A 576,716-nucleotide genomic window follows, 5' to 3' on the forward strand; every position below is an offset into this window, starting at 1 on the left:
CAGTTAGGCGGTGGTTTCTTTATTTGTGTGGTTAAAAACAAATAAAATCATGCAATGCTGACATCTGTTAGCTCTAATTTCATAAAATAATAACAATACACAGATTTTTTCTAATTATTATTTTTTAAGTAATTTGTATGGATTTTCATAAAAATTTGATGAATTGTTCGAATATAGCGCCATCTGGCGAGTTTTTGAATATTTGTGATAAACTTTTATGATTTATCCTTATAATTTTATATGAAGCTCGCTTCTTCATCGGATCTACTAAAACAAAAGATCGAAGGTATCTCACTAATAATGCCGTAAAAGTCTCCAAAGAAAAATAAAATACAAAAAAAAAAAATATTTTTTTTATTCGTTTCAAAAAACAATCAAATGCCAAAACAGTGCATTCAAATATTTTTATTTTAATGCTCCGGTCGCTTTGCTTTATTTTATACACAGACTTTTGTGCGCGCGTGTATTTGTGCAGGCACTTTTGCAAATGCATTTCCGTTTCAGAAACTTTGCCACAACAAAGGCAACCCCATTAATCGGTATTTTATTTAAAAAGAATTTCCAGAAAGCCAACTTCATTTATTCACATGTTTTTAGATGTGTGTGTGTATGTGTGCTCATTCGAATGTGTCTGTGTGTGTGCTTGCTGCCTTTGCTAACCACTGCTACATATAGAAAATTTAGATACACCGTTATACACGCAAACATCCATTTCCTCAATCGCTTGCATTTTAATCCAACAAATTGTACAACAACAACACACACACTGGTCTGTACACAAACAGATTTGTATTAATGTGTGAGTGTGTGTGTATGCGAAGCTTTCTTGCTTTCATAGCGTAAGTACATTTGCGAATTTTTTTCTTCTTCTTTTAATTTCAATTTGTTCATTCCGTTATTTTGCAATGTTTATTTCCTTTTCGTTTCGTTTAAGGCCACACCGTAAGGGTTATTTTAATTTATTTGTTTTTTTTACTTTCCTTTTTCTCCCCTCTTTACTCACACAGCTTCGCATAAATCTCGCCCCAAAAAAAAGAAAGAAAGAAAAACGTGTAAAAGTATAGAAATAATCGAAAGTAAGGAGTGCACAAAAAAAAAAAACGAGCGCGACCATAAGCAACTAAACATTAAACGAACGCAAGTAAAAAAGAAAGAGCGAAAGACTACATATAATTGTAATAAAAATAAGCGCGCGTACTAAGTCTCTCGCTGCGTTCCAGCAACTAGCAATTTCCGCTTTTTATGTACTACATGCAGTTTGCTTTGTGCTTTTTTATCGCACAGAAGTAATCTCCATCTTTGTTTCTCTCCAACACTCGCGCAACGCCCGCGCAACCCGCTCGTCCGCCGGATCCCATACTTACAAAATTCGTTTTGCATTTCTACTAGTTGTTGTTGTTGTTGCCATTCGCTGTGATGGCCGCACAGCGCTCCCATGTAAGTAGTGCACATATCTTCAGAGTTGAGCTACAGCTAAGCGCCGCTGACCTTTTCTGGGAGCAGGTTGTAAAAAATGAGCCACCATCCGCCCCAACGCCACGCGGATTGCGGAGTCCAAGCAACCAAGCAACCAGCGTGTAATCAATCTGTTGTCCAGAATTTGATTTACACAACAATTTTCTTGAATTTCGTTTGAGTTTGAGTTGTTGTTTGCTAGCTTTTTTTTGCATTTATTTGTGTTTGTGTATCTTTTATTGGCTTATTTTTTGGAATCTTTTTCGTGTTTTTCTTTGTTATTGTTTTGCAAAATTGAAATTTGTTGCTGAGCTAATTAATTTTCGCATGCAAGTTTATGTTTATTATGCTGTTATACAAACAACTAATTAATGCGCTGGAAATGTGATCCTGAAAGCGATACGAGTGCCGTTCACATTTTCGTATGAACGATTATTTTCATTAACGCATTGCACATTAAAATGCGTTTTTAGGGACAAAAAACAGAAAATTTTTAATTAGCATGGAATTACGTCTCTTATAGAAATGAAACAAATTTTGAATTAATTTTTTTTTAATTGACTGTGATGCATTGCTTTTAAATTTACTAAATGATTTCTGCCAACCAAATAATGAAAATTTCAAATACAGTAGAATCCCTATTATCCGGATCAAATAAAACCAGGAATATTCCGGATAATCGAAATGTCGGAGAATCGATTTCGAAGCAAATCAAACAATATTTTAATTTGATCTTAGACGTAATGTACCACATATTTTCATGGACATATTCCTGATGCGCTTTTAACAACTATATGGGATCTGATTCGTCTAGTCTAGTTTTATTCTCTTCAACATCTTCTCTCTCTCTCTCTTTACTGTTCAAATCATCAATGCGCTTTTCATCTGTTAATATTTGGAATCCAGGGTTTTCATTATCACTGTTTCGCCACTTAATATCTTCTTCATCGTAACTTCCATTGCTTCTGTTATTTCTTTAAAACCGTCGTGCGTTAGCAAATAGAGCCGATACGAATGCGTTCGGATAATCGGAATTCTACTGTATGGTTAAGCAAAGCTAAAAATACGGCTAATCAACTTAATTTTTTCCGAGAGATTAAGCTATAAATAAAAAGTGGTTTCCCCATTTTTCAAATTTAGTCTCTAAAATTTCTCTTCGAAAAAGTGAAAGTAGTCAGACTCTACATAATCTAGAAACTCTAACAGACTTCTCAATTTTTTTTTGGAAAAATTCAATTCAATTTAATTTTTTAAAAAGTTGAGAGACCGAAACTCATTCTAGAGCGAATCCCAAGGTTATTCCACTCTTACGTTTCTAATTTATTGATACATTTTGAAGTAAATTTCTGTCGAGCCAATTATTGAATGAATTTCATAAATTTAACTGAATAGTACACTCAAGGCTCTGCCAAACAAATTGTAGCTCCGGTATGCCTGGCTTTAAATTTCAGAGAATCTGTGATTAGGTTCTCTTTATATTTTCGACTACCAATCAGTATTTAATGTTTCCAAGTGCATGGTAGCCTATAGCTGGAGCTCGAAACTTTTTATCTTGGTACATAGAATTCTGAACGTTCGGGTTTTTGGCGGCTCATTTACGAAGTAGCTGTAAAATTAACGGGAATATTTCAACGAAAATAAAGATCAAATCAAAAAGCATCCACTTTTGTGTTTATCTTCTTTTTTGTGGGACCTCCACTTACTCATCACTAGTTTATTTTAAAACTAAAATCAAATTTAATCAGAAAGCATTCCTTTTGCGCACACATGCAAGTGGAAGTGAATACTTTTGATGCGCCGCAAAAAAAGCTTTTTAATATAGTAATTGGTTTCACTTGTGTGCTTGTTTGCGATTCGTTTGCCAGATGAACCGAGTTTTTTTCGCAAAATTTGTTGCTCGTTAAATTTCTATTTGTTAAACTAACTGAAATTAACTGGTAATGTTCGCATTATTGTTGGTCGAATTTTTATGGTTGGCTAGCCACGTGCTCCACTTTCGCTCCCAACAAACTAACAACAAATGTTCGAAATGCAAGTTCTTTCTTTGCCACATACTACTAACACATGCATACATGCAAGCCGAATACAAACGAATTTCCTGTTGCAATTCGACCGAATGAATACAAAGAAATCATGTAACGTAAACATTTAGGTTAACCAAAATGGCGGAAATAGTTTGGACGATGCCAAAGCAGAGCAAAAGCGTAACGAAAATTTGCGAAAACTTTTTCAAACGAGCAAAAAAGCGAAAACGAACACTGCAAAGCTGCAACGTGGACGCAGTGAAGATGGCGGCGGACAATTTCACTACAACTACAACAAGATGGCGTCTAAAAACAACGGAGATGCGAGTACAGTTAACTACACATATGGCGATGACGTTGTGCGCTTTGAGAAGCAAGAAGCTGCTGACAGAGTCGTGAGTCGTGGGTCAAGTTTCGACCACGCTGCGGACAGGTGGACGCAAGGAAATGGACAAATTGCTGCTGGCACTGATTACAACAACGCCAGTGTGCCGGTGAGACGCAGCGACAGTCGCATACGACGCTGGAGCGTACGGAGCAGCAGTGTGTCGGGCGAGGGGCGCCTGGGAGGAAATCCCACAATGGCCAAGCGACAATTGAGTAAAAGTGTTGTGGACACAAATCAATTGGCAGTGTCATGCAATCAATCGCCATTGAAACAAAGCGTGCAAGACATGAACAGCCATTACAACAACAATTACAGTTACTACTACAGCAACAACGACGAAAGCAACCAAAGTCAAAAAACCAGGGACTACAATGCGCACTACGACGAGTTCAATAGCAACGATGCCACTGGGGATTGTCTTAGTCTCGTCGGCGCTGACATTGACAGGGACGAAGTGCATGAGGTAGGAACTGGCACAAAGGCAAGCACAGCCTTTGACCTGCCCATTGATGATGACGATGTTACAGCAGATGTTACTGCCGCAGGGGAAGGGCGATGGGACAGTGCTTACTTGTATGAAGCAGGAAATCAAGGCATTGGCCAACAACGCACTCCCTCACCGGACGCATGGTCAACAGCTTTGAATGCGCACAGAAATTGGCAACAACAACAACAGCAAGTTGAGTTGACTGCAACGAAGCGAGTGAATTTAGTCACAACGACAGGGAGTGGAGCGTCCAGTGCTGGCAACCACAAACGAACGGCATTCACTCCACATGTCAGCGCCACAGCAAGCGAGCTGGAAAGCGACGCCACACAACACACAACCCGAAATCGCATTGCCGCGGTGGGTGGCGACAATGAAAGTCCCCGTACCTCCCGAGCGGCTGGCTTGCACGTGAATTATGAAGCCTCTGCTACGCGTAGACAAGAGTTGCCACAGCGCGCCAATGAAAGGACGTCAACAACAGCCGGACCGCAAAGCTCACCACAATTGCAACTTCAGTCGAGGAGCGCCGACGAGGGCAATCGTACGCATAATGCTAGCCATGTTTCGGCTCTCTTCAGAACGCCGCTTGTGAAGCGTGCGCGTGGACACAGCGTGGATCGCTTTGGTGCGGGCGCAATAAATACCGCAAATGCCCAATGGACGTCTGAACGGGACATCAGCACGAAAATTACTACCGAATTTGGAAAAGTTATGACAGCGCTAGCCCCGTCTGCCAAACCGCAAGCGACGACGGTGTCAATGGCAGACGAAATGAGACAAGACAACAACAACAAGTGCGCTGTGTCTGACGAATTGCGGTGGCAGCGGCAATGGCAACGGCAAAAAGAATTTACGGACATTACTGCGCCACAACAGCGCTGCGTTGGCGACGGCTGCCATAATTACTCAGCCGCGTCTGCTGAGTCCGCACATCAAAGGTAAATCTGCTGGACGCTAATTTTTGTGGAATGCAATTTTCTCTTCTTTGTTTTTTCAATAATTGTCGGTGGCATTTTTCACGTTAAATGCAGTGTGAACTAGAAAGGGAGGGGATAGGGGTTTGTAGACTAGTTTAATATGGGGAGACTCATGAAAAATTTAGCTAACAACGACTTTAATTTTCTGTCAAATTGTACTCTATTATGCATATTTGCTAGCGTCGAAGTTTCTAATGAAGGTTGACAAAAAAAAAAAATCACCGAGAATATGTTAGATTCAACGAGATTGCTTGATTCGCTAAAGATATAGCTACTGTGTTTTTTTCAACTTCAATCTTGAGAAGGCTAGACACTGATCGAGGATATGACTTGATGTTTCCACCTCGTATTCTTTTATTCAGATTGGGTTCGGCAGGATTCCTAGCCTCATCGCATGTATATTTATTCCGCAGTGTCCGGTGAGAACTCCCACTATTGCGCAAATCTGAATCTTTTTAAGTGCAAGTAGTTTAGGCGATCTCTTGCGCTCCACTCTGCTCCAAGAGGATCTTGAAACCCAGCAGATTTTGACCTCCCGAGAGGTCGAATGATCCAGCACTACAGCATAACAGGTCAACGGAGCCCCGTTCGTCCCCAGCATAGCACAATGCGTGCCCTTTCTTGCGAGCTCATCCGCTCTGCAGTCCCCAGCAATTCCGCTGTGACCTGGCAATTAGTTGTAGGAAACTAAAGGAAACATAATTTTTAAAATTTAGAACCATGAGAAGGCGATACAGGAACATAAAATACTATAATGATATCAAAATGGGTCATTCTTATTTCTTTGCAACCGTTATGGAACTAGCTTAAAGATATGTGGAATTTAATTAAAGAACTAATTTGGATTAATTTTCCTGAATATGTAAAGTTATTCCTATTTCAATTGCACCTCCACGTTTTCGTTTCACACATACCCAGGTGCCTGTAGTAATTCGCAACATTACATCGGCTCCCACACAAACTTCCTGTGCACTGCGCGGGTTTGATGTTTTCCCACATGCGCTTACATAATCAACAGCAAATGACACATTACACTTTTGACACGAAGAACAAACGGGCAAGCATTTCGTTGATAATGAGGCAAGCCAGTCGACGGTCGGAAGTTCAAATGAGCAGTGAAGTGAATGTCACATGACCAGCTTGTGAGTTAGTTGGCGCCACAATTAGTTTGTCTTTCGAAAGGGGGGTTTCTCTCGCTGAATTAGTTAGAAATTGTTGAAGTTTATAAATCGCCTCGAAACTTTCGTAGGTGAGCATATTTAATGCAAGTGTGTGCGACACTTAGAAATTGTTAAACTGCATACTTTAATGCGACATTGTTGCTAATCTGCTATTAGCTGAATGGCAAATGGCGACTATCTCAATTATTTTATGCAGACACTCTCTTGTCTTGTCTTTGAGGGTTTGGTGAAGTTTTTAAGAGACGAAGACTTTATTATTAAAATATATTTTTACGTATTCAAGTGGCTTTACTGATAGAAATTTTATTGGACGCAAATCTTTGGCGAATGTGAAACTAGAAAGTGTTGATTGGGTTGGCTACCAATGTGGACCGGTCTAGGAATATCAAAATTTCAATATTTTCTTTCCGATTTCATATCTTTTTTTAACATGATATCCGAAAAAGTAGGTCTCGAAAATTTTATGTAATAGGGATATTAATAATTGAAAATAAAACTAAAAATCGAAAAGTCGGAAAACTCAGAAGTTCGAAGTACCGTTTTAGGCAAAAATAATTTGAACTATACTCGAGACAAAATAACATGATAACAATTCAATGGAATGAAAAAAAAAAAATCCAAAATTATGTCTTCATTTGCACGATTTGGCCCCTCAATTCCCCTCCTTCATTTCCCATTCAATATTTAATAGCTTTTCCATAAGCCAAATTCACGCCAATTTGCATGCATTTTTCTGGTATTTCTCATTTATTTCTCACAAATATTTCAAAATGTACTGACGAAATTCCCCGAAATTTAATTTCAGCGCTGCAACAGCAGCACCCTTGCCAAACTCAAATTTAAGAGCCTACAACAGCAACAACAATCTTACGAAATACGGTTGCTACTTATCGATAGCAACAGCAGCAACAACAAACAGTGGCGACTGGTCAACCACTCAGGCAACGCTAGCTGAGCGCTTAAATAAATTTCGACATAAGCAACAACAACAACAACAACAGCAGCAGCAGCAACCGCCACAGCAACTACAACAACAGCAACAAGTGGGCGGTTGGTCGATCGAAGGCGAATTATCAACGCCAGAAGAGTATTACAAGCATTTTAGTGGCGCAAACGTTTGCAATAGACAAAACAACAGCAACAACAACAACAATCGACATTACAACTACATTGCTGCAAGTAGTGGCAATAAACCAACGGTACTCAAGCGCACTGAATTAATATCCACTGCTGACACATACACCTCAGCACCAGAACAGCATAGTCCATCACAGCTTCAGGCGAAATTCGTTAATAGCAAGAGTAACAACAACAACGTTGAACAACATCATTATAAGCTAAGTCAACAAAGTGCGTTGGATGTTGCAACATTGGATGCAACTGAGCCATCTTCCACTCCACTAGATTGCTACACTAAATCGGGCAAACGGAGACGTGTATTAGTGCGCAAGCGCAACAACACGGACACACAAGAAGTCGGCCCTACAACAAACAACAACAACGTAATCAAGTCGACGACGACGAGAGTAACAACAGGCGGCCGTGTCAAACAACGGACAGCGACTACAAAAGCGGCAGCAACACAAATTTGGTTTCTTTCGGTTTTGCACAGCATCGGCCTAGGCAGCTTTGCCGATTATGTTGCCCAGCAGTTAGGCATATGCTGCAGCTGCAACAACAACAACAACAGTACGACGTACAACAGTAACGAAACGTTGCATACAAGTAGGCGCTCAACGCTAGCGCCTCCCACACTTTCCGTTGAGAACATTCCAAAGCGAGGCTCCTTCGACGTAATGGGTTTGCTGCGCAGCATGAAGCTGAAAGATCGCCTCGCCATTAGTCTGGGTGCGACCCTGATACTGCTGACGTTGCTGTTGGTGGTCGATGTGCAGATGGATTTCGGCGTTACGAATCGGCACATATTACAACAGCAGTCACGTGTGCGTTATGTAAATGAGAATGATGGCGGTGACACTGGTGGCGGCGGTGGCACTGGTGCCTTCAGAGACTTTAAACGGAAATTTCTGCAAAAGAGGTGAGTACTCGAGACGCATGTGTCAATTTGTGGCGCACCGGTGGGCTTCGCTGTGTGTGTGTAGTTTTAAGTGAAAGATAGATTGAAAGACACTGTTGGTCACTGCTGACCAAGTGAAATGTGGTTGATTGATGTGGGCCTTGCAAATGTTGACGCAAATAGAGTTAATAGATGGCTTGGGGGTAGCGAAAAGTCTTGGTTTTTCCTCTTGTACTGTGTTATTTGGCAGCTATCTCATGGAGACGCTTAGTCAGGCGGAACAATAGAAAACCTTTCAATGGTTCTAGCTCGTTCAAGTCGAGAAAACTCGTATGTTTTATATGTAACGGAAGTTATTGACACTACTGTATAGTCCATTTGTTAAAAAGAGTTACTCTGCTAGACGACTCTGTCATAGCCAATGAATCTCTTAGACATAATTGGCCGTAGGTTCAACTACAGCAATGGATCAGATACAAAATTACTTTTTCGAAATCTTCTAGGGTAGTATTTTTAAAATCAACTTGTGATTTCAATCTAGCTTCGATTCTAAATTATTGCCGTTGTCTATAGCTTAATTAAACAAAGTTGCAAATCGTTTCTTCTTAATCCAGAATGGTGTTACCCACCAAATATTGCAACAATAACGTTTATCTCCCTATATGTAATATACCGTTACGCACATGTTACTCGCACATTACTACAGCACCTTCTAAATGCAATAATGCTAGTACCTGGGAAGGCTATGAGTAACCTCAACAAAGCAACACGCCACGAACAGTCTCCTCACATATTGAAGGCAACAAAAGGAAAATTATTACATCCATCAAACGGCGCAACAGGCAGCATAAAAAATGCAATAAACCGTCATAAGCTGGTGCCATGCCAAAAGCTTTAAAGCTCAACCTTTCGTCGACGAAACGAAACATCCACGCCAACAGCCAATAGTAACGGTGAACAATATTGCTGGAACGAAGTATCTCAGGCAAACCAAGGCTAGCGCAGCGCCAAACGTCATATTACTTATAGGTTATGTATATATGCGAATTGGCAGTGAGCGAGGAACAGCGCAGGATGCGAATTGACGGCGGGAGCACAGCGCAGGCAACCTGCAACATTTCTGTTACTCATAATGCAGGAATGAGCGCTTGTTATTGGCATTGTGCGATGTATTGTGTTTGTTGTTTTTGTACGAGTATGTGTTGTTGGCATTGCCATTACCCGTTGTTTGCATTAAACGCTATAAGCCATCTTCTTACTTGTCGTCTTAACAGCATTTGCTGGCTTCGCTGGCGTTCTGTACTCTCTGCCGCTGCCGCTGCTATCTCCTGCAGTTGTGCGGTTGCTCTACATGCCTCACTGGCTGACTGCCTGCCTGCTTGGTTGGTTGTTTGGCTGACTGGCTGGTTTATGCTGTGCCTTTAATGCGGTTGCGGAAGCCAAGTAATAAAACATCCAAATGGCGTAAATTGCGGAAGCAGCAAACGTAAGGAAATGCAGCAGCGGCACACAAATACAACAGCAAAAACAAAAGCAATAGCAACAGCAACAGCAATCGACGGCATCGAGTCGTACATTAGGCAATGGGTAAACAATGGAGTGCAGGCAGCCATACATATATACATCTCTACGTTGTACAGAACAGCTGTGCCACCAGCAAACACCACCGGCAACATTAAAGGCTACTAATGCCGTTACACGAAAGCGCTGCATAGCGGGCAACCAGCAAAGTTATTGCAGCTGCAACAAAGCCAGCGCACGCTGACTAACGGCAGCTTTTTGTGTAGGCGAAAGTGTGAAACCGGCGTGGGGGAGCGGTGTGTGCGGCGCGTGGCGCTGAATATGATGTCAAGCAATCGCTGGTAGTTGGCATTATGCCGCACCACAGGTCCTTGTTGCAATCCCTTTAATGTGGCGACTGTGGGTTTAGATGCGTTCAAAGCGCCGCTAAGACAAAGTAAACCGTTGAGGTTGTTGCAACAGAGCCGCCGCATGGTTGGGCCTTAGACCAACACTACTTAAACTGTAAAACATTTAATTAATTCATAACTTCTATGCACATTTATACATATTTATGCACTGCCCTTAAGACGCGCGCTGGCATTCTCGCTCGCATTTCATGGCTACTTTGTGCTAATGCGTGCCTTGCTGTTGCTGGCTTAAATTGCCTGGCTGGCTGGCTGGCTGCGAGTGCGTTGAAATAAAGTGCAGTTTAAATGCAGCTTTGTTGCTGTTGTCTTAGCCGCGGTTAATTATTGCCTTAAAATGTTTTGGTTTAGATTACTTTGGCAAAGCCACCAGGTTGGCTGCACAACTTTGAGCTTGACGTTGAAATTTATAATAGCGCTTTTTGGCATATCCAATAGCTATTAGGCAACAATTTATTTTTTTCTCACTCACTCACTCACTCTACCTACCATACACGTAAACTTATTTTGTGTGTGTCTAAATAAACAATTCTTTGCGATTTACAGCAACTTCGCAGATAGTTTTAATTGTCAGGAACTATAAATTTCCCATTTCTCATTTTCCGGTTTTCTGCCCATACCTACCGTGGGTGCCTTGTGTTGAAGTGGCTTTCACTTTGTTTTTTAAATTGTAAAACTTTCGAACTTCAGTTTGTGTTTCCAAGTCAGCAGGTGTCAGACGCCTTTTCAATTTTCCGTTTTTTTTTTTGCTTTCGATAGCAATATGAAATTGGAAAGTTTTTCCAACTCCTTAAGCCCTGCTAGCCCGGCTAACTAGTTTAAAAGTGTGCTATTGAAACATTTTCGTTTTGGGATAATCGCTGTGAGCTACTTGAATTTAAATAATTGCCTACATGCATGTTTATACATATGTTTTCCCGTAGGACAGGGTACTCTCTAAGGAAGAAAAAGGTTGAGGTAGACATATGTATATATATATCCATATACAAGGGCTGCTTTGCTGCAGAAATATGTGCGGGATCCAACGAGAACAAACCTTTTTTACGGCCAGGTGTTCATGCAATATCGAATGTATGCTGGTGGGAGAAATGCATAGGCATGCCTCTATCTGAAGGTATGTTACATGACGGTTTTGCATTATCAGTTCACGTACGGCATCGATGTTTTCTGACACAACGGCTGTTTTTGGACGACCTTCACGGAATTCGTCTTTGAGCGAGCGTCGGCCACGATTGAATTCGTTGTACCAGTTTTTCACAGTGCTATAGGATGGTGCTTCATAGCCATACAAAGATTTTAGTTTATCGACGCACGAAAATGTTCACGAGTTAATTCCATTTTTTGGCCGAGATGAAGTTTTTATTCCCTGTAAATAAAACAATTCACGATTAAATGACAAAACGTTCTGAGTGATGTTATGCTAAAAAATGTCAAACCTTCCAATGGAAATGTCAGATTGCACCTGGCAACACTTAGTGTTGCCTAGGCCAGAAATATATATAGCAGCCCTCGTATGTTGTCCATCTATATCCATCGAAGCAAAAAACGTTATTATGTTTGCACTGTTTCTTTTACCTCTGTTAGTAACTCTTTACGTCCCTTTCATACAGCGCTTCACCAAAAAAGTTGGTTCAGAGGTCTTGGATTATAATAGCGACGTTTTGTGTACGCTTCATCCTATGTTTACTTAATAATAAAATTACTAATACTTTCCAACAATTTATATAGTTCGACTTATTAAAAAATGTTGACAGTAAGAAGCAATGAGTCTTTTTAATTTGGTGCTTTTCCCTAATAAATTATATTTTTGGAGATTTCACAATTCGACGTACAATTCAGTACAGTTAGAGCAGATCAAACAGTATAACTAGATTAAAAACTCTAAAACTCAGGTTGAGTTTTTCAACCTAGGAGGAATAAGTTTTGCAGCAAGTACACATTCTGTAAATGTTTAATATAGCCCTGTATACTATAGTATACTAGATGCTTCAAAGCACTGTCTTCTGGAACAATATAAGCACTTCCATAATATTTCTGAAATATGCCGTTAGTGCCATCATTACCTAATCATTCCCTAGCTATATGTTTCCCATTTACATAAGTGCAATAAGCTTAAGTTTAACGAGGTTTTGAAGTTCCTCATAAATGCAAGAATATTTGTTTTGAATTACGAAATTAGCATATTAAATGATTATGCGTTTTCTCGACAAAATTTTGCGACAAATTTGAAAATTTCCAAGAGAAAAGCGGAAGTAATCTTGTTTTCAATACATTGCAAGGTAATTTTTATTATCACTTGGCAGTGTGAACACCTCATGAACTCACTTTTGTTGAAATGGACTATCAACACAAATGCAGTCAACTATCGCATATTTAGAACATTTTGGAAGCGAATTTTCCAACGATTCACTTGCTGATGACACTTTAGTCCAAATAATGCCAGGAATATGCAAACGAGGTGAGCTCGCTCCGCATTGCCAGGCAGGAAGGTGAGAAAGTTTTGCGAGACATTTACATATATGTACATAAGAATGGTTACGTTTTTGTATTATTATAAACAAGAATACGTATTCGAAGAGTGTGACCTAGTATGCAGTTTAGTTGGTACGAGTATATAACTTCGAAGTAAAGCGTCTCGCACTTTACTCTTCAAACTATTATCTAAACAAAATGATTACTGACTAACGAGGTTGGACCAGAGTTGAAACAGTTATGTCAAGCTTTGTTTATATGTGATATTCAACATTATTTTTTTGACTTAAACTTGTCTGATAATCACTAATTAAGTTTAGCGCATATTGCTGCGGAGAGCTTTAATAGATCCAAATAACTTCCCCTATATAATTTCATCGTAAGTTCTCAGCGACCTCTCATCCTTATTGCGAAATCTCGTGCTTCAGTATAATTATATGACTTATTTCAAAATACTATTTTAAAGTATTTATTTTTCCAGAACTTATGTATTCCCTTTCAACTAAATTCGTAAACTAATCTCGTCTAATATACATATGTAGTATATAATATATAGTAAAACGAATGAAGTTGGTGGGAGATGCTACATTGCATAATTTATCAGCAGCAACAACTGCAATGGCAACAATACGAATACCACTTCAGCAAGTGAAACAATGCAGCGGTTAGTGCATTTCAATCTTTGTTTGTTGACAAAACTTCACGCATATCAATTTCGCCTTCTCCGCTTCTCCTCTTCTGCTGCGGTAACTGGCGAATTTCAACTTTAAAACTTGACTGCGCTCTTTTGGTGGAGGCAAAAGTTTTGGTGTGGCCAAAGATAAAATGGCTAAGTTAAAGTGAGATCCCAATTTACTTGTTTGTTTTTGTTTTATTGGTGGCTTCAAGAGAGTATTGCAGCTTGTAAAATTTTGAATTTTTTTTTCGGGATTTTTTTAAGGCAATTAGGGAACTATGAAACAACTATATATAGCTTCTAGAGAGTTATTGGCAAATATGAATAATATGAAAAGGTTTATGTGGACTTTCCTGTAGTTAGTATGGTCTAAGGATCCGGAAGTTATAACCAGCTATATCATTAGTTACTTTAGGCTAGGAAAGCTAATATTACCGAAGCAAGAAAGCTAATATTTGGGTGTAAGCATTTTCATCAACGAAATTTGCTAGGATTTAACTCGTATTCTTTGATTCAGGACAAATGGTTTTCTTTCGTGCTATATATATATTGCACTTTTTAAAGAAATAATTAACATCGGGAGTCATTATCACTTTAAATAAATACTCCTAAGCGAAACGAATGCCATTTGCTGCCGCCCTACATTAGTTCATTAACTGTTTTATAACTTTCCGCTCCAATTCAAACTACGCGCTAAGGAATACTCTATCAAAATTTCGAGTAGTTAATTGTGTTTGCCTCCATCATATTTCATTTTATTATTATTATTTCGCCATTAAACTAACGCTGCAATTCAAAACACTTATTTTCGAATGTGGAAATTAATTGCAAAAACATTTAAAGTGCTTTTATTGCGAATTGTTTTCGAAGTGGAAGCGCCGTATAAACTTTTCGCCGGCAGGAGCGATGAATGCAAAGGAGTGTATACTCCAACCGCATGCACGCACACGCCACCAATTGAAAAAACACTCGACGACTACTTTGCCGAAACTCTGCAGAGAGCGCTTGATGCCAACTAGTTTTATTCACTCATCAACTCAACGCAACTCAACTCAACTCAACTCGACTTCGACTCATCAATGCCGCTTGCACTGCTATCTGCACCCTAAATAGCCCACATGCATATCGCAGCGGCGGCCTCGCCAAGTCGTAGTATATTGCCATTCGCTTCTCCATAATTATTTTCCGACAAACTTTTATTGAAACTAAACTAATTTCGAAACAAGCAGCGCAGCAGCAGCGAGTGACGCAACAACTTGAGATTTTCAGTAATTACAAATTTTGCATAATCTCCTGCCTATGCTGTCATCGGCGCCATCGCCGTTGTTGTCCATGTCCTACATCCCTTAGCTGTCTACTCGTACATATATGCCATAATAGTTAGCGTAGTTTTACTAGTGTTTATCTCTTCTCAAAATGTTTCACTTTGTTATGCAACTCTTTTTATTTACAGCAATTCATCGGGTTCAAAGGAGACTGCCACGCCGACAACCACACAATCACGCCCGGCAGGCACTGCGGCGGGTGGCAGTTCGGCAGATGTGGCGGCCGGTGCGGGTGCCGGCACGAGTGGCGTTCAACAGGATGCAGCGGCCAGAGAGGATTTGTTGGCGGTCCAGAAGTTCGAGCGCGAACCGCATGATCCCTTCGACGATTTATTCCGTCTGCTGATGGGCCTTGACAAGACCGACTATTCGCATGTGTTAATCGATGATGATGGCACGACGATAACGGATAATCCAAGCATTGCTGAAATAACGGGCCTGAAACCGAGGTGAGTACACTATGAAATGGGGTTTAAGAACTATTGTAAAAATATATATACTTGTGAATCGGTTGGTTGGAAATGTATATTTCGATCAATACTTATTTAACTCTATTAAACTGAATTTAGAATTACTATATATTATATATGTATATGCTATAGCTCTAAGAGGAATGATGCCAAAATCGTATAAAATTCTTCAGCAATTTCTTTATTAACGTAGAGCTGATTTCCAAGAATCTTAAGTGCTCCATTCTATTCCATTTTTCCTTAAATATACATATGATTACTCATACGAGGTGTGTTAAAAAAATAACGGGAATTTTTGTGATTTTTTAATATTTATTCATTCGTCTACATTAGTGTTGCTGACTTCAAAATAACCTTAAATGGAAAAAATAGGAAATTTAAAAATTCCCGTTATTTTTTGAACCCCCGTCATATTACTGTTATGCTGCCATTCCAACAATACGCCCTCACATTAGTTGGTGTGGAACTTATTCAACATTTCGGCAGCTCAGTAAGATGACAGTTGCGTAGGAGCTCGGAGAACAATGTAACCGAGTTACACATGCGCTCCTATAAGTACACATAGGTACAGTTATAAATAAATATATGCATATGAGTATGACTGTGAGTATCAAAAAGTAATGACATTCATCCGGATTTCTTCACGCATGCAATTTCACATTTCGTGAATGCTCCGCAGCGGATTCATTGCGAATAATACATATATTTATGTGCATAACGGTATGTGTAGGAGTGTGTAGCGCTTTTCCCAGGACTCATTGTTTTATAATTCCCTCGGAAAAATGACGACTTGCAGAATATGCATGTTATATAAATGTCTGTATGTATATATATAGTATAAGTATATACAAGTATATGTAAGTGTATGTATGTTCGTGTGTGTTCGGGTGTGTGGCACCCGCAGCAGCACAGCGGCAATTGTGAAATTGCTGTGTCACTATTAATTCTTATGTGTTGTGCTGCGATAAGTGAGTGGCATCCTACAAGGTTTTGAGGTTCATATTTATGGCGTGTAACGGTATGTTCTCACGAAATACATATATACACATATTTGTATGTGGACAACTGTGTGCTGCTTTCTACATCATGCAATGTTTTACGAAATGTACGGCATTATAATTACATGGATATTTTGCCGACCTGTGCAATGTCTAGGTATTTCAGTCATTTTAGTATTTTTCTATATATGTATGTAGATGTCTGGGTTAAGTATGTAAAATACTGCTACCGGGATAATGGCACAACCTCTCATACACTGGGATTATGTGTGTGTGTGTTGGAACTAAAAACTGTGTGGCATAGTTTGCTGTGGTTTGACATGGCATTGCAAGGCATGACGACGACTCCACGACATAATAAAGGGAATGACATTGCATTAATTTTTTACCATTACAGCATTTTTAATCAAGCGCATTTTTATACCCATGCGCCAGACGTTATGCAGAGCTTTTACCATGATCAAGCAGAGCTTGTTTTTGACAGTCAAAATTAGTCGGTTTGGATTTCATGTTACCCACCCCACAGTTAGTAGAACCTGGGTGACATCTACTAACTACAGTTTATTTAAGATAGCTATTCATGGCTGAGATGAATACGAAGTTTTTGAAAATATTTAATCTGGAAGAGATTTCGTTGGTGAAGCCACAAGGACTTTTGAAATTCGTAACAAGCGCTGTCATCCTAAAGGATGATTACTCCTCATTAACTAAGTGACGGCACTCCATCTGGTATCGCAAAAGACCAAAACTGGTCTATGTGTGGCGTTTGATCCTAGCAGAGTAACCTAACCTAACCTAATCTAACCTTTTGAAAAGATCTGTTCTAAAGATATTGATATTCACGTGTACGTGCTGTGTTCAAAAAATAACGGGAATTTTTTTTTTTTGGAAAAATTTATCATCCGCCTATATTAATGTTGTTGCCTTCAAAATAGTACCAAAGGTCAAGGCTATCCCAAGCCTTTGGATCCTTCAGCGATGTAAAACGACGACCCTTTCAAGTTCTCTTTATTTTTGAAAAGAGGAAAAAATCACTCGGATCCATATGTGGCGAATATTGAGGCTGGAGCATCGCTACAGTATTGTTTTTTCACCATAACTTCAGAAATTTTTCCAACTTTCGTTCCGTGCGAACTATTCACCTCCTTACATTTTTCTAACTGAAGCAAGAAAATATTGGCTTATGTGCTGAGATAGTTAATATTAAAAAATGCATTACATACATACACACAAATGCATATACGAAATCAGCGCTAATTTATATTGCAGCCGTGCTTTTAGCCTTATTAAAATCTGTCCACTCTTACTCTCTTTGATAATTATTTATTTATTTTTTCTAGCATTTAATTATTCCAACAAGGTGGAAACGTCGTCGTGTTTTCGCTGCCGTTCCCTGCCAACAACGTTTGCTCGCGAATGTCACTAAGCTTTGGCTTAATACGCCATCTTTATTATTCACCACGTCACATAGTTGCCTTGACAGCTTTTATTATTATCCCGTCAAATGTTGTAATATTAAATGTCCCTTGCAGTTTGGTGCGCTCAGCAGCAGCGGCAAAAGCCAAATCAGCGCTTAAATTTTCATGTTGTTGACATTATGGCCGCAGCTTGCTTTGCTCGCTTATTGCGTAAAGTTTGTCAGCTCTTTTGTTATCATAACAACTCTTCTTCATGGCTTTTTGACTGCCTACTATCTGGCGCACCATTCGAGTCATCTCTACGACTTGCTGCTCGTTGATTGCGTAGCGCAAAGTTTTGTGTTGACCATTTTGTAGCTCGAATTTGCATTGTGTTTGGTGGCTTAATGCACTTTGTACAGTTATTTGCGGACATCAGTTGTGTAGTGTATTCTAAAATAACTATTTCTAACTGTTATTGTGTGAAAGTATTGCATTGTTTCTTCTTTAAAAAATTAGGTTTGTTTTATCTTTTTCAAAACAATGAGTATAGATGAGCCCTCTTGCTGTTCGAGGGAAAAAAAATATAAAAAAATATTCGGGGCAATATATAACCATAAATTCTTTAAGGGAAGTAAATTTAAATTATTGACTGTTCAGTGGTCTCGAATCATAAAACTCTGGGTTTAACCGTCACATTAAGCTCCGAACCATCTGCGTTGAAATTTACTGTCCTCTCCTTCAACAGCTATGTCCTCCTCTCCCATCACTTGCAATAACGAAAACAAAAACGGAGCTGTTTGAAGTTAAATGAGCGACTAGTGATCGGGACAATCAAAGGGTTCGTAGTACAAAGGTTTCAAAATGTCAATATTTAGAGCCAACCAATCACTAAAATTAGATGAGTTTGATACCAGCAGCCTTTCTAGAGTTGTATAACAAAGCCAAAACTAAATTAAAATTATATTTTATGCATTCCACTACTTCACCATCTCTTGCCATGAAAAAATATGAAATTCTAAATAAATTTTCTGAAAGATTTTATTTATTTCGCAACACACTGATTTTAATCTCACAATGCTGCTAGTAATAGAAGTAGCGTGCATCCTCACTATAACAGCATTTGTTGCTGCCCCATCGAGAAGGTACCTGCTCCGCTCCCAGCGGCTGAGCAGACACGTAGTTGATGGCGAAAGGCGCGCAGCGGGTTATTTCAAATCGTTTTATGCACTAAGCTAATTTGCTTTTGCCCATTTCTACTTGGCGCGTGCTCTCATACAGCAGCGGCTGCATGATGCCATCTTGCCACCATATATACTTGTTTACAAACATATACACATATTTCTAGGGGAATATACATACATATGTATATGTGCATTTGTAACACTGACACAGTCGTAGTGGAGGGTGAAAGTGATGAAAAAGCGAAACTGAGTTTTTGCTTATTTTTTATTTGTTTGTGTGTATGTGTGTGTGGGGGACTGCTGCGCCAACACCAACGTGTCCAATAGTTTGAGTTCTACAAGAATGTTGCACATTTAATTTACGTGACTCAATTACAAAAGGATTTATTTTCATAGCATTTTCATGTATAACTTAGAAAAACGTTTGCCACGTCAAAGCGTTCAAATTTCTCACGCATTTCGTGCGACCATCAGCGCACCATCAAGTTGATTTGCATACACACATACCCGATACTAGTTGAAGAAGCTGTGTGTGCTGAAATAAAAGAGGGTTTAAAATTAATAAAGGAGCAGAATTTTTTTTAATTTTAAGATTATGTTAGAAAATTTTACAAATATATAGAGATGGTTCTAATAGAACATATATAAAACATATGGGGATTCACACAATAATTTATGTGAAATATGAAAATAAATTTGAAATAATATATTATTCTAAAACTTATACTCTATCTTCATTCACTCCACACTGCAACTCCATGCATATTATTCTAGTTTGCGTTGCAATTTTCCGATTTATCAAAAGTTCATTTTATGCTTCTTCTTCTTCTTTAAACGGATTGTCAACTTGGTAAAGAAGTTTGTTTCAAACTATACGCGCGAGCACAAATCAAAAGAAGACGCTATCATGAGCGTCTAACTGCTTATACAACTTGCACTTCCATCTTACAGTGCCTTGAAATAATAGAAAATATATTCATACCTACTAAATTGAAAAGCAAGACAAGACAAAAGCAAATGAGAAGGGTGCAACAGAAAGAAATAATTTTAAATTAAATGAATTTGAAATAAATTTGATGAAAATAGAAAAAATATTTAAGAACGCAAGTTGTCTAAATTACACATCAGATCTGCTGTTATTTAATTTTTATTAGCCAAAGAACTGCTCATATCCTGCTCATATCACTCATATCCTTTCAATTGTACTAAGAAAAAGGTGTGGGGCGAAAGGTGTGGGGGTGCAATTTGAAATCAATCAAAGTTCGTTTAATCAATTTGCTCTGTCAGCGAGACAGAGTACATATAAACACAAAGGAACATTGTTAGCCGGTTAGTGGAACTCAAAGTGAGCATCACTCATACGCCACGGTGCATCCCCAAGCGCACTAACGACAAGCAAAACGCCAAATGAACGCTGACAAAAGCGCGTACGCTACATTGAACGTTGAGTGGCTCGCATATGCACACAAACACAAATATTTATTTTCTTTTCTTTTTCATTTTTTTTTTTTTGTATTCTCATGCGCTCACATTCTTACAACATCGCCACGCACACTTATATATACTTGTGCACACAAGCTCTCGTTACAGTACTCATAAGTATAACCCGCGGAGCTCCTTATGGCTTCTTGCAACTTATCCCAATTCCTATTTATCCAATTCACTAGCAGCAGCAGCAGTCGAAAGTTTTTTACGCAAATTTCGAAGAAACTGTAAAAGTTTTGCATGTGCCCCTTCACCCCCCTGCCCATTTGTTATCTAGTATTTCGCCGCAACTTAGCAAGCGTCACGTCATCCCGCTCACATACACTTACGATATGCATTTCCTTACTCATATTTCGACTTCCCATATTCCGTTCTTCGTTCTTCCTTCATTTGGAAGCGCCTTGTGGCAACGTGGCTGCCGCTGCCGTCGCCTGCTGTTGCTGCAGCTGCTTGTTTGCATATCATTAGGGGCAAATTGCAGGAAAACTATGCCAAAATGCATTTGGCTGGAATGCAGCCAACAGTGGAATCTACATACTTGAACATATGATAATCGTTGACCAAGTTGGAAAGTGTCCCTGTAGGAAAATTAGTTTGTTTGTTGGAACAGGCAATTTTTTTTTTTTTTGTTTTGAGACTTCGTAGTTTACAACTTGTTTAGAGATGTGAAAGTGAAATATCTGTTAATAGACACTCTGTGACACAAAAGCCCTAAATTATTTATTTAAAAAGATGTAGACTGTTGGATGACTGTATTTTTGTGAGTCTCCTTTATTTTATTCTATATCCAGCATATTCTGCCTTAAAATTTGAACATCTGTCACTAGCAGCTTCGCCCATCTTTAGCATCTTTTAATCCCTAGTATTGTGGTTTCCTATACATTACTATGTTATGGCAGCTTGAGATTGTTTCACGAATTTTTCATACCACATTCCTTTGTTTTGTCGTTAGATTGGCTGCCAGGATCTCTCCGTGTAGTAAAGAAATGAACCCACAATTGCTTAAGTGTATTATCTAAATAGTTTATAGTTCACAATTTGTATTCCTACAAACCGTTACAGGTGAGTAGTAACAACCAGGTGCTTGTTAAGAGAGAGTCAATCGATCGTCGGGTACACATTTAAAGTCAAACAAATATTTAAGCTTTCTTCCTTTTTTCATAATGTGGGTTATAATAACCCTGGCCTCTTCTTTGTCCGGTAGTTGGATCATGCAGATTGTCTGTATTTCAAAGAGAACGAGTTTCAGTGATCTAGTCGTGCTTCCATTGAGTCCATAACTCAATAGATTTGATATGAAATTTTGCCATATAAGGCCCCATTGGTTCTGCTGGACTGGAACTGGAACTGGAGCTATCTGTATGACCTAAGGTTGTCTTTTTTGCTCAATGTTTGCAAAATTTGCAACACCGGAAGTCCGATCATCTTATATAAAAGAATGAATACTTGGGAAGCAAATTATAAGGATTTATAGCAATTGTTTTACACTGGTTGTGAAATTGGAAGCAAAAAGATGTTTTCTCATTACTTATTCCTAAGATATAATCCAACTTCGATGTAATATAGCGTTATATAAATATCAAAAAGTTTAGTGAATTTTGTAACATTGAATTGCTGAACTTTAACAAGCGCTAAATAAACTGTAAAAGTGGCATAAAAATGAAATCAGCGCTTTATTTATTCTTGGGCTTCTCTTTTGATGAGCACCAAACTGATTTCACTTATTGTTAAACACGCCAAAAAGCGGGTAGTTGAGCGTAGTCAGAGGGGAAGAGTTAACATACAATATTGGAATATTTTACAAAAAAATCAAGCGGCCGCAGTTCACTTGGCAAAACATGCCATTTTCTATTTCTAACGCCGAATTTGTCGATATGCAAATGTCATGCTTTCGAATTTGAGTTCTATTTTGCATATTTACTTCAGTATTTGGTACCCAAATTTAATATTTGCCGCTTCATTTTTTCTTGCAGCAAAAATGCGACGAATTTGGAACGTTTCCAATGGCACATATCTAAGCGTGAGCTTTACAAAGAGAATGACACGATTGTGGACGAAGTGATACACGATATGATCAAGCTGCCGGTACAACATGTTGGTGAGTACAATCAAGCGAAGAAAATTATACTCTTACACAAATTTAATATTATTTTATGGCCTACCGATACAAGTACTTAAACATAATAAAAAAATATTATAAAATATATAAGTGTGATCAGTGATACAAGCAACAGTGTTGTGCCAGACGCAAGTGTTTATTTATCAGTTGGAAGTGCATTATACTTTTCAAATAAAACATTTACATGCAGTCAATTAGTTTATTTAATCCGAAAGACACTTGCATTCTTCAAATATACGAGTGGAATGACTGAAATATAAATGAATGCTCTTACGTGAGTAATATTGTATGAAATGTATAACAAACAATATGTGAATGAAGTCACGCAACTGCAACAATTAGCCAAACAAATTGTGTTTTCCTCCTTCTGCAGTTGGCTCAATCGACACCACCTCTCTTCTATATATATACATATATACATATGCATGTAGTCTCCATTCATTATACACATCCATCACTGCTGTGTAATCCAGCACGAAGAGCACTCGCAACAACTGCAACAACTTCTGTATGAATGGCAACCTACATAATTGCACTAATTGTGTTGTTATTTCAGTTGTTTGTTGCATGTATGCGTTGCAACAATTGCTGCTTTTGTTTACAACATAAAGGCGCATTCTGCTATTCTACCTTTTTGTGTGTGGATTTGTGTGTGTATGTGTGGGTAAAGTTGAAACAAAGTTGAAGGTAAAACTCGATTCAACTTATCTCAACGCGGCTTGACTGTAGCCACTTGAAGTACAACTTGTTACAACTGTGTGTGTATATGAGTGTTGTTGTTGCCTGTGGCTCTGTATGGCTACGAAATTGAAATTATCTCTAGTTGAGCTCAGGTTGGCTTTTTGCACGATTTCAATCAAAAATTTAAACTTTTTTGTGAATAAAAAAAATGAAACATTATATATTGGGTTACTACTGATTAAGCTGAGAAATTTTTGAAGCATTTTTTATAATAAAAAAAAGAAATATTTTTCAAAATATTTTATTTTATTTTATTTTTAATAAATTAATTTTCAATTCCAGTCCAATCGATTTTTTTCCAAAAAATTAAATTTTGAGTTATGTCATTCTATCACTTAGTGTGCATTATAAATTTTCATTTCATTTAAATTGTAGAACAAATGTTTTCCCCAAATTTCATTACTACAATACCCAGCTATCAACAGTATTTAGTAATTGTGGCAACAAAAAAAAAAAAACTAGAAAAAAATAAACAAAATAAAATACAATAATGTGGCAGCTCCAAAAGTGAGTGTTTGAGCAGAACAACTGAAAAGTTTGCACCGGAAACGTAACCGAAAAACAACTATAGCTTCTCGCATTTTATTGTCTGTCAGCATGAATGCTGCGGTTGAATTTGTAGTTTCGCACAGTGTTTGTGTTTGTTGTTTGTGTTACAATTTGTATGTATTTTTTGGTTTCGGTTTGTGTTAACAACTCGGGATCAGAATAATTGCGCATTTCCCCACACGAAATAACACAAAATGTATGGCCTAGGATGAGAAGTTTCAAAATGCATGTGCACTCCACATACTCGCGCACGCTTTCGCTGCTGCATGTGATGAGCGTTCTTGTTTGCGTGTGCTCATTTGCTGGAAAACAAGTGCCGGAGCCCGATTGTGGAGAGCCGTAGAGAGGAATTCGCTCAGACGACTGACTTTGCGGTGCGGAAACGCATTTTTTCACCTCATCCTTTTCGGAGCAAGTCTAGTTCTTTGGAAAAAAAGTGTAAAAAAAAACTAAAAAAACAAAAATAAAAACAACAACATTTGTTGTCGTTACTCTACGCTCATTTTTTGCTATTGCCACTTTGCAATAACTGTGAGTGGGCGAAGGCCTTTGGTTTATGCAACTGCTGCTCACATGCCTGTGCAACCCGCCAGTTGCTACTCTCACTTCGTGTGTATGTTACGCGTTTGTAATGCTCTGCATTAAGCAAGTTTCCCATTCTCTATTCTATAATTAACGATTTATCCATTTTCCTATGATTTGCACTTTGTTCGTTAGCTCAAACTTTAAGCGGCGGAATCGGAAGTAGCACACATATAATAATGGTTGCACTACTTGAGCTGCGAAAAGCTTTATTGCATTTATTTTACAGCTTCATACGTTCAAGTCGCCTTTACATTCAAATATTGTTTTACAATTATTATTTATTATTTATGTAAACAAAATACAATTTCTCCCGAGAGCGGTTATTGCGGTTTGCACGTCCAGCTTTTGTGTTTTTAGTGTAAAGCAAAGGATGAGGTTGTGAGAAATTTTTAGCTACATAGTTAGAGCTAATGGAATGATTTCCATTTAATTCATTAATAACATTTTTTAGAATTTTGTCCAATTTCTATTAAAAAAATTATTTCTCTTCATAATATTGTAGTTAAAAAACAGTTATCAGCGTTTTATTTTTATATTTTTTGCATTAATTACGTAAAACTTTCATGCTTGCCCCTTGTACTGCCATGGCGTATGAGTAACATTTGAAAATAAGGTTCAAGTTGAATGTTACGTATACGCCCCGGCTGCTATATATTGAAAAATAGTATGTTATTTTAAATAATAAATACAAATTTGAATGTTTGTTTTTTAAAATCGTCTATATTTTTATTATTTTTATATATCGACACATTTGAATTTTTATCATATTAATATTACGACAAATTAAAAAAAATATCTTCTCTTGTCTCTCTCTCTTTGCAGTGCAAAAGGAAGGCGGTACGCAGTTGAAATTGATTATCGAATTTCCCAGCGACATCAAAGCGCTGATGAAGCCAATGAGGTAATTATATCATTTCCATATGGCATACGTATGCCACAATTAAGTAAGTAGCCGTTTAAGCGCGCGCGGCGATATAAATATTAACAAGATTATTAAATGATTTTCCCCGCGCTGCAATCAAGAGTCACAAAGAATTCCAATTCCACGAAATCTGCATTAACTGTTGACGGCGGCAATGAAATGTGAAATTGCAGGCAATATTTCTGCGAACTGCAACGAGCATATTGCCAGCATGCACACGTAAGCGCCACGTAACTGTACTGCCTTGTGTCATTTACGACCTTCCGCCATTCAATATGAATGCATATTCCAGTTGGCAGTCACTCACATGCACTCACATAACTCATACGCCACGGTGGTCGCGTGTGACTGCTGTTGTTAATTGTTGCTGTTGTGCGCAATGACAACGACAACAATAAACATTTTTAATCGTGGCTGATAGCAATTTATTGCAACTCCATTTGCCATGCAATCGGCGTAAGTAATAAAAACTCCGAAACGGTTATGTGGGGGGGGGGGGGGGAGGGGGGTGCTTGTGTGCATGGCGCAATGCAAATGTAGCAGATGATTATTGCTTTTGATACCGTGATTGGCAATGTCAAGGTGCGTGCAGTGGTCACATCAGTAGGAAATGCAATAAATACAACGCCATTTACACGCACATACCTCTACATACCTATGCACATATATAAAAAAGTATAGACACGCACAACAGTGGCGAGTTTATTGGTTTCGTGATTGCAGAGGCAGCCGGGTGCATGCAATCTGTTATGTGTGGGTGTGTTCATGAAAGTAATTTGTTTAATGTAAAATTCCTTTAATATTTGGAAATATTAAATTTGATTACTGAAAACAGGAATTGGGTTACGTAAAATATTTTCAGCACTACTCAACTATCGCCTAAATGTAGACTATGTTTATACCACCATAGAGTTTCGAATTCCATGTTCCTACTTATTTCATATACATTATAAAAATTAATTTATTTTTTATATTTTTTTTTCAGATTTCCTCGCGAACAACAAACTTTGCCGAATCACTTCTATTTTACAGACTATGAGCGCCACAATGCGGAAATTGCTGCTTTCCATTTGGATCGGTGAGTGAAAGAGTAGTTGAAACTGAAACGAAATCAACAATTTATCAATACCCGGCCTCATATAGGGCGTGATGATGCATGTAAACCCATTGCAGCATTGAACTGAAACAATCATTAATGAATATAAATTTACGCACCACTCCTCTCGCACACGCACATTCACACAGCTTGCGTTCACTTTTCCTTCATCTTCTTATTCCGTTTGCGCTGTTTATCGTTTCATCCTTTCATACATATTATTACTCATTATCTGACTGTAATTAAAGAGATGCAGCTTAAAAGAAAAAATTATCTGTTTCGTATAGTCAGCTCTTTAATTATGAATTGGACCGACGCGGCGTAGTCGCATTCGCAGAAACTTCAGTTCTTATGAGTTTAAATACAAAAGATTGAATTTTATTAAGAAGGACAGTTAACAGTCGTAAGTTTAAATAAATAATTTAAAATTGTTTTATTTAAAAAATATTATTTAAAAATAAAAAATGAATTAAAAATTATAATAACAACTTAAAAAAAATGTGTTTGGCGCCATGACGCCACGATATCTTCACTACCACAGAAATGAGCGTCTGAGTACTTATCGTTACAATTGAGTTCTCTGCTGAAAGCAGCACTTGAATTGCGCTTTAATTCTTACAAGTATTTCCACCACTCTAAGAAGCGTATATGGCACCTCTAACCACCTACTTTTCCTACTTTTGCTTTCGAGTACTGGTGTTCTTGTGGCCACAAAGAAATACGCCACACACCACAGAAACCAGCCACATTAACTGATAGCTCCTTTGGAGCTCAAATTCTCCCACAATCCAACCATAGTAAAGGGTGATTTTTTAAGAGCTTGATAACTTTTTTTAAAAAAAAAACGCATAAAATTTGCAAAATCAGTTCTTCGGTTCTTTATTTGAAACGTTAGATTGGTTCATGACATTTACTTTTTGAAGATAATTTCATTTAAATGTTGACCGCGGCTGCGTCTTAGGTGGTCCATTCGGAAAGTCCAATTTTGGGCAACTTTTTCGAGCATTTCGGCCGGAATAGCCCGAATTTCTTCGGAAATGTTGTCTTCCAAAGCTGGAATAGTTGCTGGCTTATTTCTGTAGACTTTAGACTTGACGTAGCCCCACAAAAAATAGTCTAAAGGCGTTAAATCGCATGATCTTGGTGGCCAACTTACGGGTCCATTTCTTGAGATGAATTGTTCTCCGAAGTTTTCCCTCAAAATGGCCATAGAATCGCGAGCTGTGTGGCATGTAGCGCCATCTTGTTGAAACCACATGTCAACCAAGTTCAGTTCTTCCATTTTTGGCAACAAAAAGTTTGTTAGCATCGAACGATAGCGATCGCCATTCACCGTAACGTTGCGTCCAACAGCATCTTTGAAAAAATACGGTCCAATGATTCCACCAGCGTACAAACCACACCAAACAGTGCATTTTTCGGGATGCATGGGCAGTTCTTGAACGGCTTCTGGTTGCTCTTCACCCCAAATGCGGCAATTTTGCTTATTTACGTAGCCATTCAACCAGAAATGAGCCTCATCGCTGAACAAAATTTGTCGATAAAAAAGCGGATTTTCACATTTCGAACCGAACACTGATTTTGGTAATAAAATTCAATGATTTGCAAGCGTTGCTCGTTAGTAAGTCTATTCATGATGAAATGTCAAAGCATACTGAGCATCTTTCTCTTTGACACCATGTCTGAAATCCCACGTGATCTGTCAAATACTAATGCATGAAAATCCTAACCTCAAAAAAATCACCCGTTATATGGCTCGTGCCACTTCTACTACATCTCTCTCCTTTTTTCAGCCACATTTTAAGTGTATTTTTTGGTTTCGAAATTTCTTACATGTGTTCGCTTGTAGAGAGTGGTGTACGAGTATTCTAAATTTTACAAGCGCTCTTTAGACGCTCGCAAACATTTAATTCATTTTATTTGTAGCACATTAATTCAACTCAAGCATTGTGGTATGCCATTCTTATTTTTTCTGTTTGTGTGCCCAAAGAAGAAACACATGTATTCTTTTCGGTTACAACTTTTTTAATTCCTACGACAACCATCCATTTGCCATTACAACAAGCGCTTACTCATCGCGCACATGGCATTTTATTGCCATTACAGCGCCGCTTAATGTACCATTGCTTGCCATTTCTTGCGATATTCTTATGTTTGTTGCTATTATTTCATGTGTTCACGATTGTTTGTGTGTTTTTTTTTATTTACAGAATTTTGGGTTTTCGTCGCGCCATGCCCGTCACCGGTCGCTTGCTGAATATAACAACGGAAATTTATCAAGTCGCCGACGACAATTTATTACGGACCTTCTTCGTCTCGCCCTCGTCGAACCTGTGCTTTCACGGCAAGTGCTCCTACTACTGTGACACCGGGCATGCCGTTTGCGGTAACCCCGATATGTTGGAGGGCTCATTCGCCGCCTTCCTGCCCAGTTTCGAGCAGACGGGACGAAAGGTGAGTGTGATTACCAGTTTCTACATACATATGTCTTCGTTTGTTTCTATAGGTGTGTGTCACGAAATTCGCTGCTTAAAAGAAGAACTTGAATTAGACGCAAGTCTCTGCGTTGAAAGCGAAATGTGTAATTAGTGGGATTTTAGAAAAACAATTAGTTACAGCTAAGTGTACAGCATTTGATTTGGTTGGGTTGTCTGCATGTGAAGGCAAATTGTTTCAAAAGACAGGAATAAGTTATGAATGCAACTCTAAGAAAGAATAATCATATTGTTCGTAAATACATGTACATTTTTAATGGTTTTTAGATCCTTAGTACTCAAAAAATATTTTTTTCTTTAAGAAAATACGAGGCGTGTGCAGAAAATAACGGTAGTTTTAAAATTTCGCGGGTTTGAAGAGGTCAATTGTCAAGTTATATTTCTATTTAAAAAATTAAGGTTCTCTTAAAGGGCCGTCGTTTCACAAGCATACGAGAAATCGCTGAGAGAACTATCCTATAACAGGCTATCTCAAAAATCGAGTTTGAGAAGTGTTTCGACGATCGGTAAAAGGGTTGGCATAAGTGCATGATATCGAATGGGACTATTTACAAAGCGACAACATTAATGTGAATAAAAATATATTTTTTTAAATCGAAAATTCCCGAAATTTTTTGAACACACCTCGTGTGTATAAATAGGGATACTCAAAAGAGTAGGTTTTCGTTTAGAAAATACATCATCCTGGATTGTAAATTCCTTATGATTGAATTTTTATTCTATAATCCTCCAATGAATACGAGACAGCTACCCAAAAAAGCTTTACCTTGTATGGTGCTTATGTACCCCAAGCAATTCTTCGAAATATAAAAATATTTTATTTTTTTGTGTAACTTGTTATCCAAACGTAAGTAGACTGTTTGTTTAGGAAATTATGTCCCACTAATTACAACAAATCGACTAGCCAAAATTCAAAAAGACAAACACTAAATACCAAACAAAAGTAAACGAAAAGAACAAAGCAAGAGAAGGCAAAAGGCCAAAGGTATTTAAGTTACGAGTTTGCCAAGGCAAAATAATAAAGAATTCTTAATACTTATTACTTATGAGCCATTTTAAATACACACCCTGATCGCATATTATTCAAAGACCAAAAAGTGAATGCAAAGGCAAAAAGCAGCGCAACAAATGTTAATAAAAATTTGAAATGAGAGAGAGAGAAGGAGAGGTCGCGAAGGTCCCAACGCGTTGCCAAACAAAGCGCGCCGTTTGTTTTTGTAAACAAAACTAAGTAATGTTCATAACAATAATAATAATCCACAAAGGACCACCTCCGCCGGCGCTAGCCTTACAATGCTACTCCTTCCGGTGCTTCCCGTTGTTGGGGCTGTCGCTGCACACTGCCGCCGCTCGCTTTACGAGTGGCAGCATTTCCTCTGCGGCGGCTTTCCTTGTTACCTCGGTTTGTATGTACGAGTATCGCGCCTTTATATGACATTCTCCTTTGGCGCTTTGCTATGCGGTAAATACAGCGGGAATCACAACAGAAAAGTTTAAAATTAATCCAACCTTGGCTCTCGGTGGTTCGCCCAACAAAAACCCACTTGCTACTTTAGCAGCAGAAATATGTGCACAACAACAAACAAATTTAAAAGCAGCTAAGAATAAAATTATTTTAGTATGTGAAGTAAGTGTAACAGCAGAAATTATCTAGTTACCAAAAAGCAAAGAGAAGCAGTAGAAGAAGCAGATGAAAAGAAAATACAATCAAACTGGCATAATAACTAAGCTGGAAAAGTTACGCGCGCAAAAACGCTGACTATATTGTTTGCTCGCACTTTTCAACGCTCACACTCCAAAGCTGGCTTACTCTTCGTTTCCTGTCTGCCTTCGCTCGCCGCTTTTGCTTAAACCCGCTATTTGCATTATACGCATTCTCCCCCTGCTCCGGTCGCCTGTTTGTTGTGTCGTTATTTTTTCATCGGCTTTCTTAAAAGCAAAAGCTTTCAACTTAAGGTTCTTAAGGGCGTAAAAGCTCAAGCGAACGGTCAAAGGCAAATGGTCGAAATGCATTCGAGTTGCCCCTCAAGTATTACCTAGATTTTTTCCAAACTTTCGCGTTTTTTTTTTTTGCAAAGTTTTCTTTCAACGCGGTGTTTGTTTGTCTGACTTTTGTTTTCTTGTTTTCTTTTGTTCGCTTTCAGTTTAAGTGCCATGTAATTGAATTAAAACATTTACCGAAAGTTAAGCTTAAATCAAGTCCCTTTGAGGGTAAGCCAACTCTTGAATAATTACGCGAGGGTAAAGTGATGCTAAATTCATTGTGGTTGCAGAATTATTTGATTATTTTTAAATTATTTATCAGTCTGATTAGGGGATGTGCTAGTGGGTCAATAAGAGTAAGAACAATTCATAATTCATATATGAGAAATTAGATAATAGAGATATTTCTACACCAGCGTCATCTCTATCCTTCTCTCATGTTGACAGCTCGAGTATTTTAATTAGATATGAGAAGGTATTCGAACTAAATTGAACTGTTTTAAGAATATTGTGATCCCAGCGCCACCTATCGGATCGAACAAATATTACATTTAATACTCTTTATATGGAGTTTTATTGTTTCGTTACACAGTTTTATAAATTCTTGTTCATAGAAGCAGCAACGATTTGATCTTCAGCGCTTTCTCTAAGCAACCCCTCGTGCATTGGGAAAACAAGGTTGCAAGCTGTCTTTGATAAAAAAGCGCCATTTTCTCTGTTTACATCTGAAATTATTTGCGATTGAACGGGAATTTTAAGCGCCGCTGTACTACAACTGACTACACACACCCGATTGCTACAATTGCACGGTGTCTAACTGTTTATTTTGTAGTTGCAGATAGCTGGGCACCTTCCCTGCTCCCCTCGCCACAGCGCAGCTAGCATTTAAATTGCAAAAGTGATTTACAATGCGCCAGTCAGCAAAGTTATTTCACAAACTCGGGCGCCGCAGCAGCCAAACAAGTTTTGCGCAGCGTTTTGACCAACTTTGCTGACTACCGCACCAGGAAAAGAGATCCGCTTCCGTAAACTTGCTTGACATTTACACACACACATACACATACCTCTTTAAAAGTGATGTACTCAAATAGCCGGGAAGCGTATTTATTTAGCCTGTGTGAGCGTATGTGTGTGTGTGTGCGGTTTGAAAGTGCGCTTGTGGCGCAACTTTTTCGGCGATTTAGTGCATCACTGGCTGACTGGGCTGACTGCTCCTACCTGTTGGCGCTATGACGTTGAAAGCAATCCAAGAATTTCTTTTCGCATTTTCTCCGCACATTCTTTTCTTTTTTTCCCTCTTTCGGCTTCACTTTGATATTCATGCCACGGCATTTCATCTTGACTGTAATTTATTTTCATTTTCGTCTGCATTTAATAATTCTGTTGCGAAGGGTTGCTGCTGCTGCCTTTCTTTCCGGTTATTAAGTAATTTCATATTTTCAACTGATGCCGCCTAATTTATTGTGCGAAAGTTTTCTTTGAACTCAAATATTCCACAGTCCATGGCGTCTTCACTGTAGTCTTCTGTTGCAGACTTACATACATATACAGTTAATGCGGAAGCAGATTCAAAGTAAGTGAGCGCTTTTTGCTTCGTCTCTTCTCCTCTTTCCACTTCTTCTTGGCTTTGTGTTCTTCTTCTTAATTTGTGTAAATCCTCTGTAGTCCCCGCCAGTGTTGACCACAACTGTTGTTGTTGTTACTGTTGTTGTGCAATTTACATTTGTTGCATTTCAACGCTGAGCTCTGACATAAGAAAGCCGTTGTCTTTGGGGTGGCGCGCAGCCGCAGCAGTGTTTCTCACTGCTTAAGCGCCTCATTTACGGTTTGTGGATCAACAATGCTTTGCTTTAGCGCCAGCTATTTAGGCATGAGTTCTGCGCTGCCCAAATTGTGTGTGTGTGTTAGTAGCGTGTGTTTGTGCGTGTTTACGTGCAATTTTCCTTAAACGAAATTTTTGCGAAATTTTCCCTTTTACCTTTAGCTCATTTAAATTACTAATTATAATTTAACTGGCTGAAAAATTGAAACTTCATCTTCACGTTTTGGCCGTCTTTTTTCAATCTCTTTTGCACTTATTTGCAGGTTTGGCGGCATCCTTGGCGCCGTTCGTATCATAAACGCAGGAAGGCTCAGTGGGAAACAGATTCCAATTACTGCTCCATTGTAAGTATAAAGAAGACTTTCTAAAGTCCCTTGTAAAGCATCATTTGGTAATTATTTTTAAATTTTAACTATTTGCAAGAGTGGCAGCCGAATGGGCTAAAAAACTTAAAGTTGACGTAATTATAAGTTTCTGCCAAAGGACGAGCGTTTATTAAAGAGAATTTTATATTAAAAGAAAGAGTTAAATTAAATTAAATTTGCGTTCGTGCAACAGTCTCCAAACGAAAATGCTGGTGATTTGTTTTTGGCATATACTTATATGTATATATGGTCAACTCTTGCAAAATTTATGTTGAAAGTGATAAAATAAGACTTTCGCATTTGCTAATTTTTTCTAAAAGTGGAATTACGGTATCTTTTCAAAGTCCTTTGTAAATGCATTTGTAATCTTAGCATTTTAAATATCTCAAATAATTTTTCTATTTTCTTCTTTTATCATGAAGGTTCGCGAAATACCCCCATATGATGAAGGTCGTCGCCTATTGGATCTTATGGATATGGCTATATTTGATTTTCTAACCGGAAATATGGACAGGCATCATTATGAGACCTTCAAGTAAGTGCCAAAGTGAATATAAGTTTACTGAGAATATGTATTTATTAATGTACAACATTGAGTGTGTACCGACTCTTCTGTGGATGGAGACAGAGTTTTTATTTAAAATACCTTTTGGAAGAAAATCTTTCGATTTCTCATGAATCAACGTATGCATGAGCTTTTGAACATTATGATCCATCCTATAATTTGATCTAAAGTTTAGTGGAAAATATCGAAATTATTTAGTCGGCTATTATTAGTCATTTATATCTGTTTCATAAGGCACTAAAAATGTCGTTTTCATCAAAGCGAGGAAAGCAACGTTACAATGTATCAATTTAATATTATTAGATCAGTCTTTTGGGATACCAAATATTTTACCCCTTCACTTAGATTTAAGAATCGACAAAGCGGCTCTTCCATACAACTTCTGCAGCTAGCGGGCGGAATCATTTTTAGTTTGACAATGGCCAGTTAGAACCCCTATAGTAAAAAAATATTGACTTTTCTGAGGGCGAAGAGTTCCCTAGACATCTTACGCTTTAGTTTGGGCCAGAAGGATCTTGCGACAGAACATGTGTTAGTGACTATCCAGCGCTTGCTCAGTTAAGCTGAGGCCCATCCATCCAATGGTACATTACAAGAGGTTAGTGGTGTTCCTACTTGTACCCATTCCGCTATAGAAGAAACTTATGTACCAAGCCTAACAAGCTTATCAGCCTAGCAATTTCCTGCGACTTTGTGGGCAGGCACACAGATTAGTCTGATTGCAAAGTGATCCGATGCCACTGATAGTAAGGACATGCAGAAAAGAAGCCAGGGCTAAACTCGACAGCATGGTGATAATCTTGTAGCCTCGGAATGAAGTCGAAGCGACTAGATACTAGGGACTCAGTCACGCACTCCTTTACATACCCAGTCCCTGTCCCTGAGACTGATAGCAGTTTTTACGATCATACGCCTTCCGGACATGCCCACGTGTGTTATATGCAGTAAGGAATTGAGTGCCAAGATCACGCAGTTTTTATTATAAAATTATTTTATTTTAGAAATCACTTATAAAATATTATATTAAGAGCTATCATTACTGCCATTATACACCATAATCGTAATATACATTCTGGTTAACAAAAAACCCAAATTCTGTTTATACACTTGAATTAGAACAAAATCTAAATAAGATGCTGGTCTAACATTCAAATATTTTGATTACGAAGCGTCCCTAGAGAAAGGGAGTATCTCTTATTCAATATTCATGAATTGATGATAAAGCAAAAATGTGCTATTCTTATTTTGTGCTTTTTTTCAATTTTGACTGCACGCTGTCCATTTCAGACAGTTTCTTCCTTGACTTTTCGAATATTATTTTCTTCTTGCCACTTTTTAGCACATGAGTGACACGGCAACTAATAAAATTTACAAAAGTCTTATTTGCTGCTCTCTGTTAGTGCAAGTACTTGCAACGTTAATTTAGAGAAACCCAGTAGGAAATTGAACTAGCTTAGAGCTAGACACCTTAATCTAAAAATGAGTTGAAGTGATTTTTTTAATAAAAAATTGTGTGCTTTGTGTCACATTTCTGTGAGGTAATCACCTTAAGTTCCTGTTAATTTTTTCAGAAAATAAATTGTTAATAACAAATTTTGTATTGTAAATTTGCTTTCAAGCATTATTAGACCGCTAATAAATACTCCGCTTCGAGTATGCCAGATCATTTGTGGTTTGGCGTTCATTCGCTTGCTTGAACTGTATGCAAAAATCTTCCGATTCTTATACATTTCGACCTTCTCTTTGATGCACCAAATTCTTGGTATCCAACCGAGTGCGCTGCAATATGCGGTTAGCTCAATGCTGTTACTCAGATGTCACAATAATTTTAATTAACTTTTAATGAGCTGCGCAGCACGCCCGCAACTTTCCCGCTTCACTGCACCGCCGCAGCTTACAAATTGAAACGAAGCTGAGTCTTCTCTACTTCTATTTTTCGCAAATATTCGCCAAACTCTGGTGTGTGATTGTTGGTGTTTGGGTGTTGGTGGCAGTAAGCGAGTGGCCGTAAGTTTATTTGTAGATTTCTACTTGGCAAGCAACTGCTGGAAAGTGTCGTTACTTTTCATTGCGCTGCGGTCTAACTCCTTGCCTTGCATGTCGTCCATGTTGACTGCTCGGCAGCCAGTTGTAGAGCTCCGCCCGTCTTTTCGCCGTTCAATTAAATTTTGGTAAAAATCGCGTTTACTGATTTTTCTTTGCGACAATTTGACGCATTTTAATTGCAATTTACTGAGCAGCTGCGTCTCCGAATTTGTGACGTGATCTTTTTACGGCGTTTTATTCATGCAAATAATTGTTGTTGTGGTTGCTTCTAAGTTTCATTAAGCCGGCTGACTCTTGTGTTGTGTGCAGGCGTATAAGTGTGGGTGGGAAAGTGTGTTCTGTGTTCAAACTTTTCGCATAGTTTTAGTTGCAGTAAATAAATGTTTGTGGCTGCTTAAGAGTGGAAATTTACGAGCCAGATAAGCGAAGTTGTGCCCAACAATGCTCCGGCACACAGCTGCTCAGCTGCAATCTGCCACTTTGTTCAACTAATTCCTTGACAGGCATAAAAGATTTGGATAGCGAAAGTGCTGCCAGAGTTTTGGAGATTTTCGCCAAGAAATTTGTGGTAATAAAAGAAAGTCGAAAACTTGTCAGGAAGTTATTTTAAATGAAGCGGAATACATTTTTGTAAATATGTCACGCATTTAACTGTTGTAATTCAATTAAAATTGCATTGACAAGAACACACTAACACCCGCACAAATACACCTATACATTTGCTGTACACAGCGATTATCCGGCAACAACAAATATGTGGCAGCTTATTCCTCACACATGCTAACAGTTCACAGCCGCTTATTGAGATCCTATATGCACCATGCATGACGCTCCCATTGAACTTGCCGCAACTCGCTTCGCATTAACATGCGCATAAATAAACTGGATGCCTTGTTGCTGACAGCTCTACTTAGGCGTCTTATGTTGTTGTATGTTGCATGCGATTGGATTACTGGCACTTACTCCGCCCGAGTTGTTTGTGCTGAAATGCCGAAATACCAAAATGCACTTTGCGCATTATGAATGCAAACAAGTGTTGAAGGCTGTGCTGCAGCATGTGAGCCAATGTGTTTTATCAGTGGATCATCATCAGCCGATTTTGCAATTTCGGAGACTTCATTTCTCTCAAAATAGTAATCTGCAGCATAATTGTCAGTGGTAGAATTGCCATATAGACAATGAAATCGTCGGAGATTAGAAATCTACGAAATTGATGTCACTTCGCACGAATGTTAATGACGTTAATACGAAGTTAGAGGAGTGACATGCTTGAGCGGTTCAAAGCAGAAGGAAGTGCTAATAGCCTTTTCCCACAGAAAAAATAATTGAATACTTTAAGATTATAATTGAGAAACCAGTTTTTGCTTTTCACACAGCTTTCTACTCAATTAACGATCATTTTTTTGTTATTCATAAGAAGTTGGTAAATTTATCAGATGATTGCTTTTTCATCAATAACCACAACCAATTTTCTAGCACGGACAACTTCGCGTAGAGTTGATTTCTAGTTTCAACTCGATTTGGAAATCGATCTAAATCAGCGCTTGAATCGAGCAAAAGCCGGTTAATAGAACAATTAACTCTGGTGTGCGAAAATGCTATAAGTTCGGGTGTAGCCGAGTCCACTAGAGTAATGTCCACGTCTTCACTGCCTTTTGATTTTCATATTATGAAGTGAACGATTCCGATGGATTTTAAAATTGAGTTATATGCACGGGAGGCGAGATTGTTAATCGATTTCAAAAGCCGACAAAAGGAATATATCAATAGGATGGCTATAAGGAATATATTAATATTTACATGCGTTCAATGGAATCTTAGCTGATAAGATTAAGTACAAAAGCAGCTGTCGGAAATTAGTCGCAATTACAACGCTGTACACAGAATATAATTACAAAAGCAATAATGGTTCTGGGAAACGTTTGAATTACTCGCAAAGGCGCATATCAAAATTCAAAATTATGCATAATCCAACCGCTCCAACACACCAATACACCACTTCGACATGAATATGCATTGAGTTAGTTATCGTATGGATACCCACATATGCATATTGCTGCGTTAATGAAGCATGCAGCAGATAAACTATGCCTGCGTATGTGTGAGTGTGTGTGTGCGTACGCTAATTTGCATTGAACGCCGCAAATGGGGGGGGGGGGGGGCGAGGCGACGGTAGTTGGCTTGTCTCAGTTCACCGCTTTTCGTTTTCGCTCACTGTGGCCGTGGCCCCGCTTGCCTATGTGGTTTTCCTTTATCGGCCTATTTGAGTGGAAAATCCGATACTGTTTTCAATCGCCCACACACAAATAATCGCTCGCCTTTGATCCTTTGTTTTGGCGCTGCCGCTGCACCTGCTGTTGTCTCGATTCGGCGTTTAACGGCATTCTCGCATTGCACTCAAGTACGCAGTACCTTCCCTTTGTGTGTGTGTGTGTGTTGGCGTGGGCTTATCGAATTGTTTGCTGTGCTAGAAAATTACCTAAAACGCTTGAGGCTGAGCGCAACGCATTCAACTATTCAACAATTATGGCATGCAAATGTGTTATTACACACTAAAGTTACTTATCCGCCATGTACGGCGCGGCACTTTGGCTTAATGCACCACCGCAAAAGCCACTAATAATAGCGGACATTCAGTGCGCTGCTTTATTGTATTCGTAATTGAGAAAGCGACGGTGCATACTCGTATGCTATGAGCGCAATTTCCATAAGTGCTGCAATAAAGTTCAAACTTATGTGGAGCAAAAGAAAATTTGGTAATTCGCTAAAATTAAAGTGGGATATTAGCAGGAAATTATTATATTTACTCAAATGGACTTGGAAGTTGTGGGTAAATAAAGACGACCTCGGAAGACTTTCAGCTAACACTATTCTTAAGCTTCCATTTAAAAAATTAAATATGGAAGATGAGTTTACCTTGCAAACCGTATACTAAGTGTGTTCAAAAATAAGGGGAATTTTATAAATTGTCTTAAAGTTTCATATAATTTTCAGCTGTACTTATTGCTTACTTTGTCTGCAGCAGCTGCTTCAACCTTAGCGGCTTTAAAGTCTTTTCGTATAATCAAATTAATTGAATACATTAAAACTATAATTGAGAAACCAGTTTTTGTCTTTCGCACTGGCGGCTACTCGATTAGCGATCAGCTATTATTTTTTATAAGAATTTGGTAAGTTTCATCATCTGATTGTTATTTTACCAATAGACAACATCCCGCAGAGCTGCATTCCAGTTTCAACTCAATTTGTATTCGATTGAAAATTAATGTAGTCAAATAAGATTTTTATTTTGTATAGTAAATCGATCTTAATCAGCGCTTTAATTGAGCCATAGCAGATTAACTGATCAATTAACTACTGTGCAAAAAGGCTATTATGAGCTTGACGATTTTCGTATGTTAAAAGCTCACATCTCTTTGCTTGTATGTGAATTCTTGGCAAAAAACTATACTGCAACGACGTCCTAATCTGACTCCATATTCGCCAGACGTGACTCTGTGTGTCTTTTTCCTATTTCCCAAAATAAAGGGAACCTTAAAGAGCATTCGAGAAATCGCTGAAAAAGCCAAATACTGTATCCCAAAAATCGAGCTTGATAAGTGTTCGGCCGATGAAATAGAACTGGCATAAGTGCACATTATCGAATGGCGAATATATTAAGGACATTAAATAAATTTGTCAAAAAACGAAAATTCCCGTTATTTTTTGAACACACTCTTTTATAGTTATAAATCACTGTATGATCTTCACATGTTCAATAAATGATGTTATCTCCTTTATTTTTACAAATATTATATATACATAACTCACTTGTGTGATCTTTTTATTCCAGAATCTTTGGCAATGACACATTCACTTTGCATTTGGATCATGGCCGTGGTTTTGGCAAACCTTTTCACGATGAATTAACAATTTTGGCGCCATTATTGCAGTGTTGCATGATACGCACGTCGACGTTGAAGCGAATATTGGAGTGAGTATATATTTTTTTAGAACAACACACAATGAACTCGAATTTAAGGCAAGATACACAGTATGTTGTTGCTTTTTTAATAAATAAAGTAAATTTGAACAATTAATTAACTCATAAAACTATCTCCTCGATTGTTAATACTTTATACTCACACAATCTACACTATCTCTCTATTCATCAGCTTCCACAATGGACCTAAACCGCTGTCGGAGCTAATGCGCGAGTCCATGTCCGTCGATCCCATTCGACCGATACTCTGGGAACCGCACATGAAGGCGCTCGATCGGCGCGTGACCATCATTCTGAGCGGCATACGCGATTGCGTGAAGAAGAATCCACCAGAGGAGGGACTCGACTCCGAGGATCTGCTGTCATAGCAATTACGGCAACAGGGGCGTATTAAGAATGGCAAATTCCAGTTTCTGATTCGCCCAAAAGTGCGCCATATGAAAATGACAGTTTAGCATTAGAGAACCCTAGGATACTTAATGTTGTAGTAGAGTAAGCGTAAGAGCAAAATTGCATTGTGCAACAATGTGCGGAGAGCCGACATTCGTGCGGATGTGTGTGACTATACAATGTTTTTTGTTAGTGGTTGACTAGTTGAATTTACATATAACTATAACTAAAGATAAAGCATGTAAACTAAATTAAATTAAATTAAATTAAAGTGCTCGGCAAACGCTAGAAACCGTATGGAGATGTGTTACTGAGTTCAAGGCAGCAGAGTCTGGGAGTTGGTTGCGCTGCAATTGTCTTTGTAAAAGGCAGAGTGTGCACCTAACTCGCAGCCTTTGCGCCGAAATATGAATTAATTGAAGACAAATAATTTATAGGCTTAAAGTGATAACAGACATAATTTAAAAGTATAAACAAAAAACTATTAACGAATTCAGAATATTTAAACTAAATAAATAAGTTTGATAGTTAAAGCATAATTATAGGCGGCGGAAGATTTGCATTGAGCACCACTGTCTCAAGTGCTATTTGAATTTTTATGGGAATCTTTGTGCAAATTGAGTATGTACCTTTCATAATTAACATAAACTATGAGCATTAATTATTAAACGAAAATAAATTAAATGCATTAAAGTAACAATTGGCAGCTGTATGGAAGCAAAGAGCAAAGAAAGCTCGAAGTAGCTTACATGAATTACAAAAAAATAACAAAAACAACTAACATTTTACAGTTGGTGCCAAAGTGCACACGAATGCACGAGGAACTGTGCACCCGAAAGGGGTTTCATGCCTCCTTCGTAGCAACTAAATGAAAAGACTAAATAACTAACATTTTATTATTAATTTGCGCTTTTATTTATTAAGAATTGTGGAAAATTACTTTTAATTTTATTTATTATTTTGTAAAGCAGAAAAAGTGGAACTTCAAAATTTTACTTAACCCTTAAATATCACATTTCTAGTATGTGGTTATTAAATTTATTTTTATTATTATTGGATATGCTATAACTTGGATTAAAATTATTATTTTTTTAGTCAAAGTTGGGTTTCGAGTATTTTTTTCTAAATTATATTATTTAATTAATTTAAAATAATTAATTAATTTAAATAAAAAAACCAAAATTTTTATTGTAATTTCATCTGGTGCAAGTGTGTTTACTAAATATCTACGATATCGCTTTCATTATCCGTTTGTAAAGCTACACTTTAATTTTGCACGAAATCATATCTCATTAGTTGGTTAAAAGTTGTGCGTTCATGTACTTGAATTGTTTATAAAACACTTGCATACATACAGTTATATGCATATATAGCTATGTATATGTATGTATGTATGTAAATAGTTAATATAGAAAAAACTATAGTTATACACACATATATAGGTACGTATGTATAGCTGTTTGTTAATTTAGTTGATTTGCCTTGGAAATGTTATACTATATAATTTATAATGCATAATGATGCAAAAATTATTTGTGAACTTTTCGTAGTTAGTAAGTACTTATGGAACAAAAGAAAAAATACCAAAGAATTGTGAAGAAATTCTTATGACAGTTTTTGTCCTCAACCAATCTTTTACATATAAATGTTTTGCAGAAAAATCAAAATTTTATTTTAAAAGTTCTCGATGTCTAACATAAATAATTATTTCCTAGCAATATATTATTTAAATACATTAAGCTGCAATATTAACTAAAATAAAGTTGCGACAGATAACTGTTTAGTGTTTCGATCTTCATTTAAGACAGGAATATGTGCGATGAAAAAAATTAATTAAACAGTTACAGCTGTGCTGGTTGAACACTAAAGAAACTGTAAATCTAAAGAAACAAAAAGTTGTTTTTTGTCAACACCGTGAACTATATGATATTCTTCTTAAACAAATGCATATTCTTTCATTTCCATAAGACTCTAGTTTTAATTTCAACATTTCACTTTTTGGTGTAAACAAAAATTAAATAAAGCTTTTTTTTGACATATTTATGTATTTAAAGAAAAAAATATTGTGTATTATAAATATGTATATTTAATGTTATTTAATTGTATTGAAAGTTAAACTAAATTAGATTAGTAAAATGGGGTAAAAATCGCTGACATACTGTGGGATAATTTGTATAATGCATATAACTAAAGAAACTTGTGAAATATTTGAATGAATTTAAATAAAGTACTAAATAAGATTATATTGAATTTGTTGTTGTTTTTATTACGGCGTTGGATGTTACATGAGGGTATCAATACGCTACGGCTCAAGCACCTAACGGTCATTAGCGTTTTTCCAGAATTTTCAGAGAGTGATTGAAATGCAAATCTCTAATATATATCTTAATTAACTAGTTCCACTTCATTGAGACTTAACTCTGCTTGAGGCGCATATCGTTCTTAAGGGGTTATATACAGTTAGACGGCCGAAAAAAAGTGAATTTTCCAGAATTTTTTCTGAGAAAACTTTTTAATTTATTGATCCAAAAATGTATACACATATTATGGTATCTTTTAACTGTATTTTAAGACTTAGTTTTAGTAAAAATATTTATTTGAAAAAGAGCTACAGCTGATCTCCAGGAGCTCCTCTCAAAAAAGACGTTTTGCGGTGACCACTATATCTTGGAACTGGATCATCCGTAATTAAAAAACCAAACAGAGTTCGTTAAAATAATGTTAAATCTAGTAATTAATCGAAGGAATAAGCAAAATAAAATTTTTTGACAAAATGGCGGTTTCTCAAAAAAAAAAATCGATTTGTCACCGAAATTTCGGCCTTAAATTGTTTATAAAAAAAAATATTTATCGGAGAGAAAAAAATCTACGATTAATTACTAAAAAATATATTTAAGAAGGTCGTGTTAAAATTTGAGACTAATCGGTCTAGCCGTTTTCGAGTAATGTTGGTCACCGACTTTGAAAACACCATTTTGAGAAAAACGCGTTTAAAGTTTGGACCTTGTACTTAAAAGCACTCTGAAACGCCTTTTCAAATTTTTCATTTGCTTGTAACTTTGAAAATATTCACCGGAACGATATGACATTTTCTGTGTGTATTCTTAAATAACGGGTGATTTTTTTGAGGTTAGGATTTTCATGCATTAGTATTTGACAGACCACGTGGGATTTCAGACATGGTGTCAAAGAGAAAGATGCTCAGTATGCTTTGACATTTCATCATGAATAGACTTACTAACGAGCAACGCTTGCAAATCATTGAATTTTATTACCAAAATCAGTGTTCGGTTCGAAATGTGAAATCCGCTTTTTTAGCGACAAATTTTGTTCAGCGATGAGGCTCATTTCTGGTTGAATGGCTACGTAAATAAGCAAAATTGCCGCATTTGGGGTGAAGAGCAACCAGAAGCCGTTCAAGAACTGCCCATGCATCCCGAAAAATGCACTGTTTGGTGTGGTTTGTACGCTGGTGGAATCATTGGACCGTATTTTTTCAAAGATGCTGTTGGACGCAACGTTACGGTGAATGGCGATCGCTATCGTTCGATGCTAACAAACTTTTTGTTGCCAAAAATGGAAGAACTGAACTTGGTTGACATGTGGTTTCAACAAGATGGCGCTACATGCCACACAGCTCGCGATTCTATGGCCATTTTGAGGGAAAACTTCGGAGAACAATTCATCTCAAGAAATGGACCCGTAAGTTGGCCACCAAGATCATGCGATTTAACGCCTTTAGACTATTTTTTGTGGGGCTACGTCAAGTCTAAAGTCTACAGAAATAAGCCAGCAACTATTCCAGCTTTGGAAGACAACATTTCCGAAGAAATTCGGGCTATTCCGGCCGAAATGCTCGAAAAAGTTGCCCAAAATTGGACTTTCCGAATGGACCACCTAAGACGCAGCCGCGGTCAACATTTAAATGAAATTATCTTCAAAAAGTAAATGTCATGAACCAATCTAACGTTTCAAATAAAGAACCGATGAGATTTTGCAAATTTTATGCGTTTTTTTTATGTACATTATATGTACATTAAGAAAATGAAATAAAAAAAAATCGATTTTTTGAAAATTCTAACTGTATATAACCCCTTAATACAGTAGAATCCAGAAGATCCGAACATCGATTACCCGATTTTGAACCTCTAGATATTGTTTTTAAATGGTTTGAATGACAGACGAATCGGATCCCATACATCAGGGATTTGGACCCAATGAAAAGATATGATTCATTACGTCAAAGATCAAATTAAAATATTGTTTCATTTGCTTTGAAATCGAATTATCCGAAATACCCCTGGTTTTATTTGATACGGATAATCGGGATTCTACTTTAAGCATTGTCTGTATTTGGCTTCATTTATTATCATAATTCTATATTCCAATTCAGCTCTGTCTTCATCAAAAACTATGAAATTATACTATAAATTATGAAATTAAAGTTATTACAACCGATAAGTGATTTTTTAATCTTCGCTCCGATCACTCAAATAAAATACACGCTCATAGAACAATTGACTTATTAATAGTGACACGCGTATACGCGAAATAAAATGATCACCTCTCTTTCTCTCACGCCAACTCACACACTCTCTCTCTCTCCCGCTCTGTTTCTGCGGCTGTAAAATATGGCTCTTCAGTGAAGAGCAATAAACAACACTTCCAATTCATTCCTTGAGTGCCGACACTAGAGACATACAGGTTGTGTTGTCTTCCAATTGGACCACATGTCGAGTGCCGTCTGAACGTCACATTAACATTTTGTGGATTCCATAATATTTATAAGCGAGCGCCGCAATCAATGGATAATTTAGTAGTCAGTGAGTGCTCAAGTCGCGTTGTCGATTTTCAAACAGTGCGTAGTGTATAGTGACACGAAAATTCGCCGGTGCAATACGAGTGATAGTAAAGCAAAATCTATTTGTAAGTAAATATTTGTGAAAAATGTCTTGTGTTTACAAAAACAAATAATTCATTTTGAATATCAAAATTCAAATGATGATTATCAAGTGCTAAACTATTTGCTTTATAGCTGGCTCTTCTATTAAAGTCCACTTATTATCAATTACATAAATTGATTCTTTTTGTGGCCCCATGTGTTCACATATACTCGCATAAATAACATACATATGTACTCGCATGGGCAGAGGTGTGTCTCGGACCAGCATAACAGCTGTTCATTCACACTTAAGCATATATTTGCAGTAATTCAGTGATAATCAGCGCAAATTTGTTTTAAAATAGAACAAAAGTTCAAACAAAATATATTTCGTTTCAGAAATTATACTTGCCATAGAAACTTGTTCTGATTCTGGTTTCAACTGACGCTAAGCTAACTGCCTTTTTGAAATCTATATGCAAACTTCGTTTCATAATCAATTTTTAATGTAACTCTTGTTTGCACTTTTTAAAAATAATATATATTTTTTTATTATTAATTAAACACTGATGAACTCGATAACCGGTGTCGATTTTTTTCTTTAAAATAAAAAATCAAAAAGCTTTCTAACGTAGCATAAAGTTACTGGAAATATTACTACCTTATCTACTGTTTCAATGTGCCCCTAAAGAATTTGAGATTTGTTGGCATGATCGATGGGCTTCATCTCAGCCATCGCTATTATATGATCTATTTAATATATAACCTCTGAGACAGAAAACAAATATATTTGCAGCATCATTCCCCTACGGCCAAGTGCAACCAAGTGAAGTACAAGTAAATCAGCATGTCTCATTACGTGATCGACATACGTTCGGATACGGTAAGTGTACCGACAGCGGAAATGCGCCAAGCCATGTTTGAAGCTGTCGTGGGTGACGACGTTTACGGTGAGGACCCGACAATACTCGCATTGGAAGAGAAGGCGGCTAAGTTGTTCGAAAAGGAGGCGGGTCTGTTTGTGCCCAGTGGCACTATGGGCAATTTATTGGCTTGTAAGTATACAAATTGTTGTTCTTAAACAAGTTATCAAATGATATATGACTGAAATGACATTTACGCAATGTTAAAAGAAGATGTCATTGATAAGCATTTCATGAAATAGTTACATATATAGAGAAAGTGAGACAAATGTGGGTAGCTATGGTCAGTTGATTCAAAATCCTAAAATAGTCCCTGAGCGGAATCCTCTGTATGTGCCACGGTTGCTCTTATAACCATCGTGATCATGATCCCCAGTTCTCGTCAAGATAATAAATACTTCTTATCTTGAATCGAATTTTGTTTGAATTGCGACTCTCTTGCGGGTTAAGCAATATTATTCAACACTGCTTTCTTTTCCATATGCTTACAGACACTTTCTACTAAGATGTCTTCGACTTTGTGACTGCTCCACACCACTTCCTCATAGCTGCTCAAACCAACTTCCGATTCTAATGTAAAATCACTTTTATCTCATCCTGTATTTCCAAAAAATATTTTTCAACTTTAATTTAAGATGAATCCCTTAGAATTTCCACACAAAAACTATTCTAGAATAAAAAATTCTTTATTGTTAGTCCAAAATATTTTTCCATCTCTATGTGTTAACTCACCTTTCTGCTGACACTTGATTTATAAGCACATTTACGATGGCAACTCTGTTTATGTTAGGGGAATTAAAAACGGTCATAATGCGCGTTAACGCCATTAAAAATTGTGACTTCAGTTAGTAGGAGCGTGTATAACTTACAGTGGAGAATATGAGTGACCAAGGAAATTATTTTCGGAAAATTGCCAAAGCGCTCTAATTCCATAAGCACTTAAGACCGCATACCTTATAAATATTTCAAGCATGGAATTTTAACACCTTACTGTAAGGTGATATTTCTTTATGAATTTCATATAAAATTCCCTTAACAGACGGCCAGCCAGCAGGACTTGCCATGCAATTGCTGCATAGTTGTTGGCTGCTACTGTAGTTGTATTGGTGGTGCTTCTGTAGTTGGTGGTGCCAGTGTCAAGGAATGTAATTCACTTTCATGGTTTCTGCACATTTACACTGCGTTTTCATTCGTGCCACTATGCGCATACTGTTGCACATGTCTCAATATGTACCCAATAGGGAATGGAATTAGTATGATACTGATGGGCTTCTGGTTAGTTTTGGACCAGTATTTGTCCAAGTTAATATTTCGTTCTACATCTGTGTTTCTCACAATTTATCTGCGACTTTGAGATCGTCCCGATTCTTGCAATTAATCCCATGACTTTTGTTGCAGAAACAGAGAGTTGAAGTCCAACATATTCTTCGCTTGAAGTATCATCAACTCGAATGTATAAAGACTTATAATCAAAAAATTAATCCTGGAGTAAATATAGTGATATGTGCACTGGAGACTTTGCTAGATATCCTCCAACTTTTAGTGCGAGTCTCGATTTCGAAAACCAAACCAAGGTTCCTCCATTAAAGTTTATTAAAATCTGTCATTTCGACATTTACCAAACCCCATCAAAACAGACGCAAATTGAATTTTCGACCAAACCACTATTGGTCCATTTATGTGGTTTCATAAACCACAAGTCTCTTGCCGGAGACCAGCATATCTTCATATAAAAATGTGTTCCGGTGCAAGCGCTTCACTAAAATACTTAGTTCGGCGCTAAAATCAACAAATTTATGCTCCCTTCAAGCATACCGTTATACGATCACACACATACATAGACATGAGAACATATATATCACATTCTTATCTAGCCATTTTTATACTTTTCAGGTATGGTACACTGTCATCGGCGTGGCACGGAAGCAATTGTGGGTGATTTATCTCATGTATACCTCTATGAGCAAGGTAAGTTTCATTTCCTAAAAGGAAGAGCAGAGTAAAAATTAAAAGAGAAAATTACAACAGAAAAAGAAAAACGAAAATGAAAATGAAAACTACAAAACACAAAAACTTTAAAAGTGAAAAAGAAAATGTGGAAATGCCAAAAATTGGGAAAATGTTCGACTGCGTCCCAAGGCATTCCCGCTGATAGTGCAACAGTGCAGGGATAACCAGCGAGAGCGGGTTAAAGTTGGGTGCGGTAGTTGAGGATTGCGTTAGTATTCGGTGAATGCATGTTTTCTCTCACTGTATGAGTGTGCGGCATCAGCGCGCTAAGCATTACACCGGATGTGCGAGTGAGTCCAAATGCCGCGTCATGTTCTCGTGCCTTTCGATAGCATCGGGAGATAGCGGCAGACAACGCGCATATGGAGGCAAGCGCACACACATGCACTCACGTGCTGCTCATAGTTTCCCGCTGTTTGAGTTGCACTGCTTATTGTTGTAGTTGTTGTTGTTGCCTTTGTTATTGTTGTTGATATTTCAGTTTTTTTTTTCAGTCATTAAAATGCGCACAATAATGCAATTTGCAACACAAAAAACTGCGAAAAGTAATAATAACCGTAAACAGTTAATGGCAAAAAAGGCAGAGACTTTATGTAAACATCTGTGTAAGCAAAGAGGAAAAAATTGACATTCTCTCGCATTACAAAAAATGTGCTTATGCATATACATTCGTAGTCGTACATAAAGTGAGCTTCATGTTTATTACCCATATATGGACAAAAGTACGAGGATTAAGTAAATATTTCTTTGCGTTGGAAGAGGTATATAAGTGGTGTCATCTTTTTCACCAAAAAATTATACAATTTGAATCGAACTGAATTCTATAAATATAATATAATAATAGACCACATTTATTATTTCTGTATAAAAAATAGTAGAATAAAATTTCTAAGCCCAGTTTCCTACGATTTTAGCAGCTGCTCAATCAGGAATATAAAAATTTATTAATGCTTATATTTTATAAAAAAGATTTTGAAGCACCCATTTTTGAATTTTATTAATTTCCGCGAGTTATAGACAAGACCCTCTCCTTATACAAACACACAGAAAATCTAAATAATTTTCCTAAAAATTTAACCCCTTCTCATATATATGCCTCACCACTGCAACGCGGTTTGCAGCAAAAAATTTGGTAAAACAAAACTTTTTTGATTTACTGCCGTTGAGCACTCTTTGGTGCGCGCTGCTCATACACTGCCTCGCCTCGGTCCCAGCTGATTTGAATGTCGACGCTGGCTAATGAATGCGATGAAGTGCCGTTGGAATTGTTGCACAAAAACACTAAGTGCCTTGCACTTTTTAGAATAAACCCAAACAAATTCAGTTTTTGCATGTAAAGCTGGTGAAAAGTTTCTGAATTATATTTTACAACACCTCGGTGTATTCAGGCACGATTTTTGGAAAAAACTTTCATAGTGGGATGGTAATAATTACCAATTAATGTTATATTAATTTTGTTTGAATAAATAATAAAGTTAAATTGGTTAAAATAATTATATTGGAACCAATCTAATTTGATTACCTCTTCATTATATGAGACTTCTTTCAAATTTCTTATGTCAAAACAATTAAAAAAGTGTAATCTGAAGAAATAAAATAAAATGAAGAAATCGATGACGATTCATCTCAAAAATATTTATTCAGGCGACATCTCCCTCTTTATCTATCTACCAAACTCAGCAAGCATCTACCAAGCGGAAATACTAGAGAAGGCCTACAAAAGGATACAGAAAGCAACTATATATAGTACATAGACAGTCAGTCAGGCGTTATTGCAGGCCTTGTATTATTATTTCCATCGTAAACTATAATTGTATGAAGGCTTTGGGCTCACTGGTCATAGGAAGATTTTCGGAAACGAAAAAGCACACGAGCTGGCAAAGCCAGAAAATCTAGATGAATCCGAGGCAGAGTTAATATTATGTACGCTAATAACAATGTGGAGAGAGTACAATAGCGCAAAAAGTGGAGTATTTTTACCTCTCTAATTGTATGCTTACTCTTTAACCAGTTTGCTTTGCGATATTCACATTTAGGATCAGGGATATTTAGCCTTCAATATTACCTCATAACCATCTCAAGATCTAACAATTTTAGACCTGTAAACGGAATATAGGCTTCGTAATTGTAGGTTTCCTTATTAGGGAAGACTTTAACTCATTTCCTCTTGCAATAATATGAAATATTGTTTCATTAGAGATAGTTGCATGATCAAGACAAAGATTTCTTGGATCTCACTTTTTTGAACTACCGCGTGAACTAAAGGTTATAACTAGAAGTGAAAAATCTCTTTAGATTTGTAAAAGTTGCAGAGAACTGTCGAGTCTTAAGAAATGAGATCCTGGCTAACCCAACCTAACCTAGAGATATATTTCAATTAAACTTCGAACGCTTACATTATAAAAGAAGAATAAAAGTAGTATTTCCATAGCTGCTAATATACGCCAACAGTTCAGGAACATCACTTTATATACGCAAAACTCCTAAATCTCCTCCAACTTTGAATTTAAGGAATGTGCTCTTTTAATATTTACTTCTTCTACGCAATAATTCATGCTTAGTCCACATATCGCAGCGCTCGCAGGAGCCCCACACACACACACTCATCAACATACATAACACTCTAACATTTTGACTTCCTCTGTTTCAGGTGGCGCTGCTCACATCGCCGGCATACAATTAGCCACGCTACCGAATAAAGCGGACGGCACATTTTGCCTGGAAGCGTTGCGTCGCAAGGTGCGCTTGGAGGACGATCACGAGCCAATTACGTCGCTTGTAGTCGTCGAGAACACTCATAATATATGCGGTGGCAAGGTGATTCCGCTGGAGTGGCTCGATAAACTGGCGGCGCTGGTGAACGGTGACAAACAGCTACAGCCCTACGGCCAGCGTATTGCGCTGCACATGGATGGGGCGCGTGTTTTCAATGCGGCGGCGGCGTTGGGGGTCCCTGTGGCGCGTATTGCGCGCGATTTCGATTCGGTTAATTTCTGCTTGAGCAAAGGGCTGTCGGCGCCGGTGGGTTCGGTGCTGGTGGGATCAAAGGCTTTCATTAGGCAGTGAGTAGAGCGTATTAGACGGCAGGCGATAATCAAATGAAAGGTGTGCGAGTGTGGCCATTTCGACTATGTGGCAAGTGTGGCAGCTAAGGCGATTATTATTGCCAGCCGAGAGGCGTTTGGTAGGCGATTGGTTGGCGATAGCAGCAAAGGTACACCAGGCAACATTTATTTCACGGAATTAGTGTTTGAGTCTTCGCTTTCACGCCGAGTGCTTCGTAGCGAGATTAATGTCACAGACTAATTGCCACACACGCGCTGCAACTTTGCTTTCTTCCAATCGCATTCTTAATCATCGCACTTGTTTGATGCTTTTCTTCCACCACTAACCACTTTTTCTTTGCGCTTTCATTTCATTTCATTTATCTCACAGAGCTCGTCGCCTGCGCAAAGCTCTCGGAGGTGGCATGCGTCAAGCGGGTGTGCTGGCTGCAGCCGGCATTGTGGCGCTGGATACCATTGTGCCTCGTCTGCGGGAGGATCATCAGAGGATCCGACGCATAGCGGAAGGTAATTTTTATTGCAGCCTAATAACAATACATCAATGTGTGGCAAGTTGCGGCAAGTGGCGGTTGATGAGGCGACAAATGGCTGCTGATAAATCCCCTCGAGTCTCGGGTGACTAAGCACTGGGTGGCGCTGACTTGCGTCTAGACACATGCCTTTCAACTGCTCTTGCTCTTCTTCCGCCACATACCACCTCATTTCGGTGTTGAAACAATTCATTTCCTTTAATTACGCCTCGATTAATTTCGCCTGCCTTCCATCCGTTCTCTCTTTCAGCGATTCACAACACCAAAAGTGCCAATGTCACTGTCGATTTGGCGACCGTACAAACGAACATTTTGCTTATTCATCTGCCGAATCCGAAATTCGGCGCCAATGCGTTCGCGCAGCGCTGCGGCGAAGTGACGGCCGAGGAGCTTGCCGCCGGCGTTCATGCCGCACACAAGGAGCAGGGCATTCAGCTGAAAGTGAGCTCACGCGATTGGGAATTCGCTCGAATTGTGTTGTATCATCAGATCAGCGATGCGGATGTCGATTTGGTAATCAAGAAATTCAATTATATTATACGTGATGTCGACGCTCGATTGGCGCAATAAATGCCATGTGACATAAGGCGAAATAAAACAGTTATTTGAGTTTTTATTAAACCTTGTAAATAAGCTTTTTTATTTGTCGGATGGTATGCACATTCAGTTGAGTGGAATTAACTCTGGATTTATGGAGATATCGTCGGAGAAAGTCGACCATTCTTTCCTTTTCTCTTAATAATGAGGAAATTTGTATCTCACTTGATTTGGTAGATTCTTTTGAATGTTGCAATTAAAAACAAGTAAAACAAGTAAAAATTCGAATGTAACAGAGCATTTTATACTCCCGCAAATTGCAAGGCTCAAAGTAGTAGACACATTTTGAAGTACTGGTAAAACTATATTATAATATTTGTCTGGAGACTATACCTAGGTCGAGACCGATTTCATAAATGACTAGAAGGAAGTCTATTCTCAAGAACGAAATATATATATGTACATTGTATATGGGAGCTGTGGTAAATGTTGGACCGATTCCAACTACTCTTTATCTCTAAGCTAAATCATATCCATTATTAAAGATTCGTTCACTTTTGCTAAGATATCTCACATGTTAACCTATATTTACGGTATAAAGTTCATGGGAAGTTTAAAATCCTAATTTTAATTAATATGAGGAGAGGGGAAGTTTTGACCCGTCTTTACCCATTATTGACACATTAAAAGAAAAATATTCCTTTTGAACTTCTATAGAATATCTGAGATATCTACCGATAAAAATTAGTCAATTGCAATGAGATCCTAATGCTTGGTATATGTGACCTTGAAAAGTTATAGTCCGATTTCGACAATGAACGAAATGAACTTTCTATTAAATATCGTGCTTCGGACGTTTTTCGCAAGTGAGTAAACGCATATTTAGTAGTTTACAACATACGATTTGTGTGGGAGGTAGGCGTTGTCATAACCCGATTTCAAATATTTATGTAATAAGGTGCTGAAGGGAAATACCTCGAGTAAGTCTGATTAATATAGCTTTAGCAGTTTAAGAAATATATACCAAGAACGACGAGACCACGCCCACTTTCCCACAAAATTTCATCGAAATATGTTCCTTTTTACAGAGATGCTCTGAACAGAAATTATGTGGCTTAATTATAATTTTTCACTTTAAGATACTTTGTGAGCGTGGATAATGAGTTCTTGACTTGCAATATTCGCTTGCTAAAGACATATATATTTGAGATAAATACTTACTCTGTTATAACCGAAAAATAAATATTTTTGTGATGCGATAAATGTCATATGTCTGTATTCACTAATGTTGAGAGTCTTCCTCAGTTAATTGACTAGGCTTTAACTATCATGCAATAGGAGATATTGGACAAAGCAAAGCAACGCCATTTTTCAATTTGTGTCACTTATTTAGTCGCCAATATAGACGCAGCAAGTCAGAATACACGAAGCGCCTAAAAGCATGTGACAAGCTAACGCCGTTCTGATTTATAGCAAACTAGTAACTGATTGCCTTGCAATTGAGCAAAGCCTGTATTATAGCACGAAAAATGTTATCATAAGGCAATGGACGTACCCGAATGAACAATTTCGTGTTTTTTCTGTGAATTTTATTACTTTATTTTTTTTATCGTTGGAAAATGCTATTTTCATGCCTTGCGCACTACATTGTGCTGCTGGCTACAAGATTTGTCTAAAATGGATTTGTACGCCATTTCCAAAGCGCACACAAAATCCAATCCAAGTTGTTCCATCAAATGCACAAACGAGCAAATATTTGAGCACTTTCACATCATTTTAGCAATGAGCGCACCGAAGGGAACAGTGACTACTTGAATGCTGCCGAGTTAGAACGTCCGCAAAAGCTGCGCCGAAAGTTTGAATGGTCTATTCAGTGCCGCCTCTAACTGCTTTGCTGCCTTTGCTTGCTGGTTGCTGTTTTTTGTCTCGCTTTTGCTTTTTGCCATCGCCATTCGCCATTCGCCATTGGAAAGCGCAAATAATAGAATCTCCGGGCCATCGATCAATTTGAATTAATGGAAATTAAAATCACATTGGCAAATGGAAAATTAATTTACTTAAGTGATGAAGTGCTGCCGCAGCCGCTGCCACTGCCACTGCAGCTGCAGCAGTCGATGGACTCATAGCGTGCCATAAACTGGCGATGTTTGCGGCCATTTCCACCTTATGTTGGCGTGCAACAGAAGCCACCAGCTAACGCGTTGCTTACAGCAATCACTCGAGTATCGTTTGCCAGTACACACCGTAGCAGTCAAGAAGCAGCGATGAGCGCGCTTTTGCTAAAACGCATGCCATTGCTTAATAATTGTGGAGCGCAAAAATTATGCAAATCTCGTTACAGACCCACCGCCATCGCCGCCGCAGTGCCAACGGAATTTTGTTGAAATTTAATATAACAAATTTGTTCGCGCGCAGAACTTTCGCACGTTCGAGTGTTGTAATTATGCAGGCGCAATTTGGTGCTTCCCTCCCGCGGCATATCATGGCATGCCTGTTTACAACACGCCTACTTGGGGCCTGCTGCCGGCACTTTAGCGGCAAAATGATTTGCATATTAAGAGACGCCGCAGCACTTTGGTGCTGCCATTTGGTATGCGCCGGCGCAGCTGCAGCGCTGTGGCAACAACTTCGTGCAACTCGTTACAAACAGAAATGAAACCAAAACAAAAAATGCGGAATGATGCACAAAAAAAAACAAAAACAATAATTTTAAATTTATATATTTCTTTTTTGCAATTTCCCCCTGAAGACTACGCGTGAAGCCACAGCGTCGGCTCCAACCACCGATGTCATGGTAAATTGCGGCTGGTGCGCGTATTCTTATTTCGCGCCTCAAAATATGCCACAGTGCAACGTGCACACGCATACTTCACGAAAGTATTTTGCTCATTTTCAGCGCCTTCGCATGTTCGTGTGCGCGTGTGTGTGCTCGCGGGTGTTCGTGTACTTCTGCGTATGTTTACTTGGCATGAAACGACTGTTGATGTTACAAACTCCAAGAATTTCCGCAACGCCTCCAACTATTTTGCATATGCATGACTGAGTGCGCGTGTCTATGTCTGTGTGTGTGTGCGTGCGCATAATTTGTATTCAAAATGGCGCAGTGGCCCAAACGATACTTAAGCCGTTCACTTTATGAACAAACAGCACCACGCACACACACACACACACACACAATACGTGTATAATGGCAATATAATCGAATGAGAATTAAGCTGCTTAAGCTTGTTGAATAATGATAGAAAGGCTTAAAGATTTCTACAGACACGCTTTTATTGTTCTATAAATAGTTTGAAAATATGAGACATTCATTTCAACTAGACTTTATGATTTGTTAGTATAAAAGTGAAATCTATGACGACTAAATATAGCTTTTATAGAAAATAGTTAAAAAAATTGGAGAAATAACACAACAAAAAATATTTTGAAATATAAACAAAACATAAATTTAAAACCATTTCGTAATATTTATTCTTAATACATCACAATATAGCCACAAATTTATTTTTAACTTGTTTTATATCAATTCGCACCGCCTAAGATTATGCTTCACTCTTCATGTATTACACAGCTTGACATAGAGCTTTTAAACAACAACAACACTATTATTTTCTTTTCTTTGTTGTTTATTTTGCTATCAACGTCGACGCGAAGCAGCACATGCTTCACTAATCTATTTTTACATGTTTATTTATATCTTTAGTGCTATTCAGCTACTTTAGCTTCATTACTCGTGTTTCTGCTTTGCTCACTTTCTTAGTTTCTTGCCGAACAGCATTTGTGCGGCATTTGGCTACGCTAGCTTCACATGTCAGGATGGCCGAGCGGTCTAAGGCGCCAGACTCAAGAGCGATTCTTGCTCACAAAATGTGCTCAATTGTGAGTGCATTGAATGTGAGTTTCAAACTGAGCGTTCTGGTCCTCTCTGAGGGCGTGGGTTCGAATCCCACTTCTGACAAATAATTTTTTGTTGCTTTTTTTATTATTTTTTTTTCAACATATTTATTATAAAAATTCAATTATTTGTTAGAAAATTTATAGATTTTTCTTAGTATTTAAGCGATTCAATATTATAGAATCGAAAGGTTTTTGTTAAAAGTCTTGGTTTCAGCACGATGATTTGAAATTTCGAATTTTTTCTTCCAAAAGCTATAAAAATTAAGAAAAGAGTGTACAAACTGACCTTTTAGAGACACTGATTAATTAAAAAAAGAAATATTTTTATACTTTCATCACAAAAAAGAAGTGTTACCAAATTCATCAAATTATTTTAAAACTTTGAAATGTATGAAGCCCTAAAACACCCTGTATATTAAAAAGTACATACATACATACATACATTTGAGAACACATCATATGCATCTTCTCAACTATCAAAAGCCACAAAAAGGCCTCATATTAAGTTTACGAAACAATATTGCAATCTGTCATGCTGTCTTTGGTGATACTTTGCGGTTATAAAGATCTCAACATAATGACAATGTCAGACACAGAACGAAAATTAAAAGAAAATATTGTGCAAATAAGAAATTGAAAGAAATGCAAGCAAGCAATACATACATAGGTCTACATCAGTGAGGACATGTCTTCCGAAATTGCGACAGGCGCTGAAGTGCAAAGGCAGACTGCACCTTCTGACTTCTTGTGGCTTTTTGTGGGTCAGTTTGCACATTTGCTGTGCAGTTAAACAGTTTAACTTGTTGTTATTCGATTTGTGCTTGACATATTTCGCAACTTGCATGCAGGTGCGTCGGTTAGATGAGTTTTCAACCTACAACTTAACTACATAACTGTACTTATTTATACTTGCTAGAGTGGGGGCATTTTTGTGGCATTGTGGGAGACACTCTATTCACATCACTTCTGACTTCTGCTACATTTGTTCTTTGAATAATAATCTTCTTAATCATTCAAGTAACACGTATCCCCATGTACATATGCATCAGTTACACCCGGAAATAAACTTACCATGCCCGATTCATTACAGTTAAATCACGCATATTTTAAAAGTTGTTTTAAGAAACAGAAACAGAAATAAAAGAATTCATAAGACCATAATATGCATATAATATGTGCGAGGCAATCGCGTGCAAGTAATTTGAGAAAAAAAATACAATTTTTACATACCGTTATAAATGGCAACATACAATTAAAATTGTTGTTGCATTTCCCCAGCAAGTTGCGCATAAATTCAATTTGCCGCACAGCAAGCACAATCGAACAATCAAAGGGACTCATGTGCTACCTTCGGCGCACAGTAGAGTAGAGCGCCTTGTGGTGCAAGAGCGATAAGAAATGCATGCAGCCCACGCAGTTGCATCCTGTGTCTCACGCAAGCAGTCCGCAAATTGCGTTTCCTTGCTTGCATTCGGAATTTCAATTTTAATGCGTTATACACCTCTCACATGGGCACAGGAGCCACCCTTGCCAAAGGACGCAGCAGGGCTAATACTGGAGAAAATCGGCCAACTGAATTCCAAATGCCGTGGGGTCGTGTCGATGGGGCCTCTGTACGGTATATGTTTGTAATACGTTGTTGTAATGATGATTTTATCCTGCCAGAAAAGCATTAAAGGAGCGCTGCATATGTGCTGCGTTGCCTTCCATTGTGTGCTCCTCCTCCGTGCTGTACATGAGTGCGTATGAATGAGTGCGTGCGAGTGCGTAGTCAACAGAATTTTTGTGCGCCGTTTCATGTGTTCTGGTAAACGCACTGAGAAAACAACAGATAACAGTTAAAGTGCTGCGAATATAAAAGCGCTTAACTTTTGGTTGGTTTTTGGGCTTCACTCTGCATGGACACATTGTCCATACATATGTATGTATATGAATATAAATGGAATAACGTAATACAAAAGTGCTGAACACATTATATATAGTAAATATTTTAAAATGTTAATTAATTCACAATTTATTAATTTTCAAAAAATTCTTCAATTTTTATAAAATTTTGTATCAAGGGATTTTCGAGGTCACTGATTTCGAAATTAAAGGTAAATTTTCAAAATACAAAATTAAAAAACATTAAAGACATTTATGTTATAAAAAGAAACCTTTCATCGATTTTTTTTTGTGGACCTGTGTAATGGTAGTTAAATTATAGTTAGTATTTCACAGTACGTATATTCTTGACTAAGAAGTTCTTTATAAATTAAGTTCTATTATAATTCTCTATTAAATATAATACTTTTAAAAATTTTCCTTAATTTTTTAAATTAATTAAGCGCATTTGAAACACATATTAAATTAATAAAAAATAGCAACAAAAAATTATTTGTCAGAAGTGGGATTCGAACCCACGCCCTCAGAGAGGACCAGAACGCTCAGTTGAAACTCACAAATCCAATGCACTCGCAATTGAGCACATTTTGTGAGCAAGAATCGCTCTTGAGTCTGGCGCCTTAGACCGCTCGGCCATCCTGACATATGTGTTAGCGTCGCGCTAAGTGTTATATGGAAGGTGTGAGCAGACAATCTAAACGAAAATAAAGCAATTCGTTAATACAATATTATTTAAAGATAAATAAATTATCACTGTTGTACTATTAGATATGCGCTATCTCTTGTTTATTTGTAGTATTTAAATTGATATTATAATAAATATCAAAATTTATGATTTTATTTATATATACAATTTATTATACTGTGAAGAGAGTTGAGAATTTACTATAAAGGGTGTTATTTTTAGACATGTGGACGAAATCAAACGCATATCGCGAAATCACGACAATTTTAAACAACGAAAGAATGAACTTTTATTTTCAATATTTACAAAAATGCTAAGGAGTGAATGATTAAATGTGTTCCCTAATACTACGTTCGGACCGACATTGAAAACCTCTTGAAAACACAATTTGTGGATTGTGGAACCAAAGTCGTTCTGACCAACATTTTGTGTTTTCGATGCGTTTTCATTGACAATTCACAAATTTATTTGTTTGATTACATTAGAGCATTTTTATACTCCCGCAACGTGTTGCTAATAATCAGAGTTTTGTTCTCATGTTGTTTGTAAGTCATAAAACTAAACGATATAGGGTTATAAATATCAAAATGATCAGGATACGAGACGAGTTAAAATCCGTCTGTCCGTTTACTTGAGTAAAACTTCTGATATATTAATGAAACTTCAGGAATTACAACATCTTTCATATAATGATTTTTGTTTTCTAGTGGACTTTGTGCCCGATACATGAGTCGAGTTGCATGTAATTTTAAAGCGCTTTTTTTCGCAAAAAATGTTTGAATTTATTCTGCCCTGTAATCTAGTTATCAAATTGTCAGTCAGAGATGACCAGCATAATTGGGTGACATTTTTTTTTGTTCTTTAAATCATGTAAAAAATGGAGCACATTCAAAAAGGTAATGCAGCATAAACATAAAAAGTCAACATTCGAGAAAAGAAAACTTAATAACATTAAACAAATATATTGTGAGAGTATAAAATGTTCGGTCACACGCGAACTTAGCTCTTCCTTTCTTATTTTTATTTCTGTTTCTCCATTATTTTGACAAAGCAGTGGAATTTGTTTACAATATCAAATGACAATTTAGAGCTGGCAAAATATGTATTCCAATACTATCGACTGAACTAGAACAGACATCGATTATAATGAGTAGAATGTAAGTTTTGAAGAAGTTTTCAGCGAAAACTGTGATTTCGTTTGACAGATTTTGCATGGAACGAAAACCCATTTTTTCAATGAAAACATGTTTTCAATGTCACTCCGAACGTAGTATAAAATTTTAATAGTAGTAATGAGAATAAATAAATTTTAAACATTTTGTGTTTATGCATTGCACTGTGTGTACTTTGATTGGCATATTTATTCAAATAAAAGTTTTCACATTTTAACACTTATAGGGTTGCCATCAAACACGAAGGTGTCTGCATAAAAAACAAATTCAGCGCAAACTCCAAGTTGCAGGGAAGCAAATCCTTTACATTCAAAATTACAAACATTCACAATTGCTTAAGTATTAACTGGCAAGTATGTACTCATGTACATGAGCTTGTTTGTTTGTCAGGCTAGTTTGACGGCCTCGTAAGTACAGTACAGTAACAGCGTGCAGTGTGCAGTGTGCCTACTTCTCTGTTGTAATGTGTACTTCTATAACTTATAAGTGCAAGTGTAAATTGCCTTTTCCTCTCCATCGGCGGACTCCCTCCCTTCCTCTCACCCGCTGAACACTAAATTAGCTCACTAGCGTTCACAACAACAACAACACTTGTTGTGTAGCATAATATTATAATTATGTGCTCGTGCATATGAACTAGCTGCGCCGCGCCGACTAAAGGAGTGCACTTTTATTGTAGAGTTGCAAGTTGCAAGGCAAGCGCGCCTCTGTGTGCTTCTTAAGTTCGCCCGTGCCTCTAAATTTGAATGCCAACGGAGCATGCAAATGCCGCTACATGGGAGCATATGGCGTGTCAGCCAGCGCAACGCACACACACACTCGCTCGGAGTTTTTATCCGAGTCCACTTATATAGTTGAGCAATACTCGTATATGCATGTGGCAGAGGATTTATAGCGGAGCATAGCGTTAAGTGTGTGTGTGAGGGCATAAGTAGGTGCCGGTGCTGTTGCTGTTGCTGTCGCTGGCACAAGAAATGTCTTATTTATTTACTCACTTTTCGCACAACTCTTTATTTCTGCGCACACACACACAGTTGCCGGCGCTGCTGTTTCATGTTACGTCGCCATTATGTTGTTGCACCTTTTGGTGTCGACTTTAATGTATGGCTTATTTTGTCAGACGGGAAATGCAACCGACACTGAACCGACCGAAAAGGAGCTGAAAGCATAAAAATGTGTGCTTGAAGGTGATTATTTAATTCATGACGGAGCTGTTTTAAACTGAAGCGGATTTATTGCGTTTTTACTTGGACTATACATGCATATATAGGGTGCTGTTTTAGAGGCAGGGAAATACCTGGTGGGATAATTACAACGAAATGGCTTAAACTGGACCAACGTTTTATTTATATTCAAAAAAAAAAATTAGAACAATATTTGGTAACCAATTCTATTCAAGGAATGGTCCTCCTACTAATTTTTTACCATAATTAGAATAGTTTTTGTGTCTGTAGTCTATACTTGATTTACAGGATGGTTTTCCGAAAATTCTGTTTCAAGACTAAATGCAAATTGTTCTAATAAATATGAAATACTGGTCATTTTGGCATTATGAGCTCAAATGATGCATTCTAGACACCAAGAGGCACTACTTCATTGTATCACTTTCTAGGAAAATTTGATGATTTCTTTGTTAGATCTTCCTAGATCAGATTAATTTTTCTTTTCAAAATTGCAGGAATGTACCAAGGTACTGACCAATGGTTCTTTACCATAGAGATATGTACTAAGATCTTTATGATATTTTCAATACGTATGTACCATGATGAACACGTGATTGCTCTAAGCATTTTTGATTGGACAATTGTTTTGATGGATAATCATATAAAATAATATTTAAAGCGATTAATCTTCCAGAGATCCTACAACTTTACAGGTGGCGTCCCAAAACTATGCTGATAGTTATAACCTCAACTCTGTTGCGAGTCTTTTAGACGTTCCAACAAAAGGATGATATGGGAAAGTGAAAAAGTCTTTGACTCCACAATATATGGTTCGATTGTGTCGGAATTTTCACTAGAACGTGTACAATAAGAAATGAAATAAGATCTTATTTTATATCAAAAGAAAAATCTTTAAAGCTCATGCGTTAATTACATGTTTTTAACAATTGTTAGAATACAATTCAACACGCTTAATTGCACATTCCAAAAAGTTTAATGCGTATATGTGATTGCAAAATGTGAAAATATTTGACTCATCATCTGGTTAAACTCATCCGTTTTTCAACAATTTATTTGGTTATTACACACACGCCGCTGGCATTGGTGCATTTGCAAGCGAACTTATCTCATTAAAAGTATATTTTTTGGAAGCACTTTTGTGCTGGTGCCTGTGTGTGTGTGTGTGTGTGTGTGTAGTGGTGGCTGCGTGCATTTCACATTTCACAGTGAACAAAACCGAATTAGCACAATTTGTGTAAGTGCGCCTGTGGGAGTGTGTGCGCGCTTCCCTTCTCTTCCCTTCCCTTGCCGTCACTCTTTCACCAAATCAACCGAAGCACAAATGTGCACTCACGTACAAACATAAGTACTGGAGGTCTGTGCTATTCAATATATTTGTTGTTTGTTACACGCTTTCTAATGGAAACACGCTAACTCATGCCACCGACAATAATATATATATATACATATATATATTCATATATATATATATATACATGTGTGTATATATGTATGTGTTGGTGTGCGATGTTGAGAATTTGGCATTGGCTCGGCTCACCAAATGTTGCAAATACCATTCATCAGCAAAGAGGACTTAATATCCGTTAGACGGACTTAAATGTGTAGTACGTGTGAATGGTGCTCGGAGGCGTAACCGCTATCACCGCCACAAACTATCGTTAACGTGCACGCTGCACATCCGCCAATATCGCCAACAGCTGGTCATTATTGAGCGAGTCGAGTCGAGCTGTACAAGTATGCGACATTAAATATGTGTGTAATGGCTTTGGCAATACACACTGCTTTGCTACAGTATGAAGGACACGATGCACAATAGCATTTGAATGGGTGCATGCCACATGGCTCGCATCCTATATACACATTCATTTCTCTACATATGGACTATGTACATAATGGACTTTGGTGCTACACCAACGGGTGGTTTTATAGGGTGCATTGTGGGGTGGGGGCATGATAAACACATCATTGTCACCGCTGACCGCCAACAGCAGGTAGCGCGCAACTCTCAGAGATTTCAATGTAAATATATAAGCGTCAAGTATACCTTACACTGTTGAGGGACCATGAGGGACCAAATGACTCTAAACTTTTATAGAAAAGCTTTTATTTAGTGTATGTAAGAAGCGCTCTCCTAGAGCCTTGGAACCATTTTGGTGAACGCATATTAATCCTTAGTTTAAATGCACTAACTATGTGACAATAAAAACAACAAGGCACTTCACTTCCATTAAGCTTAAATAAAGCTCAAATAAATAAATTTTTTTATTAAAAAAACATATAAATGTTGAAAACCATATTTATCAGTTATTTAAACACTGTACAGCCTGCCCTTCATTCCATTTAGATATGCAGCCCTTCTTCTGCACATTGTTATTGAAAAAGCTGTCGGATTTGCCACACTTTGCCACATACTTTTCCAGCTCATCATCAAATGCACACTTTTTGCACACACATGCGAGCGCAAAGCCATCATGTCATTTGCAATAGTTATTTTAAATGTTGTTGTAACTGTGTGTGTTGTTGTTGTAGCCGCTGAATTTCTGCAGTTGTCATACGAAATTACCGCATGCGAATTTTCGGGGTTTCATTTGTAACTTTGTAAAAAGTTGCGTTGCGTTGATGTGCGTTTCGAGGTTATCCGGAGAATGCAAGACGAGGTGAGTGCCAAACAAAGTGTGTGCGCATGTTTGGTTTGTCGACAGAAAATAGGTGGAATTTGAAAATTTAATAAAGGTCATAAGGTCATTAGGGGCGTTATTATTTCGACTGACTACTGGCCAGTGGGAAAGTATAGATATTACTGAATTAAAAAAAAATATTAAATGGGTGTTAAGAAAGGCTATTTCTGTGCTTCATATGTGTACATATAATGCTTTCGCCTTTTAAAAACAATGTTTTAAAGAATCTACATACATTTGTATACCGGAAAAAATTCAGTGGTGTGGAACCCTAGTTACGAAGTTCATTACGGTAACTCCTGCTTAGTTCCTGTGACTCCTTGAGAAACGTATAACCGCAAAAAAATGTTTCCTAAATTGACGAGTGCGTTTACATGGTTGCTTAAGCCTACCGCGCTTCCTGCTGTCTTGTGGGTTCCACTTTAGTCTGCAGATCTCATCCGGTATTCGGTCGTCTTTAGAACCTCCTGTCGGTGCGAAAATACTGTCAAGGTATGAAATGAGGCGTCCTTCTAGATAACTGTAGTTTCTGCTTCGTAATTGTCAATACTGTTACGGACATTCATTTAAATTGCTTTGGATTTTGAAGCATTCAGTTTTTGATTCAGGGATGAGGTCGTTGATTTTGCCCCGCATGTCAGATTCCTTGGAAAGATATTAAATAGAGGACCTAGAGGTGTCCCATAAGATTCCATCTAATGCTGCGGTTGCAACGATCGATTGCTTTGGACATGATGTCGTCAAGAACGACGAAGAACAAAATGAAGGACATGAAACAACCTTGTCGAACGCCATATTTTATATTGCAAATGAATAAGATGACTCCATTATTAAGTACTCTGCACTTAAATCCACGGTGAAGAAAGTATTATTATTTCCGATATTCTTCTTCTTCTCTTCTTAATGAGCCAAAACTGTTTAAACTGCACTAATCAATCACTCAATCTAATGGTTACGATTTAATCTTTATTATTCTCCAAAATTGGATGAAGAAAATTTCCACAGTTAATTCAAACTCATTTTGATATTGTTTTCCACATTACCACATGTTAATAACTTTATTTCAATCCTTTTTCCTTTGTTTTGTTGTTGTTACTTTTTTAGGTTTGCTTGCGCTTTTGTATTGTGGCAAGTATCCAATTGACACCTGTGCAACTAATGTATGCACTTAAGAATTTGCCAACTAACACTCGTGTGTACTATATGGAGCTCGTTCCACTTTCCCAACAGTCGGCAGAGCAGTTTCTTTATGAGAACCGAAAAATAAAAGTAAACCAAACTAAACAAAAGAAAGAATGAGAATGCAAAAACACCAACAACATAACTGAATAAACGCCCGTTTTTCCGAAAGAGTTGTGAGAATGTGGCAAGTCTATGGCAAAATAGTGTTAAATGTTAGGTAACAAGTTGTTGCAAAGTGTTTGGCCGCGTCAAAGGCATCAAAAACTTCAAAGCTCAAACGGTACTACAAAACGCTTTTAGTGCACGCATTTAAAGCGGTCGGCGCTGCTGGTCGGCAGAAAAGAACTCGGGCTGGTGCATATTTATGTATGGTATATGTGCGAGTTCGTATGAAAGCCCTGTAGGAAATAAGGGATTCGGCTGCCTGTTGGAATCTCCGGTAAGTTCATGATAATACTTCGGTTTTAAAAACTAAGTGGGTTCATTTTTCATTTTATTACATTTTCTGTGTAATATTTTTAAAGAATATAGAGATCTTATACTTGGAAAAGGTTCTTTAACATGAAACTCTCGTTACTAAGGTCATTACGATAACATGGGCTTAACGTCACGGCATTTGAATTCAACCAGCACCGCAGTGCCGAGGAGCACAAGGTTCTCTTTCATCGAAAGCTTTCTTTCTGCGAATTTTCCTGCTTGGCGCGCACGACAATATATTTATTCTTGGAAATATGAGTACCTTGAGCAAGCACATCTGCAGCTCTGCGCTCAAACATCAAAATCGGTAAGCATGCTCGTTTACCTACTTATTACTGCGATATGTGTCTTTCGTCCTTCTTACCGTTATCCGATGTTTCCCCATCACTTTCATGAACCTGAAACTTATGGCTTACTTTTCTTATTGTTAGCGCCATAACCGCCACGTGCCTTCCTCCACTTCTTTCGGCATTTCTTTTGCATTCCGTATTTATCATTTACACATATATAGACATAACTTCATTTGTAATGCGAGTGCATTATGAGTATATCGCTGTTGCTGCAACCACACCATCACGCACACATGCACAGCCATGCGTTTTCCTTTGTCTTGGCGCATTCTCGAGCAAGTAGTTCATGTGAGTTTTTTTCCTCAATGTTTCTGCTCAATGTTTTCGTTATTACTTTATCCTTTTGTTGAGGTTTCGATGGAGAAGACGACTTTGTGGCATGCAAAACTCAGAAAAAGGTGTGCAATTCGAAATGGTAGCATTCATCTTTAACATACCCAACACACTTGCATATATGTAACGGTGCACTTGTTTTAGTGTTGTGTGTGTACTCGAGTGCAGTTGCTTTCCATCGATTTTGGTTGCACGAGGTTTAGAATAATTTCATTGTGTATTTTCACTTAAGTTGATTACTATTTCGATTATGAGTTTGAGGCAGTAGTTTTCGAGAAATTAATCTATGAGAAAGCACATAAGCGTTACACTCGTACACACACACACATATGCTTATAAATTGAATCAATAGAATATTCACTGCAATAATCGTTGGTCCTAATAATGCAGAGTGGAAATGGTGTTGTGAAAGTGTGAATTATTCAGTTGAAAAAATTAATATGATTATAAGAAAATGGTATTTGATTAGGAAGGAGAATTGACCAAATAATAACATGTCTGTTTGTCCGTCCGTCTGTGCAAGCGATATCTTGATAAACCTTGTACTCATGTTTCCTAATACCACGAGAGGGATTCGTAAACTTTACAATATAAAAATCAAGAATCCGCCTAAAATCGGATTATAACTTTTCAAGGCCCCAAATATCGGGCATGAAGAACTCAATAACTGTGGCTAATTTATTACCGAAAATAACGGTAAATCTTTTTTAATCTATACAAAGTTAACGTGAATACTTTCTTTGTAATATTGTGCCTCTGTTCCAGAAAGGTGAGATCGAGTCATAACTTTCTCTAGCTCTTATATTCGTAAAATCAGGATATTCAAACTTCCGATGGGCATATATCGATTAATATGTGAGATATATCTTGGTTATAATCTGACTTCGTAGCAAAAATTATTAAAATCGGTCCATGAATTATTCCAACATTCGTATAGTATATAAACTGATTTTGGTTATACTTGTTGACTTTATACCAAATATACGGGGCGAACTGTGTCTTATCTTAATAACATTAAATACATAAATAGTGAGAGTATATAATGTTCGGTTTGAAGTGAACTTAGCCCTTCCCTACTTGTCAAACCCATCTTTATGTAACTGTTTATTGGTAAAACATCAAATCAGTTTCGATATAAGGATTATTCGAGATCGTAGGTGATCATATTGGTAAATTCTATCAAATACGGTTCTACAAATCACCCAGCATGATGCAGAACTGAAGATACGGCTTTTTATACTCTCGCAAAAAAAGTTGCTAAAGAGAGTATTATAGTTTTGTTCACATAACGGTTGTTTGTAACACCCAAAACTAAACGAGTTAGATATAGGGTTATATATACCAAAGTGATCAGGGTGAAGAGTGGAGTTCAAATCCGAATGTCTGTCTGTCCGTCCGTCCGTCCGTCTGTGCAAGGTGTAACTTGAGTAAAAATTAAGATATCTTGATGAAACTTGGCACGCTTATTTCTTGGCACCATAGGAAGGTAGCTTTAGAAAATGAGCAAAATCGGACCACTACCACGCCCACAAAATGGCGAAAATCGAAAACACATAAAGTGACATAACTAAGCCATAAATAAAGCTATGGCAATAAAATTTGGTATGAAGGATCGCACTATGAAGGGGTATATTTGGATGTATTTTTTTTTGGGGAAGTGGGCGTGGCCCCGCCCCCAAATAGGTTTTTTGTATATATCTCGCAAACCAATAGAGCTATATAAACCAAACTTTCTGCAGTCGTTTTTTTTAGCCATTTCCGTATACAGTCCAAAAATGACAGAAATCGGATAATAACCACGCCCCCCTCCCATACAAAGGTTAGGTTGAAAATTACTAAAAGTGCGTTAACTCACTAACGAAAAACGTCAGAAACACTAAATTTCACATAAGAAATGGCAAATGGAAGCTACACACAGATTTTTTACAAAATGGAAAATGGGCGTGGCGTCGCCCACTTATGGGTCATTTGGTTTGTAATAGTTTCCTTATATCCGAATGATATGTTGTGAAAATAGGCCAAATCGCTTCACAACCACGCCTACTTCCTATATACCAGAACTTTGAAGACGATCTGAATCGTTTACTTTACAATATATAAAGTAAGCACTAGTGAAGATATCGGTGCAGAGCTTTGCACAAATACTACGTTTATAGTGTGGCAGCCCCATTTAAAAAATCGTCGAAATCGGGCCATAGGTTTCTAAGGCCCCATATATCGAACACGAGGGCCTCGGTGCTTCTAACCTAATATTATGGTTTCCAACTTTCAATGGACTTTATGCAATATATATGACGAATATATGGGTCAAATTGTGTATTATATAATATAAATAAAGTTAAATAAATAAATTACGAGAGTATAAAATGTTCGGTTACACCCGAACTTAGCCCTTCCTTACTTGTTATTATTCTTCTCGTCGTACTTTCAGTTCATTGTATTGCTGGCAATATGGAATGTTGGACGTGTATCCATCAGATCCAGTAAGGAATACCAGTATAGATTATATTTTGATTTCTCTTCTAAATAGCAGTTATAGTTGTCATATTGCACTTTTTGAACAGTTAATGGAACAATTTTAGCATTAGAAAAGCTAGCTTTTAAAATCAAAGAGATCGAATAAATGCATTTTTAATCACACTAGGAGAGTATAATAGAAATATGATCTTAACCTGAAATTCGACGTCATCAGTACCAGTATCAGTCAGAGAGGGCATTGCAATGAATAGAGATGTCAAGTTTGCTTGGGCAGGCTTCCAGCTGGCCAAGCGTAAACACCAAAGTAGCTCATAAATATTTGAATATTATAGGCCAAAATAACGGTAAGCGAATAATAGGCTATGTTATATTCATATTAGAATCGTTGTTATTGTTGTTGGCTGCTAATGCCGTTGATGTCAATGAAAGTTATGGCAACCCTACCGCTATGGTCACGCATGTATAAACACAAGCGGTAAGACACAATTAGCAAACAAAAGCAATCAACAAATGCCCTGTGGCAACTCGTCGCTATTGAATGCATTCAGGCGTTGCAAGCAGGTACTGTGCCAAAGCAGGCCTCAAGCCTATCAAGTGTGCACATAAAACACCTGTCTAATCCAGGTTTATAATTGAGATTACACACACACACACAAACTCCACATATGTATAAGTTGGCTTATGCATTTTGTACCCCTAAGTATGCTTTACTATTTTAATGAGTGTGTTTGAACGGAGGCAACCACTGACTTGCGAAACAATAAATTTGGGCAATGTGCACACGCCCATATTAAGTGGTAAACACAAAGCTAAATATTTATAACTAAACACTAGATTACCACGAACACCAATTACAAGTTGGTTGAGGGCGCTGAGGAGGGGCTGGCTTTTGAATTATAGCATCCAGACTGGAAGGCAAGTGCAATGCAATTGATTGCTTTGCCGACGACAAGAGGTAAATGACCAGTAGGCGCTGCCTGTTGGCTGTGCACACGAAGGAAACGGAAATGGCCGACGAATCAATTGCGCCTACATAAGCCTCACGCAGGCTTTATTGGACGTCTGGTTTCTTGGTTTCTTAGGCCGTTTGCCTTAAATGCCGTATAAGGGCGCTTAAAGTACTAAACAAAACATTATGACTCAAGTGTAGTTGAGTGAGAAATTTGTACATTCGCATTTGAATGAAGGAAATCAGGCGCTGGTATTTATAACCGAAATATTCGTTTTGGTAAAAGCTTTACAAATGTGCTTCCCTCCACAGTAGTGGAGCTCCGTGGTTCGTGTTCTTCACCTTACTTGAGCTTATTATTAAAGTAAGAGACAATAATGAAATGATATCACAATCTTTATAGTATATCTACCACAAATCTTTGACAATCTTTGGTCTCGGAAACATCACGGTAATAAGCATACACCAGAAATTGACAGAAGCAACCGATTTACTATAAAAGTTTCATGAAATTTACACTGCTTAATTGTAAAGCAGTGCCAAGCAGAAAATTCACCGAAAGAAAAAAGTCACGGTACAATATGCGCTATGTAAAAAAAAAATAAAAATAACGGCGAATGATATAAAATAAAATAGTAAAATGCGAATGCGGCTCGTTGTTGCTGCAAGACCTAAATAAAGTGTTAACCAGGCAGCAGCAGTTGCCGCAATAAGTCAGCAAAGCCCCAACGATTACCTCCTCAACAATTCCGCCGTCCGCCTGCTTCCGCCGTGCGCTTTTTCCCCAATACAATTTCCCAGCATTTCCACATTATTGCGCCGCTGCTGTGTGTCGGCAGCCTTGCAACCTCGCCAGCCAGCCAGTCAGCCAGCCGGCGCCAACAGCAATGCGAAAATCGATTGCGCTCCCAGTTATGCAGCGAGCAGCGTGGTTTCATTTCGCTTGCTCCCTGTTTTATTTGCCTCTTAACTCCCATTGCTATACGAGTATATAAAGTATGTAGTTGTTGCATTTGTTGTTTTTGGAGACCTTTGCACCGAGCACCAAGCAACGGCATGAAATTATGTGCTTTCCGCCGCGTGTGCGGACGCAATGCACTTGCAACACTTGGCCACACAGTGCAACAGTGCAACATTGCAAGAGCGCTCATTCTCGCCACTTTTGTGCGAGTTTTGTTGCATTGTCGCACTTTAACCATACGATTATTTGCAGCTGGCAAGTGGCTGAATGCTATGTTGGTGTGTTGTGGCGTCAGCTCAAACTTTGTGCGGCGTTGTTTGGCGTTTCCTTTAATTTCACTGTTGCAATTATGATAGATCGCCGACACACTTGCTGCACACACAACCCAATCTAAGCCAAGCCAAGCCAAGCGAGGCAGCCGTGTCAAGATAATAATTACGCTCACTTACTCAACCCGCGCTAGCAGCAGGCAGCGCACTTCTAACTCCTGACTTCGGTTGTTGAGTGTTCAGGGGAAGAGAGGTACGCCGATTGTGCGGTTGAAATATGAACTTATACTCGCCCATAAACGGGTACAAGCTTATTTCTATTTCTGCGTACGTCATTCTGAGTGTTCTGGTATGGGTCAGCCGGCTGATGATTAAACTAATTAAAACTCGACACACTTATAATTTATAAAATACACTTTACTCGCACGTTGATTGATCAAATTAATGAGGCGAAACTGTTGTCATGTTAAGAGATATTACGAGTGGATATAACAGCACTGCTTGCAACTGAAATTGCTGGCAGTGTATACTTCTATACCAGGAGACACTGCGAGAGAATGTTTCAACACCTACCAGAATATCTAAATTTTAAAGAAAAGTTGGTATAGGAAAGCTGCGCTCAGGGTGGTTTAAAAACAAGAAAATGGGCGTGGTCCAGGAAAGCCATATCCAGGGAACTACTCGACCAATTTCAACCAAATTTTATACATAGTATTTTCTTGAATTCCTAATATTATATCTTAAAAATGAACTAAAACAGTTGACAGCCACGCCTACTTTGGGTATAAAATAATTTTGAATTTCATCTGATTCATTCACTTTGCAACATATAAATAAAAACCCAATGAATATATCGAGACTTTGCACAAATACTGCACTGGAGCTGTGGCATCGCTCATCTAAAATCGGAAATCGAAATCGGACTATTATTTTCAAGACCCCATATATCGAAAGTGGAGACCTCAGTGCCAATGGATAACTTTTTACCGAAAATACCGGTAAGTATAGACAGATAGATACAGATATTCAATGGAAATTCAAGGGGCATATTTTTGTCTAAAAATGTCCCTCTGTGCCAACCATGGGTAAAATCGGTTCAAAACTTTCCCTTAGCTTCCATATACCAAATATTAGAGTTTTCAAACATCCGGTAGGCTTTATATCTCATATCTCGAAGCAAGTTAAATCAAATCTGGTAATACCTGGAAGGTACCTAGGTCTCTAACTAGTATTATGAATTATCTTAGCTGCTACTGGCTTACACCAAATAAACGGATGCCTAAAATTGAGCATATTTTTTCTACTAAAAAATAATCTTCTATAAGAAGGAAAATTTTTATTTTTACCTTAAACATTCCGATAAAAAATTCCATTTTATCAAATTAAAACACTAATTTTTTCGCAGTTTAACACAGACAGTTTTCTCTTTATTTAATTTATTTTGAATTACTTCACCCGCAAGCGATTTACAATCACCGCGCCATTCCACTTGTAGCAACAGCTGTCAGCTATACTCATGCTACACATACTCATACTCATAGTACTTGACGCTAATACTCAAATTTTTATGCTATCGAAATATATAAAAATAAAGTAATTATTCAAGTAGATAGTAGCACTGAAAGCGCAGATAATGCGAGTATTACATACATACGACACATATACATACACAAATGGAAGCAGCTTATGGCTTAAACACTTAGATAATGCGTTACTAAGGAGATTTGCACGTAATTAGAAAAAGATAAATAAATAGTAAATGCACTTAATAATATTTATTTTAGTAAAATGTCTACATAATTCCCTATTTAGGCAAAAATAATTTCATTTTAATGTAATTGTAATTATGTGGACCGCAGCAGCGCATGACTGCATATATGAATACATATACTATATATATATATCTGTGTGTGTGTGTGTGTTTAAGCAGTTGGTCAATTTAATTTTCTGCTCTGCTGTCTTGCTGCTTTTTGTGGTTGTTGCTATTATTTAATGTTGTATACTATGTTCCATCGTACTGGTTTGTACATAATTATTTTCGGTATTATTTGCAGACAGCAATCATATTATATTAACTTACATTAATTTTTGCCCTTTACTACCAACATGATAATTTCATATTTTAATTTTATTTTAATCACATTTACAAATATTTACAGCCGCTGGCATTCAATAATTTCCATTTGTGAAATATTTTTAAATAACGTTTGAGTGGTTTTAATCGAGGCAAAACAGTGGCGGGTAGGAAAATGCTTGTAGTTGAATAATGAGGGACATAGAAGTGAGTGTTGGTTCCAAGGGATGCTAGAAAAACCAGAGGCACTGTAGACCGAAATCGTTTATAATTTAAGAAAGAATTCCAAAAATAGTAAATACGTGGTGTGTTCAAAAAATAACAGGATTTTTTCAAATTGCTCGAAAATCCAATTATCAAAAAAAAAAATTATGTTGATTTACATGATTTTGAAGAACGATCAAATTTTGAGCTGTATTTATTGCTTACTTTGTCTGTGGCAGCCACTAAAGTTAGGCGTATTTCTAAGAGCTTGGTGATTTTCCGATTTAGTCAAAGCTCACACTTCGTTGCTTCTGTGTGAATTCTTGGTCAAAAACAACACTCTAAAAATGACACAGCCTCCATATTCGATAGGCATAGCTCCGCGTGATTTTTTTCTCTATTTCCAAAAATAAAGAGAACCTGAAAGGATTCTCGTTATATAAGCATACAAGAACACTGAAAGAGCTAAAGGATATGCCACAAATCGAGTTTGAGAAATATTTCAATTATTGGAAAAAGCACTGGCTATCGAATAGGGACTCTTTGGAAGCTGACAAAATTAATGTAGACGAATAAATATTTTTTCAAAAACGAAAATTCCCGTTATTTTTTGAACATACCTCTTTTATATAAATATTTAAAAATAAATATTTTTCACCGATAGAGCCGGAAATTTTAATGAATAATTATTTTACTAAGGAAATCGAAATACATTTCATTTAAATTACAGCAACAAGATGAGAAGTTCTGTAGTTAACCCTATAATATTCCAACTAGTTCACGCTAAGTTAGATGTCATTTAAATGAAATACCGAAGAAGCTCTGAAAAATGGCTTACTTACATTTCATTTGATTTCATTTTAAAGCTCCACTTGGCTCTAATATACATAAGGATTGTATTGAATGCTTACACATTATGCTTTTATGGATTTAAATAGTATATATATATATGTATGTATATCTGTGATATAAGTATATTTACAATATTTTCAACAACCAAATCTTCATCTCATGCAATTACTACTGAACAAATCAATTTGTGTTAGCATAGAGAGTATTTCATTTACTTCACAAACCTTAACAGTAATTTAGTCGTATGCAAGTAAGTTAGCTACTAGTTAGTTGAATGTTGCGTATACGCCCAGCACGACTACAAAGTCATCGCTTTAATATTATTATATTTAATACTCTCCGGCATGCATACAGCTTATACAACACATTTTCTTACACACTTTTATGAATTTTGCACTATCTTAAGATTAGTTTGCCTTTAGTTAACTACTCGTATTTTGTGGTAATTTTATTGACTTCCTTTATTGTGCATGCTTCTTTCTATGTATGTGTGGGGTTGTTGTTGCAGGTATGTATCCGTGTTTGTTTGTGGGTGTGTATCATTTGTTGTAATTCATGCTTGTTCGGTGCTCAATAGTAATTGACATGTTATTGTTAGTATGGCGACGGCGGTCAGCAGACGCAAACTGCAGAGAAAATTTCCCAACGGATGTAGCCGAGCGGCGGCGCCACGCACTGTAAAGAGAGTATAAAAAGAAAAGAATAAGAAGAAAAAGTGGAAAAGAATTAATGAAATTTAGTTATAAATATCTTTCGTTGTGGCGCTTAAAAAAATGATTGCAAACGGAAGTGATGTTGCAAGGCAAAATATTTGGCTGACTGGCTCATGTGCGGCACCAAGTTGGCTGCAGAGTTTGGATGAATGTCTCGCAGCGACAACGTTAGCATTTCAAGTGCGAAGCAATCAACTGCGGATTCAACAACCAGCTGTGCAACCAACAATAACAAAACAACAGCAACAAGCATCGGCACTGGGCAATAATGCAAAGGCAATGCAATTGCTTGCTGAACGCTGTGGTCAACCATAAATAGTACACACGAAAAGGGATGTAAGGGCGTGCGTTTGAGGCGGAGCGATTGCACTTGGCACTCTGGAATGCCGCACACGTACTGCAGCGTTACTGGCAATGTCGGCGATGCGCTCGGAGGACAGCAGGCTGGCAGTGAACACCACAAATGGCGGCTACATTGAAATTCAAGTCAACGCGCGACGCAATAAGACAAAGAAGACAGAGCGCACATTGAAGAGCCGGCAGAAGAATTGCACAGATGGCAGTGGTGATGGAAGACTGCACAGCAAGCGCGTGTGTTCGTTCAATGCAATTTCGCTGAAATTGTGATGCATTAAATTGAGTTTTTCGGGCGCGAGGAGTTAATGCAATTTCCGATGCGCTCCGTAAAGGAATCGAATGAAAGGAAATCTACGAATGTGGATTGTTTAAGCGTCGCTTGCGTTTGCAAAAAGTAAGTGTCGCCAGTTTATTTTAATTCAAGGGTATTATTTCACGGCATACCAATAATTAAATTGCTAATTTCATCGAGTTTGGAAAATACAAAAGTAGGTCACTAAAAATATTTTCAAGTTGCTTTGTTAAGCCGCTTTTAATTTTGCAAGTCAACACCTTGTCAATCAGTCTCTTCTCAAAAGCTACAGAACCAAAAAACCGCCAAACAAACCAAATGCTTTATTTCAGACACAATTTGAATTTTATAAATTTATATAGTGCTGTGTATTTGAAATTGCATAAACTGCAACATGTTTTAATTGTTATCGTGTCTATTCGAGTAAATATATTTTTTCTGACGCTTTCAACTCACCTAAGAGCATTGCCTCTCGATTGTCAATAATGCCACGGCGTCGCTGCAGCACACTCTCCTTGTCACCGCTCCACAACACCGGCGATATGCTGGCCAAGCATTTGACGCGCATCTCGCCGTCCTGGAAGTGACGTCCATCAACTGTCAACTCAAGGCCGAGCATTGACGTTATGAGGCCATGTTTGTGCACGGTGTCATTGTAGGCTATCAGATAGCCATCGTCAACCACCTGAAAATACACACAAGCAAACACACAAACCTCTAAGTATATATGTACACATGCATAATTCATATCTAAGTACGAGCGTATGCATGTAGTGGTTGCTGAGCACACATAGCCTGGCACATAGCGCCACGCAATAGTGAACCAAACGGTAAATAAAAAACGCTTGCCAATGTGAGGTTTTAAACCGAGTGAAAATCGCTGCGCGACTATGAAGCACACACTGAATGGATGAGCCGCCAAGTGGTTGTGGGTTGCAATGACGCAGCACGTGGGATTTTTATTTTTAATTAAACGCTGCTGACCGACTAATGGTCATGCAAAACCCGAACATCGTCCGGTGTGTGTGTGAGTGTGTGTGGTTGTAGTGAGGTCCGTTGCAAAACAGTATTTAAAAATGTGTCACGGCTCATCGGGTGAAAGTGTTGGCACCTCTGACAGCTGACGCCAGTGATTGGCAATTGCGCGGGGTGGGTGTGGGGTTGAGTTTCTATTGCTATTTTGGTAGCGTGTAGGGGTTAAACAAATTAATATGCAGCTGCTACATGGAACTAAATGTGTTTTAGTGTTGTATAGGTAATAAATTTGTTAATACATAAATGGAATGAATTCTACATTATTTGTGATTTATAAATTTTCAAAATTCTAACAGTTGGTGTGCCAAATAATTAAGAACGCTGCAAATGTGAGGACTGGATTTTTATTCTGTAAATTTCGATTTTTATGGTTCTTGATGATAAATGAAATATTGTGAATATAATATTTTCAATTGTATCATTTGCATTTGAAAACAAAACCAGTATCATCAACACGAACAATGTCAGCCTAGAAATCCAGCGCAGAATAACTCTTGCCAACAGGTGCTATTTTGGACTGAGTAGGCAATTGAAAAGTAAAGTCCTCTCTCGGCGAACCAAAATCAAACTCTACAAGTCGCTTATCATTCCCGTCCTGCTTTATGGTGCAGAAGCTTGGAAGATGTCAACATCAGATGAGACGACACTAGGAGTTTTCGAGAGGAAAATTTTGCGCAAGATTTATGGTCCTCAGAACATTGGCAACGGCGAATACCGCAGACGATGGATCTCAACTCCATAATAAAGACTCAACAATACAATACATATATACACCAGAGTTCCAATTTTCTCTTTATATTGCTCTTCATCAAAGCCAAGCTCAGTCTCGCTTGTCAACTAAAAAAAAAATCGTTTTGCTTTATGAGCGTTGTTAACAAAACCAAAGCTTTTTTATGTTATAACTGTACGTCAGTGCAGCATTGACATTGACATAACCGCAGGCCAAAGCGGCGTGTCGCAACAACTCACATGGCCAACGAGCAATCAACCTACCATGTATATATGTATATAGGCAGTTGCATGTAACTGTCAAATGTTGTAGTCACAATGGACCGTTTTATTATTTAGCCTATTCTTACTTTTTCTGATATGTATACTTTTAGGTTTAGTCAATGTGTTTGTACTACGCGAGCTTCGGCAGGAGGAAGCTGTGCTTCTGAAAAATATTTGTTGGTTTAAGCTACATATGTTGAAGAGTAAACTGAAATAAATATTCCATTAAATTGTGTTTTCAAGCTCAGAAGTTATATATAGTATATCCCCAGAGATCAGATCAAATCAAAATATTTTTCGAAAAAGGATTAAGAAGACTTAAATAAAATAAAAATCTGAAAGTCTCAAAGTTACATTTCCGAACACTTTTGAACTGCAGCTCTCTTGAATCGCCATAATTTAATTGAACAAAGTAACATATCCTCGTGACCCCCATGCTAAATTTACAAAATCATTGAACTTATTCATAGAATTCCGGCAAACTTAAACTTTAAATCTTAAGCGCTCATCAACTGTCGAATGAACTCATGGCGCACCTCGAAAATTTTGTCAAACATCTGTCAACCTCGTCATATCATTATATCTATATATTATACAGGAATGCTGTTTATGCTATTTCTTGCATATTCTTAAGCATATTTTTTCTCAATTTCTCAACAAGAGAGCCGCACACTTCACCTCTCCCCGCACGATAATTCTTGCACTGTCATCAGCAACTGGAAATTGGCTCGGAGCGCACATGGTGCACACGCCCGTCTACCGGCAATGACGCAGAGACAATTTTCTTTCATAAATATTTAAACAGTAAAGTACCGCAATGGGTTTTCACCAATTTTCCAGACATTTTAGCAACACAGCAGCACAGCTGCAAGATGGTGATGCCAGTCTGCGCCGTGCGACCCGGTTCTCAGCGGGAGACCACCGGCAACGTCAAACCAAGCAACGCGGTGATAATCTGCTTGACTAACTCACTCGCTCTCGTTGTTTGGTTTCTGGTCTGTTTGTCTACACGGTGTGTTGTTATTTTCTTTTTCTTAATTTTTCTTATTGTTACAATTTAGTGCTCCATTTGCAGAATTTATTTGCATTCATGCCAACTACACGGCAACTACTAGCTGCAAGCCTTTCTCGCAACATCGTTTTCAAACATTACCACCAACATATGTACCGTTATGTTTGAAACAAATTAAGCACTACATCGCTGAAGACTTTCTTAGAGAATTAGTAGCTTGGAAATAAATCGAGTCCATAAAATGCCAACACATGAGGTTCTGCGCTACAAACCTCAATCTCCTTCGTTAGCCAGGCGTCGGCTTCTCAAGCGCTGAAGCTCTGGCAAGCAACAAATGCGGCTGCAGCTTTAATGTGAAATGCAAGATGCACGAAGCAAGAAGCACTCAACGAAATGAAAATCTGCGCCCATTCACCGTTACTCTGCTATCACTGTGTTTACACCATTCGCTTTGCCAGGTGCATGTGTGTGTGTGTGTTGCAATGAAAAGGCGATGCGGAAGTATTCATTCCCGAGTTGAATGCGATTTTCAGTGCAAATAAAATCTTAGCGAATCGCACTGTGTAAACATTGTGAAATGCAACGCTGACAGTCAAACTGTTGAGTGTTATGGTGTTTGCGGCATGCCACCGTTACTGAAAGCCATTGTGCCACATCAAATGTAATCTCAACGCAGCTGCAGGTGCCATGTATTTATATCTCTGGGTTTGCTCTCAACCAGTTATTTCAGAGAACTGTTGGACTTCAACTATTGTGTAGACATTTTGTAATCTGAACTCGAGCAGAAATTTCTGATTTAAATACTCGGAAATACCGGTGAGTGGTTTAAATTGCGTGGTAGCATTCATATTTGGTAGGTGAAAGTTGACGCCTTTCAGGTGTATCACCATTGAAATTTTTGCTGACATTTAAGAATATTTTGGTTTCTGGATATCTTTGAAACAATAAATTACAATTTTATTCCGCATTGAAGACTTTTTTCTGTGTATTTCACCATTTTCTTCTTTATCTTAAGATATTAATGCCTGAATGTGCTCAATAAAAGAAAAAAAATGTATAAAGCTAAATAGGTCACCAGATAAAGTATGCTAGCCAAACTTGAAGGGGTCCCATATTTATGGCAAAATTTTTTTAATAAAGTATTTCTAAATAATAACCTGAAATATTTACTATATAAGTGAACAATGTTCCGAAATAGAGTAAATTGAAAACCCGCCGATTTTATTAGGACGAAAACATTATTACCTTGGCTCGGTTATAATTATGAGTACCTAGTTATCAACCCCTAACTCTCAATTTAGAAAAATATGAACCAATTAAATAATTGTGCAATTATTATACTCTCGCAACAAAAGTTGCTAAAGAGATTATTATAGTTTTGTTCGCTAAACGGTTGGTTGTAAATCCTAAAACTAAACGAGTTAGATATAAGGTTATATATACCAAAGTGATCAAGGTGACGAGTAAAGTTCAAATCCGGATGTCCGTCTATCCATCCGTTCGTTCGTCCGTGCAAGCTGTAACTTGAGTAAAAATTGAGACATTTTGATGAAACTTGGAAGGCGTATTTCTTGGCAACTCAAAATGGCAATAAACGAAACAATATAGACAGCTATAACTAAGCCATAAATTAAAATATTGAAGAGGAGAGAAGAGAATTTGTTATGAGGGATCGTACTATGAAGGGACATATGTGGATGTAATTTTTTTGGGGAAGTGGGTGTGCATATTACAACAACCGCCCCCCCTTATTAAGTTTTTTATACATATCTCGTAAACTACTAAAGCTATATCAGTCGTTTTTTTTAGGTACTACCTTATACAGTCCAAAAATGGAGGAAATCGGATTATAACCACGCTCACCTCCCATACAAAAGTTATGTTGAAAACTACTAAAAATGCTTTAATTCAGTAAGGGAAACCACCAGAAACCTTAAATTTCATTTTAAAGACGGTACAAAAGAGCTGCACTCAAATTGGTATACATCTTTTGAAATGGGCGTGGCTCCGCCCACTTATGGATTAAAAACCATATCTCCGAAACTACTCGACTAATTCCTATGACATTCTGTTCATAATATCTTCCTAGCTTCCCAATTATATGTTGTGAAAATAGGCCAAATTGGTTCACAACCACGCCTACTTCCCATATACCAGAACATTGAAGTCGATCTGAATAGTTCACTTTACAATATATAAAGTAAGCACTAGTAAAGATATCGGAACAGAACTACTGCAATTATATAGTGGCATCGGCCTTCTAAAAATCGTCGAAATCGGTCCATAAGTTTTTAAGATCTTTATATCTAATATGAGAACCACAGTGCTTCTAACAAATTTTTTACCGAAAATATAGGTAAGTCTCTCAGACATTTTGATATTAGGGTTTCCAACTTTCAATGGACTTGTGATTGTGACCAAATTTCGTACATTTTTCATCCGTAACATCAGTAATTCGAAAAAATGTTTTGCATTTAATTTCGTTAAAATTGATCGAGTAGTTCCTGAGATATGTTTTTCTAACAGTCTTGCAGGAAATATATGTTCCTAATTTCATTAAGATATCTCAATTTTTACTAAAATTATCGGATAGACAGAATTATACTGATCACTTTGGTATATACATATAACTCTATATCTAACTCGTTTATTTTTAGGTGTTACTAGCGACCGTTAGGTGAGTATAAAAATTTGTAAAAGTACTAAATGTTAATTTGGCAACCCACAAAGTAATCAAAGAAGTTAAATCTCCCACATACATTTCTGGGTCACGATAGTCCTGTAATAAAGCACAAATACCAGTATAACTGAATATTTATTGCTCATTTTCATAATTTATTGGGTGCGTTTTCAGCTGAGCTCTGCGCTTCCTTACCTAGCATAATTTGAATTTTTTAATAAAAACCAAATGTATGCAGTTGAGAGTTGAGAGGGGTTTTCTGGGAATTGTATGCATACGTGCTTCAACACACGTCTAAGTGGAGTATATATTTATATTACGGGTGTCCATCACATGCGAGCGCAGAAACTACCAATTTGTACTGTTTCACCATTTTATATTTCAATTTCTATTTCTTTTTCGTTTCGTTTCGTTTCGTTTTTTGTGAGTCATGCAAATAGTTAAATGATGGTTTTGCGCTGAATGGCTGCATGCTTATCTGCATGAATGCCTACCGACTTGTGACTCAAGCGCCAATACACACAGAAGTGAAGGGAGCAGTGCGAATGAAGAACGAATGAGAAATAAGCAAATACATTGACTTCCATTTCGGGTTAGTAAATTTAGTTTTCAGACATGCAAATGGGCGGCTATCAGCGGGAATTCAAATGCGAAATCGTAGCACTCCATATTGGCAGTAGTTGTGTATACTCGTATTCAGGGCATGCACTGCATGCCAAAATGGGTTAGAATTTAAATATGCCATATACACATACACATGTCTGTGTGTGCGTGTGTGTGTGAGTGGTTGTAAATGGTTTCTGAGGCGTAAGCACACACGAGCGACACGAGTAAACAAAACAAATAGGAGAGCGTGCCTAATCGTACTCATTGATTTTTTGCCAACATTTAATGCCAATACACATGTGTCTGTGTGTGTGTGTGTTGGGGATATTCGCGTGGGACCCATTTAGACTATAGACTGTAGACTAGCCACTGCGGTGAGCAACCCATGCCCCAATCATATCAGGCATGCAGTGGTGCTATTGCTCTGTGAATGGTGGCACTAAATGGTATTTTTGGAAATTCATAAGCGTATAGATTTACACAAGCTATATAACCGATTCTTTTATTGAATCACATTTTACACGCTTACATGCATATATATCGACATTTGTTCCCAAGTATGTATGTGTTGCATATATAAATTTGGCAAAATTTCATGCATTTTCAGCATTCAGGTTGAATGTGGCAACAGCCACTGCAACTGCTATAATACACAAGTGTGCCTTCGTGCATGTATTTCTCAGCAGACATTGCCTCCTGTGACACCGAGGGCGAAATGCCAACCAGCACACATACAACGGCTTTATGCCGCAGGTGTTGCATGAATGCGTTCATAACCATGTTGTTTTGTATGCCACAAATGTAAATCGACACCAACATCACCACTAATGTCTGCTGGCTAAGTGCAACCCAGCAATTCGCTTCATTACAACCCTTCGCCACAATGTTACGCATACGACCTGTTGTACCATGCCACATGGCACTCGCATGTATGTACATACGAACTGCTTGCGCTGCATTTGACCTCACTGCTGTTGCCGTTGTTGTTGTGTTGTACAAACAGACACCGCCACTAAATACCCATTTAGATTGTAAGCAAGCGCTCAGCTGCCTCTTGGCTTGGTGCACAAAGTCAATGGCTAAGAAACGGCAAGGCAAATGTAAATTTAACTACAAGCAGAGACTTGAAGGAAGGTGGCACCGACTTGTGAAGGTGCACAAATGTTGGCGGTGATTTGCATAGAAATTGCTTTTCCTGCTTGAGAGAAGGGTGTGCTGCAAAAAGGATAATTGAATGAACATCTTGCCACTGATCGCTGCTGAGCTGCCATACACAACCGAGCATATGTGCACATGCGGCAGCGGCAATTTGTAGACAAATATTCATAGAGACGAGCGACGACGAATGCAAAAAAAAAAAAAACTGGAAACAAGTGTCGTTTAGCTAAGCACGCCTAGGCTTCTAAATACTCAAAGGATTAGATCAAATACAAAACTGTATATTTATTAAGCTTTATTACGGCATCTTGTGTATTTTTTTTCAAATGCCTGCCAAGTTTGATTCACCTCAATACGGATGTTACATACATATATATTATTCCAAATTAAAGACTGAGCCTTATCATTTACTTTAATATTAATATAAAGGTTAGGAAAAAATGTCATAGGGTAGTCAGACAAGACCAGTGTCTATCAAGTTATATCCAAAGATTTCATGCGAAAATCACATATGAAAGATGTTTGGATTCATATTATATTTATGCTTTCGCAACAAAGTTGCTAAAGAGATTATTGTAGTTTTGTTCACTTAACGGTTGTTTGTGTCACCAAGAAATAAAAGAGTTAGATGTATATAAATGATCAGGATGACGAGTGGAGTTGAAATCCGGATGTCTGTCCGTCCGTCTGTCCGTGCAAGCGATAACTTGAGTGTTCAGATATCTTAATGAAACTTGGGACACATGTTCCTTGAACCGTGGGAGGGTTGCTTTCGAAAATGGGCAAAATCGGACCATTGCCCCGCCTATAAAATGGCGTCAAAATCCATATCTCAGGAACTACTCGACAGATTTCAATGAAATTCGGTATACAATATTTTCTGGACACCCTGATAACACGGACAAAAATGGGCGAAATCGGTTTAGAACCACGACTTCTTTCCTTATAACTCAATTTTGAATTCCATCTGAATCCTTCACTTTATAATGTATACGTAAGGAACCAATGAAGATAGCGGAATAAAACTTTACACAAATACTGTATATGATCTGTGGCATCACTTGTGAAAAAATTATCGAAACCGGACTATAACTTTTCAAAGCCCCAGATATCGAACTCAGCGCCTAAGGGTAAATTTTAACCGAAAATATGGATAAATCTCTCTGATAATTTAATGTAATTCAGAGGAAATCGTTTTCTTCTAATAGTGTGTCTCTTTTCAAAAAATTATTAAAATCGGGTCATAACATCTCCTAGCTGCCATATACCTAATTATAGATTTTTCAATAATACGGTGGGCTTTACTCCTCATATATGTATTGGTTAATATGTGATATATCTTAGCAAGATTAAGTGAGCTTATAGTCTTTATAGTCAAGGTGCACTATATACCTTGCTGGTAAAAATGAATGAAATCGGTTCAGGAATTATCTCAGCACTCATATTCAATATGTATATATCGATTTTCGTTATTCTATTAAACTTTATGCCAAATTAATGGGTAAATTTGTGTTTTATGTAAATAAAATTTCTTCAATAAATTGCTAGAGTATGTTTGGTTACATCCGAACTTAGCCCTTCTAAAATGCAATTAATTCGTAGCAAATGTTTTAATTAAAGATTTCTTTTCTATGCTTTTTTGTTTTTTTCGAATTTCATAATATTTCATATTTCAACATGTTTTTAATAACATTTGCGGCTAACCATACTAATTAAAACATGTTGAAGAGAAAAATAAATAATGAAACCAAATAATTTTGAAGAAGAAGAATTGTAACGACTATTAATAAAATACAAATATTGGAGTAAATAATTTAATTAAGGTGAAATAAACAAGAAATGCAAATGCTTAAATTCTTAGTAAAAGCTTACAAGGATGAAGGAATCAAGGCGTTGTAAAGCCTGGCTCCATACATATATGATATCAAACGGAGTCCAGCGCACATACATACATCCATTGGGTAATAAGTAATGGAAAGCCATGCAAGACAATATGCATGGAATTTATGTTTGTCTGTCTGATTTGTGGTAATTGCATGCTCATGCAGGTGTGTGTGTGTGTGTGTGTGTGTGTGTGTGTGTGTGTGTGTGTGTGTGTGTGTGTGTTAGCCTGTAACTGACAAGTTATTACTCAACAAAATTGCATTTGATTACAAATGTTTGCATAAATTCTTGGTGAATGCACCAGCAAATCTTTTAATAACTTCAAGCAACGACTTAAGCGCCTGAATATGCTAGTTTTGTATGCATATGTCTGCCTGTCTGCCTGTCTGTCTGTCCACATATATGTCTACACTTTTCATATTAAATCGTATTTGTAGTGAATTCAACAACTGACTAAATAATTTCAACATTACCGTTATTTTGCATTTGCACTGATGAAGTGACAATTTAATTAAAAAGCACAACGGTGCAATATTTGCACATTCGATTATTCGATTCGAAAAACCGTAATGAAAGTGCTGCACACGAAGGGAATTACCGTTATGCTGTCTGTTAGCTGTTGATTGTTGTCTATTGTCTACAGGCGGTCCGTTGGAGGAGAACGAGACACGACGCCAATAAACCTTAGTCAGCCTTTTTGACAGCAGTCTGGAACTTAAACTTATATTCATACATATACATGTATGTATATATGCATAATTGTTGTATTTGTGCTGTGTGGATATGTGTCAAATACAAATGTTTCTAAAGCTACCACAATAAGTTTCAAGTCCTGCTGTTAATGTCAGTGCATTTGTCGGCGAAGACACTAATTTAGGTGATAATAATAAAATATTAGCAAATAAATAAATATTTGCTCTAATAAGTAACTTTAATAATAAGACAACTGAGGTTTAAGTGATGCAAAAGAAATAAAGGGTGTTTCCTTAGAAATATGGTTTTCAATGAGGCAATACTTTTTTTTGGAGTTGGTCTTTTTGACAGCTGTCACTTGATTAATACTCTATTTGATTTGGCATGTCAAAATGAACAGAGATTTACTCCGGAACGATGTTTATTGCTGATATACGGCTGCAATTGCAGCAAAAAGTGGTCTAGAAAGATAGGACCTCACGGCTTAAATTTTATTCGACCCAGCCACGGCTGTCACTTTCCCGAAATCCCTTTTTAAAAAATAATATCAAATCCTTATCTTTATAATAAAGCTAATTCTTTGCTATAACATTAAATTAAATCGTTTTTTTTCCTCTTAAAGCACACATATCTAAAAAAAAACCCTTTATTAATAATTATTGCGATCAAATAACCCCAATCAAACCTTTTTTAAGTAAATACGAGCTCGTATCTTAAATTGCAAAACAATAGAATTCTAAACCCATTTGAATACTCCGTTGATTACTGCAGGCTGCCTACGCGTCTTCCACTAGGAGTAAAACATGATAAGGACGTTTTAATTATAACCTTACTATTTTTATTTTTCCCTCCCAAGACTGCCAAGCTCAACCAAATCCTTCTTAAATTGCATGAAATGCGTAGAGCATCCTCAACATTTTAGTGAATTTTACTGAAGTGGGTGCCAGCACACGAATGCAAATTGAATAAAGAGCACTCTGCCGAACATTTAAGCGGCCATTTTGCATTTGGCATTCGCTGCCTGTGCCATGGCATGACACGGCATCACTATTTTAATGACATCACGTTCATCATGTAAATGAATAAATTTAATTAGTCAACTGCGGCACACAACCGCTCACACACGTGTGTCACATGACACAGCCTCCTTCACATGTCAGCTTCCTCAGCTGCCTTTGAACCGAAATTTAATGGAATTTGGAAAAATTAAATTGTCTTAACTGCCAGTGGCAATTGGCGATGCAAACGGCACCAACAGACCCCACTAAAAACACTGTCGAAGCACTGGAAATGAGCGCAACCAACAACCGGCGACCACCAACAACGGAAGTGACTGTTATTTATGCAGATACTTGACAGCAAAGTCTCACAGTACTGTTCGAGATAAAGACGAAATTTATCGCATTAGCAGACATTGTCGCATACTTTGCGATGTCGATGTGAACCAATAAACGCACAGCAGCCAAATTAATCACAGCGCTGGGAGTAATCATATGTGGTGGTAAGAACAGGAGCAAATTAGTAACATCTTAGACACTCTGGGATTTCCTAGACTCTCTCTTTCTGAGTGATAGTGTCGTAGATAGAATTTAAAAATATATATCCTATCTTTAAAGCGCCTACATTAGCTTCTTAAAAATAAACAAACTTGTATTCTAGTAAAAGCGTTTAGACCATACAACCGTCATGTAACTCCGCATTCCGCTAATGAGACACTGCAACTCATCGACCAAACACTGACATTAGTGTTCCTAATACCATTACTCGGCCTAAATATCTTATACATAGACACCAGTAAATATGTATGCCGGGTATAACGTAGATGGCACATGTACTTATTTTATGTCTAAGATAAACGATCAAATGTCTCTGCTCTGCTCCTCATCCATTCATCCATGCATGCGGCTGCCATTCACCTTCTAGGTGATTTGTAATGAATCTAATGCAGGAATTTAGACAAAGCCACATGAGCCAACACATGCCAGCGGGCCAGATTGTTGTGCAGCAGCGAACTCTATTTACAGTGTGTATTGTGTTGCTGCAAGCCGCTGCATGTTAAATGCGTGTTGCATACAAATGACGCTCATTAATTTCCAGCGGTAATGGCATGCCGGTCTCTACTTCATGTATGTGTATATTTATTTGTGTGGTTATAATAAGATGTCTGACGCTGTTGCTTAAGTTACAACAAATACAAATACATATGACATACTTAAGTTATACATTATTGCTGAAGATTTGCAAGACATCAGTCTAGTTTGTTTACCATCAGGAAATTTGCATTTCAAAAGTAAAGGACATTTTGTTATTATAAGAAATAAATTAGTCTTTCCAAGTGGCATTCATTTGAGATTTGTTGTTTGTTTATGTTTCTAGCCTCCTTATTGAGGTCATCAAAACAAAGCTTTGTGCACTTGAGTTAGATAAATGTTTGCCGAAAGCATAGCTTTAGCTATCACTTAACAACGTCTAGAAATTTGCATTTGTTAATTACCCTCAGAAAGCGCTTTTTAACATAAGAAAGTGTTAAAGTAATCTAGTATTCTAGTAATTTCAGATTAAAAGGTGATCCACTCAAAGCTATATATTTGTTAAAGTAACTGTGAAATCAGCTTTCAACAATATAAAATGTTTCCCCTTCAGCCGTTAAAATCAGAAACCGTCTTCGCGTCAAAAAAGTACATGTGAAAGTAACAAAAAAAATTAGCTAGTTGAACTCGTTACAAGAGAGGTCTGCAACTCTCTCATTAAGAGGCTATACCAGTGTAACCTATGAAAAATTAGGCGATTTTCGCGATTTTTTTTAAGAAGTACATAATAAGGTACATTTTCAGCTATATTTAATTTTTTTTTTACAAAAATATGGAAAAATAACGGAGTTATATGCTATCTTCTGAGGTGCCAAAAAATCGTTCCCCAAAAAAAACAAAAAAATTCAAAAAGAATATTGGAAAATATCAAAATTGACAAAATGGCGTAGTACTGAAAAAAAAATTTTTTTTTTTAGGTAAAAAAATGGCATTTTTTTAAATGCCCAATTGACAATTTTCAACCAATCAAAAAGAAGTCAATCGGTCAATATATCGTTGAGTTATGATGTCAGCAATTTGGAGAAATATCGTCTCGAGAAAAACGCGTTTTAAGTTTCGACTATAGCTGCTTATACCAGCGAGAGATCGTTCTTTAGAACGCTACCATTCAAAAACTATTCAAGATACGATCTTACCGCTTTCACAGGATATTTTTGAAAATATAAACTATCGAATAAACAAGCAATAAAAAAAACGATTTTTTGAAAATGCCCCTTAAACTAGTGAAAAAGTTCTCTAAACCCGGTATTCTGATACAGATTTTGTTAATGAATGTGTTGCTCATCTAATTAATCAGCTGGTACAGTTTGTTCGATTCGCTACTCTACAAAGTTTGACGAATCGAAGACAGCAATATAATACCAATATAATGTAGAATACTATATATTTTCTTATTTATTTTTTGGGTCGGATAATCTAATATTTTTTCGAGAAAAAAGGTTCCAAGAACTTTTAACGATTATATCCTAACTTAATCTCCTCTACCACCTTATAGGATTAAAAAAATAGCAATACACGCGATTTGATTTGTTTATTATGTTCTAAAATAACTAATTCAATAATATTTTAAATTTTCTCATTATTTGATAAAAACTAGAAAAACGAGATAAGGGAAAATTTAGAAAAATATTAGCAATTACTTGTAAGGTAATTATAATGAACGGCCAATCCGCAACTCACGACCAAATTGCGCAATTGAATTTAACAATGTAAATGATGGTTGATGGTTGAATACAATAGAATTACTTGTGAGCGAACAAGAGAAGTTGGTACGGGTACTACATAGTACATGTTAAATGCGAAAGTAAGGAAGCAATGCGCCATAAATTGGCTGAAGGAGGAGAGCATGGTAAAGTGGAACAACGGAGAAAATACAAGCAATCGGAGTGCAAACGCAATGAAGTATGAAACAAATGAATGAACAACAATTGAACAAAGGAAAAGTGAGCACATTAATAGGCAAAGTACAGATAAAGGCAAAACAAAGAGCAAAAAAACTGTGAAAAAACGCAACATGAGAATGAAGGAAACAACGAGAACTATTACAAAGCACACAAGTCTAATGTAAAAAGTGAACGGTGGCAGCGGTGCAGTGGTGCAGCCACCTGTCGCAATTTAAGTGGAACAATTGTAAAAATTGTTTTGTTTGGCTTGAAAGTTTGATTGGCCGCCATAAAGTAGACACCGAGGCCGTCGCCACATCAATTGCAAATTGAAAATTGAAAAGTGAATAGTGAAAAGTAAAAAACACAAGGGTACAAAAACAAAAAGGGGAAGGTAAAATAATAATAAAAAAGAGTAGACAATCAATGAGCTTCCGCAGGATTATAAGTAACGAGAGAACTTTTTAAAACACAGCCAACAGCTGAAAGGAAATTGTTTTATGCGCGCTCTCGCAGCGCAAACAGCTGTCTTCGAGTGCTTCACTGTACGGGTATACTACGTGAACAAGTTGAGCAATGGCTTAAGCTTAAGGCAGACAAAGGTAGAACAAGTAAGTTGATTTCCTGGTGAAATCAGTCATGGCGATGAAATTATTGCGATGATAAGACTATGTCGGTAAACGGTGCAAGGATGAGTTCATAAACTCAACTTGATGATGACTTTTTTGTTTAATTTATACATTTTTGCAAATATATATTGTAAGAAATTGAAAGTCGCTATTGGCCATGTACTGCGAACCATAAACTAAAAAACCGAATTTAAAACTCAAAATTGGTTATGTGTACAGAAAATCATTAAATATATGGTATACAAGATGGACTAATTGAAAATGGACTAATTTGCAAAGAAAATAGGCGAGAGAGCTGTTATTTCACCGTTCACTTACCGGTTGATCATTGATTAACCATTGCAGTCGTGATGCCGGATGTGACTTTCCCGAAGTGCAGTTCAAAGCTAAGGTGTCACCAATTTGATACTGATTATGTTGGCCTCGAATATGTGGACCGTCGCGTGGCAAAACTGTAATGAAAATGTAAAATTGATTTGAAATATTTTATAAATTCTTGATCTGGGTATTAAATAAATTAAATTAAGTTATCTTTACTTAACTTAACTTAGCTTAACATAACTTAACTTAATTTAACTTAACTGTACTTGCCTTTACTTTGCTTAAATGCACTAGTAAAGAACCATTTTCAACAGAATTATTTTAAAGTTTCTTATCTTAACTTCACTTAACATAACTTAACTTAATTCAATCATACTTAAATACAATTAACTTAACTTTGCTTTAGTGAACTTAACATAACTTACGACAGCTTATTTTAATACCGTTATACAAACATTGCTCAACTAACTTAACTCAACTTAACTTAACATAACTTCACATTGCTTACGTGAACTTGACATAACTTAGAATAACTTTTTTGAATACTCTTATTTAAGCATTGCTTAACTTAACTTAACTTAACTGCACGTAACATAACTTTACTTAAGTGAACTTAACATAACTTAGAATAACTTATTTACAAGGAAGTTTCCTATTTTCTCACTGCACAACTTAACTTTAAAGCTGCAATACGTGTTTATGGTAAGTATGCAAATTACAACTAAAAACACTTCAATACAAATTAGTTTCAATGCCGTTGTCGCAAGTTGGCACGCTAAGTCAACATTTTCTGCATAATTTGAGGCATGTATATCTCGACTATGTTTCTCCCCCGCGAAGCCATAGAATACTATATACAAATTTACATGTCTTTCTACTGAACTCAATCTTATTTAACGCAAATATAATATATTCACTAAGTCGCTATGTAAATTAAATATTCTACAGACACGAGTCGAAATCATTTCCATACAATGTAAAGAATTACAAGATTTAAAATCAATGCTTGCAGGTGTCACAGCAACTTAGCGCGCAACACCCGCCCTTCGGTTATTTGGTTCAAATCGTATTTCGCACGCACGACACTTTTCTTTCACAGTACATAAATTTGATGCTTTGGCAACAAAAAAAAAAAAAAACTTCGAAGCAACAAATTGAAAATCACATCACGTCCTCGGCGCTTATATGTATGAGTGAATACAGTGTTGGGCAAAAACATATAATGCATTTTTTACAGCATCTAGATGTTGAGTATTGGCTAAGAAACAAGACATCCTTCTTAGTCATTGAAAAATGAATTCCTCTTTCAGTTAATTATAATCATTTTCATAATATTTTCATAAAATAAAAAATGTTGAAAAGTCATGAATAACATATTTATCCCCAATTGTATGGCCACCACTGTACTTGTATGAACTAGCATTCACAGGTACCATCAAGCAAGCTCGTGAATGACTGATTCTCCGTGCCTGCGGAATGTGCCACTGCAGTTGTGTGAAGAGGTGGTCCACATTCAGATGCATACATATACGTATGTATGTATATAAATAACGGTTTCTATATAATATGTCACGTGATAAAAGTCACACAAGTGTTTAGCATTGACGACGACAATTCACGGGCTCATTCATAAATTGTGCTTGTTCGCACAACTGGCGTGCTGGAGTGCACGTGCAACGAATAAACTCTGAAATGCGCGACAAGGCGCCGATATTCGATTGTGCTCCGGTGGCGTATGATAAACGTTTTGATCCTCGCACCTGTCGGCATATGCTTGTATATAAACACATATGAAGTATGCGATATACTAGAAGGCGGATTTTTGGTGATTGAAGTTGTCTGTGAATCATATAAGTGTTGTTTGTGGAGTATGCAAATCTGGAACCGCATAACAACCTATTATTTTAATACAGAATTATTGTTAATAGTGGTATATATTGTTAGTAGTATGGCAATCTACTTTATTTCGTTATACTTGAATTCCATATACAAAATTTGAGAATTCCATATTTGCACTTCATAAATTCTCTTTAAAATTACATGCAAAATCTGAGGAAAATCTGTATAAACCTCCTTTAATTTTGAGTATTGCCAAAGTAATTGATATTAATCCATTAAGTCAACACTTGAAGCTCTTAAGCGTCATATATACTTGGCAATAAATACTTCAGCATCAAGAAACGTGCGAAAATTGAAAACTATGTTACCAACTAAATAATAAATATACATAAATGTACATATATGAGTCCTAACCTCGCTCTCCTTGCTGACTAAATACTTCAGCGCTCTTCCTAACAAATTCCTACTAATCCCCAGCAAACGTGCCAAGTAATTAATTTGACACACATCGAAACTCATTCCTTTCAGGCATTAATTATTAATTAACATTAAGATCACAGCTTTTACTCGCATAATGAAATTATAGACAATATTATGACAGCAGCCAAATAGGTGGTAAGTGTAATTTAAGCAGGAATTATTTACAGTTTCCCAAAAGATTTTATTAGTTTTAGTAAATACAAATATGTGTTTAGTAGTTCAATGATGCTGGGGCCTGCATGTGAACAGAATTCATTTGGCCTAAATTTTGTGATAATAATATTTTCAGGTATTTAATATGACAAAATTGTGAAATATAATATTAATGCTCGCAAGCGCAGGAATTCAATGAATTTGTGATAAATTAAGAAAGTCTGTTTGCTTCTTGAGGACTATTCCAGCCATCGTTCAGTCTCATAAAGAATTCAGTAGCGGTCCGTATTCTCAACAAAAATAAATGTATTTATTTATTCTGACCACAGGATCCCAAAGAAAGAAATCAAGAGTAAAACCTATTGTTAAATATTATTCGCTGTTTCATTCAAGTTTTAATCCGCCATGTTTCCCACTTACCGCCAATATTTTGTCGGACTTGCTGTACTTGAAATAAAAACAGTAATTCAACTAATACTTGAATGGACATAAAAATGCAGCTCTACAAAAAAAACAGACACACACCGACTTAATGCTTTTTAATACGCCAAACCTGTGGCATTTTCACACCCACTTCGCACACCAACTGTTGAGTGCGCAAAAAACCAAAAAAAAAAAAAACGGAAAAAATCGCGTCGGATAAAATCTGATAATATTGACTTTTGAAGCACTCGCATATCTGTAAAGTGCACTCTTACATTAACCGCAAATCCTTGCGTGATAACACCGCAGCCGCATGCCGCACAGCGCACGCCGCACTGCACTGCCGGGGAGCACTTGTCGACCCATCACCTCGCATGCGCTGCAGCTTCCGGAGCTTAACAGGGTATTGTTGCTGACCGTTAATGGGTCGCGCGGTTGCCGCCGCCGTTCATCAGCGTGTGTGAAAAGTCACTTGAAATCGCAAACAAACAACAAAAATCCATGCGCTGCCAAATAAATGAAGTGAATGCGCGAATATTAATGCGCGAAAGAGCAAAAAGTTAAGCCGAATGCAAATTAAGTGACCGCACTAGAGAGCGCATTTCCACGAATGTATGTATGTACGAGTACATTAAAGTTCGCAAAAAGTAGAACAGTTTATAAATATACTGTACAGCTGCAGAGTTGCTTAAGTTGTGTGAGTTGAGTGGTCCAGTTGTATATCACAATCGGAACAATTTCGCAGAATCTTGCTGTCAATCAGTCACTCTCTCCATTTGTCTAAGTATTGGATTTATTACTAGCTAAAACTGAGTTATGTGTTATATTAGCTGAAATGATAGATACAGATGCTTGTAGTTTTAACCCAATTGAACTCATAGCAATTCGCTGCTGATGCATCATCATTATGATGGTTGGCTAAGGCATGACCATAAATTGGGAGATTTATAAAACTATTTTCATTAGTTTAGAATATATGACCCAACAAACTTTCTTTAAAATCATAATTTAGTTGAAAAAGTTTCTTTTATAACAATTTCTAGCACAAGTTTAAGTAAAAGATGGTTTAGGTGTGTCTTGATAGTGCTCCTTCACCGTAAGAGTGGTCTGGTGGAAACATATTCTGACTTCAATATATTGGTGAAGACAAAAAACTGTGTAGTTTAATAGAAGTGGTGTGTTTTGACGATCATTTAATTTCTAAAAAATAAAGGTAGGGTTAAGTTCGGGTGTAACCGATCACTTCATAACATAACTCACAATTCGGCCTCTATATTCGACACAAAGTCCACTAGAGTAACGAAAATAATTATATATAGTATATGGCGACAGGGTAATTATTCAACCGATTTCACTTACTTTCATCAAGACTACTAATAGATCTCACTTATTAACCAATATGTACGGTACAAGGCTCGTCGTATGCTTGAGAAACCAACTATGAGATATATGGGAGCTAGGGGAAATAATAACCCATTTTTAACCATTTTTGGCAGAGAGGCACATTATTATAACAAATGATTCCCTCTGAATTTCTATAAAATATCTGAGAGATTTTCAGAAATTTTCTTGAAAAGTTATAGTCCGATTTCGAGAATTTTTAGATGAGAGGTGAAGTGAACGAATCAGATGGAATTCAAAATTGTGTTATATAAGAAAGAGGCGTGGTTGTTAACCGATATCGACCATTTTCCATTGTTAAGATCTTGCTGCGAGTTGTTGTATCAGCATATATCAGATCCATTAGTTGGCACAACCAAAACACAACCCTTTACAACAACACAACCGAGTATGAAAACATCGCATTTATGGCGAATTCTAAATTTTGGTCGAAAAGCAAACTTTCCATTTATATACTTATACATATCTACAAGCCATTATGTACTAGTATACAGATATGTACAGGCATTCATATATATGTATGGGGAGCCATGCTGGTAGCAGCAGCTGCATAAATTTTAAAGTGAACTTTGGCGCAATCAACCAAATGTACTGTTGCACAGATTGCCCCGGCATCTTTGCTTGCACCGAGTCTTGCTTGCTTTGCTTTTATTCCTCCATTTTGCATTTTTGTATTTGTCTTGCAAATTGTTTGGCATATTTCTTCTTTGTTCTTGGCTGAAAAATCTCCTAAAATCGCATCGATACTCTCGGTTAGTTGAACTAAATTGTTGTTACTTGAAGTGAATAAACAAATGTACAACAGGCGCATACACACACACTCAAACACACACATACACACGCATATCGACAGACATGCCAGAGACTAATAAATATGCAGGAGTGGGAATTTTGTTGAAATGTGCAGGAACCTGCAGCTCTGCTCAGCTTCAATCTGTGCAAAAATATGCACTCAAACCTTTTGATATTCACACACACACACACACCCACTCACGCACACACTTGCGAGAGCATTCATTTAAATATACGCTTACAGCTCTGTTGGCTGTTGGATTTGTGCTTTGTGTGACCCGCATATGCATGCAAATGCGTGCGGTGGGTCCGTTCTGTTCTGCTTTGCTGTTGCTTTTGTTTCGTAGTTATTTAAGTGTGGTAATAACAAGAAATATTTGAAATTCACTTTCTGCATTTCTCGAATAATAAATCTGGAAATTAATTTTAGAAATTCTGAGAGAATGATTGCATTTCTGTGCAAATTCATTTGAAAGGCGTCCCCATTGACTTGATTGGCCGGTGCTGTGAAAATACATACATTTTGATGAATAAGATTGCCACCGATTGAGCGACTTTTAGCAGAAAATGATTTAAATACACATTGCACTTAACTAATGGGGCAATTCACATCCATTAAATGCAATTTATTGTATAAAGAGGATTGCTTGGTTATTGAAACTGGAGTTGACTTTCATTTGTTTATCGAACTTTTTATGAGGTGTGTTGAAGAAATAACGGGAATTTTCTTTTTTTGAAAAACATATTTAAGCTCATAAAACAAATCTAAGCGGATTTTGGAATATTGAGAGTTTTAGAATTACGGTTATTTTTGAACACAACTCGTACATCATACATTGGTCGGAAATAAGTTTTCAAAAATGATAAAAGCTTGAGCTCTTATCATAATTGGTGTAAGACATTGTTAATACGTGAAAAAGGTGCAAAACATTCAAGAAATGGAAATGCCTGTCATATTACGAAACCCTGCTAAGCTGAGATTTAAAATTGGTTTCAATTACAATAGCAAGATTATGTGTGAAGATTTATTTAGACTAGAACCACTTCAGGTTCTCTTCTTTCATCAAACGACTCTTCTTTTCTATCAAAGAAATTCCATTACCTTCGGTTACACTACTTAACAGTTAAACTATCTGAATTCAAATTATGGAATATTCCAGAAATCGCTATGGTATTATACATTTAATTCCAACACTTCGCCTTACGCCATAATATAAATCATTGCAATGACAATTTTGCTAAATGCTACTTACATACAATGTCCATGCGGCCCTCACCCTGAACCGAGGAAAAGTTGGGCGCCTCAGCTGAGATCTCGCAACGGTACAAGCCGGATGAGTTGAGTGTCAAGCCGCGCAAAAAGACACGCCAACTGTCTGAGTGCTCCTCCTGCGAATAATAAAGAAATATGCATATTAATAAAAATGCTTAAATTGCAGAGAGAACAGAGCGCCTCCAAGCACCAGCGAATGTGGCATGCGCACACACACACATTTCGAATTTTGCAATTTCCTTTGCCATTAGAGAGTTTCGCGCAAATTTCGCCTGTACTTACACTAACACGTATGCCATCAAAGCGATAACTCGTCTTCTGCGGGCGCGCCTTCGGCACAAAGCGATAGAACTCCTCGTTATCCTTGTACCATTTTATGGCGTACAACGCCTCGCCGTCCTCGTCCTCATCGTCCTCCGCCACGTCATCATCCTCCTCCTCTTCGTCGTCCTCCTCCTCGTCATCGTCAATGCCGTTGGCGAATTTGTAGCGCGTCGATGAGCCCTCCGCCGTCGCACCGCGTGCCCCGCTAGTGAAGGTACTGGCGCCAACATGCGCGGCGCTGCTGCTGCTGCTACTGCTGACGCCGCTATTACTGAAGCCCGGTATGCCCAACGCTTGACTGAAGGCAGCGCCGCGATAAACGCTGTGCCCGTAGGGAGAGCGTTGCGTCTGATATGGGTAGTGCTGTTGCTCGTCCTCTTCCTTTTGTTGTTGTTGTTGTTGTTGCTGCTGATAATAACTGCCAGCGCCATTCATGTCGCTGCTGCCACTGCTAGTGCTACTGCTGCTGCTGTAACTTTGTGATGGCTGATATGAATAAGATGGGTAATGTTGCTGTTGTTGTTGTTGCTGCTGCTGGTGCTCTTGCTGTTGTTGATGCATTTGCAGTCGCTCCGTTTGGTAGGAATATTGACGTTTGTGTCGCCTAAATTTCGGCCTCGTGGCCACAAAATGATGTGCATCGAAAAAATGCATGTTGCCGCCATAACGGTTGCGTGTGTTGGTGCGTGTGCGCGTTCGTGCATAGCTGCGATGTCGATTACCAGCGCCACTGACTATAACTTCACTTCCGCTATTGCTGCCGACCCCACCGTAATATGGCGGCCCGCCAGTGCGATTCAACTCATATTGGCATTCGAGCATCGCGGACTCGCCGCGAAATTTAAAGGCTGGTATTGAGACTTTCACCAGACGCAGGCCGGCTAAACCTGAAAGAGTAAGCGAAAACAAAACCATTTGTGTTATCAAGTAATTAAATGTGTCTGTAGACTTCTTAGGGAGGAGGAGAGTGTTTCTCATAAAAGTCATTAAGCTCTCGTTTTAAACTTGTGACTTCCTCCGTCAGTCGTTTAATAGTAATGCGTGATGTAAAGTTGTTGCTTTAACTGTTATAATTTTCGTAATTACTCATATGCCTATCCAACAGACATGTCCTAAGCTGAAATATCGGTATTTAAAGCTGAAGCTCGGAAGACGCCTATTTTTAATGGAACTTTCATACTCGTGCATTACGTATAAAAAGTAAATTAATATGTCAAAAAATCTGGCAACAACCACGCCTACTTTTCATTGAATGTCATTTGTAATCCTCTTAACTTATTTGACCTTAGATACTTTAAGCAACAAAGAGAGTACTGAAATAGATTGACGTTGAGTGTCTCTGATATATAGATATACACCCACCAGATATTTGAAGACCCTAATATTTGGTATATGTGAACTAGGCGAAGTTATGACCCGATTTTTGGCTCAGAGACACTATATTATAAGAAAAATATTCCCTATGAATTACATTAAAATATCTAATAGGTTTACCGATAGGTACAGGCACTGAAGTTTTTCACTTTGATACCTGGAGCTTTGAAAAAATATAGTCCGGTTTCAAGAAATTTTAAATGAGCGGGCCTACAATGCAGAGTTTGTGAAAAGTCTTGTTCCGATATCTTCATTGGTTTTAAATCATGATACAAGTAGTAGGCGTGGTTCTCAACCGATTTAGCATATTTTCAAACTATAGCATCCGAATGCCAAGAAAATAGTATGCACTAAATTTGGTTGAAATTGATCGAGTAGTTTCTGATATATGGTTTTTGATCCAAAAGTAGGCGACACCACTACTAATTCTCATTTTTATTGCTATCTGAATTCACCTCTCTACCATTTTTCTGACTTGTAGTAGTTTGTTTGGGAGGTGGGCGTGGTTATTGTCCGATTTCACCTATTTTCATAGTGGGTGATGGGATACTAAAAGCAAATCTGTCCTTTAAGCCGTGTTTATGTTGGGAGATATATGCAACATGTTGCGAGAGTATAAAAATGGAAAGCACAAATTATGTAAATTTCATTTATCTTTCTGTAGTTCTTTTGGCCTTTACTGCTTGACCACTTTGTACAAATATAATTAGCAGACAAGGAAAGTATAGAAAATCCTATATTTTATATAACAGACGAAGAACTTATGAAGGAAACTAATAGATCTATTGTAAATCTAATTGCAAACTAATTTAAGAGGAACGTGATGTCATCGATTTTCATTTTAAACAAGTTAAGTCATTTTAAACTGAAGTAAAGCCGGATCAGTAGCCAAGGCTTTGATAGTGCCACAGCCAGTCAATGAATCGGGGTCCCTCACCAGAGTATGAATAGTTTGGTGTTCCATGGAGTACTACTTAAAAATTTGGGAAGAATTCATCATTTGTTGGTACCATACTCAGACAACAGCCACTCTCAATGCCATTAATACACACGCAGACCCCACAAAATGCAGAAGGAAATTAAGGAAAGTATGTACAAACTAGCACATTGACACCGTTATTTATACGACGCATGCAAATATACCCCTACTCCGCGTATTGAAATTGGCAGCCTGCTTGGAGTGTATTTGAGTGCGCACAACAACAACAACAACAACATTGGCTCAAGTGGTCCATTGAAAGTTGCCAAAGCGTAAAGTGTAAAGCTCAGCATTACAAGCCAATTGTTAGCAACTTATTTGTTGATTTTTGTTGGCCCAACAACTTCGCTGAGGAGTTGCGAAAAACTGGTGATTTATTTTTATTAAGCCGAGGAGGCGGAGCGTGGTGCTGAAGGAGCATTAAATCACACGCACACACACACACGCGAGTATAATAAAAATGAATATAGGCCTATTGACCTCACTCACAACTTCGCACTGTGAAGTGGTGTAAAAGTTTAAGTGCCATTCTGTTAATCCTGCTGCTTGCAACCGACTGCTCGCTGCTTGCTGCTTGCTGCAGCATTGAATTGTGACAACAAATTGATGACTGTCAAGAGTGAAGGCGAAAGCTCCAAGCTACAGCTGCTGCTGCTGCTGGCGAATGCGAGAAAGTGTGGTGGAAAAAACACATTACGAGCTATGAAGGAAAAAAGCCACTTGAAAAGTTTTCGAGCAGTGATTGAAATGATGCGAGCGAGCGTAAGGAATATAAAAGCGAAATCGACCAACAAAAAGCATATGTTAGTGGCACTCTCGCCACTCGCTCCAGCCGGATAAGGACCAATAAATTACTTAAGTATAATTTGTGCAACAACAACAACAGCAACACAAGTGTACTAGCAATGCATATGGGTTAAGGCGTTGCGAAAGCCTTAAGCTTCAAGGAAAAGCAAAAATCAAGCCAGTGAAGCGTAAGTTAAGGCAAAAGTGATCGAAAGGCGAGCGCTTGGCAGCTGTCAGCCATTGGTGGAAGCTACTTGCCGCACACTCTCTGGCTCTACATAGCCACTTAAGTGAGAGTGTTTTCTCTCGACAAATTCATGTGCATTCATGTGCGTTAAAGCGCTTTTAAGTCATTGCGAAATATATCTATGACGACCAGTCGTGCCATTGGCAGCTGCATGTTTATTGCTGCTAAGTGAAAAGTAAGTAGTCTTGCATCGAGGGTTGAGTTTTGAAAAAGAATTTTACTTTAAAATTTGCATGGCATGCTTTCTTCAGCCAGTTTGAAGACAAATAAACGCTGGAATTAAGAAGTATTATTTTTCTGATATTGAAAGCCATACCAGTACAAATTATCAATTGTATTCTGCCTGAGCCTGCAACATACAGTGAAATTCTAAGTGCAGAGGAATGTTAAATTACTTTCTATACCCACATTTATCTCTTCCCACACAGAAAATATATTTCATATTTTTTTCAATGCAAGTACTTGGCACACACTTGCACCCTTCTACATTTTTAGTGTTACACAGACGTATGTGTTACCGATAAATTTGCAATACTAAGTGAATTAAGAGTGAACACATCTTCCCATATGACGTGAATAATATAAATACATACATATTTAGACGAACCCTGTAGGAAATGCGAACTAGTAGTTCAGAATCATTTTGCGAATTTCATAGCAGTTTGAAACTACGGCCGATATTTAAAAGAAGGAGAAAAGAGCCAAGAATTATGCACCATTTTTTATATTTCTTTCACGAAACTATTATTGTGAAATACGATGAGTGTGCAAAAAATAACGGGAAATTTAGTTTTTTTAATGTATTCATTCGTCTATATTAATGTTGTTACTCTCAAAATAGTCCCCATTCGATATTATGGAACTTACCTCTTCCAATCGTCGAAACATTTCTCAAACTCGATTTTTGGGATTTCATTTGGCTCTTTCAGTGATTTCTCGCATGCTTGTAAAACGACGGAATTTTAATGTTCTTTTTATTTTTGGAAATAGCAAAAAGTCAATCGGTGTCATGTCTGGCGAATATGGAGGCTGGGGTTTTTCTAATTCTCCCAGTACGAACCTATGTACGAACAGCTGATCGATTTTATGAGAACCTTTTTATGGCAGAAATACCCTAAGTGGATTGTTAGTGATAATCTTATTTGAAGTAGAACTTGAACATAATAATAAGTTAAATTAATCAGAATCTCAGCACTTCACAACTAGCCTCCTTTCCTACAGGGAAGCTATACGCTCTCTCACCAAATATACCCCTACACATGCAATACGTTAGCATAGTACACTTACATAAGTGTTGACATATTTATGTAGATTTACAATCAGTTAGCCTGCAATGTACCAGTGCAATCACAATAGAAATAACTTATCCCATTTCACATTGATATTCCATTTGCGCTGGAAATTTTACAAAACTGGAGCAGCAAAAAAACTGCATTTACATAGCGTTGCTGAATGGATTCCCACACACACACCAGCACTACACAAAGGCTCAGCTTACACATTCCACTCGCACATAACCGAAATGCCGCCGCTAATGCTGATAACTGTACAATACACGGAGGTAAGTAAGTATAAATTCACTCCACGAAAAGCGAAAACTGAAAACTCTCTGGCGCTGACAACACTGCTTTGTGTAGCCGGCTTCTCACATTCGAAGCCCTGCAGGCTTTCGCAGCAGCGCTAAAAGCGTTCTGCGGCGCTAACGTGGAAAGGATATTTTAACACCGAAGACAATAAAGATGTGCATTCGTGTAGAATTTTATTGTTGCCGAATATGTTTTGTATGAATTGCAGCGACCATTGTGCTCGCAATGAAGCTTTCTATTTGTTGTTGTTTTTTTTTGTGCATTGTTGTTTGTTGTGTATCAGCAGTGAGCTATCAAAGAGTTTACCTGAGGATTTTAAAAACCCTCTACTCCACACCTTCCTTTTGGCGTATGCAAAGCTGAGCTACGCTGCGGTGGAAGGCTTTGCGCCACTTCTACGGCATTATTTACAGTTATAAATACGTTTTTGTTTACGGCAGTTAAGTTTAGACTGTCGAATATTTAGTGAGAAATGTACCAAATATGTATAGAAGCACATAAAGCGGTGATGATACGATTAGACAGTGCGAGTCAAACGAAGGTTGTCGCCAACGATTAATGGTAAACATGAGCTGGAAGATCGATAGTGGTCTCGTACAATTCCAGGTTTGACGTTCTGAGAAACAATTTTGGATCTATTTCTTACGTACTACTTATAACAAAAGCGCTTGACTATATCTTCTTCAGAAGACTGAGATTGAACTATCATATCATCGCACTAAACCAGACGTTCTTGCCAATCTTTATTTGAACATTTCATTCAATATTTGAGATACTGATTTTGATGGATACTAAATTACTATTCCTACATTCGACAAACAATGAATCAGGTTTTCTAAAGCGAACCTCTCCAGACATACAATTGGCAAAGCTTTGAGGGTACTTTGTGTTTACATAAGATTCGTTAGTCATTCAAAATCGATTTTAAACATGCAGAACCCCAAATTCTGCAAACAACATCACACCATATCAGAAATATGAAAATCTTTCCGAAAAAAGAAATATAACTATCTGCAAAACCAAAGAAGTCTATGAGGAGGCAATAGTGATTACTTCCATTTGCTGTGAGTTGTATGGATATAGGTATGTGTGTTCTTACTTGCTATTGAGCCCTTCCGCTTTTTTATAGCGCCTGAATCATGGCACTTTGGTAGTTGCAGTTGTCGTAAACAGAAGTGTCTAACGTGCAACAGCTGCGAGGTGGCGGAATATTGTAATGTCGATGATTTGCATTTCCCTACTTTTGTTCGGCTTTCTATTATTTAGATAAGGCGGTTGTAAACTTGCTAGCTAAAAGTTCGGCATGGCAAAAAAATAGTAAGTATTTCACTGAGACTGGCAAGAGAAGGGAGTTTAAGGTAACTACTATAAGGACTGTGATATGGATCCAAACGGAATTTCTTAAACCAAAAATATAAAATGAATGTACTCTGTCAAATTGCTAAACACTGTCTAAACGGAACCCGAACACCCTCCGTATTATTAACTGAAGTACAAGTGATAATTGAAATTTCTTCAGACTTTGGTCCAAATTCCTACTATAAAATAGTAGTTTCTCCTACTAAAATTCTGAAACTGTAATCTCCGCTTAATATCCGTTCTTCCATACATGGGTGCATCACCCAACTGTAAGCCGATCAATAAAGCGAAATTTTGAAAAATCCAGAAAGTTGAGTGTGTCAGCAGCCGCGCACGTAAAGGTCATTAATTCGCTGACATTTGTAACCACCGTGATGAGAGGAGCTCTTGCGCTTGCCATTGCCGCTCAACGACAAAGACGCGTGACTAGCCTGCAATAGAAGCGAAATGGGATCTGAACTGCCACTGAATGCAGTTTTGACAGCTGCACATCAAGTCTGCGGTCGACGGTGGTCTTGGTGCTGTGGCGCGGTGGGGCTTCAACAACACTCGACTCGACACTGTTGCTTGAATGTTGGCAGCACTTGGCATTTTCGATTTGCTGCTTAAAATGTCACGGTGCGTTCGTGTGGAGTCGCCATAAAATGCCATGAAATAGCGCAGTGACGCTGGGAAAAAAATGCAAGTTGCAGGTGGAAAACACGAACAAGATTGGGTGGCAAGCGATGTGACTGAGTACAAATATATGCACGCCCACTGCACATTTTTACAGATTTGTATGCACTTGTGCGGGGTCGTAAGTGTATTGCACTCCATCGCTACGCAAATTGTGCTACCTGTTGTTGGTTGACACGACAGCGCATCGTACAGCATTCAAATCTCTCACTCATATGCCACCTTAAAGGATTACTGGCCGCTCACGCTCGTGGAAATGCAATGGGAGTGTTGCGAGAGGTTGGGACATATATGCGTTTGTACTAAGTAGGTGTTATTTGGTTAGGAGGTTATATATCTACATATATGTACATATATAATGAACACTGTGTAGCATGGAAGAAATATAAAATAATTAAAATCTGAACGAAAAACCCATAAATGGCAATGTCCCGACCGAAAGAATCTCAAAGCTCAACCTAATCAAAATTTTAAAACATAAAAGTCGAGAACAGTCGGATATTAGAGGCCCTCGCAATGTATTAAATCAAATTAACCCAAGTCATTTCCTAATTTCATTAAGATATCTTGCCGATATTGATCATTTTTGCATGTAAGACGAAACTTAAATTCCTACCCGAAGAGTGGTTTGTGATTTATGAAATATATTCTTCTAAATTTTACGCCCGTCGTCCAATTTTAAACATGTAAGCCTGTTCTCACTCTGTACTTTGTCTTATATTTCCAGTAAATCTTGTTGATAAAGCTTTAGTTGTTTATAGGATATGAAGTCCCGATCATGTTGGGAACATCTGAAAACCCCAACTAGACCATTTTTAAATTTTGAAACTTGATTTCAATAACTGCGATTGTGGGATCGTACACAATATGGACTTACTCAGTGTACTAAAGAAAACATGTTTCATTTGTCATAAAGGTACCTCTCATCTGGTGGAAGCACAGACGGACGCGCAAACTTCCAGAAATCAATCAAGCTCTTAATTCTTATTTTGACTTGTATTTTCCTCCATTAGTTATAGCTTTGTAAACAACCCCTAGATGAATAAATATTGTACTATATTCACAGTGCAACATGTTGCAAGAACATAAACTGTCAGTCGTTTTGAAATCATACAGTAGTTGAAAGATGAAGAGTATTTTTCTCTCCTCTTTGTGTTGAATACAAATAGTGGCTGTTAAAATGTACATATGTATCTATGAATATATGTGAATGGAATTGTCAACTAAGCGCCGCGCTGCTCTGCTCTGGTATCAGTGCCATCGCATGCATTTGCCACGTGTGTGCAAATACTCGTTTGATAGCGCTGCATAAACAGCGTCCGGCGGCTATGGCAACAACAACAGCTCAAAACGACGACGCAACAGTTTAAACATACAATAGTGCTTACATTCCTAACCATAATAGCTTTGTGCAGCCAACGGGCGTGTCTGCTGGTAAACGAAAAAGTGAACACGTTTCTGTGAGCACACAGACGGCTAACAAGCGCTTATGTTGTGGGGCGGACTAGCGGTTTTACGCTATTGGCAGAAGAATTTTGAAATTTAACATAACCTTAAAGCACAAAGAAGTATGATAAAAGAGATTTAAAGACATTCAGTTAAGTATCAGTTCCAGAAGGGTGAGTATCTTTGTGTCCTCTTCTCAATATCAACAACAATAGTTTTGTTAATTAAAAAGTCTTTATTCTTAGCAATGTAACAATTGACTGTGAAATTCAACTGCATTCGGTATTCCCTACAGGGCATTAAGGTGAATCATTCGTTAGGCAATCCTAACTTGATATAGCAAAAAAGCAAACCTGCTTCAGCAATATACTAAGTACACATGCCTTTAGCGCAAAAAATATGCAGACTAAGCACGTGCAGGGTTGCATTTCTATACGCCTGCGTCTATCCACCTGTGGTTTTTTCCTGATGCCACTATGAAGCTTTGACAGTGGAAACGCTCTGAGAAAAATTCAAACCGCACACAACCAAACTTGTGATCAAACAAAAAAATAACAAAAACAAAAAATGACGAAGCAAAGATAGCCCTAATTGAAATGCGACGCAAAAAAGTGTATGAAATATGCAAAGCTTCTGGTAGCAACTTTCGCTAACTGTGCAAGGGTTTCACGTTTCTTTAACGAAAAGAAAAAATATTAGAACTGATTTTCATGACTTATGTAACACAGGACTTGTATTAGAAGAATTGTGGAATGATGGGGCCGAACACATAAGAGCATTTTAAGAATTATGCGTATTCAATCATATCTCCTAAGATATTTAGGACCTCCTTCTTCAAAGCATATATTCCTGTAGATTAGGTAAGGTTGCATGGCTGTTCCTCAGAGGGATCACGTAGGTTATGAGAGACAGTCCTATGTGAAGCCAGGAACACCCTCATTGATTTTATATCAAGACTCTACAAAGCGCCCTGAATCTACTACAAATCCGCAGAGATTTTTCACTTTTATATCCGATAGTTTGCGCGTTTGAACAAAAAAACTGAGATCGAAGAAAACTTTGTCTAGATCTCGTAAATGCGGGAGTTTCTAAAAACAATTTTGAGATTCCACCTCGTTCTCTTACAAGCAACTTCTTCAGCAAGCATCCGCAAAGATTTTTAACCTAACAGCGTGGACCCAATGAGACAATGGCCAGTTAGAAACCTCATGACTAAGGGAAAATTATCTTTGATAAGAACAAAGAGCTCCGTAGACGCAAGTGCATGCGAGGGCCACCTGTCCAATAATAAACCAGAAAAGGATAGCGACCGACTCCTTCCCACCCAAACCTCACTCGAAGGAATAAGAGGTGAGCAGTTGTTTTCAGGGCTAGACGACATGTTGATGGTCCAATAACCTCGATATGACGTCGAAGTATGCCAGGATTCTAGTGTGCCGAGGCACAAATTCCCCTACTTTGTTCTCAAATTTATTAATCGCGAATTAAGCGAATCTTAAGCATCTCTCTATATTAAAAAAATGATTATTTTAAAATCAATGTCAGTTAAATAATAAAAAAAACAACGGCATGTTAAAAAGCTCAAAAAAGCGTCAATTGCTTAGGAAGAGGTTAGAGCCAGAAGAACCACTATTTAATTCAGTATACTCGTATAAAATTATTTGGATGAATTTTTATTATCCAAAGCATGCATGAAGAAAAACACACAGTCATGCTTGCTCGCAGCCTAACAGGTTGGTAAGCTGGCAGTGAGCTTGCTCAAGAATGTCACTCAAGTGTCTGTCACATCAGATTCGTCGACGCTCCGTTTGATATGTGCATATAACATTATTGAAATTGTGGGCCGCCATGCAACATATGCCTCAAGTACATATACATACATATATCTATATGCATTGCAGCGCGTTTAAGGGCAACTGACGTTTGCATGTCGCAGTTGATTTGTTTGCTGATGAATACGTGGCGTGTCGGTAGTAAATCTGCTCCACTTTAAGAGCGCGTTTATGCTTTTTCTGTGATACAATGCCACTGTGACACACTCGTACGGTAGTTGGGGTGTTACGCTTTCTTTCGCGCACTTTCTTTTAGTACTCGTAGGTAATGTGAGATATGAAATTTTTAATTACCGCCTGCGAGGAATCACCATGCAGCAAGGCCACAAAAAAGCACAAGCGAAAGCACTTGATTTACATACAAGTTAATATGAGTGCCTGCTTTATGTGCTTTATGCTTCTTACGTTGTTGGCTTCATTTTTAGCACTTACTTTACGTTTAATAAAATGCGGTACTAATTAATAGAAATATATGTGGCTAAATTGCACACTTTCGAGTGGTAACTCGAGTTAACGGTGTCAGTGACATTTTTTTTGTTTTTTTTTTTAGTTTTCCTGACTTTGTGGTGGGTTCATTGCGCCTGTCATAAGTATAGAGTCATATATCTGGCTTACTGGCTGCACAAAAACACAAAATTATCATATATGCAGTGTGTATAATCCTGAAAAGTTTTTCAGGCTTAAAGGACAGTGAAGAATCAAGACTTATAGCTTTTTGGGTATCAGTCTTTTTCAGGGACCGTAACTCTTATGACTTTTATCAAAAAAATCAAAAAATAAGAGTTATTTTTGATTTTTATTTTTTTAGATAAAAAAATAAGAATTATTTTTGATTTTTATTTTATGCATCATTCCAATTTTTATATATGAATATATGCGACTTGTCCATTATCAAACGTCCAATAAACTCTTACGTAGATATATTCACGGTAGCAATGCTTTAATTAAAACAGTATTCAGAAGAAGCAAATTTAGGCGTATTGGTAAAGAAGAAACTGACAATTAAAATATAGAAAATTATGAAAATATCATGGATAATGTATCAGCTATAAAACGTGAATAGAGCTAAATAATAAAAAATAGAATAGAAATAAAAAAAAAAAATTCTAAAATTCTTAGCTTACGTAAAACTTAAAAAGTAATGGTTACTACTGCGAGAGGCTTATAAGTTTTGGCTGCCATTCAAGTCAGTGTTAAGAGGTTTTTTCAGAAACATATTATGTCACAAATTTTGAATTGATTTTTATTATTGATTTAAAAATATTAAAATAAAAAATAATTCTTATTTTTTGATCTAAAAAAATAAAAATCAAAAATAACTCTTATTTTTGATCTAAATATATAAAAATCAAAATTTAAAAATCATACAATATTTCACATATAGTTAACCTAAAAATCATGATGGTGTAATCAAAACTTTTCTACGATGTTCCTTTATGTATGATTTTTATACTCTCGCAACAAATGTTGCTTATTGTTTTGTTCACATAACGGTTGTTTGTAACACCCAAAACTAAACGAGTTAGATATAGGGTTATATATACCAAAGTGATCAGGGTGAAGAGTAGAGTTCAAATCCGTATGTCCTTCCGTCCGTCCGTCCGTCTGTGCAAGCTGTAACTTGAGTAAAAATTAAGATATCTTGATGAAACTTGGCACACTTATTTCTTGGCACCATAGGAAGGTTGCTTTCGAAAATGAGCAAAATCGGACCACTGCCACGCCCACAAAATGGCGAAAACCGAAAACACATAACCATAACTAAGCCATAAACAAAGCTATGGAAATAAAATTTGGTATGAAGGATCGTACTATGAAGGGGCATATTTGGATGTAATTTTTTTGGGGAAGTGGGCGTGGCCCCGCCCCCTACTAAGTTTTTTGTACATATCTCGCAAACCAATAGAGCTATATAAACCAAACTTTCTGCAGTCGTTTTTTTTAGCCACTTCCTAATACAGTCTAAAAATTAAAGAAATCGGATAATAACCACGCCCACTCCCATACAAAAGTTAGGTTGAAAATTACTAAAAGTGGGTTAACTCATTAACGGAAAACGTCAGAAACATTAAATTTCACATATGAAATGGCAGATGAAAGCTGCACTCAGATTTTTTTACAAAATGAAAAATGGGCGTGGCGTCGCCCACTTATGGGTTAAAAACCATATCTCAAGAACTACTCGACCGATTTCAACGAAACTTGGTTTGTAATAGTTTCCTTACATCCCAATGATATATTGTGAGAATAGGACAAATCGTTTCACAACCACGCCTACTTCCTATATACCAGAACTTTGAAGACAATCTGAATCGTTTACTTTACAATATATAAAGTAAGTACTAGTGAAGATATCGGTGCAGAACTTTGCACAAATACTATATTAATAGTGTGGCAGCCCCATTCTAAAAATCGCCGAAATCGGACCATAGGTTTTTAAGGCCCCATATATCGAACACGAGGACCTCGGTGCTTCTAACCTAATATTATGGTTTCCAACTTTCAATGGACTTTATAGAATATATATGGACTTTATAGATATATGTGGGTAAAATTGTGTATTATATAATATAAATAAAGTTAAATAAATAAATTGCGAGAGTATAAAATGTTCGGTTACACCCGAACTTAGCCCTTCCTTACTTGTTTTTATTAAAAATTGTAAAATAACTCTTATTTCCGGTCCCTGGTCTTTTTACTTGATAAAGTAGAAAATAAACCATTAAGATTTTATAAAATAGATTTCATGTTTCTACTTTAGTCAAAGGACTTGTTAAGAAAATAACGGTAATTTTGTCCAGAAGTCCAATTGTCAAAATTATTTTAATTTGCTATTATGTCGATAAATTTTTAGCTGTATTCATTGCTGTAGCAGCCGCTAGGGTTAGATGCGTTTTCATGAACTTGGCGATTTTCGTTTGTTAAAAGCTCACAATTCGTTTCTTGTTCGTAAATTCTTGGCCAATTCTTGTTGATGTTCCAGTCTCCGACAGACATGACTCCATGTGACTTTTTCCTATGTCCAAAAATAAAGTGAATCTTAAGGGTCGTCGCTTTGCAACCATTCGAAAAATCGCTGAAAGAGCCAAAAGATATCCCAAAAATCAAGTTCAAGAAGTGTTTCGACACTATGGAAGAAGCGCTTGTATAAATGCAGAACATCGAATGGGGACTATTTTCAAAAAGATAACATTAATGTGGACGAAATTTTGTTTTTATTATTAAAATTCCCGTTAATTTTTTGAACACAGATGTTTTTGGTCAAGCAAATGCACAAAAAACCAAAATTTACATACGTGGAGGTTTAATAATCCTGAAAAGTCTTTCTAAGTTCAATATTGAGTTCTAGTACCAGCTTAAAGTCAAAGGCGCGGGGTCGGCACTCAATCTTGATTATTGATCATCTCTCAAAATACACTATAAAGCCGAACAACACTTTTTCTGAGTATATTCCGTTTATTATTCTATGATTAAAATATATAATATAATATATATTTTAGTTATTCCAACTCACCATCCAATAAACTGACGCTAAGTAAAAAAATGCGTGCCTCTAGTGTGAATTTCATTTTATATTGCCTTTGCTAGTTCCACATACGACTACAGCGTTCTTCATGCCATAATATGCTTAATCCTCAAAATTTCATTGCAACACCATACATAGCACTTTTGACTCGGATACACCTGGAAAAAAAGGAAAAAAAATATTAAATAAGTAAATATTTTTTTAAATATTTGTTTTAAGTTTATTTATGTAACAGTTAATTCTCACAAATAATGAAAATATCGACCGATTTTGATACAAATGCGACACTGCCAGCAACCAGCAAGTCTATTTACCTTATCCCTTTTTTTCAAAGGAAATGATATGATTAATTTTTAATGTATAATATAATATTAAAATGAATACAAATTTCTACTAAATTTGCATTTTTTCCAACTCCAGAATATACCTATGTGATGACTGACTGCGAAATAAAAATGCAAAGTGAATTGACTTCGTCTGCTGTGGCGGTGTACGAGTCTCAGTGTACGAGTGAAAAACATTAATGCATAAATATGGAGCATTAAATTTTAAACTCCGCAAGAATAAAAATGCAAAATATGCAGCAAATTCAGTAAACTCGAAAAATTTGTCCTTGGCTGGGCTAGCTGTTGAGACGAGACGAGATGCCGTGGCGGTGTGACGATGATTAACACGACAGGCCATGCTTCAACGTACGACTACTTCGCCAGCGGAAGGAGAGCGCAAGTAGTAGGAAGGAGGGCGTTACGAAATTACCGGAAATGGCAAACATGGTGAAACCATACGGCGTGCGCTCCGTTATGAATTATGCATACGCGTATATATGTATATGTAAATGCATAAATGCATAAGCTACTGGCAGTTACTTATACGCCATCGTGTGACATTATTATCATCATAAAAAAGACATAAATCATATGCGCACATTTTTCTTCATAAGCGCGACGACGGGCGCACTGTGCGCTACAGTGTCGACGACAAACGTGTTAAGCGAAATCGCGATGCTTTCGGCGCTTAAAGGCCATAAAACATAGGCGAGCGCTGCCGGTGGAGAGGAAATCACGAGCGTCAAGCGTATAACCTCACAACAATGTAGTGTTGGAGGCAGTCAAATGAAAGTAACGCACCGCGTTTCTTCTGGGGAAGTGCCGAAATTTGGCAGTGACATAAAATCCATTTGCAGTTGATAAAAGCCCGAACTTCATATACATATCTCCTTCTTCTTTACTTCAGGTTTTCAAATTTTTAGAGGGCAATAAAATGCCAGCCTTGTGTTGCATTATTGTCTTTGCTTTTGCTATTGCTTTTGTGTGGATTTTTTCACTCCGCCTACTTGTCAACAGAGTGAAATACATACTTTTCCAATTTCCTCCTTTTCGGCTTTGTCTACAGATACTCTTGCGCATTGATAGCGCGCCTCTGAAGGCCTTTTCTACTATTTTTGCATCTTTCGCGCGTTGTCGGCATTGTAACGCGAACCTGTCAGCGCCTCTCAAATTGATGAATGTCCCGACGAACCACTGCCTTTGCTTGTCTTTCTCGCTTGAAGTGAAGGCATGTTGTGGATCACTTAGTGTCAGCTGAGAAAACTTTGCTCCAGTGGAATGGAATAGGACTGAAGTTGCTCTGTATTTGGATAAATGCAAAGTTTCTGACTGACTGAATGAATCATATGTTATTGAAACGGTTGCTTAATTATACTTTTTAATGGAATATAAAAATATAATAAATTATGTGATGTATGTGAATAACTGAGTTTCTGTAATGTCAACCGTGTAAATAAAAAATAAAAACAAAAAAATCTTTATTTTGTATTACACACTAGAACATGAAACTAAGTTAACCATATCTAAATCTTTATCCTTTGCACTTTCATCTTAAAATCTCATCAAACCCATTATACCCACATTTCAGTCATCTCTGCCTTCTTACGGAAGTGTGGTGTCACTGAGTTGGCACAGCACATTTTTAAGTTTTTTTACTAGTTATAAACTCAACATTTTAAACTCAACATTTTTAGACATATGTTCATATAACTGTACATACTAACACACAGATGTGACCTATGATATAAAAACGGTCATCACACCAATTTTCGGTGCTATGAAAATCTAATTTAATTAAATTATGCATTATTTAACCTCCAACTACATTACTATAATTTGGTAGAGCACAACAACAACTCCAAAGGGGTAGCATACATTTAAATAAATTTACTGACCCGTAAAACGTTCATGTACCCATATTAGGGGTATGACAATTCATTTAAGGACAACATGTTGCACAGAATACAATAGTTATATTCACATAACTGTTTTTTGTGTCACTTAAATCCAAACGATGTAGATATATGGTTATACATATATGCAAATCAAAACGATCAGGAAGACGATACGAGTTGAAATACTGTGGTCTGGCTTTTCAATCGAGAACGGTTAAGTCAAAGGGAATACTTTTCTTTTAATAATGTACCACTGTGCCAAAAATAGAAAAATCCGGCCATTATATCGTCTAGCCCCTATATACCTCTTATATGGATTTTCAAACTACAAATGGGCTTTATACCGCATATATCGGTTAGTATGTGAGATATTTTAGCAAAACTAAGTGAGCGTATATTATTGGATATGATATAGCTTGGAGGCTTGATTGAGTGAAATCGGTCCAAGAACTCCCCAACCTCCATATACTGTACATAATGATTTTCGTTATTCTAGTGGACATGTGTGTTATTTTAATAAGCTTAAATAAACAAATTGCGACAGTATAAAATGTTTGGTTCGGTTACACCCGATCTTTTTTAAATATATTTTAGACGAAGCTTACGTGCAAAAATCTAACTTCATATTTTTCAAAAACTGTTATTGTTATTTTCTTTATCCTAAATTTCATACCCCTAATGTACAAGCACTCACAGAACAAGCTATATACATAAGTAATTTGTATATGGCCAGAGCTCCATATATGCGTTCATGCTGTACACAAACCATAGATAATTGAGCATAAAGTGTCTTAGAATTGGAGTATGTTTAATTTTATCTGTAGTTAGTTACCCACTGTTGCACAATTTCCATAATTAAAGAAAATTATTAATGATGAAATTAAATTATCAATCACCAACAGCTATAACGATCTAGTTATTATTCACAGAACATTTTAGTATATATCTCAAGAAGCTCCAATCAGCTGATACATTCAAAACACTCAGTTACTTGCCACTGTAGAGAAATGTTAACAATTCATATTGAAAACCCTCCGGATATAATTCTCTACAAATATATGGTTCACTTTTATCTACTTAATATGCATATTTACATTTGTAATTTGGTTAAATGCAAATTTTGGTAATTTCAATTGACCTAGTAAGCCCATTGTGTTGGCATCCATGAGGTTTTAAGTTATTTGGAGCACTCTCACTTGCACCAACATACAGTTGTATTTGTGATGCTACATATTTTTGTGTAAGTAATAATAGAGTAATTAATACTTACTGATATGAAATTAAATAAAATGAAATTATATTTCAATATTGGCTTAACTGAATATCAATATATTTACTATAGTTAGAGTTAGGAGAAGAGTGAGAGTGTGTGGGCGAGTTTATTTTTAATTAAAGTAATTTAATTTTTTCAGAACCACGGACAGATAAACATACTGAATATGTATAATTCTTATAATAAGTGTTCCCTTTAGGCGTGTGGTTTTCAATGAAGCTATACTTATTTCGGATTATTTTGGTCTTTTTGACAGCTCTCACTTGATTTAAACTCAGTTGTGTTTGCTATTTCATAATGAACATACTTAATTTGGAAAACAACTCTGGTTCGATACCTGCACTAAAGCTCTTGGGTACATAACGGGTGATTTTTTTGAGGTTAGGATTTTCATGCATTAGTATTTGACAGATCACGTGGGATTTCAGACATGGTGTCAAAGAGAAAGATGCTCAGTATGCTTTGACATTTCATCATGAATAGACTTACTAACGAGCAACGCTTGCAAATCATTGAATTTTATTACCAAAATCAGTGTTCGGTTCGAAATGTGAAATCCGCTTTTTTATCGACAAATTTTGTTCAGCGATGAGGCTCATTTCTGGTTGAATGGCTACGTAAATAAGCAAAATTGCCGCATTTGGGGTGAAGAGCAACCAGAAGCCGTTCAAGAACTGCCCATGCATCCCGAAAAATGCACTGTTTGGTGTGGTTTGTACGCTGGTGGAATCATTGGACCGTATTTTTTCAAAGATGCTGTTGGACGCAACGTTACGGTGAATGGCGATCGCTATCGTTCGATGCTAACAAACTTTTTGTTGCCAAAAATGGAAGAACTGAACTTGGTTGACATGTGGTTTCAACAAGATGGCGCTACATGCCACACAGCTCGCGATTCTATGGCCATTTTGAGGGAAAACTTCGGAGAACAATTCATCTCAAGAAATGGACCCGTAAGTTGGCCACCAAGATCATGCGATTTAACGCCTTTAGACTATTTTTTGTGGGGCTACGTCAAGTCTAAAGTCTACAGAAATAAGCCAGCAACTATTCCAGCTTTGGAAGACAACATTTCCGAAGAAATTCGGGCTATTCCGGCCGAAATGCTCGAAAAAGTTGCCCAAAATTGGACTTTCCGAATGGACCACCTAAGACGCAGCCGCGGTCAACATTTAAATGAAATTATCTTCAAAAAGTAAATGTCATGAACCAATCTAACGTTTCAAATAAAGAACCGATGAGATTTTGCAAATTTTATGCGTTTTTTTTTTTTTAAAGTTATCAAGCTCTTAAAAAATCACCCTTTAGACTCATAACTGTATGTATCAACAGCGCGTATGCATACAAACGAGAATCCCATGAACTTATGTGCATAGCTCGATATATGTATATATGAATAGGGTATATATGTAGATGCGTGGCGTAATCTGGTGCACTGACATTCAACAGCCTGCGGTCAGCCAACGAATGACTGCTTTCGTATTCCGTTTTTGTCCAACAGAGCATTTGTAGTGCACATGTCCTTTGATTTTTTTTTTTTTGCTTTTTTTTAGCTGAACTTACTCATCAACAGTGCTGTAACTGCAATACACGTAATAGCAATAAATCTCTTTTTGCCATGCCACAGCATTGATCCTGCTGTTAGTCGGTGGAAGTTCGTTGCAAACAAACTGAGATACACAGACGGCGGTTACATAAATACAAATGTATGTGCCATAGCAAAACTTTACAGTTAAGTTTTCACACCAGAACCCGCACTTTGACGAAAAATACGAACCGATTTTCACTTTGTAAAGGGTGATTTTTTAAGAGCTTGATAACTTTTTAAAAAAAAAAAACGCATAAAATTTGCAAAATCTCATCGGTTCTTTATTTGAAACGTTAGATTGGTTCATGACATTTACTTGTCGAAGATAATTTCATTTAAATGTTGACCGCGGCTGCGTCTTAGGTGGTCCATTCGGAAAGTCCAATTTTGGGCAACTTTTTCGAGCATTTCGGCCGGAATAGCCCGAATTTCTTCGGAAATGTTGTCTTCCAAAGCTGGAATAGTTGCTGGCTTATTTCTGTAGACTTTAGACTTGACGTAGCCCCACAAAAAATAGTCTAAAGGCGTTAAATCGCATGATCTTGGTGGCCAACTTACGGGTCCATTTCTTGAGATGAATTGTTCTCCGAAGTTTTCCCTCAAAATGGCCATAGAATCGCGAGCTGTGTGGCATGTAGCGCCATCTTGTTGAAACCACATGTCAACCAAGTTCAGTTCTTCCATTTTTGGCAACAAAAAGTTTGTTAGCATCGAACGATAGCGATCGCCATTCACCGTAACGTTGCGTCCAACAGCATCTTTGAAAAAATACGGTCCAATGATTCCACCAGCGTACAAACCACACCAAACAGTGCATTTTTCGGGATGCATGGGCAGTTCTTGAACGGCTTCTGGTTGCTCTTCACCCCAAATGCGGCAATTTTGCTTATTTACGTAGCCATTCAACCAGAAATGAGCCTCATCGCTGAACAAAATTTGTCGATAAAAAAGCGGATTTCACATTTCGAACCGAACACTGATTTTGGTAATAAAATTCAATGATTTGCAAGCGTTGCTCGTTAGTAAGTCTATTCATGATGAAATGTCAAAGCATACTGAGCATCTTTCTCTTTGACACCATGTCTGAAATCCCACGTGATCTGTCAAATACTAATGCATGAAAATCCTAACCTCAAAAAAATCACCCGTTAGTTACGGACAGCTGGCGCTTTAATTCATGAACCCGCATGAAGTCAAATTTCCTATAAGGTCTAAAGGAAATAATTCAGAGATTAATTTTTGCTTTCTGATATGTCCGTTCAACTAAGGATTGTCTACAAATATGAGCGTTTATTTTCTTAAAAGTAATTTCACCACAAATTTCAGTCACGGTTTCGGCACCAATGAGGACCAATGATAAAGCAAAATGGTGCACTAATTGTAATTGCATTCATTCAAATAGCGAAATATATATTCGCATCAATCAATCTTAATAGCCAGCAAGCCAACTAGACAAATTCTCTTATTAATTTTTACCTCAGCTCCATGAGCCATTTGTGGGTCTAGAGTTTTATGACCAGTCATTTCGCATCAATTTTGTTATGCCATCGATGAATTACATAGGTGTGTGCGGAGGTGAAGGCGAGGCCGTTGTGGTGGTTCGAATAAAATGATTATTGCGGGGAGCAGTTAGTCAGCTAATGGCCAAACACACACACACACATTCAAAGTGGCAACCGCAGAATGAAATGTCATTGCGCCATTCGAATGCCAACGCAATTGAAATATCACCTAATAAAAAATGAATTGCCGCGCCAGCGCCAGCGCGCCAGCAAAGAAAGAAATAAAAACAAACTACTTTGCTACGCTTTCTTGGTGTTTTCTTATGAATATCGAATGTGGCGTTGGCACGAACAGCAACACACACACACACACATACTTGAATGGCGCTCACATAACGGCCATTGTATGCAAGCGGCGACTGGCTGAGTCATTGTGTGTGTGCCCGTCTGTCTGTTCGGTAAATAAGGAATAAGGAATCAGTGCGCTGTTGCGAATAAAGTGAATTGTAGCGACGTATGCGCTGATGAAGACAAATGCATGCGTGTGTAGGGTGTGTGTGTGTGTGTGTGAAGTGCTTCTAAGTATGCGTTGCGACGCCTTGTTGTATGCTAAAAACACAGTTTTCCAAGCGTCGTCTGCGTATGCATGCGGGTGCGCGTGGCTACTCTCCTTCGTTTTTTGGCAATTTTTAATGCTTTCCTGTTCTTATTTGTTGTTATTTCGCGCGATTTATTGCTGAGGATTCGCGTTCGGTGCGCCTGACAAATACTCATGTGTCACATCAATTTCCAAATTAAAGCACTAAATTTGTGCGGTTATTTATAATGGGAGAAATGCAACCAGCATTGGAGTTCGAGTCGTGGTACATTTTAGATAACAATAATAAGAATGAGTATATCAAGAGAATATTCTTAAATAGTAATACGAAAATGGGAGGAAAATATATTATTTCCAGCAACATACTTAACGGACACAGAGCTATGAACTTATTGTCAGGGCCCAAACCAGCAACACTTTTAAAAATTTAGAGTGCTGGAGTACACTTCTATGAGATTTCCATGAGCTTCGGACTACCCTTCTAGCCCTCTCCATGCTAAGAAGCTAAGCCTTCTTCTGCCTGGAAACTTGCTTACTAAATCCTTATATTATTTAAATTATTATACGAGTGTGGCAACCACAAACACAATAAAATATGAGTGTCACTAGATTGTTTGCAACTAAATCACACACACTCATACTTCCAGAACTGTATACCGCAATAAAAGCAATAGTTCTAACCAAAGCATCGCGCACAATTTCCCCATTTATCGACTGCATTCTGCACGCTTAGCAAATACTTAAACACATTTATGTTCGCCGCATGCAACCCTGACGATATGGGTTATGCAAACTTTACACTTCAAACGCCATTCAAACGTTAAACGGTGCCACTGCACTTACAAACACACACAGAGAGACAAACGCAAGTATTTATGCGCTCATTATGTTACGAAGCGCTTCGGCATACTTTTCTATGACTTCAAACATTCGCGCTCACTCGCAAAGCAATTGCAGTAAGTGCAATGAAACGGTTTTGTACTTTTATTTACTCGTATCTTGCGCGCCACTGTCAGTGACTTGAAAATGTCATATTTATTCTGCAAGTGCAATAATCTTAAATGCCATCAATGACACTGAGATAAAAGCGTTTTTTATTTCTCTTTTTGTTTGTCTGTTTCTCGTTATCACTCTACAAATAGTGTAATCTCTTTGTAACTGCTGCCCTCATGGTGGGAGAAACTAAAAGGATTAAGTATTGCAAACTGTTCTTTGTGATAAAATCGAACACCTCAACTCTTTTGATGAGTTTTTTCTGCCATCAACTTTTCATATAGAAGATCTCACAAAATAGACTACTGTAATTTTAGTATTTAAGTAATTAAAATAAAATTGAATTACAAATTTACAAAAATTCACAAAATTATTTGAAATGAACAAAGTCTAAATTACGGAATTCAGCATCCGTTTGCAATTGAAATGGATCTAGTAGGTTCCGCAAATAAACAAAGAAGCTGTGGCAAACTTCTTTAAGAAATATCTATATCAATATATATATCAATTTCTAAATCACAAAGAAACATTAGGTAGAAGACCTGAAATCATTTAATGTAAGTAATTAGTCTATATAATATATATTAGTCTATATATAACCGGTAGACTAACATATTTAACTTTCAATATAGCTCATATTTTCTCTTTCTTTGTTTCTCCAAAAGTATGTTTGATGAAAGTTGATCTTAATTAATAATATAAAGACTTTTAAGTTCTTTGATGTTGTTGTTGTAACGGTTACATATTTCTGCCTGAACCAGTAAGCACAAGTCAATTGTCATCGAAGTCATCTAACGGGAGACCAAGGAAACGAAATGTTTCGACCGGGTCGTAACAAAGGCAAAGGAGTGTTAGATGGTTTGATGGCCAAGCCAATAGGTGCTCAATGTCATGCGAGGACTCTTTGCATGCAGGATATACATAAATTGGGTATGTCGGAGTTCAGTCACAGTTTCCAGAATAAAGTCGAGGTCGCTCTAGTTTCGCGTGGCAACTCGAGCTCGTTGTCTACAATTAGTGGTGATTTGACTCCAAGTACGCCATTTACTTTTATGTAACAACAACACCAACAACTTTCAAATTTTTTCGTTTGTTGTTCGAGTTGCTACATTAATAAGTGCTGACCCAATTACCTTGAGTTGAGATATCCGCAATACAACAAGTAAAGTGTGCCATTTTAGTGTGCTCCTTTTATGATTCTTAATGATTTTATAAAGTTATTTGTAAGATTTTTTATATTTTATAATGATATTCCATCCACCTGCGTATACAGAGTCCTGCAGTTATTGAACTGACTTAGGATCATGATCAATCTTGGAACAATCGCATATAGATGTTACCAGATTTTTCGAAAAACTATTTAGGTCACTTTTTAATATTTAATCACTTGATTTTGTGATACATAATTAATATTGAGGGGACTTCTTATAGACAATACATCTCTCGTCTCATATTTTTAGTATATTTAGACACATATGTAATATTTATTATTAAAGGTTTCTTTACTGTTTTCACTTTTTAACGACAGCACACAATTCTGTTTTCATTGGCTTCCTTCTTCATAAACGTAATTGAAAAAGAAGCTCCTTTCGCCGAACTCGCAATCTATAATGCATAAAGCATTAATTTGTTATTCATTATTTTTTATTAACACTGCTGAACATATTTTTGAAAGAAATTTTTAATTCCTTTACTAAATTAAAATCGCCTCCAATCAAAAATCATGCGTAGTTTCAGTACACATTTTTCACATTTCCACATATTTATTTCCGCCAACCTTTTTTATGCCATCCGATTCGAAACAGCGCATATATCCTTACGCGAACGTGCATTCGCTTTTACCGCCAAACAAGAACTGCCGCCGTCAGCACACTGTTTTGGACTGGATGCCGCCGCAGTTTATTTACAAATCATTGTAGCAACGCAGTAAACGGTGCTCTTTGACTCAATGCATTGTAGCGTAGTATGCCAAAGGCACAGGGGAGCGACTGAGTGAGTGAGTTAGTGAGTGAGCGGGGTCCTTGAGTGGCAACAAGTCCAGTCGCCGGCACAGACCAACACACACACAGACTTTTGTAATGCTTTCGCTGTGACACTTGGGCACATGCGTTTTTGTTTGTTTACTTTTGTGCTGCTTGTTTATATCTAAACATATATGTGTGCATATTTGGCTTTGTGTGTTGGAATAGCTTTATCTGGCTGGCTTTGCCGTACGAGCACACTGATTGATGTCATTATAAACCCCATAACTTTGTCATTGCCACGCGGCAGCGGCGAAGCAAGTGTGAATTTTTATGTGTGTGTGCCGATGTGTGTGGGTGGGTTGGTGTTACCTTATTGCCACACATTTTTGGCGCGAAAATTTAGTTGTGCGCGCATTTTGGCTTTGACTTCGCTTGGTGTCATTACGTGGGCGCTTTTTGTAAATAATTCACGAGCATTTCACTTATTACATTACATTTGCGGTCTTTTTATTTTCTGTTTAGACACCTACAAACTCACGCTTGTGCTCTGCCGCGAACTGCCGTTAATGTGCGTTGTTTTTTTCGGACTTGTGGCGCACGAGACACGCTCATTACAGCGAGTTAATTTATGTTCGTCACACTCACTGGTGCTGACGGTCCCACGCGTTCATAGAGGCAAGAGTGACGTTGGAAACTGTCGCCGCCAGCAAAGTCATTAAATTTTATTAACAATTTCATGTAGTGACAAAAGAATGATCCTGGCAGAGCAGAAATTAAAAACAATAGAAAATCGAGTTATGACCCAGGCACAGGGGATCCTTGTAGGGTTACGCACGAGTGAAAATCCCATGGTTTTCAGAGGCTACTTTGACAAATTCAACCAACATATGAATATATTCTGCGAGCTTAATTTGATTTGTTTTTTCAGGTTGTGAGTATGTTTTCCTATGGCTGAATTTTATTGCAGTCAGAAAATAGTATTACAGTCCCTAAAAAAGTTCACTTCAAAAAAATGTGTATCTTAATTAACCTTATAATTGCTTCTACTACAATTTATTGCCCAAAATTGTATTTCCCAATTACTGCTTTAGTTTTTATTACGTTCAAATATATGTGTATGCCGATTAACACTTTTTCGTTGAGTATTTAAAATATTATATTAAATTAAAAGCAACACTTTTTTATGAAAAATCACCTGTAATTATAACCTCAATCAGGAAAAAAAATTAAAAAAATGCACTTTTACGCTATAATAAAAATTTGGTAGCCCGAAAGTGATATCGCTCAAATATTTACCCAGCTGTGTTTGCTTCCCGCCTCTTTGCCGCCCAGTAAATAATTATACATATACATATATGTTCACTTTTGTGTCTATCAGTTACATATTACTTTATTGTTGAGGTAGGTCCATCTAACTGTAGGGCAAATAAACTCAACTGCACGCACTCAAATTGAGTAAGTGCTCAATATATTTTCATGGGAGACATGCGCAATTTGAGTGACGTCTGCTTAAGAGAAAGCTGCCAGAACGGTACTCTATCACTCAATGAAGTTTAAGAGCGGTTGTTACTTGTAAAATGATACAAATTTAATGTTGCTTTTTTAACTATAATATTAAGATCAAAAAAATCTAAAAACAAGACAAGTTTTTTTAGCTTTGAGCTTTTATAATTTAGTTAATTATGTATCTCCAAAGATGTGTGGATGGAAAGGTGGATAATCTTTCACCAGACACACAAGATAATAGCAAATTTAAATGTGGATTCACGGCTAAATAGTTAAAATTAAATTTAAAAGCAAAAAACAAAAAATGTTGACTCACTCTGGACACTATAGCTCAAAAAAACTCATGACATCGAAATCGACTTTGTCGAATGAAATTTCCTTGTGGGAAACTTATATGTTTCTGTTTACTGTTATGTTGGAATTTTTTCGCCACTAAAATCATATGAACAAATCGTTGACAAACTGCGCACATGTCTACATGTCAAGCGCTTCGGAATTGAATTAATAATTGCAATATGTAATATTTGTTGCATACCCCAAGGCGTTTCCAGCTCATTTCATCTCCAATAGCACCTACTCAGCTCACGCCACACGCGTTCGCGGCGCTGTCAAGGATAGGTCTTAGCACACTTTCGCCACTCTAATTATACAAATCACTTAAATGCTACTCGGTTTGTGCCGGTGAAATGGGTTGTAAAAGTGCTCAAAGGCCACATTTAAATGGCGCGGTCCCACAGTTCACAGAGGAGGCGTGGAAATGCAATTTATTTAATGTTCATAAGTGTAAGTGTTTATACAATGTATATTTGAGTAAAAGCGTGATTTATTTATGAAGGTTTACATATGTATTTTGTTGTAAATGCATTTTAATCATGCGACTTCGGGAATTAATGCACGGAAATCACTTAGATGGACGCAAAAAAAAAGTCAAATAAAACAAAATATACCGGTAGTGTTTTAATTTGTGAGTGGTGACATGTTTTAGGCGGCGTAAATATATTATTTTGTGCATACGCTTGATTAAATAAGGACAATAAATCAATCTAGAGACTATAAATGTGCAATTTATGAAATTAAAAATTATGATTACAATTCAAATATGTCACAAGTTGATTCCAGCCTATGCATGTTCTTCAGCTATACATGTATGATTAACGCCTACATCGTTGCGAGATGCTTTATAGAGCATTCCATTAGTGGTGAGCCTCTCGATGTTCTCTGCAATTGAAGACACCGGCTTCAAGCCACTTATGGATTTAATTTGACATTTTTTCCCTTTCTACTATGTTTTCTATCCGTCTCTAATATGTCTTTTAAAACCACATTTAACTCAATATGGCAGCAATGAGCCACTAATGATCCGTAACTTGTCAAAATTTACTCCGCTTCATTTTCAAGATTTATTAGAATTAGCAATTATTCACACTAATTCGGACATGCTATACTCGTATATCCGTATAAAAGCGACTTAATAAGCCGATTTTGAATTAGTGCCGGGAAATAGTTTGACGCGGATCGATCAGTTGAATAGGAACCTAACGGAATGGAGCTTTTCAAGTTACTAATCAGTTTTGCAGTATTATCATTTAGACCGGTGCTAAACAGTTTATCAAGCATTATGTCCTCTAAGGACTTTATGCAAAACGATTACCAAATGGATTACACCTATATCCACGATTATCAAGCAGACTATGGCTTTGCGGAAAACTCCGACATTAAGTGGTTAAGAGCTTTTTTATCAGAATCAGAAAGTTGTTCTGGTAGTGCATCGGCAGAAACTTCCTGCTCTGATCGAACAAACGAGTCTTGTTCAGATAATTCAGCATCAAAGAGTTCGAGCCAGAATGGGTCTGCATCGACAGAAACTTCCTGCTCTGATCGAACAAGTGAGTCTTGTTCAGATGGTTCAGCATCAAAGAGTTCCAGTCAGAATGGGTCAAGCGAGTCTGGCTCAAATAATTCTGAATCAAAGAGTTCCAGCCAGAATGGGTCAAGCGAATCTGGTTCAAATAATTCCGAATCAAAGAGTTCCAGCCAAAATGGGTCAAGCGAGTCTGGTTCAAATAATTCCGAATCAAAGAGTTCCAGCCAGAATGGGTCAAGCGAGTCTGGTTCAAATAATTCCGAATCAAAGAGTTCCAGCCAGAATGGGTCTAGCGAGTCTGGTTCAAATAATTCCGAATCAAAGAGTTCCAGCCAGAATGGGTCTTGTTCAGATAGTTCCGCATCCAACTCTTCCTGTGAAAATAAGTCAAGCAAGTCTGAATCATGTAGTTCGGAATCGGGATCGTCCTGTATAAATTATTCAGAGGAGTTCAAACAGCTCTTAAAGTTATACAACTACAATATAGATTTTCGAATTTGATTTTCGATTTTGATTTATTCGGTCTCAACTAATACATATGGATTATCGATTTAAGTTTGTTTCAATGACACGATATTTCTGACTATGTGAATGAATTGAAAACTTTATTTAAAAGAAACTCATCACACATTAACATGAAATCAGACCTAGAGATATCCCTAGTTTACATTCGCAATTATTAACACGACAAGGTGTTGTTGTCTAGCTTAGAATTTAAGGAATCCATTTGATAGTAAAAATAGATAAGGACTAGTTGTTAATACTTATTTCTGAATGCATGAAGAAATCATTTTACGGTATTCCATCCAGATTGCCTTATTATAAAATCACCAAAATTATCTGCAATGAAACCTTTTAAATGCGAGGCAAAAATCTCTCTTGGAAGACAGTAAGTGTAATTATTTCGAAATTAGCTAACGTGCTCGTGCTGATGCAACAATAACAAGCACAGTGTAAACAGATTTGTTGACTTTCTGTGATGAGTTGCTGTGAACACTCGGACTTCACACCGAAGTTAAGATACTAAGTATAAAAGTGTACAAACAGTGAGCAACTAAGATACGAGCTTAAGCATACCCACCCTCCTTAGTCTGCTCCTATGTTTATACCAGCAACAGGCAACAACAGATTATTCAAATAGAAATGTTTCTGCACGGACAAAAGAAAGAGGAAAGAAGACAAAAAATACATTAATTTCTTGCTGACATTTTATTCAGTCTTTTTAGTATATCTATAATATAAAAATGAATCGCAAAATGTGTTGCTAAGCGCATAACTCGAGAACCGCTGAACCGATTTCGCAAATTCTTTTATTAGAATGTTTCTAGAGGTACCGGGATGGTTCTTACGGGGAGAAAAATTAGAAAAATTGCCTGAAAAAGTCTTAAATCCCCAATATTCTAATCACCCATACAAACAATTTGTGTCGTTAGTTTCGAAAAAAGTCGAGAAGGGCCAAACCGATCTAGCTAATTTTAGTTTTGAAATATTTATGAAAGGCCAGGGAAGGATTAGAAAGTAAGTAAATATGGAAAAATTGTGAGGAAGATAACAAAAAGATGATTTTATTTGAATTGACAACAAAATTATAAAAAAAAGAAAAGAAAACAAAAAATAATAATATTTTGAAAGTTGTCATTGTTGCTTTGTTAAAATATTTTTATCATTGTGCAATTGTATAAGGCTGTGTCGATAGCCCAAAACAATTTGTAACAAGTAGGGAAAGGCAACCGAACATTTTATACTCTCGCAATTTATTGATGTAATTTTATTAAACACAATTTGAAATAAAGTCCAATAGAATAACGAAAATCAGCATATATAGTACATGAGGGTTGAGGCAATCCCTGAACCGATTTCACTTATTTTCAACACCCAGTTATAATGGGAATAGGGGCAACTTGCCACCTGTTAGTGGGCAGACAAACGGCAATTCGGCATTGAAATTACTCCTAAATTGCAAATCAACGAAACACCAGTCTGAAAAATCGCCAAAAAAAAGAGCTATAAAGCAGATTTTCCAGATATTCAAATCGCTGGAGGTACTGCACAGGACTTTAAAAGATTTACGCGACCACGAAAATATTTTTGGTGAAGTCATGATTCTGTTGGCAGGTGATTTTCGCCAGACTATTCCTGGATCAACTGTTGCTGACGAACTAATCACATTCCTAAAATCATCTAATTTGTGGCGACATATAAAGAATCGCCAATTAACAAATAAAATACGAGTGTTTTTCCAACAATATCATACTGCGATTGTAGAAATAGTTGAAAATGGTAGCGACGAAGTTGACACCTCGATGGATTAATAACATTTTTAACGGGTTTCTGTCACTTCATGGCCTCGAAAGAGGAGCTTATTCATCGTGTTTTTCCTTACATGAAACCACAATATAATAAACATAAATGGCTGATTGAATGACCTATGTGGTATTAAAAACCAAAGATGTCAATGATCTCAATGCGACAATTTAGGATTATGTTCCAGGACAGTTGACACAGCTACAAATCAGGATGATGTAGTCAATTATCTCACAAAATATTTAAAATTGACTTGACTATCACCTCTCACTTTGCAATTAAAATTAGTGTAAGTTGTCATCATGCTGCGTAACATAAATCAACCTCGACTTTGCAATAGAACAAAACTCGCTATGAATACGGTAATCAATATCGTCATCGAAGCAATCTTGGCTTCGCCAACTTGCAAATTTGCTAATTTGTTAAATACTTCAATATACGACAAAAAAATTCAAACTTTAACAAATTATTATGATTAATTTCAAATATATATAGCTATATTGAAAAAAATACTAATGTAATGTATATCTTAGCCACAAAAACGTGTGGCTGGGTCTGCTAGTATATAATATTTATATATTTTTTCTTGTTGATGAAGAAGGTGACAGGCGAAAGCAATGCTTTGAAAAAGTCATAAAATTTGTGAAACGGAATACAAATAATTAATTCAGTAGTAACTAGTACTCATAATAATACCACAAAGCAGTTTAGAATAGCGCACACTTATCTATAACTGTAGTACTCATATAGAAGGAAATCAAATATGTAATCCTTTGTTGTTGATGAAACCTAAAAGAGCTCAAATAGTATATTCGCATATGATCACAAAGATATTTAGGTATATTTTTCGCATCAGTATACAAGGCAGTTGGCATTAAAATGACATGCCACTGAATGCTGATAAAGCATAAATAGTAGACAGCAAAGCAGTTGCTCAGCTGCAACTAAACGTTTTCTTTTCACATAATTTCTTACCACTCTACCAATTGATGTAGTCTATGTAGTACAGTAATGCCTGCTTTATTACCTTTAATGGATATTGACAGCAGAACTACTTTACTTTGTTAGAGGTATATGACAGTGGGTCTCTAAATTATAATAAAAAACAGCATTGTATCTACACTACTATACTAGTATCTTTATCTCCAGTCAGTGTTGTGAATCCAAAGAAAAAAATAATTTTCTATTTCTTTTACCTAGTATTGAATATGAACCTAAAATATTATTAGAATTTGATGGAAGACATTTTTCAGTATTTTCTGGGTTAAGGGGCACACCTAGTGTGAAATTTCAAAAAAATCTATTTTTTTGTTTCATATTTCACACCTTTAAAAATAACATATTAAAATATCAAATCGATATCTCAAATAGTTTTTGAGTTATAGCAATTAAAAAAAAAAACAAATGATCCGAACACAATCGAATTTTTTTAACATGTTCTATATATAGTTCTCCGTACAATGACCTATCGATTTTTGATCTGATCAAAAAATCGAATTTTGGCAGGCCAAAAACGATCAAAATTTTGTGTAAAATTCGACTATTTTTTTAAAACGCCGCCATATTGTCAATTTTTGATTTTTATTTTTTATCGTAGGTCATTGTACAGACAATATTATCTAGTTTAAGGAGAATTTTATTTTTTTAGATTTCATCCACGGAGAAGGCCGGAATAACTGCAGCAGTGAAGGACCTTTTTTTCGAGCCGTTGGAGATCGCCTATAACTTAAAAAATATTTAATTTTTTTCTTCAAAAATTTCACTATACATATATTCTTCAAACATGTATAAATATTTCTTAAAATTTTGAAATAATTAAGAAAGTATTTTTTTAATAAAATTTCCCAAAAATCACCTTTTTTTTAGGCCATTACACTAGGTGTGTCCCTTAAGCCATCTATTTAGTTACATAATTTATTACAATAAAATTAGTAACATAATAAGACAGAGTAGCTAGCATTAAATGAAGACAACTGTACCTTCCTTTTGCTATCAATTCGCTGTGAAATCGCATATGCAGCATTCTTTTGACGTTGGCACTTACACTTGATGCCTTTCAAATATCAAAAGAACTATTACGATTACGTATTTTGCGCTGACTGCCTTTTTTGTTTCCCAATTTGAGTAAAATTGAAAAAAAAGTTCAAATACAATATCGAAAAAGTTTTTTTTAGAAAATATATGTATGTATCTGTGGTTTTGTATCTTCATTTAATCTATAAATATTCAATATTTGCTTAATTTTTTCAATGCTGACTGTGGTCAGTTGCCTTAGAGCCCATGCTGAACACACACGCTTCTATCCGAATTCAAGTCGAAGGCAATCGACCGTACAAATGCGGTAACATTAATAATTTTCTAACATTATAGAGTAATTTAAAAGTCCAAGCGTCTATACAATGTTGTTGTTGTTGTTGTTGTTGTGGTACAATGCTGCATTTAACTCAAAGTAATGCCTTTTTTGTGCTCAAACACATACCAACAAAAGCATTGCCCGGTCAGTTCATGCGGTCATATGTCCTCGTTTAATGCCTTTTTATTTGCATATGCTCGTCGTCTATATTATTACACACACACACACACACACACACACAAAACTGCAACTCACACAAACATTTATACCGTTATGTGCGCGTATATCACAGTGTGAAGCGCTAGTTCATTAATTATAACAAATAGTTCCCCACAGTTGTGCCGCCAGGCAAGTTTAAATTGGAGTAAAAATATTCATGTGTGCCGGGTGTATGTGGCTGTGTAAAAAGCAATACATATTTGTTGTTGTTGTTTCGTTTATGCAATTTATAATTTTTAGCGACACACATATGTAGAAGTGCATCAATTAAATGTTGGGAGAAAAACGTTTCTTTTTCCAACCGTTTCTTTTTGGGGCCAACAGGACGTATGAGTAACGTTCCTGATAGAGAATATTTTTTAAAAGAAATAAGAAAGTTTCTTTCACTTTTACGCTTTTTGCTCAGAAAAAGTTGAAAATTGGTGTGAGTAAACATTCTAAGTGAACCTGGTTACCTTTCCAATACACCCTACCGCAAGCACCACTCAACATAAATATTTTGTCAATTCGGAAACTTCAAAAGTAAACGCCTTGCGAGGCCCCCCCCTTACCACATTTCGTTGACGAATTCCAAACCTGCAGTAATTCACCACAGGCATTTGCTTTGACTTGCAGAAAATCAAAACTTTATCTACACCATTCGGAGAGCAACATTCAACAGGATTCTGCTCTAATATGCAGTAATTTTGTGTCAAACTAATCGCAATGAAATGTGCGGAAAATTAGAGTACAAAACTTTTTAAGAAGCAAAGCGGTGAAGGAAATTCGTTAGGCCAGTAGGTGAGTGAGTGATTGTGCGCAGTACCAGTAAGTGATAGCAAATTAAAAAGGAAGCAAGGAAGGAAGTAATGTGAACTGACGAAACTGCTGCAAACGAACACAGAGTTGGATTGTGCAAAATTTTCACAAAATTATATATGTACATGTATGAAAAGTTTCAAAAATCAGAAAAGGGTCAAGGACTGGATTTTTATTCCTTGATTACTGGAAAATATTACGAAATTTGAAAAGTACAGTTATGATAAAAATAACTAAATTTGGAATTATACACCTCGCATAGTCATGACAGGAATGCGAAGAATATCGTTGTATTGAAAGCATGTACGGAAATGTTAACTGGAAACCATTATTAGTACCCTAAATGACTCCAGTAGCAGGGAATCAGACTTTTCTTTACCCTTCCAACAGAATAAAATGAAATCTCGAAGTCTTGTCCAATCTGACCAATAGGAACTTGAAAGTATATAAAACTATAAACATATGGGATTCAAGATTGAATCTTCCCCCGTATACTAGTCGTTTAAAACTTATAAATCTTCCCACACTCACTAGTCGCAGAGAAATGCTAGGTATAATTTTTCTAGTAAAACTTCTGAATGGTTTAGTTTGTAGTTCATTCCTTTTGTCTGATATTAAGTTTAATGTCCCATTGCGTTCATCCAGGCAGTTTAGACCATTATTTCTAAAATCTTCTAGAACAAATTTTGAGTTAAATGAACCATTCTGCCGAATATGTCATGATTTTAATTCGCATTCCAGCACATTTGATCCATCTGACTCAATATTTAGCATCAAAAAAACTATTTTGTCTTCTCTTAATAAATAATATTCAGAAATTTTTAACTTTTTGTTTTTATAAATTTTTAAATCTCAGCTGTTGAAATGTTTCTTTCTGTAGCTGAGCAGTTTGAGAACCGGACGCTTAAAAATCTCTTGCCTTTCTAGACTCGGCAAATTCCGCTCGTATGCGGACTGCGCCCCACGCGTCGGTTGGGCGGGAGGAGGGTAATCGTTTGGGTTAATAATAATAATAATATGATTTCCATCTAAGTCCAACGAAAAATTCCTTCAAAAAAGTTGCTGTTGCCAGAAGATAGGACATGGATAGGTATGGATCGCAAATAAGACTCTTGCTTATCGCCGTAGCAATAGACTTTGGGTCTATCACAAATCTTATGAGGCGACTTATGTCTAATCGGACAAGTTCGCATGGTTCGCCTAAAGTATGGAGATGTTCCAACCCCAGTCTTGCGAAAGCTGAACGATGGAGGAGGAAATGACTTGTTGTTTCCACCTCGCCTTCCTCCATACAGCTATGGCAGTTTGCGTCCATTTGGATTCCTAGCCTCATCGCATGTATGCCTATTCCGCAGTTCCGATGAGTACTGACACTATTACGGAAAGGTGATGATTCTGCCGAAGGATCTCAGAATCGAGCAGTTTTTGGTTATTAACTAAAGCTTTAAAATATAACGAGATCCAGTGATCCAGAACACAAGAAGACAACGGAGCGCCGACTAGTTCCTAACATGATAAAATAGGCAGACGGGTCCCCCTCCTTGCGAGCTCGTTCGCTCTGTAGTTGCCAGCGACTCCGCTGTGACGCTGCACTCACACGAGTCTAATAGTAAATTAACTTGACGCTAACGATATTGACCTAAGCCAATCCTTAACTAGCTTTGAGGCAATAGGTATTAATTTAGACAAATAAAAAAAAATATTTTTTTTTTTCAAAAATCGAAATTTCCCGTTATTATTTGAACACACAGGTGTGCTTATGATTCCCATCTAAATCCCAGCGATAAATTCCCGCTCAGCTAAATATGTACAAAGCTACAATTCGTTCACTCTTTTAGTCCGTTTATTTGGTTTTGCTCCAACCAAACTATTTCCAAAGGGCAATCACTCAAACAAATCGCCTAAGCACTCTTTTGCGATGTCTATCGGAGCGCACGAAAAGTACACATCAATCTATAATTTTATACCCAACAACGGAAACATGTGTTATGTACATACATACATATAGATGGGTGTGCGCGTGTGTGTTTTACTGTTTGTCAGAGTTGACCAACTGCAATGAACCACAATTTATTTGGTACATATTTCAACCCAATTGCAACAACATCAGCCATTCAATGCATACACGAGTACGAGTACGAGTATGTATGAAGCCTGCTGCTTCTGCTGGCATTTCGGCATCCTGCTAGGCAAATTCTGCTCGGCACACCACTTGCTACCGCTTGCTGTTATGTACACAATAAATTTGATTTATGAAACAACAACGGCTAACGGGAAAAATTAAATATAAAAAAGAGGAATAACGAATAACGAAAAAGTTCAACTTGCACCAATCTGTTGTCTGTCCAATCCTTTTTCGCTTGCTTCATTGCTCGGCGGCTCCTGTTTTTTAGTTATTCATAGCCACCGCAGCGCGATGATGTCGATGGCGTGGGAGAGCGCACACACTGACACACACGGCAAGGCACACACGCGGCAAAGTTGTGTTGCGGCAGCAATAATTTTTAATCACATCAATGATGGTTGCCACAAGTCTGTTGCATGCAACATCGTTATGATGTAACAATAACGAACGCGAATAGAGTAATGCATGCAAAAACAACAACAATAATAATAACAACAACAATAGCACCCAATGCTACCGAGTAGCTACCGGGCAGGCGCATTAAAGTCGGGTGTAAAAAAAATGAAAATTAAAGCAATTTGTAAGCGTCATAAATCATTCAGCAGCGCTAACATAAAGCCAACGCAGGACACACAATATTTATTCGCCACTAAATTCACTTTCGCACAAGCATATGTGCATGTACGAGTACGAGTATGTGGTGCACAGGCACAGGCATATGCATCATAGAAAATTGAAAATTACAGGCGCAGGGAAGTGGGTTCCTCAATTATTTATGAGGAAATTATCATACAGTTACTTTCGAGTATTTCTCAGCGGGGCAATAGGTTAGGTTGGGTGTAGCGGTTGTCTGTCTACGCTCCAAGGCCGTTAGTAAGCACATTGTAAATTGAATCGGAATGAATTTCCCCACACATACTAGTGGTCCCCTCTGCAACACCTTGTGCTTTTGATCGAGTAGACCAAGACCGAATTGTCAAATTCGTAATAAGCAATCCCGAAAACCCACGAGTAACGAATCCAATGAATTAAAAAAATGTCCGCCATATTTGGTCTAAAAGAGTTTTTAAAAACCGACACCGGATTCGTTATCAGCGACTCTGATCTGATGGGTTTAAATGGACCTAGGATTCCAATTCAATATAAGGTACACATAGTAAGACCCAGGCCAGAAGCACAATTTTGGTGTGGCTGTATATTCATTGTAAGATATCTCCAGTCTGCTGCCGTTTCTTCTAATCAGACAGTGATCTGTTAGCACCACTACTAAGATTGCTATGCCATTCCTTATAAATTTCAAGATTCGACATGTGCGGTTCTTTTTCCATTCAGGCCATGTTTGTCAGGTTATTGAGCAAGTCAGAGATTGTTTCCACAGAGACTCAGCTATATCTATAACATGTTCTTCAATTAAATATCTACTCTATCTTTATCGGAATCTAACTGTAAGTTGGTGTCTGGTCTGACTAGTTCATCTGTTTCGCAACTTCAGAAATATCACTATGTAATGAAACCCATTGCAGGTTTATCGTGAAATATGTTGCTAGTTCCACCAATAGCTCGAGACTTAATTATTTCACTATATTCGAGGAGATCCCATGAGACTGTAGTGATTTTAAAGCCGTTGGGCTATCTGTGAATATATTACTCCAATCGATATCCTCTCTAGAGAGAAAGGCAATGGTGAGGGCCGAATTTAATCTCAGTTCTAATGGATTACGAAAGTCCGTGATATTGAATAGAGACGAGAACTTGCTGATTATATCAGAATATCCCATATTACAACACCATCAATATAGCTCATAAGTACTTACATGCATGCAACTCAGTAGCTCCGCTAAGTCCAATGTCGTAGTTCGTTTGTTGAGCTATGAGTTAAACCCCAAATACTTCTTATCATTAGATCTAAATGGGCGCCCTACATAAACTCGAGGCTAACTTCATTAATTATAATTATTTGGCTATTGTTTTCAGATTAGTCCCAGCTACAAAACTAAGAGCCCCTAAGCACACCAGTGAGAAGAATTCGTACCGAATATGGAAAAAACAGCCGTAACAGCCATCAACAGCCGTAAGTCAACTTCTGTCATTAGCTAGTATGTAGGCTAATAGGAGCATAAAGCAAATTGTTCAGTGAGTTAAATTGAGTTTTGGATTGAACTTATCTTTTCCGAAGTCGCTTTTATAGTTTTCTCGATTCGTATGCATGTGAACGAAACACTTCAATGCTTATCACTAAAGGTATGCCATATATAATTGCACCGCTACGCGGAGCTATCAGTTTCTCTATAAATTAGAAACGCGACATACACCAGTCAACAGTTGTCAAGCGAATGTGTACGAGTCAGTCCAAGTTCTAAGCTGAAAAAATGGTGCTGAAGCAAGTAACCGTCTGCGTAATATTGTTGTATTTGCTGTGTGCGCGTGCCGAAGCACAGGTTGGTACTCACATTACTTCTTCTTTGAAACAAAACAAAAACTATGAACTTTTGTATACAAATAGCCCATCGACAATGATTTGCAAAAAATTAATCAAGAATTGGATAAACTCATACTCAAATATGAATTGGGTTCCCCGTCAACGGAGGATGAAAAAGAATTAAAAAAAGAAGTGGGTAATTTACAGACAGCCAGGAATCTAGAGGATGGTGGCAATGAAGAAGAAAAGCGAAAATCCCTTAGTGCAAAAAGTGAAGCTATAAAAGCATTCGAGTACTATCTAAGCCGCAGAGAAGACTTAAAAGCAACGATTTCTAGACTCTTATCATTGGCTGAGAACTTAAACGATAGTTTGACTGCCAATAACTTGAAGAGCGCTCTGAACCATGGGAATGGTTATAAAGAGTTCGCCATAATGAATGCTTTAGAACGCTTGACTGCCGTACAGAGTAACCCGACTATTCCAAATGATCCGAATCAATATCCGAATCTAAATCCGAATCTATATCCGAACAGGCCAAATGATTTAAGTAGTTTGCTCGACATTTTGTCAAAATTCATAGGACCTGGCGGCCAATTGTTTTCACCTAATGTTTATAATCAAATAACTTGGGATCCGTCGAAGAACAACGATTTAAATGACCAACTAAGAGATTTGATAAAGAAGTTAAACAAAAAGCTTGATTCGTTTAAAAACCAGGATAATGAAGACTGGTCTGAGTGGTTTGAATGGTTCGATGAATAATGTGAAAATGAAGTAACAGTTTTTGGTGAATGCACGTGTAAGGTAACGCTCTCTTTGTACAACGAATGCCATCTTTTTGTTTTTGTTTACATTCAAATATTTAATCAACTATACTATTATATATATATATATGATACAATAATAATAAAGCAATTTTTTCCAACAATTTGACTTTGAAATGCACCCACCTTTTTGTTGAATAGTTGTAACCAAGATATCATTCATTTTCTTCTACTTTTTTTGGATTTGCCAGTTCGCAAAGATAAGATGAAATTTGCCAAAAAAAATTCACAATCATACCAGCAAACCAATTTGCATTACAAGCGATGAGAATGGGGCGAAAAAGTGAGCGAATACACATGGGAATGTAAGCTTGGCTCGAATCTCAGTAGTATAAGGAAGGCGCCAAAGAGATAATTTGATATATACGCAACGAAAGCGTAGGAGCTTACACCTACTCGATAGGCAAAGTGCAATAAATGAAAATGTAAAAAATCGGCCCATAAAATCCACTGAGTGGAGTGAAGTGGGTCTGTAGTAGAACAATGGAGGATAAAAATCTGCCTAAAATACCACCGAATACACTTACTGCATAGACTAAGCTAACACACGCAACAATAGCACGCAACAGGCCATTTTAGCACAAAAGTCGGATGTTCGAGTCTTTCTGGGAATAAACACCTGTGTAAGTAAGATTTAAGCACACACTTGTCTTTAGCCATTGTGTTCTTATCCTATCTGCTTCTCTCTCTCTTACACTGACAGCTCACATTTTGTAATTATGTATGTGAATCGGTTTTAACAATCGGAATTTTTCCAAGAAATATGAGAGAAGCAGAAATAAAAGAAATCCGTCTGAGAAAATTATCCAAATGTTAGTTGTATTAGTTTTACAAAGCAGTTAAAGAAATATTATATCCAGTAAGAACGTGAGGAAATATTTTTAAATTGATGCATCTTGTATCCGAACTAATTGATTTGTATTTAAGGCTTTAAATTCGTAGACTTCAAAATATACTCAAACAATAAAATTCAAAATAAAAGAATATTTCACACCACACTAAAATAAATGCTTATTGCTGCTGCAAGATAATAAAAAATGTTGTTTAACTTTCCCCAACAAGTCATTCATCACCTTTAATTGGAAAACAATACGTTGTGTGCTCAAGTGTGTTTTCTGCAGAACATTGACACATTGCAAAGAATAAATATTTATGCCAAGGATGGCGATGTGTTTCCCCACAAAGCCAATCAATTCTCCGCACAATTATTACAGCACCGGCACCCTTATTGCCGCATGTAGTTGTAGTATTTTATTGCCAATTCAGACCCAAAATCGACAAATAAGCAATATAATTTTTTATCTCCACAGCGAAAAGGCAAACAGTGGCAGTCACAAGCAAACCAGTTGCTGATTCCTTGGGCTTTGTTGAAGTCAAATAAAAACGGTATTTTTTCACACACTCGTACTCCTGAAGACGGAAAGGCATAAAATGCGTAATGTCACACTCACACCCAGCCATACACCGCAGCTCCCCAAGCGAGCCCTTGAAAATTAGCAAAATTATTTGCCTTGACTTTGATTTATTGTGCATGTGCTTACTTGGAGCACGCAATAAAAATGGAAACTCAACACCAGAAGATCGTCAGCTTGACTTTGCCTTGAATTGAATATCGGATTTTGATTGATGTCGCGTCAAGGAAGATATTAATGCTTATTATAAAAACGAAATTACTCATGACGGGCGATGCAATAAACTGCAAATCGTATCAATTGTATTGTCTTCAAATCGCAAATTGTTGGCGCATATAGACTTATGAATAACTGAAATATAATTTTGAATTCCAAAAAGTTTCATCAAAATCAGTTTTAATATAAACAAAAATTTTAATATAATAACAACAAAATTTCAACCAAGTCTTTTGAAGAAGAAACCTGTGGTAAACTTTCTTGATCGAGTGGCTTATTTGATATATTATACATATATAGAGACAAAACAAAGCCACTTTAAGGTGAGTGCCCGTCCAAGAGAGGTTTCACTTTTTCATAAGACATCTACAGAGCACTTCCCCCTAAACAAAGTTAACCTCTCCTTAGGCGTAGGGGTTCCAACTTAGCATTATACCATCGGAATCCACGCTATTTGGTTAAACAGAGAGAACGAGCTGGAATCATCTCATCACTTTCTTCTGGAATGTTCTGCTTTTGTGAGGCCAAGACAAAGATTTCTCGGATCTCACTTTATTTGAACAACCGCTCGAACTAGGGGATTTAGCAGTGGAACTTCTCTGCAGATAGTAGGTTCAGGACGTTTTGTCGAATCTTAATATCTAATCAAGGCTTCCCAAAGGACTATGTCATAGTAGCCAGGAAAACGGTGACACGGCGCCCAAAATGTTGAAGTTAGCTTCCCAAGCTAGGTTTTATCGAGGTGTGTAAAGGCAGACCGGATATTCGGTGTGCCAAAGCGCTGCTTCTTATTAAGGTCTCTTTACATAAATGGCAAAAAACAGTCAAAGCATCATTCATACAGCACCAGATTATCATCCAGATCAGGATTCCAATAAAAATAATAAAAAAGGAATTAGCAACAACAAAGCAACAAATCCTCTCTTTAATGTAGTATTTCTGATACAAAATGTTCACAGGCAAAAGTTAAAACGAAAAAACAACAAAATCTTTCATTTAAATCAATCGACCGAAAACTAATGGCTCGATACATGGGTCCAAAGTAATCGGCTACATCAATAGGCGGTTTCAAATACATGCGGCGACGCCAGTCCATCCTTTGACTGGGAAATAATGCGAACAAGAAGCAATTGCACAGCAAAACACAAATTGCAGAGGCGGGGCGCAGGTGTGGCGAAAAGCAGTTCGGCTGGATGGGCTGGCAAACTAGGCAGGCACATTTTAATTTATGCGAATTAATTCACAAACGAGTATGGACCGAGAGCGGGGCCACGTGGAGTTGGTGTGTCGGCCTACGGTGCAAATATTTGATAGTTAAATTATTTGGTAAGCAACGTGCGCTGATGGGGGCGCGCTTAGCTAGCACGGGGTGCTTGAAAGTGTATACCTTGCTTTAAAGAGAGACAACAACTCAATGGTTAAAAGTTGTTCGTATGCAATTCAAATTGAATTGAATTGTATTAAATTGAATATTAGGAAAATAAGTTTTTTTTCTCACTTTGCCAAAGGCAAAAAGAGCCAATATTTTGCGCGTAACTAACTAACTAAATGCTAAGCCAGAGATTTACACATTTATCTTACTTTTCTATTTCCATTTCCATTTTTATTTGTTTTCATTTATTTTTTTGTAGAAGCCTCAAAACTTTTGTATTGCAAAATAGATATATGCCGGAGGACGTTTTTTGCTTTTGCACCCCACTAACCGCAAGAGGATCAACTGTTGAGCGGCTAAAGTGTTGACTTTTGTGTTGCCTTTAATCTGCAATGCAATGCATGTACATACGAGTATATCTTATATAATAGCTGTGTTGGTACTTGTGTGTGAATGCACGCAGTGGTTTTGTGGTAGCGCACAACTTTGTGCCTCCAGCTCTAGCTCTGCTCTTCTCTTTTCTTTTATTGGCATATAAACACTGGTATTGAACAGCAGCGCAATTTAGTTGGGCATTAAATTGCAATTGAACTTTTAAAGAATAGAATCACTGAGTTTCCAACAAAGTTAACTGTGCGTAGCCGTTGGTTGGTGGAAAATAAATTCTAAGTAGTTTTATGAAAATGCTGTCATCCATTACTACATCCATTAGAGTATTATTGATGGCTTCTTGAAATATTATTTTGTTTAGCCATCTTGTAATTTGAGGTCTCTTTTCGCGTAAAATCTAATTTTTGTTCTAAAAGCTTTTGCTACTCAGCTTTTGATATGTCAAACTAGTATAAGGTTCAAATGTTCTCAAATTTAATAACAGTCTTAGTCAGCCAAAATATATATGATATAATTTAGACATCATGTTCTCTAACATTCTATCGCTAATTTCTGGAGAGTATTGAACTATACAATTTAAATGACAAGGGTACATGGAATGCTGTCAAAGTTAATGGCAGTCTTAGTCAACAAATTTGAAAGCAATTTAAAGCAACAACATTGAAATTGCGCTTGAAACTTATTAAAGTACTTTTAAAGGAAGGTCCTTCTAGACGATATCATAGGAGTGCCTACTGAACACTGTCCGAAAGGAACACAGGCATCAAGTTGTCAAAACTGTTTGAAAGAAGAAGGCAAGGTACATTCACCTAAGCATTTCCTCTTCTACTGTGCAGCTTTTGCCACACTGAGGTTAAAATACTTCGGCGAACCTAGCGCATTGGCTAGAACTGTCATTAACCGACTCAAGAATTTGTAACAGATTCCAAGCGCATTGCCGAATCGTGAGTGAATCTTTCTGTATCACCAAGAACAGTGCTCAAAACTGTCCAAGTGGGATCTTCCTGCATTCGCGGAGATATGCACACTAACTTAACCTAACCTAAATACCTAAACCAACGACCTTCTTTGAAAAAAATCTATTAATTTGCTCATTCTAGCATTGATTTCGGGAAATATTAACAAGTGTATGTTAATTATAAGCATTAAAATTCGTAAATAAATGAGTAAATCAATTTATTTACATTTAAGTAGTTTATTCATAAACGACCAGTTACCATATACGCATCAGCCCTGTGTCTCTTAAAGCAATTTCCATTGAACGCACTTATGACTCAATGCCACAAAACTCATTGCTACGGCGGATATTTATTTTAAGTAATTTACATAAATACTAATTGAATATGTAAATACACTACTAACAAGTAACACCCTCCAGCACATAACCGCATACATAACACATTTGCTAAAATCATTTTAGTATTAATAACAGAAGCCAATTATGGAAAATCTAGTAACGCACTTAAAACACAAATCGGAATTAAAACGAGTATTTGTAGTATGCAGTTAGTAAAGGGGTCACACAACAAAATGAATTCATGGGAAATTTGAAAATTTTATACTTTCGTAAGCATATACAGTTCTCGGATTTATTTATCGGAATGCTGCCGATTTTTCTGATCCATATAAATATTATTTTCGGCTCCTGTTCTTCACCACTTTTTCTCAATACTCTTTTCATTCATTTGACACACCCTGTATACATCAATGTTTATGCCACAACTCGATTAGTCCACATATTATGTATTAATGGACGTAAGCACCAAACATTTCATTAAAACGAACAAGAACAACAGCAAGAAAGCAATAACTGCCGAATGACTTAAATCAAAGGAGTGAAGTGGAGCCAACTTGGTTAGCATATGCACACACTTCTATGCCTAGTTATATACATTAAGTTGTGTATAACATGCTGTTTACTCAGGCATTTGTGTTCAAGTATATAAGGGCACAATAATAATGACATCAAACACAATACTGTTACACATAATTGAATATAAACCTTAATACACACACACACACACACACGCACATATACCGAACCGCACACGCTTTCAACTGCGTCGACCACTTTACTTATTACTTGTTGTTTTTGTTTTGTTTTTGTTTATGTATTTGGGGCGAATATAATTAGTTGTTGGCTCCCAGAAGACAATGGCGACACATAAATGTCCAAATATACACACACACAGCAAATTCGTAGTTTGGTTACAATAATTGACTTTGAGTCGAAGGCATTGTAGAGTGTAGAGAAGGCAGGGCTAAAGTGTAATAGAAATAGGTATTTAAAGAGCTTTTATTGCACTTTATGCCGTAAGGGATAAGAAAACATGTTTCTCGAGGTAATCGAGTGCGAGACAGATGTGTTTTGAAGTTTGCCTTTATTTATTGTCACGTATACGCCATGGCGCACACTTTGAACTGCGGCTCCAGTTGTGTTGCACAATTTAAATGTAATTAATTTAAAAATAAATTAAATAAGAAATTTTAATTTCACACAGAGTAACCCCCTTATATGTAAGTAAAAGATTTTTCATCATAAAAGTTGTTGTTTTTTTGCTTTTGTGAGAAATGATATGGGCGAAAAGGTACAAACACGCTTTTGATCATAACTCAGGAGCTACAAAATAAACCCGATTTCTGCGGGTCAATTTCTGAATAAGCAGAGATATTTCACCAAAATGTCTTCCAAATTTGTTAAAATGTTTCAGTAATCCTTTGTGGTGCCATACTCCAAGCAGTCTCCACACCCTTCGCTCATAATGAACCACACAGTCTTCGCCTTATCTCAAACACTCAAAGCATTTCAAAATGCACATTGCACCATTTATTGCAACATTGCAGGCAGCAGCACTGACAACGGTTTGTAAAGCATGTTGCAAACGCTTGTGGCACTTACATACACATATACCGTTGTAAGCTTGTTTGTTTTCACCGCATAAATACGAAGTGAGCGAAATGTTTTGTCGCACCACAATGTGAGAGTGGTGCGCAATAAGTGTCAGTTTGACTGTTGACTCGTTGTTTTGTGGCCACAAAAATTCCGCTAAAATCTAACACTTCTACATGCCGCCGCTTTACATACATACGACATACAAGTGTACATATGCACTATTTCAGCCACTGTGCGTGCATTTGGCAATGTTTTGTTTTTGTACTCGAACTGAGACTGGTGTTTTACGCATTAAATTGGTTTGGAAATGTCAAATGAGCAACATAAAATCGGTTGAATTTTGGTTGGCAATGCAATAAAAGGCCGATCAAGCGTGCAATTGCCACTGAATGAATGATAGACATAATTTCATGCTCTTAGCAGCCAAATTATATTTAAACTTTAATGCGTAATTTAATGTAAATGAAAAGAAGGCAAAAATTCTCGATTTTCCTTTAAATAATATGATTTAAAATTATTTTTATGTCAAAAGCCAATTGTGTCCAACAACAACCAACACAAATACCAACAAATTATTCGGCCGTAAACACAGCTTATAGATCAATCGAATTACCATCGAAAATACATATATCTAAATATTTGAAAATGTAATAAGTATCTTTTAATATCCAAATTAATTGCACAAAGCAGCATCTTCCACATGGCCGCGCTGAAAGAAGCTGAAAAAAAATTTGTAAATTTATTTATCGTTAACTTTCAGAAGAAAATAGAGAATTCAGTTAAGAAAGCCAAAATAAGCGCACATTTTCGGCAACAAGGAAGTAGTTACTTGCAGTAGAATGCCAAGGCTTTCATTTCATCATCTTATTATAGTTAGCGGATTTGAGATTTTCATAATGAGTCTGCTTTTCTACTGAGCATTTGGCTCGCTCAATTCGTCCCAATTCTCAATTCCCTCTCAACCATTGCTTTGCTTCATTTGCATTTCTTTCGCTTAATACAATAAATATTCTGAAATGCTTGGATTATTCGCACAATGGAAATTTCGGTGCATTCATTCACTCACTCGCTTGTTGATGTTTTTTCAATGAAGGGAATAAATGGGTTGTAAGCAGACGAGTGTGAAAGTGAGTAAGAAGTTGGGCATTTACTCTAAATTAGCTTTCATTGTTTATACAGTTACTAATAGCATTTTAAACACCGAGTTCTAATAACATCGGAAAGCAAATCTAGACTAGGAAACTCAAGACTCAACGTGTCTCTGATGCAATTATGATTTCGCATTCGTCAAGCACTTGACAACTTTAAAAGTCGGGATCAACTCTCTTCACTCCAATATAATTGTTATTTGTTTTTAACACTAAATCATATTTTACACTTTAAGAAGTCCATTCCAAATAACAATTTTAAATCCTTGAGTTTTGAGGTTATTGCTTCTTCAATCCCTTTTATTTATTGTATGAGCCAATATTACTTAACTCTTTCATCATAAACAACGAATGAGTTTTAAATCAAAGAATAAAATTCTTTGGCAATTCTTTGCACAAGATAATCTTCTAACCAAAACGTTTATGCCATTTTGAAATAATTACAATCACAACAAATTCCAGAAGACATTTAAAACTGCATGAAAGTGAGGCAGATCCGCTTTCTTGTGCCTAAAAACTAGTTGCTTGTAATATTTTGGTTGCAAAGCTTACAGATTGCTAAAATTAATATTCAAACTGGCATTCAATGGAGAAAAGAATTTCCGTAGCTCGGCAATAACTGCATGAAGCTAATACATATATACATATATATGAATAGTTCCCACATGAACGATGCTATTATAGAAATGGGCCGCATTTCTCACTGCAAACTTAAAAGAACATGCTTGATAGATGCAAGAGACTGAAAAATTCACCTAAATTTTATGACTCCAACAAATTAGTGCTAAGAGCATGTAATCGAGTATCGAGTATTAATTGTATAGCATTTTTTGCTCAAAGGGCCCCGAATTTAATTACCTTTTAAATCATCAAACTCGCCACTACATGCCTACCTTGGAAAGCACACAGATCAGCACTCTGAACTTTGACAATTTGCATAACAATAGAGCAAATCAACATTTTAAGAATCAATTGCAAATGTCATACCATAATTTCTGGATGAGGGTATTAATTTCCAAAGAGTTCAACACATGTAAGTTTCTACCCAAATACTTTTGTGAGAATATAACAAAGCTCGATATTATTGCTATAGTTGTTGTGTTATTAAGGTGGTCAGTTCTCCCAGAATGACCACTTGCTTGCCTCAACACACAAGGGCACATACACAGTTTTATATGGAATGGCGTAGGAATTTCTTTCAATGCTAGTACTTTATATGGTATTCATTTGCTTACTTTGTTGCTGCTGCAAGCAATTTCCTGTGAACCTTGAGCTGTGTATTAAAAATCTCTCCTAGGTTTTTACTATTAAATGGTAGTAAGTGGGATTTTATTTATTTGAAGCAGAGCTTTTCATTTAAGCATTCCCAAGCGACAGTAAATTTGTTGTTGTAAATAATAATACAGTTATACCAAAGTAGCAAATACAAAGTAGTCGTATTTTGCGTGTTGAAGAATGGAGATATTTATGTGAATGTAAGTACTAATAAACATTGCGCAGCACAGTGGGTTGGATGGGTTATCTTAGTGGACATAAATGAAATATTTTTCTATAAAAGATGAAGATATTTACATAGTAGCGAGATCACTGATTATCAACGGAAAGGTTTTCTTAATAAATTTAAGTTGGTGGATCCAACATGATCATTTCAAAAATTAAAATATTTTTATAAAATTAATTTAATTTACACTCAGTATTTGTAGTTGCTGATTTCAAACAAAACTGTTCCTTAAAAATATTCAAAACGACCAGCCATTCTTTATTGTAATCGTCTCTCTGATCATCTTTACCATCACTATCTATATCATGAGCCAAATGAGGTCAAAGGTTAAGAATCTTCAATTAGCAAAACAACCGATTTTCAACAAATAATTCCAATCCGTCATTTTACGATTAAAAGTACATTGAACCTTACAGAATAATAAACTTCCGTTTTTGAGATTTTGTCCACCCACTTTTCTTCCCAAACACACTGTGCAACAGAAACTAAGACTTGCTAGGTGTTTATATGTAATGAAACGCAGAGATTTTTATATATAAAATAAATTACTTAAAAAAAAAAATTAAGTTTAATTGTGATGATTTCCCCCCACAACGCTTCAAAACACCAAACAGCACCAATTAGAAATGACATTGTGTAAACTCCAAGGCATTGTAATATAACTATCAATAAGCTCATACAAAATAAGGCTTTCTTCAACGCGCTTACCAGAGCTAATCTTGCCTAGTCAGTGGCAACACAGAACAGAACTGTTATTCCCCTACATATGTATTTATATATAAATGTATCTTGCAAGTAAGGGAGCCCACAAAGCATCAGGACAACCACAGAGTTATTGGCCAAAGGCCTTCGGAGACACGTACGCCAAGAAACAATAAGAAAGCAGGCAACTTGCGAAGGCATAAAACACGAAAGCAAACACACGGACGCTCACGACGGCACGATGACATGTGTATTTAAGTACAAGATTTATTTCCATGGAAAGCGAAGAATCTGCGCAACTGCGACACACTGTCAACAACTTTACGTCTTGATGGCAGCAAGCAAGAATACACCGAGGATTATAAAATAACTAATAGAAACAAGCTAAGAAAATGTTATTTAAAAAGTTTAGAAGCAGCAAAAGAACCAAAGTCTTCAAAAGAAAAGAAATCACTTAAAGGCGCATTTTATGCCACACGCACACACAAATGTCCAAATGTCAGCAACAAAGGAAATGTGGATTTCACCCTTCATAGATAAACAGCTGTTGGACTGTGGACAGTGGAAAGTTGTAAAGTTTTTTTTTGTTTTTTAATGCAAAAGCGCTCCTCTTGAAGTGTCCAGTTTGCACAAAGTTTCAGCGCACTTTATGACCCAATCAATATGGCATTCGAGTGATTTCTCTAAAAATATGAAAAGAAGAAAAACTTGCTCGGCCAACGGCTTTTTGTGTTCAACAACGGAAACTTTTCAAATAGCATGCCTCCCATACTTTTATTAATAAAGCGCTTCACAACTAATTTTGCATGCAGCAAAACTCATTTTGCGAATTGGCCGGCGAAGGCAGCATTTATTCTATTAAATGAGACATAAATCAAGCGGCCAGCCAAGTGGCATTTTCTGGCAGAAAGTGACAGCTGGTATTGTGAAATGAAAGTGTAAAATAATGACAGAGAGAGAGAGAGGGAGCGAGGAATATCATAATAAATATTGCGCGGGGGAAGTGGCATAAAATAAGCACAATAACGGTAATTAAATTTGTACTCGCTCGGTTGTCCGAACCGATATACTGAAAACAAATTCATGTTGCTGCTGAATTTATTAGGTGTAATTGTCCATAAATTTGCCAGTTATTACCAAAATGAGCTTAATGAGCTTTTTTCATTAGCGCATAGTAAGCTTTTATTTTATGTTTTTATGTTCTTTTAGTAATATTTAATACATTGATATGTTGTCTTCTGTTACTAATATTTACCAGAAGCCTAGTTTATTGTCGTATGAGAATATATTATACAAGAAAACTTTAATAGACGAAAAGCTCCCGGGTTTGGAAAATCGACTCTCTAAAAACTGTCACTTCTGCATGAAACAATTTAAAGTTAGTTCGGCTACAAAGAAAGGCTCAAGAAGAATATACTTTCTGTGTGATATAATTTCTATGTGAATTATAATCGATTTTAGGCACACGTGGTGTATTCAAAAAGTTACGGGAATTTTAAAATTTCGCGGGTTTTGGAAATCAAGTAGTTTATAACAATTAATGATGACGAATGAGTATTTTTTTTTCAAATAAGAAAATAACCGTTAACATGTCTCAGAGATCAATTTCATTTTCACTTTAACTCATAATTTTCATAAAAAAATTAGTAAAACAGAAATTTCGCAGACGAAGCTTTAACGACAACGAGCAACACTTGTCTGCATACTGGCCAGTCGTTATAGTGAGTCTTGACACCTTAAGTGGCTAGAGGAAAACCGAAAAAATGTTAAAATCTACACTCACGTAACCCCACGCAGCCGAAGGGAGAATGCTGAAGAAATGAGTTTTAGATTTAATTTTAGATACGAATTATGAGCAGCATTCCAAAGCGCCCTTCCACACAATGCCGGAGCGTGAGCGTGCCGAAGATAACAAGTCGCCGCAACCGACAACAAACTATACACACATTCGAACACTTTCACAGCTAGCAATGATTCTAGGCGGCTAGAGGGTTTCCCTTCGCTGTTAGTAATAAGTGTTGCCAACCTTCGTGTGTGTCTGTTCGTTCGCTCGTAGTTTGAAGAAAAAAAATGCGCACCCATTCATTTATTTAATGAAAATGCCAGCAGGGAGAACACCAACTCGAGCAGTGTAAAATACAGACGGGAGTTCCTGGGAGTGTGAGTTTTCTTCATATGGCATGTAGTGGCATTTTCTTCTTGCGAAGAATTCTTTCAAATGCTCACACTTACTCCAAACAAAAACGCCAACTATTACAAGCATTATCTATAAACACATTCTTATCCTCGTTTGTACGTACACACGAGGTGTTCGTGTAAGCCATTCGCATTGCGGCAGCGGTAGATTGCAAATAAGGATAATGCTTTACATATCATAAAATGCTCGAGTAAATTACACAAACAATAACTGGCTTTGCTTGCACACGCTGCTGAAAAGTTCTAGTACTGTGTGCTCACGTTCGTATTGTGGATAAAGGGTAATTGCCGTAGGCGCCTTGCAGTGCTTTACAGTTATTTCCAAGTGTTACATACATACATATGTACCATATTTCTTACCAAATGAGAGAGGTTGTACTAAGAGAAATTACTATTTGTTGTTTGATGGTCGCTTATGGGGTTCATTGGAATGGATGTCACATAAGCGGTCTCGCAACAAATGGATTTGCAAGGATTAGGATCTCGCTTCTTTTCAAAATGACACTCTAAAGTGACCTTTACATGTCCTCAGTGATACTATGAAATTATGTTAGAGTCAATCATGTTTACATAAAACGTATGAAAACTAAAAGAGCTCTAACAAGAGTTCTCATAATTGACGTCAAGGAAGTACTTCAAATCACAAAAGAATACGCAATTTCAGAGGATATCAAGCGGTGACACTTAGGTATCTACATATGTTAAACCTTTCTACGAGGTGTGTTCTAAAAATAACGGGAATTTTCGTTTCTTCGTCTACATTAATGCTGTCGTCTTCAAATCGATATCATGCACTTTCGTCAGCGCTACTTCCAATCGCCGAAACACTTCTCAAACTCAGTTTTTTGAGAGACAGCCTTTGGCTCTTTCAGCGATTTCTCACATGCTACTCGTAAAACGACGACCCTTTAAGGTTCTCTTTATTTTTGTAAGTAGGAAACACTTGAACGAAGTCATGTCTGGCGAATACGGAGCCTGAAGCCTAGGTACACTATTGTTTTGGGGAAGAATACACATTCCCGTTTCCGTTATTTTATGAACACACTTCGTATGTAGAACACATGAATTACTTTCAATTAGTGATCTAATTTGATTATAAAGAACCTGTCCCAAAAAAAAATAAATTTTACTATCTATAATTTACCACCCATTGTGCCACACATTATGAGCTCCATAATATAAATGTGGATTTCAACGACAAATACTTCAACTCACAAAGCCATAATTTGAAATAATATATATATAATAACCACACATATGTAGCATGTGTATCTATTATTTAGAGTATTTAGTCCGTCACACCTTTTATTTTCAGGTCCAAACTAACATATGTACATATTTACATTGAATTTACGAATTGAAAAAGCAACTAACTGAGACGTCAAGCTCTCAACACCCAGTCTATTCTAAATTGTTTTATCGCCGTTGGCGCAACACCATCTACTCCCCTGTCGCATTCCTTTGCGGCCGACAACTGCTCCAGGGAAATAAAGTAATACTTCCATATTATTATAACATTTTTTAAAGCCCTAACCCATTGAAGTTTGTACGAAATTACCCCAATTCCACGCCAGTGCGAAGGCGACGAGGGGTGGTGCTGGTTGTTGTGCTGTGCTCTACTCATCGGACAGTGTTTCGGACTTGTTTGGGCAGTCAGCTGTGTGTCGCTGAACCTGTGATAACCTCCGCTGCTTCCGTTGAAACTTTCTTCGCTCAGCTGGTTGCGTGTCCAAGCGCCATTAGAGCTACAATCCACGGCAAAATGGCCAAACAAACACAGTCATATACCAATGAGGATGTAAGTATAAGAGTGTATACATATCAGAGTTGAAAGGTTGATCTGCATTCCTCCACTGAACCACATTTTTGGCAAAGTATTAAATAAATATGTAATCCTTTTCTCACCTTTTTAGACTGTAGTTTAGTTTTTTCTCGCTTTACCTCTTCACCCATCCATGTGCCTGTGTTTGTGAACGGTATTTTCGGTTAGTGCATGTTTGCTTTACGATATTACGAAGAATGATATATTACATATGATAAGCATCTTTGGCTAACGTGTTATTTGCGAATTAGCTGTGGCTCCTATCCGTCATTATGTGACTTCGCTTACATAACCTGATGAAAATTATGGAAAATAAAGCTAAAATAACTTTTCGCTCTGGCAGGGTTTGGCCATTGCTATATGAAAGCGAGAGTTGTGGTTATCAGCAGCGCGACCTGAAAAACTTTCGAACGGTATATTGCGTGATTACTTACACTTTTTTTACAACATTACCCACATACATACATATATACATAAATTACACAAATATGTAATGGCTTTATGAGTTATTTTCGAAAGTTATATTGATATTACGCTAAATGGGGTTTCTTATTGAAAGGCGGCAATTAGAAGTAGCGGAATGCTAGTAGAATTTAAATATATACCTAATATACGAATGCCTTTTCGGAAGGAACTCACAATATTCCACGTCCTTGTGTGGCAAAAAAAACAGTGAAGAAATTATAATTAATCATTTCTGGCTAATTTCGGTTTAACTTTTTGTGAAAACTGCTTCGAAGAAAAGGAGGTAGAAACATATCAACACTTCTTTCTTGACTGTCTTGTATTCGCCAGATCAAAACTAAAACATCTCCGATCTCACACCTTCAGACATCCAGGGGAGCTAACGGGAATAAAACACAAAGAATCTTCTTTATGTATTCAAGACGACTTGTCGTAACATAAGATCTAATCATAGCTCGAGAAAAGTCTATATATAACTGCGGAATCCCCATCTTGAGGAACTGCCATAAAACCTACTCCAACAACAACAATTCGTTTTATATTTTCTGGTTTAGTGATGTTGTTTAAGGAATAAGAAACTCTAAATAGAGTAAAATTTGGAACAATACTTTGGTGGATTTAGCTGACAAAAACTCTCAAAACACAAACACTGAACCACATCTAGCATATGTTCGACAGCTGAGATGCCTTCAGGAGAATTTTATCTGAGTTGAGTAGGCTCTTGCCCTCCCTTTCATAATAGTTACCCGAATTGCATAAAATTTACTCTTTGAAGATAATTAAATTTATTCTATATTAATAAATATGTATACTCTGACAATACTCTCACAGAGCTAGTATACTCTCTTTGTTTTCGCTGTTCTAAATATCGCTGAAATTGGACCTTAAGATACCGATCATAAGGAACTAAGTACTCCTGACCAACTTTTTGCCGAAAATATAGGTAAATCTCTCAGAAATAACAAAGAAATCCAGAAGAAATGTTTTCCTCATAATTTTTGCCGAATATATGGGCCAAATTATAAAATTGGTGTTACTTAATAAAATTACATAAATAAGTTGCGAAAGTAGTAGTAGTGTCCTTAATACATATATACATATAATAATGGTTTCCACAGAGTCATTGTGAAACCAGTTGTTAACCATTATTTTTCCTTACTATATCGTTGAGATTATAAAATATGACTTGACTGTTTAGTAAACCCTAAAACCGGAAAACTATTCCTCACTTTTGAAATCATTGCGTCAGTTGGCACACTCCAGTGCCTTCACATTCCGTGGAACTTAAAAAAGTGGACCGAATCTTAAACCCAGCTGGCTCTCAAACCAAAAAATTCTTTGGCGTTCACAGAAGCAGCGAAGTGAAACAAATTCCTACTTATCCAATACACAAACCTTTTAAATATCTTTGACCACAATTTCCAACTGTGAATTTTCAAACCAACAAACGATGCAGGCAACTGTTGTCCTTCTCTCGCACAGCTTTGGAAATAACTGAAGAAAATGCACTACAGCCACACACTTGCACACATATGTATATTCGTAGATACCCCCAGCACAGTGGGCAATTGGAAACAGATGGCCATTGCATTGTAACAGAACAGAAACATAACGGTCGCAGACGCAGTGAGAACAGCAAGTCGCCGGCGAGCGTCCGTGCATTTGTGTCACATAGATAAGAATTTCAATAGACTTATTTAGTTGTTGTGTGCTGTAGCAGAAATTAAAGCCGAATTAGTGCCAGAAATATTAGTAAATTTGTGGTAGTGAAACGGTAAACAATAACTGGCGTATTGCAGCTCGTGGGCAAATGCATATTTTTATCTCACAGATACTACAGCGTCAGTCACATCAACACACCCTCACCGATTTCAACGCACACACACACACCCACACAGCCACCATTGCGAACAGCTGAGAGCGCCGCCGTCGGCATTCACAATAACCTAACGGCAAATGTCAAAACTAACGCTAGCGCTAGTTGTCTCGCTCGCACGCGCCTGAGTGATTGCTGAGCGACAGCAGCGACGCCAACGACAGAGTCACAGGCTGCCCATTTGCATTCGCACGAGAGTTCGATTAACTGCAGCGTTCGCAGAGTCAGTGAGTGAGTGAATGAACGAGGCATGAAAAAGTCATATAGAAAATGGTCGAGTGCGTTGCAGAGCAAATTAGCTGTGTTTAGTTATAATCAAGTTGGTTTTACTGCATCAAATAGATCAGAATTAACAGTAAATAAAGTGCAAATGTGATTTAAGTGAAAGAAAGGTGTGTTGAAATTGAGAAAAATACAAAAAAAGTGTTTATTTTCCAACTGGCTGCGAAGCGCATATATATACATACAGCAAATGAAGCGTTTGCAACCACAACAACAACAACAAGCAGCAAGCAGTGAACACCACAAAAATATCCGAGAAAAAATTCAAGTGCAGACGTAAATGCGATTTTTGCTCTTTTTCCATCCACCACCTTTGTGGCGTTTGCGTCATCCGCTTCATCGCCAGCTTCGTTGGCGCTGACTCCTAATTTACCCTACTTCGTACACACACGTCGCTTCGTTCCACGGCTGACGCCTGACGCCCTGTAAACACTGGCCCGGCACAATCGGAAACCGTGTAACGCTCGCATACATACATACATACACACGTGTGTATGTAAACACAGAGTGTGTGTGCGTGTGTTTGTTGTCGGCATGAAAATAATTCAATTCACGAAGCATTTGTCCTTGCGCGAGCAAGATGACAGGATAGTATTTCGCATGTAAACGTCGCACAAAGAGTCATAAAAATACAACAAGAAAAACAAAATAAATTTCGCGAAAGTCAGTAAAAAATGGCAGCGCTTAGCCAAAGCCCAAATGAAGTGCAGTGATTTTATGGTGTTTATAGAAAAAAATATGAAAAATAAATTTCAGTAGTGCATGAAATAGATGAATGAAAATTACAACAACTCGCATTCAACGCGCGTTAACTCTCCCAAAACAAAAAAGATCGATTTTCTAATCGCGAAAGCAAAATAAAGCAAAAATCACGTAACGGCGCGGTGACTTCGACGAGGTCTGCCAAGTGTAGTGTTGTGGCAGTAAACGCCCTCCGTGCATCATCACGCGCGTCGCTTTGTTGTCCTTTGACATCGCACCCCCGCACATCCGCCTACTTCCGTTGCATTTTGCAACTTTCGAAAACCGCAAAAACGCGTCTGCTCGCCTTGTGTATGTATGTGTATGTGTGTGAAAGTACGTGTGTGTGTGTTTGAGTGTTTGTTTTTGCATACATAATGCAGAGCAGCAGCGTTTCTCATATATAAAAACAAAAATTAATTGAAATTGTTATTGTCCATTTTCAAGGATATCTAATGAAAAGTTAAAAGCAAAAAACGAATTTGAAAACAAAACAATTCACGCTTTGGAATAAACACATAAATTAATATTGCTGCAAAGCATTGAGCTTAAATTTCTACTTTGTATATAGTTTAACACGCCGATTTGGACTTCAATTTCGACAAATCGTTGAAGAAATGCGTTTTTGGAGTGGTGAGTGTTATAAAAATATAAAATTAAATCAGAAATGTTGAAATTAGTATTAAGTTTATTTTAATATATTTATTTAATATATAAATGTGTATACGAGGTGTGTTCAAAAAATAACGGGAATTTTACAATTTCCAATTGTTCATATTTCCAATTTTACTTTTTTGTTTTTGTTATTTGTAGTTATTATGAAGGACGAAAAAATGTCCGCTATGTTTTGAACAAACCTCGTATACGATGTACATATGTCTATTATTGAAAATTAGCCGGCCATAACTCCATTTTTTAAATAAAAGGTTGATAGCCAAGCAGTTGCTAAAATATAAAGAGAAATAGCCTCGGGCGTAAAAGTAGTGACCCGACGTTATTTGCCTAATTTGAATGAAAAATTAAGTTATCTCGTAAACTACCGTTTGGCCTGTAATGGTGACACAACTGAGCACCTAAAGCTCACAGCAGAGAAGCTATAATCCTTAAAACTAAAGAGAATTGATGAAGAAGGACATTTGAACTTCCGAGATATTAAAAGTTCTGCAACAAGTGCAGTGAAAGACAGAATAACAGAATCAGATCAAGCAGAAAATTATATTCTTAGACTTATATAATAAAGTTCTATCGACATATGGGCTACTGCAAGCCGAATTACCGTAAATATCCTATTTGAGTTAGAAAATGGCTTTTGGTCTTTCTCATTTCCATCCTAACTGTGCACATGTTAACTCGCCAAAGTGACCTATTCATGACTACTTGCTTTTGTATGCATTCTTCCATCTTTTTGTATAGGTGCTTTGATTAATTTTAATCCTTTATACATATGAATATGTATGTATGTGTATGTATATGTGATTGTATGTTGTATGTCCTTTATTACTGACACTTAATTAACGAAAGTCTAGATCTGCTCATATCGATGCAAACGAGTGAGAAGAGTGCTTTTGAATGAAAATTTAACCTCGACCTCAACTCTGTCATTTAAAAGCAAAGAGATATAAGAGGAAAAGGAAAATAGTATGTATGGATGTAGAACAGTAGAGTTCCCAGTAGAAAAATATTTAATATAATAAATAAGTGAAATTGAGAAAAAATTAAAAAATAAAAAAGAATATGTGTTGAGATTTTTTATCCAAGACCACTTTTAAAGAAGTATTTGAATATTTTGAATAATATTTTGCATTATTTTATTTAATTTTTTTTTGTACTACATTTCATCAATTTTTTTTCTGTTAAAATTGCAATTTCATTAAGTATATCCATTTCGTCACTAATTAAATTTAATAAATTAATTCCCTGCTAATTTGCATAAAACTATCATTCTTCTGGGCAAATTTTCCCCAACTGTCACCTGATATTACTGGCGATAGAAGCAGCCTCAACTGTCTCACTTACCACTCTGCTGTGTATATTACCTTACCCACCTACATACTACCACTTACCTTGCTTATCTGCATTTGTTTACTCTCAAAGAGCTGAGTACAAACAGCGGCGTTGCTGGTGGTACCACCTCCCTCCCACCGTAAGACCACTAAAGCAGCTTCCGAGCCAGCAGTCAACCGACCATCGCATCCGCTGAGCAACCAGCCAACAAACCAGGCATCATTCATCACATAAGCAGCAAAAGCCAACCGCAAACATATGTACATACACACATACGAGTACATACGGTATATAAATATGTAGGCACATAGCCGGTTCGTTGACTAACTATCGCAGGGCCTATTTGTGCTGCACTTTCCAACAACAACAATTGCACTTAAGCCACATTTCAACGTCAGCGAGTGCTCAACGCGCATTCATACATATATATATTTTAATACACGCCGTTATTAGTTATAATACATATGTAGATGTATATGTATTTACTCTTTTTTGATATTTACCTAAATTTTTTCGCTGCTCACTTCGAAGCCGCCGACATTTCATCACTGCGTTGTAATAAAGTGAAAAAAGTGTGTAATCAGTTATAAATATTTAAATAGTTAAAAGTGTAGGAGAAATGTCGGAAAAGTTTCCGAAAACTTTGAGGCGCGCAGGCAATCAGTTCAAGTCAACTTTAAGTACGACAGCAATGCGGCGACGTCACTGCAGTCGGTTTGAGGGAAGCATTTCAAACAAATCTCGCTTTAAATTCACATTTTGTGTGTCGGAGTGTGCTTTTAATCAGCTTTTTGTGCGGAGGATATTTGCTGAGTAAACATTATCTTGTATGCATACTACTTGTATGTATATTTAAGTGCATACTCATACTTTAAATGAGCATAGTTTTATGCATGGCGCCCGAGCGTTGTTTGCCTACCTTGCTTGGCACTCATTGAGTTGTGCATAAATTTAGAAAATTGTTTACTTATTTAATCAAATTTAAAAGATATGTTTTGATATGAGGAAGTTATCCTCAAATTGATTGTTAGGCGTCGAGCTGAAACCTCTGGAAATTGAGGAGAGAAGCTTTTCAGAACAAAATTTTGCAATCGGTATAACATTTAGTATAGCAGACAGCATTACCTCTAAACTCTTGAAAATTTTTATGATTTTGCTGAACCTTTCCTGTACATCATTTCCATATTTTCATTGTCATCACTTCATAAGTGTTTATTTGTTTCAAAAAACATTTACAAACCACCTATTCAAGAGCAACAGCCCCCAAACCCGCCAAAAAGTTGGCAATGAAATGTTATTCACTCTTTTCATCATCGCACGTTGGCAAACAGCACAGATCAGACAGTATGAATGAGCAGAAAATCCCACAAAAACAACAGAAACCGCTCCACACTTCAAAACTAAAATCATAACGGCCCGAACTGCAGCGCTGCAAAATAGTAAAAAGAAAGACTAATAAATAATAACAGCAAACATTTGTGGGAGCGGAGCGCAATCACTTTGTACCAGACGTAATATGAAGCAAAAAGAGCACGAAGAGTAACAAACGACGGAGCCATGTAGCACCAGCCTCACCGGCTCCAAGCTGCGAGTCAAACAATTCAACAACAGGCAAGCAGCCAGCCAAGCACAGGCGCACAGCCAAAGCAACCGCCCATGGTGAAGGTTTCCGCTGGAGAAGAGGGGTAAGGGGTGAGAAACACCGGAGTTTGGTTGGAGCTCAGTATTACCGAATGGAGATGAATTTCCTAGAATTCGACGTGATTCAGCCGCTTTCGTACTTGAAATGAACGCGACACCAACCGTTGGTGAAGGCAGTTGCCCTTATTTGTTTTATTTTTCGATTTTAATCTTTTTTTCGTTTTTTTTTTTTTTCAAAAAAAATTGTAGCAAGCTGTAATGTATAGTTGTTTGGGTTAGTGTTTTTGTTGTAGCTGTGATGACTACATTTATCCGTATTATAATGTAATGTCTGGCGTGCTGTGAATTCATTTGCTTCAATTTCGAACTGATTTTGTGTTTCTCTGGCTTTTATTATTTGCAAAAAATATTATACGAAATTATAGTAGACAGTTGCAAACACTCGAAATGGACAGTTAAGGTTACACAGACAATGGTGATGGTTACATAAAGATATATGTGAGAGGAAGTAAGAAGAAGCAGTGAAGTAGACTGTTCATAATATTTATTAAAAAAAAATAACTGCAGTAGGTTCTCGATATTTGAGATGATAGGTTAACGTGAATTTGAGGGATTATTTATTTTATATGAGTTATTATAAAAGAAAAAATAGGGTCTTTGAAGAAGAAAAAGATTTAATTCATGTAGTAAAAGCTCTTTTGACACGGTTAACTTCAAAAGCTCACATTTTTAATATCTTTTCAAATACTATCTTTTCAAAACATCAAGTTATCGAGATTAAAAATGTGTAATAAAATCTCAAAAGAGTTTCGTAAATAACAAACTTCGGTTTCGGTTCTATCTTTACTTTGAAACTCTTTTATTTCTATGTTTACACCGATTACACAATTTGGAAGAGAGTTTTAGTCGAAGAGAGCTTTCTTCTTTTCTACTCACTAATTGTATGATATTTTGCTTATGTCGTCAGTTTTCCATCCATTGTTCAGGTACTAGACATGCATAATTTCATAGAATTAATGATGCATTTCAAATTAATGATCAAAAACTTGGGAGACAAAATGATGAGTGCACTTGACTTGTCGCCAACTGAACAAGTGCGGTCAAGTTATTTGGGTCCAGTACAACAACAATACCAAAACCAAAAGTGGACAGGTGAAATTCTCTTGGCATGCGTTGTTCTAAGGGGTGACTGGAAGGCATTTGCTAGAAACAGTTGAGCCGCAGCTGCGAACATAGTAGGCTACAGTTAGACACCTGAGTTTTGTGGAAACTTCTTAAAATTGTTTGGTCGAGCTGAAGTGCTTCATTTATAGTTTTAAGTGATTTTACTAAAAATGTTTGTCAACTTTGTGGACTCTAAAACGAACGTTTCGATAATTAAATTATAAACATATGACTTTGATTGCTTTGCTTGGCTCTTGAGTTCTGCAGATTTCTTGTTTGACTTTTGAGTGCAAGCTTCTTACCATGTTTATATACAGATAATAGTATATGTGGAGTATACAGTATACAGAGTGTACCGCCTCTTTGCAGCCAACAAATGTGTGGGTTTATCAATTTGAATTAAATAAAAGCCTTAATGCTGCGCTACTTGCCGCCGAAACTGGCAAAAGTCAATCTATAAATAGGCGTGGTACTCTCAAGAAAAAATAATAAAGTTTTAATTTTGCAATTGCAACGGCAGCGCGAAATTAAATTAGCAGCTGTGACAGCCATACGCGCGCGGCGAGAGCCACAACCACTTCAAAGCGCTGTGACACTAGAGAGGGAAGTCAGTGACGCGGTTGCAATGAGAGTGAGTAAATGCCAATTGAAGGTGTGTGTGTGTGTGAGAGAGATGGTAGTACCTGTCGTTGCCTTGCGATATCCCACTTAAAGAACCGCTACCTGAGCACTTAACTAGACATAATTACATAGATTGAGTTGTGGTATTTTATTATACGTGCCGCTGTGTGTGTGTGTGAGTTTAGTGTAACAAGTGCACATCCATCCTTTTGGAATTCTTCGCGCGCCATCATTACCATTCTGAATGGCTGTCAACTACCGTTATTCACAATTTTATTTCACTTCACTCGAAAGGTTGACGGCAGCGCCGCTAGAAGGCCGCTGGCAAGATCTTATGCGTTAAGGACACTCCGGCGCTCGGCTTCAGCGAACGTCACTCAAGTCTTTCACCACAACATCAAACAGTCAGCACAAATTATACCGAGAATAGTGTGTCAAGCAGCGCATTCTTCACTTGTATGTATGTTTGTTTGACGCAGAGCAACTACAAAATAGTGCTGTTTATACAATATGCGCGAATGTCCTTGGAAAGGTGCATTATCTTAAGGCAGTCGGGAGTCGTTTCGCCACTTCAATGTAAATAACTGTGAATGTGAATGTTTCTATGGAACGGCGTGTAAAGTATGTGATTATCATGTATTTGGGCTATTCTAAATGCAAAGCACTTGAACTTGACTCGAGTGCTTAACCACATTCCTTTGGAAAACAGAAAGCAAGAAGTTGGAATAACTAATAAAAATGCTTGAGGAATGTAAGTTGAAATTCAGAGTTGTTACCATTCACAGGGATACAGGAACGCCGTGGAGCAAGGAGAAAGAGAGAGATCCCAATCACTGAACGTGGAATCAGAAACCTTTGAAATCGGAATCTTTCATAATGAAAATAAGTCCAATGCACAGGGAGTTTATGTACGTAAATTGAATTCCTGACAATGAAATCGGCAGAGACAGATTCCAGCTTACAAAGAGTTACTCATTGAGTTTACAGAAAACATATATACCAATCCATGAGTTCATAAAAAAATATAAAATAAGTAAGATACTAAAGCGAAAAGATAATAAGTGAGATGATGTGCTTTCTTCGTTTTGTGAATTTTTCCTCGCTTCTGCTTACAAAGTAGCCAGTGGAAGGAGCACACAGGTAGCAACAAGGACACGGTAAAATAAATCCAAGGCGTGAGTTTACAAGAAGCGATTGCATTCGAAGGAAAGAACATGCTATTACCAATTGGAAGAAGAGTAAGTAACATGAGACTGGCGTGGGATATAATGTATATATATACGAATGGTATCTCAACAAGAGACAAGCCATTTAAACACCAGCAGTAAGCTGGCAGCTCACCGCGCACCGCACTCCGCACTCAATTTGCAACTGTCAATAAGAGTTGCTGTATTAAATAAATGTATACATAATACAAGTAAGTGGATCCAAAGGAAATAATCAGCAGCTGCATCGCGCTCAAGATGCTGCGAGTGTTGTTGTGTGCTGCAAGCTGCAAGCAGGTTGAGGCAGGCACAATCACGTGGATAGCTGTGGCTGAGCAGACAGTCTCTACGTTGGGCATTCGACAGCGCTCCTTAAACACGTAGCATTGAAAAGGTTTAAGGTCAAATGGGTGTTGCCACGTTGGTATACAAATTAAAATTCTTTAAAAAATCGGGATTCAAGTTCGGGAAGAGTAGAATTTGGAGCTAAAATTAGTACTGCCAAATTAAGAAAAATATATTGATTTCAATGTCGAAACTTTTTTAAACCCACGAATGTTCAATAAACATAGTTAGTCCAAAACCTAACAGTATCTGCTTAAACCCACTTCATTAACGTAATCACTGTTTTATGATTGCCAGCAAATTGGATTTTATATTTCAATCGGCGCATTAAAATTGAAAATCAACCAGCGAACATTTTTTATTAATACTTTTGCTACATTTGGCCACAAATTCCACATAAATAACCAATAAAATGTTAAGTGGCAGCACACGCTGCTTATCGGCAACAAAAACACGCACTCGCACACAACATAAAGACATGTCTCCACCAACCTCCTCACCATCGGCGCTCGTGCGTACACCCTGTGCCACAGCGTTGACCATCGTCGTGTCGCAATTTGCACTTCCATAATGCGCTTTTTATGGTTATAACCGGAGCCATTTTTGACGCTGCTGCAGGCAATTTCCCACACAAATGATCTACAAGGAGCGCACCAACACCAGCGCCATGAAAAATGTGTCCAAACGACATGGATAAATAAACAAAAACAATATGCAACAATGGCAACAACAACAATTGTAGGAAGTTGAAAATGTGAAATAACAAGCTTGTAACGTGACAAAGTAGACACGAATGCCAAAGGATGTGCAGCAAGCAGCACTCCACGAACCGAAAGGATTGCACAACACAGTCGGCTACAACCTGCGTGACGTTGTAGGAAACGCCTTTAACACAGAATGTTGCCAATAACGGAGGAGGACACGAAAATATGTAGAGACTGCGACTGTGCGAAAAGTCTTGAAGAAACCTGGTAGGAAAATGGAAATGCAATTTACTCTTGATTAGAATAAAACAAGTCTGTTTTGAATATATTCTTATAAATTGATATTGCGGAGTGTTTAGATGTGAAATGCTAATTGTTCATACCTAACCGAGCACGTTTGTATATCAAACACGAGTTTAAGCGAATTAAACCCAAAGCTAATTGACCTGTTTGAACTGGTATAAGGTATATAAGGAATGACCTCTGCGAAAATATATTTGGACCCATTGGCAATATTTCTGATAACAAATAGTTGGCTTCGTAGGCAATTTGGATCGGGAGATTGACCTTGTCATAACACAGAGTCCATCCAAATGGAAAGTACGCGATAAAAAGTCTCCGATATCTTCGATTTTTATAATAGACTTTCACACGGGTTTAGCTCACGTCATATTTTAAGCAAATGTCCAATTGGCTCACTGTTTTGGTTGGAAACATGCGATGTGGAAGGTAAACAAGACGGTTGAGTGGTAGAACCGCAAATGTGGAAGAATAATATGTAAACATAGTGTGGGCATTATAATGCACATAAAATTAATGTGAAGAAAAGCTCCAGAAAGACTTTTGTGCGAGTTGGAGAAAATTCTTCTTAAACAGACATTTAAATTGAAAGCTCCTGTGAACGAAAAATGGAACCAATTTATACAATTGTCTAAAAATAGGTACCATATTCTGTCCGTTTTAGATGAAAATACTTTCTTCAGTGGATTTTGAGACTTTTTTGTATGAGTAACCCACATGAAGAAATGTATGTTTGTTTGTCATTCATTTTTCATTTACTCCCTTTTTGTTGACAAATATTATTTGCTTTTCACTGCTCTCTATCGACAACAATTTGACAAGTCACTGTTAAATGAAACCTAGCATTAAAAAGGCAACATACATGCATACAGAAATGAAAATCGAAGGATGCGAAAGCCGGCTGCAACGCAAAATGAGCGAAGGATCCAGTAACCAACCAGTCAAAGGGATCGACAGAGGTGGCAGAATGTGAATGTCAGGAATAGTTACATAATTGGAATTAGTTTATACATATATATATAAGCATGGAAACGTTTGTGAGTTTTCCTTATGAAACAGCTGTTGGCTACAGCTAAGTGATAAAAACAGCACTGTATAGTATTAAGTCCTAGTGGCAGCTGACAGCTAGAGTTTACTACATTCTTTATTTTCCCTCGTCACAAGAATAGCTACGTATATGTACATATATCTCTGTATGTATGTATGCGTGCAAAAAGTGCAAAGTAAATACACATGAGTATGACGTAAGCCACTCACTGACCGAAATGGCCTCTTATCATCCAATAAAATTGAATACAACTTGAGAAACTCTGCTGCTACTCAGCCGCAGCTGTGGCTGTGTGGCAATTGACCGTTGTTGGGAGCACTTAAGCTAGTTTTCATTGGTAATTTAAGCTTGCAAAAATCAACCCACAAAAAAAAATAAAAATTAAATTGAAACGAACATTTTAATTGTTCTTGAAGCACTACTTACTTACTTTTTTTAATTATATGCCTTCAGAGAGCATGAATGTAATACTGCGTGAAGAAGCAGCAGAAAGTATAAGACAGAGAAGCTCACACAATTTAAGCGGTTTAACTGAAAAATGTCAATTGAATGAAGTAAGGGTGTCACAGTCTTTGGTTACTCACAAGTTTTCTTTTTCTTCAAGTGAAAAGGGTTTGGAATGCGGAAACCAAATTGAACCTTTTGAAGTATTAATCATTATTGCAGTGAATTTGCGTATTTTTGGATGGGTTATATGAAAGAGTCAGTCTAAATTGAAGACTGAAATAAATAAATGAGGGTGATTTAAATTGATTGATTAATGAACTGTATAATGTTCATCATTGTATTTGCATAAAATTGTTATAAGATTGATCTAAAGTTCTATAAATGTCTCACAAAGTTTTGATAGTCTAAATACTAAACTCAAATTTACTCGAAAAATTAAAAAAAATCCGTGATAATTGAAATCATATTTATTCACTCGAAATTTCCTTCAAGTTATTGCTAAATAGCCTCGAGTCGCAATTTTCTTCGCTAATAAATCTCAATGAACAGCCGTACCGGCGCAATGAATACTCAAAATGTTACAAATGTGGTGCTCGGAACGCGCAGAGCAATCCGAGCCACGTGCAATAGACATGTACAATTTGCATAAACGACAGTGACAGCCGGCAAAACGACCGTCACATTAGACATTTGTTGTCAAAAAAGGTAAACAAACTCTACACGCAGAGACACTCACTCACTCACCGCCTGAGACCCAAGCCAACCGGGCGAAGAGGCCAGACACCAATGCCGCCTACCTACGCAGCAACTCGCCACAGACGCCCATAAATTCGTACGTGTGCCGGTATGTATGTATGTGTGTGAATGTGACTGTGCAGAAATCCATTTTCACCGTTTCCTACCGCATTTCGAAATTACGATTCGCACACGCACACACACCTACAAATATATAATATAAATAAATACTTACTGAAAGCAGCCGAAATTGCAACGCTGCGCACTCCGCCTAAAAATAACGATCAGTCAGTCTGTGTCTGCGTGGTGAACTCAAAATTTCCATTGAAAGAGTCAAGAAGCCACTGACCGCATAAATTCGCATTCAAATCGGCCAAGCCTAACCAAAAAACCTTGTAGAAAAGTAACAACAAAAACACGAAATCACAACAAATGTGCCGAGTGTTTTCCTATGAGTAAATACAAACTTTCGTATGAATGAACGCCACTTGCAGCACAAACACACTCATTTAATTTGAATATATGCCACACTCCACATCGGGCGTGTGTTTGTGTTTGCTGCTCGTGGGCTGTTGCAGCTGCTATTTGAGTTATGAATGTTTCATTTCGCATTTCGCCCAGCGGGCCCAACCAACCTCCGCATCCAACTCCTTTCTCGTCTGCAATTCGACTCGGTTCACATGGCAACATTTCGCTTTATTTACCCGTGCAAACATCTTGCAGCGTTTTCGCTCGCTCGCTTTTTGGTTGCTTTTCACTCGATTTGTTTACCGCGAAGCATCGCACGCGGTGTAAAGAGCCAATAAAACTTTGATTGGCATATTTGCGCTAACGACAGCCACAAATATTATTTTCGTAATCGAGGAAGATGTTGTTGTCGAAGGAGAAAACAAAATATTGTCTTTTCTTTATCTACTCTGATCTTGGAGGGGTTTAAAGTAGGGAAAATATCAAATAATGGTATGTCTTCGCAATTAAAATTATTTATATAGCTGGTTCTAAGTATAAAAGGTTTTCCTAAAACCATACTTTTTCAGCGCCTTTTAGGAGCTATGAGATTCGAAAAATTAATTAGTATGGTCCGTCCGTCCGTCCGTGCTCTACTTGTGGTTCGTATGAGCTCGCCAAAGAATGAACAATAAATAGCACATATGCAATTGCGAGGTCTTTTTGGTCCGTGGTAGACCGAAAACGGTCGAAAACAAAATGAAGGAAGGAAGATCTCACCTCAATCATTGGTAAGCTTACTGGGGATTGTCATGTTGCCAACTCTGCTTGTAGAAAGGCGAAGAGGATTCATCCAAGCATTTCCTTCTTTAATGTCCACCCATCGCCAGACTAAGGTTAACCCATCTCGGTATTCACACCTTCGGTGAACCCAGTGAAATGACTCGAATCGAAATTAGCCGACTTAAGAACTTTATAATAGGGGCCAAGCGCTTTGTCGAATCATGACGATTTTGGCGATGCGTTAAGAGTATTTGGGTGCGAGAGATCTACCTCTTAACCTAACCTATGTTCGATGTAACCAGCTTCAAGTTAAAATTTTGTCCAAAGTTAATGTTTGTTATACTCACATTCTTCGAGGTCCTCGACTCTAAGCTTTGAGTTTATAAATTAACCAAAAGAGTTTATTTCACGGTTTCGTAAACCATTTTTATAACAATCTTCTCTAACCAACCACTGAATATGTTGGTTCCAAATATATAATAGCTAAAGGTGGTTTTAAAGAATTGATTTCACCTCTCATACTCCTCGACTCCCACACACATTTCGATCCGTTCCTCATCACTTTGCTTTCATTATCGGCTGCCGCTTGCAATCAGTGGCGTCGCCGTTGCCAATCGAAAACCGGAATCGTAATCAAAGTATGGCAGCCAACACTCGCAAACGCCCAAAGGCAACAGCTCGTTGATGTTGGCCGGCAAAACAAACACTTCCACACACACAACGATTCATACAAGAATCCACATATGTATATGTATAAGTATGCATGTACTTATGTAGATGAGCGTATCAATGCGGTTTTGTGGTTTATTGATTAGCTGATTGTCAAAGCGTATGCGCCGAAGGAGCAAAGGAACAAGAGATTACCAAAGTGAAAGGTACTCGTAAAATATAGAGGTAAATAAAGCAAGCGCTATAGCGCTAATCCAAACAAGTCAAATGAATATGCAAAAGGGAAATTTATTTACGAGTTAAGTCATTGGAGTGAAGAAATTAAAGTGGTCTGAGCGCTGACAGCAAGTGACTTTTACAAAGCACTCTCTAATCCCAAGTACATATGTACATATGTATGCTTGTAGTATATCACTCAACTACGTGCCTACGCCTTCAACACGCTGTATGGTTGTTTATTAGAAAATAATGCATTTTAATTTCCTACAAAAAAACTAGAGGCCAAAGCAACGTGCCACAAAGCATGCAGCAATTGAGTGGGGGTTTCTTCGTCTTTTCTCCTCTTGAATTTTCCTTTGACGTTGTCGCTCGGCACAGCAAGCAGAAATTATGTCACTCTCCGCTGGGTTGCATGTGTGGCCGCGTCTATTTTTGGTCTCAAGTTTTGCTATGTGATTTCCTGTCTTTTATCGCCACAATGCGCTCATTTCTGGCGTTGTTGTTGCTGTTGATTACTGTGACAGCATATTTATTCAATTTTTCTGCTCAAAAACAATCTACAATCCCACGAATACACATACTAGCTGACCACTCAGGCACGGGTTTAAAAAAACATTTCAAATGTCATAAATTTTTACACACGCTCCCATATATTTAAAAAAGTGAAATGAAGAAAATTCGAGCATGAAATTATATTTTATTTGTAATGAGCTAAATCTTGATTACGATGTTTGGTGTCCGATGAAGATAGCGGAATAAAACTTTACACCAATATCGATAACGATTACAGGAACGTTTTCTCATAACGGAAAACGGCGGATATGATACAAACCGATGTCTTCCATGAACATGAAACATTTATGTTAAGCCCTGAAGCTGGCGCTGCTTCCGTCACTAAGTTTTTTCTGGAGAAGGGACGTTTCCTGTCCTATTTCCACTTCATTTTGACGTCCGCGCTATATCGAACATCCGTTTCCGATAAAATATTTCCATATCTGATTCCAGTTGGCTCATTCCGTTTCCGAATGCCCCGCTTCCAGTTCCAGTGACCAATATTCAGGCACCCAACTTCCGGTTCCGGTAATCTCGTTGTCCAAATCCGTTTCCGGATGCTCTATTTCCGGTTCCGGAAACCCATGTGCTGTTTCCCAATTTCCTGTTCCAGCCTGATCACGTGATGTCATTTCAAGATCACGTGATATCATTGATGTCGTTTGTAGGTCACGTGATATTTTTGTTTACAGGTCAATGACCCTACCCTGATCACGTGATGTCGTTTGAAGGTCACGTGATATTTTTGTTTACAGGTCAATGACCCTACCCTGATCACGTGATGTCGTTTGAAGGTCACGTGATATTTTTGTTTACAGGTCAATGACTCTACCCTGATCACGTGATATTTTTGTTTACATGTCAATGACCCTACCCTGATCACGTGACGTCATTTCAAGCTCACGTGATATTTTTGTTTACAGGTCAATGACCCTACCCTGACCACGTGATGTCATTTCAAGATCACGTGATATTTTTGTTTACAGGTCAATGACCCTACCCTGATCACTTGATGTCATTTCAAGATCACGTGATATTTTTGTTTACAGGTCAATGACCCTACCCTGATCACGTGATGTCATTTCAATTTCACTGATATTTTTGTTCACAGGTCAATGACCCCGCCAAGATCACGTGATGTAAATTCAAGATCACGTGATATTTTTGTTTACATTTTTGAGTGAAGTCAATGACCCCGCCCAGATCACGTGATGTCAACTCAAAGTCACGTGATATTTTTATTTACAGGTCAATGACCCTACCCTGATCACGTGATGTCATTTCAAGATCACGTGATATTTTTGTTTACAGGTCAATGACCCTACCCTGATCACGTGATAACATTTCAAGATCACGTGATATTTTTGTTAACATTTTTGAGTGAGGTCAATGACCACACCCTGATCACGTTAGGTCATTTCAAGGTCACGTCATATTTTACATAGTTTACAGGCAATTGACTCCGCCCAGACCACGTGATGGACTGTACAAGGAAATGCCTGAACAAAACGACTCTTAAAAGTTTCGTTGGCATAGATTTAGTAGTTTACGAGATATGTACAAAAAACTTAGTAGGCTTGCTCCATAATAAATTCAAACATTTTATCCCAGAATTACCTCCAGATTAATAAGTAATCGCATTTAGATATTGCATTTGTTAGCTAATTTCTAGCTGGTTAGCTTCACTTGGCATAGATTTAAGATTATTCAACGCTAATGGTATTAGAAAAAGTTGTTGTAACGGGTGTTTCTTTTAAACGTGTGGTTTTTAATCAGACAATATAATCTTAATTTTCTTATTAATTATTTTTCGTCAATCTTATATGACAGATATTATAAGGGGTCAAGTAGTTTACGATAATTTTTTTTCTCGAAGACCAAACATTGACCTTTCATAGCATCTGTCATATAGGCTTGAGCGAAAAGTTTATACACCATTTAATTAAGAGGAACATGTAGATTATATCCATCTTTTGGATTTTTTAGTAGCATTATCATGTAATTAATTATAATTTTTAAAAAAAGTCCTATTTTCGAACTTCGAATTAAAATTTTTCGTTATTGGAGCCTATTTACTTATGACTCAAACTCAAGGAAAATATTAGTGTTGTACAGTGTAATGAACGGACTTACTCCGGAACAACGTTGCTTTCCTAGGGCCTACTGCAAAAAGTTGTCGAAAATTGGATCTCTCAGTTGGAATTTATTCGAGCCAGCCGTGAGGGTCATTTGTCCGTAATCATTTTCACAATATTCCAGGCCAAACCATTAAATTATATGAATTTCATTTCTACTTCTACACAAGTCTGAAAAAACACCCTTTATACGATTACAAGTGAAATGCATTGACCAGCTGTTCACAAAACTAAAAGTTATCTTAATACATATGATGGAGAGCTTTGATGTCCCCTCTCATTAACTCGATTGTGTCTAAAATGTTTCTGGAGCATATTTATATGCCCGTGTGTGTGTGCCTCGCCTCCTGGAAACTCATCTTTATTGCTCATAATATTTTCCAAGCGATTGTAGTTGCTGGTTTATTTTGCAGTTGTTGTTGTTGCCATTGCAATTACCGCGCCTCGCATTCTGCCACATGCGGCGTTATATTGCAATTTCAATTTAAACTTGTTAATTGTGGCAATTGCGTCGCAAAATATAAAAGTCTAAGTAATTCACTCGCCACTGGCATGGCGCATGCATATCCATATGTATGTATGTTTGTACGTGCAACATTTGCCTCAAACAAACCCTCGAGTTATAGTTTTTTGCCGGGCTGTGCAATGCTGCAGTTGACATTAACACATACACACACACACAAACACGAATGCAATTTGAATGTGACAAGTTGTTGCTGCTTTTGTTGTAGCATTTACCATGGCTTTGACTTTGTGCCATGGTGTGGTGTGGTCTGGCGTTGTGGCGATTGCATTACTTTGTCATATCATGTTTTTCTTCCGCAATATTTATAAGTACTTATGTTGTTGTTGTTGCTGTTGTCTGTTGCTTGACCAGTTTTTCCTTTTGCAACGCGCTCCGTCGCGCTTCAATTCTCATTAATATCGCTTGGCTTTGTGTTTGAACTTGGAACTCAATTTTAATTAAAAACGCACACGAGCACGAGATTGCACACATGTTTATAACACACTCTGACACACACACGCGCACATACATACATACATACATACATGTATCAATGAACATTTCTGACGACTGTTCGCTTAGTTTTGTCCGCTTTCATGACACTTGTGAGCCGATGTTCGATCGGATTGATTTATCGGAGCGCTTTTGTTGCCAACTCAATGGTCTAATTAATGAGTTCAGCGAGTGGGGGCGTAAATGAGGCGTTCTTCAGTATTTGTCAATTCGAGAATTTAGTTCAAAATGTTAAATGGGTGCTTTAGTACAGAAATATTTTGTCGCCAGCGTAATTTCAGTCTCTGCTTGGTCAAATATTTTTACTTCAGCGAATGCGTCAATAATTCCATTAATTGAAACTAATTCCTCCTACATTCCTATTAGGTGTCATTTGATAGAGAATGAGAACCCACGCATTTTTCACCCAGTTTGATCAGTATGTGGTAACACACAGTTTGATCAGTATGTAGTAATACTCGTTTTGTGGGTTAGACAACCATCTGTGTTGTTAGCTGTCGAAATAATATTGATACCATAAGGGCTAAAAATAGCTTCTAGCTACTTTGATATACATACGATTCGTTTGAGTCTCATCAAGTTGGGAACAAGCTGGTGCCCATTATCATCTTGCGTCTCCGCGTTGGATCAGTTGTTGTCGAATGAACCCGGATGGCGACGGCAACGGATCAGTACCTCTACGACGTCAAGATAATTCTGGCCTAAGGTGGATCGCAGGAGATTCACTGACCTATTTGCTCTTAGTAAAGTTCAGCTCGCGGTAATGATAGTAGTCCTTATTGGACACCGCCCGATGAGGCTGCATGCCGTGAGGCTAAATATCCCGACGGATGCAAATTGCCAAATTTGCATGGATGAAACTGAGATTGAGGCATCGAGACACTTCCTTCTTCATTGTCAAGCATTCGGTTTGCTGAAACATATTGACAGGGCAAACTTCGGAGAACCAGTTGAAGTGTCCAGATTACAAATTAGTTGCTTGTACCATTTCGTGAAATGAGGCACAAAGCGCGTCACTTGAGTGTCTCGGGCATCCATTTTGAAGAGTTTGCGACATCTCAAAGGACTTAACTGATCGGCCCTTTAACTTAACCTAATGTAAGAGTTTTTTTCCAATTCGGAATTTTCAATTTACGGAAAATATTTCTTTCTGGAAGCCTTCTTAATTCTTCTTAGACAGAATAATCTCCTTCCTCGAGATTTCAAAAGCTTCCATTAAGCATTTCCTTAAATTTATATATATAATTATATATTATAGTATATAAATCGGTTGTGATCACTTAACAAAGCATATCTCTGTTGATTTTTTGTTGTTGCCCTGACATACGTAACAGCAGTATTTGAGTACAGCGATTTCATCGCAACTCTAATTGCAAAAGTTCAAATTTTTTACATTATCTTCCGTGTGTGGGTACATGAGCCCAAAGTTTTGAACGCAATATATACACATACATACTTATGTACGTATACATAAAAAAATAAACAGCTGAAAAATAAATATTTAAAACACTAACACACACACGCACACAAACACTCAAGTGCCTGTGCATGTGCGCCACGAACTTCTTTAATTTCGGTTTTTTTGTTTTTATGGTTCTTTCATAAATGTTTCATTCGAAAAAGCGTAAACAATCGTCAAAAGCGCCAGCTGGCTGTTGTCGGCGTCAGTCTGGCTATCGCAATTTGACTTTATCGCACTTTCAACGGCAACGCAAGCGGTACAAATTTTTCACTTTTAATAAGCGCTTTTTGTAAACACACTACCCCACGCTTTGTACACACATATAATATATATACTTCTTCAATTATGCTTTCTTTATCTCATTCTTTGGCTATATGCTTGCTGTCTTGTGTCTCCTCTCCGCCGTCGGTTCCATGCATATCTAGCAATATGGCGTTTTCCTTCCTACTAAGTTTGCCCAGCGCACTTTATAAAACACAAAACGAGAAATCGCGTTCCGCCTGCTTTAGCCTAATAATGACGTACAATTATGGCTTTGCTTTCTCACATTCGCCGCGAGAGCAACTACTGTTGCGGACATTCCTTTTAACTAACTGGCTCTCGGGTTCATCGACTGATTAGTACGTTCTTTAGTCATGGGAGTATAGGGTTCGTGAGAAAGCCTATGTCGTACGACAATGATCTCATGCAAGTTAGAAAAATTAAGAGGAATTAGTTCCCAAACATCAATGAAAAATATCAGCTACAACAATTTTACTCAAGTTGGACGCAGTTATTGTGTGATTCGAGAGCACCCTTTATACATATATATTGTATCGTATGACTCCTCGGGAGACCAAATGACCACAAGGAGATTCGTCCATTTATTTCGATCTTGTGCAAGTTCTAGCTTTTTAGACCTTAGATATTTCGACATCCGAATTTCTTCTACTGTTTAGAGCGGATCAGTCTTTCCTTCGGCTGCCTTGTGGATTCTTGTCGATAGCGTTCCGGGTGATTGTATCTTGATCTGGTCTCGGAACATGCCCGAGCTGGTCCCATTTTCTTTTGATAATTTCGGCACACAACGGCTATAATGGATAAGTATAGTCAATTCTCTGACGTAAAAAGTCTATGAGATAAAATAATAATCTCATAATTATGTATAGATACCTATACACCTTTTTTCTCAACTTTATGATTCCACAAAATAGTTACAAACAACCGTTAGCTAAATCATTCTTAGTGCAATAACACCACCACTTCGAGCAGCACTTTACCTTCCTCTACCTAAACAACTACGTTTCTAGAGGCACTTTCATTTGTGCCTGTGCGGACTGTCAGTTATGTTCATGGTCAATGGCCGCATAAGGCATTACACTCTCGGCATTATGATATAATCTTACAACGCGCGCGCGCCATCTCTCATATTCTTGTTTGTGGCTGACACTCAACTTTGTTCACTCACCACTCCCACCATGCTGAATCTACTATGCTCCATTTTTTCCCAACTTCATTCCGTTCTTTAATTCTTTTTGTACCACGCTATCAAGTTTTTCTACTTTGTTCTGTATAATCTACAACTAGCAACTTTCTTGTTGAGCGTTTTCGCTACTTTCCTCTACTCGTACATATGCAGACTGGCTGCATTGCGGTGTGAAAACAATTTCTTCAACATAACAAAACGAAGACCGACAGTTACTTGACAGTGCAGGCGACTTCAGAGCCCCGCGGCCGGGTACAGCGACACTCTTAAGACGCGGAAAGTAGTGGAGCGCGTCACTTTAGTGGTTGCGGAGCTAACCGGCGACAGCTGAAGTGAGGCAATGACAAACAGTTTTCAAACAAAGTAAAATTTGAGCATAAGTACAATTTAAAAGACGAGTAAGACAAGCTGACAGTATGTGTTATCTTCATGGAAATAAGCAGAGAAAAGCAGATTGGTACCAAATGCTATCTTTCCACAAAAATTCCACGATTAATATTAACTTATTTTTGTATTCTATTTTCTCAATCACACTAAGAAGACCTTCCAGGTTTGCGAAACCCTGTTAAGACCATGCTTACGTGATCAAAAATAGGTTAACAACTTTGGCTGCCCTACATAATTAATAAATATCGAAATAAACCAGTAAATCTTCCCAAATTTAATCCGAAGATTATGTAATTCTTGTTTTCGAAGTCAAAGTGGTAATCCTCAAAGATGCGATTTTCGGTGATCTTTGAATGACAGGTTTTTCTAATGGATTTTTGGATTATTTGAGAATATTATCATGAGCATATGTGAATCTTAAAGATCGCTATTCAAATCACTTAATTTTTCATATCATTTCATCAACACGCCCACAAACTTCTTAGTTTCTCTAAAAAATCTCTTGTGTTCCATAAATTTTATGATTCCGTAGTTTGCCGCACTGTAGCGTCTTTGCTCCATAATTTCCAAATATCTTTTGCGTGATGGCGCGGCCCTCAATAGCGCTTCGACAATGTAAACAAAATTTCGTAATTTCGTGGCTGTTGCTGTGTGGCGGCGCCGCTTAGTGGTTTTGTAGTGCACTATGCAGAAGCCAAAATCTTCGGTTGAATTCGGTCAAGTTTTTGTTAGCGTGTGTGTGGTGGTTTTCTTCACTCCTCTTCTGCTTTGTGTAAAGCATAACAGTTTTCACGAAGTGCTTTGGTATTATTGCTGATGTGAGAAGGCTGAGAAGGCTTCTTTGCTTTGTTTTGTTTTTTTTTTTTGAAAAATATTTTTTTTATTATTTTTTATACTATTAATTTTTCAAGCATTTGATTGTTTTAATTTCGTGACCACAAGATGTTCGATTTTTGATTGAAACATGAAATCATAAACACCCCGTCAAATAATATTTCATTGTATCCAATTTTCTTAATTTTTCCTCAGTCACTGGTCAGTTTCTGACCTACTTTTCAGATTTTATTTGAAATGAAAAATCTAGAAAAAAATCCTTTGTATTTCCTACAAAACCCAAGTACCAACAACATAATTAATCACTGCGCTTTTAGCGCGCAACAAGCATTCATAGTAAATCCAATTCATTACATACTTTCGTAGACTATATGCAAGAGTAGTTGGCTGATTTGATTTCAAGCACACTCCTTCCGCACGCACACAAATCTGGCGTACATTCGAGAGATACGAATTGTTCGCCGTATTTATTTATAAGCTCTCTAAAGTGTGTCAGCCGTTGTGCCATAAATTGATAAATGACTTCTGCATGCGCGAATGCAACATTGCAAATGGCGATTCGCTGCTCATTTTTCATCAGATGAAGACACACACAAATTCACAATGGTACTCAGTCAACTAACGAAGAAGAAATAAATTGTAAAAGAACAATTCGCGCGGAGAAAATTAATATTTTCGTACTTAGTGTGTTATCAAGAAAGCGCAAAGAGAGAAAGATATTTTCAAAATCAGTGGTTTATAAATGATGGCTCCCAATTGTGGCAAACATAGCAGTAAACGTTGAGAATTGAAACAAAGTGATATCTCAATAAACAAAAAGAGAGTTCTACTTGCTTTGACATGATTTTCGTACTATTTTAAAAGAACCGTTATTTTGGAAATATCTCATAAGTATGAAGTGGAACATGTCCTAGTACAATAATGAGCTTGACATTTAATTACGACATATTTTCGAAATTCAGTACTTTCAAAAATCAAATTTATTAAATTTGAATATCGAGAAAGATAATACTATCTGGATTCCGTTTAATTTTCGGGTTTCCATTTCTTTGAAATTAACCTTTAGAGACCCAGCGAACAATTTATTGTTGTTTTTTCATTAAAATCAATTTCCTCATATTACCAAAAATAATATTTTTGATTTTCGAAGCAGCTTTAGATGGAAATTAAAAAGAAAGCAAAGATATTTACAAAACTTTCATCATTTAAATCCGATTTACTGACAAATATGCCATCACAAGCGACAATAACTGTTTATACATACATTCATACTAGTACATTTGAGACTATTTGCAGTAAAATGAACCTCCAATGAACGACATTCCAAATATTGAGTGAATTTTTCAAGTGAAATTGTTCCCGCACACTTGGCCCACAGCAACATAAAATCTCTTGAGGGACTTATAGGTGCTTTGTACCGTAAATCTTTATATTTTCTAGCGCGTACAATGACCTCTAACTACGGGCATTGAACAAACTGCGCACACAAACTTACACCTGGTCATGTACCTACTCGTACTTATTAGATACTTATTGGTGTACTTACAAAACGACAAATACCGATATATGACAAATGTGCGCACACAGATTTTAAGCCACAACTAATACTCATAATACCCATTGTCCATGAAATACTGTGCTTGGAAAGGTTGGCTTTGCTGTGATTGCTTTACACACTTTTCTCCACGCTTTGCACACGTATTTAAGCAGGGAAAGCAAACTTTTCTCGAGTATTTTATTAGAAATTGTAAAAATATGAACTATTTGTAAAAGTTGTGGGTACTATTGGTTGTGGATTTAGTAAAAGTGGAGTGTAAAAAAACGACTTGGCTATTTCATTGGTCTCTAGTAGGAGTGAAAATAGTGTTTCACAAAAATTAAAGAAGGTTCAGGGAGGGACATTAAAACATGATATATCTAATTTTAATTTCTTTTTTAATACAAATTCCGTATTTAGAGACCGTGGAACTTGGACCTCCGCAAGAACAATAAATTTGTGGAGATATACATAGATCCAAAGTTCCAGTTCCAGATTGTTTGAATTTTCAAAACACATATTTGCTTTAGTATCTAGTATATCTCATAAAACTTCTGTAAAAGCATCGTGGAACCAAGCACGAGCTCAATAAGTCAACTCCTTTATCTATATGGGTATTAGCTCTTGAAATTTTTTTTTTTGAAAAAAGCGATACTTATTACGTAAAATCATTTAAATTCATCTATGGAATACATGGAAGGTTATGTATGCATTACTTTGCTTGTTTTAATTGTTCGGAAACCCAGTCACATGGCAACTCTCATCCTTTATTTGCTGACATTTCTGCATCAATGCACCGTTACAAATCGATTGTCAAGTCATTGTAATTTTCCACATATTACGTTTTAATACAATTTCACATTCTGTCACGCCCACACAGACTGCTGACACTCGAACAAGTTCCACCCGTACAAGAGCAGGATAGTTCACATGTCTAACTTATGGATAGTCATAGTTTCAACAAGGCACAGGAGCACACACATCCTCGCCGCTGTGACAGCAACTGGAGTAGTTGGCAAACAAGGAAGTGCTTAATAATCGACTCATTAGCAACTATGGGGGTCTTACTTCGCAAACAGACACATACATACAGATGTTCAGAGAAATGAACGCTAGAGGAGTTAAATTGACTCCACTCACGTGACATAATGGGCTTTATGAGGAATACACTGCTCACTATCAAGGGTTATTACATTGTTCGGTAGCAGCTTGAGTGATTGATAGTTGGGGAAAGCAAACGTATTTGAATCTAAATGCTAGACAAATTAAAGAACTAACTAAAATATTAAAACTTCGGTCTCTTTTAATCTAAGATTGCTCTTTAAAACAACGAAGGCATAAGCTCCACTATTTCTTCGAAATTTCTGAAAAATTTGTAATTTTAAATGAATTATGCGATGTGAGAAAACAAATAGAATAGATGAATAATTGTTAAACACCTTCAGGGAAATTGGTACTGAGATGAGCTTTATTTTTCCTAACCTTATTTAGTGTAAACAACAACAATCGACAACAAATATACATAAAACGTTTACAGAAATTTCGCAAATCCTCAAAGAAGTTTGTCGTCATTTCATTTCCTGCTGGCGGCGCATTCTCTTAAAAACCCCTCTTTGTGCCCAACTTGCTTGAAAGTTTTCTCGCTTTGACGAATGAAATTTTCATGACTTTCTTGGTTTGCTTGAAGAAGCTGCTGGTTGCCAACAACTTCCCAGCGACGGCAGCGATAAATTTCCATTGTTGCTGAAAGTAAACAGCAATTTCTTTGAGTCGTAAATTGGAAAATTCTCCTATTATACTCAAATATAATATAATATTGCACGATGCGTTATTCGAGTTCGTGAGTTGTGATTTTACGCAAAAGCGCAAAGCCAAGACAAACACAATAAAAGCTTGCAAATTATTTGAGTTGAGTTGAGAATATTGTTGTTTGTTGTTCTACGATAGCAGTGAGTAACCATAAACATAATAAACATTGTTCTTTGCAATCGGAGCCAAGTTGAATCCTTTGCTTTGTTGGTTTAGGGTATTGCATTTCGGGTGTGACTATGTATGACTCAACACCAGCAACAATAACTTCGAAACATACGGGACTAGGTTAGAGCACTACGGTAACCCAAATAGTACCCTAATTCTGTGTTTCGTGTCAAGCTCAAGACCGATCAGCTTATCAAAAATTTGCTTAAAGCAAAACTTTGAGGACATCTTCAGGTCAATACGGAAGCATAGTCTATCTAAAAATGGTCTAGGAGTGAATGGAGAAACAAAAAACTACTATTTTTATGAGAAACTACGATCCAACCCCCACCAAATATAAGGCACATTCGTCTGAATGTAGAACATGAGCTGTAAAGAGAGATGATTATTTTTGCTCAAGTATATATTTCCTTTCACCGATTTTTTATATATTATGTTACTCGTATACAGTCCCAATATTGAACAAATTTGGGATACTTTCAACATATGTGATGTGTTCAAAAAATAACGGGAATTGTAGAAAAGCGTTGACTTAAGTGTAAAATATCGAATGGTTACTATTTTAAAGGCGACAACATTCAACTCAAACGCATGAATATATTTTTTTTCTCGTATATAAGTACCGTTACATACATTTATAATCAACCCATTTTTTAATTCTAGAATCTAATGCTTTCTTTTGCTTCTTTTCCAGACTCCTGCTTGGTAAGTGATTGCTGAACAATAGAAATATTTTAAATTATTTCCGAGGAATAAAATATGACCATTGTCAACAATAGTATTACGACACGATGAGACTGAAACCCAGGTACTTGAGTCCACACAAAAATTGCTAAAAGGGAAACCGAAAAACCTATTTGTAATTGTTCCGCTTTATTTCGCGTAATTTTAGTCAGTGACACATACGTCTGTTTCGCCAACTGTGCAACCGCATTATGTGGCAAGCAGGCGAGTGCAAATATGTATGTTAATTATGCAGTTAATGAGACGAAAAAATTTACACATATTTTTATAGATGAATGAGAGAGTTAAACTTTCGTCGAGCAACCGAAACACAGTGGCAGGCGCTGGGGGAACACTGCAATTAAAATTTTAATGGCGTAACAATAACAGTAAACGCATCCATACCGACCGATTAATATGTATGTTAAGTACATAAATTATATTTCCACACACGCTGCTTAACTGCTTACCGACCAAGCAATCATTACCACAACAATACCTTACAACAAACACACCGCAAACAATTAACGGCGACTTAACGCATTTAGTTGCGCAAAATTGTGAGGATTTAGCTTATCAGTTGCCGGAATCAAAGTAAATACTTTAAACTCTGTGTTGCGTACCAACATACTCGGCAGCCTGATAAGCCTTCATTTTTTTGGAGGGCTACTCCCACTGCTTTCATATGCCGCTGGCGTCCGCATTTGCTGTGCGCCATTCGCATTTGGAATTCGTTGGCGTCATTCATGGCAGCGGCCAATTGTTGTTATTGCGTCGCACAAAGTGGTCTGATTGTAATTCACGTTTAATTTGTAATTCGCCGACAGCGCCAATGGCGAATGGCGGCGCGCGCGTTCATTATAAGCGTGTGAAGCGCACGCGACGCAAACAACAAACGAGCGGACGGGCGCGCGCTTGAATGGCAATGTACATACTTCGTTTATTTGTTGTTGCTGTGTTTTTGGCGCGCGCCACAACAATGCGCGTAATAAAAATTAGTCAGTGGGGGAGGCGATAATCAAATGAAGTCAGATAAAATCGCACGCGATAAAAAAGTTACCAAATTTACGATTTCGATAACAATAGACGCATTGTTCGGGGACTACACTTCCTTAACTAATTAGCGAAGAAGGGAAATATGGGAATCTTTAATTTGCTTTTAGTGCGACATATGAGGGAAAGTGTTTAAGAAATGGTGGAGGCACATCCGTTCATACACAAGATAAAATAACCATTGTATTAAAAGTTATTGAGTTTTCAAAGTCACAAAGTCTTTCAAAAATTATACCGGAAGGAATATACATATATAAATGCACTTGAAAGTGACATATAGTAAAAGAAAAATGAAATAAAAAACATGGGATGACTATTAGAGCGGTAATCCCCAACGGTAATGTAATATGAAAACCTTCCTTAAAAGTAACTTTCAATTTATATGTTAAAGAATCGAAACATGTAAGACCTTATCGCAAATATGTTGTGAAATCTCTGCCAAATATCCATTTAAGCTCTATAGAGAAATATCATTCTACATTTCTACTCTCATTCTGTCAGTAATTTTCAGTTTATTGAATAATATATGATAACTTTTTGATTTTTATATTTATTATACGCCTACTAAAGCCCTTGTCAACTAATTAGAAGTTCAAAGTCCAGTTAGTTGTTAAATCGAAAAGTTTCACAGTAATTTTCGCACATGCCTCACATTCCACTAGCTTCTAGCCCAACTACCACACTACAGAGAAACGTTAAAATCGTTGCTCCGCATAGAATTATTATATAATAATGAAATGAAACAAAGTGACAGGTGATGTAAGAAGTGTGGCGATAGACAATGGAAATCCATTAATAGCTGTGCCGCCTTGCGCAATGCGTGGGTTGGAGGCGAAGAAACGTGAAAATACGAAAAAATTCGCCAAGAACGTTTATACCCTCTTCATCTGGGATAAATGGTTTAACGGAAGTTACTAGGTTAGAAGCCTGATGGAAGTCCACGGATGATGAATATAAATGATCTATAAGTTATCGCTGAAACGTGGGGAACGTAGAGTCTAAATCTCAACTCACTACTGATTATATAATTAATAATACGTTATTTCATGTGGGGTATAAGAAATATGAGAAGTCACACATTGGGCGTTTAATATGAACTTTAAGTGGAAGTGAGTGTTTGTGGCAACACTAATCAGTATGCGAGCAGCGCTTTTCAACACAGCTATCATAATTGGAGTGGTGCCTGACAAATGTGGGGAGAACCAAAGTCAACAACTCACGCGTACAAACTTGTGTATTGTATCTGTGGGCCACTGCAACACGGCGCTACTGAGGACACATATGAATATATAGTTTTATATATACTCAGTTGATACTTCTACGATTTAAGTACAAATGTGCACTTAGGTGTATTATGTGTGAGTGGCATTGCTTTGGCGCGGTTCATTGACGGCTATTGTATTTCCATACTTGTATGTGTAACAGTGTGAACAACGCCGACTAATGTTCGTGTCACTTAATTGTCACATTTATCCGAAGGTGCGAATGTATATACTTTAGACTTGCTACTGTTGCATTAGTTGTGATTTCCCGCTTGTGTTATTTTTTAATTTTTTCTCTTTTGTCATCCATATTGACTGCTGTGATTTGTGGGAGGGAGAGGAAGTGCAGCAAAAATTATGCAAAAGCTTACTTAAGCAGTCTCCTTTGTTTCTAATGAAACTGAAAATAAAGAAAATAATTCATATAAAAATCCAAATCTACACTTGCCCACGTACCAACTAGCTTTAGACCCGGCGCGCGTCTGCTGAAAATAGAGTGAAGTGAATTGGACTGGAGTAAAGTGGAGTGGAGTGGAGCGCGTACAATGACATAATGAGCTCGACCAGCTGACAAGCACGGCAGCGGGAGTGGCGGCAATAAAAATAACAGCAGGAGTGTCGCCAACACTGCCATTCAAAGCATGTTAGACCAACAAAGGCTTATTCATTAGAAAGCCAAAGCCAGAGCCAAAACCACAACAGTCGTTGCCGCTCCAATTGCGGCAGCACTCCCCTTCCGTTTCATCCGCACCGCCGCACGCTGCTCAAATATAAAGTAGTGAGTGACTCCCTTTTACGAAGTAGCGACGTCGACAGACACTTAAGCATTCCATAAATGAGTGAATGCCAGTCGAAGACAGTGAAGCCAACAACAACAATGCGATTAGCAAAACAGAAGCGAGCAAAATATCCATATTTTTTATACTTATCAGCGCCATCATAAGCGTACAAAGCGTTTTGAATATTCAAATAACTGCCATAAACAAAATATTCACAACATTTTCGGAAATTTTTGATATTTGCAATAATTTTGGCGAAAGCAATTAAAGGAAGCTCGTTCCAAAAAACAAGTTCACATACAGGAACATATAAAAGTATTATGTGATATATATGTAGTTATGTAAAGAGTAATGTAAATCCATAAAACATGTGTGCATCCATCGAAAACACATTCGATTGAATTGCCAGCAATTTTCTGCTTTAATAACTTAGCACAAATTAGTCGGTTCGTTGCACACTTCGAATACAACAGGCTGAATTAAAAACACTAATAGTACATATATACCTTCCATACCTGCACATAAATAAAATGTAAATAACTTAAACAAATATGAACTGAAAAAAAAAATGAAAAAATTAAAAAAAAGAAATGATATTCTTCAAATATTTAAGTAATTTAAATGAAAACAGCGATATCAAAGAATATATAATCCGGGAATTCAATCATAATATTTCGCCCGAGGAAAATGAATTCAAGCGAATTCAGAATCGAACAATTGCATCGAGAATAATAAGAATAAAAAAACAAGTAAGGAAATGCTAAGTTCGAGTGTAACCAAATATTTTATACTCTCAAAATTTATTGATGTAATTTTATTAATATAACACACGTTTTGTTTGTATTCGGCATAAAGTCCACTAGAATAACGAAAATTAATATATATGTATGTTGTATAGGGGATGGAGTAATTCATAGACCGATATATACGGTATAAAGCCCAGCGTATGTTTGAAAAATCTAACATTAGGTGTATGGAGGTTAAAGGTTGTTATGATATGTTCCATTTTAGGCACAGAGGTACATTATTGGAAGAAAAAAGAATCTATAACACATCTGAGAGATTTATCTATATTGTCGGTAAAAAATTTTTCGCAAGCACTGAGGTCTTCATGTTCTATATCTGGGGCCTTGAAAAGTCATAGTCATAGTCCGATTTCGGTAGTTTTGAAATGTAATTGTGTAAAATGTTATTCCGATATCTTAATTGATTTTTGATGTTTATATTGTACAGGATACGAATTGGTAACCGATTTTCAATATATTACTTCAAAATGTCAAGAATATGTTATATATATATAATTTGGTTGAAATTGGTCGAGAAGTTCCTCAGATATGGTTTTTAACCCAAAAGTGGATGAAGCCGTGCCCATTTTCCATTTTTTCAGCTCTTTTCTATCATTTAACGCACTTTTAATAGTTTTTAACATAACCTTTGTTTGGGAGGTAGGCGTGGTTATTATCCGATTTCACCGATTTTCATGGTGTTTAATGCAATGTCAAAGGGTAATACGTGCCTATTAGGGGCGGAGCCCTACCGCTCATATCAATAAAGCGCGTAAAATATTCATATGGAAATTATTTTTCCCTGTCAATCTAGTGTGAGAATTAAACTCAAATGAATTAAATACATACATTCATATTTACAATGGCGTATAGAAAATGGTTATTCATTACCGCTATTTATTTACTTCAAAGCAAACATATAAATAATCCATAGAAATTATCGTGTATTTACGAGTTGTTGTACAACTATATAGTTTTCATATCAAAACAAAAACATACAATCAATTAATGCTGGCCCACATGTGTCGTTCAAATGACGGTTGTTTACAATTTGCGCACACACATGAATACTTTGAAAGTTAGAGTAGCGTTAAAGCTTGGCTTTGCGGTGGTCACGCATACAAACGCGCTCTAATGCTGAAGTCATTTAAAATATCCAATTTCTAATCAAATGAAATGCAATATTTGCAGTCATGTGTGTTGATTGGAAATATATTTTCATGCATGCAGCTTAGTAATTATCTGTAAATACTGTTTATAAATATTTCCTTGGTATTACAAATGGCATTTTCTATGAATTTTGTTTTACGATCATTGTAACTCAATAGAAAATTGTAGCATAACGCTATATTTTAGCCTATATCGGTGGAGAATCTTTTACGTTGAGGGTTATACACACTTCAATACACCTTTTGAGATATGAAACCTCTTCAATATCTCTTTAACTTCTAGAAAGGTGGTGCTGATGACTAACTACAACACTTTTTGAGGCATTAAACCGAGTTCCTTGACAACTTGAAACCCTCGCAATAAATTGAAACACATTCCCGCAGATTCTCTTAAGGTTCCTAGCAAATTACATGCAATGAGCGGAAAATATTTCAACGAAAATGTATTTTGAAGCTAAACTCAACCTTACACAACTAAGTATGTACATATGTATATAGATATGTCTCAAAAAGCAACGAAATAAAGCTGAGGAAACTAGGTCACCTGTTAATTTCTTGTCTCTTGCTAAGGAAACCGTCGTGACACCCAAACAAAGCGACGAAAAGCTACATTATCATCCGACGCCCTCCAAGTGGCAGCGCAAAGCGCACATAACGCAGAGCAGATAGTAAGAATTTGTCTTGCAATTTCGCTGGAAGAATGCGCAACCTTCGCTGACTTGCAACCTGCCATGACTGATGTGAGCTGAGCTGTGAAGTTCGCGCACTTAAGCGCCACCTTCGGTGTGACAAGTGACGTGTAATCACAAAAGCATGCTGATTAAGTTTTCGTGAATGCGCTTCATACACCTGCAGCTCATCGCCACAACGCGCTTCTAGGTTGAGCTGTGAGCGAACATTAAGGTGTCTTCCCGAAAGTTGTGTCAGCACTCGGGACGTGGGCGTGTCAGCAATTGCTGTGGGGGCGTGAACTTAACCCTTAACCAAAGAGAACATCACTGGCGCTGCTATCAGCAGATAAGACTTCATATTCACTTGTAAATATATGGTTCCTTAATTTTACCGCAGCGCCTTTAGACAGCAACCAACACCTGCCAGCACCGCTTGGCTTCCTTAATTTCCTGTCATTCCCAACTTGACAAATAGCGCCTTATCAGCAAAAAAATATTAAAAAGCCGAGGAAAAAATCAATTTGCATGCAAATGAAATGATGTCAGCGCAGCGAGGCTTCGGCGAGGCACGCACCTAGGCGTCGTTTGGTTACAACAAAACCAACAAAAAAGTGCAGGCAATAAAAATACAAAAACCACAAATGCAACAACAACACTCAGTGACTTTGGCGTCTGTTTTGGCGCTGCCTGCAATGCTGTTATTCGCTGCCAATTCGCGACAACACATATTGTTGTTGGTGAACGCGAATGCGGCACGCCGCAGGCAACCAACATCAGCATGTAGCCAATTTGTTGCCAACTGCAACCGAATGATGTGTCAACGAAATGCGTCGAGAGGAAATTCGACGAAATCAAAAAGTAAACAAAATGACACCGTTAGAACTGACTACGAAGCGCCAAAGTAAACGAAATAATGATAAATATGCGCGCAAATGCATTTGGGGTGTAGCACGAGATGCCAAAAATGTAATTAAAATTCTGCAACAACAAAAACAGCTGTATCAGTTGCATTACTTAAATTAGAACAAAACGTAGTTTAACCCTTCAGTTACACATGCTTTTGCAGTTTATGTGTTGTTGTAGCAAATTAAATTAAACTTATCTCTCTCATTGTAGAGATCTTAATCTTTACCTCCTTCCTGCTTTTTTATTATGTTAACGAATAAGACATTCAAGTGCCATGTGTCAGCGCCACTCAGCTCCGCTGGCATTTACTGTTGGCAATCGCTCAAACGAACTGGGTTCCACTGCTCATTCACCGTTGCTGACGCACCGTAGAAAAACGCCAATTGACACTCTCTTGTGAATTTGTTGTTGTTGACGCTTGAAAAAAATATGCACTTTTTTGTGTACACATTTCTCCACTCTTTTCTGACGATTTTGCTCCACTTTTTCCAATTAAGTTCATACACTTCTTATCACTAACCGCACTTAGTCAGCAGCGTTTTTCGGATGAATATAAAAATATTGTATTACTTGTCGGAGTTCGCTGAGCTCATCAACTATTTTGTGCTCTGGAGTATCAACCAAAAATAGATTTTCGAACTCACAGAGAAAGAGCGGCATTTCTAGGAATGCACGAGCGATAACAAAGAAGGGAGAGACAGCGCCTCAGCTGGGCCACTCTTTAAAAGCAGCAATTTCTTCTGTGTTCCCTGAGTTATGATTTACAAATTCTTCTGATTATTTTGGTATATTTCATCATATCCCGGAGTCTAAAACTTTTTAGTTTCCTTTCAATTTTGTTTTGCAAACATTTCTAAAATCCAACTAAAACTTCTAACGCCGTGCAGCATAATCAACGAAACGCTAATTTGCCAGTGCACATACACCGACACGCGTTCATGCACCCCTCCTCTCAATGAACTTGTGCTTGACTAGTCTATATACTAGATATTGTGCTATTCGCCAGCCCTCCATTGGCATTTTCAACAATTCTACGCTCCCTCTCCACCTCCGTTTGCTGCATGCCGTCCGTTCCAACGCATTCGCTTTTCCGCACTTTCACAACACTCTTTTGAATTTCACCACTTAGTTACCGCTAAAAACTATTTCAATTACCGCCAATTAAAAATGGAAAATCCGCTGCAAAGCTGCGTTAAAAATGAAATTTCGCGCCAAAATGGAAAAGCAAATGTTTTGAAATACGTGAAATTCGGGAAATTCCGACACTGTAGGAAATCTGTAAATCATTCAGAATGCAATAGGAAATGAAAGTAATTTAATTGCTCTGAATTAACTGAATTAACTCTCTTGGCTTTAAGTGTAAATTAAAAATTAAACTATATAAAAGTATCTATGCGTTATCGACTCTTTATTTCGCTCAATATATTATTTTAGCTAAATAATGTGTGAGAATTTAATTTTAATTACATAATTTACATGCGTTAAAAATGTCAAAATGTCAAATATGAATTAGAAGTTAATCACAATCACAAATTGACCTAATTACATGTCAACAATGTGAGCGATAGTTAATTAAATTAATTTTTAATTGTGAAGCGCATAGTTTCAATATTTAATAGCATAAATTGAAAGCCGTAATAGTTTGGAATTTAATATTTATGTAATTTTAAATTGGCTTACCCCACCCACTACACCAACAAATGAGTATGATATATAGCTAGCGAATAAGCAAAGAGCAGTGAAGCGAATAATGAACGAGGCTGGTGTGACGCCCAACACGATGGCGGTTATACAGAACAATTGACTGTGTGTATGTATTATACTAATTTGTTGAGTAATTATTAGACATAAAATATTGTTAGTTGAGTTGTTTGTAACTTTGCAAGTTACATGTGAAGATTTGCAATATTTGTATGTGTGAATGTAATTTCATAATCCCAACTCATTATTCAAATGTCTTTTAGTTGCTTTAATGAAATACCAAAAACAAAATGTCAATATTATTACAGAGATGCAACATTGTTGCAAGGATAGTAATTAAGATTAAAGTCTGAGTACTCATCAACGAAACCATTCTCTATGCTTGTGTGAATGCAATGCAACATTTAATGTAATTACACAAATGCAACATTGGCTCTAACCAGCATTTACTGTTATCAACTAACTACTGTATATTGCTATGTAATTGAATTCTAGCATGTTTTATGCAAACGAAATGCTCAATAAAAACACTAAGCCCATTCGTGGTAATTAATCTGAATTTTGTGTATAAATAAACTATTTGGTTTATAAGCTTTTAAAATTAAATTGTTTCACTTAAATTGAATAGGTTTATAAAAGCTTAGCTTGCAATATTTCAGTTTATTTATTTACCTACTAATTGCTTGTCCAATATTGTCCAATAAATTTACGCAAGGACATTCACACTCTTCCTGCGTGTATGTTGCGTATACGCCATGTCACACCTGTTCGGTGGACACATTGCGGTTAGTCATACAAGGTATTTAAGCACATATTTGCATACAGACTTCTGCGCAGTGCAGAACGATTTATTTAGTTCTTTGAACCTTAAAATTTAACAATAAATTCAGTTCTTCATTAACCAGTCATCAGTCAAGGGTGTTATATGAATCGAATACGAAGTCTAATTAAATATTTTAGACCTAAATCATAAAAGTGACTAGAAATTTTATACTCAAATTCAATTATCTGTAGTTTCTATATTTTGACTAATCTCAAACAATAGCCTTTCTTCGTCTTCGCAGAAATCTAATAATCTGTCTCAACGCATGATATATAAGAACTTATATATTCACATATACTATTAAGTATTGCCTTCGAGTAATCACATGCAAAGTACATGCATATGTATTCCGTTATGCGTCATACACGTTCGCGGCTTTCTTTTTTCACGCCACACTACGTTGTTGTTATTTAATTTGTTTGTGTAGGTCAAACTATCAAATTGCAAAATATGCCGACATTACATCATCGACGCCAGGCGACAATTATCAAGCGTTGGCCCACATTCAGAAGCAAAAGCGCGCTTGTAATACAATTAATATTCTTTTGCGTCTTATTTGACATACAAACATACCAAACATGCATGCGAATATGTGGCATTTTGATGAATACAGAACTTCTTAAAATCGCAAATATAGACTTTCTGCGACAAATTTTGCAACGCCAACAAAAAATACTGTTATTCACATTCGCACAAGCTCACTCACTCGGCCATTCAATTACAATTAACTGCAAGACTTAATTGAACTTGACGCGTTGCATGCAACCGCATTGAAACGGTGCATTGTTTTATTACTACAAACGGCATTTATATTTTGCATTAGTGTTTATATATGTTATGCTGCAAACAGCGTTGCTGTATCGACAGCAGCATATTATGGCAATTTTGTGTCATTACCGAATGTGTGGCAACAATAACCGCAATCCGCTGCACCCGCCCACTTGCTGCCCTGCCTTCTTCGCCTCAACAGTGGCGCCGTAGGTGTGACGCGCCATATGCGAGCGGAAACAAATCGGCGCTCCATTAACAACTTAATCACTGCATAAAGTAAAGTCCAAAAACAACAATACACTTCGTTAGGTAACTTTAATATGCAAATGCTATTGAAATTAAAGTATAAAATTCGCTTTTATTTCACTCAGCCGTTCTTTTATGTGTTTCACCACGTTGCGCACTTGTTTTCATTTGCATCGGACTTTTTGCTGAGCGCACAATTTACACTGGGATATTTATTGTTAGTGTATTTAAATAACTAATTTTTATTAGTAGAATGAAGTCGAAGAAATTTCATTTAGACAACACTCGTATGTCTCTTCTTGATAATTAAAGTGAATGTTGAGTAATCCATCCATCCATCCGAAATGAATGGGCAATAATTAATCAATCCCAATAAAAGACTAAAAATGTATTATTAATTATATGAAATTTTTAGCTAAAATTAAAATGAACATATTTTTGAGTGGTATTTATGCTCCCGCTATACAATGTTCAAATTCTCTATAACAAAATTTTAATTATATCTGTTAAATATTCAGTAGGTATAACAATCGGTTACACCCAAATATATAGCCTCCTTACTTATTTGAAGTGGCATTAGCAATGCCATTGCGAATATACTGTCGATGGATGACTCAGTGATTGCATGCTTTCATAATCGCCGGTTGGTTTGTTTCAGATTATTTGCGTAATTTAATGCAAATTACGAAGTAGACCATGTGGGATTTTTTCTTACCATGCTCAAAATAGATTTTGTTATTGAAATTACGCCTCGTAAAAACTGTTTGTTTACTTCAGTATTAAATCTTTAAATGTATGTATAATACAAATATATTCGATGTGTGTGAGTCTGCGAAATTACTTAACTAGTACTCGAACTTGTTTACGCTGAATTAGCATGTGAGTGAGTAAAAGATTTTTTTATCTTGAAAACGGCAGCTAACTTCACAATGTATTCCATTTATTTTTATTTGCATGTAAAAAGAAAATGAGATTAAATGAAAGAAGTGTACGAAAAATTGTTTTTGATACCAAAACAATAAAAAATATCTTCCCTATCCACAAATATAAAATACTTACTCTTTTTAAGTGTTATGAAATGTAATATTATCATTCTCAGAGAAGCGACTGAATTACATAAAGGTCTAGTAAACAAGACTATTCACATAAGTACCCTCAATTATAGAGAAACAACCAATTTTGTGAACTCGACCACAACGACTGAAGAGCCGTTTCAATTCTAGATGTCTCCACTAACCCTAAAATTGAATACAATATTTTAGTTCGAAAGGTTCTCTGGCTCGATAATATCTTTCATCACTTGCAAATTCCCCATAAGAATGTATAGAAAATAAAAATGAAAGCCCTAGCTAATTGAGAAGCTAAATCGAATTTCCATCTTTCTTCCAACTACTCCACCTTTTTGAATTGCATTAATTTTCTCGAAGCCAAAATCGTTGTACAATTACTTAAAATAGGTTAATACGGAACATAAATTCAGTGTGTTCAATTAGCTCAATCATCACGCCCACTCACTGCTTACATTTCCATTTTCATTACAAATTTGCGAACAATTTCATATTTCAATTTAAAACAGCAACAACAACACTAATTTCCTATTCGATTTTCTGTCCAAATTTGGAAATTCTCGTGCATTTTCGTGCAATTCCGTATTCCCACTATCGCTGTCAGTTGTTAATTCGCTAATGGACGACCAAATCAATTAGCAGCAGGAAGGTAGAAAGAATGCCAATATATTGTTTGCATTAAGTGTGCCACCAGCGTTTGGACCAAAATTGATATTTTACATTTCCATTGCAAATTGCGTCGGTTTTCTTGGAAAAAATGCGCATGAAAAATGCCAAAACCTGCAATTTACAGCAATAACATACAAAAATATTAGCAATTTTCAACCAATTCAATTTGTGCGACTTATTGATGTGGTTTTCCTCCATGCCGGTGATGAAGCGCTGGAACCGCATACACCCCCAGTCCCGTAAAGCTCCACGAAACGCTTGTTTGCAGTGCTGACACTGCCAAAGGCCAGTCAGGAAGCGGGTATTGGGTGTGTGTGTGTGTGGGCACACCACCGGTAAGTGAAATGTCAACCGACAACCGACAACTAGCGTTCGGTAGAGTTTTGTCGGCTGCATATAAGTGTGTTTATATGTACATAAGTAAATATGCATATAAAATGTATATAATTGTAGTACTTGGCATTTGTTGGTTCTCCATAGCTTTAGTTGTTGATTTTTCCTGTTTTATTTTTTTGCTCCATTTCGCAATGTTGCAATTTGCCAAATATTGATTTTTGATCACACCACACTGCCATTGCTGCCAACGAGCCGTGGCATATACGATTACGGAAGGAATTGTCGAAAAGGCGAAAATACACAAACGCCAAAAAATGTTTTATGAAAAAGTACATGACTTCATTTTCGGTGCTGGGTATTGATTTTTACCGAGATTTCACTAATACTGCTTGACAATACGAAGCGGACTGTGCAACACAACAACAACGTGTATCGCTGTCAGTCAGTCGAGAGATTTCGGTAATTTGGTAAATGTCAAAGCGTTGGACTCTTGCATTTTCCAGCGACAGGTTGACACAAAAGCTCAGAATGAATACACCAGATCTATGTTTGTATGTCCTACAGCTTTAATATGCTGTGAGTGCAATAACAAACGCTTGTATGCATTGCTTTACCTTTCCAAGCTCAGTCCAGTCAATTTGTCAAATTACCAACACAATTTCAATTCCATTTACAAACCAATACACTCTCGTTCAGTGCCTGCAGTCCTTTGCTCAAAGAGAATATTAAGATAAATTGAACTTTTCACTGTCTGAAAAGTTGTTTTCTCAATTCAATTAAATACTTCATACGATTGAAGTATAAACTTTTGAGTTCCCTTCGTTGTTGTATTTAGTAAGATTAACTATTTCATAGTTCGAATGTAGTATGTGAGCAATGATGTGAAGGTATGTTTTTCTCTTTTTGCTATAAATTAAAGTAAAGTTCTATCATTGGCACGAATGCTTCTAGTTCTCTAGTACAAGTAGTTAGGTGATCACTAAGTGATCGAGAAATAAAATATTTCCTCTAATCTTCTTCTAATTTATGTTCTTTTATACTTGCTTGGATCAACCGCAGCCAACTTCAATATATACGGTACCATATTTAAGATCGTAACAGACTCTCAGACAGACCCAAGTCGCCTTCTGTGGTCATTAGTAAACAACTTTCGGTTACTATTGGTTAAAAAAGCTCTTCCAGTTGTAGGCTTCAGAAAAGACGAAAGTTCTTGATCCATTGAAATAAGACTAATTTTTAGTTTTTTCTGTGTACATTTCGACATACATACATTTAAGCAAATAACATTTACATGATCATATTAAATAATTTAGAATTTCTTGAGTATTTTAGTTAACATCGTATTTCCTTTTGCTTTCAGAAATAATATTCCACTACCGAGCAAATAAATAATCGCCACAAAAGGTAAGCGATCTAGCTTTGTTTTTACTCATAATTAAATGATATTAAAAGCAATATAAAAGCATTGCATACAGTAAGGCGTTTAAAAGTTAATATTAAATAAAGAAGACTGAGTATCGACATCTGACGAAAGGCAATACAGAACCATAAAGTAAACACATGTTGCCATAACCATAACTGTCGCAAATAGAAAACTATAATCCGCTTAAGAACAAACGGCATCTTCGGAGGACAGTCGCACCATTCGCTGTTACCACCATCGGCATTTCTCGGTCGGGTTCATTGGTGTGTCACGTGCGCACTGAAAAGCGTGCGCAAAGTGCTCCAAATTCAGCCAGTTACGTCGCACACGCACATCGTGCATGTCATGGCCGAGGTGCAGCGGTTGCACATTCAACGCCTCGATGCGCGGCATGTTGGCGCACAAAAACTGCACCGAATTTATAAAGAACAGTTGCGGGCGCGTGAAATTACCGAGCCATAAGCGAGACGCAGCGTCGACTGGAGAAGATTTTGCGTAGCCATTCGGGATTTCATTACCACTGCTGACAATTTGATGTTGTTGACTCTTGGTAGAGGAGACACTTTCAGCTTTAGGCTCAACTGCACCAGTATTGTTTGAATGCTCTGCAGCCGTGCCAATCTCGCTCAACCCAAAGTAGGTTTGATACGCCAGACGTAGGCCCGACACATCGGCCATATTCTCGGAGAGCACGTCATTCAACTCTGTTTGGCGCGTGCAGTTGATAAAGCCCCAATAATGTTGCGCCACATGCAAGCCTAACTCATTAAAATTGCCATGCTGATCGTAGATAATGTGAAAGAGATCGTAAGCGTGCATAATCTCGTGCGCCAGAATGAAGCCAATAAGAGAATGCTGAAACAGTGCGTCCAAACGGTGATCATAAAGCGGCAACTGCAAATAGCCATAAGGTACAAGCACCACGTTATCAAAGATCTTAATCGGCGATGACGAGGTTGACGTCTCGAAACTATGCTCGTAAATCGGTTGCCGAGTCTCATTTGCCGCGCGCGGTATGTTCAACAGCCTCGCCTGCATGCGTCGCACACTGCTATGGATGAGCTGCAAATGATTGCCGTAAAAGTCGCTGGCGTTCATATTTATATCCGCATAGTATGCCTCGACTTCAGCAGTCAAATTCGCCGCGCCATGTGGCACATTCCCTATGCGTAGCTGCATGCCGTCCAGTTCAGCGAGTATGTAGGCACGCTCAACGGCGTCTAACTGCAAAGTATTAGCGTCGACCAAAAGTGCGAAGTTATCGCGCAACTTGTTGAACGTGCCTTGCAGCGCGGCGTCACTCGCCACGCGCCTATGCTTGTAGTAATGCTCCTCGTATAGATAATTGGCCGCCAGCGGCATGTAGCCACGCAGCAGACGTATGCAATGCGTGGCTTTCTGCGCATCAGACATACCGGTTGGCAAATCGCCCGTCAATTGATACATAAACTTTAGCATTATATAGTAGGCGATCGTCTCATTCGAGTGCGCGGCAAGTAGGGCGGGCAATTTGCGAAAGTAGGGCAAATCGTAGGAGTAGGTTTGCAGCAGTTGTTGCGCCGAGTCCACCTCGCGCCCAAGCGTATGTTGCAGATAGCTGCGCCAATCAATTTGTGGTACCAACTGCACCAAATCGTCTACGTTCATCTCTAAGCTCGTGAAGTTTGCGCGCGTTGCATTTGCTTCGCTGACATTTGAAGCGCTTGAAGGCGGCAGCAACGTAAGTGTGCTTAAGGCATCATTCAATGACTTCTCCAGCGCCATGACAGCGGCGCTGACATTTCGCGCCTGCGGTGTCGGCAAACCGAAATTAATAAATATGCCTTCAACATCCTCTTGCCACAAACGTAGTGTGGGCGGCGCCACAGCCGGCGACTGTTGGGCGTGCAGCTCTAACAGGTAGTGCGTGGCATTGGTGAGGCGCACATTGACGTCGTGCGTTATGAATATGCCGTTCAGTCCGTAGGCGCGCAAGCCACCCACCACGCGCAGCCAATCGAATTGTGTGGCATTCCGCCAAGGTCGTGGCCAGTCAGCGCGCAATATAGGCCACTCAAAGTGCAAGGCCTGTTGCACGTGGCGCAGAAAGCTATTTAATGCGGGCGCGCTTAGATTCAAACATGATCCATAGTACTGCCAGGCCTGCTGCGCTATCCCGCTCTTATTTGCTGCTCTATCGGCAAGCAATGCGTTCAACAATTGCTTGTTGACTTCATAGTCCATATAGCCTGGCACATCTACGTAAGCATCGTTGTCGTGGTGTTGTGCCCAATTGCCACATGCGTAAGCGTAGAAATCTTCACACGGATCAACGCTCGTATTCAAATTGCCAAGCAGCTGTTTCATGTACTTCGCATCTACTGTATCTTCCACGCCAATATACGCCGCAGACGCGGCAAATATACTATACGCGACTATAAGTATACCGTAAACAAAAACGTAATCATGCGCGCGCAACATTTTGTAGCTGAATTGCGTACGAGTATTTGCACTGCAGCACGACGCGCTTATCTCCACGGTTACTAAGTATCAATTCACAAATGAAATTCTCCTCCTTGCTTTTATGCTAACGCACGGCAACACTTCGTTTCAATGCCACTCTTTGTTCTCAACTGAACTGTATCAGCTCGGCGATGCGCGGCATTAGCGGCTTTTTCTGGTGGCAGTCCATGGACAGCGGTGTCGTCAGTGGCGTATTTCTCTCATGCCAAAGCGTTCTGACTCTTCCTCCTCGTATGGATTCAGCGAGCTCACGAGAAATCGCCGGATTCTCTTGCATGCTTGCACAAATGAATATTTTCTTTTTGTTCTTGCATCTGTAGTGAAAGCGCGCCAGCTGGCCATATACAAGCGTGTATTCGAAGCGCGCTCGTCTCTCCTGACATTGTCGGCGGCGCGTCAAGCTTCCATAACGCCATTTCGACAACTCTTCGCTGGACTTTGGCATTTCACGTTGATCTAATTATCTGATATCTGCTGTTGCTGTTGCTGTCTGCTTGCAGCCGCTCAAAAATGTTTACAGCTTTTTATATGCGCTTTAATGCCGCCTTTTGCCTTTTGTCTTCTTCGTTTTTCGTTCGTAAATCTGTAAATCTTTTAAGACGCCTGTGTGCATATCAGTTGTTGACTCGGCGCTCGCTGTGAATCACTTGTCATAATTCCATCACAGATCTGTGTAACCCAGAAACGTATAAACACTTTTGATTAACGATCTGTCAATGATATTATATATATCGCGTATGGTGTTAGTGGTTTATTCAACTCAGCGTTTGTAATGCTTTACAGATGACAGACAATTTATGATGGAAGCCAGCTAAAATGCATTTTCTATCAGGTTTGAAAGGTATGCGGAAATGGAATTACACTTTTGGGTGCAATATTTTAATAAAATATGAAAGGATGTTCCAAAAAAAAATAATATTATTTTACAAAAATATGAAAGACTGTTTCAACAAATATAAAATTTGTAGTATTATATAACGTGCTCCCTTGAAAATCGGATATAAATATATATTCCTATTATAAGAGGTGTGTTCAAAAACTATCGGGAATTTTCGTTTTTTTTTTAATTTCATTCGTCTAAATTAACTTCTCCACTTCTCAAACTCAATTTTTTGGACAGCCCTGGCTCTTTTGTCGATTTGTCGTATGCTTGTAAAACGACGGCCCCTTAAGGTTCTTTTTATTTTTGGAAATAGGAAATGTCACAGGGAGTCAGGTCTGGCGAATATGAATGCTGAGGCATCGTTATAGTATTGTTTTCGACCAAGAATTCACAACAACAAGCAACGAAGTAGGAGCTTTTATCATTGATTTCAATTGTCATGGATTATTGTGAACATTGCGATCCTTAAAATTAGCTTCTGAGAGTCTTTCTCTTGTTGTTGGAACTCTAACTTGCTTTCCGATCTCTTCTGAGAGGGCAAGTGAGAGATGGTTTATTATTTGAGAACACCCTATAATTTTCAAAAGTTAGACTAGGGACTTTGCTTCCTGATTTAGAATCTGGATCCCTTTCCCTCCACAATTTTATAAAAATAATCATTTTTCGCACTTTAAGGGTCTCAAACTTGTGACCACGGCTGTATATTCGTGTCTATTTTATTATATTCTTTAAATGATATTCTTCGGAAGATATTCACTATGCGATAATTTGTGTGTTTATAGTTTCCAACAACATAATTGCTGCGCTGCTAGATAAACATGTAAATAATCACAAATTTTATGTATTTAGTTGGGCTATATAGGGATACATATGTATACAGCATTGAAGTGCCACTGAGCACTCAATTAAACTATTGCAACTCTCAAGTTTAAATAACACTCGACAACTACAAGAGCCTCGTCATTCGAAAGTACACTTCAGAGTTGTTTCATTTTTCAGTCCATATATGTATATATATATATATAATATTTACGCTTTGCTTACTGCAGCACACAGCGCAGAATAAATACGAGCTAAATATAATTAAAGGGAAGTTTCTAACGTCAATACACACAATTTGTATGCTATTCGTTCGAATTGAGTAAGCGCACTTCAAACTCAACAAACCTAATCCAATCAGTGTCAATAACACCGACTGCCGCCGTAGACGCAACTAATGCCAAAGCGAGCACAAATGCTATAATAGCAACAAAAATACTACAACAAATCACCACACACATTTTTTTCTAATTTGTAAAGTTCAAGGCAAAGTAGCATCACCTCCTCCTCCAGCACTTCAACACTGGCAGCTTGATGGCGATGATCCCGACGAACGAGAGTAAAACCAACAACAACTTCAACTATTACAACAATAATGACATTAGTGCCAATAATGTACAAGTGTGCTTGAAACGGATTGAGATTGGCCAGCATTATCGGGTGACGTCGTGGTTGTCTGTAGGCACGAGTAGAATAAACCGATTGTGAAACTGAGAAAAGCGAAAGATTTGAAGTGAAAAGTCGAGTATTAAATGAGGCGATATGCCGCTGATAAAATAAAATCATTTTAATAATCTGCATCGACAATGCGAATGGCAGTAAACGTACCATAAAAGCCTCGACCTCTTCTCTATCTTTAGCGCAGTACAGCGGCTCAGAGAGTGGACTGTCAACATCGCTCGCTGTCAGAATTACAGTATTGATTAGCAGCAATTCATTTTCATTCATATGAGTATTTAGAATACTTTTTTACTTCCTCTTAAGGTGCCCAGTCTGAACGTTATTCTGCAAATATGTATATGTATATATATAATTTTGGTAGTCCAAACACCGTTACATGGTCTAAAAACGAAACAACTTTTCGTCAAGTTTCAAACTCGTCGTATTCACATTTTCCCAAACTCGTCCAAAAGAGTATCGAGGCCAAATTTCATAGTTCACGTTTTGTATCACAGCGCACTTACGGTGTCTCACGATTTCATCCTTATCCTGCAATTCTCACACAGTTACGAGCATGTTGACATGTCGCCGCATGACGCCCATTTAATGTTCGCCCGCCATTTGTGTCACAGCTTCCGACGCCATTTCCACCTGCATACTGCAGCGGTAGCAGCAACAAAGAAATGCACCTTAAGCCTCTAATGTTTACGTATGCATTGTCACGCGACATGTACGTAGTTGCTGTTGTTGTGTTCTCTTTTTTGATGGAGCTACTGATGACTTAAAAAATAACGAGTGCGAAGCCACCTCTACCCTGCCCGTAAATATTTATCCTTTTGCTGATAATGTGCGACACGATAATCATCATCATAATGAAGTTGCCAAGGATGACAATACACCGTGTGATGATGGTGTTAGTGGTGCAACAACGTAAGCGGCCTGTGACTACAGGATATTCATCAGTAGCAGATCTTTTATGTAATGTGAAGAAGCAGCAGTGAGGATATGCTCAAAAGCAGCACGTGTCCCTATATGCTGCGTTTATGTGTTAAGCCGTGCTTTAGCTCCTCGCTCCAGGCAGCTGACGTATCTTTGTTCTACGTATTTGTTTGGCTTATGCGGAGCACAAGTGTATTATTTGTCTTATTTTTTAAAGGGTGTTTCTGGACGTACTACAGTTTTATTTTGAATAAAATACTGATAAATGAGTGAAAGGGACTTTATTAACGAACCGGTCGTTCAAAGCTGATTTATAATAATTGAATTAACGTACCCCCACAATAATTCTGTAAGAGAGTCGAATCATCGGTCCTGGTGACCAATTAATATGTCTGTTTCACCACTGGTTCTGTTGTTGAAGTATCCACTTAGTACTCAGACGAATGATATTCAATGACAAAATAAGAAATTGCTAATTTTGTTCAGCTGTTCAAAAAAGGTACAAAATGTGACTCAATATTTGAGTAAGATCTCTGTTATTGTTAATCAATAGGCATTGAAGTCATTTAACGGAAGACTCAGGAAACGTGCTGTTTCGATAGGATCGGGCCAAAAGGAAAGAGGTGTTAGATAGGTGGCGTTAATAGAGCATACAAAGAGGTGGTTAGAATCACACGTGGACTGTTTACATGCGGGTATGTCGGAGTCCATATGTTGCGTATGTCCTGGAGTCTGGATAAGTAAAAGTTTAATCTACTACAGTATCCAGAACGAAGTTGCATAAGGGCTACTCTAGTTTCGCCAGACAACTCGAGCTCGTGGTCTGAAATAGATGGTGATCTGACTCCAAGTATGCCATTCACAGGGAGGGAATAAAGGAAGGTGTTAATAGCTCCTCTTTGAATGGTGTTCAGTGCTTGTCGAAAGTCAATCTCATCCGAAGTTTGGTCGGTATAGTGCTGTATGTCGTCGACGTATTTCAAGAAAGTACTCTTAATGACTCTTGGTGGCCGCTTAGCTTCCAGGAAGTGACTGTAGAAAGTGTTACTGTGAAAACAGTCTAATAGAATCTGTTTGGAGCGCATTTCGTTACGCTCCTCCGCACCAGGAAGGAAATGGTACTTGCTGTGAGTGTTCGACCGGAGACATCATAGAGAGCTCTATACCAAACTTCAACCAAAATCTTAATTTGAAGTCGAAATTAATTCATATCCGTTGTAATAAACTACTACTTTCGTAGAATATACGGATCATTTCAGAAGTTTTTTGTTTCAAATGATCTCAACACACATGCACTGTTACTCAATCTTCTTCAATTAAAGTTACGTATACGCCATGCACCTATAGCTTATGAATGGTGACGAAACATTCATAACAACTATATATACGTCTCTATTCCGTTGATTTTTCCACGCTTTAACGACTGTAGACACGTTCTTTAATTTGTCTCGGTCCCTACAATAATATATTTAACACAGAACAACATTTTATTGGCTTATTTATGCGCACTAAGTATGTTTATGGAATAGGACGAGTATGTGGCGCGGCACAAACGCAGATTGCAATCTCAAGAGAAATCAGGCGAATAATAGTCGCATAATGAGCGCAATGAAATCCGTCCGATGTCAACTGAAATGCGTTTGACACTCGCATGCCTCACACACATACATATATGAATATCTCGCATGTATGCATTTATGCGCATGTGGCATGTGGCTGCGAGGAAATTGCATTTTTATTGCACGCGTTGGCATTTTAATATGCGCATTACTATTTGCATTTCCGAGAATATTTGCATTTTAGCTCACGCACAACCCGCCTCGCTCCACGCGCTCGCCGCCCACTCCCAGCCGTCACACATGCAACTGCAATTTAATGCCAGTTATGCTCAGAGCACTCGCACACACTCACATATATGTAAGTCCTAGCAGTGGATATGGTTTGTAAATTTCGCAATGGAAGCAGAAGTAAATGCACCTAATGTAGACAAACAACACCAACAACTAACTGCAGTGGAGCTTACGCAAACCTGAGCAGCGCCACCATCGAATGCGTGCGTGCGTTTGTGTGTGAGTGTGTTCGTGTGACGTTGTTTGTGTTTACTTTTGTCGCTTACTCCCGCCAGTTGTGTTGTCAACAGTGTCTCTTTTTCATGTGTGTGTGTGTGTGTGTGTGTGTGTCTTTCGACATGTCAAGTTGTTACCCTACATTTCATTCATGCATTCATTCGCTTATTTACAAATTCACACACACCCATGTACCTGCATTCATTAATACATTCGGCTACGTAGTAGAAGCATCAAGCGTTTTAAGTGACGCGTCAAACTGCTTGGGCTCCCTTTATTTGGCTACCCTTTCTTTCTGTGCGCACTTATCCTATCTTCTACATACATATGTACGCATAAGGTTGGTTGGCAGTTGTGAGTTTGTGCTTTGGCTTTTGCTTTCCTTTTCATTCGATTTGCTGGCATTTTTGTGTATGTAGTTGCCTTTTATGCGACAAACATATTGACACTCTCTTTTTGACAAAGCAGACAGCTCCAGGACGCAGTCGGCAGCAGAGGCAGTAGGCGCGCTGCTCGTAAAGTCATGTGCCATTATTTGGCGCTTCACTGCATCACATCCTGTGACATAAACAGTCACGCGCACACACACACACTCACGCAACCTCAGCCACGCACCCACGCCAGCGCAAATTATGTACGCTTGTGCAGCCACACCCATACACTTAACGTCCATGCGTTCATGCCACAGTGGAACGCCTGTGTGACGCGTTCATACACATACAATAACATACAACTACAACACATGCCACACACATTTCCACGTGCATACGTATAGTATATGTGTACGAGGCACTGGCATCCGCTTCCGTTTTGCACTTTAAATACTCGCCTCTCCGCCTTTCCATGCGTTGCAGCGCGTTGTCATCGCATATTGTTAGTTTTCCGATATGTCAGCGCTGGCAGGCAGGCTGTCGCTTGTTGTTATCCTTGTATTTGGTAATAAAATGCGAGAATATGGGTTATATTTGTTTTCAAACACACACACACACACACACACACACTGAATGAATATATAATACCCTACACTCAGTGTTTGTCCCTCTGTCGCATTTCGCTTTATTTGCTGAATTTAATTTTTGCTTAATCTGGATCGGAATGTTTTTACAATGTCTCGTCATTGTCGATTGCCTGTGGATTATAATTTTTATTTTACGAATACCTTATCTCTCTTAATGTTAGCTTACCCAGCTGCAGCTGGAGCATTGTCATATAATATTTGCCGCCATTGTTGTCGCATGTCGCATGGCGGATGTCGGATGTGTGTGTGTGCGGCATTTGCCGAATTACAAGTGCACATAATGAATTGAATGATTGATGAGGATATTGACAATGTTTATAAAATTGATGAGGATATAAAATCGTCAGCTATACAAATTCATACACGACCAATATTGACTTGTTGGATGGCATAAGTGCACACACGCTCATGCATTAAATCATTTACATTTGTGTGCCAGAAGCTAAGTAAATAAGAGGAGATATTCCGAAAAATATTTGCTGACCAGTGATACATATGCCAGTGATAAAGTGATGTCCAGCATATTTCAGAGTGTGAGTGCTTTGAGTAATTTCTATTATTATTTTTCTCAGAACATTCCTTTCGAACCGTTATACACACTGTAAGCCTTTACGTTATTGGTCAATCGTCTTGCAAGCAGTGAAATAAGTTAAATAATAACAATAAAATAAAAAAAACTTAGCAAGGAGAGGCTAAGTTCGGTTGTAACCAAATATTTTATGCATGAGAACCATGCAGGTATTAGCTTAGGTTAGGTTATACTGGTACGCCAATACGCCACACATAAACCTATTTAAGTCCTTTGCGATACCAGATGGAGTGCCGTCACGTTGTCCACGAGGAGTAGTCATTCTTTAGGATGCCTGCGCCTGATGCGAATTTTAAAAGCTTTTGTGGCTTCACTTACGATACCTCTTCCAGATTCTCATATTGTGAGGGCCCCAAGTAACGAAGTCGTTGCCTTGACAATGCAGGGCAGGTGCACAGAAGATGCTTCATTGTTTCTATTGCACCTTGCTCTTGACATTTCCTGCAGTCATCTGGATCTGTAAGTCCCATTTTGTAGGCATGTCCCGCCACCAGGCAGTGGCCTGTGAGTACTCCCACCAAACTCCTAAAGTCCTTTCTATCGAGTGACTGAATGAGTTTGGTGTACTTTTGGTCTACGGTTTTGCACATGGCTTTAGCGGCTTTACACCCCGGTATATTTGTCCAACGTGTTAGGATTTTTCTTTTCATGCCCTGTCCAGATCATCGGACAGACAGTGCATGGATTTTGCAATTTCGGCATTGATAAATCTTAATTATAATGAAGGTATGGGGACTAAACCAAGGCCTAGACCGATTTAATTACTATATATAGAGTTTATAATGATCCTGGGGCCATGGTCTATACTCAAGAATCTGTTTGAACCAAATATTATGACGAAAACACACTATTTGTCCCGTAATCGGCTTAGAGTAGATTCGAATATCGATCGGTGTGGTTATTATTCGATTTAACCCATTTTCATTATGTATGCTGGAGGGCTACTTTATAACTTTGCGTTTGACGTCATTTTGTAAAAATCGATTTTATGACCGTTTAAACCTATTTCTCCCTTAAGATAGGTGGGTTCTGAGAGAAGTGTATTTCAAAACTGTAGCTGGCAGTCTCCTAAAAATTCATAATAACTATTGAATGATTACATAAAACTTGCTTGAATCTTGAAATATAAATTCTTTCTCTTCTTCCTTCATCCTTCAACCGCAACCTTCATACTTCCCTAGTCAACCGTAGCTGATAGGGTTAGGTCACCAGCGAAAAGTGCACTCATTACATTACCCATTATTAGTGTTATCGTCATAATTAGCTAACACCTTCTCTGCCATTAACAAGGAGCATCTTAAGTGCTTTCCACACTAATGTCCCTAATTTATTATATATTTTGCCAGTTTATGTTAGCGAGCGAGCGCTGGTCCCCCATGACCTGACATGGCAGTGTTGTACAAAAGTAAGGCACACACACACAGACATTCAAGTCTGTGTCTATGAAATATCGGCGAAGCACCACCCAATCATGTCTGACACAATTTTCGTTAATTTTCTTTAGTGTCAGCTTTACGGCGTTGAACGCAGAAGAGTGACAAAATTAACTGAAAATGAAAATAGTCGGAGTGGCATGGCATAGAAAGGAAAATTTGGGAACTTTCTTTCTTTAGAAGAATCTGCTATGCGCATATGTATGTATAAGGCTAAGTGTCAATTAGTGGTACTTAATTGAGATTAAAGTCATCAAGGACTCACAAAAAATAGGAAATTGAGTACTGTGGCAATGACACTGCAATATCTTTATTGACTTGATACTTATTGCTATAAGGAGAATCGAGAACTATTTTCTATAATAAAATCCTTCTTTATTTACTTTCAGAGTTCCAAAAACGAAGCATTGAGGGAGTTGTTGAGATGCATTTCTGCACCCAAACCGAATTGGCTCACTAAGTTGAGTGTCTGAGAGAGAAACGAAAACCTTCTTACGCACATCCACCAAACGGCTAACGCGAAAATGTCGAAACAGCATTCCGATAATGATAATCTGCGCAACGACATCTACGAGAATCTGCCCTGTCAGGCTATGTACAATGACGCCGTGCGCAAAATACAACAACAAAAGTCTGCCCAATCGAACACAAACAATGCCGTCGCTGCAGCGGTGGCCAACAACCCGCTCTCCCAGCAGCTGTTATTGAACAACATTAGTAATCAGAATGCCGCTAACTCCAATTCTCAAACTAACTCTACCGGCTTGAGCAACAGCAAACAACAGTCTTCGCCGCTCTCGCTGCAGCAGCAGTCGAACAACCGGCATTATGGCGCTACTAACATGTCCAAAGAGATGCTCTACGCCACCCCATTGCGCAAATCGGATCGTTACAAAAGCGGCGAACGCCTGCGCTTCAACAGTTCGGGTACACGCGTGCGTGCAGGTGGCAACCACGATACCCATGAGACGCACGATGCCAAATTGTCCAATCTCTTAGAGTACAAGCAACTCAACTCAAAGGAACTAACTCGGCTATGCAGTCGGAATGGCAACGCCATTCCAGTAACGGATCTCGATGATGACGTTGCTGTGGATGGCTGCTCGTCGAGCGCATTAGTTGGTGGTTCACTTTACTCGAATCAGCCTGCATCATTGCCACCGCTTCCCAACTCTACGACTCCCAGTCATCAACTGGAGGATCGGCGTATACTTAATTTTCTCAAGGACACCACACAGTTGCAAAAGAAACTGGAGGTATCTAGCCGTGACTGTCCCAACGCGAGTTTTTCAAATTTGGCTCGAGAGGAACACTTTGCCAATTTAGTTCAACAGAATTTCACCATCGAAGCAACGCGTAATAAAGGGGACCACAATGCTGAGGGTAATGAAGATCGCAGCTTGAGTGTCACTGTGGATACAAGCGAATCGGTATTAACAGAGACTGCTGATAACCTAGAGGTTTTAATGCAGAAGAAACTTTCGCCCGACAAAGAAGTTAGCGGCATTGCATCGTCAAGTGGCTCTCAAAGTCAGACTCTTACAGCGCGTAGCGGACAACCAGTGTACATACACCGCGAATGGGTGCTGAAGAAGATAGCGTTGTGCTTGGAACAGCGCACCGCAGGCAAGAAGAATATGCCGGGCCTACTTAGTACTGGTGCTGTAGGCAAAGCCGAAGCCGTTGGTGGTTTTATGGCAGCTCGTGCCAAAGCAGCAGCCATATCCAGTTCTACGTATAATGGTTGCCTCGTACTGGGCTCCAATGGTTCCGGTAAAACTTCGATCTGTCAAGCCATTATGAATGGCAACTCTGGCACAAAAGGCATACTGAATCGCAAACTACTTGGTTGCTATCTGATCGAATCACAGAACCCCGAATGTCACAGCCTCTCTCTGTTTATGCGTAAAATAGTGCTACAAGTATTAAGTCATTCCTCACTAATTGCAAAGGACGAATGTCAGCGCGTGATTGATGAAGGATTCTCCTTTCTGCAAGAGGAGGCACAACAGCAAGAATCTAAACTGGATGAGGCTATGAATAACATTACATTGGACGAAAATGTTGAAGACATTCTAATTGCTGAACTACGTCGTGGCGCCAATAATGGTGACATCGACAAGCCAGAGCATTTCCAACAAAGACGCACCTCGACTAACAACAAAAAGACCGGCAACGCTTGTATTATGCGCCAAAAGTCGGAACCTGCTGCTGCCGAAGGACATTCTACGATGGATGACAATAAGAAATACAACAACTATGGCACACACCCACCTTCAATGGGTAACAAAAGTAATACCAAAGATCGCAACGAAGATAAAGACAACGATACAGAGAAAGGGAAGCGCAGCGATGCAGAGAAGGAGAAAAGTTCGCCTTCAACATCGAGCAAGTGCAGCCCAGGCAAAAAATCAAAGATACCAGTTAAACTCGGGCGCTCAAGTGCCGTTGCCTCACCAGTTAAAGTGACGGCTGTATTAACACCTAGTAATGGTGGTACAACTATACAACACGGAGGTGGTGAAGATATTGCTGATATGATAAGCGAAGATCTCAAGAGTGAGATCGAAGCTGCTATTAATGAAGACAATGTTGATGGTAACAAATCCATCGAAGAGAATCCGAAATCCGATCGTGATGAAGACGACGAAGACAAACCAGAGGCAGATAAAAACCTTCAAGAAGATCTCAAAGAATGTGAGAACACATTCGAAAAAGAGAAAATCATTGAAGAAGATAAAGAAAATTGCGAAAATCTGATTGAATTCGAAAAGCTCAATAATCGCGAATCCACAGACAACTACATACATCCCAGTGGCGCCAACGATAATATGAACACGCTGCCACCGCCACTACCAAAGCCGAAAAGTTGTCGTACCGTAATCGCAGATGGTTACTATGAAATGTTGCTCTCAAATCCGGAAATATTGGAGTGTTTGAATGTCGATAGCATTGAAAAGAATCCAGATGAATGCTTCAAAAAGGCCCTGCTATTCCCACTGCTCGAGCTTACCCCGCCAAAAACAGCGCTTCTGCTGCTGATCGATTCCATCGATGAAAACTATATAAACGAGGGAAATTTGATTACCACTTTGAAGGGCGGAAGAGGCATGTCGACTAATCACAAGAGTCGCAACGTTGCGGAATTATTATCCAATCACATACACCTCTTCCCGAAGTGGCTCTTTCTGGTGTGTACCACCAAAAAGCAAACCAAACAGATCACACGCATGTTTACAGGTTTTAAGAAGATCACTTTGGATGACCTACGCAAGTCGCACGTTGTGAAGGATGTGCAGGAGTACATAATTAACAGACTAAACTCGGACTTTAAAGACAGTATTATGCTCACAAAGGAGATAATCGAATCACTTCACCAGTTGTATATCAAATCGAATGGTTGTATACTGTATTTGGAGAAAGTGTTGAACGGTATAAAAGAGAATTTCTTCAGTTTTCGTGAGATCAAGTTGATACCATGCACACTGAACGGCTTGTATTTGTACATTTGTCAGAAGTCGTTCAACAAAAAGCAATACATGAAAATACGCCCACTGCTAAATGTGCTGCTCGCTTCGTCTGGCTACGTCGATAAACTCTTCCTCTTTAATTGCCTGCGTACACACAATTACGCCATCGATACGGAAGAATTCGAGAAGCGTTTACATTTGATGAAAAATATTGTCGCCTACGATGCGGACCAGCAGCGGTTGAGGATATTTCACAATTCCTTTTCCGACTGGTTGGTCGACGTTAAGTTCGCTACGAAAAAGTTCATTTGTGACGTCAATGAAGGTCACGTAATGGTCTCAATGTACTACTTGCTGGTCGCCGACACACTGTGCGCAAATAATGTTCGGAAATTTGTATATCATCTGATCAAGTCAGGCGAATATCTCACCAGTCGCAATGTTAATTTGGATATAATACTCATGTTACTCGAATCACGACTGAATTTGAACGACGCATTCTACACGAACCACCTGAACTGCTGTTCTCAATGCGAAAACGATTTCAAGCACGACCCAAACTTTCTACCCAAGACACGCAGCATGATCGATAAATTCCTTAGCAGTGAATTGACCGACGAGTTTTCGCAATTTTTGTGTGATTTCTTCAAGCCGAGCTTACCAACAGATGCGAAGATACTTAAGCTGTTAATTGAAACCGGCATCAATAATGCCGAAGCACAGGTATGTGAAAGAAGAAGTCCGAATGCTCAATTGTTCTCCCTTTCATTAGTTTATAATCTTTTTATAATACTCTATTTATTATTTTCCATAAGGCTTTAAAAAATATTATCAGAAGTTTTTCAAAAATTTTCGTATACTTAAATACTCTTTTTCGCTCTCTTCAGAACTCATGCGAATCTTCGCTCATGTCTCCTGAGCTGTCGGAGAAATCGCAAAACATAGACTTTGAACTGGCTGACCTGTTGATATCAAGCGAGAAGTCGTGCATATTGGAGACTCAACGCCCTACCAGCCCATCGGAAAAGAGCGAGCCTCACCACGAGAGTCAAGATGAAAATGCTTCTAGCACGCTGCATCAACTCTCCGACTCGAATCGCATTGAATTGCACAAAGGTAAAGCGCTCATACACATCTTGGCCAACGATGGCAACCATCAGCTTCTCGAACGTGCGTTGAACGCGTGTAAAGGACCCATCGATCTCGAAATTGAAGACTACAACGGACAAACGGCTTTGAATATTGCCGCACGCAACGGACATTTGGAGGTTGTCAAATTGTTATTGAGCTTCTCTCAACCCTGCAATGACGGCACTGGCCGCATGAAGCGCGTGGATGTCAATCACGCCGACAGAGATGGATGGACACCTTTACGTTCAGCTTCGTGGGGTGGCCATACAGAGGTCGTAAAACTTCTGATCTCACATCCCGCGTGTAAAATTGATTTAGCCGATAAGGAGGGCCGAACTGCATTGCGAGCAGCTGCCTGGAGCGGACACGAAGACATTTTAAAAATACTTATCGAATCTGGTGCGGACGTAAACTCCGTCGATAGGCAAGGTCGCACCTCGTTGATCGCCGCCTCTTATATGGGGCATTACGATATTGTTGAAATTCTGCTGGAAAATGGTGCAAATGTAAATCACCTGGACTTAGATGGACGTAGCGCACTTTGTGTAGCTGCGCTCTGTGGTTCGTCAGGCTATAGCAAGGTTATATCGACGTTACTGGAACACGGTGCTAACACTGATCAGCTGGACAACGACGGGATGTCGCCACTACTTGTAAGTTCTTTCGAAGGTAACGCCGAGGTGTGCGAGCTATTGCTCGAAAATGGTGCGGATCCCGATTTAGCTGATTTTATGGGTCGTACGCCACTTTGGGCCGCCTGCACAGCCGGACATGCAAACGTTGTAAAATTGCTGCTTTTTTGGGGCTGTGGCATCGACTGCATGGACTCTGAGGGACGCACCGTGCTCAGTATTGCATCAGCGCAAGGCAATGTGGAGACTGTAAGGCAACTACTCGATCGTGGACTAGACGAAACACATCGGGACAATGCCGGCTGGACTCCATTGCACTATGCCGCTTTCGAAGGTTTCCATGAAGTATGTCTTCAGCTGTTAGAATCGGGTGCGAAAATAGACGAGTGCGACAATGAAGGAAAGACTGCACTGCACCTGGCCGCACAAGAAGGTCGCACTAAATGCATTCAAATCTTACTCGAAATACATCCGACATTCGTTGACCAAAAGGCGCACGATGGCAAAACGGCATTCCGGCTCGCTTGCTTGGAGGGCCACCTTGAGACATTGCAGTATTTGTTGAAATTCTGTTGCGATGTGAACGCCAAGGACGCAGACTCGCGCACCACACTTTACATACTGGCATTAGAAAACAAAATGGATATAGTCAAGTACCTGCTGGAAGTGACCAATGTCGATGTGAACATACCAGATAGCGAGGGGCGCACAGCGTTGCATGTAGCAGCGTGGCAGGGTCATGCAGAAATGGTGAAGATGCTTATAACAATGGGTGAGAATTCCTCGCGTATGATCAAATAGAACAACATTTTATTATTTTCATCTCCTTGAACATTTAAGGTAACGCTGATGTCAACGCAATGGACCTGGAAGCTCGCACACCGCTGCATTCGTGTGCCTGGCAAGGCAATCATGATGTCATGAGCATATTGCTATACTTCGGCGCAGTAGCGGACCATGCATGCAAACAAGGAGCAACGGCGTTGGGCATTTCCGCACAGGAAGGACACGAGAAATGTGTGATCGCTTTACTTAAGTACGGCGCCAATCCGTACAAGTCAGATCATTGCGGACGTACGCCAATTAAATTGGCAGCCAAATCTAATCGCACTAACATACTGAAGATTTTCGAAAACTTCACGAAAAGTAAGCGAATACTCAAATTTCATATTTTTACTGTTTGGAATCATTATAACATTTGTACATCTGCTTTTCACCAGGTGATACCAACAATCTAGTCGAGCCTGCGAAATTCCACTCGAGCATGCTGCGCTCTCCCGATCAACCACCAGCGTTACCTGCTCACCAAAGCATAGGACTGGGTGCTCCAGCATATCCGCCGCACGCTTCCGCTCCCTCGATCTGCTCGGCGGCGACCACAGCCACGGTAAACAACAGTATGAACAACAACAACAACATGCAAGTGCCATCAAATATACTGAATGCATCGACGTCGACACACAGCTCCAACAATTTCTATCAGAACACAATGCAATCGGACACGAGCAGCTTACACAAGCGAAAAAGTGTCATCTCTAGTCAATCGACCGGCAGCAGCAATGATGTAAGTCAAATGTGGTGAAGTAACTAAAAAGAAACTTAATAATTCGTGCCGCTTTCACCCCTACAGCAAGCGCCGCTTACGTTCACACAACAGTTACAGCGCCAAACCAAACTCAATTCGCGAAACAATCCCTTCGTGCAGAATGCGCCCATCATCAGCTCAAAGCACGGCGCCGCCTCAACATCTTCCAACGCAGCAGCTGGAGCAATGCAGCCGCAATCGAAAGGACATCACTCACAGCGGCATTCACAGTTGCTGCCCGATCTCAATGAGCATCAATTTGGTACGATCGAATTGCATTATACATAAGTTTCAAGTTTATTCGTCTCAATAACTTGTGCTCTTTTCTTTTCTTTTTGTTGCTTTCAGTTTCTGGCATCGGTGCCAATGAGGCTGATCTGTACGATATGGAATGCATGTCACCGCTCTATGCTACGCCACCGCACTCGCCTAGCAGTGAACTGAGTTCACCCGGGCAGCTGCCTTCGCTGAATGCATTCGATGAAATCACCGCGGCGTCAGGAAGTTCGCTGGGAAATCATGGCAATAGCAGTAGTTCTGGTGGCAAATCAGTGCTACCAGATAATCACTTCGCCCGCGATACGCACATGCGCATCATTTTGGGCAATTTAAAGGAAACCCAACCGAGCTCATCGAGGTAAGAGAGAGACTATTGAGAATAGTGGTAGAAAACTTTTTCTTAATTAGAATTAATTTATTTTTCTATTGCGTAACGAATGCTTCATTAATGTCTTCTCCTTTGCAGCAAAAGCAAACGTAGTGGCATCACCACAAATCCAGCAATGCGTCTAATACGTAGCCGTTTCGACTCTGCCGCCCAACTAATACGGCGGACCAACAACATGCTCTCCTCCAACAGCAATCAGGGATCCTCAAGCATCGGCGTGAAATCTGGCACATTTCAGTGGCGCAAGGAGAGCCAAATGTAAATTGCTTACCATGCAATGTCAAGACATTTTATACATTAACGGTGCATGCGTACAATTAACCGTAACTGTACTGAGGGAGATAATCAGTGGAGTTTCAATCGAAAATTAGTCAAGAATGTATTTCCTTTAGTTAAGAATGAGCGTTTACGATTTTATTTGTGATAATTTATTATATAATTTGAACTTAAGCTGTAATTTATTTATGTTTATTCTTGCTTTTAAGTAAACAATTTAACGCTACAAATACTATACGATTATCCAATGCATAATTTAACGCAGAATATTTTACATTACACACATACATACTACACATGAACTAGTTTTAGACTATACCGAGAAAAAAAAACTATGAAAATAATGTAGAAATCACGACATGAGCACATTTAATTATTGGTGAGTTAAACGAATGTATGTAGTTTACCGTTACATTTTATGTAAACTCACCGCATTTTGTAGCAAGCAAGCGTATCATACATCTGAATGATGAAGCATATACATATATGTAGTTGCTAGAGTTTTATGCACCGACAAAAAAAAAAATTAAATAAAGTTGCACACGAGAAATCATAAAGTTTAAGTTTATTTAAAAACGAAAAAAATGAGTAAATGTAAAGAAACCAAAATCAACGGTATTTCGAGAATTGGATATTACATGTAACTAATAAAGTAGAAACAAATTCAAATTATAACATTAAACACTATGAGTTTATCGAAATGTTGAAGAATTTAGAGGCCTGCGAAAACACAACTGAATTTCTCTTAGAAAGCAATATTCGTATTTATTATATAAAAAACATATATAACACCAAACATTCACATACAGGGTTGATAAAGGAACTAATTAAAATAATATTGCGCGTCCGAAGCCTTCACATTTCTTCTACTTGGTTTCTCTAATCGAAATGTATTTGTCATTAGTTAAATAAAGAAGTCTAATTTCACATAAGAAGTTTCGAAATTATGTCTTACCCTCAATCAAAAACAATTTTAGTTTTGATCTCTTAATAACTAAATTAGCAATATTTAGAAATTTAGTAATAATTATATAAAGATATTTTTCAAATTCTTAGCTCCTTCAAGTAAGATTTATATAGATTTGATGTAGTTGTTTAGGTTGTTGGAATTATACATGCTGGAAACAACTTCAAATTTAATATAAAACGTAAACTTAAATTATTTATAAATTAATACATGCTAATATATAGGAGCGGTATATTAATTAAGAATGAATCAATATTAAATTAAAACTACGAATATGGGGTAAACACATGTTTACTTCAACGTTTATTATTTCAGTGGAAAATATGATTTCTTTTTATTAATAGTTTTTTGAATTAATTTACATTTAATTGCAAAAAAACTACTTATATGTATTCTCTTTTCGCAATCACTTCTGTTTTTCTGTCATAGTCTGTAACTCGTCAGGCAACAGACAACATTTGATAGCCAATCCTTCACGAGAGTGTTAAATACTACAGTTGCATTTGTTCAAAAATATTGAACCGATACGAATTGTAAAACAAATTACTGTTTTGAAGACTAATGTATAAATTCTATACGCTAACAGCAGTCTAATTGTGTAAAAATACCGTTAAAAAAATTTCAAATCACTTGTTGGTGTAAGAACAGGTGTGAGTATTTAATTAGCTTCAAAGTGAGATTTAACAAATCAGTGTCAAGAGAAATAAAAAAAACATTTCAATTATTTTCGTTAAAACTTCCTGTGGTATTATAGTTCGAATTCAAATTAATTTTTTTTTTGGCTTTCTCCTATATTTTTTACAAGCGGCACTTTTTCGCATTCCAAAACCATATTTGAAAAAATTCCCTTTTATAAGTATGTATTGTACATTTATTCTAATTAAATATATACATAAATAGTATACGAGAATGCATTACTATTTTTCTAAGAACACATTTTCCAAAGCAAACATAAAATAATATTTCAGATATAAATCTACATCTTACGACAAGCATACATAACATAGTCACAGCGGTACTTATCCAAACTTTATAGTTATTTAGTTCTCTTTTTCCTCGTAAATGACGCCAACTGCAAAATTTGATATTTTTCGTTTATATTACGAGTCGCAATGATACATAAATTTGTACATATGAGCTTATGTATCTTGGAACCCTTACATTGAAAGTGTATTAACATAGATATTTACAAAGTACGCAACTAAGGCGGCATTACATTGAATAGAGATGAAATCGTTGGTTTGAGTGGGAATACATTACGTAAATTACTGTTAACATGAAGTATCATATACATACATACTATATATACAAAAAGAGATAACTGAAGCAAGGTTAAATATTTAGAATTATTTAGCACTATGCATATGAGAATACATACATACAAACATACATATATATGTATGTGTGTGCGTAATTCAACATGATTATAAAATGTTAAAATGCACTAGTTAATAGTGATTAAATTGAAAAGATTTTTAATTTGTTTACCTATTGGTATCTGTGGGGGAGTAATACAGGAAATTTAACAAAAGTTCTTGGTGTGAGTTCCATGACTTTGAATATAAAATTGTTTGAAACTAAATTCACAATTTTGAGGAATGTACGATAAATTTGCAATTCATTTAATAAAAGGTTAAAAAAAATACTATATACAAAACAATTAGAGTTCGATGATTACTAGCAAAATAAAGTAAATGAAAGTTGTGTTTTTGATTTGGTTAAATAATATAATACAACCAAGTAAGTATATTGTTGGGCAAAGTATAATTGTTTCATTAAATGATTTTATCAATTAAATCTATAGGATAACTCAACTAATTGAGAAATAAATATCACCCCTCCCTCCTTCATTTATTGCTATCAACAAGTATCTTAGGATTGGCTACTCGAAATACATTGGGCACCATGCCCGCTAATGTGGTAAAAAGTTCCTCAGAAATATCATGTGGCAATAGCAACTGTAATGTGCTAAAATGAAAAAAAGGAGCAATAATATTAAATTGAATCACATTTTAAATCAGAATACTCACCTTAGTTCTGCTCCGCCCCAAGATGCTGATTCAATCATGAACCCCTTGGCACACTTAAATACCAACTCAGCTCTCCGCATGCACCACTGCACTGTCATATCCTCCGACATTTCATGACGCAGTAGCGCGGGTATTGTAAGTGTCGTAACATCATGCCGACTAGCGGTCTTGAGGATATTACGCAAACCCAGTATAACGGGATGGCGAGAATTAATCTCACTAGGACTATTGATTGGTTCGTCGGAAATCAAATGAAATATCACATGCGATTGTGAGAGATTTGAATGTTTGGTAATAAAGAAATCCCCAGTTTTCAGTTTTGTAGTGGGCATTTTAGTGGGGGAGCCTCCAGCGCTTCCCGAACCAACTATACCTGTAGGCAATGATACATCATTACTTCCATTGCCAGAACTATTGCTGTTCATACTTTGTGACGTTGAATCAGTAACACTGAGATTACATATTTGCTTTTCTATATTTTCCAGTTGGTTGTCAATCTGGAAAATAAAATTGGAACTTGGTTCACAGCACAACAAGATGTTTGTCTATTTTACCTGATCAAAGTGAAATTCGGTAGACATGTTAGCATTTTTTATAATATTCCTATTGGCCTGTGCCTGTATAGATGGCGTTAGCACAACTACACCACATAGGGAACTTGAATATAAGCCCAACGCCATATTCAGTCCATTTAAACTGCATGAAGTTTTAAATATTGAAATTACTTTCATTAAATAAAAAGTTAAGTATTTCACCTTTCGTCAACATGCAGCGGGCTGCAGAGATCTGTAACATTAGCACTTAAGATGCGTATGTTGTGCATATGCTTGAGTTGGGAGCCTAAATGTATTGTGAAACTTTCCTCCATCGACGGTTGTTGTGATATAAACATAGACGAACGATTTCCTAATGGCGTAGCCGCCGGAGATGTCTCAAATATTGTGCCTACCTGGCACGTAATCCAATCGCGATATTCATTGCGTTGATGGCCTCGTTTGGCTTGCAACTCCGACTCGTAACGTTGTCGTATATAATTTTGAGTACTGTATTGTTGTGCAAGTAGGTTATTTATATCCTATAAACATAGAAGTAATTTGAATTAATTTTAAAACGTATAATATAATAATGTCTGGTTTGCATACATCAGATGTAGTGGTTATGTCCAATTGTTTAATTTTACTATCCATTTCTTTTTGCTGTGTCGAGTTAAGTGTCTCTACTTCTTCATCCATTAAAGTGACCATATCTGAAATATCTTTTGCGTAAGCTCTTTCACGTTTCAATATCTCCTCCAGTGAAGATGAGTGTACCAATCTTAAATCAAGATAAAGATATATGCAGATATATATTAGGTATATATTAGGTATTTTAACTTTTGAATGAATGTACCGATGGAAACTTTGGGCAAATATATCCTCGTCACTTGGTCCAATGCGATCAGCGAACTGTATAATTTCATCTTTAAAGTGTCGCTCCGTTTTACGTATAACTGCTTCCAAGTCGAGCTCATTATTGCTTGCTTGTTCAAAAAGTCGCTCGGCAAATTTATCCAAATAATTTTGATTCGCATCTATTATGAACTTACGTAGTTCAGATTTAATTTCTATAAAGTAATTAAAGTTTTTATCTGCCCTTAATATTTAATTATATCTGTTTACTTGTGTGTTCATCCAGATATCGCTGCATTGTATCCATATCATTTAATAGGCGTGTAACTAACTCGTCCAAACATTCATCACCACGTTCAAAAGGAAGCTCAATATTAATACTTGCTGCACATTCCTTGTTTTCGTGATCCTTGTATTTATATATAAACTCGACAACATTATCCTCCATTGCTATGAATATTAATCATTTAAGCGCACTATTTTATATACTTATAAACAAAAACTCCTCTAAACTCAAGATAGGAATGTTAAAAACGGTTGGGATTTAATGTAGCATTCCACTATTTCTGGTTTAAAATGGTAATGGTTGGATAGTGGAGATCCTCCAGATTATAATTAATTTACAATGAACTTTATAATGTCCTAGTAATATTTCGATGTGTTCAAATAAACAAAATTGTGTATAATTACTGAAAAGACACGATTAATCGAACAATGACATCGCTAAGTCAAATTCAATAAATAACAAATTTTCCATCTCTGCTGTACACAGTTGGTGATGCCATACATCTGAGAATAATTTCACATTTTATTCAGTAAATACTTCATCAATCCAAAACAATTAATTTTAGCACGTAATGTATTCCTATTTTACGATCTACCCATGTCAAGCTGACATCTATCAGGTTTGTCGAGATGACCCCAAATATTGCAGGGAATTGTATTAGGTTCCGTTCAAACGAGGAAACTTTTTTTGCGGCAACCGTAGTTTGTCGGAGAAAGGGCGAAGAGGAGTGTTCTGATAACATCCTTTGTTGTTGTAGCTTCATAAACATTCCCTAAATAATTTTGAGGAATGCTGTCGATTGGACATTCCTTGGCCGGATAAAAATCCGGGTCCGTTCCGGTTACATTGAACCGATTGTCGGGGGAACGGACACGCGCTTTGTTCGCTGCTGTGTATATCGGCATTACTTTTCATGGAAATGAAAATTACGTGATCCTGCCTGTTGCTTGTACGAAGAATAACAAACGAATTATCCATGAGCAACATAAATTTCCTACTGAATCCAGATTTATGTACATATATGACACATGGCAAGCGAAATTGAATATTTAACGGTTTAAAACATCATTCCCCTAGATAAAATAGATCATTTCTCTGTGAACCCAAAAACCTTATCCTTGATATTTTCTTTACAATGTCATTCACAGACTTAAAATAAAGAAAGTAGGAATAAAAACAAAAACGATATTTGTACTGATTTTGAAAATGCAACTGAAAATATATCCAAAAACTTCAAAATGCGCACACCCAATTTACGCTGATTTGGAAGCTTAAAATAGTGCTGAAAATTGTAAACAATCGGCCAATGCCACAGAAAAAACAAGACAAAATTTTTTCAGGTATTTCAAACTTTATTGGGAATAAATGTCAATACAAGATCATTATAATGCAAATAGATCTGCGTCAAGAATGGCTCCAGTTTTTTAACCTGCAATATATTTTGCAAAACTTACCGCTCATAGTCGACTCGCTTCGCTTCTACTTTCAGTCCCAAAAGTATGCGCGTCCGGTATTCCCGTTTCGATTTCGAAGCTCTATTCACTTTGGCAAAGATGAAAATGCGAAAATGCACTCACAGCATTTGGCAGCGATCTTGCAACAAAAATTGTTAAAATTACATTGCGGCAATCAACAGAAGTTTAATGTATGTCAAAACATCTTTTTTAATATAACTACACTGCTCAACAGATCGCGAGTTAACTTTTCTCTCCTTCTGCATCTAACACAAAACTCCAAAATCAATCACCTCCTCTAGAAATGATGAACACACATTCTGAGAAGAGAAACTGAAGTCTACGCTCTCATGACAGTGAATCCCTATGCAAATTGAATTTATTCAATTTACTTGTCTGCGTCTCATCAATATCAACATCTACACGATACAAGAGTATACAACATCCTTCCTGAAATGTATGTTACTGAACAGTCTTTGTGTAAAGTATATATTTCTCTATATGTATAAGTTTACAATTTTAAAATATTGTAGTCTTCAGTAAAAAATGATTCCAGTGAGAACTTAATCGAAGTGTTTAAGACATAAATTATCAATATCAGGTAATTTAATGATAAAAGTTAACTAATTTATGAAATTTGATTCAAACATCCTGTCGATTACTGATCATTTTCATTGATTACTACATCTCCACATCGTCTATTTTTCGATTCCATCTGATTAATTTGTAAGATAATTTTCCTTACAGACATTCTCACATCAAACCTTGTGGGCATGACAAATATTTGACAATAAATACAGTACAACTAAACTTATTCTAAGATCTTATGTGAATATTTTACAGAAAATCTAAAACATTAGATATAACACTAGATAAGGTATGAAATGTGGGAGGATCTGACTGCTTATTATGTGCATAATTTCGAGGGATTGATTAAGTATACCATCAATCCAAGAAACTGTGAAAAAATACTATTTAATTATAAATATGTTTTCCTCCTCTTTTAAATATTTCATTTTCTATTACATAATCATCCTCTTCTTCTTCGAATTATCTGATTTGTTCGAAATTTATGTGGAAGTATGTCTTAAGTTTTTGTTTTTTAATATTTAATACTCGTCTCTCTTGCATTTGATCCTTAAAATTTTCATCTTTAAAACTACGTACGCTAGGTACTTATTTTGCTGATGTGGTAAAATGCCTACACATGATTAACTTCTTCGTATCTGTGTATAAGTTTGCATATATGTAACTGTTGCTTATATATTCATCATCGTCACTCCTCTCCCCTCCACTTGACCACCTGTGCTTCAAATTGTTCCTGGGGTATGTATCTCATCACATTCTGCTTTAAATTTTCTGACATTTATTCTTTTGAACTGAAACTGTTAATTCTGCTGCTTTCGTGGCTGTTTAAGTTTTCTTATATGTAACTTTTCGATTGCTTGCTTTAATCTTTACGAATGTGACCTGGCTCAATTTTACGACCTATAAATGTTTGTAAATAAGAAATCATTTATTGACATTCAAAAATTGCTTTGAATCTTTTAGTTCTATAATTAAAAATTAGTGAAATTAAAATTGTATTATATGTTGTACCACACATCTGCACTAGACAATTAAAAAAGAAATTAAATGATAATTAGGGTAACTACTCTTATTTATGCTCAAGATTTTTTTAAGATCTATCACCATTCAAATGTGATTTATCCTTGAAGATTTCAAAAGTCGAAATACTATTATCTCGCCAAAAATATATCTCCACTATCTACAAATCATAATCAAAATTAAAACCTAAGAATTAAGTCTAAACATAAAATGTGTTAATAAGAATGTTAAATAGATCAGTTGAAAAGTAAATTCAATAAATTCAAGGCAAAACTTACCTTAGTATCTTCTGTTACCACCACTGCCGCCACCCATAGCATTGGGACCACCAAAGTTGCCCTGATTACCGAAATTACCACCTTGATTGCCTAGAATATAACAGTCAAAATTTGTTATTTAGTCAAGCAATACATTTTTTTATGTTATGTTTTGTTGGAACATGTTGGTGATTTTAATGCTTTTGTTACAAATACATTTTCATCAAGTTATGAAACCCGAAGGACATAAATTAACAACGATATTATATTTGTTGCATTGATTGCTCTTACAGCCTCGTAACGCCGTATGAAATCATTAAATAAATTTATACGGAGCTGGGACTGTGTAAAATATTAAGGTTAAACATATATATTCAATACATACCCATCTTGTTGCCGAAATTGCCTTGATTGTAGGGTTGTGATCGGTTGTTGCCACCATAGTTGCCACGTTGAGGACCACCGCCATAACTTTGTTGATAACCGCCTCCAAAATCATTTCCCCAGTTACCGTTGTTGGCAGGACCACTATTTCCGGGTCCTCCGAAGTTTGAAGGACCATTATTCCAGTTGCCACCACTGTTGCCATTATCCCATGGACCAACACTATTGTTATTCCAACCGCCACCACCGCCGCCATTACTATTGAAGCCACCACCAAAACCGTTGTTTCCACCCCAGTTGTCGTTGCCTCGATTGTTGCCACCCCAATTGTTTTGATTACCCATCATTCCACCCCCCATATTGCCGCCGCGGCCCATATTTCCACCACGACCGCCACCACCACCACCTTGTTGGCGGTTCATGTCCTGCTTAGGCAAGGCTTTCTTTACATCTAGAGCTTTTCCCTTAATGTTATGTGTTTTTTGCACTGAAAAAGAAATAAATTTAACATATTAATTTTGATAGTCATGCATATTCTATTTTAATTGAGAATATTTAATTTAGATTTTTGTACCGAGGCTGCGTGTTACACAGAATTTAGTTTAAATATACATTCGCATAACATAGCTTAGCCGACGATATTAGTATCACAGTTTTGTATTATAAACTAGTTGAACCAGAAGGAAATTCATACCAGTTGTCAGATAACTGTGTAAACCATATACAAAAACCACATGTAATTTGCTCTTTTTTCAGTAAGTAGAGCATTGCATTTTAATATTTGTAACGAGGCTGCGTGTTACACTGAATTTGGTATTAAATATTCGCATAACATAGCGTAAGCCGACGCTGTAATTTCTTTCACAGTTTTAAATAAATTTCAGCATACCAAACATTGAGTTAATAATTCTAGCTGCTGTGTCAGGGAACTGTGGTTCATAGTTATCAAATGTGGCATATACATTTTCATCGATTTGTTATCGTTTAAAAAATCAACAAAATATAATATATGTCTACTTTTAGTCTTACAGTCATGAAACGCCGCATAATGTTATTAAAAAACATATGCGGAGCTGGGACTGTACCTGATAGAGAACATACTAGTGTAGATACACAAACGTGTTATATTATATGATCTACTTACACACAATTTTATCAACTGGATCGTAATCATCATATTCAATGAAAGCGAATCCTCGCTTCTTGCCAGTTTCCTTGTCGATAACAATATTCACATCTGTTATCTTTCCGTATTGTCCAAAATAATCTCTAAGACATTGTTCATCATGTTCTTCTTTAAGCCCACCAACAAACAACTTTTTAACTGTGGCACCAGCATGTGGATTATCAATATCTTGACGTGGAACTGCCCGTTTTGGTTCCACAACACGGCCATCAATCTTATGTGGGCGTGCATTTTGTGCATCATCAACCATAGTCGACCTCGAATAGGTGATGAACCCAAAACCACGTGATCGCTTCGTTCGGGGATCTTTCATCACAACCACATCAACTATTTTGCCCCACTTTTCAAAATGTGATTTAAGACCATCATCCGTAGTTCTGTAGTCCAATCCTCCAATAAATAACTTCCGAAGGCATTCCGGCTCATTTATTTCCTCCTATAAAACGAAAACATTTCAATAAAAATCGATTTTTCAATAGCATACACACAAAAAACAAAATGGCGGACAAGTTCCGTCACCTTCTCGAACACTTAAAAAAAAAAAGAGACATTTAGCTCATGGTTATTTTACTTACATCGTTATAATCTCCATTATTTCCATTTTGGCTTGAATTATCTTTTTGGTTAGTCATTCTTACCATTTATTACTTTATATTAATATTTAAACAATTACAATTATACAAGTTGAAGCGCACACAACCGAACAACTCAAGGCGAAAAACCCGAATGAAAATTGATTCGTGTTTTCACTCTACATCTGCAATATGGCGGCTACGGAAGTTTGTAGAGCTGTCAAAGATGAGTTATTTGAAGCTGCCACATCGGTGTAATTTATGTTTTAGTTCGGAAGTGAAACAAGGAGAATTCGTACAAGGTGTAGCAACAAAGCTTCTGAGATAAAATTTCAATAATAGTACATATAAGTTAAAACTATTTAGCACGTATAAGCACATGACCAAGTTTGACAGATAAGTATAATACATAGGACCCGATTCTTACCTCATGCAACTTGAGCTTAGAATGTCGCTAGCCAAGTATGTTCGCTGTATTAAAGCGCTGAAATGATTGATAAAATGCAAAAAGTTGGTAAAGAAAGAGAAAAAACGAAACTTTATAATATTGAGACAGTTATATAAAATATATTTGCACTCAATTCAATTCAATTTCAATTTCATTTCACTACAACCTCTTTTTCGAAATGAAAAATTCAGCTGTCAAAGCCTGAAGTGACAGTTCATTGCAGTAATCTCTGGCTTGCTAGAAATGCTAGAAATCGCTGCAATTTAGCAATGTGCGGTCTCATGGCAATATATAAATATTTGGCTATCGAGATGCGGGTTTATTGAATGCGTTTACGTGAGTTATGTAAAGACCAATGCTTCAAAGTGAACAATTAAAGTAAAAATAAGGTTTTTAAGTGTTTCATAATCTTAACAATACGCACACGCTTACGCTGTTACGTTTCAGCATTATAATTTTCTATTTTTAAGTAATAAATATTCACAACGGGTGGCAGCCCGAAACAAATTTTGAATACATACAAGAGAGCTCATATACCGCCACCATTTTATTTCATTTTGAAGTAGCCCTCGCCATTCCATTATTTCATATATGTGAAGAGAACAAACACCATTTTCCTTGTGTAGTGTGAAGAAACTTGGTTAATTTAATTAAAATAATTAATTTTTAGCAATCTTAAAATGATTAAAACAGAAATTATTTACCAAACAGGTCATAAACCAGAGGTGTGTAAAAATATTAAGAAAATTAAGACCTTTAACAATCAATAGTGTTCTTTCGAAGATTCTAATACTCGATCGGTATTTTTTAATATTAATACAAAAACTAATTTTTTTTCCAAATATCTAAATAGGAGCACCAAAATGGTGGAGAGGTAGAAGTCGATCATCTTCGCAAAATGTTCATTGGAGGGTTATCAGCAGTCACAACTGAAGAATCTCTCCGGGGTTTCTACAAGCAATGGGGTGATGTAGTTGATGCTATAGTTATGCGTGATCCAGCAACAAAACGTTCCCGCGGATTTGGATTTATTACTTATTCTGACACGTTTATGGTAGATCGAGCGCAAGCGGCCCGTCCACACGTAATTGACGGCAAGTAAGTCTCCATCACATTACTCATTTCAGAAGTGTATCTGAAGCATTCTTAGACCATGAGTCACTTAATTTTTTTAATTTCATTTCTCTTATTTCATATTCGACAAACTTTGAAGGCAAGTAGATTCGAAGCGTGCATTACCCAAACCTGAATTAGGCAAACCAGAAGCTAGTACAACAGTGAAAAAAATTTTTGTGGGAGGTTTAAAAGAAAACCATGATGAGCAGGCTTTAACTGAACACTTCTCACAATTTGGTAATGTAGTTGGAGTTAAAATTTTAACAGACAAAACCACGGGACGCAAACGTGGATTTGCGTTTGTAGAGTTTGATGACTACGATGCCGTAGACAAAGCAGTTTGTAAGTGTCATAATTCTCAATTAATAATAGAAATATAGGTAATGTCAATATTTTTTCTCTTTAAGTGCATAAAAATCATACAATCAAATATGTATTGGTTGATGTAAAGAAATCAGTTTACAAACAAGAGCTAGCCAAGAAACGAGCCACGCAAGCACAACAAGCAGGTGGGCCTCCAGGTGGACCACCTGCAAATGGCTATCAACAACCAGCAGCTCCTTATGCTCAACAGCCTGCTTATGGCTATCCACCACAAATGGGTCCGCCAGCATACAACGGATGGGGTGGTTATCCCCAAGCTGCCCCTCCAGCTGCTTATCAACAACCACCACCAGCAGCTCCCGTTGCAGGATACGGCGCTTATACAGCGCCGCCGCAAAATGGTGCAGCTCCAGGATGGGGTGCACCCGCAGCCTACCCAGCTCCAACGGCTTGGCCTCAAAACGGGTACGCCGCAGCTCCCCCTACAGCGGCGCCAGTGCCACCACCTTCAGCTGCACCGGCAGCCGCACCAGCTGTAAATAGTTGGAATGGAGCCGCTGCAGCACCTACAGCAGCTGCGCCACAAAATTTTGGTGATTACCAACAGTCATATAACGGCGGTCCACAAAAAGCCGGTAGCTTACAAGGAAACCGAATGAACCCTTATAATGTGTCCTCGGCGCCTAGTTATGGTAAGCAATAAAAACTATTACTTTGTTTATATGTCTATTAAACCTCTTCCACATCTTCCTCTTTAAATGCATTGAAATGAGTTTATTTTCATATTCTATTACTTATCATTATCGCTTTATTTAATTTTTTATAAAGTATTTTAAGATTGTTCGGTTAAATGTTATATACATATATATCTTGTTAATACATACAATCAGTGCGAAATAGCTGTGAATGGAAACAATGATTGCATTCACCAAGCTACAAATCTTGAATTTTACCGATGATTAGCTATTAAGATATAAGTATTTCATAAAGTAATATTTACAAACGCATATATTTTAAATTGTATAAACGCAATATTCACAACTTTGAAGATTTTCATGACATGTATTGAATAATATTATACAACAAAGACATAAAACCTACCATTTTCTGTACAAATACTACTGGAAACTAGATCCTTTTCAAATTAATCTAAACTTGATTGCTATGTTTTTCTAAATTACCTTATTTTTTTCATAACAAAAAATATTAAAAAAAAATTGTTATCCACAGGTTCAACCGCTTCTGCCGGTTACCTGAATTTGTCGAATACAACGGTTAAAAGTTCAACAGTGAACACTGGTTACAAAACGCAATCTTATGTTGCCCAGACAAAGCGTTCATATTAGGCTAAACGCTTTCAAGAGAATAGAAACAAAATCTACAACAAATCAAGTCAGTACTGTAGAGAGTTATTTTAGAAATTCAAAGGATATACTACTGTGTAAGCTATGCTGCAGCAGGTATGTTATTGTGTAGTCATTACTGCTTTGCTTCTATGTTACAGTGGTAGGAAGCTAGTTTGTTTTTAAATGCCGTCACTCATTCCCGTTTGCGTCTTGTATTAAATATATGTCACTGAAGTGAACTGAACTTTCATGTATTGTTAAATCATAAATTTAACTAGTGCCAACACAAATAACAACTCCATTCACGTTCTCGATAAGCGGTTTTCATGGCTTTGCTTAATTTGCTACACTCTGGTCACACGAATAATTTCGACCAGCTAATTTAGAGATTCCAAATTGTATTTCATGCAGTAAAAGTACATTTAAAAGCAGGGAATATCATTGAATGGCAACTTGAATTTCAGAAAACGCAATAGTCGAAAATGTGCGGCACGGAAGTGAATTTTGTTAACTGTTGTTGCAGTATTGATATTTTCGTGGTATGAAAAATTGGTGCAGTATTCTTTCTTTGTGTATTTAGCATATTTAGTGTTTGCATAATAGACAGAGTCCCTGTTGATAATATGTCTTTATATGATTTTGTCTTTATTTTGTATGTTTCGTAAACCTTATCCCTCGAAAACAATAACAATAACATTTATTATTAATTATTTATTCATGCATTTAAAAATCTATATTTACTACTATATATTATACAAAATATCTTTCTTTATTTCCCATATAGGCATTTAAGATGTATGCTTATACATAACATTACTGTACTACTACATAGATAACCAGAATTATTTTAAGAGAAACAATTTAAAAAACAATACAACCCAATCCAACCCCATGAAAGCAAGATTTACATAAAATGCACTACGTACATTACATAGAGCAAAACAAAAGAACAAACGCACTTCATTAAGGAAGATTTCCGATATTTATGCTTATGAATATATGAACATACATATGTATTTTTAAACCAATAATAATAATTAAATAATACATTCGCTGCTATGTACACATTCTAATATAGCAACCAAAAATAATATAGTAGTTCGCTTAATTAGATGATATGATACTTAATATCGGATAAATATTTCCATACATATGAGCGTGCTAAAAAAAAAAAACAAAGAAAAAATAACAACAAATAATGAGGCAATGCAGTGCAAAAGAGACGCAAAAAGTATTTGAACGTATACAGCACAACTTGGATCAAAATTGCAGGCTGCAATATGAAAGTCACCAGCATTGATACACTTGTAGACATTGATTACTAGATTAAGCAACTTATTTTATCATTATCAGCACAGCTGCAAGAGCGCTTTAGAGCTAGCATGAAATTCGGTTCGGTTCTTTGCGTTTCAAATGAAGTTTTCACGGGTTTTATTTTTATATTTATTTAATTTTGCTTTGTATTTCCTTTTTTTTACAATGAACTAATACAAAAGAACTGAACTATTTGTTTAACATCCATGACAAAAAAGGTTTTAGTTTATAAAGAGTGGCAGCCGTAACTTTTGGCACTCTAGAAACTCTAAGTGTATGTATTTTTCTTTTGGATTAACACTTGCAATATTTTAAATTATAAATAAAAAAGATCAAGTTCGCTTATAGTGATTGCAAAATTAAACAAAAACAAAACAAAAAAAAAATCAAACAAGTAATAATAAAAGAAACACTTTTATACTTTAATAATACTTATGTGTGTGTGTTACAATTTATATTGTATTTAATAGTAATATATGTATAATTACATTTATAATGATTACAATTAAAAGCTGAATTACAAATAAAGTATACTATAATCACATTTCTATGGTATATAAGATTTATTGCATTTTTTACTTAACCACTTATTTGCTCTTTAAGTACAGGTATGGATATCTAACATTTTTTGTACGAACAATAGATATCTAAATTCGTATTTAATATTGGTATAGCAACATTCTTATCAGTATTTATAGTAATATATTTTACAACGAATTATTTATGAAGCATTTTTACATGTGAATTAACAAATAACCAAACGAGAATTTCCGGACAGAAATATTAGAATGTCAAATGCTAAGAATTGTTCCCATTAGTACCACATTTAATGTAATTTTCAAACCAAATAATCAAAGTGTTTAAAACGTGAGTTGAAACCATTGAGGTATTGTTATTTCCATATTTGTCGAAAAATTCTCGCCTAAAGTGTTAACCGTTTGTTTCCGAAATCGTTTCCAAATGTTTTAATAGTAATTTAATACTTCCAATAAATGTTTTCGTATTATTTTTTACTCTTATTGCTGCTCACTAAATTAAGGTTAAATTTCTCCAAAATCGGTTTCCAAAAGTTTTAGAGCCATAGAGTTTAAAAAACTGTGTTTCAACTCAGCAGCTAAAGAATTTCATATTTTCACAGATGCTTAATTCTCTAGAACCGGTATTTATTCACCCTATTCATTTCGTGTATCCCTATTTGCAAGCGAGGCCTACAACAGGATGTATATTATATGCGTATTATACTTTATTATAGTTGTAACCCAACTCTTATATTTTCAGGTATTAGAAATATTCAACTTATCGTGTATATTACAGAAACCATATATTCTACAATATTTTTATTCGCACTGCTACAAATATGCCGCTATAGAATAATCGAACTACCAAACCTATGTATGTGTTGTGTATATATGCTTTGTATCTTGCTCCTATGTACTACATATATTCATTATAAGATATCGCATATACACCTATGTACATATACATATATGCCTAAGTATGTACGATCTTGATCTCTACTAAGTAAGTAAAATAAAGCGTAAGTAAGCGTAAATATTTATCACTATTATTCATTTTTTTTTTAATAAAGGACATAACCTAACGGCCAAAAATTTAATATTCTAGTGCCGAAAGAATTTACAAAGCTTACGTTTCTTGTTTTTGTGTGATCAACTTAAAGGGCTTTCGAAATTTGTTTGGAGATTTTACACAAAAGTTAGAAATACAAAATTAATTACATTTTTTAAAATAGTTGCGGAGCAAAAGTAACAATAACTTTTAAAAGTAAATATTTTTTATAAAACTAAAAATCAAAAACCACAATAATTCGTTTTAATTTGCTTCCAGATATAGATGTATGAAAATAAAAATGGTATTTTATGCACCAAATAGGATGTTATTATTTTGTTTTTATGTTAAGTATGTATACATATATTCATACATACAAATTTAGCTAAACAATATAACTATTTTAAAAAAGTCGCCTTATCTGTATACATATTTACGAACTCACCTACATAAATACATTAATTTATATGAAATATAAATAAATTTTTATCTTATTGACGTCGTTGTAAAAACTTAAGCCGATCCATTTAGAGTTTACTCTGAATACTTCGACATAATAAAATAGTAAAAAATGCATATATACACATGTATATGAATATATGTTATAGATAAGAAATAGAAACTTTAATTTTGTAGATCAATAATTGTTTTTACATTTTAATATTTCTTTTTAAGCTCGAACTGGCTAAGCACAATCGTAGTTGGCGGCAGTAATGGTCGGTACAACCCGAGGGAACTCAACTCAACACATTGTTGAAAACATAAATTTCAAATTTGGAATTGAAAACAGCGATCAACCGCGAGAGGTGTTTTCCTAAATGTGACGAATGGCGAGTGTAGTCAAAGATAATGAGGTAAGTAAGGAATAACTTTTATCAGGCTTACTGCTTCATCGATCCAGTAAAATGGTATTGGATTTTTATGTAGAAAAAATATCAAATGAAATAAAAAAATTTAAAAAAATTAAAATTACTGTTTTTATTTCGTGGGTTTATGACTCAATTCATATTCATATCATCTTATTGGATAATTTGCATCGAGATTATACCAATAATTTATGTTGCAGGATAAACAAACGATCTAATATATACAGTCGAACTCGAAGTTCGCGGTTAATCTAACTCTTGGATTGGCAATAGAAATCAAATTTCTTACAAATTACCTTCCATAACTCCAGATCTCTGTTACTCGAAGTTTTTACGTGGATTACGGTGACTCGAATTAGGAACTGCGAGAACGGCTAAAAGGGCGATAACTATCCTGTAATTATTTATTACATCAGTCAAACATTGATGAGAGAGAGAAAGAGAGAGAGCGTGACACCGCCCAACTTTAAAAAAAGTTGCATATAATATTTTGTGAAATTGAACCCCTTCTTCCCATATAGTAGCAGTTTGAGTACCGTCTGTCCCATAAATATATCAACACTTCAATTTGCAGATTTAGTAATCCGGTTATGTGGCTAATATCGTAAATGAATATAATTTATAAATCCTATCCTTTATCCTTTATCGAATAATATAACTCCCGTCCTTCCGGATACCGAATGATGATTTCTGCCCTTCCGGTTTAATTGGTTACGGGATGATACGGTAAGTATATGAGAGATGTCTTAGACACAAACGAAAGATTCCTATTTTAAGTTATGTTTCTAATTTAAAAAATCATGGTCGTAATCTGGGTATAAGTTTTGTCCAATATATCGAGATGTTAGATTTCTGTTCTTTACTTTGAGCTCAAAAATCAATTTGCTTTACAATGCAAGCTGAAAAACACATGCTATATAAATTTCTAATCAAAAACATTTAGTTTCGCACTCGTGAATAATAAGAAAACAGTGTCCATTGAGATTCAAACATATATTTTATTAATATTAATCAGACGCACCTTAAGAGTTACCATGTTACTTTTACTTTTACTTTTCTTGTTTTAATGTTTTTTAAATCGTAAACTTTTCTAAATTTATTTTATAATTTCTCAATGCATTAAGCACTAATTTCAGGATTTGTAATTAGTTTTATTTTATGTTAAAAAACATGTTTAGTTATCATTTACAAGAAATACAAATTTACTTTTTAGTTCGCTTATAACTGAAACGTTATAAAACATTTTTTTGCCAGACTATTTTTAGTTTACTACTTTTAAGTTTCGTTTTTCGATTTAAATTCTTTTTGTAATCAGTTTTACGAGAGTTTTCGTTTTGTGCGCCTCAATGTTGCAGCATTTACTTATTATTGTTAACACTTGCTAGAGTTAATGCATGTATATGGAAATTTTAAAAGTATTTTAGCAGAATTTATACACTTGGAAAACGCAATAAAACAACGAATCATATTTAAATAGTTTTATTTTATAACGGTTATCAGGATATATGTATGTATACCTTTTAGTTTTGTTATAAATTATGTTGCTCTCCATTTAATTATGTATTTATAAATAATAGGCTTTGTATAACTTTTGCGGCCTGAAAATAAATCGTTTTGTTTTGTCATTATTTAAATGCCGTTCTTTATTAAATATAATTCAATCTGCAAAATATTTGATTGGATCCTGCTGAAGATGCCTCATTATAATTAAAATTATGTTTCAATGATAGAAATTCAAGAATGAAGACGTTACAAAAAGTGCTGCTTATTTACACCTACCGAAGTGCACAACGAAAATTACAAATACTGAGTAATAGAAGAGACTTTGCCAGATAAAAATAAATAATTTTTGCATTAAGCAATAGAATCCAAATAATTTTTTATATCGTTTATTAAACGTGTTAAATTATATGAATAAAGTCCGAAACTGAGAATCTCCGAAGTTGCACAAGGAAATGAAATGCTGTATGCATTCCACTACATAATCCATGATAATACGAAAATAGTTTTAAAACATATACTCTTTGTTGTTGCATTCATTATTTTATTGATTTGCAGCAACGTTTTTTTATTAATTTCTTTTTCTCGAATTCTAGCCATTTATGAAGTGTTTTGATTTTTGAAATGATACATTTTCAGAACCTACATGTATCCACACTTCCAAATTTCATTCTTCTCATCATAAATCAATTTGATTTCTTAGCTTTTTACAGAACTTTTTTTTTTAGATTTTTTAGCATTTTTCGATTTTTTCTGATTTTATTTTTATAAACGTATGAATATTACTTATATTGTTTAGTTTTTATTTCTTTTAACGTGTTTATTCGGTTTTACAAGTCTTTCTTTTGCTTTTTATTGCATCTTTTATTTTTTTAATTAGCTTATGGGTTGTATTAAGTTTTATTTTAGATTACTTGTAAGCTACGATTTACGATTTTTGTTTATCCTTACGATTGGGGGAAGTGTTTGTGTTTTTGTTTTAGAATAAAAGTAGCAAAATTAAAATACGTACATGATAATGAAGTTTTTATTTGTAGATTGCGTTCAAGAGAAGAATGTTTTTTTCTTTTATTTTTTTTTGTTAGTATAAATTAAAATATTAAATAAAAATTTACTTCAATATATAAAACAATAAACTAAATTTTGTGATATATGTATTACAAAGGAAAACGATTTACCGTTATGAAAGGGAGTGATGAATACAAAATTTTTAGAGAAAGTGATTGTAGAAAGCGCCAAGTTTAACAAACAACTCTAAAATTATAATCAGCATACAAAACAGTATCATGATTGCATGCGTTTTCCGTTTTTTTTTTGTTTTTGTTTTTGTTGTCTGTATTTTCTCGCAAATTCCAGATTTGGACTTGATTTGGTTTCTTGTTATCATTTTAAATTACTTCGCAAGCAAATTCATTCAAATATTTTTACTAAAACAAAAATCAGTTTTAGAATAATATAATCTTATAAAGATTACTGCGGTTGCTGTTGTTTCTGTACTGGTGGTGTTGATGGCGTTGGCGTTGTCGCAACAGCAGCAGTTACTGTATTGTAGCGAGATGTCTGCTGCTGTGGATGATAGAAGAATATTAATGGTTAGCGCCGTGTGCCATAGCTGTTGCCGCCACTGGCGCCTGAGGACTGTGCACTGTTTTGATTGCTGCCGCGTACTTGTGGGCCATTGCCATTCGTTGGACCACTGCGATTCTCATTGCGATTGAAACCGCCACTGAGGCGTGGCCCACCACCACTGGATTGGCCACGCGACATGCTGTTGCTGTTTGCACTGCTACCACCAGCGTTTCTCATCATGCCACCGCTGGCGCCGCCGCCTGCAGAATTTGATAGTGAACGAGATGGTGGGCCTCCGCTCATGTTACGTTGCGAATTATTCATATTTCCGCCCATGCTGTTGCCACCCATCGACTGGCGTGATGGCATGTCATTATTTGGGCGCATTGGACGAGGCTTCTTTTCCTCTACATTCAATTTCTGGCCGTCAGGAGAATTTTCGGGGAAGTAAAGCGGCTATAAGGAAATAAAATTGAAATATTTCTTAATTCTGCCAATGCTATTAATGATAATCAGCATTTGCGGTAATTGAACTTACACAATTTGCTAAGCAATTCTGAACTGACTCTGGATCTTCATAAGTAATAAAGCCGAAATTCTGAGGATTTCTAACGCCGGGTGGTAGTTTACCATTCGCTTTCGACATAACTCGCAATTCCAGCACCTGGCCGAAACGTCCGAACAAAGCCTTTAACTCCTCCTCTGAGGCATGATGTGGTATATTGCCAAGGAATAGTTGCTGGTTGTCAGATTGCTGGGCATTGCTGGTACGGCGTGGTTCGTATTCTAGAGTGAAAATACAGTTATTTATTAAAAGTTATTGTCATTTTCAAAAATAGTTCATTTTTTCGCCGACTTGGTGTCTGTCTGTCTAACTTACCCTTATTAATTCGGGATGCATTATTGCGTTGAGGCAATGGGCCTCCTTGTGTAACTGAACTCATAGTGTTGTTGTTGTCAAGACGTAATGAGGAAGATTCGCTATTGCGGTTATTGTAGACCGAGAGTGATGAGGTTGAATTGGAATTAGACTGTGAATAGGTTGTGCTTGAGATGGTAGTCGCAGAATGGTAAGCATTATTGGATGTTTGTTGTTGCTGTTGTTGCAGTTGTTGTTGCTGTTGCATGGCTGCAGTGACGAAACCGCTGGGCGATGAGGAAGACGACTTAAATAGGTTGGCGTACGTCTTTATTTCATTTTGTTGTTGTTGTTGTTGCTTGGCAGCTTCATACTTTTCTTGCTGTTGCTGCTCATTAATTGTTTTGAAATCGTCAACAGCCGGTGCGTTATCTGCCGCAGCCAATAAACTAGCTGAACCCGAACGAGGTACCGATTCAGCGTTGCTAGTTAAACTGGGACTAATTACGCCTTCTTCCAAATCCACAACCGACGATTGTTGAGTGATCTGCGTTTGTTGGACCAAGGGTTGTTGTAAAGGTTGCTGTTGTTGCAAAACATGGGACTGCAGTAGTGGAGATTGTTGGAAGCCGGGAATATTTGCATTTGCCGGTACAGCAACGGGAACAGCAGTTACTCCAGCAGATGCACCAGTTTGACCAGGAAGTACTGGGGTGGCCACGGCAATATTAGTCGACTGCTGTACTACAGGTGAAGTCGACGGTGCAACGATCTGTTGTTGTTGTCCTTGCCCTTGCTGTTGTTGCGGATTTCCAGTAGATAAGAGATCTTCATGACCAACAACTCCATTCAGCTGAACCTGTTGCGATACAACGGCGGCCGGGGCGGCAGCTGAAAATGATACCGCGCTTGTTGCTTGTGGTGCAGCGCCCGTCAATAGAGGCACTGGACGACCGCCAGCGGCTGGCACCGAATAGTAAATGGCTGGTTGTTGTGGTCCACCAACGGCTGGCTGTGCGCCTGTTTGTTGCTGTGGCAATACACCTGAACCTGCTGTTGCATTCACCGCCTGCGTGGAAAGTTGAGTCAGTTGTTGTGGTTGCTGTTGTTGTTCAGCAGTAACAGGGCCACTGCCAGCAACTAAATTTGAGCCGACTTGTTCATTACCAAGAGCACCAGAAGTAGTAGCAGTTGATTGTTGCAATTCTACATGTTCTTCATCTTGTTCCGTGCGTGTTTCCCCTTCGTTCTCCTCATCCGAAAACACGTCTTGATAACGGAATATATCATTATGCACATAATATTTCTTCGGTGATTGAGATGCTAACACAAAGGTTTGCGTAAAGCGACGCATTGGCTGGCCATCATTCGACAGTTCGCCGGTAACCTGAACGACGACGCCATTACCTAGAGTAGCTTGAGCATCCACCTGACTTATTTTGGCATGACAATCATTGAAATTTAGCTGCTGAATTCGGTTGTAGATGTTTCGTTGACCCACCACCAAAGTTGATTCGCCATGTATAAACGATGAGTTGTTATTATAAAAACGGTGCAAATGACTTGGTGCACGATTAAGTAAGGTATAGTATTGGCGCACAAATTCGCGACCAACAGATTGTGGAGATGGCTGTTGTGATTGAGTTGCATCCATTACCATTGCGTTTTTCTTTTAAACTTTCGCTCTTTTGCGGATTTTCGGATTTAGTTTAATTGATTCAGCAGTATAAGGATGGTGATCCGTTCAATTGAATTCAAAGGGCTAGAACCAAAATTTACGTGCTCCGTTATTTGATGAACAATTTTTAGAATCTTTAATGACTTGGTTGTATCGCCGGTCTGTTGAAATAACCGAGTCGATAATATATTCGAGCAATTTATACTAAAATAAAAAATAAATATTACTATTTGGGTTCAATAATTTTTACAGAAAATTTCAAAAGAGAAAGACAATTCATATTGCACCTTTTTCAGCCGTTGCTTAACACAAAATGTAAAAAGATTGAGTTTAAAAAAATTGGGATTTTATTGAAAAAATATTTGAGTTTTCAATTGTCAATAATTACTTAATATATTCATGATATTACCATGAATTGTAAACAAACACAACTTTTTAAGAAAACGGTAATTTTGTAGGAGTGAAGATCTGTTTAATCAAACAGAGGGGACATGATTGAATTTAAATGCGATAATGCGTATCTGATATTAAATAACGTCTGAATAATAAAGGATTTTTTTTTAATACAGAAAGCTTCTTTGATTATTCAAAATATATATTTAGTTGCAGTAGATCTTATATTAGCAAAATGCAAACCGACAATAAGGTGATGATCATTTGTAATAACGCTTAGCAACTAAACTTAGCCAAAAAATTAGAATATGAAATGTAAGAACTTATAGGAGTAAAATTGCAAAAATGTTTTCGATTGTTTCTTTTAAACTCTCGCGGTGGTTATACACATGGATAGCTATGTTTATAATAAAGTAAGCATATGTTAACAGTAGTGTATATTCTGCAATATATTGCAATATATTACAGTACTTCATTAAGAAGACCTAATAGTTAAACGGAATATACCTGAATTCAGCACCTAAGTAAGCGCAATATACCTGGAGTTATACCCAAATTATTTCTAAGCTGTTATCTCAACGAAAACACATTCGGATTTTCGAAGAAATATAATAAATTTAAATGGGAATAGGCACATATGATAATTTCGATGCGCGTATTGTGAAATGTTTTCGACTACAGACAGAGTGAGAATTATTTGAAATAATAAGAAGTACAAAAATGTTTAATTATTTACTTTACACATTAGTACAGTTTTTAAATTATACGGAATACCCAACACATGTATATAACATATCTAGTTCAAAAAGGTCTCCTAAATTAATATTGCTTCAAAGTTTTTTACCTATAATTTTCATTTAAAAAATCTAATATTTTGTTGTAAATTCTTGCAAATTTAAAAATTTCGAAATATACATGCATACTTAGGCATAAAAACCTTTATTGCTTACTTTTAAAATGTTTATAATTATTGAAAATAACTAAATTAAGCATTTTTTATCGAAAATATTGGCTTTTAGCTTTTCAAACGTTGGGCACATGGTAGCGTCTGATCTTATTTCATTTTGATCAAATCAAATTATAGAAACTTGTATTTTTGACAAAAATATAATGATCTCGAAAGGTGGAGTATCAAGAGCTAAAAATTGTGAGTTATTTGAGGTTAATGTAAAAAAGGACTTCTGAAAGATATTCATTTTTGACACGCCGGAACACAAGGTAGAAGCAAATAATAAAATTGGTAACATTCTACACAATGCAACTATAAAATACATTAATAGTTATTCCTAGTTTAAATATCTAATATATTCCATAAATATACATATTAATTTCGATTTTACTTACACTCTTTTTTGATGCGAGAAGTAGCGTGTGGTTTATGAATAGGTTTTGTAATGCACAGAGTATTGCTTTAGCTTAAATGGTGTTTAATTATACAGCATGTGTTTATTCTAGTTTAAAGAGTTGATATCTACGCGATTTTCATTGAGTCTAAAACACTTTTGCTGTTATATCAACAGAAAAGGGTTAAAAATTTGCAAAATCTTTTGTTGTCCAAATAATTTCAATCAACGTTTTCTTGGCGTTTCTCCGGTTCCCTCGTTTCTTCTTCGACGTCTTCTTCTTCTTCACCGTCGTCGTCGTCTTTTGGATACAATGCAGTCGTTTCGGCTTCCAAGTTCTGTGCCTTTCCCTTGCGAGAATATTTGTTAATTATTTGGCAAAATCGCTTCGCAATATACTTTCTCACAATCCCCTTATTGATTGATCACAGTTGAAATTTATTTAATTGTATAGTACTTATAATAAATTTTATTTTAATTTAATAATGCAGCTCGAAATTGAACAAGTATTGAGTTGAATTGAAATGAGACGTAAAATTGTACTCACTCTGGGTACTATTATTTTGCTTCATGGCGTGAAAATGCGCTTTTCTTTGTGTGTGTATATTTGTCTCACTTACTTTTGAGAACCACTGCATAACGAAATATTCAGCGCGTTCATGGACATATATATCTTATTCGTACCAAGAAAAATCACAGAATAGAGTTGCCACAGTTAATTTTCTGACATGATATTAAAAATTATCAATTAAACGTTAAAGCTGAATTTTCTTAACTCCCGTATGCGTTTGAAAAATTGTAAGGTATTTAATATTTAACTTGCGTATTCAAATCATATAACGCAGGTGTAAGTTGGACAAATAAGTTGAAAAAAACATGTATTTCTTATACATACAACCAACGCTTAAAAAATTAGAGCTTTGCAAACGAAAACTTCACAAAAGATGAATAATTTCTACTTTCGTGCGGTTGAGTACGTGAATAGAAGCAGCAATGAGAAACTATTATACGTACGCAATTATTACTCTGCGGTCACTAATTATAAGCATTCCCGATTTGAGTAAATTCAGCATACATTTTTTCGAATAAATGACTGTTTAAATAAATTTTAGTTTAAAAAAATGAAATAATTACAATTAATGGAATTGCCACTGATGCACGTAAGTTTCACTCACATTACACATCACTGAGCAGAGTTGCTTCTTCTATGGAGAATTTGTAGACATAATGTGGGTATTTAAAAGAGAAGTGAAAAGGATAACTAGATGGTGGTATTCAGCACGTGATTTAGCTATTCAGCATAAACCGAAGTGGTGTACGAATAACAAATTTTCGAGTTTGTCTCTTCCGGCCATTACAACAGTCAGTACGGCTCGCCACGAGTCTAGAAATTTGTGTTAAATCTTTAAAAAGTAAAGTTAAACAGCTTGAATTGCAATATTTAAAAGTTTATATTGAAAGTATATTAGTGTACGCCTGCCAAATAGCTATTGAAATAATAATTTGAAATGGCCGACTCAAAGAATAATGATGTTGAGATGAACGGTGAGGATTTCTCCAAAGACGTCACCACAAGCGAAAATGAGAACGGTACCGGCACCAATGGTACAAATGGAAACGCTGACGGTCAATCAAACGCACGGGATGACGACAGGTAAATTTATAGATATTATATTTCCTTATAGATTTTCATACAAAATATTTATTGAAATATTGAATCAGTTTAGAGGTCGGTGTATAATTTTTACTATCTGAAAGTGAGTTTTTCATAGTGTTACGTAAAACCTCTGTTATACTACGAGATATAAAGAAAGTAGATTGTCAAAAGGGTAAGGCGAATTGGGGGGAACTATATTTTCTGTATGGCATACCAGAATCGTCTACCTCTTTGTTCAATCTGTTCGAGGGTGTGTGTGAATATTATTTGTTGCCTGTTTTTGCGCGTGTGTGTGACTGTACTTCGTTATGGCTTCAGCACTTTTATGGGTACATTTCACGTATAATTTGTTTTTACCTAGAGCGCTTAAAGTTAATTCAGTTGAGATAAACTCGTAGGTGTTTTATACTAAATCTATAGATATTGGTAATAATAATGTCGGATGTATACAACAGAACAAACAGGCGCCCCAACAATTTACTCTAAATACAACTATTTCATGTATGTATACTTTATCATGTTGGAGTACGTCGTTTGTATGTAGTCACATTTTTCATTAACATTTAATTTTCATAAAGATTGAGGTTATGTGTTATTTTTGCTTACTTGTGCATTAGAGCACGCTTGGCCGCAATTTTCTCAGCTCTCTTTTGCACTTTTATTTACTACCTATACTAAAATCCTCTTTCTAAACGTGTTTTTAAAAATGGCGGCCCAAAACAAAAGCAAAAAATCCATACTTTTTCTACCTCTTCGTCGTTCTTGAAATCGGGCAATGCCGGCGTTGGCGCGCTTTGTGAATGTGAATGTGACATGCCGGCTGAGCTATTTTATATCAAGTGGCTTCTAAATTGTTATTGTCGATATATGACATTTTCAAGCTATTTCAATGTTTTAAAATATCAATGGTTTGTTATATTTTTCAATGATATTTCGACAATCGCGGGAGTTTTCAATTGCATTTAAAATTACATTTTTACTTAGAACGCAATAATTTGGACTAAAGTTCGGACTTTTTTTTGACACATGTAGTGCCAAAAATAAACGCAAGTAAAGTAAAAATATATTTTATAAAATTGATATTTCTTTTTTTTTCTCTAATACATGTATATTAAAATTCGACAACTTTTCTGAGGAATGATATCTTAGTTATATTTTAACTATATAATGTGTGTTTGTATAAAATACAGTTCCAATAAATAAGTGTTTCATTGGAATTGATAAATTAATTAAAAATTTATAATGTTTGTTTGTGTTATAAAGAATTAGCCCACACAAGAAGATAACTACCATTGCATTGAAAAATAGATACATACCTTTGAAATGTTGGTTTTTAAGATTAGAAGAACAGTTGCCATTTTCTTGAACCTTTTTTAACTAAATTTCGACAAACACAAGTTATGCGCTACTTCACTTCAAAAGTAATTTTTTAATTGAATATTTTCGCAGTTTTTTAACAATAGTGTTTGGGGTGCGTTTGTGTTGAGGTTTAATGTGAAAATGTTCTGTATACATTTAATTATAGTGAAATCTTTATTTGGTTTATGTGCTCATAGTGAAATAGATTTGTATTGCAGTTCGACTTTCTCGGTGTATTTCAATATTGCAAAAATTTAAATGTTTTTTCGCTATCAAATAAAGTGGTTGGATATCTGGCAAAGTTCGATTAGAAATATATAATTGAATGTATGTAAGCAAAGTTTTTCACGCTGTAAGATTTCTGTCTTCGAACTAATATTAATTTATTCTATAAGTTTTTAATGATCCCTATGTATTATATATTCCGAATATGAAATTTTTATACGCCAAAATTTAGTAAAGTAGTTGATTAACATAAGTATTTGAAAAGTCTTCTATATTTTAAATAAATAAATTTTAATAAGATTGTGTAAAAAGGTCAAGATGCAAAAACAAATAAAAATTATTTCTAAAATTATTACAAATATTTGTTTTCTTCACTTATGCGAATGAGTATTATGTAATCTAAAATGTTCGTAATGAATTCATTATTTTAAGAGAGTATTTGCCAGAATCCAATCAAGTGCCGCCAGAGCTTCTCCAGTTTTTGGGCGAAATTCAAACGTTTGATTACCAGTTGATTAAGATACTTTATAAATGTAAGAGCTTGAATATATCGGAAACAGTTCAAATTTAAAATGTTAATGTGCATATCAATAGATTCAACCGTAAATGTAAATGTGAATTGAAAACGATCGGAGAAATTAAATAATAAAATATGTAATATTATAAGAGCAATGACTAATGGACTAAAAATATTTAACTACTTTTGTCTAATTTAACGCGTCACGGATGCTGTATACATATGCAAATATATGAATATATTTATATATATCACAAACGTAAAGAGAGCATGTAAAATGTTGTTGCGATAGGATAACAATACCCTATTTTCCATCATTGCTTTCCTGTTGTGTTTGAGTGAACTAATCTTGTTCCTCTCCGGCAGGTATTGAGTGATGAGCATAAACAAGCCAATTATAGCTACACTTATGGAAATTCCTGCAGATCAACTACAACTCACTATCACCTTATAGTAACAATACCAGCGGTTAGCTTAGCAACGGCATCAGCATGTGATCACGATAAGGATCAATTCTGACGATCTTAATGGAAACATGCCAATCTATGAAGTATTTATATTATACTCAATAGAAAGTGAGTGCCTCAAGTATGTTGGACACAAAATGCCTAAGATGACAACACGATTCCATTACTCGGCAGTTACATCGTTTGCTGGTCATTGGATTCCTCGCATCAAACGTGGCATTGTGACACCATTTACGAGAAACTTGTCGATGGTATTTATCTATGAAATACAAAATAGAAGCAAATTATACAAGATACACAAAATTAACTTTAACTTGAGAAAATTGGATTACCATGATGTACTGTTAATATTTTTGAAGTGTTTATTTAAAAGTGTTTTCTATTCTATCTGAAGTTAAATTGAAATTTCGTTAATTGTTTTATAATATTTTATCAATATCTATAATCATTAACTTAAAGTATCAAAAGAGAGTATTAACATTGAAATTATTACAATTATTATATTACGCATAATCGCGATATAAGTATCATTCAATTTTATCGGTTGTCTTTGCTGGTTTCAAAGGGTCGATTCGATTATAATATTCAGTGTTGCAGTTTTGGTCTTTTACATAAAAAATTTCTTTGAAGTTTTGTTGATCGTTTAACGTGCAATAATGTAATTTATGAAAAATGGAAACAGAACCTTTGTATTTCATATCTTTGGAACTCCATTCATTTTTAATAATTAATTTTAACCTAAAGAGATTTAATGGCTCTCTGCCCTCTACTCGCAGAAATTTGGTGAGTTTGTTGTTATTTGAAGTGTCCGAATATAAAATAATGAATATAAAACTATAAACCTACTATTATTTTAAATGAATCAAATTAAAAACTTATTTTCCAAATTTTTTTTTAAGTAAACCTTTATATTTCGAGTGCAACACAATTTATTTGGACCACATAATTGTAATATGTACTAATCACTTCTTTCTCGTCGTTACAGAAAACTTTTTGTTGGTGGTCTGAGTTGGGAAACTTCTGAGAGTAAGTAGAAAAAAAGTAAAAAAAAAATCGGTTTGAGTAATGTTTTCATATGTAAATTCTTTTTACAGAGGAGTTGCGCGAACATTTTGGCAAATATGGAGAAATCGAAAGCATAAATGTGAAAACAGATCCACAGACAGGTCGTTCACGTGGATTCGCTTTTATTGTTTTCACTAGTACTGAAGCTATTGACAAGGTACACGCCGCTGGTGAACACATTATTAACAATAAGAAGGTCGACCCAAAGAAGGCTAAGGCACGACATGGCAAAATATTTGTTGGTGGCCTTACAAATGAAATCAGTGATGATGAAATCAAAACATATTTCAGCCAATTTGGCAATGTAAGCATAATTAACACGCTATTACCATCGATTATTGTCTAATGCATTATTTTATTTTCAGATTGTCGATGTTGAGTTGCCATTCGATAAGCAAAAGTCACAGCGTAAAGGATTCTGTTTCATTACATTCGACTCTGAACAAGTTGTAAATGAGCTGCTGAAGACGCCTAAACAGAAAATTTCCGGCAAGGAAGTTGATGTTAAGCGTGCAACACCGAAGCCAGAAAACCAAATGATGGCTATGCGTGGAGCTCGCGGTGGCATTCGTGGTGGACGTGGAGGTTTCGGACGTGGAGGTAAGTTAATTAGGAAATTGAAAAACATTGCGTTTGTTTTATTATTTATTGAATATAAATAGTGCGAAAAAAGAAATAAGATATAAAAATAAATAATTGATCAAAAATTATATTTTAGGTTATCCACAATGGCCAGGTCAAGGCGGTTATGCTCCATATGGTGGATATGCAGGTGGCTATGATCCAAGCTATGGCGACTATTACAGCGGGGGCTATTATAATGGCTATGACTATGGATACGGTAAATACCAAACACATAGCAATTTACAATCAAACTCAAATTATAGTTATAATAACCCTACCGGTGGTTATCACCATAAAAACAGTAATAACTACCAACAATATAAATAAGAAGAATTATTATATAGAAATCGATTTCATTGCTGCTTGAGTAATGAAAAGATATGCGATATGCAGTTAAATGCATATCAATTGTGTGGTGTTATCTCAAACTGTAAGACTCAAGTCGAGATACACCAGTTTATTACTCAGCGCATGATACACACTATACACAACATACAATTTGCAAACGCCCTCAAACTAGTTTCGTAAAATTTTACTTTCAATTACGAAAATGAGAAACAAAAACAAAAACGTAATTATAATTAATATATTCGTAGTTATATTAAAACAAAAACAAAAACAAAAAAACATTGAATTAAGATGAAAAATTTAAATAACTATTTGGTATTTGCTTTCACCTTTATTTTACAAATATATTTGTAGAGTAAAAACTATTATGCAAAGCTTTTATTGTTAATAATTATTACATTTAAATTTGAAAAAGAAAAAACTAGTTAATACGAAGAAGAAGAAAAATACGTTTACAGCAATGTACCGGCTGCGCTTTTGATATCAGCGCGCCATTTTGAGTACTTGCACCTAATTAACAACAAGTAAGGATGTGAATAAAACTGACGAAGAGTGTAAAAACAAACAAACAAATAAATTGCTTCAAACTCGTGTGTATATTTATATACGTATGCATGTGAAACACCAAATACTTTGCATATGCATATATGAGAACGAAACAAACTCAATAACTACGTGTTAATAGATTGAACACTTCGTTGTTAGTCGCTATGAGAATTTATGAGTAAGAAAGACCAAAGTAAATGAAAAATATTCACTGCTTAGCAAGCAAATAAATACCTCCAATTGCCTTATTAGCTACACAAGATAAGAGAACTGTCTTTCACCTATAAGTGCCAAAAATAACTGAAGAACAACAAAATCGAATGAAGCAATGTCTGGTGAACGCATTAATAAAGCAGTTCGAATGAGAAAATAATTTTCTTGTAGTCTTAGTCGCAAATAAAATATACTTTTAATTCAGTAGTAACTCATCAGAAAGCTGCAAATTCTTTTTTATTTTGCGTTTCGGCTAAGGCCTAACTTGACAATAATTTTTTTCAAGTTTCTCTTCTCACACGCATTAGCCATTCAGTTGAGCGCGCGCCTATGTGTAAGATGGCAAAAATGGTTTTTGGTTGGAGATTATTCTAACCAATGCGCTACTAATAATGGCTGCTTACCTAATAATCAACAACACAGACAAGAAATATAAAAATAAAACTCATGATTTTCTTTCGACTTTTGAGTCCAAACAATAACAGAGCGAAGAAACAAAGAAATCTTCCCTTTTTTCGTAGTTTATATGTTATTATTTTAACAAATTATTGTCCTTTGGCGTGCGGAGACCGATGATATGTGTGTGACAACATATATGTACAACAAGGTCCACCACATGCCAGTCGATAGTGATGAATATATTTTTAGACGCATATATTTTCGTATGCAACTATACATACAATACATATAAGTACATATATTTTTATTGAATATATAATATGTATAAACGCTATATACATATAATTGTTATATATATGTATATCTTTACAAGCATACTGTTCTATATGGTATTATATAGACTGTTTGCAGGAATGCAAATAAATAAATGAAAACATCCACAGCGTTGGCGTTTTAAGCCGTAAAAGGTATGAACTATGCGAGGAGACTGGTTGCTGTGCAACAATAATCCTTACCACCCAACCATATCGATCGGCTGGCTGGATAGATAGATAGATTGCGTGTATGCACTTCGGGCGGCGCTTTGTTCTCCAGTTACACATACATATTTATAATAATTTTATTGAAAATCGAAAATGTTAAAGATTTTTAAACAATGCATTTTCGTGATCTCACAGGGATGTTTCTGGGGAGACAGTTAAGATCATAAGGCCGCGATTAATTATAAACACGCATACACACATTGAAATCGACTACTAACATCTGGTAGTATTTCTTTTATTTGCTATACCAACGGAACTTTGGATATTTCAGAACAAAAATCAGATTTCAAACATCATAAATAGTAAACTTGACTTAGTTTTCAAAACAAACCGCAAACATTATCCATACGGTACAGAGTTTTCTAACCAACTCACATGGACAATTTTGTTTAAATAGCATTGTTGAAATTTAGCATGACCGATTTATAACGAAACCGCTGCCTGGTGAATCGTCCAAATCGAGCGAACTCCAGGTTTGTTTTATTTGAATGCGCAACGGCGGCGTTAGAATATAATTACAAGTTGTTACAATTTATTGTGTTTTGTGAGAAACAATTTTCGAAGGAAAAATTAGAGCAAATTTTATTGAGACATATACATATTTAACATATAATACACACACTTCGTCAATTTTAAAGTAAATGTTTTAAAAATGAATTTTGTTTGTGAAAAACTATAGACGAATGCCATAGCGTAACTTTTATATGAATTGATAATGCTTATGCAAGTCGACCAACCGAACAATGAAGTTGGACATTTTTTCTTTTTCAACATTTGACAAAAAAAAAAAACACTCATACAACTAAGCAATTGCATTTAATTAGGATACCCTTAAAAATTTGTATAAATAATTTATAATTTCTTGCGAAGGAATGGTGTTATGCACGACTTTCGATTTGCAAATTAGTATATGGTGGTGTCAAAAGTGAAAATGAAGCGCACACACACATGGTATATTTGCGTATCGCTCAAATGCTGTAGCCACTGTAAAACCATTTGGCAATTCCAAATGAAGGCAAATTACCAGGAAGATGTGTTTCATTTTCATTTTGACCCATGCAATTTTCAATGTTTCAATTCGTAAGATATATTTTCTTCAAATTTAAAATTAAATTTATTTGTCTTAACCTCACTTAAACAGTTACAGAAAAAGCAAAAAAACGTAAACATTTGCATGTTTCTCAGTGTTAAAAACTTGTGCAAATACACGAGCCAAAAATATATCTTCTTACCCATGTAATTTATATATCCGCCTTATTTTATTTAAAATATATATCTGACTAAATGTAATTAATAAAATTAGTAGAGAAAAGGCAGCACTAAAAGTTGGAGTGTGCGAGACTAATATATATTTATGTGTGAAAAAGAATTAATTGAAAGAAAAAAAATCTGCAATAAATAGCTGCTTCTTCAACCTTTCGTGTCTGCCTTGGTTTAAAAGTTATTCATTATTTGTAATTATTATTTGATTGATATTTTTAAATTATATTACATTACATTTTTCGTAGCACTTACTAAATGCGTTGATTGAAATCTTAATATATAATTTATACCTAAATATATATCTGTGAAACAATCTAATGAAAAGATAGTATATAAAATAACTTTGTAATACCGAATTTTCTGATGTTTCGCCTCACACCACAAACCTATAAGATATATATACCTTATACCAATTACCGAATACCGAATACTACTACTGAAACAACAAACTAACTTGATACTTGATACCGTTTGCCGCTCGCTTCAATTACCAAGTACAAACATATTTCGAAAATCTCACCATTGTGATGAATGAATACTGCTGGGTATTTAGTAATGGCGACACAACAAGCTCACTTTTGAATGACGGCAGGACACAAACGACGGCTAACGTTGGCAGCAGTAAACATGAGAAAACATTGTTTTCCAAGTGAGTTCCTCCAGAGACAACCTTATTTTCTTATTATGCTGCTGCCAATGACTACAAGTTTTTATGTTGAAGAGTTGCGAATAGAATTGTAGCGTGTTATATAAGAATTTTGAATTTTTTATTTTAGTTTTTTTCTTTTGAAATCAGTTCATAACAATGTGAATTTGTGAAACATAACTAACACTTGAATATCTAAGAATATATCTATATATATATATATATATAAAGATCGGTCAATAACATTTTTCTCTTTTCTTAATTTCTGATTAATTGTTTTGTTTTTTTAAATATATTTCAACTGAATTAAATCAAATAATACTATATCGAAAACATGCGTAATAAGTAACTACAATCAATCAAGCACTCTTAGCAGTTTTTTATTTTGGTTTCTTAATTCACATATTAATAATAATAATTGTAATCGAATTAGAACATACATTTTTTGTCTTATAATATAAAATTTAACTATAATTAATATTTAGTAATGGAAAATCTGGCACGTTTTGCATTAGTTTAACGTCGAGTATGGAATTAGTTTTACACTTCATAGTTATTCACATATTTTTAAAATACAAATTCAATACTTAGAAAAGATAATAATTATATAACATAAAATTTGCGTTTGCGTTTTTGTTTTTCTCTGTAAAATTTTACACTAGTAATAATTTAAATCATAAATATCTTAAATATCTTAAAACAAAAAATCAAAATCAAAATTATCAACTATATTTGAAAGTCCCATGAGTTGCATATGTATGAATTTCTAATATTACTTCCAAAAAAAGAAAACAAATTAAAACGCCGACGACGACGACGAAGAAGATAAAAGCGAGTGATGAAGTGAATTATTGAAGTATGAAAAAGTAAAAGTGTTTTTGGTGAGGTGAGACATTCAAAACACAGAAAAGCAAGTAAAAGCAAGCAAAGCAGATATATTGAAATAGACGAAAATCGTTTCGGTGTTTAATGGCAAAAAAAAAAGAAATGTAAAACATGTAACATGTAAGAACCAACAACTACTACACTCTTTTGGCAATACAAATTTGTTAATATTTATTATTTGCTAGACGTTGATACGTTTCGTTTTCACTCTAAATGATAATGATTTTTGCCATTGGCATTCACCGAAGTGCGCTTTCGTATATAAAATATGCTAGTATAAAAGTTTTGCAATGAAAATACTGTGTGTGAAAATGAGGTACCTTATATTAAAAAAAAGAAAAGAAAAAACGATTTATATATATGTTAAAACATATGTGAAAATTAGAGACAGTTGTAAAGAAACAGCATTTTGAAACATGTAAACAATTATGCGACGACGCAGCACATTTTTCTCTTACTAACTAAATGCGAAATTGTCGAAACAATCGTAAATTTATTGGCGGAATTGAAGTCGCTTACAAGAAAGGTTTGATGATAAACGCTGCAAATTAAAGGGTTCGGTTTTTGATGAAAGCATTGAAAGCAAATTGTAAGCTTTGTAAAAATAACTAAGATTGTGGCAAGTTTATGTTTAGAGCCGTTTTGCGCTGATGAAAGAAAGAAAACCAACCACCATACAAACATCTTCTTAAAAAAAAAACCCGAAATCCTTTAAAGTTATTTCAAAACAGCAAACATTAAAACAAAAAATAATATGTAAATTAACATTAAATCAAACTAAAGTTATATGAAAGTCACAAAGCGTATATAAATGGACCAATTTGCAGAACGTTTAGAAAACAACATTACTCAATTGAAACACAATTGCAGGCGTATATAAATAATCTACTATATATCTACATACATAATTATATTAACTTGCAACATTATAATCCAAAACGAAAAGCAAATAAAAGAAAGAAAACTAAAAACCACCGCTTTTCTTACTTATGATTAAATGAGTGTGTTTTCCTGTAAAAGTTGTGGTTCTCATCTAGCTAACTACTGTTATGGATACCTCTGCACAATGAGGCACAAATTACATACAACACTTCGTCAATCACTCGCTTTTCTTCTTTCTCACCAATTTGGCGTTGGCGTTGGCGTTGGCGTTTTGCGTTGGGTAGCATTTTTGCATCTTTAGGTGGTAGGTAAGTTCGGTTTCAAAAGTACAACGGTTACATATGCCTCGATCCAAACTAGAGTCCCAATGGCTTTACTCGCGTCTAACACCAAAGTCCGACAAAGAGTACAATAAGAATAACTAATTTTCGTCATTAAGCATATTTTGGTACTATTTTCAGAGATATTGAAAATTACATTTATAATTCAATGCGTTATACATACAAGCAATATTTTGTCTAAATGAAGAAACACTTTTCAAATATATGTGTGTGTACCTTTAGTATGGTATCGTTTTGAGATACTCTAGATTTTTGAAAATGATTTTTGAATTGCTCTCATAATTAGTATATTAAATATTAAATAACTGAATATTCTTTTTGTCTCAAACACAAATTGAACATAAAATTTCAAACTACCGGCCAACAACTATACAAACAATGAAAATGCTAACGCACTGCATCATACATAAAACTAAAACGCATGTTCAAACCACAATTTTCTGAAACCAATTCAAATCAAATGAAATAATTGTAAAGATTACGGCTACGGAGGTGGTTATGACGGCGGCTACGGTGGCGGTAGCGGCGGCGGTGGCCGAGGTGCCGGTGGTCCACGCGGCGGTCCAAAAGGTATTCAAAACAAAAAAAAACAGCAACAATTGTTAACTATTTCCAAGATTAATTTTCGTTTTTTTTTGCTTGCCTACCATAGATTTTTTTATACATACATACATCTCCAACAAAATTTTGTACCAAAATTTGTTAATTGAAAATCCAAACGAAATTTTTAATGACACACATACGTTGAACATCGGATCTTTCCTTTAAATATTACAAAAAAAAAGAAAGAAATAATGATTTCGAAAGATTTGGCTTTTAAAAACTAGTTGATATACATATTTTTATTTTACTTACGAAATTCAAACTCATTTTATCCTATGTACATTTATTTGTCTTCCATTGCATCATTTCCGGTGTAACAAAATAACAACACTTAAATATATTGCATACGATGTGTTTTCCACACCCACCCGGAACTGGTGCAAATTAAGCTATATAACCACAACATAGTGGCGTATTTATTACAACTTAAAATAGCTTTTGTTAAGTTAGTTGTTTTCTGTAGTTCGAAACTTTGGCTAAGTTCCCTTACCACCCACCCCCCTCGTTTCTACCCTGTAGCGCATGTTGAATCGTATTAATATTGGGTTCGCGTTGCCAACTCTTGGCAATTATAAACACCGTTTTGCACAGTTATTCATTTTCTCCATTATATATTTGTATTATTCATCAGGTGCCGGCGGTTATCCTTCGGGAAAGCAAAGAGGGACAGGACGCCAGCCCAGACACCAGCCCTACTAATCATGTTCGTTGCAATAAGTTGATAATAATAAACAAGCGCCGGTATACTAAAAACACAAAATCACACACACACACAACACGAACTTAATGCTTTGATTAAGTTTCTACCGATCGCTTGGAAATCTTCCATATAAACGAATGTTATGATTTCTTTTGGTAAGTAAAAAATGTGTTTTGAAATAATGATAAATGCTACTAGAGAAACTCGGTTAAAATTAGTACGTTTTTATTTTTTTGAACATTTTTTTATTATTTTTATTTTTTTTTTACATTTTTTTATTATTTTTTTTATTACTTTTATTTTTTTTTTTAATTTTTTTAAATTTTATTTTTATATATATTTTTTTTATTTTTTATTATTTTTTATTATTTTATTTTATTTTTATAATTTTTATTTTTTAATATTTTTTTTTAATTTTATTTTTATATTTTTTGTTTTTATTTTTATATATTTTTTTTATTTTTATTTTTTTTTTAATTTTTTGTCAACGCTTGATAAAACATATTTTATGTCTGCAATGTAATATATCTTTGCCTTATATCTTTTGCAGCGTTATATTTAACATGTCCCACGCACACACACCACCTGAAATAAACACCACTCCGCAGAAAAGCAGTGCTGACAACATCCCATTCGAGCAAAATTGCTCAGAAATCGTATCACAAATCTCATCTGTTATCGGCACGGTTTAAACAATCGACATCCAATTAAGTTCGCATGTGTGTGTGTGTCCAAAGCCAACAGCCAATGAAAAATACACCGGCCTTTTATTTTTTACCCCGAAGTGCAAGCAAAAAAGTCTACTAATTCAGCGTTGCATTCAGTGCAGTGTCAACTTAACAACAATTCAGCAATCAATAGTTTATTAGCAGTACTTTTCAGTAGTTTTAGATCATATATATTACACTTAATCTTATGTTACCTAATATACTTACTTTAAAATGGTAATTTTTTATGCTCTAAGTAGTAGTTGTGGTATGTTATCAGTTAGCAATTTGTAATTATCAACTCAGCCCTATTTTAAAATGCTATTTTTTCCTTACCCACGCATCCCATCCACACACACATCCATATAAACCGTGTGCACACAATATGCCCCACTGCACGTAGATACATATACATATGTACACACGTACAGTTGGCGGCATTTGCTTGCACACTTCATCTCTACATACACATACATCAAATTGTCGCTCAATTCGTAATAAAGCTGTCACATTGTCCCTTGATAGCGTTTATCTTTTTGCTAGTATACATAACGTGCGTTATGTACTATTTTTTATACTTATCTATACTTACTACTAATGTCTAAAAATAAGCGTATAACTGAAAGAATGGCAAACAGCAACAAAATAAACTGATATCAAGTTATGCTTCAAATATGCAATGAGTAATGAGTACTGTGAAGAGAGTAGAGTGAGTGTTCTAGTGTGTGGTGAGAAGATTGCAACCATCACAACTAGTACAACAAATGAAGTCAGCATTCATAGCAAAGGAATAAAAAAAACACACACACAACAACAACAAATCCACCAAAATATTCGACTTAAATATAATTCAACTAAAGACAAATTATGTATGTACAGTTACAGCAGTTACATGCATATCCACATAATACAATACATATAAATACATAAATATATATATATTTATTCTCGTAGTATATATATATATATATTATATAAAACACAGAACAGCAATAACATCATAAAAGAATTTATATATTTTAATAAAGATCTAAGAGAATAATTAAAACAGGAGTGAATGTAATTAAAAAAACACTGTTGGGCGTCGGCGGCAAGTAAGGGCTAATACTAACGGATTTTGTATATGCGACCAAAATAGTTTTAATGTGAGCACATTGCAATTACAGTACATAAAAATAATTAAATAAACTGATGGAATTTCCTTCCTTTAAGCCATTGCGATTAGAGACTATGGTGTGGATATGTGTCCATACACATGGATTTCGAGCGATTTCAGTTGGGTTATGGCAGGCTACATACTTTGTACTTTAGCAATGCGCATAAAGGATGGACAATTTGTAGACTTTGAAAGGAAGGAGAGTTGGTTAATAATAATAAGAAATAAAAAATAATTATTTTACTGTACTAAATGAAATGAAAAAAAACGAAAAAACAAAAACAAAAACAAATTTCAATACAATACAAATACGCGTATAAAAGATGTGTGTATGTGTGGAGTGAGAGCATACGAGTACCAACTGAATTTAAATAGTTATTACATGACTTGTTAAATTGCTAACACTGTAATGATAATGTTTATTCATAGATCTATATGTATGTACTCTATCTTATTCAATCAGAAAACAAAAAACAAATACAAATACAACAAATACAAGTTAATTATAAAACAGGAACGGCAAATAACTAATTGCAACAAAAATTACAACCTTGAATAAAAAGATATATTATTATAAAAGAAAAACTCAATGTACAAAATAACAAATTGTCGGTGTTTCATTTCGTGGCATAAGTACGCATGTATGTATTTGAAATTCAAACACCTGAGTAAGTCGTTATTTCGAAAACATTTATTTTCTCAGAGTGGTTTAACATGCGGCTAAACATATTTGACATAGATATGAGACTCAGCATTAGCACATACCAACAAACGAAAATTCACACACACATCTAAGAGTTCTAGATTTTTTTCGTTTTTGTAATAATAGCGCTTGTTTTCTAATAATTGCGCTTGACCTGCCCCGTTTGGAATAGAATGTCCAGCATATTGAGGAACTCGCGATATTTGAACTCCAAGCGTAGACCTAATTGGAAACGTTAGAATTTTATATATTTAAAATTATAATATCTCGAAACTAGAAGGCTTGTTTAAACTTACCGCGTTGTAAGCCGAAGCATTTGTAGACCGCGTCCAGCTCGCGACTGCTCACGATGTTGTGCATATCGCGCACAGTTAGCGCACGCATCAACTGGTTGCGTGTTATGGTGCTGCAGTTCTCGCGATCAAAGTCCTGGAAGACCTGTTTCAAATTCGAGATTTCGTCGGGCTTACGTGCCAACTTCATGAGCGCTTGCGAGCACAGCGTGCGCTCTTCGAAATTGAGGAAGCAATCGAAACAGTCCAGATTGGCCAAGTGTATCAGGGGTACAGCGGTCACCTCTTTGTCGCCCATGGAGGTTTCGATTTCAATGAAGATTTCGTCTAGCGCGCGACAGAAGTCACGATAAAGCACACAGCAAGCGCGCTTCGGTGAGCGGAAGCTACCAAAAAACAATTAGAAATTAATATAAACTAGAAATTAAAATCGAATATAACGGTTTACATATTGCTAATCGCGTTCGATTCATCAGCTGTTAGCGCTATAAGTGCGTTGTCTAAGCCGCGCTTGAAGTCAATCTCGAGTATGTCACCCTCACGATGACGATCGTAATCCTGCAGGAAGTCGATAATATTGATGCTGCGCGTTATTGCCTGTCGTTTAATATTCGACAGCAGTTTGATGATATATTCCTCGGTGTAGTTGTCGCCGACACTCTTGCTTGTTGCAGGGCATTCTGTCTTGAGTGCCTCTGGATGTGGTTTCAGCTTAGGTACAGCGTACTCGGCGGGGTCGGCATGTTCGAGGAATTTCGTGTAATTGAATCCCAACTCGTTTCCATAGCGTGCCAGCAGTGCATTAAGCTCATTATTAGAAAGCAAAATGCCGTTAGTGAGAAACACTTGATTTGCTTGATTACAGCCGACATGTCCTCGGTTTAGTCTAGAAGGGTGAGAGCGTGAAAATGCATTATGGAATGTTTATTAGGGAGGATACCACATACTTGTCGTAGTTTCGGAAGAACGGATGCAGGTGCAAGCGCCGATTACGTATGCGCATTTGTATGCGTTGCAAAGCTTCCTCGCAATAATTGCGCATAACCTCCTCGGCGTGGTCCCAGTCTAAAGCGCCATCTCTGGGCATATGCTTTATGTAGTCCGGTGGCGATTGCACTTCCAGCAAAGGCGTTTTCTCCAGATGCTTGATAGTGAACACTTTTTAGAAGAATAGACAAGCTTTGATTGAGAAAAAGTAGAGTATAGAAAGTATAGTAATGGTAAACCTTTATCGATTTCGTCCTCAAACAAGCGCCACATAATGCGATTGGTATCGATCGGATCTATATAGCGTGTAAACAGCATTCTCATATCGCGTTGCGAGAGATACTTACGCACCCCGACATTGTCTAGGGCGCGTTCAAACTGATTTTTAGTTATTGTGCCCGTGCGAAGGTGATCGAAGCACTCCAAGAATTCCTTCACTCTTATGCGGCGCTTATGTATGAAGTTTTGTATGCAGAATATGAGGTCGCACACATCTTTATACTCCTTTGGGTGATTGCAAAGATCAGGGAATATTTTGAATGCCACTTTAGTACCGTTAATTGCGGGCAACTCGGAGAGTTCGAGATCAACCAAACGACCGGGAAAGTCTTTGATGATTTTCTAGTAAGTTGTGATAGATGTATTTAAAGCTTTTACTGTTAATCTTCAAATAAACTCACCATTGCGTCGTCGAGCAGATTATTTTGTTTTAAATAATCTAAAATATTTTGTATGTGCCTTATGAAGGCAACATAGTTCACAGTATACGAATCCTTGATATAACGTTTGAGCAAAAGCAGAAAGTCATCATCGGAGATGGGAATCTTCATGAAGTGTAGAACCCGTGAAAAATGTGCGACGGTCACAACACCCACATTCTGTGAGACCTAAATAATGACAAGAAGACACAAAGCCAAAGGCTTAAAACATACAAAATTCCACTTCAACCATCTCCATTTTGCGAAACTTACTATTTCATAATCTTGGAAATACGGAAACAGTGGCAAATTGCTAAATTGCGCAATTTTTATTAGAATTAGACATAGCCGACGTCGATCTTCAGGTCTTGGTATAACATTAATATGCATTGGATCGTTCCATTCCAGTCCGGTGGCCAAATCCTTTTTGTTGGTCGACGCAGCTGCAGTAGCAATATATACAAGAGCATTGTTCAGTTTTAAAGTCCAACTTGCATAATTCCTAATGCAAGGTACTCACGTTCTTGGCAAACCACTTTGCAGAATTGCTTGTAGGCTATACGGCCATCGCGCAGACGAAAGTAATCCGTCACCTCACGCAGCTCGAACTCGGAAAGTCCCGCAACATTTTTATACTTGCCCAAAATGCTGGTGAAGAGCGAATCTACAAGTACAATGTATTAAGCAAAAGAAATTGTCCTTTGATATTCTCTTGATCTCACTTGATATTAAGCCGGTGCAATTTGGATCATGCTCCATGAAATCGGCGCAAATGTCGAAGCCATAACGGAAAATCGTTGCTTGAATTTTGCGGCAAGCTCGCCATATTTCATTCAAATTTAAATTTTGCTTTGGTTTAATTTGGAAAAAAAGTTTGTATCAATTTAGAGAAACGAAATATATCTATGAAAAAAATTTATCGCCCTTACCCTCTCGTCATCCTCCATATTTTAAAATTTTTACAATTTTTTGCAAATTGAATTTTGTATTTTTTATTTAAATGTAGAATAGCGGTATTTAATTTTCTTTATGCATACAATTTTTCACATATAAAATGTAAGTATGACAAAAAGAACGCTACAAAAATTTGTTTGTGGAAAATTTTTTCTTTGATTGAAGTTCTTTGAAAACTATTCTGAAGTTGAGTTATTGGACATATTAACCTTAGAGTTGTACACTCAAGTAAAACAGTGAAGTATTTTTGAGGAGTGCCATATAAGGCATGAATTTGGTTCGCGATGTCGCCATTGAGTTAACACAACTCTAACCTTCGAACTTCGTAAACAATCTCAAGTCATATTGATGAGATATGAGGTTGGTTGCAAAGTACGTACTTCGCCTTGAAATCATTAATATTTCGGATGATATTCCGATTCGTCCCCATTTTAAAGACTTCTTTTTAGTTCTAAACGTTTTAATAATTTAATTTAATTACTAGGTAAAGCTCCTTTTAGTTTAGGAAATATAAAATAATTGAGGTTTTGTCTGAAAGGTTAATTAAGTGGACTATACTTTTTCATAAAAGGAAAAGGTAAATGTAGCTGAAATATTCACTTTAGAGTCCATATGATCATACTAATGCTAGAGGAAGGTATGGTCACATTGTAGTTTATATCGGTCTTAAGTCAATCGGAAGGTCGCAAAGAACAATATTGTATAAATGATGATTGAGAGGTGGTATGGGCCGATTTCATCTATATAATTATGATTATTGGTATTAACTAAAGTGTGGTAAATCAGCTATAACCTCGCTTTGACATTATTAGTAAGAGAGTTTTCACACAAGTTTGGACTTTTGCATTTTGTACTCACCTGTTTTACAAAAGTAAAAGCTTTACTCTTCTTATATGATTTTTTTAAGTTCGTACTCTCATAATTGCAGTTATTCTGTTACACGTGACTTTTCCCCATTATGATATTCGTTTAATATATATACATATGTATATACCTATATATATATAAGTACAAACGATTTTTTATGATCTTTTCTGTCGAGATTTTAATGGCAAAAATGATAGGGCGACTGTGACGACTTTTAATAGCAGCATTTTAAAACAATTTAATAGTGTGGTCACGTACTGGAGTTGATGTCGCTTTAACGGAACTGCGAGTGGCTCCTGCAATTTAAAAGTGAAATGCAACCACTGAATGTATTCAACATGTGACCTGCAGGAAATCACGAAAATGACAAAAAAATATATATATTTACATCTGAACTGGTAGCACTTCCTGGCTATATACTACTAGTGCCATGTTTTTCATATGTTTAGAGCTTCGCTATGTATATAATATTGTACAGGAAAACTGAGGGAGGTGAGTTGAATGCATACGAGGGCTGCTATATATATTTCTGGCCTAATAATGAAAATAGGAATATTTATCAACGAAAATGGTTTTATTGTTTTTCAAAATATGCTCCATCAAGATTTAAACAGTTTTGCATGCGCTCAAACCAATTTTCGAAGCACTTTTTTTGAGCCTTTTTTTGAGCGATTGTCAAATTGGGGATCCAACGAGAACAAACCTTTTTTACGGCCAGGTGGTCATGCAATATCGAATGTATGCTGGTGGGAGAAATGCATAGGCATGCCTCTATCTGAAGGTATGTTATATGACGGTCTTGCATTATCAGTTCACGTACGGCATCGATGCTTTCTGGCACAACGGCTGTTTTTCGCGGAATTCGTCTTTGAGCGAGCGTCGGCCACGACTGAATTCGTTGTACCAGTTTTTCACAGTGCTATAGGATAGTGCTTCATAGCCATACAAAGATTTTAGTTCATCGATGTACTCTTGTCACGATAATCCACGTCGAAAGTTGTGAAAAATGATCGCACGAAAATGTTCACGAGTTAATTCCATTCCCTGTAAATAAAACAATTCACGATTAAATGACAAAACGTTCTGAGTGATGTTATGCTAAAAAATGTCAAACTTTCCAATGGAAATGTCCGATTTCACCTGGCAACACTTAGTGTTGCCTAGGCCAGAAATATATATAGCAGCCCTCGTATATGTATATACGTATGTATGCCGATATATAATTCTGTGCTGTAATCCGTTTGTATGGATGTAAGATTTAAGCTGCTAAGAACATACTTTGATTCATTTGAAAGAGCAAATCTACTTTAAGACTCTGTAATTATCTTAGTAGAATAACATATGGTTTCAAAACTTGTAATTTCTTAATTTCCTCATAAAAATTCAAGAACATGCTTACTGGTCCGTTGACTCAGTTTACAAGTTGGTAAAGTTATATATAACCTATTTTGAATTTCTCATTGCTCTCCGTGGATTGTTCCACTTAACCCAACTAGCATTGCGGTGCTCTCTTTCTTATTTTTTTTAGATTAACGAGGGAACATATATATCTATATTTAAACGGTTGATTGACATTTTTGCCAAATTCCTATTAAGCAAAGGGTGATTTTTTAGACATATGGTTTTCAAGAGGAAATATAATAAATGTAATGCATATCACTTAAGGTTATGGTCAAGAAATTAGCTCTATTATAAAAACGAGGGTTTGCCATTATGTTTTAAAAATAATTCGGGAAAGTGATCGCCGTGGCGGGCTTGAATAAATTCCAGCCGAGAGATAAACATAATTGAGTATAAATCAAGAGACCAAGAGGAAGAGGATTGCCTTATTGAAAACCGCACGTCTAAAAAAACACCGGTTAGATATGGTGTAAATCAGGTACCTCATTGCGTTTGCCAAATCCCAAAAGGCGAAAGAACACGCTGGAAGAAATGTGCGCTGACAATTGTTTATGCTAAAAAATGGCAACGTTTTCGCGTGCATTTAGTATTTCTGTGCGTGCAATGAAATTTCATTTCAACATTTTGAATATTCTCTCTTTTGAAGGGGGCTCTTGCCACGGCTTTGGCGCTGGATATAAGATAAACTTGCAACGCATTGAAGCAAGTAAGCAGCACTTTTATGCATTGTTGCAGTTCGGCGCTGGCGAACGCCTTGCTGTGGTGAATCCGTGGAGTTGATCAGCTAAGCGTGTAGGTGGGCTTGTAAGAGCGAAATCCGAAGGTTTTTCATTTTCTCGCACAACTGATTGGCGCTGGCATGACGATGGATTGAAAATGAATTGCGCTCGTTATCGCTTCTTAATAGTTTCTCAATGATTTTTTCACAAGTTGCGTGATTCACATTGAAAATTCCGATTTTTCGCACACTTCACCTGCAACGCTCATGAAATGCAATGAAATGAGAAAAGCGAAAGCGCAAAATAAATTTGTGGTCAATCTCAGTGGTCACAGTGCGAAAGGAGGGGTTGTGCGGGAAGCATGATAATGTATGAATGACGTAAACTACTCGGCATTGAAGGGGTTTAGTGCTGCGCGTAAGGGTACTTCAGGTAGAACTCACGACTTTTCCCTCAAGATCTCAAGCGCATTCCTTTTTTCTTTAACTCTCAACGTTAACGTACGTGATTGCAGTTAAAGTGAAGTGATTATGCATTAACGAAGATAATGTTAACCAAGAAAATAACAATCTTATTTCCGACTACGGACAGCTTGAAGCAGAATAAGCAGAAAGCAAATCGTTTCGAAATGTTTCGCTCATTCAACAAGCACTTAAAGCACAAAGTACTCGTAAAGGGTGATTTTTTAAGAGCTTGATAACTTTTTTAAAAAAAAAAACGCAAAATCTCATCGGTTCTTTATTTGAAACGTTAGATTGGTTCATGACATTTACTTTTTGAAGATAATTTCATTTAAATGTTGACCGCGGCTGCGTCTTAGGTGGTCCATTCGGAAAGTCCAATTTTGGGCAACTTTTTCGAGCATTTCGGCCGGAATAGCCCGAATTTCTTCGGAAATGTTGTCTTCCAAAGCTGGAATAGTTGCTGGCTTATTTCTGTAGACTTTAGACTTGACGTAGCCCCACAAAAAATAGTCTAAAGGCGTTAAATCGCATGATCTTGGTGGCCAACTTACGGGTCCATTTCTTGAGAAGAATTGTTCTCCGAAGTTTTCCCTCAAAATGGCCATAGAATCGCGAGCTGTGTGGCATGTAGCGCCATCTTGTTGAAACCACATGTCAACCAAGTTCAGTTCTTCCATTTTTGGCAACAAAAAGTTTGTTAGCATCGAACGATAGCGATCGCCATTCACCGTAACGTTGCGTCCAACAGCATCTTTGAAAAAATACGGTCCAATGATTCCACCAGCGTACAAACCACACCAAACAGTGCATTTTTCGGGATGCATGGGCAGTTCTTGAACGGCTTCTGGTTGCTCTTCACCCCAAATGCGGCAATTTTGCTTATTTACGTAGCCATTCAACCAGAAATGAGCCTCATCGCTGAACAAAATTTGTCGATAAAAAAGCGGATTTCACATTTCGAACCGAACACTGATTTTGGTAATAAAATTCAATGATTTGCAAGCGTTGCTCGTAAGTAAGTCTATTCATGATGAAATGTCAAAGCATACTGAGCATCTTTTTCTTTGACACCATGTCTGAAATCCCACGTGATCTGTCAAATACTAATGCATGAAAATCCTAACCTCAAAAAAATCACCCGTTAGTACTTGCTCTGAATTGTTCTCAAAGTTTTGCTTTAACATTGAGCAAGCGCTTGTCGTAGATCATTTTAATTTCCTTCAACTCATCTCACTTTATAATTAATTGCACAAAGGTTGAAAAAATTGACTCCACCTTAATTTACGCGCGTCTGCTTTCATCTGCAATGTTTCGCCCCCAACAGTTTTCGTTTTTGTTTTTCACTCTTGACAAACGTTTGTTGTTGTTATATATGTATGTATATGCGATGCGTGCTGTATAGCCCTTAGGTTGTTGTTCCCTTTGTCTGCTTCTTATTTTGACTGGGCGCGTTGACACTTGAACGTAATCTGACCATAAAATTCATGACCAGCTGCATAAGGTGGGAGGGTCTGGCTAGTGCTATGTCAGAATAAATTGTTTAATGTTAGCATAAGTAGAAGAACAATAAGTATAGGGTGCTTCAAAATGTGCATTACAGTTGCCATTTCATCCATATCTCACTGAATTATCAAAATTTTTGCTCAATGACCGTTACTTTATATTAACACAAAAACAATTTTCCCTTGGGTATAACCATAACTCATTCTGATTTTTTATAAGGAATCCCTTTCTTGAATCGGCGCATCCTTATTGGAAACCCCTATAAACTTACATTTCATAGTAGTAAAGACTCAGTAACATGAACCGGGTTTAGCATCAGAGAGCGTTCTTTTTACGTGAAGTTGGCACAGTGTGACAATTGTCCAATTTGCTAAGAGAAAAATGGAGCTTTATTATATTGTAAAAAACTATTTTTACTTCAAGTTGAAGTTAGTTACAGACTTCTACAAATAAATTCAGAATTCCGAATCAATACAAATATAGCGGTGGTTCAGCGCTGTAATCCAATTCTCCAAATAATTTTCTCAAGAAAACATTTAAGATTCTCAGAATTCTCATTTCATCCACTGTGCAACGCGCTTTAATCCCTCACCTTCCGTTGTTCAGCAGCGTCTTTGGAGCAGTATCCTCACTGTTGCTATTGTCGTCTACCGCCCTGGCTAGCGGTGGCTGTCATCTATTTTAATCTTACGCTAATGTAGCGCAAAAATAATTACACTAACAAAATGCCATTGAAGCTTCAAAGTACTGTATATTAGACAAGAAGAACAAGCATTTCACTAACGCTCTTGTTGTTGGCTATTGCGCTTGTTTGTTGTACATTTTATTAGCATGTTGCTCGTTAATCATCTGCGTATAGCCACCAGCGAAAGAAACAGAAGCCAAACAACCAAAATTTACGTATATATGTATATATGTAGCTCTTTGAAAGCGGCGTCAGCTTCAGACACGGTCAACACCACAACCACTTATAGGTATGCCACCAGCTGTTTTCCAGCTCATTCGTTGCTTATAGACTTCGTCTTGGCAGCAATTTGTAAGGCAGTTGACCAGCTGGAATTGTTATACACACGCAGCATGTTGCAGAGTGTAGAATAGTTTTGTTCCAGTAACGGTTGATTCTGATACTAACAAAAATAGAGCTAGATCTAGGGTTGTATGTAACTGAATGATCGGAAAGACGAAGCTAGACCTGAGGTTCTTATATGAGTAAAACTGAGATGGCTCCGTGAAGCTTGTCACACATGTTCCCGGCACTCTGTGTGGATTCTTAGTTCAGATGCGTGGGTTAGCACGTCAACTGACGACCACCAGATTCCTACGCTGTATGTTTCAGAATGAAATTTTGTATTATACAAGCCTGAAATATTTTCATGACCTTTCTTCTTACACATTACCATAGTTTCGGCCACATACGTACTTAGCACTTCCTTACTTATGAATTTTTTGTTGTTATTGTGTTTGTGGCACAGTTTCTGAATTACGTGCAACATTAAGTTTACAAATTCTCTCATGTTAAGCATTTTTCGTGCGAGGATTATGACAATTAGGACTTTGGTCATGATAATTATTTCTGTACGTAACTACGGTTACGTATGTTTGTCTATATAAATATGACGGTAGGTACGTACTTACTCATTTCAAAATAAGTATGCACATTTTTGCTCTGTTAATCCACTGTTCTCCATTAGTACTTCATAAAGGATGAGCAGGAATTAGCTTGCATTTTCGGGGGCTTTATGGAAAGTTACCTAACTGCCTTTTTTCTAAATCCTAAAGAGGTTGTTGAAAAGATTGAAATATGGTCCTACCGTTTAGTGAGTGCTATTTCGGCTTTGCATAGTTTTATTATTGTGAAAAATTCTTCAAGTGCTTAAAGCTTTATAAGCGTTTAAAGCTGGTAATTAATATATAGTTCATGATGAGTAAATTCCTTGTCTTAACTAGTTGGACCTTAGCCTGACTTTGAATAATACATGTTCTAAGATAAAACAATTGCAATATATAACCATATGATCGCCGCTTTCTATGGTGCCAGAGTAGTTGGAGCAGTAAGCATCAAAGATTTTAACACCACGATCTTTCCATTTCTCTTGATTTTTCCCACCACAATACTTAAGAATAAAGGATAATCCCTAAATCCAAACCAGAATCACTCTTCTCAACGGATGCTAGTTTGGACTCAGTAGGCAATTGAAAAGTCAGTTCTTCTCTCAACGAACAAAGATCAAACTCTACAAGTTGCTCATTATCCCTGTCCTGTTTTATGGTGCAGAAGCGTGGATATGAGACGACACTAGGAGTTAAGATTTTGCGGAAGATTTATGATCCAACGACGAATACCGCAGACGATGGAACAATAAGTTGTACGAGTTATATGACGACATAGACATAGTTCAGTGGCAACGCTGGCTAGGTCATGTTATCCGAATGGACGTAAGCACCCCAGCTTTGAAAGTGTTCGATGAATTCCCTCCTCCCGAAGCAGAATCGTTCCCATTCCACTCACTTACTTACTATATATTAATGATAGTTACCTTACATCGAAGGAATACCCAAAATAGTTGGTCAAGATAATTCTTTTTATAAACACTAACTATTTCATAATTTATTGGTTCCGCCGCAAATTGAGTATCGCTCCCAATTCCTTTGCTTAGACGAGAGCAACTGTAATGAGCTCATATATTCTTTCGCCGCAACTCGCTGCAACTTGCTTTGTTGGCGGAATAAATCGCGCTTTCCATTTTCCATTTATTAAGCTCTTACGTATAAAAACACAATAAATTTGTTGATTTGCTGCACCATTACGTGTGGCATTGATGCAATTTTTTCGAGCCAACGCACACACAACTGTGCGTACACTAGCGAGAATATTTCGGTGCAGAGAGCTGCGGGAGTTAATTTCCTTCCCTTGAACATCGAGGAATTATGTGTAGCATACTTTTGGGTGCATTTTTCATAGTTGCCTTCGCAGCTTCACTGCCACTTAACTTTCGCTCAAAACTTCAGTCGAAATTAATAGCTCGCAACCGCCAAGCTGCAACACAACCTCAACAACCGCCAACACGGCAACCAGTCAGACCGACGATATCATACCAGTCAGCAGCGCCACCGCTCAACCGTTCCACACACACACACACACCTCCCCTCTCGTTCAATTCATTTTCTGCATGCGGTGGTTTAAATTTTCTCTTATTTATTATTATTACGATTTTTTATTTTGGTGTACGCGCAGCGGGGGGCCGCCCGCAGTAGTTTTCATTTTCCTTACCGCTTTTGGCGAAAATTAAGAAATCATTCTTACATTCTCTGCGCGCAAACACACACACACACACACTCATGCACGCATGTGTAATTTTTTACTGTTGGCATAGTCGTTCACGCTCCAACTGCTGCATCATAAATCACACAATTTAAAAGAGCGCGTTGAAAAGCATTTCATTGCTGATACCACTGTTGCATTGTTTCAACTTCCTGACCTGCACAAATGCCGCGCCATGCCGTGCCGTGGGCTGACGCGGGTGCGGGCGAGCATGCGCAATGGGCACGTACTTTTTTCACAACTCACGGTTTATCTTATAGTCTTCATATGTGCGCGCTTCGCCTCATGCGACGGCAGCGCCTCACGATCGGCTTCCCATTCGTGTTACTCGTGTGTGTGTATTCCATGTAGGTCAAATATGAAATACTTACGCGCGCTGAATACCGGTGGCATGGGTTCGTTCGTTTGACACACAATCGCACATAAATACAATATAGTTTAAGTTTTTCAAGAATTCGCTTTGGCGCTATAACGCAGTCCCTTGTTAGCATTGCCCCTTTGCGCCAATATTCATCCGCAGCGCTGGATGATGATGACACAAATGTGTTTTAAGCTGTGCATTCGCTTCTAATTTTCGCTGAAAAACCACTTGCTTACACTCAATTTATAAGTTGTCACGTTCGATGGAAAATTTCCCCTGGTTAACATTTATTCTTAAATCCAAGGCTTGGGGGTTTCGCATGTACAAAGCAGTGGCAACATTCATTTACAGTTTACCAAGTTGATTGTCTTGATGCTATCCGGTGGGCGAACTTCATTTTGAGAAGTAGACCGATCTTATGAGGCACGGCGGCCATTGGAAAATACTTTCTAAAATTCTAGGCTATGATTCTGTGATCCATCAATACACTCTGCAGTGGGTTTCTTACAAACTTTAGAGCTGCCTTTTCGGTATTTTATCGAAAAATTTAAAATCACAAAGTTGTTCTTTCAGTAATCCTTAATTGATGCAAAAGAGGGTATGCTATTTGGAATTCGAAGTATGACGATATCGAGGTAAAATGGCGAACGGGAGAAAAAGAGAAAAAGAGAGAGGGTGTAAATTATTGAGGTGTAAAATCGCATTTAAAAAATCGCAAATATTTTAAGGAAAAATTTTATATCGGCAACTCGTTTCCTGATTTCCAGACAATATATATGAGTGTGTGATAGGGCGAGCTTGATAAAGCAGGGATATACGCATGGATGTTAACTAGATAGACGAGTTGAAGGTGGTGTCTTTTCAGAAAAATTAGACAACAAAATTGCCTTCCGACTACGAGTTCACTGCAGTGTTTTTCAAGCAGAGATTACTGCAATCAAAGAAGCTCTACAAAGAGGATGCTAACAGCCAGGCGGACTTGAAATCACTGAAGTATCTTAGTGTATCATCGAAGATATTGCAAGAATGCCTTGAGTTATTAATGGGACTATCTGACTATTTCACGATAAACCTGCAAAGGATTCCACGGACACAGTGATATTTCAGGAAACTTCGAGTCGGATGAACTATTCAGACTAGCTACCACCATACAATAAATTCCGATAAAGAGAGAATATACATGCCTCTGGTCCCTTGTAGATATTTAATCGACAAATACGTCATAGACACAGCCGCGTCTCGGCTCTAGTGATCAGAGAACAATGTACCTTTCAGAGTTGGGTCTAAATATATAGTTAGAATAGGTATATTTCACGCTTCTGTGCAGTTTATAAATTTTGCGGCAAGTGCTATCTATAACTAAAGTAATATCTGCAAGTCAAGTTGAACCAACCGAATACAACACAGAATTTCAACGAAATAAAGAAAAGAGATGCCATCAGTAAATTTTAATTTTAATACAATGTGAACTATTTCTCGAATTCCACATACTCGTATGTACCTGTGCAAAGCACGAATCATGGATATAAAGGAGGGCACATATCCGCGCTGTAATCCGAATTTGTGCGATCTCATACACCCACCCGCAGGTGCAAACAAAACACTGCTTGTGTGAGCAGAAATTCAAATGAGCAACTTTGTGTTGCCATTGTCAAGCCACGGCAACATGCAAGTACACGTATGTTAACCCGCTTCAAAAAGCCAAAAGAGTGCATGGACGCGTGTGTATGTGGAGTGTGTGAGGAAAACAAGTTTGGCACCATTTTCTTGCCAACGTTTGCGATAATTCTTATTCGCACCTATCTGAGCGCACAGACACACCGGCAGGGCGATAAATGCATGCATTAAGCGAAAGGCAAGCGCTTCTATGCGCTGCATGTGCGCTAACCGGCGCGAGTTTGTGCGAGTTTGTGAGTTTCTGCGAAGGAAACAACTATTGTTTATGCCATTTTATTACAATTCCTACAATGACAACAATGACAACAAATTCTGGTGTCTGTTTACTGGCACATCGTCATCGTAAAGTTATTACCATTGTATGTGTTCACGAGAAAGTTGCTGCGCTCACAGCTCACAATAGGCCCCTCGCACATTGTAGCCGTGCCGTGCCGCGCGCTGGCATATGAGTGCAAGACAAATCAGTGCGCGGAGGAAGTCGAAGATGCAGCAGAAAGTTGGCGCGTGACTTGCAGGTGTGCCGAGGCGCATTTGAGCGCTGCTGGAGGAGCAAACTGATGCTGCACTTAGCACTCGAAGTGCTCCATTGTAGTTGCTGGCATGCTTGAGCAGCCACTTGAGCACACGCACACACACAGCTGTGCACTGGGTATGCAATATGCATGCTTATATTTAATCGCAAACTCATACACACATGTATACATATATTCCCGCCGAGGAGCTGCTGCCAAGAAAGCGAAATCTGGTAGAAAAAACGCTTGTGGCACACACGGAAAAGTCACAGCAAAGTCAGTGCCAGCTGTCGTTGTTGGATGCGGCAAGATTTATAAATACGCAAACACTTGCACTCACACACACACACGCACACGTAGGTGCAGGAGCATGGTAGCGCCGCAATGTGCGCGCTTTCATTGCTTATCAGCGCACAATGTAATAACGCTTGTTTTGCGATACGCGAGAGTTTAAGTGAAGTGAGGCTGGTGGAAAAAGAGCGTTTTGTTCATTTCACGCTTTTAACTGGTATTGTTTTCATATAAACCTATACGCTTTTGCGCCTAAAAGCACCTTTTTGCTGTGTTATTTATATTTATTCAGCGCAGCACTTTGCATCCACCGAAATGTGCATGCATTTACTCACTAGTACTAGTAAATATTTTACTTAAGCGCTTTTTATACGAGCTCTATATAGAGCCATTTATATTTATATTGTTTTTGTTGCTTACGCCGCATTACGTAGTATAATGGGAGAGTTGCTTTTAATGAGCGCAAATGCACTTAAGGCTGCAAGCAGTAGATGCATTATGCATTTGTGTGTTTATGTGCGGCGCCTGTTTGCATACTAAAAACTTATCGAGATAAAAAATTCCTCTTCTATGTGTGGAAATGGCATGAGTGCTTTTATTACCGTTAATAGCTATCTTTGATCTGTATTTTATATAAGATTGACGCAAGTCTAACCACAAGTTCTTCATCTAAGATATTTGTCAAAAGAAATTCCTGGCACAGAGGTGTCTTCCAAGCATGCCATTAGTCTAGTTTCTTTGCCTTTACTGCCGCACAAACTGATTATGCGCTTATAGCCGAGCTCTTCCTCTTCTTCCACCAGCGGATAATGCATCCAACACTTTCGAAGCTGCGGCAAGAGCCGCATCCAGCGTGGACGCTCTCTTTTTATGCGCTGAACGATGTTAATGCCGTTGTATAACTCATCGCCCCATCGTCTGCGGGTTCCACCGTTGTCAATGTTTAAAGGATCATAAATCTTAAGCAAAACCTTTCTTTCGAAAACAACCAGTGCCCACTCATCGGATGTTGAGATCGTCCACGCTTCCATCATAAAACAGGACGGGAAAGATGAGGGACTTGTAGAGTTCGATCTTTGTTCAGAGAGAGGACTTTATTTTTCAATTACCTACTCAATCATGCTTCAGGGCTATACTCAATTCAGTGGGTTCTCTCCGATAAATTCGGATTAAGGGTTCACTGAAGTTTAATAGCAGCGGCTGTCCACCAGAGATGCGGTTGTGGGCGGGCTATGGACCAAGCGTCCACTATATAAATGTGCACACACTTTATACTACTCTGCTATCGAGGTGGTGCGCTGGGTTTGGAATCCGCCACGTAGAAACCAACCACAATTAAAATAAATAAACAGCCTTGGACGAGAGACTCCAATTCTGATGACGACTATTACATCAGTCTAGTTTAACCGTTGTATTGGTTTCTGTAATATATTATTATATTGATGATTCTGCAAGTTGAAGATTATATTCATGTTACAATTTCGATCAGTGGCTCTGAGTAATACACTAAAAACTTTATTTGAAATAAAAATAATTTCTTAAAATGTTCAAAAATGCAAGAACATAATTAAATTGCGCAATATTTCGCAATGAAAAGAAAATATTTTTTTGTACATTTTTGTTGTTTTTCTGAACAAGTTTCGGCTTGTTAGTTTCGAGTTGTTTGCTTGGTAATATTTCACATTTTACTGCAAGTAAACGTATTAAAAGCTGTCATTTACTATATAAATATATTTCGGTTGCACGCCTAAGTTTATGCTACGGTTTTGAAGTATTTCTGGCACTAACAGCCGCATTAAACATGTGTGATGATGTATACGATGGTAGACTTTTTCCATTTTTGTGTATTAAATTGCAATTTTGTTAATGAAATTTCTGCACATGCACACACACACACAGATATGCAGGCAGGCGAGTGTGTGGTTGTCGACCATCCAACTGGCATGTTACAATACTTTTACTTAACGAACTCATGTATTTATCTATTTTGGAAACGTTAGCTCCGTGCTATGAGTCGGTTGGTAAGTTCTTTCACGAGCGGCTTGTCAAGTTTGTTTTGGCGTTTCGGTATACCACCGCAGCAGCAGCAGCAGCCTAAGCACTGTACCTACAATATATACTTATCCTCGTACGAGTGCTATCAACGCCTCTGGTGTATACATAAATATTGTGCATTCGAAGTTTGCGTGACAGTTTCTAACTTAGACTCGACTCTAATACGGTTCAGCCTTGTCTGCCCGCCTCCCTTCTTGCTCTCTCTGTGTATAGCTTTGGTAGATAGTGCACTGGCGTACAAAAGTTATTCGCCTTGCATGTGAGCTAGATGAAGTTGCTACTGCTCGTGCTGTTGTTGTTGTTACTTTTTAGACAGTTGTGTATTTTCTGTGGCACTTTCAGCAATTTCGTTAATTACATACAAATTTTATTTTATACGGTTTACGAGCTCTTTTTGCTTGACAAAAACTCACTAAGAAGATTACCTGAGATTTTATTCATTTATACAAATGACAGCAAGTTTGTGAAAACTTTAAAATAATTCCACATTTTCACATAGTCAATATTTATGATTTCTGGGACCTCTACTGGTGTCTGATGAAATATTTTGATTTTTCATATACTTCAATATAGCCACGTCTCTTGATAATAATGGAGTTGAACTAATTTTACGCCAAGGTATCATGAGGTGACATAAACTTAAGGATTTTGAGTTGCCATAAAGTTAAACAAAAGTTAATTTGGAAGCATGGAGTTCCATTTAACCTTACCGTGTACTCAAGATCTCTAGAGAGACGTCAAAACAGCCGGTGCTGCGGAATTGAGCCAAATTTTATTCGGCCAAGGTCTGTCCTTTCGGGGATCTAATCCTGTTTGGATCCGTAAGTTATGTTATTACAGATCTTGGCTAATCAATTCTGTAAAATATTGCTAAATTTTGTTTGTAATACGAGAATTGACCAATGCAATTTTACACTCCATTCAAAATATTAAAAATCTTTTAAAATTCCTTGTAATATTCAAGACCAAAGAAAACCATTTAATTGCGATCAAGATAATATAGGGGAAAATCGTATATTCTTTTTTTTTTGCAGTTCAAAAAGTAGTAGGTGCAGTCTCAGCAGAAATTATGAGAGCAGAATGCTTGATATACGTAATTAAAAATGTCGCAGGGCGTGAAGAACCCGCACTTCTGCACTTGCAAATAACTTCCCAGCGCCGTTTTTGTGAAGGCACTTTGCAAAAGGACGCGCATTGAAGTGTAAGATTTATTGATTACTCGCTCCAACTTCACACGCAAAAAAAAGGAACTTCACTGTGAAAGGTCGACATTTGAAAGGCCTTGTCAACAGCAAGCATTTTGAGAAAAGAATCGCTTAAAAGAAACGGCAGGGGAATGGGCAAAAAATATGATAAATTGTTAAAACACTTGTCAACGAAGCGCAGAAAAATTAAACACCCTTTTATGTATTGCTCTTAAGAATCGTGAATTGCTGCAGAAAAGGTCATGTCTCAAACAACACCACCACCCCCCACCAACGACTGCGTGGATGCTGAGTTGCGGGTTCCTTTAAGGCTCTTGAACTCGCAGTGTTAATTAGCTTAAGAAATTGTGCGCTTTTTTCCATTACTTCACTGGGTTGTGGGCAAAGGCTTTAGAATACATACACACAAATAAATATACACTCATATAAGCATTTAAGTCTCTTATGCATATATGTGTGTGTGTGCGCTCATTAACCCTCGCCATAATGAGGTTAAAGGGTTTCCCCAATGTATTTATAAACAAGCAAAAGCAAAAATATAAATCATATCAGAGGATGATACTCAAATGCTGCTTTCGTATAATCCCATCCCAGAAGTGAAACGAACTAGTTGTAGAGCATCATATAGATAGTACACACCCGGAACTCCATCAACTAGTGAGCCGAATACCTTTTAAACTATGTTGAGTTAACGACAAGCTCAAAATCTCAAATAAAAAATTACATTACAGTTACATCTGATTTCGCTCGAAGTGAAATGCAATAAATCGTTTTGTAATCAGGAGAAGCCTGGTTATTTTCGAACTAATTCAAAACACCAGATTTTCCAAAAATTTTTCGGTTTTATGTTTTTTAGTTCTGATATTCTTTTTATGATAAACGATCATAGAAAGCGTTTTAAATACGGAAAAATATAATTAAAGTGCTTTATGTGTCAACAAGAGATCTGGAACTAGACCGTATCAGTTGGACACTTGTTGTTTTCTACAACATTACCAACCCCTACTGGGTTATGCCGTTGTGGCGTGTTTTTTCTCGCATTTATTTGAAAAACTCAACTTTACTCAAGCTGTTGAATGGTTTTGCTTTGCGTTCATATTTTCTTATTGTTATTGTGGTTGATGTCTCTTGAGACTGTCAAACCCTTGCGTTGCCATCGCGTTGGATTGAAACAGCAGAATGAACGCTAGTGCGGGAGTTTCACTGATTGTTGGGGGACAAGGGATTAAGTGGCTTAAGTACATAATTCAACGAAAAATGAAAAATTTATATCATCAACAACAGTAAATAAAATTAATTACAAGATTTTTTGTTGCGTTGCACTTCTAAAGAAAGCAGAGGCGACATTGAGTTATGTCGTAAGGTCTAAGGGTTTGTTCTGTGTGAATTTAAAATTTCATACTCGGTGTTTTAATGGCAAATATAATTATATATAGTAGATGAAAAATTAATTATTAATATTTTAAATTAATAAACATCATATAAAATTTGGTAATTTCATCAAAGTAGTTTTCGGAGAGTTAGAAATATAAATATGATAAAGACAACACTTATCAGTGTTTATATCCACAACAGTCGAGCTTTTGTATAGCTAAATTTCCACAATAGTTGATATGGATTTTAAGAACTAGTAAGGTGTGTTCAAAAAATAACGGGATTTTCCGTTTTTAAAGCAAATACTTATTCATACGTCCACAATGTTGTTGTGTCCCCATTCGATAATAGTCACTTATGCTAGCGCTTTTTCAAATTGTCGAATTCAAATCTTATAAAACGACGGCCCTTTGCGGTGTTATGTATTTTTAGAATAAATATATTAAATATTATATATAAATATGGAGGCTGAAGCATCGTTACAGTTGGGTTTTTCGTCAAGAATTGACAATTGGACTGCCCAAACCCGTGAAATTTTAAATTTTACAATTCCTGTTATTTTTTGAACACAGCACAAGACATATTGTCGCCTAATTTTTCATTGATTTGCGCTAAACTATATATATAAACTGTTATTATACGCATTTGCATTTTTGTCTTTCCACACCCACCATGCACCAGGAGTGCGGTGTGTTCTTGTGGAGAGTTATAAAAACTGAAATCGAAAACGCGGCAAAAAGTTCATTTGTTGAACGGAAATTTGAATTTCGCATCTCAAATCGAACAAATTCCGACATAAATTTCATGAAATGACAAAAGTTTAATTCAAAAACTTTTTTATTCACACTTCATTTGACGTTTTGCGCGTTTTGAACGCGACCAACGCTGGCTGCGCTTAGACTTCTGCACGACTGGCATAAGTATGCCGCGCCCCCGTCCTCGCCCATGAGGACGTCTGACAGCAGCTATTGCTGCTGCCGTCGCTGTCACGCATTGCAATGCTGAATGTGGAGTGTTTCTTGCAGGAGCTGACGTCCTGCTGACGCGGCCGTTGATTGTTACCAGCACGTGACTGAAAGAAAATGTTAAATTTTTTTCGCAGGCACTTACTTAAACGCTGAACGCTGATTTCCACGTTTAGTTTTTGGCCACACGCTCACGCACGCAGCTCATCATTCTCAGTTTGTAAGTCTCCAATGTTTTTCCAATTTTGTCTGTTGTTCTCTTCGCAAGCTATTAGGACGGACGCGCCATTTAAAAAGTAAAGTGAAATGCAAAGAAAGCGGCAACACTCTCACCTACATTTGTCTGTATGTAGTTTTGTAAGTGACGAGCTCTTTCCACTTTTTTTTAAAGCGTTTTGTTGTTGCACGCAGCCAATTCACCTGGTCCGTGTCAACAATGGTTGACCAAGTTCTTGTGCGCTTTGCGTCTTCTTTCAGCTCCATTGTATGCAGCTTTCGTCACGTGATAACGCATAACTTAAGGAGTTCCTCAGCGGAAATGCAGTCGTCGTTATCATCATCGTCGGTTTTGCTGTTTCAGCTTTTTTGTAGTTGTCGAATGCCCATATGTATTTGTTGTAATATTTTTAGATAAGTTTTCGTCCAGCAAACACAGAGTGCTCTTTCAAGTTTCTGTCGTATGTTAAAAAATAACGGTAATTTTCGATTTTTGAAAAAAATATATATTCATTCGTCTACAGTAATGTTGTCGCCTTCCGATATTAGTCTCCATACGATATTATGCACTTATTGGCTAGTGCTGCTTCCAATAGTCGAAACACTTCTCAAACTCGATTTTTGGAATGGCCTTTGGCTCTTTCAGCGATTTATAGTATGTTTGTAAAAAATATTTTTTTATTTTTCCACTGTTGATTTTGTGTAAAATAGGTGGCAACTTTTAGAAAAACATTTTCGACAGAAAGTTAATTTGGTGGCAACTCTTCAGACAAATTTTTACTCCGACTTCTCCAAGGTGACACTTAAGCCGGTAACAAATATGACGCAATTTGGTTTCTTAAACCAATTCGTTGCAGTAGTTTCGACTCAAAAATATGACCACATGTGTTTCAAAACTATTTCGAAGGATTATCATCGGACATTTTCGACTCGACTTTTGTTGAGTTTCGGAGTTGAAAGTTGGCAGAGTTGAGTAGGTGACAAACTTTCAAATATTTGTTTTTCTTATTCTCTCCTCTCAAGCCGACTATACATACTGACTTTTCCATGCCCACCCACTTGCTTCAAGTGAAGATATGAACTTAGAAGTATTTCTATTTTGGTTGTCTTGCTTACCTGCGCAGCAGATACGAGTACGTCGTTGAGCGCTCAGCCACTGACAAGGTGTGCGTGTAACTTTTATTTATGAGCATAAAATTGAATTTTAAAATCTAAAGAATTGAGAAACTGCACTGTGGGAAGTTTTTGAGTGTTCTGCTGTGGTCGGCGCTGCGTGGTAAGTGTGTGCAGAAGAAGCGGGCGAGAGGCGAGAGAAACGAAGTAATCCTTGAAGAAAACAGAAAACAGAAAGCTGAATATGTTTGAAGTGCTCGTAGCGACAATGTATAAAAATGCAAATTTTATGATTTCATTTGCAGCTTTATTTGATTACGAACCACTTGCGAAATAACTAACAAAAAGCAAACGATTTTCGACGAAATCGTTGATAAATGAAATTAATTCATAAAACGTGAATTGGTAGAAACTTGCAGACGTTAAAATGCAATGCAATATTTAAAATGCCATATTTAACGGTGCAACGCGTGTCTTTTGATTTTGTCTCCCGGACGGCCGACACGACTAAAAATATTTTCCATTTTTTTAAATTCGCCTCGGTGGAAATTTAAACCATCCGTGCACCACTAACAGTGCAGTTAACTCTTTGCCAAACTGTGGTTATGCAAATGGCAAAATAAGTGCCGTTACTTTTTCTAAAATATCTGATTAAAAATTCGCACATTATCAAAAAGGGAAAAGACATGGTCAAAAGTTTCTGCTCAAACTTGGTTTCTTTGATATGCTGATGGGCTGCGAACAATATTTTTATCAATCCAGCTGAAAATGAACGACATGAAAAAATAAAAATAAAAAAAGAAACAAAAGTTTATGGCTATGAAGGAATTACAGCTCTTACTCCCTTAGTGTATGTGTTTAACAAAGTTGTTTGCATTAAATATACATTTTATTTTATCTCAGCCTTGAGCCAAACTGGCGCCTCCTGTTGAGCGATTGCCATCTTTGCATAATAAACAAAGGCGCGCCATAATGCGACCAAAAATATACATAAGGACATAGGGTCACCGATATATCCCAGACTTCAGAAACTCTATTAATACATTTATTCAGCTATGAGGTCTCAATTCTCATTCTTTATTTTTGCGATGAATTTCTGTTCTCTAGATGGGACAAATCTAGCTCGCGCTAACATAAATACCGAAATTCATTAAGAATCAGACTACTTTCTCTAATATATTTAAAGTCGAACAGATGAGAGTCAAAATGACAATTTTAATATTTCTCGAATTCATTCGATAATCATATTTTGTGGATGATCCGATACCTTCCATGATAATGGTAATGATCCAATTCCTGCCATGGGTAATATGACGCTCCTTGTCACCAAGTATTTATACAAAAAGTATAACCTTCATCTAGGATGCACAATCGAAGTTAGATGAGCAACTCTTTCGCAATATGTTGCACGAAGAATGCGACACGTGTAAGTCTGAGAATTTAGAGAAATAGAAAACAACACTCAGATTATTCAGCATTCACTTATAAATACAACGTTTCTGGAAGATATATACATACATACTAGTTTGTATGTATGGTACACGAGCTACACGTTTGGGTAATCTTACTTTTCATTCCTCAAATTTGCATAGTTTACGCACAGCTGTCACGCGACAAGTGCCCTTTCCTTTGACTCGGTGATAAAACTCGTCTTTACACAGATAGAACGAGTATGTCATAAGTGTGACGATTGTCCTTCGTCGCTTTAAAATATGCGTAGAATAAAGTGGCTTTTAATGCCAAGGCATCGTAAAACTGTTATAATGTAATAACTCGATAATGCAAATACTTACATATATGGAACTTATACATACATATATGCATGCATTTGAGAGTAATTTGCTATTTTTGAAGTGTTCTTGAAGTGCGTTGTAAATATACTCTCTCGAACACTGAACTCAAAAGAAATTGATTCCCCTTAGCAAAAATGTTGAATCTACCATCCAGACTAGTTAGACGTGTTTTTATGAGTTTGGCGATTTTTGTTTGTTAAAAGCTCACACTTCGTGAAATCTTGGCCGAAAAGAATACTAATACGATGCTCCAGCCTCCAAAGATGACGTCGTGTGATCTCTTCCTTTTTCCAAAAATAAAGACAACCTTAAAGAACCGTCGTTTAACAAGCATACGAGAAATCGCTAAAAGAGCCAAAGGCTATCCTATAAATCGAGTTTGAGAATTGTTTCGACGATTGGAAGAGGTGCTAGCATAAGTGCATAATATCGAATGCGACTATTTTAAACGTGACAACATTGATGAAGACGATTCCGTTATTTTTTGAACATACCTCGTATGTACATCTATTGATAGTCAATCTGAACAATATAACTTAATTAAATACGTTCCTTTGTACAATCAAGTATATTAATTTAATAACTGTATAATTAAAATGTATATACAAAATAAATTAGAGCTACGAGTAGATAAGTGCCGGTAATTGGCACAATGTTTTGTAAATACTGACAAATGACATATCGACCCTGGCTGTTATAAAATATATGCATTCGATTCTGAAAATTATTATCAGTGTAGTTAGTATATACATATTAGGGTAATTTATGGTTAACGGTATTAGCTCTTGAAAAAGCGAATTTCAAGACTGAAAGAAAAGACTCAGATCTGCCATCCCCTTTTGGATTTTGGAGGAGTAGGTAGCTATTACTATACTATTTATATACAATATATAGGAATATACCCACCGCATACAGTTGTAGGTTAGGTTATGCTAAATCTCAAATGACAACATTTGCAACCCGCGGAAGAGATGAGCTAACCCATATTTATAGATTTTGAAGGAGTAGGTAGCCCCTAGAGAGGTTTAATTTTTTTAGAAATAAAACTTAAGATTATAATTTCTCATCTTTGAGTGTAATTATAGTTAAAATCCAATTTTATTTTCGTAATCATGGAAATTTTACAAATTTAAACAAACAATTCGTCAAACTTCTCAAGTTTCGTGGCCACATTGGTTTCAGCTGTGAAGTCTTCGTGCCATTGAAAGAATCTGCTTTGCTTTACCTTTTCTTCTGCAGTCAAAGTCTTCACATACTCCACAAATGCATGATCGAAATTCTTAAAAAACTCATCGACTTTCAATAAGAATTCGTCTTCGAATTTTTTGTAACCGTTATTATCGAAAGCTGTCTTCAGAGTGAGTTTCAACTTCGAATCGCTTGGCATATTCTCATAATCGTCCATCAATGCATCAAAACTAACCATATATTCCAAAAGTTTTGTAATGCTCCTCTCATCTTTTTCCAGCTTGAATTGAGAAACCTCGGAACCGATTTTTGACAAGCGTGTGATATTCGCTTGCAATAGATCATCTTTGTCTGGGATTTCATCGAGTTCCTTAACAGCATTATTAATCACTACACTGCCATTCTCGAGCACCCATTTGTAGAGTTTAGCTATTTCGGTAAAGGTATAAATCATCAGTCGCTCCTGTGCGCTGCGTAGTTCAGATGAGGAGTCTTCGGACTCACGTTTCACATGCGGCAAGGCACCAGCGAGCTATTGGCATAAATCATATAATCATCAGAAAGACTCGTAATCTGGCAAGTGGTCTGTGAATCTTACCTGCACCAACAACAAAGCGCTAGCGACGAGTACTACTGAATACTTCATCTTCCCTGATTGAATATTGGAAATTCACAAGCAATTATTGACAGAAGAAATTTTAAAATCGGACTAAATTGAAAACGAAATGCGAACACCTTTTATAGGCTCTACTTACAAGGTAAATTTTGCATGTATGTAAGCTGTGGAAGAAGCTTAATTAAAATGAGATAAGTCGCATACATTAAATCAATAACAGATGTTCTAAATATGTGTCTAATATACAAGTCTTTGGCTTTTTTACTTTTTGCCGAGATTATTTTATTATTGTATCGCTTATGTTTGTCCGTAGGTACATATTGCAAAAGTCATTAAAAATGAACTTGAATTCTTAGCCTCTATTGATAAGAGCCGCTCTATCTCTTGATTACTATAAACAAAATATTTATATTTTGAAGAGAATAGACATGTCTCATGTCTCGCAAATCACCTTTATTCTCCATTTCAAATAGCTGTCGAAGGGGATGAAATTAAAAACTAGATAGGAAATGTACAGGGATGGGTTTCACAACAAAAGAACACTTTTCTATACTCGTGTTAGTTACACTATTTATAACTCAAGAACGATTGAAACGATTTCGCTAAAATTTGGTGTAGAGGTACTTTGGAACCTTGGAAAGTATATATCTCGGGGACATTGTTTAGGTAAAAAGTTCACGTTACATTGTTTGTCTGTGGTTCATTCCTAAACTACTGAACCGATTTTAGGGAAATTTTGACCACTATGTGCACTGAGTACTTGATTAAAAATCAACATATCTTAATAAATATTGGTTCATTTAACCCTTGGCACTATGAGAAGGTGGGTATTGTAGATGGTCAAAATCATACCACTATTAAATAAAAATATCGCCATAAAGCTTTGAAAAATCAGTGAAAAATATTATCTGTCAGTTAATTAAAATTCTAACAAATAACAGTGACAACGATACAATTTTCGGAGGCGCGTTTTAGCTACTCCATGTTGATTTCCGACAGACTTCCGCTGTGATTGATAGCAATACTTTCGGCGATGAGGTTAAGGATGCGCATAAAACTTCAAAATGATCCATAACATTTTACAGAAATTCTTAAATATTGGGAACGATGGTATGGAACTGCGACCACAGATGAAAAACAGATATTGTACTGCCTCTGACCTAAAAATCAATTAATTGAGCGCATTCTCCCTAGCATATAAAATAAATACTTGCACCAGAACTTGATGTTGATGAAATTGATCTCAATATAAAACATTTGTGGTCAGAAGAACTAAGATTTTTTTAATCAATTGACACTTTTGTTGTTAAATTTTAAACATCCCAATTTATTTTTTAAATCTCTCGATATAGAATCAACCACATAATTTTCCCTTGAGGATTGGGTTACCAGTTATACTTCTGCGAAATTAGAATCCACCTTGATTATGCAATTGCACACTTTTGGTTATCAAAGAGATCACTGGCAATATTATTAAACCTACTATTTTGACTTTAAAGTTTGAAGAAAGTCAGGTATGTTTGCCACGTTTCCAATGATATCGCCAGAATCTGCGAACTCTTCAGAAGGCTACGGTTTCTAATTCGTAAGCTAACGCTATAAATAAGTAAATAGATCCAAACAATGTCCATTTGGGTTTAGTTTTAGAGAATCCATATTTTTCCCATGGGCAACAATATTTTGTATGCTCATGTGTGGGAAAACCCAGTAAGAGACAGGTTAACCTAGAATATTGTGCACCTATTAGTGCTAAATTAAGGATGTTGAATTAAAAAAGTTTCTAATTCAAACTATTAAATGTTATAGTTAAGAAGAACTTGTAATCATTTAGAAAATGAAATGCTACATGTTATCAACTAATAATATTGACACTAAGTAAAAATGTATATCGTGTTCATTATTTCATTATTTTATTTTATTCGTCAATAACATTCATTTCACTATAATTTAATGTACAGCTTATCCACAACAAGATGTGAACGGGTGTACTAGTAGTTAAATAAAACTATTCTTGTAATATCAAGAATATCATAACGCAGCACATTTTGATTTCTATATTTGGATTTTAAGACACATTGTCAAAGAATTCGCCGAATTTTTCAAATTTCTTTTCCTCATCCGTTTCAGCTTTGTAGTCGTCGTACCATTTTAGCAATTTGGCTTCAGTTATTCTATCGGCCGGTGTTAATCCGCTGACATATTTACTGAATTTCTCGTCAAAGTCCTTGGTGAGTTGTAAGACCTTTTCCTCGTATCCCTTCTCGAACTTATTGTAGCCATTATTTTCCAAAGCAGTCTTCAAAGCTTCCTTCTGCTTCGAATAGTAGGGCATATTTTCATAGTCCGCCATCATTTCGGAAAAAGTAACCATGTAATCTAAGAGTTTCAAAATGCTTTGTTCATCTTCAACCAGTTTCACTTGAGAAGCTTCTGTTGCGATTTTAGACATGCGTGTTATATTCGCTCGCAAGAGTTCGTCTTTGTCTGGAAGAAGCTCCAGTTCCTTCACAGCATTATTGACGACTACGCTACCCTTTTCGAGTACCCACCTCGAAATTTCAGTTATATCGTCTAAAGTTGTAACCACAAGCTGTGTTTTCGAATCCACTTCTTCGGAGGACGAGTTTTGGAAGAGCGCAAGTAAAGTTACTGAACTACGTTTTGTACGTGGAAAAGCGTGAGACAACTGTTAAAATATAGCATTATTAGTAAAAAGACAATCGAAACTTTTAGTAAAACAATCTTACTTGCAGCAATAGCAGAGCGCTAGCGATGAATATTAATATGTGTTTCATCATTATTTAGTCGAATCCAAATGCTAACTGTAACTGTTCGAAAATCCAACTGAATAATATGACAAAATGCGAGGAAAATTTATAGATTTTACATTCTATTGATCTATTGCGCACAGCTTAAGATCGCTATGTAATTGCAAATAATGATAAGACTTGGTGTACGCGTACAATAGAATAGTGAAACGCAAAATCTCATGATTAAAAACAGTTTTCACTTTGTTTATTTGAAATTTACATGTGTTTTGAATATGTTTACATTTTAGCACACAGTTTCACATAAGTGTATACATGAAAACCAGTAAGGAAGAGGCAAGTTCGGGTGTAACCGAAAATTTTATACTCTCTCAATTACTGTAACAGCTGACATAATGCTAATCGAAATATTATAATTTTTATTATATTGGGAAAGCTATCACTATAACGAGGCTAAGAGATGGTCTATACTCGAAAACATGCTTCCACGAAATTTTATTGAGACAACAAACTCAAACAAAATCCAAAAGAAATAAAATAAGACCAACACAAAAATTCAATATACATACATATATTTATATAATATATACTCCAATCGTTTAAGAATGAGCCTTATCATATTCTTCGAATTGTTTTTGCAATTTTTCATACCACTGAATCATCTTGACTTCCCGCACCCTTTCCTGCGGGGACAAATCCTTAACATATTCCTCTAATGCCTCGTATACATCTTCGGCGTACTGAAAAGCTCTTTCTTCGTACTCGCTCGCAAACTCTTTGTAGCCATTATTTTCGAGAGCCGTTTGCAAGGTTTGTTTCAGTTTCGAATTGTCAGGCATGTTGTTATAGTCTTTGATCATCTCATCAATCTTATTCATGAACCCGACTAAGTTTTGAACGGTCTGCCTATTGTTTCTTATGGGAAATTCAGAATCCTCGACAAGTTCAGACAAGCGTCTGATACTCGCTCGTAAAGGTTGATTTTTAAGTGGAATTTCGTTCAACTCTTCAACGGTGTTTTTAATTACTACGCTCCCCTTAAGGTGTACCCACTGTGCAAGTCCTACGATTTTTAGTGAAATGGCTGATTTACGATTCTCATTTTCGGATGGCGAAGAGTTGTGAATGCGGTTTTGTGTTTTGGCAGCGACGGACTCACGTTTCATGTGAGGCAAGGCGTGGACGAACTATTAGAATAAAAAAAGATGTATTATATATACACTACAAATAGGTCAAATATATTCTTTATATTAAAATAGAAGTAATTTACTTGCACAAGCAGCAAAGCGCCGGCGACGAGCAAAAAAGAGTGCTTCATTTTTAGCTAAAGATTTCTTATTCGTAACTGTCAGTGAGGCAGTTCCAAACCTGAATAAAAACTGTATTAAAAGGCCATGGCTATTTATACAGTTTATTTTTCAAGTATGACATTGACTTATACATGGCACAGAAGCGTAAAAGAAATATTATAATCAGAAAATTTTAAAAGCATCTCAAATAAACAATAAAAATATGTGGCTTAGTTAGATTATTCTTTAATTGAACTAAATCCAAACTGGAGCGATATAGACGGCACAATGATTTTGCTATTCACATTATGTACCGATAAGGGATAGAATTAGCTTAACCTTTGGCAGGTGCAATCAGTGAGAAAACTATAATATATACGTTTTGCTTACGTATATTTTTCAAAGAAGCCAAACTTAAGAGCTAAGGTGGGTTGCAAAATTTTGTTTGTCTTATTAAATGGTTTAAAATATTTTCCAAAAATATCAAATCGATCCGAGTAAAGTTCTAAGAGATAAAACCTTCGGAAGTTCCGCCCACGTCAGTTTGAATGTAAAACTTTAATGGTGTTTATTTCAAAACTCATTTTTTTTAAGTCGGTGGTCACGATTTTTCGAAAAGTTGTGAAGCGAATTTGTTCAAATTTTGCACACATCTTTGAAATACAATGATCTTGTTAATGAATAAAGGAATTTAATTTTTCTTTACTATATATTGGCCAAAAGACGTGTACTGCTGTACCAAGTGGTTAGATAAACAGTTAATTAATTTGGAAGGTCAAGACATCCTCAGAAGATATTTAGAAGACTGATATCTTTTTGTGTCTAGGGCACAGCTCACCGTGGTTGTATTACTATGACATCCTTTCCTGGAAATTAAGATAAGAGTTCATCTTTAACTGGGATTTCATTCAACTATTTCAGAGTGTTTTTAATTACCATGCACTAATTTTGGGAACTTTATGCTAATTATCTCTTCGGATTCTAAAGAGTTGTTTTGTCCCACAGCGACGATCTCACGTTTCATGTGAGGCAAGGCGTGGACGAACTATTAGAATAAAAAAATATGTATTATATATACACTGCAAATATGTCAAATATATTCTTTATATTAAAATATAAGTAATTTACTTGCACAAGCAGCAAAGCGCCGGCGACGAGCAACAGAAAGAGCTTCATTTTTTGTTAAAGATCTTTTATTCGTGACTGTCAGTGAGACAGTTCCAAACCTAACTAAAAAATGTATTAAAAGTCAAAGGCTATTTATATGGTTTCTTTATGTTACCAGTTATGATATGGTAAAGAAGCGAAAAAGAAATATTTTAATCAGAAAAGTTCAAAAGCTCTTTCACAATAAAAATATAGGTATTTAGCTTAGTTAACTTTTTCTTTAATTGAACTAAATTAAAGCTGGAGCGATATAGACGGCACAATGATTTTGCTACTCACATTATGTACCTGATAATGGATTGAAATTGCCTAACCTTTGGCAGGTGCAATCAGTGGTATTTTAGCGTTGAAAGCTTAGAAAAGAAGCAATTGAGCAAACTATACATATATTTTTAAACTCTCGCAACATGTAGCTAATAGAGTATAATTTTTTTTTATGTTCACAAAATTTGCAATCGCACTAGGAAGGGGTATACTTGGATATAATTTTGAGTGAGCGTGGTTTGCTCTCTACTAAGTTTTCCTTTGGATATTTCCTTAAGCAGAATAAAAACGGGCAACGCCTACCTCCCATACAAAAGTTATGTTGAAAACTACTAAAAATGCTTTAATTCAGTATGGAAAACCACCAGAAACCTTAAATTTCCTGGTAAAGATGATACAGAAGAGCTGCACCTAATTTAGTATACAAAATTTTAAATGGGCGTGATTCCGCCCATTTATGGTTCAAAAACCATATCTCTTAAACTACTCTACCAATTTAAATGAAATTCGGTTCGTATTTTCCTGGCATCCCAACATGTCCTGAAAATATACCAAATCGGTTCACAACCACGCATACTTCTCACATACCAGAACTTTGAAGTCGATTGGAATCGTTTACTTTACAATATATAAAGAAAGCACTAGTGAAGATAACGTAGCAGAATTTATAGTGCAGCATTTATAGTGTGGCATCGGCCTTCTAAGAAATCGGATTTTAAGTTTTCAAGGCCTCATATATCTATCAAGAGGACCTCAGTGCTTCTAATAATAACCGAAAATATAGGTAAGTCTCTCAGATATTTTGAAGATATTCAGAGAGAATATTTTTCTTCTAATAATATGTCTCCATACCAAAAATGATTAAAATCGGGTCATAACTTCCCATAGCTCCCATATACCTAGTATTAACTTTATACCATATATATAAAACAATTAAATAAATAAATTGCGAGAGTGTAAAATGTTCGGTATGACTGAACCCAAAAGAAATAAAATAAACCCAATATAGCCATTCAAATCGATATTTATTCTCCAATCATTTCAGTATCTTGTGATTTAAGATAAATGGTCAAAAAATTCGCCAAATTTGTCAAGTTTCTTCTCTTCATCAGTTTCGGCCTTGAAGTCATCGTACCACTTAAGTAACTTGGCTTGCTTCACCTTCTCTGCCGGGGACAAAACCTTAACATATTCACCAAATGCCTTGTCGAAGTCCTTTGCCAACTGTATAACTTTCTCTTCGAAATCGCTCTCAAACCTGGCGTAGCCATTATTTTCGAGCGCCGTTTGCAAAGTGTGTTTCAGTTTCGAATCGGCAGGCATGTTCTCATAGTCATCCATCATTGTGGCAAAGTTAACCATGTACATGAGTAATTTCAAAACGCCCTCTTCATCTGCCGTCAGGGTGAATTCAGAGGATTCCTTGGCCACTTCAGACATGCGTGTGATATTCGCTTGCAAGAGTTCATCTTTAACTGGGATTTCCTTCAACTCTTTCACGGTGTTTTTAACGACTACGCTACCCCTTTCGAGTATCCATGTGGCTAGTTTAGCGATTTCGGCTAAAGTGTAAACAATCAGTTGAGCTTCAGGAGTGTCCTCTTCGGATGAGGAATCTACAGAGTGGTGAACGCTGTTGTGTGATTGTGCGATTTCAACAGCGACGGACTCACGTTTCATGTGAGGCAAGGCGTGGGCGAACTATTGGAACCAAGATAGAAATATTTTTTGGTAAATACTTGTATCACATATATATTCTCTATATTGAAATATAAGTAACTTACTTGCACAAACAGCAAAGCGCCGACGACGAACAGCAAAGAGTATTTCATTTTTAGCGAAAAATGTTGTATTCGGACTCACTGACTGGTGGCAGTTCCAAACTTAACTAAATCATATTAAATGCCTATGGCTATTTATACAGTTTCTGTTACAAGTGTCATATTGCCTTAGATGTGGTCCAGTAGTGCAAAAGAAATTCATTAATCAGAAAAGCTCAAAAGCTTTTTCAAAATAAAAATAAAGGTATTTGGCTGAATTAGATTATTCTACATATAATTGGACTAAATTCAATTTGAAGCGATACAGTGTTGAATTTACGATGCACATTATGTACTGATAAGCGACAGTAATTGCTTAACCTTTGGCAGGTGCAATCAGTGGCTTGGAGGCTGAGTAAAAGTTAATGAGTAAACTGTAGATGTCTTGCTCACATACATACATATATTTTATAAGCCAAGTATAAGTTTGAAACTAAAATTGCTAAATTGGAGATAATAGAATAGTACAGACCTTTGATTAGTTTTGGGTTTTGTGAACAGTTTCCATATATGTATACGGTCAATGTGTGAACAAAATACAATTTTATGGAATAATTACTGTAAATTGACTTTTCTCTAACTGCACATTAGTCGATAGCAGCTACTCGTATACGTAAGCTTCCGCTACAGTTCAGCAGATGCTTTGCAAATAAGATTGAGTTCCTATTTATTTAGAATTAAAACTTCCGAATAGTTCATCACTTCATACATCTCCTTCGAAGTTATTTATTTTATTTCAGTTTTTTTTCGAATTCAATTGAACTTATTGCATTTTTGCATTTGCATTTAACTCATCCGCATTCATTTGTGGTGGTGTGCTCTTAGTGTTGCATGACTATAATTACTTTCCAATTTGCCGCATTCTTGTTGCACACTAATGAAGTCACATTTACCAAGCCAACGAGCACTAACTTAGTCAATGTTTGTGTTGAGCTCATTTTCTCATTTCACAAATTTATTTGCATTTGCCAGCTGAACGTATTTACTCTACAGTTCAGCCACTGGCACTTCCGTTCATTAATTTGCGCACACACACACACACACACACACACACAATATAGATGTCTATATGTATAATGGTTGCCCATTTGATTGATATCCGCGTGGTTCCTGCCAGTGCGAGCGAGGGCAATTTGTGCAAACACAGCGTGTGAATTGTCCTCCACCTGCATCTATATGGATGTATGTGTGTGTTGTGTACAATTGTCCACCTGTCCCTTTGACACTTCTAACGTATGTATGTATGTGTGTGTTGCACTACAAGCCATCCATCTAAATCACTTAACTTGACCGCTATTCAATCGTTTTCAATAAAACTTCAATTACATTTGCAGCACGGATATTTGCCTTCTTCCATTCACTCGCGCCGAGTTTCACCATGCGGATTTTCAGCTCTTCATCCTGCCAACCACTTCCTTTGCTCCTTTGTAATTGTATGCTTGTAAGCATGCAAACAACCACAATGGATTCGAGTGCTTCACTTCACTTCACTTCGCCACACTACGGTATATACTCGTATACTTCGCCACAACTTTGCTCTGCTCTATCCGGTTTTAAGATACAATGTTGCTTTTTTGCTATTGTAACGGTATTTAACGTTCGAGTACCAGACTTGCCTGCATTCTTACTTGCTGGCTTTACAATTCTCAACGGCTGTTTCCGGCGCTTGTTACAACCCCCAGCTACAAGTTCAACTACTAGCTGGTTAAATACGAAAAAAGTGCTATATTTACTGTTGTGAGTATTGAAAGCATTCACTGCGCTTGTTTGTTTCATTTCCTTTGCTTTGCTTCGTTTTTTTTCCGGCAACAGCTGCGAATATTTACTTCCTCTGCTAACCTACAATTAACTGAGCGCTTTCCAAGCTACACAGCTAGTAGTCTGCAACCTTCAACGCGCCATTGCAATTTTCATTAATTGTACGCGAACCAGCAATGCATCGGCGAGTTGAATTCCCAATACAACTTGACGCCCTGAGGAAGTGTGGCGTGAGCACGAAAAGTTGCTCCCTTACTGCTGACGTACAGTTGTGTGTCAAATAAAAGGGACAGGATTGGAGTCCATGAATATAAAGCTGCTTAAAGAAATCCAAGTTTTTAACCTTATATTCCGAACATTTTAATCAATTAAAATTAATTTGATTCCGTAAATACAGTGGAATAGGAACACCACTATCGTCTTGGAATTTGCTTCTGGATGAATGTGTCTCAGCTGAACTGAGCAAACGCTGGATAGTCCCTAGCACTTGTTCTGTCGCTAGATCCTTCTAGCCCAAAGTAAATCGCAAGAGGTCACCTCAACTCATCGCCCTCAATAAGATCAATGTTTCCTTAGTCAAAGGAGTTCTAACTGCTTCTTGTCCCATCGGGATTCACGCGGTCAAACTAAAAATGTTATAGTACACTAGCTGCAGAAGCTCGTTGGGGGAGGATGACGTACAATCCTTTTCCTTTCCTTTGTAAATTTCATTAAATTTGGGTAAACTTTTGGCATCAGGCAAAGGACTGTCCTCAATAGTCTAATGTGTGTCTTTCAGGAGCAGCCATAGAACCTAAACTAACCTAACCTGGTAAGTACAAGTGCGAGCACCAGAACAAAGTAATTTTGTTTTAAGTGAATCTACCTATCAACAATTTTTTATGTTGTAAAAATCATGCCAGTAGTCGGGGAATTTTTTTGGTACTTTCTAAGACAGCACATAACTCAGTTATTTTGCAATATTTGTTTAAAAAATCTTCAAATATTGCTGAAAATATACATTTATTATGTCCAGCATTCCACCCAGAACTTTCTTTAAAAGAAATAGCGAAAATCGCCTAATTTTTCATGGGTTACACTGGTAGAGCCCTTTAAAGAAGTTTCACATAGAATTGCAGGTGCTTCCCCAAGCGACCTAACAAAGTTCTAGGCATCCAAAAGAGTACATCTTAATGAGGCGTTCGTTTTATTTTGCCCACAAGTGTGCCAAATTATAACGGAGTACAGTTACATAGCTACATAGAGTAGAACATTTGAGTTGTAGTGCAACGTTTGGTCGGTTGTTGATTGCTTGAGAAAAAGTCTTAAGAAGCTACTTTGATTAAGAATGCTGAAATGCTACTTCGCAAAAAGGCTCTACTTATTAGTGTTTCTCTATTCTCTATATAACTGTACTTTGTGCATGTAGTTGTTGTTGCTCACTTCATTATAATTGTACATTTGAGATTGAAAGCCGAATAATTCCCAGACGAATTGAAATCGAATGAATGGCGGGACATTGAGTGGTACGAGTATAACAAAAGTCAGCAAAATACATATTCGCTCTTCGACAGGACGTTGTTTTATAGGAATTGCTGAATGTCTACGGTCATGAACTTATCATGAATTGCTTAAGCAGGCTTCTAGAATCGTCTACAAAAGTGTGCAAATGATTTTCAACTAACAATAATTACTATTAGTTCTAAAAGCCTTTATTTCAAATATAACGGTTTATAGATTAGTCCTTTTAAATCCAAGAGTCGAGTTTTGGTAAAGTTTGGAGTAAAGTCTTCGAGTTCAAAGAAGAGAGAAGAGTTGAAATTGAGACACACATGCGATGAAATCACCCTGTAAAGCGTGAGTTATTTTCTCCAACGACAGCTAAGAGCCGGCGGCTCATTTAACTACTCCTTTAACTATTTATTTTGCGTATTATGCATAGAAGTAGAGATTGCCTTTATTTCCATCAACTTTCTTCGCTTCGGTAAATATGAAGAAGTAACGGTACATCTTTGCAGGGTAGTTGCATTTACAGGACAGCAATTACCTGCAGCACAGCTGACGTTCTTTCTCCACCTTCTCGGCGCTTTGCCTACTTAAAATTAGCGCTGAGTGCTGAGCATATTTACAAACGCCCACAGCCTATTGGCCATAATAAGGTGATGCCTGTGAGTGCGAGAATGTTGTTTACACTGTGCGGTGCTGAGTGGGTGAGAGGGGCGTGGTGGCGTCCAGTTAATAACAGCACTGTGAATAGATGAATAGCAGAAGGAATGAATGAATGTACGAACGACCGACTGAAAGAATGACGAAAAGGTGTTATCTGATTGCAATTCTGCACACACGCAGCAAATGGGAAACGGCAAAACAAATAGTAAATAAATAAATACCAAACAGTTGTGGAGCAAATGAATGTAAAGCGTTGCAGATCGACAACGAAAAAGTAACAACAACAAAAAGCGTTATCAAATGGAAATGGACTTGAGCGGACCGTTGGGCGTTTTATTTATTTTTTTTTTTTTTTTTTTTTGTTTTGCTTACTTTTCTTGCGTTTTGATTTGACGTCTCGTGCTTTGATTCGCTTTATGTAAATAATAAACGGTACTTTTCGCATAAAAGGCGCTCACAGCAAGGGAAGCGAAACTAAGAAATAAACTAGAAAATGTTAAAACAGTTAGTGCAATGCGAATGCGTTTCGAAATGTCTGCAAGGACAACTTTGGTGCAACGCGTCCTATCAGTAATTAACATCTTGACTGACTTTGCAAAGCGACAGTGAATGACGACTTTAAGCAAAGAAGTTTTTGGTCAAAGGTCTCAATAATGAATGGCAGTTAATGTTGAGGGTTTCGTAATATTGCAGAAGGTGTAATGTTTAGCGTTTTGGCTTTAAACGATAGTCTAGCGGAATAGGCTTGAGTTAAATATGCTGTTTATGGAAGAATTCTTCTAATACTTAGGCTACTTCAGTTATATTGTCTTTTCGAGTTGAATTGTCATCGACAATCACATCAAAAGTAATGCGCTCCATGCATCATCTAGGTAGTTAGTTCTTTTTTAATAACGAATTCTTTATTTTTGATTTTTTCTTCGTTAAATAAATAGTTGTGTGTGTACATACATACTCTTTAAAATAATTTAAATAATTTACTTTCTAACGATTATAAGACTTTTATCACAATTGATGAATTCAATTCCGCTCAAACACTTTAGCCCAAAAATCCAATTCCACCAAAACCAACACCGATTCCGTAACCTGGATAACGTCCATAGCCTGGATAACGTCCATAGCCACCATAACCAGGGTAACCTCCGTAGCCAGCATAACCTGGGTAACCTCCGAAGCCACCATAACCAGGATAACCTCCGTAACCTCCGTAACCACCATAACCCGGTTGACGTCCGAAGCCGCCGAAACCTCCATAGCGCTGACGGGCTTCACGAGCTGCCTCAATGCTTGCTGGAACACCCGCATCAACATCTAAAAGTTGTTGAATTTTGGATTGATCTCCATCAGATTCCGGTACCGCTACAATCTGTACAATTTCGGAGGCTTCGGGCACTACTGCATCCTTTTCAACAACTACTTGTTGTGAGCTTTCAGGCAGTTGCACACTGATCTGTTGCTCCTCTACAGGATAGGCGCTCGTACAGGCCACGATGGCTAAGAAAACGATAGCAATTCCACGCATTTTCTATTAGTATTAACTGTTGTCGTTTCTTTTTTAAATAAATTAACACTTTTTTGGCTTTTTTATTGCACTTTCAGACTTCAGCCACTCGGTTGATGAGTTGTTTCTATAGGTTTAGCTAGAGCTCGACTATGTTCGATGTCAACGGCGGTTAATGCTTTTATAATGCCATTTCGCCGCAAATCTCACACCATATAGGCGGTTTTTGTTTACGAATATTTCGCTCTTTGCGGTTAGTGGGGAAATACCACAAAAAGGAAGTGAAATGAACGAGTTAAAGAAATAAATGCGAATTAGCAAACACATATGTAAGTTTCATATTCAGCAGATTTATGAGAAAAAGCCGTTTAGATTGCTAATCTATGCACAACTATATATTAGCGGTATTTGGTTTGCCATTGGCCTGCTCGCCATATTTGAGCTTGGCTCTCTTGCTAAATTTACACCTGAAAACAACAACAGAGTAATGAACTTGAATTCATTACAAGGGAGTATGCGGACATCTCATTAAAGTTTCGCTTTCATTATGTATTCATATGCGATTTATACTACAGCTTCTTCGATTCGCCAGTACCCGATACAGCTCTATATTGGTCTAGGTTGGTAGACTGTATTGCTTTAACGATATTTGAACTGCTTTTACGAGCTCATTTTTGATTATGGGAATATGTCTATATAACATTACATACTATTCACCAATACCAATATAATAGGTTTCTAATGACATTTGATATAATTAACTTATTAACACTCTTGACAGTTTTTCCATACCACGAATATATTGAGATTTAAAATTATCTTTTTGTCTTTATCTTCATCTATTGTACAGTGTAATATGTTATATGTATTTCTGTAGACATCTCCAGATCGCACCAGATTTAATTAACACCATAAGATCCACCAATTCGGTGTGGCTTATATAATATGCTAATGTGTAGCTATAAAAACTTTCATATAATTTAAAGCAAAATCGCAAGTTTTCGAAATTTGCATTTTATTAATATAATATGTATAGCAAGTGTGTATGTAACATAGAGAAGAAAGTATATATTAATAAAATACAAATAAATATGTAAATGCAGAAAGCTTAAACTGTGCATTAAAGGTATTGCTATATTTAACACCTTTCAAAAGTTGAGATGTATTTAAACTTAGGTTTTAGTCTGATCAAAAAATGAAATTTTTATGCTGTAAGCTTTATTTTAGTCGGATGATGACTCCCTTTGTCATATGTCATAATTACTAAATTTTAAATTTTACGGAAGTCTCTATTATTTCTCTCACATAATTTCTCCAAAACGTAGTAAATTTAAAACGACGAAAATACTTTTAAGAGCTTTTCTGAGATATTACCATAAACATATTTATTGGCGTGAAATTTCTGAACCCAATTTTATCTATATGAGTTCATTTCCACTTAAAGTATGCGAGTTGGAAACATATGTACTATTTGACACACCAATTAGGTGAAACGAAGTCTTCTGTCAAAATCTGGATCAGACGGGATTTATACTACACCCGACACAAATTTGTATCAAGGTACTAAGGAAACTAGTTTGGTATCGATTGGTATGACGGGTAAGAGAGTTGTTGGATTAAATCTTACGACACTGTCATTTATTTACTGCCCTCCGGATATGACCAGCTTTGCTGTATCAATTTGCTGTAAAAAATTGAAAGAGAAGTGTTTGTTTTCCGGTTCTCATAACAGAATACGTAATAGCTTGACTTGAGTATCATCTCGATACCATATAGTCTGATGTAAGATACCCCACAAGTGCCGAGTGACAATTGGAGCAATTCAAAATTCAATTTGAGAAGGTTGGAATGGTGTTAGTACTTGTTTGCAATAATGATTAATTTTAACGTTGATCTGTTTAGTGCTTCAGTACTGATCAATTCTATTTCGAGAAACAAATGTGTACTTAGTTGATTAATCTGGAATCCAGGATAGTCACTTGAGTGCATGTTGTACATATGTATTCACCTATATTTATATAAAGTATTACATCTGAATAAGTTGTTACAAAATTTGAAACTGAAAGTTTATTACGAGAGTAGAACGAACGGAAGTTTGTTAAAAGCGATATTTACAACGCTAATGAAGCGCTAATTAATTATTATTTACTTATGTATACCATATTTATGTACGCGAAGAAGTGTGTTCTCTCAAATGTTTGGATACAGAATACATTTGAAAATCACTAATAGATCAGCAGTTGGACTTATAATGCTTCGTTGATACATCTCTGAAGCCACTGCTAATTGAGCAGGTTTGACATTGTATACTTAGTATATATGAAAATGAATTAGTAAGATAAAGACTAGAACCAAGACCAGTTATGAAATGATTTCAACCATTTGATACAATTAAGCCCACTGGACTATATGTTTTTTTCGAAATAAGATAGTATGAAACTCGGAAGTCTAATGTAGAACCTTCAGTTCGTTGTATGACAAAAATATAGTCGGCTGACTATTGGATTATTGCTTCACACTAAATGTAAGGCATTTTACAACTAGTTCATTTAGTGAATAATTAGCGTAAATAATAAACTGTTTACCTCAATACCTCGATATATTGGCCATCACTATTAGTCAGAAACATAAAGTTAATGCGTCATATGAAAGCAAATATTTACTAATTGAAGTGATATTTGTTTACTGGACGCGAAAAATGTTGATGAAAAAAAAAAATATACCTGACTTAGTTTACATTCGCTATTATAACCAGTTTTGTCATCAGGTGCCAGAAACAAATTTGATATACCGGCATTTTTAATAAAAAATATCTTAGTTTAATGTGTTTAGTATCATGAAATAATTTCATTTGTACACTGTTATGGATAATTCTCTATGGATATCATAATGGTATGAAAACGCGTTAGATCTGGGATCAGTATGGTATTTTTGCGGTTATGGTGCATTGTATCAAAGAAAATTATTCCCATTCTTTTGTAGAGAGATTTTACAAAATAACACCTCTAATAAACTCTATATAACTATTGCTTTCTTTTATGTCATTTCATTATATACATATATTTATTTTTAAATTCTAAATAAATAGTCATCATTATTGTTGATGAATTAAGATGACTTCAATTAATGCAAAGTCATTGTAGGGGATTCTTTATTAATGGCTTAAAGCTGAACAAATTCGCGTACAAGAACTTGATTTTGATTTTGTTGACAACTTTAGTTCTAGCTTTTCTTTGAATATACTATATTATTACGTTTTACAATATATGCTAGTATTAGATCAGATCTCAGCTCACAACTTTTATATATTCAAAAATATTCGAATTCCTTTTATTTTCGCGATCTACTATACCAGACATCACAGACATTTCACTTTGTATATACTCTAAAAAGTACGATTTCTAGTTGTCAATAACTTGAGAGAATTTAATTCGTTATTTTCCGAAATTATTGACATTTTTACGTGATTATTTGTTGAAGAATTTGTGCTTTTAAATCTTATTGTGCAGAATAGAAAGTCGATTGCAGCACCATGACGATGAACAAGTTGGACGCCACGTTGGATGATGTACAGAACACGCGTTTCGGGAATATCTATCATGATCTCATCAAGCAAATGGCCAAGACCACACAGTTTACAGAGGGTGAAGTGAGCAGCATTTTGATGGTTTATCATAAATTCGTTTTGGCCAATGGTTCCAAGGCGAAGCACATGACAAAGAAACAGTTTTTCCATCTATTTTTGGTTCTGTTCAAAATCTTCGATCTACAGATAATCGAACGCATACTCTTACACATAACATTGGATATGAAAAAAGAAGTAGATGCCGTTGCTTGGGTGCGTCTCTTCTCCGTTTTTATGACCAACAAATTGGATCAGAAAATCAAGTTCACATTTCAAATTTACAATATTCATGGTAACGGGTTTTTGAATCGCGAAATTGTGCAACATGCTGTCGAGAAATTCTTCGTAGGCGAAGACGAGGACGAAGTGAACGAGCTGCGTTCGGATATGGTCGATTTATTGTTCAAGAAATTCGATGTTGACAAGGATGGTGTGATATCGTTTGATGACTATTCGCAGGTTGTCATGAAACAACCGATGTTGCTAGAGTTCTTAGGTCAATGCTTTCCGTCGATAATTGGCACGACTGTAATTGCACTTTGCGCGAATATTATGTCCAAAGTTAGCTTTGACAAACAGTGTGTATAAGCGGGTTGCGAGACCGGGATAGATAGATCTCAATTTCGTTTATATTTTTTTACACATTCATGCTATATGTATGTAGTTTTTATTTTGAATAAATTACTGTGCTTTTCGATTGCATTCTTCTGAAAGAATCCCTTAACACTTTTTCTTAATATTAATCATTGTATCTGCTTTGTAGTCGAAATGTAAACCACTAATTTACTCAATTGAGTTATTGAGAGTCTTAAAATCAAACGTGAAAAAGCTTATAGATTTATTGACAATCGCAAAAATTCTTTCGAAAATGCATATATTTATTATTTGGTATGGATATTAAGAATCATTCTGTTATCATTGATTTTCCATGTTTGAACACTAGTATGGATACGTTGTAAATTCTTCTTATATCAATTTCAATCGAAGAGTATCAAAATTATGAAAGTGAAGAAAAATATATAGAAATAAGGAATGTTTTCTTCTGTATTGGACCGTAGTGAGTCGAACAAACAAATAGTATTAAACGAATAAACTCTCATACTTAAATATATATGAATTAAACTGTTTAACTTTGCTATTGTTTTTATGACAGAAAGATAATAAGAGCTGCCCATTTTAATGATGGGTGAAGCTAGCAAAAATATTATTCAAAAGCTTCACTAAGGTTGTGATTTAAGAAATGATTGATAAGCACCTCCTTTTATGATCTTATAAATGGTTTTGAAGATTCCAAACAAGTGTTGGATTATGTGTGATAAGCAAAACTAAGAAGAGATTTATAGCAAAAAGCTCATGATCGTTCATTGATCTTCTAGTATAATATTGTATACATAAGCATATTTAAATTTTTTTTCCAACGAAACAAATTGATCAAAGAAATCCGAAATCTACGTAAAGCACGTGACATCTCTCAAGTGCTCACAAAAATTAGCATAACCAGCAAAACTATACTGAAGTTGTTGTTTAGTTAAATAGCGGGTTTTTAGCTTACTATTTGTATGTTTATAAGTATTTTGCATTCTCCTGTTATTCCGATCTTCTTAGTGAATATATATGTACATAAATATATCAATAATCGCCTTTGAGTTCAACTTGAAGTAAACAAAATGATGACTCTTTTTCACATCAAAACACAATTACAAATACTATACATAGTATATCAATACAAATGGAATGATGTATTTCCAGATTATTAGAACGTAATATAGACTGATTTGTAAACAAAAGTTGTTTTTTATTCACTGTTCTTTCTATACAAACGTCAATACACGCGAAGAGTACAACGCACACCTTCCTTCTTCAACTGTTTTTACAATACGATTACTCATACATAGTAAATCGGCTGGATTTTAATTTATCATAATTTATGGCATTCACGTAAAAATCTGGTAGGAATTGTATGGCGTCCCGAAAAATACTGGGGATCATCTTGGAACACCAGTTAGTTAGTTGTTCGTTCGATTCGTAAATACGAAAAAAAAAAACAATTCTCAAAGTTCAATCTATTGTTCGATGTGCTGGGAGACCAAAAAGGAGGCGAAGAATGCTGATATCCCACGGCGTCGAAAATTGCTCTTGGGTAAAAATTACTGATTGATATACTGTGTACATTATGTTCTCTGCGTAATATGCTTACGAATATTAGTCATCTGCCGAAATGTAAATTTATGTAAATAAGCCAATATTTGTGTGTATAGAACTAGTTGTGGCTCCAAGATGTGTATAAAAGTGTTTCACTGCCAATCTGAGTTTCAGAATAAAACTGTTTCTTTAATAATTCGTAGCTGTTACCACACTAATTTAAACCAAACAAAATGCGTTACATTTGTCATATGTTTGTATTGGCGATGTGTCTCTTGGCGTTAAGTGTTATTGCAGAGGCAATTGAACCGTTGGAGGCAGCAAGCAAAGCAGAAGAATTACTTGCGGTGGACGCAGGAGTCCAAGACGGCGATGAAAAAGCGCGCTTTGTGCGCCAGTTTGGGTTCTATGGACCAATATATGGTGGATTCTATGGTGGCCCAGTCTTCGGCGGTTTTGGACGTAGGCGAATTATAAGAAGACGACGCTATAGACCTTATGGGTTTTATGGTTGAGAAGTCTTGTTGTACAAATTTAATGATTTTAATAAATATAATTTTTTACAAGAATTATCGCTTAACACTGTCTTCATTTAAACAAAGAAAATCACTAGTTTTAGTAAAATTTTTAAAAAATTTTATTCTGTTAATCACACTTTTTTGCTACTAATTAAGCATATGCTAACTAACTATATCTATACAGTATATAATCACTAACTATATTTACAAAATTATTTTAGTCTTCTCCCTTAAAAATTAAAATTACTCGATTACATTTGAGAGCATGTAAATAGATAAGGCAATAGCGGCCCATTCCAGCATAGCTTTACTCGAATCGGTCGTATCGAAAGGACTTCTGCGCTTCGCATCCTCCAAACTAACACCCGGCAAAGGAAAGGTATCCATGCAACTATCCATCTCTGTATATGTCGTATAATTGTGCATTGGGTGGCGTCTATTCTTTTCCAATGTAGATGTGTGTTGGGCCTCCAGCGTTGCGCCTGCCGTCGTTATAACAACAATAGCGAGTAAAATTATAGCTTTTCTGATTGACATTTTGTTCTGAAAATTTCGAAGACTTTGCTCTCTTTTTGCTACCTCTCACTTTGAGATTCGCGTTTGAAATGAATTGTTTTATATTTTTCAGCCTTTATATAAACGCCCAGTAATACCAGCTTGTTTGTTTATGGAAAGTTCTATCATCTTAACTCAACTAAACAGGTTGTAATTTCTCTAACTATACCATTTTTTCTGTTATGTTTAACGTTCCAGAGACAAATGTCGTACGTTGTTACAAATATTTCTTGTTTATTTAGAGGTTTGTGGATTTTGTTTGAGAATAGTGGAAATTTTTGAAAATGCCAACATTTATGTAAATGAATTTAAACTCATACGACATAAGCAAATGCTGTAACATCTGACGGCAAAGCGCGAAATATCAAATTGAATTGAAATTAAATAATTTGTTTGAACACTCAGTTACACGCTGCTTTATATGTTAGTATGGATTTATTATAAGGATATACATACGTATTAGAGCTTCTTGTTCTCATCCAAAACATATACTCTTGCTTTCCATCTCCAAGAAAGCGATGGAAAATGAAAACTTTGAAATAAAACGTTCGTCTAAAAACGTTGAATCACAGTTTTTGTTAAATATGGAATATTTGGTGTAATTTTATCCAAATATATGTAATATATGTGGGCTTTTAGCTTCAGCTCTTTCATTATATTCAATTACCTAATAGCCTTTTCGCACAGGAGTTAATTGATCAATTAACCGACCTTCGCTCGATTTAGATCGATTTATCATTCAAAAGAAAAATCTTATTTTCCAAATTTATTTTTAATAGAATACAAATCGAGTTGAAACTGGAATGAGCTGATGAAAACAGCTGATGAAACTTATTAACTTCGTATAAACAGCAAGAACAAAAATATATATAAGTTGATCGTTAATCGAGTAGCCGGCTGTACGAAAGGCAAACACTGGCTTCTCATTCACAATTTAATGTATTGAATTTGGCTGTGCGAAAAGGCTTAACATACAACCTTTTGAATTGCTGCACTGAGCCCTGTCAAATACTCTCCATATTTTCGGTGATTGTTTTTGGTTGAAATCATTACATTGGGACTTAGGCAATTAATAGTTTATTAAAAGGAGGAATATAACAGAAATCGTGCTAATATGAAGACTACAGTAGGAACCTCTAAAGTAAAGGGGCTATCTATAAAGCTCGCCTTGTTCTGAATTAACTTTAAGCAGCAAAACAACAAACATGGAAAGTTAAATAAAATGATGTTACATTTTTCGATGTGCGAAAAATCCCCTCAATTTTACACACATTTTTAAATGATTTTCGATGGTATTATTGTTCCAATAAATACCACGTATATTTAAAAATTTTGCAAGTAATAATGATAAATAGTTTACAATGAATTTTAAATATCGGTGCTTCAAGTATTTTCATAGACATACATATACATATATTTCTATTGAACTCGTTCTTAAAAAATTGCTTAGTCAATTAAGAAAATAAGATTAGAATAACGAGAAATAAACTTGATATATATATGTGTATGAATGTAAAATGAGGCAGCATAAGACAGGCCAGCGGCAACAGCATCAACAAAGGTAAACAGAAGACGGCAAAAATTGGCAAAAAATTAAGTTCTGATCAGCGCTCCAATAGGCGTTATACTATTGTTCAAGGTCGCCGCTGTTTCAGGTTGAAGTGCCGTAAGCTGATGTGGCGAAAACAAGGGTATAAATGTGCTTAAACCACAAGTTGAATTCTTAGTTAACTTTCAGTATTTGGCATTTGAGTTGTGCTCTTAACATTTAAACGGATAACATTTCGAACCAACATATTTATATTGCTTTGTGAATACAATAATATTGTAACCTAAATACACTATAATGCGGCGGCTGACTTTTATTGATTTATTGTGGGCTTTTGTCATTATTTCCGTGGCTGTGGCAGTTGCTTTGCCGGATGCGGAACAAGCGATCTCCTCGTATGTTGCTGTAGGAGAGAGTCCAGAGATATCAGCGCAGACCGTGGAATCAGAAGACGGAACTTCAAATACAGCAGATGCGTTGCTAAATGTCGACGCTGGGACCGAACATGAGAATGAGAGTGGACGAGAGGCGCGTCAATTTCGCACATTTGGCTTTGGGCGACCTTATGGATTTGGGCGTCCGTACTATGGTGGATATGGCGGCTATGGTGGCTTTGGAGGCTTTGGTGGCTTTGGCGGTTTCGGAGGTTACGGTCGTCCATACTACGGTGGTAGATTCGGACGTCCGTATGGCTACTATCCCAGACCGTATTATCCACGACCCTACTACGGCGGACCATGTTGCTTCTACGGTTGAGTTTGCAACGAAATGAGTGTTATGTTGGTGTATGTAAGTGTTTTGAAGTGGAATTTTCTGTTATGATAGTAGAAGTTAAAGAAGAAGAAGAAGATGGAGAAAAAACAAATAAATTCTGTATGTGATATTAAATGAGAAAATTTGTCGTATTTATGCTTAAGCAAGTAATTTGATAGGCAACAACACAAAACAAAAAGAAAGTAGAAGAAAGAAGCTGTTCATTGTACTTAGCAATGGCATGACGTGAAAAGTTAATGAGCCCGGTTAATGCGGCAAAGTGAATCTGTCAGAACCTTTCGGCTAAATTTCCGTGACTTTTCGCTTCTTTTTGACTGATTCATATGCGTGGCAGGATTTAATTACGTGCGGCAAATAAACAGCAAGAAACATTAAACAACGAGCCAACAGATAACGGCAACTGGCTGATGTGTTGTGATGGGGCGCGCGGTGCTACCACAACATAGGAGATGAGTTGACCGCAAAGAAGATGAGATGACTAATTTTCTGACTGACAAGACCCGCAGCACAACTCGTGTCCCCTTACTGCTCTGCCCATCTAATGTCAGCCATCAAAGTAAAGCAGAATAAATGAGCGGGTTTGTGCGCGGGTGAGACTCAACTAAAAGAAAACTTGATAAAAACTGGCAGAAAAAAGCCCATCTGAGATAAATAAAAACCATAACAAACTGTGCAGAGGTACTTTGCTGATAATGAACTAAGACTAGGTAAGGGAGGCAACATAAAACCAACATACATACCACTTTATGTAGTGCCAGCAGAAGAAAAATGAGAGTATATTATCTGAAACCAAACGCCGGCGACCGTTATATACACCACTAGATTAAAATTAAAATTAAAACTAAAAATATAAAAAAAAAATATTAATTTTTATTTAAAGATTTATATAATGTTCGTAACAGCTTAAACAATTACAAAACTGATTTGATCCACGATGTTTTTGTACCAATCTCATCACGTTCCATAGATATGTTTGGAAGCCCTTGAAAAATTTTTTGTTTGGTTGAAAAATAGTTTCAGAATCCGCTAAAATTTTTTTTAATATTTGAAGAGCCTTTGGAAAACATAATAAATATTTTAGATTCATTAGTTTCATAACATTCATTTTAGACTTACTACGGCTCGAAACATTTGGTTGAAGCAGTATTACCGGGCTTTTATAAAATAAATTCGATAATAGATTGTTTTCGCAAGTGACTATGACACAATAATACAGGAAAATCTTTCATCCAATATAATCGTCTATAGACTTACGGCAAAGAGAATGAATCTAAGGTGTTTGAGAATAATGTTCGGTCGAAAACGTGAATCAGATTAGCAATGTGCTGGATATAGCGGATAATACATGTTCCAAATCGCAGGATACACTGAGGAACAAAAAAAATAAAGTTTATTGAGTTGTTAAACTTTCCGCGATTAATTTTCATATCTTAATATGATCATCAAACCGGACTATAATTTACAGTTAATTTTTAAAGATGACGCTGATTATGCCATTTCAGTAGTATGAGAAATGAAAGAAAAAAGAACAACATCAGCCGTTGTTGCAAAGAATTACCACAGACAAACATTACTTTTAATTAACAATTTGTAAGAAATTCTTTTTTAAAAAGCACTTATATTTAATGAGTATTCGCTTGCAAAGTAGCGAGCAAGAAATGTCCAAAAAATCCTTTCAATTCACACAACATTATGCCCAACACGTACATTAAACTTGCGGACAAAGTGTGCAAAGAAAGCTCGAGCGAGAAAAAACAGAAAGCCGTCTTAAGTCCATAAGAGCAACTTTAGGACAAAGTAAAATATTATTACAGAAATGTACTTTGCCAAGACGGCCGAGCTTAACAAAACGCGTGCCAGCAATGGCATTGCGAGCGTCGAAAGTGGACATAAAGAAATAATTATCAAATTCAACTAAGTTAGAAATTGCTAATTTAAACAGCAACAAGAAGGAAAAACAATTAAATATAAAATGATAATTGCATAATTATTGCTTAATGCCAAAGTTTGTTAGTTTGGTGGCCAGCAGTCCATCGTTGGCTGGCCGATGTGGCACGTACGTACTCGGACTGAACTTCTTATGTCACAACACAATTGAATGCTGCCCCCACATCAGTGGGCGGTTGGAGAAGTTAGACACTCGGTCAGTGTTTTCATGTGGCCAAGTTAATGAAATTATAATTACTGTAATTTCTGCTCAATTTTATTTTATTTTTCCCATTCCATTCGATGGTAAATGTAAAACTAATTGAATGGGAGCGCGCGTGATTTAGTTGTGGTGAAATTCGTCAAAAAAGTAGAAAGCGGAGAACTCGATTTTTTTACAGTGAAATGTTGGTAATATTTTATTCTCGTAAGTATCAACGAGCTGTGTTCAAAAAGTTGCGGGAATTTTAAAATTTTCATGGGGTTATTTTAAAGGCGGCAAGATTAATATGGAAGATTAAATAATTTTTTTTTCGAAAAAAAAACAAAAATTCCGGTTATTTTTTGAATGTGTGTGAAATATTTTTAAACTGTTTTGGTTTTTAAAGCTGGAAGTGTGCCATTTCCCTTCAAACAACCGAACTTTCAAACAATATCCTTTGTTCACATAGTTCATAATATCATTAAAATACAGTTAGATGAATATGGAAAATAGTTCAACTGGCATGGATTAAACGAAAGCCCATTACCTTGAAGCAAATAACAAAAAAAAATAATTATATATGTATTTAATTATGATTACTTAAATACCGATACCGGAATGCATACTAACTCATATTTAATTTGAATACTCTACATTGTAGCTTACTTAAGCCATATGTATGGTAAGTACCTTGCTTAAAAGCTGTGTTCATAACCACATGAAACCCCTTCAACTCGCACCTCTCGAATGCGTCCAAAAAACCGTGAGAGTAAACGAAATTAATTAACATAAAATGGCAAATGCTTTGCTTTTCTCTTGCGAATCAACTGTCTGACGGTAAAGCAAAAATATAATTTGATTTTGTTACGGGGGCACCAACATGCACAACACCACACAGCAACACAGAGATATATGGCCTTGTCAAAATAGCAATTCACTGATCCGAAGGGACGAAATTAACTCGATTTAGGTAAGCAAAAACTTTTCTATTAACAATGACAGCCGAAATGTTGGAAAAGTTGGGTGTCAGCCGCAGATACACATGTTCACAACTGATACATACATATATCTATATATGTGTTGGTATGTGTGTATGTGTGGTGTAAGCGAAGCTGAGCCAGCAATAAGGGCAATTTAGTAACATAATGCCACTTTATTATTATTTAATAATTTTAAGTCATTTACGAACACGCTTACAATATTAGCCATGTTCAACTAATGCCAACAACAACAACAACAACAACTGCTGGTAGACATGCATGCATGTGTGTAAGTGGCAGCAACAAACTAAAATATCACGCAAATACCTCGGAGAATAGGCGGCGAAATTACGAAATTTCTCAACTGTTTGCAGCGCGGTTGCTGGAAGTTATCTCGCATTACCTTTGCTCCATATCATTCACATGCGCCCACACAAGTGGGCGTCTTTGAGTGCCCGAGCAGCGCGCATCTCCGCGACCTGCTGGCAAATTACGATTTGGCATTTATGATGGTAATCCCGCTCGCAGCGAAATCTATATTCGCTACAATGTATTTATGCCAACACCCCCTCACCCACGGCCCGGCCACATGTCATTCACTTAATGTCTGCGTATACCCGAAACGCTAATAACTTGCCGACTTTGGGCGCAATTTTATTTCATTTTTGCATACAAGTTATCAGGCGGTATCAAGTAGTATGAGACAACAACAGCAACAATAACAACAGTGGCGATGGCGGTGGCAACATGAATGTCGCGTCGCGGCAGCAAGAAAACACTTTGTTTCAACACATTGCGGCAAGTTACATTGTAGTTCGGCTTGCACATGCGGCGATACATGCCACACGCAGACACAGACACCCACACCCATACATGCAGCGAGAGATTTGAATTGCGTTGGTAATCGCATTTTGGTTGGTTGTGGCGGCGGCGCCTATTAAAAGCGGCAGAAAAGTTTCAGCTTAGTTGCGCGCATCTGGGATTTATAACTTATTTGCTGCATGCGCCTCGGCAACTACGTAACATACAATGTGCGAATGGATGAGCGCACAAACATAGGTTGCCATTAAGCCCAACAACACGGAGCTGCAAATGTTTAACTACTTCTGCAACCGCGCGTGTGTGTATGTGCGGGCCGAAAGCTAGTGCTGATTGAATGACTCAGTCACCTTGGTGTAATGCGTCATTCGCCACATCACCAGCGAGTGTTCTTCTGTTCTTGTTGTTGTCGTAATTAATACTCGTACCAAGGAAGTCTCGAATATCTAACTGCTTACGCATATTAGTTTGGATGATGTTCATCTTATTATCTGCTAAACTTTCGTAGTCCCGCGCTGTACTCGTACTCTATGCATTCTTTTATTATTTTTTATTTGAAGCATGTGTGTGTGTGCGTGTTATGCGAGTATTTGTTGATGTAGCAGAAAAACTTTTCAATTTACTTGGAACATACGAAAAATCTTTCATTTTCTGGCTTTCTATTAACTCAGCAAAACTATGTTGCATTAGGGTGATTCATGTTAGAAGCGAAATGTGTGAATTTCGAATTATACTATTTTGTATTTTGTAAAATTGGTGTTGCAGCTGAAAGAATAAGTAATTAATATATGATTTCACGATTTTGAACGGGAGAAGTTAATTTGACTTCTTATGAATGACAACTCCTTGAAAGGTTAGGTTCAAAACTGACTCTCGCGACAAGTGTCGCTATGGACCCCAGTTTGACAGCCCAGTTGGACAGCTGTGATACCAAAAGACTCCATAGTATGGATTGAAAAGGAGACCCTCACGTATAGCTGAAACGCTTTGAGCCTATCACAAATTTTTGAGGGGGCTATTGTCTATACCGGCAAGTTCGCATGGTTCGCCAAAAGTATAGCTACCGAGAGGTTCCAACTTCAGTCTTGCGAATGCTGAAAAAAGTAGGAGGAAATGACTTGGTGTTTCCACCTCGCCTTCCTCCATAAAACTATGGCAGTTTGTGTCCGGCAGGATTCCTAGCCTCATCGAATATATGCCCATTACGCAGTGTCCAGTAAGTACTGCCTCTATTGCGGCAAAGTGGAACTTTTTTGATGCACGTACAAAAAAGATATTCACAATCGAGCAGGTTTTAGTTGCTAACCAGCGTTTACCAAGCTTGCGGAAGGCCCATTGGTCCAATATTAGAGCACAAGATTACAGCGGAGCCCCGAGTCGTTCCCAACATGCTGAAATAGTTCATCCGAAAATACTAGACAATTTCCATCTTTTCAAAATTTAAGTAATGCCCTAATGTTCATAAACGCTATACCTGTGTTATTATTATGAACAACACCGATGGGAAATCAAAAGTTTGCTAATAAGTCTGAATCGGCATTTTCAGCCCAATTTAATTATGATCTAATCATTGCTCCATTTACAACTTACTAGATTCATATTTGATATTACGTTGTGTTCTTACAGAAGTTTGGACGTTGATTTCAATTAATTAAGGAAATGAGTTTCACCACAGGTAAGGTTCAAGAAATACCAGGTTAATGCTTGGAAATAATAATACCTGAGTATTAGAACGAGCCACAGAAATTGATATTGAATATAGGTTGGTCAAAAATATAAATTTTCTATAGAAATTTAGAACTGACGACGTGGTACCACAGGCTTTATACTCCACATAACTTCTTAATGAATATCTGACTATGAAGTAGAGGGTAATGATGTAAAGAGAAAGCTAATAACTAACACTCAGGTTGTCATGACAGAATATGGTGTGCTAAAGAAATCTAAGTCAAACTCTTTGGGTGAACAACTAGAAATCGATAGAAGTAATCTTGAGACATTGCACGTAAATCGAATAACCTGGCAAATTTGCCTGAGATGTGATAAAACTACAGCAGAGGTTCTGTGAAGTAGGTGAAGTAGTAAATGTAAATTAAAAAAATTGCTGGTGAAGAGTTCTACAGCAGTAGAGATTATTAAAAAAATATTCATATAAAATAATTGAAAGAAAGACACACAAGACTGCGGATTGCACTTAAAACACAACAAATCAAACCGAAAGAAAACTAAATATTTTACCCCAGTTTTGCTCTTCGCATAATATTCTATTTCAATTTAGAAGCAGAATGAAAAACAAACAAACGCAAATGTCAATAAAAAATATAAAAAGTCATTATCATGCTCTAGCAACAGACATACTAACACATAAGCTGTTTTTATACCCAGAGCTATTGGATGAGCATCACAAACATAACAAAAGTATTTAGCAGAATCATATGATATTTTTTTTTTTCAAAAAGAAATAATTTCGCTGTGTATGTTCTCTTTCAGTTTATGATTCTACTGAATTTCGTTTGTTATTGATGTTCCTATGACGTTCAAAAACAATCTGGTTTATGAAGCTGCCCAGCCAAGCCCACCTTACTTTACTCATACTCACTTTAACTATGTAAAACGGCAAATACAGGTTTCGTCGCCGATTTAGTCAAATTGTTTTCTTTTCTTTTTATTTGCTTTTGCGTTTGTTTACCGTAAACAAAACTTGTGATTGTTCATTGATAGTTCATAGAATCATACCGACAAAATATACCTACACTGAAATCAATTAGCTATAAACAATTTTTTTTAAATTTACTAGTTCCATACTAGTTCAAAGTAGACAGAAAAACGGCTAGTTTATTATAGAGCAGTAGTTTTGGTTATAAGGAAATTTTTGATTTCTTCGCCACTAGACACTCTGTTACTCCGCATAACATTAGACTTTGGAACTCTTCGGCAGTAAATATGACAATCATTTAGTTGCTGATTTTAAATTTCTGTATCCAAGTGCCTTCTGTGGACAAAAAAGGCGGAAAATTTTATAAATATATCTATCAGTGAAGTTGTTTACGTTTAATTAGGGAGAGTTCAAAGTCTAATTCCGCGCTAGTCATGTTAAAATGTTTAGAATCCGTAGATCTACTATTCCTACAACGACCGTGTTCTGTTGCAGTGCGATGAAGCATGACTTGTCTGAGTATACTCATATGCAAATACTCACAGTTGTTGGCGTGCGCCGGGGTTCAAGTTCACGGTTGCGACCGCTTCGCTTTGTTTACATTCGTAATCCATAATTTCAACGGCATTTATCACGTAACAGGTTCATTGCAAAGCAGCTATAATTATAATTCACGCACCTATGAGCACAGAAACATGCAATTACTTACCAATCAACCCATCATTTGCTGCGATAGGTGTACTTGTACTTATCCAGTGGTGTCCACAAATATTCGGACAAAATATAGTTAATGTGAAAATAGATATGCAAAGTTATTAGCACTTTCAAATAGTGGTGTAAATATCAGAAAATATATTTACAATAATCTGTATTAAAATTAATTAAACCACAGAATAAAATTTGGCTCGATCGCATATTTACATTAATTTTCAAATATATTTCCTTATTTTTATAGAAAAAAAAAATACTTAAGGATTAACTATTAAAATTTTGAAATATTTGTGAAATGTCCGATTATTTTTAGCAGTCACTGTAGGTGCTAATACATACTTGCGCGAATTACAAACAAACTGTCATTATATTATTATAACATTTTAACTCATTTCGAATCCCTACTTGCCAATTGAAGTTTATTTGAGTTTCAAGCACCGATATCGGCGATAGGCAGCGTATAAAAAGAACTACAGCTGAGTAGGAGAACGCAAAGAACGCATAGTTACCGGAATACAACGTGCTAACGAACACGTAAACCACAAAACGGTGAAAATTAAAAATAACAAAATTAAATAAAACTAAATAAACCGAAAAGGACGTGTGTTGGACGCATATAAAATGCAAGTCACTCGTATTTTCCGCTACTCGTTCGCCATTGTATTTTTGCTGTGCAGCGTCTGTCGCACTAGCGAAGGCAGTGCGCAGCCGGATAATATTGCTGGCATTGCACCGGCTGCCAGCGGCGTTGCGAAACAAGAGCCAAAGTCTATGCTTAGTCTGCTAAACGCTGATAAGTTGGATGCATCAGTGGCGGTTGCAGGTGAAGCTGGAGTGGCAGCAGACTCTGAGCAGGAGGCGAGTGGTGCCCGGCAGACACGCCAAGTCATCTATCCATATGGCGGTTACGGACGTTATTATGGCGGCTATCCTTACTATTCTCCCTACTACAGCTACTACACTTACAGACCTTACTACTACTCCCGGCCGATCTACAGTTATGGCTTACCGTTCTACTTTTATGGTTAAGTGAGCTTCTTAGAAGCGGTGATTATGCGGACTTTGATTTGTGATTTTGATTTGTGTATTTATTATTATTTTCAATTAGTTTTAAAGTGAGATTATAATATTGCGCCTGTGCAACTCTATTTAAGTGAAAGTTATGTTCAATAAATCAATAAAGTTTGAACTACAGAATTATGCTTTGCTAATCAAGTTTGTATTTCAGCGATAAATTTGGTGATTCTTTAATATGCAGTAGTGAGAGTTAGTTGGACGCAATGTTGGGTTCAGTGTGTGGTGCAAGTGCTTTCGTATCTTTCTATATAATTTCGTGTGTGTGGTTTTAGAATTAACTTCGAAATTTATTTGAAAGAATTATTCAGTGTGTTGTGCCGGTATATTCCCAAATTGGATCTATCTAGCCTCAATACTATTAAATGAAATTATTTCTCGAAATGACATTTATAATTCGTGGCGAGTCACATCTTATTAGATTGAGGTGCCTTGAAAGTCTTGTGACATTCATAAACAGAAAACGAGCTTGCGATGGCAAGTAAAACATTATTTTTTTATTTTTTGGTCATAAAACCTTTAACATGAGTCTCCCTTGATTAAAAGCTCACAAAGTCAACACATGGTTGCATGTACCGATAACCTGAAAACATTTAATTAATTTCTTGCGAATAATTTTATTACTTCAATGCATTATTAGTAAAAGAAAAAAAGTTACATTTTATTTAAAAAATATATTAAAATTGATATGAAATAAGCTGTTGCTAATTGCGAGCATTTGTACCCGGTCTCAAATGATACTACCTTAGGCATTATCGCATTGTACAACTGACTGATGTTTCCAACAACTTAAGAAAGGATAAAATGTATTGATTTATGTACTGACTTTGGTATTGGCCTGACTTGATTTCAGTACTTTTTCGACGATCTCGGAACTTTTTTAACGAAAAGCTTCTATTCTTGACTCTTGCGGTGTCACTTCTTTCTGACAAATTTGTTATGAGTCTATATCTATCGTGATGTCTGTGTGCTATAATATTAGAAACAACACTGATTGATTGCGCACGGGTATAAAAATGATAAGCCCAATCAACACATTTTATTTCTATTATACATATGTATTTAATTAATCACGTACATAGAACAGGATTCGGTTTGTGTGCGCTTTAAAATGATAATAAATATTTGCATGCCAGTGTATATGGCAAACGTGCTGTTGATAAGCATAATTGATTTGATGGAATTCCTATTTCACCGTTATATTAGTTTTTATAATTTATGTGCGTCATCAGTGTATGCAATTCATTATCATTAAATTTTATTAAACTCACTATTCGAATGACCCAAATCAATGATATTTTATTAAAACATAATATTGTCTGAGGTTGCACAATTGCATATACATATGTAACGGTTGTTCATAGTAGAGGCAATTTATTAGAATTTATTGGAGGTTTTACTGACTGGTATGTTGGGAAAGTGTGTTTAGAATTCCAAGTTGGGCTTCCAAAATCACTGAATTGTCAAAAACTAAGGACTTTTCTATTAAATTTTTGAGATACTCCGAGTGGCAGCCATGCAGTCAGTGATGGTCCATGCATACACTTCCTGCTTATTAAAGGATATTTTCAAGAATTTACAATGACTGTGTGTGCGGCTGCAATAAACACCGTTTGGGTAGGAAGTTTGTCCTTCTGCAATTTTATTTATTACTGCATATGTGCTGGCGAAAGAGCGCACGCGTTCCTAAGCTACTTTGCATTGCAAATCAACTGAAATCAACCATATCGAAAGCTGAATGCAATAAATCTACGCCGAGTTGTATGAGACACATGCAAAACAGGCGTGTTGCTGTCGTCTTCTTTTCTAAAGTGGGCTTGTCAGAGCATCAAGTTGCAAGGGCATTTAATCACGTATATTTGCTCATTTGTTGGAGAAGAGTTGAAAATTAGAAATTTAAAATAAACCAGCATTGCAAAGAGATAAGATTTATAAGTGCCACAGAGAAAGGTAGCTACTAGCGGATCTTCAAGTGTGTGGATTGTGGATAATATCCCAACCTCTCTTCAACGCTCTATTTTAACTTATTACTTTCAGAGTATGCTCTTACTGGTGGTTGGAATGTTTTTTTACATTTATTGTGATTATTCTAAATTTTAGCCGATATTTAAATACTATTGGCAATACGCATTACCGAATTGTGAGCAAATATGCGCGTTGGTTTTTTAAATTTCGCCAAAAACCCATTTTTTTGCACTTTATTCTCGACCAAGTTCTGCGCCAATATTGGCTTAATCATTAAATTTTGTTTGTGTGAAGACAATATTGACCACCGAAATTGTGTGCACTCGCATGTGGGCACACACACACGCATACATACGAGTACATATGTGTATATGTATGTATAGGTATACGCAAGTGAGTGAATGTTCGTGTGTTCGCATGTAGCAGTGTGTAAGCTGAATTTCCTGGACAATAGAGCGTGTAGGTGACAAATATTTACACAGCGATCAGCAGCAAATCGAGTCATACGCGGCTACAAGCCAATTTACACACCAACAAATTTACGTGCAAACAGGCGGTTGGTTGCCTCATTCGGCTTATTTGTGCACAAACAAATAGCTTTGGTCGGTGCATACAATCATGGTGGCTGGGTGCTGATGAGAATATATTTCAAAAACTGCATTGCAATTCAAACTATATACCAAAAATATATCTGTTTTAAGGATAGGTATCCGTATGCATAACGGTTTTTGGTAATATCTTAAAAATCTTACAGAGATATTTCGAACTTTTATGACTTTTCTGCAACTAATTATTTTTATAAATCTACTTTTCTTGAAATTTTTTATTTTTCTGTTTTCGAAAATCACCGTAAAGAATAAAATGGATATCCCTACGTGATGTCATAGATTGTGATTAGAATATTAAAGAAGAACAATTCCAATTTGAATCTATTAGAACTAACATAGAAGCAATCGCTTCCACTGGGCTTGAGCTTTCATTTAAACTCTATGGAGAAAAGTTTTGTCATTTTCAATTCATTATTTTGTTTCCAGTGAATTCATTGTTTTTTGTTAACGTTCATTAATTCAATAAAACACAATAACAATATTACAATAATAACTTTGAAGTTAATTGATTTTATATATATACTCTTTTACATACAAATATGTCTATTTTCATATAAAAGAAGTAAGGAAAGGCTAAGTTCGGATGCAACCGAACATTTTATACTCTCGCAATTTATTGAAGAAATTTTATTAAGATAACACTAAAATTTACCTATAAATTCGGCACAAAGTTTAATAGAAAAACGAAAATCGTCCTATATAGTGTATGAGGGCTGAGGAAATTCCTGAACCGATTTCATTCATTTTAACCAGCAAGGTACACTATATCCAAGACTATACACTCACTTAATTTCGCTACAATATCTCACATATTAATTAATACATATATGCAGATTAAAGCCCATCGTATTTTTGAAAAACCTATAATTAGGTATATGGGAGCTAGGAGATGTTATTATCCGATTTTAATAATTTTTGGAACCGGGACACACTATTAGAATAAACAATTTCCTCTGAACTACATTAAATTATCAAAAAATTTATCCATATTTTCGGTTAAAATTTACCCTTAGGCGCGGAGTTCAACATGTTCGATAACAGGGGCCTTGAAAAGTTATAGTCCGTTTTCGACAATTTTTTCTCAATTTTTTCTCAAGTGAAGCCAGAGATGATATGTACTATTTGTGATATGTACTATTTGAGTTTTATTCCGCTATCTTCATTGGTTCCTTATGTATACATTATAGAGTGAAGGAATCAGATGGAATTCAAAATTGAGTTATATGGGAAGTTGTCTTGGTTATGAACCGATTTAATCCATTTTTCGCATGTGTCATCAGGGTGTCAAGAAAGTATTATATACCATATATTCATTGAAATCGGTCGAGTAGTTCCGGAGATATGGTTTTTGACCTATAAGTGGGAGATGCCACGCATTTTTCATTTTGTAAAAAAATCTGAGTGCAGCTTCCTTCTGCTATTTCTTCTGTAAAATTTAGTGTTTCTGACGTTTTTCGTTAGTGAGTTAACCCACTTTTAGTCATTTTCAACCTAACCTTTGTTTGGGAGGTGGGCGTGGTTATTATCCGATTTCTTTCATTTTTGGACTGTATAAGAAAACGGCTAAAAGCAACGACTGCAGAAAGTTTGGTTTATATAGCTTTATTGGTTTGCGAGTTATATACAAAAAACCTATTTGAGGGCGGGATCACGCCCACTTTTGCAAAAAAATTACATCCAAATGTGCCCCTCCCTAATACGATCGTATGTTCCAAATTTTATTTTCATAACTTTATTTATGGCTTAGTTATGATACTTTATAAGTTTTTGGTTTTCGAAAGCATCCTCAATGCCAAGGAATACGTGTTCCAAGTTTCGTTAAGATATCTCAATTTTTACTCAAGTTATCCGTTGCACGGACAGACGGACGGACGGACGGACGGACGGACGGACGGACGGACGGACGGACAGACAGACATTCGTATTTTGACTCGTCTCGTCACCCTGATCATTTTGATATATATAACCCTATATCTAACTCGTTTAGTTTTATGACTTACAAACAATCGTTAGGTGAACAAAACTATAATACTCTCTTAGCAACTTTTGTTGCGAGAGTATAAAAATAGTTGAGTGATTTTTTTAGGTAAGTGAAAACAAAAGAAAATCACATAAACAATTCAATGACATCGGTCCAAACTCGGTTTGACGGCTATCGATTAATAACTTTTTATACTCTCACAACATGTTGCACAGAGTAAAATAGTTTTGTTCACGTGACGGCTGTAATTAGTTATATTTTTCAAAGTTAATAGAATGACTAGACGAGTCGAAATCAGGAGCCTGTCCAACTGTGATAAAATAGAAGTAAACCCGATCTTATGTGACCAATAAAAATTTCAAAAGATTTGAGGTTACTTTAATCTACAAATAAAATTAACATGACCTGACATAAATAAATAAAATTTAAACAATTCCGTTAGCACTCCCTTGAATGAAAAAAAAAATTACAAAATCCGACTTCACCTCTCCACTCAAAACGCTGGATACGTTGACATGTGACAAAATTTACCTTTTATAACCTTTCAAAATATAAACAAATCTGACCTTAAGTGATTTCTCTAACTATAAAATAACCTGACCTTGCGTAACCCCAAACATGTGCAGCCTTATTTCACAAAGAATGATAGAATGTAAATTAACCACTCAAAAAACACATCTGGTCTGACTCAATATGTGAATACACCTGACTTGACCCATCAAAATGTAAACCTTTGACAGGTCGAGGCCGTGGTCAATGACCTTTGACAGGGGTTTATTTACATTTTGACCGAGGTCAATGGCCTTTTAGAGGGATTTGTTTACATTTTGACTGAAGTCTGTACGTTTAGGATCGAGGTCAATGAGGATTGTTTACGTTTTGGCTGGGGTCAGCGAGTTTTCTAAACTTTTTCAAATTTTTGACCGATGTTTGTTTACATTTTGGGATGAGGGCAGTGAGCTTTATCCAAGACTTGCTTACATTTTAAGAGGTCAAATGAGGTAAAGCTGTTTTAGATATTTAGTAATTGGAGACCAGATCAAGGTGGAAGATTCGTCCACATGTTATCAGTTCAAGTTTGTTTACATTTTGAGGGATCAAATGTGGACATATTAGTTTAAATTGAAAGGTGTGTTTCTTTTCCCAGAGTTCATGTGAAGTTCGGTTTACTTGCGTTTCGCAATGTAACTATTCGATTTCTCAAAAGGTGAGACCTTTTCAGCGAGGGCACATATTGTTTGAAATACAAAGTGGTTTAATGTGGTTTGATTATAATCTATGAAAAATTTCATCTAAAACGAGTATATTACTTGTGAAAAACGGTGAAAGGAAAATAAAAAGTACAGATAATAATCTTGCTATTATCAGTGAAATAACATAAAACGAATAATGATGGTGAAATCCTAATATTCGCAGATTAGTTTCAACTTTTAATTATAATCAATTTAAAATTTATTTTGTGACTGTGCGCCCAGTAATAATAAAGGCCATTTGTTAAGCTTAATAAAGCGAAAATAACTATCATAAATTGTAATTGCAAATGGGAAAGTATGTCATATATACATATGTATGTACGCACCGACGCCTTGATCCCAAGCAACGATTTGTACGCGCACAATGAAATTGCGAAAGGACTTGTTCGCGCGCAAAACAAAATTAACAAAATTGCAATTGTATTTGCTGGTAACTAAACAGTGCAGATAATGGCGTTTACTTTTGCTCCTCTAAGTAGCGGCATCCACAGCAATGACAACAAAAAGCATTGTGTACATATATTAAGAAGTAGAATGGGTTCCGCGCGCACACTTTTAATTTAAAACGAAATAAATTTCAAATTTAATTTCTCACTCAACTGAGCGCCGCGCTATTTCCATGTCATGCCTTTACTTTGTTTTGTATTTATGCTTTCCAATTCAGCCAAGCGCCGCACCTTCCACGCTTTTGGCGCTCACAACGCCGCGCAGAACGCCTCCAAGATCAGCCAGTGCCGCGTCGCCGCTTCACCGCTATCGTTGCAAATGAGTTCGCCACCTTTGCCGTGGTGGCCGCAACCGTTGCCGCCGTTCTCATCTCCGCCTTGACGCTTCCTTGATCCGCCACATTTATTTCTTCTTCATTATCCTGGAAACAATTTTCTAGCACTGCCGCTCGCCGCCGAACCCGCCCCGCTAAGCAAGGCGCGTTGTAAATGAGAAAAAAGGGACGCCGCGGAAAGAGAATAGTTGATTGCTGTGCGTGAATGGCAAATACAATACAACAATAGCAATAACAACAGTGGCGCACAGCTAACGGTATAGCGGAATGATGCGAAAATAAGCGTGCAGCAGCAGACGAAGCAGCAAAAGTCGTGGTAGCGCTGAAGCGGCAGCAACCGCAGTTGAGCAGATGCAAACGGTATGCGCAGGAGCGGGAAGCAGGCAGCAGGCGGGTCCTGCCAGCCAGGATATTCATTATTTTCGTGCATCATTAAGCGCTGTGAAATGTTTGGTTTTGCATTTACTTACGCGTTCGCCGTAATTCCGCCCTTTCCCTGCGCGTCCGACGCCCGTCATTCATTGGGGTTACACTAGCGTAACATCAGCGCCACGTTTTCACACTGCCGCGCAACACTACAAAATGGAAAACAAAAAAAAAACTGTTACAAACATATACAAAATGAAATGGCGGCATGGCTGCTAGCTGCTGGCGCCTGCAAAATGACTTGAAAGACATTGCGCGTCTCTGCCAAAAGCTAATGGATTCACTCTAAATAAACGAACTTCTTCTTGCACAGCAGCCAGTGTTGCCGCCGCCAATGGTTGGTGTAAGGAAAATATACGTTTGCGTTACCGAAACGTAACGAAAGCAATATTTTTAATTTCTTTAATCATTTTAAGTATTTGTTTAGCTTAGCCATCACAAAGCCAAATGCTCCGTATTAATGGCGTAACAAATCGTTGTTGTATACAGTTCGCGAAGCGGGAGAATGCCTGAGCAAAGTGGCACATGAAATATGCTTTGTAATATTCTTAATACATGTATCTATATTAAAAGTAAGAACAGCAATTATGGCATGAAAAAGCTCAATAATAATGGGTGGGTCAGTTTCATGTCTTGTCCGTTTTTATGAATTTAGTACAGAAAGGTGGACTTGATTGGTTATTGGACTAGTGAACTGCTTAAGAATTGGAGCGATCTGGCATCCTCCGTCATTATTCTTCGAGTACCATTTAGTTTAAGTTAGGATAGGATAGAACTCCGTAACTGCATAGAGTCTCACTTAGACAGATTCGACTGTCCATTGTGACACCCAAATACTTCTGACAGATCGTCAAGATTTCTATGATTCGACAAAAACTTGGACTTTATTATAAAGTTCTTAAGTCTGTTAATGCCGATTCCAGTCTCTTCGCTGAGTTCGCCGAAGATATACCTACCGATGTGTTTTAATCTTAGTCTGGCGAATGCTGGACATTGAAGGAGGAAGTGTTTGGGGCTTTCCCTAATCTCATGGCATGTGTGGCTATTGGACAGTGAATAGTAAGCACATCAATAATTGCGCCGAGATTAGTCTTTCTAAGCGATAGCAGCTGGAAAGACTATTTTCGATCTACCGCGGGCCAGAAATACTTCACAACTGCACAGTTGCTGGTTGTTGTCCAGCGTTTGGCGAGCTTCCACGAAGTCAGTGTATCCAGCGCTCTAGCGCAAGTAGACCACGGATTACCCACCCGCTTCTACTCCGACGTCACGGTTGTCGGATTTGCAAGTAGTCGGTTTGCAAAGTACTTCGAAGCTATTGATAAGGATCTTAGACACTCGCTTACCAGTTTCATGTGCCACTAATTATTGTTATTATTCAATCATCTCCGTGTAGGTTTCGATGTAGTTGAGTTTCTAAGTCAGTTAAAAGGGAATAAGTACAGGGTCGCAATTCTGTGTGCCCTCGGGAGACGAGTGCCCTGCGTCATTGCCTGCCATTCGTTTGACTTTAAGTTCGAGATCAGAAATGCCTTATATCCCGTTTAAATGTTGTTTGTTGCTTTTGTTACTGCGGAATAACATAAAAATCGAGGCCAAAAATCTCACATTGTTATAGTAGTTATATAAATGTATGAATGTAGGATGTGTGAGAGGATTAGACAAATATTGAATTTGTCAAGCTGAAGGGACGAGCATCACTATTTGCTGATAACGCGAGTTCCACGTGACCTCCCTCTTCAGCGAGATTACTGCGAAATGTGGAAAATGTGAAAATGATGTTGGAATTAAGCGATGAAATGAAATGAAAACGAATGCAGAAATAGAAAACTAAAAAAGAGAAAATTACAGTTATTTGTGTAACAGAGCCGGATATCAACGGATTGCTGTTGCAACTGTTACATTTTGTAACGGTGTGCTATGTATGTTTGTGGCACTTGCACCGTGTTGACATTCATAATACCAGCGGCAGCAGCAGCAGCTGCATCACCTCATGTTATTTTGACAAATTGTTTTTGCACGCTGCTTTTAGTGGATTTTATTTCATTTTTGAGATTATTTCTTCTGCACATTTTTTTACAGTTAGAAATTTATATTACTGCCACGCTTACTTGGCTGCATTTTTGCTGTTGCTGTTGCGCTTTTCTGCTTCATTTCGTATTTATGAGCGAAATTTTTCAGCATTTCCGCAACACTCCACTCCAAGAGGACTACACTCACGTGTGTGTGTGTGTCAGGGTGTAAGTGTATGTTGCGCTGGGTCGAGGTTGCAGTTGACTTAGTCGTTGGTGCGGCGACCGGTTTGCGATAAATGGAGAGAAATAAATGCAGCAGCGAAATTAAGTGGCTTTCAAGGAGCTCGCATTGTCTGCATTATGTTTTACAGCGTGTTTTGGCGGCGAACAATACTTATGACACACTGGATAAATGTGCGCTTATGAATAAGAATTTGTGTTGTGCGGGCAACGGGGGTCCGGAGTAATCTCGTGTATAGTTAATAAGTGTCTTGGAAGTATAAGCTCCATCTACAAGCTTTAGAGAGACTAACACATATTCATATATGTTTACATTCCGTAAAAAGTGTGCGATTTGCAGACGAAAACTTTTTGCTGACTGCACACGGATGTTTAAGGGAATACGAGTACCTCTCCTAATATGAAATCGTGGATAGGTTAGTAATGTATGCCACTGCTGATGGATTGTATCAGAATTAGTAAACCATAAGTCAATGTTTTATTATTATTGGTTGTTCTGCAGTAGCCAACTTGTGGGGTCCAAAAACATTTGAGGAAATCTCTTGAACAATCTAAGGCTCGTTCAATGGGTTTCACACCATATATTAGAGAGGTTCTGATGAATATGTTGAATTTGAAATGGTAGTATAGTAAATCCATGAGCATTTGTTAAGGGGTCTGAGGTCTGTAAAGTCCGTACGAAATTCTCTAAGCTTTTTGGAAGAAGAATTTGTTATTACTTAGTACAGTCGCCTGAGCAATAAAAAAAGTTTCCGATTCGAGCCATTTAAGTCAACAAAGCAAGAATTCACTTCCTCGCTGCTCTTGAGCATACAAATGACGCAGTAAATAACCAGAAAGTGCCATACGGCAGCAGTCAGTGGTATTTGGTCACCGCATATTGCATAGTTTTAGGCGCGCACAAAAAACAAAAGCTTCCGTTTGACTTTTTGCCGCGCATTAGTGAACTTTTCCATTAGTTGTAGCCAAAGTGTTGGCAACAACAACAACACAAAAATAACTACGGCTGACTTAAAAGCAACCGCGGAAGTATGTGTGCGTGTGTGCGTGTGTGGTGCGCCTATGCGCGCTGTGGCTAGGCGCTACTGTCAAGCGCCAGTGAGCGCTGCGCGACAAAGTGTTGTTAGTTGGAATGCGCTGGAATTGCGGTGCTCGTTGTTTCTGTTTTTTTTTTTTTTTTGTTTTTGGAATGCGTAAATCGCAAAGAATGTCCGCTATCCGGCGAGTATTTGTGTATCTGTTGTGTTCGGTATTAATTTGTGGGGCACACAGAGTTTTTATTTTGCAAGTGCAGCTTGTGTATGCGTGCGATCGTAAATACCACAGAGAGAGTGAAGCAGTGGCATTAAAGCGAAAACTATGCCCTTTCCACGGAATTTATTGGGCATTTCTTGGCAAGCGGCGATGTGTCATATTGTTCGTAAGCTTTTGTGTTTGAGCATTTTTGTGAAGTTTTTGGCACTTTTTCGGCAATTTCATACTTAAAAAAAAGACAGTTATAAATCGTCAAAGTACTTTGAGGTTGGGTCTAATATAGGAACTCAAAATTTTTATGCATTTCAAATGATCAAAGAAATTTTAAATTTTTTCCATAATATCTACAGATTTAAATATGAATGTAAAAAAAGGGTTAAGGCAACATAGTTTTATAATAAATATTTTAATTATTATCGCTTCTTCAAATATATGAATCCTAAAATTTGTATCCTTCCTTATTCAAGTGGTGCACCCGTGCGTATGAGCAACTACCACAGTAAAATGTAAAATCCCGTTAATATTTATGTGCGCAGCATAAAAACTCTGAATAATGCCTTAAAATTCACAAAACATAACTTCATTAAAGATTTCCATCAGTTTGCAGTTTTGTAACTGTACACAATGTTGCGCACACACACACACACACATAAGCAGCGGCGCATGAGATTTAAACTTGAAGAGTTATGCGCCAAAGCAGCAGCAGTGCAGGCTACTTTATTATGTTGACAGGTAATTGGAATACACGCCATTGCACAAACACGAATACAAACACCAAAGCAAAAGATGCAGCGTCGCATACGGGCACACGGAGTTCCGCAAAGATGCATGACTTCATGGCAGAGTTATGTGGAGCGGTGAAAAACCGCTGTGCATTCGTGCCGGCAGATGCACTCTTAATGAGTATAATGAAGTCGACTAACTGCAGCTGCAAAGGTGACAACAATGTAACCAAGACTTGCGCTTGCGGCCGACGCATTGCCGGCTGGTTAACGGCTTTTGGCACACCAGCCAGCTTGTGAGGCTTGTGTGAGGCTTCTTGTAAATTAAGTGCGTACAGCGAGCGGAATTTGTGTTTGTGTTGATACCAGTTTGGAAGATTTATGCGCGTGACGACGGCAAACGGTTTGTAGGTGTTGCATGCATACCTACGTGCAACAAAATGTGGCTGGTGTGCCTGTGGAAAGCGTAAATATTTATTAGAATTGTGATTAAGAAAGAGTTGCTAAATGGCCTTTTTTGTGAGATTATCACTTTAATTATATGGCGGTGACATAAATTTTGGTCCGAGACCGCTTTTGTTTAGCTTCACACCAAACAACAGTTGGCAAGGCCCTGCATGAAATATAATCAACTTATTTAGAAATATTTCGTCTAAATCTGACCTTTTCCTGATTTTTATGAACTTTTATTAACTCTACTTGCTTTCGACTTAATCAAAGAACGGCATATGTCTCGAAATCAGTGTTGCTCTTTCGCAGACCTTCCTCTTTATGCACCTCGTAACCTGAACAAAATTTATGTTATCACTATATGAACTCAATAACAATCGGTTTCTTCTTATTGTTGTTAGTTATGTGTCTTACGAAGCAAAACTGCAAGAGCGAGGCTGCCAATGGGAGTCAAATGCCAGCCATAAATAAAAATGTGACCCTGAAGATTATGAACTCTTACAAACCAATTGCGTGCAACAACAACAAGCAAGACAACACAATATATTGTCTACAACACCAACAATGCCTTATGACAACAGTCATGGCGATATTTATGTGCATTTATTATACTCACAAGTGTATTCGTTCTAAGTATGCCAACAATGTGCATTTGACTCGTCTAACGAGTGAAACATTGAATAACAATAATTTTGGGCTGAAAGAAACTCGACTCATTAAAACCAGCCAACAGAATTTATACACTAACTAAGCACATAAATACATAAGAAGTAGCAATTATATATCTGCGTAGAAGCGTCGGGAGAATGGAAAAAATATGCGAGCAAATTGTGGCAGCCAAAGACCATCAATAGTCAAGCGAACACACAATTGTATCATATCCCCGGCAGCATCGCACCTCAAACATATGTCAGCGCCTCTTACAGTCTCCTCGCTCTCTTTGCCAGTCCACGCTTCAGCTCATCGGCGCTGCTTCTGCAGGCGACACTTGGCTTTGGCCAATACTGCAATTGTCTTGACATGTTTGTTGTCTTTTATTGCAGTCACACGTTCCCACTTTGGGGCCCGTTACATTCGAATCCCCGTGGACGACCTGCTCGCTTCGTAGTTAATATTTATTTCTTGTAATTGTCTCATTGCTGTTGTTGTTGTTGTTGTCTAACCAGCCTTCAGCTAGCTGGTTGTACGCATGAGTGCTTGTCAACAGCTGTGGTATTGCATTGCTATTGTTATTGTAGTTGTTGTTGTCGTAAGTGTTATTACCATGTGTGCGTTGTTTGCCAATGTGCGAGTGCTCGTATGCGGCTGACATTTATTGGATTTGAACATTTTTGTAACGATTCTGTTTACGTTATCCCTAACAAATGTTTTCTACTTGTTCTCTGATTATCCACAAAATGCGAGACGGCAGCCACTGTGGTAGGCAGGCTTTATGAGACATCGAGACAAATGTACAAGTGTGTGTCTACTATATATGCAATACTCGCAGCATCAGCATCCGTGTGAGATTCTGTGGCTGTCCCTGCCGGGGCAAATTTATATGCGCATAATTGAATAAAGTTATAAGTGTCGTCGTTCTATACAAATTATTTTCTTTTTTTTTTCTCCACAAGAATTCGCATTTATATTCGTACGTAGTATATGAAGATGAGAGGATTTGCAGTCAGAGACACAGCCATTCTTGTACTAGTAAGAGCTTCAAATTATTTATTTCATATATTTCTTCAGAAGTGTGAGTTAGTTTTATTTGAAACTGTTGAAAAGCTTTATTTTTAATTCTCGCATACTCAGCTTTTCGGGTCTTCGAACTTGAACATAGTCCATACTTTGGCGACAGGACTCCAGCAATCTCACTTTTGGCATTTCTCTTCGCCTTTTGCTTAGTTGCCTGATTCTGGTTATTAGGCTTGTTCCCGGCTGGCGATGATGTTGTTGGCTTAGTTGAAACTTCAGTACTAGTGCTAGCACTTGCTTATAGGCCAAGCTTCAAACTTCACTTTTTCCGTTCTAAAGCTCGTTGAAAACGCTGCCCTTTTTTCGGAACAACTGGTTCCTTCCGGCTTTTCTGAAAGTGGCCCGAACTCCTCTGGTGTTTCATTGTTCATAAACTGAACTCACGAGTTTTGGGGGAAAACCGGTCCGCTTAGCTCCGCCACGCAAGTAAGACTATCTTATTACGGAGGGCGCCAGGTATCCATAACCTCCGTTCGAGACTGGGGTTTTTAAGGACCCCAGCCAGGCTAATCGTCGACACGAGTAGCATGAAACCTTGATCCAGCTCTTAACCTCTCACCCCTACCGTGGTAAGACTTCATCTTTGAATGCTGTGTTATTGTGGAGCAACGAACATGCAACGATAGAGCCAGACTTTATTTAGTCAGTCCCTGCTGTCGACCAGGAACCAGTATCTATGGGCGAAACACTTTTTAGTCAGATCGCTTCGAGATTAGTTCCAAATCGGACTCAGTTAAATGCGTATTAAAGAACCTAAGAACCTCCAACTAAGTAGGAAGGCAACCACAGCCGGCGGAAATTAAAACGAAAAAAAAATCGATAAAACAGCACGAAGTGAGTGCTTTATTTGTCGCTCAAGCAAAACGGGTGAAACGAGTCATTTTATGTCGCTGCAATCAGCAATATGTTTATGGCAACTAGTTGCAATTGTTGCGGTTTTGTTACTTTTAATTAAAAACGCAAGAACGACGTTGTGGTAAACGCATGACAACAGCGTGTAAATAACAACAACGTTCATATAGTGGAGCTTTCATCAAGCCACAAACGCGCACACACGCGCGGCAGGGAACTGTGCGTTGCTTTGGGGTCGACCGTTTCTTCAACTTGTCAGGGCTTTGAGCGGCAACGAGCAGTCGCAATTACTTTCAAAAACACATGAGACGACGGGTTCCTACGTGCGTGTGTGTGTATGTGTGATGCCTTTGGGCTGCAAATGCGCACAGCAAACGGGCGCTTGCCACACAGTTTGAGTGGAAGTGTAACTGTTAGTATAAATGTAAAGGCGGCGCTTACAGCAGCGGCAGCATACGAATGCAATGGCTGTGTGAAGGCGCACAATGGCAGCCGTGTAAACAATAGGAACAGCAATAAAAATGCTCATTTCCGCCACATAATGCAACTGCAGCAAATGTAACCATCGACAATGGCAGCCATTGGCAAATATTCGACGATTGAGGCATTTTTTCCTACACAAGCCGAGCTACACACATACATACACGAATGCCTTGTGTATTCCTGTAATGTAAGTTTCTAAGTGTGTGTGTGTGTGACTGTGTGGCATTGTGTGCACGAACATGCAACGGAAGTTGTTTTGTCAAGAACAATGACCGACTATCAATTGCTTGTAATGAATTTGAAAGATAAATTCACTTCCTCTACACTGGAAGAAATATTTTATAAGTTTAATATTTTTTAAATAATAAAGAATTAATGGAAAGTATAGAGTATATGGAAAGCTGATTTCCATGAAAATTTTGTTTGAATCCTATTATTAAATTTCGTTTTCACCTTGCTTTCATCATGCCCGGCTCTGTTTCTTCTCTGCACTTATAAACTCAAACCTCTCGGTTATGGTTATGTCGGGAACATCTCATCAACCATAGCTTAAGGCTATATAGCTATAAGGCGGGAATATTGTAGAGAAATGTGTCTTCCATAAATGTAGCAGCGGATTTGTTACTCCAGAGCGTGTCATCTTTCAAAGAAGTGACGATCCACTTTGATGTAGAATAATGGATGGATAGTCTGTCCTCATTATTAGTGGTTACTTCAAGATTAGACTAGTGTGGATAGCTGACCTTAGCGGAATTGCATGATATTGCAAGACCTATGAGCTTGCTAGGCTAAATACGTAAGTTTCAGCTACAGCAAAATGGTAACTCCACTATCCTCTTGTAGTTTTCTACTGGACGGATAGGCCTTGGCTGAACTGATCAAGCGCTGGACAGTTACTAGCATTTGAGATGTCGCAAGATCCTTCTGACCTAAGGTAAATCGTAAGTGGTCTAGGGAACTCTTCGCCCTCATAAAAGTTAATCTTTCCCTAAGCGCAGGGGTTCTAACTGACCATTGTCAGGACGTAAGTAGCAGAAGCTGTTTTGAGGAACACTAAGTGAAATCATCTCAGTATTTTCTTCTGGAATGTGGCACCTTAGCGAGACCTAGGCGCCCATTTCTTGGAACTCACTTTTTTGAACATCCTCGCGAATTAGCGGATACAGAAGTAAAAAACCTCGGCAGAATTGCCGTTGGTTCAAGACTCCTTGGCGATACCTTAATCTATTTAAGGGGATTAATTTTTGGGGCCTTAATTCACATTCGTCACATTCGAGTTTGGGAAGTTCAACTGTATTGAAATGAAGAAAACTCAAATCAATAATTTTTCTCAGTGCATGACAAAGTTCATTAACTCAACGGCAGTTGTCTTGTTTTTCGGCGTTTGACAAGTGATGGATTTCATTGCTCAATGTTTTGACCCGCCTCTGTTTCCTGCCGTTAACATTTCATACAAGCTTCACAAAAACACATAATACGCTACGGTTTAATTCCCTCAACTTCTACAACGACAACTCTAAACGTTAAAGACATACATAGGCACACAATATACTCGAGCGTGTTATTGTTATTGTTAGCATAGATAATGTCAAATCTTATCGCTATGCGTGTGCGGAACAACGGAAAATGCCGGAAACAGCAACAAATTGCGCAGCCAGCAGTTCACACACACCCCTACTCCCACACACACACAGTCAATTGAGACTTGCTGCGGGTGTAATCAATTATACGCCAAGGTGGGCGCTGAACCGGGGAACTGCTAATCAATCCCCTGCGTACTTCGTTACTCGCTCACCGCCAGCAAGTAGATAAATGTTACTTAAAGACTCGCATTGGACTTTAAATAATTAACTGTAATTAATTTATCGCCAATAGTAATTTAATACCGACTACAAGTGAGTAAGTACAATTAATGGACGTGAGGGGAATTCATGTATTTAGAAGTGTTTAGATTAATCCTTAGATAAATTTGGATAAAAAATATATAATTTAGATGGCATATAATATCGTGGCATTATAAGCTTCTAGGATTTATGAGAGCCTCAACTCTATTTTAATTCTTCAGCGAGGATTACTGCCTTCATAAGTTCTCATTCCTCCTTTATTTAAAAAAAATATCTCAAATTTAAGCAAAATGCTTATTTTATACAAAAAAGTACAAAAACGAAATCCAAATTGATGGCACCGTTTGCTGGCGCAGCTTTACAACCAACAAGATATACCCATAACTTCTTATCTAATCTCTTCACTTGTGATGTGCGTATGTATGTGTGTACTGTGTTGGTGTTGCACTAGTTGCCTGTTCGCAAATCAGCATAATGCATGCGATTAGCTAACTGTGCCAAATTTCGCTTTTAAGTGCTCCATAATCCCACGCATTTATAAACTCTCCGCATCCGTCAATGTACGGCTTAGTGCGGCAAATTCACAGCTATGCATGATTTGTCATCGGATGCAGCGGCATACTTTCGGGCTGAAACAAAAACAACTTCAGCGACAGCGACAAGCGTGTATCACACGATACAAAGCGCGAAGCACGAAGCAAAGCAAAAGCCAACTAACAAAAGTGTGGCGAAATGTGCCAATGTAAACCGTTAAGTCACAATTTGACAACTTAACGCCTGAGAAGAGCGAGGCATTAATAGGATGAGGAGCGCAAAGGTGTGAGAGCGCGTACATAGATACATAAGTCGCTAGTTAAGTTGACGTAATGAAGAAAGCTTTGTAATTTGGGTAGCACCGTTATCAGTCAGACAGCTGAAGCTGAGCTGAGAAAGTCCACAAGCTGGCAAGCAAGACAACGACGACGCTTGGTGGGCGTTTACAGTGTGTGTCGGCGCTCAAATGAGCTACATCAGCAAATAGCATAATCTCTCTGTGTGTACTGTGAAGACAAACGGTTTTTGTTGTTGTCCCACTTTATTGCCATTATAGTTGTCACTAAAGTGTGTGTGTGTGTGTGTGTGTGTGCATGGCATTTGAGTCCTTTTGTCTCTGCCAGAAAGGCTTTTCAATTGGCAGCACATTAATCGTCGATTCGTCTTTTATTTTGCCACATTGCGATTATTTGCTGACAATATTCGCTTGATAAGCTTCATTTTTCGCTGACTCTGCAATCTCTGCTGCGCTGGCAAAATACTAAATAGTCACCAACATATACAAATATGTGTGTGTGTTTACAAAACATACTCAAAGTGTTTGCCATTATTTGCTATTGCTTTCGAGTTTTTATTTCGGCTTTATTTATCTGGGAAAAATCACAAAGCCATTTTGAGTTCAATTGTGCTCACAGAAGTACACACAAATCGTTTTTAGATAATCTCGTGGACACCATAATTTGAAAGGCAAGTGAGCAATGGCTTAGCAAGAGAGGGCCCACGAGAGGGACATTGAGAAGTTCTCTAACTCGGTACTTCTATGTTTGGTGTATTCTTCAGCTCGAGTACTCATTTCAAACCATAGAAAGCTCTTTGTCTATCCTTTCCACCATAAGTAGAAGAAAAGGTCATCTATAGTGTATTGAAAGTTTGGTGTAATTAAGGTACTGGTAAGTACTCCTTATCTGGAGCTCTTGAAAATATCCTTAATGTATTTGTCTGTCAATATTATATTACTACATTCATATATCTGTTACTTAAAAACATGAAACTTAGCCAGAAAATAAAATTTTTGGAAATCGTATTGAAATAGAGGTGTGTTCAAAAAATAACGGGAATTTTGAAATTTCCAGTTATTCAAAAATTCAAATTTCGAAAAATTTTTCGTTTTACCCGAACTTCAACAGGCTAATTTACTCGACAAGCCACAAATGTATTTATACTAACAGCGTACTCCATATTACATACAGACAAACTTACTATGTGAAAAAATATGTGGAAAATTGTGAAAATAAGAAGCAATTGTAATCGAATTCTGCTTGAACTATTTCCAAAGCTTGGATTTCCAAACTGTTAGCTTGCGCTGTTGTTTGTTTCCAATTTGGTAGCTTATTGCAAAGTCAATATTTGACTGACAGATAGTGGCGAGTCGGTAAGTGGGTGCACTCGACTGCAAAAGTTCCACTTGAGCTGTGTTTGTATTTGTGTTTCCATGTAACAGCTATGCACATGGTGTGGAGCTCAATATTACGCTACATTCATATATGTTTTAAATGGTGAATCTTGAATATTCTGAGTTAAATTACATATTTTGGTATTTAGAATTCTCTGTATGTACTCATGCTTCAAAATGCGAGAAAACGTATTATAATCGTTCACTTAAATGTTGTATATTTCTTATTATTTATGAAGTTATATATTTGAGAAGTACGAGGTGTGTTCAAAACATAACGGGAATTTTAAATTTTCCAATTGTCCAAAAGCTCAATTATGAAATTTTTTTCTATTCCCCAGCAGCCATATGCGCCAGACATGACTCCGTGTGACTTTTTCATATTTCCAAAAGAGATACTTAAAGTACCGTCGATTTACAAGCATACGTCGAAAATTACAAAGGTTATCCCAAAAATCGAGTTTGTGAAGTGTTTTGACGATAGGAGTAAGCGCAGGAATAAGTGCATAATATTGAATGGGTACTATTTGAAAGGTAATAAAATTCATGGAAACACATAAATAAAATAGTTTTTCAAAAATCGAAAATTCCCGTTATTTTTTGAACCTTTGAGTATATCATACTATTTATGAAGTTCTACATACATACATATATATATTTGAGAAGAATTTTATTCCACTTTCTGCATTTAGTGTGATCATCGGTTGTCTATGTTTCAAAATTTTGGTTGAGAATCACTTCAAGATGTTACCTCTTTAAGAAGTGACTCAAAACTTGACCAACTTTCGGCAGTAGAAAGTTCGCGAAATCATTTTGTTTTGAAAAATTGCATGCTTTACAAACATTCCAGAAATATCTGAAAGTCCGTCATGCGTACACAGATATTAATAAATTTCGTTTAATTGTTAGAAATTTAGCGACAAACCAAATGCGGCCGCCACACCAGCAAACCATGGCAAATGAGAGGCTTGATTCATTTTGAAATTAAAATATGAGCAAACAGCGTGCCACAAGGGCGTGTGTGGCATATGAAATTTTAGAATTTTGTTTTATTTTCCAGCATTTATGGTCGGGCGTTAGTAGCAAGTCAGCGCACATTTGCCTTGGGCAACATAATTTCATTACTTGCTAAATACACAGGCAGAGCGAGACGCACGCATGCGCACATTTGGTTTTGCGGTAAAAATGTTAAACAATTAATTTACAAATACAAATAGCAGGGCGCTGCGTGCACTGTGAATACAGATGTGGCGTGAAACGCATGCGCTTATTTATTTAACGCGGCCAGAGAAAAATACGCGGCGGGTAACCAGGCGCCAAACCGCGTGCATATTGCGTTTAATTAGCACAAAGCAGGTGTTGAAAATGCCCAGCGACACATATAGATGTATGTATGAACACACACACAGTTAGAACGCCCGTGCACAAATTAACCACACGCGTGGCCTGCATTTATTAAATTTGCAACTGGCGCACAAAGCGCTGTTGGGTCGTGGCCGTGGCTGGGGCGTATGCGCAACAATTTGAGTTTTTAACTTTTGCGCTCAGCTTCGCCTGCCGCACCGCCATCCACTCTTGGCTCTGCTTACTGTTTGCTTTGTGTGGCAAACCAAAGGTTTTTTAGTATGCTTTATATGCAATATTTCGGCCTTCGACGTATTGTGCACTCTGTGTGAGCACTCATACGCCCTGTCGTTAGGTCGTCATCTAGCAAGCATTTCGAGTGTGTCTTAATTATCGCATGCTGCACTACAACTTTGTTGAAGATAATAAAATTCAAATTAAATTAGAAAGTCATTATGGCACTGAGCTGGCTGAGCAGGCCATAGAGAGAGACACGCCATGCGGCAAATCCGCATACTCGCTGAGTGTTGGCAGAGAGAGTGTGGTTAAGAATTTGGAAAGTTTGATAAATAAATATGAAAGCACGTATTCAGAGAATTTGTGGAAAGCCTGCTTCAGAAACTCTAAGCCATATGTAAAGTCTGTAGATTACAGTGTAGGAGTGTATGAGTGATGAGTCAGTGTTTCAGACATTTCCAACTGACCCTCTTGGAAGACTCAAATGACTTTCAGTTGAAGCATTGCTGGCACATATACAATGTTAAGGAGCGGAGAGCGAGCGAGTGCCGACAAAACTTGTGTGGTTAACGATTTTTCTCATAAGTGCACTTTACAATAATTTACTATCACAGAAGCATTAGTAGGCTCACATTTGCGAGTGAGTGTGTGTGTGTGTGGAGGAACATTTGAGAGTTTTTGTTTATGTGCGGTAAGACTTGCCTTATTTACTTTTGGAAGAAACTACGGCAAACAGCAGCTGTTTCCTGCAGCAGAGCTGAGCTATGCCAAGCAAATAAGCCGGATGTGTGTGTAGATATGTGTATATATGTGTATGTATCTATGAGTGTTCCAAAACACAAACGCACTTATTTGATTACACTTCCAGACACATACGCACACACACAACGTGTCGTACAAGTGGATCTCTTTCGCTTTATCATGCAACAGCATTCAAGTGGCTATAAAAGGTTGCAAGCTGAAGAAAGCAACCGGAAACAAAACACAAGTGTAAACTCACACACACACACACACACACATACATGCGAGTATATATGAAGAGAGATGAAAACACGAAATTCAATTAAAGTTTAACAAAATAAAGGAAGTGTGCGCCCGGAGTACGGGGGTGGAGGACGAGGCTGCGCTTAACAAGCAACAATGTTTACTGAGGTGAATGAGTAGGCGTTCATGCTTATAAAAATAGCTGGCATGCATTCGCTTATATTGTAAATGGTTTTAGAAACTTTGCGTGCCTATATTTGTGGCAACTCCAACTTTCTGCGAAGTCCAGTGCGAGCGTGCGTTTGTTTTGTAAGTTTGTGAATTTGCGCTGTTCCCCTGAATTGGTTCCCTGAAGTTTGAAGAAACTTCATTGCGTACTCCAAACTATTTTTTTCCACGGAAATTCGACCGTGTTGGAACAACGAAGTTGTTTTAACGTTGCAAGGTGTATTCTTTGATATAAGTCCATTTTGGCCCAGGGTCTACCACTTTCTGTTTACTTTTTAAAGGAAGAGAAAATTCTAGTGTTAAAAGTATAAAAACTTTTTATTTACTATTAAATTAATAATTATTGATTGGTTGGACATCCACACTATCAGAAACGGACCTTACCAGTGAAGACTTGGTAGATGCTAAATTTGTACTTTAGGATTTTGTATTTTACTCAAACATTTCGAGAAATATTTTTAGTGATAATCTAGCCAAAATCCAGCCAGTCTACCTTCCTCCGTCCTTGTTCCGTCCATCGGATTTCTTTGATGGCGGTGATGTCCGTCATATGAGGAGATCAACCAGCTGTGCAGATGCCAGGTGCATGCGGTCGTCATCAAAAAAGGGGATGTTCATCTAAGGCTCTATTTGATTTTGCATTGGGGAAGGTTTTTTATGGGTATAAAACCCTACGCCTTCTTACTTTAGCTCGTCTTGAAACGAATGTATGTAAGCTAAGATCGGTAGCCATATGCTAACTGATAGTTCCTGGGCACTCCGAGGTGAATGACAGACACAAACTTTCCTCCCATGCGTGAACTTCTATACATGGCCCTAACACCCTATCATAAAATAAATTGAGAGAGTATAAAATATTCGATTATACCCAAACTTAGCTCTTCCTTATTTGTTTTCCATTATAGAAATTGCTCTCTTGTTTACTGCAAGTCCATTGAAATTAAGGGATAGATTAGTAAAGAAAGCATATACCAACAACCGCTTCCTGAGGTTCCAACTCCTCCCAGAAAGTTTTAGAAATAATAAAAGTAATAAATTTGTTTCTGTCTGAAGGGTCGCAAAGTAAAATATTTCTTCATATTTAATTTGATTAATTTTAGTAAAATTGTGTGAGTAAATTAGTATCTATTGTTTTCACTTCGGAGTCTCAAACTTGTAACTTGCGCTAATTGCTGAAATTGTCAAGTTTTAATAGAAATACTGAATTAATCTTAAAGGTATATAGACCGTCCGAGAACTTTGCGCTGCAGTCGTTGATAAGTGAATTGAAAATTAGCTTTTCATTAGACAGAACCTTTAGCATTTCCAAATGCATTTAACCCAGAAATAATTTATAAGCATAAAGCAATTGTCTTACACACAAACACAAACACACACACAACCTTACACTCCTGTCCGCTCGAATATGCTGAGCGAAAAGTTCGGCACATCTCCATGGCAAATCCACTTATATCTAAAAACCCTGAAAAGTGTGCTTAACTAAATTTCTACTTTGCTGTTTGCCAAACTTATTTGAACTCTCATCTTGTTATTGTCATTCTCCGCCCTATTGCGCTTAGTTTTACTTTCTATTGTAATTTAATTGATTTCGGGTCAGCAGCTGATCCCACACATAGACGGGCAGCGGGCAGCGCGCCCAACACGTGGCGAATATTGCCCGGTACGAGTATAGGTTAGGTATGCAGAAGTCGAAAGAAAAAGGTCCGCTCGCCAGCTGTTCACATACTCGTATCAATACAATAGCTGGGAATTGGCAGGAATGAATTGGCCGGGAACGGGCGTTGGGCTGGGGAACTTTGCACTTCGAGTGCCGGCAAAAGTTCAGAGTTGTGAGTACTATTTGCTTGCTTTGGTCTCGTTTACTTTTCTTCAAGTGCGCACAACTTTTGCTGCTCCCTTTCGCTCAGCTCAAATCAAATAAAGTTTAACTGTGGACATTTGTCGTGCCATCACCGCATTTTTTCACAATTGTTTAAATTTATTCCTCAACTGCTTGTTGTGTGAAATTCTGCTTTTCCTACTTGTTCTTGTGCTCTGGCTATTTTCTTTTTTTTATCTCAAACTTACCACTTAACTTTGTAAGTTATTGAGCGAAACTGTCCAGCAATGTGCTCAAGTATGCCGCCACCAGCAGCTGGTGTGGGTGGCCGCCCTGCCAACGGTGCAAGTGGTCAGCAACCCTGGTTCGACTTGGTGGCCACTCAACCGTTCCACAGCACCAGTGCTCCGTTGAATCTGAATCAAGCCGGTGAAGCGTTCAATATTGAACTCACCAGCTTTTGTCCGGATGCTACGATGAAATGGTGATGTTGTCCCAGGCCACTCATAATTCTTGCAGGGCCCCAGCATGTTTGTCTTTCGATTCCTGCATTGCCAATGCCATTTCCCGTTTTACGTTTTACGTTTTCGATTTCTAATTTTATATCTTCAGCTTCAGCTTCTGTGTTGTTGTTGTTCGCTTCCAGTGCTTTTTGTTTGTGTGGCGCATTTACAGATCTCGATTTGGTTGAATCGGTTAGCTTTGTGTTGATTTTGCTCAGCTTCCAGTTTTCTTTTACGCATTTGGCTTTAATTTTTCTTCAATTTCGGTATGAAAATCCATTTCTGTTTTATTTGCTCGCTTTTATTTTTATTTTTGTTTTTTTTTTTACTCGTAGTACGGTAAAGTTTGTGTGGGGAAAGTTCCATTTCTTTGCAGCCAATGACTTGGAAAAATTCTCAATGCAAAGACAAGAAAAATGTTCAAGTTGAGTGCATCCACACGTAAGGGGGGTGGGGGCGGTCAGGCGTGTGGAGTGTAGCGGTAACGGCTGCAGCACCGGAAATTCGGTGACAGCAGTAAAAACTTTTCAAAGCACCAAAAGGCAAACAAAGCCGAAAAACCTCATGCGAAGTTGGCAAGTTGGCAGTGTGTGCATTGCGAAGCCAATGAAAAAGTCATTCAATAAATTTTATCAAAATGCAATGAAAATATGAAAATTCTGAGTAGATTTGTAATAAAAAGGTGGCGTTTGTGTAAATTGCTTTTGAATGATGATGAAATGGTTATGCGTTTTTCCGAATTGAAGCCAATAAACACGGTTTGAGCGTTGGCCTCAAGTGGAAATTGTGAATGCGGTCTATATTTCTGTACATATTTGATATTCGAAAGTATGAATTGTAATGGTTATTGGATTCCTTTTATCCGTTTATCTCCGGATGCTAATAGTTAATTTTTGACTGTTTATAAGTTACAATTTGAGTTTCCAAGACCAAACTATAGAGTGATAATGAAATTATAGATAATTTCTTATAAGAGTGCCCAGATTTCGGCCGGAGTATGTACAATTGGAGTATTTCTCTTTAATTAGCTCTATCGAACCTATTGGATTTCGGTCTGACGTAATAACGACTTCCAGCCATTTCTGCTTCGCGCAAGCCTACTTCATCCGCGCACACCAAGTTTCGTCCAGAGTTAAAATTTCGTCAGTGCTTCTTCGCTTTGATTACTCCACCGAAGACATGTTCTACCTTACGTTTTTTACCACCGACTCTCTAATCGAATACTTTTTTAGCTTGAGTGCTTCATTTATCCTCATAACCAAAGTAACGCGGTGCTCGATGTTTATTAGCTGAACAATACCAAAGGGCCAAAAATCTTGCGAAGAACTTCTCTCCGAATAATTTAAGAGCCAGCTCTTCATCGCTATACAGAATCACAGATGAGAATAACTATGAGCGAATGTTAGGGTTGTCTGTTGAGAGAGGGGTCTGTCGGGGGTAATGGTGTAGATCATAATTGCCTACTGAGCTGGATATAGGCAATTGAATTATTGGTTGAAAATTCTTTGTTTCTTATCAACATTAAAATCATATTAGTAGAGAAGCACAGTAACTTGAATTACTGAACTAATTTGCCAATAGTTTGGCGTGGGATGTCAAGGTCTCGGGTTGAGTTTTTGCACCAAGCTTTAGTTTCAATTAGTTTTGAGGTTACATGGTCACTGATATCTGGGCACTGTTATCAGATAAAGAAAAAAACACTTTTGTTAAATATATCTTTGCCGTCGTCGATTTAAGAGACGAATTTCCGAAATGGTAAGTCGGAGTTCGTTGGAGAAGGCTTGGGATTTATGAAATATAAGAAGCATATAAGAATGTTTCATAATAACGAGATCACCAGGACATTCGATCAACATGTCCTTCGAAACTGCAAGGGAACTTGGAATCCTCTCTGCTAATAGAGAACAGTTGCCGGTACGTATGATCACGTGTTGTCGCTTCTAGTATTAAGAACCAACACAGTTGGACACTACTCGAGTAGAAGAGAATAAGGTTTCCCCGTTGCAAAGTATCTAGGAAGTGCTTGCAATGGTTGATTTGTGCTGCCTATTGTTCAAGAACCAAAAAAAAAGAAAAAAAAAGAAAGAAAAAAAGAAAACAAATATGAAATGGACTTTCAACTCGTTTTCCAATGTCTGGTCTGCTCTATTTTTTGCATGTCAATTCTTTCGTTTTCATTGTCTTAAAACCTAACAATGTGGCGAATTTCGCTTTGTTATTTTTCCACCTCCAACCCAACGGAGGTTCGAGGACAATCAACGGCGATACAAAACTGTGAACTTAATATGCTGAACATCATTCAAATGCTCATTTCGATTGTTTATTGTGTCGAATGATTGCTACTTTTATGAGTATTGCAGCACCATTGAACAACACACGCACGCACACTCTCACACATACACAGAGGGAGAGAGAGTATGGATGGCAATGCATGCTTGTTTGGACGAGAACAAGTCATTTGCCCAGTGTAGCAAAGCAAATCTCGTTGCAACCAATGAAGCGTTTCAGCAGCACCGCACCGCACCGCTTCATGCGAGGAAGCCAGAGTTGTGTAAGAGTTTAAATGCTCGTATGCATGCTGGCAGGAGAGGTATAGGAGGAGAGGGGAGGCGCGTATGCATTGTATTGCGCGTGTGTGTGTGCTTGTGTCGACCAACACAACGGACCAAACGTGATGTTGGTTACAAGCGGTAAGCGTTCTGTATACAATTACAATCAGTGCCGGCATAGAGAGTGTTGCCTCGACATTCAAAGCATTCCCAGTTGACCTATGGAAGTGCACAAAAGCCATCAACGTAACACACACACGCACATACAAACATATACATACGTATGTATATGAACGTACGATTACCGTTAGAAGAGCGTTCCTCATCGTTTATTTCCCATTGTAGAATGGCGCGTTCATTGCTCGTGAGCGCCTCTCACATACATAAAAACAAACGAGTATACATGTATGTATGTATGAGTAGATGCGAGGTCATATGCTTTGGTATCGCTCACCGGCACCGGCGATGAGGCGCAACCAAAATGTTTGTGTGCGGTGAATTGAATTGCAATGCATTCGATTCGATTGCAATGGTTGTGCAATTTGTTGCCCGAAATGGAGCACACACACACACACACACACACTCACATTGAGACACAGCGGCACACGGAGGAGAGCAGAGGCAGCCAAGCACGTGCAACAGTCGTCATTTGGCATTAGTTTTAACTTCGCCATGAAATTTTGCTGCTCGCAAAGCAACGCTTACACTTAAACGCCACCTTGTTTGCGCTTGATTGGCTTGCCTCGGTTGCTGCATACACGTTGTGTTTGAGTGTTTGTGTGTTTGTGTGTGTGCATATTTATGCTTGCATTTGTCGCTGCCATCATTCAATGCCACACTTTATGCCAGTTAAGTGTCACTTACGAGTCAAATGGTTTACGGTGTGTGTGTGTGTGTGTGTGCGAGAGCGGGCGAAATGTGATTTTCCTCGGCGCTAAGAAAAATTAGCATATAAATAACTTCTCAAGTTAAATGTATTACTTTGACACTTTGCCACACTCGAGGCACACTCATTGCATATTCACTCATAGTTTAATGAAATACTGTCAACGGTGTAGTAAATCGATCAAAACTACAGAGACACCTTTCGGCTTCGGCTTGTTATGGCGAAATGGCGGCGACTAATACACGCCAGTATATACATTTCCTTCTAATACTGTTAGATGCATGCATTCAGTAAACATGAGACGGTGGCTTGAAGGGATTTAGAGGAAGACTGGCTTTTATGGAATTTAACGCACAATTAAGTACGGACTAAACTTGTTTACGTACATATACGTGGATTCATTCGCAAGTAGAAACGAACGTCTTATTTTGTTTAGCGTCAGAGCAGATTTAAGACTTGGATCCTCTCTAAGCAGGTTACCTCAAGTCTAGAAGTGGAACCATTAGTCTCGGATCAGGAATTTAGATGTTCAACCTAATGTTAATGCTACTTTTACGAAAGCTCTTCTTAGCCAACATCTCTTCGCAATTTTGGTATCTTCAACATTCAAACTTCTTCGTTTTCTTAGTGCTCGCCTCACACGAGATCTTTAAGGTAAAACAATTAAAATTGTGATTGTTGTGGCCCCATGACCCCATATCTTCGATTGCCCGTTATAAATGACTATATTATTTAAGAAATTTCGGCTTAGATCTAATACACAAGTGTTCGATCCAATTGACAATAAAGTGCAGATCTGTATATAAACAACGGCACAAACTGGCTTCTGCTCGCGTACAGCTACAACATATTCACGGAGACAAAACGCTAGTCAGTACACCGAGTGCCTCGTCGTGGGCAGCTTTCTTAACAATTGGATCATTGGCTAGAGCAGCTTTCTTCAACAAATTGCTGACGAAATCGAGTTCTGCCTTTTTGGCCGCAGTTAAATCAGGTCTAGCGAGAGCGCTCTGGATATTCCGTAGTAAATCGTTGTTGTCTCTATCTCGATCCTCTCTTCGTTTGTCATCATATTTTTCATTGAGTCTTTTCTCATTCTCCTCCTTCCACTGTTCATAGCCTGTTTGAAATTGGATTAGAATATACAGTTATAATATATGTATACATATGGTTCAAACACATACTTAATGGCGTTGTTGGATTTTTTTCCGGGTTACCCACTTTATTACTCGAAGTAGTTGAAGGGTATGCTTCTGCAGACGGTGGCTTTTCGGTTGAATTAATATTCGGAGAAGTTTTCTTATTATTATCTGCTTTTGCATCTGCCTCCGTATGTGAGCTTGCCGTTGTAGTATGACTCCCACTTGAAACTATCGAAGTTGTACTTGAATCTGGTTCTGCCGTTGAAGACAGTTTGCACTCTAAAATTAAGGTGCACAGGACTCCCAAGAGCATTAAGGTATTTGATGTTTTCATACTAGACCACACGACGAAATAAAGTTTAAATAAATTAGTAAATTTGCAAAGACTTGCTGCTCACTTGAAAATGAAATAGATTTGGCACTAGTGTGCTTTAAATAGTTCAGCGCTGAAAGGAGTTACGACTTCACTATGACAACTCTACAAAAAATTTGAGCGAAATTATTTTTATTACCTGCATACACTTAAATATGCTTTACAATGTCTTTAACTATACCCAAGCCGGTTGTATACAAACTTATACTATATTATTTATTGAAATACTTTAGAAGACAATGTGCAATAATTGCATTTCTCTCGGTTATTTATGAAGATTTTCATTATATGACTGGGGTTATCTGAGATTTTGTCATTCCTAATATTAAATCTTCAGAGCTACTTTCGAATGTTCAACTAACGAAATTGTGAAATTTGCTATCGCAAACCAATTAAAATTGCTTTAATTTATTTTCCCTAGTGTAATTAGGTAATAGAAACTCAACAAAGTTGCCATACTATACCAGTTCTAGTCGCCAATTAAATATCTAATTTGCTCTTTTTGACAGCTGTTACTTGATTTATACTAAACTTGGTTTGTCATTTCGCAATTCTATAAGGCAAAATTGATTTTTTTTCTGGGTATTGGGTCGAACTAATTTTTTCCAGGAGGTTGAGTCAAAAGTAAAAAAAAATTGTATTCTCCGATTTTCGAAGTTAACCTAAAAAATCGAAATCTTTGGATTCGAAGTTCGAAAAAAAGATTTTTTAAAATAAATGTTATTAATTACATGATTTAGCTACTAAAAAACCGCAGACGATGGAACGATGAGCTGTATGTGTTATTCGACGACATAGGCATAGTCCAGCGAATAAAAAAACAGCGGCTACGCTTGCTAGGTAATGTTGTTCGAATGGATGAAAGTGCTCCAGCTCTGAAAGTATTCGATGCAGTACCCGCTGGTGGAAGCCGAGGAAGAGGAAGATCTACACTCCGATGGAAGGACCAGGTGGAGAGGGACCTGGCTTCGCTTGGTATAACCAATTGGCGCCAAACTGCCAGCAGAAGGGATACGTGGCGCGCTGTTTTGGACTCGGCGTAAGCGGTGTCTACGCCAGTCAAGAAGAAGAAGAAGCTACTAAAAAATCCAAAATATGGCAATCTACATTTTCCACTTAATTTAATGGTGTACTGGTACCGAAAGTGTATACTCCGAAACAACGTTTATTGCTGACATGTGGGCCCAACCACTGTAAAAAGTGGTTGAAAATTGGGCCCCTCGGCTGGAATTTATTTGAACATAATGGCAAATCCTTATCTTATTTCATGAGTAAGCAATATCTAAAGCAACTCCATAAAACTGATATTTGTTCGAGCTTCGATCGGCGTTGTTTTTAAATAAAACTAAGCCGCTTACAATTGGAAGGCAATGCGGAACAATAAGTTCTAGAGAAATATGAAAAAAATCTGAAATTGCAACCCATCCAACACATCAAAGGTTAAAGGTAATTTCGTTATGGCTAACTACCATTTATTTGCCATCTAATTATTTTCGAATATATTTTCAGAGCTTTCTTCAGCACCTGGGTTCCGTAACAACTAAATTGAAACAAATCAAAATCGTCTTTAATAACTAACTATTTTCAATTAGGATCTTATATTTAATTTAGCGAGATAAGACATAGATAAATGTTTCGATTGCAGCGTTGTAGGCAGCCTTTTTGTAATAACCATCCTTAACTCCAGATGCAGCTTTCAACGATGTTATTGCGTTATTAAGATCGCGCTTCTGTGCGTTCGACAAATCGGCTCGGTTAAGTGCACTCTGTAAGCTTAGCAACAATGCCCTGTTTAATCTCTCTTGATCGTATCTTCGCCTTCTTTCAATTTCTCTATCTTGTTTTGCTTCCGTTTTGTTTTTCCATTGAGGATAGCTTGTGGTAGTTTTGTTTGCTTTCCTTGCCGCACTCGTTATTAATTCCGTTGGATATAAAGATAGGTACAACCCTACCAAAAGCAATACAACTGTTGCCCTTTTCATTTTCCGCATTTGAACAAAAGTAAGCTTTTGAGCACAAAGTGCTTTCTTTAAGTACTCGCAGCTCCGCTTTTACTTGAGCACCTTTGCAATGAAATATGGTTGTATGTGAGCTGCACGTGCTAAAATAAATTGTTTGTTATCGGCGAGCTTGACAAACTGTTTAGAAGTTTAGAACTGTCTTAATAGCCCTTGTAATATACTGAAATTTTAATTGATTCTTATATCACTTAACTCAGCAAATTAATATTCTCGAGAATACTCGAATATCGAAAGTAGACTTACAAGTGTAATATGTATAAGATGTGAGCAGTTTAGTCAAAATTCATTGTAGTAATCCATACACATTGCTGGGAACCTCTTATTGCTCTCTAATGTTCACGCTCTGATCTTCCGATTCAATTCGTTTTCATTATATGAATAGCACTCTAGAAACCTTATACAATGTTTAACAGTACGACTTCTTTGAATTGAATCTGACTGATGAACATAATATATATCGATTTTGCTACTAATTCATTCACATTTAATACGAGTATTTAAGGGCTTCCATCTATTTTCTTAAAATTTTTGAAAAAGTTCTGGCACGAATTATTCTGAAATTGCAATCACCCCTTCGTAAATTTTATGTGTTGGTAGCCTCAGCTTCAAATAGGTTGAATAAAACAGAAAAACTGTAGAAACACTTTTGGAACGCTTATTTGTGTTTTTTATGTTTACACATTTAGGTATTATTGTCGCTATTTCATCAAATTAGGAGCAAGCCGGTGCTCCTTTGTCCTCTTGTGTTCTAACCTTGGTTCAATGTATATGTCGCGAACTTGCTAAACGTTGGTTGACAACCAGCACCTATTCTATAGCGATATCCTTTTGATTCAAAGTAAAATCCAGGAGGTCCGCTGAAGTACTTGAGCTTAAAATGGTCCACCTCATATATGCGATGAGGATATACATAGTTATACATTGGTCCAACCAAGCGAATTGGCTGGAATGAGTCACCTATACAAATTTGTGGCAGGCTCAAAGATCTTCGGTAGTATATAAAGGTCTTTCACGATCTATATGGAGTCTTTTGGCATCTGAATAAACCGGCACCTCTGACTGTCTAAGCGAGATGCCTCATGATTCTTCACTTCTTGCGAGTTCGCGAGTCTCTGAACCTAACCTAATGTTACCTACGTATCATATTGTATATGACCGGTATATTTCTGGTCAAATTTCGAATATAGACAAATTGAGCTTGCGTTTCATATTAATTGGAAAGCAGATTATAATTGGAAATTTTGACTGCAGGGTAGCTTTAGGCCAAAAGCCTCAATCATAAAATTTCGTACATAGTAACTAAGAATGTACCACTTTGCATGGAGTAAACGTCATTATGCCTAATACGTATTTATGAATGTACAATGTATATGGTGTATACAGTAGATACTCTTAAGAAGCAAATATTTTGAAGTTTTATATTGGAAAAGTAGAGGTCTTCAGTGTCTTTTGAGTTTTGGTTACCTTTGTGTGTCCCAGATAACGATCCAAGCTTGGTTGAAAATGAAGATATCTGTACATCTAATACATACAAAAGTACCGTTATAACTGTAAATAACTGAAATGTGGACCTTGATGAATGTTTGCTATTTGGTAATGTCAAATATCATGTTCAAGGGCAAGGAATTGATCCACGAAAATCAGTTGCACAGTGGTCTAGCGCTGAGCTTGAAATTGAAGGAAATTTAACATTTTTGTGCGGTTGACGTTGAGAGGAAACAACATATAATTGAAATGCTCCTGCAAACCTTGTGCAAACTCGAAAGTGTTTCCCTTTCGATTATTTGTTTTCATTTGGAGTTATGTCGGTTAGCTTGCGATTGTGTGCAATCAATTCATTGAAGTGATCTAGCACTTGTGCGCCACAAAATTGAACAACCATTTTAAAGTGACACACACATGCACCCATACACGTACAGCTCTATAATAGCTTGGCAATGACAGTGCGGTGGTATGAGCGTGTCAATGTGTCACAGGAAAGTGACACGCTATTTCATGTATTCGAATATCTCGTAATCAAACATATGTACTATGTATACATTTAAACAAACACACATACACACACACACTTGTAAAATCGTGCAAGTGGCCAATGCGGTCTGGCCGGCTGACCTGTGTACGCCTTCGCCATTTAACTAACAGTATATTGGAGTAACTTGCACATGCTCTCAGTTGTAAGTAAACTACTGTCACACACACATACAGAGGCACACACATTGACATTGTGGCAGACGGACATGCAATCACACAATGACAACGTGTATTTTCTTAATTGCTTTTTGGCAATAATGGGCAATCATTTTGTTCTCGTATTTGGTCTCAATGAATAAAAAACCAAAACCGAAAACGAAAAGCATAAAAGGCCAAGGGGCGAACTGCAAGTGAGATATACACAGAATACACATACTTACAGCTACAAACACACAAGAATTTAAAGTCACGACAGAAGGCAGGCAATCATTTCTATATACTCGTATGTACATGTGTGTGTATACATACTTTCGAAAATATGTGTTCGTATATATTCGAGTGGTTTATTGGCATTGTATGATTGGTTGGTTGGTTGCGGAGCTTGACATTACCTTCAGAGCACTCAATTAGCTTTTGAGCCTCGCTTCAGTGGCATAAGTACTTTGTATTGCCTCAAATTGTTGCATCTCAGCAGTTCATAGGTAATTAGATTTCATGGAAGCGGAAGTAAGTGCAGTTGGAGGTTGGAGGTCAGGTGCATTAGGGTGAAGCATACGACAACTTTTACAGGGAGTTTGTTCACTACGTAATTGGTTGGGAGGTACAAATTCGATGTTTTAGTGCATCAGAAACTCTTTTGTCGGGGCCGTTGTCAGAGACTGTGTTGGTGAAGACTTTTTACAAAACCGCTGGGTCTTGAATATAACATTAGACTCGTGTAATCGGACGAATATATAAATCTCGACATTAAAGCAAACATTAATTTCATACTCGTACTTAAATGTATAATGTTCAACGGAAGATCCCACACCTTAGTACAATACTCTTCTCACAATTTCTTTCCAAGTAGTGTCAGGTCACTGAATCAATCGCTATGATTAATTAATCCATTGAACATCATCCTTTTTATTGAAAGAGATCGCTAAAACTTTAAATTATTTTTTCAATGAACGAACCATTACGAGACTAATCGAGATATTATACATGTAATAAACCAATGTATGAGTTCTGAATTTGCCAGAAAGTAGTTTCACTCTTAAAGCGAAGGGTAATATTTTTTTTATAATTGCAGAAGCAGAAGCATGGACGATGTCAACATCCGATGAGACGGCACTAGGAGTTTTCGACAGAAAGGTTTTGCGGAAGATTTATGGTTCCTTAAATACTGGCAACGGCGAATACCGCGGAAGATGGAATGATGAGCTGTATGTGTTACTCGACGACACAGACATAGTCCAGCGAATAAAAAGACAGCGGCTACGCTGGTTAGGCATGTTGTTCGAATGGACGAAAGTGCTCCAGCTCTGAAAGTGTTCGATGCAGTACCCGCCGGAGAAAGCCAAGGAAGGGGAAGGTCTCCACTCCGTTGGAGGGACCAGGTGGAGAGCGTCCTGGTTACACTTGGGATCTCCAACTGGCGCCGAACTGCGAGGGTAAGAGAGGAGTGGATATCATGCAGGACACCGACTGTCGGCCGATAGTTTTATATAATAAATAGAATATCAAATAGATTTCAGTATAGAAACAAATTAAAAGCTCGTCGATTACAAATTTGATGTGAACGGTAGACGAGGAGTTGGAGATACTGCGAAATGAAAAGGAAAGGAGGAAATTAAGGCACTGACATACAAATATTAACTTTATATATACATATCTTCTACTTTACCACATTACATTATATACTTAAATACAATTGCGGACATTGAATTCGGACATCCAAATGAGAAATAGATAAAATAGAGAATACGTTAATTTAACTGAAATGAACTTGGCTAAAAAGAGTATTAAATAAATATCGAAGACTTTACATTATTAATTTTCGGTTTCCAGAGATATAGAGATTTCTAGATAGATAGAGAAAAGGATAGCTCATAGAATTTTACTAATATTCTTTTGACAAACTTAGAGAGTTCTCCGAACACGGATTTAAATAGTCATTACAGCGAGATCAAACCGGTGTGAGGTTGGTGAAACACGTCCATATGTTTTGAATCCACAATTCCACATAACAAAAACAGACTAGAGGCACTATTTGCGAAATAGGACCTGTTAGGCTAGAAGAAGACTCATAATTCTAACAGAATTTACATTATTATTGAATTAATATAAGTATTTTAAAGTATTTAACAGTTTTTCGTTTTTTGGTCCACTCGAACAATGTTTACACTTTTATGAACTGAGTCCTCGATGCACTCATTTCGACGACTGCAACCGTAGTCTCGTATATGCACAATGAAACTATTCAACTCTAACAAAGGTGAGAAATACGTCAAGAAAGAAAGAAAAATGGTCCGAAAGTGTGTGCGCTGTGTGCCAACGGTGATATTGTGAGGCACTGAGAAATTTTGGTTTATTTTACTTATTTACCAAGCAATTGTCAAAGTCACAAATGCACTGAAGTGATAACAATTCACATTCTGAAGAAAAGGAAAAAAAAAAACATAATGCGAAAGAATTCAATAATGCGGTAACTCTTTGAGCAACCGAAATAAAATAGCACGAATGGACACGAAGCTATTCAGATGACTCTTTTAGATGCTGTGCGAATTGAGTATATATGCATTATACTTTGTTAGCGACATTCTAGTATAGACTGGTAGTGCTAGATTAAAGTACTGCTTAAAATATTGAAAGCGAACCCAAAGTAAAACGGAGAAATGTTATTATTAACTTTATAATAACTTTTGACTAGAGACCAATTTTTTACTTGATCCGACTACAGGCAGCAACAATATCTCTTAGTTAAACTCAAAATATTATTCTACTTCTTGACGTTCGAGTTATGTTTAATAGCGTTGTTGTATGTAATGGTGTTTTCGCTTTACACACTGCTTAACGGCACCTCAGAAATTCCGAATTTCCAACACCTCAGTTGCAGTTTACAAGTACTGGTCTTCAATGTGATACGCTTACTTGAGTAAGTCTACACTTTTATTGGGTACTTTACTCTCGTTTCGGCATAACTTCTCGATGCACATAATGCCTCTTGCAGCATTCCATTCCAATACCTGTTCCCTGCTCCTTGCATTCGTTCGCCTGCGGTGCAGTCATTCAGCGGCCATTGAAATCAATGAGTTCCAACTGGCTTTGGCATTCAATTTAACGCGGCAGAGTGAGCTCAAAGGGCTGCTGCTGTATTTGCCTCAACAGCTATTGCTTACCTAGAAAAATACATTTTCCACACGTTGGTGGTGGTGCAATGCCGTCGCTTCGCCTTCCCTTTCGCCTTCGTCTTGTCGTTGTCGTGCCGATCGTGTAAGCTCATTTAAGTTTTTGTGTATTCTGCTTCATTGAATTTCAATGAAGAATGGCAGCAAAAGTACGTGCCAATTGGTGGCGGGCAGGTGCATTTGCCAAATGCACTCACCGAAGACGGCGGCCGGTCCTTCAGTTGCCACAACGACACTTTTGGCTTTGCCTCGACTGTTTTACTTACCAACTAACACATTAGCACTCGCGCTTGCAAGTTTTCGTCGCTTTCTTCTGGCGACTACTATGATTTATCTTGGACCACTCTGTGAATTGTCGAATTTGTTGACCCGAATTTATGTGCGTTTATGTGATTTTAATTTACTACTGGGCCAGTAGAGTTGCAATTGGCGCATTGACAGCAAGAAAAATGCGGCAGGTGGAAAATTATTGCAAAGTTTGACCTTCTTCGGTTGGAGAGAGCGTCACACACACAAACACATACACAGAAATATATGAAATATCGTTGTAATGCTGGCGTATGTGTGTGTGTGAGTTATTAAAAATATTTGCAAGATAACATGTAAATAACTGCACACACGCAAACTGCGGCATATATGTGGTTCCAGCACATGGCGCTTGTTAAAAGGCATTTACGCCCTTGCCTGCCCCTGCCCCTGCCGCTGTCTGCCGGCTGCAAATTACTCCGAATTCCATGAAATTGCCTACACGTAGCGTGGCAATATTTGATATACGTCAGCGGCAGGCCAATTCGGTGTGTTTACCACGCCGTCGCACATTTTCAGCGCTGACTCGCTGTTGGCACAACCCATATTTAATTCGATATTTTTCAATTCGCCAACTGCTTGTTGTTGCTGTGTGTTTATATGCACTTTTTGCTGTCTGATTGCGTGAATATTGGCTGCCTTTCTCAGTTTCAGCAATTAACTTTTTATTTATTTTTGTTGCGTTATTTGCCATTGTTTTTGCTGGTTTTCCATAGTAAATGCGCGAGAGCGACTTCGATGGCGAAAATTGCAACGCGCGAAAAGGATTATTTTATTACACTGAAACGCGTGTGATACGCGCACACGCATTCGAATGTATCTGTGTCGGTATCTGTGTCTGTATCTGCAATTATAAGGCGCTTGGTGAGCTCCGGAAGATACAGTGAACTCCGTTTAATTAAGTGACGGAGTTTCAAAGCGTTTTGGTATCTTCTTTCGCACAAATTGACGAGTGAAATGCCTATACACTTGCTTTTTCTTCAGCTCATCACTTCTTATGTAAAAGAAAGGGAAAGAAATGGTTTTAAATAACAGTAAACATGAAGAGTGTTTAAAGAAGAGAGTAGAAGCACTTGATTGAAAATAATGTGATCTTATTCTTCAGGAAATAATTATAGCAATTAAAATGCGGGAGATATCAATGATAACAGATTTGTAAGAATTAATGAGGAGACCCGCGACAGGCTTCTATAAAAGTAGATTGCACTGTACCTATTTTGTGTTTTCAATTTCCAACACGTTAAATGACTTGAAGATCACACGCCAGTAGGAATTTGGAAATTGTAAAAATATGCAAATTAAAATATATACACAATGTGAGAAAAATTTCTAGGATTCCATACAATTCATTAAAAGTAACTGAATATAGTTTTACTTTTTGGAAACCTATTAAAACATCAAAACCAGCCATGGATTTTTGTTAAAACCAGTCCCCTTGGGACTCTTCGCATATAATTTTTGAAATATTTCAGCCACATATAATATAATTTTTAACGAACATATGTATATATACTCACATGTATTCGTATGAGATTGCAAAAATTACGACACTCATAAAGTCCAGTATAATGGAGTTATAAATAAAACTATTTTAATTGAGCTGCGTGATTTTCACATTTCATATTTTTCAACATTTTAATGGCCATTGTTGTTCACTTGGTGTGAAATAATTAAATAAATAAAATATGCGTTAATTGCGGCCGCAACACACTAATTAAAGAAATTATATAATATATTTCATCAATGGTTTCAGAATTTTTGTCCATCTTCTCTTTATGATTTCCTTCAGTGTACGCATATTATTGCGCCTCCTCCCTTATACTCCCAGCCACCGCAAAAGTCATTACATTAATATGTCTGCTCATTACAACCACTGCATTTGAAGCAATTTAAGTATATCGTTAGACTCTGTGTTAGCTTAATTGTTATACACTCGCAACAGATACTCGAATAGATTGGCAATTTGAAGTTTCTGGGGCATTTGCGCATCCACAGCAGCACAAGAAACACCCCCCGCCAAGCAATTGCAACAATGTCAAACCGCGCGCTACACGCGCATCCACGAACAATTTGCATGCATATTGAAGCATGAAATTGAAATTAATTTCAGGCGATGCTCAAAACCGCGGCATGTACGATTATTATTGCCTCCATACACACAGCGAGCGCATTAAACTTAAGCACCCACGAACCGACACACGCATTGTCATTCAAAAGCCACTCATGCCACCGCCGTTCATATAATAATCCATATTTGAGTGCTCCGACATATGCAGTTCACCCGAAATTTATGAAAATTAGACTACTAACTAGTTTAGTAAGAAAAAAATAATACGATATGCGCAACTTCCACGGAACTACAAATTCGCTTGCCATATTATTGGCTTGGTACTATGAGCGAATATTGGAATTTACGCGCTTGGAGTGTAGCCTGACAATGGTGCGTGTGCGCCTGCGCGTTGGCGAATGGGTGCATGCTGAGCGTTACAGTGTTTTGAAATCGTATTTTCTTCTCGATATATTTCATATACTGATATTCGATCTCTTCCAAGCCAAGAACTAATGCTTAGTGGCGAATCGAACAAGCAGCTGGATTAGGTTAGGTAGGTTTTTAGGCAGATCTCTGCATATGCAGGAAGATCACACTTTGGGAGTTATGATACCAAAAAATGCCTTTAAAAAGACCCTCACGATTCGACAAAGCGATTGGAATCTATTATAAATAACGTCACAACTGTTCAGGTGGTAGTTGTTGTCCGGCTATTGACGAGCTCATGCCATGTCAATGAGCAAGTATTCACGATTTTGAGTTACTGTGCGATTGTATGCATAAAATGCCCTCCCATTCCGATGGTAATGTTGTTAGGGTACCCTTTAGCTAGCAAGCTATTCCGATTTGCAGTTTCCAACGATTCCGTACTTACATCTTCAATCTTCAAATCTTCAAAGTTCAAATCTTCTTAACTAGCTTTGAGCGCACTGTCATCGATTTCAATGCTAGTATTGCTGTATTGCCTCTGAAGGAGGCAACACTTCACAGCTATTGCTATATTGCTACCTTGATCGCAGGCACTTCTGCCTGAAAGACACTGCAATGGTCTTGTAGTCTAAGGCTGGTGTTGATTGAGAACTACCGACTGAAGATTCCCCTTCCCACATTCCCCCTGAGCTGCGATTCTTCCGTGAAAAAGCTTACTGTGCCTCTTCACCATCAGCTTCTCCACACCTCGTTGATATGTGCGTAGAAAAGAAGCCGCCGGGGGACCGTTTCGAGGTACAGCGGTCCAAGTAATAAGGCATGTAAGCAATTTTAGAGTGTCTCCGTTTGTGATCCTTCATGCATCCATCGTCTTTGAATCTGATAGCGACCTTCGCCGCAAGCAACTGTTATAAATAAATCAAGTACAAATATGAAACTGTCTCTGTTTTGGGAATATGTTAGACTGAAATTTTGACTCTACTTTAGCGACCAATCGAGAAGGCTTGTAATGCTCGTTTAAGAAACCAATAATCCAAATTATATGTTTCATGAATTATAATCAAGTATTCACGATTTTGAGTTACTGTGCGATTGTATGCGTACAATGCTTGTTGGAGGTGTACATGTGTGGATCCTAGTCCGTGTGCATATATGTATGAGTATACAACCTACACATGCGGTGCACAACATTTGCGGCAGGCGCTTACTATTATCCTTATTATTACATAAAATGCAAACAGCAAATATAATTAAATCTCTGCTCGGCCAAAACATGCATCCGCACTCGCAGAGTCGCATGCGAGGGGATCCGTGCAACACGGAGTGGCAGCAAAGGGTAGGAAATATAATAATATGCCAATGTGGGATGTGGCATGTGCAGTGCAGGATAAAGGAGCTCTGCCATAAGCAAGCCACTGTTTGTTTACTCTGCATATTCTAGCATGTTCATGTGTGTGCGTTAACATTTTTATATCCATATATGTGTGTGTGTGGTGTATTGGTGTATGATTTGCTTTTATGCAGCCGCTTTAGGCCAACGCATAAAATCGAATGTTAATGCGGTCGGCTAATGTGATTTCTGTGGCGAATGAGCGACAAATGAGCGGTGGCAGTGAGAGGCTATAATAAAAATTGTATTACTTATGCGAACGTATGCGCTTTTGCAGTAGCATCGAACATGGCCGTAGACCGCAACAATATGGCGTGTAACTAACAACAGTTGTAGGCACTCACTTACATATGTACCCATGTATGCATGTGTATGTGTGTGTGTTTGCGCCTGTCATTGTATATGTCAGAGAAATTCGATTTTGTGCGTGTGTTGGTATGGCCCGTGCCTGTCGGTGTGCAATTTCGCTGCGGAATAACGGTATAATGTGATTTTTGATTTTGATATTCAATAGATATGACCCTCTCTTATGGCCGGCATTTTAATTTTTTTAGGCTAGTTCGTTGGAATAGTGAAGCAGCGCATATGTGAGTGTATATATCAGGCAGGCCAGATATGTTACGTTATTCGAATAACTGTGCTATCTTACAACAGCGAGCTCTGTGTTCTAGGTATGTCCAAATAACTATATACCTATATCGAAATAATAAATATGAGTCCTTTGAGATTCTCACTTAACTCTTTATTCGAATTTCAACATATAGATTAATACTATGTTCCCAAGCTTTCTTGGCCTAATCATATTTTATAAACTTTCTGGAGCTTTTAGAGCTTTTAATGTACGGATCTTCTACACTATTGACGCAATCTCTCTAGAGTTCTTAGTGAATATTTTGCTAATCATATTGTGTTTCAGTACAAAAATGAAATATCGATCCATAACTTCTTCTTCAGCATCAGTACATTGAAAAAACCATTTAAATACATGTATATATATTGTTATTATATTCTATGCATATGTTTTACAAAAGTTTTCTGTTTGCGCTTGCTATTTTTAGATTATTAAAAGCAAATCAGTTTCACTTTGTAAACCGAGGGTTATGTAACATCAATATTCATTACTCCTTTATGCCGCATCATCGTTGTGCTCTTATACTCGAAATTGCCGCCAAATCCTTTTAATCCATTAAAAATTGTGTTTTTATTTATGGGCATATATTTGAAATATAAAAAGTTGCCTGCTACGTACACTTAAAGGAAGTTTCAAGATTTATTCGGTTAAAAATGCTAATATGAATTAGGCGAGAATACAAAGTTGGCAAAAATGTCGACATAACCAACATTTAAATTGACAAAGTTTTCAAGTTGCTGAAGTCATGGAAAACAAAAGATAAAACCAGAGTATAGCATCCGTTCACCCTACCAAAAATAAAAAAATAAAAAAAGAACACACGCACACGTCTGCGCCTGCACATAAAGGTGGAGAAAAGTTTTACTTTTAACACTTGCGAAGGTGTACGATGCATTTGTTGTGGCAAGTTTGTAAGTGAGTAAGGGCGTTGCTGTCTACTGCGGGGCGCATTGCATCTAAGATCGTTATTTTATGGAAATGAGTGTAGATTCAATGCATGAGCTTTAATAAATTTGCCACAAATTTGATCCAAGACCACTTAGCACTGACCTAAGTAGATTTTCACATTTCCATTTCAACTCAGAAGCCACCTCCGACTTACTTGAATATGTACATATTTTAGTTTTGAGTTGCCGTGCCTAAGTTAAACGGTGCTCAATATCTCAATTATAAACACTGTAAAAGTAGGTGTGAAAACTCTTACCCTTGAAATATGGTAATCACTGTCCTACCATAAGATAATAGAAACTCTCGTGTATTGGTCTACAACTTTGCTTCCGACCTTAAAGTCTTTTTTTGTATAAAAAATGGTTACAAAAATGGCCGTCGTTAGCTACTACTTTTGACCATTCTTTCTGGCAGCATGCGTATTCCGTGCAAACGTCGAGAATTCGGCTCAAAAAGTGACATTTTCAGTTGAGAATAAGTTTGGGATGCAAACAGATCTCTACAAATATTTTGTTGGGTTAATGTTGACACAAATGTCCAAGATCGATATAAAACGATTTAATCGATTTACTCGACCAGTGCTTCACCCTAGAGACATCTATTGGAAAACGACGGAAGCAAAGTTGTAGACTGTATTAAAAACGTTTTCGATTCGCCAAAATTTGGAATGCGGCGAATCGAACAAACAACTGGTTTAAATCAAGCTTCGAATTCTCATTATAATATGGGGTCACAACTTCAGCTGCAAAAGTCAAAACCACAGTATCAAGACGTGCCCCTGGAATGTTCGCTGAAGTGGATCCCAAGAGTTATATGCTTCACTCAGGCTGGTATGACTTAGACTTAGTTTTCAATGAGATGTCAGTCCCTGATACTTTTTATATGTTTTTTTGTTCCTTTTCGCCGTTTCGTTTTAATAAGCTTGTTCTATATAGTAATTCGCGGTTTTTCAATCCTTTAATGTTATTATCAGAAGGTTTAGGTAAATAAAAATATTATAATATTGAGCACAAGAGTTTGCACTCATTTTTTTTTTAATTTGAGTTGCCGTGCCTTAAGTAAACGGTGTAAGGAAAAAAAGTAACGGGCATCGTCAAGTAAATGTAGCATTTAAATTTTTTCTATTCCAAGAGAGCATGTGAGAAATACGGAATAATGTTACTATTAAAGTCAACACATATAAGCAATTTGACACATATTTTTATATGTTTGTACCTTCATATATATATATTTACATTTGCTTTGACATTTTGGATTGTTCCTAGGAAAATAGGAATAAAAAAATTATTTCTGTTAAATTTTCGATACATTGAACAGAGATCCAAAATATTCGTATGGACCTTTCGAATATATATCTATATTTCCATTGTTTCTTTGCTCTATCCTATGAATTATAGATCTTTAGCAGAATACTATGCAAATCCAAAAAGCACGAAAAAAGGCTTATCCCTCTTCTAAAAGTATATTTGCCATTCACAGAATTTAATTTAGAAAACTTAATAATTTTCGGGTGAAAATAAAGTTGGCGAAATTATGATTTTGTGATATCTTTTATATACATAAATATGTATAAAAAATAAGCCGAGGAGCCTGAGCGAATTTACTGTGGCTTACTTAAAAATTTTTCTTTGGTATTACAGTCGAGGATACCAATTACTTTCGATGAGCACATGCTTTTCTGCTGACAATCATCATCTTTCAAATTATTATTTTTTATAGGACGACAATTGCTGTTAGTGCTCTCAAGTTCCTGCTGGGCTTTTTCCGGAAATTTTCCATACCACACATGTGTGTACAAACAGAAAATGTCTGTGTAGTTTCGTATTTTGCAAAAAAACTTGTTTGCTCCAAGAGCCAAGCATTTGCGCAGATGTGTGTAAGTAACCAAGTTACAAATGTAGAAAGTTATTTGTACGAGCGCGAGTGCGAGTGAAAAATTTACGGTGAGCGAGTCGGTGTATGCGCACACACAACTTGACAAACTAAGCGAAAAATTAGTTTTTGAACTTTCTAAATTGGTTTATTTCATGGCTTTTTGATTTTTCACATTCACATTGCACACACACACACACACAAGCAAATGCACCGTTAAATGTACACACTTGCCAAAGTGACACGTAGAGCAAATGGCATGCAAAATCATGTGTTCGTTTGCATGTGTGTGTGCGCCCCCATACAAATGAAATACACATAAATGTGTTTCTTCTGGTATTTAGAGCTGCTTGCAGAAGAATAAGCAAATATTTTGTAGACATTTGACGCCAGTACGCCGCTGTGTTGTGGTTGAGCTACTCCATTAGAGATTGTGCGATTCGATAAGCTTCAAATAAATCCAGAAATATTGAATGTCATAAGCGTGAAAGCAGCAACTATTTCATACTTTCATTCTCATTTATCAACGAAACAAAGAGCTGGATAATTTTAAAAAATTGCTGATTTGAAATTTTCTATTTCTATTGTTTAAGATTTCCTAAAAAGTAAGCAAGTCTTAGGGTGTGAAAGTAATATGCTTCAATTTGTTTTTAAATATGACTCCTGTGGGTTTTTTGATGATAAATAAAAAACAAAATATTTTATTAAATTATTTTTATAATGTTTATTAAAAGAAAAATTTTTCCTTTCTTTAAATTTGCAGCTTAAGCCAAACGCATCTATGCATGTAACACATTATCACGCTCAACTTTTGTAAATAACAATAATTCACGAGCGCACACATTGTTGTGTCGCCTCCCGAATTGCGACATTGCTTTTATCATTCTACAGTTTGAATACTTTTCGCATTGCTAACAGCTTTGCGTTTAAAAAAATTGCCAAAGTTTTTGCATTTCGCATTTTTTACATTTCTCTCTCGGCTATCGCGCTCGGCTGTCGAGAGTTAAAGTGCAATAATTTTCGAGTTGAAGAATGCGAATTGGAGAACGATGCGCCGAGTTTGAGAAAAATGCCTGAAATGATAGATGTTGGTAACATATTATTGGACAAATTGCGAATAGTTTTGGTTATTTTTGTTTCAATTACACATTATATGATTATAGGAGCTTTAAGGATAGAGAATTAAGTGGCAACGAGATTCCGCGAGATCCAAACTAGGAACATGTTTCTCTTTCATTAACATGAAGCGATTATTGATAGCGAAGGGTTCTGTAGCTTACCCACTCGAGTGACTTCATCTCGATAAGTTAGCACTGATTGGATTATTTAATTTAAATTCCTTACATAAATTTAATTTTCGAAATTTTTTTTTGAAAAATGTTATATGTATTTTAATCAAACAATCTATAATTCGAAGTCTCTCTAACTCGTAGTTTTTTGTGGATTATGGTGATTTGAGTTAAGGAAGCTCAACTGTAATTGAAAAATTGTAAACGGGTGTAGTGTTGTCATGGTTGCATAGAGCCATTTTGCCATGGCATACTTTTAGGCTTGATATGTGAAATGGAGTTTTAATCGCAACTTTGAGAAGAACTGTAATTTTCATAAGCCACACAATAGATTTGTAAACACTAAGTTTGTATTTCCCTTTATTGCTCTAAATATTGACTAAGTAGGAAAAGTTTAATAAAGAATTTCGATGTGCCAGAACTTGTTGGCTTGGAAGCATAGTTCTTGTGGCCAGATTGGTCATTAAAAATGCTTGTAAAAGGACAACTTGCATAGGTATTACGTTTAGAGACATTGGATTATATATCTAACACAATTTTTATACGGTCGTAAGGTTTTCTACATCTACACCCAGTTCTCTGCTGGCAGGAAATTCAACATGTAGCTATAGAGAGTGGAATAATAGAAGTAATGCAGAACTACGCTGCCAGTGTGTTATTAGGTGAATTAGTGGAACTAGACATATGTGTGGAGAAATATAGGACATAATCTCAAAGTAATGTCAAAAAGGCTACCTGCAACATGTCTACAAACAATAGCCATTCAATTGCCTTGTAACAACACCAAAAACCCCTTTGAAAGCTCGCGACTTCTGCTAAACGTCCCCGAGTTTATTGCTTTCGCCATAAGCCGATCGTTTGTGCGGGCGCGACATTTCTCACAAACCCGCAATTACAAGGATGAAAGCAGCGACTTAACAAGAGCAACAAAAAGGACCAGAACAGTGTGGTGTTGCATTAATTGCCCCAACAATTTGAAGTGACTACATATCCCATACGAACAATGTGTTTCAGGCAAGATGTCACAAATTCAAATCAATAAAAAATAATTTGTACAGCTAATATAATTTCATTGACAGTTACCATAGCTAAGTACCGACCCGGAAATCGAAAATCAATATTCATATCTTACCTGCTATAAGAACAATATTCCAAACATATTTTTTTTATATTGGAAAGAATTTAGTTAGTTTAGTCAATAAATCCTTTCTTGATACTGGAGACAACCATAACTCTTCACGTTGGTTAGGGATTAACCGATTTTTTTAAAGTAAATTTTGTATTTTTTTCAGAAAAATCGTAATTCCAAATTTATGCCGCAGTTATGCCATACAAACCCACTGTGCGTTTGAAAATTTGTTTGGTGCAACTTTTTCCCTCTGACCTGCGTTGGCAAATGGGTTGCAAATTTTGCATTTCGCATTGTTCGTGGGTGAACGCATCACGAAATATGCAACAAGCGGATGCCTCGGCTCTCGCCTGAAAGTGTATGCAACAACGCCGCTGACTGTGTTGGGTGCGGGGGTTACGGGGGCAACGGGAATAGGAGCGAGAGCTTTGTGCGGCCTAGCAGTCACGCACTATTAAGGTTCTGCAGCCCCAGTGAGAGTGTGTGTGTGGGTGCGTGAACAATCATGTGAACTGCCCCATTGGGTCGAGTGTTCTTTGTAAGCCCAGCTCTGGCGGGTGTTAGTGTGGACGCGCAGCTTATTGCTCGGCTGCAAGGTTATTATTGTGGTGCCTCCGATTCCGATGCTGCGGAGTCCGAGCAATTTCGCGATATTTGCGTAAATATTTTATTGCACAAAGCTGTGGCGCCGTTCGCCATTCGCCATTCGTAATTCGTATTTTAAAGGGGATTTGCGCATATTTCCCAGCCATTCCAACGGTTGGTGTTGTTAGTGTTGTTGTAGTTGGTGGAAGTCGATGTTTTGACAATTGTTATTGCGGCTGCCTTTTTAAATTATTTCCGCTATTCGCTGCGCATTTGTGCGACACTGATGCAGTGCCGAGGCGGAAGAAGCACAAACGTGAACAAGGCTTAGACTGGACTGTATACAACGGCTTTGTGACTTTGCCGCCCCGCACCCCCAAGCGGTTGGAGAATAACATTTTTTGTTGCGCATATTTACAGAGGCGTAAATGTGCGCTTACATGCGAAAGCAGCTGATAATTATGCATTGCCGGCTAGAAAGCACCGCCTATCGCCTTTTCAATTACATTACATCACACCAAAGGGTTGCGGGGGGGAATGCCACAATTCAGGCGCGCATTGTGGCTGCGCATTTTTGGGATTACACACGGCGCTTTCGATGTGCAAAAGCTGCTTATAAAATAACGGCCGCAAACAAGCGCCAACGCGACCGAACTCGACTCGACTCTGCGAAAGCTGCTTTGGTCAATTGTTATTTGCGCACAAATTGTAGCGATTGGTCGGTTAAGCGGTCTCCGCTGACTGCGGCACTGCAGTTGCAGCGCATTTTTGCGGCGCATGCAGCACGTTGCACTCGTAAGCTGCGAATATTATTTGCATGGACGCTCATTTAGATAGTGTAAAGCAATTAAATGAGCGATCCATAAAAATAATTTTATATTTGTACCCTTTTATATAATATTTTCGATTTTTTTTTTGATAGTAGATTACATAAGTCTGCTGTGCTTTAATGAATAGCTAGATTGAAAAGTAATACGTAGAAAATATAACGGGAATTTAAAAATTTCCAATTATCCAAAATTGTAATTGTAAATATTTTAAAAACGAGAAAATTTACACCTGTATCCATTGCTCACTTTGTCTGTAGCAACTGCTAAGGTTAGAAGAGGTCATAAGATGGCGATTTTGGTTTGTTCAAAGCTCACATTTGTTGCTTGTTCGTGAATTCTTGTCCAAAAACAATCCTATAGTGATGCTCCAGATAGACATTACTCATCATACTCATTTTACATCTGATGTATATTTGACAGTTCCCATCTGACATTTATCTGACATTTAACGTCTATCTGTTATTTAAAATCTGACGTCTATTTGACAGTTGCCATCTCATCTGACATTTGACATCGACGCTATCTGACATCTGACATTTGACGGCTATCTGAATGTCATTGAAATCGGTCGAGTACTTTCTGAGATGTGGTTTTTGACCCTTAGGTGCGCGGTGCATTGTCCATCGTTCATATTTAATACCAATCTTAGTGCACATTTTTTGTACCACCTTCCCCTAAATCCCTTTAAAACAGGCTGTCACATGGGATGACCACCTTAACACAGCAGGTTTAAATAGAAACGCTTGAGAGAGCCTTAAGGCATCAGTCAACATCACATTATCAACAGGAAATATTCGAATAATGAGATGATACACCAAAAAAGAAAAAGAATGTGTACAATGAAAACTCACAAAATGAAGAAGAAGGTCTTAAGATACACCTTTTAATAACAACACCGTCGGTGATGCGTTAATCAATATAATTCAACCGACAAAATGCACATTAAAATGCGAGCATACAAATTTAAATTAATGACATGACAAAGCGAACCAAGCGAACAAGAAGAGACACGAGAAATTACGAATATATTAAACCAATTAAAAACCAGAAAGTTGAAGCGACAAAAGAAGCCGTCAAATCGAAACATCGGGACAACAAGCCGCGGCTTCAGCAAAACAAGAGTGAAGCAAACGATTTGCATAAAAATGTCGCATTAGTGTAAGAAATGTAACAAATTCGAATCTGTATGGAGCTGAGCGTTTAGTGGCGATGTGAGAGCGAATTGGGAGCGTGTAATTATTTAGTGATTTTATTTACACACACTCAATGTGAGGTGATTGGGTGCCTGTCTGAGTAATTTTCGTTGAGATAAAACGCAAATTAATTTAAATTTTTTCGAGGAAAAATGAAAATCTTCATAAAAACTAGAAATTTATTTGTTGGAGTAGTCACGCTTTAAATGCTTCAAATCAATCGCTAGGCGGTGGACTACATTTGAGGGCTTTAGCACTAACTCTTCAATGTTTACCGTTATTGTTTAATCGTAAATAATTGCCCCAGACCAAATGCTCAATCACAAGCACATAGCAAATATAGAATTATTTATATATTACCGGCAAATATTGAGCCGAAAAGGCATTCAAATAGTTTCGGCCAGCTTTCAAATATGTACATACATATGCATGTTGTTGTTGTAATTGTTGTTGTTGTTTACCATATATAAACATAGCAATCAATGGTACATTTGCCTACATAATACGGATTTAGATATTTTGAATTTTAAATAAACACTGCAGGAGTTTTGCATGCGCACATTTCGGGCCATTGGCACTGCACCAAAGGCAGGGAGTTTAAAGGGTGCGACAGTGAGGTGATCTCTAATATGTATGTACTTTCTAAGCCTGGTGTTAATTGCAATATTTATAAATATACGAATGTAGAAATACAGTTATTTTTGTGTCTCCTCCATTGCTAAATACTTCTCTTACATTTATGCAGATGAAGGCTTTCACTTGGTCTCACGGCAATTGAAACTACAGACCATTTGTCTATGGACCATATGTAAATACTCGTACCATGGTATAGTGTGTGAGAGAGAGAGCTAGAGAGTATGTCGACCATGTAGTAAAAGCCATACGCACTTGTCAAAAGCTTTACAGACAAATAAGTTTCCCAGTATGAGTTCCATATCCGGGGGGATTAAGTGAATTCATTAAGTTTACGGTTGCATTCTCACAACTCTCATTTCATTTGTGACTTTCTGGTTGATGTAATAAAAGAAAATAAAGTACGCCTGAAGTACCTTGAATAATACATTAAAGCCTATTTTTCCTACAGGGACATCGAGTGCCATCGGCAAGCCAAACTAAGTACCAATACAAATATCGGAGAATTATTGTGCATATGAAAATAAGTGAAATTACCGAACAATGCACTTCGGCAGGTAAGTAGTCGTCTTAATTGTTTTGATTGGTTTATTTAATTACTATTTTGGTAATTTAATATTTGTTTTTGTTTTAGCCATAGCAATCTTACGAAATTCTCCAAAGTCTGGCGAGTTTATTAAACTAATAAACAAGTGAGAGAGAGAGAAAAAGTATTTTGTGTGCGGTACTCAATGAAAATTACTGTTATTAAGAAAACACAGAACTTGTCAGACAAATCAAATATTTAATTGTTGCTGTTGTAATATGCATTGTGTGTTTGTGTGAAATTCGTTTTTTTTGGTAATTGCTTTGAAGCTTTTCGATGGCGAATGTCAGGTGTCTGTGCTTGAGAAAAGCAGAGTGTTTCTAATTGAATTTTATTGTTGTGCAAGTGTTTTGGAATACTTGATGTGTGTGAGATTACTGTTCGATTGGTTGATTATTTTGCAAATTTTGCTATTGTGAAATTCGAGTATTATTTGTATTGTTGCTGTATTAATATAAGCAGAGTATTTTGTATTTTTGTTTTTTTGTGCAATTTTAAAGTGTTCGTCATGGTAATGAGGTTATGATCATATTTACTATAGATTTTTAGACACTCGAAATTGAAGTACAGACTTTAATAGTTTAACAGTTTTAATAACAGTTATTTGTAGCTGTATAAAATTATCTCAATTCAATTAATGTTTATTAGATCAAACAAATATGAAAATTATTATTTTGCTTGTATTTGACAATAAGGACGTTCATTTTTTGAACTTAGCGGTAGAGCTGCCATATTTTGACGAATCGCCATAAAAACCATGAATATTTTTAAACTATGTAATTTTTTCGTTTGAATTTTCTATGTGTTTGTGATTTCAAATGGTTGATAACATCAAATTTCACTACAGAAATTAGCTTTTTTCGGATTTGAGGAAATATGAAAATAATTTGTAATATAAAAATTATAATTTTTAACCCGTTTTTTGTCTGGCAACACCAATTAGTTTTTAATCCAATTAATTACGATATTGCTCTGATTATGCAGATACGAGTTCAAATTAAATGCGCATTTGCATACTTTCACACTCGTTGCCACCCATTTTAAATGAAAAAGCAAAGCACCGTTAACTCGTTTTTCTCTAATAAGCATTGAGAAGAGCCGAAAATATGGCTCATAATCACTGCAATAAATCGTTTTGTTTTACAAATTATTCAATTAGCGCGCATAAAAAAGCCGAATATTTTTCGTCGCCACTTCAAAAGTTTTGCTAAAATTATAGTTTTTTTGTTAGTCAGCTTTCCATAAGTCACCGTAAGTGTGTGTGTGTGTGTGTGTGATTAGTGGTGTAAATGCTAATAAATCCCAACAAATTTCATTCATTATAAATTTATATTGCCCGCACTTGCCTGCAACTACAAAGCGAAGTCATTAAAATGTTAGCGGCTTAAGCGCTCGTATTTATCATACTTGACTCAGGCAATTAGCATAACTCGTACATAACGCATAACATAACGCATAACACATGTAAAGGTGCAACGTCAACTGGCGTTGAAAAAAGTGAAAATGCCAACTGAATTCATCTTAATTTCGGGTATTATTTCACGCATCGTTGTTGTTGTTACTCTGTTGTTGTAAGCGGATTTGCCATTGTACGGCGTGTCGGTAAGTCGCCGCGCTTCGACAGCATTGTCCACGTCCATTGTGGCGCAAATGAAGTGAAAAGTTTAGTGTTACAATTTACCAGCTTAGCGCGCTGCAGCCACTCGAAATTGTGATAATTTTCGGATTATGCTAACTAAAGGCAACAACAAACAATCCCAGCGTACTTTTGTATTTATGCATTTTTTGTGCTCAACACTGCTGCAACAGCAAAGCAAGTGGGCAGTTGAACTTGTTGACTAAGTTGTAACAAAGTCGTATTTATTATGCTCTGCTTTGCTTTTGAATATTTTCATCGTGTAAATTTTAAATATCAATGCTCTTTTCAACAGCGTTTTCTTTCTCTTTGTGAGTGAAGCAGAATAATTTTTAGTATCTATGCATGATTGTATGATGTAGATTTAGATTATAAAATTAAGTAAGTTGTTTACTTACTTTTCTTTTTATTTGAGAATTAGCATATTGACGAACAATTCAAGCCAAATATTTTTGTTATTCCTAATCCCAAATATATGCATTTCTTTATGGAGAGGCCACTAACGTGATTAGTGAAAAAAAAATTTATTTTTTATAATTGAGATATATTGGGTCCCAGGCGACCAGATGGACTTTGGTAATCTCTTCGAAATTATTAAGAATATTATTATATTTTTCATAATACGTATTCAGTTTATTAAGAGGCAATACAAAAATTCGACAGATATTAGGAGACAGTGGTAATAATAGAGCCTCTATTGAAATAAAAAACTTATGAAAAAAAACTTAAAGTTTTTAGTAAAGCAAACATATATACATATGTATATAGATATACATATAATAGGATGGAAATTGTTTATCAGTTTAAAGAAAAAAACACATTTAATTTAATTTATTAATGTAGTTGTTACCGATGACGCTATAGTGTCTATAAGCCTTCGCCAACTTAGGGATATTTATCATTTGCCTCAAAAAAGGCCTTGGTCTCGACGATTACCTTTTCATTAACGCTAAAATACATTCCAACTAGCATTCTCTAGATGTCTGAGTAGAGAATGGGCGAAAACGGTTCATAATCACGTCTACTTTCCTAATACCACAATTTTGAAGTCCAATTGATCCGTTAAGCTATCGTAATCCAGTGAATATATCGTAACAAAATTTTGCACAAACACTTTGTTTATAGTGTGGCATAGCGCGTATAAAAATCATTGAAATCGGACTATAACTTTTCAAGGCCCCATATATCGAACGCGAGCACCTCGAAGTTTGGGGTTAATTTTTTATTGAAAATAGCAGTAAATTTCTCAGCTATTCTAAGAAAACTCAAAGCAGATATGTCCCTTCTAGCAGTACGCGTCTGTGCGAAAAATGTGCAAAATCAGACCAATATTTCCTCTAGCTTCCGGTGGACTTTGTACCGTATATATCAGTTAATAAGTGATATATCTTAGCCAAACTCAATAAACGTAAAATCTTTGACATAATGCAGTTTGATGGCAAATATAGTTGAAATCGGTCCAGGGATTACCCCAGTCCTTCCATACTGTATAAAATCATTATTGTTTTCCAGTGGACCTTATTCCGAATATGTGGGTCAAATTGTGTAATCTCTTAATAAAATTTAATTAACAGTATTCGAGACTATAAAATCTTCCGTTACGCCCGAATTTAGCTCTTCCTTACTTGTTCCAATATCGGTTACTGCTAATAATGGAAGTTGAAATATGGTTTATGTTGTTCCAAGCAACAATCTTAATTTGAATACGACTCTACTTTTTTTACTTTGTCTCATTTAGTAAAGGACTAACTCGTTGCATTCAAAATTTTTTAATATTTGTCAGCTAGTTCCATTCTGCATTCCATTTAAAATACGAGTTATGGCCTTATAATGCATTACTAACTAACTGTACATATAATTAAAAGCCTAATACTAGACAATTACTTTCATGCTGCTAAAGACATACTTACATATCCACATATACAACAAAGTATAACTCATTTCCAGAGCTATTAACACAGCTAGGCGAAGCAGTGAGTGAAAAGGAAAAGTCAGCACACACTCGCTTCCTCACATAGATAAGTGATACCGGAGGTGTTGCAAGTAAGTAGTTAACACATTTCTCTGCCACACTATGGCTCGACTGCGCTGCCCGCTTGTTGTTGACTCCAGCACAGCTGATGCATGCAACAAGCAGGAAAACAACAGTTACATAACCACGAACAAAAACAAAAAAAAAAACTTGCAAAGTAAATCAGTTTTTCTTCTTCTTCTTAGCCCGTCACCGAGCAGTGATGCAGCAACGTTGTTGGCTGTCTTGTCAGTAGGTGCTTGCGCCTGACTCGCTGTGGTCAATTTGTGGCTTTGCAACAGCATCTAAGCACAGCCAACAACAACAGCAACACAATAGCGACGACAACAATGGCAACAAGAGCAGGCAAGCGTGTAAGGCGTGTAAGGGCACTGCAACAGCACTGGCCAATATAAATAATAATAATAACAAGTTTAAGTGGCACGTTACACATTAGGAGGCACACACACGCGCATGTGTATGTTTGTGACATGAAGCAGGTGCCTACTGCGACTCTTCTAGTGGACCCATTCTCGTATGATATTTAATGCTTTAAGCCTAAGAAGTGATGTGCCACGTGCGGCATGCAACATTGTACGAGTATGCTGTGCAACTGTGTCCGTGATTGTTGTTGTTATTGTTTCAAATTACGAAAATTTGAGTTGCGCTTAATTTGGTTACTGTTGTCATTGCCATGCTGTGGTTGTTGCATGCTGTTTGTTGTTGTTGTATGGCTGGGTAAAGCTACGCCCAAACATGACACCGAAGCCAGCAGTGTGCACCCGTGTGTGTGTGTGGCAACGTCTGCGGCGTCTGCATGTTTGTTGCCCCACAAGTGCATTTATTTAAATGTTGATTGTTGTTGTTTGTTGTTTTTTCACTGGTGTTGTTTTCTTGCTGCAAATGTTGAAATGTGTTTTCCAAGCGCACATGCACAAGTGTGTCTGCTTGTGTCGCAAGCGCATATGTCAACGCCGCATCCCGCAAAAGAAGTGCAAGAAATAAAGCCCTGCAACGGTTGGCATCAACGCTTGCAACGCAAACAGTGCGACCGAAAGCTAGTTTGTTGCATATTCCAGTACGTGCGGCACATGTGCTCGCCGGCTCGTGCCACAGTGTCACTGTGCTCGAACAAGCGTCCCGACACCGTCGCCAGCACCGGCACCGGCACCGGGTAATGCGAAATGGTAATCGGAGAGTGCGCCTCCATACTCCACCAACTATCCTCCATCCTCGTGGTGTGCATTTTTAGCGCTGCTTATGCACCAATGTTGTTAGTTTGTTGTGTTGCAACTATTGCTGTTCGAGTGTGCGCTCCGCAACATACATAAATAATTACAAACCTACTTACATAACACATGACAAATGAATATGTGTGTGTGTGTAGGAACTGCTCGCTCGATAGACACTTATCATACAAATGTTTCCGAGTTTGGATGTGTGTGTGTGCACATGAATATAACAAAAGTGTTAACAAGCTCATTATGACAAGGAACAAGCAACAAAAAAGTTGTGTGCAACAACATACAACAAATAACAGCAACAACAACAATTAACAGACAATTGCAAGCCAAGCATGTGCAGAGTCTTACGATAGACACACCCTGATATAAACATACATAAATATATGCCTCGCAATCTTTAAAGAACATGTCCCCAAAATATATAACTTTACTGCATTTAAATCAAATAGTTTCACAGCTTGTATGGACCGAAAGCTGAACTGGTCACCAAACTAGTTGTAGACTGGTATGTTTCCAGAGTTGTTTGGTTTTTCAATACAGGGCTGTTAGTATGATATCTTACTTTCTAATTGTATGGATGCTTCGAATGTTTTTTGGATATTTTCCCGAAATCCATGATTAAAGGTCCGCCATTGCTGGTGCCTTTTTAGTAGATGAAGTTTTATTTTAAAAATACTTTCGGAGGGTATACGGGGATATACAATTTCTGTTTCATTCCCACTATAGTTTTGTACTAAATCTACTCAATTACGATGAAAAAGTTAGATCATACCTGAATTTGTATTTTTATGGCCAGTGTTAAAGTTCAGCGGATTTCTGATGCATTGTATTAAATAGTTTGCTAAGCAATATCAAGATCAAGAGTACGTTGATCCATATATAAAAATTATTATTATATTATTGAATTTTTCCAAATGACTTTTGTTTGATGTAATTTGGTCATAAATAAGATTATGAGACTCTCAAATCCGCATAAACATTGCTATGAATTATATATAAATTAAATCTTAACTTATGCAATAATCAAGGGCTTTACAGTACGATAATCTCGAAGAGATATCGTTAGTGAAACCACATAACTTTCGGAAATTCGCGTCACCTGCAACCTAAGGAATGACTACTTCTCACTGACTACTTGTTGGCACTCCATCTGGTATCGCAAATCACCAAAACTGGTCTATGTGTGACTTTCTGGCCTACCAGACTAACCTTACTAATGACATTATGCAAAAAGACCTACAAAATCAATAACAATATCTATTGCATGAATGATTTATTGTCGATTCGCTTGCATTCGGCAATCTCAGTGAAGTCTTTACGTAATAAAATGTATACTGTTAAGAAAAATTAGAAATGAATTTTAATCGGTAGTACTTTGTTTTATATGTATATCCGAATATAAACCGTTCACTTTGTTAAAATCATTTTCTGTTTCTATATACCTTGATATACATATGTACATATAAGTAAAGTAGCTAGTTGAAATAGTTTCAACTGCGGTGCGGCAACACCATTAATCTGCTCTTTGGTGGCTGCGTGAGGTGGCATTGTTGTTGCTGTTGTCTTTGCTCTTGTTGGCTCACGTTAATTGCATTTTTATGTTGCATTAATGTTGACCACAACACGAAACTCACGCTCATATGTTGCATTATTAGTTTTTTTGATAGCCACATTTGAATCCCCTTGTAAGTTGCATGCTGGAGAAGTGTTTACATCTATAGAGTCGGTACATTTATAAAGAAACATTTAATTTGTTTACTTTGAGAAATTGACTTAATTAGTGATGCTTCCACAAAGCGTATACTCGTAATTTGTATTATTTAAATGCCGTGAAAATGCAAAAAAAAAATTGTTGTTCTAGAAGATTGGTCAAGGTTGTTAAAAAGTGTGCTATACAAGCTTCTTTCTGTGAAACAAGACAAGGAACTCATAAAACTGATTGTTTATTTCCGATCATGAAATTATCGTCAGAAAATGAATTTGATAGAACTCTTTATGAATAACGGATTTACTAAGATACTTACTGTAATTGCGGGGAGCTCTTGATGGCTGTCAATAACTTGTTTTTGAAGCAATCTCATATTTTCTAAAATCTAAAAATCTTAATCGATCCTAAATTTGTACTTGATTTATATTCACCAGATTATTTTCAAAATATATGTTCTTATATTCGATTTGCTCTCTTCCAGAGTTAAAGTAATAAGATTAAGGGGAAAGTTCGAAAAATAAAATTTATTAGTTCCATTGCCCGGGCTAAAATCGGCGATATTAGTTCTAAGCTGAAACGGTTAGTATTATTCGACTTTTAATGTGCCATAATTAACCTACTAGAAGTGAGGTTCTGTAGATTTACAATTAAACTATGGTTTAAAAGATTGAAAACCTCTTAAGTATAACCATAGCCATTAATTTCGATAATGAATTTTAATACAGATTTATTTAAATACCCATAAAGTATATGCATACATATCTATCGGTGATGCAATATTATATGAATCATGAGAGTAATTGTTATTATGACGGTCATGCAAAACTATAACCTTCCGCAAACCTTATAAACCCAAATATAAGACATGACTTATGACTAAATGTTGAATTCTTCAACCAACGAGAATGTGAACAAAAGATTTGGATTTACTTTTGGAAACAGATGAATTTTAAAACCGTTGGTTATTTTTCATTAAAGAAAAGTGTTTTCATAAACGTACATATGTATTGAAATATTACATAAGTCATTGTAGTCGGAATGCGATCAAAAAATGGAAATAAACAAAGCCAACAGAACACACAGTGGGAATTCAAAATGAAGCTTCACAGCGCTTATTATCATCATCTACATACCTACATATGTATGTGAGTACATTGTGAAGTGAAATGAAATGAGAAGTATGTAAAGCGAAGTATTTCTTTAACTTGCGTGACACAGAAAATTCCTCGAATATCCGACGAACTCAATGTTATGTTTGTTGCATAAATTAAAAAATATTTCAAACCTCATTGACTGCTGAATGAACGAACACGAGTCCATGTAATGCCGCACGGTTCTGCGGTTGTGTGCGTAAGCGCTCGCTATTCATATTTATACTCCTCTATTGTATATTGTGTATGAATATGAAATATTTTAAATTTATGAGTACTTGTACTTAGGGAAATTGCACATTTAAGCATTATATGCATGATGACAACTTTGGCAGCTCACTGTTGCTCAAAAGGCGAACTATTTCACGAACATTAATTTCGCTACTCATAAATGGATACTTTCTACATACATAGCTATACTTACGAGTGGTCGCTCACAGAGCACACTCACCATGTGATAAGCATGCGCTTAGCGTAAACCAAAATTTGGCTCATACGAATGAAGCGTGGCTCTCTGGTGCACACTTTTAAATTCCGATAGCCATTTATCATGAATTGATAGCATTTATTAGAAGCAGGACATGGCCTGATTCTCTACCGTCAATGAATCGTTCGAAATTGTCTCACTCAGTGCTGCGCTCTCGCCTGAAGCATGAAATTTTGCAGCAACAAGAGAGATTTTGAGCGCACTCTCTTATACACAGAAGTTGCTGTTGAAACTTGGTTATTTTAACAGTGAGTTAACAGTTCGAAAATTATGCGAAAAGTGTCACTAATCTAAGTTGGAATCAGTGACTTCATGCATTCTGCCGAAGTTCTATGGCTAAGACACCTAGCCAGAATTTGAGTTTTCACCTCCAGTACTGTATGGATCAAGTTTATTTTAGTTTTATCTTAATTTTAGACTCGTTTTATTGGGATTTTACGAGAATTTTGATTTAGAATTAAATAAAGATGATGAAGAGAGTATATAACTCTGTCAAATATATGAACAAATTTTCAGATTTTTTCGTTGATCGGGATATATTAACTTATTATTGATAACTAATACAATACCCTCCGAATAGATCTCATATCGAAGCACCTCCGTACAGAACCCAACTAATTCGAAAACCAACTCATCTATTCCTCGAATAATTCAAATTTTCCATAAATCATATATGTACATATGTAGTAGAATTCGGTCGAACTCTGAAAACAAAAATCTTGCTTTGAAAGAGCAACAAGCCTCAGCAGACACTTTTATAAGAATGGCTGTTTGTATGGTATGTATTTGAAGTATAAAATATTAAAATTTATATTTTTTTCATATTGCCGCGATTATGTTTGTATGCCGCTTTTATGACAAACTTTGACACTTTTTGTTGTCTTTTTATTATTTGCTGCTAACCATCTTCTTATTAGTGCGGTAATATGATAAAGCAGCCGAGCGATAACTTCTTAAGTAGAAGGAAGTGTGTTAAAAAGTCCCAGAGCGACATAGAAGAGCTGCTCGAGTAAACAAAGGCGCCGAAGCATAGACATACATACAGCCGAAGCATAGACATACAGACATACAGTATTTAAAGGGCCAAAGGAGATGTAATCAAAGCATACATACATATGTACATGCAAGCTTTCATAAGAGATTTTTTTCTTATACCACAAACGGTTTGGGCAACATGCGAATGGGAGTTCTGGTTTTGTATGCTGTTTCCACGAGATTAAAGTTCGTAGAAAAATTCAAACTTGACTGGGGTGAACTGAGAAAGAGTTGACTGTTTTACAGAAGGATTTTATATGGTCCACTAACATTTTTTGAACATTTATCCAAAGCACAGAAAAGGCTTCCATTTCTGAGGCAAAACAATACCTTATCAGATCAACCCAAAATATACTGCAGTAGTACACCACGAACTCCAAACCTTTTGCTAAGACCATCTGCAAACTTTTCTAAATCTTGGCGGCGACAAAGCAGAAGTATCCACATTTCAAAAAGCCACCCGGAAGCGATGATTTTTCTTCGAACAAAGCGGTCACGCTAGACGGCTTGCACGCAGTGCCAAAGAACGCGAGGAAGGAAGTACTTTATTCAAATAAAAAGTATTCTCTTTGAGTGGTTGTAATCAAATTTAATAATTATTTTGATTTCGCTTTTCATAAATTTTGAAACACACGCCACTTGGAAGTGTCAAGTATGTGAGTGAGATGTGTGATGTGTGATAACAGGAAAAGCACTGAGCCTATGAGGAAGTGTGATGGCAAAGTGTTTGCCTCAGTAAAAGCCAAGACGTAAGCAATGCGAGAGCAGAAGCCTTAAAATAAGCAAATAAGAAGTCAACAAGGTTGCATCGCACTCCGCGGAAAAGTGGAAACGCAGTAAGAAAGATCATCAAGCCAAAGGACCATTTATTAACACATAAGCAGGAGATGCCATATGCTGGCACCTACTCGGAACGTGAGCATAAAGGTACGCCACTACAAACATACAAATATACTCGTATAAAGGTGTTCGCATTCAAATGCGCCCAGTCGCGTTGTTTACAAAAGCACAGCAGCGGAACTCGGCAGCGGCAACGACAGCAGGATTGTGCTCAGTAGCAGAGGGTATTATTACTTTGAAGAGCCACTACTACACGAGCACACGCTCACACATGTCTAGAAACTTTACCTCAAACAGACACCTCCGCCAGCAGCAACAGTTTAAAGGCCTTGCGACTGTGCCACCGTTCGCTGCCACATTTCGAGCACTCTCACAGGGCAGCCAAAGGCGACGCGAAAGATTTCTTGATTTCATTCATCGCCTTTAGCTAATTTCAAAAGAGTATTTCGTCCTGCTTTTATTTGTGTTGTTGGTGTTGTTAGTCTTCGTGTGTTTGTGCGTGTGTGTGTGTGCACTGTGACATCTATTCAACATTTTTAATAAGATTTGCGCAAGCTCTTACATAAAGGACATCTACTATGCGCCATAAAAATAAATAAATTCGAATGAATTGAAAGGTGCTGCCAAGGCAGTAGCAATTTCAGCAGAAGGGAGTTACGAGAAACGGAAGGAAGGAAGGCCTAATTTTGGTACCAAATTATACTAAGCACAAATTATTTTATTGAGAGGTTTCTCTTACTAATAAGATATGAGCATTATATTGAATATATGGGTGCTGAGGGAAGTAGAGACTCGAATTTATTTATTTCATAAAGCAACTGATGTTATATCATTTTGACCTGATTGGAAATCATATAGTATATGGGGCTGGGGTCATCCCTGCACCGATTTCACTAAATTAGGCTAAATTTTATATGTTTACTTAATTTTGCTCTCATATTGAGCTATATGTATATACTGTCTAAAGTTTACCAGAAGTCCTAATATTAGGCATATGGAAGCTAGGGGAAGTTATGATCCGATATACCCATTTTGACATAGAAACACATTATTAGAAGAAAATGATCATTCTGAGTTTCTATAAAATATCTGATCCAGGTCTCAATTATCCATTGGCACTGAGATCATCATTTTCGATATCTTAAGCCTCGAAAAATCATAGCCCGATTTCGATTATTTTTAAATGACAATATTTGGGCAAAGTAATATTCCAATATCTTCATGCATTCTTAATTTATCTATACTACTATTATAAAAAGGAAAGATTTGGATGTATGTTTGTATTGAATAAACTCGAAAACTACTTTGTCGATTTCAAAAATTCTTTCACCATTGGAAAGCTACATTCACCGCGAGTAACTTAGGCTATATTTATTTCTAGAATCTCAACTTTCTGGAAATAGTTCCTAGGTGAGGGTATCAAACAGACTCCGTGATGGAGATTCTTAATCTGAAACGGAAAATCGTCCTGCAAGTCGTTCTCTTCGCATCGCAATCGCGTGCCAGAGAGTCGAGTAACGAACGCTCGCAGCTGCTGGCTGAACAAAATTTCAAAACCTATCAATTACAGCAGCGGCTTGAAGAACATAATATTAGAAATATATAAGCTCACACTAGGCCGTCAAACTCGGAGCGTTCTCAATCGCCTTCATAATCAGAGACAAAGTCATCGGACACCAAAAACTAGAGTTCGTAATTAAGTTTTAGTTCATTGCAAATAAAATATAATTTCATGTTCGAATTTTCCTCATTTTACTTTTTTAAAATGAACCCTCGCAAGAACGGCAAAGTACATACATATGTATGGGAGAGTGTGTATAAGTGTGTAAAAACCTATAACTTTTGAAATGTTTGTTTAAGCCCGTGCGAAGCCGGAGTGATCTGCTAGTATATTGTAAAACGAACGATTAATAATTCAATTCGGTGCCATGCGCATTGTTCAATTTAAAAACAGATTCATATGAGAGACTATTTTGATGACAAATTATAGTAGTTAATATAGGTCAGTCCACTTGTATATTAACCTTGAGATTTGCATTAAGTGGATTCCCTTCATAGTTGTCACATACCAAGAATTGCTTGAAGTGAAAATGATTAAGCTTCATTTTATGTTGCATGAATACAGGTGGGACGAATTCATGAAATTGTTAGTTGGAAACTCAATTTCTCTTAAATTTTAGAGCTTTTTAAGGCCTTGTAAATAAGTCAGTAAATGAAAATTAGTTCAACCGCTGTATACAAATAGATAATATGGTGGCCTCTGTGACCCTCATAAAAACCAAATGAAAGTAGTTTCCCATTTCGGTTTCATTTTTAAACATGAGCTTTGAAGATGTAATTTAAGAGAGCGTACACCAGCAGCAGCACACTCGACTGCGTATAAACTAGGCACACACAATTAGAGTTGGGCAAACAGCTCTGGGTCATTCATGTATTAATTTACCGTTACACAATTTTTTTTTTTACTTTCAACCTGGACACTTTATATAAATATTATTACCGTTGTTTGTTGACTTTCATAGCAATGCGGCTTTATTTTGGATAAACACTGGATAGTTGAACTTTTAAATTACTTGCAGCATTTACTTGCGCATACCTAATTTGGCCCGTGTGCGAGAAGGTACGCTGAAAAAATTACTTGGTATTTACATTTTTACCCGAAGTATAAATTTATTTGCATTTGCATCATCTATTACGCGGAAATTTTCATAAGTTTCACGTCCACGGAGGCGCTACACTTTCGCACGTGCATCCGTGGCAGCTGCGGCAGAGCACAGCGCCAAGGATAAGCTGCAGCAACGGAGGTAGTGTAAGCATCTAGTAATAATAAAACTATTTCCAGTTGCTGACGCGCTGTTGTGGCAGTTGCAACATGTAAATATCTGTTAGCTGCCACACTGCCACGTTGCCATTGCTGGCAGTGCTGCAAAAGGACCAACGCGCCAAATCGTGGCTGTTCGCTTGTGACTCGCCTAGTTCGCTGTTGCTGTTGCTGCTGCTGCTGAATAAATAAAGTGGATAAATAAAATATAATGTTTCCCGTGTTGTTAACACCGTTGCCAACACCCAACACCAACACCAACATCAAAGGCAACAATAACAGTTGTAAATGACAACAAGTGCAGCTGATGCGGCGGCGACGCTGGTGACAGCAACAGCGCGCTTTGCGCCGGCAATATCCACTGACATTTACACTTTGCCAACCGCTTAACAACAGCAACAACAACTACAACAAATGCGGTAGGAAGTAAAAATTGTTAAATAGAAAAGGAAAACCGCTACAACAACCGGTCGGCAGGCAACATGTCAGCTCGTGAATGCGCAATTGAATGAATTTAGCGGCGCCCGTTGGCTGGCTGGTTGCACGTACGGGCTTTGTCGCATGTCTGCGTGTTACAAAAACAAAGCCAGTGCATGCCAGGTGCATTTTGCCAATTTAGTTTCTCATTCTGGTGCGCAATGTTTCGGTGGATTTGGGTGTTAGTTTTGTAAATTTGCGAATTTTTAATGAAAGCTCTGTGGCATCAAGGTCCCTGAGGAGCTATTAAAAGTGTCAACGTGTCATAAATGAGGATGTGAAGCGAAATTGCTGCTTGGTTAATGACGAATGACGATAAAAGCACCAAAACTACCTAATATAATAAAGCTCTAGTATTTGCCACACTTTTTCTATAATAAACTAAAATTCTAGTTCCAATAATTATTAGATTGGGCAAAGTAGCTGGAAGAAACCTGTGGAGATATAAGAGAATGGAGATTCATCCCTTTTGACCCAAAATATTATAAAAATTAGAGCTTTCGAAAGCTGTTTAAAAGCTTTTTTTTTGTTTTAATGTCCAAACCTGGAAGAAACCTATAGAGATTTATGCTAGTAGGACCTAATTTTCTTTATATCCAGATAAATTTGAAATTAAAAGCTTTGGAAAGTTCTATATTTGATGGCAAAAGCCATCACGTCATCTGAAAAGATATTAGAAGAATGGAGAATCATTTTTTTTATACCCAGATAAGTCATATAATTAAAATGTTTGGAAAGCTTTTTAATTTTTGTAATTTTTTTTTTTGGTGGCAAACTTAACAACAAAAGCTTTAGGAAGCTTCTTAACTCTTGTTATTTTTCTGATGTGCAATGCGTTAATATTCTTTCCTATAAGCAATATTTTATTATAATATAATAATTAATGTGCATTTCATCTGCCAACTCAAAAGCTCACGTTAAAAAATAAAGCTTAGCTTAAAAAGCTTTTTATTATTTTTGGTTTTCTGATGTCAAAAGCTATCTCATTATCTGAAACGATATAAGGAGAATGGATATTAATTTACTTTATACCTGAATTTATTATAAACATAAAAGCTTTAGAAAGCTTTTTGATTCTTGTAATTTTTCTGATATCCAAACCATAACATTATTTTGAAAAAATAATCCTTTATTAAAATTTAATAATAAATATTCAACATTTCATCCGCTCACTTAAACGCTCAAGTAAAAACTTTAAGCATAGCTTAAAAGGCTTTTTAATTTTTATGTTTTTTCTGATGCCAAAAGCAGTTTCTAGTGTCTTGTAAGGTTATTAGACGAATACGGGTTCAGTGTCTCTATAACCAGATATTATACATTATAAAAATGAGAGCTTTCGAAAGCTTCTTAATTATTGTTGTTTTACTGATGTCCAAATCGATTAAATTTTTTCAAATAAGCAACATTTTACTAAAGTTTAATAATAAATTTGCATTTCATCCGCAGACACAAAAAGTTCAGTAAGAAAAAATTCAAGCATACTTTCAGGCGTCGGAGCCTGCAGAAACTTACGTTGTACCTAAAACTCTCTCAGCAACTCAGCAACTAGAGGATTATTACACTAAATAATTTATAATGTTGGCGGAGTTATTGTTGCTATTTTTAATATGAGGGCGCATATGTCGGTGTTGGTGAGTGTTTCGGTTATGTTTGCGGCAATTGAAAAATGTGCAACATTTCAGCTGCCGCGAGTGGAGCTCAAGCAGCTCAGCTATGCTGCGGCAGGCAGCGCCGGCATCAAAGCAATCAGAGTGTAGGCAAACATGTTGGCATAGGAAGCATAGCAAACATATGAGCTTATATGAGTGTAAGCGCGCATGCCAAGAGCAAATATGCACGTACTTGGATACCTCACACACACACACCAACACAAACACACGTGTTAATGTGTGAGAATTTGATGTGGCAAACGCGCAATATTTCCCAGTTAAAAGCATATAAATAGTACGTGGAATTATGGTGGATGGGCACACAGAGAAGTGTAGGTGTGTGTGTGTGTTTTTCTTGGCTTCTTACAACTGCGCCTCCGCCAGCACTCCGCCACTCAATCGCTGTGCGGTAGCTTATCAGCTGCACGGCGCACACTGGGTGAGTGTGCAATTCAAAATCATATCCACGTAAAAAGTCGTTGGGTAAACTATTTTGCATTAGCATAAATTCAGACATCAGCATAAAATTGCAATTTTATCGCGCACACACACACCATTCCTCAACGTGCCACATGCAGTGTTGTTGTTTTTATTTGGTGGATTTTCGGCTGCTTACTGCAGCAGAGCAGCTTTTTCACCTTCAACGCGACTTTATCGCGCTTATTTTTGTTTACCGTTATATTTTGTTGCAATTTCATCTGCTGTGAACACAAGTTTTTATTGCCAACAGCATCGTTCGTGGTGAAAATGCAACAGCCATTGCTCTCTTTGTGTTGCATTGTATGCGTGTGTGTGCGGTTGTTGTTGCTTTTATTATTGCACAAAGTTATGCTAGTTTCAGGAGTTGCGGCAGCGAGTGTAAAGAAAAAAGTTGCATTTGAGCATGCTTGTAAAGAAATTACGGAGCACACACACAAATGTATACATAAGAAAAAGAAGAAGAAGAAGAAGCGAATTTAGCAATGCCTAAAAGTTTATTCTCCATATTTTTCTAATGTAGGATGTAAGGCCTCCTGCAGAAAATAAATTTATTTTTTTTAGCAGCAGCCAGAACCACAGTTAAATGAAACTACTCGAGCTTTCTCAGCCGAACTCCCTGAATACACTCCCTATCACCTACCCAGCAATACAGAAATAGCCAAATTTAGCATAACTCTTGCATATAACGGTATTTCTTAATTTCAAACACATATTGCTTACCTATGAGTTCATTCGAAAATGAAAATTAAAAAAAAAAAATGTTTGAATTTACAATGACTTCAGTTAGTTCGTTGATCATTTTCCTTGCCATCGAACAGCTGTCTGAAAGATTTGAGTTTCTCGGAAACAAAACATCAATTCATCTCATTGATGGATCGACATCTCTCCCACATTGAGAAGCGGTCCGCTTGTTTTTGCTTTTACGGTAAACCTTTTAAATCGACGTGTTTGTATTTTTACGGCTGGCTGCAACGAAATCTTTCAATCGAAAAGCACTTTCGTTGTGCATTGCAGCAGCAAACCGTTGAAGAATTGCTGCGCTCGCACGAGCCAAAAGCTTTGTTGTTGGTACATGTGTAGAGAAGAACGCGGGTGTGTGTGGAGTTTGTTAGCTCAAGCGGAGCTTTGCAAGTTGTCGGATTTGCTGCTTAATCGTCTAGCCACACTTTGCATATGTACGTATGTCTCGACGCTCGGCGTTCAGCAACTGCTGTATCTCAATTCACGCTTAGCGGAACATTGGCGCAACACCGAAAAGTCGATTTGTTTTTCTTCGAATGTCAGCCGGAGGTTTGCTTTTGTTATTATTTGCCTTCCGGTCGATTTACTTCTGTGCTGTAGTTGGTTACCACCCAAAAGCAGCCAAAAAGGAAAAAACATTAATGCTGTTGCACAGTGGCTTTTGGACTTCCATTAACTTTGCCGAAGTGCTCTCAAACATACTCGTGTACCATAAATAACGGCGCTCGAAAATGTTGCTTTTGTGCATATATTTTTCATAAACATCTCGTAATACCGGATTTGCTTGTAATTTCGCAAAGAGTGTTGTTGTACGGTTGGTGGGAACTCTGTGTCGGAATTTTTGTGTGAATGTATTTCTGTTGATTGGAAACTATTGCATTATTTATGCTTGTAAGGGCAAGATTCTCATACTTTCAGGAAGTATATGAAGTTAGTAAGTATATACTCTGTTCTGGTTGAATATAGAAAGAAAACAATTTCAAACCAGATTCAAAGGGTTATATTTGGCACTAGATTTGCACAGAATCACAACACTCGAGGTGGGCCTCAGCTGAGCTGGGCAAGCTAGAACTCGCGCAGTCGTCAGATCCTTCTGACCTATGATGAATCGCAGGAGGTCTACCGAGCTCTTCGCCCTTGGTAATGCTCACCTCACCTTAGCCGTAGGCGTAGTGTGGATCTCACGTTTTTAAGTTAAACATCTTACTCGATGCTATCTGCAGAAGCTGCCTGGAGAAGGACGAGGTGGGCTCATCTCGCGACCGTCTTCTGGAATATCCCGCCTTTGCGAGATCAAGAGAATTATTTCTCAGTTCTCACAACCGCGCGAAATAGAGGATATTTGACGAATCCTAATGCCTAATCCAGGGGGGTCTTCTGACTTCACAAAGTCTTTCATATTCTACGTGTGCTTCCCTTCGGGGGAAGAACCATACAACCTAAACCTAATGGTGCCGATCCATATATATACTCTCTCAACTGATCGGGCTGCCGATGTCTATGTCCGCTCGTTAGTTCATAAACCCTGAATTTTATGGTACAAAAAACTGCGTTTCGCCACCCATTTATAGGACAATGATATCTCAGGAACTTCTCGACGATTTTTAACCAAATTCGGTTCATAACATCCCAATGGTATAGTTTAAAATTGGCGAAATCGGTTTACAACCACGTCAACTTTCACTGTTTTGAAATCCATCTGATTCGTTTAATATTTAAGTTAAGCACCAGTGAAGATATCGGAACAAGGCTTTGCACAAATACTTTGTTTCTAGTGTGGTATAGCCCGTAAAAAAGCCAAAATCGGACTATAACTTTTCAAGGCCCCAGATATCGAAATTCAAAGGAGATGTATTTCTTATAATAGTGCGCTTCCGTGACGAAAATTTGTTAAAATCAGGTCAATACTTCCTAGCTCTCATATACCACATATACATATTTTCAAACTTCCGGGGTCTTTATACGGTTAATATGTGATATATCCTCGAAAGTTTAAGTGAGCATATAAACTTGTATATAATGCAGTTTTGTAGCCCCAGGGTCCATATACTATATGTATATATAATTATTTTCGTTATTCCATTGGATTTATGCCGAATATACGTAACGAATTGTGTGTTATTCTAATTAAAATTAAGTAAATTAATTGTGAGAGCGTATAATGTTCGGTTACACCCGAACTTATCACTTCCTTACTTGTTTTCTTTGCTTTATTCCAACCATAAATATCTTTATGACAGCATACATTTTCAGTATGGACTAATTGAACCATAAAATAAGTCTTTGTATACTTTCATATTTGTATCCAATACAGGCTAATACCAGTTTCCTTAAGATATTCCGAGTTTCATTGGAAGCGCAATTTCACGCAAACAAATGGAGATTGCATACCACATTTGCATGCGCTGCATGTATCCAGCTGAAGCAACTAAAGTGGAGGTGGAGAAGGGGAGGGAGTGCACGCGGATATAATAAGAGTGGGAAAATAAACGGAATGTCATTTAGCATGGCTAACATGGGGATGTTGGTATTCATTTGCGGTGGCGAACAGCAAGCAAGCAATTCAAAAACGACCAGCAGCAACAATGCTAAATAACCGCACACACAAGCCCAGGCACACACACACACACACAACGGAGCGACACAAATGCTGCCGAAATAGTCGAAATAATGGCGGGACTATAGCGCTGGTGGTGGTGTTGTTGTTGGCTGCAATGACAACGGCGCATGCAAAAATGACAGCGGCAAATATGGCCAAAACTGCAATGGTTAAATGGAAATGCCAACAACACGCAGCGACAGCCATTGTTGGAATGGCACGAGCAGCAGTGAAACAACAGTTCAGTTTTAAAGACGGCACCGACGATTGCTGACAACATGACGGTCAAAAGCAGACGGCGTCGCTCGCTGTTTTTGTTGTTGCGCTCACTTGAAACCACAATCAACCCGAAAATCCTCTCCTCACTGGTTGCGATGCGCTGTGCGAGCCGCGCGCTAAAACACTCGTAAACAACGAAACAGCAAACAACAACAACAACAGCAGCAGTAAAAACAGTATGGTAAGACAACAATATTGCTTGCAATAGCAACAACAGAGGCATTGCCAACTTTAACATTATTACAATAAAGCCAGTGAATGGCTGAGTATTTGGCGGATGAGTTTATGTGACTGTCGACATTGTTGTTGTTGTTGCATTTGTTTGTGTTGGTGTTGTTGTTGTTGCAACTGCAGCCGTGGCCATAGCTGTTGTTGTCGCTATCCGTGGCGGCGTTGGTCGCAATGAACAACTTGTGAACTGCCAAATAATAAGCAACAAAAGGAGTTGGGGTCCTTCGCTGCCAGCAAGGATCTGCGGGCCGCACACAGAACCTTGTCAACATGCTCGTAGGTGTGTGCGTGTGTGTGTTCGAGTGCGGGGCAAGTGGGTGGCACGGGTCGATGTGGTAGAACATGCGGTCTTACTATAACACAGCATGCATCTTCGGCGCACAGCGACATAAACCACTGAAAGCTGCGCCAGCAACAAACTGAACAACAACAACAACTACTACAACAACTTTAATAGCAAAAAAAATAGCAACAACGCCACAGACAACAATATCAGCACATTCGAAAGTGGCCGCGTTGGCAGTTTGAGAAAGTTGTGCGTGTATCGAATCGCACAGCAACAACAACATCAACAACAGCAAGAACAAGAATTGTTGCGATGTTAAGCGCATCGGTGCCCTGGGCGCCCGGACCGCACTGTGTGAAGACCGATGCGCTGCGGTGCCGGCGGAGTGCACTGAGTGCCTTGTTGCTGAGTAGTGTTCGAGGTTGAGGTTGTTGTTGCAGCCGCGGGCATTGACGATGCTTACAAATAAGTTGATGCTGCCAACGGACGCCATACCCCGAAAGCACTGCCTACATGCACATGAAACTGTGCTCCGCTCATGTATGCAACTTCAAATGTGTGTGTGTGTGTGAACAAAAGGACACTTTGGCGAATATGTTTTCAGCGAATTTGATTGTGGCATGGAATAATCTCCAAATAAACACACAGTTACAAGAATTCGTAAATAAATACATATAAGTGCCATATATGCAACTGCTTGCCGCATTGAAATGTACTCTACGAATATATACGCAACTTGCTATGGACACACATCCCTGCAGGAACATCACTTGAGGACTCTGATTTTTATTGATTTTTGTGTGATATTAGTACATGAGGCAAAATTAATGATCTCTTGCCTTGTAGACCCATCTAATAAAGAATATTTAGTCAATATAGAGATAAAAGTGAGTTAATATTACGAGCTTTCAAGAGCTTTTAGAGAGTGACTTTAGCTTATTTTATATTCTGGCATCCATGTTTTGAAACTAGCCCCTTTTGCTAGTAAAAATACATTGAGAAATGGTCATATAATGTTTAAAATTGAATTGGATGACCTTTCCGTATAGTATCAGCGAAATGCCCCATTGGGTCACTGCGTTATTCGATGTATCACTTTATTCTCCGCTTATTTGGTTATGCATTTCAAATGGAATTGTTCTGTAAATTCGTGTAAGCGCTTTTAAGTTGAGCTGTGGGATCTGCTGGGCGACTAAATTGAAGTTTCATGAAAGAACAGTTGACGCTTTGGTGCTTAATAGTGTAGACAAATGAGAAAATGGAACTTCAGAAAATGCCTTTTATTAAATTTGTGTTCTAGCTTAATGTTTAGTGTATTCCAATAAGCTTAGAAACGCAAAAGCTTTGTTCTTAGAAATTTATTGTTGTTACAGAGAGAAGAGGGATTGTGTGAGGATGTTTGTTTGTTTCCTTCCGCTTCATAACTCTTTTGATAATATTTATGAATATTTAAGACATGGAAACATGTTTTGTAAAGAGCTTTAAAGCTTATAAACTTTTTCAATTGCCTCAATTTGGACCCAGACAATTTTTAATAAAGTAGCTTTTATTTATTTAAATTGTTTGGCAAATATCTCCCTTCCGCTTTTTTGATCTCTATTCAATGCTGTATAAAAAGTGTTACAGTGATCGGATTTAGTCCAAATATGGGCCGTTACGTTCGATCTGTTTCCATCTAGACGACAACTTCATAATACCCGCCTCGTAGAAGCCCCCCTCCTTATTTGCGGAGAGCTCGAACAGCCACTTTTCACAAGACTCTTTTAAGTTCAACTTTACACCACCAAGGGCGTTCGCCATGGTCAGGAACAGGTGATAATCACTTGACGCAATGTCAAGGCTGTATGGTGGATGGGATAACATCTCCCATCCCGTAGCTTTTGAGAAGTCATCAACGAAGTGTGTGGTCTAGCGTTGTCCTGGATGGTAGAAAAAAACCTTCCACTGTTTGGGACGACTCACCGGCCTTCGACCACAACCGCTTTCGCTTGATATATAGCTTCAAATTTGTTCGAGTTCGTTCGGCGTTGATTGGGTCCAGAAGGTTTTTTGCGTCAAATCATGCGCCACCCAAACATCAAGCTTTTTTGTGTATCCAGTCTTCTGCAGATGGTTTAAAATGGTTTGGTGACTAACTCCCATCTTCTGGGCGATGTCACGAGATACCACATGGCGGTCTAACTCGATATTTTCCATGATTTGATCAGTATTCGTCGAACACGTCTATAACTGTTGAACGCAATATCCAAACTAATCATGCCTAGCATCTTTTTTTAGGTTATGCCAAGACGTTTCAAGTATGTATAATATTGCCAGATACAAGCTCTGCAGCGCTTTATACATAGACGCGAAATTCAAAAGACGAAAAGGTGGAAGGGAGATATTTGTCAACCAATATATTAGTAATTCTCTAAGGTGCTTAAGGATTTGATGTTACTATCTTGAGCTCAAATATGGATCCGGGAAAATATCCAGAATCGCTTAAGGTCACGTTTTTCTGAAACTGAAGCCATATCTCTTAAGCTACAACTGAAGGATATATCGCCAAGCCAGTGAGAAGAGGTACTTGGTACCACTGTATGAAAAACTTTATCTGTTATTGGATTATAAAACTATTGTGTATATTTTTCACTGCAAGCGAAGCCTCTATAGATTCCGTTCATAAAACAATATTTCAAAAAAAATCTTTTCTTTTTAAGTTCTCGATGTAAATTTAAGCATTGCGGGGAATTGGCTGAGAATTCATCGCAAAAAAACCGTAAATAATTTACTGCATTCACATTAATTCGAAATTATCAAAGTGTCAACAAGGATAAATTTACAACAGCTGAGAGCGAAACGGCATACAAGAAATAATGACGGCACATTAATGCATGAAGCAGCTGCCGATGGCAGCAACATGTTGCCACAACTGACAGGATGTAGTAACTGCATGTACGAGTGTATGTGTGTGCCGCTCACAACTCTCTGTAGATAGTATGTATGTATGTGTGTACTGTGTGTGTATGCAAATGAAGGTGATAGGTAAATAAATAGTTGAGTGGCGTAAAATAAAATTATGCGCGCAACAGCCGAAGATACAATGAGAAATTAACTCATCATATGTCAGCTGTGCTGCTATTCAAACGACTGCATATATACTCCGATGTACACATATTGTACGGGCAACATCGGTGGCATGTGTTTGTGTGTGTGTGTGTTGCTGATGCATATACAATCGAAGCCGGAAAATGACAGTTATAAACGGCTGAACCTACCGATCAACGGAACTGTGAACTTTTAGTATCGGCCGGATATGTATGTGTGTGTGTGTGTGAGAGTGAGTGTGTGCATTGAGTGCATATGCGTAACATTAAATTAATTAATCAGAAATATACATATTTAAACCCAATATTATCTGCTGCTGTTAACGCGAGTGCAATGAACACACACACATACATATGTATGGAATATATATATAAGCATATAAGATAGTAAGGGTGTATGTGTGACTGTGTTTGGCACGCTTGTATGCACAGCCGGTCATAAGCGAATGTCAACAGCTTTTCAATTTGCATGCGGAATCGCTCGCATTTTATTATGTGTTTTTAATAACTATTTTTTCAATATATATACACATCTCCACATTTATATATGTATATTGATTTTTTATTTGCCTCTCGTAAAAGATTAACTCGTTCTTCAATTCTCCTGACATACAGCGGCTGCACGCAGCTGTGTGACACACACACTACCTCCGCCTCCGATGGGAGAATTGGCTGGTGTGTTGCGGCGTGGCATGAGTGGCAACAAATGATTTATGATTTTTTACAAGATGTCAGTGGAAATTCGCGTAGCCATTTGCAACGTTTTCAATTAGCATGCGGCAACCGCATATGATGCCTCAAAATGCGTGTGCATGCACTTGTGTGTGTGTGTGTGCGTCAGCACAATAGTTCACCATACGCGACAACAACAATCGCTCGATAGCCGATTTTTATGCCAGCAATGTGAATTACGTGCTTCCTCTTAATAGCCAATTCAACGATTCCGCTCATACATTCACATCGTGAAATGTGTGTGTATCGAATTTCATAATTATGAAACATGCGTTTTCATAAATTCACATATCTCTGAATACAAATTCATATATTCGTGTATGCATACAACCGCATAGTGCGAGTATAAATGACACTATATAACTGTATATTACGAGTATGTACGACTGCAAAACAGTCGTTGAATTTTTCAAGTAACCACAGTGGTCATTAAAGCTGACTTGCAACATGTTGCACAGATAGATATATGGTTATTCATATAAAAAAAAAAACTCAGGATGATGTGGTGAACTGAATTGCGGATGTCCGTCTGTCCTTGCAAGCGATAACTTGTTCCTTGGCTCACAGGGGGTTAATATTGTAGATGGACAAAATCGGTCGTTTTCCACGCGTTCAAATTTGTTACTGGGGAGAGACTATTGTGGCTTTACGATTCTCGAATTACTTAAATTTAACTGTAGGAATGATGCGACTTCTCCTCCCACCTTATATCCAACAACTATATTTACTTTGTATGGTACATATTTATTAGTACCTTATGTGACTTTGTACCATATATACTGTTAAAATGTACAATATCAGAATGAAATGGACCGCAGGGGTTTTTCTTCCTTGGTTAATTGCTGCAATAGGAATTCTCGGAAATCGGAGCAGAGATTGCTATTTGCATTATATCTTTATCTCCTAAATGTGGATACCACAGACCTTGAAGCGTCGACAAAGTACTTTGAGCCTGCGAGGTTTACAAATCGAGTACCAGAACGCAGGAGGACAATGGGTCATCAGCTCGTCTATAATCTGATTAGCTCTGCAGTTCCCTAATACGAAAGTAGTCTGATGTTATGGATAGAGAGGTCAGGCTCCTCCCCAACACTCCGTCAGGACTTCGTTTTATCTCTGAAAAAGTTCATTGCACCTCTTCCTCAACGTCTTCGCCACGCGCAGTGATTAAATTTTTCAGGAAGGCAGTTGAAGCAGCCGAGGATTTCGGAATGTTCATAAACCCAGCCTCTCTGAGTCTGATAACCACCTTCACAGCAATTACGAGTATACCTACCCGCAATGTCAAAGGTGCTATATAAAGGATGGTGTTGAGTGCCAGTGTGGTTCCAACTGTTTATTCAAAGTTAAGCCTGCAGAATAAGACCAAAGTACTTCACTTTGTCTCTCCTCAAAGGGGTGTGGCAACCGGAGTTATAATATCACATTGTGAATAGAACCTTTTCGGTTTTACAAGGATTTATGCTGAAGAGATATTTTATCCGAAATAAATAAGAATTAATATTCGTATGAAAATAATTTCTAAGCCAATCTGCAGTTTAAGCCATGATTCAGATGTATCCCGTTTCCAAGCTGGTGTACTCTATTTAGAATCGGTTTGTTGATAATGTCAGTGACCGAACTCATTAAATTTGGTATTGTTTTATCTACCTTTAATTTATATAGAGATTACAGTTAAGGGTACTACTTGTTTTACGTCCATTTGATCCACTTATTACCCTGCCGCAGACTACATGTTGTTTCATACTCGTACAGTGTTGAAATTGATTGAAAGTTTAATTTGATTTGTTGTTGAAGCGAACTCGGCTCGACATAGAGTGCCTGTTTAACCCCCGGTGAATGGGTGACTATGCCATGGATAAGTGTGTGTTTGCTGCTAAACAAGCTTTCAAATGCCATTGTGCGGATTAATTAAATTTCATAACCATGTTAGCCAATTTACGCTTTCGGGACACTACCATTATGGTAGCCGCATGCGCGATGCATCTAAGCTTGTTGTGTGGGTGTGTGTGCGAGAGGAAGCGCTTTGCGAGTGATGGTGCTGCATTTTGAGCGAACACAAATCCTTTCAGTGTTATCCTTGATATGCTGGCAAAAAAATGTATGCTGAGTGAGTGACAGAATTATTAAGGTGCAAATTTTTGAAAGAATATTCCACAATTAAATGTGCCGACAACGAAAAACCTCTCTCTCGCAAATTATTCAAAGCAAATCGAATAGGAAATTTTCCAAAAAGGGGAAAAAGGAGCTCGGTGAGCTTTGTGGGTAGGAAAGTTTCCGTCAGCATGCCAACGCGCATAAATTAACCCCCTCAGCACCGCACAATAAATTCTTCAAAAGTGTGTAACAAAGTTACCAAGTGAAATTACAAAGGAAAGGTGGAGAAAATCCGCACAACACACACACTCCCACACACAATGTAAATCGATTTGTAAAATTATTCAACTGCTTGGCTTGGCTTGTGCTTGGCCTTGTGCGTTACAGAGCGCGCTTTGCACCGCGCCACCCACCAGAATGTGGGGAGTGTGCGTTTTAAATTGTTTCAAAAGTCTGAAATGCCACAATCAATTTCTCCGAATTACGCTTAATAAAGCCACACCGTGGCATCGCGCAGTGCCGGGTTGCTTGTTTACCACGGGTGGTTGAAATTTATGCTGACTGCTGTCAGTCCAAGCGACAGGCACTCCACCGTTGCCGCGCGCCAAATTGAGAGCGCTGCGGCGGCGTCGCCGGCAGAGGCGTCTATATCACTAAATTTGCTGTTGGCCGCCCCCGCAACGGCTCAATTTAATTAAATGGAAAATAAAGGTAAATATTTGGTGGATGAGTCAGCCGGTGTGGAAGGGTAAAACTGGTAGGAAGCAATAAGCGGCGCTTACATACATACGAACATGTGAATGGAAATATTTTATTCGCAATAGTAACCGACCGAATAATTGGATTCGGTTTGGACGAATAATATATTTGGCGGCTGAGTAGATTTCACAACGGTTTTCTGCGATAAAAATATTTCGCTCAAGAAATATATGAGAACGCTTGTAGCTTAAGACAGTTTGAAAGCCTTCATCTGACTTTACATATTCCCATCTATATTCCTTCCAAACTGTCACTTTTTTCAGGGTCCTGGAGAAAATTTTAGCAACCGAAGAACCGGTTTCTTTGGCAACTCGTTGCGGCACTAAGTTACTCGTCTAAATGTTTATGTCTGCAAGTAACTACTCTCGGTAAATGTGTCACATTATATGCGATGGCGGGCGTGAAGGTGCGTGGGAAGCACACACACATACACATACACACACAGAAAGATATATGTAATTTATAAAAGGAAATAACAAACTGGCTTTTGACTACCCCCGGCTGATGTGTTCGAAATGCGCAGATAATGAAATGCTGAACATTTCGGATTTAAATTGTGCCATACCGGAATTAATGGGCGCGCAACGGCGTACACGTGAATCCGTGTTTGCTTTGAGTTGGAGTCGGGTGGCGGCTACACAAGTACAAGTAAAGACAAACATAGTGTGCCAGGAACATTGTATAATTTGTGCAACTTTATGTTTCTTCCTCTGCCTAGAGCTGTCGGGTCAGACGTTAACAAAGAATTGTTTGAGTGCGGGGAGTTGAGGGCGTCTTGTCAATTATGCGTCAGCAATTCATTTTAATTGTAATACCTACAAATGCGGAATTTTGAAAGATTTAATACGTTGTTAAGCCGGTTGACAGGTCAAAACGCTCGGCGAAACTATGTAAGCAGCTCGAGTAAGCTCCTTCGCAAACAGACATCTAAGGTTAGTTTACACGCATTAAACTCAAAATATATGTCTTATTGGGGTGTATAAGCAAATTCATTCGGAGTCAAGGTCACGGCAGAGGCTTGCGTTCGACCTAGCTTCTTACTTAGAGATTTTAAGAAACGTATAGATTACAGTTAGTCAGAAAAACATATTTTTTTTTTGTAAGATTTAAGTCCCTTAAGAGACTTAGATGCACTCCAAAACTCTTTATTTCTTGGTATATACACATCTAAAGCATTGTTACCGAAACAGTCGAATTTATTTTCATGTCTAGTGCTGCCGAGATGTTTTAACCTCAGTCTAGTAAAAGCTGGAGAGCGAAGTAGAAAGGGTCGAGTGTTTCTTTCTCGTTTTCTTCCATGCATCATCGGCAACTTGATGAAGGATGTTTAGCCTCACTGCATATAAGCCCATTGGACAGTATCAAGTAAGCAACCATTGCAACGAGTTGAACTTTGCTGAGAGCAAGTTATCCAGGAGACCACTTACGATTCAATCTGACTAAATGAAGAAGGAAAATGGAGTACCTGCTCGATCCCAATCTTTTAAGGTTTCAACTGAAATGCTCTTAGCTCCGAGTTCATCAGCTCTGGAGTTCTCAGCGATTCCTTACGCTGTTATTTCTTCTTGAGGTTCAATAAATTGCGTTAAAAAGTAAGCAAAAATTAATTTATAATCTTCATTTGAATATTTTTTTCCTAAAAACACAAGCTCCGCAAAAAATGTTCCAACATTTATTTTCTTTAAGCAGTTAAATTCAGTTAATTCATGCATCCGTTGCACTCTCAACTTTCGAAGCAGTCTCGCTTGCATTGTTCCATCTTAAGCGGTATCAATTTGTGTTCTTGTTCTTCGGAAGAAATTTAATATAAACACAGAAAAGAAAGAAGAAAAACTTGAAAAATATTAACCAAATGTTGCTCGTACTCAGCCAGCCAGAGCTCTGCAGCAAGTAGTTGTTGCCGCGCCGAAATACTTTGTCTATGCAACGTCTGATTATCCACAAAATATGCTTTTGTTTAGCATGCAAGAGCAGTGCGCGTGTATGTGTGTGTGTGTTTGAGCGCCAGCTTGATTGCTCGTCTGCTGCTCATCATTTTGTAAGTGCACTTTGATGGGTAACTTTTACATTTTCGCCTGACTTTGTGGCTGCAGCTGCTACACACAAACAACGACAACCACAAAAAGCACAGCGAACACCTTCCATCGCCCGCAAGCCAGCGGCGGTGAATATATTTTTATTGAGCAACGGTACATCATACATACGTAGATGTATGCATGCGGGGGGCGTACTTAAGCGCCGCGGCACGCCCACTTTCGTTTTTGGTAGCGACTTGTATAGCGCGCGGACCACCCTACTGACTGCGCTTTTTATTGCAGCAAAGTTCAAACTTATTTGAGCCATAGTTTGCCGCTTTAATTGGAAGCGCGGCAGCGGCAGCGGCGGCGTCGGCGTCGGCGTCGGCGCGTTTATGTTGCTCGATTTCGAGTGCAAATAGATTTCACGCTGTGCAGTGTAATGGCCAACGGTTGTGTTGTAGATTGCATGAGCTGCATGTCGGAGGGGCGGCGGCGGTGCGGGGGGTGTATATGTGATTTTGTAGTTGTTATTGCGGCTGTATGTTGCGTTTGTAAAGGAAATTAAAAATTGCTGAAACTTTTAATAGCTTCCTTGCTGAATTTTTTATCGCTCCCCAGCAAATGTATGCTAAGAGCATACACGCGCGCGCACTTCCAGCTAACTGTATATATATATACGTGTGTATACGTATATGTGAGTGTGTGTATGTGTGCTTTGTGTATTTATTCGTGTATTTGCATAGCCATGCAGTACAGCGCAATATTTTTATGTGTAGTACATGTTACCAAAAACACTAACATGTAACATTCATATATCTATATACATATACTTATATATATACTATATATATAAATCTGTATGTGCGTGCTTGTGTTTTAATTTCTCCGTTATTCCAGCGCATTCACTGCAAACTTTGTTGAGGCGAAATTACTTTGAAATGCTTAAAGATTCGTGGCTTCTACGCTCCTTCGCTCCGCTTAGTGACGCAATCCAAGTACAGTTATATGCTTATATGGTGTGAGAGTGTTCTTAAGCAGCGCGCTAAATTGCTGTTTCATTTATATTACTGCCAAAGTACGCGTACATATGCTCGTCTAGTGCAAACAATTAAAATATTTTACATAATTAAAAGGCGGGCACAGTTTAACTTTTCGAGTATACTTACAAAGTTGTTTGAGTGACTCAAGCGCCGCACGACGCTCTACTGCAGCTCTGTAATGAGCTGAGTGCAGTATTTCACAAGCCGTTGGACTTGCAATCAATTAAGTGGCATTACGTCGTTACTCCTTTTTAAACACACAGCTAACTTAATTCCAACTTAGTGCAGAAGTTGGAGATTTTTTGCGGAAAGTACAGTAATTAATTGCATATTTGATTGGGTTTTGGGTGAGTTTTCTGTATGGATATGCATGTTTATGGGTGCTTATGTCGGATTGAGAGGTAAGGGATTTACTAAATAGTAGATATTTGTATTTTGCCAGCGCTTGACTCGAATTTTAGGCCTCGTTGACGATATCTCCTCCAATTTATAGTACTGTAGGGAGATATCGGAACAAAACTGTGCACAAATGCTGCATTGGAAGTATGGCATCGCTTATTGTTCAAATCGGATTATAACTTTTCAAGGCCCAAGGTACTGAAAATGGGTACCTCAGTGTCTATAGATAATCATTTTTATTCAAAATATCGGTAAATTTCTCAGTTATTTTATACAAATTCAGAGATAAACTTTTGCTTCTAATAGTGTGTCCTGTGAAAAAAATTGGTAAAATCGGATCATAACTTCCTCTAGCTCAGAATTTTCAAACTTCTGATGGGCTTTATACCGTATATATTGTTTAATACGTCAAATATTCTAGCAAAAAAAATAAGTGAGAGTATAATCTTGGATCTAATATAGCTTGCTGATAAAAATAGTTGCAATCAGTTCAAGAATTATCCCACCTTCCATATTTTATATATATAATGATTTGAAATTGTTTGCTATCTTAATAGAATTAAATAAATGAATTGCGAGAGTATACAATTTTCGGTTACACTCGAGCGTCGCTCTTTCTCACTTGATTTCTTTTTAATCACAAAGAATGTACCCTAATAAAGCTTCTTTCCAACAACAACAAATCGGCATGCTTTTTGTTAAAATGTTGAATAACAAAGTTTGGCGCTTGTTTGACCACCATTGAATGCTTTTCGAACGCTCTCCCAAACAACCGCTCTTCTTATCGACAGACACTTCCGGTTTGGCCACCTAAAGAAACAACTATTCCACAAAACGCATTTCATAATTCCAAAAAATAAAAACAAAAACAAAAACCATATCGCAATACAAATTATCTATAATTTGTCTTTAATAAAGGCTTTACCCTCATCAACCATTCGAACACATTTATAATTTCTTTTGGCGAGGCGCTAGAGGAAGCCCGAACAACAAAATCTGAGCACAATTAAAATGATTATGATAAATAAATTTTCAGCAAAACCTAAGCTCCTAAGGCTTCTTCTAAGCATACAATTCGGCGCAAATATCCACAGCCTCTCTTTCCTTCCGCCCGCAAATATTTGTCGAGCATATTTCGGTCGAGTTTTTTAGTGGCATCCCCACAGTGTAAAATGGAAGCAAGAAAGTGCGCGCGGAAGCGGAGTTGGAAATTGTGAAAGGAAAATCTATGTACTCCGAACGGCTGGTGGTAATTTATGTTTTCCTTGCAGCAATTTGTGGTCAATGTGTGCATTTCCCTGGTCGTTGCTTTCGTAGAATACCGTTTTCATTATTATTTTTTATTTTTTTTTGTTGTTTTTTCTTGTTGTTGGCCGAACAATTGCCCCACTCAGTTTGGCGCGTTTCAACTTTCACACTTTGCGCTTGTTCATATCGAGTATGATGCCTTCGGTGTAAGAATTCCGACACACAAACAGACACACACTCACATTGCCCACACAGTTTTCTTTGTTTTCGAAATTCATTGGATGTTTGCGCTTTTTTGTTGTTTTGTTGTTGCTGTTTTTTTGGAAAATCCTATTGAAAATTATTGCATTAGCTAACAAAGTTAGCATTTTCGTATAAGAACGAAGACAAAAAACCATAATTCTGGGCAACCTTCGGTGCTGCTATTGAACAAAGCTTATTCATCCGTTTCACTTCCTCCTCATGTTAGCCTCCAGTGTCCTGCTGTATTGTGTTTTCATAGGTTCTCTTAGCCCAGCTCTCTGCTACTGGGTGCGCTAGTGTTGTTGTTGTTGTTGTTGCGAGTGTTGGAATGAAAAAAAGTACCGCTTAATTGTTGTTTATTGTGATGCAGATTGCGGCTGGGATTAGTGTGTTCAAACGCTTTGATATGCCCAGAGGCTATGGCGGCGGAACGACGGGACGACTGGACGATGGCGCTGGGGGTATGTTGACCGGCTTTTGAAATATTTTAATTGCCGTTTCTGTTGAGTGTGAAGATTATTTATGATTGCCAGCTATTTAGAAAAATGCGGTAAGTGAAATTCATCGGCGATCAATGTTATTTATAATTTAGCGCCATTCTTTTGAGCTGTTGGTATTGTGGAAAGGGACCTTTTATGTCCTTTGCAATATTTTTCAATTGGAATTTGGGTGAAACTTTGAAACAAATATTTAGTGGAAATGCGCAGCAAAAGTATATGCGTGCTGAAGAGGAATGAATTGAATTCGGTTAAAGAATTGACTAGATCCAGGTCTTCGGGACCATTATAATTGTCTCTACCAAAATTTGAATACATATTCAATGAGATTGCTTCGCGCTTTTCGTATAATTTCTCGAATAAAGTTGTAAGCCAGGTAAATGAGAACTTATTTCCTCTACTCGTTTGAAGAATATTAGAAATTTCAGATCTTCGAACAGAAGAGGCTTCTCGCAAGTCGTCTTTCTTACAGGGCATTCGACCGCTCACTAAGTTAGCTGCACACACCACAAATATACTCGAGTGTGTGTATAAATAAATATTTTTTGACATTTCATAACAGCTTTTGCCACCTCTAATTCAGAGCTGTGTGTTAGGTGTGTGGACCGGCGTGTGCTTGTAATTACAATCGCAAAGCGTCAGCGGCAAATCAGGTAATCCGTGCAAGTACCAATGTTGGCCTAAATGACTCATTTCATGGAACGTGACTTTTGTGCTGTTCGCAATGATAGCTCAACTCATTAGGTGCACTCGACAACAACACCAACAATAACGGCACACAACAGCAGTGGCAATTCAAGCCTTTACAGCTTTTTTTGCTGCTGCTACTGTCAGCCTGTATTAGCATTAAAATTTGAAAAAGGCAAAGCAAACATTTGTTCGAGTATGCGCTCAGCAAGCTGACGAGTGGCGGTGCAACGGCGCGGCGGCGCGTCATTGTCGCAACTGACGGGCACTTGTGACACGTTTTAGTTGGCAGCGTGAAATAGAAATAATAATTGCGCTAAAAACTTCCGGCACATGAATGAGTATGCCTCGCATGTGCTTGTCTACGTCTACTTCCACATCTATATATACCCGTAAGTGTGTGCTGGTGTGCGTCAGGTGCAGGACATGCAAAGTGTTTCGAGTGCTGTGTTTTATGAATATTTCTGTGAATCTACAATCTACGTCATGCATATTTCGCTAAAATTGCAGAGTGCGTCAAAAAGGAAAAATCCACTTGATCAAAAGCTCGCAATAATATATGCTCTTTGTAATATTTTTGAGTAACACGAGAGCTTTTGTGCATTAATGAACAATTATTTTGGATTTGGTATAACTATTTCAGCGCTATTCGGGATAAAAGTAATAGAAATAAATATTTTTAGCCTTATGTCCCTTTTCCCTTGTGATACAGGATAATGGTTCAGAACTAAATAATATGATAAAACTGTCAGATGGAGGTTATATGTAGTTGAAATCGTTAATTAACATAAATTTTTGAATAGAGAAAATTTTATAATCTTCGATTTAGTTAGATAGTTTTAGTAGGCCTTCTCAAAGTCTATGGACGATACCATTGACTTTGCCTACGGACTGATGTGGGGAACGGTAAAGCATTAAAACATATATAGTTAGCACAAATGGTTATGGGATGGTGTCAAAACACCTGTCATGTTGCTAGAGAGATCATAGGCACTTAAGGGGTTACATGGGTTTTGTCGGATAAAAAAAGGTCTGCTTTAAATATTTTTTTTTGTAAAAATTATTTATTAAATTCAAACTTTTTTTTGTCTTTTAGATACATATTTAAAGAATAGCTTCTGAAATTTTCAAAAAAATAATACTCTTCCATTGTGATGTTATTTCCGGTGACCCCTGTGAAGAAAGGTGCAGCCGCGTTGTTAGCATAACTCCTGACAGGATCATCCAAATTGAAAAAAAAACAAAAATAAGGGTTTTAGGTAAGACCATAAACTCGTGCTTGAACGAAGGAAAGACAAAAAAAGTAAAAATTAGAATTTTAGCAGACATTTTTCCAAAAAAAAAAATAAAAATTTCGGTCAAATTTGCTAGACATTTTGTTTTTTAAAATAGTTGTAATTGAAAAAAAAAAATCTTCGTTCAAGTACGAGTATATTGTTATCTTGAACACCTGTGCAAATATTCAAGTTTTAAGTAACAATAATATCTGACCTGGAGCGCACACCTTCCAAAGTCTGTATTTCCGAAACTATTATTGGGATCGACTTGAAAATTTAGGATAATATTCTTGACATGTCATAGAAATTAATAAGCAAAAAAATAAATCGATTTTTTGAACCAGCGAAACCCATGTAACCAATTATATTTATAAGGAAATCAGTGTCAGAGCCTGAGGCTCTCCCCTAGCGGCTGCACTGTGTCCGGGACTTCCTATTTGATTTTTGCATCTTACTCTTATATTTAAATACCTTTCACTATCCGCAACGGGTCACAACGTCATGTTGTCTGCAATTCGGCACTTGTAGATTACCACAAATTCTTGATAGGCATCCGTTGTTCTACTGACATTATCTATCCTAATTTTTATTCACTTCTCTATCAGTTAATTGAAAGCTTCCCCTCAGAGTATCTATGATGGAACTCAATACTGGATGCAAAAGTTTCAAAGATTCGCTTCAGCATTAGCATTAATTATTCTTTTATTATAAATTCCCAAATACTGACTTTTATATACAAAGACAAGTACACGCAAAGTCCTCGAGCATCTTATGAGCGATCTACGAGTACTTGGCAGTTTGCTCGACAAGTTAAATACTTTTTCGCCAAGGCTGCTGGAGCATAATATTTCATAGTCTGCGAACTTGCAAGAGAATAGAATGTATTAATTTGCCATTGAAACTTTTGAGTTGAAGTCAATGCTGCAAACTTTCTACCTCATAAAATGCTGGCAACGCTCACACGACCTTTTTTTCGAACAAAACCATCAAAATTTGAGCACTAATATGCGCGAACACTGTGCTGGCCTGTAGGAAATGTGTGTACTTATAATTCTCGTGTGATTTCTTCAAAACTCCATACAAGTTAATTTAATCTAATTTTTCTTACGTATTCTTGAGATTAGGTTCAGTTCTTTCACGGTGAGATTTATTAAAATAAAAATAAAAATACCTGTTATTTTGTATTTATTAAATGTGCCAATGCTCTTATGAAAATAAATTTAGATATCTTCGAATAATTTTGTAAAGATATAGGTATACTGAAAGCGTTCTTCTTATGCACATTTATTTTATCGTATTTTTGTCAATAACTTCAATTTGGTTTCGAAGTTCCTGCAGGGTGTTTCCATGGACACCAAGCACAAAATCGCTTAAGTACGCAATAAATATCTACTTTGTGTCGACAGACTTGCATATATTAACATCAGTACATGCATATATGAGAACATAACAATGTATGCACCCGCATAATTTGCCTACATTCAGGCGCTTAAGGTAGCGCAATATGCATGCACTCCTACATGTATACTTATATGTGTATGTGCGCGCACTGGCGCTTCCTTTATGGCAAATTCTGCGAGCATTATTGTCTGACTTGTAGTTTTACAACAACTGCGACGGGTTTCGTGATTTTTAAAAAAGGAAGAGAAGACATTTAAGTATAAAATGTCTGGATAGGAGCATGTATTCCTATATAATGAGTAATGAATACGTATGTAGTATGAGTATATGGTTGTTATCGGCGTTTATTTGACAAACTGAGCTAAACACACTGGAAACTTTCTAAAATTATTCTTAACATTAAGTTATTTTATTTCAAATATTTTTTTTTATAATTTTTTGTTTGTTTAAGCGAGCTTCTTTCCCTTTCAAAATAAGCTAGTCACTTACTTGGATCACCAGAGATGTCTCATATAAATAATTGCACATATTATATAAATATTGAGAATATCGCGTGGAGTTGTGTACTCGGAGGATGTGTCACTTGATCTTCAATCCCAGAGGAAATTAACAACTGCAACCGACATACATATTTGTATATCTACTTTTAGGCGCGGCAGCTGGTGGAATATTTACATGTCAATGAAATCATTAAAATAATTACCACCGCTATCTCGGCGGCGAAATATGCATATTACCGTAGTTTACAAATTAAATCAATCCATACATCCGTTTATGAGCTTACAGCAGCGTTGGCAGCTCACGCTCAAGCACATGCATAATACTATCAATTTGCAACAACTCAGCTGAGTCCATAAAGTGGACCACGAACGCATGACACTTACGAGTATACAGCGATATTCAGCACGGTAGCCAATGCGAGAACACAAGGGCACAGGGGGCAATGCGGCAGGAAGTGTGTGTTAAGCGTAGGTGGGAGGTGGAAGGTGGTTGGGGTTGCGTCACCTTGTTTGCTCGGCGGGTTGCACTGGCACTGGCGCGTAATTTATGCACTTTGCAAAAATTTATCGCCACGCAATCTTAATGGTTCATTAATTTCATTATTCGTTCATCTGCAAAAATTCGCGCAGATAATGGACAAATTTCAGACACTGCGCGGCATACACAAACATTATGCGCGGCGTTTCTTCGCAGTTTTATGCAGATTAAAGTCCGACCGACCAACGGCAGTTCCGTGTTCTTCTCGCTTCTGCGGCCACCGCGCTCTGCCGTTGCAGCTGCCACGGTCATTGGTGTACCCGCAAAGCGGTCGCTGTGGTCGGAAGCGTTCGCGCACTACAGCGGCAGGCAGTTCGAGCAGTGAGGAAGGGAGAAGAGGGAGGTGAGGAGCGTTGTATGCGCTCCGCATGCTAATGAGTTCCTCGCCTTTCACGAATCTTCCATCCATATAGCGCGTGCGTAGCGTACTCGTTTGCATTTTACATGTATTGTTTTCCAGTTTACAAATTTCATTTTCGACATGGCATTAAGTCAGCGCAGCGAGCCGATGGGTGGGTGGATGTGTCGGTAATCGCTTGAACACATTGTATAGTCTCTTGAAATGTCCATAATGAATATATGTGTGCGTTAATGTTTCCTGATGGCATTACATTTCTGCTTTATTCAGTTGGGAAAACAATGAAAACTCCCAATGGAAGGCAGCTGAGCTGCACAACGAGAGTGATTAAGATACGATTTGCCTTCGTTATGGTGAATATTTAATATTTTAATAGTTACACATTTGAACACTCGCTTTTTTACAAATGTTTTCAGAAGAAACAAGGAGTTGAATGAATTTGTGGGAAAAAGATGAATATTCATATATCACTCTATATTTTTATAATAATTTTGAAAAATTTATTATAATTTTATTTATTATTGTTAAAAGTAGCATGATAGAGAGATAAATTGATTTCCAAATAGGCATATCTATGATTCTACCCGCTAAACCAAAACAGTATTAATATGAGTATATGGAAGTGCATGAAATGAATCCAGGTACTCACTACCCAGTGGGACCACTTAGCAGCTTAGCGCAGAAGCCCGCGCCGAAATAGTAGAGAAGCAAAATACAAGAATCCTCACGACAAATACACACGCATGTATCATGCCGTGTTGTCACGTGGTTGGCACTGCAGAACAGAAATCGCTTGTTAAGACTCATAATCAAGTGAAGTAGTTTGGAAGAGTCGGTGCTTGAGGTGTGCTTGAAAGCGCCATGCATTTATGAGCGCACTTTTCGGTATTTTAGTGCAGCCCTTTGGCGCTTGTTCGCTACGAATGGCACTAAAGGTAAACACTAAGAGTACAATGGCGGGAACTACTGTAGGTTTTTTTCGGTTTTTATATTTGATCGTGGAGTTGTGAGTAAGTACAACAAGGGAGTGGATTATGCTGTAGTTTACCTTAACTTATTCATTGTTTCCGAGTTGGAGTAATTTCGTGATTCTCATTCTAAGGTTCTGAAGACAATTTTCACTATGTTTTGAGTTAGTCAGACCATAATGAAAAATTGGGTTAGTATATACAAACAGCGGAAGAGGAAAAATATGTCAGTAAGTCAGCACAATGAATAATGATTCAATTCCAATATATATTTTCTACAAATATTTTTATGGGTTTTCGATTTCCTGTGGATATATCATCAAAAATGTCAGAACCCTGTCAATGATTCAGAGTAGAATAAATTGAAAGGTTAGTTTGTGAATCAGAAACAAGAAGGAATTCGGTTCTGTAAAGCAAGCTTCAAGGTAGTTTTGTATCCAACGAGCAAAATAGGTAGTTTTCTATGCCTCCATAGTTCGTATATACAGTTTCTCTAGAATGAAAGTTTGTATTAAGCGAAGCGCTCTCCCCAGTTGTCCTCGTGATATTTCTAAGCAAACGATAGACTTTTTTCAATGCTTTCGCTTTATATTTATTTATGGCAATATTTCTGTTGTGATTTCGTGTAGTTGTGTGCTAAGATGTTCTAATGCTTGTCACATAAGAAAGCAAAGGCTAAAGCACCACGGCATTCCGTGTGTGTGTGTGGATGGAGGAGCAACGCCTGTCCATAATAGAGAATTTCATTCAACTCACTAACCTATATGCCATATAAACACAAGTCAGACATGTGCAATGTATTGTTTGCATTAAGTCCTGTCAGTTGCAAGCGGGCTTACATGCATTCACTTGCAACTTACGCCCTGCTTAGCTAAACTCTCCTGGCTTAATACACTCGCCAGCAATAATAGACTCGCATAGAGTACGTTTATGTATGTGTGTGTGTGAGTGTCCTTTGTTGCTCTTATTAATATTCTTTGCGATATTTCTTCATTATTTTATTTTTCGTTTCATATTATTTGTTCGCTTTGTTTGTCATTTGCTTGCCCTATTTGAATAAGACTATTGCACACAATGCACACACATACTTACATACATGTATGTATATATGTATATACAATATGTGTTATAAGGCACATTCGAGTGCTTTCTGGAATTCAGATATAAAAATTAAAATGTTGCCCGGAGCTATTATGTTATTGGTTCTTTGTTGCTGCTATTGCTGCAGTCGAGCACATGAAAAATTTAGACCAGTCGGAGAAGGCACATTTGAAAATGATGAGCTCCACAAGCTCATGCTGCTATGTTGGCGGCTGCAGGGATGTGTTGGCTTTCGCATGTTCTGGAGCTGCAGTGGTTAATAACTGTACGTTTGAACAAGCGGATAGTTTGTCTTTGTATAGCTGCATCTAATATAGTAATTGCTTTTTTTGTATATTGTCTGTAGTGCATGCATATTATATAGTACAAAGTAATGGCTTAAATTCCAAACCAATTAACCATATATTTGAATCGTAAGAAATTTGTGGAATAAAATGGGAAATATAAATAATAGAAGTTTTAGTTTTAAAATTAGTACGAGGATTTAGTATGTGATTTGTGTTTTCTCTTTTCGAACACGAACACGAGAAGATGAGATTTGAACGAAGGCACATAAGGGTTCTGCCTAAAGATGTTGAATTTTCTACTTATGTATCTAAGAATTCTGATATATGTTTTGAATATTAAGTTGAAGAGGATTAAAGCAGAAAAATTGAGTTTCAATTACAGAGTATTGTGTCCTTTCCTAAACTATGCTTCTTGCAGCCATAAGAACAATATTTGTTCTAAAGGTTTATGAGTCTCTAATGACAATAGTTTATTGTTTATACAAATCTATTCAAAGTTGCAACGCAATTGTTGCATGTTGCATGCACAGTATATTATATAAAAATGTCTAGTATATGCAAGAATAATAGAAATAGCACTGCGCAGCATGAAAGCGTAAGACTTCACTGAATGCTGGCAAACAACAGATTTCCTGTTGCAAAAATTCAGCTAACGGTATTCTAATGACTTACTTGCTTCTTAAAAGTGTCTTACACACGTACATAAACGCCAGGAGCATATGAGCTTTCGAACTCGAACAAAAACAAATTAAAATGGACCTATGTGTGTTAGTGGTATCAGAAGAGGATTTAAAGAATACAATACTTTAGTGAACAGTTCTACATTTCTAATAATCTAAGACACCTAATGATGGAACCTTAAATGAAATAACACGAAGACAAAATGGATTTTTTATGTCAAATTTTCGTTTTGAATTTCAAAGTCCAAATATTTTATGCAAAATAATTGGTTTGAAGGTCTTTACAACTTCTTTCTTATACTCTTTCATCCTCAGGAAAGGAAGAAGCAGTGCGAGTTAAAACCAACTTTAGCTTAGTTTAAGATTGATGACAGAGTGGGAGTGAGAAGTGATGCGATAAAATGGCGCTACTTCTAGCTATAAATCGCTGCATGAGTCTGTTTATGTAAAACACTCAAAGATGTCAGATTGAGTGCGAGTATCATAGAGATTTTCAGCGACTTCAAGCAAAAAAGGTGGTGTACAGTGAGTTCTTGCTTCAACCTACCACTCTGACATCCTAAAGTATTTAAGTTGTTTTACCGCTGGTATGAATTTTGTTCCAAGTGCGAGCTCACACTAAAATATATTCATGTGTTTTTTTCTCTGCAGGGTACTGCAAAATCCCGACAAATTTATGGCCGAGGTGGCCACGCAGCAGTGCTCGTTTTGTTGAAATTCAGTTATTTAACTAATTTTCAGTTTTAATGCAATAAACTTTAGTGCAGATATATAAATTTGCTCTCTTGCAAATTGGCCATTGTGGATGTGCGAAAGCACCGGTAAAGGCTTAATGCAATTACGCAATGCCGTTAGAGCAGTTGTCACGTGCCACATGCTGCATGCGAAACGGAGTTAGATGGCAGTTCGTTTGCATGGGAAAAGTGGCATGACAAAGTCTGGTGAAAATCATATACAAGTGAAGTAGGATATAAAATACATCCTAATACTAGCTACACATTCACTTTGTTGCCTCAAGAGGACTTAACGCGCAAAGCTACCTGTTGAGATTGTCAAACTTAAAGCTCTCGCTGCTGCAATACTATTTGATGCGATTGGGCATTAGAAGTGCCTTACGAGCAGAGCCGGCAGCGCAGACAACGGTAAGTGCCAGTGCTTGCAGGAAATTTAATGTTGTCATATTTTATTATTTACTCAGCTCCATGCACGATTTCTGCGCTCAATTTATCATAAACTTTTACTGTCACACACACGCGCACACACAGCTCTAGGCGCCCATGCATGAAAAGTAGCAGCATCTCGACTTTGTTGTTGCTGCGAGAAAATATTGATACATAAAATTGTTGTTTAGCAGCGAAAAATCGAAATTTATGAAGTTGCAATGTGACAAACGAGCTGAGTGCACATTCACGTGCACAACTGCGGAGAAGTCATCCTCCGTCTTCCTTTCGGCGCTGGCGAAGAATGCACAAACTGGTGATATCTGTTTACAATGGTGTTTATTAGACGTTGCAATAACTGTACACATTGTCAGCGCAAGAAATATAAACACAAAATGTTGCAATATTGTCAAACAGCTTGTTCGGCTCTTCTTCAATGATAGACGCTTCAGGTACGGACGCTAAGGTTATCCGTAAGCATAGTGGATTTTTTCCCAAATCGGATTTTGTTTTGTCTAAACACTTTTATGCAGGAAATGCACTAAAAAATCATATTAAAATTTTATTAGAAATATCTGTTATTTAGCTTGATATCTTCGTAACCTGCTATCGTCCAAATGACAATCCCATGAACGATCCTCTCTTTGCAATCGAAATAAATAAAATTAAAAAGTTATTTTGAGTTTATTAAAATTACAAAACAATATTGGAAAAGTAATTTAATATTATAGTGACAAACTCACACCGAGGCATCACACACAGCACAGCTTATCCCACTGGACACAGCATAAGCGTATAATTTCAGGAATGCAATATTATGATATCAAATTGCATTGGCAAAACATTTAAGTGCGAGTAAACACATTACCGCTGATGCGATCAATCGCCGTTGTCCATAACAAATAACAATATCATTACATACTTAAGTACATTACTAGTAATTGACACTCGCAGCTCGCAGCTTGCACAGAGCGCGCGAGCGATCAGCTCCGATGGCCAATTATGAATTTTTAGTAATTTCAGTGCAGTTATGAATGATAATGACTTCATTATGTGCCATTGCCAAGTACAATAAGAGTGCAACAACAAGTGTTTTTGTTGTAATTGCATGCATATTTTGCTGCGCGGCATTATGATATTATGGCGACTGTGTGTGTGTGTGTGTGTGGCGCGCTCGTTAATATTGCATTATTATTGAAAATAAATGTGACATTAATATGCCATTTAATGTTCACAGTCAATTGCTCAGTAGTGAGCTATTTTGCAAAGCTTTATGGCACTTCGGCAGAAAGCCATCAATTGCCAGATAGCGCAAATAAAATGTGACTGTGCACTTTATGATTGTGTATAAATTTATGGCTTGCTATGTAGCAAATTGGTCCTGCTGGCCTTCATCACCAACACCATCGCAATGTTTATTTCAATCTATTTATTATAGAATGTTATATTACTATTTTCATTGCCATCAGTAAATGCATATAAACTTGGAAAGTTATGTTTCGAGAGTGAAACAAGGCGGAAATTGTAAAGTGTCTGTAAACTATACTAAATGTCTAATATTCTGATAAAAACCCACACATAAATGATTGCTAGATGTTGATTGAGTCAAGGTGTAGAAATATTATAAAAACTGTAAAAAAAATTAGATTATGGGGTCCTCAAACTAATGATTAAGACAGATATACATATACTACAGCTAGGCATAACCCTAAACCATTTCTAATCTATATATATCTACTATCAGAGGTTTCGGAATCCATAAATCTCGAAAAATTCCTGAGCTGAGACTTAGACCACAATTTGGAAGACCACTGAAGTATAGTTTCTGATATTATTGTCCTAGCTCTTATATTACGATAGGCTATCTAATTCAGTATCATAGAATAAGCTGATAAAACCGCAGATTTTTTTCATTTTACATTAAAACTTTTGGGAAACACTGTTTGAAGTATTCTCCAGCACTGCTAATAATTCGAGAAATGAATCATAGGAACATGGAAAACAACGAAACATTGTAAATTCTGTTAAAAAGATATGATTTTATAAATTATTTAAAGCAGAACGATATTTTGGTGATTAATTTAGGTTCATTATATATATACATACATATATATATTTGATTTCGATTATAGCCGAATCCACCAGAGCGCGTCACTCGTACCTCCTCTTTGCTTTTTGGCGCTAACTGGAAACACCAAGTGAAGCCAGGTCACTTTGCACTTGGTCTTTCCATCGGAGTGGAGGTCGTCCTCTTCCGCGGTTTCCTCCAGCGGGTACTGCATCGAACACTTTCAGAGCTGGAGCGTTTTCATCCATTCGTACAACATGACCTAGCCAGCGTAGCCGCTGTCTTTTTATTCGCTGAACCATCTCAATGTCGTCGTATAACTCGTACAGCTCATCGTTTCATCGTCTGCGGTATTCGCCGTTGCCAATGTTCTGAGGACCATAAATCTTGCGCAAAATTTTCCTCTCGAAAACTCCTAGTGTCGTCTCATTTGATGTTGACATCGTCCAAGCTTCTGCACCATAAAGCAGGACGGGAATGATAAGCGACTTGTAGAGTTTGATTTTTGTTCATCGACATTGTGTGACATTGTTGGTATTGTTAACGCTGGTTCCCAAGTAGACGAAACTATCTACTACTTCAAAGGTATGACTGTCAACAGTGACGTGGGAGCCAAGACACGAGTGCGCTGACTCTTTGTTTGATGACAGGAGATATTTCGTCTTGGGGATAGGGTCATATGTAGAAGTTCACGCAAGTGAGGAAAGTTTCTGATTGCCATTCACTTGGGAGTGGCCAGGAACGAATCTTTTACATATGACTCAAGCAGCTCACGACTTCCGGTTTTAGATCAAGTATCCCCTGGGTAGCTAACAGACATCCGTTTGGAAAAAAACCTCTCCAATGAATTTAGGTTCATTTTTCTATTGAAAAAAAGTAATTTAATAAAATATAAAGTGTACACATTTTCTTCTTCAAAATCCGCAAAATACTTATTGGCAATAGGTCTTGGTCATTCGCCTGATTTTATCATTTCTCTATACAATAATAAGGGTTTAAAGTAATATTATAATAGATATTATAACAAATATGGCGACTGGTCTGGAGTCATTTTCGAGTATAGGTACTCGTCGATTATAAAAACTCAATAGGATTGTTAGTTTGTAGACTCCAAAGGATAATGTGAATATTAAGCACAAACAAACTCATATATAGTGTCCGAGAAAGCAAGATTAATGACAGTTTTGTAAAATTTAAAATTTCGCGATATTGGAGAGCCAAATTGTCAATTCTTTTTTGTTGGTATTATATTGATATAGATGCCCATGAAGTATGATAAATTATTGGCCAAAAAACAATATTGTAGCAATGCTAGAGCCTCAATATTCGCCATATATAACCCCCTGTGTATTTTTTTCTATTTCCCAAGATAAAGAGAATCTTAAAGGGTCTTCTTTTTACAAGTATACGCTGAGAAAACTAAAGGTTATCCCAAAATCGACCTTGAGAAGTGCTTCGATTGAAAGAAGCTCTGGCACAAAAGCATAATATCGAATGGCGACTAATCTGAAGGCTACAATATTCAAGTTTTATGTTATTTGATTTTAATATATCTCATATTTTGATCTATTCGACGCAATAACAAACAGTAGCAGTAGAGAAGACAGTTCTCATTGTTTATAAGTCTTTGGAAGCCAAAAGAAAAAAGTTGAATACAATCTCTTATTTTAGTTTCTACCTTGAAAATAAAGAGCAAGAAACACATTATCGCCATTTTACTTACTATATATATTATGACTAGGATCATAATATACTTTACTATGACAACAAGTTCAACAGTTATTTACAAAAGCGAGTGTTGCTTACATGACACAAATACAAACATACATACATGTATGGACTAGTATGTTAGTGCAAGCATATTGCTCTACGTCATTACGGCAGCATTGTGTCAACGCATTAGGCCGTCACAAGGGAAGCCATTCATTCTGTTTGATATACTTAAAACTGTCTAAGTTCACATTGGCGGCGCTGTGTACACAAAAACAAAAACAAACACAAGTACACAAATCTAACCGTAATGTTTACATATACATGTGTATAATTGTTGTTACTTACGGGCAACATCAGTAATGCGTCAAGCCACAAAAGTAATGCTGTAAGCACTTAAACTCGAGTAATTCCAGCTGTTTTACGATTTATTTATGATTCTATTATTTACACGCTTAGCCCGGTTGTGCGCCACAGTCGCGCAGCGAGAGAAGAGAGCGGCAGCACAGCAACAACTTGGCCATGTACCCGCTGCGCTTAAGCACACTTTTAAAGCGCATAAACCGCAATCAAGGTAAGGACTTAGAGCGTAAGAAACTTAGTTTAATGCACCCGACAACCAAGCGATGAGTGTGAAAGCTATGAGAATGGGCACTCTCTTTTATTTATTATTGGAAATATACAATTTTCATATGCTGGCAACAAGTTGCATTGAGGCAACTATTGACAATTAAAATTAAACTTAGTGGATAACGAGTTACGTTATATCAAATTGATGGGGATGGAACTGGAAAGTGGAAACAATGAATGTTTAAATTATAAACCGATTTCGCTAATTTTCATACCAAAGAGTCGCTAGTGTCAAGAGCTCGCAGTTAAAGCAGGGGCAAACGCCCGTCATAAACCACTGTGTGCACGTGTTTGTAGTAAACGTCGCAGGCCAACTCGTTAAAAAGTTGTAAAAATTAAAAGTATCCCTTCTATTTTCAGCGCGTCAAGATAATGGCAAACAGCAACAATAACATTGTTATGTAGAGACCAAGCAAACAAAACAAAGCAGAAGCAGAAGAACCGTAAGAACTTAATCCGCAAGTCAGAAGTCCTGACATTGCTGTCATGGCGGCCATAAATGACAAATGACAAAGCGCCTCACCATAAAGCAACTGACGCAATGACGCAATGAGCGAAGCGCAATTTATGTGCCAAGCGAGAGCTACAAATGAGTGCATACAAACATACATACAAACACACTATTAAGTCTACTATGTACCTACGTTACGGAGTTATGGACCCAGCTTTCGGGGCGATGTGTCTAATCGTCAAGCATTCGGTTCATTTGGTTTTATTGTTATTTCTGTGCGCTAAGTTCGCACAACTGTAAATGTATTATTTGCGAGCGCTGAGTGTAAGCAGTTTTTAGGGCCCTGGATATGCTAGCGCCTTAACCAAACAATACCATTGTTGTTGTGCGTGTGATTATGCTGCTGTCAACACGCTGCTTGCATCGTCATAATTGCTGGTGGCATACAGAGCCTCAACCAAACTGGGCACTACATACGCTCAACGCATTCGGAGGCGCTCATGTCAAGCAGTGAGTACTTCATGTTTCCAAGTTCCACGGCTAATTTACGCGCTGTCATAATGCTAATGACACTGTCGGCCATCAAGTTTTCTCTTGTTGTTTCCACATCTGCCGTTGCCGCTGCTGCTGCTGCTCTTGTTGTTGCTTCGCTATGCTTGTCTCCAGCCGTCCTCTATTCAGCACCGACGGCTGTTGGCGCTTCCGGTGCCGGTGCAGTCAACACAGTCATCACAGTTGCTTTGCTGTTGCCGTTGACTCGCCGCCACCGGCGCAAATTCGAAAGTAACTCGCTGCGGTCCGTGATTCGGCTACAAATTTAATTATTTTTTACAAATGTGAGGGCGTGTGCTAGTATTTTAACCTCGCCAGTATACACGCTTCTTCATGCATCCTCGCGTGTTTTGTTGTTTTTTTTTCTTCTCTGTATTTCCCCACAAGTTATACCCTCATGCTGGTTGCCAGCAGACTTCGCTCACCGGAACTTGCCGCACATTTTTTTGTTTCTTCTGCTTAAATATTTGCTTAGCTTGTGTTTCGCGCGGATTCGTTGAATGTAGCAGAAAAAGTTCTGTAAAAAACTAAGAGATAGTGCTGGCTATCTAGTCGCTCTCATATTCAGTTTTAATGTATATATTTTTAGTTGGAGCAATAAGGATGGCTTTGGTGACTTCTGCACTATTTACCGGTACTTTAAATCTCTTTTCTGCAATTGATGGCTACTTTACTGTTCTTCTTCCACTTTCGCCTCTAGTCAGGTGGAGTCTAGTGTCTGGAGTCTAGTGTAGTCTAATCGTAGCGAAGGATACAAAATCCAGTTGTAGAAATTATCGAAAATTGGTTTTGCAAGTTAAGTTTGACCATTTTTGTGTAAGATAAACTGTATTTACAGAATGAATGAGTTTGCATACTAACGCATACGCCTTACATATACACAAACTGACCTGTAATGTGTCGTATTTGCTTGCATTTGTATTGTCGAATTTTCCAGTAACCCATACACATCTATAGAACACCTTAGGCAACAACGAATGTTGATTACAAAAACCACAAAACAACAACAGCAACAATTGATGCAAACACAATTGTCGAGCTAATTTTGCAATTTTCACTGAAATTGCATTGAATTTCCATTCTATTCTGGTAGTTAGTGGTAAAACGTACAAAGCTCTAATTAATCTCTTCTTCAAAGTGACTATCGCAGACGTGCCACAGCCACTGTATTTCGGTGATTTTAATTAACTTATGCACCGGCTGTGATTAGTCGATTGTCAGTTACTAATAAACACGTGAGTTAAGGATGCTGTCAGGTGTCCATACATACGCTTATTATGCTTCATTATGCATTAATAAATAACGCTTAATTGTAAAGAGGTCAAAGAATGTCAATATCTACAAAGGCTTTGCTAGTCAGTGAATAAATAAAAAATATAATATTGAAATATAAAAATCAAAGCCCACTCTTGCTTTCAAAATATATATATCCAGAAACAAAACATCGAAGAAACAAATGTACATAAAATCAACATATTTAAACAAAGAGTCAACTCGTTCCACACTGCGTATGAGCAACATTTCGCTATATGGATGAAGTATGACTTTTAAAAGCGAAAAGCTTGACTTTAGCGAATAAATCTTAAAAATTCGTTGAAAATAAGCAAACATAAATACTAATAACATAAAGCTAAATATTTACTCTAAAAGTGCTTTTAATATATTTGCATTGAATTTAGAGCTAATTAAGTTTCAGGCAAACAAAGTAAAGCGCAAAATAATTCATTTCAACTTTGACTAGAAAACGCTACAAATTTCCTTCAGACTTAAGTATTTATTATAGCGCAGAGTAAGCAGCTATTTAAACGCTCATATTCAATGTGCACATGACAAAAAGCAAAAATGTGTAATAAATAATGGAAAATTATGCGCCAGCGATACGTACTGCTGCAGCAGTTTAGTTATCAGTCTGCTGCATAAAGTCATGCGAATTCTACAATAATTTGTTTTTGTTATGCCTGGCGCTTAGAGAATTTAATACACATAAATATATGGCACTGAGTGTGTGTGTGTGGCTTCATGCTGCTGCAAAAGTGTGCGCTGGTATTTCATATGAAAATTTACTGAACAGTGAAATGCTGCACAGTGGCGGGCCGAATTTGTGTGACGCTTTGATGTAAAAAACATTCGACGGGTTTACAGGGAAGTTTAGGCAGTACTAGGCTTACTTCAGATGAAGCGAACACAGAAAGACAATTAGTGGAATGAATTAGAGAAATCCAGAGATGTAGAGGCAATAACGGGTAGTTTCTTGTTAAAAGCTCACACTTCGTTGCTCGTTCTAGAGTTATTGCCCAAAAACTTCCACATTCACCAGACATGACTCCTTGTGACTTTTTCTTGTTTCTGAGAATTAAGGGAACCTCAAAGAGCCATAATTTTACAAGTATTTGAGAAATCACTGAAAGAACCCGAGACTATCACAAAAATCAAGTTTGATGATGAAGGTTTCGATAGTCGGAAGAAGCGCAGGAATAAATTCATGATATCAAATGGGGACTATTTTAAAGGCGACAACATTAATGTAGACGAATTTTTCTCAAAAAAAAATATAAAATTCCCATTATTTTTTGAACACTCTTAACTCCGATATCAGATATGATAATTATTAAAAAGCAAAATTTGAAGATTTATGTACGATTTTCTATTTATTGTAGTGTCAAAGTAACGGAAGTTTACCTCAGTCTGGTCTACTTTATTTCCGTTATATTCCAATGTGTTTGATTCAAAGCTGATGAAATAAAAAAATGATTTTGACAGACTATAGAAGAACGTATGAATGGCAAAATTGTATGAAAAAAATCTCGGCCAACATTTGTGAGACGCAACTGTGCATAAAAACTTTCTTTCTGAAAGGCGAACATGTTTAATAGTAATAATAATAAAATAATACAAAAATTTGTACTTGCCATGTTATTGCAATATTGCGCCGAATGCTCCTGCTAAAATGCTAAAATGTATGTAATTCTATTATTTTGATATATTTTATTTTACACACATACACACACGCACACACAGAGACAGGCGCACAATCGCATTGGCATACAATTTGGCATTATTATCAGTGTGCAATAAATCTTTAAAATTGGCATAATTTATAATACACTACATAACCACAAGGTACATATCATTTTAATGTCTGCGTACTTAGAAGTTACTTTATTACTCAGCGGACTCGACTCGACACGACTCGCCTGGGCGTTGAATGGAGCGGCGGCGCATTGGGTGCGTGGGGCGCTAGGTAATATCTCATAGAATGCATAGAATCGGTATTATATTTATATATAGTAGAGAATACAGAATAGAATAGAATATAATATAAATAAACGAAGCACCACCACAGGCGTGCAGCTGAATAAGGCGAACATGCTGCTCTACACAGTCTTGGCAAACACAAAGGATCTCGCACACACAATACAGCCGACATTTCCGCTGCTTCTTAGCGCTGCTCTTCCGTTCCGTCTTCCGTCGACTGCAGCGCTGCTGGCTGCCTCAAAGGACATTAAAGCGATTCGCACTGATACTGAGTATTCCTGCCAGTAGATGTAATTTAAATTCTCTCTAAACAACACACACATACACACGCACACTTCTTCACCTAAGTGCGCTTGTTTGTAAGCGCCTGCTTGATATTTCATGGTTTATTGTTGTCATTGTGGGTTCTCGTGCAACACAATAGCTTATAAGCAGCAAGTCGCCACACACAGACACACAGACACCCAGCACAGCGCGCGCCATTGTTGTGTTGTTGTGTGGTAAAACGAGTACAAGAGCAGCAGCCAGCTGGCTGACTTAAGCTCCTGCAGCGGCAGCATTAGTGAGTCCAAAATGTTATTTGTAATCCATGCTGATGCATGTATGTTTAGTTGTTGCGCATGTGCACTCGGCAAATGCTCGCAACGTTCATGTTTGCCTGCGATTTGCTGCTGCGGTCGCATATTCTAGGTTGAGTTGTCGATTTTATGCGAAAGATGCCAATGATAAGTCTGTTTTACCTGCTTTTATATGGTTATTGCGTTTAATAACAACAATATCGTAAACTCGGAAATAAAGCAGTGCAACACGAGGGAGATATATGTACAGGAGGTGGCCCCGAGGAGTTTTGCAAAGTGGTGATCCAGAGCAGGTACGATACGAAGTCGGCAGCGATTATATATTCTTGACTATTATAATGTCTACGCGCACTTCAAGAATGAGACATGGTAGTCTGGAGTTTATTCAAACCTATTGAGACTTTACTAAGACCGAAACATGATTTAAGGAGCATACATGAGATTTAGAAAACATTTGTGGTAAGGTTACTGATTATAATATTTAAAATCAAAATTTAAGGCTACATGACAGTCTGCTATAAGGCATTAGAAAGTCATTCTTAACCAAAGTTAAAGCAAATTCCGATTGAAATATATAAAAGCAGCACAATTATGTTGCATGCAATTCATATCCAGCTCATATTAACTAAACTACAAAATACAATATAACCATACAAATCTCACTGCATAGAAATGTTTATTGGTGCATCCATTCTCACAGATAACCAATAATTTGTTAATCTGTTTATCTTTCATTCACAATTTGCAAATATTTTTCTTTCATATGAGTTTTTGCCACGAACGAGGAATAAACCTGAAAAAATAGAGAAATATTGCTAAATACAAATGCATACACATGTATATAATATACAGAGAGATACATATAAGCTCAACCATATTTATTTTTATAGAATATTTACGTTCAACAGTATTCAGGCGCAGAGCGAAACACACACACATACAGGCAGCAACTTTTCAAGATGCAATAAACGAAATTGTATTGGCAATATTCCCCTCTGGCAGCAAAATAGAACCCACAAGCTCGGCATTCTCTATGGTTAAGCGTGTGTGTATGCGTCATAACTGCATGCATTCACGCTCGTGCATGCAAATCATGTGCATCATAACATATTATCTGTGGTTATATTTAAAAGTATTTCGCAATTTTCCCTGGTCCATGTGCAGCGCGCATCAAAAGAATTGCATACTGAACGAATTTCGAGAATGTATGAATGGATGAAGCATCACTTAAGCTCTTCTAAATATCGTATTATTAAAGAAACTTCTTCATTTAAACCCTAACTCAAATCTTATAGAGTCGCGTCACTCGCCAACTATTCCCTTTAGTTCGGTCAAGAAATGACGTATGGTTGTCATTTCATTTCCCCTACCGCGGCGATTATTAATTTGTCTCCGCACATGCAAAGTAGTCACGAAAGACGAAGCGCACTCTCAACCGCTTGCTTAAACACCAACGCGGATCAACTGTCTATTTGTGAAAGCCAACTGTGTTTGCATTTGTTAGAGTTCAGTTGTTTGGCCGCCGTCGCTTAAGTGTAAAACGGCTTTTAATGCGATTCGGGCGATTATTCAACTTGCATGGCGATAATTACTGGGCTGAGTCCACTTAATTGCCACCCTCCGTTTAATTGATGTTCATTTAAACAAATGGTCGATAGCTTTCGCGCCTTAGTGCCTAGTTCAATGCTATCGGTAATTAATATATATGTACGCAGGCTAGTAGGTAGTATTGCCTCAGTAGGCCAGTAATTTTAAGCTTTTTAATTGAAAATGCCACTGCAAAGAATTAAACACTTTTGAAGCAATCGAGCAATGGTGCTTTGGCTGAATTTTGGAGTTCTTGGGAGGAGATTTATGTAGCAATTACTTATCGACGTTTCCTTGCTGAGCTTTTGCTTGACTTTTAGTCGCTTTTATGCTGTGTCGAAGATTGTTATTATGCAATAATTTATTGCTGAAAGAAATTGCAACATAAATAAGTGAATTGTCGTTTAATTTTAAGGAATTCTTATCATCCAAGATTTATCACAACACAAGTTAATGATATCAGCTTTTATTAGCAGATTTTCTCAAGAAACTTAATGATGTTATCTAAACAGTAAGGTCAGAATATTTATGTGCGATTTGTTCTTGGACACCCACCTGTCACAATTCGAGTTTAATGACAGTAAGGATGCACTACCTTAGGAGAACCTCATGTTTCATCAATATACTCAGCTATATTAACGTTTAATTCTACAATAAACTTACCAAATACATTTTCATACAATATTTTGTTTCTTTGTATCATCATTGCACTTCTGAACCAATCCAAATACCTTTAAATGAATTAAATTATAATAACTTCAAGCAGCTTGTAGCACTTGGTTATGAGTGCGTACTACTTCACCGTTACAACAAAAAATTTATAAATTCTGCAATATTTTTGTAGTCTACAGAACATGCTTCTAATGAATTGTTATCACAAATATGCTTCAACTTTTCAACATTTCGGTAAACACCACTCAAAGTACATATTAGAAAAATACATGTTTAGGAGTGTGAGTGTCTGTGTGTGTGTTCGAAAAACAAGTCATAAATAAATGCAACAATTTTGCGGTTAAGCGGTATTAGTAGTAGTCTCCCCATGCATTTGCTTGCTGAGAAGCAGAGAAGTTTTAATTAAATTTGCTGATACATTGAGGCAACCACAGCCACATAATAAAAAAGTTCAGCACTTGCAAATGAACCGAGTGCTTAGCACTCCATAAGGTAAGCATTCGCAAGCACACATACATATACTCAGCACTCTTACACGAGTATGAGTGCTCCAATGAGTATGAGTACTCGTAGCTCCACATGTATTTTGTATCATTAATATAGTACATGTGAATAAAAACTTTTCACATTGTGGCTGCTGCTGTACGCTTTAGAATTTAGCCCGAGCGCTCCGCACGAGATGCGATGAGATAGAGTATTCGTCACTGCTTTGCAGATTTAATTAGTTTAGAATTTGCGCACCAGCGAGTGCTTTGAAATTCGCAAAACGCTCAATAAACTGCTGTCATGCCATACTTGACTGCACTTAGACACACTCAGCGTGCGATGAGTGGCTGGAAGCTTGACACAATAACTAAACTTTTGCCAGCGCTAGCGTCAAACGCTGCTTAGATGTTCGGGAAATAGCGTGCTTTGCGCTCCAAATTCGCTGTCACATTCATTAATGAGCAGTTATTTGCAGGAATAAACAATGCGATAAGTGGCAGTTGGAATCAAGAGGGTAATTCCTGCGTCCTAACTGTAGTTAAAACTGGGTAATTGGGATCTTTCATCTGCTTGCAGCAATGAGAATCAAAGTGACTTTGTATGGAAAATATGCGGAAGTGCTACATATTGTTAGAGACAGCTTGAGTGGTATTTGTGCGATCGACTTTCATGGAATACAGGGAAACTGACTGACTGAGCCTTTCAGGGATGCTCTCATATTTTACTCTAATTCTCTTTTGAAAAGACTGACAAAAGAACTGACATATGTATGTTCAAAGTGTCAATACTGATATATTTGATCTAGTTATTTTCCAATTTAGTCTCAAGTAGTTACTTAACTCTGTGAGAGAGTGATCATTCCAGACCATTCCGGACCTGTGCTCTTCAAGAAGCCAGAGCAACTAAGAAGCGGGAGATATAACTCTAGATCTTCTCGAATACTTTATGTTTTGTTTTGTAAGAGCTGTTATGTGGAGACTATACAATATGTCACTAGAGTATATTCAACTGCATAGCCCAGAGCCATGCGAGTATCTAGTCCGAGCAACCAAACAAATAAGTGTGTATGTGTGGATTGAATTGCAAAATGGAACTAATTAACCCGAAATTTATGCCTTATGCGTAGATCAAATGAATTTATGCTTTCCTATTACCTCACCAGTTCAGTTCAATTTACACAAAAGACAAAATTCACATTAAATTTTCTAAATCGCCTTATGGTTAGATTATGTGGCGCACTTGCCATTGTTGTTAATTATTTTGCTGTTAAGTACACGAGTCATAATAATGCAGTGCTACTTAAGTGAAATGAAAGTAGTATTATATTTCGGTACATTTGTAGCCAAGTGTCTCTCTCTGTTCGCTTCGCTTTGTGAGTCTAATAATTTTAATTAAATTCCAGTCAAATTAAGCCTTTAGTCGTGCAACCGCATATACATATGTATATCTATGTACGTTTATGGAGAACAGTATGCTTGCTTACCTGAGTATACAGATGTATAAATCTTTGCACTTGATAACGGTATAAGTAGTATCATACATACATACAGACGTGGCAGAGAATTTCACTTGCTTCGAACACATTCGGTTATTGGCGCTTAAGTGATAGATGTGGTTCCTCAGTACCATCTAAAGTAATACAACTAACGGTTTTGTATTTAGAGATTATTTTATTGGTTAATATTTTCAAAAGTGAAGCCTAAAAAATCGGTAGGGCCCTTTTGTTTCAATTATTTTCTTTCCAAATGTTTTCTTATGCCTGTTAAATCAAACCAATGACCAACACACTCCTTACGCGCACTAGAAGATCCCACTGATCGGTCGACATTTGGACTCTTTGAACCCACCTACATACTGGTGTCCATATTATTGAACACTCCTACCCCCGAATGAGTGGTTTGCAGCACCAGTTCAGTCTATCTATTTATTCCTGCATACACTCGTATTTAGTCGACATAATGCTCGGCGTATGAGTGCCTCTTCATATATCTTCACACGAATTCTGTCAATTTTGTTACGTTGCATAATTATAACATGTTCATATACAAGAGGCTCTATGTGCCGAGCACGCATAGTTGCATCTATGGTAGTTGCGTTGTTATGCTAGAATATTCTGCAATGAATTTAAGTACTCCTTTGTAGCTCCGCACTTAAAAGCACAGGCACTCATGCATTTACATATGCATATATGTACATATGTTATAAACAATCTCTCTATGAGTAGTGTGCACTCAAATGAAATTAGTATGATTAAACTCATTGTCACGCTGCAGTGGCACGTGCAACAGCCCTGGTGTTGTTGGGTAGATAGGTGTGCATTTGTGCAAATTGCTCGTATATCATAGTGCCGGTTGTTTGCATATAATTTTGTAGGTCCTTACAGGTGCTTCCTCTTCTATACACATGCGTGTGCAGATTATCGAGATTGGTTTGAAACATAGCACAAATAGCAAACAGTATCATATATTACAAAGGAACGGATAATGCGTACTCAATTTGCGATCGTACTCTATTTTCATTTTGAGTTTTGAAGTTTTTTTTTTACCTTAAATTCACATTCACTTCAATTAGTGTGTTCTATTATTTATTCTAAAGAAATATTGGTATAATGTCTGGTTTCACTAATGTAGCTACACGCCTCTTTAAGTTCGGATGTAATTTACCATTTTATACTCTCGCTATTTATTTATTTAATTATGTAATACTCTCTAATGACTCTTTATGTAATATATGGGGACAGTGATATTTTCTCAACCGACATATAGGGCAAACTACTGAATGTTTGGAAAGCTTAATATCAGATATACATATGATAGCTAGGGACCTAATGTCCCCATTTTATCTATTTTTAGCACTGAAGCATATTATTAAAATAATAAATTTCCTCTGAAAATATTTAAAAGAATTTAAAATTTTATTATGTGAGGTCTTTATATTCGATATAGTTTCTACAATACTTACATGAGCGATGTCACTCCTTCAATGCAGTATTCATACAAGATATTATTCCGATATCTTCATGGGTTTTCGATCTATATATTTCAAAGTGAACAAACCAGATATATATATTATATGGGAAGTGAGTGTGGTTGTAAATCGATTTAAAGTCCTTAACATCAGGAAAATGTCCCAAGGTTAGTTGAAATTCGTCGAGTAGTTTCGAAGAAAAGGTTTTTGATCGCAAAGTGAATACCAACCCTATCATAGTGCCGAAGAATGTGTGAACCAGGTTTCATAATGATGTTTCATTTCATATTTTTACTCAAGTTATCGCTTGCACGGACAGACGAACAGACAGCCATCCAGATTTCAACTCCACTCGTCATCCTGATCACTTTGGTATATATAACACAATATCTAACTACTTAAGTTTTAAGTATTTCAAACAACCGTTATGTGAACAAAACTCTGTGAATGTATAAAAGGAGTTCGGAAATAATATCGATTCGCTTGCATGCAAAAGTTCTGCGAATTTTCAATGATTTATCTGAACTGCATCTGTTGGCATGGCGTTTAAAATCGCTTCAAGAGTAAATCGTTTGTCCCCGAAATGGGCTTTTGGTGAGCGCTGCTGTCATAAGAAGAAAAATATCGCTTTCGAAGCAAAACGCTAAAGACGACGACTAAATAGTTCAGTTCGAGGTGGCAGAGTTGCTGGCAAACAATGAAAGTTTGACTTTTCGCACAATTTCCCGCAATGAATATTGCATCAAGCGGCGCGGGTGACGGCGGTGCTGAGTGCACGCGAAGCTGCTGACATACCTACCGACACACTGCCGTCAAAACAAATGGCAGTGCGAAAATATTTATCTGTCCGCGTGTGCATGTGCATGTGCGTGCGCGGCACAATGCGTCTGCGGGGTGGTGTGTTGGTGTGCAACCGCCAGTGAAAACAATAGACGCGTTGTGGTGAGCCGGCGAGCGAACTAGAGTAGAACAATGGTGACATTTTGCCAGCAGCATTAGTTGCGATATTTCAATGTCAGTATGGGTGACCACAGACACACGCACACATACACACACGCGCGCACACAAAAGCACAAAAGCTAAGCATTGCATTGTGGCAGATACGCGCTTGTATGCGCTGGCGGATGTATTTTGGTGTGCAGCTTTTGTGTTGATTTCTTCCACTCCAGCGCATTGGCGCGCCATTTGCCGCTTTTTTGGCTGGCATTCTATCATTTGGCGCTGTCGTTTGCCCCGAAAAGACTGCTGTCATTGTTGCCGTTTATTGTTGTTTGTGTTGTGTTTGCTCCTTTTGGCGCTTAGCACGACAGTTGCGCGCTGAAATGTTCTGTCAGTTGACGTGGAAATTATTTCAACGAGTTAAAATTTAAATGCATTTTGCTTTTGAAGCGTTGTTTATGCCAGTCACTCATACGTAGTGGTGTACTGTACGACTAACCCCGACCGGCATACAAATGCAATTGCAGATTGCACACCAACACACACAAACACATAGACATACAGAGATACAGATACAAATGTGTTTTTGTGTTTTGTGCCCAAAATGCGGGCGAGCGCATCAGAAATCAGCGTGCGCCGGCGGAGGCGACGGTGAGGGGAACGCCTGCGGCAGCGGCTGCAGCGACAAATCAATGTCATCAGCAGACACACAGCAACGCTTCGCCATGTTTCACGCTATTTTCCAGCAAATACACGAGCTTTTTTTTGAGCATAGCTCAAATGCATATGTGGACATTCGTGTTTGCTTTGGTCCCGTTATTTTGCGTATTATTAAACAAAATTACGAATTTCAAAATAAAAATAGCTCTTTGAAAAAACGTTTTTATTCCGCTTGATGTTGAGGTTATGTGCTCTGAAGGGCAATACTTCATTCTCAAGTGGTGACAGACGCTTTTGACGCTTTAAATGGAAATTGCTTTGCTTCGTACAAGAAGATAGTGAAATTAGTGAAAGTTCGGCTGAAAATCATTTCCCTTTAAAAACAAGAAGGTCTTTGCTTCAAAGAGCCTCGTGCGTATCCCTGATTATCTTAATTTGAAGTACCAGTGAAACTCAATGGCTCTTAATATTTGCTCCTTCCCCAAAGGCGAAGATGGTACAATCCTTGACGAAGCATTTGGCAATTAGCATTCGGAAACTTTAGAACGGGTTCAGGTTCTAAAAATAGAGAATAAGAAATCATTCTAGACCGGAAAGCGTCATTCTTTACTGTTCTTGCCAGAAATTTATAAATTTGACTGAAGTTTCTTCTAAACGAAATATGAAATGTATTCAACTAACACCAGCTGTCGTAATATTCCTCCAACAGCGTTCTCACACACATGAGCGCTTATTATGTCTGACTGCGCGAAAGTTTTTTTTTGCCGTTTTTCATAAACTTCGATTCATATTTCTATTTTAGAATGTTTAACCGTTAGCTACTTTTCAGCAACCTACTTGCACTTTTTCCCATCGATTGCCATTTACTGCAGTTTTTCTAGTTTGCCAATTTTTAATATCTGATCCTCCTAGCCAGCATTACGGCGGCGGTGCCGTCGCAGTCGGAGGCATGAAAAAAGCGATTAGAGTTCGAACAGCAGTTGCCACATTTTATTGATGCAGGCGGCCGGCACCGGGTGCGTCGGTTGCTAGGCGTTGATAGTATGGCCGAGTGTGTGCGTTTTGGTTTCGTTCGCCAATGCACCAGCATTGTGTGAAAAGTTTTGCTGCCGCAAAGTTTGTGCCGCATAGTGCGGTAATATTCGGTAGCTGTCTGGGCGCTGGCGCTGGTCGCATTGTCTGCGAGAGCTGTAACTGCACGTGACTCGCATGAGGATTGCACACTCTTCAACGTGTAATATAAATGTAAGTTGGGCTCGAGTTCAAGTACCTATCTACTATTTTATATGATTTTCTTCTTCGGTTAAAAAAGCGATAGATGTCGCTCTGAGGTTATTGAAATTTTTTTGTAAAGATTCTAGCGATTTTTCGAATTGTTTTTATGAGAATACAAATATGGTTTTTCGATATGCAAAGGGAGTTTCTTTGTTAATACGGATACAGCTAATATACATTGAAATAATTACCAAAGCAATAGGGTCTTGCTTCATTGCCGATTGTTTTTAATTACATTTTTTTTCTTAAGTTCAAGAAAAGTTCGAGAATTACTGGATTTCGCCTTTCTTTTAAGATAAAAGGATATTAAAATCCCAAGTACCCTGGAGCACACAGTAAGTAATTAGGTTAGGTCAAGGTGTAGAACTCCGCAACTGCAGAGAGTCTCACTTAGACAGCTTCGACTGTCCTTTGTGACACCCAAATACTCCTGACGGATCGCCAAGACCCTTATAATTTGACAAAGCGCCTGGACTCTATTATAGAATTCTTAAGTCGGCTGATATCGATTTTAGCTTTAGCCTGGCGAATGCTGGACGTTGAAGGAGGAAGTGTTTGGATGATACCTCTTCGCCTTCATCCAAGCTGCTTTGGCAATTAGCCTATGGCTTGATGCCTAACTTTACCACATGTGTGTCTATTGGACAGTGACCAGTGAGCACATCAAAAATTGCGGCGAGATGAGCATTCCGAAACGGCAGCAGCTGGAATGACCGTTTCGATCCACAGCGGGTCAGAAAGACCTCTCTGCACGGGTGTCAAAGTCAGTCTATCCAGTTCACTAGCGCAAGTAGACCCCGGATTACCAGTTTCTAAACCGACGTCAATGTTGCTAAGGAAACCCTCTGTTGCAAGCTGGTCCGTTTTGCAGTTTCCAGCGATTCCGCGGTGACCGGGTACCCAAACTCTTGTTAAGGGTGTTAAAGACTCCCTAACTAATTGTCGCATTGTCGTCGAATCCGAAGCCAGTATTGCCGCGCAGAGTGAAGGACGCCGAGCAGTATGTCTACTGCTACCTTAAAGGCAACCACCTCGTCTAGTATGTATCCAAAGAATTCAAACTACTTGGTGAAGACAATCGGATCCTCGAATTAAAAAAAAAAATAATATTTCTTTCTTCATATTTCCCACTTAAACTCAATAATAGTTGAATACTAAGCACAGCAGCAATGATTCTTAATACTCTACACATGGGCTGCTTTCCATCAATATCCTAGGCATTGCAGAGTTTCCCACTTTGCGCAAAACACACATAAATACTGATTATTATACAATGCAAATAAGAGAAAGGCGGCGAGCAATAAAATACCATAAGCCCGAACATATGGAGCTGAATCCATTTGTAGTAAGTATTTACTTGCATAAAAGCCTGCGATAACGTACCCAGAAGAGTTCGAGCGCGGATTCCCAGCAACTCTCTGATAAGCAATGCATTGAGGTGGCTTTGTAGGGACGTGTGAGTGTGTATGGGCACAAAAGGATTCAGTTCGAGGAAGAAAAGTTTGCGTTGCATATGTGTATGAGTATGTGTATGAGTATGAGTATGAGTATGTTTGTGCATCGCTATATTTTATTTATGCAAATTGTATTTAATTTCTTTGTGTATGTATTGATTCAGGAGCGCAGGCAGCGGCAGCCGGCGATTACATGTGCACTACAACAATTGTTGCCATTTATGTAAATAGTACACGGGATGACTACGAAGAGCGGAGCAGCGCATGCACGGGAACAGGATGAATTGCTTTTCGTATTAGCTTAGAACGGTTTCTGGGCGCAAGAATTCCAACACCAAGAACATTCATTGCCTAGGTAGCTTACGTTCAGCCGACGTCGTCTGCTTCGAGGACAAGGGGAGAGCGGCATGTGTGTATGTGCGCTGGTGAATATGCGAATAGTGGCTGCGATAGTCGTACTCGTGTACTCATGGCGTAGTCTATGCACAAGCACATTCGATTGCCATAAATCTTAGTTAGTTTTCTTTGAATAGCAGCAGCTCCTGTGGCTCCTGCTGTTTTGTTGCTTCGCTGCATTTTCTCGATTTTAATGCCATTTCACTGTTGGCTGCACTGCCAACGCACACACACACACACTCGTCTCTGCACGAATAAAATTTAAATAATGGAAAGCCAAGTTTTTATCTAACTGAGCAAGACAAGAAAAAAGCGAAGCAAAGGGTCTCGATAGCGATATCACGACTGTTGGCAGTCGGTGCTGTTGAAAACAAACTTTATGAATTTATATTAGCCGAAGATGTATTGGGGCTATGCGCAAAATACACACGTAAGTCAACCTTGAGAGCTTTCCAATTGAAGAATGAACTTTGTTTTTTGTTTTATGGGGAATGAACAGTTTGAAATATGAACGGCAATGACATGCGAAGACATAATGCATTTGACTTTAATATGAATGAGGATTAATACGAGTAGAAGAAAGTGGCAACTTTGAAAAGTGGTTATGTTTGAACTGTATTCTTACAAGAGCTAATGTAGGTCAAGCCACTTAAAATATTGATTGAAATTATTTTGTGAGAAAATCAAAGGCGTTGATTAAATACTTATCTCAGAATGCAGAAACATGATTTCTAGGCGTTGAATGAAACTACACAATTCATAACAAGAAAGTCTTGAATGGTTATGATTTATGTTTTTGTTATTTGATTTTCATTATTTCTCAAATCTGCAAGTACTATGTATAGTCCAAACATAATGTGATATTTACTCTTTTGCTCCACACGTCCTAGTTGCTTTGCCAGCGCAGTAAATTGCATTAAGATTAACAAATTGACAGCTTCAGTGCATTCTTTGCACACATGTATGTCTCTCCCTTTACCCACATTTGTTTGTGTTACACATTCATATTACAAAAAAAAGAAAACATTTTTATTTCTTCTTTGTGGGCAATTTGCATTTCAAGTCCGCAGCGCAACTTAATATATCAAGGGATTAAGGTCTTAAACTCAATGTGACTGCGGTCTTTTGTTACATTTCATTTTGCATTTGCTACACTTTTGCGCCTCATCACACTAATCCACAGCGTTCCTAATTAAGCTACACAATAAGAGTTATGCAGACTGAGTTGAATATGAAAGAATTTCAGAATATTTCGCATAAAAATAGCGAAAATAATCAAGAAGATAAAGAAAATGATTTTATATGGACGCATGTATGAATACATACCTATACAGATTCGTATGGACCTTATACTCGTATTTTTAAACGCTGTTATTCTCAGAAAATATTTTCAAATTTAATTGAAGTCAATTTAATTGATGAATCAAAAATGGGCGTCTACTTTAATCCTCTCACTAATCCGGAGGCCCTTAACAATTCCTACCAATCTATAATCAAGCAATTTACTTATTGGAGTAATTCGTGGAATATGGATTATTTCACAGTTGTGGTTGTAAAACATTCAAAATTGATTAGTCAGCACTTAACTCGATTAGGTTTCAATAATATTGCAATGTGAAAATCAGGTATGGTCGCACAGATTGCGCTCAAGTAGGTGGCAAATAAATGTATGAGAAAACTTCACTACAATGTGTGTACTCCATTCCATATTCGAGGTGTGTTTAAAAAATAACGGGAATTTAAAAATTTCCAATATTAAATTTTTTTCTTTTTAATTATGTTGATATATGTACGTACGCTTTTGAAGTACGATAAAATTTCCAGCTGTATTCATTGCTTACTCTTTTTGTAGCGACCTCTGCTTGGCTTGTTAAAAGCTCACATTGCGTTGCTTGTTCGTGAATTCTTGGTCCAATCTTTCCTCCATATTCGTCAGACATGGCTTCGTGTGACATTTTCCTATTTCCAAATGTCAAGAGATTCTTAAAATACCGTCGTTTTACAAGCATAAGAGAAATCGTTGAATGAGCTAAAGGCTATCACAAAAATTGGGTTTGAGAAGTGCTTCGATAATTGGTAGAAGCGCTGTCATAAGATCTTGATATCGAATGGGGTCTATTTTGAAAGCGAAAAACGAAAATCTGCGTTATTTTTTCAACATACCTCTTATGATTCGCATCACAGGTTATGAAGTTTGGATAACTACTTCTATTCGTATGGAATAAATGAGCTTTTCTTAGTGTTTCAAATCCAATAAAGGTCAGCTGCTAGTGTGGGATCATTTGTGGTTAAAATATTATTTGGTATTTCTCAGTCAAAGCTAAACAAACTGACAGGTTCACTATTTTGAAAGTATTAAAAGAGAAAAGTAAAGTACTAAAATGGAGACAATTAATATGAGTTTCGAATAAAATTTTAATTCCATGATAAAGTTGGTATTTTACTGAACCTAAATATGAATAGGTAACACAAAGTAATTTTGTTGAAGCTTATCCTGTTGTTTTTAGTCTCCTAGTTAGTTTCTCCTGTAGTCTCTTTGATACTAGTATATCATTATAAATATAAATGTCAGACCATTTTAAGTGTGGAATTCTAAATTTAAAATGCACATTAAATAATAATTAATACAAAGGCAAAACATTTGCACTCAAACTTCTGGAATAATTTTAATTCCTGTGCAAATAATTTGTTTTTGTTCCTTCATTATTCGAGTGAAACCGCAGTGATTTAGCTGACCTCCCAAGCACAAAGAGCCGCCTTCGATTAATACTACTTTATCTCGGTCGTGTAGTTGATTCGGGTATAATTGGACAGAATGTGGGACGCTTGTAAAACTACAACCCTACGGCAGCGACACGTCAGACCGTCGTGTGTATTACCATATCTTATATATTGAGTATATGTATGTAAATTGGTGTGTGTGTGCTTGCCATAACATTCATGGCGGTAGAGTTTTCAGATTTGTTGTAATCAATTTCTCGCTCGCCCAATTGTTACGGCACATTAAACTCCATAATAAAAACAATTTGTTGGATTCGCACATGCCCACGTGTGCAGCGGGCAACGGAGGTTTGTTACAATAACAATCAGCGGCGCAGCAACTACAGGTATGCTTGTATGCCTAGTAGTAGATGCTCAACTCCGCACAACGAAATCAATAAATTCACTTGTAATATATCAGTCCCACACTTTCAGCGTGCAGCACTTCTGGCTTTCAGGCATATCCTCTGCCCCACTACGCACACTCCAATACATGGATATACGGTTGTCTACTGCGTTGTTCTGCTGCTCCAGCACCAGGTTGCCGGTGCGTGTGTCTTTGGGTATGGTAGAATGCTAATAAAATTTGCAAAAAAGGGAAATGTTGGCTTAAAAACCAATTTTTCCTTTAACTCGTGCTACAAAGCAATTACAACAACAAATAACAAATTCACTCTCTTATCCGCTCGCTAGCGCAGAGATACAAATGCCTGCCTTTACCTTTCGCATTCGCAGTTATTTTGTTGGCTAACTCAATGTCAGCCCAGCGCTTCGCCCTTTAGCATTGGTAAACTTGTTGTTGTTGTTGTGTTCATGGAAATGTGCAGTTTGGTTACCGTTCAAATATCTCTTCCAGCTGCCTTGGCGACTGACTATTTGACTGCCTACCAACGCACACACACACGCCTTGCCAAAGCCAAAATCCTACAATTTATTTATTTATTTATCACACGAACACAAAGTCAGATTTTTTCACTTGCAAAAGGAAGTTCGGTGCAGCCTCGACGAACTGTTTGACACCCTAATATGGGTAGTTTTGAAAAGTTAACTCCAGGATAGAATTTTTGATTTTTATTGATAGGAATTTTTTTTTTCCAAAAAATTCTCTAAAGCCCAGGGAATCAGTTCCTTAGATTAATACTGATTTCTTATAAAATATAAATCCATCGAAATTACTGTTAGTTTAAGATTGTAGCGCTTCATGGAACATTTATTACTCCCTCAGATACTCTATTCAATAAACTGTCTTTTTTAGAAAATATTTATTTGTTCATGGCATCCATGAGCTGCCTTTAACTAATACAAACACCATCCATGGTATGTGTGTGTGTGTGTTTCACCGCAAAACAAATTGCCGGCTTAATCATCCATTTTTATGGCACACTTATTTATTATGTAGCATTATATGTAATTCGTATGTTTTTTTCACTGCTCTAGCGAAGTAAATTGAAAAAATTCAAATATGTTGTGTATTTTCATAAAAGCATTGGAAATATTTCAATACAGATTGTTTACAATACTTCCAGATATTTTACCGATTTTTTTAATTTTTTTGGTCGATATAATTTAATGCGGAGGCTTACCGAATATTAAAGATTATTACATAATAGTATCAATCCGACAAATAGCTTAGATAGTCCAGCTAAGTCTTTAATAACAAAGATTTTATACCCCGGAGGTTCTATGAAACTTCTGTTATAAAAAAGTCCTTCCTAAAAGTCGTCAGGACTACCTCAATAACAGAAAAGCTAGTTTTTGGATGTTCTAAGAAAACTCTCAGGGTACTTCTGTTGGATTTTATCGTTAGTGAGAGATACTTAAGGGAGAGAGAGAGAGTTATCTAATATCACTGACAACTCTAGCTTGTGCCCATTCCCTTCGTAGTATCTGTCTTCACTCTAGATTATATACCATATATGATATATAAATGTACTGCTATAATGGTCTCTGCTAACTAGTTATTCTCATTTTACCTACGCCTCTCTGATAAAAGCACCCCCTGTGCAGAAATTCAAGCAAATAATTTGCACTCGAACCAAGGTTCAAGCGGCAGCAAGTACGCTAGCGGCAGGCAATTGCCTCGGCGCTGCCTCCCGGCGCCTCTTTTGCGTTGGAACTCTATTTGCATGTTGCGATTTGCCATAGAAAATGCTGTGTCTCTCTCCGGTTGTGGTTACACAAATGTACGCCAAGTGATAAATTTCGCCTGTCACCTGAAAGAATTCACCGCAAATTTATAAATAAACTCAATTGTGGACGGCAGTGCCGCAGGAAGCTGCACTGCGGCGGCGAAGAAAGTCGATTGCAATGCGGGCAGAAAGGCAGAGAACTGTGTGTGACACAGTTAGATGGAGGTTGAAGGGGGTGAATGAGGGCGCTGGGCAACGAGATGGTGGTTGTGAAATATTTGTGTTTTACGCAACATTTGAATGTGCAAAAACAACGCTTGGATTTGGGTTCGAGTCGTAAATTAATTTACTGCAGTGATTATGCTTAGAGGTGCTTGAGCAAAAAAGTCTTATACCTTGTACCTGGCTTGAAGTGTGGCAGACGTGCCGTAGCTGTTGCCATTTGTTGCGATTTCATTGTGTGTGTGTGCATGTGATTAACCGCTGCGTGTTGCATGCAACTAATTCCGCTTTAAATTCGCCAATTTGTTACAATTAATTGAGCTGACAAAGCCCACAACGGCATGAAATTTTAACTTTTCCACCGACTGGCTTTTTTCTCTGCCTCTGCGCTGGCAAACCGAAACCATAAATAAATCACAATTGCGTTGTAACGGACGCGAAATCACAATTAATTGTGTGCTGCCACAATGCAGATATAACAGTTATATCAGATACATATATTTGCATGTGCAGTTATTTGGTTGTGGCTAATTTTCTAAATTTGCGCAAAATTATTAATTGCCTTTCAACAACTCCACACACAGAAAACACGCATTGGCTCTCGTTTTCACACACACTCTCTCACAATGAGAGTGACTGCGAGTGCGTGCATTGGCATGCCTTTGACCACTTAACGGCTTAGGCGCCAATCAATTGCGAAATGGACCAGCGAACGCTGTGCGCCGATTGCTTTCGCTGTAGCTGTCATTGTCAGTCGTCGGGATTTCCGACACTGACATTGACGGGTCTCAAATTCGGCCTAGCTTTGAGTGCTGCGAATGAAAGGCGCGGGTGTGGCGGCACTGTATCAAAACATTATTCGACGCTCTGCAGTTGAATTAGTGCGCTATGATTTGCAGTTTCCACATTTTGATTGTTGTTGTTGCGCATACAAGCAGCCTGGGAAATCACGACTGATCAATATACCGAAACCTCTTTCTCTAAACACCTTTGTGTAACTAAATATTTACCGTTATCTCTGTTGTGGCGCCATTGTTGCTTTTGTAAATGATAAATGTTTGTCACTTACATACAAAGCAAATTAAGCTATTACCATGCACCAGACCCCATAAATTACCGCTAATTACATAGGTGATGAGTCTCTGTTATTGCTACAGCGGTTATTACTACACTCTACCATTGTTGTTGTTGTTGTTGTTATTCTATTTAAATGTTTACAGAGGCGCCATAATTCTAGTCGATTGTCTGCATTCTTCGGTTGTCAGTTTGGTTCACCCATTTCGTTGGTTCCAAAGTCACCGCCAGTGGCCAGTTGTCAATATCTATGTGTTGGGGTGTGTGTAGGTGTGCTGTGTACCGCTGTGGCATACAGTTGGCGGTTGGTAATTGTTTTTGATTGCTGGTGATTACCATTAACGATACTGACGGGCATAAATTATTGCTATTCATTGTTCACACAATGCGCCCGTGATTGGGGGGAGGACTCCTTTGCCATTTTTGTTGACAAGTGCAAAAATCAGTCAACTGTGATTTAATTATACTCACCGAAAGGTGAGCCATTCGCAACACAAATTCGATCGATTAAAATTTTAAATGAATTGTGAGGAAGTAATTAACTATGGAGCAGTGGAGATAAGAAAATTTTCCTGTGAAATGGAAAATTACGTCAACCATAAAAAGCAGTGATAGTGAAAGTGTTATTCTGTGTATATATATATAAAAACGATAAATGACTCGAAGAGTGAAAATGAGCTCCGCAACAGACATCCATAAAATAATTTAATGAGAAATGTCTATTACCCAAAATTTAAAATTTTTATTCTTTAATTTAGTTCGCCAGCCGGATCCGTTTTAGGTTAAATGTTAATAATTTTTGTTTGATAACATGTCGACATCTTGAATGCAATTTCATAATTCCCATCTTAAAGAAACATTAGTCACTATTAGCGAAAAAGTAGGGTTTTCACAAGCTTCTCTTGAGACTAGTTAAATCAGTCGTCATAGACAAGAACTTCTGGCGAGAGACTATCGATATTTGTGGACTGGTGTTGAGCTGATGGACTCTTCTCCTTCTGGCCAAAGCTGGTCGCCTCTGAGAAATTCCTTTATTTCAGATGGTCGAATAGTTGACACCACAAGTTCGACTTAAGAGAATGACCATTTGGAAGCAGCAGAAGGAAGGAAACTTAGACAATACTGAGGCAAGCAATCAAAATTTTTTTTTTAGTACGAGTTCCTATCTCATCATCATACAGCGTATCCAGCACGCACATCTGTTGGAATTATGAATTTAACTTACGATCCCTAAAAACCGCACGAACAAGTTTTTTAACCCCAAAACATAGTGATTCAAATATAGTGGCGCTTTTTCGTATAGAATATATGAATGGTACCAAGCTCAGCCTGAAGTACTCCATTTGTTTAGTTTCATTGAATTTAAATATTTATGCCAACCACGTACAGAAGATACTATTAATGATGAGAACTTATAACAAAGGGTATATGAAATTAATCCGACGAACACCCGATAAAGTTAGAAAATAATAAAATGGTACAACGCTACGGATTATTTTAAAATTTGCGGGAAAGAGATTAGCTTATTTTTAAAATTTGCACCATTCACATAGGATGGTTTGAAAATTGTAAGATTTATCAAGACCACCTCATTTATATATTTTTTCCGGGACCCATATTACATTTTGTATCGATTATTAAATTATTTCATATGAAGAGCCCAGTCCTATTTTTGCAAGAATTTTCCCTCTATCTATAGTAAACGCTTAAGTTCATATATGTGAACCTGTAACTGTGGGGATTCTCTAAAATTATTCAATTAAAACTGAAAACTTTTTTTTGAAACACAAAATTGAGGAAATCGATCAGAACTTTGTTTGCCTAATATAGCCACACGAGAGAATACTTTTACTGAACGGTTGTAATCTCTCAAAAATGGAGATAAAAGGAATGCAAGTCTTAATTCCTCATTCCGAGTATATGGGGAGGGTTGCCAACAAAGCTGCTGCTAGTAACCAAATTGAAAACTGCCACGAAACCGAACCGAAATCCAACTGGCAAATGGAAGTTATTTCAAATTACCAAACACTATACATACATACCAACAAATTATAAACAAAGGCAAAATGAGAAAGGCAAGTGAAAAGTCAAGTATAAATGCTTGCAGGCAGTTGTTCTTCTGCAGAACGGACTGTTGTGAAGCATTGCGTGGATGTAGGCCGTACTGCAGTGCACGAACACAGACGTCAGAAGCCGAAAGCGTCGAAAATTTACTGGACTTACAACAGAGCGTAAGGCAAACAGGTTGACTTACCAAAAATGTGTGTATTTGCATTGATATATAACGGCATGTGTCTATATAGACTCTGCCATTTCGTATTATTTGCGCAAGTATGTAACTCAGAAGTGAGTGCCGGCAACTGAAAGCGTATTACAAGGAATTTGATTTCTCGAGAACTACTTTCAGATGCAGTTATTTTGCAGTAAATAAACAACAACAACAACAACAACCGGAAAATCTATAAACCCAAAAACAACACGTGGAGTAATAAAGCAAAGTTCTGCTGTAAAAATGCTTGCATATTTAGACCCAAGGCGTGATTGTGTGACCGACCGATTGGGGTGGGACGTGGACCGGAATGAAGTTCGTACGCCACTTGCGCAGTTTGGACAGTTAAATTTGCAATGTAGTGCTAGTGCTAGGCGCTACGGCAAGTTGGCAACTTGGTGAGTTTGGGAATTTTTGAAGTTCAGTATTTGTTCTTTCCTCAGTTCTTCGGCTGTTGTTTTTACCCCCCACCGACAACCGCCAGTGGTAGTTGTTACTTTGGCGTTTCATCTTGTCGAATTACTCAAAGTTGAGAAACAGAAACACACAGCCGTTGCAGAGCCGCAGCGCGGCAGCGTTCGAATGTTGCACCAACAGTTGTCCGGATGCCATGTGGGCGCCGGGTGCGGCAGCCGAAAACAGCCAGCGTCGGCACCGACGTTGAAGTGAACTTGAAACTCTTAGTTAAGTTGAATAAGTTTGACTTTTGGTTTTGCACTCAAATAAACTGCGAATTTCGATTGTGTTGCAATGAAATCGAGACTCGAACGTTGACAGGCTAAAGGACAAGAATATTGTGTTCGCATCGGGAATACATCGAGCCGGCGTTGAATGTACCGAAATAAGCGCAAAAACAAAGCGAGAAAGTTTCAAAGTTCGTACGTGAACTTTTATAGTCGCATTTCGTCAAGTTTTTATGTCTCAAGTTTTGTTGCTGTCATCTGAGTTTGCACAGTTCAATCTGCACAAATCACTGTTTACTCTAATTTCATCTTATTGCTCTTCGGAGTCACTTTGTGGCTATCGCTTGATGGCTCGATGACTTTTAGCAGCTATTTGCGCTCATCAACAAGCGTGTGTGTGCTGCTACAGTGTGGGATAAAATTTTCGGTATATTTTCCATTTCACATTGATTTTCTTTAATCAAACAAAATTTTGAAATCAAATATGCGACATTGATCAACTCAATATTTACCTTCTGATGCATACATGTTTAATTATTAGAGTATGTAGGCCTCAAATACCCAAGTGTGCCCCTCAATGCCCGATGTCAAGTGTGTGTCGATTGTTGCACGGTCTCTGGTCAAATGGTTCGTTTGGCGATAATCAAATCTAATTTATGTCCGTTGTGAATGTGTTAAGCATGTGCGAAATCGAATGTGGGAAATTTTCGCAATGCCAATTTAATGTGCAAGTGAGCTCAAAGGCCCGCGCACCACACAACACACGGCAGTTGCAACTCCTCTGTGCTATGTGCTATGCTATGTAGTGCAAATATTTAATACTATACATACGCAGAGTAATCGAGTAATCACGTAATGTAAAATGTATTTATGTGTGTATTTGTGTAAATTGGCCAGATTGAGTAACAGATGCATTCATGCTTCGCTAATTACTTATCGGCATGTAAACCAGGGTGGTCCTGCGTGGCGTCCAAAACTCTATGATTATCTCTATCATTATGATTTCTATTAATTTCGAATTTAAAACTTTTCTGAATATATTGGAAACTTACATCTCTAATGTGTTCAGACGGGGTTCCTCACTAAGGGTTTGCCTGTATTAGCCTCTAAAAGGGCGCATTCCACATTGTTTGCTGCAATTAAAGATAGCATATTTTTTGGGGGTTGAAAGAGGTCTATCCTAAGTTAGGTTAGGTTAGATCGTATGGCTGTTCATTGGAGGGAAACACACTTAAACTACGGACTGTCTCCGTTGTGATGCCAGGATCACCCCGTTTGATTAGATATAAATATTAACAAAACTCCCTGAATCTAATTCCTACAGAGATTCACTTCTATATAAGTTGTTAAGGAATTGAAATCCAAGAAATATTTGTCTTCTGCTCACAAATATGGAAAATTCCAGGATAAAGTGATGAAAGGCCCACCCTAATACCTGCAAATATTCGTGCATTTCATGGCGAAAGGCAGGGGTTGTGGCAAATTGACCGACTATTTCGACTGTTAAATTTGCAATGATATTGGTTGCATGGTTGAATAGCCAACTGTCTACTTACTGACTTACTCACTTGCAAATCGGATTCAAATATATATATTTGTGACTTGACGATGTGCACAGCAGTGTGGTGGCGGTTAAAGTTTGTTGTCCAAATATTTGTGACGGTAATAAGCAACGAAGGATGTCTTTAAATGATATGGAACATAAGATGTGTAGTAGCTTTAATATGGGTCTTCCGTAAGGATTTCAAGATCTACGTGGATGAATTTAAAGCTAAGTGTTATCCACGATTTCAACACTCTAAAGTAATGTCTACAAAAAAAGATTTTCACAAAATGGCAACTGTCCGAGAAAAAGAACTTTTGTACCACTTTTTTGATTTTTTCGAATACAGTTTTCGAAAATTTTAAAAATTTAAATATTTAAATAAAGGCGTATATAGAGAAGGCTCTCCACAATTTTCAGGTAAATCGATCCAATTTGAGAAATCTTGGGCATCGTTTTGAAAAATACAGTTTCGATAGTTTAAAGCGTAAAGCCCAGTTAGTTTGAATGCCGCGCCAGAAAAATATCTAAATCTCAGAAAATAATTTGAATTTTGAATAATACTCTATAGCGTGTTCTTGAATAAAAAATAAAAATAAATTGAAATTTTTTTATTTTGAAACACCCTTAAGATCTTTAACTAGGATTACATATTTTGCGCTATTTCAGGAATGATCAGGCTTAGCCAGTAAAACATTTGTAAATTGTTAATTAATTTATGTAATATCTTGTCAACAAAGCACTTTCAACTATTATATGATTAAGAAAAATACCACTAACGGTCAAATCAACAAAAAGCGTATATTTAAAGCAAGCTATCAAATATTTATAACTGTACATGTGTACGTGTGAATCCTTAGAAAAAAAAAACACACACACACACGTGGCTTACGAAACTTTTTGCCGCGACAATATTTTTCAATCAGCGTCCAGCCAAGTAATTTTTTCTGTGTTTTAAAAAAAATTCGGATTTCGTTAATCCTTGAAACATTTTCACAACAAAAACAATCACTTACAAAAACACAAACTCACACACGATCGTATGGTGTATTGATGGCTGCAGGAACATGATCATGAATTTCGATTGAACAATAAAATTCAATTTGCCTGCCACTTAAGTAATCACCAGCGTAGGCAACAGGCTCAACACGGGATACAAAAAATCATATATACACATATACACACATACATATATAAATAAGTAAATACATGAAAGCAGAGAAAAAGAGGGGAGCAGAGCAACTCTGTTTAAAGTTGAAAAAAGTGTGCAAAGTAAAAAAGTGAATTGTGTTAAATGGAAAAGTTTTCACAACAACAGCAAGTGCCAAAACACGCGTACAGAAACAAAGCACTGAATAAATCACGTAGTGCGTGCGGGCGGGGCGCCGGGCAGAAATTAGCAAAATACCGAAAATCCATCATCATGCTGAGCGCAGAAAGCTCTAAATAGCCTGGATGAAATTCGCTTCGCATTACAACTACAATAACAATAACACAGAGACAGTAACAGAAACAGCGAAACACAGAAACAAATCCACTGGTCTTCAATCTCGCAAACGCAAAGCCTTCGCCCCACACAAAGATACCTATCAGGGGGCAGGTTGGGCAACAGCTGTCGCAGCCAACAAAGTGCGCTTGCAAGTAACACTTCGTGAAGAAACACAAAATCGGCAAAAGTTTACAAAACTTTTTCAATAATCCATCATTTGATAGGGTCAGGCCGTGTGACTTGCAGAAAATGCGAATAAAAATAAAAATAATAATAATAAAAGCAAATACATTAGCGGCAAAACTGCCGAGTTGGCCGAGGTGTGCTGGTGTGAGTGGCAAATTAGGGCAACTGCCCAAACGCCATGTTCGATTTGATTGAATACGGTAAGCCACTGCGAGATATTGGCGTAAAACTTCAACACACGCACCCACACAAACACATACACACATGCAACGGCAGCATGTGGGAGCTGGCAGCGTGTGAGCATAAAAAGCAAATAAAAGTTATCTCGCTTCTTGACTTTTACTCTGCTTTGCTTTCAAGGCCCGTCGCTCTTTGTCTGTTCGCCAGCAAACTTCTCGCACGCACGTCGAGCCGACCACAAAGATCGTCGGCGATGCCGGCCAATTGCCCATATCCACCGCAGGCAAACAAATCCGCAGCCTTGTGTTTTGAGACAAACTTCTCAGACTTCAGACTCGCCCGCCATGTTCGGAAAGTAATCTGTTGCTCAGCCTATGGGAGGTGTGCGCATTAGCTGACCTACGGAAAATTGGCAGTTGGTGGTTGTCGAAATTAGCCAAATTGGCGAACTGTGCTGCGGTGGGGAGAATAGTCTTCGCAAATATTTGCCTGCTACTCCGGAATGTAGTGTTTACGAAATGCTTTTCAACGGAAAAAATTTAATGGGTGTTTTTTTAGACGTATGGCTTTCGATGAGGCAATAATTTTTTGGAGTTGATCTTTTTGACAGTTATTACTTGATTTACACTCAGATTGACGTATAATTTCATATTAAATAGACTTACTCCGAAACAAGGTCGGCAATAATCACCCAAATTTACCCTATATGAGGGTGTCGACTGGTAATATGGGGTGATTTCTAGCTAAGGTATGACTCTATCGTGGAGTGTTCGTTGCTCATCAGTAGCACAGCATTCAAAGATTCTACCATGGTAGTGGGTAAGAGCTAGATCAAAGTGTCACGCGACCCTTTCGAAGATCAGCCTGGCTGGGGGTCCTTAAATAGCCCGGTCTCGAACGGAGTTCACTGATACCTAGCGACCTACGTAATAAGATAGCTTTACTTGCGCAATGGTGGCTCTATGTAAGCGGATCTGTTTTCCTTCAAACGTTGAATGAATTCTAACAAGGAATAAAACACCAGAAGAGCCCGAACCTTGTTTACAAAAAACGGAAGGAACAGGTTGTTCCGTGAAGAGGGCATCGTTTACCTAGCATCGGCAGCCTGAACCAAGCTTTATAGGCATAATTAGGCTACTGAACAGAAGGCGAAAGCAAATGCTAGAAGTGAAGTTCCTGGTAGTGCTTTTGCCAAATAATGAGCTCCTCAATGTCGAAGACTTGAAGAAAACTTAATTAGAAGGGTACATATGCAACCGCCAATTAAGGAGGAGCTCCAGGAGTCAATTGACTGTGCAAAAGTGATGTTACTAAATGTCAAACCAATTTCGAATCGCCAGCAACAGCGGTGAAAAGACAAAGGTCTACTGAAGAGGCTAAGCATCGTTCTAAAGGTGGATATTCCGATTATTACGGATTTGGAGTTGGTGAAGCCATTCCAGTTACTTTTGGCCCTATAGATATTATTTCTGCCGATTGAGAGCCATTGTCTTCTGGAAACTAGATCTTTTTGTAACTTCGAACTCTTTTAAAACCAGAAACAATATTTAATCTCTTTGAAAAATATGAAAATTTACATTTCACCTTTCAAATCCAAGCCCACTCGAATATTTCCATAACCCACCTTAATTAAACCAAACTAATTGAGTGTAATTAAATATTATACAATTTGGCGCCTAAACAAGACTTTGCGAATACAAGCGAAATCTGAAAATGTTAACAATGAAATTCGATTTAACTTTTCGCCCCACAGACGCTCGCAGATTCGAACAAAAGTGTAAAAGTAGGTGTATGAATTAATTACTTTCCAATGTTGCAACGGGTGGAGGGGTGAGGCGGTGCTTCCGTTACCGGCAGTCGGCAGCTGGCATTGTGTATAAAAACTTTTGAAGTGGACTTAATTTAAGCACCAGATGATGACCAAGTTGTTGAACGTAATGGCTGGAAATCAAAAAAACAAAATCTCTTGTGGCTCAAAAGACAGCGTGTAGCAGAGGCGTGTGAGTACATGTATTTGTTGAGAATTAAATTGTGGAAATGTTTCACGAAGAGTGCACTTCAAATAAATAACTTTTAAGTGTGTTGGCCTAATAGCTAAGTAATAAGCTGTTGGCAGATTTTAATTACATGAAGTTCGGTTTTTACAATTTGTTTTCCTACTTAGTACGTAGTGGAGGCCCCAAGGCACTACGTGCGCACCGAATCAATATGTGCGGAATGCATTAAAATGCGAATTACTACCTAAAGAGCCATTCACTCCGGCGTAATTGCAACATTTTCGTGCAACATTACCGCCAAGTAGGCGGATGCACGCCTTCGCTGCAAATATTGTCGGCGCGGCGGCATCTCTGCGAGCCGGCGCATCGACGAACCGGCAAGCACAATGAAACGCTCATAAATAACAAGCGAGCAGCTGGAAAAATATGAAATGTCTTGAATGTATTAGCCAGCCCACCGAAGTGTTCGTCTTGGAATTATGTTCTCGGCTGTATGCGAGCATATGTACGCCGCCGCCTAGCAGTTTTTTACGCAATTCACAGGCACGCCCCCACTCGAGAGGCAAGCATGCTACCATAAAAAGCAAATATATGAGGCGATTGACACCCAACTAGGCAGCAGCCGGCCGCTAAGCGCCGACAGTTGGCCGCGGGCAACCGAGCTTATCTAGTCAGGTAGCGGGTTATGAGAGTGGATGCCGCTGCTTGGTTATCCGATACTGTCCTGGTGGTTGTGACTGTTGACGGCACCGGCATGTCCGTTCAAACGTTGGCTCACAGAGGTGCGTTCGTTTCAAGGCCTGCCATATTGGCGCGCCATTTATCAGTTGCCAGGCCTGCGGTGGTTATGTGCTGTCGAACGTTTGGTTCGCTGTCATCGCAGCTGGCAGCTGGAGTCACAAGCAATAAGCGATCGACACAATATGCTTGGAGTATACAGAAGAATACTAGTACGAATGGACTACTCGTTCGCCTTCTTGCATGCGTGCGATGGCAGTCGATTTGCGGCTAAGCACACGCTTAATCGCTTCACTTTACGTACTTCTAAATAGACGCAGTCTAAATGGGCCTCATAAATTTTCCTACAGAGCGCATGCGCGCCAACGACGGCGACTGCGACAGCAGTCGATGTTCGAACAAATTAATGGGTGGATGTGCGACTGGTGTGATCAACAAATCGCTTTGTCATGCCACACGTGATTGCTTTTTTGTTGCATATTTGCGGATTATTTATTTGCGCTAATGCGATTACTCAAACTAAACCCAAATCGAACACTATTACTGCCGCTGAGTAGGAGCACTACTAAATACACTTACATCATATTTTGAGAAAACGGATTAAGCATAAAAAGATCACTGTTTTAAAATAATCTGTTTTATATAAATCAATATATAAGAATATAGGCCTTACGCTTAGATCATATTTCGACATATTAAGCTTATGATATGACCTAGAAATTGGAGGAGTTACGCTATGAACAACGCATGCATCACACATTCCCAGATTTAAAAAGGTGTCTCTGGAAAAATTTTTTCAAATAGGGTCCATATTTTTATTGAGATGTTGGAGGAGCCTTACAGCAACAGATTATGTCTAGATTTCCAATTAGAAAAAATAGTTGTTCGTTAGATAAGTCAGAAAGTACCTGCCTGCAGATATATGACTATATAGGAAAATGAGCGGTGGCGTATCTTCAAGCACTAAATTCGATTAATTTGTCTAATTGGTTTTTTTTGCAATTTTAGCTTTTCATTTTACTTTACTTTAACACACTTCCGAATCCGTTATGTCCTATGATACTTCTACGTATGCAGCTTGATTTTTATGGTGAATATGAGCATTTTTTGTGGTCATCCTTTATCAAATAAAGTTTTTGACTTCTTTTTATATTGTTATTCGCAATCGTGTTTGACTGTGACCTATTTCCCAGTGAAAGAAATTAAAACTTGTTCAGCCGAAATTTACCTTTTTGGAAAGACAACATCTTAGTGGACATTGGGCATTAAAAGTTCTTCTTCCTTTAACATTTTCTTTTATACTATACAAGGTGTATATGTGTTACATTCATCTTCGATTTTCGCATTGGTGATGTGTCTGGCACTAATTAAGTTTCGATGTTTCTTCGTATTTGGAGTTCGATTTGTTATTCGTTTTGAACTACATTTGTAATTAAGGCATATGGAAAGATGTTTAACAAATTTTCTTCAGTGACCAACTCACAATTTCGCCAACCTTCTTAGCACACTCTTCCCCCACTTAATTTCCACCTCCCATTTATATGAAACCAGCAGCAATTTAAAGTTGCCATAAAAGTTCAATAAAACCCAATAGGATGAAGCATAAAATATTTTATTTCATTTATTTTTTTAGTGCTCCCGCTTTGGCATCTATTACCTAAAAGCTCACTGGCTTTACAGTTGTCAAGTTGTAGGTTAGAGCACACCATTGGGATTGCGCTTTTACCCGCATACTCTTTAGTGTGTGCGCTTTTACAAATTTTAGTTGTTCGTAAAGTGTCATGCGCTTTTCTTTTTTCGGGCCAAAATAGTTAATCGAGTAACATATGTATATCGGATTGACCCTTTGACACATTTGAGTATAAAAATTGTCAACCAATGCCGTTACTAGCAATGTTTGGGTATTAGCGGAAATACATATATAGTTTAGGCAGGAATTTAGTATTAAGAGCTTATATACAAATTTTTCTGAGCAGCTTCTCGCGTTTAAAGACATAGGGAGATTTCATAAAATTAAACTTGTATCACAATGAGTAGTTAGAGAGCCTCTATCCTCACCTTGTATGCTAGAATACGGGACTATGAACTCCCCTTTTTTATATAAAAGCTGAAATACTATTAAAGTCAAATTTTAGGAATGAAATGGATTCAAATGAAAACATTTATTATTACTGGTTAATATAATTGCCATTTCTCATATTTCAATGCCAGCCATTTTCTAAATGATATTAATATACGAAAATAATAACTCTGCCATTGGCTTCAAATGAAAATTCTGCCAGCATGGCAAAGGCACGCTATTATTTTTCCTGTCAATTGTTTTCATTATTTGTTATCATTTCATTTGGTAATTGCCTGCAATAACATTAAATTCCAGAGCGAACGATTTTTTTGTTTGGAGCTCGCCGAAATTTATCGCCTTTCGTCACACAGATGAAAATCCGCCAAATCCCGCTCCGGCACATTCCGCGCACTCTATTCAATCACATCAATTGAATCGGGCTAGCCAGCTTGCTAGTCAAGCCAATAGTGCCAATCAATTGCACCAATCATCATTTGCCGCCGTTTTTTGAGCAGCGCGCGCGACGCTTACACAGCGTTTTGTTTGCGCTGGATTTGCGTTATCCCTTGGGTTTTTCGTGAAAGAGGCGAAGAACGGAACGAAATAAATTCGTATAACAATTTAATGCTGGCATATAAAAAATGCACGCTTTTCAAATTGTTGCAAAAGTAAATTTATTCTACGCCGACACACACACACACTCATACACTTGACAGCCATTTAAAATGCACTGCAAACGAACGGTACATGTGTGCATATGGTGCAATGCACTCGCACTTCCGGCTTGCTCGGATCGGCCATTGTTTTCTTCGCTTTATCATTTTGTTATTTCATAAAAAACTTTTGCCCGTTTTCGCGCAACGCAACTATTTTGCATTTTTATTGCCATATAAATTGCTTCTGTATAAATACCAAATGGAAGAGAAGTGCGAGAGCGAGTGCGACTGGAGTGCTTGTGTGTGTGTGTGTGCGTGTGGGGGTTATGCGAACCCAAAAAAGCGTAAAGAAAATGCTTTGCCGATTGACAGCGCTTTTTCGGCTTAGCACAGCGAAATGGGGCACAAACTCAGTGAGATGCTTTAAGAGCTCAATGCTTTTTAAATGCTGAGGAAAGTGGCTCAAAACTCCGAATATGCCTCAATATACAAACACGATCGATAATTTAAAAGAGTCTGCTCATATTGAAGCTGAAATAAGAGTTTATTGTTCTTGTAGCGACATATAATATTATCCAAATAATGTTGAGGAATGCTGCCGATTTGACAGCCCTTGTCCGGATTAAATTCCAGCTCTTCAGTTGACGTAGAACTGACTGTCGTGGGAACGAAGTAAGCGCGGAGTTCTTATATATCGGTTATACTTGTATTTTTATAGCAGTGATTCTAAAAAAATCGACTAATTTGATTTATTATCGCACCGTTATAGCGATCAATATACTGTTCTCAAGTAAAATGTGTCTTCTTCTGTGAATGCTAGTATTTTTTATAAAATATAAATAAAACTTATCTGTCAGGACAACAATTTTCGGAAGACAAGAATCACATATTTTATAAATTCAATTTAGTGTTGCACATTCTGTCCTTGGCTGTTCGGGAATTAGACCAAAAATGTATTTAAAGAAAATTAAATAAATAAATTTGATCGCCAAAGAAAAGTATAATAGACAGGATTAACTTAATAAAAGCTTGTGAAATGAAGTTTGTGGCGAGCGGAAATGGCAAGGCAGCCGGAAGTGCGCGCCAACAGACAACAGCAACCACAAAAACAACAATGTTTTACTCGGAACAAAGGAGAAAGTAACAATTTGTTTCAAAATCTTGGATTTCAAAATACTCCAAGTGAGGCGCAGCGCTTCCTTCCTTGCTGTTAAAACGTAATTTCATAATATTCAGCGCGGTTTCACTAAAACTTGGTACACTTCTGTGGCTACAAAGCGCAATACGGACTGGGCAAGAGAACAAAGTCAGTTCTGTTGTCTCAAAAGCGCGCGAATCAAAGCTTTATAAACGCAAAGGTGCTTCCCTAAAATTAGAAAACAAATTAGTGAGTAAACAGGGTAGGCAGGAGTCCTGGCGCACGCTGCGTATGAGCAACATTCGCCAAAGCAGGATTCACTCTACAAAATACGCAGCAGTTGCGTTGAAACGCAATTTAATTGAAAATGTCTGCTCGAATAAATATTTGTGCGCGTTTTCGGGAGAGCATGAGTGACAATTTTTGATTAATTTATTTACAATTTGCCAATTGCATCTGATTACTCGCATGTTTATTGCTGTTGTTGTGCGCGGTGCTCGTTGCTTTTATCAATACGCCATCAATAAATGACAAATTGCCAGCGGCCACGCCTTCAGTGCAAAACTCGCCGCGGCAGCCACGGGACTTCTTTCTATGCCTGGCCGCCTTGACTCTTGCACCCTGACAATACCCCAGTTTTTATGTGTGTTTGTCACTGTGTTAATCGCACTCATTATTTATGGCAATGACAATTTGTTACATAATGACGTATTATTGCTAATGGCAGCAAAGCGATATTGTAGCAATAGCAAACAACAACAACAACAATATCAACCGGCGCAACACACTAATAACAGCATCGATTGCCGCTCTGTATCGCTGTGTGTGTGAGTTTGACAATGGTTGCCAGCGCATTTGCATAAAATTGCAATAACTCATGCATCGATTTTATATTAAGTATGTACACGTATGCGGTGCGAGCGAGTGTGTGTGTGTGTGGCAGGAAGAAGGAAGTGTGTTTGCCCGTGTGTGGCGCTTTCACCCCGATAAGGTGACATGAACACTGACAAATTGTCCGCCGCTGCCGCAGCGTTGCTCTGTTGCATGTACGCGCAGACACAATGGCAGTTGGAGAATGGTGATTTTTCCTCATGGAGATTTTTGAGCGGATGTGCTACATTAGACGTTTAAAAGAACCTTCGAACTAAAGTCAAATTTATTAAAAGCAAGCAATTTGTGTCTTTAATGTGGTCTCAGTCTTCTCTGGGTTCTATTAATATGAAATATTTCTTAAGTATTTTTTCTGTAATCTTTCTTCAGGCATTGGCTTTTTGAAACTAAAACAGATCTAATTTTTTACGGCTCTGCATTAAAACTCCCCACCTTAACAGCGAGAGAAGCAACAATAAGTTGGGTTTGTAAATAATAAAACTTTTAAGTCCGCATTTCCTTAGCGCACTTAAGCCGCACTATCTCCAGACATTACGCAAATGCATACTTTTTTATACACAGCCAACCGTAAAGCGTCACTCTAGTCACATACATATAGCTTTTATGGAGTGAATTGCGAGTGCATTAAAAAATCAGCGGCAGTGCTTAACTTTTCATGTGTTAAATTTTCTGTGACACGCTGCAGCCAGCAGCCCAGCGGACTGTGTTGTCGTAAAAGTGTAAACATATCAAAAATCAATCGTGTTATAAAAGTGATAAACAACGACAACAACAACTACTCGGTGTGTGTGTGTAGAGCCCATACTGACAGGCCCAATAAATGATATTGGCGAAAAAAAGCTTAGGGATATGGCAGGCGATAAGCTCATGGCGCGCAGAGGCTGGCAAATGCAGCACTTGGACTATTCAACTTGTGAAAACTCGCCCCCTCTCCCCACGGGCGCGCTATGTATATGACGCGATGCGACACGAGCGGCGCATGTATAACAGGGCGCGTAAATGCGAATATAAAAAATAATCTCATGTATTAGACATATCTACGCTCTATATGCGCCTAAATGCCTATATATATGCCGATTTGTGTGTGCGCTGTGCATAGGCGTATTCCACATGACTGGTTATGGCTGCATTGTGCGCTTAGAAAGCCAACAAAAATACAGAAACACTCTGGCTGAAACACTAACACACATAGAAAACAAATATTCTCATATTCAAATATACATTTAGACAGTTCGTACCTACCCTGTGATCAAGAACTCGGATACCAGATGGTAGTGAGTATCTGATGTCTTTTCTGAAGCACCAAAAGCCTAGATAGCTTAAGCCCAAATTAGCTACTTTTCATTAGTTAAGTTGAAATCATATTCTTTGAACTATCCGCATCTTCATATCAATTACTTCATATAGGTTTACCCCTACCAGTGGCCTTTCCTGCAGGGTATCTACTTTGTGCATATATTCGTGCCATTTATGCTCGGCAAAAGTAGGCACTTGAGTTTTTTCTAAAGCACACTAATAAAATCGGAAAATGTTACGTTGAACTCCGTCAACGAATTAACGGAGCATGAGAATGGATTTATAGGCATTGTTGATAGCGTTGACGTTGTCAGTTGTAATAGCAGCTGATCGAAATCTGGGTTTATTGTTATTGATATGCGCGGCTGTGGGAACGCGCCCGTACAGAAGGGTGCGCGGAGTACATAGATATGGATTAAAGGCCTAAAATGAATCCTTTGTTCCAAAACTGAATAGAATATTCCCTACCAAGATTATATATTTTTTGCTTTTTAGAGCTTGAAATTGAAATTTAAAATTAATATCATAGATAGATAAAATTGATAAATCAGTGGAGATAGTAGACTACTAAATGACTAGACGCAATAATTAGTATCATCTAATGAGTAGTCATTGGTTTGGTCTGGTGTTCTTTGCGTCTTTATTGAGACATTTACGAGTATGTAAAGTTTCTATACTGAAACCAAGTCTAGGTTTGGTATCCAAAATAAAGTAACCTTTAGTATTTCAGAAACAATTCGGATATAAAGCCTGAGGAATCAAGTCATCCGTTCAAATTCACAGTGAAGTTGTAATATGACTGCATCCATAAGGAGTCTTTACGAAATACTCTACCAAATATAATACTTCCATAATTATGCTTTCTCGTAATCTATATGAAGTATTCCATCTGCTTCTTGTTACAAGGTCAAAATGAGAATTTTGCAATTTTCTTCTTATGTTGTCAAGTTGTTTGGATGCTTGTTATAATGATGTCACAATGGCCTTGGTACAAACATGAACCTGAGTTTTGCACACAATTGTATGTATGTAAGGGCTTACAAGTTCACATACTTTATGAAATTTATGCTGATAAGTCAGCCCTTGTCAAACAAGCAAAGTAAAGAGGTGGGTGTGCGTAAACGGCGACAGGGCACAAAGAAAGCGAGATGAAAGGTAGGGGAAGGAGCTTTTCATGCGACAAAAGTCTTGCCTTTTAAGCTGACGAATTAAGTGGAGACATGTAAATTCAAATTAGGGTCGTTGGAGAGTGGAATTCTATGTTGGGTCAAATAAAGACGAGTGGAGCTTAGGCAAAATATCAGAGTGTCTGTCTCAATTTTCGATTGGTATTATATGTACACTTACAAAACACTTATGCATAATCGGAAATTAAACTACTTTATCTAATATTCACACTTAAACTATTTGAATAAAGTCAACTTGTCTTAATGAAGAGGATGAGGATGATGTAACATTCTCATTGACAACCTTAGCAGGTCAGACCGACCCGGAAGGAAACTATCGTTAAAAATCAAATGAATGCAGCAACAACTATTACAGTTTTATCTTCAGTTGAATAGTAATTGACATGATTAAATATATTTTCATTTCCTTATGTAAACAATTTTCATTAAAGAGCGTTTATTAACCCAGTCCCGACGGCAAATGGTCATAAAAAATGGCGAACAAATACAAAGCAATACAAGCTTTCGCAACAAAATAATCTTTAGAAAATACTGTTTTTAATACTTTTAAAATGTCACCGTCCACCTGGTCTCCCGCCAGCGTGTTTTTGTAATTTCTTTTCTACACTTTTGCACTTTTTCAACGAACTTCAGTCTTGATTAGCACTTCAGCAGTATTGAAACGTTTTGTTGTTTTGCGTGTTGCGTTCCCCCACGCATCTGCTCTCCCCCCTCACATATGCACAACCCATGTAATGGGGCTTTTTGGCTAATTTTGGATCGAAAGTTTTTGTTATGTTAAGCATAGAAATGGAAGTTTTACGCCAACCAATCTGCAAAGCAAGTTTGTCTATTTCAAAACTTACTCGCCGAGGAAGAAAAAACTAACTGTATCACAGTTTGTTGAGCAGATTTTTGTTTTTAGTTGAGCGCACCGAATTTCAGCTGGGGGTCGTAAAGTTTTAGTTGACTTTTCATATACTTTGGCGGGTTTAAATTGGAAAGCACACAGTTAAGTGTATATTAGGGCTTCCAAACACATAACTTGTGTAATAACTTATTTATGCAAGTGGCCAGTTAACAGTTTATTTGTTTTCAGAAACTTAATTTCACATTATGTATGTGTTGGCGCAGCTTTTGTGTTTCTATTCTAAAAATATAATTTAAATGCAATTTACATAGTATTCGTTTGAAGGTTCGTTGGCCAAATATGATTAAATTTGACAAAAGTCAAAAAGAGAAATGCTCCTTCATTCCTAGCAATATATAAAGGTCTTTAGTTATGGCGAATATCCAACCAGTTACTCATTAAGAGATTAATTATATTTATCGCATCTTGTTTTTTTCACAACTTCAGCAACGTTTTGGTAAAATGAAATACTGAGTTATCACTCTTAATACTTACTTCCAATCGAATGTTTTCAGTTTGCAACAATAAATCCTCTACAAACAATCAAATGAAGCTAATCGCAGCACACATCACAATCCTCTTGTGAGGCTCTGGATAATATTTGCGTCATTTCCCAATCGAAGCAAAAAAAAAAAAAATTGGGTAAAAGCTCTCTAGTATTTGCAGAAGTATCGTAAGATGATTACCAAAACACACAAGCTCCTTCAGCCAGCATTTGATTTCAGCATAACCGTTTTACCGTAATCCCTCGCAGTTAGCCAGCAAATTTGGCTTAGACCCTCATGCAGCAGCAGCAGCCGAAGCAGACAGTGGCATTACTCGTTCATAAATCCGCCTACAACACCATTTCCGATTAAATTTGAGCAGCTCAGCAGTGGTCAATTCGAAATGCCAACATTCTTAGCAGTTCATGTAAGCCACTTCTCCTTCATACCGTTTTTAACGCAAATGTTTGGTGAGTTGGCAGCTTACAAGGTGGGCGAGATGGGGGACCATGCATGGCTGAGTGGATAGTTTAGGTGATTCGATGACACAAAAGCTGTTGCTGCTCGACTGACTGTGGACATGCTCGTTTGACATGTCAATTGTCTGATGAATATGTGTAGAAGAACAACAACAACAACAACATTGATCTTCCTTAATTTTAATTGTGTGCGTTTGTGGCTCTGAGTCACATTCACCATGTGCGAATACATTATGAGAGCACTGCTTTAGCAACAACTTAGCATACTGGTTTATTGGAACGAAGCAGTGCGGCGGTAGAGGAGTCAGAAGAAAGGCGAAGAAAGACAGATTTTATGTGAAAAAGTCGAATGACAACCAATCATGACATTTTTGCTGATTCTCCAGCACAACGCCACATACATACCTCTCCACACTTGTGTGCATGCTTTCCTCGTTTGCGGGCGAGCTGGCGCTGCCATCGATTGGCATTTTGTCCCGCCAAAGTCTTAATGTCTGAACAATGCACGAACAATTGCTGGTCCAGCAAATCACTGACCAAAATCATTTGAATCAATAGTCATAAGCATGTTTGCCACATCCTTCTGCACGATTTGCACGCTCTGGCTGGGAATGTGGCTACATGGCGCTTGCCCCTCGTGCCGACCACCCTGCAAGCGATCAGCATGATATGCGACTTTTGTGTTGCAGTCAAGGGGAAGCGCATCTTCCGTTAGTACGGTGGGGGACTGTTGCAATCATTTGCCCTGCGACTTAATTCCCTGTCACCCACACACCCGTACCTTGCATTCCCCGCATGGCCGCTTCATTTGTTTTTCGCCAAGGTCTTTGTAGTCAGCCGTTGTTGCCGTTACCTTTTGCTTGGGATGTCGGTTCTGCAAATTCATTTTGGCATCCTCGGCTTGGCGTCTGTGAGCATGTGTTTGCGAGTTGTCTCCTGTTAATGGCGTTCATTTGTTTTTCGTCGTGCCTTGGGTGTTTGTTGTTGCTGCTGTTGTTGTTGTACAACCTCGTTATGCAGCATGTGTCGTGCGGCAATTCGTATTTTTGCATTGGCCAACTTGCCAATGCCTAAAACCGGAGGAGATTCTGCTGAGGACATACTTTTTGACGGTTGCTTATTTGCAGTTTAAGTTGCATGCAACGTACACCAGGCGGATTTCGGTTACAAATCAACTTTTTCCCTTTGTATTCTCGTGCAGGGAGCTAAGGTTTAGATATTTTGGTGCTTGTGATTGTCACGTTTTAGTTGCTCGCACATGCAACTTGAAGGATGCGCCTGCCAACTGCTGATTAAGCATTTCAAGTGAGTGAAACAATTACAATAACGGCAATTTACAATTGATTCTCAGCCAAGATTTTGACATTCTACTTGTGCACCGGTCACAGATATTCTAATATCTTGTATGTAGTTCATTAATGAGGATGATCTGATACACAGAGTGCTTATCGGTGCTTTCTGAGTCTTGAAAGCTAATATCAAAAGCTCAAAGCTCTCTGCGATGACAAATCTATTCCGAGTAAAAAACAATCTTGGGTCTGAGTCATTATGTTCTCTAAACTTCATTAGGTCTGGGACTTCCTGAGACTCAAATTTTGTAACGTTCTATAATGGAAATATTTTGAAAATTTCACAATACTCACCGTTTCCGGATTGAAATGCCAGCAATACTCTGAATTTTAAGTTTAGGATACAAAACATTACGCAATATTTCAATAGGAAGCTATTCGCCTAACACCAACTCTACGCGAGCCAAAAGGGATATATTTCGTACAAAGTTGTTGTTGAGGAGTAAAAATAAGTTTAGTGTATTTTAAGCGACTGCCCGCCCAACGCAACGGGATATAAATCGCTTTAACACTTAAATAAGTACCCTTCGCATTTTACCCACCGCTTAGCCTAATCAACCGTCCGAAATTAGCCACACTTGAGTGCCGAATACTGCCGCCGAGCGATAAACTTGTGTTTCACTGCCTTTTACGAATTTTAGGCTTTACACCGGACCATTATTTGTAGTTGATGGCATTAGAAGTTAGTGTTTTTGTTTTGATAATAATGGCTTTACCTGCTTAACTCTTAAACAGCTCATTTTGGTGCGGGTCCATGTCCATGTGCGTTGGCTTGGCAGCGTGCCCACACACACACACACACCCAAACAAGTTGAGCTGCTGCCATTCTCTTTACGATGTTCTAATTATTATTTTATGACACCGAATTAGAGTTGGAATTACGGTATGCTTTATGACCGAAGAGGCTGCACTCAGCCCGCATAGCTGGGCACAGTAATAAAGCTCGGCATTACGAGTGTTGTGTAAAACTATGAATTTGCGTTGCACAAACTCATAACATATCATGCTTACATATACCTATGTAGTGTTATACTTACACGCATACATTAAAATGTGGTGTGAGTCGTATAAAGCTACATTACCAAAGATGTTGTGATAGTGGCTTCAAACCGGTGCAAATTAGAGATTCTGGGTATGTTAAAAACAAAATAAAGCAATTATGTGAGGTGAATAATTTAATATGCAGAAATTGATGGTTCCTACTCTGTAATGAAGAATATCATTTGTAAGGCTAAATCATCTCGGTAGTTATAGCTTCAATGAATCAAGCGAATCGGCTTGAATCGAAATTGGCCCTCTCAAGAGGCTTGTGAGCGGCTCAAAACGCTTGGTCGATATATAAGAGTCTTTATAATCCATACTCACGAGCTGGTTCAGTTATCCAAGAGGAATTTTTCGCTTCACTTGCCTCTTACCCTAACCTAACCTAATGCTTAATCTCTTAACCTCTTAATCTCTAACCTCTAATAATGGTTTTATGATATTATCTTTCTCAAGGCACCAGGCTTCTTCAAATCACAAAAGTCCACTTATTTATGTATTATAATTATTCATGAAAAGTTGAAGACCTGAGGACCTAATGTGAATTTCTGGAATTGATCCACAGTAAAATTGCATTTTTCTGTCGTCCAACCTTTTGCAGCGCAGACCCAGTAAGACGAAAAAGAGAAATTCATAAAAACATTATCATAAAAATGGTATTAGTGATTAGATTTGTCGGCGTCTATGCTATTTACACAATAGCAATAATTCGCATTACGACCAACGCAACGCAACAGCATGACACGGCAATTGGCTAATAAGCATTTGGGCAATCGAACAGCCTACGTTGACGCGGATAAGATCGAAATCGTTAAAGTTCAATAGCATTGCTAGCGGAGCGTTAATGGTGTTGAGCGTGGCCAATAAAAAACGCATCAAAGTGGCAACATTGTTGTCTAAGTGGTTCAATTGATTTCGCTGGCGCGTAAAATTTTTTAAGCGCAAAATTCATAGAGGAGTATTTACTAAAACATATAAACATACATTGTAAATGCTTCAATTACAAATGAACTCGAGTGCTCCACAAGCGCACTTATGCATTTATTCACTGTGGCGTACTCACTAGTGTCGGTAGGAATTAAGACATTTACGGCGTCACTTTTATTTTTATGGCACTGGAGTTTTCAACGAGTCCGCATAGATAAAATTAGCAATGAAAGCGGTATGTTTGAAAATATTGATAAAATCGGATAAAAGCTTTTAATAAGCGGTGGTATGGGGCAGACAGTTAAATTGCTGTTATTGGAACGTGGCTTGCAGCATTTCCGTAGTTTTATGTTTGATTTCAACTTTTTTCGAAGTTCGAAACTGGAGTTTGCAATACCTTTTATGATATGGAGAAGAAAGTGTGAATTATATATCAGATTCTTTATCGGTTGAATCCTCAGATATATGACAAACCTGTATATGTTATATTCCAAAAATGTATAGTCTGGAACACAAAAGACAGATCATATGGTCTATTCTTGATCAGGAAAGAGTTAAATACAAGACAACACTTAACCTAACTGCCATCATTATTGCTCGAAAGAAGTGCATAAAAAACTTAGCCATGACGAACATCATGGCATATCAGAACACCGGAATGCCTACAAGGTTTTGTATAATTCCTCACAAACAAATATATTCATCTAGAGATAAAGTTATGAAAGTTCAAAGAGTTAAGATGTTTCTGTATGCTGTTTGATCTATAACTAGAGTTCTCAAATACTCCGTAATCAAGTTAGAATGCCTGAACGTGTAAGGGGAAGCTTGCTGTACCCACCACAGTATCAGTGCTGCTCTATGGGGCTGAGTAACGGGAGAACACTTTCTAATGCATGTAAGTTTGTATGCACTTATGAATTGCCGTTGCGCCGCCAGCAATGCCAATTAAAAGACAATTCCATAATTGGACCCAGGAGCTATGTATGTCGTTAATGAAGTTGGACTTTATTTGCAGCAAAATTATACAAAAGTGTAGAAGTTTGTCGATTGTGCCGCAAATATGTGGACTTCACACATGCGAAGTAAACTCCAGGAAAATTCGCCATGGGCAAATTGAAATGTGCAAGGCAGATGAGCGAATTCTAGTGAGTGGGTGTAAACGGAGCGCATGCACTCTTAAGTGTGTGGATCTGAGTAAATTTTTTTCGGCCGCAGGCTGCTTTAATTCATACCGTAATTGAACTCACATTTTACATTGAAGTTATTTGAAAGCAATTTGGGAAGTGGCTATTATTGGAGCGATGGTAGGGAATTTAAATATAGACTGGGTTATCGATGAGCAAAATTATGCAATTCGAAGGCCGTGGGTGTCATATAAGTTTTATAATTTATTAATGATTACTTTTACTGTTAAATAAAGAAAATCTTGTATTGGAATTAACATTATATCAGATATTCTGATATTAATACTAGTGTCATTTGTAACGAGTCATGAACAAGTTGATCCATGTACGTAAACGAGCTCTATTGATTGACTCGTAGAAAATGCCACCCACGTGGAGTTTTACATACCTGATTGCCAAGTAAGTTTATCAATTAGTGCTACATGCGCTAGTTAGTCAGTGTAGGAAGTTGTTAGTACGGACATGTGTAGTGTCTCTTTTACTGTTTTCTTTCGACCTACAATGGGTATATATTTTATGATATTTAAGACCACATACTAACTAATAATGAAATAAACACATATAAAATAAATTTTGAAATGAAATACAAATCTTCTATGAAAAAATCTTTCTTAAAAACAGATTATGCTTCTTGTATATAAATTAGAGGGAAATAGAAGAAATATAAAATACGGTAAATCTAGTAAATCTAGTAAATTAGTGATTATTGGATTTTTCCTATTTTTTTAAATATTTACATAGTTAACGGATATAATGCAGCATAACATAAGAATCCCATACAATGGCGTAACGTTATCTAAAATTTAATGAATCTTTTACCGTATTCATTAACTATGAATTCATTTTAAATATTTATGAATTATGTTTAGAAATACCAAATTCAAATCAACTCAAATCTAACATCACAACAAAAACCCACTTTCCCGAGAAATTTAAAAGGTAAAGAAAATCGAAAATGTGCACCCTTTCAATTTACATCCAAACATACATAAATGATGGAAAGACTTTAAATATAAAGTCTACTGAATTCTTTGGTTAAGAGGGTCTGGAAGGCGTAGCAACGGCGGCGTCGCTAACTCGTTGACAAGCTTGCTGAATGGCGACCCATAGACGCATTTGTTTGCAATTTTCCGCTTGACATGAACTTTATTAACCGGCGCATTATCCATCGATCAATTGAATTGAGGGAGAAAAATCAATGATTGCGATATGATTCAGATATTCAGTGATTCAACAAAGATTGAATCAGTTGCTGGAGATACTCAACGGAGAGTGAGTGTTCGGTGGCATGCCAACACATTCCGCACCACACAAGTGACATATAACAACAGCAATTGGGAGATTTTAGCGGCGGAGGAGGATTTTATGAATGTTTATGCGAGTGGAAACCCAACGTAAGGCATCAATACCGTTATTTGAGCTAACTGCGGTGCGGTTGTTAACTCCTTTTCTTGCAATGTGAGCCAAGCGAATATTTGATAAATTTGTGCGAATATTGAAGAAAACCGCAGGCGATTGAGAACACTTTACATGGTGTGCGAATATATATAGAATGTTTGTTAACCATGGAATATGAGTTGTTGTAGAGACAGCTATAAATAAAATATTTAATGATGTCAGATAATTTTACTAAAAAATGTGAATTAAATTAAAAATTGTATATATTTAAAAATAGAAAATATGAGACCAACAAATAGATTTCCTTTGTGTTTGTTCCACTGTGTCCCCTACACCCCACATTTAACAACAAAAACTACGCTGATGCATTATTCACATTGATTGTTTAATTCAATTATGGCTGTTATCGATAAATATTTCATATGCCGGTGTTGCAGGGCTGTCACAATGGCATTCAATGGGGGCACTTTTTTGGAGTGTGCCGTCGAAAGTTGTTGCAAGAACGATAAAGCAAACATGCTAACGATTTTCATTCAATTACCTTAACATTGCATTCAAATATCCATCACTTTGCATGCTGGGCACCATCAATCACGCATAAAGGTTGTCAACAATCCTTTTAATCTTTATGGAATGCAATTCAATTAAATCTATTTTTTTGACATTGTCAGTCGAGTTAATGAAAAAATGTGCATATTCTGGTCACCAAAAACAATGAAGGTAAGCACGTCCAAGGATTCGAACGAGAACTGATTTTAATTTCAACTAATTATATTAATTGTACTGAGTTTCAAAAATTATCAAATATCTAAGCATATAAGCCTAAAATTCCGGGATTTGCTGTTTAAACGCATAGGTATTTCACAATTTTATATACTTTTTACGCAAAAGTAAAGTTGAATCATACACTATAACCTCAAATTGAAAGTACCCCACCGAAAATGCTTAAATCTCGATTTGTCTGCATTCATATTCCATACTTGATTATTCGTGTAGTAATTTGCCAGCCGCTTGGCTGTGTCAAATGCACATTGCCAATTCCGTATTGACAATGGCCAAACAATTTGTCGACTGCTGTGCCATTGATGCCACACTGCCATACATTGTTGACAGCGCCAGATGCATAAACATCACAATATGTCACTTGTTAATCTTCATTATCTTACGAACAATTACCGTGATTGCGCCAGCCAACACCAACGGCCCAACTCAATGTGTCAGCATTCGTCCCCGCCGAAGCACAACCGCCTTAAAGCGGACTTTAAAATTGAATTTTATAAACGCAGGACCATGGCAAGCCAGCAGTCACACTTCTCTCCCTTCGTCTTCGCCTTGCCTAGCCTGGGCTGTGGACGCGCACTGGCGATCGCTTGACCCGCCGTATAATATCCGCTTGGCTATCTCTCGATTCCATCTGGCCGTGTTTGTGTTTACAATGCTTGTCAACATTACACACACACAGACGCACAGGAGAACACGTGTGAAATTGTTGTTGTTGTTAACATAGTGTTTTTGTTTTACATAGTATAGCCGAATGTCTGCATTCGACAGTATTGTCACACTGTTAATTTATGCGACTTTACCGACAATGCAAATTATATCGAACGTTGCATGCCACATCACAAACTGCCAACCCGCCAAGAAAGTTCACCGCAGAGTTAGAGTTTTGGTTAATTTGGAAGAAAATTTCGTGAAATTTCGAATTTCTTCCGAATCAAAGATAATTAATTGGACCTCTGAGCTTAATATATGTATTGAAAGGGTTACCAGAGTTCAATTTCTTCACCGCTGGGATTACACGGTCCTGGTCAATAAAGGAAAGCTAAACTAATAAGTCTAAAAAATCAATTTGGTTCAAAGTGTTCCTACAGACCTCGAGGCAAGTCACATTTCCATATGGTCTACTTCAATATGCCGTTACACAATGCTTAATGCAATATTAATGGAGAATAAACGGCGCCGTAGTTGTTAAATGTTTAAACGAAAATGCATTCAAATGAGGTGAGGAGCGAGTGAGCAGCGACGGAAATTGTTTAATTGAGGAGAAGTCATTAAAATTGAATGAGATTGAGGTATTGCATAATCAATGCTAAAAGCCACAATGAGAGTAAACAAACTTTCATAATTGCATAACATTCTTGTAAATATTGACCATAATCCATTTAATAATCTTATTAAAATTAATAAAAAACGAAAAGCAAAAATGCACGTCTTCACCTGCTTTTGAGTTTAACAAACACTTTCGCTCGTGTCGCGGCTGCTGTAGTTCGCCTGCTGGTCCTCCAAGTTATTGACCAGCCACTCAGCGCCCTTGAAAAGCCGACACAGCTTTACCTCGCCGTCGTACCTTACTTAAGTTATGTTGTTGTTGCTTGCTTCTTTTCTACTTTAGCTGGTCGCTACACATCAAAGTCGGCTTTAATGGCGCTTTTCAAGGAATTATTTGCTTAACTTCGGTGTAAATATTGTGCAGCCGAAGAGTTTGGGGAGCGACGGACGTGATTTACGCGCACTTGAAAGGTGATGTCCGAAGTGTTTACACTTTCAAGTTGTTTACACACAGCAAGTTGCTTTCGTAAGGATGTACAAACTTTTTGAGTTATCTACATGGGAGATCTTATGACTACAAGATTATATAATGCAGCACCTCAAAATTATATAAGAAAATCTTCCAGAGTATACAAGTTTTCAACACCTAACGGTAGCTAGTAAAACTGTCCAATGAACTGAAGTGAACAGAAAAATATCCAGATGAAACCTGGCATGCCAAGATGATTGGCTTCGCTTTAGAAATTTGTCCCAGTCTCATGTTTTGGCGGAGTTCTGGCATCACGGAAGATTGATCAATAAAATACGACTTTAAGAGAGACTATAATTCTATAACTTCTTAACTCTTATTTATGTTGATATGATTAATATGACAATCGATATCCTCTCCCATTGTTTTGAGACACTTATGGACTTTTCGCATTTTAGATGTTATTTTGCCAAGGTTATTAATATCTTACTGCTTCTCAGCATTCCATTCACTTCGGCAATTTATTATTGCATTTATTTGGTGCATTTGTTGTGCATTCCATGCCACATTCCATGCCACATTCCATGCCACTCATGCTGCTCTTTTCCTGTCACTTCACATTTCCCAAGCTGTTTCTGGGGCACGAGTGCACTCGAGCTCTTTCGTTTGACAGCGCTCATACCCATTTGGGTGCACTCTATAAACGCTTAGTTCAACGCCAGCTTCAGCTTCTCCGATTCGATTGTGGCGTGTATTCTTCTTCTGTTGATTTATTTATAGCTCACTTTCATGCGACATTGACTCTTATATTTTGGCAGATTGCATCTTTGGGTATTGTTTTACTTTCGTTTCGTTTCGTTGCGACTATCGTTATTCGTTCGCTCTTTGTTTGCACTTTGGCTCTGAATTATGAATATGAATTGCATCTAAATATGTGCATTTCCAAGCGCTTTTGTTACCTAAAGTGTTTTCACTGCATGATTTATGAAGTCCAAACACAAATTGTTTGCATTCTCAACGCATGAGTGTGTGTGTATTCGAGTATGTATTCGTGTTTACAGTAATGTATTTTAACTTTAGTGTTTGCTTTTCTCTTAACAAAGCAGTTATAGCTGGATAAATGGAAGTCGGTGAGTTCAAAAGGGTTGGGTGAATACGTTGTTTGCCTCGGAGCTTTTAATTTGATACTGATTGAAGTGTAAAAGTGATTTTTCATTGTGGGAAACTCTTCTGGTAATCGAGATCCTCCTTAAGGTTCTTCTTCCTGATATTGGGTTCAGATGTCTTGGCAGATAGGTGCAAGAATTTAAGCGAATTTTGAGAACCAAGCTTAAGCGCTGTTCTCAGATATCAATTGGTCAGGAAATATTCTCGTGTTTTGTTGGTATTTTGGATCAAATTGTTGAATTTATTTCGAAAGGATTAGCCACTAAGGCATACAGTTATGAAATGATTTTCACCACGGCTTTCCACAGTTCGGCTTTAAAATCGTTTCAAAAATGATTGTCTTCTCGAAATGAGTTATGGCTCCTTTTCTCGCTTATAAACCCTTCAATGTTTGTATGTCTGTACGGGGGTAAATGAGTAAAATTAATACCCGCTAACCATAAATTGTCTGTGATTGCCCAAAACAGGTAAATGAATAATCAACTTCGAACCATTAATTTTAATTTGCCTTTTTAAAAATGAGTTAAATTTACATACATAAATAATGAAAAGTGGTCGCATTAAAGCGCAAATGAAATTGTTGCGTAAATTAAATCCGCTTGAAGGTCGTCCAAAGGACGGGGCGAAGCGGAGCAAACACACACACTTGCGGGGGACGGGGTCTTACGATTGGTGTGAGCTGCTAAATGGCTTTTGCCGTCGAAATGTGAAGGGGGTGGTGGACTATTTATTTTTAATGCGTATTTTTTACACATCATCCTTTTTTATTTTGTCGACTAAGTAGCCTAAGTGGACTCATTATTTCGGAGCGAGGCCTGTAACCCCCCAAACACTGCGCGGGCATGTGTGTGTCGGGGTTGTGTGTTTAGAAAGAAATAAATAAAGCACATTTTACGATTCAACATAAAAGAAGGATATAGTAAATTACCTTTTTGTGTATGTTTGGAGTATTTTTTTAGCAGCGCTTAGTGAGGTGCAAAGTGGCTTAAAGGACATCGGAGTCGACATTGGACATTGTTGTTATAGCGAGCGTGGAACCCTTTAGCGCCGCTTTAGCACCGGCGACATGGCACGCACGTCGCTCGGCATCGGCATTATAACCCGCTATGTACGACAAAATGCGAAAATGAGTGAACAATAAATTCTGTTTTCGGGTAAGTGGAAAATGATAAAAAATGTGTTGGCACAAAAGGCGCAAATCTAATAAAAGTAAAAGCAGGAAAGCAGCAAAGCCAAAAACAATGATAAGTACCGCTATAACTTAAAGATCGCTACAAGTTTGGTGGCGGTAGAGAAGTCGAGGCGGCGGACAACGACAAATGCCGTGCATTGTATTGTATTGTAGCCACGCCGAGTGCCACGTGCTGCTGCAACAACAATTACTCACAAACGTGGCGAAATCCATATATTTTCTATTTGAATTCGCTGGCGTTGCGAGCGTCATCATGTGCGGCAATAATAATAACTTTATTGTTTCGAATAAAGGTAAACAGCATGGCGAACGGCGCGGCGGTGAACAAGTGAGCGAAATCGTACATAATTTTCTGCAAGTCACACGAATTTGCCTGCTGCCAACATAAAAGGGTTTCAAAGGATAACGCTGGTTAGCTCTGCTGCCACTGCAGGCACACAAAACACACTCGTACTCACTCGTAAAAAATAAACTCGCACAAATTTTATCATGAAATTATTACGTTTTTGGACAAACGGAAGCCAACCAAATTACTTTCGCAATCGCTTGCACCGCTGGCCCCACTGCCGCAGCAACAACTCCTGCAATCATATAAGCACAGCACCAGCCTCCTACCTGCTGCTGAAATTATGTCCGCATATATAGGTAAGTATAAATAAGGCAACCATAATTTACGCAGTTATAATTTGTCATTAAAATCTCACATAATACGAGCGGGCGCCTCGGCATCCGCAACGCACAGGGTGCTGACATTCTTGCATATATCATATGTTTAATGCATATGAAAATTATAACGGGATACACACACACACACACACATACACATGCATAGAACATAAGAAAGCATAAGGCAAGTGGCGAGCACATAAGGTAAGGCAGCCAAGAAGGACTTGGAACATATGCTTTTGCACATCCGCACGCGAGGAGTATCCGAGTATCCGAGTATCTACGCAATCTTGCGCATCTTCCTTTAACTGCTTGACTACAAAAATGGTCATAAAATGTTGCCGGCAAAGACGTAAATCAGTTCTTCCGCTTTGCCGTTATTTTGGTGGATGGTGAGGGACGAAGGCGAGTGCAAGGAGTGGCATAAAAATGAAAAATGCTGAAAATGGCACGGTATGAATTACCCTAATATAACCGTAAAACCGCATTTGTTGGCTTTGACCAAACCACGGTTGCCTTGCGCTCCTCATACTCCTTACACTGTTGGCTTTGCGTTGGCCAAAACTGCAGGCAACACGGATTAAGTCGGTTGGCATGCAAAAAGGAAGCGGCCAAACATTTATATGGACAACTGTATTGAGTTGGCAAATATCTTCTGCGCTTCTCTCAGTTATTTGTAGGGTACATGCTCGGCTCAGGCGTAAATGTGGATTTTGTCTCATATCCTTCCTATATCCTCATGTGCGCGCCAAAGTCATAAAAGTCGCATAAGGCATTTTTTGACAGGTTTGCATTAATTCGCCATAAAAAATCCCGTTTTGCCTGGCAAATATTTTCATATTTATAGTGGATGTCGTTAAAATTAAATACATTTAAATACTTATGCATAAATATAATATTTTAAGCAGATGCGCTCACAGCTAACACATGTCAACAAATTTCGTGTTCGCGTTCTTAACGGTACTATACGAGGATACTCATTTTTATGTGGCCCAGTAAATCATCTTGGAATTCGAACAATCATTTGAAGGACTTGTCGCAGTTATGTTTGCCTCAAGCCTCTTCGGAGCAATATTCTATTCATTTTGTTATTGTCAATCATTCATGTTCCTTATTAGAGAAAATATTATTTTTATCACCGTTTTAGTCCAACTTATTAAAATGAATATCTTCATGTGTACTCTCATAGCAACGCCTGGTGGTCCCTTCTCTTCATTTATTACTTCCTTTCACTGCACAAAAGAGACAAATTTTTTGCTGGTCTTCAACTCCCAGATTTTATGAGTTGCATGCCGAGATATTCATTTGTTATGTTATCCACTCTTCTTTGGAAGCTGGTGGGTGGTGCAACGTTTGTGTTTGTGTACGCCAAAGTGTAATAAACTCGCTTTGTTTAGCAAAGAATTTCATGGAATATGAGCGAGAGATCAAAGGTGGCGCTAGTAAATAAGAATGCTTTTGATTCAAAAGAATATAAATAATCGTAAATTTTGAGTCAAGTATACTTATAGACAATTTTTTGATCAAATATGTGTGTATGTAAATGAACTGTTTTCAGCTGTCATTGTTCTCTTCAATGTTCCAAGGGTAACACGAGTAAGTGTATACTTATGGTCTGGGATACCAACACTTATCCAATGGAGAGTCGAACGTTAAAGAATATAAACTTATATAGGAGCTAGGAAAATGTCTTCAAGGAAGTATTAATAAACAAATGACTAAGCTAAGAGACGGAGAGTTATCACCTAAACTAGCTTACTAAAGTGGAATTTATCTTCGACTTGTTACAACAGTCAATATATTATAAAGTTCCCATTGAATTTCCATACGGAACTGGGTATAATATCTTCAGATCCCAAAAATAGTTCGTTTAAATATGAATATAGATTGATATAATTTTGAATTTAATAGGTACAACTGTAACTGTATTTTTTAGTTAAATAGTTTCCAACCAAAGTTTAGCAGCAATCAAATGTGTGATGCAACAACAAATTAAAATCTGCTGTTTTTCATTTTTATTGTCACGAAGTGTTTAAGAGAAATCTTAAATGCCTACTAATGGCCACTGTAAACATTCCCTAATGAACGCAGATTATACAAATGCCTTGTATCTTGTCAATCCCCGAGGGAAGTAGTCGGAGCGCCCAAGTTCGATAACGTAAAGTAAGCAAATCGTGAGTGAGTGAGTTGAATGACTTCGCAGGTCAATGCGCCTTGCGTCTATTAGTACAATCTACTATAAACACACAACTTGAGATAAATCATGCATATTAGTACATTTGTATAGGTATGCAATAATACAATAAGTAACCTTATTTATGTTTCAATCACAATTTTATAAATTGCATGCCCAGATTTCCGATCGGAAGAAGTGGGTGTAAAAGAATAAAGCCGACCGGATAATTTATACATCAAAAAAGAACTGTTGCTAGTTACTACTATTTGTTCTCATAACGGGAGAGAGTAAATGAGACACTACAAAACTACATTCCCTACTACACTACTTTCCCGCCAGCTTTCATTTGAGTAGAGTACACTTGAGATATGCGATATGCGAGTACTACTCAAGTGTATTTATTGTTAACCTTTCATTGCGTTCTACGGTTCTAAGTGCAATAAATATGCAAAAAATAATTGCATATTATAATAAAAATAATGTTGAAAAAGACAGCTCTACAAGCCATCTACTATTTTTTAAATCTGTTTCAAAGTGCAATTAAGCAATCTATTATGAATATAAACTTGTTCGAGGTGTGAGCATAATCATAACTCCGAGCTCCACTTGACGACGTCGAATATGGTTAGTTTGCACTCATATTTATTCCAATAACTCCTTCATATTCTGCCCAAATCCCATGTTGTTCATAAAAGTGTACAATGTAAAAGCAAATTTGACAATCTAAAAAGAGATGTAAATCTCAAAATTCGTTGCTCTACGAAAAGCTTCACTCACTCACCGACAAGTTAGTTGTCATATCGATTTTGAAGAGTTTAAGTGCGACGAAGGTCATGTTCTCCTGCGCACGATGAATGAAGTAGATGATGAGCTTGCGGCTGCGCTTGTCCATGGCCAGCCAATTGCAATGGAAAATGGCATCGGGCAACTTGGCACTGTCCTCCATTATCATCGATGCTTGGTAGCACACAGGCATAATCTGCATTATAACGCCCAAATAATACGAAAGAATTACCATCTGCTGGAACCGATCGGCAAATACGAAAAAATTCAGCATACAAATGCAGTGAGCTGTGGCAACAGCAACAAATTCAATAAACACTGTTACCGAACAAACGGATTCAACGATATCTTTCACCCTAAAATGAAATGAAGACATCATTCGAAAATTAGACAAACAAATCTATTCAAATAGATCTTACACCAACAAGTCCTGATGCGTAGCTATGCAGTCTACTAATTCATTAAAATTCTGGTCATCAGTGAACTCCGGATTACTGCCCAAGCGACTAACGCGCTCCGTCAGCAAATTCATGTGTGTGCGTAAATTCCGTATATAAATTGCCGGGAATACGTCATTCGTGAATTGCACCGTTAAGAGAAAATATATGTGAAATACCTCGAACATGAAATGCGAATAATATTTTATGGTTGGCTGAGGGATATAATCGGTGAATGGCAGCCATGTTTGAAGTGGATAATTATCGGTGAAAAACGCTTGGAGAATCGTGGTGCTGCCATATAAATGATACACGCTTCCGACGACGGTGAAGATCCGCGCGCTGAGTACAACACATTTTTTGATCTGTTCACGACTCTCGGCGCTCTGACAGCGCTCATCCAAACGCACAAAAATCGCTTCGGTGGTTCGCAAATGTGTCTGGGATATTTTAATGAAAATGGCCTTGAGTGGCAGGCCGGTAACATTGAATATTGCCTGCAAAAGGCTAAGTTGATCCGTTATGGGCTTTGTTCGTAATGTCTGCACGTAACCCATGTAGAAGGAAAACGGGCTCAGGAGTATGCAAAACCAGCAGAAACACATGTGCAGCACATCGCGCGTCCGATTCGATTTTAGAGTTGTGATACCAATCATTGACCAGCTTTGAAATATAGGCTGAAACGACTCATTGGACTCAAATTTCGCAGCGCCACGTCCATATAACAAATCGGTGATCGTGCGCATATCCGTTTTCTCCGCTGGCGGCTTGAAATGAAACTTTTTTTTAATAATCTTTCGGAAAAATGCAGAGTAATTTTCAATTTGGACTATTCTTAGTAGTTCGTCACCACTTCAGCAAAACTTTCACTTCCAAATAAATTTTCCTAAGAAATATAATTTCTAATATTTAAAAGTTCACTTTTTACGGTCTCACAGTGCAACAATTTGTGTTAATATTTCTGTAAGAGCGCGTCTATTCTCTTGAAGTGTAAATACTTTCTGTTTACATTTTCTCGCAAGTAATGCTTTTATAACTGTTGATTTTCACCCACGACGTGTATGCGATACTTAATTCACAGGATTAATTATAGGTTTTGTTAATTGGTGGTCAACTTCGATCGTTTGCAGTGAACACCCGATTTGTAAGTAACATTAGAGAAGTAAAAGCGAAAAATTTTAATTGAAACGTTGTCATTTATCCATTCGAAAACAGCTAGAAATTGAAATAAAAACTTTCTCAAATATCGATCGCTTTTAGATTCATTCGAAAGTAAAAAATCCGAAGAGCAAATGCATTTATTTCAAAATCCTAATCCTAAAGGAATTACATGGGTTTCACGGCTTCAAACAATTTATTTTTTTATTTTCTTCTTAATTTTTACAAAATTTCTAGATTACAAGTCGAACCGAGTAATAGTTTTGGAGAATTCGAGAATAAGCCTGAAGAAGATGCGCGCTCCAGGTTAGTTTCTCGAAAACTACTCCACCGATCTAGATATAATTTTGGACAGCGCTTCGAGATACAATTGACAAGAACTTGGAGAAATAATTATTTTTTTTAAACACAACTATTTAAAAACCAAATATCGCGAAATTATTAGTATTACAGAAAATGCTAAGAGAGGTTCTTGGTCTGAATAGTTTATTGTTTATCGAGGCCATTTGAATCTTGTTTCCTGACTACGCCTATGTCGATATAGCTGGAAAATTTAGCGAAAAAGTGATTTGTTCGGAAATCGATTCGGCGTAAACAGGTAATTACTTGAGCTTTCTTTAATGTACATGCGAAAGTGTATAATTAATGATTTTTCCGCATGACTTTGCAAATTTTGTCAAATGCAAAAACTTTTTCTACTCACAACACCCATAATTAAAATGTAGAAAAGTTAGGCCAGCATGTGTTCCAATTGCCCTAGTTATTGCCCTAGTAAAATACCTTCTGGTAAATAAAGTAAAAAATAAAACTTGCATATTCCCGCTTTGGAGTGATTCAATAAACGTTTCAATAACACTATACAGCAAAATCCATTTTAGTTCCGGGTATGGGAACAAAAGTTTGTTTCGGGAGAATGAGCAAGAAATAAAAAAAATTTCTCAGTTTTTCGAAGTTAGCCACCAATATTGAGATATTTGACTTCGAATTTCGGAATTAGAATTACTATACAATCAAAAATGTGGAAATAATCTAGATATTCTTCTCGCGACTTTTTACTGGCTACTCAATCTATCGAAAACAATAAGTTTGGTCCAATACTCAGCCGAGTGTTGTAAAGTGTAATAATTAAAATCGCTTTCCGGAATCAGATTTCAAGAACACGCCATATGGCCATGAAAGAGAGTATTATATCGAGCCTCCGATAATGAAATTACATAATCCGTTTATGATCGTTGAACCTCAGTTTCAAACTTTGAACTGGACCGCATTACACCATTCGGATTTGGTTGGGCATTCCGTTAATTGAGGTAAGAACACAAATTAGTTATTTTACAGCCAACACGCCACACCTACCGCTACGTTTAATGAGCGAGAGCTGCAATCATATATATGTACGTACATGCTTCGGCTGCTATGTACCAATGTAAATGCACCCAGAGGCCATAAATCACTTTAAAGATTTTCTTTAAATTAAATTAGTGACATTTATGGGTGCTTAAGATACAGTTAAACATGACAACATTTAGTTAAAAGGTGTTTCACCGACCAACAGCTGCACACACACACCACTTTATTTGAATTTTAAAGAAAAAGAAGAAGAAGGACTGCCGAATTATGTCACGCCAATACACGAGTACATACATATGTACATGGCTTTGTTTATGTGTTGCTGTCAAGTTTGTAAGATGCGATTAACGACGACGGCTGCTAGCTACCACGCCCACAAACATACAAGTCCCATTAGAAATATGTGTGAGTGTGTGTGGGCACAGTGCACGCTAAGCTTTATGTACCAGCACCGCTGCTTTCATCTAACACACCCATATATATAATACATAGTATCAATAGTCGACTTTGGCACACAAAAGCTGACTTACGCAGCGCTCTGCAGATAAGCTATTTGTTGTTATTACGGCAACGGCTCTGTTGCCTCGGTGATTTCTGAGAGTGTGTGTGCGTGTGTTTGTGTACACTTGTGCCGTGTGATGTTTCATTTGTTGAGCAAACAATGCATCGATTGCAATCTCAACATTAATCATCGCTGTTGTCTGAGCATCGCGGCTATTTGATGTTGATGTGGCTATGTCCATGCTTACGCTAAGTGCGCATGTAAATACGCTCGGATACATATGTTCGTGTGGGCAGGTCAGCGCGATTGAAAGCTTAAAAGACTTGTTAGAGGTTTGGATTTTGAAAGAAGTTTCTCTATTGTTGTGCAGCTGACTTCCTATTATGGCTTTGATGAAGCAGAAAGTTGATAACCATCGCTGTGATAAGGAAGTTAAAGGGGTGGGGTGTCATTAGTTATATTATTCATAAATTCATTAAATTTCTGTAGTCTCAACTCATCTAAAAGAGATGTTTGTGTTTGTCAACTTGTGCAGTATACTAGCTCTCTTTGAGAGCGTCGATCTACATGAACCAAGTGTTCATCTGCTGTCGTCTAGTACATCAAAAGTCAGTTGACCACTCATCAATGAGCTCCATTCGCTTAATCACGCATCTTTTTATAGATATATAAATTAATTTTCACTTCATTTTCCCCTCGTAAAAGCTTGTACGCATACATAATATTTCGATAATATCGCGTGCTGAGTTTTGGCTGATTTTATAACCACTTTAGCATTTGAATGAGAGATTAAGCAGCTTATCTGTCCAATCAAAACTACCGAATTCGACCGAATCAATTAATGCGTTGTCCAATCAATAAATGTTACTCAATTAGAGTTTAATGAAATTTTCAAAATCTTATCGCCTTAATCTCTCCATCATTATACCAATTTAAATGCGGCAGCCGAATTCGGAACACTTTCCACTGTCTTTAGTTTTAAGACTTAAGTTAATTAGTTGAAATCAATGAAATTCATTATCGTGGCCTCTTCACAACGGTAGCGTGTGAGTGAAATGTGGCAGCGGGGTGTTGCGTTAAACTGTTTTGTGCATTCAGCTACAAATCCGTCGTCGCATGAGCTCTCATATATATATTTATAAATACTATATATGTAAATATGTATTTTATACTAATAAATATGTATGTTGTTGGTGGTGTGGTGTGGCATTTGTGGCATGAAATGTAGTGACAAAAACGCAATTCAATGAATTTTCTGCCCGGCTCAGCTTGTGGCTACTGGAAACACACTGCTTATCGCTCTCATTAATTACGGATGATGGAAAGTTGCGATAAGCCTTACAAGCTTAATGAAGCATCATTTGAAAGTACAGAGATTAAGGAAAACATTTTTGATAAGAAAATGTTTATTATTTATTGCTCGATTCTGGCTAGATGGACAAGTGATGGCTAACCTAATTAATGGTTGCGATGATTTTGTGAGATGCAACAGGTGAAGCAATTAAGTGAATACTACTCGAGTGGAAATTTTTATTCCCATCGCTGAAGTGAAAAATGGTATAAAGAAATGTGTTCTTTTTAAATTAATTTTAATTCAGATACCTGGCTAGTTATGCTTTACTACATTAGCGTATGCAATAAATTGCCTTCCAACGTATATTGCTCTCAATTATATTATAAATTATAAATGTTTACCAATAAATTCACCACATTATGCAACCATCAACATAGCTTCATTAGGTTTCTCATAATGGTTTAAATTGAATTTACAGCCCCAATTGCCAAATAAACACCACATTGCGCATAAATTATTCATCCAACTCAATACTTGTACGCATTTGTAAGCAAACATTTGAATGTGTCTTTGAAGTAAGGTGCCGACACATAGAAAAGTAAAGCTTGTAAATTCATCAAACTTTCGGTGTGTAATTCCTTTTGTAGACTTTTCAACAGGCAGCTGTCGAATCTATTGGGTTTTATACTCGTACATAATATAAAGGTTGGTGGTGAGTTGTTGAGTTAAATGGTCAATAATCCACAGGGAAAGCATTTTTTGAAGTGTGGAAGTATTGCATATCATATATGATTCATAAATATTTTCAATAAATCAAGGTCTATATATACTCTTCCTCGATACTTTCTGTTCTGCAAATTCAGTTTGTTTAAGGGGCAAATCGAAAGGGCAAAATCGATTTCGGTAGATTACACCTTTAAAAATAACATATTAAAATTTCAAATCGATATCTCAAATAGTTTTTGAGTTATAGCAATTTAAAGAGCAGCCGTTAGGCAGCTAGAGAGTCTCATTAGCTACGAGACGTACATGAGGTATTGTTCAGAGTCTACTGTCCCTTCCAGCCTCTATAACACGATTCCGATTTCTATTGTTGGCTCTCAGGTATACTAAAATATATCATTATAATAATTTCTAGAAATTTTTGTTTACTGCCAAGTAAAATATTTTCGGAGCCAGACACATTTAGTCTCATTGTGTCGCGTTTTTCTCGAAACAGCATTTTCCGAATTTTCTGCAGTGATTACTCAAAAACAAATGATACGATCACTATCGATCTGATCAAAAAATCGAATTTTGGCAGGCCAAAAACGACCAAAATTTTGGGTAAAATTCGACTATTTTTTTTAAAACGCCGCCATATTGTCAATTTTTTTTTTATTTTTTATCGTAGGTCATTGTACAGACCTTCTCATCCACGGAGAAGGCCGAATCACTGCATCAGTGAAGGATCTTTTTTCTCGCGCCGTTGCAGATCGACTATAACTTAAAAAAAATTTAATTTTTTTCTTCAGAAATTTCACTGTATATTCTTGAAATATGATAAATATATTCTTAAAATTTTGAAATAATTGATGAAGTATTTTTTTAATAAAAGTTCCCAAAAATCACCTTTTTTTTAGGCCATTACACTAGTTGTGGACGTCTATTTTTTGAAGACAATTGTAGATATACATATGTATTAAACCTTCGACTGGTTCAAGTTTCAATATACATATGTTAAAATTGATAAGGGTCAGACGAGATTTTTGCGGGGTCTGGTTGGAGACTATGATTATATTAAACACCAACAGACATTCTCATTATATTAAACTTTTTTCTTTATTACGGTATTTAAATTCAAATTAGCATACAAATCCATTTTTTTACAATTTAATGAACTGGTTAAAAGTATTAAATTGGAAATGTTCAATATTTTTGTATCTTCTGCTATTTCAATAATCATTAGTAGGTGAAGTGAAAGTTTGTGCGAAAGCAAGAGAAGCCAACACTTTATTGCCTAAATTATAATCGCAAAAACAACTTTTAATTAATACTTGACTTGCTGAATGCACAACCCCGCCTCACGTGCTGCATTCCAACATAAATTGTTGCCCGCCGTAGACATGGCAGTGCCGAGCATTTGCCAGTAGCTAAGCACTAAATAAGTACTTACCTCTGTTTTGTGTTTTGTGCAATAAGTCAACAACACTTTAACTAATGTCTTCAGTCACCGGCTGAGCGCACGAGAATGGCTCGTTGTCTGCCCAGCTGGCCAGGCCCAACGGACGACGACAAAGGCGCAAAGTATTTGTTCGCAAATATTTACAATTAGCCTTTCGCATTTTGCACAAGAGTTCGTATTGTATTGTATTGGAATGGACAATGCAACGCTGTGTGCGAGAGGCGATGTCCGCATTATTTTAGCTGGCAATATCTGCAATCTAAGAATGTACTAATATGAGAATATATGTATGTGTTCTTACATGGATTTGTATGTACGAGTGTGTCCATTAAGCGAGGCATTAGCATACGTAAATAATCATGTGCATGTGTGCGTGTGTTTATTTTATCTGCTTTATTGACGATAATCGCAAATCAAATATATTTACAAATAAACACACAAATGCGTCTGCACAGATTTGCTATCAAAACGAAATGGAAAATTTGCATCAGCACATAAGTGCTCATTAGATATACATACATATGCATACGACATGGGAGTATGCAGGAAAACTGGCTAAGAATCTTAAATATTTAAGGAGAGTGGACTGTTTATTGATTCACAAAAACTTAATTCCTAATTAGAATGCATAATGCTATAAAACGTGTCCGTAGAATTTATTGCTTTCGGAAGTGATTTATATATAGGAAGTCAGTATGTTACTCGAAGGTTTTCTTATATATTGTTGAAGACCTAGAAGCCATAGGAAATGGTGCTATAATTTAATATTTGAGTTTTTATAGGTCAAACCAACAGTCGAAGTCTAAACATTGGATATGAAAGAGCAGTCTTATGAAAGGTATCATAAAGATTACAGTCGCAGTTCTATATAGGTTTCTCAAAGCGGTTTGGTTGATGGTTTGGTATTCACGATGAGAGAATGTGAAAGATGGACACTTTAAAGTACATACATTTCCAGAAAACAATGATTTCTAAACTCTTTGTTATACTCTCGCAACAAAGTTGCTAAGAGAGTATTATAGTAACTTGAGTAAAAATTAAGATATCTTGATGAAACTTGACACACTTATTTCTTGGCATCATAGGAAGGTTGCTTTCGAAAATGAGCAAAATCGGACCACTGCCACGCCCACAAAATGTCGAAAACCGAAAACACATAACCATAACTAAGCCATAAATAAAGCTATGGAAATAAAATTTGGTATGAAGGATCGCACTATGAAGATGCATATTTGGATGTAATTTTTTTGGGGAAATGGGCGTGGCCCCGCCCCCAAGTAAGTCTTTTGTACATATCTCGCAAACCAATAGAGCTATATAAACCAAACTTTCTGCAGTCGTTTTTTTAGCCACTTCTTAATGTATGTATGTATGTGATTGGCGTTACAACCGTTTAGCCGGTTATAGCCGAATCGACGATAGTGCGCCACCTCTCCACCTGGTCCCTCCAACGGAGTGGATGCCTTCCCCTTCCTCGGCTTCCTCCGGCGGGTACTGCATCGAACACTTTCAGGGCTGGAGGGTTTTCGTCCATTCGGACAACATGACCTAGCCAGCGTAGCCGCTGTCTTTTTATTCGCTGAACTTTGTCAATGTCGTCGTATAACTCGCCGTTGCCAATGTTCTGAGAACCATAAATCTTGCGCAAAATTTTCCTCTCGAAAACTCGTAGTGTCGTCTCATCTGATGTTGACCACTTCTTAATACAGTCCAAAAATGAATGAAATCGGATAATAACCACGCCCACCTCCCATACAAAGGTTAGGTTGAAAATTACTAAAAGTGGGTTAACTCACTAACGAAAAACGTCAGAAACACTAAATTTCCCATAAGAAATGGCAGATGGAAGCTGCACTCAGATTTTTTACAAAATGGAAAATGGGCGTGACTTCGCCCACTTATGGGTCAAAAACCTTATCTCAGGAACTACTCGACAGATTCGAATGAAATTCGGTATATAATATTTTCTTGGCACCCTGACAACTACGCCTACTTCCCATATAACTCAATTTTGAATCCTTCTGATTCTTTCACTTTATAATGTATACATAAGGAACCGATAAAGATAGCGAAATAAAACTTTACACAAATACTGTATTTGAGCTGTGACATCACATGTGGAAAAATTGTCAAAATCGGACCATGACTTTTCAAGGCCCCTGATATCAAACATGAAGAACTCAGTGCCTAAGGGTAATTTTTCACCGAAAATATAGGTAAATCTCTAAATAAATTGCGAGAGTATAAAATGTTCGGTTGCACCCGAACTTAGCCTTTCCTTACTTGTTTTTTCATTATGTTTCTTCACCAAATAAAACTATTCCAAAGGGATCTAGTGAGAAACCATCCGAATACAGAACAATATAATCCAGTACAATATGACTAGTGCTCAACAAGATTAAGATTCGAAGACATACTCGTAAATATACATATATCTTGGCACTATAAACTTCTCAACAACTTTAGGATCGGGCTATCTTTCATTACCCCAAGGTACAGTAGGACGATAAATCCACAAATTCTTCTATCACTTTTTGCACTAAATTGGTGAGCTAATTTACTGCGGCAGTAACCATAACTCTTAAGCGGCTATTGCTTTATTGACACACTATCTTGCCGCTGCTTTCAGTGGAAATTTTCGCTTATGGCAATTATTATGCCGCCAGATTCGCTTTTGTTTTGTTTTTATTGTCGCCCGAACAGCTGGCAATTAAGCTGCTGGTATTCGCGATTTCCGTCGGCAATTTGGTGGAAACCGATAAATGTTGGACTTTTATTTTAATAACCACTAAAATCGGAACAGCATATTTTAACAAAACGCTAACTAGAGACATTTAAATTTGCCGCATAGCGCCAACGTTTATGGACGCCTCTATTGATACACACACACACGCACTCATTGGTGTTTGTTTCTATATGTGCATGGGTGTTAATTGTTGTTGTAGCACACCTAGCGTTGTGCCGTTGTTATAGATTTGTCGACGCTTTGTTCGTTTTGTGTTCAACTTTTTCCATATTACTTCTAAATCTTTTTATTATTTATTTTATTGCAACACTCCGCTGGAAGTGTGTAATAATAAAAGTGTCATAAACGACAGAATTAACGACATCACGGCCGCCGTTGGTGCTGCACGTGCGAAATGCCTTAATATGGCCACCTTACATATGTACGGACCATATATAATTGATATTAGTTCGTAGACTCGTAATCGTAAAGCTGACTTTTTTGTCCTTGCTTTCAAGTATTTGCCTATTCTTTTCGCTCTCTAAGTACAGTTATTAAAAGTACCGTGCGTGATTTTGCAGTCGAAATTGCCACGCTGTATAAATTAGTGATATCTGAATTAAATTTTTATTTTTATTGCAAAGGTGTGTTAAGATTATAATTTGCTTAAGAGAATGTTACACAAAACGGTCTTTAGACAGCATGAACCTAAGTGAGCGCTTTAAAATTAAAAGAAATCTTAATAATATTAACGGAACTTTATGGTTGCGAATGATCTCTAATAAATCTCTGTCACTCTTTTCATGTGGTCATTGACCTAAATATGCTACTGCTATGAAGGGTGTATATCCAGAGATAATAAATATTTAAATTATGAAGAGAAACATTGAAACGAAGATTGTCTCTCATTAGATAAATTCAAGGTGCAAATCTACTTATGGTATGATGTCACTTCTCCTGAAAGTAAATAGGTATCTCATAACTTGTAGGGCTGTAATCTGCAGATTACATTAAGCTTCACACCACAAGGGACGTGATTTTTTCATGTGACATATGTATAATTGAAATAATTCTTCGTGGTATGCTGTTATCATATACAGGCAATCTACTAATGATTTCTGTTTACATCAAAGGATTTTTATATTATTCTTCTTTCTCTCCAGAAGTCTTTAATCGATTTGTAATTACAGGGTGTATATCATGTTTATGGTTTGATGTACAATTTTCCATCTTCAACTTAAAAAATATAAATGCTTTAGCAGTTGGGGTCCACACCCACATATAAAATACAATTAGAGTGCTTGGGTCCCATCCAACAGCGCTTCACTCAGTTATGTTTACTTATTACTTTTTATTACAAAAAATATAAAAAATTTAATTCAATTTCAAAACGGAATTTTTATTATGAATTCTGAATACGTGAAGTATGAGACACACAGCAAAAGAGTCATTCTACTATAGTGTATAATGAAATTATAATTAAATCACTGAAACGCAAGAATAATTTGAAAAAAAAACGAGTGTGGGTTCTTTGATAAAAAAATTTTGTGTTTTATTTTATGCCATATAAGTGGTGGGTCAACCTTATAAGAATGACAAAATTTTTAATATATATACATGATTTTGAAGTTCTATGGATCCAAAATTAAGGCTGGTAACGGGAAGATTTATCGAAAATGGTGATGAAACAACCGAGTAGAACTGGAAACCTACTGATATATCTCAGCAACGAGTTCAATAATGCGTGTTATACAATTTGAATCGATTGAATTTAACCAGAGCATCATTGATTTTCTCGAATATTCAGGCATATACGTCGTTGTATAAATATGTCCTGTGCGCTTTCAATGTCTATTATCATCACCTTAATTAGGCTTCTATAGTTTCAGAAAAGGCTTTAATTAACTTCATCACTCTGATTTGCCAGATATCACTCACATGCTTATTGGCAATTCCAGGCATATCATTTTGCTACGTTTAAAGTTCAATGATTGCCACAGATTAGTTTCAACTCCATTGATTTATGCCAGAACTTTAAAGAGTATTTCAAAGTCGGTCATTAGTTACAAAATTCTTAGATAAATTATTCAATAAAGTGTACCATCACCCGGGCTAGCGGTTATGTGTGTGTGTCGATCGATGCCACAACGGTGGCTGGCGAGATTAATAATTACGCTGCAACGATTACACCTGATTGGCGTGAATTCATGGAACTTCAGAGGCATGAAAAGAGCAACAGCATTACATAGGTGCAGACATAACACCGCAGCCACCGCAACACAAACTGTTGAGGAGATGGTTATCTATTAAATTATAGCAGTGCAAACATGGCATAAATTTTCGCAGCTTATAATCGCTTCTATGTATGTTATGGATGGGTGATATCTTCGGGTTTGTGTGTCGGTAAACGCGTACGATTTTCAGTGGAAGCTCCCAGTGCCATCAGCATTACCCGCAACAGATGATGGATTGTGTTTGCGCAACAGCCGAGAGGGGAGAGTGCAGTGAGGGGAGTGTTGATGGTGCATCCTAGCCGTCGTCTCATTATGCCACTAACGGCGTTGGCAGCGATGGATGTGCAGTCGCCGCTGTATCGTTAAAGTGTCGCGTGGTCGTGTGTATTTACTATATAGAGACAAAGGCAGCGCTGCGGATGTGCAACTAGCGAACTTAACTCGGCCACCCTCCGGCTGTGTGTGGCTGTGTGGCAGGACAAATATGTTTTCAGCAGTGATTGAACGCATTGCTGCGAGAATTTTTCACAAACGACCGGTTGACATGCGCTCGGTTGCAGAATCGCACAAAGACGCAGCGCTGGGGATCGGCATCGAGATGACAGTGTCGGTGGACTGGGTGTTAGAAAGCTGTCATCAAACACTATTTGGTGTTGCTAAACACCAAACACCAAGTATCAGAGGTGCCAGTGCACAACGCAGGCCAAGAAATGCTGGCGGTGAGAGAAACCCTGCAGAGCAGATATGAACTGATGTGAGAATTTTTCTTCGAGATTTTTGCTCCTATTTAGTAATATTGATTGCGATAAAAGAGAATAATTTTTGGATGGAAATAGTCGCAGGTTTCGTGCAGATATTTGATTGGTTCTCTCTTTAACTGTGCCGCCTTGTCTAAAATAAAAATTTTGGCTCTGTTTTCTAGAATTAGTTAAAATTCATACAGTTTTAGTTGTGGAAAATATCAGAAATTGATCAGCTCTTGAGATCGCATGAAATTTGTGTTCAAAAACTATCACTGTTTTGCATCCGGAATATTCCCAACAGGGAAGTCATACATATATGTATCTTAATGTTCATACTGTCATACCCGTCTACTTACATATAAACCTAAAGCGATAGAGTTGCTTGTGCGTGCAGCCGTCGCAAGAAGCTGCCCACAACCGCAAGCCAATCTACTCATGCGCCAGTTTATCTCAGTCTTAGAAGCCCACATATGGCAATATATCTATGATCGGTTCATTTAACCGATACGCTTGCTTACAACAACAAGAACAATTCGGTTGGTGTTCAACAAGTCTTTGCACTTGAGCAACAAACAAACACACGCGCCTACCAACAAACAACACCCAGGCACATATGGATGTATGTTTGTATGTATGTACGTACGAGTATATTCAACTGAAACTTAGCATGCTCGTAGATCACAATCGCTATTATCTTCGGTTGTTAGAGGCATAAAATATGCGCAGTTCAATTAATTTCCAAACGTTTGACGGCGGTAAAAACATACAAGCGAACCACCACCATGCTCCGCGTTGTTGTTGCTGTTGTTGCTGCAGCAAAGTAAGCGTCGTTTCGGGTAGTCATTATGCCCGTCGAATGAGTTGCTTGACATCTGCTGGCCGGTCTTGCTCAACTCTCGGCCTAGTTAATTGACTTGCGGCTTGGTCAGTTGGTTGGCCAGCGCTGCACACACTCGTGCATACATACATACATAAACTCTTACGTTACGTACTCGTATGCGCGTGGATGCAGATGAGTGTCTGCTGTAGGCTGTTGGCTCTGCTGTTGGCACGTTCACAGCTAATTTTACACTTTGCCTGCTTTTGTATTTCGTACTTTGTACTTTTTTTGTGTGTTTTCTGCGCTCAAAGACCAAGACGAACAAGTAGCAAGCGGCGCACAACGGGATATCTTAGCCGTATTACGCAGCCACAACTTAACATCGCTGCAGTCTCTTACTTATGTGCGTGTATGTGGGTGTGTGTGTGTGTGTGTGTGTGTGTGTGTGTGTGTGTGTTTGTGTGTATTTTTGCCACAAAGTCATTAAAATTTCTAATTGTTGATTAATTGTGACCGAGAAGCCAAGTCTTCTGCCCAACTGTATGGTGGCGGTCACAAGCTATTGGCGGCTGGGTAGAGAGTCAGACGAAGACTGCCAGGCGAAAATTGGAATATGGAGTGCGATAATAAACTTTCTGTTGTGCTTGAATGTCTGTATGTGTGAACATATTGTAAATATTAGACTTCGATATTAGAGCCAGAGCAGCCTTGTGTAGATTGGCAGGTTGCTACAAATATTTATCCACGCATTAATTACAACTGGTTCGGAACGACGAAGACCTGGATGATACCATCGCATGTTAGAAGCATATATTTCGTATTAAATTGCTCACGCATCTGGACTCAGTGATTCAATTAGATCATATAAGATTTGGTGTTTAAAGAAATTTAAGATCCAAATTGATATGTTACTTCTGGATCTGATCAATTTACATTGAAATGGCATCAAGATGGAAAAGAACTAAGTTGTCTATTTTGAGGGGTTCGGACAGCCAAAATCGTGGGATAATAGTGGTTTAGAGTCTTCCCTGTGGTTTTTGTGGTTCCTTGCCTTTCAGCTGAAGCATTTGTCCGAAGCGCTTGGCTCCATTAAATACAGGATATAGATGATATTTTTAAATAAATGAATAACCCCGCTTCCACCTCCAAGAGGTTCTTAGCTTAAAGGCAATTTTCACACATCTTTCATATAACAATCGAATGTTCTCTTAACGATATATTAAATATAATTTAATTGTTCATAAGATCTTCAAAACGGTCTTGGCTTGTCATTCCATTAAGGAGCAATTAAATAAACAAGAATTTTTAGAATCACAAATGAATTGCAAATATAAAGAAATATCTGCTTCTCTAAGCTGTTTAGTTGACAAGGAAATAAAAAATAAAGTCTACTCAACGACTTTCGTTTTCGCTTTACTAGTTCCTACGAATGCTGATTGAAAATATGTGCAAACTTCAGTGAAACAAACTGCCGGTGAAGCGCAGTCTTCTGTGTAAAGTCGGCGGATTCTCAATAACTTTTCGAATTCCAGCTTCCACCATATTCGCAACAAGCAGCTATAACACGCGGTCGGAATTTATCTTATCTCCTTATGTTTATCGTCACTTTCCGATTTGTGCGCAGCATCCTACCAAGAGGGTTCCATTGCGTGTAAACTTAATTGATTTGCTTGTGTGTTTGCGTTTATGTTTTCACTTTCGTGATTGCCTTCGCGCTGCGGCAATCAGAATTTACATTTTATTGTTGGAGATATTAAAAGTGTCAATCGTAAAATGTTGCTAATTATGACATGCGACCGTGGCAATGAGTCCTTTATTGCACCAACAACAACAACAACAACAGCTTGTCAGAGCGGCTGCCAAGCAACGAAAGTTGAAGTTGGAAGAGGCAAAATGGCTGGAATGTTGGTTATCAACGTGGTAATGACGACCATCGAAGCGATTTTTACAAAAGGAAGCGCTTCACGAATATGGATATAGAGGTAGAACTAGCAAACCATTCGCCACATTTAAAGGTTAAGTACAGTACGTTGTTTTCTGCTCTTCAAATTAGAGCTCATTTAAGTACGATTGATTGACGGTTAATTACAGAATTATTACTATTTATCCATGAAACGGTCACTGATCCAGTGAAGTTCTTAATCTTAGAGTCCTTTACTTATTCCAAGTCAAATATGAACTTTGAATTAAACATTCAATCATTGTTTCTGCGTGCACTAGGTCACTCAAGTTCATATATGATCCATTGGTTAATTGGATATTGTCACCATTCATACGATTTTTATACTATGTAAAGGTGTTTTGATAATGCACTATGCTTCTTTTAACAGCAGAGAATCTCTCTAAGTTGCTCTGAGTCTCATTAACAGTTCTATTCTTCTTCTGAGTCTTCTCTGTTATGCTGATGCAAGCGACATTCAATGCCTGTTAATCTACATATCGTATATTTCGAGTATCATTTTTACGATAACGGCGAATTACAACCAAGTTTAACAAAGAAATTCGAAGAGTGGCATTAACTTTCCGAAGTTGCATTAGTTAACGGAGCGAGTGTGAGAGTTGTGCTCTTGGGCTGAGAGAGCAGCATGCAGTCAGTGTGAACCTTCGTCGCAGCGCATTGCACAACAATATTTTAGTGACCCCCAAAAGCGACGACTTTGCATGGTATGCGCTCGGTATTTAGTAGAAAATCAGTTATAATATCGTGAATACGCATTTGAAGCGACGACGGATGGCAAATGTCGGCCGAACGACCAAGCGACCAAGTGACACGCAAAGCCGTCAATTTTGATATTTGGCGAAATTTATTTGTAGTGCCATTGTTAGCGGTACATGCACTCTGGAGCTCACCTCTATGCATGTGTTTGAGTCTCTTTTTAAGGCACGTGTGCATATTCTATTAACTGTTTCGAATTTTTGCTTTAAGAATCACCTGCATTTGAGGCTTTAAGTTGCAAACAGAATCTTTGCGTATTTTTAACCAATTTCAGTAACAAAACTTGTGGGCACGTTCTTTTCCCTTTCAATCAATAATGACCTGACTACGTCGTGTTAAGTTACGACTTAAGTTCTTGTTGTGTTGGCCAAGCCTTAAAGCAATAAAATACCAAGCGTGACTATGTAATGAGATAGGGAATCTTTGTAAGCCGCTTTGCTAATCCCTTGGAAGGGCTATAAACTTGGGTTCGGATGTGAGGGAGACAGTATCGATTTAAATTAGTGTAGGTCTGCATGTATGTCCCATTTTTATATTTTGTATGCTCACCGATTTCCAAGTCCTTCGTTAAGGGATTATCTGAAAATTATGGCACTAATAACCCATCTTCCTATTTACAAACAAATTTAGAGTTTTCAGGGTCACATAAAATTTTTTCGGGATGTTAGGAGCATATATATAGGTGTATACTAAGCAGATTAGTTACGCACTGAAGAAACATAATGTGAATGGTGTTATGAACCAGTCATTAAAGTAGGCAAACGGACCGTCGCATGGCCATTGAAACTTTTCTAGCACCTCATTAACAGACATTAAATTTGTTGAGCGTAAAGCGGTCGGCCGGACATGTAAGTGGATAACACAATCGATAACCACTCCATGTATTTGGTAGACAGATAGGAATGTGCGCACACACGCAGGGACGGGGGTGGAGGGTAGACGCACATCCGAGCAAATAGTTACGGCTGTGTTGATTCGGGCGCAAAAATGTCAATAGCCAACGTTGTAGTAAAAGTGGCGCATAAAATTGGTGTTAAATTAATTAATTGGTAATAAAATACCCCGAGCCATTCACAGCGCCGTCTTATGTTACGTGGGTCAGGCATTAAGCATTAACTTGAACATTTAAACGTGAGCACTTATAGACAGGCGTGGAGTTATTTTGTGTGTGCACGATGGTGAATTGTCATTATAGTTTTGGTTGACAAGGATAAATAGAGAAGAAAAAATATTAAGTAAACGATCACTCTATTTAATAAGTCTAGCCTATTAGTGAACCTTACAGCAGAAACCAATAAATTCGATAGGGGGAAGGGAATGTGTTATAGCGTGAAATTTGAGTAACTTATGAAGTGTGAAAAATTATTAAGGACTCAAGCGGTTTGACAGCAAACCATATGACATCGATTTTAATACCGAACTTATTAACTTAACGTAGCCAAGCTTAACAGTAATCATAATGGTAAAGAAGGTATCAGAGTGGCCATTAATTCCTACAAACTAAGAGAATGTATAATAAACCTTACTCACCTTTTGAAAAAAAAAAAATAAAAAAAATTTGACGAACGTATGTGGCTTAAGATCTCAAAGACATCTCAATTACTTTCGAATAGAGTTGTATGAGCATATTCCCACGACTGTGAAGTAAAAACACACAGTTAGTCAAATCAAAAATAACAAATATATGCGTTTTTGCTCATGCAAATCATACGCAAACAGAGTAAGCTACCAACGTGGCAAGGATACATGCATCCGCACACGCTGCCGACAGCTGGTTAGTTGCTTGCTAACAAGCAGGCAAACAGATAAGGAAGGAAGAAAAATGCGGAGAGCAAAAAATGTGATACAGTTCAGCCGTCAAACGCCAAAACAGAAAAAGCATAAAAGCCGATTGCGGAGGAATTCCACGCTCATGATGGCAGCTAAAGTGACGCTGAGCTGGAGCTACAATCATGCTGCAGGAAGACAAATCTCCCGAGATGTTGTCAACGGGCGAATGTGTTGTTGTAGCTGTCAATAAATTGCAAGAAAAGCGAGTGAAGTATGTGACAAAGTGACATCGAATCATCTTACTTGCCATTGCTTAGATATATATACTTTTATATGACACTGAGCACTGGTTAATGGGGGGAGACTTGGTTGGGGTTGAACGTAAATGAAATAGAGGGAAGAAACGGATGCTTTTTCCAATAGAAATACACGTGTTCCTTAACAAGCAAGGGTCTCGAAGATTTGTTCATTTTTGATAAGGCACATTTCTTGTTCTGGAAATTAAACTTTCCACGACGTAGCCCTCAACCTATAATAGTCAATCATAATAAGAACGCTTGTTATTTGAGAATCAAATTATTTGTCTCTAAATGAAATTCATGCTACTTTGTACTATTGCGGACCAAAAAAAAAATTTATTAAAATTATTTAGGAACTAAAACCTGAGATATCCCAAATTTTTAAATAATTTTTTTTTTAAATAATTTAATTGCATGAAATATGCAAAAATGATATATATTATAATCTGAATCAAATACTCTTAAAGATATCACTCGCAATTCAATTGACGCATATTTTTCCCTTCCAAAGAAGAAAACAAGCCACCCACCTTGTCAATGTATGTAAGTCAGCATGGATCGTGTTAAAAAATGCTCGTCAAGAACTTATAAATCGTCGATGGGGTCATTAGTCATGCAAAGGGCATCAACAGCAACAGTGACCATTTCATGCCACGCAGCAACAATCTGCTACACGCCAACAAGAGACACGCAGCGTTCGATTCGGCACACACACGGACTCGCATATGTGCGCTTGTAGCTCGTGTAGTACAAACATTTTGTTTTGCCACATTCTCAATTCTCAATGTCAACTCGGCTGTTGCTGTTGCTATTACTCTTGCCGCTGATGGTGTTGGAATTTGAAATGCAGCATCAAATGTCGGTTAGTGACATGATACGTGTACCCAATGCTGGTTAGCGTGTGAGCCATCGACATTGACGCCATCTCCGCACCGCAACGTAACGCCTCTAACCAGCCATAACCAGCCAGCAGCAACCAGCATCGCAGCCACCCAAGCAATGGCAACGGCAATGCCACCGACATGCTTCACTGCGCCCGACCACAACCCAACCCCGCGCCGTGTCGCGCCGCGCCGCGCTCTTTTATCCACTCGCATCTGGGCGAGTAGCTTGTTGTATCTTGTAACATTTATCTTGTTTCTGTTATGCTGATATGCTAATAAATAAATCAATATTTTGTGCTATTTTTTCACTACTTTGTTGCTGCGTTATCTCCGCTGCGAGGTGTTTGAGCGCCGCTACACATGTGCATATACATATATATGTGTGTGTGTTGTTGTTGTTGTGCATACATATATTTGCTCCAGTTTGATTTGCCTGACTGTTGAGCGAAAGTGAATGTTTACATCCACTTTGTTTGTATGCATGTATGTATGTGTGTGTGTGTGTGTGTGTGCTTTTGCCGCTATTTGAGCTTTTGAGTGGGATAATATATGTATTTGTGTGCACACACACGTATACTTATCTGATTTATAAATTGTTGCAAATGCGAAGGATGCGCGAGGATTTAAACTTTTTCAAGGCGTACTTATGCTGCTTCTTCTCTAATAAATACTCTTTGAAGAGTTCTATAAAAGTTGAATTTTGACGAATTTTAGGAAATATTTCATTTTCATAATTGCTGTGGGATGTATGTATAACGGCATAAAATAAGTAAATAATAAATATATAATGAAGTGAGACGCCCACTTTCATGGAACCACGCTTAGCTGCTTTTGGTTTTTCCAAATAAATTTAATTTATTTAAAATGGAGAGACAATTACATTTAATTTTTCCACCGAAATCCTTTGGTTAACCAAAATAAAAAAAAACGGATTTTATAACTTAGAAATTTTATAATTGATATTGACTTTATTTTGTAAATGGAAATTTCCAGAGTTGATAAATAAATAAAAATGTGATACTAAAGCAAGTGATTTGCTCTGGGGCTCCCGCATATACAGTTTCGCAATTTATATGAAATAAAGGTACTGTATTTATTTCGAGGTCACTTTCTCGACGTCTTCTTCAATTTCATCGGTTTTCATTTTTGGTTTCTTATTGACTTATGCTATATGCCACGAGCTCACTTAGTTGCATCTAAAATTTTTCTTAAAGTCTATTAATCGATATATATTTGTATTAAAGCTTATTGAAGGAATATCGGAGTTTTTTCATGAACCTAAAAAAAATATAAAATCTTATTTTGAGAATCGAAAAACTAACTTATAGATCAGAGATTATAAATTATCAAAAATATGATAATAAAGCAAGCATTAGAGACTCCCGATATACTCTCCAGCTTTTTATAGGATTTAAAGAACCCTGAATCACTCCAACGTCTCCTTCTCTTTTAATGAGGTTTTAATTAATAATTTCCAACGATTTCATCATTTTTGGTTTCAGATTAACTTATACTATATGCCATGAGCTCACTAATATTACAAGGTATATCGAAAAATGTATGTAAATAAACAAATAAATCAATTAGCGGTTACCTCGGTAATATATAAAAACACTCAGCGATTCTAGTCTTCGCAAATAAGATACATATTTGGAATTAATAAAATCCAGTGCTTACAGCCAACGGTTAATTGCACCAAGCATTAATCCAATATAATATAATTTTAAATTCGCTTATCTGTGCAGTTACAACTGCAGTTACGTAATATATGTAGGCCGCGGATCACATGCAAATACCAAACACTGAATTTATGCAGTCCATTGAATTCGCAATTGGATCGAAAGTTTTCTACATAAACCAAACAAACAAAACAAAAATGTGAAATACATACGAGTAATCTGTATATAGGAAAACACGTAACGGCATTTCATCATTTGCTTTTCTCTTTTTGCACTGATTGTAATTCAACTGTGGATATTTGCATTTAGTTCTGAACTTTGATTTGTAAATGGAATTTCGCAGTTATCAGTAAATTGATTGGCTTTTTGTTGTGTGTTTCATTAAAAAATAAATTATCTATGTTTTTCCTCCTAAAACACTTCAAATCGCTTTTTATTCACCAGCGCGTGTAATACACGTGTTTAAAAACAACATCAGTGGTAAATAAATATTTAAATTAAAAGCGGCGGTTGCTCAAAGTGGTTGACATAATACAATTAGTTTAGTGATAAAATATCTTTGGTATTTGTTTGACAGACTAGAATACATACTCTCGCAAAAAATCGTTTAAAATGTGTGCGGAGCAAACAAATTAATAAATATTTGTTTCATAAAATGCGCAATATTATTGAGTTGGATAGAGTAATAAAACATTTGAACGATGTGGAATGCAAGATGGCCTAACTGCGAGGGGTATTTTAACAGGAATCTTTAATATTCCTTTGCTGAAGAAATTTATTTTATTTTAAAGAAGAATATTTTAATATCTAACACGGAAAATATTAATATAAATTATAGATATAAAATAGCAAGACATACACACTCAGTGCCTTTGGACGTGGTTATTGGATATTATTACCAATCTTTCCTTTCCACTACTAATTCAAAACAAACTAAAGTCAAAGCAAATGCTAATATTTATTCATATTTGTTTTAAAATATCTTTCGGAATGCCTTTCAAGCATCATTTGGGAAATATACACCTCACTGATCCATACGACTTTCTTCTGTAAATACACAAAAAGTGTGATCATTGGTATGCCAGTTCACAACCACGCCTATTTCGCCAATATTGGATAAAATAATTTCCTTCCGTCTTTTTGAGCTGCTTGAACCATATGTCATATGTTTCAAAAAATCAAAAAATGTTCCAAATGTTCTTCTCTAAAATACCTACATATCTCTAAAAAGCGAATTTACTACCACTACACTGTATGGCTATTACCACTTTGGACCTCATATGCTAATATCTCCAAAAGAATGAAAGATGGTTTAATACATATATCATCTTTGATACCAATTCATCGCAGATAAGAACTTCACGACGATAAGAAACTTAGTGGTGAAAAAAATTTAAGATAAAATGCAGATCTCTAGTGTGATAAGGTAGACCGTCCGTAAGGTCCATTTGCCTTAAAAGATACTCAAAGCAACATTTCAAACACAGCTTAGTAGAGAACCGAAAATATAATCCATACTTAAAAAAAAGATACCTTCCACATCAAATTTATTCAATGACTAGCACTTAGTACTATCTTAACTATTTCCAAATAACTCATGGATATCATAGTTGAACTTTAATTAAATTCCAATACAATCCTGAAATGAATATATCCTAAAATACACATATAGATATATACCAAAGAGTACATAAACCTACACTGTCCACACATGTGTACCTATGTATTTGTAGTAGATGTAAGTGAAATGACATCGTCAACCGCATTCGAGCATTATCCCACTCTTTCGTGAATGGCTGATCATAAAGCTGGCAGCGGAAGAAGCTGGTGCTGCACGTGGCGGCTGCGGGGAAGTGCGGATGAAAGACATGCTGTTACGCGCTTTGCAGTTGTTACTCATTCGCAGTTAATTTACTCCAAAAGCCACAGGAAAGAACAATATGTGGCCTTTACCAGGCAGTTGATCAGCTCGTCGGTGGCGACCGACTGGTGGCTGACTACCGCAGTTGGGGTGCTTGGTTAAAGGTGACTTTCGGGCAGACGAAGGCAAGCGAAGGATGAATGGACAAATAACTGCCAACTGTTGGCTGGCTGGTTGGTTGGTTGGCAAGTCAACTGGATCCTTGCTTGACTATACAGAGCAAATGAAATCGGCAAAAACGCGCGGACACACACACACACACAAAAGACTGTAGATAGATGCTGGAGTACATTCTGCGTACATTTTCATATTTCCACATTTACACGTTTTCACAGCCATATTAATAGCAACATCAAGGACAACGCTGTCAACCTAACCAAGTACTTGTTAATGAGCACAAGCATGTGTGCCGCTATGTACGCGTACATCTGAGGGAATGTGCGTGAGTGCTTGTCGCCCCACCTCCTATTCTGCTACACAGACGCTTTGTTTCCGCCGCAGATGACGTTGGCACGCAGACACGACACACGGCCAGGCTTGCAAATGACAGCGCCTTGTGTAAAAATATGGCATATGCTGGCACATCAGCTCGCTAACCTACGACGAGGCTATTTTCCAGCACCATCACCTCCACCACCATCACCATCACAATCAGCAGCAGCAACAGCGGCAGGGGCAACCGCAAAGTCTGCGCGGCTTTATTTAAAATGTGATATTGTGAAATGTGGGCGAAAAAACAGAATCTTCAGCAGCAGCACATGCGACATACGACTCGAGTGTGGAGTGTTTTGCAATTGACGGCATTTGCATTTTTGCCATATTTATTTGTTTTGTCATGCGCTACTTTGCATTTTCGCGGTGGCTTCCAGTGTGCTTGCGAAACGTTTGCATTTCACATTGAAGCGTATAAATAAATTATCAAATTCAAATAAAGACAACACGCAGTAAAAGTAAATATGTGAAAACATACAGCAAATGGTTGACGGTCTTCACTAACATTTAAAGAGCACAAATCAAAAATCAACAAAGTCATGATATTTATAGTGCATTGCTATAGATATAGTGCACAAGTGTCTCTTTATATATTGACCACATTTTCCCACGGTCGTTTTGAATGATTCCAATTGTAATAGATCCCATCAAATCCTTGTAATGACTGAGTTCACATCAGTTAATGTTTCTTGTATAGATTAGAACTTTAGGAAGCACCTCAAATAAAAGTTTTTAGAAAAATACGCATTATTTCCATGACGAATAACGCAAACTCCCTGAAAGGATAGTGAGCACATGAAGTGAACATTTCTCAGAACCTTACATTAAATTTGGTGTAGAAATATTTTGCAACCATATTATTAGTAATATGACTACAGAATGTCCTATTAAATTGTAATGAGACGTTGAATACCATCTGCTTACATACGCTTTCCTAAATGTCCATATTACATATTTTTCATATGACCGAGAATCCTTAAGTTCAAAACACAATTATATATGCATTCAACCGCGCATTTCTGTGTGGGTGCGCGCACTCATAAGTACATTAATATTCTTATATTTGCGTACGTAAATAACGAAGTCAAATAAAAATCAATTTCATTAAGTTGTCAACACAAAGGCTTTCACATTCAAAGTCACTTATTAATACATTTCAGCGATTTCCCTGACAACTCCATGGCGAATGAATAAGTGAACAAGGAAAACAAACCGACATCCATCTACATACCATATATACCGTATATACAGTGTAGATATAGATATTCATATTCGTGCAAATGCCAGTCGAACAGCAGTGCTGAGTAAGACGTCGTGTTGATATGTATCGGAGTAGACGTGTACACAAAGAAAAATCAAGGTTAAAGCGGAAAACTTCGGCAGCACGACAGTTTAGATGCCCTACTTTTCGTAGATATGATGGATGTTTTATGGCCAAGACAATTTTGAGTCGTGTTACATTTTTCGTAGACCAAATCGGACGGATATAACCTTCAAAGACATTGGGAATATTATATTATGTCATTATTTGATGTACATTGTTGTCTATATTTTGGACCAAGCTCAAGGCTCTCAATACAAACGTGCCAGTTACCGTCTTACCAGTTTTGTAACAGATACAAGACACTGTTTGGGATAGAAATTATGATCTATAATTAGACCAATATTTGCGGATGTGTAGCTACTCAATGGATTGGTCCAACACAAGTTTTCTAATACTTAGTTCTTAAGAAATTATACACAGATGAGCAACTTTTAAGAGTGAGATACACCTAAACAGAATAGATAGAGTGCTTAGCGTTGCTAATACAACAATAATAACCACAAAATTTGCCGTGCCGTAAGACGGAAAAGACTTGACGCATTTGAATAACACATATCCCAATATGAATTGATCACATGCATAAGACTAATGCGAAGAAAATTGGGGCCACACTCCCGCACCTACAACGAGCAAGAATGTGTGCGATTGCTTTCAAGCATTGATTTCTTTTCAACATGCGAGGAATATTCGTTCATTGATATGAAGACACGATGCACACACATACATACACACACACATGTGAGCCACACATTGTTAACCTCTACAGATAATCGAGCACATTAAGCAGGAGCGCGCTTTGAAATATTAATAACCACACCGTTGCTAATGTTGCAGGAGTCAAGCGCCAGCGTCGAGCTTGTCGACCACGCACGCTAAATTGTCTCGCTTATTGCCGGTGGTTAGGTGTAACACACATATTTGTTGTTGGCTACAACACTTTGGCATTCATTGGAAAATTGCGGAGAGTTGGTTAAGAGGTTGAGGGTCGGCGCATTGGATCAGTAATTGTGTACAGTCAAGTAAATGAGGATAACGTTATGATTATGGAGTGTAATGTGTATTGTGTTGGAGCATTGATTCGGGGAATTTTTTTATTAAAGTGGCTGATATACAACTGAATTTGTATATGTGGACTTGAATGATCTCTTTATTTATATACTAAGATCTTAATTTATCAACAGAGAAGTGTATATTTTTAGATTTTTTTTTATAAATCATATTTTTCACGAGGCATACTCGCATATCAGTCTGAGAATCCTTAAATGACAGATATAAACTATGATTCTTCTTCTTGACTGGCGTAGACATCGCTTACGCGGTTATAGCCGAGTCCACAACAGCGCGCCACGCATCTCTCCTTTTGGCAGTTTGGCGCCAATTGGAAATACCAAGTGTGGACAGGTCCTTCTCCACCTGGTCCTTCCATCGGAGTGGAGGCCTGCCTCTTCCTCGGCTTCCACCAGCGGGTACTACATCGAACACTTTCAGAGCTGGAGCACTTTCGTGCATTCGAACAACATGACCTTGCCAGTGTAGCCGCTGTCTTTTTATTCGCTGAACTATGTCTATGTCGTCGAATAACACATACAGCATTCATTCCATCTTCTGCGGTATTCGCCGTTGCCAATGTTTAAGGGACCATAAATCTTCCGCAGAACATTTCTCTCGAAAACTCCTAGTACCATCGGATGTTGACATCGTCCACGCTTCTGCACCATAAAGTAGGACGGGAATGATGAGGGACTTGTAGAGTTTAGTTTTTGTTCGCCGAGAGAGGACTTTACTTTTAAATTGCCTACTCAGTCCATAGTAGCACCTGTTGGCAAGTATGATTCTGCGATGGATTTCAAGGCCGACATTTTTATCGGTCTTGTTGCTGGTAAACTATGATACACCTGTTTCATAACTGTAAATATATCGCTAGTTCTGTTTGAAAATACTTTCCGAACTCAAAAACTGGTAAAAGAAAGAACTTTATTTAATCAAGCGTTGCTCTTTGTGAGAACAATACTCTCAATTTTCAAAACCTTAATTTCTTCTTTTCGAAAAATAAAATGAAGACACGAAGCTATTTATAGCGTCTGTGTATTAAATTCTAAGCTGTACAACAATAGTACACACCAGGTATGACCTCCATATTTGCTTAAAGCAGTCCGTTGTCAAAATCATGGTGTCTTGTCTTTTGTAGTGTTTTGACTCTGCACAATTTAAGCTTTGTATTCATAAATTTCGTGAAATTAATTAAGTTTGACAAACTCTTTGATTTAATGCTTTGAATAACAATGATGAGACTCTTCTTAGGCAGTCATATACTTCTTCAAATAGCTATGTACGAGGGCATGTACGAGTAAATGTGGCGCAGGTGTGCAGGAGGCAAGAGATGCGGGGTTGACAGGAAGCTCAACTGATAAGCCGATTTGGACATACTTAAGTGACACGCCAATTAATTTATAAAATATCTACAATTGGAGATTTATTGAGATGTCATGAATTTAACAAAGTTGACAAGCAGACAATGAAACTCGAACAAATGAAGTGCATGCGAGTACATTATATACGCTTATTACGATGATGAGATATGAGAATTGGCAATATATAAGTAGTGCACACCTGCAAGTAATGCTTGTCAATAAAACGATGAAAATTGATATTATCTCTGAAGTATTATTATCTTTAATGTTTTCTAGCTGGAAAATAAATAAATATTAATTAAGCTTTAAGTACTCTCTTTCACTTAAAATTTCTTTTATTAAATTTAAGCAAGTGCAACGTTTCTTTGGCTCCAAAATACACTCGTACTCAACTCCAGTCGCTTTTTCGCTCGTTCATAAATGTGTTTTCCATAAATTAAAGGCGGCAAAAAACTATGGCAGTAGTGTGTCCAAGTGGATTCTAATCGATGAAAAGAGAAAAAAAGTTATTGTAATAATAGTAATACACATTGCAGCTTTTCTAGAGAAAGAAAGAAAGCGAGTGGCCACGAACGAGCGAAGGGCTAACTTTTCCCATAAATGTTTTTCCGTGAACGTTGAAACGCATTTTAGTGTTCAGTGTCCAGTAAACAATCGGAATAAGCACGAGCGGCACAAAATAATAGCGGTAATACTCGTTCGAGAGCAACAATAACCATTGCTTGGAAGTTGAGGTCGCCGATGGGCGCTGTTTCCTAAGCACCTCTTCACACCAACTCAACGCTGTGGCTATAAAACCAAATGAAAGTGCAAAACTAGCAAAAGTGCTGTGGGTAATTAGTCCAGCAGCTTTGAGTCAGCGGCATACCGAATGAGCCACCGACCCACACACACAAACAAACAAACTTGTTTGCACAGCAAAAAGTGGGGTGCCCAACAACACTAGTCCAGCACTTCGAGTGTTTTTGTTGTGTAAGTGTGTGTGTGTGCTTATGCACATTCGTAGAAAATCTACCCGGGTGATTGTGAAATAACCACTTTGGAAACAATTACCATAGTTTAAGCAAATTTATGTATGCAACTAATTACTTCAAGCATTTCTTGCGTCTGGCCTAGTGGAAGATATAGTTCTTTTCTTTCTTTTTGAGATAACAGTTAAATGTTTGTTTATGCAATTGTTGTTGTGTTGGTCGGTATTTTAAGCGTAATAAGTGCTATAAGTGACATAATGAAAATGTATGTCTTTTATGTATTTTTGTGTTTATACAACAACATATCTGAGTTGGAGTATACTGCGGATTAACATTTGAAAACTTATACTAATCAGAATTTGAAACGAATTTTAGCTTTGCATATAATATAAAATAAAGCAAAAATTTAATAATAATTTAGAATTCTAAATGGCAAATCATTGTATTGATTAATCTTTGGAGAAGTTCCTTTCTGGCGTCAATTATTGTTCTGAGTAGTACAGAGTGAAACACTGAATACCTTTCGCCTCTCATACTGCCGATTGCCATGATGTCTGAAGTTCTATTGGACCTGAAAATATCTAAAATTTGTGATGATTATCCTTTATAGCCGTTTCTACCTCTGGAACTTGGCTCCTCTCCAAATTTTAAATGTTACTACTTTTAAATAAAAAAAAATCGAAAAATTGTGCAAAATAATTTTTTTCTGGTAGTCGCCAATTTGTGCTTTTTTTTTAATTTTTCTGTAGTAATAAACATTTCGACAGTACTCTACATAAATAATCTTAATTCCAAATACAATATATAATATGTACATATAATGATTTCCTTTACTTGAGTCAGAGCGAGGCCTTTTGAATTAAATGGTTTCAAAGTCTGCAATTTATGTTTTAATTCCTCTCATTTTGCAACAGTTTTCACTTGGCTTAAACTCAGCGTGGGAAGGTGTTCGGCACTGCCTTCCTTATTACTCCATCGGTCTTCTCAAATCATTAGTAACAATTATTCATTCACTTACTTTTGTCAAGCCGTTTTAATTAGCAATTATTTTAATAATTTTGCTAATTTGGTGAATTATGAAAAATATTAATTGGATGCTCGATATAGAAAATAATTTTCTCTCACTTCTCATATTAATATTTATAAAATTGAAATAATTAATTTGTCATATGATTGACAAGGTGTTGAATTTCGGAATAGCATAACTAAATTAAAATAAAAATAAATAAAATTATTTGGTCTCGTCTTCCTGCCAAAATGCAAATGAATTCCAGGCATTGTGCTGTGAATCCTTAGTACTTCCCTTTGGCGCGCAGGCATGTGTGTCCACTTGTGACACTGACTTTATTGTTGTTGCATAATATGTCGTTAGCCAAAAGTAGAAACTGCCAAAGCAACAATCAAAAGCGTTCGCTTACAAAACGGATTGCGCGCACGTTTAGCATTTGCCCACTCCTGGCAGAGATTTTCCCCATTCAATCGCACGGCTTTGGCTTTCACTTGCGGTTACGTATTTATTATCTAGTACAAATCTAGACACAGTCATATCGCGCTGCTGCCTGTGTGCATAATTTGCGGTTAGCGATTGCATACAGACGCGCTTCGGCGTATTTGTGTTTATCTGTGCGCTTCATCGCGGTGTTTGCATGGAAATCGCGTGACACTGACAATTAAATTTATTTATCAAATCGCAAATAAACAACTATTTCATTGCACCTGAGCGCCGGTTGGCCGACGACGACGACGACGATGTGGTTAGCGCCGCGCCAATGGAGCAGGCATGTTGTGAGAGCGCTTAAGCGCTGCAACGCTAACACAATTGTATTCCATTAAACATACGAGTACATATCGACACACGAGTGCTGAGGCTTGAATCCACTTTCACATGCGTCCACTTGCGGGGAGTGGGGTGTGGCAAGTGGGTGGGTGATGGTTTGTTTATTTAGTTGCATTGTTAGCGGTTTGCTTCGCATTGAAATTAATGCGATCATGATACCGTTACACACGTGTATTCCCCGTGCAATGATATAACGGACATACGAATAAGCGATACATTTCAGTTTGCATGCAACCAACAAGGCTGAAACATTTGTAATGGACATGTGTAGCGTATGTGTTTAGGCCAGTTGTAGTGCGTCGATAAAGCTCGGGTGCGAACACGCAGATTAGGATTCAATTCAATTATATATGTATGAGATATATGCAACTGTATGTCTGTAGACTTGTTTATTTATATCTTTTGTATCATTCACGGAACCGAATTCGATGAATGCTTTACAACTGTAATGTTTTCACTGTTCCTCAGCTTCTGTGCCAGCACCCATCGGCTGGTAATCGTTCTAATCTCTCACTTCATAATCTACTCATTTCGTATTCAAGTCAGTGAGTTAGTGAGTTAATAAACATTATAATGAATAGAAGTAACATTTTTTGCATTCCAGTTGCATAATGCCATTGAAAGTGTGCTGGAACACCCTGTAGGAAATTTATAAATTTTATTTTCTTCATTTTTTATTTGAAGACCAGTTTTTTTTTAATTCTGTGTGAGCTTCAACTTAAAGAGGCTTAGAATATATATTAGAGGAGAGCGCTATAGTATTATAATTCAATCCTAATGACTTGACCTCCAAAACCTTTCTAGAGAGAATATTTTCCCACCTAGTCCTTCTAGTGCATTCATAGCGCTAATCAAAGTGACCCACTGCCGGTTTACAAAAAACAAACTGAAATGCTTGTAACAACAATAGCAGTAAAAGTCAATGGCTATTTCAGAACCACAAACTGACAGTTTGCAACTCCATCATTTGCATTTCAATTGATTAAAATCGTTTGACTATTTATACACGCCATAGTCAAGTCACTACACTCACCTAAACTAAAATGTACCGAGTCCAGTACTCGAGTACGCCACTACAATTGAACGTAAAGGCGGCGCTGCTGTCGAGTCGAGACTCCAGTACTTTATAGCGGCCAAGCTACTAAGCGTAAGCATTGAGAATTACAGCGCCAATGAATGGATAAACGGGCAAATGAGTGAGTGCACGGAATGACTGACAACGGCAATTTGCATATCTGCGAATTCTGATCTTTTAATCCGCTACAAGTACGAGAGTGCAATATTGTTGTGGCCAGTGCCCATCAGCGGTTGAGGTATTGTGTTTAAGAGCGACAGCGCTAGAGTGAACGTCGTAACAAGGCTGCTCCGTGGACGCACCGGGGCCATGAGTTTGTAGTATTTTGGTTGTGACTAAAAATCCGCTTTGACTTGTCACTAAATGACACAAAAACATTCTAAATGGTTGACAAAGTGTCTAATTGCATAACAATGAGTTGGCAGCGCTGGCGCACAGTAATATATTAATAAACGTGCAGAGACGCATAACTGTACAGGGATTGTAAGGGCGCCTGTGACATTCATGCGGTAACTTAGTGGAGGGGTGGGGGAAAGCAATATCCAAATATCACTTACTTGTTACTTTGAACCCTATGGAAGGCAAGAGTTTACTTGCGAAGTCCTTTGAAGTTTGTTTCGAGGGTTGTTGTAATATGTCAAATTTCTAACCTTACTAACGTAATCTAAAGTTTATTGGAAAGTGGGCTAGTTCTCACCATAATCAATTTAATGTTTATATCAGTGAAAATAAACGTGAATACAGTGTTATGTTATAAAGAGGAAATAAAAAAACTCGGTTCATAACGAGGCCCATTCTCATACACAGTTATATTTGAAACTACAAATAGTGTCTAAACTCAATCCTTAATTAAAACTCAATACAAATAGTATACTTGCACTTATTATAGCTTTTCCTGTTACTGAATATTATAATCTATGTGATTCCTGGTGATTCGTCAAGGTATCGGTCGGTTAATACGAGGGGTATCTTAATGAAATCAATAGAACATTCTTCTTAGAAAAAGTGTATTTTGGCACTCTACAGTCGATAGTTCGATATAAAGTATGGGTATATACAATATTGGTCTTTATCATAAATACTATATTTTCTCAATAAAGAAATTATAGTTCGACCTATTTAACGCGACTTCGATTTCCTTGAGGATTCCAATCTAGCGCTGTTCTGGTAATGTCGTCATATGGGTTTTCCAAAGTGTGGCCAATCCATTTCCATTTACGGCGTCCAATTTCGATATGGACTCGTAGCTTTTTGGTCTCGGTCCAAAGGTTCTCATAAGTGTGAAATATTCGTTGATTCATTGATCACATAATGTTTAGCTGGCTAATGGATTTCATGAGAAGTCTTTAACACGGTTGGGGTTGGTAACCGTGTTAAATGCTGAAGGTCCATCAAAAACAACCTTTTGCTTGAATTCATGACCATTTGTGCTCTGCTGAGGCGATTTTGAAAGGAATTCAGAGTAATATTTTAATTACGCCGTTGTTTTCTTTGCTTTCCTGTGAATGAAAGTTCATGCGTGATTATAAATATATAATTCTATATTGCACAGTTATTTTGTGTTTGTTTTTAATCAGTGCGGATTTAAATTACACAAAAGTTTAGTGAAGCGAATTTAAGCAGCCGACAGAGCAGCAGCAGCAGAGGCAACATTAAACTGCGATAAAGTAGCAAAAGTGCACTGCATGCCGGCTTCTATTGTTCTCCAGTGCAGCGCCCAGGGCTGGCAGGGCGCACTCACTACTTGCATACTTTATACAAATTCGCTCATTTTACTCTCTTAACCCGTGCCGCCGCTCTGCATGCGGCGATTTTCAACTATCTCCGCTGTGATAATAATCCAAGTTGTGGAAAATGTGTTGTTGGATGCTCTGCGGCGCTGGCCTCAACGGACGTTATTACTGGGTGGCCAACGGGAGCTTATGCGCTGCACCGACGTTGGTTTCGGGTTGAGCTGGACGGCGCAGCTAGCTATCGGAGTAAGTCGGAAACTAAAACTAGTAGATGGATTAAAAAATAAACAAATCTCTGGTCATGTACGAGTATGTACTACGAGCAGATGAGAAAACAAGGCCAAACCATGGCAATTTGCATACTCGCTACAACTAGCCGGAGGTTCGAATGCGAATCGAAACTTTACTGTTATGCTCATCGTTCATCGTATACAATTCACATTTTTGCCGCTATTTATATAAGGGTGTGGTGTTTTAGCTACCAGGCATATTTGCACCGTGAGTATGTATGTCGGCGGGTCACCGTTATGATTTGTGCTTAGTGGGTCAGTTGCGCATGGTCTCCAAATGACGCTTGGTAGTCGGGGCTTACCAGCTATTGCTGACAGCCCCATATTTCCCTTGCTCGTGGCTTCTCATTTTGACTGTTTCTGTTATTGTTGTCTCGGTATTAATTTCAATTTCGCTTTCATTTTAAACATTTATGCTCACTGTTTTATTTTGTGTGGAATATATTTGGGTTGAAGAGAGGCGTGACATGTTCTTGTCATGTATATGTCTTTTGAAGCATGATTTTCATATGTGTATGTACAGTGACAAATATATATTAAGAGAAGTGGTGATATAACTAATTTATTGTTCAAAAACACTTTCGTATGTTTAGGGGTAAGGAACTTTTCAAATTTATTTGGAAAATAAATTTTTTCGGAAAATTAATAGTATTAATATATAAAATAAAAATTTAATTCGAACATTTTATATTATCGGCCTAAAATTGGTGAAGGAGTTACTCTTTGGAAGCAAGTCCTGGTAATAGAAAATAATTTAAAGTTTACTTGGAGATTTTCTCTCTTTAGAGAGAATCATTTATCTTTTCAAATATTTGGGAATTGAGAGCAACAATTGAGACTCCAAATGTGTAGAATTCAGTAAAAAGTTTTTAATTGAAATAAAATAAATGTAAATTTACAGCGTCGTTCAACTCAGAAAAGAGAAATGGTAATCAACAAAGGGTGTGCATTTATTAGCAGGACAGTACTATGCATTTTTCCAATATTTTTGCTATTGTTGGATGCAAGTAAATTCAGGACTGACATCAATTCCTACTTCAAATGCAATATGCTCCTTCACCGGAATGCATTTTATGTGTAGTTTTTGTGAGTTGCTTAAAATATTGCTTGCTTTGACTGCGGCTGCTGGTTTTGCCAATCGATTTGACAAACGACTTTTGTACGAGCTGCATACGAAGACATTATGAGAAACTACCATTCTAACTGCAGACATACATACTTACATGTACCGGCGTTGGATCGACCATCCATGTGACTACAGAGATATTATCCAGTCCATTATATCACTCTTGAATGCACTGTCGGTGGCCGCCGGCCAGCAAGGACAACTGCAACGAGGCCAGACATTCCAGCTGCATGTGCTGCACATACATATATATGTATGTATGTCAATGTGAACTTGTATTGTGTTTTATCATTGCTCTGTGTCATAATAAATGTGATAAAATAATAAAAATAAACGAAGTGCTTTATTGTACTCAACTCAGAAGTCTCTGCATTGATGTACTCACCAGCTTCGAGACATTAATGCAACGTGATTTGTCGCATTCCTGATTGGCATGCGGAATTCACCAGCAGCAAACGCTTCAATATGATTTATTTACATGTTGCAGCACTTAAAACTTAAAGATATAGATCAATATGATTGGAGGAGGATCGGAACTATTGATTGCAGCGAGTAGACATTGGGAGTAAGAGAAGGTGGATTATATCACTGCTAAAAACTAGTTTTTAATTACGAATATAATATGATTGTCGAAATTCATCTATAATTTCCACTGACCTAATATAGCCAATATAAGGAGTTCCATTCTTCCACTTGACTTTAGACTATATCTTAAGGAGAATATATTATCTTGATAAATTTAGTAGCCATATTTTCTATATTATAATGTATTACTCCAGCCCTCACACTATATCCCGAACATGGTCCCTTTGCTTGTCCTTACCCTTTGTATATCCGGCAGAGTATTCTGTTCATTCATTTAATCAAAAACGGCGGACTATAATAAAAAGGTACAGGTATTTAATCAAGTAAACAATCAATCAAGTGAGCGCACAGCGATTTGGCCTAATCGCTTAACAATATGTGTTCACGGATTTTGTTTCGCTGTGCGATAAGCCTTTTTTCTGTAAGCCTGTGCGTGACCATCAAACTTTGAGGAAGACAAGCTGGTCAAAAAGCACTGCAACATAAAAATACAAAATTTAATTATTTGCTAAAACATCTGACGGACCGATAAACAGAAGTTTATATGAATATTCCCTCTAGGAAAAATCCAAATTATTTAAATAAATTCGCCAAACCCTGCAAATGCGCTTATTGTAAGTACAGACACTAGAATATCAAAAATGAATTATTACAACTCTGAAAAACAGGCGATACAACAAATTCATTCCAATACAGTAAAAATCGCTTTATATTTGTACTTGAAAATTAAAAGGACAAATTTCCCGCAGGGTATCTGCATCGACAAAGGCGCAAACTAAATTTCGAAACACGCGCACATTGAAACAAATTTCTGTTGACCCATTTTTCCACAAATATTTCGCACCACTTTGAGACTTCACGGCTGCGATGGCGTCAAAAAAACAAAACAACAAACAAAGCGCAGAGAAGGCAGCACGAAAAATGAATGCAAAGAATTATGGGTCTTTGACGGCCGTCTAGTTCGGCCAGCCGCTCAGTTGCTAGTGTGGTTTGTTGCTCGGTTAGTTGGCTGGTCGTTTGTCTGTTTTTTAAACCGCCATTCAGGCGGTCGCCTCTGTCCACGCTGATTTGGGGCGAGAAACCTGAAAGCGTTTGGGTCAGCTAAAATGAATGCGTGCCTGCATGAGGGTGGCATGTGCGGGAGTATGCGGGGCGGGGGGAATGTGTGTAGGCGTTTAAATGAAATGTTGCAAAGGTTTTTATTCACAAGCTTGCGTAATTTATATCCTCACTTTGAGTTCGGAGATTTTTTATTCTTCAACTTACTTCTTATGCGAAAATGAAAAATCGTAGTGATTTTTTGTTGCCTTCTCTGCTTCTTCTTTGTAGTGGTGGAGCATCTCACAGTTGCTTCTTAAAGAGATTTAAAGCTGACTACATGTTAATGCCAAAATTTAATGTTTAAGTGCCGGTCTAACGGTGTTTTTCAACGCCAAACGCTTTAAAGTGGCAAGTAAAAGATGCTTATCTGCTGTTCTGCTAGCCCACACAGCGGCACATGCTCGGCGCTGTCCGCCACCGTGTGCCTGCCAAATTTAGTGCGCGCGAAAAGCTTTCAACTGTTATTGCTTCCGTGCAGGAGATTTTCCTGCTTTCTGCCGATTTTCTGCTACGCCCCAGCACCCCCACCCCGGGTTGTCCGCTGTTTTACTTGTTGTTTGTTTCTATTTTTGTTTGTGTTTTTTTGCGCTTTAAAAGCCACTTGGAAGCAATGACTTCCGGCCAGGAGTGCGTATTTCTTGTGCCATCATTAAGGACACATTATAAATGTTTAATACAATTTCGGGAGAGATTTATTCGCATATGCTGCCGGCATATCACGACGCCATTAATTTCGCATTGCGAAAGTTGATAAAAAGTGAGTTTAGTTAGCCCTCGCCTTGGTCTGCCTTGGCTTTCGTGTGCCTTTCAGTGCAGTGCAGGTGTTCATTGACTTGTGCGTTAACTGTAAATTTAGAGACTTGCGGTTTTATCTCGATATTTATGTGCGTGTAATTTACTTAACTAAATAAATATTATCAAATGTAATGATTTATTTTTCAAATACGAAGAGTGGGCACTTTGCAGTAGTGGGGATCAACGAACAGGAGGCTTGATAGGAATGATTTTATGTGATTCACAATAGCCTTTGAAATGAGGACAGGTAATTTATATCAGGTTTCACAAAATATTTTCACCTAAAATCTGTTACTACTCTTATATTAAGATGTCGCTCGGATAGTCCCTTTAGTGCTATATAAATAAAGATCGCCTCTAAGCTTCAAATAACGTATTGGTCTCATTTCGACAATATTTGTAGTTGTAGAACATCATTAAGTGCACTAAACTGTGGTCCTAACAGTTACCTCGTTTCCAATAAAACTTAATTAGAGACCTATAAAAGCCCTTAATGATAGAGTTCCGATGAGGGTGTCCATAGTATTCTGCGAGCGTGAACTAAATACAACTTTAGTAGCGTCAAAAAGAAGAAAAAAGGAGATCTCTCTGTGTTGTGAAGAAAAATCACAATAATCCATCAATATCCCATCATTCCCCTCGCTTGAATAGCCTTCACACAAGGATAAGATGTCAGTGAAAATGAAAACAATGCCAACCTCACACATCGGGGACATTCAACTTTAAAGCTCGACGAACGCAAAATCCATTTAAAAACCCTATTAAGAGCCAACAGCTGCGCCTGCGTGAATTACAAGAGCTACACGTAAACACAAACACAAATACGCCTGTGGATGGGCGCCCACATAGGAATTTTATGAATTATATTCAGCTCGAGGCCCGTTATGCTCGCAACAATTGCTGTTGTTCGGGTTGGGACGCGACCGTGCAGAGCAGCTTTCATCAATGTGAGTGAGGCATGAATGCATGGCGCAGGATATTATTTCACTTTTGTCGACGACGACGACGATGACGACTGACGCAGAGCCCACTAAGATGACTTTGACAAATGTGATTGTACAAATGTCCTTAGGCGGATGTGTCCACACACACTGGCACTCACACATAATCGGAACAAAAATATTTGTAAAGCGCATTTTAGCGCTAGCATGTGTCAGCAATCTGCTTACTATGATACCACCGATGTATGAGTTTATGTGTGTGCTAAGTCATGCTACGACACATGATGCAATAAAAGAGGTGATATGTGCAAGAGCAATAACAACAATAACAATAAAAGAGAGCGCTGGCGTTGGCTGGCACCTTCCATAATCCATTGCCGACAACAAATGACAATGCAATGGTCGCAACACAGCAGCAGCAGCGCCAGCGCCAGCATCAGCGACGTTTCATGGTGTCCTTTGCGAGCCTTGCGCCTTCGCTCCGCGTTTCAATTCATTCGCATGCGCGCAGAACGCATTCACATTTTCACTCACGTGACGCGCACATCAAAACACGCGCGTGCTGCATATGCGTGAGTGTGTATGTGTAGGACGCGCGCTGGTGGCAATGAATGCATGCTCCTTCGTCGCCTGTCTGCTAAATGCGCTCATATGTGTATGTATATGCTGTAGGTAGCTGTGCGCGCACTCATCTGTGTGCGTGTAATTGTTGGCACGCGCTGCAGTCGCTGGCGGAATCCATGAAAACGCGAATCTATGTCAGGGCAGTTGGCTATGAAATGCGCGACATTGTCGCCGCCGCGGCGCTCATTCATACCGATAAGAGTGTGGGCTGCTGCATGCATTTGGCAAATTGCATTAGACCTTGTTTGCCGTCATCAAACGGCCTGGCGAGCACAAGTGTGTGCATGTGAGTGTGTGTGTGTGACGGGCGTTAATTTGATAGAAAAATCGTTAGCGCGCACAAACAGCCAGCGTAATGGGCATAAAAACGCACATTGACGCATTAACTCATACACGAACGCCTGCTTTATTCTGCTTTTGCTCTTGTAAGTGAGCAAATGTGTGTGTGTGAGCGCCTTCGTTGATGCAAAGCAGCGGAGCCCTATTAATCACAATGGCAATGCACGGAATACTACGCCGCGTATACGTAACATTTATTGCATTGAACTCATGAGGATGTATGTGTCATGTGTAGCATTGGTTGGTAGCATTGATGAAACGTCGACATTTCATATGCAATGAATCTTCCTCTTTCTTCCTGCAGAAGGAATTTTTATGATTCTCACATTTGTTGTAGATTGCGGCTTTTATTGGTATGAAATGATATTCTATTTTTATTAGAACTCAATTCGTTGCGATGTCTTCTCAAATATTTCTACTAAAACTTATTTTGATTCTCACCAAAAAGTCTTCATTGGACATGTTAACTGCAGAGCATTACGCAAAATATATATCTAATTAACGACATTCGAGTTTCTCACACCCGCGAAAGTGTGAAAGTTACCCTATCTCTGAGCTGCTTTTATTGCCAGCTCAACGAAAATTTTATGAGCAGAAGATTACGCGAAAGTGCGTTGATGACCCGCGCCAAGTATTGCGCAACTGACCCCATTTGTACGAGGAGTTTTGATTGATTCATCAACATTAGCACCAACAAGCGCGTTTAGCGTGGCATCAACTGCTATTACCGCTATGTGCAGAGTCCATTTCGTTGACAGCTCATCAATCGTGCAAATCTAAATTACTACACTAATATCCACAGCTCTCGACATTAAAATAAAAATATCGCAATGAAACTGATAATTTGTTTGAAATTGAACGACGCGAGGACTACCAAGTTGTTTGAGGGTTCAATGAGAGTATGTCAGAGTTAGAAGATTTTCGAATAAAAAATTTTACATTCTCAATTTTTATGACAACGGCGATTTTGTAGAAGCTATCTGTGTACAAATAGCCAAGTGCGTACTGTCAGTAGGTGTGAAGTGATAAAGCAATTTGAGTGCATTGGGCCAATTTAATTTTATATCGGAAATATACTGAATGTAAAACTAAGGAAATTTTTACGAGCTCTTCAATTTGACTTTAAACTATATTTCTATCAACAATATTAGGTTGTAACGGTCTTTAAAGTAAAAGTATGTATCAAACTGAACGCAGCATGATATTTGGATGTGATACGATATTAACCTTCAAAATAGTTTATAGAACAACCGTATAAATTAGAGAAGGGTGTGGAAAGAGAGAGAGAAAGAGAGGGAGAGAGAGGCAGTTACTCTCTGTAAACTACCTCTTTACTCAAGAAGTGTGGCTACTTGTGCCATTGAAGACTTAAGAAACGTTTCTGCGACATGGAGGCAACACTCATTGGCATCTGCCTCCAGCTTGCATGGTACTCAGTAGAAGGACAGAAAAATTCAAGGCAAATCTGACTCCAATTGATTATCCCTGAAGTAACTCGTGTAATGGAGTTAGAAGAGACATTGTGGAGAGCGGAGGTTATTGTGCCCTTCCTTCTTTGCAGTGCATATATGTATGTAATCACTAATCTATTCCATTCTAACTAAGATTACTGTTGCACCCTTTCATTATGTTCTCCACCAAAAACATTTAGATAATTTGTTCGTAAATTAAAGACTGACGCTAACAAATCTTCATATATTCTTCTTAAAACAAAATGTTCGACAAAAAGCGACTCATGTTCACTGCTGATGTAGAAAAGGTTAATTTTTCTTTGCCCGTGGAGCAGCAGACATTTGCCTTGTTATTTTTTGCAAACACTTCCCTTTCATCTTCCCTACTCCGCACTCAACAACAGCAATAGTGTGGCCTTTCGAAACGGTTGTTGTTGTCGATTTTGTGGTCTTTGTTTGCCCTTGCAATGATTTATTTTATTATTTTTCAGCAGCGTGCTGCCTTACACTGCGGGACACCCACACATTAAGCGGAGTGTTCGACGTCCTTGGCGGCTTCTACCTTTGCTCACTGCAAGCAAAGTGAGTAAATTGCTTGCAGCTCAATACATGCACCATGCCCGCAACTGCAACATTACAACATTAGTAACATGGCTGACAACAACGGCAACATTCGCAATAATAATAGCATCGTAGGCAAGTGATTTCTCAACGTTTAGTACTTCACTTCACTTTGCGCAGCAGAAGTTCTTTACAAAGTTTTTAAAATTACTCGTGAACGCCGCGGTGCGCCTGCAGCTCGGCACTCTCAACCGTGCTAACCCATCAACGTATATACATACACACAACGCTTTCTATCCGCTTACTAAGGCAAAAACGCGTTCCGGGCGTTGGGTGACGAACCGCGCGTTAGCGGACGGCTGAGAGAGGGTGCTGGTGCGAGTGCGGTGCCCGTGAACGACCATTGGCAGACAGACGCTTGCGACGTTCACTTGCGAATAATTGAGGCATGCTTTAGGGCGTACCAGCATGCTTGCACGCTCCATGCGCTACTGCAGCCAGCCGCTCCTTTGCCTGCTCAATCTGGAGTGCGCCCACTTGCCGTGCCATTGTGTTGCTCACTGTTGATCTTTTTCGCTGGCAAGCACTGGTCTCGTTGTTACTGTTTGTTACCGTTGCTCTTTTATACCCAGGGACACAGTGGTGAACTAGGGTAATAGTAATTTGTTCTTATGAATAGTTTTGGTTGAGAGCTGCTGAGAGTATCGATGGAGGCATTTACGGATTCTCAAACATTTTTTAATTATAAAGCAGTTCCAAAAGTTATTTCAAATCTTATCAAATTGACAACGTAATTTATATAACACTAGACAAATTTCGCGTTCACAATCCAGTTATTTCCGTAACAAGCGCTAGGATTTAAATGCTTGTAATTGCATGTACCTGTCTCCTTTCATTCCTTATTCTTATCACTTCTTTTTTACCGTTTGGTGAAACCTACGAAGAAAATTGCTTGCACCAAAGATAAAGTAAAAGAATATGTATAGAGAGACATATATGTACATCTTGGCTTTAGTTGCCGCAAATCGCATTTAGTCGAGGTTTATGAAAACCAGCTTCATGAGTCGGGAGGTGAGGAGTGCACAAATTGTTGAACATGGCAGTTGATATTGCGGGACCTCACAACGAGACCAACAGTGCAAACAAGAAGGGCGTGTAATTAATTAACGCCATTTTTATAAGAATGTTAAAAAGTTTGTAATTAAAAAATGTGTTCTAAACATTGGCCGCAGACGCTCGGCAATGAAGTATTGTAATATTCGTATACGAGTTGGGGGAGTATTGAGTACTTTTGAATACAAGTTAAAACAGTTTACCAGAAAAGATCACGATCCTATTGAAGGACAGACGCTTTTTTAATTGTAATGTCAACCAAATTAACGATTGGCATTGATCTCAGAGCTTTTGAAAAAACTTTTTATGTAAGCTTTCTTTCTACCAAATAAATTGTTTTGGTGAAATTGATCGTATTGAGGAGTCAGGGCATTTTTAACTGTAATGTGGATTAAATTGAAACATTAAAATTTTTTATAAAACGTTTCACAGATGTCGATTTATCTGCCTAAATAATCCCTTGAGAGCTTTTGAAAGAGCTTTTTATGAAAGCTTGCGTTTTACAAAATAAAAGTGAAGTTCCAAAATCGAAAAATATTAATATAATTACATTTTAATGATGAAGAGTTTTATACTTTCCTACTTTAAGAATCGGGGCTTTCGACTATGTCGACTCTGTAGCATTAAAATCTTTATAGACAAATTAATCGGGCATTTGCATAAAAAAACCTTTCATAAGGAAGTTGTAGTTGGGTTATAAGTGTCGCTACCAAATGACAATCTGGTATATATATATATAGTACAATAAAACAAATTAAATTTCATCAATAAGTAAATTTTGTCTGCTTCAATTTAAATCTATGTCCTTTTACTAAATACATTTAATAGCAATTCAATGTTCTCCATTCCGGCATTAAGCTTATTTAAGCAGTCTGTAATGATTATCGATTTATTTACTATTCGCACGCTGCCTCCAATTAAACGGACTATCTCGACTTTATTTAATTTCAGCACCAACTCGAGCCATTTGCATAGCCAGCAAACAAAAATATAATTCCATCGCACGCCGACGAAGATTCGATGAGCGAATAACGGCGTCGCTGCTATGCGAGTATAATGCTGAATAAAATTCATTGCATTAATTAAGTGTGAAATCCAATAAAACTGTTTTGTTAAGCATTTTAACTGCCGCTTGTTCGGCATTGAATGCAATTAGTTACAAATTAGCAGGACATTGACGCTGACACTGATGAACCAAACGATGAACAGACGAAAGCTCTCAGCACAAAGGCGCTCAGCTTACAATGAGCTATTTCTGTGAGCAGTAACTACTGTAGTTAAGCCAATAGAGCGGCTGCTTTTAGATTACGCTGCGTACTTACGAGATTTTTTCCTCGAACATTTGGCGCTTCCTTTGTCGTCGGCGAATGTCTTGAACAAAATCGACTCTGTTGCTGTGAGGAAGACCGATAAAGCGAAGAATACCACTGTTGTTACATACTTAGGAGCTTTGTGTGTTTGTGTGTGGGAGCGTCTGCATTGACAGAGCATAAAATTGCAATGTAAAAAGGCGAATAGTAACACTTTGAAGATTTGCTTGAGCAGCGTTTACGTAACATACGACGGCAGATTGAGCTTAAGCTGATGACGTCGCAGCCGCCGCTCCGTACAAGCAGTGACGTGGCTGCCGGCATTGAAAGGCAGTTGGCTGTTAGCGATAATGAAGTTGCTATTCATTTGCCGGCGATTGTGTGAACATTCGAATAAGCGATGATGACGCCGCAGCAGCGTCTATACGCCGACTCATCATTTGTAGAAGCGGATTAAGTGCTTGGATGTGTGTAGAGCAAGAAAGGAAAGAGTTTCTTTGGCTCATCACTAGCACATCACATGGCCTGGCCACCACTCCACTACACTGTCTATATGCAATTTAGTTTTGTCTGCCAGCAGCTCAAGTCAATGTATGATGGTACTGCTGTCGTTGGTGTTGTTGGCCAAATCCTTTCGAAAAGGCAGCAGCAGCTCTTTCCTGCACCGCACAGTCGAGCACCAACTACAATGATGTGCTTAGTGTACAATGTAAGACGCACTTGAAAGCCGTTGATAGTTTGACAAGCACTGACAGCCAAGGAAGAGAGATAGAGGGAGTGTAAGAGAGAGTGTAAGGTAGCGCGCGTAGAGCAGCTTAGTTTTTAAATGACTGAAGGATTTGCCATATTCGGAAAAAATGCAACAGTTGCTCAAACGCATTTTTATATTACACTGGCTTGCAATTAAGCTTTCACACGAACGCTCGAATGCGTGTGCGCGTTTAGCTGTCTGAATAGCTTGCCATGGAGACACACAGAGAGAGTACATATATAGATGCATGATTATAGGTTTGTATGTGCTAAATTAATGATACCTGTGTGCACTTTGTGCGCCTTTGCCGCCGCTCATTCAATGCGCACTAAAGCCGTCTGCCACTCACACTCTCACACACACACACACACGTACAAAGCACATGTTAAGTCACGGTACAAAAAACGTACAAAACTGAAACTTGACATTTCTATAGACGGAAATTTAATTGCTGTCATTTGCCATTGTTGCAGCGATAGGAAGGGGAATCACAAGGAATTAGTGCTGACATTATCCGCTTTTTCATCGCTTTTTCCTTTTTTTCATCAAAAGATTCAGATTGTAATTGATAACATTTAGTTTGCAGTTCTGGCCAGGCTACTACTACGGTACTGATTCTAAGTAACTAAGACATCTCGCATATTAACCGATATATACGGCATAAAATTAGGTACATATATGGGAGCTAGTGGAATTTATGACCCGATTTTACCAGAAATTTCTATTAGAAGATAAAGATTCCTGCATTTTTACGAATATCTGAGAGATTTACCGATATTTAACAAGATTTCAATTGGCACTGAGGTCTTCATGTTCGATATCTGGGGCCTTGAAAAGTTATAGTCCAATTTTAGCAATTTTTAATAGGGCAATGTCATTGTCTCAATGCGACTGTTGCTGCGACCTGACATTTCAACTCCTAGTGGCATGTGCCCCATCCATTCTCCGATTTTACTTTAAGGTTGGATTAGGAAAATACCTTTACTGTACCTCAAAAATAACTCAATCCATTTACATTAAATTAAAATTCAGTCTATTTTAATATATACATACAACAACTATATTAAATCAACCATCACACTATTGTTTCTGTAGAGCTTTGTAAGCTCTGGTGTGCATTTCATGTATAAACCTCTCAATAAAGGGGACAATTTATGGCATTTAAAATGCAGCTACCTTGTTACACAAAACGCTAATAGATATCCAAGCTCAAGAGCAAACATTTGCTAAATATACCCACTCGGTGTTGTGCTTGGGGCATACGATATCTTCGCGAGCTGTTCAAGGTTGCTTAAATATCAGATTTTAACTCAGCGCTTGATTGCACATTGACATGTATCGCTGTTGTAGCATTGAGAAAAATGCACTGTTGTTGTTGTTGTATTTTAATATGAACGATTAGTTGATCGGGCGTGAACGGCTTAGTGACATAAAACGCTTGAATGCTTGTACAAATGCGAATGAAAAAAACAGTATATGAAGGCTTTAAATGCATAAGCTATACTAATTAATGTACAAATGATGTGATTTTTATTCTGTCGAATTAATCCTGCTAAAGTTACTATTTAGTAGAATTTTTTTATTTTTTTGATTGAGAGTCACTCTGAAAACGTGTATTTATTTTGTCGCAAGTTTTCTTCCGAAACATTGCTGATCTCTCATACATTAAATCAAGACTTGGCTTTTAACCCTTGGTGGCAGTTATGACAGCGGTTCTATAAAGTCAGCCTATAAGTCCTATATCAGCATATACACAAAATGGAATCTCAAGCCTTGACTAAATTTGAAAGCAAATCTATGAATTTGGACGCCCAGCCTCGATCATAGATGGTCATAATGAGTATATGTATATCTCTACTATACTGATGCTCCATGTGAAGCGCCATTTTCACACCTCGCTACTAACCCAAGCGCATACATGCGAATGCTCAAGCACACGTTTAAATTTCATATGGTCGCGTTTTGCAGGGAAATGCAATCGCCTCGCTGAAATACAATATATACACTCAAGTACTCAAGTATTGAAGAAAATTGGAAAACTGCGTAGATTGCACCACAGCATATAAATATAGAGCGACACGTTGCAATAGGCACAGTTCTCTCTTATCGCTTACGGCATTCAGTCACATAGTGTTCTGTCTTACGCACTTCAACATTACTCAGCATGCGTGGATTTAACGTCGTCTTCTTAGCTGTGTTGGCCGCACTGGCTTTTCTCTATTATAGCGAAGCAGCGGCCATCGACGAACCATCATCTGCCGCCGCAGATGAGTCCAAAGCGGCTACCAGTCTCCTAGACGTGGATGCGGGCGGCGAGCATAGCAGTGAAGCGCAGCGTTCGGCACGCCAATACGGCTATGGTTGGTCATACGGCTGGGGTCAGCCGTGGAGCTACTACAGCAACAGCTGGGGCCGTCCATGGGGCGGTTACGGCTGGGGTGCATGGGGTAACTATGTCGGTGGCTGGGGGCGCCCATGGAATTACTGGGGTTAAATCAGCGGCATATTATCATAATTTGCACCACTCGTGGAAAATATGCAATTAACTGAGAATTGGAGAAGAATACGGCTTGCAATTATTGAATATGGCGACTTAGGCCTTTGTGTTGAGCAATATATGTAAAAACATATAAATACATAAATAAAAATTGGTTTTGATTTGAATTCGGTGAACTTATTGCAAAAGGTGTGGTGAGTATGCAGTCTAGAACGTATAGAGTGTAAGGTTTTGAAATCTTAGATCAGTGCCTCCACTATATCTACTTACTCGATTACAGCACTTGGTTCCAGTCATCATTGAGTTTATGGGAAATATAAACAAAAACGTGTTGAAATTTCTGAAAAATGCGTATTGTCCTACTCTATAACTAAAAGTACATACATACATCAATACCAGATTAGCAGAGCGTTAAAAAATATTTTTTTGTATTTTTTGCAAAAGTCTTGCATTGTTTTTGTTCTGCGCTCAGTTCGAATGAAAGTTGCAGTTTATTTAAGGGGATTTTAATTAGATTACAAATATTTATTGTCGCACAAAAAATGTTGACCGATATTTTTTTTGCCATCGGCTGTTGAAAAACCGCAAACATTAATTGCAACAATAAAATCTTTCTAAATAATGTGCTTATTTTTAACAAAAGTGGAACCTGAAAGTTGACGATTGGCGATTAAGTACTTACATTCCTTAATGCGAATGCAAATTAATACAAAATAATAAAACTTTTACGAATTGCGCTGCAATGCAATTTCGCTATAAAAGTCTGCGTCTTGCTCAGTGGACATCACAGTTTCAGTGGACTCACAGTCGTCAGAAACTAACAAATACAAAAGCTCCCGAAGTGAAAGTTTACGATGCGCGCCTACATCCTTTTGACAGTGCTTGTTATCATTGCCTGCTTCCAGCTGAGCAAGGCCAATTTCATACAGGAGGACGAGCTCGCTTCAGCGCTGCTTAATGTGGACGCGGGAGGCGAGCACGGCAACGACTCGCCTAGACTGGTGCGCCAATACTACGGTCATCCGTTTGGCGGCTATCGCAGAGGTAACTATGGCTTTAGACCAAGACCTCGTTATGGTTATCGTTCTGGACCCGTTGACCCCTACTACGGCTAGGATGAATGCAAGCTTTTTCAATTAACAAATGAAAATTTGATGACAATATAAATGTGTTTACGTAAAATGTTAAATAAATATAATTGGTTTTAAACGCAGAAATAAATTTGTTCGATCATTTTATTAGTATGCGTGTGTGTTGACATGTGAAGTGGAATTGAGTGATTTATGGCTTTAATTTTCTATTGAACACACATAAATTAATTGATGCCAATTTGTAACAAGTTCATTGTTTCCGTTTCCTATTAGTGAACGTCCGGCATTACAGTTCCAAACCCTGTAGTGAATACAGTTGTTTCGTACCATTAACATTTCATTTACAATTTGATGAGTTACTGAGGCATTATTGTGCCAAATCAAACACCCTAAGTGCTTTAGTTGTGTTGATTAAAGTGACTAGTCACAGACTGGTTGAAATAATGATAGTCATATTCGATTCGCATTACGCCAGTTTTTCTATTCAGACTGACTTTGATCCATGAGACCGGATTCTGATCAAATATACTGCTCATCTTATACAAGAATCAAAAATATAATCAACAGAAATTTCATCAAGACAACGTTAAATACTGGTTTGAATTCTTGAAATTTAAAGATAAATTTGCCGTCTGCGTGAACACACCAACACTTGAAATATAGTTGAATGTCCTTGCGTTGCTATATGAAATGATTTTATTTAACATTAAAATACAATAAAATTTACTGACCAAGCATGGCGGTGAACGCAAATTGTCAAATGGCTAAATGTGGCGATCTTGTTAGAGCGACGAGTGACCGAATGCGTAGCGTCATCATTTATGTACAATGCAACCCTGCTGGTTGTTGCTATGACCACCAGTGACGACAATGCCAACCGACAAATCACAAATTGCAAATTTGCAAATGAAAATCAAATTATTGAAGTGAAAAACGACATACGACTTTTATCGTTGTTATTGGACATCATCAACAGACAGTCTGGCCCGACACATCCGGCATGCACTCGCACAGGATATACATATATATATATTAGTACATGCAGGCGGAACTTGCATTTATATACACACACATACATACCTACCGTTTGCAATATAAAAGCCGCATTTATGCAGAGGTTGAGCAGTTTGAGCGAAATTGTTTCCACACTCCAGCTAGAAAATGGACAAAACCCAGCGATGCAATCAAGTGGTGAAACACTGATAAATGCGAATATTTATGATCAACATTAGATTTGCTTGATGGATACAGCTCTGAATATGCGTGCAGTTGTTTGTTATAAAATATATTCGCAGTTTGTATTCGCAAATCAACAATGCATATTTTAGGCAAATAATTTACATGAACAAGCAAAACAGCCGAAACAACAGCCCCCAATAAATTATTGAGGCAGAGCATCCTACGCGATTAATAATCACATAATTTCATTACTCATTGCACTACAGCCTCTAGCTCTTTGTGCTTCTCAAAGGGGGAAGGGGACCAGTTAAAACATATAGATCAATTACATAGAAGGCTCTTGGATTTAATGACCAGCTTTCAATGAGTGAGATCCACTTCGTTGCAATGTCACATCGTCTGTTGAAGGAAGGGTCTGAAAAATATGCTGTGTAGTTATTTGATAATCATGGAATCAATTCGCTCGATTAAAAGTCTTTTAATTATATTATATAACATTTATTTACAATTGTAAAAGCTATTAGTCTTAAATTATTACTTTAAGCTAATAAATACATATATATATATAGATTAAGCTAACCAATTTACCATTTTCGATTGATACGCACACTGCTGCTCTATATATAGAAGTATATAGTTATATATGTATGTATATGTATTTTAATTGCTAAAAATCAATAAAGATAAACATTTTGATTGCACATTTGATTTAATTAATTTTTATTGATTTGTAACGACGCTTACTTTTAATTTTGAATACGGAGAGTATATATAATATATTTATGTATCCAATATTCTATCGAAGCATCAATTTTTTTTGTTATCAATAATAAATTTACATTTCCAAATAATACTAAACGATAAAAATGTAAAAAAGAGCATTAAGGATTTCGAGTCCACTTTCATCAATATAATGACTATATTATAGCTTCAACCGTAGATATAGTGCTTTCTGTAAAACGGGTACCGCCTCCTATGCGTTTTATAGCGGCGGGGATATGAGTAGTAATAGCGCGGGTAGGAATAATAGCCGCCACCGTAAACTCTATATATCCCAGCACCGCCATAATAGCCACCTAAAGGGCTTAACAATGATCTGTGTTGGCGTTCCAACTCTGCCGTTGATTCCTCGAACTCAGCCGTCGAAGTTGGTGTTTTTAAGATTTCGTAGAAATCCAGTTTATTTGGTTCGCTTGATCCATTACTGCTGATATACTCTGTTTGGCTGCGTACTTCCTCAGTCGATAAAGAAATGGTACTAAGCACTGACTCACTGGCTCCGGTCGCTGCGTATATCGGTCGCACTGCGAGCACACAGATGCAACACTGTATAAAAAACTTTGTTTTCCAAATCATAGCGGAAATCCTAACTCCTAATTTCCTAACTCTTCTGAACTGCTTGGCCTCGAGCACCGCCAAATGGCAACTAATAAAAATTGCAATAGATTGCTTTGACATTTTAAAGAACATTCTTCCATTTTAGGCGTACGTGCAGAGAAGTAGTAGAGTTTGTTGAATTGATTAGCTTAAATCGTATTTGCTTCACCTTTGTGTTGAACTCATTCATATTTGGCGCACCGATGAAAATATTCCAATAAACGCAAACATTGATATATCCACATTAATTTATCCAATTCAGTTAATATATTCATACATATATAATACATATATACTTATATATAGACATCCATACATATAAGAAAACGTGAGGAGCCAATTATAGCACTGAAAAAGTGTCTTTCAACTGCAAACAAATAAATATTCCTCATAAATATTTACCCATATACTTAGGATTGTAAGCGAGTTCCGGTGCATCCCATCATGTGAAATATGGTACTTGTTTTGATTATTCGCCAATTGAATCAAAATTCTTAAGTCGTACTTTCACTTATTCAAATTAGGACTGAAAATAAACAATTCTATATTAATAACAAAATTTTGTATTTTGTGCGAGAGAATTGCCCAAATTGATTCATACAAACCTATGTACATGCAAATTTCTGAAAAAAGTCACGCTTATCGCGTAGTAATTGCGTTTTGAGATAATTGCTTGAGTACTCCAACAGCTTCATCAGCTTCATTTCGAATTAAGTAGTACTCATTCAAATGCTTATGCAGTATTTTTCCACGATCTAAATTTAAATAATTTCGTAGATGGGGAATGCATTAGCTTCTCTTGAAACCTGTACGATGAATATCGATAAAAATAATACAGCAGGCTTACATATGAACCAAGCCTGGTACCGCCCACTTTTGAATCAAATTCCATACCTCAGGAACTCCTTCACCGATTTGATTCAAATTTGGATTAAATATTCAAGTTATAGAGAAAAAATAAGCGTAATCTGGCATATTGCCCCGCCTACTTTCTATGTAATACAATTAAAATTTAAGCTGAATGTTCCGACAAATTACGATTGGCATTTGTTTCAATCGTTAAATCTTTACAGAAAAGTTTTGTGAAAAATAATTTATAACACAAATTTAAAAGAAGACAGAACCAAACTAAGTCATAAAATTTTCCATATTTTATAACCGAATTTTATATGTATTAATTAACAATACTATGTCCAACCGGGACAAAAAGTATTACACCGTTAAACATTAGAACAATTTCGTCAATTTATTTATTTTTTATTGAAACTGAAATTTCATGATATCGAGTTCACGTCATGTGCAAAATTATTGAACGAGCGAATTTCTTTCAGAGTCAATATCGACGAGTTCAATGTACGTTATGATTAATGCATTTCTAGTCTGGAAATCTACCGACTATTAATTTATCATTTTTGCTTCTAAACTGCCAATTACAACAGTTTGTTGACTCCGAAGTCAACAATTGCTAGAAAGAATTTGTTGTTTTAAAATCCGTAAAATAACATTTATTTAAAAAAAAAAGTTAAAATATGAGCAACTGCAATTGAAAAAATCGTTGGAATTGCACTCTGTGAGCTATAAAAGATCCTCGTAGCACCACTGAGATGCACACTTGACGATCAGACGTCTCCGAGTTACAAATTATAATTTCTTATTTCACAAACCAACTTCAGTTTCAAAATGCGTGCTGCATTCTTGCTTTTGGTTATCAGCTTTGTTGCCTGTCTTTACTTGGCTCAAGCAGCAACGCCGGTGGAAGAGGAGCATGCTCCAGCAGCCGATAGAGAAGCAGCTCTCCTGGATGTCGATGCTGGCGCTGGACACGAAAATGAAGCTCCTCGCGAAGCTCGCGGCTACTATGGACGTCGTTATGGTGGATATGGAGGTTACGGACATCGTGGATTTGGTCGCCGTTATGGTTATGGTCGTGGTCGCTATTATGGTTGAAAAGAAGCTTTTGTGTTTTGTTTTTGTTTTTAAAATTCCCGATTTTTAAGTTGACCGAAACTTTTTTATTTAATCAGTGCATATAAACTCAATATTTATAATAAAACAATCGATTGTTCTGCAATATAAACTTATGCATTTTCATTAAAATAGTGTATAAAGGATTGTCAGAAACTAGTTTCGCTATCGTTTGCTCACATAATTTTTATTTTTTTCTCTTTTGAAGTGAAAGAAATTTCGACTTACGATTAACAAGAGGTTTCTGAAGCTTTGAGCTCAGTGGAGATTTGGAGGCGTGTTTCGTTTTTTTTTTGTTTTTGAAATACAGTGGAACTTCTCTAACTCGAATCACCATAATCCACAAAAAAACTTCGAGTTATAGAATTTTCACTAAAACATACAATTTTTCAAAAATCTGTAAAATATAGATTTTTACAAAGTTGTATTTATTTACTTCGCGTAAAGTTTTATGTATATAACCTTAAAACATAAATTCTATAATTTTGATTTTGCAGTCTGCTATTTTTTGGCTATCGACGTCTGTATCCCATCCTTTTTTACATGATTTATGCAATAAATAAGTGTAATATCACATTTTTTGATCGCCTCTTTACGATATAGAGAGGCCTCGATAGTACAATTTTCAATTTTGTATTATGCCCTGGTCGAAAAATTCGATTTATAGAAGGAAATTTGTATGTATTTTTTCTTCTATTGCCATTTCAAGAGTTCGAGTTATGGAGAACTTCGAGTTAAGGAAGTTTGAGTTATGGAAGTTCCACTGTATGTGCATAAATTACATATTAACTATCGAATATATATCCACACTGATTTTATAAATGATAGTATTTGAAAAATTTTGACTTAAGGTTTGTACGTCTGACTAACATAGTCTACAATGACTATAGATCTCCTTAGAATTCCCCCTCTGGTTCGTCAAACTGGTATTTCTTATAAATAAACATTTCTTCTTTCTTTCTTTTGTCAGCTCAAATTGATCATTAAATTTTAATTACCCATATATTTTGGATGACATGCAAGTCGTAGCTACTACACTTCTACTCATTAAAAGCTCAAAATAAGCTTTCTAATTAATTTTATTATTTTTTAATTGAGTGCATTGACTTTTGATAAAGTTAAATTTTTTTGACAGACTTTTTTCCAATATTAATGGACACTATAACAGAGATATAGATTAATGTAAATAGTTTTTAACATCAATGTATGCATTTACAGATCAAAATCAAATTCGGTGTGCAAAAATATATTTTCAACAACATATTATTTCTTCAGCTTTTCAAAATAAATCGAGCGTTGCCTCAATTTGTACAACAAAACACGCTAATGACGCCGATTGAACGGGCAAATAAAAGGTGACTAACAGTGTGATCTTTGCTGGCCATTGTCAAATAACAGCAACAGCTTGTTGTCAACACACGTTTGTAAATTTTCAATTATTGTACAAAAATTGTATTTGATTATTTAATAAGCTTATATGTATTGTATGAGTGAACCTAGATTCAGAAAACTCCAAAAAACTCATTGATAAATATTATGTTTGTCGTTAAGGGCACGCAGAGTTCCACAGGTGAGTCAGTGAATACTTCGGAAATAGAAAAAAATAATAAAATTTATTCGGTAAACTCCAAATAATTAACGTCTTATTGAAGGTGCGCGCATGTCTACCTGGACCATTGCTTATTATCGTATCTTTATTATATATTATTATATATAAAATACACAAATATGTATCACATTCTATGTTGTTTACGATATATTTCAATTGAAAAATTTCCGCATGCTTCGATAGGCTTATAAATGCGGGCGTTATAAGGCACGAAAATTATGACAAGCCTTTATTTCAAGCTCAGCCTTCATTGTGTAAAGTCAAAAACTTACTGAATTAATATATTTCTTTCGGTTGTGAAAATGTTTGCAAAAGGCGCCGTTATTTTATTCCTCATCTTCTGCGTGTTGTCGTGTGTCCTGTTTACAGTCGAGGCTCGCAGATTGCCGTTGAGACCCGAAGTGGCTATGCTGGAACAATCTTTGCTGGCCAACAATGTAGCAGACGATAGCAGCTCATATTATTACGGCTGAAAACAGCTGTTGGCATATTCTAATCGCAATATATTCAAGAAATTGTACAATACCGCTTTTAAGTCTGACGTATACTTAGTTGTAAGAATTCAATATTTATTTGTGTACATTTTTGAACCTAATTATTTATAACTGTTCTTTTTACATTTATTTACAATAAAAGCTTTTTAGCTGTCAAATGTACAACTCTTGTTTATATTTTTGTAATTTCTAATAAGAATTGAGACATATTTACATTTGCTAATCTTCCGAAATCATTAATTAAAGATCACTTGGAGGTAGCTAAGTTGATTGATTTTTATTTCTTTTAACACACATGTTCACCAATTTTAAATTAATATTTTTTCAACAGCAAACATGATTAATGATTGTAAACACCCGAAACTGTTGGCAGCTGTAGATATGTATACTGATGTTCGCGTAACTCCCATTGATAACGGCAAATTTATTAGCATAAGAGTATGTCGGTTGTGTGATGGGCATCTCTGAACGGTGCTTTTTTATTCAAAACTGGTTATTGCTTTTGTTTTACATAATATTTGGTTGAGAACATTTTTCTTTTAATTAGGAGCGCTATTTATTCGTTTTATATTTGGATAGTCTGCGTTCAAGTATTTTGTCAGGGGATTTCTCAACCGCAAATCATTAATAAAAATAAAATAATAATTTTTAATAATAATATGCGGCTGTGAAACCTCCTGCAGAGAAGCACTTGTCAAAGATTGTAACAACTTACAACTTGGTATTCAACTGGACTGACAAATATCAGGTATACAGCTATTGTGGAATGACTTTCTAAAGACTTATTTTATTACACAAGTTATTTGTTCTCTAATTATATAATTATATGTAACTACTTTAGTTTTAGAACTATTATGAAGAAGACAACTTCAGGGCAAAATCTTGTAGTTGTCATTTCGTTGAATATCAATACGTAATAAATAGCAGTGTTTGCAATTACTAGATTTGTATATTTATTTACTTATATTGCTTTCGTGTTCCTTTGAAATAAGCAAACTTTTAGTAAAATAAGCATATTTTTCATAGAAAGCATACAATTGTACCGAGACGTGCACATATGTATGTAACTATACAGATTTGTATGCTCCTATTCAATAATGCATATGTGCAAATATAATCGCTTTTTCCTTGGACTCATTGAACACAATAAATGTATATTGGTTCATGCGTTTGAAAGAAGTAAATACATTATAAATGAAAATTCCAGCAAATCTATTCAAAAATATATTCCGTTGAATTTTCCCTAACAAAATTGCACGAAAAGGCAATTTGTGCGAAAGGATTACTATTCCCAGAAGAAATTGAAAGTGAATTTAATTTAAAGAAAAGCTTGTACAAATTTCAATATTTTCAATTACCCGACGAATTTCCCCAGTATTTATGACGAATAGCCGAAGCATTACTTGTATTTGTTATGATTATTTCACAGCTAATACTCTCGTAGCTGGCAATTCCCCGCAGCAAATAAATTTCGCTCCTTCGATTGAGCATGTTTTGAGTGTTATGGACATTTATTGGATTCGAAGTACAAATAGCAAAAAAATTTCACAAACACTTAACCAAACATAACAACAACAGCAAGCATCCCTTGGGCTTTGAACGCAATATACCCCGGCGCTTTATTTCGCTTTACGAGTGCAAAGGCGAATATTGTTTGTCTGAGCAACGCTAATAAATATTCGAATGACTTTTGTAGACAGCGACCGTAACACAAACACCTTTTTCTTCGTCACACAAGAAGCGGCACAAGCTGAAGCTGCAGAAGTAGTAGCAGAAGTGAGCAGTAGAAAAAGCTGTTGGCTCGTGTAGAACAATAAAAGCAACGACTGCGCCGCCGCTCGAACGTATAAATGAATAAAATCTACATGTACAATTGGCGGAGCAAGACATTCGAGTCGGTAATGACTTTCTTTTGTGCAGTTTTCGTTACGTGCCCCCGCAGTTGTTGCTCTTTTTGCTGCTGTCGCTGCTGTTGTTCTTCGTCTGTGCGCTTTGATTTGGCTTATTATGCAAACGTCAACTGCCAATTGCGGTTAGCAATAACTAAATGCGAATGAACGCGCTTGACAGCTTCGCACAGTGGGCCGAATGCGAAGATCAAGTTAGAGGTGCGATGAAACAAAACTCTCGACTAACTCGGGACTCTTGTGGATCTTACAGTTTTTGAGGATGTTTTGAGCGATTTAGAAAAGGAACGCGGTTGTGAAAAGATATTTTCAGAACGAACAAAGTGAGTTTAAAGAATCTCAGGTAAATCTCTGATAAAAAATCAGAGATCGTCTAAATTTTATGGAGCATGGCTTTAGTTGTTAAATGTTGCCGAGAATCCTTAAGGGTTTAACAACTAAGTTCAGACTGTCGGGATATTCTTTGAATTTTCGAAGTTATAGAGAGGTGTCTTCTTAACTCTATTGGATTTACTTCTGTGGTTTACTTCGTTATTTCACGTTATACTAAATTTATAGACACCATTTGTAGTGTTACCTTTCACAGACATATGTAGTTGGCCCCACTGTGATTCTTTCTTCTGAATATATTTCGTTTTCTTACGACTGAATATATTTTTTGCCACTCTTCTTCCAATCCTGTATTAGACACAATCGAAAATAAATTTGTTTCATAAACACTAATATGCCGAAGCTTTGGTCTGCGCCACTACACTTTTTAGTGCGCCAGAGATGAGCCGTCATCTTTCAAAACGGGCCGCCAGGAAGCTTCTTTAATATGAGCGACGCCGCCATTGCCTTGGAGTGCCGTGCTGTATTGATTTGTAATAATTTCCGTTGATGCAATAAAAGTAATTGGCAACAGCAGCCAGCATTTTTTTTGATGATGGCAAGGGGGCAGTAACAGCGCCACCGACAATTGTTGTTGTTGTGTGTGCTGTACGAGGTGGTACTTGAAATATGATTTTGACGTCGATTCGAGTGGCTCTTCGTGACTTGTGCAACATTCAAAACCATAAATCATCACACTGACACATCCGAACGCCAACAGAAGGAGGCAGCCACATACTTCGGTGGAAACACTCACACTGGGGTACACATACATACATACATAGGTGGTTCCACATATATAACATATAGTAAAAAATATATTATGTAGGAGTATGTTGTGTGGCATTATGTGCTATATGCTTTATATGTGCCCCGATCGCGCGCAGTCAAGTCGAGTGTAGTTGTGTGGAGCCTTAACAGCTTTTTGGGGGTACAGCGCACACACCCACGCGTCGGCAACCCCGTTCCCGCATTTATGTGAAATTTAATTTGTTGACTGCACTCGACATTAATTGACGTTGATTGAAGTGAAAATATTGCGTGTGAGCCATTTTGCCATTAACTTTTATGGCGAAATCCATGAAATTTCCGCGCTCCACCAAATTATTGAAGAAGAAAAAATATTAATCAATTAAAACTGATAGGAAAAATTATGTAAGACAAATGCTAATAAAAAATGATGTATGTTCATTAATTGAGTTTTGGAAAACATGCAGAGAATCAAATTTAAGTTGGTGGGTCGAAAAAGTTGTGGAATCGAAAAGCCACTTCTAAGTGGCTTTAATAAAACTGCTGTTCAAAGCGAATTCATTCAAAAGAAAAATGTGCTCTCAAGTAATTTTTTCGCTGCCCACTTACCTTTCCTATATATATTATTTCTACGCCCAATATGTTGATTGACAGTGCTCTCCCGCCAAAAAGCTCACATGTGGACTAAATTAAATAGAAGAAATACATATGTGTATACCCAATCAAAGTGGTTTAGCCGCCTGTCACTCTATATAGATTAATCCATTTTGTTGATTTAGACCAGTTCTGTGTTTAATTCATCAACTTCAAGGTCTGTCATTTCTATTAAATAAAAGATGACACTCTATATTGATTAGGCCAGTTTATTTGATTTATACCAATTGCGTTTTCGATTCGTCAAATTCAAGGTCTACCAAATAGAAGCTTTCCATGAATTAAGCTATCTTAAAAAGAGTTATATTTATTTATAACAGCATATTTAAAACCGTTATCCTTTATTAAGCATATGGATTATCGTACAACAAAGGCCGAGTGCTACTACCTCTGCCAGGTGTATGCTTTTCTATCCAACTGCCGGCAATGCATACAGACACACACAGACTTGGAGCAATGCCAGTGAGCTTATGATAAAATTGTTTGACCACTGTGTGTGTCTATGCATGTGAATGGAAGTGAGTGCATTCTTCAAATGGATTTTAAGCCATATTTTGGCAGAATTTAGCAGCTTCATTAAAATTGTACGTAATAGATCAGAGCACAGTAGTGAAAATCTGCTTTAATTGCCTGGCTTAGTACCTGCCTTGAGCCTTGAGCCTTTTCTCAATGGAATTCCGGCATTCATTGAAACACATAGCGCATACATACATACATAAGCATAATACTATGAAGAAAGTTTGTGTGGCGTAGATTTTTTGCTCTCACTCCGCAATGTGGGCGGGTAATGCAAAACTGTTGTTACTACTCAACGTCGAACGGTTGCATTGTGCATGTGAAGTCGAAAGAATTGGGAATTCCAAGCCCTGGGCAGAATCAATTTCAGTGATGGTATCAAAATGGTGAGTGCATTTTAATTAAGGGTAATTACTATATTTACGGTTGAGGCCTGTTGACCTATAAATCATGACGAGCTTTTTGCTTTTGCCCAGCGCTGAGCACTGATAATTGTTGACTTTTTATCAATTTGTTTCGTATTTTTCTTTGGTGAGGAATAAAGTGTTGATGACAAACAATACGAGAGCGGATGGGGAAAGTGTAGAACGAATTAATGTCAAATGTCTACACAAATGATTTTTCAATATATTTTTTATAGAAATTCAGTCAACTCAATTCATGAAATGAAAGGTGATTGACAAATGGAATTCGATTAGTTTTAAATTAGTAAATATACTTAAACATTTATACTGATGAAAAAATGACGAGTTTTTGCTGTTGATACGAGAAACACTGTTATATAGTAGGTGGATGAAGGTGTCTCAGAAACCCCGAATTAAGTTAAATAAGGGTTTCTCGCGTAAGAAATATATAAAACTATATTTAAATCTTTATTAATGACAGTTATATTCCATTAAATTTGAATTCAACTATTTAAAATTGAATTTCTTCTTTCAGATTGATTCATCAGACGGTTGAGTATGATCCGATTTGTACATGTGCAAAAGCCCTTTTATTGCGCCTCAAACCCTTGTTAACATTCTGACAACTCAACTTCACTCGCCCACGTCAGCCGTCAATACGAGTACATGCTTCTCTTATTTTGATTGGCGCATAAATCGCAAAAATCTGATATCCGGTAACATCCGACGCTCCCGCTTCTTGGCTTGCTGCATGTGAAGATGTTTACACGCGCATTTGCTGCTGGCACTTCAGCGGCGCAGCTAAGCTCGAAATCATCTTAGGCATCTTGAAATGTTTCAGTTTGATTGAATTTAATAAAATATGTAGCAAATACTTACAAGTATAATAAATTTATTAAATAAATATTTTGACGTCTAGTCTTGTTGCACACACACACAAACATACTTAGGAGAGCGCGTTTCGGCGAGTTTATCACGGTGATTTTTGCAATTTAAGTCGAAGCGGATTTGAAGCATAATTTTAGGCTTAAAGCAATTACTGTGATCATATCTCACTATATTCTCATTGTTGCTTAGCAATATGATAACACTCTCAGTTCCCCACCGTCATTCACAACTAATTCTATTTGCATTATGGATAATATTATAACTTTAATAAAATTATGTATTAGGATTTAGAGACGCAGGTATGTATTTATTTCCAAACTCGGCTAGAGTTATACTTGAGAAGAAAAACAGGAGTCCATATTTGTCACCGCACAAATGACCAATGGAAATAAAGAATGCGAGTACAAAATCGAAATCAAATGAGAGACAGAATGCGCAAGTTGATACCGTCAGCAATGTTATTGGAAACATCATCCGACCACAATTGCTCATCCGCAAAATGCCACCGAAATGGTTGTGGTCGTAATGCTCTAATGGGCCGCATCGAGTGTGCGTTCCCCATGAATGCCAACGAAACGAGCTGCAAGTGAGACTACTGCGAATGCCACTTCCAATGCCAGCAGCGCTGCCACCGTCGCTGCCACTGCTAATGCGTTGCATGGCGGGAGCAGGTGAGCAAGGCGGACGCTCATTGCATTGCCTGTTAATGTGAGAAAATGCGGTAAAAGCCGAATAAAAAAATTGCTCTAAAATGTATGCAGTTTTGTGTGAATGCACATAGAAGGGGAAGAAAATGTTGCGGAAATGGCAACAAAGAGAAGAAACCGGTGCGAAGCGTGTAGACGTTGTATAGCGTGTGTGAAATAATAGCGCGAAAGGTGGAAAAGAAAGAAAACAGTTCACGCGAGCAGTTAGCTAGGAAGGTAAATCACACTTGAATAGTGAAAATATCCTGCAGCGTTTAGAAATCGATGCCGTCAAAGCTGGCGAATAGCGAGTGAAGATTTCGTTATCTCCGATACGGGTAGAGAGAAAACCATTTACCGTTTTTAATAGCTGATTTGATATGGATGGTTATTTATATGCTGGTTAATAGCTTAAATGGCGACAAAGCGCAATGTCACGGCGATCTGGGTTAATTTGTGAGTTGCTTTCTAGCTTATTCTTCTGGAAGCGGGGATTGTTGAAAATAATCTATACTACTATTATAAAGAGGAAAGATTTGTATGTATGTTTGTAATGAATAAACTCAAAAACTACTGTGTCGATTTCAAAAATTCGTTCACCATTCGAAAGCTACGTTCACCTCGAGTAACATAGACTATATTTATTGCTACAATCTAAACTTTCTGGAAATAGTTCCCAGTTGAGGGTATCAAAAAGACTCCGTGATGAAGAATCTCAATCTGAAACTGAAAATCGTCAAAATATTAGGAATATACAAGCTCGTTTCATAATCCGAGAGAAAAACATCGGACACTAAAGACTAGGGGTCTTAATGGAGATTTAGCTCATTACAAATAAAATAAACAAACCTGTAAACCAAAATATGAATTGACGTGACCTCACACAAAAATGTAAACAAAAATATCACGTGACCTTGAATTGACCTCACGTGATCAGGGTGGGGTCTTTGACTTGTAAACAAAAATATTACGTGATCTTGAAATGACATCACGTGATCAGGGTGGGGTCTTTGACTTGTAAACAAAAATATTACGTGATCTTGAAATGACATCACGTGATCAGGGTGGGGCCATTGACCTGTAAACAAAAATATCACGTGACCTTGATATGACATCACGTGATCTGGGCGGGGTCATTGACCTGTAAACAAAAATATCACGTGACCTTGAAATTACCTCACGTGATCAGGGTGGGGTCTTTGACTTGTAAACAAAAATATTACGTGATCTTGAAATGACATCACGTGATCAGGGTGGGGCCATTGACCTGTAAACAAAAATATCACGTGACCTTGATATGACATCACGTGATCTGGGTGGAGTCATAGACCTCACTCAAATATGTAGACAAAAATATCATGTGACCTCGAAATGACATCACGTGATCAGGGTGGGGTCATTGACCTGTAAACAAAAATATCACGTGACCTTGAAATTACCTCACGTGATCAGGGTGGGGTCTTTGACTTGTAAACAAAAATATTACGTGATCTTGAAATGACATCACGTGATCAGGGTGGGGCCATTGACCTGTAAACAAAAATATCACGTGACCTTGATATGACATCACGTGATCTGGGCGGGGTCATTGACCTGTAAACAAAAATATCACGTGATCTGGAAATGTCACCACGTGATCAAGGTGGAAACCGGAAATGGGTGGCTGAATATTGGACACTGGAACTGGAAGTGGAGCATCCGGAAACAGAATGAGCCAACTGGAACCAGATATGGGAATGATGTGCCGGACCCGGAAATGAAGCAACCGGAAATATTTTACCGGAAACGGATGTTCGATATAGAGTATGACGGAAGTGGAAATTGGACAAGAAACGTCCCTTCTACAGAAAGTGCTCAGTGAAGGAAGCAGCGTCAGCTTCAGGGCTTAACATAAATGTTTCCTGTTCTTGGAAGACTTCCGTTTGTATTAAATCCGCCGTTTTCCGTTTCCTGCAATCGTTATCGATATTGGTGTAAAGTTTTATTCCGCTATCTTCATCGGACACCAAACATCGTAATCAAGATTTAGCTCATTACAAATAAAATATAATTTTATACATATAATATATACATTTGAAATGTTTGTTTAAATCCGTGCGAAGCCGGAACGCTAGTATTATATAAATTTAGTCAAGAAGAAGTTTCCGACATATGTTTGAAAGAAAATAATCGAGTGTATAGTCTATTAATCTACACAGTTTCTGAAATAGCACTGGGCCAGAACTTATTTGTTCGAGAGTTAAAATATACAAATCTTTAATTTTGCTGAATATCGAATAATTTTATATTTGTGACAAATCTAGAGTGAACCCTAAATATAACAATTTTTTGGGCAATGCCTTCCTTACAGCAATAAATTTCGATGGCAATGCTATGGGTAACTGAAAACGTACGTGATGAAATTATTTATTTCTTCAAATATCCTAAAATACAAATATTTCTGTAAATATTTAGATTAAACATTTCAAATAACTGCTTGCAAAACACAAATATTAAAATTAAAAGCAACATAATAATAATATGTCGAAAGATTATAGCAAAATAACCAATTATTGTTTTTGGCAGGAGCACTCCGCGTCGTATACGTAACATCGAACATTTTGTAACCATTTAGTGTTCATATCAGCATTTAAGGGCTTACATATATACATATATTATATGCAAATGCGTGCTGTGAGTGCCATGCGTTTCACGATTTTATTTAATTTTTATGCATTGATGTCTCTTAAAATTTTGTTGCCTCAGTTAATCGCGTATTAAAGTCGTAAAAATGTGTTATTTTAACAAGCTAATATGCCAGCAGACACGCACATCTAATAGAAAAAAAGAAGAAAAAAGGGTAAAGTACACAGTTGCGGGAGAGGAGATACGCGCGGGGTGAGCGGTAACTATATTGTGGCACGCAATGTCAATATCGCGCCGCCTTATCTACACACGCACACCAAAGTAAACACAATCACCATGAAATTCGAACTGGAATGAATGGACTTTTCTGCTAAGCCGACTACATGTACGCCTCTAAGCACATACGGCTGTGTGTGTGTATGTATGTGTAATGCTGCATGGCTTAGAAAAATAGCAATTTTGTAACCAAAATAGCAATCCAATAATGTGTGTCTAAGATTTTTTCTAGGATAACGTCCAGGCAAATAAGCCGCAACAACCACATCCACACATATGGCAGTGCGAATGCACAATCGAACGCGTCGAGCGCTAAGAGTGTAAACAAATAAAGGCTGGCGATATACGACTGTGTTATTGAGATGGTGCTGTAGGCCCGAAGTGGAAGGGGAGGGGTTTGTTTGTTCACTAGTGAAGATAGCAAGCACGCTCAATCTGCCATTCAAAATCATCGGGGTGGGCTAAGAGCTTTCTGCAAGTTTCGCTTTTATATTGGAAATGTGCGTGCTAAAATTCTAATGTATGTAGATAATCATTGCGTGTTTACAAATGATTTTTAGCATTTAAGGCGTGATAACGCACAGTCTAACTTTTCAGTTAAAATTGGAGCAAAAAAATATTAATTATCATGAAGAACTTTTGAAACTTATTTGTAGTAGAGACATAAAGGCTCATTTTCCTAGCTCTAAATATTTTTGGATCGAAAATTTTGTTTTTTCTCCCGGATTGTTTTTAGATTGGTGAAAATATAGATCTTTACAATTTTCGATACACAGTTCTGAGATCCCAGTGAGAATATTCGCTCAATCCCTTCCTCTTAATATTGTTGTATTGTTATTGTACTCAGCTTGGACTGAGCGGTAGGAGAGGCAACGATATGTGTGTATCTTGGGTGTCCTACAATGTGTCACTTCATTTTAGAATTTTATTCGATTTTGGAGAAGCAACTTTTTAGTAGGAACGAAAACGCATTTAAAGCCCCACTGTGCAGCATAGGCATCCGGTAAAGCTCACACCGCTCGCCATTCGCCAAAACTACAAAATTGAAATGTTAAATTTGTACATCGAACACGCACGGACGGACGAACACATACACATACAAATCAGCGAGCGTACGCATTTATTGAAATTACATCTACATTATGTTTTCGTTTGGTTTTTCTGCTTTCGCTCAGGCCCAAACTTGAATATGTATGTATATGTCAAAGCACACCGAAACTGTCGGCCAGTCAGTTCCCTACGCTTTTGATGCGCTGCGCTGAAACAATAAACAGACAACTCACGCACGCACTAAACTATAACAACAGCAACAACAACAACCAAACGGTCCGAACACAAAATAGCCATGAAGGCTAAGTAGTTAATGCACGTACAAAATGACAGCTTCTCTTTCGCAACATTCCCCGCAAAAAAGTAATGACAGCACGAGAAACTGTCGGCAGGCGAGGCAAAAGTATTTCCTGTTGCATGTGTAAGTTTTGTTTATCATTCGAGCAGGTACTCCAGCGATGGACACTTTGACTGCTGCTCGAGTAGATTCAAGGACTCGTACGTGAGCGCTCGCACTACCCGGCAGTGAAATGTCAAACCACTCGGAAAAATCGGAATTTTTCAATAAAAACAAGGAGGAAACTAGAGAAACTCCAATTAAATGTTTTATTTGGATTTACATTAACCTAGACCGTTATGCAAGTCAAACTGAAATAGTATGAAACTGTAAAATTTTGACAAAAATCTGACAGCAGACAACTGACATCATTAGCTAGTAAAAGGTATAATGCCAGTGACTTGTATGGAGGAGATCGCAGTTGTTTGAATTAGTTAATTGCTCTGCTAGGTTGGCGTAATGTGAGAAATGCGTTCAACCGGAAGCGATTTGCTATATACTCGTATATGTGAATGGGAAAAAAATGCTTGGACATAAATGTACGAGTAAATAAATTGCCTAACAAATGCGAGGCAAAGTGATAAAACCTTCCTTTTGGTCCATATATGTGTGTAAACGAATTTAAGGCATTTAACTACATGTAAATATAACAGAAATATTTTTCTTCTTCCTTTCTTCCTTATGTACTTTCGAAAGTAGTGGAGCGTGGTGTATTCAACACACTTGTAATATCATGTTCGCAAGAGTCGGCCCTGCTTACACCCATGTGTTTGTGTGTATGTTAATGTACTTGTGTGAGTGCTGGCGTCTGCTTTTTATACCCATAAAATATTACAGTTTGTTAGTTACATTTTATTACATTCATTCTTATTAATACAAGTAATGCTCATAAACCGCATACATGTTCGCTCACAGGAGCTCTTGGGGGCTCTCTCACAGCCATGCGAGCGCTCAAAGAAATGCTGACATGCAAACTAGTGCTGTTGACAACAATAAGTAAGATTTGATTACGGCACACAATAATCGTCATCCATTTCAATAAAATCAATTTACGGCAGATCCGAAAACCATAAACATAACACTTGTGATGCTTTCACATAATATGAATATACATAATATATATATATATATATGTGCACTTCAATGTCTAGTGTCAACAACATAAGTGTTTCTTGCGAGAGTAGAAAATGTTACACAAAGTTGCAGACAACATGAGATTCAGCACATCTATCATTTTAGTGGGTGTAAAGTTAGACTTATTCACATTTCTAGTAAATTTCCATTTCTGAGTCAACTCCAAGAATTTCTTTTAATGAATTTGACTGTCATCCCTTAATGATGAATTTAAATTATCTACCTCCAGAAAAAGTTTAAAGAAAGTTTTTATAAAATTTTTTGGTATACCACCCACCCTGTATTTGCGATAATAGTTATATTCGAATTTGTATAATATAAATCGACTGTCAAGTGTTGTTTTATGATACTCTTAAATGCTTAGCTTCAGCTTATGATGCATCGCTCTTCAATAGAGAAGTAATTCAGTTTAAATGGAAAGGCTTGTTGCAAGCATTGGATTAAATTCCAAAGGCAAAAGCAGATTTTGGCTAAACACTCCAGAAAGTAATAGATGATGATTTAAAAACATTTAATATTTTATGCCAAATCGAATTCGATGTCTCGTATTTCCTACAGGTCCTCATTGTATGCCTGCATTTATCTCTCGAAGGTGTGTGGCAGCAATTTAAACTTTTTGTATACAAACCTTTCTAAATATAATCATTAGTTCAGTAATTATATGTTATTAGAGGCTGTCTAGACATATCATTCGTTTATGATGCCGAATTAAAAACTTTACACCATCATTAGTTATAGAAAGTATTTTGAATTTACAGCCTGGTGGAGGGATACTACATACTACTATGTACTATATTAGCGTTGAAGGAAGGAAGGTTCATATCTATAACTCCCATTTTAACTACCAAAAATTGTGAAAGTGTTTTCATAGTGAATCACACCATATAAAGACTACTAAAGGGATGTTGGTTATACTAAGTTTTTAGGAAACGGTTGAGCAGAATACTGTCTACAACATTCTTATGATAGGAAATCGGATATTTATCATTAATGGTGTGTATTCCAGCGAGTTATAGTTTAGACCCAATTTCATTGCAATAATTATTTTGTTGGTTTATTTTTAACTGTCAATAATAATGACAAGTAATGAAGGGCTAAGTTCGGGTGTAACCGAACATTTTATACTCTCGCAATTTATTTATTTAACTTTATTTATATTATATAATACCCACATATTCGTCATATATATTGTATAAAGTCCATTGAAAGTTGGAAACCATAATATTAGGTTAGAAGCACCGAGGTCCTCGTGTTCGATATATGGGGCCTTAAAAACCTATGGTCCGATTTCGGCGATTTTTAGAGGGCTGCCACACTATTAACATAGTATTTGTGCAGAGTTCTGCACCGATATCTTCACTAGTACTTACTTTATATATTGTAAAGTAAACGATTCAGATTGTCTTCAAAGTTCTGGTATATAGGAAGTAGGCGCGGTTGTAAAGCGATTTGGCTTATTTTCACAACATATCATTGGGATGTAAGGAAACAATTACAAACCAAGTTTCATTGAAATCGGTCGAGTAGTTCCTGAGATATGGTTTTTGACCCATAAGTGGGCGACGCCACGCCCATTTTCTATTTTGTAAAAAAATCTGTGTGCAGCTTTCATCTGCCATTTCTTATGTGAAATTTCTGACGTTTTTCGTTAGTGAGTTAACCCACTTTAAGTAATTTTCAACCTAACCTTTGTATGGGAGGTGGGCGTGGTTATTATCCGATTTCTTTCATTTTTGGACTGCATGAGGAAGTGGCTAAAAAAACGACTGCAGAAAGTTTGGTTTATGTAGCTTTATTGGTTTGCGAGATATGTACAAAAAACTTAGTAGGGGGCGGGGCCACGCCCACTTCCCCAAAAAAACTACATCCAAATATGCCCCTTCATAGTGCGATCCTTCATACCAAATTTTATTTCCATAGCTTTATTTATGGCTTAGTTATGGCACTTTATGTGTTTTCGGTTTTCGCCATTTTGTGGGCGTGGCAGTGGTCCGATTACGCCCATTTTCGAACTTAACCTTTTATGGTGCCAAGAAATAAGTGTGCCAAGTTTCATCAAGATATCTTAATTTTTACTCACGTTACAGCTTGCACAGACGGACGGACGGACGGACAGACAGACATTCGGATTTGAACTCCACTCTTCACCCTGATCACTTTGGTATATATAACCCTATATCTAACTAGTTTAGTTTTGGGTGTTACAAACAACCGTTATGTGAACAAAACTATAATACTCTCTTTAGCAACATTTGTTGCGAGAGTATAAAAATAATTTCAAAAAGAGTTTATTACAATTGAAGACATTCTGTTAGGGTTTGAAAACATTGCACAATATGCTGCAATCGAGTTACATTAACGACAATTGTTTACTTCTCCCAGCTGACCAAAGAATGGGTGTACAGTGAAGAGAGAAGGAAGAATGCAAGTCAATAAGAAAACATTGCATTGCTACGAAAAGGATTGCAATGTATTTACAATTGTTGTTATGTACGAGTAAATGTGTTTGTGTGTAAATGGTAAAATGAAAATATCGCCGTTTATAAGCATTTTAACTGATTAAAAGCGCTGCCAAGCAACTCAACGGCAATGATAACGACAGCGCTCTCACAGAATAGTATGCAGCAGAATGCCTTATAGATATGCGTATGCATATCGGCAATGGCAATGTAATTGCTCGCGCCAGAGATTGCTTTATTTAAACTGTAAATTGCATATTTGCACTTACATACATGTGTTTGTATGTAAATATTATATATGGGTAAGTGTAATGCTCCTGCAGGCCTGTATGCATTTGTGGTGTACATATAATTATGGCCGCCCATTCAATAAGTAAGAGCCGCAATCATTTGACCCACATATATAAATGAAAAGTAACATTTTAATCAATAGCAAAGGGAGTAACAGAAATAAAACTCAGGGCCCACTAATAAGAAATAATACTGAGTATGCGAGTATATATATTATATATATATATTATGTATAATCTTTATAAGCAGAGCGATAGAGAGAGAAGAGCAGCTTTTTGTTAATGAAATATAGTAATTTGGCTCCTGTATGACCCATTCAATATCTAGAAGGTTTTTAGATTCTAGCTTTGCATGCTTTTCTATTGTATTTTGAATTCATAATTACCTTGAGATTATTTAAATGTTATACAGAGCCTTTAAATCACGTATTTGAAGTAACAACTATCCTCAATATACATATATATAAATCCGAAACTTTACTAAAACTATTGATAAAAAATTTGTAAAATATTGTTCATTCAAAACGTGTTGAATATTCAACGAACTCTTATAATGTAACTGACAACCGAATCGAAATCAATAAAGTTGTAATAAATGTTTGCTAGTATGACAGCTGACTACCGTAATCACTAGCATGTCGCGTTTAACAACTCGGCGCTGAGCAATTATCGTCAACATTAACGGAATTTCACAGAGTACATGGAAAGAACTGTGTAGTAGTTAGTTGAACACCGTACGTCAATGAGCTGAAAACATTACAATTAACCGTATTACAAGGAAATTAGGTTAATTAATCCCCAGAGCTCTCGAGAAATGCTCTAAAACGATCACTTACAAGTAAATGACCGCGCATAAGTCAAACTCAAAGCAAGTAATCAAACTAATGCCAAAGACGAGCGAATACTTACTAACTTGTGCCGATTGGAAATGAAAATACATAGATTTTAGTCAATAATCATAATTTGCCTACACAAAATATTAGTTATTCTAACGAAAAGTTGAAATCTCCTACAACAATAGGCGGAAGCTAATTGAAGATGTGACTGAAAATGAAATGAATAATTACTTTCTTTCATTCTTTCACATTACATTTTTTCATTATGGTCTCTATTTCGGGTACATATCCCGTAAGAGATATCATCTTGTTCTAGTTAATAAAGCAAAATTTGCGATGATTAAAATTCAGTACATGGCTGAAAAGGAAATGCAAATAAGATGCTAATATGTGGAGCTTCCTATAAAGGATTATTTTCAATTCACCATTTCAGCTTATGACCTAACCACCTTTATCTACCTATAAGAGGTTTGAATACTTTTAGTTTCATTGAGATATTTCCTAGTTTATTAACTGTAATCTGAAATGAAAAAAATTACTGCATTATGGTCACGGTCAATAGATACCGACAACTGATAGATATGCACACCGAAAGCATCAAAACAAGAAAAGACGAAAAGCTTCGTTAGTGCTGGGTCTAACAAGGAGTACCGCAGTGAAATGCCATACAAAGGCAAACACAACTATTTATTTGTGGCACGCATATTTACTTTGGCATTCGCGATAGTCTGCGCTGGCAAACACTACACTAAAAATGCCGAAGAAATTGTTGCTCCAACCGTCGGAAGCGTCTATATAAATTTACAATGCAGCAGCGCATTTTTGGTTGGCATTCCGCAAGCAATTGAATGGCAGACGAATGCTGCATTAATGACCGCATCAAATGTGCAAACTTTGCGCGGGCCAAGACCAAGTTAATACGGTGCGCCGCTACTCGACTGCCCGGCTGCTCGACTGCGTAGCACAGTTGGAGAACTTCGTCGCATTGCGAATACTTGAAAAGTAGAAAATTGGTACAAGGCAAAACGGACACGCTGGAAATGCGGCGAAGCGACAATAGCCGGATTTTGGGGATTAACTAACTTTCACTTGAAAATTTGTTAATGATTATAATTAAAAGTGTTCCAACTTTGCCGCTCATTATGTACCGTTATAAGTAGAGAATGGCGAGAAAGAGAAAATAATTATTTTGTCTCAATTTTCAACCGATTAGAAGGACTACAATGCACCGCAAATTTTATTATGATAAAAATATGTTATAACGGTACATCAATTAAAGCTACTCGATTACTCGATTACATGTAGTACTTTTTTACATTTTCCGTACATATGAGTACTTTTTTATATTTTCCGCAATTTTCCTCTCATAATTACTGACTTCTCAATACGAAAAAAGCTCATGTACAATGTATATGTATGTAATGTAATGCCCTCGGAACCGTTGCCAACTGTTGCAAATAAATAAATTCGTTGAACATGTAAGATTAGCAGTAATTTTGCATATTAGCGGAATATCGCGAAATAAACGAAACCGAACGGAATAACTCACACATGAAAATAACTCTTCCAAACAGAAATGTCGAGTGCATTTTCCAAGTTTATTTATTGCTTCGTTGGCTTACGCTCCAGCATTGCTAGCTTATTTGATTGCTGTTGCTGCCACTGTTATTACTATTGTTGTTGCTGTTGTTGTTGTTGCTGCTGCAGCAGCAGCTTATGCTTACGTCGGCGCTTTGCTCGGCGCCCAGTGCTGTGCATGTAAATTACGCGACGCGCTGAAGTGGTAAAGCAATTTAAAAAGCTTTATTGCTTGCACCGAATTATTACCGTTATGCCATGTTGTTGTAGTTGCAAGTTGCAAGTAGTTGCAATCGTGCGCCCGACACAAAAGTAGCGAAAGCGGTTAGCGCGCAAAAACGCTCGCCGAAATGCCAGGCGGCGCAGCACCATAGTCGTCATCGCATCGCCACCGCCACCGCACTCACCACTCATAAATTCCCACGCGTAAGCTGGCTTACAGCGTTCTGCTCCACTAAAGCGCGCGCGGCAGCTAAATAAGTATGTGCACAACAATTTGCGGCTCGATGGACGGCGCGGCGGCACCCTTTTGGTGCGCGGCATGGCTCATGCCGTCGTCTGGCAGCGACTTTAGCCACAAATGATGCAATACGCTTGCACAGCAACAACAACAACTGCAACACATTTCGTTGAATGCGATAATTTGCTTTGCGCTGTGCGCTGTGCGCTGTGCGAAGGGTCGGAAAGTGTGGAGTAGTAGTAATTTCGGAAAAAGCAATTTGCCACAAAAAAATACTGAAAACTGAATACGTATTGAAACACTTACATACGTTACGTATGCACATGCGTTCAAACATAACTCAGAACAAATATGCGCATTTTAATTAAAGTGGAGAAACAGCCTCTAATTAAAGCTGCCTTGAAATGTTGCGATGAAAAATAAAACTCTCAGCCATAAATAAAGTGGCTTGAGAGCTTATTTAGTTTTATCTCACATTCTAAATTTTATACCTTGATTTTTTAATTGTAAAATATTTTTTTTTTTAATTTTTGTATTTTTAATTTTGCAAAATAACTGTAATATTTACTAAAGCACATTTCTGATTTATAAATATTTTTTTTGGCGAACAGCATTTTATAGCCACATCCTACCTGCTGTAGCTTTCGCTACAAATCGGAAGTAGAGCGCACTCCCCGGCGCCTAGCCTTCATGCACCCACAGCCACGCCAATAAAGGAAACACGTAGTTATACTTGCAACAATGCAATTGATTGCAATTACAACAACAGCAACAACTGTTGCTTGTACTGCTTGTACTTTATCAATAGCACTGCAACGTGTTGCAACAAGGATTACTTTCACACACAAACACACACCGACACAAAGCAACAACAGCAACACACATGCGCACATCATGCTCGAGCATTTATAAGCATTTATAAAAATACGAAAGTAATGAAAATCGAAACTCAACCGAGTTTTACTCCACATTCGCAACGGGCAAATTGAAATTGATTACAGCAACGCTGCAGCAGGCAGCGGTGAAGTGGGGCGAAGAGTAAATAAACTGAGAATTATCGAAAGAAAAACTTGCAACAACTGAGATTGCGATAAAGTTGGCCAAAGTTGCCGGAAGCAGTGTAAATTTTCACAACAACCACAACAACAACAAGTGCAGGTAATGTTGACTTGATTGTAAAGGAATTGGGTTGCACGTAGCTAATTATCGGTTTTTAATTTGCGCACAAAATACTGTGAACAAAAACTGTGCAGGCTGCTTGAGGTTGCCAATTAAATGACACAAAAACAGTTAGTTTTTGCAGCAGTGCACATGCTACTTGAGTAAGAGCACATACATAGCTTATGAAAGTTTCTGTTGGCTTCAGCATGGCGTATGAGTAACATTCGAGTATTCATATTTATTTGCTCAAGAAAAAGGCGAATATACCAACAGTTTACACGCCAAAGCACTTTAATTACTCACAAGTGCCAGCAGTGTGTGTGTGTGTGTGTGCGCGCCTTATAAGGATTTCCTGCGCAATATTTGCCCTGTCACATTTGGCTTTCCTTTGCATTTAAATAACTTTCACCGCACTTCTCCTTCGCAGCGCAGCTATCTGCCTTTCTAGTAATGCGCTAGCATCTTGCTTTTCCTCCACCGTCCACCGCCCGCCGTTTGGTGGTGCACTCATTCGCTTGCTCTCTTCTTCGCCAAACTCAATTATGCGCCGGCAAATAGTAGTTGCTGCAGAGCATTTAAGTTAAGTGCATAAGCATCGCTAAGCGCTAATTCTCCACTCAAGTACAAGTGCGGCGCATAACAAGTTGGGCTAATTACTTCATTTAAATTGAAATTCACAGCGACCAGATTGGATTAGCTTATAACGCGTCGCATGCATGCCCCGACGACCTGTCCCCGACCACGCCAAGCAGATTTGACCGCGCGCGGGTGATTCGCAGCGATTTCATTCACCGTTATTTTTTAGTGCTGCTTTGAAATGATAGCGCGCGGGCAGAAAAAGAATTGCATATAAAATTTGCATAGGTAGCACAAGTAAAGGTAAATTATGGGACTCTTGAATATGCTTACACACATTTGGCGAGATTTTGTTCGCTTTCATGTTACATTTCCTTTCATTTGACACTGCCGTACTTAATTTAACATAAAAAATGCGTTTTATTTCAGCGTAATTTATGCTTAGCAATAAAGTGCTTCGGGGAGTCGCACCAAAAGGCGAACGCAAATTATAGTCCAACGTGGTGAGCTTTACTTCGGCATGTCAACCGAAGGCACAGTGTCTCATGTCAGCGATTAATCGGCCGTAGTGATAGAAAAAATTTCGAAATTCAGTATCATAAAATATTTCCTAATAACTGTCCGAATTATTTGATAGCGCGTCTATTAAATATTTTCTACTTGAAGCCTGATTTTTATAAAGAAAAAATTTAGAATTAAATTTTGCGCATTTTCACGCTAAAATTCCACTGTCTGCAACAAAATGTGTGTTTGTTGCTTTAAGCACCGTAGTTTGGTCAATCTACATAAACTCATTCAAATCGTGCGTCAAGCGGCACTTTTTGCTGTTTCTCTTTTATTTCGGTGCTTGAATTTGCATATCCTGACAGCTGCTGTCGTGTCATCGCATCGAACGCCGTTACATCCACAAGCACTTGTCCATTTTACTGTCAGCCCGGCGACAGCATGTTTTTGCCCCGCCTCCTTGCGCGCGTCTTTCGACGGACGTCTTATCTCCTCCTAGACTTCCAGCACTGCTTTTTGCTCATTTGCCAGCGCCACCAAGTTCACCTGCTTTAATTCATTGAATATTTTAGTACATTTTCCTAATAGCAGTCAGGCAGCAGTTTAACTCCGTTGTAACGTAATGGCAGGTTTGCGCTACGGCGCTCTATTTGTGTCCATGGGAGCTCACCGCCCACACCACCGAACGACTATCCACCCACCAACTTCGACGCCTTTGTTTCATCTTCATGTCTTATGATTATAGAAAGCGTTTTTTTTTTGCTTTGCGTTGGGAGAAAAATTAAATATTCCACCTTTGTTACGCTTTGTAAACTTTCCTTGCTCCGGCACCTTTCCATCAAAGTTTCTTCTTGCTGGTCTTTTGTCGCTGGCGCTCATCACCTTCTGCCTTTTCTAACCTGTCTATTTTCTATTTCTTTTCTCTGCTGCTCATCCCGCCGGGCAAATCACAACCAAACCAAAGGCGGCGCCGCATTGCCAATTCAAAATACACGCTCGCATAGCCCCAAGGACAATTACTTATCTTACGGCTATAAACAAATTCTTGAACATGAGTTCCAATTATAAAAAAGTCACAAACGAAGTAAACAAAGCGAGAGCGCAAAGCGAAAGAAATCATTTTGAACGCAAAAACAAAAAAAAAAAAACAAAAACAACACAAACAATTCAGTTCTTGTTGACTTTTAATTTCTATTCCGACAAAAGAGCTGGACATGCGAAAAATGCCGGAGCGTTTATAGTGAAGCGTAAGGAAAATAAATAACAGAGAAACAGAAATAACAACGCTGGCAAACATTGCGCAGCGGAGGACCTGACAAATAATATCTAAATAAATATCGAGCAAAGAGTCGGATGTTGCCATACATCCGCCGCCAGGTGAATTGCCTCAACTAGTTGCTGATTTTTTTGCACTTTTCAGTTTAGTGTGCTTTCACTGATTTATTTTTGTGCAAATTCATTTAATTTGCTTGCTTTTGTGTACAATTTAATTTGTAATTTTACAATCCATTAAGCAGGCACCTTTAAAATTATAGTGAATTTGTCAAAAAAGGAAGAAAAAATGGAGATCATGAGTCCCTTCCAGTTTTGGAGAGTAAAGTAGTGCTACTCCAATTTTATATGCTAGCAACATGTTGCCAGAAACCAAAATGTTGCTAAAGTAATGGAAATATAGATCGAGTTATCAAAACAATGAGTTGATTAATTCATAAATATCGTGATATCCGCCAATTGAATCGAGCAAAACCCAACTCAAGTCATATCTATCTAAGATCAAGAGCTTCTTCATATCCTTCTTAATGTACCGATATCAAATACTACATTGAGTCTAAGGGCGTATGTAATTATTATTTGTACTGAATGCAAGCATACTGTCTATCCATTGAAGCTTCAATTTGAATTTCAAGTTAATTGCACAAAGCGAAGGAATCGCCTGATTGCGCTGAACAGGGTGGCCCATCATATCCTAGATTTCATAACTTCGTGCCTATTATTTGTCAGATACTCCACATAAAGAAGCTAGTAACTAGCCAACTAAAGCACAGAGTGGAAAAGTAAATCTTAATAGACAACTTCGTTAGTGGATAGTTACGAAAATCCGAAGATTTAAAGAAAGCTTTAACTTAGTTTATTTCGAGTTATTACCTTCTTTTACTCTCTTGAAGCCCTATATAATATTACGAGTATATCCACATATGTATGTAAAATGAGTAATTTCGCTTAGGCCATACATACAATCAATTCACTGTCAATCACATTGGCCTACGCCTTCGGTCCGTTGAAACGATCAATCGCTAGACAATAGGCAAGCCGCCGAGCTTGAGCAACAATGAAACTGTCTACCAAATTGTATTTAAACAAAACATTATTACGCTGGCAAACGCAACGATGCCTTGCGTCTACGACATGCTCGCTATACACTATTGTATGCAAAGAGACAGCAACAACAAAAGCAATTGTGAAGCATATTGCAGCTCGCAGCGTTTCTAAATAAGTTGTCGAGATAGTAACTATGAGACTACATTTGTGATTTCTGATTATCTGTTCACATATATCTCTGTGTATGTGTGTGCGTGCTCGTGTGTGAATGAGCTCTGCTTGTGTGCGATTGAGCTCGTGATTGAAGACATGCCAGGAAGAATGCGTGTTTAATTACATTTCACCTCATGCAACTAAATACAGACGAAAGCTTCAGCAAGCATAGCGTTACACCACACAATGGAGGAGCATATGTGCTGTGAAATGTATGCGAGTCAGAGGTTAGGGAAGGCATGAATGGCAACATGTTGACATACACAACACATGCGCGGCCATTATACACACACACTCTGGTTGGCTTAAATGAAAGCAATTTGTTGTATTTGTTGTTGTATTGGTGCCGCAGCATTTCAGTTTTACGCATTTCTTTGTTTGACTGCGTTAAACGTTATATTTGTGCGGATTTAAGAGCGCGCGGATTGCGCTTCATAGAATCCTTTATTGCTTTCTATTAAATTTCATTTCCGCTTCCTTTACCAAATCTCATTTACGCTTTGCAGCTGCTCAGCGCTTTCTCGATGCCGCTAAAGAAACAACAACTACAAAGGGTATTACAGATATGGGTGGATATATTCCGTTAGTACTACTCCAAATTACTCACTAACTGTTTCCGCCCTCTTCATCTCTGTACCCCATTTTGTTTCTAACATCCGATTAGACGCACTCGCACGCTTTTCATTAATATCTTTCTTAACTATACGACAAATATATGTATACAACTTCGTTTAAGCTGTCAATAAATACTTTAATAATTAATTCTTCGAATCATCCCATTAATTGTGAATAATTATACCAAGTACACTCAAGTCCAAGCATTTTGAGGTGTTCGGCCTAATATCCAAATTTGGTTTATAAACACTAGTCTTCAGGGCTCGCTTTCGCAGAAACACAACAAACACACTCAAACCTTCTATACTATACTTTTTCTGTGAAACTTGAGTCCGCGAGTAGGAAAACCTCACCCATCCACTCGACCACAAAGATCAGCTAACCCCTAATTACACAGAAAGTTATATTTTCCAGACCATAAGACTTCTCATACATGGATAAGTACTAACCTTCATCATTTCAAATTGGTACTCTAGAACAATCAAACACATTCAAAGGAATATATATATATACCGTTAGGTTTACTTGTATTTAGATAGCCATTCGACTACGCCATTTGAAAGGCGATTTGCCACATGAAATTGTGTGTATATTTTTGTTGCTTAAGAGAATTTTGTATATGCGGAACTTGCATGCGCACAAAAAAAGAGTAATCTATTTCGCTATCATCTCTCAAAGGTGCGCACGCAATCAGTCGTACTCGTAGTACATCTGATGCCATGAATGCAGACCACACTGTCGAATTACACTTTTATTCATTCCATTTCAACCTACAGCAGAAACAACAACAACACACCAGCGCGTGCATGTAAAACTAATAGAAATGAATGTGCAAATAAACTTCTATTTGCGAATATGTTTTGCGAGCAGCATTGCATTTGAATAGGTTCGTACTGGTATTTGTTCATATTTTTTCTTTGGCGCTGTTTTGGTTGAATAAGTGTAGAATTGCAATCAGATAACACCTTTTGCGCTATTCATTGCAGTTATTGCGCTCGCAAAAACACACAAGCGCCACACACATCCGGACACACACGCACACGGGCACCTGTGTGAGAATGTGAATGCGTGTGTGTGGGTGTGGCTCGCTTGCAACTCTGTGCCGTGCATTGGTGCAAAGGGTAAATGTCGTTGCTGCTGGTGCGGGAGCTCAGACTGTTGGTGTCATATGCATGCCTGTATGTGAAAAGCATTCGTTGATTCTAATATGAACTGTGGCGGTAGAAGTAGAGTTGGACGCACACACGGACACTCTCAGGCGGTGGTGGGTTGCTTATACGACGAGTTGTGTTCGCGAGTGGCAAATTGAGTCACAAAAATAAATTAATATAAATAAAATCGGTGTAGTCATGGAGATCAGTTGTTATTGTTGTTGGTTTTTGTTAAAGCTACTCTTCTGTGTAACTGGATAGTTTAGAAAAAGTTTAAGCTTATTACGGAGCATAAAACAAAAAATGGGTTTTGGACTCGTAATCCAGCGTATATAGTTGTATTGCAAATATAAATACACAGTTTAGTTGGATTAATTGGAATAACTTCACAGAGATACTGCGAAATAATACCTCAAACTAAATATTAGATTGGATGTTAAATAAGCAAAATGCAATTTTTATATAATTCATTGAATTTGGTATTTAAATAAACCGTTTAATATTTCATTATTAAACCATTGGAAAAACATTCAGCGGTTGGCGACTACAATGAATGAAGAATTTATAGTACATAATAATAATTTTCAAAATAATGACAAGGAGAAAAAAAATAAATTTTAAAATATGCTTAGCCTTTTCGCACAGCAAAATTAATTTAATTCGTTAAGATTATAGTTGAGAAAACAGTTTTTGCCTTACACACTGCTGGCTGCTCGATTAAACATCAGATTTTTTAATTTTTTTTTATAAAAAGTTAGTAAGTTTCAATAACCACAGTCAAATTTACAGCGTGGACAACAACCCGCAGAGTTGCATTCCATTTTCAACTCGATTTGTATTCGATTAAGGATTAATGTAGTAAAATTTTATTTTACTTTTGTATGATAAATCGATCTAAATCAGGGCTTTAATCGAGCAAACTCCGGTTAATTAATCAATTAGCTCTTGTGTTAAAAGGCTATTAGTGTGTCAGCAATAAGACGCGAAGTCTGAGACTTGTCACTCTCAAGCATCTACGTGTAATAAGTAAATCATTTAACCCGCATATGAAGCTGATTATCTTTCAGTCCCCTTTAACAATATGACTATCAAAAATATTGATTTAAAATTTTGCAAAAAATGAAACCAATTCTATTTATTTATTTTTGTTCATTCTATGTCTCAGTAAAATTTCGATGTTTTTTCATTTTTATTACCTGCACTTAAATGTTCTCTATTACGCTGTTTTCGTACAATTTCCAACTACATTACAAACAAGGTATTTTTAGCTCACCTTTGGCATATGTGAATACTTATTTTTATGGCAAGCATGCGTTCTTCCGCAAAGAAAACAGAAAACAATAGCAGACGGAATAACTAATTCAATTTGGGCGACAGATGATCCCCATTGGATTGCATTACACGGGCTACTAGAACTTGCGAAAAGGAGAAAGAAAAAATAAATATACTTTTAGTATTGTCTTTGCACAATGTACGAAATATTTGCGTGTATCAAAATATCAAATAGCGAAAAAAACCACATCTCAGGAATTGCTTGACAAATTTGGAATTTGGTAAATAATATTATCCTGACATCCAGATGCTACATATTAAAAATATGCGAAATCGGTAAACAACCACGCCTACTTCCCATATAATACAGTTTTAAACTCCATCTGACACTTTCACTCTACCATATATATATTAAGAACCAATAAAAAAATGTTACAAATAGCACTTGACTTGTGGTACTGTTCTTCTAAGTTTTGGTAATCGGACTATCGCTTTTCAAGCCCCAAATATCGAACATGAAGACCTCAGTGTCTGCAGCTAATTTTTCAACGAAAATATTGAGAAATAAGTCATATATTTTAAGGAAACTCGGAGGGAATGCATCTAGCTACCTTATAGTCCACTTCCGGTGGACTTTATATAGTATGTATCGGTTAATAACGGGATATCTTAGCAAAATTAAGTGAGTATGTAGTCTTGGATATAGTGTGACTTGGTGGTGGAAATGAGTGATATCGGTACAGCCCTCATATACTATATATGATGATTTTCGTTATTCTAGTGAGTTTTATGTCGAATATAGAGTTCGAATTGTTATCTTATTGAATTATATAAATAAATTGAGAAACTAATTTAGCTCTTTCACACTTTTTAAAACATCTCCCATTATCACTTGCTCACTCGTTTCACCTATGATTCCTAATATAAAATCAAAAAAGCCTCTATTAGTCGCTAACTGCACTTCGGCTATCCGCTGATTAAGCAATAAAGTATAAAACATGTGTATCACTTTAACGCTATTCAAACTAATCCATATTTCTCCGAGAATGCACAAAGCCAATCACTTTGCTTTGAGGATTATAAATCGCTTCATTACTTGTGAGTATAACAGTTAAATAATCTTGAAAAGTTTGAATGGAAAATATCAAAGTGCGGCGCGGCCAACATAATCACCTATCATAATCAGCATTATAATTATAATCCGAATATGTGCATACAAATCGGCGCGCTCGCCTCTCGCTTCATTTAACTCGCGCGACAAAAGCGCTTATTGATTAGGTGGTGGTGGTGCTGCTGCTAGCGTCTCGCCCGAATTTTATTTGCTTTGGCTCAATCGCAGTCGCCTTTAAGCAATTGGAAATTTACGAGTTCATTCAACAAAGAAAATTTAAAAAGCCACTCAAGTGAAGTGTCACCATAAGGCGCAGCCGAGAAATATACTCGGTGAGTATAATAAAAGAATGAAGAAAACGAGCGCAGACACAATGCAGATAAGACGTGCCAGATAATACCGGATACCGGTCGGATATCGTCAAACTAATTCATTTTACGCCTTTGCGTATTGACAACTGCCGATTGAACTGCACTGACAAAGGTGCCCAACACACACACACACACACATGCGCGCACATTCTCATTCACATGCCTGCACACCACTGTAGCTGAAGCTTTGCATACACAAATAAGCGCTGGTTGTTGGAGCGGTAGTTGGGTGGGGAAGCCGGGCACAGATTTGAAATGAACGAAAGAATGGAAATGACGATATTTTTATGAGTAGAAAAAAAGTCGAACAAAAGGGCAAAGAAGAATCTGAAAAGCTTATCCAAGCATCTAAATTATATGCGCGACGACGAGGAGTTACATGCCATAAACCAGAATGCAATGAAGAGTGGAGAAATTTTGAATTCAGTAAAAAATATCGGAAGAACATGATAAAGAAAAGATATTTGTTTGTAGAAAGAAAAAAACTAAAGGAAAAATATGCATGAAATGAAGCGATAAATGTGGAAACAAAGGCACTGAACGAGCGCGGCAGGCAGGTAGTGACGACCGCGAAGGGAACGCAATGGCTTCGGACACTGCAGCGGCGCGCAGCGTTGTTGAGGTGGGTTGTGGTGGTAGCGCTGCAGTGACAGTGCAGTTGACACTTGCATACGCTCGCGGTAAAGCACGTCTCCACATCGGCTACGCGGCGCTACAACACTTGCGGCTGTAACACCGCCCGCACGCTGCTAACTTTTGCTGCCGCGCTTACTTCAATATCTTCTTACTTGCCAGTCATTGCGTTATTATCTTTCTACTAAAATATATGCAAACCACTTTGTTAGTGCGCATTAGCATGAGCGGTTGTATGTGCGCATAACAGATTGTCTGCGGTGTTTTAATGAGCGCCGGTGCTGCAATTCAGATGCCTGCATGCCATCACACGCAAATAAGTATGTCCGCACAATGTCATAGTCCATGTAGTCATTTAACTTTTGAGCACATATTTACAGAATGAATTTGCTTTAATAGCTGATTTACAGTAAGTTTATGATTTTGATATTTTCAATTCGAAAAATTCAAGAAAATTAATTTTATTTACAAAATTGAAAATTAAAAAAAATATTATTTTATTAATCTTATTTATGAATATTGAATCTTCGAATTTCGGGCCAACAAATAATGCATACATACATATAATCGTCTCCATAAATATTCATAAAGTAATTCATTGACCAAAACAAATAAAAAAAAATTACAAAAATAATAAAATAAAACAAAATGATCATAAAATATCAAAAGGTAAGTAATAATCCATACAGAAATCAGCAACATTTTTTGGCTAATTTTATCACCTAAATTTACTGTGAGACATAGCAAAAGATAGCAAATCTAAGTCACGGAACATAAGGCATTTGGTGACTGTCACAAAAGTACCTTTAAATTGGATCTCTATATTATTTTCAGCCTGCGGTCTCCTGGTTTAGAGGTTGTTGGCTGTTCAATGTGCAAAAATTTCCCGCACACTCGAAAATCGCTGGACCGATGAGCGTCAGTCTGTTCGCCTGCATTCAAATGATATGCCCGATTTGCATGTCTCTGCTTTTTGTGCGTAAATCTGCAGCTGGTAATTGTCTAAGTGTCTTGCGCTGAAAGGGCGACATCTCAGCTTTGTACAAAGCAGCATACGAAGTCAAAATTTGTGTGACTTTAAGCAGAAGCTAACGGAGTCTTCAAAGAAGTCACCATTGTAGAAAGCCACTGAAATTTATAAAAACAAAAAAAAAGCTTCAGACTTTATTCGAAAATATTCTATTGTCATGGCAATCAATTCAATTCTATAAGAACAATATTTTCATTAAGTAAAATATGATCAAGGCAACTAGATACAGGAGCTGTTTGGTTATATTGGTACTGATTCCACCAGTATAACCTACTATTTAAATTCTAAGCTATCACATTACCTTTCAATTATAAGAATATCTCACTAACAAATAACCTTTAAATAATATGTTTTTGAATGAATTCTCCTCTCCTCTCACATAAGAACGGCTAGCAGTTGAGTAATCTTTATTTGTTCCCAAATTTCGCTACATAATTGAGAGTCATTTGTGTTAATTAAATTACTGTAGTAACTAGATATTCAGTGGTCGTTCCTTGCGTGACGCAGCAGCAGGCGCAGCAACATCTAAGCAGCATCAAGAGCGTCGGAGCTTCGTTTGCGTTGAAGTGCCAAATTCCATTCAAATTTAATTAGTTCCTGTCCTCGATTTTGCTTGCGGAAACAATGCTGTCAGCAATATGGCCTCTCATTTGGCCATCGACTGCAATATCCTCTCAGACGGCCGATGTCCACCCGAGCGACGTCCGATGACAATGAGATACAGCTACCTGTGCTCACACACCAGTTTATATGGCTCTGTTAGCTTAAAGTGCAAACTCAAAATTATTCAATTACTTGTAATTGGAGTAGGAGTAAGGAGTACTTGGAAATATATTATTTACATTATTTTTGTTTGTAATGCACATATTTAGGTATTAGTAATTACCGTTGTGATGTGAAGAACCCCCTTCTCTTAGGTGTGCGTCTTGGATGTGCAGAAGTTCATATGTGATTTTCAAAGTTATGAATTTCAATTCTTAAGGGACAATAATTGCTTCTTCCAAGATAATGAGAAGCTCCATATGTATATTGGGCGTAATCATTGAATCCGTTTCGATCGAAAAATAGTAAGTCGGAATCATTGAAACCGTATCGAAAATAAAATTTACGACCACAACTCACTTACCGACATGAAAAAATACATTCCGCGGCTAATAGATGTCGCTAATTACGAAATCATTGAATCCGCAAAATCGAAACTTTTGGTCGGAATCTATCCGTCAGTGAATGAGTTGCGAAAGTGTAAAAGAATATGGATGATTTTATGTAAAGAATTACTGATGACGGATTAAATTATGTTTTAAATGATAAAAGTTGTCCCCCCCCCTCGAAATAGCGAAAGAATTTTCTCATTTTTTTTCTTTCGATCGAAAATCTTTATCGTATCCAAATCAAATTCGCTGCGGATTCAATGATTAGGCACATTGACTATTTTTACTTGCTTTAGTTTAAAGCTCTTTTTTAAAGTAATTTTCGCTATGCGTAGTAAGAATCCCCAACCTATTTCGCGTATAATCTGAAAACACATCTGGAGATAATCGATAAATGAGTCGATGGAATAATTGCGATTAAATCGTTCACTATTTTGAGCGCCCGGCAAAAAAATTGGTTTTGTTTAAACTCTATTTAAATTCTCCAAGAGAAAGTGTCCCACGCAATTATTCGCCAATTCCGCAACCACCAGCTGTTGCATCAATTAAATATAAATTTTTAATTTTTCACGCGGTCTAATGATGATGGCAGCGATGACAGCTTCATTAATTACTGACAAATGTTTCAGCATACGCACGCATATTCAGCAAATACACTCACACATATGCATTTATGTCGTTTCATAAAAAAAAAAGAAATTAAAATAGATGAAAGCCATGTGCAAATATTTTTGTACAAATCTACATGAGAGCTTATAACGATACTGTTTAAAAGTGTGTACAGAATTTAAATGGCTACAACGTAATGGACTTGTTGAATTATTTGGTATGGGAGATGATAACAGCTTTCAGAGGATTCGATCGAGAATAATAACGGGTGATTTTTTTGAGGTTAGGATTTTCATGCATTAGTATTTGACAGATCACGTGGGATTTCAGACATGGTGTCAAAGAGAAAGATGCTCAGTATGCTTTGACATTTCATCATGAATAGACTTACTAACGAGCAACGCTTGCAAATCATTGAATTTTATTACCAAAATCAGTGTTCGGTTCGAAATGTGTTTCGCGCTTTACGTCCGATTTATGGTCTACATAATCGACCAAGTGAGCAAACAATTAATGCGATTGTGACCAAGTTTCGCACTCAGTTTACTTTATTGGACATTAAACCAACCACACGAATGCGTACAGTGCGTACAGAAGAGAATATTGCGTCTGTTTCTGAGAGTGTGGCTGAAGACCGTGAAATGTCGATTCGTCGCCGTTCGCAGCAATTGGGTTTGTGTTATTCGACCACATGGAAGATTTTACGCAAAGATCTTGGTGTAAAACCGTATAAAATACAGCTCGTGCAAGAACTGAAGCCGAACGATCTGCCACAACGTCGAATTTTCAGTGAATGGGCCCTAGAAAAGTTGGCAGAAAATCCGCTTTTTTATCGACAAATTTTGTTCAGCGATGAGGCTCATTTCTGGTTGAATGGCTACGTAAATAAGCAAAATTGCCGCATTTGGGGTGAAGAGCAACCAGAAGCCGTTCAAGAACTGCCCATGCATCCCGAAAAATGCACTGTTTGGTGTGGTTTGTACGCTGGTGGAATCATTGGACCGTATTTTTTCAAAGATGCTGTTGGACGCAACGTTACGGTGAATGGCGATCGCTATCGTTCGATGCTAACAAACTTTTTGTTGCCAAAAATGGAAGAACTGAACTTGGTTGACATGTGGTTTCAACAAGATGGCGCTACATGCCACACAGCTCGCGATTCTATGGCCATTTTGAGGGAAAACTTCGGAGAACAATTCATCTCAAGAAATGGACCCGTAAGTTGGCCACCAAGATCATGCGATTTAACGCCTTTAGACTATTTTTTGTGGGGCTACGTCAAGTCTAAAGTCTACAGAAATAAGCCAGCAACTATTCCAGCTTTGGAAGACAACATTTCCGAAGAAATTCGGGCTATTCCGGCCGAAATGCTCGAAAAAGTTGCCCAAAATTGGACTTTCCGAATGGACCACCTAAGACGCAGCCGCGGTCAACATTTAAATGAAATTATCTTCAAAAAGTAAATGTCATGAACCAATCTAACGTTTCAAATAAAGAACCGATGAGATTTTGCAAATTTTATGCGTTTTTTTTTTTTTAAAGTTATCAAGCTCTTAAAAAATCACCCTTTACTACAATAGAATATATTCAAGGTTCGTCTTAAAATTTGTACGAATTTCCATCAAGTTAAAACCGGTTTCACAAGCATTTATCAATGGGTTGGAACATATCTCATATCACAAAACATGATCTCAAGTTTTAGCAGAGATTTCGAAAATTGTTCGCTTCAGTGGAAGTAGGCACAGGACTTATTGGAGCTGTTAAACCCTATGTCGAAGGCGATTATGTGAATGTTATTCGAAAAATAAAACTTAAATTTTGCGAAATTTGACGAATCATTACTTATTCTCCCCTAGAACTGTTGCCTTTGTCTCATAGACATCCATACATAATATGTAAGTGCGATACTATTATTTGCTAGTATGATTTTATAATGTATAGTATTTTATAATGGGAATCCGGTGGAAGCACGCATTGGTTATTATATCATTAAAAAAATGTTTCAATGAATTTTTATTGCCAACAATCGGTACAAATGAGCGATGACAAATAAAAACAAAAAATACAAAAAAAACAATTGAAAGTATAAATATTATTATTGCTTGTGGCACTCTGGACGGCTGACTAATAATTGTAATGGGCCGCAACACAGGCATTTTATGGTCGATATTACGGCAGATGTTGGAAAATTAATGTGTCAACATTCGTAAGTTTGCAGGAAAACAATTCTCATCGGTGTCATCCATTTATTAATCGCCAGCGAAAGAGCAAATTATTTCATTGCATTTGAGGTTTTCCTTTGCCGCCCGCACCTTCTGCAGATACTCGCTTTTTAGCAGGTATTTGAACTATTGTATTAATGGAAAGTGTAAAAAAGGTGGTCATAGTATCGAGAACTAGTAAACCTCTGAGCTGGTACAGAATGCCCGTCCAGCAGAGCTGAAGTATATACATTTGTAAATATTAGGTCTACAACTTTGCTTCCGCCGTTTTCCAACAGATATCTCTAGGGTCAAGCACTGGTCGATTAAATCGATTAAATCGTTTTATACCGATCTTGGACATTTGTGTCAACATTAACCCAACAAAATATTTGTAGAGATCTGTTTTCATCCCAAATTTATTCTCAACTGTCAAAATGTCACTTTTTGAGCCGAATTCTCGACATTTGCACGGAATACGCATGCAGCCAGAAAGATGGTCAAAAGTAATAGCTAGCGACGGCCAATATTTTGAATAACATTGTACATGTAACCGTTTTTATATAAAAGGCCTTAAATTTATAAAAAATACGAAATTTGTATTTCTCTTCTATTCAGGTCCTCTGTGTATTCTACTTCAGTCAGTAATTTTTAGTTCTGTAACGTTTTGGTTCTGAGCAGCTTTGATGTTTTACCACACTACTAAGGCACTTACTACATTGTCAAGAGTGTGTTCAAATTTACATACATAAATACATATTTATATCCATATCCTCTTCATCGCCGATATTATTTGGTATTAAAGTGGAGTAGCATATTAAAAGTGGTCCAGTTACATAATTAATTTAACCGAGCGCATTATTTCATTTTCACACTGAAATATAAATAACTTAATAATAACATTTCGGATATGTACACACACATATACAGATGTACATATGTGTATGTGTGTATGTAATCTGAAAATGAATTAAAGAATTTATTAAATTCAATTTATACTAATTTATATGTACGGACTTTTAATGACATTAATGTGATAGATTACGGTAAATAGTGTTTCTGTGTTCTCATTAATATTAAAGCGGCGTTTTCAATGTTACCGAACGCGAATTATTACTCAGCCCATTTAATCTTGATTCGGTTAAAGGACTAGTGGAAAATATTATATAATGGTGGAAAGGAACTTCGTGATTGCATTAATTTATTTTAATAACTCATCGAAAACACATTCGAATTTATGAATGAAATAAACTAAAGATCTTTTAATAAATGTAAGTTTACATAATTAGATGTTTACTATGTGGGAAACGACTTTCATCACTATTTCACAAAAAACTCCCAGCTATAATTTCTTTGCTCGAAATCGAAACATTATTCTGAAGGATCCATGCACACTTTCCTAAGCTTATGAAGCAAAATAAATATTTTGCATCTTTAGTACATATGTATCCACATATAGCTTCTCTGGGAATTTAAATATCTTGAAAACTAGATGAACTCTCAATAATATATAATATAATATAGATTGTTCTGCAAAGTGTCCTCAGGATCCGTGCATTATTCAATTGGACTATGTACACCCACAAGTGGAGTAGAGTTGGTTTGCATATTTCTATATTTCTGCCAGAACATTTGTACGAATTTTGTTTATTATATTGTTTGGCCATTTTTATGACTGCAAAGTGACAATTCTGGATATTTCAGAAGCCCCAAATTGTGTGCGCATTTACATTTAAATTGCATTTCTAGTTCAACAGCAACACATGTCAGTTTTTATCGACAGCAATGCAATGGAATATAAAAATTGTTCAAATAGCAAATAAGAAAACCCAAAAAATGCATTTTTTACCTCAATTGTGTATATTGGTGCGCGGTTGGTAAATTGCTTTGGGCGTAAACATATAGTATATATATGTATGTATGTGCGAAGGCAAACAAGAATAGAGAGCATCTTGGTGCTTATATGAACATGAGGCCAGAGTTTACTGTGTTCCCGTGGAGGCTCACATCTTTGTCATTTGTAGAGATATTTGATTTAGTTAGCTTTTTAACTAGAAAGTTTTGGAAAAATCGTAGATAGATATATAAATAAGTATCCTAGATCTGTCAGAAGACAATTATATGGGGCCTGCTGACATTACTGATTTTGAAATATACGGGACTAGAAGAATTAGAACTCAAAATACTCTGATGGTACCATCATTGTATAATAGACAAATTTTAAGTTTAAATTGGTCATCCGGTTACTGAGTACCATTACGTAATGCTGTTGGTTCCAAAAACCTTATGATCTTACTTCATATTAATTACTTAATTAAATTAAAATCAATGAATTTTTACTGGCAGACTTTTCGAAAGACGTATCTCGAGAACTATCACATGAAGTAGGTGTTGTATTTACGAAAACCTTGATTTAAACCCAATAAGATCACCTTCCTCTCCATATTATAAATTTTTTTGACGGAAAAGTAATCACGAAAAGTCTACGTTCGTGCCACTGTGCGGCGTCAATCATTCTAGTTTTCGCAGCAATATTTCCCCACAGAAATTTTGTCAGCGCCGCCGCCACCGTTAGTCGTTTCAGCAACCGGCGATTGGTTTGGTGACCTCAATCGGTAATTACTTACGAAATATTTGCACTTTTACGCGCTGGCGAAATTTGTGTGTTTGCATTCGCTCCTTTTCCCTTTGTGTGCTTACACTCTCCCTCTCACTCGCTCTCTCTCGTACGTTGTTAGCTGCACTCGTGTTGATCGTTGTTTGTGTTGTGGCATAACGGTATAACTATGCAAGTGATTTGAATTTGAATTTATGTATTCCGGAACAAAAGAATTAAAATAACTGTAGAGTTTTTTGTTGTTTTTGCTTTTTTGTGGCTCGCTTTTATTTGCATTTTTATATGCTTTTTGCGGCGATAGTTTGTTGGTCAATCGGGTTAACATGACGCGTTAAATTGGCTGCGGTAGCACAACTACCGTTACTTGAGAGTACATATGAACATGAAAATACCCTGCAGAAATGGTGAGCAAGCATGGAGGCAAAAAAATCTAGTCCATATGAATGAGAGAGTACTTAGGAAATATTCCTTTGGTCACTACCCCGAAGTCATTACTTCATAGATGACTTCAGACTTTTGTTTACATTTGGGCAGTAATGACGATCGTAAAAACAAGGGCACACTGTATTAATGAGTTGATTTAGAGCCCTGATTTGGTCCACTGTTGAGAAAACCATTTTTTGGACCACATGGGTCGAAAATCTTTGCGAGGTTTTGTCGTCTTTGTGTGGCTAATGGGCTGGATCTTTTTTTGCTCGGCGAACGCAATGATTTTGTTAACGCCCTGTTGATTTTTGTTTGCCTTGCAATTGCATAAAATATTTCATAAGTATGCATAGACTCGCATGCATATGTACATGCAGATGCTATGAGACCTGCTGCGCCAGTTTGTGTGTTCAGGCTATTATTTAGCTGGCTTCGATGACGACGTGGTTGTTGTTGTTGTACTAAGTACACAATATGCGAAAATGCAATGTAATTTTTGGCAATAACTTTAACCGCAGTTTAATTTGCACTCGAAAATGCCCTCAATGCAGAGAATTGCTGCGGCGTTGCCATGGCGGCGGCAGCAGTATCGCTGTTGTTGCTGCTGTGCGCGATTTTTTTTTGCAGCGCCACTGGCCTGAATTTAGTTATCGTGTTAGTGGTGATTGATCGCAGTAAAGTTATGTAATCAATGCAATCAGTGCAGGCATAGTGCGAAATGTTTATTAACCCGAAAATATGCACGAACAGAGAATTTTATGAATTAACATTTTTGTACCCGCGTGCAGCAAGTGGCCCCTGAGGAATTCACTCTTTATACACGGCAGAAATAACCGATTGGTTAACTGATTGTTTACCTGATTGAGAACTGAGGTTAAGAATACTGAGACCATCTTAGATAGTTACTAATATTCAGTGGAGTAAAGAATCAATTAGTAATTTAGGAGCTTTTTAAATTTTACTCTAGCTCCATAATATTCCCTGGGTATAAATCTTTATTAACAACCAAAAACATATCTATCATATAAAGCGTTATGGCACTGAGTGCTTTTACTCTTCGTTTTGACAGGATTAAATCAATTTATTCCATAACATCAGCAGTTTTAAATGAACTAAAATCGACACTTGACATCCTAAAAAATTGGATGTATGCATTTGTGGGTAAACATTACTTTAGAGCGCTGCCATAAATAAGTCAACAATGATGATTGCGTGGCCTCAGTTTTTTTAGGCTGAATTTCAGTTTGCATTGTGGAATGAGTTTCATAAAAACTGTTATGGCATAACATTGTGGAATACGAATTCCATAGAAAGAAAGAAGAAGCAAGTAGAGGTAGTTTGATTAATCGAAAAGCTTAAAAGCTTTAAACTTATTAGTGAGAAAAAAAGGTTTTCTAGGTTAAGTGTAAAAACTAGAAATCTCTCAGCTACACTAAAATTTCCATTTCTATAAGTTGCAGTACATAATGCAACTAACACTATAACGGAGATGCATTCACGTAGTACAATTGATGGAAATTTATCAAAAATCCATTATAAAAAAAAAACAGCGTAAAGAGTCTAGGTTAACGCGAATGGTAATGGTAACGGTACTGTGTGGTGGCAATAATGCTTAAGTGCTCGCCACACTTTAATGCTCACCATAAAATTGACTGACCACCGACCACCAACCATGTAGGAGCTATTCGGCCTTAAGTGCTTTATTCGTAATCCCCTGCAGCAGGACATATGAAAATGAACATAACAGACAAACATGCTTACTGGTATTTGTTATAGTTTTTGCACTCATTTTCTATATCTCTTAAGTGCAAAAATTGTAAATGCAGCGAGGCTTTCACTCGTTAGCGCTCCAAATATGCACAAATTTAAAAGATACTCTGTCAAACGAACCAGTTCAGCTAGATGAATGGGCAGTCGGTGTTTACGAGCGCCGTTTATCATTTCTTTGCCAAAAAGGTGCCAGCAGTCAAACATATAACAAGTGGTTAAACAAATGTTGTTGTTAAATAGACTGAAGGCATTTGTTAGGGTATGAATGATGTTGGCGGTGTTGTTGTTGCGAATGTTCAATATTTGACTCACATTTAGCTTTAGTAAAATCAGTGGCTTACACAAAGCCCCGAGTGACAAGTTTAGTTAATGAAACCATATATTGTTAACATAAACTAGTGCAAATAACCAATTTGCCTGACAGCTAAATGACAGTTATGTGATAATAAAGTGAACCCCATAACGAAATCCGTAGATTGTTATTGCGAGGTATCCACGAGTACAAGTGTGGCTATAGAAATATATTGTAAATCATATGTTTGAGCTTAGCTCAGGCTCCTCTACTTGGTATTTCGGTAACTCTCGCACCATTTTCTTTTAAATATATAGAACATCCTGTCAATTTCAAGGTGTTTGGGTGCATTTCTGAGGAATATGATCACTTTCTAGAGTGTTGTACTTGGTCGTATAGTTATTTGTTAAAATATCACTTTTTAATGATTTAAATATTATTATTTATTTTTTATTAATTAAAAAAACAGTACAATTTGCTCATGGCTCAGTTAATTAAGTAATTCGTTATCGTTTAATATTATTGCTCGTATGTTATAACTGCCACAGTTTATATAACCATTTAGACAATTTCAAAATTGCCGAAAGCTGTTTAGTTGTAATAAAAAATCGCATTTGCCTAAAAGCATTAAATAAATGTGTGGCACATTACTATTAGCATATTTGTCATACTCTTCATACCACTGAGGATCTATTTGGGTGTGTGTAACTGGCAGCCAAATGTTGTTGCGCACGTGAGTTTGCTCAAGAGATAAATACTCGGCATAATTGTAATACTTTTATGTCAATATAAAAGCCCTAACTCCCGGAATGCAATCGGCGGTGCATTAGTGCCTAACACTTCGTTTTGCATAAATAATGCATTATTTATTTAACTAATTGAGCTAAATTGCACCGGCGCCTCGAGCGGTAATGGTAGTTTTACAACAACAAAAACAAGCACAAAAACTCATTATGCACGCAAAATTTTAATGCGTTTATATGCTTTATATGCGCGCCTAATTATTTTAATTAATCGAATGAAAATAGCCCAAGGCAATTGCAATGCATTACATATACACATACCTATATATTTTGATCATAAATATGGGCATATATGCACCACACGCCCCTATTCAAATCGTAATGTATAAAAACAGCATCGCTCTTGATTGGCATATGCAACAGATTTGAAGTTATTAGGCCTTAATGACATTTCTTTTATCTATTCATCTGCTGTTTATTGGAATCACGAGTTTAAACTATAAGTCAATCGAGTAGCATTTACATGACCCTATATAATACATGTAGAAATGGGAAAATTACTGAAAAATAACAACACTTTCGCTTCAATATTAAAATTAAAGCCGTTAAGTGGCACTTCGGTGCAACAACAGTTATTCACAACATAATACAGAATTAAAAAAATTAAAAAAAAAATTATTAAAAACTTGCCCTAACTTTTAACAAGCATCCATGTCCTTCCGTTGCCATGGAGACTTACAAAAATTTAATTTCAATATCAATTTGGCCATTGATAGATACTGTTTGCTCTGGCTTTGAATTGTTATTCATGCGAATTTGATTAAAAAACCGTTTTCCAGTTAACTGTCACTTTTTCAGCACTTCTGTTTAGCTTTTCGCTCTAAACCAAACGAATATTTCCAGCAACCGTCCTCCCACTCGCACATGAAATATTCTCAGAATTCCACTCTGTCCGCAAATTATATAGCCGTAAGTGATTGTGTTGCACGCTACGGTGTCGACTTCCATCAATTAAATACAAAATTGCAACTGTGAAAACGGAAAGCGAAAATAGCCGCAACGAAAAAAGGAAGCCGTCACACTATGGATCCGAGTTGTCAGCGCGTGAATATGCAAACTAGTCGCCGAAAGTTAAAGAAGGAAATGGCGAATTATTACGGAAGCGAATTACAGCGCGGACACTGCCGAGCGAAACTTTTAACAACGAAAATTTGCTTAAAAATATTGAAGTTTCTGCGCTAGAGTAACAACAAGAATGTAGAAAATAATATATTCGGTCTCTGAATGCAAACTGGTTGGCCGAAGAGGCGTTTCAGTGTGCGGAAAGTTTAATTTAGTCCTAACTAAGTTGGTACTTAGAATTAGTAGAAGTGTTTGCTATTGTTAGTGTAGTTAAAAGCGTCCGTACTAGGCGACATAACACCAAAGATCTCATTTAGAATAATTTAAATAAGACTGGATACAAACAAAAGCTTGATGTATGGTGACGAGTTTTCTGGGACTGAATCACTATCTGCAGATCGCCATTGAATCTCAACATAATCGAAACATTTCGGAAACTTAAATGTCAAATTAAAATAATTAAAATGGTAGTGGTCGAATCGCGGTGAACCGACGCAAACGCTGACAAAGCCAAGATTGATTTGCAATGTGTTTGATTGGATTGGGATGAGCCATCTACAATGAGCTGCTAAACTACGGGAAAAATCTTAATTCGGAGCTGTGCTGTGAATGGTTAAAATGTCTGCAGGAACCAATTGCTCAGAAGCGGACAGTTTTGTTCGAAAGGAGAGAAGATGTGTCCTAGCAGGATGATGTGAGACATCATAGTGACTTCTCAGAAGCTCCGGGAGAGGTTCCTGGCATCCTGTCTATGACTATGGCGAATAATTTTGCTTTTTTTTAACGATTTGAATGGTAGAATTGTTGGTTCAAAATGTTTCGAAAGCGAAGATTGTAAAAAGCGACTGTCCAAGTTGGGGTTTCTATGAGAGTGGCATTATAAAATTATTTTCGGAATCTCAAAAGTTGTCGAACAAAACAGTGCTTGTTTAACCGAAATCGGATCTTTCTAACTATGTCAAATAAATTCTTCAGTTTGATGCAAAAATAACGGATTTAATTTTACTAGATCTAATAAATATAAAGCTTCAAATACTGAAACTTGAATATTGTGTTAGAAAATATCATTTATTCGATATCTTTGTGTTTTAAGATACTCAGGTATAACAACTCTATAAATGAATAAAAATGACAACAAATACAAAACACTTAACTGAAATTTTGACACAAAAGCGGAACATTTAAACTATTTTGAATAGATTTATGAAAATTTACATACTTAAATACACTCAGAAGTACGAAGAGCAATCCAGTGAAGCCAATTACTACAACTGTTCACCAATAAAATCTTTATCAAGTGCGAATTCGCCCGCAAACTGCGTAGCAACACCAGGAATGGAGACGGAGAGGAAAACGCTGAAAAGGCAAAACAGCTGAAATTTATGCACAATAACATCGTGCAAAAAGATTTAAGTGTTAGTTAAAATGCAAATCCGGCAAACATTTAGCATAATGAGACACACGCAGAGCTACGCCACACTTACGCACAACCAATACGAGCACGGCGAATCTGTAATCCGCACTTGTATCCACTTATGCGGAAGCGGCGGTGGCAGGCGGGTCACACAGTTCACTGGAGTTCCACATTCGCACACATAGAAACACACACAAACATATGTTTATTGCAAAGTTTTTGCGCTTTAGTGCTTGGGCTTGGCCTGGTGGAAAAAAGGAACTATTTCGTAGGAAATGTGGCACTTTGGGCGCAAAAGCGAATGCACCCAAATGGATGCTCCACCGCATCTGCCTTTCTGCTCCGTCTCTCTGTTCAGCTGCAGTTCGGCGCTGAAACATTTTCTACAATTGCAAGTTGCATTGTAGTAATTTGTGACAGCTTCGAGCGACTTGCGTTAACTAGTGTTGACTGTTGTTTGCAACCTCAGGGGAAATTTTTGCTAAGTACTTTTGGATGTTAAGTGTGCACCCATACACCCACACCCACGCACCACACACATAGTCAAAAGAATGCGCACAAATCTGCATATTGCGAGCAAATAGCAGAAATATTCTCAAATTTAGATGAGCACAGCAAGTTTTGCGTATGTGGCAAATACTCCCCCCTTCCACCAACAAGCCAAACGATTACAAACTAACTGTGCAAAAATACTTTATAAAAGTGTTCGTTGCAATTGTGTACATGTTTAAGGGTGCATTTAAATGTTAGATTATTTGTAATTTAAAAGTTTGTCACTTGAACTTTTTAAACGTTCAACCACACACGCCCACAAATGCACACACATACATTTTCATGAGCAGTTGCGTGAAGAAAAACTTTAGATTGCTGGATATCGGATTATTGTCTCAGTATCCAATAAGCAATTGATAATAAAGGTTATTTGCAATACCATATCCAGATATAGTATGCTAAATCTCCCCCTTCATCAGTTTCTAGGAGAAATAACTGCAGTGAATGCAAAGTTATTTTGATGATCTAATATAAGAACATATTGAAACCTGTAATTAATAGAAAATCAACTTAGCCTCTACTTAATATGCCAAATTTAATAATTATTCCAAATATCTCGAATTATTCAGATATATATCTATATATGATGGTTATTAAATATACCCCGAACCGATTTTTTTTCAAGAACAAATTGCAATCAGTTAATAAACACTCAATATGGAACAGTATCTGAACTTTATGGTGACCTTAGGACCCTGGCCTTTTATTTAGAAGCATTTATTTAAAATTTTTGTTTCATAAAATCTACTGAAAAACAAGCGCGGAGAGCTTAGTTCAAGTGCAGACGAGCATTATACACTCTCGAAATTTCAAAGAAGCAAAGTAGTGTGAAAATATTTCCAGGTCTCAACAAATCCTCAAATTAAAATTGAATATTTTTCCCTAAACCTCCAGAGAATTAAGTTATTTTACATTCAAATATACGTTTAAGACAATTGACAGATGGAAATTATAGATTTTTTAGCCTAATGAAAAACGAAATATTCGTTGGAGTAAGCGAATATGAAATGTTTTCTATATGCCAGTATGAGAACGAGATTTTCCCCAATTTTTTGTTTTATAGAAACATAAGAAATTCAAAATAAGAACAACAGAAAAACGCCAAATGGTCAATAAGTACAAGTGCATACCCCTACATATGAGTTATATTTCGCTAAATCCCACATAAATGGCTTTCAATTTAGATAATGAATGGCGATTGGCGAAGTGTTTACATGCGTTTGCGATTTACCGCGATGATAAGCCTTACCAAAACCCATTTTATGAATTATGGAACACGTAACGCTCCAACGTTCAATGCGTTGCCAAACCCATGGAATATGCATAAATTCAATTTTGAGAAAATTTGATTTTTATGTAAAAATATCGGAAATGGGCAAGAAAATTAGTTTTTAGCGGACACATTTGCGAGTCGAGTGATCGGAAGCGTTTGGTTCCTGGGTGTAGTTGGAAATTTCTTCCACATCAGCGCTATCGCGATGCAAGGATGGTTAATGAGTGGGTGTGGGGGTGTGTGTGTGTGGATGAGTGTGCGTGAGCATCGGATTTATGCGTTAAAAAATTTATTACGTCAATTTAATAAATGGAACGTATTCAGTGGTCACGCACATTACCGTTGGACTCGCACTTATTCATTTGCTGTTCACGTTGCTTACAGCTCCCCTCTATATATATATATATAAATAAGAATGTATGGGTGTTTGTGTGTCTATTTGGCCTTTACATGACAACGCTTTTGGTTGATGGAGGCCATTAGTGTTGTGGTTTTGAATGCGATCCTTACTCTCTCACTCACTCACATTCATTCATACACATATGATACATTCAAGCGATTATGTATTCATACAGCTGTGTGTGTGATTTATTGTATAAGGATTTACGATATTCGGTTATTAATTCATTTGAAACGTTTTTATTACGTAAGTGTTTATATATTCGCAGTGAATGTGGAAACGTAGAAATGTGTGCGAATGCTACTCTTAATACAACAATAAATATTTCCATTTGTGGCTGAATAAATGCATGAATAAATTTGCGCGAGATGCGAAGAGATAAGACCTTGATTAAACACACACTCAGTGGTGAGCACGAAGGCATCCATCCACCGATTGAGGTCAACCTACTAATGGTAAACAAGTTCTTAGTTATTAATTATAAATAGCATGTATGCGTGTGAGTATGTGTGTTGTTGGTGGTTTTTATATAAGTAATTATGAATACATATAGATATCTATAAATGAACACGCTTAATACTCGAATTACAGCAGCAAATTGTTTATTTTTAAACACAACTTTTTAATGTAATTTGCTCATTTGTATGTTATGATAATTGGGTTGAATAGGGTTTAAAACTCCATCTTAAATGCATTTCACTGTCTGCCACTTCATAATTCTGCCACTATCACTTGGCTGCGATCAATTGATGTGCAAAAGCTTTTAAGTGCACTTTTTAGCAGCCTCACCTAATCGTTTTGGCAGTTCATTTACACCAACATACGTAATTATCCTGTGTAGAGTTGCCAATTAATTGGTTTCTAATTAAATTCGTATTTTTAGGAATGTGTGAACAAGTGCAATTAGTGATTGCCCATTAAGGTGAGTGTTGAATCCAGGCATTTTGGCTTGATTGTAGAATTAGATATCAAGTTTTTAGCTTGAAGTCATGGAAAGGGGCAAGGATACATTCGTTTGGTTAGATAGATGGTGGTAATAGTTAAGGTATTCACTGCGACCTTCGGTCTTTTGTGCCTTCCTCCGTACCTACATTGACTCCATCAGTCCCAGCACTCTGACGTATTCCGATATTATACTTGGATTTTGCGAAGCGCCCTCCAACAACAGATGTAGAGTCTTGGAATTCTTACTAGATTCTTAAAGCTTTTGATATTGTATCCCTAGGTAGTCTTCTTATCTTCTCCAAAATCCAGAAAATATCCTTGATAGTGTGGGGTCCAAATGCACGGTTCACGGCACCCAGCGTGGTGTTTCCCAAGACGATTGAACAAGTTTCAAGAGAAGATTCCTTAAATCAGATTCCTTTGGTTCCTTTTTCCAAAATCATTATTTTATATTGCTTTTTATAGAAGGTGCATTTTTCTATATAATACCTCACAGTCACAACCAAAGAACTCAAACATTGCTCATCATAAGACCACATAGACTTACAAAGAACCGCATAACTCATGGCAGAGTCCCCTTTATTCTCAGCCACAGTATGGGTGTAATTGTTTCCATTAGACTGGCTATGACACAGCAACATGGTTTAACAGCATTTATCTGCCATAACTGAATTGCAAACAGTAAATTATGCACATTCTCTTCTAAGTGGCTTTGTGCAGATTGTGTATTAGCACAGCGGGACTTTAAACGCTTTCTGATGGAATACGCTCACTTGAAAACTAGTTTCGAAACGTTTCACATAGCTTTTCACTTGCCGTTGCGAGCTAAGACTTAGTGTGCAACTATCCACACATTTATTAAAAATTTGTCAGGATTTAGGCTAATGGCGAGGCTAATACGTAGTGTCAGTTGTGTTGTTGTCGAAAGCATTTGCATTTGCATTTCGAATTTGCATTTGGACTCGACTCATGCACTGTCGCTCTGTACATTGGCAGCTGCAAATTTTCCAGAATGTTACACTATCAACAGGAATCGCGCAAGTAATCCCAGTGATGAGAGTAATCGCATTTGACAGGTGGATTAATTAAAATCACAGCGGTGACAGCGACAGCAACAGCGCCAGCGCAGACACCGGCGTCGACGGCAGCGTTCGCGTTAGAGTCAGCGTCAGCATCACAGACGAGTCGCACCGAACGCGAGTGTTTAGCTGTGGCCAGAGCGTAGAGCTGCAGCGGAGCAGGTGTGCGGCGAAAGCGCGTCTGTCACACCAGCAGTTAGTCATAGATCTATAGTTGGTTAGCCGCATTGGCTGTCGCAACACGCCAGCGGTGCAAAGTGAAAGACAAACGGAGAAACCGAATAGGCGGCTAGCGCCGTGGTGGCAGCTGCGCGGCAGCGGGCGCTTTGAGTGACCTCCGCATGGACAGCACACGGACAGACCATTGTGGCCACTTAGTGCGACTACCACTGACAACGTCACGCAAAGCGCAAATTGTTTTTGCTAAACGTGTGACTGTTGAAATTTAATTTCAAATTAACTCCGCACCAAAGTCAATTTGCTGGCGCATTTGCTGCAGCCGTTCGCTCAAATGACGCGGCATTGTTGTTGTTGCCATTGCACTGATGTGGCAGTAGTAGTTGGCAGCATGCGCCCGCGGCTTATGCATTTTTATTGCGAACAGTTGTTGGCTTTGCTGTAGTTTGCATTAGTAACGGCAACGTGAAAGCATTATCTAATTTCATTGCATATTCATTTGCGTGTCGCGCGCTTCACAGACGGCGGCAGGCGTTAGTGTTACCAGCAGATAGCCGCCCCGGCTGATTGGCATTAGACAGGAACATGCTAAACAAGCTGACAGTACTACTGACAGTCGTGACACTTAACGTGATTTAGTGACACCGAATGTCATCGCTGGGCATGTACAGGCGGTTGCCGCCAAAGCCTGTCCTGGCCTGTGGGGCTCTAACCGCAGAGGCTAATAATTCCGTAAATTACTGCGGTGCATAATTTCCAGTTAACCGCCGTTAGGCTTTCCAGAGTGGTAAGTAGCTTGTGAAACTAAAGCAATTGACAGGTTTTTGACTTAATGGCTGTCGGCGAACTATGTTGGAAGCGTCAATGATTTTTCAATTACAGTTAAGCTTTCTCTAATTATTCACATTCCATTATATTTTTAAATAATTTTAAATTAATTTTTCTCCAACTAATTCAGTATCGGTCGCTCCAGCTTAGATCGGGAGGCTTAGTTACGATTTCGAGGTTCTCGAGAGACTTTCCATCAGCTTTCGGGAATTTGGTGAGTATTTACACTTGTTTATATTTATTTTCACCAGTCCAAAATCGATTTTATTTTCGATCCTCACCAAAATAGATGTAATAATGGATGTCTCCTAAAATTAGCCGGCGAGCTCTTCACGATGAACATTATTATCATGTTAAAAGCATGCTACATGCTTGAAGAGTGTTACTATTTTTGATGGCCCAAAATTTATAGCGCTAAATTCTCAGTTGTGACAGGCTGCCATTTGCATACAAAGTAAATTTTTCACTAAAACTTTTTTACGAGTGCCTTTACACTCTTCCGAAATTTGTGTACAAATATTAGTGCTGTTTTTATGGTTACCACCAGCGGGTTACCTAATTATGACCCAGACGCCTGGCGTTTATATAACTTTTAATTGGGTTAGTTTTTCTGTTTTTTTTTTTGTTTTTTGTGGCTGTCATGTGGCTTTTTTGCAGCACTTCCACATTTTTTACAACAACAGCGGGGACAAGACATTGTGTCAAAATGGCTTGTTCAATGCTCACATATGTTCGAAATAGACAAATAACCATGGAAACAGCATCATATGGCGATGAAATGGTGTTAGGAGCGATACACATGTGAGCGCTTTAGCTTTTGTCAACCGCAACGGAATACAGACAGACATACATACATAACAGATAAGGAAGTACATATTGCACTGTTGCAAAGCATTATGGACAACACCGAGAGCCGCACCAAATTTTATATTTCCTAATGTGTGAGCATAAGTGTGTTGTTAGTAATGTGCCTGAGCATAACAGCCGACTATAACTTTCGCAGTAGGTGGCAACAATCAGTTTTTAACGGTTTTGGATCATTGTGAAATCACACTGAATTCTAAGCCATTAAAATTTTATTAGAATTTTGTTAATGAATTGGAGTAAAATATAGAAAATGATGCTTTTGTCGATGGTTTTGAAATCGACCGATCAACAGTTCCATGTATTACGTAACGGTATCTATTGATCGTAACCACTTAACAAGTATCAAGGTATTTCTAGATTCTAATTGTAGTTAATTTTTCGTCAATTTGCGTTGGTGGTTCTTTCTCCCATGAAACCTCTTTATCGTCTTTATTGATCGGTTTAATACTACTAACTATATGGATATTGGCAATTTTTGTCCAAATTAAATGAAGGTGGTCTAGACTGGTATAATCAGTATCATATAACACTTATATAATAGCTGTTAACGGTTTTCAGACGAGAGATCTATTTGTCGTTTGAGTTATACAATTAAGTTTGAGGCAAGACAACCTCTGATAAATACAAATGCACTAATACTATGCTAATCGACGGTTAAAACGAAGTTCGCCGAATTTCGAATTTTCCCCTTGCAAATACCTGCAATATTTTAATTGCCTGCATTTGGTTTTGCAGTATTCTGATTGCACTAGAAAAGGCATTGAAAGCAATCTTAAGTTGGCTGTGGTTACCGAGATTATACACTGTAGTTCAGTGCGCTTACTCTACAAAGATTTAAGTCGAATATTCTTTCACCTTTACTTACACACAGATTTGAACTCTCTATTACTTTGCAAAAATGTTTGAAAATTCAGAGAAATTATTCATTTTCTTTATTTTAGCTGCACAAACATATTTGCGGCTGCATATGGTATCTAAGTCAATATGAATTTTTGATTTCTTTGTGTTTCAGCAGAGGTCACAGAGCACTTTATATTTAAATCCTTCAAGTTCTGCATTTGTATGTAAACGAAGATAGTATATTGAGCTTTCTATGTTTTGTTGGTGGTTTGCTGGTATTTGTACAGCCATGCTTCTCTGTACTCGGCCTATCCGTAAGTAAGTAATCCCAAAAGTCAATTTTCTTTGAATACTTTATGGCTTCACCTCGCACATATGTATGTATGTAAATGAAAGTTCTTCTGCTGCTGAAAATGGCAGTCTATGCAAACACAAGCTGGTAAATAATATCTGTTTCTATTCTCCAAAAATGTTAAAATAGTCAAATATTTAAAAATAAGTAACATAAGGCACAGGAAACTTATTCTACGTCCATAAGCCATAAGCGTCTGCCTTATTTACTCTTCTCGGCAAAATATTTGCCGATTAAATATAAATAAAAAGCCAATCCTTTTAATATCTAATCGAGCATGTAAAATTTACACACACACACACCCATTGATCAACATAGACTCATATGTATTAATTGCTGGGTATTTGTGCTTTGTCCATGGATAAATATAAAATTTTGGAGTATTCTCTTACACGATGATGCAACATATGTACATGTGTGATTTGTGATGGCTGTGTACGCAATGCTTTTATACTTTTAAGGAAACTGTTTTACGGATTTATTTGGAAGAAGTAGGTAGAAGAGCATTCATAGCGACAGTATCCAAGTAGGAAATTCTTTAAAATAATAGTATAAGAAACTGTTCTCATTCGAGTTTTCTCAAAAGCTCTTTACTTTAGTTTAACAGTAGCTAAAGTTCAAAAGCTTTCACCAAAACGTGCCTAGCTTTCGTCTAGTAAGTTTGATAGTGATTTTTTAACTACTAAAAAGGTCTTAAACCGCTTTTATAACAAGGCAATTCATCATCATGTTATAAATGTTCAAAATTTTCATATCTGAACTGCTTTTGAAATTTTATAATTTGAAGATTTCCATAATATGTTATCCTAGAATATTTGTATATCTTTGTGAAGATACATGTTAGAATTTTATATTTTCCAAATCAAATCGAATGGTTTCATCTTAAAAGGTGGAATTAAAAGAGAAAATAAGCTTACATTTTGGGATGTGAGGTTTAGATTCTCGAAACTTATAGAATTTATATTTAAACGGAATTCGAACTCTCTTAGAACACTCAAATGCTTTGAAGTAACAGTAGTTCCAACTTTTTTTTTCCTACAGTAACACTAAATACAACATCTAATCCCAACCGAAACAATTCATACTTGCATGGCAACCATACATTCATATGTACATTCCCAGTTGCTTAAAGAATTCACATCTCCGAAATAGTTAACTCTTATGCAGGAAATTACCAATTGAATTAAGTTGAATTCATTTGCAAGAGCACTTATGCAGCTGTTAAATCATCTCAGCCGGTTGAGCGTCTAATCCAAAAATAAAATGAATGAGAAATCTCGTAATTTGGCTAATTGCTATTGCACGTTAAAGTTGCCAACAAAGCCTCTAATTGAGGCATACAACAGCAACAAAACCAACAACAACAACAACAGTTAAGCACTACCCTTCAACTTTCCACTACACAGGCAAATCAATAGTGAAAATGATGCAAATGCCAAGCACCAGTAAGACACAATAATTTCTTAGATAATGTGCCGTTATTGTGCTTGGTTATATGCAAATTTGTTGTTGTTGTAGTTATTGTGGTTAAACAATTTATTTCAAGCATTGTGCAGCAAATTTTCCTGTGAATTATAACGAAACCGCAAACAGGCAATCTGCCAACAGATTTCAGCCATTAATGAAATGAGTGATTTAAGCTGCTAAGCTGGCACTAATACAAATGCAAACAAACACATCTTCATGTCAATAGCTCAAATATGCATACTATATTGTATTTAAAATTTATTTGTTAGTATATTAAGAAAGTTTAATCGTTGTCCTGCATACTTTAATTACATTTTGGTAGAGGAAAGCCTTGAGAACTCTAATGCTACTTGAATTATTAATAAAAGTAACTACTTACCGTTATATGCTCTGATTATAGCAAGAATATTGCATTGAACTGGAAATGGAACTAGAGCCTAAAAGCGGTCCTCATAAATATAACAGACAGCCTGTTTTTAAATTTTACATTAAAATATTTTAGAAATAATTATTGCGTATGAAGGCGGTTTTGAAACCCCTACCTTTAGGTCTGACAATTATTATAACGATCCTTATAAGCTCCGTGGCTTAGTAACCCTTTCGCACAGCCCAATAAATTTAGTAAATTAAGATTATAATTGAGAAAGCAGTTTTTGTGTTTCATACAACCGGCTCGATTAACGATCAGCTGTTTTCTTGCTGTTCGTAAGAAGTTGATAAGTTTCATCAACTATTTGCTATTTTACCAACAACAACTTCTGTGCGAAAAGGCTATAATTTATTTCCACAAAACGAAAATAACCGTTAGAAAACAGTACAATAACTCATTAAAATGCTTCATATTTTCAAAATGCAGTTTAAATTCTGCACAACTGCAGTGAAAAAGCTTAATGAAGTTGACAATTTAGCATAACTAATTAGCACCAATTTGCAACATTATGGAAAACACATAAAGCTCGAATGCCACAACAGCATCTAATTGTACAGGTATGTGGGGAAAATTGAGTTAACGGTATATACGAAGAGGAATTTTTGTACATATGTTCATTAGGGCGGAGATTTCTCCGTAATCACCGTAAAATAAAATTCAAGCAGACTTCTTCAAAATTAGCCTTTGTCAATTTTGGAACATTTTTGAACAGTTCTATATAATTATACTTGAAAAAAAAAAGAATTTTGTATTTTATATATTTTTTCAAAGATTAAACTTCATTAAAATTTATGAAATTAGTGTTTCAACCCACCTTTATATCTTTCACTCATATAATGCATATATATTCTTATAAATAAATTCGCAAAAGCTTCCACCCACTGGTATTTCATGAGTAAAATTCACAACGCGAATTCCCAGCGCTACCTGCGAATTTTTCAAAATATCCACGCCATGCCTCGCATATCTACTCGTCAATGAAGTACGAACTCAGCTGCGTGAGCTAGTTGGCAAGTAAATAAGACACATTCGAGCGCACTTCAGCGTAGCGTAACAACTTCAACCAACTGCCATTCAATGAAATTCGCTATTGCAGGGACTCATACAAATATGAAAGCAAAAAGCAACGCAAAACTGCCTGAATGCATGTATGACAAGCAAAAGCAAAAGCAAACACGAAAGAATGTACGAATGCACTCATTAATTTGCATACATCAGTCGAAATGTGAAGTAAGTTGTTCCTTTGGGGCAAAACAGGAAGCCGAATTCAAATGAGCAGAATCAAGATGAAGCGAGCTGGCATTAGCATACCATTTAACGGTGAAATTATTATGCAATAACGCTAGAATTTCCAAGCGCGCAGTTTAAAAATGAAGTCAATATTTTATGCATAAAAACTGCGATATTTTTAAAAGAATGAAAAAATATTTTAAATGAATTAACTGTGAGCCAGAAATATCTATTCTCAGAAAATAAAGTAATTTTTTAACGCGCTGCAACAGAATTTAGCAATCATTCGTGGTCGCAAAGCTTCCCCGAACGCAACAAAACAGCGATTAGTTGAGACTACACGAAATATAAAGAGCCGGGTGTTAACATACACATGCTGCACCACCTAACGGTGAATAGAGACTACGCGGGCGAGCAAAAAGCTCAAAATGCAATCTGTTGAATTTCGCTAGCCACGGGAGGTAAAAATTAATTATAAACAAATCAAAAATGTATGCGCGTGCATTGCTATTGACGAAACGGTGAATTGCCGCACACACACATACAGTGGATATAGAGTATATGCACGCATGTAGACTCGGCACACACCTGCAGGTTCCAACGAGTTGCCGCCCACGCCATGCGGCTGTACAAGCTTTGCGCTGGCCATTGACGAGGCATCGCACAAATTGGTGCGAGAAATCACAAGTTTTCCATGTCAAAATATTTCCCGCACAAAAATCAAATTGGATGTTTTGAAATAACTAAATTTGATGTGCAAACATTCGAGCACACTCAGACATATAACGGGAACAGTTTGAGAGAATAACGGTGTTAACGACATACAAATGCATATGGCCTGTGGTTTGATACATATTTATATGTTGGAATGATTCCTGTAGTGAAGCAATGAGCTATGTCAGGAACATTCCATTAACATCTACAAATTATGGTCTGAAATTCAACTAGAAAGAGAAAATTATTAAGAAGTTGTTTTTATTGAACCAGACGTTCTGCTCGAAAATATATTCATAGAAAGCTGGCAGATGCTGAGGCTAAAAGCACTCCTTTCATAAGAAGTTCCGTACCTATATTAAGATGTTCCTTATGATGCAACCAATTCCTTACTTTTGTATACCAATGAATCTATAAGAAATATGCTAAGACTGTGTGGTTTCATTTTGGGTTGATGTCAGAGTGGATGAGAGAAGCGTTGCGATAAGCTAGTGCTACCGCGAGTGATAAATCACACCATATGTCTTCTTAAATATGTAAATCTTTCAAAGTAGTAAGAGCGAGAGAGCGAGTACCAAAGCGACTCTCAGTGACTTTCAAAGAGCAAAGCGACAAAGAAGGCTGTGCAGTGGTTTCGCGCTTGAACTATCTTTGCTTTTATTAGTATTTGTTGTTTTGTTATTTACAGTTTGGCATTTTTTTGTATTGTAAGTTTAAATTCACGAATTCGAAATGTAAAAGTCAACTTATGAATCCTGAAAGAAGACCGAAGTCTCAAAAACCACTCTTGCATCAATCTGAGTCTTACAAACGATTTAACACAGTCTATTCAATATTGAGAATTGGATTCTAACAAGTTTCTTAGACTTATCGCAAGGGAGCATGCAGACAGTGATCAAATGCTTCAAATCCCAACTCAGGAAGACCTGGCCACCTTAAAAGTAAGCTCACGCTGTCCAACAATAAATTGGTGAACGAAAGAGAAACTGCCAACTGCTTCCCATCAGACGAAAGATGTTGCTTCTGTTGCAAGATAATTAGCCTAATTTAGTATAAAGGTATTTATTTTGTTTTTCTCAGTTTTCTGTTAAGATTCCGAAGTCCAGGGCTATATATTACTTTTTTATTACTTGCATAATTATGTATTTATTTGGTGGAAGATACTTCCTTAATTACAGATAAGGCCTGGTACCTTACATATAATTAAATACGAGCAGGAAGTCACTTATTGCAATATGCGAAGAATTCTTTAAATAATAAAATAGCCGTGTGAACTCACTTCGCATAATTCGAGAATTGCCAGCGTATAATGTCCAAGCCGAGGTAATATGCAAAATAATTTTCAAATCGTCATTTCATTGCAATTTACAACAAACACCGACAGAATTAACATAGCCAGCACTAAATTCGCTCGATTCCCAACCACATGCACATCGCAATAACCCAGCGAGCCCACTCAGCTGCGCTGCGGGTGGGACGGAGCGTCTCCAGTGCATAATGCGTTCAGCATACGCCGAAAAAAAAACATTTCCAGGAAATTAACATAAAAACATCGCGTAACTTTCTGTGGCGTAGTCAGCAGTCAACAGTTGCCAATAACGGAATGGCATAAGCAAAGCAAAGCAACGAAAAAAGGCATGCAATTGCGTTCACAAAGCCTGGTGATATGGCTGAAGGCGGCGAAGCAGTAAAATCGTACAAACGAAAATATGCGAAATAAATATGTGCAAATGGCTTTTAATAAAAATGTTAGCCACCAAGCGTGAAGCGCCTGCCCACCTGCCGACGTAGCTGATCACTTCGCTGTCTATTTACCGCACAATCCGACTGTCGACCCAAAACTGCGGCCAACATTCGGTGCGCATTCGCAGAATGTGTGTGTGACTGCCGCTTGCCTTTAAAGGTGAGTGCTGACTGCCGCTTTGTTGCTATTGTCATGGAGTTGGCGAAATGTTGGCCCGAAAATCACTTCTCTAAAATGTTGAATTCTTAATGTTGTTTATGATGAAATATGACATGTTTGTACGTTTCGTGTCGTTTGCAGCGGTGACGATGGCGGTGGGGCACTAAATCAGTGCGGCATATATCTGTTACCGCAAGTGCGTATGTTTACACCTGATTCGAAAAATCTTCGGATCGAATTTCTTTACAGAAAGAATAATCCAAATATTGCGGTTCTACGGTGCCAACGCCTGCCCTTTCAGTGATCTTACTATAAAGATAGTTCGGTAAATTTAAAATATGGTTCAATTTGAATTTTCCAAAAGATAAGCGAACCCCCTTTCTCCTAATCTTCTTCCACATAATACGAATAGGCCACATTAGTCGACTCAACGCCATATCATCTCGATATTAGTTTGTCATACTTTGTATGCCATATATGTATATCACCGATTACTATATTGGCCTTCAACGAACGATAAAAAACGAATATGAATTTTCTAAGATATAACCACGAACTCTTATTTAAACCGAGTTTTTGTACCAATACTAACGGCGATGACTGTAATCTCGATTGCCCGAGCGAAGCTTACACTAATATGAATATATATGCGAAGAACCCACATATAAGTCTGCACAGGTAGGACAACTCTGTACGGCTGTCGCTGATTCTGAAGTGTTCCACGGGGCGGTGGCAGAAGTGCGTACGCTTGTTCCAACTCGGCTCAATACTTCACGCAGCGGGATCATAACTTGCAACACACTCAGCAGGCGACAATGTGGTTTGGGAATTGGTGCGGAATACTTACGTTACCGTTGAAAAAAGACCCAAGTCGCGCAAACAATACACACCCACTCACAGGCAAACGCTACGCAGTGCCGATCTCACAATAGCTTAAAAATTTGCGCTTCATTGCTGTGGAGTGAATAATTCCCCCCTGAGAGCCAGTCGTCACTCTCACTCCCTACGCCGTTGAAAATATGTACTCCACGCTGCAAATGTTGATTTTTTCCATTTTCATATTCCGGCGGCCAACCGCGCTGTAAACATTTTCGCTCATAACTTTAGATGACTTTGCGCCCAGTCGGTGTGTTGTTGTTGTTGCAACGCAGTTAGACATCTGTACAACTGTTGCTTGTGCTGTGTGTGGCTATGGAAATCATGAGCGTCGGTTTCGCATTTTGCATGAAATTCATTTTGGCAGCAGGTAAATTTTGTGCCTTACCTGCAACAATAACAAACATCGCTCATAGTCGGAGTATGGTGCGAAGCATACAGGTGGCAGTAGGTGTAAGGTGTGAAACGGTTCTCAACATAAAATGCCCAGGAATTTTCTATTTGCACCTGTTTGATGGAATTCTCTGTAGGCGAACGCTATTTGCATGGCTTTCATTTTGCGGAAATAACTTTCGTCTGGTTGGACCAGTTAACAATATTATGGAACTCATTGCTGGCTTCAATTCAAATATGAAGGAATCTGAATTTTATGGTGATTAAATAGAAAACACAATATCGGTTGAGGAGTCCTTAAAATATGGTCTAACTTTGGTCTCTATGTGCAATCGATCCAATAGCGCATTGAAATCTGGTTTGAAAATTGTTTTACTATATTCGAGGTGAGGTTAGGCTATGTAATCGATGAAAAAAATTTCATGGGGATCCTAAAAGACTCTGGCAGAAATCATGTCGGCCCTCTGTTGTGTTTTCAGGAGCTTTCGACGACTTTAATCGAGTGACAACCATTCAGTGGAACCCGATTGAACACAGTGGGGCACTATATCCCTGTTTCCAGGAGCTTTCAAAAAGTAAATTCGAAGAAATTTTCTACGTCCAAAATGTTGGATGTTGCGATGGATCGCGCTTGAATATCTAGTCGTAAGGCACCGATGATGACAAAACACTCTTGAGTATGGATCAAAAAGAAGATCACATTATGCATCGCCAAAGCGCTTTGATCCTATTACAAATTGAGGGCAAAATGAGGGGCTAATAACCATTCCGATTCCGGCAAGTTCGCTTGAACCCCAAAAGATACATATATGTAGCTATCGAGATGTTTCAACCTCAGTTTGGCGAACGCTGGACAGTGGAGCAGCAGATGACTTCATGTCGGCGGCGATTGGAGAGGTCTAAATCTTTTGGAACTTTATCCTCAGTCGATTGGGTGATTTTATTCAATATTTTACAAATCCTTTGTCAAGCGAGCAGAGCACCCAAAATAGTTATAATTAAAAATTCAAACACATTTCCAACTTTGGCACCAATTTTGGATTGTAGAGTGGGGAAGGCGAATTAATGTTAATTGAATTAAGGTTTTTCCAACTCGACAAGCGTCGTCCCACATAGGAGAATACGAGAGGCATAGATTGTGCACATTCCCACAGCTATTTCGATCAGCCGGCCATTCTTCTCCAGCGATTTCAAATGTATTTATGCTCGGTGCATTTTGTTGGCGCTGCGTGCAGCGGTGTGCAATGCAACTGACATTTGAACTAATTGTAAATGACACTCTGGAATTTGTTGCATACTTGCAAATTGTTTGTTAGAAAACTCTACTTGTCAATGCGAAAGCAACTTCTGACACCCATTGTGGCACGAAATAGCACGATTATTACAAAAGCGCATTGCACAATATATTCTATTGTAGGTGCATATGGCCCCAGGCAGGACCTGCATTCGTGTGGGCGTGTGTGCAGTGCTGCAATTGTGGGTGAGCTCTGTTGTGTGTGGAAATTAAGCTTTCGAAAGTTTTGCATTTAAACCCTTTACAAGCGCAAGCCCTTTAGCACACGCGGCACAGAGAGCGTGCCAAACAAATTCAGATATGAAATGAAATATCAAATTTCGAGCTGAGCTCGTGTTACCACTGTATTTGGGGAAGGGCACAAATTCTGAACAAGCCACTGACATCAACTTGTAACTTACAATTTACAATTTACAACTTTGCCATTGCCGTGCGCTGCCGTTGACGCCAACCGCCGTTTTCGCTTTTGTTCAAAGTGCAGCGTTTGCTTGCAAGCAGCTATTCTCGCGCTTTCACACATTGTTGTTGGTTTATGTACTGACTGTGCATGTTTTGTTTAGCTGCTGAATGAATTTGTTATAAGTCATAAATGTGGCCATTGTCGGTTTTCTAAGCGATTTACGCGTGTAAATATGAATTTATTTGTGTTTGTTTGCTTGTATGTTTGTACATGTGTGGGTGTGCGCACATTGCTACACTATTTATTTACCACTTGTAAACAAATACATTCCACTGCAGTGTATGTGTGTACACATGTGTGTTGCCTCCAAATTGGTGTTTCTGAAATCACAACAGTTGCATGCCGACTCATTCATTCCGAAAGAGTTTTCTTGTTTTCCGAAAATTGACAGGCAATTTAAATCGATATGAAGTCTGTCAGTCAAAAATATATTTTACTTGAATGAAGCCTATGAGTTTTTAGGTACTTATGTGGCTATATTGGAAGTGCATTATGAAGTACATAGGCATTCATTAGGCATTTTAATCATAAAAATAAATATGAATTGGTTCTGTAATACATTATTGCTGCCTTAAGTGTATGCTATTTAAATAAGTTAAAATGATTCCTCTGCAATTGAAAATTCATATAAAAATTTTATAAATTCTTTCACCAGGATACAAAAATAGCTTTACAAAATAAGATTGTATACGAGAATATTTCAAAGTTTACATGTTTACCGCTATGTCATAAGCATTTTTTAATGAAAATGAAATACTAATTTTGAATGGGAAAGTAAAAAAATATTCCAAGTATTGACCATTGCTTTTTACACATTTTGCTCACCTTTTTGGCAAGTTGTGGATACCACGCCAATAGAAATCTTCGTCTTTTGAAGAAAACCAATCAGACACCCAATTTTTGACTTGCATAGGAATCGACGTGCTGCTCAGCCAATGCGTGAATCGATGAAAAGGAATGGTAATTGGAAGGGGCCAAGTCTTGTGAATACGGCGGGTGGGTTAGCAGCTTCCAGTCAAGTACCGAGCCGATTCATTGTCGTGTAACAAAATTACTTTGTCTTTGTGTCTCGCGACCTTTTCTGGTAATTTTTCGATCAATGCTTGTTTCAAATTGATCACTTGTGTCTGCAGCGATTAGTATTAACAGCTTCACCAGGTTTTAGAAACTCACGATATACCACACTTCTTTCTTCTTGAAAATATTAAAAACATTACAGAAATCAATTATGTCCATTATGTCCAAATTAGGCTCACAACATGAGCAATGAAATTTCCAAATATTTGACCGACCAAGCAAGTTGTCACACATGCTGCTTAAATAACAATAACGGTGGACTGCTGCTGCTGGTGTTACTCCCCTTTGTTGCTGGTGGTAACAACGCGTTAACTATCCGCCTCAGATGGCATCTTTGCTGGTATCACTATTAGTGATGCTTCAATAGAGACGAGAATGAGCTTGAAAGTGCTGTCATAAAAATCAATATCAGCATATTTGCAACATGTTGCATGTGGCATGCGGCATGCAATATGCTAGCGCGCTTCAAACAGCTACTGCCCGACCACTGATATGGAGTGTTGTTCCCTTCTGTCGAGCGCATTTTCAGCACGCTCTCGACCCATCACCCTGCCTAATTCTCAGCTCGTTGCTTGCGATATTACTTTATTTGCCTTCGTCAGTTGCCAACAACACATTACGACGTTTTAGTGCATTCAAATGACCCATTTATGAGACGTGACAGTTGTCTAGTCTGCTTTTATGACTTTTGCGACTTGGAATGTCAGTGACCGAAACAACTGCAGCGGTACCATGTTTGCCTCTGTAATGCTCGGGACATTTTAAGAAGGAACGCAATCAAGACTCACTTGAAGGAAAAATTCATGATTGGTACAGATTAATAATTTTTTTTTTTTTTGGCTCTGAATCTGAAGTTTATATTTCGGCGAATTTTTAACAAATTTACTCGTTTTATGTACATACTCGTATATGTAAGCTATATTATTCTATATTATTCTATATTACGTCTAACATCCTCTTACTACGTGGAAATTGCTTCAGCGTTTCTCTCAAGAGAGTCGTCTCAGACTAATGTCCACACAACTACCCAACATATGTAGGTAGCATACATTTGTTAATGATCAAAAACATACAAACAGCAGTATACTTTGGCAACCCTGGTGGTCTATATATGTTTTAATCCTGAGCAACATTGGAGTGCGAGTGCCAAGAGCTTAGCAACTTTGTTGCGCTAATCTTAGGCTTTCATTATATAGGAAGCCTTCCGGCCCGATAAGACTTTTGAAAGCAGCTTATCGAAGAAATCGTAATTGCGAACTAATATCAATAAGGAAACGCTGTTAAAAGCTATTCAAAAATAATAAAAACGAAAATTAGTTGGCTTATGTCTATGATTTGTACTAAAACTATTAAGATACTCTGCCCATACGGACGCTTTCTCAATTTCATTTTCGGATCTCGATTCCGCACTCCCACCTTTTAACAGTTTCGCTTTTCTTGCAATTTAGCAGAAGTCAAACTCCGCGAGCTGCACTCATACATCGGTGCTCTGTGCTCAAATCAATACCTGCCAAGTTGAATTTATTGAACGATCTGCGCGGCGTGTGTGTGCCGTGGCAGGACAATGGCATGGCATATCTGAGGCGTTTTGTTCGTGGCAGCAGCACTTATGCGCGTAATCGCCACGGCGCAGCGTCATCTATCAGTTCGAAACTTGTTTACTGTCTGCCAAAGACCTGAACGTGCAACCTGTGTGCACACCGTAGTTATTGCTTTGAAGCGGGGCACGCCTAATAACGCGCTGAACGTGGTCATTATTGTCGGACCGGGCCGGGCGCTGTGCTGTGGCCGAACGTGGCATATGCAAAAAAAAAACTGAATAGTGCAAACAACAACAACAGTGGAGCTACACACAAATCATAAATGTTGCATGGCATACGGCGCACGTGAGAGTCAAGGCTAGCCTTCGTGGTTTGCTCAGGCTTTCATTCGCATGAAACGCTTTCAACGCCGGCTGTCGCATGTGTTGTGTGCTGAGCTGTTTGGGGTACCGTACAGATTTGAATTTGCCGAGTGACTAGTATGCAGCTTATTAAATGCCACTCATCAATTATGCATGCGATTGACAGGCGATTGCAGTGAAGAACGTGTCGGCTGACAACGCCAATTAGCGCGGCGTCTATTTCGTGTATTCGCTTCACATGCTCCACATGACTCGTACGTTTATATTGCCATTTTTGGGCATATTCGGTTGTATTGCGAATTAGACGAGTACACTTTCGCATACTTCGGTTATTTGTTTTGGTGAAAGTTTTGGAATGTTATCCAACTCATACATATTTCTCATTATTTAATAAATTTAAATTTTTTCCAATTATTTATATAATATAATTGTTTCTATAATATGGTATGATAGTGTTCTGGATGGTTAAACTTCTGAGTTGACAAACAGCTTAGAGTCTTTCACAAATCTGTTGAAGTGGCTATTATGTTTTCGGGTCAGTTCATTTGATTCGCCGAGGTGCATGCTATTGAGATGTATCAGCCTCAGTCTAGCAAAAGGTGGACAGCGAAGGTGAAAATGTCATGCAATTTTGCATCCGATATGGAAGTCCAGTAAGGACAAAGTAAGCCGAACTGAAACTTTGCTAACAGCAAGTAGTTCAGTACATCTACTGCGATCTACAATGGACCAGAAGGTTCTCACAGAATCTTGTCGTTAGCGTACGTCCACCGAGTTCATTTGAGATTCACTGATCTAATATCAAAACGCAGAAAATTTTGGGACACTAGGTCGTTCCCAATATAATGAGTTTGTGATTTGAGTGCCCTTACGTGCCAGCTCATAGGCTCTATAAATCCCAACGTCTCTGCTGTGGCCTGGAACCCAAACGAGTCTGATACCAAAGTAGCATGATATTACTGATAGGGAGGTTAGGAACTTCTTGAATAATTTGCGAGCTCAAGGCCAGAATAGCCGTTCTGCTGGCAGCGTGAATGCTCACTTCCCTAAAAAAGAGGCAATAACACTGCAGTGGCCTGGTGGCCTATAGCTGTCCATGACGCCGAGCTCATTGGTGAAGAATCATCTTTCAAACTTAAATCCATCCATGAAAAAGTTCACCACTCGCCTCTTCTCCAGCAGCTTCAAGAAAAGTGGGCTCCGTGACTGCGTAATCCAAGTGTTCGGGTATATTTAATTGGCCTTGAAGATAGCATACCGTTTTTATTGACTTTTAAAAGAATTTTACACTTAAGCCATAAGCTTTGTGATATTTCTCGATTTCTAGCTTATTGGATAGCCATGTATTATCATTACAGTAGAAATCACTTCACTTTATTTCGATTACAAAATCGTCAACATGAAGTGCATTTTTACTACTTAAACTTTAATGTAACTATTTTCCATCACCTCATGTGTGCCATGCTGCCATAGCCTAGAGGATGTTTCACTTTAAGCGCACTGATTTGACATGCGACTTGATTTAATTAAATGAGAAATGGCCATGCAAATGAAATGAGCTGCATTGAACTGGGTTGAATTGAATTGATTTGTATTGAGCGAAGAACGACGAGCGAAGCTTAAACACCATACAATAATGGCTTCACATGCGCTTTATTTTCGCTGCCTGCGCACAGTTGAGAAGAGAGACGTCATGCATGGTTGAAGGGAGTGAGGGCTTGTGTATTTGCTGTTTAAATCCTGCTGATGTTCGGCTGACTGCTGGTTGAGTGGCCGGTGGTAGACTTGTCTTGGCACGCACACACAATGCCGTCACACATTCGGGTATTTACATGCGCACATAAATTGCCGAGTGACAGCTAGCTGTGCTTGTGCTGGGGATTGCTCACTGTGTCTTACCTCCTTCGCTTTATAAGACCTGACAACGGCGACATTTCGATTTCTGCCCTCGAAGCAACTGCAAAATCAGCATGTCAGCATGCAACGCTGCCTTCTGATGTTGTCTTACCTTAATTACCTGTGCTTGTTGTTTTTACACGAGAACATATATGTCTTCTACAAGCCTATATTATATAAATGTGCGTATGTGTGCGTATGTGGAACATGTGTACTTATGTGGGCGATCCAAAGTTGAAACCTGTAAGGTAAACAATATTCTCGGAAGTGCAAGCTATTGAATATTTGATGTTGGTTGCTTTAAATTTCGGTTTAAATTAATTCTGTAAAAACTGATTTCAAATAAATTTAAAAAAAGACGAAATTAGTTTGACTGTATTGAGTTTTTCAACATTATTGCTCTTGCTTTTCATTTGTAGTAAAAATAGAATAGAATTATAGTTTGCTATAAGAGAAGTATACCTTCTTCAAGCTTATACGCTTATTAAGTATTCTTGAAATTAAACAAAAAAAAAAGATCGCCATGTGAATATTTTTAGTGTTAATATAAATTAAGTATAACAACAAAGTGAGAGTATGAGCAGCTCGAAACTAGTGTCACAGGATCTACTTGAAGGGAACTGGGCTATGGGCTGGGCATTGCCTGTGTATTTTTGCAAATTTGTGGGTGATCGTCGTTAATCAATGTGTAGGGCAGGCGACAAGCAACAATAAATAATGGCGCAGTACCTAGACATCAGATCCACAACACATGTATGTGTATGTATGCATTAAGGCTCAAACACGCAAACACCCGCGCAGCTCCCTACGTGCTGGTAATGCGACTAATAGCGTCTTGTATAAATGTTTAAGGCTTGTATTATGCGAGTGGGTATGTGTGCGTTGGTGTTGTTGTTCGGCAGGTTGTATAAACATCGGCAACAGCAACGTAAACAAACATGGCATCCAGCAACGCAGGACAAATGAGCGATATGCCAACAACGCAGAACCACCTTACATACATACATACATATATGCGTGTAGCTGTGCCACCGAAGCTCGCAGAGATATGAATATATGCGATTTGTACCGATGTCAAGCGGTAATGGGTAAGTGGTGCGTGTTTGAGGTTTGACCGCACTGCGAGTGTGATTAAATTCGCAGATTAGTCGAAACCGCTGGCAACCCAACACTTAAGCAGCAAGCAGCTCGCACACAACACACAGCGAATCAAGGACGACACACACGCACCCAAGAAGACTCCTACCCATATTTACACACATACATATATGCAAGTACATATGTATGACTTGAGCTATGTATATTTGTATAACCCCCTCAGTCCTCCTGCTCATCAGCACTTGGCGTTGGATGCTAGTGGTCGTAGGCGTCGGGTGCTAGTCCTTGCGCCTTCTCTCCTTCTTATCGGCATTGTAACCGCACGTAAGCTCAGATTATAGCAGAAAACTTGCAGCTATTTAATTGGCGAGTGACTGGAAGCAGCGCCGTACAACTGATAGCAGGCAGACACATGTACATTTCTCTGTTGGACAGAGGCGCACTTGGCTTGTGGTCAGCGTAGTCGAGGCACTCGTTTGCGGTGTACGACTTGTGAGACAGCTTAAATGTTGTAAATAAATCAATAATTAAAATGCCGACCGCTATAAATGATGCAGCTGCGGATGAATGTAGATGTTTAACACGCGTAATCTTGTATTGCTGCTGTTCTTATTTTGCTCTGGAACGGCTCCTAAAAATAAACATGAGATTGGATCACAGATAATTCAAGGTCGCAGCAAATAATTTATTGAACTACTAAGCCAGCAAATAGCAGCAAATAGCAGCACAGACCGCTTAACCTCTGAAAAAATCAAAATTTCGGATTAAACTTTTTGTGGATATTGCAGGCATCCTTTAAGAGTTCTACGCATATCTCCTCACAACACCCTCAATACCCACATATACCCTATATAAGCGCTCACAAAAGTCATATTACAACAGCAAAGCGTGAGGGCCACGTGAAATGGAAATTAAAGCACTGCAATTGGGTACAAAGACAAGGCCAACTAAAATGCAGATCAACAGATGCTATGCGAGGAATTGTATAGTTTTTTTTGTGCCTTTATGGAAAATGACACAATTTCACGGAATTGAATGCGGAGAGTCACAGCTGGATTGTGTGTAGTTGCCGCAAAGAATGTGCTTAAAAAAGAATATCGTCAGACAAAAATTCATTTGCAGCGGAAAAAAGCATAGTAAACCAAGAGGCGCTCTCAGCGTTACAGGGGAGATAGTGCGATAAAAATGAAGTGAAATTCAAAGCAAAGGAATAATGACATAATTAAACACCAGTACCGACAGCTGCAGCTCCCCCCAAAGCCTAGCTGGCACATTTACACGCATACAGTTGTTGGCGGAAAAATAGCAGTGTGTAGAAGCCATTGGTAACGAGAGCACAACAACAAATTATTCGATCTAATTGTTTGATAACTTGAAAAAATACAAACTGTATTTGAAGAGCTCTTTGATGAGAAATTTTCGAGGAGTTTACGGTAACAAAAAAAAAAACGGAGATCCAAGTGCCCTTTGAACTAACCTAACCTGACTTGTTATCATATTCAAAAGACTGCGAAAGAGATGTGTTCAGATGATCTCCACGAAAACACTGCTCTATTTCCGCACGCCAGTGTACAATTTCGGTTGCATATGTTGCCATTAAGCGATTGGTGCCAAGGCAAAGTCAATTGCAGCTACAATATTGTGGCTCTGTTGCATGTGCGCCATTACGTTTATGGGGTCAACGTTCACTTTCGCCCGCAGCCGTTGCGCCTACATACTCGTATTGGGTTCCAGATGGCAGGCGTGGATGCGCTGCTGGCGCACCGCCGTGAATGCCAACAATCTAAACAATGACATCAAATAAAATCCTTTTATGTGCCAACGACTCAGTTAGGCAAATGAAAACAACTCAATGCAATGTGAAAACAGCGTACAACAACAACAAATACCAGAAGACAATTCAGTGCAACAGCAACAGTTGCAGGCGGAGGAAAGCGAGAAGAGAAGTTCATTTGATTGCGTAGGCTGGTGGTGCGTTGCAAGCTGCAGACGCGAAACGATAAAAACCAATTTTATGACATACACAAATTAAGAATGCTGTTGCATAAATATTTTTATTGCATTTTCACGCTGCACCAACGCCGAAAACAACACCAACAAAGCAGGCACTAACAAAACTCATTGCTACGCACGCACAGAAGTATTGCGTCTTGAGAGCACAGGGCACTGCATGAAAATCGGAGAATCTAAAAAACACACTCGCCCTGCTCTTTAACTCTTTCCGGGTAAGTGTCAGTCGTAAATGAGTCCCACGGGCTCTACTCCATGGAGCTGATGAAAAATAAATATGTTCCAATTCGAACACATCATAAATCTTCGGCTGCGATTGGCTCAAAGAAGTTGCGCCTAATTGAAAAGTTAGATCGTAAAAAGCGTCATTAAAATTTGACATGCTAGTTAGTCGTGTCGGTAATTGTCTGGAATTGTCAACAAATGTGGGCTCTTATTTGAATAGCAGAGAGAACATCAGTCACACTTTGGTCACAGCCATTGATTATTCACCGTTAACGGTTGAGGTGCGCTTCACTTTCCCACCAATAATACACAGCGACAGTCAAGTAAGTACTACCGCATGCATGTTCCCTAAATTGCTTACAAGGCTAGTTAAGATCAGTTTGTTTTGGCTAATGGAAATAGATGTTAACAAAATACTTTCCCCAGATAACACTCCGCCTGAGCGCAAGAAAATTTATTGATTGAGCAGTGTTTAGACTCAGTTCTTGTTCAATTTAAATTAACAGCCAGCCAAATTAGAGATAAACTTAATGAAGACGATGGATAAGACTTAGCTGAAAGCATAAAATATGTTATCTTTACTCCTACAAATAATAAGAACCGCTGAATTGTTACTAAGTGATCATAAACTTTTAGTTATGAAGTTGTGTGGTCTGATCCGTCTGATCGAATCCGAAATTAAAGTTTTGAATGGATACATATATTTGTAAGTCATTTGAGCGCTCCTCCCTTTAAACTATGTAAACGTCATCTATTCAATCCCTATCTGTCTCAAAATAGTAATAATAGTTTGTTCGATTGGTCACTTTTGATATAGGATGTTTGATGAATTGTTATAGGTTATAAGCAAAGATCAAGAGCGTTTCGAGAGTTTTTACTTTTTGTACTGAACTTTGTGTTTATCCGTGAACATGTTGCATCCGTGAGCTAGTTGAAAACAAAGAGTCTCTTCCAAATTAGAAACCAACAATTCTGTAGGTCTTTCCGGAATACCTTTAAAAAACAAACACCAGCAATAAACAAAATAACAATTGAACCTAGAACTATGTGGAAGATACATTAAGTATCTTTTTTTGGATCTGCCACCAACTAAATATTGCGGTTTGTTATGCGTGTTTCTCTTTAACTTTTAGTTATTTATTTGTTTGCTTGATTTACAGAACTATTCTCCATTGCTGGTATTTATAATTAAATCTAGAATAATTTGTTTTTTTTTTTTTTTGGCGTTTTCACGCATTCGAAAATGAAAATGTATATTTTCCGCTGTGCGTGTGTTCTAGTTTTTGGAATTTCAACTTCATCTCTGTGCAGGTGTGTGAGGTCTGTTCTTTTTCAAGGGGTTTTATTGATAGTTCTCTAAATATGTTGTGCAGTTAAGTTGCATGAAGCATAAAGATGCGATGAAACATCTAGAATGGCTGCTTTGTGGGGTGTCTCCCGGATTGTTTGGGATTAAGATGATTGTTTTGTGTGCTTTACATGGATTTTATTGTGTTTTGTGAAATAAAATATTAAGCTAGAATATTAATATATTCACGAATACCTGGGGTTTTGTGTAGCAGATATTTCCAAATTCTTTACAAATACTTAACACATTTCAAAATTATACTTATACAAAATAATTGAAGCAGTTTTGAGTTTTCAGCAAACACTTTAAAACTTATGCCTTTACTAATGCAATATTTAAAGTTACCCAATATTCGCTTTTCAATTCAAAACTTTTCCGTTTGATGTAGATATTGAGGGCATATTTTAGGCCCTCGAAATGACTAGCACTATTTCGAGGTTAAGCAAACGCTTTGCTTGTGAGTCAGCGATTTTAGCAATCTGATGCGAATACTCATGCAATATGTATCTTTAAACTACTTTCAAATAATAGTCCCACTCACTAATAAGTGTAGCGATGTGTTAAGCTCCTCACAAATACTAAGATAGTTGAGTTGTAGTGTATGTTGTATGCACTCTCAACTATGACAGTAATAATAGATTTGTTTTTTCCTTTCGCTGTCAAACTAAACAGCACAGCACAGCACAAATTTCGCACAAAAAACATTTCCGGCTTAACGCTTCCGCTTTACTATGTACCGGAAATGCGTGTTCATGCCTACGAGACCGCCAGCGGCGCAACAGACCCCGAAACTAAATTACTCATGTGTCGTGCGCATTTTTATTTGCAACGTCTGCTTACCGGAAATTTGTGCTCTTCTTGTTTACTCTACCTTAACGCCCACCTGTCTATCAGTGGGAGCGACCTTCGCAAACCAGCGTACAAGGGTGCCCCACACAAACCAGCTCCACCCACCAGCCCACGAACATCCTTCAATGTGATTGGAAACTGGGTCGTCAGTTGGGCTGTCTGTTAGTTTGCTGGGCGTGCGTGAGTGTGTGTGTGTGTGTGTGTTTAGCGAGCATAAACCAATGCATTTACGTCTGTGTGGAGCGTTTTCAAATTTTGTTTGTCCATACATTAAATCGGTAAACATAAACATTGGCCGTAAATCTGAGTAAACGTGTGAAAATTACTGTTTGCGAGAATATGATTCTGTTGACTGACACATCTTTCCTGATATTCATCTGCTGTCAGATTTTCGCACGAGCTTCGTTTCAAAGTCGCCTGTGAGCTTTAACAAAAGTTTAAAGGGATCATACACGTGTATATTTTGGGTGAATTGACCTCACTCATAATTAAGTTGAAGTCTTGTTGCTCTTCAAAAATATAAGTATCGATACTCGAAATGCCAGAACTTCGGAAATTTAAAAACCAGGAAGCTTGCATACGCTGCTATAACCATCTTTAAGTTTTACGCTTCCTATTAAATAGGCAAATAACTTCTCTGATTCTGCTCACAAATTTCCTCGAATGCCAAATATTTATTTAGGAGCTTACCTTAATATCTCTGATGACCTATAAAATTAATAGAATAATGATGCCATTTACCACATTCGGGCGTTACTAAAAGATTACTTTCCTGACCTCAGGAAAACTCACCTCCTTCACAAGCACCCACGCCCGCACACACACTGCACCGGCATTTGCGTAACGCTTTTAGACTTTGCTGAAAACACAAACTTGGCATTTCTTCATTATCAACATCTTACGGCTTCCTCACCTTGGCTGCATATTTCTGTCTACGTCTGATGGCTTATTTACTTGTGCTGTTGGTGGGACCGAAATTTTCAATTTTGAAGCCATTTTGCACAGCAACGACATTTGTTGGGGTTGTTGAGACAATCCCGGCTGCCAAAATGGCAATGACCCTTTGGCGAAGGGATGCGTTAAAAGCAAAAACAAAACTACAAAAATGTGGATTGCCGAGGTTCACAGCAACCTCAACTTGAGCTAGCTTATAAGGCCTTTCATGCATGCACAGACGACAAAGCATAGACGTAGCAGGAAAGGTGTAAAGCGCCTTAAATTGTTTAATCTGCAATTTTGATAAGATGAAAGCGCAGCACAACGTATGCCTCTTTGGCCTAGTTTAGCGCAAAGATTCCTTTAATGGTACAACAATGTGATAACTGAATTCACTGTAGATGGCTTGAGATATGAAATTGAGAAGAAAGAGAGTGATTAAATTGTTTATACACTTAAACTCGAATTTATCACGAATTATAAGCATGAGAAATCGAATTGAAATCATGGTTCGGAACACAGAGATTTTAATGGAATAGTGTTGTAAAATATATCTTAGTTTTTAAGTTAGTCCCTTCTTCTAAAAGTAATCAACTGTTCAATGGTGTTCTTGATAAATCTGCAATATCTGTAGTGGTAATTTACAGAAGCTATTCCAGAATTGCACCTTGTAAGTTTTGGTCTGATGCGTGCACTCGAAGGAAATATTTTAAAACTTGTGCCAGACTTCTCTGTGATACAGCTCTCAGAATTACGTTTAGTAAAATTTTCGTAGAAAATTGTCTAGGGGAGGAGTAGATCCAAGGGTCGTAAGTGCTAGATATAAGTAGAGGCGTCTTCGGACATGCACATAATCTATGTTATTAAATTCAGTTTGGAATGAATCCCTATTTCGAAGTTTCTTGCTTTCGAAGAGTGAGAAAACCATTATCGAAAATTGAATGTTTCTCTTTCGCATCTCACCGATCTATGGGAAAAGGAGATAATGTGCAGCCAAAGGAGCAGCCATAATTTCATTAGAAGATGTCTGAATGAGAGAAAGAGAGATAGAGTGTGTTAAGTTTGAACAACGAATTCCAATACGATTTATATTACTTCCGATTCGCAGGCATTGCAGAAAGTTAAATTGATTTTTATTGTCAAGGTCCAATCACTCATCTACAATTTAAGTTTCGCTCGCTCTCTTTCTATCAAATTTTATTTTATTATTATTATTTTGTTTTTTTTTGAAAACACAAACGACAACAAAAGCGGCTGTTGGCAAACTTGTTTTCGCATCACGAAATTAGTTTACGAAATTCAGCAAATAACGGCAAATATCGATGGCACAGCACAACGTAAAATTTCATTACAAGATAACACACTCACATCCATAGATACGAGTACATGCGCACATACACAAATAAAAGGCAATAAAGCAAACGGCAAACAAACAAAATAATCTAATTTGAAATAAATTTTCAAACCAGAAAGTATATGAAAATGACATTCGTACAAAGCCAACATAAAAGCTAATAAACTTTTGGTGTTGCGGGCCAAAGTTCATTACAACGAATTTCGGCGCATAATAGCATGTCGTCGTCGGCACAGTGTGAGTGCGAGTGCTAGAGCGGGGGGCATGAGTGCATATATACATAGGTATTAGTATGACAGGGTGTTATTGGGAAGGCAAAACTTTTGGAAACGTGTTTTCTGGGCGTATTTATGTTGTGCAGAGATTATATGGCATTTAGC

The 576,716-nt window shown here is 37.4% G+C and overlaps 25 protein-coding genes, 1 long non-coding RNA gene and 2 other non-coding genes across 35 annotated transcripts; 14 read left to right on the forward strand and 14 right to left on the reverse strand.

Annotated features, from left to right (window-relative positions):
• The first annotated feature begins 1,083 nt into the window (after window positions 1–1,083).
• LOC105218231 (uncharacterized) lies at window positions 1,084–42,377 on the forward strand. Its single transcript, XM_029045944.2, has 12 exons — window positions 1,084–1,437; window positions 3,608–5,295; window positions 7,321–8,553; window positions 15,062–15,382; window positions 22,441–22,565; window positions 25,284–25,362; window positions 26,369–26,461; window positions 28,690–28,933; window positions 33,043–33,123; window positions 33,567–33,679; window positions 39,588–39,728; window positions 39,910–42,377. Exons 1-12 carry the CDS (start codon window positions 1,417–1,419, stop codon window positions 40,103–40,105), a joined length of 4,335 nt encoding a protein of 1,444 aa, XP_028901777.2. The 5' UTR covers window positions 1,084–1,416; the 3' UTR covers window positions 40,106–42,377.
• A 2,515-nt stretch (window positions 42,378–44,892) lies between these two features.
• On the forward strand, window positions 44,893–52,170 carry LOC105218241 (uncharacterized). Of its 2 annotated transcripts, none has more exons than XM_011193687.3 (6): window positions 44,893–45,053; window positions 45,806–46,064; window positions 47,826–47,900; window positions 50,593–51,004; window positions 51,378–51,514; window positions 51,788–52,170. In XM_011193687.3, the coding sequence occupies exons 2-6, from the start codon at window positions 45,857–45,859 to the stop codon at window positions 52,105–52,107; spliced, it is 1,152 nt and encodes a 383-aa protein (XP_011191989.2). In that variant the 5' UTR covers window positions 44,893–45,053; window positions 45,806–45,856; the 3' UTR covers window positions 52,108–52,170. The 2 variants fall into 2 exon arrangements, with proteins under 2 accessions (XP_011191989.2, XP_028901203.2); XM_029045370.2 differs by having other exon boundaries at window positions 44,918–45,053; window positions 45,787–46,064.
• Window positions 52,171–55,884: 3,714 nt separating this feature from the next.
• On the forward strand, window positions 55,885–56,032 carry Trnal-caa (transfer RNA leucine (anticodon CAA)). Its single transcript has 2 exons — window positions 55,885–55,922; window positions 55,988–56,032. It is a non-coding gene; the product is annotated as a tRNA-Leu (tRNA).
• A 2,317-nt stretch (window positions 56,033–58,349) lies between these two features.
• Window positions 58,350–58,498, reverse strand: Trnal-caa (transfer RNA leucine (anticodon CAA)). The gene is made up of 2 exons: window positions 58,461–58,498; window positions 58,350–58,394 (listed from the first exon to the last, which is right to left on the reverse strand). It is a non-coding gene; the product is annotated as a tRNA-Leu (tRNA).
• A 13,779-nt stretch (window positions 58,499–72,277) lies between these two features.
• Window positions 72,278–120,592, reverse strand: LOC105218218 (uncharacterized). 2 transcript variants are annotated; one of them, XM_054235995.1, is made up of 8 exons: window positions 120,016–120,592; window positions 119,853–119,980; window positions 110,533–110,702; window positions 96,693–97,621; window positions 96,391–96,526; window positions 90,047–90,180; window positions 75,522–75,750; window positions 72,278–74,378 (listed from the first exon to the last, which is right to left on the reverse strand). In XM_054235995.1, the coding sequence occupies exons 3-8, from the start codon at window positions 110,585–110,587 to the stop codon at window positions 74,257–74,259; spliced, it is 1,605 nt and encodes a 534-aa protein (XP_054091970.1). In that variant the 5' UTR covers window positions 110,588–110,702; window positions 119,853–119,980; window positions 120,016–120,592; the 3' UTR covers window positions 72,278–74,256. The 2 variants fall into 2 exon arrangements, with proteins under 2 accessions (XP_054091970.1, XP_011191958.2); XM_011193656.3 differs by having other exon boundaries at window positions 119,853–120,592.
• A 3,215-nt stretch (window positions 120,593–123,807) lies between these two features.
• On the forward strand, window positions 123,808–124,554 carry LOC114804996 (sericin-2-like). The gene has a single exon (XM_054233603.1). It carries the CDS (start codon window positions 123,808–123,810, stop codon window positions 124,552–124,554), a length of 747 nt encoding a protein of 248 aa, XP_054089578.1.
• Window positions 124,555–134,129: 9,575 nt separating this feature from the next.
• LOC105218207 (uncharacterized) lies at window positions 134,130–135,191 on the forward strand. Its single transcript, XM_011193645.3, has 2 exons — window positions 134,130–134,290; window positions 134,356–135,191. Exons 1-2 carry the CDS (start codon window positions 134,222–134,224, stop codon window positions 135,034–135,036), a joined length of 750 nt encoding a protein of 249 aa, XP_011191947.2. The 5' UTR covers window positions 134,130–134,221; the 3' UTR covers window positions 135,037–135,191.
• A 15,804-nt stretch (window positions 135,192–150,995) lies between these two features.
• On the forward strand, window positions 150,996–176,665 carry LOC128919978 (uncharacterized). The gene is made up of 3 exons (XR_008470088.1): window positions 150,996–151,483; window positions 152,562–152,747; window positions 176,508–176,665. It is a non-coding gene; the product is annotated as an uncharacterized LOC128919978 (long non-coding RNA).
• A 13,334-nt stretch (window positions 176,666–189,999) lies between these two features.
• Window positions 190,000–209,089, forward strand: LOC105218188 (uncharacterized). The gene is made up of 8 exons (XM_011193614.3): window positions 190,000–190,178; window positions 201,496–205,299; window positions 205,464–207,111; window positions 207,180–207,485; window positions 207,560–207,903; window positions 207,970–208,186; window positions 208,273–208,561; window positions 208,670–209,089. The coding sequence occupies exons 2-8, from the start codon at window positions 201,631–201,633 to the stop codon at window positions 208,851–208,853; spliced, it is 6,657 nt and encodes a 2,218-aa protein (XP_011191916.2). The 5' UTR covers window positions 190,000–190,178; window positions 201,496–201,630; the 3' UTR covers window positions 208,854–209,089.
• LOC105220722 (neprilysin-4) lies at window positions 190,082–192,990 on the reverse strand. The gene has a single exon (XM_011197188.3). It carries the CDS (start codon window positions 192,655–192,657, stop codon window positions 190,426–190,428), a length of 2,232 nt encoding a protein of 743 aa, XP_011195490.2. The 5' UTR covers window positions 192,658–192,990; the 3' UTR covers window positions 190,082–190,425.
• On the reverse strand, window positions 209,028–213,968 carry LOC105218179 (protein C12orf4 homolog). The gene is made up of 7 exons (XM_011193603.3): window positions 213,523–213,968; window positions 213,254–213,467; window positions 213,007–213,178; window positions 212,620–212,939; window positions 212,419–212,560; window positions 211,865–212,361; window positions 209,028–211,802 (listed from the first exon to the last, which is right to left on the reverse strand). The coding sequence occupies exons 1-7, from the start codon at window positions 213,698–213,700 to the stop codon at window positions 211,682–211,684; spliced, it is 1,644 nt and encodes a 547-aa protein (XP_011191905.2). The 5' UTR covers window positions 213,701–213,968; the 3' UTR covers window positions 209,028–211,681.
• A 901-nt stretch (window positions 213,969–214,869) lies between these two features.
• On the reverse strand, window positions 214,870–219,171 carry LOC105218161 (heterogeneous nuclear ribonucleoprotein A1). Of its 2 annotated transcripts, none has more exons than XM_011193591.3 (5): window positions 219,003–219,171; window positions 218,386–218,863; window positions 217,243–217,728; window positions 216,879–216,968; window positions 214,870–215,131 (listed from the first exon to the last, which is right to left on the reverse strand). In XM_011193591.3, the coding sequence occupies exons 1-4, from the start codon at window positions 219,066–219,068 to the stop codon at window positions 216,880–216,882; spliced, it is 1,119 nt and encodes a 372-aa protein (XP_011191893.2). In that variant the 5' UTR covers window positions 219,069–219,171; the 3' UTR covers window positions 214,870–215,131; window position 216,879. The 2 variants fall into 2 exon arrangements, with proteins under 2 accessions (XP_011191893.2, XP_011191885.2); XM_011193583.3 differs by lacking the exon at window positions 214,870–215,131 and adding an exon at window positions 215,466–216,480.
• An 827-nt stretch (window positions 219,172–219,998) lies between these two features.
• Window positions 219,999–227,374, forward strand: LOC105218150 (ribonucleoprotein RB97D). Of its 3 annotated transcripts, XM_011193556.3 has the most exons (6): window positions 219,999–220,172; window positions 220,301–220,545; window positions 220,661–220,905; window positions 220,971–221,579; window positions 222,118–222,347; window positions 223,018–224,091. In XM_011193556.3, exons 1-5 carry the CDS (start codon window positions 220,128–220,130, stop codon window positions 222,231–222,233), a joined length of 1,260 nt encoding a protein of 419 aa, XP_011191858.1. In that variant the 5' UTR covers window positions 219,999–220,127; the 3' UTR covers window positions 222,234–222,347; window positions 223,018–224,091. The 3 variants fall into 3 exon arrangements, with proteins under 3 accessions (XP_011191858.1, XP_011191868.1, XP_011191877.1); XM_011193566.3 differs by lacking the exons at window positions 222,118–222,347; window positions 223,018–224,091 and adding an exon at window positions 225,789–227,374; XM_011193575.3 differs by lacking the exon at window positions 222,118–222,347.
• A 1,104-nt stretch (window positions 227,375–228,478) lies between these two features.
• Window positions 228,479–233,871, reverse strand: LOC105218145 (ras GTPase-activating protein-binding protein 1). Of its 2 annotated transcripts, none has more exons than XM_011193541.3 (4): window positions 233,323–233,871; window positions 229,929–231,789; window positions 229,587–229,834; window positions 228,479–229,504 (listed from the first exon to the last, which is right to left on the reverse strand). In XM_011193541.3, exons 2-4 carry the CDS (start codon window positions 231,565–231,567, stop codon window positions 229,073–229,075), a joined length of 2,319 nt encoding a protein of 772 aa, XP_011191843.1. In that variant the 5' UTR covers window positions 231,568–231,789; window positions 233,323–233,871; the 3' UTR covers window positions 228,479–229,072. The 2 variants fall into 2 exon arrangements, with proteins under 2 accessions (XP_011191843.1, XP_054081216.1); XM_054225241.1 differs by lacking the exon at window positions 233,323–233,871 and adding an exon at window positions 231,873–232,003.
• Window positions 233,872–234,652: 781 nt separating this feature from the next.
• Window positions 234,653–247,560, forward strand: LOC105218134 (RNA-binding protein squid). 2 transcript variants are annotated; one of them, XM_011193519.3, is made up of 8 exons: window positions 234,653–234,975; window positions 238,532–238,572; window positions 238,641–238,915; window positions 238,977–239,211; window positions 239,330–239,452; window positions 245,778–245,870; window positions 246,535–246,758; window positions 247,154–247,560. In XM_011193519.3, the coding sequence occupies exons 1-7, from the start codon at window positions 234,830–234,832 to the stop codon at window positions 246,600–246,602; spliced, it is 981 nt and encodes a 326-aa protein (XP_011191821.1). In that variant the 5' UTR covers window positions 234,653–234,829; the 3' UTR covers window positions 246,603–246,758; window positions 247,154–247,560. The 2 variants fall into 2 exon arrangements, with proteins under 2 accessions (XP_011191821.1, XP_011191830.1); XM_011193528.3 differs by lacking the exon at window positions 245,778–245,870 and having other exon boundaries at window positions 234,654–234,975.
• Window positions 247,153–252,271, reverse strand: LOC105218125 (uncharacterized). Its single transcript, XM_011193507.3, has 10 exons — window positions 252,077–252,271; window positions 251,870–251,996; window positions 251,668–251,811; window positions 251,421–251,590; window positions 251,130–251,336; window positions 250,689–251,070; window positions 250,410–250,620; window positions 249,911–250,348; window positions 249,466–249,848; window positions 247,153–249,391 (listed from the first exon to the last, which is right to left on the reverse strand). The coding sequence occupies exons 1-10, from the start codon at window positions 252,092–252,094 to the stop codon at window positions 249,306–249,308; spliced, it is 2,166 nt and encodes a 721-aa protein (XP_011191809.1). The 5' UTR covers window positions 252,095–252,271; the 3' UTR covers window positions 247,153–249,305.
• A 20,721-nt stretch (window positions 252,272–272,992) lies between these two features.
• On the reverse strand, window positions 272,993–273,887 carry LOC105218084 (uncharacterized). Its single transcript, XM_011193442.3, has 2 exons — window positions 273,726–273,887; window positions 272,993–273,659 (listed from the first exon to the last, which is right to left on the reverse strand). Exons 1-2 carry the CDS (start codon window positions 273,771–273,773, stop codon window positions 273,069–273,071), a joined length of 639 nt encoding a protein of 212 aa, XP_011191744.1. The 5' UTR covers window positions 273,774–273,887; the 3' UTR covers window positions 272,993–273,068.
• A 1,744-nt stretch (window positions 273,888–275,631) lies between these two features.
• Window positions 275,632–276,652, reverse strand: LOC105218094 (uncharacterized). The gene is made up of 2 exons (XM_011193455.3): window positions 276,491–276,652; window positions 275,632–276,429 (listed from the first exon to the last, which is right to left on the reverse strand). The coding sequence occupies exons 1-2, from the start codon at window positions 276,539–276,541 to the stop codon at window positions 275,809–275,811; spliced, it is 672 nt and encodes a 223-aa protein (XP_011191757.1). The 5' UTR covers window positions 276,542–276,652; the 3' UTR covers window positions 275,632–275,808.
• Window positions 276,653–277,066: 414 nt separating this feature from the next.
• LOC105218103 (uncharacterized) lies at window positions 277,067–278,303 on the reverse strand. The gene is made up of 2 exons (XM_054231149.1): window positions 277,782–278,303; window positions 277,067–277,698 (listed from the first exon to the last, which is right to left on the reverse strand). The coding sequence occupies exons 1-2, from the start codon at window positions 277,827–277,829 to the stop codon at window positions 277,111–277,113; spliced, it is 636 nt and encodes a 211-aa protein (XP_054087124.1). The 5' UTR covers window positions 277,830–278,303; the 3' UTR covers window positions 277,067–277,110.
• A 1,934-nt stretch (window positions 278,304–280,237) lies between these two features.
• LOC105218117 (uncharacterized) lies at window positions 280,238–281,176 on the reverse strand. The gene is made up of 2 exons (XM_011193496.3): window positions 281,016–281,176; window positions 280,238–280,932 (listed from the first exon to the last, which is right to left on the reverse strand). Exons 1-2 carry the CDS (start codon window positions 281,061–281,063, stop codon window positions 280,288–280,290), a joined length of 693 nt encoding a protein of 230 aa, XP_011191798.2. The 5' UTR covers window positions 281,064–281,176; the 3' UTR covers window positions 280,238–280,287.
• A 4,661-nt stretch (window positions 281,177–285,837) lies between these two features.
• LOC105220721 (uncharacterized) lies at window positions 285,838–286,628 on the reverse strand. Its single transcript, XM_011197187.3, has one exon. The coding sequence runs from the start codon at window positions 286,477–286,479 to the stop codon at window positions 285,997–285,999; it is 483 nt and encodes a 160-aa protein (XP_011195489.2). The 5' UTR covers window positions 286,480–286,628; the 3' UTR covers window positions 285,838–285,996.
• A 3,202-nt stretch (window positions 286,629–289,830) lies between these two features.
• LOC105218077 (calaxin) lies at window positions 289,831–290,799 on the forward strand. The gene has a single exon (XM_011193432.3). The coding sequence runs from the start codon at window positions 289,991–289,993 to the stop codon at window positions 290,669–290,671; it is 681 nt and encodes a 226-aa protein (XP_011191734.1). The 5' UTR covers window positions 289,831–289,990; the 3' UTR covers window positions 290,672–290,799.
• Window positions 290,800–295,015: 4,216 nt separating this feature from the next.
• LOC105218068 (uncharacterized) lies at window positions 295,016–296,214 on the forward strand. The gene has a single exon (XM_011193420.3). The coding sequence runs from the start codon at window positions 295,145–295,147 to the stop codon at window positions 295,601–295,603; it is 459 nt and encodes a 152-aa protein (XP_011191722.2). The 5' UTR covers window positions 295,016–295,144; the 3' UTR covers window positions 295,604–296,214.
• A 35,815-nt stretch (window positions 296,215–332,029) lies between these two features.
• On the reverse strand, window positions 332,030–332,919 carry LOC105218059 (uncharacterized). The gene is made up of 2 exons (XM_011193408.3): window positions 332,538–332,919; window positions 332,030–332,473 (listed from the first exon to the last, which is right to left on the reverse strand). The coding sequence occupies exons 1-2, from the start codon at window positions 332,827–332,829 to the stop codon at window positions 332,205–332,207; spliced, it is 561 nt and encodes a 186-aa protein (XP_011191710.2). The 5' UTR covers window positions 332,830–332,919; the 3' UTR covers window positions 332,030–332,204.
• A 119,931-nt stretch (window positions 332,920–452,850) lies between these two features.
• LOC114805259 (odorant receptor 43b-like) lies at window positions 452,851–454,848 on the reverse strand. Its single transcript, XM_054235906.1, has 3 exons — window positions 453,725–454,848; window positions 453,304–453,661; window positions 452,851–453,245 (listed from the first exon to the last, which is right to left on the reverse strand). Exons 1-3 carry the CDS (start codon window positions 454,486–454,488, stop codon window positions 453,165–453,167), a joined length of 1,203 nt encoding a protein of 400 aa, XP_054091881.1. The 5' UTR covers window positions 454,489–454,848; the 3' UTR covers window positions 452,851–453,164.
• Window positions 454,849–498,992: 44,144 nt separating this feature from the next.
• Window positions 498,993–499,322, forward strand: LOC105220720 (major prion protein). Its single transcript, XM_011197184.2, has one exon. The coding sequence runs from the start codon at window positions 498,993–498,995 to the stop codon at window positions 499,320–499,322; it is 330 nt and encodes a 109-aa protein (XP_011195486.2).
• A 774-nt stretch (window positions 499,323–500,096) lies between these two features.
• On the forward strand, window positions 500,097–500,569 carry LOC114805265 (uncharacterized). The gene has a single exon (XM_029045887.2). It carries the CDS (start codon window positions 500,180–500,182, stop codon window positions 500,438–500,440), a length of 261 nt encoding a protein of 86 aa, XP_028901720.1. The 5' UTR covers window positions 500,097–500,179; the 3' UTR covers window positions 500,441–500,569.
• A 3,992-nt stretch (window positions 500,570–504,561) lies between these two features.
• LOC114804988 (uncharacterized) lies at window positions 504,562–505,049 on the forward strand. The gene has a single exon (XM_029045282.2). It carries the CDS (start codon window positions 504,653–504,655, stop codon window positions 504,917–504,919), a length of 267 nt encoding a protein of 88 aa, XP_028901115.1. The 5' UTR covers window positions 504,562–504,652; the 3' UTR covers window positions 504,920–505,049.
• The last annotated feature ends 71,667 nt before the right edge of the window (window positions 505,050–576,716 follow it).

The sequence above is a fragment of the Zeugodacus cucurbitae genome, chromosome 2 (genome assembly GCF_028554725.1).
Source record: "Zeugodacus cucurbitae isolate PBARC_wt_2022May chromosome 2, idZeuCucr1.2, whole genome shotgun sequence".
Taxonomy (NCBI): Eukaryota; Metazoa; Arthropoda; class Insecta; order Diptera; family Tephritidae; genus Zeugodacus; species Zeugodacus cucurbitae.

Bases quoted from the DNA above. Each gene is read 5' to 3' on its own strand.
- LOC105218077 (XM_011193432.3), top strand. From the start codon at position 289,991: ATGACGATGAACAAGTTGGACGCCACGTTGGATGATGTACAGAACACG.
- LOC114805259 (XM_054235906.1), bottom strand. From the start codon at position 454,488: ATGCGCACGATCACCGATTTGTTATATGGACGTGGCGCTGCGAAATTT. The intron at 453,662-453,724 runs GTAAGATCTATT...ATTTCATTTTAG, and splicing joins ACGCATCAGGACTTGTTGGT to GGTGAAAGATATCGTTGAAT. The intron at 453,246-453,303 runs GTGAGTGAGTGA...ATCTCTTTTTAG, and splicing joins ATATGACAACTAACTTGTCG to ATTGTCAAATTTGCTTTTAC.
- LOC105220722 (XM_011197188.3), bottom strand. From the start codon at position 192,657: ATGTTGCGCGCGCATGATTACGTTTTTGTTTACGGTATACTTATAGTC.
- LOC105220720 (XM_011197184.2), top strand. From the start codon at position 498,993: ATGCGTGGATTTAACGTCGTCTTCTTAGCTGTGTTGGCCGCACTGGCT.
- LOC105218207 (XM_011193645.3), top strand. From the start codon at position 134,222: ATGGTGCTGAAGCAAGTAACCGTCTGCGTAATATTGTTGTATTTGCTG. The intron at 134,291-134,355 runs GTTGGTACTCAC...GTATACAAATAG, and splicing joins GTGCGCGTGCCGAAGCACAG to CCCATCGACAATGATTTGCA.
- LOC105218145 (XM_011193541.3), bottom strand. From the start codon at position 231,567: ATGGTAATGGATGCAACTCAATCACAACAGCCATCTCCACAATCTGTT. The intron at 229,835-229,928 runs GTAAGTTAGACA...TTTTCACTCTAG, and splicing joins TGCATCCCGAATTAATAAGG to AATACGAACCACGCCGTACC. The intron at 229,505-229,586 runs GTAAGTTCAATT...ATTTCCTTATAG, and splicing joins AGAATTGCTTAGCAAATTGT to CCGCTTTACTTCCCCGAAAA.
- LOC114805265 (XM_029045887.2), top strand. From the start codon at position 500,180: ATGCGCGCCTACATCCTTTTGACAGTGCTTGTTATCATTGCCTGCTTC.
- LOC105218068 (XM_011193420.3), top strand. From the start codon at position 295,145: ATGCGGCGGCTGACTTTTATTGATTTATTGTGGGCTTTTGTCATTATT.
- LOC114804988 (XM_029045282.2), top strand. From the start codon at position 504,653: ATGCGTGCTGCATTCTTGCTTTTGGTTATCAGCTTTGTTGCCTGTCTT.
- LOC105218231 (XM_029045944.2), top strand. From the start codon at position 1,417: ATGGCCGCACAGCGCTCCCAT. The intron at 1,438-3,607 runs GTAAGTAGTGCA...GTAAACATTTAG, and splicing joins TGGCCGCACAGCGCTCCCAT to GTTAACCAAAATGGCGGAAA. The intron at 28,934-33,042 runs GTGAGTGTGATT...ACTTATTTGCAG, and splicing joins TCGAGCAGACGGGACGAAAG to GTTTGGCGGCATCCTTGGCG.
- LOC105218103 (XM_054231149.1), bottom strand. From the start codon at position 277,829: ATGAAGCACTCTTTTTTGCTCGTCGCCGGCGCTTTGCTGCTTGTGCAA. The intron at 277,699-277,781 runs GTAAATTACTTC...TTATTCTAATAG, and splicing joins GCGCTTTGCTGCTTGTGCAA to TTCGTCCACGCCTTGCCTCA.
- LOC105218125 (XM_011193507.3), bottom strand. The intron at 249,849-249,910 runs GTAAACCGTTAT...GTTTTTTGGTAG, and splicing joins TCGAACGCGATTAGCAATAT to CTTCCGCTCACCGAAGCGCG. The intron at 249,392-249,465 runs GTAAGTTTAAAC...GTTTCCAATTAG, and splicing joins ATGCTTCGGCTTACAACGCG to GTCTACGCTTGGAGTTCAAA.
- LOC105218218 (XM_054235995.1), bottom strand. From the start codon at position 110,587: ATGAAATTCACACTAGAGGCACGCATTTTTTTACTTAGCGTCAGTTTA. The intron at 96,527-96,692 runs GTAAGTACAGGC...TATTATTCGCAG, and splicing joins TTGATGGCATACGTGTTAGT to GAGGAGCACTCAGACAGTTG. The intron at 75,751-90,046 runs GTAAGTGAACGG...GTGTATTTTCAG, and splicing joins GGTTAATCAATGATCAACCG to GTGGTTGACGATGGCTATCT.
- LOC105218059 (XM_011193408.3), bottom strand. From the start codon at position 332,829: ATGAAAACATCAAATACCTTAATGCTCTTGGGAGTCCTGTGCACCTTA. The intron at 332,474-332,537 runs GTATGTGTTTGA...AATTTCAAACAG, and splicing joins AAATCCAACAACGCCATTAA to GCTATGAACAGTGGAAGGAG.
- LOC105218150 (XM_011193556.3), top strand. From the start codon at position 220,128: ATGATTAAAACAGAAATTATTTACCAAACAGGTCATAAACCAGAG. The intron at 220,546-220,660 runs GTAAGTCTCCAT...CAAACTTTGAAG, and splicing joins CCACACGTAATTGACGGCAA to GCAAGTAGATTCGAAGCGTG. The intron at 221,580-222,117 runs GTAAGCAATAAA...TGTTATCCACAG, and splicing joins GTCCTCGGCGCCTAGTTATG to GTTCAACCGCTTCTGCCGGT.
- LOC105218117 (XM_011193496.3), bottom strand. From the start codon at position 281,063: ATGAAATACTCTTTGCTGTTCGTCGTCGGCGCTTTGCTGTTTGTGCAA. The intron at 280,933-281,015 runs GTAAGTTACTTA...TGGTTCCAATAG, and splicing joins GCGCTTTGCTGTTTGTGCAA to TTCGCCCACGCCTTGCCTCA.
- LOC114804996 (XM_054233603.1), top strand. From the start codon at position 123,808: ATGTCCTCTAAGGACTTTATGCAAAACGATTACCAAATGGATTACACC.
- LOC105218179 (XM_011193603.3), bottom strand. From the start codon at position 213,700: ATGGAGGATAATGTTGTCGAGTTTATATATAAATACAAGGATCACGAA. The intron at 212,561-212,619 runs GTGAAATACTTA...AACTTCATGCAG, and splicing joins CCGCTGCATGTTGACGAAAG to TTTAAATGGACTGAATATGG. The intron at 212,362-212,418 runs GTAAAATAGACA...TTTATTTTCCAG, and splicing joins CCGAATTTCACTTTGATCAG to ATTGACAACCAACTGGAAAA.
- LOC105218134 (XM_011193519.3), top strand. From the start codon at position 234,830: ATGGCCGACTCAAAGAATAATGATGTTGAGATGAACGGTGAGGATTTC. The intron at 238,916-238,976 runs GTAAGCATAATT...TTTTATTTTCAG, and splicing joins ATTTCAGCCAATTTGGCAAT to ATTGTCGATGTTGAGTTGCC. The intron at 239,212-239,329 runs GTAAGTTAATTA...ATTATATTTTAG, and splicing joins TGGAGGTTTCGGACGTGGAG to GTTATCCACAATGGCCAGGT.
- LOC105220721 (XM_011197187.3), bottom strand. From the start codon at position 286,479: ATGCGTGGAATTGCTATCGTTTTCTTAGCCATCGTGGCCTGTACGAGC.
- LOC105218161 (XM_011193591.3), bottom strand. From the start codon at position 219,068: ATGGTAAGAATGACTAACCAAAAAGATAATTCAAGCCAAAATGGAAAT. The intron at 217,729-218,385 runs GTAAGTAGATCA...TTTCTTTTTCAG, and splicing joins TCCAGTTGATAAAATTGTGT to TGCAAAAAACACATAACATT. The intron at 216,969-217,242 runs GTATGTATTGAA...GTTATATTCTAG, and splicing joins CAATTTCGGCAACAAGATGG to GCAATCAAGGTGGTAATTTC.
- LOC105218084 (XM_011193442.3), bottom strand. From the start codon at position 273,773: ATGAAGTATTCAGTAGTACTCGTCGCTAGCGCTTTGTTGTTGGTGCAG. The intron at 273,660-273,725 runs GTAAGATTCACA...TTATGCCAATAG, and splicing joins GCGCTTTGTTGTTGGTGCAG to CTCGCTGGTGCCTTGCCGCA.
- LOC105218241 (XM_011193687.3), top strand. From the start codon at position 45,857: ATGTCTCATTACGTGATCGACATACGTTCGGATACGGTAAGTGTACCG. The intron at 46,065-47,825 runs GTAAGTATACAA...TATACTTTTCAG, and splicing joins TATGGGCAATTTATTGGCTT to GTATGGTACACTGTCATCGG. The intron at 47,901-50,592 runs GTAAGTTTCATT...CCTCTGTTTCAG, and splicing joins TGTATACCTCTATGAGCAAG to GTGGCGCTGCTCACATCGCC.
- LOC105218188 (XM_011193614.3), top strand. From the start codon at position 201,631: ATGTCGAAACAGCATTCCGATAATGATAATCTGCGCAACGACATCTAC. The intron at 207,486-207,559 runs GTAAGCGAATAC...GCTTTTCACCAG, and splicing joins TTTCGAAAACTTCACGAAAA to GTGATACCAACAATCTAGTC. The intron at 207,904-207,969 runs GTAAGTCAAATG...TCACCCCTACAG, and splicing joins CGACCGGCAGCAGCAATGAT to CAAGCGCCGCTTACGTTCAC.
- LOC105218094 (XM_011193455.3), bottom strand. From the start codon at position 276,541: ATGATGAAACACATATTAATATTCATCGCTAGCGCTCTGCTATTGCTG. The intron at 276,430-276,490 runs GTAAGATTGTTT...ATATTTTAACAG, and splicing joins GCGCTCTGCTATTGCTGCAA to TTGTCTCACGCTTTTCCACG.